This window comes from Doryrhamphus excisus, linkage group LG2, assembly GCF_037039965.1.
Source record: "Doryrhamphus excisus strain RoL-2023G ecotype Guam linkage group LG2, RoL_Dexc_Guam_v1.1, whole genome shotgun sequence".
NCBI classification, from domain to species: Eukaryota; Metazoa; Chordata; class Actinopteri; order Syngnathiformes; family Syngnathidae; genus Doryrhamphus; species Doryrhamphus excisus.
This window is the reverse complement of record NC_136358.1, coordinates 7,279,614-7,761,118: the sequence shown is the minus strand read 5'-3', so window position 1 is coordinate 7,761,118 and position 481,505 is coordinate 7,279,614. Positions and strand designations below refer to the sequence as shown.

General features: G+C 41.6%; 14 protein-coding genes and 4 long non-coding RNA genes across 33 annotated transcripts; 11 read left to right on the top strand and 7 right to left on the bottom strand.

Moving 5' to 3' along the window:
• The first annotated feature begins 15,057 nt into the window (after positions 1-15,057).
• slc7a8a (solute carrier family 7 member 8a) lies at positions 15,058-31,201 on the top strand. The gene is made up of 11 exons (XM_058066751.2): positions 15,058-15,552; positions 22,279-22,483; positions 23,952-24,103; positions 26,507-26,632; positions 27,010-27,163; positions 27,280-27,403; positions 27,475-27,578; positions 27,648-27,744; positions 27,824-27,973; positions 28,053-28,230; positions 29,547-31,201. Exons 1-11 carry the CDS (start codon positions 15,429-15,431, stop codon positions 29,699-29,701), a joined length of 1,569 nt encoding a protein of 522 aa, XP_057922734.2. The 5' UTR covers positions 15,058-15,428; the 3' UTR covers positions 29,702-31,201.
• Positions 31,202-31,840: 639 nt separating this feature from the next.
• On the top strand, positions 31,841-35,002 carry gmpr2 (guanosine monophosphate reductase 2). The gene is made up of 10 exons (XM_058066752.2): positions 31,841-31,984; positions 32,291-32,385; positions 32,452-32,571; positions 32,638-32,721; positions 32,790-32,963; positions 33,038-33,119; positions 33,215-33,321; positions 33,394-33,436; positions 33,495-33,654; positions 34,341-35,002. Exons 1-10 carry the CDS (start codon positions 31,930-31,932, stop codon positions 34,528-34,530), a joined length of 1,110 nt encoding a protein of 369 aa, XP_057922735.2. The 5' UTR covers positions 31,841-31,929; the 3' UTR covers positions 34,531-35,002.
• A 376-nt stretch (positions 35,003-35,378) lies between these two features.
• cideb (cell death inducing DFFA like effector b) lies at positions 35,379-39,451 on the bottom strand. The gene is made up of 5 exons (XM_058066754.2): positions 39,193-39,451; positions 38,094-38,208; positions 37,879-38,025; positions 37,053-37,228; positions 35,379-36,976 (listed from the first exon to the last, which is right to left on the bottom strand). Exons 1-5 carry the CDS (start codon positions 39,216-39,218, stop codon positions 36,835-36,837), a joined length of 606 nt encoding a protein of 201 aa, XP_057922737.2. The 5' UTR covers positions 39,219-39,451; the 3' UTR covers positions 35,379-36,834.
• Positions 39,452-40,088: 637 nt separating this feature from the next.
• Positions 40,089-44,979, top strand: tinf2 (TERF1 (TRF1)-interacting nuclear factor 2). 4 transcript variants are annotated; one of them, XM_058067800.2, is made up of 10 exons: positions 40,089-40,387; positions 41,036-41,238; positions 41,320-41,427; positions 42,365-42,460; positions 42,543-42,653; positions 42,719-42,842; positions 43,225-43,732; positions 44,029-44,087; positions 44,153-44,232; positions 44,298-44,979. In XM_058067800.2, exons 1-10 carry the CDS (start codon positions 40,360-40,362, stop codon positions 44,421-44,423), a joined length of 1,443 nt encoding a protein of 480 aa, XP_057923783.2. In that variant the 5' UTR covers positions 40,089-40,359; the 3' UTR covers positions 44,424-44,979. The 4 variants fall into 4 exon arrangements, 3 of the variants coding, with proteins under 3 accessions (XP_057923783.2, XP_078653066.1, XP_057923782.2); XM_078796940.1 differs by having other exon boundaries at positions 40,090-40,387; positions 42,368-42,460; positions 43,225-43,831; XM_058067799.2 differs by having other exon boundaries at positions 40,090-40,387; positions 43,225-43,831.
• dhrs4 (dehydrogenase/reductase (SDR family) member 4) lies at positions 44,808-47,676 on the bottom strand. The gene is made up of 9 exons (XM_058067802.2): positions 47,611-47,676; positions 47,097-47,212; positions 46,860-47,037; positions 46,706-46,807; positions 46,561-46,631; positions 46,445-46,496; positions 46,206-46,340; positions 46,079-46,134; positions 44,808-45,955 (listed from the first exon to the last, which is right to left on the bottom strand). The coding sequence occupies exons 2-9, from the start codon at positions 47,207-47,209 to the stop codon at positions 45,841-45,843; spliced, it is 822 nt and encodes a 273-aa protein (XP_057923785.2). The 5' UTR covers positions 47,210-47,212; positions 47,611-47,676; the 3' UTR covers positions 44,808-45,840.
• A 283-nt stretch (positions 47,677-47,959) lies between these two features.
• efs (embryonal Fyn-associated substrate) lies at positions 47,960-56,103 on the top strand. Its single transcript, XM_058067798.2, has 8 exons — positions 47,960-48,173; positions 48,572-48,737; positions 49,286-50,563; positions 50,652-50,771; positions 52,031-52,978; positions 53,094-53,150; positions 53,984-54,241; positions 54,778-56,103. Exons 2-8 carry the CDS (start codon positions 48,726-48,728, stop codon positions 54,961-54,963), a joined length of 2,859 nt encoding a protein of 952 aa, XP_057923781.2. The 5' UTR covers positions 47,960-48,173; positions 48,572-48,725; the 3' UTR covers positions 54,964-56,103.
• Positions 56,104-56,615: 512 nt separating this feature from the next.
• acin1b (apoptotic chromatin condensation inducer 1b) lies at positions 56,616-71,114 on the top strand. 2 transcript variants are annotated; one of them, XM_058067002.2, is made up of 17 exons: positions 56,616-56,786; positions 58,596-58,661; positions 58,743-58,854; positions 58,984-59,051; positions 59,133-60,221; positions 60,329-60,402; positions 62,960-63,080; positions 65,831-65,876; positions 65,958-66,106; positions 66,178-66,327; positions 66,401-66,563; positions 67,535-67,680; positions 67,770-67,877; positions 67,956-68,063; positions 69,194-69,533; positions 69,852-69,952; positions 70,156-71,114. In XM_058067002.2, exons 1-17 carry the CDS (start codon positions 56,652-56,654, stop codon positions 70,480-70,482), a joined length of 3,303 nt encoding a protein of 1,100 aa, XP_057922985.2. In that variant the 5' UTR covers positions 56,616-56,651; the 3' UTR covers positions 70,483-71,114. The 2 variants fall into 2 exon arrangements, with proteins under 2 accessions (XP_057922985.2, XP_057922986.2); XM_058067003.2 differs by having other exon boundaries at positions 56,617-56,786; positions 69,855-69,952.
• On the bottom strand, positions 70,546-81,461 carry ajuba (ajuba LIM protein). Its single transcript, XM_058067004.2, has 9 exons — positions 81,146-81,461; positions 79,194-81,058; positions 74,889-74,990; positions 74,752-74,819; positions 73,532-73,594; positions 71,935-72,065; positions 71,811-71,862; positions 71,661-71,729; positions 70,546-71,588 (listed from the first exon to the last, which is right to left on the bottom strand). The coding sequence occupies exons 2-9, from the start codon at positions 80,650-80,652 to the stop codon at positions 71,481-71,483; spliced, it is 2,052 nt and encodes a 683-aa protein (XP_057922987.2). The 5' UTR covers positions 80,653-81,058; positions 81,146-81,461; the 3' UTR covers positions 70,546-71,480.
• A 2,195-nt stretch (positions 81,462-83,656) lies between these two features.
• mrpl52 (mitochondrial ribosomal protein L52) lies at positions 83,657-88,676 on the top strand. The gene is made up of 5 exons (XM_058069134.2): positions 83,657-83,774; positions 84,082-84,151; positions 87,821-87,888; positions 88,284-88,348; positions 88,420-88,676. The coding sequence occupies exons 1-5, from the start codon at positions 83,741-83,743 to the stop codon at positions 88,570-88,572; spliced, it is 390 nt and encodes a 129-aa protein (XP_057925117.2). The 5' UTR covers positions 83,657-83,740; the 3' UTR covers positions 88,573-88,676.
• On the bottom strand, positions 85,106-86,416 carry LOC144898128 (uncharacterized). Its single transcript, XR_013627031.1, has 4 exons — positions 86,375-86,416; positions 85,736-85,805; positions 85,540-85,653; positions 85,106-85,319 (listed from the first exon to the last, which is right to left on the bottom strand). It is a non-coding gene; the product is annotated as an uncharacterized LOC144898128 (long non-coding RNA).
• An 82-nt stretch (positions 88,677-88,758) lies between the features above and the next one.
• Positions 88,759-103,921, top strand: LOC144901802 (uncharacterized). Its single transcript, XR_013629909.1, has 4 exons — positions 88,759-88,805; positions 88,942-88,993; positions 89,160-89,263; positions 103,002-103,921. It is a non-coding gene; the product is annotated as an uncharacterized LOC144901802 (long non-coding RNA).
• Positions 91,974-103,416, bottom strand: mmp14a (matrix metallopeptidase 14a (membrane-inserted)). Its single transcript, XM_058069133.2, has 10 exons — positions 102,990-103,416; positions 95,162-95,310; positions 94,973-95,095; positions 94,588-94,895; positions 94,353-94,514; positions 94,132-94,271; positions 93,917-94,055; positions 93,687-93,837; positions 93,494-93,609; positions 91,974-93,428 (listed from the first exon to the last, which is right to left on the bottom strand). Exons 1-10 carry the CDS (start codon positions 103,065-103,067, stop codon positions 93,109-93,111), a joined length of 1,686 nt encoding a protein of 561 aa, XP_057925116.2. The 5' UTR covers positions 103,068-103,416; the 3' UTR covers positions 91,974-93,108.
• Positions 103,922-104,796: 875 nt separating the features above from the next.
• On the top strand, positions 104,797-109,824 carry lrp10 (low density lipoprotein receptor-related protein 10). 3 transcript variants are annotated; one of them, XM_058069132.2, is made up of 10 exons: positions 104,797-104,881; positions 105,537-105,676; positions 105,755-105,787; positions 105,888-106,032; positions 106,115-106,308; positions 106,400-106,965; positions 107,112-107,551; positions 107,665-107,859; positions 107,980-108,109; positions 108,276-109,824. In XM_058069132.2, the coding sequence occupies exons 2-10, from the start codon at positions 105,640-105,642 to the stop codon at positions 108,921-108,923; spliced, it is 2,388 nt and encodes a 795-aa protein (XP_057925115.2). In that variant the 5' UTR covers positions 104,797-104,881; positions 105,537-105,639; the 3' UTR covers positions 108,924-109,824. The 3 variants fall into 3 exon arrangements, with proteins under 3 accessions (XP_057925115.2, XP_078653028.1, XP_078653032.1); XM_078796902.1 differs by lacking the exon at positions 104,797-104,881 and adding an exon at positions 104,889-104,968; XM_078796906.1 differs by lacking the exon at positions 104,797-104,881 and adding an exon at positions 105,099-105,117.
• A 207-nt stretch (positions 109,825-110,031) lies between these two features.
• cirop (ciliated left-right organizer metallopeptidase) lies at positions 110,032-114,290 on the top strand. Its single transcript, XM_058065934.2, has 14 exons — positions 110,032-110,385; positions 110,451-110,544; positions 110,707-110,758; positions 111,951-112,100; positions 112,171-112,308; positions 112,348-112,429; positions 112,542-112,657; positions 112,730-112,913; positions 113,269-113,338; positions 113,413-113,509; positions 113,585-113,677; positions 113,753-113,875; positions 113,941-114,047; positions 114,116-114,290. Exons 1-14 carry the CDS (start codon positions 110,076-110,078, stop codon positions 114,288-114,290), a joined length of 1,791 nt encoding a protein of 596 aa, XP_057921917.2. The 5' UTR covers positions 110,032-110,075.
• An 883-nt stretch (positions 114,291-115,173) lies between these two features.
• Positions 115,174-200,365, top strand: arap2 (ArfGAP with RhoGAP domain, ankyrin repeat and PH domain 2). Of its 5 annotated transcripts, XM_078796877.1 has the most exons (35): positions 115,174-115,489; positions 117,513-118,219; positions 118,341-118,426; positions 121,460-121,536; positions 121,777-121,820; positions 122,788-123,099; positions 123,179-123,248; positions 130,253-130,373; positions 136,724-136,947; positions 145,640-145,746; positions 150,073-150,272; positions 152,232-152,317; positions 152,559-152,741; positions 158,246-158,420; positions 163,459-163,587; positions 171,840-171,984; positions 177,297-177,399; positions 178,704-178,902; positions 179,618-179,681; positions 180,086-180,249; positions 182,164-182,376; positions 182,441-182,546; positions 182,630-182,777; positions 183,611-183,688; positions 184,998-185,072; positions 185,480-185,597; positions 189,501-189,629; positions 189,716-189,852; positions 191,430-191,512; positions 193,577-193,612; positions 193,687-193,750; positions 195,394-195,504; positions 196,765-196,951; positions 197,476-197,498; positions 200,312-200,365. In XM_078796877.1, the coding sequence occupies exons 2-35, from the start codon at positions 117,543-117,545 to the stop codon at positions 200,357-200,359; spliced, it is 4,722 nt and encodes a 1,573-aa protein (XP_078653003.1). In that variant the 5' UTR covers positions 115,174-115,489; positions 117,513-117,542; the 3' UTR covers positions 200,360-200,365. The 5 variants fall into 5 exon arrangements, with proteins under 5 accessions (XP_078653003.1, XP_078653004.1, XP_057925111.2 ...); XM_078796878.1 differs by lacking the exons at positions 197,476-197,498; positions 200,312-200,365 and adding an exon at positions 198,966-199,711; XM_058069128.2 differs by lacking the exon at positions 200,312-200,365 and having other exon boundaries at positions 197,476-197,610.
• Positions 200,366-200,367: 2 nt separating this feature from the next.
• On the top strand, positions 200,368-250,568 carry LOC144901801 (uncharacterized). The gene is made up of 3 exons (XR_013629906.1): positions 200,368-200,544; positions 201,914-202,344; positions 249,731-250,568. It is a non-coding gene; the product is annotated as an uncharacterized LOC144901801 (long non-coding RNA).
• LOC144901799 (uncharacterized) lies at positions 219,334-224,710 on the bottom strand. Its single transcript, XR_013629902.1, has 3 exons — positions 221,644-224,710; positions 221,021-221,170; positions 219,334-219,583 (listed from the first exon to the last, which is right to left on the bottom strand). It is a non-coding gene; the product is annotated as an uncharacterized LOC144901799 (long non-coding RNA).
• Positions 250,569-394,054: 143,486 nt separating the features above from the next.
• Positions 394,055-481,263, bottom strand: pcdh7b (protocadherin 7b). 6 transcript variants are annotated; one of them, XM_058065673.2, is made up of 4 exons: positions 477,519-481,261; positions 435,422-435,641; positions 399,252-399,270; positions 398,189-398,337 (listed from the first exon to the last, which is right to left on the bottom strand). In XM_058065673.2, the coding sequence occupies exons 1-3, from the start codon at positions 480,582-480,584 to the stop codon at positions 399,254-399,256; spliced, it is 3,303 nt and encodes a 1,100-aa protein (XP_057921656.2). In that variant the 5' UTR covers positions 480,585-481,261; the 3' UTR covers positions 398,189-398,337; positions 399,252-399,253. The 6 variants fall into 6 exon arrangements, with proteins under 6 accessions (XP_057921654.2, XP_057921653.2, XP_057921655.2 ...); XM_058065674.2 differs by having other exon boundaries at positions 435,446-435,641; XM_058065671.2 differs by lacking the exon at positions 399,252-399,270 and having other exon boundaries at positions 394,055-398,337; positions 435,446-435,641; positions 477,519-481,262.
• Between the last annotated feature and the right edge of the window lie 242 nt (positions 481,264-481,505).

Here is a 481,505-nt window from a genome sequence, read left to right as displayed (position 1 = left end):
GAAGATGACTGTGATTAAAAACTTTTCTGGTAGGCTACTGTCTACCATTAAATGCGTTGTTCGGCTAAAACTGTTTGTAAGTGCTCATGACACCAAAACACATGTTAATTTTAATTTTGCTGTGGAAAAAAAAACTAAAAGGCATGTTTCCTGTGTTAGATGTGCTCGCGATGTTGAAATAATTATTGTTTTTTTTCACTTCTACCGGAGACTGAAGAATTGGTGCAAGTGACGTTTACCGCAGAAGATGTTATGGTTCACTCCTATGCTTTCTCAATTTTTTTTGTTCCAGTTCTGTATAAATTTCTGTTGTTTGTTATATATTTTTTAGATTGTGCCCACCCCTTGTGTTGAAGGATTTTGTTAGAACACTCAAGGATACCGGTAATTCAGTACGTCAGCTAACTTCGAGGGACAATTGATTCTATACTGCTCTGCTGATAGAACTAAAGAGTCAAAAACCCACAAGACATTTGACCACGGAAAATCATGCCAAAGTGGCAGTAAGTCAAGGCACATTTTTCTACTAATATTGCACTGGGCTAATGAAGTGATGATTCTTCAATGGTTATATGTTGTATTTGTTGTTGTGTGCGACAATAAATCCAAAAGGTCATCTTTGATCACAGGGTCATTGCAAATCGTGGAACAACATGACTTTTCATGACAAATTGCTTGCTAAATAACAACTGTCACATGTCCTCAAGTCATTGCAGTGCATATTGTTAGCTGATAACTGTCAGTGGCTATCACTGCCAGTAAAACTGCCATGAATGTCACTTTCATTGCATGCCTTTTCAACGCGTTTCAACCTGGTTGAAAGTGTTCTCGTCGTAAATTACCAGCAAAACATGGATTGCGATCACTCGTCTTTGTAGCCTACCCCACAGTTAATCTGTAAATCCATATTTGTTTTTTAGATAAGCGATTGCCGCTCACTAGTATTGTATTTTGTAGTCTGCATAGAGCTGTCAATGTAAATTACAGTAAAAAGTAAGATCTTAGTATCAGTCGATGTTATTTTGTTATTGTTGTGAATATGTCACTATCTTGGCTCTACTCCTGTAATATAGATGCTTGATGAGCATGTTTGCTGTACTCAGTTCCTGTATTATTAAGGATTTTAACCATCACGTAGGCCGTAATTGCTTTATAAGCAGTGTAGCGTTATAAATATATAGCTCCTGGAACAACTGAGTTAAATAGCCTTGGTGGACAGGTTGCACCACTGCCAAGCATGTAATTTGCATGGGGGGTACAGGGGTCACGACCCCCGCAAAAATCTGATCCGGCCAATATAAATGATTGGTTTTGATTTGTAAAGCAGGTTAATTAATGTAACCCCACCACAAGGAATAGACAGACGCCACCCCCCTGGAACCCTTATGTCTCCTTTGGGACAAAATTCTGATGAGGTCTCCAGTGCCCAAAAGCAGGAAGTCACAGCTGTGCTTATTCCTTTCATCATCCGTCACTGCATGTTTGGGAGTGCATAGGACGGTTTGGGGAAAAAAAGCATACTGAATCTCACTGATGAACTAAAAAAATCACAGTAAAATAAAACTCCAAGCTAGTGATTTTTGTAGATAGATATTAGTGTGAACATGAAAACAACCTGGGGAGCCTCACTCAATTTTGTCTCAACCTATGCTCTTTACAAACACACGTTTGCTATTCTTTGTATTCTTATAAGTAATACAAAAAAACAAATGAATACATACTGTATATCCAGTGCAGGCTAAAACTATTTAGGCGTGAATTAATAGTGCCCTCTGCTGGTTAATGCTGAGTAATGACATCCACTATGCTTCCTGTGCCTCAACACCATGCCTCAGATTATGTTTGTTATCTGAATAGAATTGTAAATTACATAACATATAACAAATATAACAAATATTTAAGTACAAATTATGAAGGAGAACTAATTTATATTTACCAGAATGCCCGTTGCACAAAAGTACGATACAGAAATCCAGGATTAAGTGACTGGGCTGAGCTCAACGAGCCCAAGTAGTGCACAAATACACCATAACTGCTGTGCTAAAAACATCATAATTAACATGTTTGTTGCTTGTTTAACTAATCAGCAACAGCGGTGCACAGTAATATTTTTTAACTGTTTGCTTGAATAGCACATCACCATTACTCGCAGGTGGCTCCAACGGCGTCTAAACTTCCGGTTTCCGTTCGATCGCTAAGCCTTCTGGGGAATGTAGTACACATCCACATTAACCAACACAGCATTTCCGAATACTTAGTCGCACTGTGAATATGGGGTGAAATTGACTCTAGGTATGAGTGAAATTGTGTAAATTTAACGACATCAGACTGTATAAATCTTTTATCAGTACATGTTTATTTGTATTTATATGGGTTGTGTATTTATATATAGTATGTGTAAATTGTCTAATAAATGTTTATATTAAATATGTGTATTTTTATTTTTATTTTTTTGGAAAGATTGTGTTGCACCTCGTCCTGGCGGTGACTGAACGTCGGTACAACACAACGTGAAATAAGATGTTTCCCCAATTATGAACGCTAGATGGTGCTACTACACAGGATTTAATTGACTGGACGGCTCCCATCATTTACTTGAAGGTACACCAGAGCACTTAAGATACTGTTTACACGGTGGGGGAAATATATTTGATATATGAATGGTTTTGAAACTTTATTCCCTTTGTATGACCAGTACTGAACTTTTATGGTAGGTTTATTGCAAGATTAATAAAGATTATAGATTAATGTGCCATAATTCCAAACAGGGGCCCATTGCACAAAGGTAGAATTCATTCAGTCGTTCATTTTGTACCGCTTATCCTCACGAGGGTCGCTGGGGGGTGCTGGAGCCTATCCCAGCTGTCTTTGGGTGGGTGGGGGGGGGGGGGGGGTACACCCTTGACTGGTCCAGTATTTCCTTGTTTGCTCCATTGTTCTTTTTGTTATTTTGTATTTTTGCATTTTAGCCTTTAGACCTTCTATTTTGTTGAACTTTGATTTTCCTCCAGTCGAGTGGTTAGTGGCGCAGGCCACACAGCTAGGAGACCCGTGTTCAACTCCACCCTCGGCCATCTCTGTATAGAATTCACATGTTCTTCCCATGCATGCGTTGGGTTTTCTTTGCGTACTCCAGTTTCCTCCCACATTCCAAAAACATGCTAGCGATTCCAAATTGTCCTTATAAAACACACTTCTGCCACCTTGTGGCTGTTTTTTTTGGCTTATTACGACACCCAATGTGTGCTCTTTTATTGTGGACTTGCATCATCACCACTTCTTAAAAGACGTATAAATATAGCGAGTTGAAAATAGCCAATGAAATTAAGCAAAGTCTTTCAAAGGTCTTGACCTTCTAAATCCAATGTTAATTATGCTTGAGAAATACACTGTTTATTGCTTTTGATATGATGCACTTGCATTATTATGCCATATGACTATTTTAAACAAGTGCAATAAGGCATTTTTGGTAATGTAGTGTTGTGATGGGAGAACATAGCGTGGATCCATACATTCTAAAGGATGGCAAAACCCCCCAATCCATGGTGGAGATGGGCTGGTTGTCAATACCTTTGTCGTTTCACTCTTTTTTTTTGATATTTGTCTTTACTCCGAATGCTTTTTGTCGGTGGCTTTGCTAAACACTCCGTTTTATCTTTGGTCATCAGATGATACCTTAAATCTCTGGTATTGACTGAGGCTCTGGGCATGAAACTGTCATTTTGCAGACATTGCAAGTTGTAGTAGGACTATTTTTACTGACAGTGTCAAAGTACTTCCACACGTCTGACATGGCTTTGTTGACTTGCAGAAACAAAGAACGTAAAGATTGGGTTGGGTCATCCTCTGATCAATTAAAAAAGGAAAAATCCACAGACAACATTGCTACGTACCAAAACAAAGGCAGTAAATACACATTTTCTGAACCCATTGTCAAATTACTGCATTAAACCAACCTGCAGTACCAGAGAGTTAAAAGTAAACTATGGTAAATGTACTATTTAAATGGGAGAACGGCAGAAAAGAGAGCCAACATATGGGAGTTTCCTGGGGAAAACGGGAAATTTGACAGGGAGGGGGGTATAACAGGAAGGCTGATGTGTTTAGGAATCTGCTGCAAAAAGGCTTACACTCTCTGTAGCCTTCAGTTTTAAAGGTTAGGCTTGCATTTTCCATGTTTTAATTTGTGACTCTGACATGGCTCATGATGGATGGCTTGCCAAAAAGAGCGGTCACGATGAATGGACGCTCATATATTCTTATTCTAAGTCTGGTCACGTGGTGCTAATGGATGTCACTCTCTTGCAGCCGCTGATAAAATATTTACAGGAGTGCAGCTTGAGCGTTATAAATAGTGTGCACGTAAAAAAGCATTCAGGCCCTGGCTCATTAACATGCTGTGTGCACTCTGCAGTCTGGAGCGTGTGGATATTGATATTCTGGATGACACCTTTGCACTATCTGCAGTGTGTTGCAGTGTATCACCCCTTAGACATTTGGACATGTAAATAACACAACAATTCCCTGTTGTAACTGAAGCACTGACATGTGACTTGGTGCAACATGACGCTCGACACATCAGGTATATCTAAGATACTGGGAGAGAGAAAAACCTGGAAAAAAAAGAAACAAAAGCTTACAAAGCGTTTTAACTCCTTTGCAGAAGTTAGTTCATCACATCCAGGAAGACATGTTTCAGCAGTCTTGTCGTAACTTCTCCTTTTTAAGGTCCACTCATCCTATATTGCGGTCTTATTCATACTGTAACGACCCTGAAGTGTTGTGCTCTTGAGTGTCTGACTGTTCCGTGTGACAGTGAATGCACCAGGTTGTGGTGCAATAAGAAGCTTGTTATCGACCACAGTCGTGTCATTTCCATAGCGACATCGGCAACAACGCTACTTTGGTGTCAGAAGTGGGATCCCTGCGGCGGGTGCTGCCGAGGCTGTCAGCGGCTGGTTTGAAGCTCCACCCCGACAAGTGCTGCTTCCTGAGGAGGGAGCTAGAGTTTCTTGGACACAGAATCGGAGGAGAGGGCATCAGCACGCTGCAGGACAAAGTACAGGCAGTGAGGGAATGGCCAACCTGGCTGTGGTTTTAGCGGCGTAGTTACAGCCGACAGTAGACATTATTGTTGTGCAATAAGAAGCAGTCGTGTCACGACACTACAATACCTTTCAATGCATTTTGTCTTCAAAACTAGCGTTTTTGCAACAGATTTAGTAGAATCGCAAAGATCTTTTTGCAGTACAACCCAACCACTTCTGTCATATAGAGCAGTAATTCTAAACGGATTTTTTTGTCATTCCAGCACACAGCTGCAGATAACTGCTAGAGAAGAACGCGTTATAAAGCTGCAGCAAACAGTCCCTTGAAATATACAATATTTGAGAAGTTTAAGTTCGGTCGCCGGCGGCACGGTCGAGTGGTTAGCGCGCAGACCTCACAGCTAGGAGACTAGGGTTCACTTCCCACCCTCGGCCATCCCATGTTCTCCCCGTGCATGCGTGGGTTTTCTCCGGGTACTCCGGTTTCCTCCCACATTCCAAAAAACATGCTAGGTCAATTGGCCACTCCAAATTGTACATAGGTATGAATGTGAGTGTGAATGGTTGTTTGTCTATATGTGCCCTGTGATTGGCTGGCGACCAGTCCAGGGTGTACCCGAAGACAGCTGAGATAGGCTCCTCCCACGACCCTCGTGAGGAAAAGCAGTAGAAAATGAATGAAAGTTTGGTCGCCACTGCAACTTTAAAAACAGTCACAGAAGATCTTTGAGATTGGATTATGTCGAGGGGAGAAGAAAAATAATTGGCATGAACAACAACTATGACGTGTGCGCCTGTCAGGTTGCACTTTGACGTCTAACTGTGGGAGGGTTTTTTTTGTGTGTTCCTGCAAAAGTAAACGTACACAAATGTGTATTTTTTTGCAGATCTGCAGGAAGCGCCATGGTGGGAAAAGTCCACACAGAAGGACGGTGCAACATTCAACACCTTCTTCACGGTGATACATCATCAGCCTATATCATAGTCTTTTATTTAGCTCCCAGATTTCTCACTTTTCTCTGTTATGTGCGGCAGAATTCCACCCCTCTTCTGCTCGAGGACGAGAAACAAAGCACTTCCTGTCAGTAGAATCTCATCAAAGTTTTCTCACTCTGCAATAAAGCAGGCGACAAAAGAGAACAAAGTGAAGGAAGGACCGTACAAATGTATTGCAAAGCAGATATGGGGAAAGTGAGAACTGGATTCAACCAGACTGGCAGGAAAACATCATCTAACACTGGGGGAGGGTCTAAATTCAAAAAGGAGGGGGTGAATACGCCAGATACAGTATAGTATACTGTAGCCTACATGCAAGTAAAAAAAAAAAAAAACACACCAAGGGAGTCTCCTCTTTGTTGTCTCTGGTTGCAATGTTATTCCACATTGTCCAAAAGAGCACAAAGACACCTGGTGTACAGTGTGTGTATATAATGCCTTCCTCTTACTCAGCGTAAACAACAAGTCAAGAGAGCAACGGTGCAGACAAGTTTAAACAGGCTCTGACATCAGATAACACTCTGAGGAACATAGATGGTCATGTCTGGATGTTTATTTTGATGTTTATTTATAGAGGAAAGGCTCGACCTCCTGCTGCTGCTGCTGCTGCTTTATTTATTTATAACAACCGGCTACTGAGGGAAAGATCACATGTGGGAAAACAAACACAAAATGCAGACAAAAGTATAGAAAAAAAACAGCTCCTATTGAAGGTAAAATAAATGTAACTCATTTGTAGAGCTCGATCAGTCCAAAGATTTCAGTCCAAATCTTCAGTTTTTATCATTATTACTATCATGAATGAACTATCATTACTATTAGACTCAATATTATTGTCTTCTTGTTCTGCTTTAAAGACTTTTCCAGTGGTCTTCCTGCTGCTCTTCATGAGGTACCGGAAGTACAGTCCTATCTCACTACTTTGGAACATTGTTCCCTCGCTCTATCGCAATTTTCATAATGATTCTGGCCTATTATTAGTCAAAAAGTTGAAAGACAAGTTGTATGTAGTATTCTGGTGAGTGAGTGAGTGAAACATTCATTCATTCATTTTCTACCGCTTATACTCACAAGGGTCGCGAGGGTGCTGGAGCCTATCCCAGCTGTCTTCAGGTGAGAGGCGGGGTACACCCTGGACTGGTCGCTAACCAATCACAGGGCACATATAGACAAACAAGCATTCACACTCACATTCATACCTATGGACAATTTGGAGTCGCCAATTAACCTAGCATGTTTTTGGAATGTGGGAGGAAACCGGAGTACCCGGAGAAAAACCCACGCATGCACGGGGAGAACATGCAAATTCCACACAGAGATAGCCGAGGGTGGAATGGACGAGCTGAGAAGTTTGTGCGCTAACCACTAGACTGCCATGTAGCCCCAGAGTGAAACATTTCAGAGTGAAAAAAAGTTCTCCTCCCATTCCTTGAGGAAGTGGTACTTTTCTTACATTGCCTTTCTTCCCCATTCTGTTTGAAACACTTTCTTAAGTTTAGAACAAATACGTTGGAGGCTAAATAGTTAGCTCTTTAGCTTGCTATATGCTATGAGTGGTCAAGTCAAGTTTATTTGTATAGCCCCTAATCACAAAAGAGTAGTGGCTGTCCCTGCAGTGTCCCCTTAAGTCCCTGCAGTGATCATGTAGCAGTTTGGTACATTGCACCATGTAGTGTAAACAAAGAATAGGAGCATAAAGGTAACTATAGGGGTGTTATTTCATGTCTAAAGGCTCCAATAATGGTAAAAAACCTATTAAGAAACAGGTTTTCTATGCTGTAACTACTAAAATATTCCGTCAATTAATATTGAATCATACTATACGGAAATGAACTTATCACAGTCAAACCTGGAGCCAATTAATGATGAGTCCTTTACATAGTAGCTATTGTTTGGGATGCAAAATCAGTGTCAATCAAGCATGTTTTGCCTTAAAGTTTTAGTGCGTTTGAGAGCTTCGAGAGAACCTTTAGGTGATTGACATGAATTGCTTCACAGAGTCAATGAAAACAAGAAACACTGCAAATTTAGATCAACAATACTATCTGCCCCAATGGCTGGACGGGACAAAAAAAAAAAAAAAAAAAAGAAACACTGCAAACTCACATCATTTCATTCACTGATTTTGGCCAAAGCTCAATATTGCACTGACTCAAGTGAACGATGACTTGAGTGAGTCAATCAGAGTAACTTAAGTTCATAAGATGACCTCCTCCCTCCTCATTTCAATTCCATATCATGTCAGTAATCATCTTGAAGGCAAGAAATGCGGCAATCTAGGCTGGATCAGGACGTAGTGCATAGTGTGAGCCCGGCATTATTAACCAATGTTAAAATATGCACCAAGTGATTTCCTGTTCAGTGCAAAATATGCTTCAAAATAAAATCATGGCCTGGATTCTACACCCATTTATATACAGTGGAACCTTGGTTAGTGTGCACTCCGGCTAGCGTGTTTATTGGTTTAAGCCACAGTTTTGCCTCGGTTTGCATTCACCCATCTGATTGCACTGTAAATCTTAGTTTACCACTGAATGGCTATCTGCTATATACTCTTCAAATGTTGAAATGAAAATAAGCTTCCAAATGATGTCAACAAAACTGCATGCTTAATTTTCAATGCATGTTAAACTCCAGTGTATGAAATGCTTTCACTTCATATGTTTTCATGGTGTACAATCGCACCACATTATAAAAAAATAAGTGCTTTTAATATTTTGGTTGCCTAAAACTAACAATCTGTTGATACTGAAAGTGGATCAGGATCTTGGCACGTGTTTCGGCACACATTGTCCCAGGCAGCACCTCATATGTTTCTGGGGGGAGACATGGTAAACACACGTCTCGAATTACCACGTCACACGCCCCCTTCACTTCTCCTCCCTGCAGTCCTTTCATGCACCGGCCCTCACTGTAAATTCACACATTCCTCTTCTCAGTCTTAAAAAAACAAATTTTCAGACATTTCACCCTTCCTCCTGCCCACCTTACACCCTTCTCCATTTCTTCTGTTGTGCAACTTGTCTTCTGCTTGACCCCATGTTTACAAGTACAAACAGTTCCATCATGCATGAGCTTATGCTTTGGAATGACGACCAGCAGACTACAAGTCCTGCAGACTTCCAGGAATACAGTCATACAGTCAGAAGTCAGCATGTGTCCAAATGCCTGAAGGCTTCATTTTTTTGGAGCAATTATGCTTCAGGCGTTGTGTGCCCGAGTGGCAAAACGTCATCAAACACCCAAATAACAATAGTGACTTATGAGCATACAAAGAAAGTCTTCCTATAGGTGTCACAACCACATGTCCCAATACTTTTATCCAAAAGAACAGCAATCATGGGTCTTCAGGAGTTATGAAATAGTTAGCTTGTGGAGGCTGTGGGATCAGCTGATGAAGCCCTTTGTTCACATAGCTGCCACCATGGTGTAATCACATTACAGACCAGATCATTTTCCAGGGGCCTTTGTGTTTATGTGTGTGAGGGGGCAACCAGTCTGGCAGGAACCTGACTGAGCCTTTAAGAAAAGCCTAATCCATTCAAAAATGTGTCTGACGGTATTAAATAAACGCAAAACAGTATCTCCTAAAAGTGAGTACATTATATCTTCTCAGGACAATACAAGTAGGGTGACCATGGCGCTCACACTAAATATTGCCACACATATTCTTTCATTGAACCGCAGTTCCCCTGTTTCAGCAGCACTCATACAGCACTCACTTGCAATGCCAGCTATGTAGACAATAATGAATCATAACTGCAAAACGATATATACTGTCATAATAAATGGTTGTTTAATGTACAGTAAAATCCGCACTGTATTCACTTTTGAGAGTGTCTCGGATTCTTTTTTCTGACTTGATGACATTTTCTTGAAAGTGCTGCTTTTAAGCAACTTTTAAGCATTAAGCAACGTCTAAGCATGGCTGCTTGAAAGTTCAATTCAAGGTATGAGACTTTATATGAAACAGTCCTACATCACTCTGTGTATCTGTCTCAACACCAGGGCGTGTTGGTTCTATAGCTGAAGGGAAGTTTGAAGTGCAGATTTAGTTGAGAGCTGGAGTTGAACCAGTGTTATCCATGAACAGGCTGTATGCCAGATTCATTTTCCATTGTCCTGGGGAGCCATATGTTATTATATTTCTATGTTATTATATTATATTATATTATACTTCACAAGAATTACACCTCTTCATCATCAATTTAAATATGTTCATTCATATTGTACTACTTATCCTCACAAGGGTTGCGAGTGTGCTGGAGCCTATCCCAGCTGTCTTCGAGCAAGAGGCGCGGTACACCCTGGACTGGTCGCCAGCCAATCACAGGGCACATATAGACAAACAACCATTCACACTCACATTCATACCTATGGACAATTTGGAGTCACCAATTAACCTAGCATGTTTTTGGAATGGAGTGGGAGGAAACCGGAGTACCTGGAGAAAACCCACACACAGAGATGGCCGAGGGTGGAATTGAACTCCGGTGTCCTAGCTGTGAGGCCTGTGTGCTAACCACTTGTACACCATACAGACCCCTATTTTCACTTCCGCTAAAAAAATTGTTTTTTAAAAACAATTATTTTACAATTTACATTACAGTGGACTGTAAAAGGTGGCCTGAGCACATGTATCTTCTCTTGCATCAAAGAGTGAATTGCATCCTATATGCAAACTGTTGCATGGTCAACTCACTAGCAGTAAATAATAAGCAAGACATTTGATGAAAACAGATTAAACAAAATAAAATCAAAATAAAAAAACTCTCAAAAACAACATACAATATGCGATTGTATGCTAGAAATGACAATACAGTGAGAAACAGGAGGACACTGAAAAAAAATGCTCTCATGGACAACCTCCACCTTTATCAGACAATGGAGTGGCAGAGGAGCTCATTTTCCAACAGACTCCTCCAGTTCCGTTCCCACAGTGAACGCTACAGGACTTCATTCATTCATTCCACACGCCATCCAGCTCTACAATACCTCACCTGTCTGTAAAAGATCATTCATGACATTATTGTGCTGTAATGTCTGCCCTCCCTTGTGTAAAGTGTAAATTTACACACTAGTAAATATGCAAATCTTATTTATCTTATATTCTTTTAATTTTATTATATTGCATTCATATTGCACTTCATTTTATGTAAGCGTGTTCTTTTTCTTCTGCAATTGAGCTACTGGAACTCTTGATGCAAAAGGTAAAACTCCAATGATAAAATTCCAGCATTTGCTGACTAAATTAAAGTCAGCTCTGGCTTACATTTACAAAAAATGAGGGAATTAAGTATTTACTTGAGGTAACACCTCCCCACTTCATTACGCAAACGGTTCAGCATTCAGCCCAGCAAGCTTTTGGAGCCAGAGTTGAACCAAAAAAATACGTCTCCAGTTCAGCACCCCTGTGGAACTATGATAACGGAAACCCTAAACTCTGAACCGGTCACAGTGGAAAAGGGGTATGAGCGGCTCCCTACGCTGCCATTACTGCTTGCTGTGTTTGCTTGCTATTGGTCCAATTTTTCCATCCTCCGAGTAGCAAACAACACGAAAGAGGAGGGGGTTACTCATTAACAGCCTTATCTGGAGCATCTCCGTGCTTTTCACTACTCAATCTGTCACTTGCGAGTGTGTGTGTGTTACAGATAATTACGTCATCTTCAACGTGATGGAAAGGAGTCTACAAAAGATAACTCTATCTCATCATTTGACTCCATTGTGACAAGGAGGGCTTGTAAAATCATCATTAATGTGTGAGAGTATTGTTAGTTTGTGAAAAGTGTGGGAGAAGCCACCGTTCCCAGATTTTACAACTTTGATAAAGTCGCAGCTGAGTCAGGACAAAGCAGTGAAGTTCAAAGCACACCAACTTTTCCCCTCTGCACAACTTTGGTAATCCTCATTAATTCTGGTGCGTTTCCTAACCCTACAGCAAAGATATTCAACATTTTCAAAACACTAAAGACCGGGTGGGCATCATTTCTGTCTTTAATGTTATTCTTTATTTTGCTCTGTAATACCTTAACACTTTCACTTCATTGAATCAATAATAAAGTCGCTAGTCAATGATGCTATATATCAGGGGTCTCAAACACGCGGCCCGCGGGCCAAATGTGGCCCGCAGGACACTAGTTTGAGGCCCCCGCCTTGATATGAAAGTTTAATGTTAGTGCGGCCCGCGCAAGTTTGTATGGATGCTGTATGGTATCATGTACCCAGAAAAAATTATTACGTTTGATTCATGTTCATGTTAAAGGTTAAATAACTGTTAATAGTTATCCTCCCTATCCGTGTGAAAGTGGTAAGTTTTTGGCTATTTAAGTTTAAAGGAAATAACTTGAAGGCTACCGTTTAGGTCGCTCGCTCTCTAGTTTGCGAGTTAGCATGTGTCTCAAGACCCTGCAGTTGCGCAATATGTTGTAAATAAAAAAAGTATAAATGTGACTATAGTCGTGTTTTGTCATGTCTACAGCGCTCTAATAATGCTTTGTTCATTTTAATCTGAAAAAAATAATGTCTACCCACCAACTATATGTATGTGGTTTCTAAGTTTTTATTATTTGCCGTTTTAGTATTATTATTATATTTATTTTTTACTGATTGATTGATTTTCTTTATTCTTGATTTGTTTATTTATTTTTCATCTTATTTTGTGCAGTAAAATAAAAATTAAGATATTTGAGAACAGTGGAATGTTTTATCAGAGCTTTTATTGTAGAAAATCGGAACCAAAGCACTGAAAAATATTTTTCTGTTTTTAATAAATGCGTTTTTTTGTTTTTTTTTGGAAAACCTGATGCGGCCCAGCCTTGCCCAGACCCTAGCTCCAGTGGCCCCCAGCTAAATTGAGTTTGAGACCCCTGCTCTATATACTCCCTCCAGACTAGAACATCATTTTGCTCTTGTCTCCACAGTGTTAGCACAGAAAAAAAAACAAGCTTGGTGGCTTTGCCGAGATGGTCCAAGCAAACACACACACACACACATCCAGTAAGGCTTGAGTGAGCTGTGCAAATACAAAGTCTTTCCTGAAGATGTTAAGTGCTGCAGGTCACATGACAAATGCAATCACAAAAAAATGCATTCATTTCACGTTCAGATGGATAGAATGGATGTGGCTCATTTCCTCACATATTCATCTGTGATGTCATTAAGCATGAGCTCATTCAATTAAGCACAGAGACTAATCATGGGAAGATCAATCAGGGGCCACTGTGATTGATGACATTAAGTGACGTATGGTTGTCGGAGTGCATCAAATAAAACACTAAATCCATTAAAGCCACCATCTGTAATAATTGGAGCCTAAAATAACCGATTCCAAATCATGTCACTGCTACTCTGCCTTCTCATAAGGAAATTACGGTGGCTCTGTTGCTGTTTCCGTGGCAACCACAATTGGTGGACCAGCCTGGACACCTCTCATGGTGTTGCGCATCCAGGATTGACTTTCCTTCCTCCGGTTTTAAGTTTATAATATGATTTTTTTTAAAGAGTAACCACAAGCTAAGAATGCACTAGCTCTTCCGGGTCTTTCTCGTGTTGATGTGGCTTGTGCAAACAAGTCAGACGACCTAATTTTTTTGCACAGTCAGCTTAAAAAAAGGCACAGTGCTTCAGTTACATAATATGGAGTCTTTTGTTCATGAAGGCCAGCAACAGGAAGCACCAAGGTCTCTCAGGTGATGTTCATAAAACAGAAATTTACTCATAGCTCCGTGACAAATTTCACAGTTTTGTCACAATAGGGCATTTTAGCTTATTTTTATTTTTAATATAATAAGTCAGTTTTTAGGGGGCAGGATTTGTTAGGGCTGTACAAAAAAGTATGTTAACACAGATAACTAATTAATTGAATTAAATATGCTAGCATTTTCTGATGTCTAACATCATATACTGTACAAGTATATCCTACTTACAAACACGTCTCTCGTCAGCCCGTGCTCTGAATGACACTTCCTCATTGTCACAGACTACAGTGAGGTCCACTCACAGACACTACGGAAATTACAGCAAACTTTATTATCCGTGTATGTGTTTGTCAAAATAAAAAGAAAGATGAAGAAAAGAAATGAGTGGATTTTTTTAAATTTCTCACTAACTTAACTTACTGTGGAAGTACGAAGTATGACGTAATGTGGTGACATACAAATTGCCATATTTCACACATTATGGCAAATGGTGATTAATCATGATTAATTAATAACATTAACCATGTTTTTGAAAATGTAATTAGATTTTTATATATTTGTTTATTATTTAATATCCAATTATGTAATTATAGAATTATCTAATCAATTATATAATCATCCATATTATTAAGAAAATATAATTTTTGAATTATTTTGCTGTGTTTGTAGTGAACCTATTTAATAGGTTTCAATTTTTTTAATCGACCTACTGAAATAAAATATGATTAATTTATTAACATGCAACTGTACAGTATAAAATTTTCGTTTTAAGACCAAAGGGTAAAAATTATAATAATGGTTTTAATATTTTTAATAGTTTTAATATTTTGATTATATTTATATTTGATTAATTTTAGGTTTTATAAAGTTTTAATTTGAAAAAAACACATGGTTATCTTAGATACTTATTACTAAGAATTAAAAAAATGATTTATTATTTATTTTATATATATTTTATATATATTATTTATAATATTTTTTACATTTACATGATTTTTTTGTATTCATGGCGGACGCAGGATTCATTTTGACACCTGAACAAATGCATCAAATGCATGTGATATGTTGCTAATTTCTAGCTAGCATGGGGAGTGATGCTACACTCCGAATGAGGCTACATTTCGAAAGACTATAATAATTATGAAAAATTAATGATTCCAGTAAAAAAAGAGTCACAATCATATGAAGAGAGTGACTGAACAGCTGATGAAAACGGGGAGGGTCACGCAAGGAGGAAAAACAAGCTTCGGAGCAAAGGAGGTGGAGCTGGGCGGTGCTAGAGTACACAACATGTATATTTAGCCCAGTCACACTCACACTGCTCGCACAAAAACATTCGGCGGATGTTGATGACGCTGCCTTGAAGCACACTTTCTGCCTGCGAGGATGCTTGGAAGACAATAAGCGCGCAGTGCATTTTTGGAACAGCGGACTTCAACCACCAGATTATCCGACCGCAGGATTTTGTATATTTTCCCCGCCACCCACTCCAACCAACCTGCATGGGTGTTTTGTGCCGCTTCTTTATGACACAGCGCGTCACAGGTTGCTGACAGCGCAACAATCTCTCCTCGGAGCAGATAAGCGCAGCAGCAACGTGCGCTTTTTTTGCGCACAAGGACAAGAAACGCACACAACAGCAAAAGACAACCTTAAGAGAGGACACTAAATAGAAGACAAAAACATGTCAGACGGTCCGAGACAGCGAGGCGCGTCTGCCAAGGATGCCGGTGAGCAGGAGTCTGCAGGAGGAGGAGTTGCACTGAAGAAGGAAATAGGGCTAGTGAGCGCCTGTGGTATCATTGTTGGTAAGTTACTACCACTCATCTTTACGGGAAATCTTTATTTCTTGTCCATCGTCAGATTGGTGACCTTTTATGGCTCAAGATGAATACTTTTAGGTGTATTGTCCCACTGTTGTCATTGCTCAATCAGTTACATTGCTGTGTGTGTGTGTAAGTGACAGGAAGAAAAGCTCGGACTAGCTCGGAGGAGAAGACGTTTGGGGCAATCTGTTGGTCTATATTTAAGAATCAATCGGTATAGACCCCAAATATAAGACGACCCCGCTTTTTGCAGTGCATTTCTGTGTCTTCCCAGGTCACTGGTGTGTGAGTGACAGGAAGAAAAGCTCTGACTAGCTTGGAGGAGAAGTCGTTTGGGGCCATCTGTTGGTTTAGATTTAAGAATCAATCGGTATAGACCCCAAATATAAGATGACCCCTCTTTTTGCAGTGCATTTCTGTGTCTACCCAGGTCACTGGTGTGTGTGTGTGAGTGACAGGAAGAAAAGCTCCGACTAGCTTGGAGGAGAAGTCGTTTGGAGCCAACTGTTGGTTTACATTTAAGAATCAGTACACCCCGAATATAAGACGACCCCTCTTTTTGCATTGCATCTGTGTCTCCCCAGGTCACTGATACTGTATGTGTGTGTGTGTTTGTGTGTAAGTGACAGGAAGAAAAGCTCTGACTAGCTTGGAGGAGAAGTCGTTTGTGGCCATCTGTTGGTTTACATTTAAGAATCAATCGGTATAGACCCCAAATATAAGACGACCCCTCTTTTTGCAGTGCATTTCTGTGTCTACCCAGGTCACTGGTGTGTGTGTGTGAGTGACAGGAAGAAAAGCTCCGACTAGCTTGGAGGAGAAGTCGTTTGGAGCCAACTGTTGGTTTACATTTAAGAATCAGTACACCCTGAATATAAGACGACCCCTCTTTTTGCATTGCATCTGTGTCTCCCCAGGTCACTGATACTGTATGTGTGTGTGTGTTTGTGTGTAAGTGACAGGAAGAAAAGCTCTGACTAGCTTGGAGGAGAAGTCGTTTGTGGCCATCTGTTGGTTTACATTTAAGAATCAATCGGTATAGACCCCAAATATAAGACGACCCCTCTTTTTGCAGTGCATTTCTGTGTCTACCCAGGTCACTGGTGTGTGTGTGTGAGTGACAGGAAGAAAAGCTCCGACTAGCTTGGAGGAGAAGCCGTTTGGGGTAATCTGTTGGTTTACATTTAAGAATCAATCGGTATAGACCCCAAATATAAGACGACCTCTCTTTTTGCATTGCATCTGTGTCTCCCCAGGTCACTGATACTGTATGTGTGTGTGTGTGTGTGTGTGTGTGTGTGGGTGTTTGTGTGTAAGTGACAGAAAGAAAAGCTCTGACTAGCTTGGAGGAGAAGTCGTTTGTGGCCATCTGTTGGTTTACATTTAAGAATCAGTAGACCCCAAATATAAGACGACCCATCTTTTTCGCATTGCATCTCTGTGTCTCCCCAGGTCACCGGTGTGTGTGTGTGTTTGTAAGTGGCAGGAAGAAATGCTCTGACTAGCTTGGAGGAGAAGTCGTTTGGGGCCATTTGTTGGTTTACATTTAAGAATATAAGATGGCCCCTTTTTTGCAGTGCATTTTTGTGCCTTCCCAGGTCACTTGTGTGTGTGTGTGACAGGAAGAAAAGCTCTGACTAGCTTGGGGAAGTCATTTGGCAGCACATGTAAAAATCTCAACTATAAGACAACCCCTCTCAGTCTTGTCTTGTCGACAGCAATAATCAAAGGATGCAGGTGGCGGCCATATTTTTATATATTTTTGTCCAAAAATACAATGTCTGACAAAATACTATCAACATTAAAAAAAAGGAGGCCCTGTATACTTCCCTGTGGACACCCGTCCACTAACCCTTCTACACCTGAACTGCTGCACACAAAAGGATGAAAATTTTCCAAAACGTGCACTAAAACGTGCACACACTGATTTCCCACTGTTATTACAGCCCAAAGTGAGATTGACTTAAATACAAATCACCACAATTGATAGAGTACACACCTTTTTGGGTACTGACAAGCAAAAAACTTTGATCAAGACTGTTTGAAAACCAAGCAAAAACTGATTGTCTTTCGGTTTAATGGTTATAAAACTGTTAAATGCATGCTAAATATTTTTACCACAACCCAGAGGAGACGCGACAAAAGCCATACTATGTGTGGTCTTCATGTGACCTTGACAGGTGAATATGGGAGTGAAGGAGGCAGAGAGGAAGGAGGGGAGTGGTGACTCATTCATTCATGCGTTTCCACGGAAACTGGAGGAAAGAAGAGTGCACAGGAAGTCCCGAGAGGTTTGCAAAGAGGGGGAAGTTGGGGGGGAGAAATAGAGGGGAGATGAAGGACAACCTTTATTGTGATTTTTTTCCAGACGGGAATGCTGGGAAATTCAAAGCATGTTGCCTGGTAAGGGCACTTGGAGGCTTTTATGGCCATCCAGAGTCCACACATCAGCACGGCTTTCACATCACGTGCGAGGGCTGTGTGAGATCAGGTGACTTGCCGAGGCCTTGATCCTTGTGCTGTGAAAACGCACTCGTAGACGTCGGAATTGGGATTACAGAAACCCCGCCCTGATCATTCTCTTTTACTAGCCTGGTCGGCTAAACTTTATTTTGTGGATTTCATGTGCTTTTGCGCTCACATTGCAAGATGTTTGATTGAGGGAATATGCTACATGGTTAGCGCGCAGGCCTCACAGTTAGGAGACCCGTGTTCAATTCCACTCTCGGCCATCTCTGTGTGGCGTTTGCATGTTCTCCCCTTATCTTAATTGGCTATTCCAAATTGTCCATAGGTATGAATGTGAGTGTGAATGGTTGTTTGTCTATATGTGCCCTGTGATTGGCTGGCGACACTCGTGAGGATAAGCGGTAGAAAATGAATGAATGAATGTGCCACTACCTGTTGTGTCACGTCACGGCATATTAAATGCCTGACTGATGATATCAGAGCCGGGCTGGCTGACGGCCATGCTGCCCTTCAACAAACTAATCTTGCTGTGGCCCAGTTTTGGCTTCAGAAGTCACAGAACATGTTACGTTTTTCCTTGGTGCCCGCAGCACTCTTGCAGTCCCAGTTCATGACACTAGCACCACCATGTTTGACTGGAGGCGGGACACAATTATCTTGTTGGCAGCTGATAGTGAATCTCTACTGCTTTACTTTTGCCAGTATTGTCACTTGATACTATATAACAGGGGTCTCAAACTCAATTTACTTGGGGGCCACTGGAGCTCGGGTCTGGGTGAGACTGGGCCGCATCAGGTTTTCCAAAAAAAAAAAAAAAACGCATTTATTAAAAACAAAAAAATTTAAAAAACTTTGCTTTGGTTCCAATTTTCTACAAGAAATGCTCTGATAAAACATTCCACAGACATGACAAAACACGACTATAGTCACATGTATACTCTTTTTATTTACAACATATTGCGCAACTGCAGGGTCTTGAGACACATGCTAACTCGCAAACTAGAGAGCTAGCGACCTAAGCGGTAGCCTACAAGTTATTTCCTTTAAACTTAAATTGCCCAAAACTTACCACTTCCACACGGATAGGGAGGATAACTATTAACAATTATTTAACCTTTAACATGAACATTAATCAAACGTAATAATTTTTTATGGGTACATGATACCATACAGCATCCATATCAAACTTGCGCGGGCCGCACTAACATTAAACTTTCATATCAAGGCGGGGCCTCAAACTAGTGTCCTGCGGGCCACATTTGGTGTTTGAGACCCCTGCTATATAACAACATTTCTTACTGAAATGTGAGGGCTTGACTCACTTTAGGAAGCTACTGCAGTCATTTTGTGGCATCAACGAACCATATTTGGTCCTAGTCAGGCACTAAAACTGTAGTGATGTCCTTTCTGAAGATTTAGTATTAATTTCACAACACGTGCAGATGACCAGTGAAGACAGAGTATCCTAGAAACAACTTCCTCAGATCATCCACACTGTCTGAAAGCCCACAGATGGACTGTGGGAAGACTAAAGTGAAGCTCGGGCTGTCGTCCAAAAAGTGGGACAGGAGGAACAGAAATGTGCTTGTGGAGCACATTTGAGACCAAACGGCTTCCTTTATGAAACAACCAGGCAGCCAAAGAGGAGGTCTATCCTATACAGTACTGATTTGTAAAAAGAGGAAGACACAAGGAGACGTGGACAACCTATAGAGCAAAACCTATAGAGACATTTTTCTATACCAGAGACACACAACGTGCTCTTGGACTATGTTTTTTATAGTAGATTCCACAAAATAGGCTGCACGGCGGTTAAGTGGTTAGCTAGGAGACACAGCTAGGAGACCCAAGTTCGATTGCACCCTCGGCCATCTCTGTGTGGAGTTTGCATGTTCTCCCCGTGCATGCGTGGGTTTTCTCCGGGTACTCCGGTTTCCTCCCACATTCCAAAAACATGCTAGGTTAATTGGCCACTCCAAATTGTCCATAGGTATAAATGTGAGTGTGAATGGTTGTTTGACTATATGTGCCCTGTGATTGGCTGGCCACCAGTCCAGGGTGTACCCCGATGACAGCTGATACCGGTCCATGGGAAACTTTCAGGTGCAATGAGAAAATAAAAAATACATTTGTAAATAATAACATTAAATTTAATGTAAATAAATATCAACTTTGTAAATATGGATCATTACTTTATTGAAAAAATCATATACAGTAGAAATCCCACGGTTGTTGCATTTTTGTGTTGTGTTTTGGTGAGCTGCGACCCATTCCACTTTGTTTGATGGTCCTTGAATGCACCATAGTCGTCAACTATCTTCCATGCTGCAGAGATAGTATAGTGTATTTTTCCTGGTTTTCCAATCTCCAATCAAGCTTTGATGATGTCACTGAGTGCTAATGTGCATATTTCTGCAGTGCACAGTGCTCAACAAACTCATAGCGGTCTGTAGTCATTTTGTGCTTTTGTTTGTTGTTTTACACAATATATAATAAATAAGTGGGATGCACGCTGGCCTAGTGGTTAGCATGTTGGCCACATAGTCAGGAAACTTTAATTTGTCTGGGTTGAAATCTTTGTTGGGCGTCTCTGAGGTGGTTTCTTCCCACTTTTTTTAAAAACATTCATGTTCGGTTAATTGGAGACTAGGTATGGATGTGAGTGTGAATGGTTGTTTGCTTATATGTGCCCTGTGATTGGCTGCCGACCAGTCCAGTGTGGACCCCACCTCTTGCCCGAAGACAGCTGTGATAGGCTCCCCCTCAGTCTGCAGGTGGTTTATGGGAACACAAGCCGGTCCAAAAAGGTTGGGCACTATTGTAGATCTTTAACTATAGTTTTTACAGAAACCCCCCCAAAACTGCTAAGTACGGCTTTTATTTATAAAAGATCTAGTGCTTATAGAAGATGAGTGCTTTTTCAGTTGTCTCCTGAAAACTACTGTCATAATGCTGTCATCTTTGACAATCATTTTTGCAGTAGATTCCCAAAAATAGCAAAGCCCTTCTTTGATCTCTGACTGGCGTTAACATATATTTTTTGGCTTCATTTATGACTTTGTTACTTTATTCATGACTAACATTTGGAGATGAATGGAACAATGCTCTCCATCTCTTGTTATAAAAGATCATTGATTGTCCAGGCACATATCATTGATACCTTTGACTTTTGTACTGTACTGTGCTGCCTATCATGCAGGCAGTAATGATTCAACACAGCCTTTGACTTTAGCGCCCCTTTTATGGGCCGCCAAGCTCTGGCCTTCACTTTGTTAACCATATTGGATCCAACGGAGTCCGATGTCTCATCTGTTGTGCTCATGAATTGTGTCACGTATTTAAATCCCGCCCCCCCTCGTCCATCATAATCCACTACATTAGCAGATTACCATTTGGTGGGATGTCTGAGCTGCCTCATCACCATGGCGACAACCACCACCACACGCACACATCTGTCACTCACATTTTGTGTACCATTTGTTTCTTTTTCCTGTGCATGTCTGCCCACAAAGACTCTCAGAACGAAAGAGATGCTTTCCCTGACATTTTACAGAAGACAGAAACAAGTCAGGCTAGAAAGTAAGACATAGTTCATTAAGAGCTATACCACTGACTATACTGTATGTATAACATGTATGTATAACAGGGGTGCGAAAATGTGTTTGCCATTATCCACAAATAGCTAAAATGTGGAACAGTGATGAACCTTCCCATTTTTACCAAGAGTAAAATATGGTGGTGGTAGTGTGATGGTCTGGGGCTGTTTATTGTTAAAATTTTAGTATTAAAAATGTATTAAATATTGAAGGAGAATGTGCAGCCATCTGTTGGTGACTTCAACTTGGGTTCTGGAGCAGGACAATGATCCAAAACATCCCAGCAAGTCCACCTCTGAATGGACGAAGAAAAAACAAATGAAGACTTTGGAGTGGCCTAGTCAAAGTCCTGACCTGAATCCTATTGAGATGCTGTGACCGTATAAAAGGTGCTTCATGCTGGAAAAGCCTCCAATGTGGCTGAATGACAACAATTTTTGCAAAGATGAGTGGCCCAAAATTCCCCCACAGTGCTGTTAGAGACTCGTTATCACATACTCTTGCTTGCATGTGTTGTGTGGTCTTAGTGTGTTTATGTATTTTATGTTTTTTATTTCATTTACTAGTTTTTTATTCTATTAATTCATACTTTTATGTGTGCTGTTTAATGAGTTCTAAAATGCAAACATTTTTCTTCACCTAGGTAATATTATCGGCTCTGGGATTTTTGTCAGTCCAAAGGGAGTGATGGAGAACGCCAGCTCTGTGGGCGTGGCCCTGGTCGTGTGGATCATCACAGGCATTATCACCGCCATTGGGGCACTGTGCTACGCCGAGCTGGGCGTCACCATCCCCAAGTCGGGAGGAGACTACTCCTATGTGAAGGACATCTTTGGAGGCTTGGCTGGGTAAGTTAACACAAGACTATGATTATTCAACTAAATGGTTTCAGAAAACTAAGCACTGTGTATCTTAGAATACAGTAACTTATATATATAGTATACAAAATGTTTACTCATCTGATTCTCGTAGAACTGCTAGCATTGTTTGCAAGCAAATGGGATGTCTGAAAGAGACGGCCACTGCTTTAAGTATAGCAAATTTATTTTTTCTAAACTTAAGAGAGGATTTGAAACCACATGGGGAAAAAGGAAAGGTAAGAAGCCAAAAGCATACCACTTCCACACGGACTGGGAGGAGACCTTTTTGAGACTATGGCATGTCAGAATCTGCATTCATGGCTGCAAGTTAAGGTAAAGTAATGTAAGGCAATATCTCATTAATGGAACATTATTGACTCCTAGTGACCAGAATTTTATATATGACTTATTTTTCAACATTTTTATAAATATAGTCCATATTTATTTTTCAAAAAACACTAAAGTTTGAACCACGATGTGATGTGAGACGCCTGTACTGCAACAAACGGCGGTCAAAAGTCCAATATATCAATTGTCACTGTTTGGAACCATCCATAGACCGGTACTGGATGGTGGACCAGTGGTTGGGAACCTCTTCTCTATATGACAAGCGTGAGCTCTCAGAGATTCTCTACGCTGCTCTAGATGTGGTGTCTTTTTTTTTTTTTTTTTTTTACTGTTGGGGCCTTTTCATTTTTCTGTAATAAAGCATTGTCAAATCTCCTGACATGGTTATTACTTGAAAAGGGGGGGCTTAATCAAGTATACAGTATTAAATTTAATAAGACAAGGATTTCAGGCTGGACATGGATCAGAGATATGGACCCACGGGCTGGTTTACTTCACGCTGGGATTTTTCCACTCATTCATTCAAGGTGATGGTTAGCGTTCCGTGCTTGGGAACGGTACAACTTCCCAGAAAACAGTATTGTTAAGTTTCCACACTCTGTCCTGTACTAGCAGACTATAAACATGCTTTGTTTTGTTCTTCCAACAAATATCACAAAGATACCTGCAATCATGGTGTATTCTGGGAGAGGAATTCTAGCAGACAAAGCAAAGATTGTTTATTCTCGTCACTAACCAATATAGATACATCAATGACCTTTTAAAACCAGAAACCGCCCAGCTTGAAGCTTGAGGCTTCCCTGTGCCCTCCATCTTGGATAAATACACCATGTTTGTTTGTGTCTAGCCTGCACCTTTTGTCCCGGAGTAACGGGAAAAGGAACAACAAAGGCTATTTGTTATGTCAGACGAATGAGGGGGTGGGCTATTTAATCTATAGTGGCGCACTCTACAAGCCGCTATAGTTGACGTTTGCACGTTGAACTATTTTTTTCACTTCAAACACACATTCCAATGAGATGATCCCTCAATAAGCCTCAGTTAAACCCTTGCAGTGGTTCTTACAGAATAACTCATCTTTATCCTAATGTTTTTTAACACCATACAGGTTCCTACGTCTGTGGATCGCCGTGCTCGTCATCTACCCGACCAACCAGGCTGTGATCGCGCTGACGTTCTCCAACTACGTCCTGCAGCCGCTCTTCCCCACCTGCTTCCCGCCTGAGATTGGCCTGCGCCTGCTGGCTGCCGTCTGCCTCTGTGAGTCACATGCTTCTGACAATTCTTTAGCTCCAAAAAAACAAAAAAAGCGCATGAGAACGCCGAAAGACAAAAGCCGGTTCGCTGCTGGAAACCGGTAGTTGTGGGTGGGCGAAAAAAGAATAAGCCAACGTTTTCCTCCTGTAGCCTCAGGAACCCAATTTGTCAGAATGGCCTCAGGTACGCTTTGTGGCATCAGGAAATCATGGAGTTTAAGATGAAGCACACAAAGACATCACAAATTAAAAACATAACAGAACCAGAACAAAAACATACAAAAAGAATGAGAACAGTAGTTCGTAAAGGCTGGCTCGTACTTTCCGCTTTTCTAAAACTGGACATAACAGCAGATCCAAATTCCTCTGCAAACTTAACACACACCAAACAAATACTGTAAGAGCACATCAGACAGCCCTGGAGACACACGGGGATGAGTGCATGCATTGTCTGACTGTTTGTCCACGCAAACAACTCAAGGTTTGAGTATAGCGTGATGCATGGAGGATGAAAGTGTCTTGTGCCACCCTTTAATCGGGACTCACATCACGATGTAAGTGCTAACACACGCACAGGCGGCCCGTCTTGCAATTTACACAATATATTAATGATTTGGATTGCATGAGAAAGTAGACAGCACATCATAGCTCTCCTCTTCTGTATTGACAAGCACACAGTCATCCCTCATTTATCGCAATTCATTGGTTTCAGACCTGTGAAATAGCACAAAAATGTCTACAATCTTCTAAATACATTTTTAACATCATTGGAGCCATCTAGACATGAAATAACGCCATATAGTCACCTTTATATTACCCAGTATAGAAAAATATAATCAGAGAAAATAAGACAGTTGAACCTTCTAGGGTTACAGAATTGATGGCGGACAGGAAGTAACATTCAGAGTTGAGTTTCAGCTTGCTGTAGGCTACAGCCGCAACAGTAACCCGTGTTATTATTGTGATTATTACCGTATTTTCCGGACTATAAGTCGCACTTTTTTTCATAGGTTGGCTGTTCCTGCAACTTATACTCCGGAGCGACTTATAAATGAAAAAACTGTTTTCTGTTCATGTTTATTTTTTGTGTAGCTGAATAACCATTGTGTTAGCATATCTTACACCTATTCAGCCTGTTCTCTATTCTTTTATTGTTAGAACTTGCCTTCCAAGAGGACGTAATGTCAAGTAGTTTTTCAAATAAATTACCCGCAAAAAATGCGACTTATACTCCAGTGCGACTTATGTATGTTTTTTTCTACCTAATTATGCATTTTATTTATCCTTGTGCGACTTATACAGACACTTAGTAATCAATGTAGAATACTACATTCATAAGTTGGGCTTCATGGCTTATACTGTATTTGTATTTTAGTTAATTTAGCCATTTTTATGTTTGAAAATGCTACAGTTTGCATAATACATGCATATTTTCTGACTAATTGTAGGCTGTAGTCAACCATGAAACACTGATCATTAATTAATTATCACTTCGTACCTCGGTATGTGACAAAAAATGTAAAAAAAAAATAATTAAAAAAAATTAAAAAATTTGAAAATATATAAATTATAATAGAAAAGCAGAAAGTGAACAAATGTAACAGTTAAAAGTAAAAGTAAAAGTACCAGATGGAGGGGTAGGATTTAATAAGCTTTGCTTCTTCCTACTCCTTTTGGACATGTGGAACTGTGAACTGATTATGTGATGCACTCAATTGTAATCTGATGCATGTTCAAATGAAATAAAACCATTACCATTACCAATTAAAAGGGATGACTGGAATATCAGGAGTTGTAACAGAACAGCAGTAAGGAGCAAATTTATCATCTAGCATTAATAGCGCTGATGACACGCACCACACAAAACCACACAAAACAGGCTGTTGGATAAGGACACTCCAACCGCCGCCTTGAGTAGATGCATTATTATTATTATTATTATTATTATCATTATTATTACAGCATGAACAGGACTTAGACATGCACATTCACTGGCTTGTCAAGTGTGTGTGTTGCTGCTGCTTTGTCTATAGTCAGCGCAGCATGTTCCGCTCCCACAAGCGGAATATTTCATGTTGTTTACTCATCTTCACGACTCCTTGGGGACTATGGCACCACAACATTGCCGTTAAGTTTTGGCATTGAAAATAAAGTAAATATGTATTGAACCTTTTTTTCTGTATTCTTATTGACCTGATCATCTTTTTTTTTATCTGGAAACAGTGGAAACAAAGTTCAGAGCTCATGAGCAAAGCCAAAGACGCCTCACATGGAGCTAAATGTGCAGCTTTTAATCGCCTTCCACCCTCTGATCTGAGACCATCTGTGATCCCATGACAACATGAACTCTGTCTCCCTTGTGGAGGATCTCATGCAGGGTATGCATTTGGTCTTTCTGTGTCTCTAGTGCTGCTGACATGGGTGAACTGCTCCAGCGTAAGGTGGGCGACGAGGGTGCAGGACATATTCACAGCGGGCAAGCTGCTCGCTCTGGGCCTCATCATCATCATGGGCTTGGTGCAGATCTGCAAGGGTGAGTATGGACATAGGCTTCAGGTCATTGGGGACACAGCCCCACAGGGAGTGCCACGGGGGTCAGTGGGTTTTGCTGAGGCCCCTCCTCTGCTAATATAAGCAGGCTTTAGCAGTCACAACATGGCTGAGGGCCAGTTATTATAGGGGCCCCGTGCAGGACAAGGCCCCTGAGACAACAAGATGGGAATTTACTTTGCAGTGTTTGAAGGGTTTTGGGTTGATAAATCACAGTGAGCATGAATAGAACAGAATCCTTTCATTGTCACTATACACAATTACAATGAGATTTAAAGCAGCGCCTTCTCTGGTGCAGAAATGTACATAGAATAAAATAATAAAGGAATAAAGTAATATGCTAAAATCTTGCACCCACAGGGGATTACTACTGGCTGGAGCCAGCCAATGCTTTCGAGCCCTTCCAGGACTATGATGTGGGATTGATTGCCCTAGCCTTTCTGCAAGGCTCCTTTGCCTACGGGGGTTGGAACTTCCTCAACTATGTCACAGAGGAGCTGGTGGACCCCTATGTGTAAGACTTTCCCACAGTCCAGCTTTATTTCCTAATTCCCTCAGCTTTCCACTCTTTAATAACAATACAACCCATCATCCCACCGCCCTAACCGCTTTGCTTTCTAATCCCTCCAGTAACCTCCCCCGCGCCATCTTCATCTCCATCCCGCTTGTGACGTTCGTGTACGTCTTTGCCAACATCGCCTACGTCACGGCCATGAGTCCTCAGGAGCTGCTGGCTTCCAACGCTGTCGCCGTGGTGAGTATACTTTCTGTCGTCCTCTGGTGGCCGCATTTGACATCATGTCACTGATTCAAATTCTATCCCAGACGTTTGGCGAAAAGCTTCTGGGTGTGATGGCGTGGATCATGCCCATCTCCGTCGCTCTGTCCACTTTCGGGGGTGTCAACGGTTCCCTCTTCACATCGTCACGGTGAGTCTCCATTCTAACGATCGTGTTCAATTTGACCGCGACATTGTTATAAATGATGTCCCCTCACAGGTTGTTCTTTGCTGGGGCCAGAGAGGGACATCTTCCCAGTCTTCTAGCTATGATCCATGTTAAACGTTGCACTCCCATTCCTGCTTTGCTCTTCACGGTGAGTGTCCCCATGAGCACCAACAACCAGTATTAACTCTGAAATGCATCAAACCTGCCATCTTTTTTGTCTTCCACAGTGCCTGTCCACACTACTAATGCTGTGTACCAGTGACATGTACACGCTCATCAACTATGTAGGCTTCATCAACTACCTCTTCTATGGCGTTACTGTCGCCGGGCAGATTGTCCTGCGAATCAAACAGCCTAACATGCATAGGCCAATCAAGGTGCATATCAAAATGTTATTTTTAGTTTGTTAAATTATGAAAAATCTTGCTCAAATTCTCTTTTTGTTGCGTCTTCCAGATCAGCCTGATTTGGCCAGTGATTTATCTCCTCTTCTGGGCCTTCTTGCTCATCTTCTCGCTGTACTCCGAGCCTGTGGTGTGTGGTATCGGCCTGGCTATAATGCTCACCGGCGTTCCGGTCTATTTTCTGGGAGTCTACTGGGACAACAAGCCCAAGTGCTTCGATCATTTTGTTGGTAGGTTTATCTTGTCTTTTTTCTTTTTGCTACACCGGTGTATAAGCAGCATGTGTCCATATCACGCACGAGTCCGTGAAAACCAGTCAGAACTCACAATGAGCTTGTCAACCCTTTGGGAATTGGATAGGAATAGGAGGTCATTACTCAGTAAAACAGTCTGACTTATGGTTTTGTCTAACAAAAAAACATTAAACTCATCACACAGCAACTAACACTCACACGGTATACATCAGATATGGAGAAAGATGTATCAATTGAAGTTTTGTTTGAAAAATAGTATTTTTTGAAGGCAAGCATAGAGAGCGTAGAAAATGGTGCTGCAATACTGCTTCTGTCCAATAGGAAGAGCCAGAGGACATAGAGCCTAAAGCATAATGAGGGAAGCTGACATCATTGCAGCACCCTAAAGAATGTGTTGCTCATACTAATTCTTCATGGGAAAGCTTTAAAATGTTTTGTTATAATATGACTTTTGTTCAAGTCATATTGGGAGATGTTTGTATCTTTTATTTGAATTTTTGTACATACAGGCCAAAGGTTTGGACACACCCTCTCATTCAATAGTTTTCTTTATTTTCATGACTTGTGATTGAACTTGAACTATTAATTGAGTTGTGGACTCCTATAGAGCAGCTACACACAATAACCCACAAAGAAAGCTTTCTAGATCTTCCAGAATCTGCACATATTCCACCTGTATTTGTCTGTTGTAATTTATTCCACACATATTATTCTGTGCATGGCCACCCCGCTGTGATTGGCCAGACTCCATTATAACACAGGGAAATCTTCACAGTGAAGCAGAGGGAGGGAGGGAAGGTCTTTTTAGCTTGGATCGGGAACGCCCATATAAGGATGCCTGTGATGTCACAGGGAGCCATCCCAGACTTCTTTCAGGGCTCACTTCCAAAACTCATTCTCTGAAACTCTGGCATAGTTTAACACAATAATACAACATTCTAACTACATTTATAATTCAGAAAAGTGGAAAAAGCATAATAGGTCCCCTTTAGCAAAAAGGTGTGAAAATATGTCTTATATTTAAACATTTGATTGTCACCTAAAATGGCCTTCACTTTACCTGTGGGCAATTGAGTGGTGTGCTACTTAGTGGAATTTCTTGCCTTATTAATGGTTGGAACAATGGGGTTGTATTTTAAACTCTTGGCATGTACTGTATATATTAAGCTAATGAGTATTACGTTGATGTGTGATGAATTTAGTGCTGTTTTACACCGGAATTTAGGGTACATGCTGATGATGAACAGAAATAAAATAAAATATAATAAAATGTTAAAATTCTCCTTCTCCAGACAAACTGACATACTTAGGACAGAAGTTCTGCGTGGTGGTCTATCCAGCTAATGATAGCGGCAGCGTCGGCGGAGACGAGGGAGAGGAAATGAAGGAGGCCAGGTCTCCTCTGTCCAAAGGGGACGAAGATAACCACAAGTCAGCAGACTGTTGAAGGACACATCTTTAAGCTCCACCCGCCCCGGGCTCACATTCAAAGTGCATCATGTGCCACAGTTGGATGTGGTTTTACTGATCAACAACATCAGTGCCCCCCCGGCCCCCCGCCCTCTCCCTTACTGTATCTTAATATCTCTGTGCCAAATATGCTGTGACATCTCGAAGAGCAATATCTACCCTCACACTTTCATCTGGGGTGTTTAAAGTGTGCAATAAAGACAGGTTAGCACATCATCATCAACATCTTCCTCCATCCACACACTCCCTTACACACTCCCCAAAGATTATCATCCTTTTTTATTATTATATTGCTGTGAGGATGTCTTATTTTTCTACTTCATTTTTTTTAATCGTGTAAATGTTGCTTTTTTCAGACATTCAGAGCACCAACATTGTGTTAGATCATCCAAAACAAACAATGTTGTGAAGTACATGAATTGCAGCAGAGTTTGATTCCAAAATGCATTTTGTAATTATGGTAATTGTTTGTAGATTTTGTGTGCGTGTGTGATATTTTATCATATTCATCTGCCTTTTTTGTCACTCACAGCCGATGTCTGATCTATAGTACGTCTTCTTAAAGGTGCACAGTTCTTGTTATTTGCCTTAAATTAGAGTATATGTTGTAGCGTTTTTAGCCATGCTATGATTGATGTGAAGAGATGTTTGTCATTCTTTACAGGCAGGTTTTTATGAAAACAGTTTTTAAAAAAAGTGTCATTTTTTGCATATTTTTCTAGATTTTTTTCCCGCAAACCGCACAGATGACACATAGTCTTAACCAGGGGTCTCCAGAGGCTGCAGCACATAAAAAATGCAATTAAACAATTAAACCAACAAACAAAAATTTAAAAGATGAAAAGTTAATACGAATAATAATGATAAACAGGATTTATTTTTCTTCTGTATGTGGGCATCATTGGAAACCCCTGGTGACACCACTTTGTTGCCACTTCATTTGTTTATGCAAGAATCCCACAAAACCGACACATGAATGGCAAAACACAAATTTCCATTGCTAACCATGTTTTATTTCAGGCTGTAAGATATGAGAGAAATGATATATGTTGTCTTCATCCATGCTATTCACTCCAAGTTAGTTTACAATTAGTACATGCACAAGTATACAGTGAATGAAACCATTTGTGTGCTACTTGTGATATACCAACAAATAGTAATACTGCTGTGTTTCTTAACCTGCAATAATCCTCCGGTTTCTCAGGACAAACTGTCTTAAATACGTTGCCTAAGACATTCAAGACAAACGCTAAACATCTTTACGGGTGCTATTAAGATATTTATTCCTCTCAGGATTGTTTTCACTGCCCCACATTGTGCAGCTGCTGTCACCACATCTCTATCCCTGTCAGTCAAGGGCCCTATGAATTGTCCTAACCCCCATACAACGCCCCTGGTTACAATGCTGTGATATGTGCCTGTTGTGTTGTGTACACAGTTTATTGTCTCTTTGCAAATAAAAACACTGACAGATGGATTGTGAATTTGTCATTTGTGGATCAGCATTAAATGAATGAATGCACTGTTACCCTCATAAACTATAATCTCAAGCTGTGGCTTTCAATAGACCAAAATAAGTCCAAACATGCGTTTTAATGTTTACCTGGTCACACACCAGAATGTCATTTTGTACGCACTTGTTCATTATCAGCTTCTTTTTCATTGCTTTCTAGTGTTAGCAGGTGCGTGCACAATTAATTACGTCTTCAGCTATAATGATTTTAACTAAACGATGCAAAAGTCGTATAAGTGCTCATTAGTGCGAAAACGAAGAACGGTGCATGTCTATGCTAACTGTATTTTGGACATTAGCATGGACGTATTTTGAATTATTTTTAGCAAAACTCCGATACCAAATACTCTACCGGCTGTTCCCACAACTTCCGGTTAGAATGTCGATGGTTCCGCATCTCACCTAAGTAAATTTATAAGACTCATCGACCATCCGCATTCTTAAAATAACATAATGAACGATGTCTTTAAATGTGATAAGTATTGTTTCCCGAGTCTTATGCAAACAAGCAAATTATTCTGCTTAACCAAGAATTGTTTTTACGACAGCAGTTTAATATGCCGTAAACTAACTCATTTGTTTGTAGTTTTGCTGGCAACTGTCTGTACGCTTAAAGCGATGTAAGAAAACTACAAGGCGGGAGTGTTAATCCCTTGTATTGCTTCCTGCGTACAAACCGGCACAGGAAGCATATGCGAATCAACCATCAACTCGTTGAAGGTTATCCATCCCCCCACAATAAAATAGGTAAGAGTTTTTGCATTTATTCATAAAAAAACGATTGTCTAGAAGTAGAAAGAGGCTATGAAATTGTTCCACACGGAATTTAGACAGCTGGATGTACTGCTGTGTAATTACACGTGGTTAGCATTAACATTTTCATACCGGAATGTCTCCTAGCACAAGCTATACAAACACTAGCTCGTCTTCCTATATTCCCAAAAACCGTCCAGTACGATTTTACTCCATTTGTCTGAAATGGCTGACTGCGAATGTTATAACTCTACAGAGTGCACATTGTGCGATGTTATAAAAGTATGATGTGTCTGTCAGTTTCCAAAATGCCTCACATTGAGAATGATATCAAGCTGGACTTTAAGGATGTGCTCCTACGTCCTAAGCGGAGCACCCTCAAATCAAGGAGTGAGGTAGTACTACATTATTAAACAATTTACCCATGAAGAGCATTAGTGACTCAGTGTGCTTGTCTTAAGGTGGACCTAATGAGGAGCTTCACCTTCCGGAACTCCAAGGGCAGCTACAGAGGTATCCCCATCATCGCTGCTAACATGGACACAGTGGGCACCTTTGAGATGGCCCTGGCCTTAAACCGAGTAAGCAATGCATTGTTATCGGACGCAGCTGTTTACCATGGCATATAATCTGTTCTCTTGTGTTAGTTCACAGTCTTCACCGCAATTCATAAACATTACTCAGTAGATGACTGGCAAGAGTTTGCAGCCAAGCATCCAGAATGCCTTGAGGTACTCATCATATCGTCACTAAGTTTCATCACCCTCCGTAAATTATGATGCCTTACCACTTTCCCCAGAATGTTGCCGTCAGCACAGGCACTGGCGAGGCTGACTTCGAGAAGATGGCTGGAATCCTGGCAGCAGTTCCGCAGTTACGCTACATCTGTGTTGATGTGGCCAACGGTTATTCAGAGCATTTTGTCCACTTTGTCAAGGATGTCCGGGGGAAATACCCCTCGCACACAATAATGGTGAGCATAAGTCTTATGGTGTGATTTTGGTGTTACTGTGTTATTCATGTATTTGCTTGACATTTGGGTGTCAGGCAGGAAATGTAGTCACAGGAGAGATGGTGGAGGAGCTGATCCTGGCTGGCGCAGACATCATTAAAGTAGGCATCGGACCAGGTGACCATAGTGTCTCGCACTTGCCTCACTCTCATCCTTTGTGGTATATATAATTCCTCTCTGATACTCATTTGACATCTTTGTGTCTTCTGCAGGCTCTGTATGCACAACCCGCAAGAAGACCGGGGTGGGGTACCCTCAACTTAGCGCAGTGATAGAGTGTGCGGATGCAGCCCATGGACTTAATGGCCACATTATCTCTGTGAGCCTCAATTATACATAAATAAAGATGAAACATTTATTCACCACAGTGTCAACCATTTCTTTCACACAGGATGGAGGGTGCACGTGTCCAGGAGACGTCTCTAAGGCTTTTGGTGAGTTTCAATGTGTTGGATAAGATTATTTTTTTTTAACCAATGTGGTGTTTCACAGGCGCAGGAGCTGACTTTGTGATGCTGGGCGGCATGCTGGCGGGCCACACGGAGAGCGGCGGTGACACCATTGAGAAAAATGGCACAAAGTACAAGATGTTCTATGGAATGAGCTCTGAAGTGGCAATGAGAAAGCATGCAGGCGGGCTGGCTGAGTACAGGTCTGTTCATTTGATAGATAATGTATTTATGTCAATCACCCATGGTTCAGACATCATTAGGTACACATGCACATGATAGTATATAAAACAAGAATTGTATTGTTAAAATGGTAACTTGACAACATTTATATTGACCCTTTCAAAGAGTTATTGTAGCTTTTCAAAGGCCGCAACAATTAGTATGTTTAATAGGAGTGTCACAAGCTCAAAGCGTCATGATATTTCTCCTTCAGAAAAAAAACTGTCTCGCAATGAATAAATCATAAATGAAAATGAGCTGGATAATTTTGCCTGCCTTTAATACATTTCCATGTGCATATTTTGGAAATGCTACATGAAGAAATTTGGCTACAAAGGGCACCGTCGGTCTGTTTTACTTGTCTCTCACCTCCAAACCGGCAGGAAGAGGTTTCACCCTGCATTGTTATCAGCACCTAAACGAAAATGGTGTGCAGTTTTTCAATGTCCACTTTTCAATGGATGTATTCTTGTGTTAAATTATGCCAAAATTTCACATAATGAGGTCTGTGCATTTGGAAGTAGTTACTGTGTACTTATACATAGGATTTCACAAGGACCCAACATGTGGAGAGCTGTCTCAGCATATGCCTGTCAGTGTCCCATTCATCTTTATTAGAATCCAATCCAAGTACAGTATATTTATTTGTATGTTATTCCTCCACCAGAGCATCTGAGGGCAAGACCGTAGAAGTCCCATACAAAGGTCCGGTGGAAGTCACAATGCGAGACATCCTGGGCGGGGTTCGCTCCACCTGCACCTACGTGGGTGCGGCCAAGCTCAAGGAGCTGAGCCGCAGGACCACCTTCATCAGGGTCACCCAGCAGCTCAACACAGTCTTCGGCAACAACGCCTAAAACTCCAGATGGATGTTGATGTCTTAGAAAGAGTCTGCAACACTGCTTGTGTGCGTCAGAAGCCATATGTGCACCAATTCAGTTACAGTACTGCCATTCCATGTGTTATGTCACTATTTCGGCATCTTCCTATTTTCATTCCAACCTTTTAAAGTCTACGTCTTATTATTTAGGAAGCCGAAAGTTATATGCAACAGCTTAAATGTTGGGGTTTTTTTCTGCACTTAATATTTTAAGGGTCCAATTATAGAATATTTATTAGTAATGTCTTTTAAAATATGCATAAATGTTAGCGCAGTAAACCTATATATACCAAAGTTTAAATGGGTTTGTTTTACTCTTCACTTTCAGATGATTGTTCAATGTTGCCTTTAAAATAAGTGTTCTTCTTAACCTCACCAATAATCGAGTATCCTACTGTCTGATTTTGTGTTGTCACAACGTTTTGAAATAACAGCATGATGTAAAACCATATTTTTCATGACCATTATGTAAATCACACACTGTTCAATCGATACAACGTTCCACATGTATGTGTACATCCAGGGGTTAGATGAAGGACACCAAAGAATCTAAATACTTTCTTTGCCATTCCATTCCATTTCATCAATAGTTATTTGGGTCATTGCTGAAATGTATGGATGGACTCACATACGATATTCATTCTTCCTGCCAAGGCACCCTGACTTTATGTACTGATGTTTTTGGAGCATTTTAGTGTTTGGAAAGGAATATGTATAGTTCCTACCGTACACTATTTTTGTATGTGACAAAACGGTCCAAGTCCAATCTGACATTGGTGTCTTAATTAAATGCTAAAACTTTACTGAATGATATAGGCATGATCTAGAGGCTCTTGCTTTTTATTTTGTTCCACAAAGACTTGCCAGGCGCTGTATGTACTGCTGCCGAGTATTTCAGAGCTGACATCATCTTCTGAACACGTCACAGAGGACCACTTTCTCTTGGCGAAGGCCAGACATGTTCCAATAATATTTCTGGTTAGTAGTCTTAAATATAAACTAGGTGTTGTTGGTTATGACAAAATGTACATATAACAAAGGTCAGACTGTATCACCAGTTTGGGAAACAAAATGACAAAACTAAACATTTATTACACTGTGGCTTTTTGAAAAGATGAAGCCTGTTCTTAGATTTGTGTCAGTGTTCAAATGTTTTCATTTGAAAAAAAGCTGGGATAGACTCCAGTACCTCCGCATGAGGATAAGCGGTAGAAAATGAATGGAAAAAACAATATTAATTCACAGGGTAAATATCACATTTCAGATTCACCTCACTCTGACATCATATTTTCCTGACCTCCAACTGATGTCTGAAAGCCTGTGCCTAACACCCAAAGTTATGGGTATGCTTGAACGCATCATCACATGACAGTAGCACTTAATCGATCCTGTTTATATACATTGTTTATTGTTCTGTGCGAATTATATGAACAAATAAGTCAGTTTATACTGTTAAGTATATTTTATATACAAGTCAGCCTGGGAAAGGGTTTGTTAGCCACTTCCACCGGAAGTCTTCCAGACCAGTCCTTACAAGTGAGTGGTGAATGAGACGTATTTTTGTGTGTGTGTGTGTCATGTAATTAGATACACATTGATTGTTAACTGCTGTAGATCAGTGTTTGGCAACCTTTTTTTTTTAGCCACAGTACGTTTTTTACATTGGAAAAATCTTGCCGCACACCACTAATTACCTCACGTGCAGCACTAAGTCTATTGGAGGAACGAAGCAATCAGCGACGTGTTGCCACACGGACGAATATTACATTGCTCCGCCAGTCTTTACACCACGGACCAATGATAATATTTGCAGAAAATGATTAATAAATGTGAATTTAGAAAAAAGTATTTGGATAATTACTAGTGTACAGTGGAATAGTGGTTGAAAATCACTGCTCTACATTATGTTTTAGTGTAGGTTTGGAGCTGTTTAGAGACGATGTATTCAAGGACTTCCTGAATTAGTAATAGTATTCATCCCAAATTCTTTTGTATATTATTAATGCTTTATATAATTGTGCCGTGACAGTGGTGGTATTAAGAGGTGGACTGGGTCCCCTACTGAAGGCCCAGGTATGAAATGCACCACCTGCCACTAGTAAATGTTTTGCGCTTTTCAGTCCACACATAAGGGTGTGTCATGGAGATAAAATCATTACAATTGGCAACATTAACACTAAATATCAGATGCTTTGTTTAAAATATACAAAATGCCTTGCAAAACGTGTCTTTTGTTTGCATAATTTAAGGTCTACTTAAAAAAAAAAAAGAACTTGCGTTGTCACTTCCAGGATGCTGTGTACTCTGCCTTGTGGGGCTGCCAAAGCTCCATGCCCTCAATGATGCGGCGGATCATGGAGGCGGAGGTGATGAGCAGGTGCCCTGCGGCGTTCAGAAGGGTGGAGGCCATACGAAGGGCTTCTCTGCAAGAATTCAAACTTATCATTGTATCATTGTTAAATACACCGTGTGGGGATTATGAGCAGAAACTCCACCTACCTGATGACTTTCTTGGGCCCCAGACACTGGAAGTCAGCGCTCACAGAGTACAGTCCTTGAAAGGTGGCCTTCACGCTCAGAGAGCCAAACAAATCCCTTGCGTTTAACTTATAAAGGTCAAAGGTGACACTTGCGATGTCTTTTCCTGACTTGGGCTTGATCTTCTCAACCGCACCCTGAAATGACAAGGTGCATGTGATCATGTTGTAAAATGGCATGACTGTGGAGTTGGTAAAGTGAAAATAATCATTCATTCATTTTCTACCGCTTATCCTCATGAGGGTCTTGGGGGTGCTGGAGCCTATCCCAGCAGACTTTGGCGAGAGGCGGGGTACACCCTGGATTGGTCGCCAGCCAATCACAGGGCACATATAGACAAACAACCATTCACACTCACATTCATACTTATGGACAATTTGGAGTTGCCAATTAACATAGCATGTTTTTGGAATGTGGGACCTGGAGAAAACCCACGCATGCACGGGGAGAACATGCAAACTCCACACAGAGATGGCCGAGGGTGGAATTGCTAGCTGTGAGGCTTGTGTGCTAACCACTCGCCCACTGCTATGGCTGGAGAGCCCTTGTTGACCTAAAACCTAAACCCCGGAAAGAATAGCAGCCATTGATGATGCACTTTTTAAAATGTCCAACCAACAGCATCAAGTCTAGATTTTGGCAACCATCATTCCATTCCACGATTGTGGGACCTCTGAGACTTATTTTTACATTTCTGAAAAATACTATAATAAGGGGCAGTTCAGCTTTAAGGTTTGCCTTGCAGCAACACCATTCATTTAGTTAACAGCAAGAAACAAAATCCTACCACTTGGGGTTGCCATGTCTGTCCGGGCCTCAAGGCCATGATCATCGAGTTGTCTGGCAGAGTTGAGAGAAATTCATCGGACCCTACCTCTGTTCCATCGTCTTCACAAACCAGAGACACCAGGGAGAGCAACAGCGCCTGTTGTACCTGCGGCACACATTCCAAGAAAACCACAACGGCATGTTGCGTGTTTGTAGTTTAGAAATGTTTCTCACTCTTTCTTTTAGCTCCTCCAGAGTCCCAGCCGTGACACCCTTCCTGACTTCCCTGTTGTGGCTGCAAACCCTGAAAGGTCTCTGCGGTGGGGACCACACTCGCTTGGTTACTGACCTGAAGACAAAACAAATCAAACAATGTATGACACACATATGTACAGTGGTGTGAAAAAGTATTTGTCACACTTAAATGTTTCAGATCCAACTAATTTAAATATTAGTCACTGACAAACCCAACTGAACACAAAATGCAGTTTTTAAAATAAACTTGTTTTCATTAATGAAGAAAAAAAATCCAAACCTACATGGCCCAAAAAGTAATTGCTTCCCTGTTAATAAAAACTGAAAAAACTTAATTGAGATCAATCAGTCTTGAGAAGGTAATAAAGCCATTTCTAAAGCTTTGGGACTCTAGCAAACCACAGTGAGAGCCATTATCCACAAATGGAACAGTGGTGAACCTTCCCAGGAGTGGCCACCCAATCAAAATTACTCCAGGAATGCGGCAAAAATACCTCACATCAACATCCAAAGAACTACTGGGCAAAACAGCCTGTTCCATGACCAAAAAGAACATGAAGGCTCATCTCAGTTTTGCCGAAAAAAAAAAACATCTTGATGATTCCCAAGACCTTTGGGAAAATACTCTGTGGTCTGGCGAGACAAAAGTTGAGCTTTTTGTGTGTGTCCCATTACATCTGGTGTAAAAGTAGTACCGCATTTCAGAAAAAGAATATCATACCAACAGTAAAATATGGTGGTGGTAGTGTGAGGGTCTGGGGCTGTTTTGCTGCTTCGGGACCTGGAAGACTTAAAAAGTAAGGCTTCCTTCTGTACTACTTGGTAGTTTAACACTTCAGGAAGAATCGCATGCAGCTAGCCTACCTGCTCGCTGCCCCCACCCCCTTTTAGAAATACATACAATACAAATTTGGTTTGTTTGGTCAAGCAATCGCTTGAGAGATGGGTCTTTATCCACTTGCAAGGAAATATTGTAAACTGGCAAAAATACCAGTGTGAATGCTAAACAGAACTAAGTGTTGTACAATTTTGTATAATTTGTACATTGTAATTTTACAGTTAAAATATCAACACTTACTTTAGAAATGATGATGTTGTATCCATTCTGGTCAATCTCTTGGTTGTTTTGGTGTGCTGGCAATGTCAGCGATGCTTGCCTTTGATCGGGCTGCTGGACTTTGATCCAAAAGTGGTGATAATTCAAAAACAGGACAGCTAAGGCAAAGTTCATCAAGATTGTGTATATGTAGGTGTAAAGATATCCTTATTTTCTTTGTACACTTTGTCTACAAGACATATACACCGTAGACATGGACTTTATTCCAGACAGATCCCAACAAAGCATAAAAAGGAAGCATAATTCAAAGCAAAATACCAAAACATAATATATCATAGCCATCACAGCCGGTTTGTGATTGGCTGGCAACCCGTCCAGGGTGGACCCTGCCTCTAGCGTGAAGACAGCTGGGATAGGCTCCAGCATACCTGTGACCCTAGTGAGGACAAGCGGTATAGAAAATGGATGGATTGACATTTTCCCAGTGTGAAGGTTGTCGATTTGTGAATAAAAATGCACTTTCAATGCACATAATTAACAGTGATTGTACATCGAAGGTAGTCGAGTTAATGTATAAAAAAGTACTAAATCCACAAAATAAATAATAATGAAACAAATAATTATAAAATAATTAAAGACTTAATAATATAGAAATATGGTCTAGATAATATAAACATGATCCAAATTTAAATGAAAAATACAAATTGCTGAAATAAACTAATAAATTGCATTTTTATTCACAAATGTTTGCCAAATGTACACTATAAATGTGACGTTTCCAAAATACACGTCATATCCGGGTAAGCTTTGGGTACGCTTGTTATGTACACAATATTGCCCGGATGAACGGGGCTCTAGAGATACCTCTCCTAACTGGTGAAGCGTCTCTCCGCCGGCAGACATCGTGCTTCACATTAAACGTTCACCATTAATGCTGGTTAGGCGGGAGTACGAGAAGCGGAACTTTTTGATGAAAGTGTAGCTAACCTAGAAATCGGAGATAGCGATGTCGACGTGTTAATGTGGGATAATTGTTGGCCTCAGGTGTTATCCGTGATCATAAACATAATCTACGATAATTCATCTCACTTTCAGAAGTTGGACTACGTAAGCATATAACTTTGCTGTCATCTCGTCAAGAAGTAGCTTGTTTGGCGGCAAGGCTAAGAGTGTTTTGTACCATCTAGAATGGCGTCAACAAAAGCTACGCATAATGGTAAGTATTTTTTGGCTGGCCGCCGTTTTGTATATAAATTTGTTTGTTATTTTTACCTTTATGATGTCCCTAGAAGTACCACATGACAGAAATGTTAAACCTTAAAGGAACTGTAGGCAGCTGGCTCAAGATGACGTTTCATTGTTTTCAACCAAAAATACAAGTACACCTCCACCGGCTAGCATGTTACCAAAAGTGTTTTTAAGACCCGATTGTTCAAATAAATGTTTATATTTTTCACAATCACAAATTAACATCATAGACATAAAATCACAACGGCAATCAACAATTGCAGTCATGCTGTTATTATGACAGGCATCTCTAACAGTGGCTAAACTTAGCCAAATCGCTATCAGCTGACAACAAACATTATAGCGATCTAATGCTATTTATTGAGCATGCGTTGTGTATGCAGCAGCAAACTAGAGAAGATAATGTCGTTGCTAAATGTGTGAGTGACAGGCACTTTGCCAGTATTAATTAACTTGTGTGGGATAAATATCCCCCCCATAATACTGTTATGGCATTTTGAATGGCGAGTAACAAATATGCCGCCTGTGTTGTGTTGCAATTTTAGGCACATTTTTTATGGTTGTGAGGTCTTAAATTTACAAGTTTAATATTTCCTTTGTACTATCTTCTTGGCAGATGTCAATCTCCCCATTACTGCCCTCAAGCTCCTGGCTCCACCTGTGCGTCTGATGTCTGCAGCCCTCTGGAAGGTGATGAAGCAGAGGGATGTGAAGCTCTATGGAGTCGTGGAAGAATTTGTGACGTCTGCATGCGAGACTGTCCCAGGGTTGCTGACTTTGAGACACCAGAGCAAGCTTGCGCTGGGGCTGAGAGGCCGGGTCAGTATTTGCACTTTCATGCTATCATCTCAATCGCGAGACACACCTACTTATGTCATCCTCTTTGTTTTTCTTTCCCAGCTAATCTTGGATCTTTGCTTGGAACAAACCGATGCAACTATCATAAAGTCCCACCTGCAAAGGATCAGTTTTCCTTCTATGCCTTCAACATCTTCACATGCTACTGTGGTAAATATGAAATGAAGTGACAAGCTAGTGTTTTCAGTACCTCACAGAAGTGAGTACACCCGTCACATTTTTGCAAATATTTAGTATCTTTTCATGTAGTGACACTTTCTAGTTCTGTGTGATATAACAGCATCTTTTACACACAATGTAGTCGACATCATAGTAGAAAATAATACATCTTAGACATAAATAAGACATGAAATAGACTCGCACGTTAGCACTGACAGTATGCTTCATGCGGTGGCTATTGTCTCATCAATGTAACGTTTCAGACCAGTGTGGAATACCACTGTAATGCCGCTGTTTGTCATTAAAGATGCTGCTAACACACAGGTCAACTCTGGTTCGCTGATGTCACAGACATCACTTCCCAGGCCCTGCCCCTTAAGATAAGATATGCCTTTTATTAGTCCCACAATTTCAGGTTTATAGCAGCAAAAGTACAGTAGCACAAGAGTATTGTACAAAGCACACAAGAGCCGATAAAGTGCAAAAACAGGTTAATACAAATTAGAATGTATATACACTATATTTGGTTATACACATGTTGACCATACGTAAAATTTGATTAAAATGCCTGTTGACTAATAGGCAATAGTCAACCACAAAACAGCGATAATGTATGTATTTTGAAAACCTGTGATGGAGTGAAGCCCCGCAATTCAAACTGCGAGGGAACCCTGGAATGAAAATGTACAGATTGTACAAATATATTAAATATTTTGTGCGGCTACAATAAATGTACACTCTTTATGCAAGCTGTACACAGACTACCTTACTTTGTATCAAAATGTTGTTTCTTTAGCGTTGTAGAATAAAATATTTGCAGAAGTGCAAGGTGTGTACTTGCTTCAGAACAATACTGTATGTGTCAGATTATAGGCAACCATTAGTTTGCTTCAATTGCTTGTATTAACTCTGATGCTTGTGTGCTTAGAAGACGGATGTAAAGATTACTAAAACGGTTGAAAGTTTCCATATGTTGGTTGACACGCTGTTGACCGATCAGGTTGCCAAAGAGCAGTTCTTTAAGGTGAGTCATTCTCACAGAATCACACACCAACAATTTTTGACATATCTTAACTCCTAATGTTACATTTTTCCCGCTCCGACAGGAGGATTTCCCTCAAGAATACGGTTCTTTGTTTGACCAGGAATTGGAGAAGCTACTATGGGAGTTTATTATTCGGCTAGATCAACTGTTCCCTGTTCCAACGCTTGCTCAGGTAAAGACCTTTGTTTTTGCGTATGACCATAGTGCATGAACATCTCTGCTCTGATCAATCAATAGACGGTGTCCTGGCTCAGTGAAGCCCCTGCTGTTTTGGAAGAGTGCGCTCAAGCAGCCTCTCAGCCGCAACTCCTGAAGGTTTTACTTGAGCATCAAACCTGTCTCGGGCACCTGGAGGCTGCTGGTAAATAAAGAACTTACTCTACATGCTGGAATTGTAGCTGGTATGTGGTATGGTACTTCTGGTACTAGTATGTATGGTACTTCTGCTATGTGCGTGCGTGGGTTTTCTCCGGGGACTCTGGTTTCCTCCCACATTCCAAAACATGCATGCTAGGTTCAATGTCTACTACAAATTGTCCATAGGTATGAATGTGAGTGCGAATGGTTGTTGTGCCGTAACACTTGGCTGGAGACCATTCGAGGGTGTACCCCGCCTCTCGCTCAAAGACAGCTGGGATAGGCTCTAGCATACCCACAACACTAGTGAGGATAAGCGGCATAGAAAATAGATGGAGGGGGGAAAAAGCTTTTTATTTTTTGTGCCATGTGTTGTTTTGCTGCAGCATCCCTCCCTCCAAACATGGGAGACTCCATCCTGGCTTCCCTCTCTTTGCCCCTCTCTGGAAAAGTGCCCTCAAATCCTCAAGCAAGACCCGCAAAGTCTTCTGGAGACGTTTCCGCTGATGCAGAGACACCAGCCAAAACACCCTTCATCACCCCTGTCATCGGGCTGATATCTAACGAAGAGGTGCCAGGTCTGAGCACTGCTGGTCAGAACTGGAAAGATGACACAGACTTTACTTCTATCAAAGCAATGTTGCCCAAGTCCCAAAGTGACAGCGTGGAAGATGGCGACAGAAGAGCCTCAAGAAGAAGCAGTGGTGTGAAACGCAAGCAAGCTGGCAGAGGAGAGAGTACATCTGATGACGAGGAAGCTTCTGGCTCATTCCGAGATCCTTCCACCTGTTCCATCGTTGCCTCCTGCCTCAACCGCCAGCCCAGAGTTGTCATCCATGAACTGTCCATCTCTAAACCAGCGGGTCAAGCAGGAACATCATTCTACCGGCACAGGCACGTCTCAGCAGCTCAAACCTCCTTGCATAAAGCCTTGAGAGGCCACCAGCCTGAAACATCTACCCCTGCTTCTGTTCTCCCCTTGGACAATAAAGAGTAAGAGGTGTTGACAAATCTTAAACAGCATTAATTTTTTGATATGTACCTTTTTATGTAGATCAGATTTGAAAATTTTCTACAATAAATGCAACTTTGTGTCTCCTTGTTTTAGTTCTGATGGCGAGTTTTATGAGCCATATTCCATTGAAATCTCATCTCCAGCACTAATTCTTGTACTCTTTTACTGTGTACAGAAATCACCCCAGGGAAGCATCTGTAGGCGCCTCCTCATCTCACCAGCAGTGCAACAGAGGTGAGATTAACAAGCATGGCAATATGGCATCATTGTACAGGTTTAAGTAGGTGTCTTGTGTATAGAGGCTCCGGGCCCTCCTAGCGATGCAGACGACTACGTCGCAGATTCTGAAGACGAAGCCACTAAAAACTTCAAAGGACGGGTAAGTAAGACAGATGTCTAAAAGATCAATTTCTACTTTTCTTTTTAACATTCGATCTCCCACAGCTCTTCATGAAGCGCTACTGCAAAACCAAACACGGCACATATTTTCCCACTCTGAGGGAATTCTGGAAACCGAGCATGGGACAGCGGAACCTCTCCTTACCTGTTCACAGCAAAAGGAGACGGTGAAAACAACCTTTTTAGGGTAGCACAGGGTTAGGGAACCTATGGCTCAGGAGCCACAATCAAATTTATTGGAAGGGTTTTTTTGACGACATTTTAAAAGTAAATCAGGAAAAAACAGTTAAAAATAATGTCGGAAATATAAACTTTTTAATGCATTTTAACCCATCTATTTTCTACCCCAATGCAAGCGGCTATAGAGCCAATGCCAGTTGTCCTTCCAAAACGTTATTATTGGATCATGGTAGCCTACCCCAGTCATTGAGAGGTCAATAAGTAAACTTCCCTCCTTTTTAATGAAACTCAGCTAGCTAGTAAACCCTTTAAAAGAAGAGGATGGTGAAAAGAACGATGCAAAACCACGCAGCACCAAAAGTCACATTTTATTTATTATTATTAAAAAGAATATATTCAGAACTTTGTATTATTCTAAAAGTGTTGGTCTAAATGTATGCATTTAGTTGTCAATTTTATGATATTGCTATACATTTTTTCAAATATGTGGCTTTCATGACTCATACAGTTTTTTTAAGATTTGTGCTTGTGAATAAAGTTTACTGAAATGTAATACTGTCAGTGATTTTCAGCCACGCCGTGAGAAATCATCATGAGGAACCATGAGTAATTTTCATTTTAAAAATTACATATTTTCTGCAAATATGTCATAGCCGGGGGCTGCACGGCGGAGGAGTGGTTAGCATTCAGGCTGAGTTCAATTCCACCCTCAGCCATCTCTGTGGAGTTTGCATGTTCTCCCCGTGCATGCGTAGGTTTCCTCCCACATTCCAAAAACTAGGTTAATTAGGTTAATTGGCGACTCCAAATTGTCCGTAGGTATAAATGTGAGTGTGAATGGTTGTTTGTCTATATGTGCCTTGTGATTGGCTGGCGACCAGTCCAGGATGTGCCTCACCTCTCCAGCATCCCACGGCAACATGTAGTTGATTGATGGTGTGCCACAAGATTTTTCCAATGTAAAGAAGCGTGTTGTGGCTCAAAAAAGTTTGAAAAACACTACTGCATGTAATGTCAGGCAAAAAGGTTTGAGCAAGAACTTTTGCAATCAGCAGCGGGCACACCAGAATGCTGTAATGCAACACAAGTCTTTTTTTCCATGACTGTAAATGGCAATTGTGGTGCCCCCTATGGGTTGTGGTCTACATGCATGGCATGTAGCATAGCATAGGTGTAATAAAGTTTCTAATCATTACAGAAATAGCCATAGACATTTTACTTTATGTTTTACACTTGTCAGTCCCCGAAAGTTGTGCACTGTTGCTAGTTGATTATGATAACCACCCATACAGAAATGCAATGTCAAGCTGATCATAACAAATAAAAAAACCCTGATCCCAACAACAGGAGATAAACCATAAAAATCACCAATCATGGATAATAATAATAATAAGCATCTACCAAAGGATCACAGCCGACAGCCCATCCCACCCGTCACTGTGATGGTCTCTCCAGTCATGTAGGAGGCCTCGTCTGTGCACAAGAAGGCAACCACGCCCCCTATTTCCTCTGGTTGACCGGCTCTGACAGGCAGGAAACAAAATTCTAATCAAAATGTTTGTATTTTATTTCATACTTCAACTATTTACAGGTTAGGTTGATAGCCTCAATAGCATCTAATTACTACAGTTGTCTACTAAATATACCTTTTAATGCACAGCTGCTTTTTGAAGTCATCCATGATGTCGTCATTTTTCCATAACTGAAATCAGTGGAAGAAAATGATAACAATACAGGGTCCAAAGACAAATAATAGAAGCTAAAACATCTCACCGCGGAGCTGAAGCTCGTTTTGATTATTCCGGGGGCCACGCAGTTCACCCTTATGTTACTCTGAGCCAGCTCAGGGGCCAGCGCCCGGGTCAGACCCACTAAGGCAGTCTTACTCACACTGTATGCACCCAAGCCCTGCAGAAACAGCAGGAAAAAAGTCAAATAAAAACAGTTGACAAGGTTTATTTATCGGAAAGTGCAATGATTCCAACTGTGTACACCATTTTTTATGGTCTGACCTGCATTGGTTGGTAGGCTGCCACTGATGACACAAACACAACATTCCCTCCTCTAAAAGAAATAGCACATTAAAAAAGTATGTCATTTTGTGCTATTCTTTTGGTTTGTAACTCACCCCCTCTTTTCCATATGAGGCACCACCAACTTAGTCATGAGGAAGGCTGCTTTTACATTTATGGACATAATCTGCAATTAATTAATACAATTCAAGCAGGATGCCTTTTTTCCATCATGCAAAAAAATAAAATTCAACAAATAACCTTGTCCCAAACGTCCTCTGTGGTGTCCATAAGGTTTCCAAAAAAGGGGTTAACTGCTGCATTGGACACCAGGATATCGACACCGCCACACTGATCCAGAGTCTGCATAAAACACACAATAAGATGCGGAGAGGACATTTGCACACAGACTTACCAATTGAAGCAGTCTCTCCCTATCCTCCTTCTTCCCGACGTTACAGGTGGTCCCAGTGACCTGGATGTCCTGGCTCTGCAGCAGTGCCACGGCCTTGTCCACACCAGTCTGCCGCCGGCTACTCACCACTACATGAGCCCCTCGCTTTCCCAGGGCCTGTGCTGCAGCCAGGCCGATACTGGGCAGGAGAATTCATGAGGCTAGGCTCCGGTGCTCTAACATTAAAGTCATTCTTACCCAGCTGTAGAGGCTGTCACTATGGCTACTTTTCCAGTTAGGCTGCTCTGAGACATACTTCTTCGTCCTGAGACAAGACCAGAACAAAGGCACCTGGAAGTAGCCCTCAACATCACCTGTGGGTTAAAAACAACAGTTACGTGACCTCAATAGTTCATGGAATGTTAATTATGTGAATGTTTAAGGATATTGTACACAAATGTGAGGTGCATTTCAGGGGACAGTCCAAATAAATCCTGAAATGTCATTCAATGACAATGTCAATGACATTCAGGGCTAACCATTTCCCATACATTAATTTACACATTCCTGTTACACAAATTCCCTCTGAAAGTATTCTTAACACATTCGAATTCCTCAGTGATTCAAACCACTAAGATTAAAAAACTTCCCACTTCCCCCACATTTAAGCTCCAAATGATTCACACGCCGTTTCCACCACTAGTTCGATAAACGTGGGTAATAATAATATTTTGTTTGAAATATAATAACAAATTCAAGTGTACAACAAGACCTTTGGACTCCTTGCGATCCCTGGGAACTGGCTGCAAGTTGTTCCGGGTGAAAGTGCCCTGTCAAAATAAATGCTTACATATGCGATTGCCTTTAAAGCCATATTTTAAAAAATGTATCTAAAGCACATCTTTCAAAAAATATATTTTTGAAGTCAAAGCAATTAATTAATTATCATGTACGTGGTTATTGTTCAAATTGTTCAAATAGTTTACAGTTTGTGTATTTACTCGTCGATTGTCTTATTTACGGTTATTTCTTTGTATCCTTAACGCAACTCACAATAAAGAAGCCAATCAGAGAGAAGCAGTCACCCGAACTGTGGCAGCATATGCGATCTCACATGCAACTGGATTCGGCTAAAAGAATGATGGTGGACCATCCACGCTGTTTTCAGATATACACACTGCGTCAGCCTTATAGAAGGAGGAGATCATTGTGTTGTCATCGCTGAAAATGATTGAACGCCTATGGCCACAGAATTTTACGCTCGAGAAGAAGTGATTTTTCGCCGATGTCTTACTGTACGCCGGTGAAGTTTATTGGCGAATGCAAATAAGGAAGGTGTGTATGTTTTATTTTAACATGTTGTCCGCTCGGTTCACCTTGAATGGTGATGACCGCCTTTGTGTTTTGGTTAGCAGCGAAAGCGGATGAAAATAAGCAGCATTAAGTGCCGCTAATGTTAGCCTGCTAGTCTTAGAAGCTAGGCCGCGGCGATAGATTGTGTGTTCGTATCTGCTGAATGAATTAACACTCAACTACATTATTAGCGCAACCAACGAATGGCGACAGATTGAAAAACATCGCTGGTGTGTATTCTGTAAATGTGATGCTAAGCTAATGTTAGCTTTCAACATAACGTCACAGGGCGTGGAATGATGGACAGGTGTTGCAGCTGCTATATGTATTTAATTGACTCGTATATGCGTTCATATGACCGTTTGTGTGTTTTTTTGTAGAAGGCGGAGACGATGTGTCCTCTCCAAAGCCAGCTGTGCCTAGGCACCGAATTTTCAACATGGAGAGCCGCTGCAGAGATAACTGGAGCCCGTTGACTTAACACTAACACTTGAGATTTACTTTCCCTGAATCGTAATCGCAACCCTTGCAGCAATGTCTGTTTCTGTAAGTACACAACCATTACTACAAATGGACACTTTTAGAAGGCATGTTTCTGTTTTAGTTGTACTGTACCTAACATATTGGCAGTGATTCAAGAGGGTCGCACATGGCTCAATAGACCCTTGCTGTTCCCCAGGGGGTCGTCTTTAAAAATACAGGGGGGTTGGCCTCCTCTTTTGGCTTTGGGTTGGCAATTAAACTCCAATAGCAAGAGACAGATGTGACGCTCATCCTCCCCCCTCCCCCTTCCCTCACTCATTCAGCCTATTACCATTAAGCCCCTGTGTCCATTTTGATCATTGATCCTTCTTTGGCCTGCTTCCCTGTCGTGAATTTCATGTGTTTATTTTGCTTTGAGTCCCTTATCTTGCTATTTCTTTCTCACGTGGGCGAGCTCTTCCCTCTTCACTCGTATTCAACCAGTGAAGCCCTCAATAGTCCCTATTTAACATTGGCATCAATGTACTTGTTGTTAGGAGATCACAGATTTGATTCATTAAAAAACGACTTCAATGTATGCTGATATTTGGTAATCCTCCCCTTTCCCTTAGACGGTGTTAGCAAAGGCGCTGTTTGACAACACAGCAGAGAGTCCAGAGGAGCTAGCGTTCAGGAAGGGGGACATCCTGATGGTTCTGGAACAGGAGAAAAGCGGGGGACCTGGCTGGTGGCTCTGCTCCCTGCACGGTCGCCAAGGCATTGCCCCGGCCAACCGTCTCCGCCTTCTCCAGACCGCCCCGCCCCCCGGCCAGGACGCTGTACACTTGCCACCTGTTGCGCCGCTGTCCCATACGGCCACCAGCAGCAGCATAGAGGACGTAGACGGCGTGTACCGCTGCCCGCCAGCTGTCGGTGAAGTGCGAGCAGCAGCCAGTGCAGCCTTGAGACCCGGGGAACTACGTCGGGTGGAGAGCGGGCGCCCACGCTCTCATTCCAGCTCTGGATCTCGACCCAGGCCTGAGTGGGACATGGGAGTGGCGGGTCGTCCACGCTCCCCGTCCCTTAGAGGACGAGGCACAGAAATGACAGGAGGTGTTTATCAGACCCCAGTCAGCCCACTTCCCTCAGCTGCTCAGCATGCCAGACAGCCAGGAGTTCAAATAGCTCCAGAGTCTGTGTATCTGTCCCCCAGGGCAGCCGAGGAATCTGAGGACACCACATACCTTGTCCCTAGAGAAACAATTGCAACAGGACTCTCTGATGACTGTTACTTGGTGCCAAAAGGGACACCACTGGCAGGTGAAGAGGTTTACCAGACCCCAACAGGAGGAGTTCTGGCCAGTCCGGCCTGCACTAATGGCCCCTCCTCAGTCAGCGGAACACCCGGGGCCCCCCAGTCTAAAGTCAACCAGGACATTCCTGGCATGTACCAAACCCCCACCTCTGTGGCAGTAAGCCTTCCAAGGACTTCAACCGCAGCTCTGGTGCATCAGCACTCATGTCAATCATCTCCAGCCCAGGTGTCCCCCAGGCCTCTGCTCAAGGGTGCACCACCCAACCCTGCTGTGGCCAGAGGCAAAGCTGGTCTGGTCTGCCACAGAGGATCCCCTTTGCTGGTTCGAGCTGGGCACCCCCGAGTTTCAGGCTCGCCAAATTTTGCCCGAAAGCCCCCTCCGCCCGCACCCCCTGTGAGGGGGGTCACCAGGAAAGACGGGCAGCAGGCGGCACCTTTGTCAGGGGATTCCAGTGTGGCCCCCATTCTTGGCTGTAGGGGCACCCCTGCAAGCCTGCAGCAAGAGTTGGACAAACAGACGAGTCAGGACCTCGAGAAAAGCAACAATATGCAAAACAACAAAGGAGATGATTATGCAGATCCTGTGGATGACCAGGTATGAGTTAATTCAAGTGTCAATGTTAAACCTTAATTATAATATAGTGAATATTTTATTTAAATCATGATTGATGTTGTCGTCAAAGGTTTACGACACCCCTCCCAGCGGCAGATGGCAGCGTCCAGTGCCGACTGCCGTCGATGATGGCGATGATGGCATCTATGATACCCCTCGTAGTGTCCCGCCACATGACTCTGAGACAGAGGTGATGACGACTTTCAGTTTTTTTTTTTCTGATGGCTCATGGTCCCATATTATTTTGTTTGTCATCAAAATTAGTGTGTTGTCCAAAACCAAGTCTAATGTAGACAGTTTAAAAGTGCTTTCAGTACACACTACTGGGAACATGCCATTTTGTGTGTCTGCAGCTTTAATGCTCACGAGCTGTTTGTTCATGAGTGGGTGTCCTTGCACTTTTCTACTTTTTACATATATAGACTGTCTCCAACATAATAGATTGCAGTGTATATGTTCCATACAGCAACAACATTAACATTAAAGAGTGCGGCAGGAGGACACAAACATTAGCAACACTAGCATGGCTATGTGAGCATATGGTGCTAACATCACAGTCAAATTTAACCGCAGCATCATGTCAGGCTAGTCTATTCCCGTGAAGAAACACAACACGATCAAATTTACAACTGACTGACAGATAGTTGGCAAAGATTTATTTTAAGATGTGTAGGGAAGCCTGTGTTTTTACAAGGTGGCGAGAATGTACATGGGGCAGCCTCATCCAGGGTTGGGTGAAGGTAGTATCACGTCCATAGGAAGCAAGTTTTTCCGGCATGAAAAGCGAGTGAAAAGTGGAGCAAACAAATGAAGGGAGGGAACGTTTGGTACGTTTTGGTACAGTTAAACATACAGTGTTACGGTTTGAACATGATTTTGTGCACTGCAATGTCCTTACCATTTGGATTGCATCTCCATCTCTGCTTTTCCCACATTCCACTTTTAAGCCCCTTCCCCCCCAAGGCCACACCTGTCTCAATCTGCTGTGAGAGCCTGTCTATCCGGTCCAAATGCTGCTGCTATTTTCTCCCAGTCACACCCATCTGTTAGTGTTAGGGCCAGGCCAAGGCCACAGCACCAGTGGTCTGTCTTTAATGCGACTTGAACGTGTGTGCCAGCTGTTGAGATTGTTTTTTTGTCTTTGCTTTAGTTACTACACATGCATGCATTTAATGATGTTTAAGAGGATAAATATATCCTAGCCTTCTTTTACTTGTGAAGAAGCTCTGTGAGACATGAGCCTGTGGAGGGCATGTGTTCTTATTTCACTACTTGCATGCATGTCTCCAATGGAATACTTCTGTCAGTACACTGAGTTCCTGAGAGTATGAATATTGACCTTACTTTTGCTATAGTTATGTGTGAACATAGTTATTCAGTGAAAAAGTATGAAAGTGTGCGAATTGACACAGCCACTTTATAAACTTCATCCATCTCCTCCACGTGCAGGTATATGACGTTCCCACCATAACGCTGAATGGGTCTATATCTGAAGTCACGTCAGTGCCCGGCGATGCTGATGATGTTTACAGTGTACCCACTCTTCCTGGTGTCCCTCTGGTTTCTGGGGAGTCCACCACCAGCCTCTGTGGGGAGGACGCCAACCAGAACGGGCAACTCTATTGCGTCCCAGGTTCAGAGAAGCGAGCAAGCGCGGGAGATCAACAGCGTGACTCTTTGGAACCAGACTGCGGTGTATATGACATGCCCGCTCTGACGGCCGAAGTCCTGCCTCACTCCTCCTCCTCGTCCTCCACCTCCACACGCCGCCTCTCCTTGTCCAGTAACGGCTCTGGGGATGTGCAGTGGAGAGCCTCACTGTCCAGCTTAGTCCACGCCGTGCTGAGTACCACCTCCAGTTCGCCCGCCGCTCTGTCGTCCCGGGACCTCGCCACCTCCCTGGCAGAAATCCTGTCCACGTGGAAAGCCAGTCATTCCGGGGATCCTCCACCACCACTACAGCAGGCCTGGGCTCGCCTATCAGACCTTCTGCCCGCTTTGTCCGCCATCGGCAATGCTCCTCCATCTGAAGGACTCTTGTCTCTAGTCCAGCGGTCCCTTGAGGAAAGCGCCCTCCTTTTGCAGACTCAGGGTCGCCCCCGTCTCCCTTCCCAGGAATCTCTGTCACGCAGGCCACTGCCCGCGTTACCGGTGTCTGACGGGAAGTCGTCCGGAGGTGGAATGGGCTCCCGTAAGAGTAGCTGGATTCAGGAAAGGCCTTTACCCCCGACGCCTCAGCCGGCCTTCCCCTTGCCTCCCACTTCGGCCACCGTGACCCTCACAGTGTGCCCTAGCAACAGCGAGGACGACCCCAGCAACGAGTATGCAGGAATCGGCTTGACCCCCATTCCTCCACCAGTCACTAACGGAGATAGTGTTGGATACGTTAAGCTGCAGGTCGGTTTTCATTTCAAACTACGTGTCAATGGCAGATACGTACAGTACAGGTCAGAAGCTTGGAGACACTTTTGTATTGTACCAGTAATTGGATGTTCTCTCCTAATCCATCTAGGGAAAACCGGAGCTTCCACTAGCACAGAACGGACAAACGATCACTTCAGAGCCAAGAGTGAGTCACTTCCTTTATGTTTTTACCTCTGCTTGCTCCCTCGTCCCAAATGGCGCCGTTGTCAGTGCTTTTTAGGGCAGAAATGCAGTCTATGCAGATGAGTCACGGTGGTTGTTTACCAATTAGACATGTGACTCAAGAATCCAGCTTGCAACAATGATTTGCCCTCCTGAACGGATTACAGTTCAACTGTGTTGCTATCTTGTCAAAGATTTTTTTTTTTTTTGCTCTCTGAAATGTAAATAAAAATACGTCACAGGAGCTAGAAGCAAGATTACAAGCAAGCTTTGTGTTTCTCTTGCTGGAAGACTGAGGTCACTTTTTTTTTTTTTATCACTGTCTGCATTTTTGTGCTTCTTGTTGGAGTCTTTTGGTTGTTCCCAGCTAGCCAACAAGAGGTCACTTGTGTAATGTAACAATCTGGCCTCACACAGGGAGTCTGCAGGACAAGTAAAAGACAGGCGTTCAACTGACGTACTGTATAGTATTTTCTCCTGACAACTGCTGTCCTTGTGTCAATGCTTTAGATAATTTATGTATATTGTACATAGGGCTGACAAAAACGCTTTAGCGGTGGTCACTAATTTATTTAATTAATTACTTTTTTTGTGTAATGCATATGCACCAGAGCAAGCATGCCTCCCCACGCACTCACACAGTCTGACTCTCATTTAGAACTCTGACCTGAACACATCTACAGCAGTACAATTCCAACGCCATATACTGTATGCATCTCCAGCTCAGTTATTTAAGAAGAAAGGCCTTCTCTGGTTAAACATTTTAGTGCATGTTTTAGTTTGGTAATTGTCTATATATCGATATCGTCCTCCCAGCTGACTCCATCGCCTCCTCTGCCGGTGTCCCTCTCCCTGGAGGACTCGGAGCTCCTCTCCTTTTACTCATCCCAGAGCCTGGCTCACCTCTCCTGCCTGGCCGACGCCATAGACGTGCTCTTCACCAGCGTGCAGGGCAACCAGCCGCCTCGGATCTTCGTGGCCCGCGGGAAGAGCCTCATCGTGACAGCCCACAAGCTGGTGTTCATCGGCGACACGCTGTCTCGACTCCTCACCTCTGCTGACCTCCGAGCCAAGGTGCGTTATCTTGATGCTAACGTTTGGCTTGATAATCAGCAGGATTACCCAAAATGGGAACAGATGAGGAGCTATAGGCCACAATTTGGAGTTTGTTTTGCTGACAGCATGGTTTGACATGCGAGAGTGACATCCATTTTGTTGAAACCCACACATTACACACATAATTGGATGAGAACTGCATCTGAGGTGTAGTTTTATCCACAATATAGTGGATATATTCCTATATAAGGTGCTCAATTAAGCATTTCAATCCAACTTTATACATTCTCCCCACACACCAATTACTTTCAAGAGGCGTAATCGCATTGGTGTGATGACATGTCTTTACTAGTGAAGTGAAGTTGTGGGTTGTGACTTTCAGATCATTTTGAGTCATCGTATTTTTGTTTTTAGCCTGAAATCTGTTTGTTGTTAAGAACTTGCAAGGACCAATTGCATTACATTCATTCTACGACTCAGTGACATTGCCCGTGTGCATACAACGACACCTCTTTTGCCCTCAGTTGACAAGTTGATCTCTCGCCTACCTCCAGATCACAACCTCTGGAGGTCGACTTTGCCAGGCCTTGAAGGCGGTTGTCGTGGCGACAAAGGGTGCCGCCCAGAACTACCCATCAGTGTCGGCGTCCCAGGAGATGGTTGATCGGGTTGCCGAGCTCTCACAGCAGGCAGCGGGCTTCTCCACTCTGCTCCAACGCCTGGCCGAGATCTCCTCGTGATGCACCCCCAGCGTGAAAACCCTTGTTGACACTACATACCTTCTCTCTCTTGGAAAAATGCCTTATTTGTTGTTACACTATACACACTACAGCCCTGTGTGTGCTTCCTTCCCTCTTGTGTGTGTTAACTTATTGAGGATGGCAGGCTGCTTATATAGTTTTGTGCGTCTTGCTTTACAATGTTTCTTTTTCCCTTCCCCGAGCCCTCATCTAAATATAGCACAGAAGGAGACGTTTACATTCTGGATCTGGCCTACTTTTTACTGTGATACCTTGAAGGCTTTCTCTGTTAGCGCCACTCCATCCTTACTTAGCCTGTGCTGTGTTGTGTTTGTGTGAAACGTGAAGACTCCATGTTGTAATCCAGTCCAGTCTGGATTACACTCACAATCCGCGACACACCTTCCATGAAGACTGGCATCCGACGGGAATCACCGGAGCATGAATAATGAAAGTCGCGGGACAAGTTGCCCAGTGTTTTTTCTTCCCACACTTGCACAACGGATGAGAAACCTGTCTATCGACCGTACGTGTCTCCACATGTTGTGATCTGCATGCTGTCCGTTGCATTTTGCATTAGTGTCCCACTAAATGCGCCGCTCATCTGGAAGTCGTTACACTTCTGCTTTCATGTCTGTCTTCCACAAAGCTGGATCAAGGCCCTTTACTTAACCTACTAATCAAGCGTCTAATTTCGGATCATTTGGGAGAGCACCGTAATTATTTGGTCATCCTTAACAAGCATGCTCTGAAGAACTCTTCCCTCCTGTCCCATTTTTCCACCGCTGTAGTGTCACCTTGTGGATGTTTGAAGTATTAATACACCTATATGAGTATGACGAGAGCAAGTTACCTTTTATATTTATTATGTTTTTGGAATTTCCTGTTTCATAGCTTTAATATGCTTCCATTTGTCATACGCGCATCCTTTTTACCTTGCGTGAGTTATTGAGAAGAAAGTGTTTTGTTTCTATTCACGGAAAGCTATACCAATCACATCATGCAAGTTTTCTACATCACAAGAACTCATCCCCGTTTGCTGAGGTATAGAACCATACTGACCCAAACCTCTTTACAATTGAACACTATATCTGTCGTTGCTGTTCAGAATAAACAAATACATTTTTTATATAATGAAAACAGGCCTTTGTCATTAAAAGTTGCGCACAAATGAATATTTGCGCAGTTGTCATGAATATATGCAGAATATTCTATAATATCAATGCACGACAATATGTATTTTACGCAATTAAAATATTGCCTGTATTTGCTGTTCTGTCAGACTAATGCATTTGATGAGGTAACAATTTGCATATGCAAAATAGGAATAATAAACAATGACTTGATAAAAAATGATTTAGTTGAATAGTCCGACAGAAGGGGTGTCCAAAAACAAAGTAGGGGCACTTTGCTACATTTTGTGCAATAAAGATGCTAAAACCAATCCAATGTAGGTTATTATCTGCCAAGCTATCTTAGCTTTTTGTTATACGCGACAAAAAATAGTGCAATATTTAATAATGGCTTGATTGTATGTTTTACAGTAGGCTGAGGGCCGATAAAAAAGGAGCTGTAGCTGTTTTTTTAAGGCTTTGCCGAAGTTTTCCGGAAAGTGCCGAACTATGACGCCGAGCAGCAGCAGTAACGACGGCTTGTCGGGAGTACTTTAGACAAGCAAAGGGAGCAAAATGGCGGACGAGGATATTACGCTTGATGGACAACCTTTACAATCGCTCCGTGTCGCGGATTTGAAAGCCGCGCTGGAGCATAGAAACCTCCCCAAGAGCGGAGCAAAAAACAAACTCATTCAGCGACTGAAAGGGGTGAGTATTGGGGAGACTTGTTATGGACGGCTTGTGTCGAGTCTGGACAAGTTTAGAATGTGGGGGTGGGTTGGGGGGTTAATGGTGTGTATGCGTGCGTGTGTGTGTGTGTTTTGGAGGGGGGGCTCGGAAGCGGGAAGGGAATACAGCACACAAAGTGTCATGGCGCATGAAATGACATAAAAACACTCGAGTTTTAGTGTTTGTGGTAAAAGAAGCTAAGCAGGAAGCTAGTTTAATGGCTGACTGGGTAACTAGTTGTGGCACCGTGTTGCACACTGTTGTTGTGTGCACCTGTCAAGTCGAGGCCTGTACGTGACCGCGCTCTCGTGTGCAAATTAAAAGCGACGGGGGCGCGCGTAGCAACATAAACACTTTTTTATGTGTAATTCATGTCTTATGTAATCCGGGCCCGTGTTTTAGTGTCATTTTAGCAAAAGCCTCAACTGTATCAAGGCCATAGAGCTTGGCTTTCATCAACAAACCATACCGTACCATTCTTTTTTTTGGGTACGCAGGCTGACCTTAGTACTGTAGATCTAACCAAAAGGGCCTCTTTTATGCTGCCAAATGTAGCAATTTTGCTCTTATTACATCTCAAAATATGAAATCGAATTATAGAATCCTCTTTAACGCGACACAGACAAGTAAATTGTCAGTTGCTGGAGTCTAGTTTCATAGCGGTTTGTATACCATCAGTCTTTTTCCTATGCCGCTTGCCCTTTTGACCTAACATATTTTTGGGGATGAAGACGTACCCGGAGAAGACCCACGCATACAACAGGAGAATATGTAAACTCCACACACAGACATGTTGCAAGACTGACTCAAAACATGATCCCAATACTGTGAGAAGTGTGGAGCCGCAAAAAAATAAGTTTAAAACAACAACTTATAAACTTCCAAGTTGTAAAACTTAAAAAAAAATGTATTTTTATTTTACCAGTTCTAACAAGAGAATAAAACACATAGAAGTACAGTGAACAGATGCCAACTTTTACAGTAATGATAGTATCATTTTGGTTAAACCTCACTACCTGATGCCTGAAGAGATGTGCAGCACTGTGACTTGACACCCTGTTTCTTCCAGCTCAACTATGGCAGCAAACAGCTGTGATGAGCTCACATCCAATTATGAGTCTCCCACGGTTTCGACTGTCAGGTTTGGGGGGAATTTTGGAGTATCAAAATAGTTCAGATGAGAAAAGACAAGTACTCTGGCTAGTATTGACAATAAACTTACATAAATGTATGTGTAACATAATGTAAACCTATCTGAAATGTTTACCCAGGCGCAACTGTTTTTTTCCTTTGTCTCTAATTCCTTTTTTAGAATTGTCAAATAGCTTCGGGAAATCTCGATACGGCAAGTATTGCCATGTTTACCTATGTTCAGAAAGTGTTGAGCTGGTGTTGTTTCTCACCACATATTAAGCACATATATAAGCCAGCATCATAGGCAGAGAAGACGAAGGCATATATGCGTGCAGAATTGAGAACTCGTTGGGGGAATACATGTCTTAAAAAAATATTCAAGCATTGCGAAGGGAGCCACAACAAAGAGGCTCTGGGATGTGGGTTGCTGACCCCTGTGCCAAACACTATGACAATGTGCAGCTGTGATTGCATTATATGCTCCTTGTCCTTATGAGGTCACAGGTGAGCCAGAGCCTATTCTAGCTGACAATTTGGGGTCTCCAATTAGCCTAACATGCATGTTTTGGGGATGTGGGAGGAAGGCCGAAGTATCCAGAAGAAAACTATGTCCAAAACATCTGATCTATAACTTTGAACGTATTTTGCTTGAAGGTGCTCATGCTGGAGAACCTGCAAAAGTCATCTTCCTCTCACAGTGAGCGGCAGCCTAACTCTCAGGTTGTATGGATATTAAAATGGTCTTGCTATTTGGCATTTTAAGTTGACATTTTTTGTGTGTTTTACTCTGTTTTATGGCAGATTGGGGAAGAGATGAGCCAGAATAGCATCATAAAACAGTACCTGGCCAAGCAACAGGAACTTCTCCGCCAAAGGATGGAGAGTGAGGCCCAGCGAGAGGACGAGACAACTGGTATAACAAGCTCATAAACACTCTCACTATAACCAAACCAATTCTGCAGAAGACACCTGATTAGCTTTAAACGTCAAGTGAAGATGCTGGTTTGTATATACCAATAAATCTCTCTTATTTGCCTGTTAGAAAGTCCAGCTGTAGCAGATGATGAAGACCACTCAGACAATGACAGCTACTCCTCTGTCTCTAACATGGTTTGTATCCCACATATTGACATATTGACTGACCAGAATGCATACAGTCAAGACTGACTTGATTTTTTTTTTGCCCAACAGAAACACCCCATGCCGCCCCAGCAGCCACTCAACAGGACAGAGCAGATAGCTGGAGGTGGATCTCTGATGGGTGAGGGCATGATGTTTAACCAGGAGACCCCTGAGGCTCCAGGAGCGAAGAGTCAGAGGGCCACTTTTCCTCAGGGACACAAGGAGCCACCAGCCCCCTCACCTCCACGTGCTGTGGCCTCCTTGTCGGTGCGTGTCCTGGGCCAGCCTGACCGCCAGGGCCTACCCCCTGCTGTGTCCAGAGGCCAGGAGAAAGAGGGAGTGGCGCCCAGAGAGCCCGGATCAGCTCACCCTGTTCTTCACCTAAGCCGATCTGCTGGTGTGGCAGCCGGCGATCATGTCCATGAGGACAGTGATGAAGATGATGACAGTGATAGTGAGGACGATGATGATTGGAGGCCTGGTACCGGTGAGGCACGAAAAGACAACCGAGCCCCTCCACAGCCTCCGCAGATGCCCAGTGTGCCTTCTGCTGCCGCAAGATCCAAACGTAAGCTTCAGCTTCCGCAGCACATCCCACCACCACAGCCACACCAGAACCTGATGCAACTACGCCACCCAACACCTCCTCCCTCGCCACCTCCGGACCTGTTTCGCCTCCCGGATACTCCCAAGCAAAGCCCGCCAGACACCGACGACAAGGAGGGAGAAAGCTCAGAAGCCGCACAGGCTCTCCCACCTCCCGCCTGGCAGAGGCAAGACTCAGATTCAAGCTCCCGATCCAGCAGTCCCGAGCCCCTCGCACAGCGCAGGCCGGGCCCCCTGTCAATGCTGGTGCACAAGATGGAGTCAGAAGAGGCAGGGTCTGCCACCTCTGCAGGTACCAGTCAGTCTGTGCTCCAGATGCAGCAAGAGAAGATGGAGGTTGAAAGCAAACAGCAGCAAGAGGAGGTCAAAGAAAGGGTGACAACTGAGCTTGACAAGGGGAAACAGGCAGATGACAACTTCACGACTGCTCCGACCGAAACTCGAGACGCAGGCTCCTCATCTGACACAGACTCACAATCTGACTCCTCTTCGAGCTCTTCATCATCATCACCACCAGTGAGGGTTCAATCTCACCGTGCGAGGCAGCTCAAGGTCAGTGATCAAGCAAATAAAAAAAGATCTGGCAACTGCCTGGGCTGCCAATTGTATGTTTTAAAGCGCAAGTACTCTTATTTGCAATTCAATGTGTGTCACCACAGAAAGCTGACCAAGGACAAGAAGAAAATGATGAGACAAAGGGGAAGGGGTCAGAGAAGGGTCGCCTCCTAAAAAGGTCTGTAACAAAATCCCAGTATAATTAGGCCCCTCCTACAAAGAATCGCTGTAACATGTTCAACAATCACTATGTACACATGCACTAACACAAAAACAAATGATTGCATACATTTGACTTAGACACTACAGGAGCAGTCAGCGATTTCTTTCAGTGCCTTTGAAGAATACCATAACCACAAGAGCCAAAACAAATTCAGTTAAACCATGACCAGGGTGGTCAAATGTCCTGTTTTTTCCCAGGACATGTGCTGTTTTCACATCCTAGCCTGGCTGTTCTGTTTTTTGTTTTAAGTAAGTGATGAAAATGTCCAGGTTTTCATTGTTTTTCATTGGGTCATTAAATTGACCGGCAGTAGGACACTCATCTGCATGTGACAATCCCTGAGAGGTTGCCGGGTGAGTGCCTTTCTGGCAAAATCCGCAAAAAGCCCAAAAAAAGAAAAACGTATGCATGGAGTTAACCCACCAACTCGCTTGTCGAGTTAACGTCACACATCATGCCCAATGTTGGTTGAAATTCAACTTCTTGCAACTTTCAAGGACACATTTTTTTCCAAAAAATAATGGTTACATTCCAAAACTTAAGAAGCATATGACCTAAGTTTCTGTGTCATTCTGTTTTTGGAGTAATTTCACAACAGCTTTTGAGCATTCTTCCTTTGAAATTTGTATCTTTGGTTCTACATTATACAGTATTTTGTCATATAATAATTTTCTATCCCTACAGAGGAGGCATACTATAAATGTACTGAAATCATAAGGCATACTTAAGTCAACTTCAAGTATCATTTGATTATCTCGTTGACGGGCTTTGCCCTGGTTTGGGGTAATGAAAATAAGGTCACCCTAATTCTTACACACATTTCACACCTGAAAATAAGTAATTCTTGCACTGGTTCATAGATCTTGTTGGTGAAAACTTTGACCTTTATCTGATCCATTGTACAGTACATTCATACTGTTTTTGTTTGCATGCCTGACCAAAACTAATTTATTACGAGGTTTGTTTTGTATTTTACATGGTACAATTTAAGGGCTCATTTAAAAACACAATAGTCGTGAAACTTAAATCTAATGTAAACCTCTTGATAACTCCGCTGAGTATTATCGCATGTTCTATTTCTTGTCAGGCATATGCTGGGGCAGCCCCATAACAGATTCTCTGTTGGCCCGCCCCCAACTCGTCACCCCACCCACGTCTAGTCTGTGTTATATTTTATGTAATTTCCGCACGTTGCTAATACCAGCACACACTTGTTATGCGCATTTATATTACTGAAATTATGACATGAAATGTTTTTAAACACTTAAACATTTTAACATTAAAATGACTAGGAATCGCTTGCGTTAGCATGACTTTTATTCTGAAAATCAAACCGGAAGATTGTCCGTTTTTTTCCCCCTCCGACACGGCGTTCACTAGCCAACATGGCTGCCATGCCCACATTGCATCCTCGATACCGACGCAGTAATTAGCTATTCTGGAGTAAAGACAACTGCGGCATCCACGTATTCAAGTGAAAACCTCGAAAGCAACATTGTTTGCCGTCGCCGGAAACCTCTTCCAGATCAATTAGAATGGTCTCCGAAGGAAACAAGAACGGGTAAGAATGGGCAGAGGTTTCTCATTGTGTCCATTCCCCATGGTCGTTTTACGCAACGTGATCGCTTGTATTTTAATTACTGTTAGCAGGGATCTACGACGTTTGCGTATACTTGGGGGTTATCGGTGTGAACATGTGGGAATGGCGCAGTGTGTCTTTTTATTCGGTGAAGAAAATACAAGCGGTTTGCTTTCCTCTTCGATCGGTGCCAAAAATAGCACTGAAAGTAGTATGTAGTGTTTTTAATAACTCATGGACCTATGATTTCGTGTTTCCGTGATAATAATAAACGGCTATTTTGACCCCTGTTGAGAGACATAAATGGCCTACTACAGAAACGGGATCTCCCCTCCCACATTATTACATTCTGTATTTGTGGTATTGTATTGTAGTCAAGGGAGATCATTATACTAGACATCTGTTGACTGTGTGTGGTTGGGCCCTTGTGGTATTAGTTAATTGTCCCACCTGGCACTCGGACTCTTTCTGTCCCCTGGGACCTTACAAGAGTCCTGCTGTGATTGCAGCTGTGAGCTACCCTAGGCCTTTAAACTGCATTTACACTACAGGTAATCTGTTCAGATGCTTTAATCTGTTTTTTTTGGTAAATTTTTTTGTTTCCCACGTATCATATTTGTAGTGGGGGTGTATTTTCTATCTAGCACCAGAGCACAGCTAAAGACACTTGGAGATGCATCTCTCCTACATGGATAATAGTGGCTATACAATTTCATCTCTGCTGTCCATATCACACACAGCAGGAGTCTTTGTATGGATTTATTTTACAAATGTGGTTATCATATGTAACTGGCGAGGAGCAATCACATTACAGCTGTTTTGAAATGGTCTCCCTCCACCAACTTTTAAGGTGTTAATGTGTGTAGTTTGAAGATCACACACATACATTTTAGTTTCTCTTTTTGTTCTTTCCTCCGTCTCCTCACCCTACAGAGAGGTGTCCGAACCCAGCCTGGCTGCGGTGTCAGAGGCTGACCCAGACTTGGAGATCCCTGTGGCCCAGCAGCTGGCATCGGGAGCTGAGGAAGTCAACATCGAGGACCACCCAGAGGAGGTAAGTTAATCGAGAGAGCGGGTTGATGGGCTTTGGGGGAGGGGGGTAGTCGCGGTCTCCAACTAACCTTGCATCATCATTCACATCCAAGCATGAATAGTAGATGCTTTACTCACTCAAACCCAACGCAACCTGATCCATTTGCTTTTAGTTGTAATTATGTAACAGGCAATGCAATTGGAGTATTATAGTTTTTCCTATAGGTTTGTGTTGGAGTTGGGTGTGGTGGTAATTCTTTGTCTAATGCAACTAATTATTCATAACTATCCTCATCTCTCGCACATCGCTTGCCTATTTGGGCTCAAAAGTGCTGATGCCATTGGACCTCAGCTTTAACAGTGTTCATTTAGATCATCTTGCCGCCCTGCAATGCATGCCTCCCATTCATCGATGTGCTCATCTGGGTTGGAAGAAGGGCAAAATGGGCAATAAATATCATCCCCTCTTGAGTGCAGGTTATTTTTTTCCACAATTGCGTAGTTACATGTTTGGCATGAAATATTTTGCTAAGTTAGTTTTGAGCCTGCAACACATGCTTGTTTTGTTGTTTGGCAAATGTAGCTTGTATTCCTTTCATGACATATTAAGAATTAATTTAATGAGTGGTTTTGTGTTATGATACAACATGGCTTGTTTCTTGCCTCTGTCTTCCTCTCACTGTCTCCCCCTTTTTCTCTGGCCTCCTCCTTCAATCTTTAGCCTTTTGTATCCCCTCATGAACGCTTCTCTCTTATATACATAATATACATTTATGGTGTGATTGTTGTTTTAAATCCACATTGATTGCTTTGTTATGAAGGTGCCCATGCCTCTTCCATTGCCCCTAATGGTACAAGCTGCGTACTACTACCACCGCCACCACCAACACCACCTCCACTTCTCCTACTCCTCCTACAACTCCTGTCCCGATATGCTTGAGTGCATCGCTGGTACCTGAGTTAGGCCCAGAGTCTACCCCCTCCCCTCCATGGCACTGAATAAAGCCTGTAAGCCCTCCAGTGACACGCTGAGCCAGCAGCAACTGGAGCTGCCGTCAGACCACCACCGGCAGCAGTGGCAGCCATGGTAACTGCAGCCCTGGTTGTCATGGTAACCTTGCCTCAGGGGTTGGAAGCTGCTTGCTGATCTGAACTGGACTGTACTTTGTGATGCTGGTGAATGACGGTGGGGAGAAGGGGAAGGTGTGTATCACATGAATCGCCTCCCTTCCTTCTCTCTGGCCATTTTGAGGATGACGACAGATGTGACTGTAAACACGCCTCCAATCTCATACTACCCTCTTCCTGCGGGGTAGTATAATTACACTGGATATTTTTCCACATGCAGTGGATGTACTATGAAACTATTTGCCATGATATGAAACCTTTTTTTTGGAAGACGCTGCTCTACAAGGAATGAACACCCCTGAGAGACTTTGAAAATGGACATAACTTTAAGGACATGTTAGATACGGCCACACATGCTTAGCTTATCACCACCTTCTCCTGCTGCCGCGTCATCGGTGGTCTTGAACATGACTCACTGGGTGTGTCACCATCAATATCCCACTCAACTGCTCTTTTTGTGTTGATTCATTTTTGCATCTGTGACACGTTTACACCCACAACTTGGCACTTCTGGCATCCTGCAAACTAAGTGATGGGACTTTAAATACCTCCTGGATTACAATTCAAAATCAGTTCACCACATCATTTAAAGGCTGAAGATTGATTTTTCAACAGCTGTTCAAGCCTAGAAGCCACAGGACAGCAAATGACTTTTAGAAAGACTGATGACGAAATGGATTTATATCTCACCTGGACATTTAAAGTGAACCTCATCCTGATGCCCTTTTAATCACAGACTGCCTGTGAAATGAGACTTTGTCAACAAGTCGATCAGGAAATGTGCCCCCAACCCCCTTCAAAGACAAAAAGCCATCCCAGTGATCAGTTCCTGCACAGTCAAATCGAGGCATGTCCTCACTCCTCTGCCTTCCCCGATTGGATCCTTGTTGCCTAGATACAGTACACAGAGTCGTGCGGTTGGGCCGTAGTCCAGTAAGGAAATCAGGTGTCATGGTACCCGGCAATAACTTTTCACCATGTAAAATGTATAGCTTTGCAAAGGAATAATTGCTAGACAAATTAACATTTTTTGCACATTGTAAATCGCATCAGTGTCTTGTACAGTTTTTGTAATTTGATAGAGGAATAGTAGTGCTAAAACATAAATATACACTGCAGCTCCAGCAGTTTATTTATAGATACGATAGTTCCCTTTTGTGACCTTTGTCAGCCTAAAGGAGTTTCTAGTGTTTTTCACCTCTGCTTCATAGAACCACCACTGTGTTTTAGTTTGTAATATTTTAACGACCAAATGATAAGAGCCTGGGTAATGTTAACGAAGAACATAGGATGCATAATATAAACACAATCACATCATAAATACGACCCATTCAAACACAGACGCTGTATTCCCTGTTTGCTTAGTCTTCATACATACAGCACATCATGTAGTCTGTCAGCGTTATCTGTGGATCTTTGAGCAGAGGTGCAACACATGTGGGATCTCATCAGTGTGGTACACTTGGAGCAGGAAAACATACTACTTTATTTTTTTAAATCCTTATTTTAGCCCCCAAATCCTTCCTCGCCACTTACCTTGTTTGACCTGCTGTTGCCCGTTTGGGTTATGCACTGTCAGTTCTCATCTCACCCTTGCTCCTTTTGGGGTTTCTGTATTTTTTTTGTCTCCCCCTTTCTTTCCAGAGCACCACTCCAAAGGCTTTTGCTGCTCGTAAGATCTCTTTGACCAGTAGGTGTCCGAAACCTGAATGTTCTTCCAGATTGTGCCATGTTTTTTCCCCCCGGTGATATATTTTTGCCCCCTCTGTAGACAGCAAGACTTTCCCCAGCACTACAACCGATGGAGGAGGGGGAGACCCCGACACCGTAGCTGTGGCAGGAAGGAAGAGACGTTGGGGCTCCAGCACAGCAGTCACTTCCAAGAAGCCATCCATCAGCATCACTACTGACTCACTCAAGGTGGGTTTCTTTGAGTAAAATAAAATGTTTCTATGTCTCAATCCTTCCCTCTTTGTGTCTTTGTTCTGAAGTCTTTAATCCCAGATATCAAAGTAGCTCAGGAGGCTGTGGTTGACTTGCTGCACCCAGAGGAGTTGCAGATGTCCGGGGATGAGGACAACCAAGACAACAGCCAGGGTGACCAGGACAAAGGCCTCAAGATTCGTCGCACGGTCACACAAGTGAGGGAGCAGGGGAAAAATAATAACAAGCAAGTCTTTGACGGCCATTTGACTGTGTGCACCTCCTCCCTAGGTGGTCGCAGGGGACAACCAGGAGAATGGGCAAGGAGATATGAAAGAGGAGGAGGAGGGAGAGATAGCTGAGCAAGAAACGCAGCACATGACCCCCACAGACAAATCTAAGAAAAGACTTTCTGATGAGACGTGTGATAAGCCTGATGCTGAGCCAAAGAAAGGTACCAACTCAGAACTTCACTTTGGATGTTTAAAGGTCTGTGTTGTACTATATTTCAACAATAAATATAAAAGTAAGTTTCAGAGGTACCACTGTAGCTTATTGGAAGTCTAGCCTTGATGCTGGAATTTAGACAGTTTAAACGTCAATATGAATGCATTTTATTTTGTCTCGCCATGCTTTTTATATTGCCCCTTACTAATGCTAGTACATTTGGGTGCTCGACTGGTGGCGCTCTAGCAGAACTTCCCAATGTCTTCCATTTAACGGCTGCCCATCTAGTCCTGTTAATTCACCTCTTTTTGGGGGTTATTTGCTTAGCTTTCTTTCACATGGTCGAGTGTCCAGCATTGCTTATTAGCTGCAATTGGATTGAGGCTGCACTGCGAGGCTCAAACTCACCAACTCTGTCAAGTTTTTGTTTTTTCAAGTGCCATATTAATTGAAAGCTTTTTAACGTGCTAACCTCATGAGATATTTTTTGTGGCATTTTTTGTTTTTCATTTTATATCACTCTCACAAATGGCAGGTATGTTCGACACTGTAGTTTGAAGGAAAGTGGGAGGGGGATGCTACTCCAAGCTGCTAGATCATAATACTACGCTGCACACAGGCATCGCGAAAGGCTGCAATAGTACTAGCAAGAGGTGGTTGCCTTTTGTGATCAGTTTTGAAAAGGCGTTTATCGGCACATGCTGATCACATGCTTTTCCATGGAAATCGATCGATATTGATTGGAGCATCTCTACCTTGAAACAAACATTAATTACCTATCCCCCTCTTATGCTGCTGCTGTTTGACTGCATGTGCTGTCTCCAAGACGTGTTATTACAAATACAGTGGAACCTCAGTTAGCATACTTTCTGGTTAATTTTGAAAATTTAGGCCAAAATTTGGCCTGAGAACATTACTTTAAAAGTGACTTTTCCATAATAGTCTTTTTAAGCTTTCCATTCATGTCTCACTCCTCAGTTTCCCCCAGTGACAGTTTGGTACGTCGCTCCATCAGTCAACAGAGGTCTGGAGTGTCTGTCACTATAGACGACCCTGTACGATCCACTAGGCAGCCCTCACCGCCACGCGGCAAACTCTCCAACATCATCCATGTGACCAACTTGGTGGGTTTGGTTCAGATCAATGAAAGAAGTCTTTCTGACCTGCTTGGTGTCCAACTATATTTTTAAAGTCTGTTTTATTTGTTCGACAGGTCCGGCCGTTCACTTTGGGCCAACTCAAAGAGCTGCTAAACCAAACTGGCAACGTGGTGGAGGAAGGCTTCTGGATTGACAAAATCAAGTCACACTGCTATGTCACAGTAAGCCCAAAACTGTCATTCTCACCAAAGGACACTTGATATTTGTCTTTGCTTATTGTCATGTGCTGCCCCTCCCAGTATGCTACGACAGAAGAGGCAGTGGCCACCAGAGCTGCTCTGCATGGAGTCAAATGGCCTCAGAGCAATCCCAAAGTGCTTAGTGTGGATTTCTGTGAACAGGATGAGGTAACCATGGCTTACACACACACACACACTTGTCGATCGCTGCCAATTTGTAATGGTTTCATTTATTCCCAACATGCATACAAGATTAAGTTTGTATAATCACATAAATAAATTATTTTTGGTTTGGCATTCACTTTCTTGTACACAGTAACAGTAATCCATCATTTATCACTGTTCATTGGTCCAGACCCCATCTTGATAAGATAATTTCCGTGATATTGGAATTAAATAGAATATTGTTGTACTTGGAGCATAGAAAACCTGTAAAAACCTCTAAATATGTTTTAACTTAAGAACCCTGTAGACATGAAATAACGCCCCATCATCACCTTTACACTCATATAACCAAATGTAATAAACATACTGTACTATATTGTAATAGAAAATACTGTGTGATAGAAGTCATTTTGTAATAGAAAATACTGTGTGATAGAAGTCATTATGGAGTTTACATAGAAGTTCTTATAAATCACTCACAAAAGCTAAGATACTTTCTGCTGTGTAACTTCCTGTACAGTATAGTCCGTCTACCAGGCCTTTTATTTTCCTCCATTTAACAATGTTTATGCTTAAACCCTTTATTTAGTCCAAGAATACATAAAATTAGCTTAAATATGCATATTTTGGACTAATAGGTCGTAGTCGATCACAAAAAAGCTGTGATATAGTTAGGGAGTGATGATCGAACTGTGATTTTGTGAGGGATTACTGTATTTGCAGATTTATTTTCTCTGCTTTAAAATGTAAATTATTTTATGTTGCATCTTTTGCTTAAATAGCAAAGCGATGGATCATTCCCGCCATGTAAACAAACGATTTCATTGCCTCATTTTGAGTAACATCACCACGCTTGCTGTCATGTTAACGGTCATGGCTGAAATTATTACGTAATAATTAAATAAATAACTACCTGCAGCGTGCCATGTGATTGTTATATTCCCCATTAACTTTAATTGGTCACAAGCCTGTATCTGGACCAAGGTCTGCCATTTGGTGATGGCAGAGAGGCATAATATAGGGTAGTTTAGAGTATTAAAAATATGTATTTTTAGTCACATTTTAATCACATTTCTTTACTGTATTCTCCAATTAAAGACATTACCATCCTTTTGGTCTTCTCCCCCATTAAGGTGGACTTTCACAAAGGTATCCTGAAGCCAAATCAAGAGGAGCACCAATTGCCTCAGCTGGCCCCTCCCCAGATCCGGCTGCCCCCTCTCATGCCCGAACGAGACAAGGAAAAGGAGCGAGATCGTGAGCGAGGAGCGACAGGCGTGCGGGACCTGTGGGCCGAGCGCCAACGTGAAATGGAGCGTCGAGAACGGGCTCGCGGGGAGCGTGAGTGGGACCGCGACAAGATTCGGGAATTTGCAAAGCCGGGAGAGGGGGAGCGACGGTCCAGGTCCCGTGACAGAGAGCGGAGGAGACGGGAGAGGGCAAAGAGTAAGGAGAGGAGGACTGAGAAGAAGGGTAAGACCTAAAGAAAGAGCAGCTACACACAATAACCAGCACAGAGAACTTTTGGGATTTTGCAGAATGTTGTACCTATTCCAGCTGAACCGCCAAAACGGTATTTTAATTATTCCACCGACAGACCGCCTTTGGGTACGCCCACTCCACTGTGATTGGTCACATCCCCAAAGTGCTTCCTAACTATGAATGAAGCCCCCCTTTCCTAATATAGTGGGTATAGGAGTTATAATAAATGAATCCAGTATTTAAAGAGCTAATTGAAAAGTGTTTAGGTGATTTTGCTGATGGGGAAGTGTGTTTTTTTCTTCTCACCAGCAGAGAAGGGAGAAGAGGCTCCTGCAAAGCTCCTAGACGACTTGTTCCTCAAGACCAAAGCAGCGCCTTGTATATACTGGCTCCCCCTCACTGAAGAACAGGTTAGTGTTAGATTATTGTCTCACTACTGCCCACACGGGTGTATGAATGCGAATGGATGTTCTGTTGTGGTCGGAGAAGCTGTAGGCACAAATTGGCAGCCATGTTTCCGTCCAGACTGCCCCAGGGCCTTGGAAAGCACGGGAACATCACATCCATTATTATTACTCTTAATACAAACACACCTTTTATGTTGTCCTACCAGGCTGTGCAGAGGCTGCTGGAGCGTGGCGAGCGCCAAAAGGAGCGTGAGCGACGGCTCAAGGAGAAGAAGGAAGAAGAGGAAAAAAGGCGAGAAGAGGAGAGGAAGGAGAGGCTAAAAGCCCGGGAGAAAGAAGGTGGCAGCGCCATGACGAGCAGCAGGGGAGCTAGCGGTCGAGGAGCCGATGCCGACCGAGACAAGGAACGAGGCTGGAGCGCAGACGGGGAGAGGAGGAGGGAAAGCGATCGTCGTCCCGGGCGACCCACGGCTGGAACCACAGCTGGGTGGCGATCTCGTAGCCGGAGCGACACCAGAGACAGGCGCCGCTGAAGGGGGACGCCTCACAACCTGCTCACTTTAATTGTCCCCTTTAGTCCGCTTCCTGTTGAAGTGTTTCATTGTCTCCCCACTGGAGGGCAGACTCCCCCTTCATATGTTGTGCTTTTAACTGGCATCTGTTGAAGAAAGATGGAGGGGGGGGGGGCAGTGTTGTTCTCTTGAGGTTTGGGAGGCTGCATTTTTTTTCTTTTTTTCTTTCCCCTCAAAGTTCTGTGGTTCTGCAGTTTATTCCTCCCATATAGTCCAAAATAGATATCCTGTCCTCAGATCAGTTTTAGTGTTTCACTCACTTTCAGATTAGCGAGGGTTGTTTTATTTTATTGTATTTTTCCTTTTTACATTTTAACACAGCTTTACGGGCTGCTGTATTGTGAAAGCAAACAAACCACGGTCTCAACACAAGTGTAATTTAGCAGAAAGTCATTTCTATGCTGGATGTGATCATCCCCATGAATGGACTCTCCTGTTAATCATATCTATATTCAAATGGTTTGTCTTCTAATAGAATTCCATTTTATTAACATTTTATTCTTAGTTGATTTTTTTCGTCCTTCCTGCAAGTACTGAATGTATTGCAAGTTCCATAAAAGAAATTAATAAATGTAAAATGATGTGTTTGGTCATCATACTAATTATTAGGGGGGGTCACTATTTTTATAGAAAGCTGTCAATTTAATCAACTAGTCAACACAATTTATTACAGAATACAGAAATTGTCCTCCAAATTTACCTTACAAATCTCTTACAGTAAGTTAAGTGCAAAATGTTTGCTATTTAAAAAAAATTATGTACAGAGTTTAGCAGGATTTCTTGTTCTTCTACAGCAACTGAGCAGTAGTCTTTCCTGTTCCCTTTATAACCCATGGTACAGAAGAACAGCAGGTGGCACTATGTCGGGGAAAGGGGGCAGATTCAAGTCAAAGAGCTGTGGGAATGTCTTAATATCAGCAGTTACATGCTGAGAAATTTAAAAAGAGAAAGGATGTTCCTCAGTGTGTGCTGCACACTCTGCTCATGTGACACGGGTGGCACAGGAGATGGGAGTCCAGCGGGAAGCACTGTGAGCCGGGCTTATCGGAGAGCTGCTTGCCACACTCCTGCAAAAGGGTGGGGTGGCGGATAAAGTGAGGTCAGCAAAAAAAAAAACAACAAAAGACAAAAATACTCACCTCACAGTGGTAACACTCAAAGTGGTAGTCCTTATTCATGGACACAACCCTGAGGATCTCTTCACTGCCCTGAAATGCAAAGGAAAATTCACTGAAGATGTTTTTTTTTTCCCCGTACATTATATTTTATTTTGACAACAAAAGTCTCACCTCAGTTGGTAAGATGGGTTGCAAACAGGCAGCACACTTTGGAGCAAAAGTCCTGCAAAATGAACAGAACATTTCTTAGAAAGGTTAGATTTTTTTCCCCTTTAAATTTAGTCAGTGCTCCCACTTGTTATAATCAGCCACGCAGTAGATGTGGCTGTGCTGGTCCACGGTGAAGGGCACGCCATCCAGCGCCTTGGCACACACCACGCAGCGGAAACATCCGGGATGGTAGGAGTTCCCCAGAGCTTGCAAGATCTGAGGTAAGGAAGCTTAATATATTACTACGAAATATATCACAAAAGTCATGTATTGTATTTTGTTGGAATGTAGGTACACCATATCAATCACTAAAAGGGAGCAGAGTCAAGAAAAACAGTAATACAGTGGAACCTTGGTTTTTGCATGCACCAGTTCAATGGTAAGTAGCTTTAGCATTGGAGGAGGGCAGAGAGTTTATATACAGTACAAGTAACTCCGCTCCTCTGTGACATCACAAAGGGGCAGTTTTACCACGCCTTTTGAAACAGAGCATTTTGAGCCATTCCAAACTTTTTTCAGGGCTCACTTTCAAATGCTCAAACCTCATTATCTGAAACATTGGCATTGTTTATCACGACAATACAACTACGTGTATGGGTCAAAAGTGGAAAAAGCATAATAGGTCAACTTTAAAAAAAAAAAAAACTATAACATGGAACCTTTCTTGTCCAATTTCAATTTCCAAGTATCTCCATTCAGAGTCCATATCAGTTAGCATGCTCTAATATGGTCAAAGACTTCACCCCTAAATGTCTTTGTTTGTGATAAAAACAGAGGGGAAACATTCCAGTGGAAGTCTGCCGTGGGAAACCAGAGAAGGAAGGACGTCACCGCAAGTCCCAAGTGACTCTGAGGTACCGTGGAACCTTGGTTAGCATCATTAATTCCTTCCAGAAGGTCAGACGCTAACCAAATCCATTTTTCCCACAAGAAATCATGTAAGTCCTGCGTGGGTTTTCTCTGGGTATTCCAGTTTCCTCCCACATTCCAAAAACATGCAATTAGCGACTCCAAAATGTCCATAGTTAAGAATGCGAGTGTGAATGGTTGTTTGTCTATGTGCCCTGTGATTGGCTGGAGACCAGTCCAGCTAGCTAGCTAAATTCAAGCAGGTTCGAGACATGATAGAAGCATTATTGTCATAATGTCTGACAGTGAGTAAGCTTTCTGTGCTTTTCAATAATCTTGTTTATGTTTTCATGCATCACACCATATACACTCACAAAACTGGAGCAAATAATGACTGTAACTCATGGCAAACCAGGAAGATGTGTCAGTACGGTGTCTCGCTACCACATAGTCTTTGGCAACGCTAACATCAAGAATCACATCTTTAATGACGGTAAGAGTATCCCTTTCATTCCTCATTTATATACGGGTTGGGAATTGTTTTAAGCCTGTATTTCTTTATAAAACGTGTTTTCCGTTCACATTTTTGGAGTCAAGCGCTGACTTCTGTAGCAAGCTAGCTTCTTTGTTAGAAGCAAAGGATGTTTAGTGAGAAAATGTTGGGCTCAGACTGTGTATCAAAATAACACAACAAGAGGTGTGCTGTATTGTCTGCTAACTGGAATACGCACGTAAACAGAAGCAACATTTTCAGTTTTCAACGTTTGAACTGAAAAACATGCTAACCAGGGCTAACGCTAACCCAGGTTCCACCGTATGTTCCCACTACTCACCTGTTCCAGAATGAGGTGTCCACACACACTGCACTTCTCAGCAGCCGCCTGGAATCCTGAAAACTGTATGGCAGACCAGAATAGGGTGATTAGAATAATCAACTGGGGAAAAATTGCCTCAGATCAGGGGTGTTCAAACTTTTACCGATGAGGCCACATACTGGAAAATGAAAGGATTTCAAGAAAAACGCATTCGAACTCAGCATTGTAGGTCCAACACTCAATCTAGTAATTTGCTTACCAAAATCACAATAACATTTTTACAGATTTTGGAACTTTAATTTTTTAGAAAATTATAGGCTTTTAAGTGTGCCTTTTGATGATAATTCCAATGGAGTATTAGGGACACATAAAAACAAAAAGAACTTTGCGATTTCAAGAGCTAAATAAAGTAATCAATTTACGAGAAGAAACCTGTCGTCCTCCATTTATAAGAACCAACATGTCACTTTATGTTACAGGCATTACCTGAGACAGCTAAGAAAAGTGGGAATTTACGTGACTGTTGGCCTAACGCAGGGTAGCCATGCTAATCTAAATGCTAAATACTCCACTGCTGTTCTGCTGCCACGTTATAAAGCAAGAGAAAGTTTTCTTCCTCTATTTTCCCTCTGACACATATTACGATTTTCTCGTAAATTTACGACTATTCTCATCATATAAGTTTTTTTTCTCTTGAATTTATGACGTTACTCTCGAAATCTCAGATTTAGTTTTTTTTTCCAATAATACTACCAATTCCTACTACAAAATTGTTTCTTTAATATTTCTAATAGAATACACGGAAAAAGTTACTTCACTTTAATAACAAAGTTGAAATATGAGACCAAAAAAAACAAAAATCTTTTGGAAAAAAAGTTATATTGTTAGAAGAAGGTAAAAATATTATGGCAGCAAAGTCCGAATTACGAAACCTTTTTACAAGAAAAAAGCAGAAACAGAAAAAACTGCTGAAGTCAAAATGGAAAAAAGTCTTACTTTAACGAAAGTCACAATTTTACAAGAATAAACCGTTACAAGAGTAAACAATGCTGTGATGAAATATGTCATTTAAGTAGCAATAATACTATGTTATTCTCATAATTAAAAATTAAGACTGTTTATTGACTACATCATCATGCTAGTAAAAGTACTGTTAAAAAATTTTTCTTCTTACATAATATTTTTTAAAATGGCCCTCGGGCCGTCCGTTGGACACCCCTGTCTGAGCTATATCTTACCATATAATCCTCCTTGCAATACACCGAGCCATTGACGTTGTAGAAGTCCTTGTTCCTCAAGGTGCGTCCTGTTAGAAAGAGATAGATACTTTTATACAGTCCTATCTGACTTGTTTTTGGAAGGAGGGTCCACTCACCACAGGACACGCAGGTGAAGCATCGAGTATGGTAAAGGTTGTCCAAAGCCTGGCAGGCATTGTCCGCCCCATACACGCCTTTCCCGCACTTGACGCAGGTCCCTGCCACAAAAAGCATGTATAAGAGGAGTGTGTAGCTGCTCGCCGTCTGGTCTCCCTGCCCTTTACGACGCCTTCCAAAAAGGGGACGGGAGCTGTGAAATCCGATCTAAAGTGTCGACGCTTGTAAAGACGCTCGTTCGCACCACACGGGGGATTTTCACACCCAGGATGCTGACATTAAAGGGGAATCCCACCTAGCAACAGAGAAGCCTTTTTTCCTCTTTATTCTGACAAATACACCACATGATAGTGCTGTTATGAACCCCCATGTATTGGAATGAAATTTGTGTATTACATAATTTTCACTCAGTGATTGGTTCCTGTCTTGATGCAATTATTTACTCATCCGACTTATAAAAAAATGAACATCTCAGGAAAGCTCCCGTGTGGACAGGGCTTTAGTTTAGCAGAGCATGCTGTGTGGGTACGACTCAAGCTGTATGAGTGTGTTAACACCATGTTGCGTTTTACCGCTTGTTGATGCAAATGAGTGTTTTGCTGACGTTGTGCGACATCTGAGTGAAATGAGGACGAACGGCACGTTTATTCTTGCACCCAGCTCCTCTTGACCATCAACAGACATTCTCAACACACTTCCGGCCTTCAAAATCAGAGTGCTGTTTACCACATACTCATTCTGTAAAAATAAAAAATGAAAGAAATTTGTGAAAAAAGAAAAATTTCTAAGGGTGAATGGAATGTATGCTGTGGATATTTGTTGGAATAAGAATCCCCATTTATCTCACCGGACCATTTTGCCTGGGAAAATGTAGCAATTAGGGAAATGTGACATTTGTCCTGAATAAACCGAACATTTGGACACTGGAATCGGTTGAGAAATGGGGAAGTAGTTCAGCAGAGCACATAATAATCCGGCCTACCTATGCGGGGCATGATTCACTGTCGTGCTGACAAATGGGATAATATAAGAAAAACCATAATTAGGTCAGTCAGCCTTTGCTATTATCTTTTCTGTACTTTCCAAACGAATACAAATGAGTCCAAAGGGGAAGTAAAAGGCACTGGGGTACTAAATGCACAGCGGCGGTGTGGACGTCCTGTTCCCTGTGATCTATTCCAGGATCTGCCCACATTTTTTCCCTCCTTTCTAATGTGGCTGAGGGAGTGCCACACAAATCAAGCATTCCTGTGCTTGCGCTGCAACGGCAGTTAGAAATTGGCACCGCCGAGCCCTAAACCAGAAAGCTGCAGTCTTTAAATAACCCGCCTTGCTGCTGCTGAGATTCAAAGTTTCAATCCCTTAACCATTTAGTGTTTCCATTTTCAAATTTGACAGAGGATATTTAAAATATAAAAAAATGGTATATGGTTCTACCATATCTTACTTATTGTGTGGAAATATGAGGTAATAACTATAAAAGCAATCTTCACTCGCTAAATGTACAGCAAAAAAGGTCAGTAAGGATAATTCATAATGCCACCTACAGAGAACATACTAATACTAATTTTTTTTTAACAGCTAAAATAATGCATAAGGCTAAAAATTCCCTAAAAATGTCATCCAATACTTCTCTACAAGAGAGGAGAAATATGATCTCAGGGAAGAACTAAATTTGAAACACTTATATGCTAGGACTACGTTAAAAAGCCATAGCATTTCAGTATGTGGAATCAAACTATGGAATGGATTGAGTAAGACCCTTAAACAATGCACAATGATGAGCCAATTCAAGAAACAATACAAGCAGTTGATGTTTGCTAAATACAAGGATGAAGAGTCTTGAACCAGTCATGATGTGCTATACATATCACTATATTGGCACTTACTATGGTACCCATTATGTCATTGTATGGTCATATCACCTCGTACTTCGGCACGAGGTGCATTATTAAAAAAAAAAAAAACTTAAACTGTATTATGGAAAGCAGGAAGTGAACAAATGTAACAGTTACTGATTGTAAAAGTACCAGATGGAGGGGTAGGATTTAATAAGCTTTGCTTCTTCCTACTCCTTTTGGACATGTGGAACTGTGAACTGATTATATGATGCACTCAATTGTAATCTGATGCATGTTCAAATGAAATAAAACCATTACCATAAAGTAGCCTAAAATGTAAACAACATTTGTTCATAATGACGAAAATTTTACACCAGGTGGCGCTAATGCGTCTTTGTCAAGGCATTCAGCAAAATAATGTGTTTTACAAGCTGAAATGCATGAAAGTCAATGTTGCTGCCAATCATTGACCCATCTCAGGGTCCTTTACAAACCACAAAAATAATGTAATGTAATAATAATAATAATAATAATGTAATGACCCAATGCCTGTGAATGCTGCTGAACAGACAGGCGCCTTAAAGCGTAAGATATGAGAGGTTTGAGTTGAAAATTCATTCACCACTTGTCATTAAGGGGTGATGATGGGTTCCGCAGATAAACCAGTTGAGAACCATTGTTGTTGTGTATTTAAAAAGGTAAAATTTATGTACAAGGACTTCTCTGCATGTTATGGCTGCCTTGTTGCACGTTTATTCTTCCCTGATAGCTGAGCTGTACAATGTTGTATGTCCCCTGCGGGAACGCATACCTGAGCAAAAAAAACAGGCTACAGCACACCGCCCCTGCACACGCCATGGTAGGAAAACACACACACACACACTGCAGGGCATGACTGTGGCCTGAAGTCACCAAAGGAAAACACACCCTGCCACAAAGAAACACACATATTCCTCCAGCCACCATAACACCATGACTCACTGCAGAGTTTAAATTCAACCATGCAATTTGTGTAAGAGCGTCTTTGTAATACTGCTTCATCTTCAACTTGTCTGGATAAGTTCTCCAGCATCAAATGTTTGCTCCAAGCCTGCGTGTCGATGCAGGTTCCAAAAGATCCATGCATGCTTCCAACTACTACTCTATCCTTGCAACCATCATCATCGTCATCATCATCATGCAAGCCCTTTCATTTACATGCAAACCTGCAAATCTCCAGCCGGCTGACATCCAGCATAATGCTAATAATAACAACAACACCACGACAGGAAGTGGATGAACACATCACCGCATATCATAGCAATACTCTGGCGGTACCTCTACACCATTCTTCTTCAACATGTTATCATTTACCAGGGATTTTAAGAACTATTAGACACATTTCCATCTACATTACATGGGTAAAAAACATAATTTCCACTGAAATGACTGACTTTGCTTTACTAGTATTCTAGCTAATGACCAAAAAACATCAAAAACGGCTTTCACTTTTGTTGTCTGTTCGCAAGATGGTGCTTATCTCCTTCGCTCCTTCAAAGCAGGCAGCAAATATTTGTCACCTTTAACGGTTTTGTCTGTTCGTGTTTCCTGTGGAAAAAGTCTTAACAACGGACCCTTTTCCGATGGCAGCCTCTTTCAATTATCGGGGACTTTGAAGAACCCTTGTTTCTCAGGGCTTAAAAAACAAACTTTGCCCCAGTCCCAAACTGTAGCAGCGTTGGAAAACCAACATCTGTTGCAAACAGTAGAATAGAGTTCAATTTACTATCAGATTTTTGGTCCACCAGATAGCGCTACTTGCCCCCCAACTTCACTGTGGAAAAAGTCCCACATTTTTGTATTTTTTTGGTGGCACAACAGATGGCACTACTTTTTCCCCATTCAAAGCATGTACCAAAAATGTGACTTTTTACTTTGTGTTAAAGGTTCCTGAGGAGAAAGTCTACCATTAGCCCCTACTCCACAGTTTTCTTTATTATTATTATTTTTTTAAATCAGGAATTTTGAAAAACCTAATTTCCACAAAAAAATATTTCTGTTTCATATACTTGCTTTGTAGTTTACTTGTACTTTTCAAAAGTAATGGATGTGTAGGAGGGCGGTATGGCGGTCTAGTGGTTAGGAGCTAGGAGACCAGGGTTCAATTCCACCCTCGGCCATCTCTGTGTGGAGTTTGCATGTTCTCCCCGTGCATGCGTGGGTTTTCTCCGGGTATTCCGGTTTCCTCCGACATTCCAAAAACATGCTAGGTTAATTGACGACTCCAAATTGTCCATAGGTATGAATGTGAGTGTGAATGGTTGTTTGTCTATATGTGCCCTGTGATTGGCTGGTGACCAGTCCAGGGTGTACCCCGCCTCACACCCGAAGACAGCTGGGATAGGCTCCAGCAACCCCCGCGACCCTCGTGAGGAAAAGCGGAAGAAAATGAATGAATGAATGAATGGATGTGTAGGATCTCACCAAAGAATTCCTGCCGGTTCTCTGCTGCCCCAACTTCCTCCTGAGCCTTGACCGGCCCCCCGGCTGATGATGGCCCCAGCGCCGTGCTGGGTTTGGACAGAGCCGTGAGGGCCAGAGCGTTTTCCTTCAGCATCAGGCCCTCCAGAAGACCGTCCCCTTCTAATGCTGCGTCTCTTAGAAGAAGCCGGGTCAGCTCTTCTTGGTAGCGTGTACCGGGCAGGTCTGAGTAGCGGGTCTTCTCTCCTACCACCCCCACATCTTTGCCTCTTGCTCCTGCCCTCTGCTCGTCCCACCATTCTGGGCCGGCCTGGTAGCATGCGGCAGCTGGACTTCCGACAGCAGGCGGGTATGAGTGTCGGCTATCACCTTGACGCATCCCCCCATCCAGGTATTGTGTCCAGGCCTCGACGGGGGTCACGGCAGCCCTTCCTGGAGCACCATATCCAGCTGCAATGCCCCCTGTCTGCATGGAGGGGGATTGCTGCTGCAGTGGAAGGCCTCCAGAGGTGGAGTAGCGAGAGTCGTAGCCCAGACTGATGCCGCTGGTCCGGTTACTACTACAACGGCTCCCCATGGGACTGCCTCCGCCACCACCACCGCTCGCGGTGCTGGAGGCAAAGCTGGACCTGGGGCTGACCAGCACAGACTCCTGGAGACTGAAAGACGAGCATGGGCTCAGAGTTGGACATGGAGGATAGAAGAAGCCTCCTCCGACGCCGCCATTGACCCCGCTGCTGACATCAGATGGACGGTGCGGCGTGTGAGAAAGAGAAGCGGGTCTGGTGCTTTCCCACGGTTCACTACCTGTGCTCAGGCGCTTGTAGAACAACGCCTCCTGGAGAGAAAGACGCTTGTGCCTTTCTGGTTCTGAGATGTAGCCGGACTCTGCCATCCCTCCATTGGTCCTGGAAGCAGACCCGTAACTGGCGGGGTTGGCTGGGTATGGCGGCGGGGAGAGGAGTTGCTGTCTTCTGACCAGCTGCTGGAGCTCCAAGGAGTAACGGCGCTGATTCAAAGATGACTTGGATCCAAATACATCACACTCTGGACCCAGGCCGGATTCTCGCCTCATTTGGGAGTCCACGCCTTCTCCCAGGTAGCAGGAGGCCCTCTGCTGGGGGGAGCGACGCCTCAGGGGGGCCAGGGTGGATGGGTGAATTAGTTGCTCGCCCTCTGGGGGTCCACTCTGCGGGGTCATTCCCAGTCTTCCGTTTACAGGAGCTTCGCTTGTGGTGGAGAATTGGCCTGGTCTGGAGGGCGAGGTTGCTGTGGAGCTGGGTGGCAGACTTCCCCCACCACCGCCACCTCCGCCGCCACCCCCAGGGATGCCAGTGTTGCAGTTGCTGTTGTTGTTGGAGTTACTGGCTGTGTCCTGCTTTTTCTTGGACCCATTGAATTTGACGCTGCCCGAGTCTGTGAGCTTCAGCTTCTCTAACAACTTACTTATCGGTCGATCCATGACGTGAAGCGCTGTAGCTACAAATTAAGCAAGAGGAGCATAAAAACATTCAAATCCACTGCTTTTTTTCTACTCTGATGCTAAAACTGGCCTGAAAGTCCCATATGTACACATATGCTCATATGTACACACACTAAACAAATAGAAAACCAGATAAATAAGACCATTCCATGGCTGTTACATGACTTAATCCTGAGTCATCTGCTGTTTGACATGATGTAGACCATCCAGGTAGAATCCATTTGGACTATTGAAGGAGTCCAAGCAGGCTAGAGAAGAAGCATACATCGAGGACACTAAAGCGGTCCTTTGTGGACCCTCCACATCTGCATAGTCTCACTCTTTCTAAATAAAGGGCCCTTTAAATTAAAATCTCCTGTGATCTTCTCGGATTAGATGCTCCCCCCTCAAAAGATAAAAAAAAACAAAAAATATACTTCATGTGTCCCCCAAGGGAGAGAAGACAACAAATCCGTGCGTGTGAACGACTCACCAGACTTCTGCCATTCATCCCACAATAAAAGCCCAATCGCGAAAAGAAATCAAAAGTGAATTTGACCTCCAGAAACAAGCCTTCTTCTCTTGAGTCCGTCGGTGTATCATTACCTCTTTTCAAATCCCGTCCGGTGCGATTTTAACGGAGAAGTTCGGGACAATTCTTTTAGAGAAAAAAACCCCTCTATGGTTGTGCACGAAGCGGCGTATCCGTATTAAAAGAGTTCCTCCATATAAATAAAATTCCTCCCCGTGCGGATTGCATGGTCGACAACTTTGTTTCTTTCTTTCTTCCCCTAAATAATTACCTCCCCCTTTTTATAACAATCAAGTAACCAAAGACATAACAACTACTTCCGTCATTGGCTTTTCAAAGTAAAACAACCCTTGACTCGAGCTTTGCAAATTTATGAAAGAAATCAATGACAAACCCTGACTTGATCGCATTCTAACTAAAATACCAAGTTTTCTTTATTCTCTAACCCTCAGTCCTAGTGATACACATGTGTTTTTTGTAAGCTGGAAAGCACAGACTCTTTTATTTTGAAGGCAGCACCAAGCCGGGACCGTTACTCAGCGTCCTCTCGCAGTCCAGCCTGACCCTTCCCTGGGTTCCTTTATCAGTCAACGGCGGCTTGGCCCCCTCCTCCACCCCCCCCCCTCCAGCCAGGCAGCCAGCCGGGACACCTTTCCTCCAGCCATAACCGTTTAGTTATCCAAACTCAACATTCAGCCAAGACATATAAGCACCATTTATCATAAAGAAACGCTAAAAATGCCGCTTTCTTAGCTGCGAAGTTTGTGCAAGTATTAAAGGACTCAGCATGCCACCAAATTACTGTAAAGGTGGCAATTTTCTTCTAAGATATCCACAATTGAAGTCGAGTTAGCCTTAATAGGGTAAATAATAGCGTGACCTTCAGGGAGAACACCTGCACTGTTATCTCGAGAAAATGCATTACAAAGTATCCGCCATACACACTAAAGACATTCCACTGAAAAGTTCTTCTATTATTTTGTATCATTGTGGTGAAATTTATTAAAATGCACAAAAATGTAAGTGCATTCGCGTGAGTTAATGTCTCCAAAACATCCTAAAAGCGCCGATATTTCTATTCTGTGTTGTGAAGGCAACGGCACTACTTTATTGTACCAGCAGCCTGTGGAATGTGCGGATGCACACAGCAGAGGAGTGAGGCGACTTAGTGCTCTCCCCCCATTTTTGTCGTCACGTCTGAGTTCTCCAAGGATGATCCAGTCTAGAACAAACATCCAGGCCAAGGCAGGCAGCCTCAGAGCAGGACTTTGAGCCGGCACTCGTACAGCAGTAAAGGTGCTGGCCCTCTTCAAATCCAAAGTATACTTTTTTGTAACCATAAAATATAGGAAAAATATATTACCATTACCATTGGTGGTTTAAAAGAACAGACTGAACAAATACATGTCTATGTTTGTCACAACCTTTGTTAAGTGTTGTTTGACCTGAATGAAATGACTGGCGTTTCACTCAAGCGTTTTAAGCAGTCTCAAAAAATATATATATATATATATATCTTAGAAAATAAATTAAAAAAAAGTGTTTGCCCCCTTCCTGATATATATTGATTGTAGCCTATCATCACCACACAAGGACTCAAAATTGCTAAATTGATTTTTAGGTATGTTCTTTTTGTTCAGCAGTGGTTTGGTCTTGGAACTCTTTGGATGCTGCTGACAGACAGACAGATGTTGTTGCCTGGCTCCATTTGTGGATAATGACTCCCACTGTTGTTTGCTAGAGTCCCAAAAGCTTTAGAGATAGCTTTATAACCTTTTCCACACATTTATACATTTTTACACAAATTTTTTTTACACACACCTGCCATGGCGGCCCCCCTCCACTCCAGATTGAACCCCTGTCTCGTGCAGCCATTTGCCTTCACCGCCGCCTGCGAGTGGGAACTTGTCTAAAAAGCTGACAGGAATTCTTCTGGGCTTTGTGTTGGAGAAACCACTTGCAGAAACATACAGAAAATACAGAAAATAGTTTGTAGAGGCTTTTGTGCTTTGTGTACATCGCTTCCGGCAAAATAGTCATGTATAAATGTCCAATGAGTCACCTAACTACCCAATTGTTATAAACGTGTATAGTTTTCCAGAAGAGTTGCTGCTGGAAACATCACAGTTTATTGGGTATGTGGTGCACACATATATCACATTATATGTGTGCATTTAATTAAAACAATAACTTTAGAGTAAGTAATTAACCCCTTTAAATCATTATTACAGACTTAAAAAGGAATTACAATAATTAAAAAATTGCAGTATTTACAATTTTAGCACCCCTTTGTGGTTATTTGGTTATATTGCAGGCAACATTGCAACCCTTTTGACGTTTATTCACTTCTTCTTTGACATTATTGCACCCATACTGTCATTTATTAAGCAAATGGCTGATGAAGGTTATGTATTTTTTGTTAAAATGACCACGTGTCCATTTAAAATTGCAATCTCATCTTGACAATTAGTATTGCAGAGGTGAACAAGTGAGAACTACGATTATTATTAGCGTCTTTAGCACCTCAAGAGGTGGCTTGCTGTTACTGCAGGCAATATGGCTGCGCCCGTAAGGATACTGTGTTGCTCTGGTGAGACAGAGGTTATTCTCTTCTACGGCTTATTCACTTCTTTGTTTGTTATATTATGCCGCTTTTAAAGACACTGTTGTACCACTTTATTTTAGTTGCCTACTCCGCTTTGACGCCACTGTGTATTTGAAATAGGAGCAAATACAACATCATATGCCCGTCATTAAGGCATAGCGAAAGCTAATGCTAACATTGTCGATGGAGTGATATGGTTGTCCAGTATTCCCCCCACAGAAATATATAATCCCACTTCGAAAAGCAGTGTACCTTCTTAATGGTTGTTTCTCTGTTTGTTGTATTTTTGCAGTGTTTAAACACTCCAGCAGACGGTTCAGCACAACGTGTGGCCTTCAAGGGGGAGAACAGTGGAGAAAACAGTAAGTCTGCCTCGGAATAACATCATTTTCGCATGCATTTATATATATTGAAATTTAGTTTGGTAAATTTTCTTTTAATATTTATTATATAGTTTTATTCAAAAACTTTGCACCGCTTGGAGGTAGAGCAGAGACAAATTCCACTGTACGATGTACAGTGTGACTACAATGTGACTTCCTTTTCTTTGGATCAGGGGTCTCAAACACGCGGTCCACGGGGTAAATGTGGCCCGCAGGATGTTAGTTTAGCCCCCCGCCTTGATATGAAAGTTTAGTGTTAGTGCGGCCCGCGCAAGTTTGATATGGATGCTGTATGGTATCATGTACCCAGAACAAATGATTACGTTTGATTAATGTTCATGTTAAAGGTTAAATAACTGTTAATATTTATCCTCCCTGTGGAAGTGGTAAGTTTTTGGCTTTTTAAGTTTAAAGGAAATAACTTGGAGGCTACCGTTTAGGTCGCTAGCTCTCTAGTTTGCGAGTTAGCATGTGTCTCAAGACCCTGCAGTTGCGCAATATGTTGTAAATAAAAAGAGTATAAATGTGACTATAGTCGTGTTTACAGGGCTCTAATAATGCTTTGATAATTTCAATCTGAAAAAAATTATTTGTCTACCCACCAACTATATGTGGTTTCTTAAGTTTTTATTTGCCGTTTTATTATTATTATTATTATATTTATTTATTACTGATTGATTTTCTTTATTCTTGATTTGTTTATTTATTTTTTATCTTATTTTGTGCAGAAAAATAAAAATTAAGATATTTGAGAACAGTGAAATGTTTTATCAGTGCTTTTATTGTAGAAAATCGGAACCAAAGCACTGAAAACGTTTGTATATTTTTCTGTTTTTTAATAATGCTTTAGATGAAACTCTTTTGGCTTTGTTGTTATCATGAAAGGTGGCTCTGCAGGAAGATGCATCACACACACACTGTCAGATATAGAGTATATTTTTTTATTCTTTTTGAAATGCTTTCTAACATAATTAAACTGCTAGGGACGAGCAGATTGGCTTGAACCCAAATTCATGGACATCAACTCTCCTCTTCTACGATATTTATTAGGCATTGCACCTGTCTCTTTTGCAGCATTTTGCACCGGAGTACAGATTTTTAATATTGTAGCACTCTTGGTCACTCATGCACTTCCGCTGCCTTGGAGCTGACAGAGAAAGGAAAATGGTGTCAGATTATTACATTATTAATAACAGCGACACTGCTATCATTTGGCATTTTTTGCACCATACTATATTCCGTCACATTTTAGCTGTAATTTCAAGTGTGCACTGTATTTCATGGATTGACCAGCATTTGGTGTGACGAGCAGCAAAAAATTAAGTGACTCATGAGTCCTGAGCAAAAAGCTGTTGTAATAAACTCACCTGATGCTGACACTCTATAATCACCGCAGTTCGCATCAAACTGTGGACACACCACAGCGTCTGAACATTGTAGCGCAGATGTCCCTTGACACTGGATGCACTTCAGGGCTTCACCTGAGGAAGTAAAAATGTCGTAATTGCCCCTGTACTTTCTTGTCCTTTTGTGCTTCTATCTGTTGCACCGCGGCACACTCACCAGCGCTGAAGAGCAGGGCGACGCTGAAAGCCAAGGGCAGCAACTTCATTGTGTTGTTCAGCAGAGCAACCTGTGACAGAGAGACATTTATTTGGATTTAAAATGTACCTCTGTCTTTGATTGATGAGACAAGCTTTTCGGGAGGAGGAACTGTAAATGAGAGCACTACACTGCCTAGTTATTACTGTCCATTTCACTTTCAAAGGTACCATCTTTATTCTGCATGATGGTTGGAGTGTGCATGTAGCCAATATTAGTCGCTGTTTTTCCACCTTTTCCAGCAAAAAAGTTACCTTTTAAAGACCAAAAATCACATTGTCCTTTCTCCATGTAGTGACGTACGACTACGTAACTAGTTATTTTTCTTTTTGTACAGAATTATTTATGGGACTGAGTCGTAACCAGAACTGAATGTCTTTTTTGTTTTAATGCCTTGCAGTGGTTTAAAATGTCCATTACTGATTCCTACAGCACAGACCCCAACCTACTGTACAGTACATTATGCACACGTGCACTGCGTTTTCTACATTTTTACAATGAGACAGACCAAACCAATGATAGATGTAGTTTTAGTCCTATACAACAAGTAAATACATAAACACACAATCATGAAAACACAAATCAATCTTGTTTACGTACCTTGTATGGTTTTGGAAGGCAATGATAATAGTTAGTTGTAGCTTGTACTTTTATAACTGCTTTTTATTTGCCCACTTCTTTCATATCCACCCTTTGTCCTGGAGCATTTGATTGAAATATGTACTTTTTTCTATGCAAATGAAGATTATTTATTCCATAATTTACACTTCAAAAGCAGGAGTTCAAACGCATAAACACACAAAATTAACAAAAAAGTTGAATGAATAAATGGGATGATTATGTTTTTGAAGTGTTTGTATCATCCGAGCAGTATTTCTCTTACTTAAGTCAACATTTCACCATAATTCCTGGTGTATAAGCCGCTATTTTTTTCTTAAACTATTAACACCGGTGCGGCTAAGTTATGGCTAAATTTAAATCTTGTGGCATCTTTACTTCAGAAGTACTACTAATTGTTTAAATACTGTTCCACTTGCGAGTCAGTGAGGACGTAGTAGTTCTTTGTTATTGGTGCACTCATGACATGCTTGTCAACCCACTGGAAATTGCTGGAGGTCATCATATATAACGGTATAACAACACAATAGTCTGACTCACGATGTCATTTAAAAAATAACTCTAAACTCATCACACAGCAACTTAACACTTTAAATGTATACCAGATAGCTGTAAAGCATAAACCAATGCAAGTTTAAAATGTAAATAACGCAACTCTTTTTCCCATTTGTTTGAGACACGCATTCATTGGTGCTTTCCGGGGGGGCTGCAATGACGTTTTCTGGTTGACATAGGCAGTATTGCAGTGCCTCCATCTTGCCATCCACCCATTCAGCCATCCATTCATTCATTCATTCTGCTGGGTACTCCAATGAAAGGCTTTGCTCAAATGCATTATGGAGAACTTCTATTGGTACATTTTTGTAATATTTATTATTTATATTTATTTATTTATATACCTTTTGAGTGTTAAGTTGCTGTGTGATGACTTTAATGTTGTTTGTAAGATGACACTGAGTAACAACCGCCTGGATATTCATTGCTCAAGATCGGTTCCTGTCAAATAAAGAGCTGCCTGATCCTCACGGACCCGTGTGTGGCACAGTATGTTAATTAGTGAATTGGAAATGTGTAGATGGTCCTCAGCTTGCATACAAGTTCCACTGATACAAGTTTAGTTTTAGTGTAGGTTGGCTCTTATACCTAAATCTTATACCTACATTTTACCTTAATGTACTCCAAAGACACTCACTGTACACAGAGCACATTAAATCCTACTATATATCTAAAATGCAGTGTGTGTGTATGTATATGTATGTATATATGTGTATGTATATATGTATGTAAATGTGGATATGCATATATGTAGTATATATGTGTATGTATGTATATATATATATGTATGCATTTATACCATTTATACACTTGCACTGTGGATTGCTTGCAAATGGCTTGTAAATATGCAATACATCTTGGTTTGTTTTTTAGGCACGGACTTGCACGCAGTGGAACAGAATATGGACCTCTGACAGATCTACCTGATTGGTCTTTTGCAGGTATACTGTAGCTCAGTGGTTCTCAACTGGTTTGGCTGTGGGACCCTCCATCACCCCTCAATGACAAACAAAGGCCCATATTGCAGAACTCAAACTTCTCAAATATCTGATACTTAAAGAAATACTTAATACTTAAATCTGATACTTAAAAAATCACCAAGAAACATAGCGTACATAATAGCATAGACAAGAACGGGAGGTGCATTCACAGTCACTGGGTCATTACACAGTTTTCTGTGACTTACTGAAAACAGCTCCCCAACCCACTTTTGTGTCCCGAGTTACCAGTCGGGAATCACCGCAGGAGATCTAATTCCTCTTCATTTGGGTTAATATAAGATATAATATAATCTTCATTTCTTATGGGTTAATATTGTCTCTCCTTCCTTGAGCAGATGGGAGACCAGCACCTCCAATGAAGGGAATGTTAAGGCGGCGGCAAGAGAGGGAAGAATTAGCAGTAAGTGTTCTTCAACTAGAAATGTGACAGTGGCTTTGGCAAGAATAAAACGCACACTGTGTCATCCACAGAGGCGCATCGTGATGCTCAACTCCGAGATGGACAGAGGCATGGAGTCTTGGAGAGAGAAAAAAGACGAAGCTCAAAGAATGGAGGAACACAAAAAGTCTCTTTTGCTCAAAGCCAAAGGGAAGCTATTAAAGAAGAAGCATCCTCCAAGTTAGAAACAGTCCTGGTAAATACTCATATAAATCCTCGCTTATGTTATGTGATATTATGACTGTTCCATTATGTGTGGCAATTTCATGGAATAAAGTGATTTGGATTTGCGGCATTGTGGGTCTTTGTATTGTTGAACATTGATACATGTCTTTCAGCGTCCAATAGAGGGCAGCAATTCTCCGTTGCAAGACAGTGGCGGCGCAAACGCCATTTTGTGATCTTGGCACTTTATTAGGTACAGCTGCACAAACATAATGATGCCTATTCAAACGTTTGAATTACTGACAATTTAAAAATGTGTTTGGTTTTGTGGATGGAGTTATCTGCTTTGTAAATGGTGCTGTTTTGGCTCTGGTCTTGCATCTCATTAGATGTGGATCATGGCTCTGAACGCACCCCAAAATTGTTAAATTGGACTTTGAGGTAATCCCACGTCTGTCCTAACATTTTTTTTTGCTGTAGTTCTAAACCCCCAGGCTCTTTGCAGACTTCAGCAAATAAGCCACAATCAGTCTAATACTTATTCGGCCGCCAGGCGCCAATTTGCAAATTCTTCCCTTGCCCTCATTTTTCCTCCTTCCTCATGCAGCTGCGACCACAGTGGGTGTACAAGGTGTTGCAGGACACGTTCAAGTGGTCCACTGTGCAATGATGAGACCCTCAGACCTGAACAACCACCAAAGACCTCCAAAAGTGAGAAGTAAATTTTTCCACCTCCCTTCTTCTTCTTTTGCCCTTATGGTCCCTCCCTTCTCTGCTTGTTTTGAGAAAATGAGGAGCAGATGTTGGCTATTGTGCAGAAGTCAGCAGTGGAGGAGGGGTGAGGGAATGTGGGGGTGGGGGGGGAATCAGCTGACAAATCAACATACAGGAAGTAGACTGGTCTATGACGTCAAAAGCTGTGTCATATCCAGAACTGAATTTGGGGGGTTAAACCCAACCACTACTTTAGCTCGTGGGCCGTACTGAACGTAGTAGGGTTGAGCGAGTACACCGTATCAGAAGTTGCTACGTTGTTTATTATTCATCTATATGTGTACTGTGTATGTGTGTAAGTGACCTCTAAGATTACTATTTTTTTAGTATCAACTGTTCTACAGTTCTCTTAGTTACTTTATGCTTTTTTTTTCCAGTTTTATTTCCGATTTTGTTTCTATAATATGCTGTTCACAGGCTGCTCTTTGGACATTACATGATTTATATATTTCACTGGGAGTGGGGAGTGTTAACAAATGAGCGTGTCTGTGCTATGTTTTTGTAGCATTATCACTAAATGACCTTTGCTATAAGCAAAAGCTGGATGCAGGCTTCCACAGCGGTGCACACACACTGGCTTGAGGAGGTGAGCTTTGGCGGCGAGCCGTATTCTGCTCATCCTACTCTCTCCCTCTGTGTGTGACAGCTCCTAAAGTATACTTTAGAAACTTTTTGTGAAATCTATGCTGGTAATTAGTAGAGGTACAATGGTACACGTAACCCGTATTTTTTTCTCCCAGAATTATTCATCATTATTAATCATCATTATTCACTTAAATATCATCATAAATTTGTCAACTTATTTCACTTCATTGTGTTCTTATCCAATTCATTCCACTTTTTCATAGAGGGCCCTCTTCTCTCGCTGCATGGGGTTCTCCCGTTCTATGTAAGTCACTAGTCACTAAACACCTTAATTCAAGATCCGCGCTCTGGGCGGAGCAACCCAAAAAAGTGGGGGCATTCCCTGTCAGGAGTCTGGATGGATGGGAGGAATTAAAAAAAAAACCCAATACCCAAATAGTTGTCAACTAATTGGAAAATCAATTAATTAATTGCTGTAGCTCTATTAACTGAGTCTGGAAAAATATGGAAGTTTGCAATGTCAAATCTGTAGGAACACTGTGACTGCTTTTGTGGTGTAGGTGGAGTTAGGGGGTTTGTGGAGGGTCTGATTTAGCACTTTATGATGAAGACCACTTCCTGACATACTTATTTTTGTTTCTTTTTTGCAAATATCTACATGGCCTCCTCGGTCATCTTTTCAAATTTGTTGAAATGTTCTTTTCATTTGAATAGCAGCTGCCACACAGATGTTTTCTGGCATGGTAAAAAGGTGGAAAAAGTTACTGTTGGATTTACAGTGGATGGTGCCACCACAATGTAGGTCACCCAAACAAAAAAAAAACAAAGAAAAAATGCCAGGTTGAACTACAAGCAGCCCACTTCCTGCCAGGCGTGGCGACTGAGAGACTATGTGTCAGCACTAAAAAGTCAGTATTCATCATTGCCCTCAGTGCAGCCACAAGGAGAGCAGATGCTTGGCTGACTTAACTCTACCACCTCCATCCGCATCTTGACTCTGTCAACATAATCCACATAGGCCAGATGTTGCCTTCAGGTGCTGTTTACACTTTGAGGTGGCTTAGAGTCAAAGATGTGATGTGGATGAATCAAGACCCCTGATACCCCTGCTATGTTTGCTATTTGCTGTCATTTTTGCTTGATTGCAAGATATGTTGAGGAGGTTGGCAGAGAAGTAAACAAAAAAGGGTTAAGGACGACTACCCAGCATGCTTTGCGGACACTTGGAAATATCAGTTTTAAGTTATGTGTTATATTTTGCGCTTAGTTGTTGATTTATGGGATAAATTATCTTGCTTTGGATGTTTTTGGATGTTTTTTGTTGCACCATGAGTAAGTCTGTCATTCTGTTTGATGCCACCTTTGCTAAATTTATTAACCCAACATGGCCTGTGAGTCAAGACGTTTCCTTACCCCTGACGTAGCTTTTGGTTTTCAAACTCCTAATTTGACTTTTCCATTTTGTTTTAAAGATAAACAAGCAATGTGGTTAGTTTGGAGCTTGTTTTTGTCCCACGGGGCCGTAATTGTTTAACGGCGCCCCTGCCCAATAGCAGTCATCGTAAATAAATTTAAAAAAATGTAAAGTTAATCCATGTGATTGGTATTGATATTGGATGATCTCACTCATGGGTGATCGGTATCGGAATCGGCAGCATAAAAATGCAATGACGGACATCCATCAACCCATCCATCCATCTTACATTTATATCTGTACATTATACATTTTATAATAAACCCCCGAATACAGGGGTGTCCAAACTTTTTCCACTGAATGGTGGAAGAAAATGGATGGATAGATGAATGGAATAAATCAATAATCCTTCCATCCACCTTCTATGACCCTTATCCTCACTTGGGTTGCCTATCAAAGCTGACTTCGCGGGAGAGGCCGGGTACACCAATAAATCAATCAATAATATAAAATAATAAAATATGACTTGGAGTGGACTTTGATCATCCCTGTCTAACTACACCATAGAGCTTCTTTAATATTCCTTTATCATTGGTGTGCAGTGAAAAGCAAGTATCTCCCAAGTATGTTTTATCTAATATACAAAAGAGAAAAGAGACATGTAAACAATCTCATTCACTTTTATTGAATCATCATTATAAATATAATTACCATTATCATTGTTTTAACTCAACCAATTCACCTTCAATTTGTGTTTAAAAATAAACCAAAAAACAGCACCATGTGTTCATAAATAGTAATGATCATTATTGTGTGCTAACGTCCGGATAATCACATTGATCCACCTGATTTGATCTAATTCACCGTAAACTGGGATTCGCTCTTATAAGTCATTGTCACGCATTGCCTCTGTCCAGCAGGACTCCCAGTGACAATGAACAAACAACGCAAAAAAAAAAGAAACTAAAAAGAGGAGACAACAATAATAACCATAACCATACTTATAATAATAATAATAATTATAATAATAATAATAATAACAATAATAAGACAAATGCAAAGATAATCATAAAAAAATTGCACCGTATTGTTGGAATCATTCTCACACATGCACACAAGCAGCGCTGCTCCTTATTCTGTCATTCCGACTGGAATGAAAACATTCCTTCCTATTTTTTTTGTTTCTCCGTTTTAACTGCTTGCACAGAAAACAACAACAACAAAAACACTTCTGTACCACATGGACTATCTATGCAATGTCTCCAGTTGTGCCACATCTACACCCGTGGACACAGAGTATAAAAATCCTATCCCTGCATTTCATTCATTGGACAATGCTGAGGTTGAATTCCCGAAACATTTTGACCTAAAAAAGGTCATTTTACTGAAGGAATATGATGGACATGCACGTTTTAAACACCCTGCTTAGTGGTAGGATAAAATCAAACAACAACAGGAAATGTAACATGGCCAAAACAGACGCATTAAAGATCTAAGTTAGTCTCCGAATTTAACATCAGTTCAGCCGGAGTTGTCCAGTTGGGGGTTGGGGGAAGGGCGTAGGGAAGTTTGGCGTGGGGCTTGTCGGTATGTTGTTAATTTTTGACACATGTAAATAGTTAACATACAAATACACCTGATTTCACCTTCTACTCACTGTAGAAACCAACTACTCGGTCATCCCTTTCATCCATCTTCTCCACGCTCGCTCCACCCCATTATTACATGCGGGCCCTCGTTCTCTCATTGTGGGTCCCTCCTGTGTGGTATCACTCTACCGGTTCTAGACCTTGTCCAGAAGGGATCTCTGGCAGTAGAGGAGGCGTCGAGGTGTTCCGTACTTCCTGAAGAACAACAGTGCCCCCAAAGTGACCACCACCAGCACCAAGAGGAGGATAGGGATCACCACTGCGACCGGCCCAACACCGCCCTGTGCCTCATCCACCTCCAGGATGATCACCTCCTCTTCCCGCCCCGTCTTAGGCTCCTCGCTCTCGCACCCCATCCAGTCCGTCAGCACAGATTTGGGGTAGCCTGGCTCCACCTTCATGTATTGGTTATTGAACTTCCAGTACTTGTTGGCTTTGTAGAAGTATGTGTAAGCTGAAGAAAAGAAGCACAGATCAGTTTTTGTACAAGAACTTCAGTTTCTCTCACGGAGTACTTACATCCATCCTCACTCATGATGGCTGCTTTGATGTTGTCTGGGGCGCCGCTCCACATGCTGATGGGCTTCGGGTAGCCGGCATCCACAGTGCGAGTAAGCTCATTGAAGCGGTAGTACCTGTAAGTGCCACAAGGGGGTACATATTAAGGAAGGTTTGGAAGGAAAAGATGATGGATGCCGAGAATATTCCTCACTTAGAGCCTCTGAAGAAGTAGGTCTGTCCAGTGGGGGTGTAGAAGAGAGCCGCATCCATTCTGTCAGTGGGGAGACCCGTGCCCATGTCCTTGAGACTCTTCGGGGAGTCCTTCTCCATGGTGGACTCACTGAAGACCCAGTACCGGTCACCTGGAGATGACACACAGGAAGGTTCTGCTGCAGTGACTTCCCAAATGTTCTCAAAGGTCCTTGTGGCGTGGGGCTTTACCCTTGAAGAAAACGAATTTGCCATCGTCCCTCTCGTAGGCGGCGTTGATGTTGGAAGGCAAGCCCCTCCAGAAGTGATTGATGGTCATGGGGTAACCCGGAAGTACCTTGTTGTTACGTACGCGCCAAAACCAGTTGTCCTGAAAGGTCCATCAGTGGAGTTAGGAATAGAAATAAAAAAAATAATCAGTGGTCCTGGTTTTAGGATTGGGGTACCTTAAAAACAAACTTTTCTCCACGTAGGATGGCGATCGTGTCAAAGTGTCCCTCACAGATGTCTGGACCATGATCCGGTCTCTTGGGGTTGGAGGCCTTTGTCGGTCTTGGTGGAGGAGGGGGAGCCCCCGTTTTGGTTCCTATTGGAGAATTGTTTAGTATTCAATTGAATATTAAAATTCTGTACAATGGAGGTTTTATGATGAAAGTTGCAACCCTACCGTAGATGGTTTGGATGCCTCTGCGGTCGTCATCTGGAAGTTGGAAGTTTTCTGTGTCAAACCACTGATAGAACGGGGCCATGATGGCAGAGGGGTTGTTGGAGTGCTCCAGACCTAGAGCATGACCTAACTCATGGACCGCTACCAGGAATACGTCGTTCCCTTCAATATAAGAAATAAAACATGTGGTTTCTTTTCTTTGGGAAAGATTCCCAAGAACCAAACTTGACCTTACCCCCTTGGTCGACATTCCCGGTTGTCCAGGGCTCAGCGAGGTCAAAGTGTGTGTCACCCCCAATTCCCTGACCGGGGAAGTAGGCGTGAGCCAAGAAGCCACCCTCGCCATCGAACGGCGTGCTGTCCCCATGAAAGCCCTCGGCGAAAGACAGCATGATGTCTGCATACTTGTCCACTTTGCCCCGGATGTGGCTGTAGGGAATCTCTCTGAAGGTGAGCGGGATGGCGCTCTCCCACACTTTGAAGGCCTTGCGGATGGCTTCATAGGTGGCACGTTCACCAACTTTGGGTGTGTAGTTCTGTATACTGCGGAGAAGGATGCCAGAAAGATGGTTTGAGACCTGAAATGCACAGATGCACCAATTTTGGTATGGAATTTTTACCTGAATGTCACCTCAGACTTGTCCCACTTTAATCCCTGCACCGCGTATCGCTTCCTCCTTAGGTTGCTTTTCAGTTCTGGTCCGAACTTGTCTGGAACACCACACCGAGGACGACTCATCGCCCTGGCAAAATAATTGTTGAAATAACATGCCTCCACAGATGTAGTCAGATTCTCAGGCGGGCCTCACTCTATTGTGTTGGAGTCTATGGAGCCCGTCACGGTCAAGCCGTAGAACCTCTGCATGGCTGCGATTGCAGTCTCGATGGACTTAGGCGAACGCATTGCTTGCGCTCTGACATCACCGGGAGGCAGGTAGCCATACTGCTGCAGCCAAGCCTGCAAAACAAAAACATCATTATTCCTCTAAGATGTAAATGCTAATAATAGTGTTTAATTAGCTAAACTGCAAAGAGGACATGTAATTTATTTTAAAATGACAGTAATTTAAAATCCGCCACCCATTTTGTTAAGAGTATGATTCCTTTTTCTTACTCAGTTGTGAGTTTTTAATTAACATAAAACGATAGAAGACATAACAGAAGACTTCCTGTGTGCTTGTCCTGTAAACCTTCAATGCTTGTTTGGACCTGTCTCTCAAATCAGCTTCATCATTCCGATCGTGTGAGCAACACAACATTCTCGTTTCCCTGCTAGCCTTTATGTGCTATTGCTCAGGTGGTCTACATAAAAAGGATGAGAGCGTCACTTCAAGCCAAAATGAAACACATCTGAGAAAAGATTAGTCACCGTGACCCATAACTCCAGTCTAGACTACTTCTGCCAAGGAAAACTCAAAATGCTGGAAAAAGTCAAGAATATCCTCTCACTGTTACTAGGTCAAACGCATTGTTAATTATTTTTACACACGAGAAGCACTGCCCTTGTTTTCTCTACTCTTACAGACAGCTGATGGCCATTTTGTGGGTGAAGCTCCACGGTTGGGCCTGAATTATGTTTTAAGTAACACCGCCTGGCTCCTCCCCCTCCAAATCCTCCGGCGGAACTTGGCATGTACCACCAAAAAATTATAACTTTACGTCAACAGTGACGTGGACCGAAGACCTGTGATTGGTCTGCTTTTGTAGTACATCATTTCTTTTTTGTTGTTTTTTTCTTCTGTGAAAGCACCAAAAAGTCACAAATTGAGGAGCAAAAAAATACGCAAATATGAGCACTTATGTGAATCTGATACTTCAAAAATACTTTTTGAAAAATTGACATTTTGCTCCAAGTGGTGAAGATGGCTTCAGGAAGGGCATCCACTGTCTGGAACTTCCTTTGCCATCCATCCCTAAATATTCTCAATTGGATTTAGATCAGGCAGATCATGAACTTGTTCAAAGTTCACTTCAAACAGTATAAATATGAATAGTTCATGTTCATAGTTCACAATTTCAGTTTTTAACTACTTCAAAGTTCACTTCATTAAATTTTTTTTATGTGAAAAGTGAGAATAAAAGACTTTATACTTTTTCGTAAATGCAAACCTACGTATCTGGAAGTCCTCGGGAGCGCTTAGGAGTGTGACCAATCACAGTGGAGTGAGCGTACTAAGAGGAGGGCCGGGGTTAGAGTAAATTAATCAGACCGTTTGGGTCGGAAGCAGGAAGTCCATGGAAACACTGCAGAAAGAGGTGCAGAATCTGGAAGATCTCGAAAGCTTTCTATGTGTAGCTGCTCTATAGGAATCCACAACTCTTTACAAAGCATTGAAAATGAACATAATAGAATTAAGAATTTAAGAATTGCTGGATATTTATGCTAATGTGTGCAATGCTTTTTGGGTATAGCAGGGTGAAGCATGTGTTGTGCCACCCACTGGTAAACAATAGGCGAATCAATAACATGCTGTTGCAACAGGAGTGCAAAATAACTGGACCTAAACAGTGGTGCTGAGTCATTACCACACAGTCATGAGGGATGCCCCCTGCAACATTTCCACATATCCTACTGCCGTTTGACACCCATGCACAACGTGAAGTTCCATTGAAGGAAAAAGCAACCCAGATCATGATGGCGCCCCCTCTACTATGTTTTGCATTTTGCATACTGTAACCCAAATTGACCTGTCACTTAAAAGTGAAGAATGTACTGATTTGGCGTATTGTTACACCCCTACCAAAGAGTGCTACGACTCTTGATGCTAAGCCAATAATGTCGTCTGCATTTCATCTCCTCCGTAAAGGCCTTAAATGTGCCTTTCCACTTTATGCATGCGCACATTCTTGCCTTTACCGCAGCTCAAGACAGGGGAATTACCCCAAATTCCTACTTTAGCATCATTCAAACCCCACAGTCTCTCTGCTCGGCCACGAGAGCTGCTTTTCTCCTCAAGTCTGCAGGAGCATGTGGCTGGGAACAAGGATGGATGGATGGATGAGTGGATGGCGCAGGCCAGGCACACATGTCTACTTGTTGGTGATGTGGCAGCGCAATGCAGGGCTTCCGGAGAACAAGGTTCACTTATATTAACAAACTGGCAAAGTTTCTCCTTCCCTTTCACGCTCGTTTTTGCTCCCATTTCTCTGGATTACTTCAACATTCTCCTGGATTCATCCCCTGTCACCAAGTGAGCTGAGAGCTGCCACTGTCTCTATGTGCTTCCTTCTATAAAAACCCGGCTCCAATCCCACTCCACCGCCTTGGGACGCCAATAGTCGCCTCCGCCTCCTTTCCCATCCTGAGCAGCCGCCATCAAAGCTTCTATTTATTGAGACTCGAACATGGCTGCTATTGTTGGCCATGTGGGGCCGGTGGGCTGGCAGCGGCTTAGGTAAACATGCTCCTGAGAGTGCGCAGTGTGTTCAAATGCGTGCAACATAGGTCATGTGATGTCAAGTGGTGGGAGAGGTAACTCCCTGTGACCTTGCAATGCGACATCCTGACAAGAAATCATAATTTTCAGCAAATGTTGCTATATCTTAAATGGCATTATGACTTTGATTCTGTGTGTTATTGTAGCCTTCTATAGCTTCAGGAATGTTTGAGGCCTGGAAAAGGTGCCTACGGTACTTTGGAGTCCAATAACGTCCATCCATTAGTGTTTATTGCACCATGAGGGACTATAGAAGAAGGGCTGTTCAACTAAATTGCCAGGGACTGGACTTCTTCCTTCACTGTTATTCTTATTTTATATATAATGTCAATTCAAAGATGTCAAAGATTTTAAGCAGGATATGGCCAGTGGCGCTTTGCTGTTTTTAAGGACTATGGTAGGGGTGTCCAAACTTTTTCCACCCAGGGCCACAGAGCGGAAAAAAATGAAAGGATACAAGGGCCACTTTGATATTTTGTGAAGAAACACATGTACAGTAGATGTAGATATGCTTAGCTGTAATATTTCAAGAAAATAATGCATCTTAGCTTTGTGCTATAGGTGAAAAAGTCTATTATTAGCATGATATTTAGTCTTTGCTCTGTTTTTAGCATTTTTACCATTTTTAAAAACTTTTTTAAAACCATATTTCCATGTTGTTTCATCTTTCTTCTTAAATAATCTTCATAAATGACTTTTTTCTAAACCTAATTTCCCCAAGATTACAACTTCATTTTGTTGTGTTTGTTTCTCATAGTGTAAAGACTTTTAAAAAAATCATATTTTGATAAACATTGTATATTTTTTACATACAACTCTAATGCTGCTAAAATATTACAAGTTTATTCTTGTAAAAATATGACTTTTTGTGAATATAATATTTAAATTTTCTTGTTGTAAAATTACAGCTGTCTGTGTCATTTTCTGCTGTTTTTTGAAATTTTCCAACTATTTCAACTTTTCCTTTCATAATTTCCTGTTGGTATTTATTACTTAATTCCCACAATATTTTGACTTTATTCTTGTAACATTGTAGTATTTTTCTGCAATCTAATTTTTCAAATTTTTTGTTGTTGTTCATTACATTACAACTTCCATTTATTAATGTCTTTTTTATTTATGCTAATAAAATTATGTTTCTTTTCCCCATAATATTACATCAAATTATTCTCATAAAATTCACATTTTTTCTCATTAGATCAGAACTCCATCCATCCATTTTCTATGCCACTTATTCTGACTAGGTATGCTGGAGCCTATCCCAGCTGACTTCGGGCGAGAGGCGGGGTACACTTTGGACTGGCCGCCAGCCAATCACAGGGCACATATAGACAAACAACCATTCACACTCACATTCATACCTATGGACAATTTGGAGTCGCCAATTAACCTAGCATGTTTTTGGAATGTGGGAGGAAGCCGTAGAGCAACATAAAATTCAATTTTGAATGTGAAGAAGGGGTTAAAGAGGAAAAGAGGAAAAGTGTCCCGTTTCACGAAGGAAGGTAAAGATATTAGACATAGCGGTGGTAGGAAAGAAGGGAACTTGGAAGTATCGCTGAATTTTAAGACAGACTCAGTTGTTCCTCTGCCTGTGCCAATGGAAAAAAAAAACCCACTCACGTGTCTCTGGAATCTCACATTAATTTTACTTCTTATCCCTGGCGACCCAGTTAACTAGAAGTGCACCTAGGAGTTTTTATGTCGGTTTCCCATTAGAAACAAGCTGGTGGAATACTCGTACTCGTGAAGCGACAGACCGTCAAGGCAGCATCTCTGGTGCTTACATGGAGTGGAGATAAAGACAATTGAATCCAGATGGCTTTAGAGCAGATGTATGTTTTAGACACCCGTTTGTTTTCACTGCTACCCGCTTCCTTCACTCATAGGGTCCAGCTAAGCACTTTATTTAACAAATAGGCAGAAAGTTGAGTGGAAACAGATCTAGGAGAACTTTCAAAGAAATATGGAAGTCCCAGTGTCTCTCAGGAGGGCGTTTCTCAGAATGCACAGATGTTGAGCAAACACGGGATTCTGCTAATTTCAGCTTGTTTGTGCAACCCATGGTTCCTCCTCCACATGCGAACATCACAGTCTGTCTTTTAATCATATGCTTACACACTGTGACGCAATGGTGGCCGGTTGTCTACCACCCTTACATTACGCTGACGACAACATGACAGGACTATCAACAGATATGCTGCCACTTTTTGTCATGGCTTCAAGTCTCCAAATAGTAGTCACGGAAAATGTAAGGAAGAGGAAGAAGCGCTATGTTAATGCTAGTGAAAGAGCTTATGCATGTCAAAAATCTGACCACTATCTTTAAGGCCCTGCTACAAAAACACTAGTCAAAGATCTTTCATTACAGAAGTGCGCTGCTGCACTGCAGGTGTTGGTCAAATATATTCTAAATGATGGTCAGGCTTGCAAAAATCTGTAGCAAAAATGGTAGTCAGAGATCTATACAGTATATGACTGGAACCATCTGCTGTTTTTAAGGACCTTCAAAAATTGCTAGTCACACAGGAGGCATACTTTGCTGATTTTAAGAATGTACCGCAAAAGTGATCGTTAGAGGTCATCAATCATCTCTTTTAAGGAATATAGACTATAACAGTACATATAGGCTAAAGGAGCGTTTTGCTGTGTTTAGGGACCTACTGCAAAAACACGAGTCACAGATCCTTTATATTTTTGGAGTTTTATGCTGTTTTTATGAATTTACTGCACAAACACCAGTCATCGATCCGTGATGATGGGAGTTGTATGCTGTTTTTAGGACTCAACTACAAAAAAAACCATCATCAAGGATTTGTGACTCGTGGTCCCAGATCCTTGATGATGGGAGGTTATTTTTTTTACTGTTTTATAGGACTCTACTACAAAAACATGAGTCCCAGAACCTTGATAATGGGAGTTTTTTTGTGTGTATTTTTTTTTTTTTTTTACTGTTTTTAGGATTCTACTACAAAAACACGAGTCCCAGATCCTTGATGATGGGAATTTTCTACTGTTTTTAGGAACTTGTTGCAAAAACACAAGTCACAGGCCCTTTATTTTTTTGAGTTTTATGCTGTTTTTATGAATTTACTGCACAAACACCAGTCATCGATCCGTGATGATGGGAGTTTTTAGGACTCAACTACAAAAACACGAGTCCCAGATCCTTGATGATGGGAGGTTGTTTTTTTTACTGTTTTATAGGACTCTACTACAAAAACACAAGTCACAAATCCTTGATGATGGGAGTTTTTTCTGTTTTTAGGACTCCACTACAAAAACACGTGTCACAGATCTGTGATGATGGGAGTTTTACGCTGTTTTTAGGATTCTACTACAAAAACACCAGTCCCAGATCCTTGATGATGGGAATTTTCTACTGTTTTTAGGAACTTGCTGGAAAAACACGAGTCACAGGCCCTTTATTTTTTTTAGTTTTATGCTGTTTTTATGAATTTCCTGCACAAACAACAGTCATCAATCCGTGATGATGGGAGTTTTATGCTGTTTTTAGGACTCAACTGCAAAAACACGAGTCCCAGATCCTTTATGATGGGAGGTTGTTTTTTTTTTTTTCTACTGTTTTATAGGACTCCACTACAAAAACATGAGTCACAGATCTGTGATGATGGGAGTTTTATGCTGTTTTTAGGATTCTACTACAAAAACACAAGTCCCAGATCCTTGATGATGGGAATTTTCTACTGTTTTTAGGAACTTGCTGCAAAAACACAAGTCACATATCCTTTATAGGGCCAGAGCTTTCTGCTGTTTTTCAGAATTTTCTGCAAAAACACAAGTCAAAGATCTTTGATAACAGGAGCTTTCTGCTGTTTTTGAGAATCGGCTGCAAAAATTTCCCCCTAAAATCCTCCACATGACATGACCCTGTTTGGTCCTGTTTTTCGGAACTTCCTACCAAAAAGGCTAGGAGTGCTCTGCTATTGTCAAGGACGTGCTGCAAAACGCGACCCACAGATCCTTTTAAAGGAGTGCTTTGCTGCTTTTAATGATCTACTGTAAAAGATCTCCGTATAAACAAACGTCTGCTTCCACCACGTCCATCATGGCTCCTTCTAAAGCATCCGGACCGTCCAGTACCAGTAGGCTTTAGTCACACGGTGTGGTCAGTGACTCCTGCATCCTGCATCTCACACAGCCAAATGAAATCTATGATTCAGTTCCTGTTGTGGCTTTCAAACAGAGAAGTGCCTTCAAGCGACTGCTGACACAAATACGAGCAGAACACATCAAACATCATATTAGTGGCTTCTTTTGGAAGCGAACAACATGGAACTTTACAGAACTTTACAGATTTTTTTGGTTGAAACAGCAAACACTCATGAGGGTGGCATGCAGTAGCTAGTCATGTGACCTACTGTATACAGGAAACACCCATGTACACTTTTAAACACTGGAAAAAGCAAAAACAAAACAAATAACCCTACATTCTTTATAATAATGCTAACTGCCGCTGCACAAAAACGGGTGAAAATTTTATACACCTTTCGGCGACTCACAAGTAACTTGATTGAACTGCTCGAAAAACATGGCCGCCATCATGTACAACGTCAGCGTGCCTGTTGCCATTGTCTCATTATATTATATACCATGTCTGTATTTTATTGGGTGTCCTGATTTTTATCCATATTTAAAGCAGGATGATCTTCAAGACCTCCTCTCGACACCAGTGATTCTAAACTGGGTATTTAGGTTGAAATGTTAGAAATATAAATAATTGCTGTGGTATCCACTGTATATAAGGGGCTCTATCTATATATGTATTTGTGGTACCCAAAAGTTTGAGAACCCCTGCTCTACAATGTGCACATGATAACCATTAAACTCCCTCCCCCGACAAAAAAACACACCCCTACCCCCTTTTTTTCCTCCCCAGAACAAAGCAAAGCCACAATACTTTTCCCCTCTCCATGAAGAATCTTCTCAGGACAAGAGAACATAGCTGACTGCAACAATTTAACAACAATAGTAATGGTGAAGAAGCTAAAATGCTATAAATAATAGGTTTTAATGTCAGAAACTAGAAACTAGTGTTTTTTGGAGCTCACAGAAGCACACATAAGCCGGATAGCCTTTTTCCAGCTTCCTCCTTTTGCACTGTGTTTTTTAAGAAACCCGAAACCTTTTGGTTTTTGTACATGTATGGCAAATCCCTGTCTATAAACACATGACTTACCTCTGTTTTCAGCACATCTGCATTGACTGAAAAGCAATGGAGCGTGCACGCCAAGGTGATGAGCAAGAGGGGCATCATTCTTCATAAAAAAAGAGAAATAAAATGCACAAATCCCGACGTCTTCACAGATAACAAGAAAAAAAGTCTAAGGTATATCAAGGAGATGACTGCTCTGCTGTTCTCCGCATTGGACTCCTCGGGGACTCAACTTTAGTGCACAAAAAGTCAACTTTGAGATGAAAACAGCCAGCAAAAGAATTCAATATGTGGAAAACACATCTGTTGCTTCTAAACTTCTTTCCCCTTCGCTTGGATTGTCTACAGTGTGTGTGGATGTGGTCACAGAGATGGATTATCCTTTGGGTCCCTCCTCCAGATGTTTTTTTCCCCCTTTTTTAACTCCTTCCCTCCTGCGTGACGTGTTCCACTAAGTCCTTAAAAACAGCAGAGCAGTCCTCTTATAGAGGGGATTTTTAGGTATATTTTTTTTGCAATTTTGCTTCCTCCCACATTCCAAAAACATGCATGTTAGGTTAATTTGAGACTCCAAATTGTCCATAGGTATGATTGGGAGTGTGAATGCTTGTTTGTCTCTATGTGCCCTGTGATTGGCTGGCGACCAGGGCCTCTGGGATAGGCCCTCTAGGCCCTATAGAGGTGATAAGCCTCCCGCAACCTCATTTAGGTTAAGCAGCATAGAAAATTGATGGATGGGACTCAAGCAAACCGCAGTGAGAGCCATTATCCACAAATGGTGAAAACATGGCCAAGAGCGCAGCGACGGGTCTTCCAAGAGGTCACGGAAGACCCCACAACAACATCCAAAGAACTGCAGGCTTCACTTGCCTCAGTTAAGGTCAGTGTTCATGACTCCACCATAAGAAAGACACAGGGCAAAAACGGCCTGCAAGACCAAAACCACTGCTGAGCAGAAATAACGTCAAGGCTTTGTGAGAAAACACTGTTGGGAAAATACTCTGTGGTCTGATGAGAAATACTAAGTTGTATGGTGTACTAAAGTGTATGTCCCTTTAAACCTGGCATAAAAGGAAGGCTGCATTTCAGAAACAGAACCCAGCAGTAAAATATAGTGGTGGTCGTGTGATGGTCTGGAGCTTTTTTGCTGTTTCAGGACCTGGAAGACTTTGTGTGATGCCACTTCTGAATGACTGAAGAAAAACTAAATGAAGACTTTTGAGTGGCATAGTCAAAGTCCTGACCTAAATCCTATTCAGATGTTGTGGCATGACCTTAAAAAGGCGATTCATGCTGGAAAAGCCTCCAATGTGGCTTCATGACAACAATTCCGCAAAGATGAGTGGGCCAAAATTCCTCCACAGTGCTGTAAGAAACTTATTGCAAGTTATCTCAAACGCTTGATTGCAGTTGTTCCTGCTATGGGTAACCCAACCAGTTATTAGGTTCAGGGCACCATCACTTTTTCACACATTGACTAATATTCACATTTGTTAGATGATCTAAAACTAACATCACAAACCCAACTGTGACACCTAACATGTCATTACAAATATCTGGTATTCATAACTGTCCCATAACTTCTTTAATTAAAGCTATACAGTATACGCCATATTCTAAGTATAAATCGAGTCACAGTGACATCTAGTGTTAAGAAACGAGCATTGTCACAAACATGTTTCAAAAGGCATATTTGGTGTATGTGTATGCAAATGTATTTATTATTAAGAATATGTGTTAGTACCAATATAGCTACTATTGTAATGATGATAACGAAACGCTTTCGGGGAAGGTGGTTTCGTAAGATAAAGTGTGCAATCACGTGACAGGATAAGCCCTCTTACGTCATAGTTCTGCTGGTGGGGGAAACACGGAAGTAGTTCTGAGCTTGTCAACAAAAAAGTCCGACTGACTGGGTAAATCGTCTTGCTTTCACATTTAACATTTTTTTTACGAGTCCCCACCTTTTATGTTAAGCTTCGTTGACTTGTAAACATTACCGTGTAAGTTTCGAAGCCTCTTTTGGTGGGTGTCGCCACTGGTGAAATGCGAATTTTAGAGGAAGTTAGCATGCACATCGACAGGAAGCTAACGGCTAGTAAAGCTCTTGTAATCAGCTACGATATCGACTACCCTTTTACCATTAATTCTGGTAAATATATACCCTCGATGTTCACACACTGAACAATTTAACGACCTATAGCCGTCTCTGTTACAGGGAAGCGTCTTTTTTAAAAGCTGTCAAAACAGCACAGTCACATTGACGATGGTTTCTCCTCGTTGGTGCTAACTTTAGCTTTGTCGTCATGGTCAAAGTACTACGGGAAGGAAATGAGTGTGGTTTTGTGCAAATAATGTGTGAAGCATTGCCTAATACAACACTCTTGTGATGAAGTGACAAATGTGTTGTTTGGAAAGTAAGGCTGCATACATAATAATTATAGATGTTTCACTCACTAATGTTATTGATGCAGTACCAGTCTCCAAAGTTTTTCCTGAATTAGATCACAGCTGTGTTATTTTTATGTAATGCATCTTTTGTTGTTAAGGTCTTGTTTTTTTGCTCTGCAGGCGACGTCTTCCTGAACTAAAATCCCATCCAAAATGGCACTTTTCTGACAATCTTCTGCCAGTTTTTTTTACCCATTAAAAGTGTTATACAGGCATTACCACAATGATGCACATCTACACCCTCCTTTTTTACATTGCTGGTGAGTGCTTTCACATTCAATTTTGTGTTTGAGGCTCTCTGTAAAATTAGTGTTCATGTTTGCATGTCCTTTTTGCAGCATGCAGTGGGTTACGCTGTGCTCTTTGTTTTGGTAAGGATTATAACAAAATGTCATATATTCATTATTCTTCCAATTATGTCAGAACAATGTAAATTTATGTTTGTATATTTTCTACCCCTGCTATTCTCAGACCACTGTGGACATTCCCCTCAAGTACTGGACAGCAAAGTGGGAGAAATAAGGAGTTCCACGTACCATACCTGGTCATACCACTTTGGTGCAACAAATGACTGTTGGACCATTAAGGGTTTGGTGGGAGAGCCTGTAGTCCTCAGGTAGACATACAGACACACATCCATCTTGTTTGTGGATGTTAAGGCAAATCGTTAAACAAAAGTGTGGTCACTTTCCTCATAGCTTTTCCCAGTTTTCAACTCGGTGCAGGAAGGAGTGGTTGTCCATAATATCATCCACTGACGGCGAGCCGCTTGTTCTTTGCGGCAACAAATTGCCGCAACCTGTGGAATTCCTGGGGGGAAACATCACAGTGGTGCACCACTTTCTGCCACATTTATACCCTGTGTCGTCCTTTCGGTTGAATTATGCCAGAGGTGGGTTGTTTCTTTTGTGTAAAATGTGTGATGTAACATGTTGTCGAGGTCTTTCACAAAATACTCATGTTCTGCTCCTGCATTCTGACAGATACACACTCTGGCGAATGCCCGTTAACATCATTTGAATGTCTTGGAGGTCGTTGCCTGCCCCTCTCGTGGCGGTGTAACGGCCAGGTGGAGTGTCTCGGCGAAGGTGACGGCACAGACGAGGAGGGCTGTGGCGGAGACGGTAACACTGCCGGCAGCACAGGGGCTGAAGAAGGCACGGCAGAGAGGAACAGCGTGAGCATCTCCGAGCAGCAAAACCCTGCTGATAAAAGTCAGAGCTCAGACAGCACTGATGAGCTGTTGTCCCTGCTGAAAGAGAGAGGAGAAGATGATGAGACTGATGAAGATCTGGAGCAGCCCCTCACACACAAGGAACCGATTGTGACCCCCACTCCTATTGAGTGGCCCTGTGGAGGACTTCTCCAGACTTTCTACGGGACCTTCTCTCCCCCAGCTCTTCGTGGGCAACCTTTGCTCTGCATCTGGACTCTGGATCCCGATGACTCCCGGCCCCTTAGGCTGGACCTTCAACAGCTGGTACTGGGGCCTGGGGACACGCTCACAGTGCACAACAGAGCACAAGGCAAAGGGGATGTCATCAAAATTGTGAGTGTTTTTAATGGAGGTTTGAGATCAATACTATAATATGCTGTCATACATGAACCAGTCTTACAGTCATAACATCCTTCAGTAATCAGTTTTTGCAGTTTTTTTTACTTTTGCTGTCATTATTATCTTCTATGTTGGAGCAGATCACAAGCGCATCCAATTATAAATCTGTCCAAGTGGAGTCCCACACCGGCCTGTTGTCACTCACCTATCAGACGCTCCCTGGCTCGGAAGGAAGTGGTTTCAATGCCACATTCCACGTCGGGAACTACTGCCCTCCCTGGGAGGGTCGATGTGGCGGCCCCTCGGGAGGCTGCTTCACCCAGGAGCAACGCTGCGACGGGAAATGGGATTGCCCCGAGACCGGGAAGGATGAGGAGGGCTGCCGGGGCTGCAGTCGCAACCAATTTGCCTGTGGAGTCGCCGGGCAGAGGATGGCGGTGGCGTCCAGCCACTTTGCCGGCCGCCCAGTGTGTTACCCTGTGAGCGAACGCTGCAACTACCAGTTGTATTGTGCCGACGGCAGCGACGAGAGGGACTGTACCGTGTGCCAGCCCGGAACCTTCCATTGTGACAGTGACAGGTCAGCCATAAGACTCATAAGCCATAAGACATTAAATGTCAAACTGAAACAAAGGCAACAGCCTGCCAGTTTGGTAAGCTAAGGAAGGAAATGCCCATCCTGTCTTATCCCAGGTGTGTGTTTGAGAGCTGGCGCTGCGATGGCCAGGTGGACTGCAAGGATGGCATAGACGAGCTCAACTGCACGGTGGTGCTGCCACGCAAGGTGATCACTGCGGCGACGGTTGGCAGTCTGGTCTGTGGGCTCTTGTTGGTCATTGCCATGGGATGCACCTGTAAGCTGTACTCGCTCAGGACCAGGGAGTACAGGTAACTGCTCTTTCTGAATGCAATACACATTTAAGGTAACGTAGAGTTTAAAACAGACAAAGACTCACATGATCCCTGATAGCAGCATGCCCTTTATTTAAATGTGTTTTCCGCATGCAGCCTGTTTGCACCAATCAGCCGACACGAAGCGGAGCTGATTCAGCAGCAGGCCCCTCCCTCCTACGGTCAGCTGATTGCACAAGGGATCATCCCTCCAGTGGAGGACTTCCCCACAGAAAACCCCAACGAGGTAATACATGATGCACATAATATAATATTTACTCATAAAATATAGTCGTCCATCATCACTTTGCGGCTCAAATTTTGTGGCTTCACTTTGTTACGTTCTTAAAAATATATAAATGAATAAATCATTACAATAATGTGATTGACATGAAGACATTTTGTTCCCTCAGTCTTCATCCTTGTCTCTGAGGGGCCTTCTTCAGCTCCTTCGCCAGGATGCAGTCAGCTCCCCACACCGGAGACGCAGGCCTCGATTTGTCCGCCGAGCCGTCCGCCGCATGAGAAGATGGGGTCTCATCCCCAGATCACCCTACAGACCTGCTCAGGCAGCGAGCTCCAACCAGCAACAGCCTGACGTGGCCCCTCAGGGTCAGGAACTAACTCGCTCCACCCCCACCAGCTCCTCTTCGGCTGTGGAGGCTGTCAACCAGCCCGTGCCTCAGAAAGTCGGCATGTTGACTCGGTCTGAGCAGCAGCGAGACGTGTCGTCTCAAGTGGTGTCCCCAGCGCCACCACTGCCGTCACCGCCCTCAGCTTCCTCGCCTCCACCCCCCTACGCCCCCCCAGCTCCGCCTGTGGAGGAGCCGCTGACGCCTCCAGTGGGCGTCCCTCCCAGCAGTCCCTCTCTGGCTTCCATCTTCCAAACACTGGGCCTGAGCCTGTCCTTGTTCAGGGCATCCCCCTCGTCGTCCAACAACTACGTGCCCCTTTCTGCCTCCCCTTCGTTCTCCTCCTCGTCTTCCTCCGATGACGACGTTCTGCTCATCCCGCTGTCAGAGGACACCACCTCAGAGGACGACGTGCCCATGCTCACTTGAATCACCCTGTGACTAGTGCCTTTAGTACTTTAATATGTGTCTAAATGTATATATTTTGCTTTGGATTATAAAATCAAGTATTTTGCCATTTGAAAGAGCAAGTTAGAGCACATGTGTCTCAACATGTTGGCGTGTACTTAATCAACGCTAGGCAGCACGTCAGGTGATATTTTTGCACAGCCCTATCTACATTTTGACATTTGTGTGAGCGCGTTAGACAGTGGAGTATGTTTGTAGATCCTCTCCTCGTACTCCTGCCAATATAGTCTATTTTAGAACACAGGTATTCCCTTATTTAAGTGCCTTTTTAAGGAGCTGTCTGCAGATGGACCATGAGTTACACGCTCCACATTTAAAAGCCCTGCACACTGAAAGCTCTAGTTTGTAGAACTTGACCGGCAATAACCTTTTAGTGCTCATCCCTTCCCTAATGAATGTATGGAAATGTGTCCAAAGACAGTCTGTTTGGTGCCTGTTTTTAGTATATATACTGTGTGTGTGTGTGTGCACAAGCGTGCGTCCCCCCCAGCTTGAATTTACAAAACTTGAATCATCAACCCCTGAGGGGAATCAACTCTGTCACATTTTGACACTTGTGGTGTGCCATATGTATTATTTCACATTTGTTTTTTTTTATTTTTGCAGGCTCCCTCTTTTTAAATTGCTTTTATTGAATTCTATCAAGGGTCGATGCAAAGTAGCTTGAAAGTTTTTAACTGCGACATAATGAGTTGAGTAAGAGAAAGTGATTTTTTAGGGGAATGTGTGTGTGTGTGGGTCAATTTCACTGTACATACGTTAAAAATGTGGCTGCGATTAAACAATTTGCACTTTTTATTGTGTGTTAAAAGAGTGCCCATTACAATACAGCAAGAACACATAGTGCTGCATAGTACACGTAGTGCTTTTGTATTCAAAAGTCCTGTGGAATTTCACACCAGATTCTCCAAAGACCTCCCTTTGGAAAGAAGAAAAGACCTGGTGAAGTTTTAACGTGACAAACAATCGCAAGCTCGCAGCAGACTCCACTGCCCTTTTCGGTAAAGCTTCACTCATTTCTTCTACCTGTTTTGTTTACTATGCGTTTTTGCTAAGTTTGGTGTGCCTATTATGTTAGAATGACTATCTGCTCTGTTCACTTCAGCCACAATCATGCCTCTTTCCCAAGCTGTGTGCGTGTGTCTGCTCCTACTGGCTGAGCTCCCGGCCTCCCTGCATAGGTGCGTGTTTGATGAGGTCCAGGCTCGGGTCCGAGTTATCCGAGCCGCACCGAGCCCCCCAAACGGCCCGCATGGCCACACCAGAACCCTGCAAGCAGTCCCGCCTGCTTTGACCTCACCGCAGCCAATCAGGATTCAGAGCTGGCTTTCCAGGGAGAGCGAGCAGCTATCGGAGCCTGAGAAAGACCAAATGATGGCGACAGTCAAGGAGGCTGTGAAGATGGTGTCTTCTTTGTTGTCAGGTGCTAATCTTATGACCACACACATTACACAAAAATAGAAACTCACTTTTTATTTTTTTTTACAGTGCAGAGAGCATCCAGTCCATTGCTGCTTAGGAGGGACATCAACAAATACTGCAAGTTTATGTGGAAGAATTCAAGCACCATTAATTACAACAAGTGAGAAATATATGGTTGTAGATGACCCCATGTTTCCCAATTGACATGTCAAGCAAATGGAGTGACAGGCAATTGCAGTATAATAGCTCCACCTAGTGGAGGTTAAACTGTCATAAATTCACTGGAGTTGCAGGTACAACATTAATCATATTGTTGCATTAGGTGTGGCAGGGCCAACAGCAATTACAGGACCGAGACATGTCTGGATGTGATGGTGAGTGATGCATGAAAAAAAAGTAGGTTCAGAGCAGTAATGGATGTTTGACTTGGTTTCACTCCTGTCATAGTGGATCTGTGATTAGTTTTGGTTTTGTAATAGGTTATTTAAAAATGCAGTGTTCCTGTCATATAGAGGATCTTTCACAAGTCGTAATAACATCAGTCATGTGAAGGCTATAAAGATGGATAATGCTTCAGAGGGGGAGAATGGAGAGGATAAACAGGAGTGGACTGAGTACCGAAACCTGGGGGACATCAGGGTGCTGTTTGAGTGAAAGAGAATGTTTTTGTTTTTATGGGAGACAGTTAAGATGGGCTTTCAGACAGTGGGGGGAGGGAGATTATGGAAGGTTGTGGATTGTGAGGCCAGTAGTACAAACCAGATCCAGGATGTGACCACATGTTGGGGGTTGCTAAAACAATGTAGTCACAATTATTTATATAGTCCTTAATCACAAAAGAACCTCAAAGGGTTTACAAGCAGGCAACAATCGACGACATGTGGCTTGTTTGCAGTTTTTGCTGTCAATGTGGAGATTGAAGTCACTCAGGAGGAAGATGGCTGGAGCGATGTCACAAAGCGGCTTCACAAGGTCTGTGAGATCGAACAGGAATTAAGGGTTTGCTTTGGGAGGGTGAAAAATGACAGCAATGGCTATGAGTCTGGGACCACACAATTTATAAAGAGGATTTTCAAAGGAATGGGCGTGATGTTAAATTCATTCCTGCAGTTCTATCACCCTGCCCATCTGAGCAATGATTTTCAGTATAGGTGCATTCAGGTGGTGTAATCTTACTTCAACAAAAATAGTCCAGGGGTTTGTGCCATATCCGAGTAAGACTGAAAATGTAAATTATTGCCAGTAATAAATTCATTCACAATGAGATTGTTGTTGTCGAGGGTGCAGGTGTTAAGAAGTGAAAGCTATAGGTGCTTTGTGATTGGCTGAGAACGGCAAGGCAGAGGGCAATTTGCTTGTTGCACTTGAAGTTTGTTGTGATAGCGTAATGACGTAGATGGTGAGTGGTATGACCAAAGGGATGGGAGGCCTTTTAGGGATTAAAATTGTGTGCAAATGTCTGGCCAGAGCCTCTGTGTGAAGGCTGGCCTTCAAATTGAGTGATACATGGGAAAAAATATTGGGTTAAATGTTGTTTTCTGCCTCTGAAACCTGTCAATTTGTCAGATCCCAGATGAGCACCTGGCAGGATGTGAAGTACTCCCAGAGCCTGATTCCACTCGCCGTATCATTCTCAGACCACACGGTACTGGACTACCCCATGTGGACTTCCTGCTTTACCTCCACGTCCAAGCCGCTGACAAGTGTAGAGCAGAGGTAATGTTGCCCATTTCCTGTGTAAACATGAATTTCTATTTAAAATAACACATTTTGTTCGATGCACCAGCCTAGCCTGTTGGCCTACGCTGCCCACTGCCAGATGGACACTGGAGGGCGACCTTTGGCTGGCGTGGTGGTCATCTGCAGGGATAGGCTGACCAGGCTGACTGTGCCGGTGCAAAAAGCTCACAAAAGTGTTCCCTGTGTACTCCTTTTTTAAATGACATGTAACATTTTGTTCTAGACTGTTCTCCATGAGCTGTTTCATGCCTTAGGCTTCTCCAAGGATCTCTTCCACGCATGGACAGACTGTTCCTTCCAGCAAGGTTCTTTCACTGGGAACAGACTACATACACGATTGTACGCCAGTATTTGTTAGTGCATGTGTGCCGCTTGTGTGTGTTCCAGTGGGTGCTGGCTGTTCTCCTCGGAGTACAGTGACTCACAGTGATGGATCGGGCCAGATTAGGATCTACACCCCTTCTGTTATCTTAGCCCTGCAGAAGCACCTGGCAGCTGTTGATCCCGAACTGGGGGGTCCACTTGAGAACTTAGTGAGGAACCCTTGGGAAGCCTCCAGCATCATTTATCAACTACCTGAATCATTTGCATTTTTTTTTAAATAGGATGTACCTCTAGGCGCCGTATCCTCTCACTGGGAGGCCCGAGTACTGCAGGGGTCCATCATGTTGGCGGTGTTGGACCCTTCCAGTGCAGTGCACATTGACCCAGTCACCTTGGCTGCTTTTCAGGATACCGGCTGGTACACGGTCAACATGAGCAAGGCCCAGAGTCTGGTTTGGGGGAAGGGTAAGACATAACATTTCCCACGGGGACAATTTGATACATTTTATACATTATAGCTGCTAAAACTAATCCATATAGGTCAAAGATATGCTAAGTTAATGATGATGATAAAGATTTTCAGAGTTTGCTTTGGGCCAATAACAACAGCAAAGTCTGGGCCTCATAAATGGACTCATATCTAAGTCTTTGTAATGTTCTGACAAGGGGCCATGTTCAATTTTATAGATATAGAGGGAAAATACCGATATAGAGTATCTTTTACCAGAGTGCTCCTGTTATATAGAGAATCTTTGACTAGTCTAGTCTAGGGAGTTGCTGGATCTGCGATGGGCTAACTAAATTCTTATGTGTCTTTTAGGTGAAGGTGCCATGTTTGGTTACACGTCAACTTGTCATGACAATAGCTCATCCTTCTTCTGCACTGGCAGGTAGACCTGTGGAGTAAATATTTGACCTATTATTAATAAGTTTTTAAGATATTTGTACTCCTGCCACACTGTAGTGGACTTGGCTGCCATTATTTGCATCTCCACAAAGGAGAGTGCCAGACTGATCCTCTCATGGATGGATGTCGCATCTACAAAGCTCTCAGGAATGGAGTATGTTCTTTTTGTAAATGTGATCTCAGGTTTTTGAAAAATGTATTTTTTATTCTTCACTCCCTTGTGTTTAAGAGTGAATGCTGGATCAAAGAAAACAACAGGAAGTCACCTGAAGAGATCTTTGGCTTGGATAGTCGCTGTTTCTTCTCAAGCTTGACCTCACTTGTATGCATAAAAAACACCAGGATGAAAAGTTGTACGTTATTCCCAGCTAATCGTATTCTACATCCTCTTTCGTAGAACTGGAGTCAGCTCCTTGTGACGGGACGCTGTTACAGACACAGGTGCACTGGCGTAAACGGCTACCAAATCAAGGTTCTGGACACGGATTGGCTAGACTGTCCAGCAGGCAGCAGCATTCAGGTAAACAAGCACAATCAAGTCATCCGTGTGTCTTGAACGTTAATAATGTTATTTTCTGTACTCAGATAAGGGGCTATCAGGGTTCGGTTTTCTGCCCTGACAAGAGGTTGTGTCTGTATTCCGATGTTGCTCCACCCAATCAGCCTGAGAACATTTCAGTTTTCAGCACAAGGCAAGTGTAGGATTTCCTTAATACAAAGCCATTAAGTCCTAGTAATTTGGATTGTTTTTGCTTTCTAGGGGTCAGAACAGTGATCTGGATCAGGATGCTGCCTGGTCAGCCCACAGACCCGTTGCAGTGACAACACTCTGCTGCCTCTCAGCTGCAGTGTCTCTACTGGTGGTCCTCAGAGTGGCATACAGATGTTCCTCCCGCTGTGCAGTCAGGATCCATGCAGCCTCAGGTGATGTTTAGTCACAGAGCACCCACCCACAAATTAGAAATAAATATAGGATGATTATCATTACATCTGCCAAAGAAGCATCCAGAATTGTTTTTAAGTATTGCTTTTAGTTAAATATTTGAGTGAACAAGAATACAATTAAAACATATGTATAACATATGTATTAAATGGACTGTTGGCTCAAAATAAACTCCAGCCAGTGTATCTTACAGTGCATTTACACATGCATGAATGTGAGTGTGAATGGTTGTTTGTCTATATGTGCCCTGTGATTGGCTGGCGACCAGTCCAGGGTGTACCCCGCCTCTCGCCCGAGGACAGCTGGGATAGGCTCCAGCACCCCCGCGACCCTCGTGAGGATAAGCTGTATAGAAAATGGAAGAATGATCATAAATAATATGACTAGTTACAGAGGCGTTGGACTTACTGTGGTGCCCTCATGTGTCCAATGTTGTGAAGTGCAACACCAGGTCTTGAATTTTAATTTTAATGTAATGCTTGTAGTGTTTGAATGGATTTAAAGCAGTCTTAAAGAAACATAATTTATTTAATTACAACGATTACGTAATAATTGCAAAATATGTAATTTATTTCCTAATAATGATATACAAAAGCATTTGTTCCTTAGCTGTTTTTAATACACTTGCTACTGTATGTCATATCTAATCTGACATTTCCATTTAATTAGCACGGCACCCAAATTGCAATTCATTAAATTAATTATTCGCACCTGCATGTTGACTAATAAAAATAAAAAAATAATAATTTGTAAGATGATATGTTTTGTTTTTATCTAAGCCAGCTTTGCGTCATCGTGCATTCCAGACTGTGCTGCACATAATGTGGCCTGGGGGGGGGGGGGGGGGGGGGGGGCAAAGACAAGGGCATCAAGCCGGGACAAGCAGAGTGAGGCAACACGTCATACTCGGCCTCACCTTGTCCTCGGAACCAGGAAGCTCGCTTTGCGGCGCCCACTCGGAACAAGCTTGTCTGAAACGCCTCTGCTCGGTTTTTGGCTTTCAATTAACTACCTCCATACTGCGACTTTGTTGGCATAAGTGGACGTGGCGCCTCAGCGTTTATACACAGGAAACTGTCTAGTCCGCTATTGGCAACCTGCTGGAGTTCACGAAAATGACGGAAATCTGGCGCAAAAAGTACGATCAAGTGTGCGGATGACGCCTGCGGTTGTCCCCTGTTGGCTGTCTAGGTGAGTGTGCAGTTAAAGTGTTGTGTTTACGCAGACATGAGTAGTAAACCACCAAGGATCGACTTTACTCAGCGGCTTGTGGTGTGCGTGGGCGTGGACTTCAGTGTACCTGAACTCCTCCGATTGGCTTATGGACAACACTTTTATAACTTAATTGCACTACTAGTCTTTATATTAGTGCATCAAGCTGAGCTACATAAGATATTGCATAACAATACACACACCTGTATAGCCCACAGACATGAACACTATGTAGCCTGTCCACAATGTACTATATTCTCAAGGGACAAACCCACAGAAAGTAAAGGCAACAGTCCAGTCACTAAGCCCCCCCTGCTCATGGCGTCTTGAGCCTGCTCTTTGGAGTGGGGCGAGCGTGTGACTTGCAATTCTCTGCCACAACACTAGGGACAGCCATCAGTATAGATGAGAAACATTAAAAAAATGTTGATACAGGTTGCTCATTAAAAGGATACCAAAAGTCACTGGTGTAAAAAAAAGTGTATTCAAATTGTTTTCATATACTACTTTGTCCCGTTTATTTATTTTTGTATTATATGAGAATAAAACTCACCATACTCCGTCACATGTTTACTCTTCAAATGCTGTATTATATCAAAGCCTTTTAATGTGCTACCCTGGAATGATGTTTCCGTGGCGTGTGTAGGCAGGTAACTTCCACACATAATTGTTTTTTTTTGTTTTGGTACGTCTGCATAGTGTGAAGGAAAGTGGGAGGAGGACGCTGCCCAAGACATTAGTTAGGGCAAGACACTGCACTGCATGCAGGGATATCTGCGGGTGGCAATAGTACTACCCACAGGCCCATCTGCTTTTGTGATCAGCGCTGAAAGACATTTATCAGCATATTCCGATCACATGATTTGTCATGGAAATTGCCTGATGCTGATTGTCAATAAAAAGCAGTGGTGTGAAAAATTTATACTTAAAATTTATGCTTAACAAGCTTTACGTTTGTAAGCCGAATGCCACAGTTTCAGTGTGTTTTTGTAAAAAAGCTGGAAAGCACATGGTTGGAGCTCACATAGTAGTTGGTTAATATTCTGCATTATACGTTGGTAGTGTATTGTCTGTTTTTATTCACTCATTGTGTGTAGGAATACCATCTAGTGGCTCAAGCATGACATGACGCAATGATGACATGAAAAGGTCTAAATGATCGAATATCGATCGATAATTAACAGCAAAGTTTGTTATCATAAAGGCTTGTATACAGACAATAAACACATACAATGGTCAGGAAAACAACCACCATTGATTTACTCTATTGACCAGCAAGTGTGGGTAGGCCCACACATCACATGGCATCATTAATTATATTCCAGTAAGTTCAATCATTTTTTTAATGACCATAAGGCACAGCATAAATTAGATTTTAATGTACTTATATGGATAAAAAGTCATAGTATTTACATTTAATTGATGGCATTGTTAAAGGAGTCAGTTTCCAATGTAATAAGGAGACCACACCTCCAAGAAGTGCCTTGTTGGGGGGGGGTGAAGTGATGTATGTCTCCTCCACACCAGAACCCAGTTGAGCATTCGTGTGGCATTCTTCGGTGGAAGAAGGGAAGGTGGAAGACGCTCAAGGTGTATATCATATAGGAGTGGAAGTGGATTCAGTCATTGCTATGTACCAATGGCGCTCATACGAAACATTAACACAATTTGTTCACAGTGAGGTGAACTCTCATGTGTTTAAATGCCAATGCACTTCATGAAAGCAGAAGTAACGCCTCCTGAGTTGCTGTAAGTTTGCAGACCAAAAGAGAAGAAGTGGCTACACCAATGTTGGTGACGTCTTCCTGTGTGTCTCTGTGTGGAAACTGTGTATGACTGCCATTGTATTTGAAAGGATGCTTTGAAAATACACAGTACCTTGCCCAGTAATTCAAACTGTATTCAAATGTGATGGTGGTTATTGCCTCAGAGCTATTGCTGCTTCCTGCTGTTTCATTGAGCACTTTTGCAAGTGTTTTTAAATGACGTTTTGTGTTCTTAGTGCCAAGCTGTCCACCTGCACCAGAACACCATGCTGAAAGCTCCAGAACTGAATCAGGAGGTGGAGCAGTGGCTTTTTTCCCTCCGCCTCTCCCAGTACGCACCATGTTTCCAGCAAGGTGGCTACCAGTCCCTGGAAGATTGCAAGGACCTCACAGATGAGCGTCTCCGAGAGCTCCAAGTGCTCCCAACAGGACATCGCAGGCGCATCCTTCGTGGTTTAGAGGCGCTCGGTGTTAGGAAACCTCCGCTGTACCCGAGAAGTGTCTTCCTAAATGACAAAAAGAGAGGCGGTTCCTGCCAGCACTACCGTCCCAAAGAATGTGAGGACGTGGAGGGGAGCCAGACCTTGCCTCCAAGAGCTGGCCTGGGAGCGGAGATGCCTGAGAGTTTACCTCAACCAGCCCGGCGTAACCCTGACAGCATCCTAACATCCACGCTGGAACATCCGTGCATCCCTACATCCACTTCCTCTTCCTCCATTAGCAGCACAGAGTCTCTCCCAATGTCTGAACTCCCACCAGACTGGGACATCTCTCCAGACAACGTCCCCCCGGCAACCCAGAGTGAGGGGTCCACTCAGTGCCACATGGTGGACAACACCATCTACGACACACAGCCATCTTCAGAGCTTCCTAAAGGACCCAGACTGACTCGCTCGTACCGTCTGAGGCACCGACCTGTGCCGCAGATCCCGCAACAAGACGGGTAAAGTTTGACAGCGAATCAGTTGAACTGAATTGAATGAAGGCCTTCAATTGTGCATTTTAAAAAGTTTCTATTTTGAAAGGTTTTTTTTGTGTTTATGTGGCTGCTCTTCCTCTCTCAGGCACGGAGCAGCAGCGCAAACAAGCGGGCCTGAACACCCAGCCAACTGCGGGGGGGGTCCCTGTGGTGCAAACGGCATACAGAAAGGTACACACCGTCTTTTTTTGCAGCTGCATCCGCTTCATATGTGCCATGAATTTTTCATTCGGCGCCGGCGCTCTTGTTTGCCTGCTTGAAAGAACGGTGGGAAGGGGGATGGCGCATCGATGGGACGAGGGGTGTCGTGGGGAAACGGTGGCGCACATCTTGGGGAATATTGTCTCTCATATCTGCAACGAGTGAGACCTCCTGTCAGGCGTCTTTGAAGAGCTGTTTTTGTGATGCTGGATTGTCTTCTTGCGCTGTTAGGAAAAGGGGTACAGGTCAAGTTAAGATGTCGACTCCAATTACGTGTCATTATAACCCTAGAGGTACAACGATGTGGCTTTTTCACTCTTTTCCGTGTTGTATTGAGAAACTTTTACTTCCTGCTGCAGTCTGTTTCCTCCCTGAATGAAACCAGACAGGCGCTAGAGGGAAGCGAGGAAGGAGGACATGGATGCAAAACAGGCTGAGACGAAGGTGAAGAGGGAGCTGACATGCTCACAGTGCTGGGAATTTGGCAAGCAAGCAACATTTCTATAAGTTGAATGGATTCAGTTAGATGTTTCCCATGGAGAGTCTCACACAGTACATCGGCACCTTTGTTTTCACGGTCGCACCAAAGCAAAAGATCACCACCAAAATTGAGCCATATGTACTCCATGTCTGCCCAATGATGAACTACAATTGTGAGTTTTCACTCAAGGGTGTTGTCGGAGTATTACGGCAAATTTTGCTGATTCACCATAAAACACAAAGTGCATTTGTAGTTGATGTACTCAAACCTTTTTTTTTCTCCTCTGCATCGGAGGTTAGTTTGAGGTGACTAATTTTTATAGCGTTCATTGGCATTCATCCACCGCCGGGTTTGCTGTCCCGAGTGGTCAGCAAAGTCGTGATGCACGGCAGCAATGACAACAAAGTGACCTGCAAGTGCCTTACTTAAAATAGGAGAAAGATAGGAGGCTTCATTGGGAGGAAAATCAATTGGCTCAGTAAGTCGGGTAGCTGGGAGCTGTCTCTCCTCCCGGAGTGCCTCTTAAGAGCCAATAAAGAGGTGGCGAGAGTCGCAAAGTGATCTTGTGAACACAAGAGGGAGCTAGTTTAGTAACTATCATTGTTTTTTTTCTTTTAAACATGAATATAAACGACATTGTTGTGTTGTACGGTAAATGTTTTGGCATGTAATACAGTTTTATAATCTTTAGATGGATGCTTGTCATGTTTTTTAATCGGGCGGCACGGCGGTCGGGTGGTTAGCGCGCAGACCTCACAGCTAGTAGACCAGGGTTCAATTCCACCCTTGGTCATCTCTGTGTGGAGTTTGCATGTTCTCCCCGTACATGCGTGGGTTTTCCTCGGGTACTCCGGTTTCCTTCCACATTCCAAAAACATGCTAGGTTAATTGGCGACTCCAAATTGTCCATAGGTATGAATGTGAGTGTGATTGGAATGTGCCCTGTGATTGGCTGTGATTGGCTGGGATAGGCTCCAGCACCCCCGCAACCCTCCTGAGGAAAAAGCGGTAGAAAATGAATGAATGTTTTTTTAATCTTGCTCAAATATAAAGCTTTGTACTCAATTTCACAGTGACTCGTCCAAACACTTTAAAGCATAAAGCAGGGGTGTCCAAAGTGTGGCCCAGGGGCCATTTGGAGCCTGCGACTTAAACTTTTTTTTTTTATTGGCCTGCAGTACATTCTAAAAATATAAATTAACAAGACAACTTCAAACAATCATTGTTGAGAAAAATCTGAACATAAAAAAACACGTCATTTAGTAGCTTAAAGTTGTTTAATTCATAATATTGTGGGAAATAAACAAAACACAAAATAAAGTTGTCATTTTAGGACATTGTGGAAAAAGTTACATGAATTAAGTCAATAAAGGCATATTTATGTGAAGAAATTTGAAATTGTTGCAAAAAACCCCAGAAATGAACAAACAGCATTAATTTTACGAGCATAAAGTCAAAATATGAAAAAGTTGCAATGTTACTAGAATAAACTCATGATATTATGAGGGAAAAATAATGTAATTTTAGTGACATAAAGTTGAAATTAGGGATGTCCGACATTGGCTTTTTTGACGAAAACCGACATGCTGATATTTTGGATACCGATATCAGTCGATACCGGTACCAATACCAGTCCTAGTATCTCCTGTGGTGCAATGAACACATTTTAAAAATATTGTTTTTCATGATCGGGAAAAAATTCAGATACCGATATTGTATTTTTATGTTGATATAATGATCGGACATCCCTAGTTGAAAGGTTAAAAGAACAAAATAAAGTTGTAAACATTGGGAGACGGGAAAGTAATATAATGCAAATATGTTTAATTTAAAGTTTAGTTTGGTAAAAAGTAAAATAATGTCATAGTATCAGGGAAAGAAAATGTACATATTTAAGAAAAAAGTTTACATTTATGGAAAAAAAACAGCAAAAATGTGGAAAAAGAGCAAAGTTCAAACTATTAATACTCTTTTTCCTGTACAAAATCAGAGTAATAATAAAAAAGTGACTTTTGTATTCTTTCATTTTTGAGTATGTGACACCCCTGCCCTCAAGTTTGTAGAAGACTGTGTGAGAAATTTCAAGAGCATTTTTCATAAAAAAAATAATACCGCTAGTAACACAGGAGAGGTGCATGTTTTGACAAATTTGCCCCCTTTTGTGTGCAGCACTTGAAGAGAAGAAGGGGAAGGGTTGTGTTCCACGATGTCATAGAGCCATGTGAAAAAAATTAGTATTTTATTGTGTTCTCTGTAAAGCCCGTACAATCCCCAGGAGAAGCTGGTGTCATCTTTCACCGTGACAGACTGTAGCCCACGCATGGCGGCCTCCGGGTCTCCAGACTAATAATGTTTGGCCGTGGTCTCTTCTTCTTCTTTGCTTCCTCCAAACATCGACCACAGCCTCGGCAGCCTAAATGGATCAATGCTTGCCAAATGTATTTAGATCAGAGATTTGGTGTCATCACAGCCACTCGTCTTTCATTCAGCGCCATGACAAAAGCTCTCTGCCTCCCTTTCAGCTCCGCTTCACAGAACCGTGACGCCCATCGCTCCCTACGGAGAGACGTTCCTCTACATCAACGATCAAAACATTCTGGTAAGATGCTGTCCACTCCCGCTGAGAGGAACATACTTTTTTTTTGTTTCATAAAGATCTTTAACACGGGCACCGGTGCGGCTGTCACATAACAGAGTGGCGCTTGCTTCTCGGCGGCCCGAGAGGTTAATAGAAATGTCAGCCTGCCCCTAAAGTTAAGGCCGCTTAATGCAACAACACGATAACAGCTGCCAGAGCGAAACGATAGATGCTCATCTCCTCACTCTGTGGCTCTTACAGGAGCAAGTGTCACAGAAGGACCAAGAGAAGCAGAAGAAACACAGGTATGATGATATGAGATGATGACCAAATAACAAGTCTGGATGTTTGTGTGCTAAATTAGTCTTAAATGTAGTAGATGAGATGGCAATGTGGTTCGCTGATGCAGAAACGTTAGGTAAGAGAGAGACAGTCGGAGCAGGAGACATGGATTTGAAGTATGGAGACATCTTATCACATTTGTTAGTATTCTTTTGCTTATTGTAATTGTAATACCTCATTATACCATCCATTTTTGGTGGAATTAAAGTATTTTTACTTTATTGATTTATTATTTATTAGTGTTAGGGATGTGCCATATTGGCTTTTTTGCCGAACTCTCAATTACTGATACCGATATCAGCAGATACTGATATGTGTAACATGACATATTTTGTGTCGTGGAATGAACATGTGTTGTATACAGCATTTTTTAAATGTCGGTTTTCATGATCGGGAAAAAAAATTTGCTACCAATATCACATTTTTACACTGTTATCGGCCCGATTATCGCTACTGATAATTATTGGACATTCCTACTTGATGTTATTATGTTGTATAAATTAATTTAACTAAAATTTGACTAATTTAAATCACTTTCTCACTTCAGCGTATTTATTTTTTATTGTCCAAAACACATATCAAAAATATTTGAATTAATTAACAGTACATATAAATATAATGAAATAATGACATTAGTATCCCATGTATGTATGTATGTATGTATGTATGTATGTATGTATGTATGTATGTGTATATATATATATATATATATATATATATATATATATAATAAATAAAGTAAAAAAAAAACTTCAACTATATTAGGAAAGCAGGAAGTGAACAAATGTAACAGTTACTGATTGTAAAAGTACCAGATGGAGGGGTAGGATTTAATAAGCTTTGCTTCTTCCTACTTCTTTTGGACATGTGGAACTGTTTTAATACATTTTCATCTTATTTATTTGTTTACATGTATTTGTCCTCATCCAGGTCCAAGGATGAAGACCCTCCTCCTGTCCAGGCTATTCCAGACCCTTACAAAGATGAATACTCCACTGTAGAAGAATGTTCCAGCCTTTTGCAGACTTCGGACCAAAGTAGTGCAGAGTACCTCACGGTTGGTGCGGCGTCTGCGGCATCCGTTCCCGTCTGTCATGGCGGTTCCGCGGTCATGGTGGCCCAGGTCTCCCAATCTGTGGACATGGAGCCACTTCCTGATATTTCACCCTATGCTTGCTTTTATGGCGCTCCAAAGCCTCCTGTGCTTAAGGTGGGCTGGCTGGACAAGCTTTCACCGCAAGGGTAGGTGCAGAAAACATTGACTGAAGGGTATGTTGTACCTTATTTGTCTTTTTCTAGTTTCTGGACAATTGTTTTACAGGAAGTGCGTCTTTCAGAGGCGCTGGGTGAGGTTCGACGGCGAGAGCCTGGCCTACTACAACAGTGACAAGGTAACCGACACATGGCGAAGCGCAAAGGAAATCAATACGCAGCGTCATCATCATTGTTAGCTTCGTGAGCTAGCGAAAGGGGGCAAGGACACACAGTACAACACATCAATGCTGGCACCTTCCCAACACAGAGGAACAAGACAAGGATAGAGAGAGGGAGGGGGCACGCTTGGCAATCTGCTTCTATTGCGCTAAAATCTACTTAGAAATGAAAAAGCGTTAAGATGAAAAAAAAAAACAAAACAAGCATTTAATCCCCTCAAATGACTCGGAGGCACAAGCAGGCCAGTTTTTGCCGCAGCACAACATCACAATCAATGACGTGCGACCTGTCTGATGGCGCCTCGTTAATCACTTGCTAATTACACTCCTCTGTGCCCGCTCACGCACAACCACTCTCACTTTTGTCTCCCCTCCACCCTGCTTTATTTATCAGGACACACTTTGCCACCAGCAAGGCGAGAATCATTGGGAAGCGAGTCAGCATATCATAGTACATTACCAGGTCTTTTTCTTTCCCCACAGGGAGAAAAGTTAGCCATTTTGGAGGGGGTACAAAATACTGTTTTTGGTGTACAGTATACAGAACATTCCGTAATTACAGCTGGGGTGTTTTAAATTAATTAAAATCACACAATAATTTTGCCGGTCTCCATATATTTCCCTTTGCACTCAACTCCGACAATCAGGAAGCAAGCAGAGCCCATCAACATGGATGCCGAATTTGTTCGAAAGTGGTAGCAACAACAAATACAGCAAAACAACCTTTCCAACCATAAACATAACCACCAAACCTAGTTTTCCCATCCGGGAGAAGAAATGCATATTAAGATGCAGAGCCTTTGTCCATGAGATGTTTGATTTGCAGAGGAAGTACAAACGAAACAGCCCAAAATGGTGTTCATTCCTAGAAATTAATTGCAAAAGTAATGCTGTATTTAATATAGTTGAAAAGCCAGCATTTTAAGAAATGCTCCAAACAATTGACAGACAATACGAATTGCCTGTGAGAAAATACATGTCCACAACTTTACAGAGTGAAAGATATACAATATTAAAAGAGAGGCAAGGGAAGAACAAGAGGGCCAAAAACTGCAACAAACGCACAAATAAGCACACTTTACAACATGGGAAGTCAAAGACCTGCACCAGGAGAGGCGGGGAGGGGGAGAAATGGGGTGGAGGTGTTGCAGCGCAGGTCAGCAGCCAGCCACAGCAATTGCAGCCACATTTCAGTGCATGCTTCGAACACTGCCAAAATGTTAAAATCTTGTTTCGTCTCATTCTAGTGAAAGTGTTGCTTTAATCTTAAATAATGACTCAGAGTGCATGAAAAAATGGAAAGGAATGCTCTAATGTTCTGCAACAGAACCAATGTTGTAATGGTGGAAAGGAGAAAACTGCTCAACCAGCATTGATATCTGATGACTTGCACACCAACGTTTTGTGGACCACACAGTCAGTGAATGGAGTCTTGATGGTTCCCTGTGTATGTCTCTAGCAGTATAGCTCAAGGGACAGAAATAGACATTCACAATGTCAATGTACTTTACGGATAGTTACTGTGGTGCTGCCCTTTTCGGGGAACTGCTCCAAGTTCCAACATGTTACCCTTAGAACTTACTAAATGACAGAAATGGACTTGTATGTCTGGAAATAAAGGCAACAAGGCTTCAGTGTGGCTCAGTGAGGATGGACGTGTCATGGGTGTGCTCGTCCCTACAATGAAAAGCATTCCCATGCTAGTCCTCGCTCCCAAACTTTTAACACCCCCAAAACTCTCTTTTGTAGTTAGAAATCCAGCAGGGATCTGTCAGCCCCAGACAGAACTAATCGCACTTAATCACAACAGTCGCGGCTTGAAAAGGTCTCTGGTGATGTCATCTACGGGGGTAGCCCAGGTGGCGTGGGAGAGAGGAAAGATTATCGGTCTCACTTGTTCTTGCGGAGCGAGGGGTGGGGGACTGCCCATCCATCTTTCACCAATCAACGCCTTTTTTTGCACAAAGAAGTGGAATGTGGGGGGGGGGGGGTGGCTTGAGAGAATGCTCTGGGCCTTTCGAGGGAGTCCTCGGGGTTGTGACATGCGATGTCATTGTGGGGAATGAGGGGATGAAATGTGGATGAGGATGGACAGGGAAGCTGATGCTCCAGGATTGGGGATCAGCCTTGCAAAGCTCCATTGCAGTTGGCCATCTTAGGTACACTTGCACTAACCCAAAATGAAGCCTTGACGTGCCATGATAAGCATGATGTACGGAGATGACCTCTATATATGCTATCCATCCATTTTCTGTACCGCGTATCCTCACAAGAGTCGCGGGTATGCTCGAGCCTATGCCAGGCGGGGTACACCCTGGACTGGTCGCCAGCCAATCACAGGGCACATATAGACAAACAATCATTCATTCATTCAGTGATACATTATTTGAAATGGTGCTTGCTATATCATACTTGTGCTACTCCTTTCAGCCGAAAACCCACCTAAAAAAGAGGTAAAGAGGTATGACATAGCATGCTAGATTAATTGGAGGCTTTTTTGTGGAAATCTCGGCTGCACACATTGGTAGTGATTACTGAAGCATAAAAAAAAACACGCTAAGTGAGCTTTTCACAGCCACCAGTTGGTGTCCTCATGCCTCCACTGCAAATGTACTCTAACAACACAACCTTCTAGTGTAGGGAGTCTTTTTGTTTTTTGTTTCTCTTTCTCCACATGGTGCCTCCATTGTTGTGTGCTTTAACTCCAGTGGTCCTGCCTTTTAATTGCTGTGTGAATTCTACAGTGCTTATCTTGACTTTGTTGGGTAGAAAATCACGATAGAAATGTGTCAAGACGATGACAAAAAAAGAAGGGTAGAAGGTGAGTGAGGTGTGTGTGTGTGTTAGTCGTCATTGCTTCTTTTGTCTTCCTGTCTTTAGTGTGACCTCTTCTTTTCATCACTTTTCCCCGTGAGTATTTATAGATGCACAAGTCGCAATTAAACAACTCCTACCCGACTCCCAAACTGGAATGGAGACAATTAATTAGTGTTAAAGCGTACTGGTACTGCTGTAATTATCAGCCACGGAACTAATTTCTACACTTCATTTCTCATCGTGCGGTAACTCTGCATCTACAGTGCTGCACACATGCACCAAATCCACCACAAATATTGGTCGATAATATCGGTCCCTAGATGAAAATTCTCACACAGCTCTACAAACCACGCACTTTAACTTTTAAGGTGTTTTGCTGAATCACCATGAAATTTGAGCAAGTTTGGTTGGGTGGACAACAACATAGAAACTCATTTGTGTAATATGTATCAAACGTTGAGGATATCTGTCTCACAAAGCCTCACTGTGAAACTCCTGGGGGGGACAAAATGAGGCCCATTTTTGCTAACATTTAGTGTCGTGGAGGCAGCTTCGTAATATGATGTCTCTTTTTGCTTCATCTCTCATCGGATCTCCCATTTTCTTTCTCCCACTCCTCTCCTTGGCCTCTCACATGGACCTCATTTTTTTTCCCCTCGTCTCCTCTGACTCCGTTGGCTGATATTTTTGGCTGCTAGGATTTTTTTTTCTTTGTGGACGACAAGGTCAGCGGCTTAATTAAGGAATGGCGAGAGGCAGTCACAAGTTCATTGCCTTCTTCTTTGCCTTATTTCCTCCCCCTGTGCCGCAAACAAGCCGAATTCAGGTTGGTCGCACTGAAGAGAGGGAACATTTTTCTGTTACTTTGCAATGATGACGGTAAGAACATGAATAATGCAGTCTGTGATTTTCACACCACGACAGCGACATAACGCAGCATCCCTCTTATGGAGAGAACATTGCCTTTTCCCTGCAGCTTTAAGGCCATTTATTTGTCCCATCACGGCTCCGATGCTGATTGTAAACAATGTCCTCATAGCCACATTTCTTGCTCTTGTTCACACCTCCAAATGACCCGCCACTATAATTGCCGTTGTCAGGGGAAAACTTTAAAAAAGTGTCACATCCTCCCTTGTTTGGATGCATTACATGGCGAGGGAAACATGGAACAGTACGCCAAATCCCACTTTACACTTCTTGTGCGGCCACAGGAAAGTCATGCACGACCCTTTTATGTTTTAAATATTTGAGAGGTTTGTTTCGATGTGGTGCCGGTGCTTTAAGACACTTATTATTATACAGTGAAACTTGGGGCGTTGTCATTAATCTGTTCCAAAATGTCAGTCCAAAAATGAACAGCATTTTCACATAAGAAATAATTTAATCCAATGAATACGTTCTCAGAAATATCAACAGAAAACATAGCAAAATACATATAAATGACAAAGAATTTGCATTTTGCACGGTTTGATCTAAAGGAGGTTCCAAGTAGAGGGAGACAAAAATGTGTATTCACTGTCATTTTCTGTCAGGTATTTGCTCTGTCGTGATGTCTTGATGGCAAAGGCAAAAAAGTATTCTCTCTTTAAATGTTGTCGGGTTGTAGAGCTGACATTGGATATAACAGTCCTCACGGGACGTCTCATCCGGTTATAGTCCACAAAGAGATGCCACGCAAATGGGCATATTAATAACTAGAAATAAAATCGGAGTGAAAATACCGCATACATATGCTCTTCTTGCATGAGGAAATGTACTTCAGACAATGTTATTACAAAGATAGCCCATTATAAAGAGAAAAAGTTACCAAAACATGCCGAGAACGGTGTCTGCTGAACCAGTCTCTTTCCGAGTTGAGCTGATTGAAAGATGCTCCAACAAGCAACATTTATGCTAAAACCAAATGCTCATGAAAATATGAAATTCAGAAAGAATTGCCTCACATCAGAAAAGTGCAGATACGTCATTTCCTCATACTGCCTCCAGGAAATGAGCCAGGTTGTAATGTACTGTAAGTGCTTAGGAGCTTGGCCATGGAGCTCTTACATTGCCAAGCATTGCAGCGATACGATGACTGACACATACAAGAATGTATTCATGCAGACTGATCTAGTGTGAGAACACAAACAGACATGTTAAAAGTCTCTTAGAAGCCTTATTCACAGAGCATTCTGACAAACAAATATGCTTACAAAGTTGTAAAGCATGTAAATTGTGGTATTCATGAATATTTTCACATCTTTACAAAATATTCCCCCCCTTTTGGGGGTCCCAAACCCCCAAAAGCATGTCTGCCGTGCGTGGGACTTCCAGTCTTTGTGAGAGTGCTATGTTTTGGAAGGGCACAAGACCAAGTTGGCATGAGGGATAGGTTCCCAAAATATCCGCAAAGTAGCCAACTTTATTTGATCCCTGTTTAATATATTTGTTTCAAGGCTGAAAATTATCTCACAATATACTTTATACACTTTTCTCAGACAGGCATTAACATTTCTCACACATTAAACTCTCAAAGTTCAAAATTTGTTTGAATTTTAATGCTCAATCTAGTAGATTGGATACAATAAGTTATTCCATGGCACACCATATTCATTGCTTTCATTGTGCTTCGTCGCGGCACCATTCGGCTGTAGCATTTTTGTATACTTTTTACAACCCCTGCTCTCATCCTTCTTCTTGTCCTCCTCCTTGAACCAGAGATTAATTTAGCCGGTTTAGCTGCATTTTCTTCTATTGTTTAATGGCGGTTCGCAAGCAGCTGATGCAATAAGGTAGTTTGCTAGCAATTGCAGGAAGAAGATTGATTGACAATGGCGGCCGAAAACCAATCAGGACACAGAACACAATGGGTGGGTTATCTCTTAGCCAATAAGGAGTGTTGTGACTAGATATATCGGTCTGCCGTTGGCACAGAAACACAAGACGGATGAAGCTACACGCATCGTCAACATAGCATACAACACCCTCTACTGGTAGCAGTAGTAAATACAATAACATACATACAACATGGCACTGATTGATCACTCGAATACACCATGATGATGCAGAAAAGAATGTGCATTTAAAAAATATGCAAAATTACACTTTTCTGCGCAACTCTGAAAGGTGAACCAGAAGGGTGCAGAAGGGTTTGCTTTTGCACTCACCCTTGCCATAGTTCAAAATTAACTGGGGACCACCTCCTGATTTAGTTTTTTTTTTTTTTTTAATTAACCCTACTATGCCAATATCTGCATTTGAAATGTCACAAGTGGTCACTATTCAGTTCATGCTGCACATGCTAAATGTTGTTATTCTGCTGTTAATGTCACACAATGCTTAGTCCACTGTTTTTTTTTTATTTTAATTATTTATTTTTTCATCAGCGCTATTAATGCTGGCTGAGCAATTTGGTCCTTTGGTCTATTGCTGTAGTGTTGTGCACTATTCTTGTTCCACTTTCTTATACATTTGTTAAATAAATAGGAAATAACAGCCTCTCTCCAGTTATCTCCTGCTTCCAATTAATGGCCGCTTTTCTTTGCAGTTTGGTTAAATAAACACCCCAGGTGTAATTACCGTATTACTGTAGTCTACAATCTATCATGGCTCGCAATAAATGTATGTCCATTACATCAAAGTACTATACATTTAAAAAAAAATGCATTATATTTTCCCATTTCAACACATCTAAACTAATTATTTCCAAAATGATGATGTATCCCCAAGAAAAAAAAATCTAATTTAATTCTGACTGGAAAAAAGGAAAATCATCTGCTCTAATAAACTCATCTTTGTCTGGCAGGGAGCTATAAATGCAAAGGCTTCTTTATCCGGGATCCGGGTGCCTTTTTATCAAAGTTATTGCTTGCAAGGGAGGAACAGGGAAGTCATTTGTGTAAATAAATATGATGCTGTATGGATGGGTTATGGCTTATAGTTTGATGAGGAGATCCGTCAGCAGTGCTTCAAAATTGACTCCAATTCAAAAGCAACAGCAATACAGGCGAGAATTACATACCCATTGATGCAAACAATGCTGTAGAGAAAAACAAAACATAATCCCGACTAGATAAAGTAAAAAAAACAAACAAAGGCTCTACAAGGCTATTACAGTTATCTGCTTGCTTTAGTGCTGTTACTCAGTATTGTCTTTTCTTCTGCAGGAAATGTACTCCAAAGGGATGATTCTGGCCACTGCCATCAGACAGGTGCGAGGTTTAGGTGACAACAAGTTCGAGGTCATCACCTCGCTTCGGACCTTCATATTCCGAGCTGAGAGAGAAGGTATGGACTCCTCCTTCCTCCTTGTCTAACATATGCCTTTAACCTCTTCCTGTTTTCTTAAAATACTGCTGAGGCAAATCAGGCTGAGCATGCTAATAGCCATCCATTAATCCACATGTGTCAGACTTGTGCCATGGGGGGGCCGAGACACCGCAGGTTTTCTCTCCAACCGGTTTCTACAACAGCTGATTTAATTGATGAACTCCTTCCCTAAAATTGAAGGACGTGTTGATGATTAAAATCACCTGCTTTAGTGACCATTTGGAAAGACAACCTGCAGGGTGTCGGCCCTATGTGGCATGAGTTTGACACCCCTGATTAAAGGAAAACCGCACTATTTTGGGGATGTGACACATCTGTGCGTTCCATAGATATAAAAACAGACAAAAAGACAGCTCATTACCGCACGTATGCCGCCCCCAAAGACCGCTATTAAAACACCTCCAACAAGGTTTTATTCTTATATACTTAAATACTGTAACAATGTAGTAAGAGGTATGACAACATGTAATACAGTATTTGTTGAGTTTTTTTTAGAAGGCTTTATAGTTGGAATAAGTGTTTCCAATTACATGCATTCTTAGCTGCATCTTTTTAGCTGTTTTTATATCTTTAGAACAAACAAAAAAGGAGTTCATGTCTCACTCACTCACATTCATTCATTCATTTTCTACCACTTATCCTCACGAGGGTCGCGGTGGTATGCTGGAGCCTATCCCAGCTGTCTTCTTGCGAGAGGCGGGGTACACCCTGGACTGGTCGCCAGCCAATCACAGGGCACTTATAGACAAACAACCATTCACACTCATATTCATACCTATGGATAATTTGGATTCGCCAATTAACCTAGCATGTTTTGTGAGAGGAAACCGGAGTCCCCGGAGAAAACCCACACATGCATGGAGAACATGCAAACTCCACACAGAGATGGCCGAGGGTGGAATCGAACTCGGGTCTCCTAGCTGTGAGGCCTGCGCGCTAACCACTCGCGGGTCCCCTGAGGGGGAACGGTGAACTGTTATTTGTGCATATTTGTTCTGTGCACAATTTAAAGTTAACTCATGCTAGAACACTGCCTGTTTTCATGCAAATCAAACAGCAAAGTTATTAATCTCCTCTCTGAAAAACAAACTCCAGTCTGTCTTTAAAAGGAACAACATCCTTTTTTAATGTTGGTGTTATTATTGGATATTTTTTTTGAACTAATGATTGCCACTTTTGGATGAGGCATCTCCTTCTATGGCAACGGTATGAAGCTTCTCACCAAGGTGGCTTCTCTGTTGGAAAGTGTGGGATTGGAAAAAAAGAGAAAAAAGCAAGTCCTCATCCCCTTCATGCATCTTTAAAGCGGCCCGCTCGCCTTGTAGCCAAGAGTCATCAATCTTTGGGGAGCGCACAAGAAAGAGGAAGACCCGGGGAGGCCGCTGATGGAAAAAGAGAGGAAGTTAGTGGAGTGGAGTTCAGGAGCTGCCGAGGTGAGAGCATGAAGAGGAAGTGGAAGAACAACAGCGAGGCAGATGTAACACAGACGGCAGGGAAAGGACAGACGGCAGAGTGAGGATGGAGGGAAGCGCTGAGAGGGGTGAATAATTGAAGGCCACCAAGGAAAGTGTGCACACGGTTGTCGACTGGTTCCGCAGGTGGGATCTTCCCTCAGGTACTGTCAGCTTTGCAAGGAGCAGTAGAAGAAGAATAAATAGAACGCAAATACAACATAAGGCTGCATGTGATGGTGCGGCATTAGAACCTGGGGATAACCATGATTACAGGACAGCACAAAAATGGCGAATGTCTTAACTTTTTGATAAAGTAAAGTTGATGAAAGTGCTGTTTTATCAACATTTTGACCAAAAAGCAGAAGTTGCCTCTGGGCACGTGGAATATCACCTCTCTGGTGGCGAAAGAGCCTGAGCTGGTGCGCGAGGTGGAGTATTTTTGGCTGGATATAGTTGGACTCACCTTGACACACAGCAAGGGCTGTGGAGCCAGTTCTCTTGAGAGGGGCTGAATCCACTTCATCCAAGTGAGAGCAGTGAGGGGCGACTTGTTGGAGTGGCAATTCTTGTTGCCCCCCAGCTCCGGGCCTGTACTTTGGGGTTCAACCCGGTGATTGACTGTTATCTTCCGCCTTCGAGTGGGGGCACAAATCCTGCTCTGTGGCCGTAAGGTACCTGTCGTGGCGGTAATCCCAGAAATCGTTGTCGGACACCAGTGGTTACAGAGGTATGCTGGAGCCTCTATCCTATGTGACATAGGCGAGAGGCAGGATACAGCCAATCACAGGGCACATGTAGACAAACAACCATTCACACTCACATTCATACCTATGGACAATTCCTCTGGTCCACAACATCTCAAGGCAATGCTCGAAGAACACCACCCTACCATAATCCGCGTTGATAGTGTACTTCATTTTTCCGAGATGGCAGTTGGTGGTCCAGAATCTGTTCAAAGTCGTTCTCCCTGGCTTCCCTGAACATCTTCCACATCAGAGTTTTTGCCTTAGGAACCACCAGAGCTGTAAACTACTTGGCCTGCTGGTACCTGTGAGCTGCCTTCAGAGTCCCATGGGCCAAAACTGTCCAATAGGACTCCTCCTTCAGCTCCGTGTCATCCCTTACCGCCACGACAGGCCACCTTATAGCCACAGCTCCGATCAACCACCTCCACAATGGAGGCACGGAAATCGGCCCATGGCTGCCTAGCTCAGAACTTTGTCAAAGCTCTCCTAGAGGTGGGAGTGGAAACGCCTTCTGATAGGGGACTCTGCCAGACATCCAGAACTTCCCAATGTACTACCTCCTACCCCACCATTGGAGCCAATTCACTTACACTGTGATTCCATCATTATAATTTATGTGATTTAATTTCCTTCAGTTATAACACAACGTATTTAATTTGCCATAAAAGTCAGCCAGATAGAGTTTTGTAGGTGTTTGCTGTGAAGTAACATCAAGGATCCGGTTCATTGTTCAGGTGTCCAGAAGTGCACAGATAGGACAGTTATGTGAAAGTCGGTTTAGCATGCGAGTAGGCATGAGACAAAGTGAAGCGAGAACAGCAAACACAACAAATACAGCCTCTTCTGATGGAGGTTGTGTGGGCGTCCTTTAAGAGCTCCCGACCTGGTCTGAGTGGACATTGGTCTTTTTTCATCCACTTTATTTCTCTGCCTCATCTCTGCAAATACAGTACACCACGTCACCTTAACAAGCACTGAAGCCAGACTTTTATTTATTTTATCCTTATATGCACAGAGAAGTAAAAGGAGAGGAGCTTAGCTGAAGGCTTCAGAATGATCCTGTATGCACACAACGCAAGCAAAATGTACTCCAAACGTACGCACTCAAGCGTGCAAATGCTAACACGGCGCTCGCCTTCCTTTTTTGCTACTGACCCTTCTCGGATTGACAGTGAGTATGAGAGTGGACAGAGAGAGGGAGAGGAAGACCTTGAATAAATTAAGAGGCAAATAAGTGAGAGCAAGACAGGTAATGGAAGTCAGAAAGCAGTAAAGCCTTGTGATGTAAAGAGCAGTCCGTAATGGAGGAGGTTATTCATTATGGATGGCGCTGAATTGTGAATTCAAGGGAATTTTGGGAGAGGATGGAATTTAGGACCACGCCATTTCAGAAGTGGAGGTCAAAAGAGGGGCTCACGTCTGCCCTCAGGTTGTCGGGAAGCTAATTAAGGTCACCGTGAGACAATGTCAGCTCTGTGAAATGATTGACACCTCTTTGAGAGGCCGCCCTGTCACTCAGCTGGGGGCATGGTGGCAGGTCACCGATAAAAGATATTTATACATTGTGTAGATTTATCAAGCTCAGCCAAGTGACATCTGTCAGTAGGTTTCAGACCAGGGGTCGCCAACATCTCGATTCTAATCAACCAGTTCATATTTGGCACTTATCCAGTCAATTGCTGTTGTAAATCCCCAAATTATATGTTAAATTAATATAAAACGTAAAGTGATGTCATACAGATTTATGAAAATATCAGTGTTTGTGTGGACATCGCCCAAGTGGATTCGTGCGCACCTTTTGAGTGCCCACCCTCCTCCTCAGAGTGGGATGTGTCCCTCGTGCCCCTTGTTCCAAATTTGGGAATGATGTCCAAAAATACACTCCCTAAAATATCACTGGAGCATAATCAAACCTGTCATCACGTCACAATTACATCGACTTCTTTCCAAGACAAAAGCCGATGAGATGAGACATTTTTCCTGCCTTTCACATCATATTTGATTTTCCCATTCCCTGTGTTGTGTTAAACAGTTGCCACAGCGGGCGCCGTCTGGCATGGACCCGCGGGGTGTGTGTTTACTTGTGTAAAAACTCCTGTTGTGACTGTATAAATCTGTTTCTACAGTCACATTACAGGGACTTCTCTTCCTTTTGGGATTAAAAGCACCCCCCCCCCCTCCCCACCACACACACACACACACACACACCCCTTAACATGAAATATTAAATGGTCTGATGAAGACTGGCTTGGAGTTTCGGCCAGTGTGGTTAAGGATGTCTTGTCATGTCTTCTTTCAGGTCCATTTGATGTACTTTGGCAGCGTTGCATAAGTGCTTTGTCTGTGTATATTCTGTCACTGTTGCAGGGCTAGTGAATAATTAAAAATAATACATGTGTTGTAATAAAAAGTCACGTAAATGAAAGTATAACCACTTCAATAAATATGAATTTTCATGAAATTATTTGAATTAAGTTGCTTTAATGAGGAAAAGACAATGTTGTACTTTTGAAAACAAAGATACAGTATTATATGAATGACATGACATTAATGAGGAAAAGTCACAATAAACAAAAAACAAAACTAAGGCTATAGCTTCTACAAAAAATTGCAGGGATCCATCCACGGTTGCGGGGGTATGCTGGAGCCTATCCCAGCTGACTTTGGGCGAGAGGCGGGGTACACCCTGGACTGGTGGCCAGCCAATGGCAGGCCACAAAACCATTCCCACTCACATTCATACCTATGGACAATTTAGAGCCTCCAATTAACCTTGCATGTTTTTGGAATGTGGGAGGAAACTTTTTTCCAGTTTTATTCCATTTCATGGTAGCAATACACAGTAGAAAATCCAAGAAGAAAAGGTGACTATGCAAGTTTAAATCCTACCTGCCAGAATATCATACAGGTATGATATGAGGAGTCACACTTAACAGAGCCACTCCTATTTATGCATACAGTGGAACCTTGGTTAGCATCATTAATTCATTCCAGAAGGTCTGAGTCTAACCGAAACGGACGGTAATAGAATTATCCCCATCACAAATCATGTTAATCAAATTAATTAGTTCCAGAAAGCCAAAAATGTTAACACAAAACACAGTTATTGAAGACGTGACTGACCCCGAAGACACAATCTGGCAGCGAGATCGACCACTATCGTCTTCTTTTCATATGTAGTTTTTGTTGAGGATAAGCAGTAGAAAATAAATGAATGAATGAATGTATGAAATATTGTTACTCTGTTCAATACTGTAACCCAAAATCGAGCCAAAGGAAATGTCAAATGTCAAGATTTTGATAGATAAGGTGCAAAACACTATTGAATTCCAGAAATAGCTCATGGAAAAACAGGAAGATGGTGTCCTTGTGATGTTATTTGTCATTTATATGTACCGTAATTTGTCAGACGATAGAACGTACCAATATTTAAGCCACTCACACTGAATTTAGAAGCCCCGTGTTTTTATGTCGGGACATGAAATATCATAAAAGTTGTGCTGTCATTGCCAAAGTACCGGATTGTCTTGTTGAATGAGCTTGTGTTGGAACCTGGAACCTGTCTCAGCAAGGTGCACTGTTGTCGGACACACTCTTGGAGCAGTACTAGTGTGCCGCCATGTTCTCGTGCTAGTTTACGACATTACTAAAAAGACTCTTGGTGTTTTTATAGTTGTATTCCAGTTCATACAGAAGACTACAATTGATAACAAATACAGTTATAATAAATAAGTAGTAAAAATAAGCAATGCTAGAAGTATAATAGTTATGGAATAATTATTGAAATGACAAAATAGTCGAGAATGTTGAGCTGTATTCACTGACTGGCTTGATGATGTTTTAATGAACTGTTGTGGGTGATCTGCTCAATTTTGCCAGAGGCTTTTTAATAGTGAGCTAAGCTGCTATTGCTTTCTCTTTGCCGCTTTGAAGGATGTTATTTTTCCAGGGGCAAAGTGAATTCAAACCAGTTGTGGCTCATCCTGTCCAATTACTCCTCTTTCATATTGGAATCCTTTGTATGCGGCAGCCCTTGCAAAAATGATGACTCCCGGTTTAATCTTTTCTTTGTTTTAAATGCGTTTTCTCCATTCGCGCGTGTCGACAGGGGAGCGCCACGAGTGGATGGATACTCTTCAGACGGCAGCGCACCACCACCACCACCACCACGCCCCCCCCACCGCCGCTGCCGGCTCCCAGAAGTGGCGCCACAGCCTGCGCCGCAGCCGTTCCTCCACAAACAAGCGCGGTATGCTGGAGGTGCGCGCCTACAAAGGCAGAGTTCTGGTGTCCCTGGTGGGGAGCAAAGTCAGGCTGTGCAAAACAGAACAGGTACTTCTTTATTTTTCTCTGCACCTTTGGGGACTTCCTCTCTGCAGGATGACAATGAGTGTCTGTTTGAAAGAGATGAGACAGCAATAGAGAGACATATAGTCATGAATATGGAAAGCAAAAAGAAAGACGTGGATGTGAATGAAAATTCTGGCATATGACCTAAAATACAAGGACGCCAGGACCTGTTGCAACTTCATTAAGCAGCAGTGCAGCCAATCAATGCTTATTAGTGACAGGGCTCATTAAGATCCCAACAAGGGCACAGGTTGACAGGGCAGGTATGCTCTTATTATTATGACCGCACGGTATTGGCGATACCAACACTGACTTTGGCATAATGAAAGGAATAATGTAAACAGTGTTATGGCGATCACGACAGTGTCAGACCGAGCGATGGTGATGAAGATTGAAATTAGAGAAGTAGTGATCACACTCTGTGGTAACGCCCCTCAAGTTGGTTGTGAGTTTGAAGACAACAAGAATTTCTGGAGCTCGTTGGATGAGTTGATACATTGTATTTCCAGTGATAGTCTGTGGAATGACTCTTGTTGTGCAAGAAACAAGGAGAGAACAGAGGAACCGAATGGTGGAAGTTGAAGAACGAGAGGTCCTGCAAGGACATCAGGAATCATTTCAGACAGGCTCTTGGCGGCGATGATGATCTGCCAGATGATTGGCAAACACAGCAAAAGTAATCAGAGAAACAGGCAGGAAGAAAGTGTGCCATACAGACAGAGGAAAGATGATAAGGAGGCAAGTTAGGGTGTTCAAGCCCAGAGATGGGAATGTGCTGACACGGGAGGATGGCTTCGGGGCAAAATGGAAAGAATACTTGGAAGGAGTGATGAATATAAAAAAACACAGAGAAGTTGTGACTAGATAGAAGTTCTAGGCATCAGTATGGCTGAGTTACAGCAGCCTTAAAGAGGATAGCTAATGGGAAGGCAGTTGGGCTTGGTGGCAAATGATCTAAAGCAGGGGTCTCAAACACGCGGCCCGCGGGCCAAATGTGGCCCGCAGGACGCTAGTTTAGGCCCCCGCCTTGATATGAAAGTTTAATGTTAGTGCGGCCCGCGCAAGTTTGATATGGATGCTGTATGGTATCATGTACCCAGAAAAAATTATTATGTTTGATTAATGTTCATGTTAAAGGTTAAATAACTGTTAATAGTTATCCTCCCTATCTGTGTGGAAATGGTAAGTTTTTGGCTTTTTTAAGTTTAAAGGAAATAACTTGGAGGCTACCGTTTAGGTCGCTAGATCTCTAGTTTGCGAGTTAGCATGTGTCTCAAGACCCTGCAGTTGCGCAATATGTTGTAAATAAAAAGAGTATAAATGTGACTATAGTCGTGTTTTGTCATGTCTACAGGGCTCTAATAATGCTTTGTTAATTTTAATCTGAAAAAATAATTTATCTACCCACCAACTTCTTAAGTTTTTATTATTTGCTGTTTTATTATTATTATATTTATTTATTACTGATTGATTGATTTTCTTTATTCTTGATTTGTTTATTTTTCATCTTATTTTGTGCAGAAAAATAAAAATTAAGATATTTGAGAACAGTGGAATGTTTTATCAGAGCTTTTCTTGTAGAAAATCGGAACCAAAGCACTGAAAAAGTTTTTTATTTTTCCGTTTTTAATAAATGCGTTTTTTTTTTTTTTGGAAAACCTGATGTGGCCCAGTCTCACCCAGACCCTAGCTCCAGTGGCCCCCAAGTAAATTGAGTTTGAGACCCCTGATCTAAAGTGTGGAAGTATTTTGAAAAGGTTAAAGATGACCCCAAAAAAGTCAAGTGCAATGTGTGTCAGCAGCTTCTTACTTATCAAACGACAACAACCATCATGGCGTATCGTTAAAACGGGTATGGCTGTTACCGCTTATTTTATGTGATCTTAAAAGACTCTGAGGGTTATGGAACACAAAAAGTCAAATGGTTGAGCACCTCTGAGCTGGAGCATCCGATTGGTTGTCCGTCAAGACACGGGATGATCCTCTGCTCAAATGAAGGTTGTTACTGGCGCCGAGTGCAGTCCAATCAGTTGGGGTTTTAGGGGTTTTACGAACAGAACAGATTTTGTGCAACTTTGTGTTGCTATTATTAGCTATTAGTATCAACATTTCAGCCTTTTCTCTTTTCTACATTATGACCGTTTGCTCTCTTATTTTTTTTGGTTTAATTTTACTTGTGCACTGTGCTGCGGGCAAATAAAATGGATTTTGGACACCCCTAGTTCAAGGCAGTGGGTGGAGAAGTGTCAGGAGTCCTTTGTGAAAAATGAGCATCAGCAAAAGTGAAGGGAAAGATTTATAGGACGTTAGCGAGACCAGCTCTGATGTATCATCTGGTGACGGCGGCTATGACCAGCAGACAGGAGGCTGCAGAGCTGGAGGTGGCAGAGCTGAAGATGCTTTGATTTTTGTTGGAGTGATGAGGATGGACTGGATTAGAAAAGAACAGATCCGAGGAACAAGTTAAACGTGTGGGAGTCAAGGTCAGAGAGGTCAGACTGAGATGATTTGGCCATATGAGATGGAGGCATTCTGACTATATTGCTAGACGGATGCTGGAGAAGAAAGGAAAGAAAGATCCACAATAAAATTCACACATTCAGTAGCATATACTAGACAGAACAATAATCATGTAATTATCAAAAGACCTTTGTAAAACTAATGTAGAACGTGTATGAATTAGGGCTGTCTGATGCTTACACGTCATTTTTGTCATGTATCTTTTTGTCATGTCGAATTTGTAGTGCAAAATGGTTATTAATCATGATTAATTAAGTGGAAAACTCTGATTCATTTGATATTTAATACATACTTGTATGTATTAACAGCTCTAAATGAACAAAAAAAAATTACTCAAGCTAATGTCACGATTCTTGAGGTAGCCTGTGTGACAGTTTCCGCTTTTATGCCGTAGTTCCTGTTTTATTTTGGTAGCGCTTCCTGGTTGCCCTTGGTTGTGTCCCGCTTGTTTTGCTCTTTCCTTTTTCACTCGCACTTGTTTTTAGTTTGTCGTTGTATTGTTTGTCGTCGCTAAAAGTTTACCTCACACTCATCTCTTTTATTAATAGGGCAACAGTTGTATCATACTTTAAAACCGTGTTATGCCATGAAGTAATTGTCCTTCTGCAGTAAGAGATATGTAAGTGAATGATAAGAATAGCCACTTATTTATTTTCTGTATATTTACACCACACATATGCGCATAATTAAGACATTATTGTGATTTCCAGTGTGTCCTTGAATGCATTTCGTGCTCGTGTCATTCTGACGAGGACTGAAGACATATTTTGTGAGCTGGATGTACATATACTACAGTATATGTACATGTGTATATGTGTATGGTGCTGGAATGACACCAGAGGTAGGGCTTATGCGTTAATTATGCTAAAAATGTTAACAGAATGAGTGAAAAATGTAGTTCTTGCTGTTATTTTTGCTATTTTTGACAGCCCTAGTATAAATATATCAATATTTAAGGGTCCATATATTAAGATTCTAGTAAAAGATGGGTGCACATGCCATAGGTGGAAGCCCGCCTTGGTGTAGTGGTTAGCGTTCTGGACTTTGGTGTAGACGGCTCAGGTTCGAATAGTAATACTAGTAAGCATCACCGGTATTCGTTAGGAAGGGTTCACGCCAAAAATCAGATGGCAATGTGGCAACTGCGTAATCAGGAAAAAGCAGAAGGAAACAAAAAACATGCCATAGGTGGAGCATGGTACAGTTGGTACAAAAGATGCTGGGTGGTATTTAAGGTGTCTGTGACCGTGAAGTGTTGTAGAGCTGTATGGCCGTTGGATCAAAGGAGTTTCTGTGTCTACTGGTGGAGCAGATCAGAGGCAGCAGCCTGGTGCGGAACACACTCCTCTGCCTGATGAATGTGTTGTGCACACGGTGAAGGCCATTTTCCTGGACGGACAGGAGTTTGTTGTTGTTTTTTTTCTGCCACAGTCCTCAGAGGATGCAGCTCTGTGCGTAACACAGAGCCATGCCTCCTCACAAACCACAGCATGAAAGAGAACACTGGCCACAACAGATATAGATGTTGAAGGACCCCAGCGTCCTCACACAGTAGAAAGGACCCTGTTCTTTCCTGTGGACAGTGTCCACGTTGTGAAATCAGTCCAACTTGTCATTCAGCTGCAGTCCCAGGTACTTCTAGGTCCTGACCACCTTCGCCTCCGAACCCACGATGGGGACAGTATGAAGATCACCATCTCCTTGAAGGTGTTCAAGTCCTCCATCAATGACGCTCCGTCCATCCCTTATTTTTCTCCGGGTACTCCGGTTTCCTCCCACATTCCAAAAACATGCTAGGTTAATTAGCCGTGCCATCGGGGGACCAACACCCGGGCCCTCCGACTCCGACAGACGGGCGGACCCCCACATTAAAGGGAGGAACCCCCAGCCGGCCGGGTCGAAGGGATCCAAGGATGGCACCCCCTCAGCAGACCCGACACAGCCCCCAGTGTGGAGGACCCCCCCTGAGGAAACACTGGAGTTAAAAGCTGAAGACTAAGAGCATAAAATAGGACTAAAAAGATAAAAACATAAGAAAAGTTTAAAAATATTAGTTAAAAGCCTGATTAAAAAGGTGCGTCTTTAGTCTTTTTTTTTTTAATTTTAGTATTTCAGCAGGTGGCAGAGCTCAAACTGGTGCTGGAAGTCAGATGAGTAGAGCGTGAATTGGATAGGTGAGAGAAATTGAACATTTTCAAAGCGCCACTCCCCTGGTCCAGGTCTACTCGTGTGTACATTTGACGATGCCAGCGACGGGACTTCCATCCATCTCTCTCTTTCTCCTCATTTCACATCACCCGCTGTTGTGTTGTTTGCCTTTCATTATTTTCTTTGTTAGTGTGAACAAACATCTTTGTTTGACTTTGGGTTTTCCCCCGCCACGTCAGCAGATTTTTCCAGCGGCAGGAGAGAATCCAAATTAATAGTATTGTTTCAGCTGGTGGTGAATCCAGCAGTGGGGAGGATGAGACCGAAACAAAAAGATGGAGGGGGAGAAGGAGGAATGTGTGCGAGATGAAGAGCAAGAGCAGGACGAGGGAAGTAGAGCGTTAACCAGTTCGAGCTCAGCGGAGTGGAGTATTTAATCTAACATGATGAATGAGCTATTGGAAACATCAGCTTCCCGGCTCCTCCTCCTCCCTCCTTCCACCTCCGCCGCCCCAGACTCATTCCTCACGGGTCATAAGCTCTGTGATGGAGCTGTGTTTGAGGTCATTGAAGCACCAAGGTAAAGACAGTCTGGAGGGTTACAAAGTGTATCGCTTGCCTCTTCATGCACAGTCACACACCTTTAGTCTTATCCCAAAGGTGGCTCTGCTTTTCCCTGCAAATGGTGACGGTGGAACTACTTTTCCGCCTTTTTTTTTACCATTTCCTTTTAGTGTAACAGCCTGGTAATTAGGTGAGTTATTTTTACCTGCAGTGTTTTTTTTCATTCCTCCATGCCATTCAAGATCGGTGATGGTGGTGGTGGTGGGGGGGGGGGGGGGGTCACATGTCAGCAAGGTAACGAGTAGCGAGGCACGGATGGGAGGCGCTTTAATTGCCTGCCTCAGAGAGATGACGGTTAGTAGGTGCATCCAACCGAGCAAACTTACAGACCATAACAAAGCAATGCTAGGGACTGGTGGAAGGCGAATGGAGTGAGGTTCCACGGTCTGGCACGGTTAGCACATCAGAATGTCCTGAAAGAGCCTAAAACAACACATCAGTAACATCAGCACGAATGAACGATGCAAAAAAATACAAAATACAAAAACTGTATGGACTGATACATTTTTTACGCTCATCTCTGTACTTTTGGGAAAATTCCTGGGGCAACAAAAAAAATTCAGAGCTATAATACATGAAAAATGGGGTGGGTTCAAAGAAAAGGTTCTATCTTAGTTGTGCATCAGATCCAGATATCTGGAAATAAAAGCTGAAATGTTGCCCTCAGCGGCGGTCGACCTCACAGCTAGGAGACCGGAGTTCAATTCCACCCTCGGATATCTCTGTGTGGAGTTTGCATGTTCTCCCCGTGCATGCATGGGTTTTCTTCGGGTACTCCGGTTTCCTCCCACATTCCAAAAACATGCTAGGTTAATTGTCCATAGGTATGAGAGTGTGAATGGTTGTTTGTCTATATGTGCCCTGTGATTGGCTGGCGACCAGTCCCGGGTGTACCCCGCCTCTCGCCCAAAGACAGCTGGGATAGGCTCCAGCACCCCCGCGACCCTTGTGAGGAAAAGCGGTAGAAAATGAATGAATGAATGAATGTTGCCCTCGTTGTCTCGTATTGGTCTTCTGAAGTCAAACCAAATATTTTCAGTTGGGATGTCTGATTAATATTTTTGTAAAAATGAGATATCAGCTTTTATATTGTTTTTTTTTAACCCATAGTGCCATCACATCTGAGGTGTGACGTTTCACCTTTGTGTTGTGAATTTGTAACCAAGCTCAACACGACCTATAAAGCTTGGGAGGCACTATTTTATTATCCCTGAAGTAGCTTACTAGCTTCATCTCAGAAAAAGGCCTTAGAAAAAGGGTCTTAGAAGAATAGCTTCAGCTCTCGATGAAAGCAGCGGTTATGGATGTCTACCTTCATGGACGATAGTATCAGATACTGGCAAATAAACCAATATCCAGCATCTCTAGTTTTCAGTCGACAGCAAAAATAAAGGAATTGATCTCACTGTTCCACTACTTCTGGAAGACACCGTATATATACAGTATGTAATTTTACCCTGAAGCGGCCTAATTAAAGCTAACGATGCTCTGCATAATACTAAGTGATCTTAGTGACACATTTTTCTACCACATATGCTGAACTGTGGATAATTAAGACGCCCAATCAAATGGAGTGACGATGCCCAGAGTGGAAAAGGTAGCACATTACTATGTCATGAGTAACCCTCGGTCCTATGTTGTCTGGGGTGATATGCCCTTGTTAGAGTCTCCCAAGGCAAAGTGCGCATTGGCCGGATTTGGGACACAAGGGACACCGTAGCGCCACGCTGTTCTTGTTCTCGTAAAAACCGGAGCTGGAGTCTGGTTTGCTTTGCCATCTCCTCTTTGTTGTTTTTGTGTATGACGTGGTCCTGCTGTCCTCACCAAGCTGTGACCTTCAGGGTTTACTGGAGCGGTTCGCACCTGACTGTGACGATTTGGGAATGAGACTCAGCACCTCCACATACAACACCTTTGGTATCATTCGTTGTCAGGTGTCAGGCTGGAATGATTCACATTTGATTCGCAGTTGAGTGGAAGCTCAATATCTAAGTCCATTCATATTTTGTATGTCACTTATCCTCACTTGGGTCATGGGTATGCTGGAGCCTATCCCAGCTGACTTTGGGCGAGAGGTGGGGTACGCCCTGGATTGGTCGATATTTCCATCGATTTATTGACTATATCGATTGTCGTCATTGGGGTCACGGCTAAACCAGAGCCTACCTGGAGTGAGGTTCCACAGGCTGGTTAAGTTAGCACATCAGTTGCCAAGACGTTGCATGGTTTATTGAACCATTCAGGCAAGTGTCCTGGACCACTTTTAGTATGTTGCATTCAAACAACAATGTGTATACGTAGATTTCAGTCGCCCGCATTTTGCTGCTCTGTTGCCGTGCTTAATGAACACTTGAGTAATTTGCTTCTCTTTGTTTGTTTTGAACATACATATGCTTCATAGCCCAGGATTTAGCTTTTTTTTAAGGGGGCAGGGGTTTGCTCCACTTCTTGTTTGTGAGTATCTTGACTGACCTCTCAGCACTTTGGGTGAGGCTTACCAAGGCTCTCTTTCACTTTATCCCATCCTCCTTTTCATTTACTTTGCTCGTCTTTTGACTTTGTGAGCTTTGGGATGGAGGGAAGTTTGCCTGAAATGTAATTTTTCTATTTTCCCGTGTGTGTGTGTGTGTGTGTGTGCTCTCTCTATGTCCTCTGCGCCTTGCAAGGGAGCACCGGCCTTTCTAAAATTGGCCTCTAAAGTCCAAAAAGTTTGGAGTCCTCAAATGCACCTTTCAATGCAGCTGCATGCCGGTACAACACACATTAGCTACACACACACATACACAGGCAACGGTAAGGAGGAGAAAAAGCCAAAGACGTGTACGTTATTGCCTGTCACAAACTATTTTCAGCAGGACTCTGTAAAAAAAATAAAAAAAGGCCACGTAGACTGACAATGTCGCTGTTCTAAACGCAGGTCTGCTTCTGTGTTTGTTAGCTTGGATTAGACCAAATGACATTCAAACCCCGTGTGGGAAAACAAGTTGTGACTTTAATGAGGCAACCAGGTGATCGTCCCTCATTAGGTGGGGCTTCTATATTTGGAGCCAAAAAGGAGGATAGATACTCTGATGCTGTCGACTGAAGACTAATCTTGCTTATTCTATTAGTGCTGCCGCTACCGTGCTACTACTCATTCAGGGAGATTCCAAGGTGTTTCTAGGAATAAATAACCCCAAATATGCACTACCGCCACCTTCCTGCCTCCTTGAAAGCATTTCAAATCATTTGTAATGAAGGTAAATGACTTTGCTTTTCTCTCTTTAATGCCACAAATGAGCTCTTCATCTAAACTATTCATTTTCTGAGAATTATTTTTTTAACCTAACGAGCACTCACTGGCATTTTTCTTTTAAGTCTACATCTCTTTGTGCCCCTCAAGGACTACGAAGCAGGCCTGGCTATTTGTGAAGTGGAGCTGACGGCCGCCAATATTCGAGATGTGGACCGCCGGGTCTTTGAAATCAACACGCCCTTCAAAAACTTCTGGTAGGTTTTTGTGTAAGATCAGTACAAAGAGTTTACCCTGTCAAAGTAGAACATAAAAAAATGTAATGAAATACTATAAATCAAAACAAACAATTTAATAAAGCAGTATTTGAACGCAAAATGAATGAAAAATTTCATCATAAATGACAAGATGCAAATTAAATAGAACGACAAAAGTACTACAATTGTAATTGTGATATTTTCAAAACAAATGAGCAAATAAAAATATTGTCAAAGCACTTTAATGCAACTAAATGCATTACACACCACCTACAAAGCAAGTGTTTTTTTTTTTTTAATGAAGTGTCGGCTTGAAGCTATGCGCTGTTATCTACTGAACCTTTGAGGTGACTCGGCAGTCCCTAAGGCCCAACAATCAATAAGCGCGCAGCTTGTTTGAGCTGTAATGGCCCATTTAGAATACAACCATCACAAAGCACGCTCTTGTTTGTTTGTCTACGACATTTCTCTTTTTTTTTTCTCTTCCCTTTTTTTTTGTCGGGCTATGTGCTCGCCTTTTGTAGATTGACTTGATTTATGTAAGACCCTCCCTCGTTGCTCTACTTGTCTCTCGTCCATCCAGTCGATCTGTTTGTGTCAGCCTTCTTAATGGTCCCATCGGTTGGTGCTTTTGTTAATAACCCCAACGTAATTGCCATTTTGTGCAGAACCAAGACAAAAAAAAAAGGCGGAATTAAAATGAGCTCCTGAATTGTTTTGACGAGGTGAATGCTGAAAGGCTTATTTTATTGTGTGTGTGTGTGTGTGGATCTCATCGATTGGTCACCCTAGCAGTCTTGTGCTACCTGCTCAAGGTGGGGATTAGCCACAAACTCATCTAATCACTTTAGGCCGGGCAGACTCACTTTGGCTTTTCCATTGTTTTGCTGTTGCCACAGATACTATCGTGGGCTTTTATTATTAGCGGTGAGAATGACAATTAGGAAGAGGGGACAAAGACGTTCAACTTTGCCGCAAAGGAAACTTATTGCAAAGCATTTGGACTTAAGTAAATCTGCAGATAAACCCTTTTAGCTCAAGGGCATATCAGAGGAAATCTGCTTTGTGTGTGTGTGTGTTGACAATATTTGTACCTTGGAGAGGAATTATTCCCTAATGAAAACTCCTGACATGAGAGGTCTTTGGATTATCCCCGGTGGAGGACGCATTGGTTCTGGAAGAACTGCCTTAAAGTCCATTGTACCAAGGTGGAGGTCATAACATAAAACTGCACAGTCAGTCGGGACTTGTCTTCAAACTGATTTTGAACACCATTCAACAATCTGATATCAGATTGGCCGATGAGTCATTGTTCTTGGGCCCAATTTCATTCAATTCAAAGACGTTTTTCCCTGTAAGAAACAGTGGAAATGGAAATAATTTGGTATAGAAGCATAAAAAGAAGTTAACCACAGTAAATAATAGTAAAAATATTACTTTTCCATGTTCCACATAAGCATAAAAAGAAGTTAGCCACTGTTAAAGTAACAAGTGACAGCAATAAAACAGTTGGCATTTTACTTTGTTGCATACCTAATTGTCATACAAGTGTAAAAATAAGTTAACCATGAAGTTATCAAAGGAAAAAACAATAAAAGAAGTGTACATTAAATTTGATAACTTTGGTGATGATTTAGTCCAATAAAGTTTGAAACATTTGGATACGCTCATACTGTATGCTGTTTTTTTCCTTTGGTGCTTTTTGCAACACAAAAGCACAGGATTCTTGATGTAACATAATGCTAATGATGCTAATGTCATAAATGAAGGTTAATTGTAATGCTTTGATTTATGCATACAAGGTGGTGGTTACATTAGTACCGTACATTCTGCTACTTTTTTCTTTCTACCCTTACATAGTGGTGCGGCTAAATTGTAATCTCGTTTATTCTCCTTTACTTCAGAACTACTAATTGTTTACATACTGTGCCGCTCACGAGCCAGTGAGTAAACGGTAGCTTTTTTTTCGGCAGGAGCCATATCCACAAGCTATCGGTGCACTCACAACGAGCTTTTAACCCAGGGGTGGGCAAACTTTTTGACTGGGCCACATTGAGTCAATAAAATTGGCCGGGGGGCGAGGCTTTATATTTGGTACACACATACTAGTTTAAGCTTATACATGGCATTAAACATAATAATGTGTTAGCCTTGTATTTTTCTCAAAAGCACCATATTCAGTACTACAAGCAGTTTTTGACTTCATATCAGCAGCAAAAAGCAGACAAAAAAAAAAACACCGTCAGTGACTGATGCACGATCGCGCCCGCTGTCTTGAAAAAAATGCACCTTTATTGTGGTGCGACTGGCCAATCACAGAGCGTGAATAGTGAATACATAATGAGCATTTTCTTTAAACACAAATACGGATAATGACGAAATCTACAAGTTTCATACTTATATCCGATAAAAATACATTATCCCGAATGGATACACAATTTATAATGAGTATCTGACTCATCCCTACTTTTTACCCAGTTCAAGACCAACCTGCTGGTGACATAGCTTGTTAATTAGGCTTGTATCATTAATTGTGTCGAATGCTTTTGTTAGCATACATTCTCCGTCTGCACACACATGATGTAGTGCGTTGGGAATTTTCCCCAGTTATTTAAATAACCACCATCCAAGTTGAAATGATAGCTCTGTATCCGTATGGGCTGTCCTCCAGTACTTTGTTTTTATTAACACACTTGACGAATTCATTATTCAATAATTTGTCACTGATTTTTTTAGGGAGGGGGGGTGTTGGGTTTTTAATGTTATTAACGTTTCTAATGGCCTTAATGTTATTTTTGTTCAGCAGTGTTTTTTATGTTTCTTCGTTTTTGAATTTGTTTGATGATCTGAAATATTTAAATGTGACAAACTTGAGGAAAAAATTCAGGACGTGGGCAAACACCTTTTAACATTATCTCCAGTATCTGTCTGTTTGTCATTCAGAATCTATCTTGGCATTTGGAACAAAAATGTCTGTCCTGTGTGGGACTTCCTGTCTTTGTGAGTGAGTTTTGAAACCTCCAAAATGTGCCTAAAAAAATGTTGCATTGTGGTGGTGCTTTGAAAAACCTCAGACAGATTGGTGTGGCAGTTAGGAGTGAGCACTTGACAGGATTTAGTGAGTTTGAGGCTCTCGGAAGCGGCTATAAAGCCCCGGTTCCCAACCTGATGTACTTGCAAGCGTGGGCAAATTTTGGGGATGAGTACGGACTACAGATTTGGGAGCATGCAGACACTATGTTGCACGTTTATTGCAGGAGGAACATTTGTTGTGTGCGGGGTTGCGTCGGGTTACGGATGATGTATGACGTGCGTGCTCCCTGTAACCACTTGTGACGCCGTGAGCATGCGCATGGTGGTTGCACATCAGGCTGTCCAATGAGAGTGCACAGCACACGTGGACCTTGACAAGTTTGACCGTTTGTGCTGTGCTTGAAACACATGTTGTGCACACTGATTTCAGCAGTGGTGCCAAGTTGCCAAGCTCGGCTGCATCTGTGGCTCAGAAGGCAGCGGATGCGGCTGGAGAGGATCAGCAGAGACGGGCAAACCTGCTTTTCACTCAGGTTTTCAGTTAATAATGTGAGAAGACTAGAAATAAATGTATTGTGAAATTTCAAATGTGAGTTGTAGATACCAGCATTTTGTTCATGTTCTGGAAAAACAAGCATATTGGCTTGAAATAAGCTATGAAAATAAATGTTACAAAAATGTGTCGCTCGTGGCCATTTTTATTTTATAAAAGTAGCTCTCACAAAAAAATCTTGACCTTGATCGTGACCCCTAATATAGCTGGCGGTACATTTAAACATTTACTCTGCATGTATGTGATTGGTGTTAGTATCAGTATCAGTCGATTTCATTCATGGATTATCGGGATTGGTATCAGCCGCATAAAACCCTGATCGGAACATCCCTAATATATACAGTATGTGTCAGAAACATGGCCTTGCAATACAGAAGATGCTGCTGGGTGCTGACCACACATGATACGTCAAATGCACATTTTTGTGGTGTTAATGAAAACCACATCAGGTGGTTTCCTGCAGCCACAGCTGTTAATGCCAATGCTTTTTGACCTAGCGTTAATTAGTCAGTTATTTGATTTTATAGACCATGCATCTGGCGACTATAGGGGACTCTGCAGTTAATTGAATAGAGACATAAATTGGAGCATTTATGGTAGTTTAAAGTCATGCAGCCCCCACACTCGGAAATGCCTTCAAAAATAAAATGCCCCCCCCTCAATCACTTCATTAGAAAGACACTATGCTTTTTAATTGCTTGTTCCAATCAATTCTATAACCAGTAATCCATTATTTGTAGCTTTGTGGCGGAGTCAGAACGAGAAAAGTCGGAGTGGAAGGAAGCTATTCAGGAGTCCATTGCAGAGACGCTGTCCGACTACGAGGTGGCCGAGAAGATCTGGTTTAACGATTCCAACAAGACCTGCGCCGACTGTCGTGCTCCCCAGCCAGAGTGGGCGTCTGTCAACCTAGGCGTGGTCATCTGTAAGAAGTGCGCAGGTAGGATTGAAGTGTGTTCTTTCTATCTACACTTCACGGTGCACTCTTCCCTCCCTCTTTATCCCTTCATGCCTGAGAGCCAGAACTTTTAATGGGATTCCTCACCTCACCTCAGCAAAGCCCATGTAATTGCTAGCCATCAGATATCCAACATCCCTCCTCAAACATCCTTAAATGATTTCATTTGCTGGGCTGTTTAATATTACATTTGGTCGACACGCTTGGTGAGAGAGGAGGAGACTCTCCTTTAAATTAGGCGGTCGTCCGCTCAGAATACCGATGCCTTGCCTCACTTATAATTAGCACTCTGATGTCACGGACAATAAAGAGAAGTGCTGAACAAGAGGAAGAGGGAAGAAGTAATGAGAAGGCTAATGGTAAAAATGATCCCAGACTGGCTTTTCTTCTTCTTCTTGGAGCAAGACTGAATGAATTTTAATAGCCTGTCGCTTCACTCACTGATGTGGGCCTTGCTCGTACTCGCACATTTTCATTAGTTGCATTGACTTAAAGGACTTTTTAGAGTCCATTATGTTCCATTTCATGTGGAAAGATAATCTGTGCTCACTGGTCGAGCCTTAGAAAAATCATAAAGTGAAACCTCCGTTTTGGAACTTCCCAGTTTTTGTGTGATTCGGTTTTCGACAAATTTTGGCCAAAATTTTGCCCCAGTTCTCGCACACTGTTTCGGTGATCGTACCATATTATACCATGATACCATCGCCGTCTTTGTCAACAAAAGTCTTCAGTACCGACAAATGATGTTGAATGTTTATTTATCCATGTTCATCCATTCACGCATTCATCTTCTTCCGCTTAATCAAGGTCGAGTCGCGGGAAAAGCAGCCTAAAAAATGAGAAGCCCAGGCTTCTCTCTACCCAGCAGCTTTGTCTAGTTCCTCCCGATGGATCCTGAGAGACATAGTTTCTCCATTTCCTGGGTTTTTCCACCGGTCAGATGTTGCTCTGAACACCTCCATGCGGAGGCATCCCAACCAGATACCCGAACCACTCATCTACCTTCTCTCAATGCGGAGAAGTAGTAGTTTCTCATGGATGACAGTGCTTTCCCTGTCTCTGAAGGCATCATTGCAAAATATTTGTGGGAATTTTCCACTTCATCGAAAAACATGCTAACTGCGGCGTACGTTAACTGAGGTTCCACTGTGTTGTTATTATTGAAAACATTGATGAAAGTGCCCTGGTTGCTCAAACTACCACATCCCCAAAAACATCTGCTACTTCCAGTGGCACACTTCATAGTATTCTTTGTAAAAATGTTGTCTAGTAAGACAACAGTCTTTGCGGTCTATGTTTCAGTTGTTATGAAGAGGGAGGATCGCCTGTATGGCATTGTCACTGTAGTCGCTGGGAAAGTTTTTAATTGGGGGTGAAAAGTGTGGCAGCTTGGCCTTTTTTGTGGACGAGCCGCTGTGATGGGAATGCCCTTTTTGTGTTTTGTTGTGGCTCACCGGGGGAAAGATGAAGACATTCGGCTATTTATATGTGAGGACGGCACCCTCACCCGGCTTTCGTTACCTCGACAACAAGCCTTATGGCACTGTCCGCCTCAGCGGATGCTTGTAGCGCCATCATAAAGCTCTTCAATCTGTGTCAAGTCATGCTGCTGCTGCTGCTGCTGCTCTATTTCAATATGGGATAAATCCGCCATTACTCACAGGGACAATAATTCACACATCAGCGTGGTTCTTGTCTCATGTTTTATTCACATGCGTGCTCTCTTTGGCCACAAGCAACCCCACAAGCCACCCCACTGTTCACCCAAATAAACAGGCCGACCAACAAACACAATGAATTACTCATGATTCATTAGCAATTAATGGCCCCCTCGTTCTGCGCTTTCATTTCCAATTAAGGAGCGCTGAGGGGACTCAAGATGTCTGCTCTCTACGCTCCATCGTGTTTGTTGAGTTGTATTTTTCTTCTTGTTGCCGACAGGGCAGCACCGCTCACTCGGCCCCAGTGTCTCTAAGGTGCGAAGCTTGAAGCTAGACAGCAGCATCTGGAGCAATGAGCTTGTGGAGGTATGTATATGTATGAAAATCCTGTCTTATTGGGGCCACCATTACCAACTACTACTATTGTGTAAAGGGATCCTTTTTTACATCTCCTTTGAGAAAAGATACTTATTAGAGATCTGAAATAAGGTGGGTTAGGCAGGATCATCAGTTTCATGGCAGGATAGCATGGAAAAAAGTATTTACAGACTGTGTTCATTTCCATTTGAAATCAATTGAAATTTAATGATCTGCCATCCATCCTCAGCTCTTCTTGGAAGTGGGAAACCAGAAGGCCAATAGCTTCTGGGCGGCTAACCTGCCGCTGGAGGAAGAGCTCCACAGCAGGGCTTCGGCCGAGCAGCGTGCCACCTTTGTCCGTCGGAAGTACCGGGAGAGAAAGTACCGCCGGATCCTGGATGATCTTCATGACTCGGAGCAGCTGAACAAGGTACATCTTTAAAGTAAAGAAGTATATTGTTTGTGAAAAAAGAGATGATACTTACATATAGTGGATTCGACAGCTTTGGACAGGATCAACCTCCAACAAACAGCTTCAAAACAGACCTAAAGATCGTAGTGCACGTTTATAAATCACAAGCAATGTATGTAAGAAGCAAAAGCAAAAAAAATGTGATTCCAGCGAATGCATTGGTCGTGAAGCTGATTTAATTGGACGTCTTTTCTCCATTGTGTGTCATATCTATTTACCGCTCTGTGTGATGCCTGATCCTTTGGGAACATTTGTTACGGACTACAAAGACTACACCAAGCTTTTATGCACCCAGGGGTCAACTCGTATAGCAGATGACTGTTTAAAGTGTCACTTTAGAGTAAAAATAAATAGGTTTTGAAGTGATTTGTGTAGGATTGCATGCTTGCCTTAATCTCTAAAAATGATTACCTCTCCCGGAGGGATTTTGTTTTATGGTGTTATGCAAAACTTTTTTTTTTTAACTACTTCTTTTTTCGAGAAGTGGGGCAAGAATAATTGTACTGCACTCTTTTGGTAATGTTTTAGTTTATTTCAAATTCAAATTATTTTCACATAGTATATGTACATGTATACACAACATGTCTGAAAGATACAATATTTGTAGCAATATTATAGATGAGAAAATAAAAAATGGTAAATAGTAAGTAGAGTAAATAAATAATAGAAAAAATCGAATAAATAAAATATGGGCGTAAAAGTAGACAAGAACTTTGTGCAGTAATGAATAATACATGCTGTATGATAAGTAATGCCCTAGTTAAATAACTAGAGAATGAGAATAATAGTAATACAGAAGTAAAACTAAAATAACATTGTGTAGTGAATGAATCATTTGTGAGTATAGTCCATTTAACCCGTTTTCAAGCCATTTTGGCGGTGTTGAATAGGTTGGCTTTAAACAGTGGATAGTCACCTTTAAATAATTTTAGAATAGTCATCTCACTAACAGTCACTACGTTATCATGCACAAAAAAATCTGAACTTTTGCATGAATTTGGTTGCAGCCAGCCTTGCATGAAAACACTTTTATTAGATTGTGTTTGACTATGTACTATGTATACATTTTCATCGATTGATCATTAGCACAGGATCTACGGATCACAGGATCACAGGATCTACGCATCTACGGATGCGGTAGTCTCTGTGGAACATCAGTTTTACACCAACATGGAGAAAAATGTCAATGTAAAAATACAAATTGAAGGATGCGTGTATATTAAAGATACACCAATCCAATGTAGTATAAACTCTAAGCTTTGTGTTATAGGTAACAACGCAAATTCGTGTAGTATGTAAAAATATATGCCATTGATGGATGTGAAAGTGAGTTGTTAAAAACACCGCACCTCGAGGCGGGGGGCCCGGCGGACACCGGTGGCGTCTGAAGTTGCCTCCACTGATCGCAGACACTTCCACTGACATGCACAAGGTCCGACTCCAGAAGCGGGATACAACCCTTGCGGCTATTGTCACATAGGTCTCCACTTCCACATCGACAGCCGTACCTTCTCATCTTGCTTTTAAGCAGACTGCCCCTAACTTGAACTATGCACACTGTGGGAAATGGGACATTATGTTGCAGGGAGGGCTTTTCGCCAGCCTGGACAGGCATGCACGTGGACACACACAGAGATGCGGAATGTATTGAAACCAAGCCCTTAAGGGAGGATTGTCTCGTACAGGGCGGATGCACACCGTTGCATCCGTATTAGTGACAGCTATTGGCATTTAGCATTCTCTTTCTCTGCCCACTTAGATAAAAAAGCTGAAATAACCCAAGTCACCCCCTAGCATTCCAGAGGCACACAGCGTCAGGCCAACGATCGGATTAGAGCAGTGCATGTAAGTGTGAAAAATCGAAAGACTGAACTATTTCAGGAATCAGACTGTTTTAGTGCAACGTCGTGAATGACACAGTAGTTCCTTATGACGAAAGTGTTCCATTGAAAAGGCTGAAGCCTCCTAAAATAGGCCTAATGACGCCACTGTTAGTGACAATGCAGTGAGGTTATTTAATGGACCTCTTAAACGTCATTAAGGACCACATTGACCCTAATGGCAAAGCATATACAGTACACAGAGCGTGGGTGTCAGTGTTGCTGATCCAAATTCACTGGAGGTCCATGCTACTAAAATTGTTGTAGAATCTCCGCATCCCGCTTCTCATTTATTCGCTCTGTTTTCTATTCCCACGGTCCCCATTAGAAGCTCATATCCCAGCGACCTCGGCGGAGTCTCGGCAGGCCGCGTGACCTAGAGAAGGGGGTGTCAAAGGACCTACTTATATCATCACACACACACACACACGCACACACACACGATGCCTCCAGCGGCAGCGGTAATTGCTATGACACAGAAGGTCATTTTACAGCGATGATCCAGAATAAGGCCGGGCAGCATGAGAGTCTTAATCTGACCCTGTGGTTCACTGCAACAACACACACTTTTACAGTACGTACTGTAAGATAGCCGTTTGCTGATGCTTACTTGTTATTTCAGATGTTTTATCAATAAGCTCTTTGTTCGGGCAGCATGAACGTACTGATCGATAACGCTTCCTTAGTTGGGCCCAGTCGGATAAAAAGGAAAACGTTGCTCATTGAGATTCTGCTTCCGCTGCCACCTGACTCCGCTGTTGATCCACTTTGTTGCGGGTCAGCGTCCACAATGTCACATCAATGGAGGAGACTGACGAGTTTTCTTTTGTCTCACCTCAGTGAGCGGCCCAGGTGAAGACTTCTAACAAAGACAATGAAGGAATTCAATGCTTTGTATATCAAGTCAACTGAAAAGTGGGAAGACCAATAACAAACAATAACCGCACTGCTCCAATGTAGTCAGTGTTTTTTTTATATTTTGGTTATTTTTAATAGCGATATATCACCAACATGAGGACACCAAGTAAGCATTTCAATGAGTTTATCTTGTGAAGGGACTTTACTATAAAAAATACATTTTGATATAGTCAGTCAAGGAGTTATGATCTGGGGGCTGCATGAAGGCTGCCAACACTTGGGAGCTGTGGTTCAGAATTAAGGCAGGTTAAGGTTAGATAACAATGGTACTCACACTAAATATTGACACTTTGGACATTCTTTGTGAGGTAGACTCACTTGTTTTGGAGTGTCAAAAATACCCAGCTGCCCTGTGATTGGCTGGCAACCGGTCCAGGGTGTACCCCGCCTCTTGCCCGAAGACACCTGGGATAGGCTCCAGCACCCCCGCGACCCTCGTGAGGAAAAGCGGTAGAAAATGAATGAATGAATGAATGAAAAATACCCAGCTATATAAAATACATTTTGATATAGTCAGTCAAGGAGTTATGATCTGGGGGCTGCATGAAGGCTGCCAATACTTGGGAGCTGTGGTTCAGAATTAAGGCAGGTTAAGGTTAGATAACAATGGTACTCACACTAAATATTGACACTTTGGACATTCTTTGTGAGGTAGACTCACTTGTGTTGGAGTGTCAAAAATACCCAGCACTCTTGCGTCCCAGGACCAGGACGCGTTCCACCACCATGATTGACTGTACAGCACAATTAGCTTGCTACTTGATAATTGATTGATTGTAAAATTTTAATAATTGTGTTGATAATTAATCGATACTCCATTACTAAGTTGGCCATTTTGTTGGAGTGAGTAAATTCACATATGCATGCACATTTGTTTTACTCTCTCTCGTCTTTACCACACAGACTGCATTAAAAAAAGGTTCACTTTGCACTTGTTTCATGTTGGACGTTGGTTATTCGTCTCTGTCGCTGTTAATTTCACATTGGCAGCTGAATATTCGGCTCCGGAGCAACAGCTGTAGTTCCCCCTCACTGTGCCCGGACAGCTCTCTCATGGTGCGGTGAGCTCGAACAGGAAGAGTGTGTGGAAATATTTCCCCAGCGGACCACTCATTCACAGCTGCACGTCCTCACAAACACCAAGCAGCAAGTACTGTAAACATGTCGAGGCAGACAACCGGAAACATTGGCGAACAAACTTTGATACTCTTACTACCACAGGACTAGCCGGTATAAGCTAGCAGGGTTAGCTTGGTTTAGCAGAGCATGCTAATGCAGCTGTATGTGTGCCACTCAGGTTGTATGAGTTGTGTGTTAGCGCTTGCTAATGTAACCCCCACTTTTATGTTGGCCGCTGATTTTGTGCAATTTTTGTGTGAAATTGATTGCTACCTCACTTAAAAAAAGATTTTCATCACACTTCCGGCCCTTAAAATAAGAGTGGCGCACATCTGTCTAATAGTGGTAATAAAAATAGCTTACGTTAATAAACTATTCAATTTCTGAGAAATTAAAATTGCTTCTGATTTGATGTACTTGCATTATTATGCCATATAATTAAATGAAAAAATGGTCTCAAAAATTGATTATTGAAAAAAAAAATTTATCTGGACACATCAGGCCAGTTTATTGTTCCTTGAAAAGATATATTAAAAAGATAGCTGCAATATCACAGACATACTTACTTTTTGAAGAAATTGAATTGAAAATAACAGATGAGGGGCGGCACGGCGGCCTAGTGGTTAGCGCGCAGAACTCACAGCTAGGAGACCAGGTTTCAATTCCGCCCTCGGCCATCTCTGTGTGGAGTTTGCATGTTCTCCCTGTGCATGCGTGGGTTTTATTCCAAAACATTCTAGGTTAATTGGCGACTCCAAATTGTCCATAGGTATGAATGTGAGTGTGAATGGTTGTTTGTCTATATGTGCCCTGTGATTGGCTGGTGACCAGTCCAGGGTGTACCCTGCCTCTCGCCCGAAGACAGCTGGGATAGGCTCCAGCACCCCCGCGACCCTTGTGAGGATAAGCGGTAGAAAATGAATAAATGAATGAATGAGTAACAGATGATTTGACTGACATTTAAAGGGGCACGACGCATAAATTGGACATAAACTTCAGATTCTGATATGACATAAAAGTCCAAAGAATGAGCTTTCTTCATCTTGTATTCACAAGTGTAATCCCACACCTCTGCTCTGTCTTTGAAAGGCCTCGTTTCTTTCTGTGTTTAATGTGGCCCATTTGTCCTGCTCATAGTCGCTACAACCTCCCCACCTTTTCTGTGCTCCAAAAGGGATTAGCGATTTAATGACTCGCGCCGGAAGTATTAAAGTTTGATCTTATTTTAACTTCTCTTTGGAGATCAGCAAGCAGAACTCCACTCTATACTTTTATATGGTCTTGTGGTGACGTTTTATAGATGCTTTGTCCTCTTTTAAGGTGTATTTTTTCTACTTATGTCTCTTCCTTAAGATATAATCCAATGAGCCAAAAAAAGGGACAGGCTTGTGAGTCTGATGTGTGACCACACATCCACAGGGTGGTGTGATTCATGTCAAAAAGACCGAATATTCGGTTAAAATGCATTATTGAAGAGGTTTAAAAAACATCATCTACCCCAGGGAGTAAAGTCCACTCTCTGCGTCTCATTTCATGTGCGTCCAGGCGCTGTGTGGCGCCGTGCTGCTGCCTGATGTGCTGCACACCATGGAGCTGGTGTTCAGTGGGGCAGATGTTATGTGCGCCACTGGGCACCCGACCTGCTCCACGCCGTACCTCCTGGCCCAGCGTGCAGGCCAGAGGCTGCAAATGGAGTTCCTGCATCAGAACAAGCTGTCAGGTAAATACACCCCCTCACTTGTATTTTCCTTTACCTTTTTATTTAGCCATCATAAGGTATGAGCTGTGTCAGTGCAGATAATTGCTGGCAGTGGAGGTAGCGTCATGGTGATATCCATTACTTTGCATAACTTTAGAACAATTTGCATAGTCGTAAAACAACATGCCTATAGGGTGAATATATTGGAAGTCAGCTTGTTGTTTCCACATTACTCGGTCGAAAAATGACACATGATCAAACTGTGATCGTTTTTTATAGGTGTCGGGGAGGGGGGTTGTACACAAATGCTTTGGCATTTTCTGCTCCAAAGAAAATTGGCTGTGGCGTTTTGGTTGTTTTTTTTAACTCCACTAGATGACAGTAGCTACATTTAACAAGTATAATGAGTGGTCATCTCAGGTAGCTTTATCTACCTCTGCATGCACTTTAAACTGTTGGTGTGAAACTGGTGCTGGCTGGGCAGTTTGCACGTTATCGCCGTCACATCATCAGTTCTATTGCTGATGTGTTGTGCAATATGCTTGTTAATGAATGACATTTAATTAGTTTTTAGCCTCTCTCCAATTATTGCCTGCTTCCAGTTAACGCCTCGTCCTATTAGTGCAGAAAAAACTTGTATCCCGCATCCATAAAGTACTTTAAAGTAAGGCGAGGAATGGATACTATGTCTCGAAGTCCCTCCATAGTGTTTTTCATCTTTATGTGCCTCCTGGCCCTACAAGTTTGTAGGTTTTTGAACTTTTTCCGTGCTCACAATGTTCCGTCGGAAAAGATGCTGGGAAAAGTTTAATACCCGCATGTCACCATCCTCAGTGTATTTGTTTGAAGGATTGTCATAAGAACTTCTACTTGTGCTTTTGACCTTTCCTTTAACGGTTTGGAGACAAACCTGTTGTCTTGTCGTTCTTTTTGGCCTTAGAAAAGGTACAAACTGTCAGTAATTACCCCTATGTGGTATTGGATGTAACTGTAGGGACAGAGATGGACTCCTCCTGCTTCATGATGAGGAACTTTAAGCCATTGCATGATACCAAAAATAAAAAGCCCTCCCTTGGATATTGTCCCAAAACAAAGCTGTCATCCACATTGAGCCACCGCACCGTCCCAACACTGCCTCATTTGTAGCTCCCCCTCCCCTCCTTTAGGATGCCACTTTGTTATAGCGTCCTCCACGGGCCTTGTTCTCACGCCTACACCTGCTCGCCCCACAGCACCTTGGGATGTTGTTGGAACACGTTCATTTTCATATTCACATCCCAGATGCAGCCAGAGAGGCAAAGGTACGTGGTATTCTGAACACCTTCGGGGTGACTTCAATGATGGCTCGATCCCTTATAGTCAAAGGCTTCCACTGGGGGGGTCTCTTAGTGTATTTATAGCTTCTTCTGTTGTTTTTGTATGCGCATTTCAGTCCCACAGGTTACACCTCAAGATCCCGGATACATTTAAAGCATACAGGGCCTACTTTTTTCACTACTGGAGCTAAAAAACACATCATAAAACTTTTACTGCTGTTTTTCGACATGATGCACACAACTGCACTGACCCGGATATGAGACGACCTCTCTTTTTTCGCATCGTAATCTACGTATCTAAATTCAAATTGAATCGTTCATCATAAAGATATTTACATCCCTAGCAACTAGTAGTAAACAAACGTGTTGTTGTTTTTACATTGATGTTGTGAATTCTGGTGTCTGTGAATGCACCTCACTGTGAATGTTACTGGGGCATACGCGTTGTTGTTGTTGTTGTTGTTGCTGCAAGTGTGGAAGGAGGGGCGTGTGTTAGCTGAGCTGCCTGCAGACTGTTGGACCGGAGCGTAACTGTTGTTCTTACTGTGGGCAATAAAACTTAAAAAGAGTGTCAGACTGTGTGACTACCAGCATGCTACAGTCATTAAATAGGTGCTCATATTTGCAAACTTTTTCGCCCAAACGCTCCCTAACTAACTTTTTGTGTTTTTTTCAAAAATGTATGAACGAATGACAACTGATTCGTGGTTGACTAAGTCCTTTTATTAGTAAAAATAAATACACATATTAAGCTATTTTACATGTTCTTGACCTAAATTAAATATTTTCAAGCCTAAAAATGAATGAATGAACTAAAATATAAATTCAGTTTCAGGAATTAAAGGACGCAGATGAACTGCAGTCCATACTGGCCACCAGGTGTCACTAGTAACCCGCACCGGACTTGATCGCTGTCAATAATTATAGCAGGTTTGAATGATCTCACAACATGCACAATATACATCCATCCATTTTCTATACCGATTATCTTCATTAGGGTATGCTGGAGCCTATCCCAGCTGACTTCGGGTGAGAGGCGGGGTACACTAGCCAGCCAATCACAGGGCACATATAGACAAACAACCATTCACACTCACATTCATACCTATGGACAATTTGGAGTCGTCAATTAACCTAGCATGTTTTTGGAATGTGGGAGGAAACCGGAGTACCCACGCATGCACAGGGAGAACATGCAAACTCCACACAGAGATGCCCAAGCGGAGAATCGAACCCAGGTCTTCCCAATCTCATGACTGTGTGACCTACATGCTCAACCCACAGGCACAATAATCATCGTACAATAACAATAACACGGGGTACTGTTGTGGCTTTACTCTGAATCCCCAACATCACTTCCTGCCACATGTTCGGAAGACATTTATAGAAACACACATGAGCACAGGTCTTCTTTGTTTTAAATGGCTTATTTTGTCTGATTATATCTAATATATTGGGTAATATGAGTGTAAAGGTAACTGTAGGGGTGTTATGTCATGTTTGAAGGGCTCTAATTATATTAAAAACAGTCAGAAGGTCATAAACAGGTATTCTATATTTGAAATATATTTGTAAATATTTGATTTATAATTAAGGAATTCTACTTTGTGGGTCTGGAACCAATAAATTGTGATAAACTAGGGGTGCGGACCACGTTATCGATGACGAGGTTTGAATATTGTTGAGGTTTGACTCTAGATGCGGAAGGCATGGATGGATGGATGAATCAGCATCATTACTTTGCCTGTATAAATAGTTTTCCCCCCCTGATGAAATGATTAATATCACAAAAAGATGATGGTATGTTGTTGACAGTCTACTTTGTGTTTTGATGGGGAGACAAAACTAATTCCCGCTATGGTTTTAGTTGAGTCTGTCCTTGGAGTGTGAGTCGTGTTCCAGTGCTCTAATTGGTTGTAAAGTGCTGCAGGTGTGGGACATTTGCGGCAGAGTGCCACCTGGCTTGTGTCCTCTTTGCTACCAAAAGGACGAAGCCTTTTTTCTTCTACACTTGTGGCAGGCAGTATCTCCTCTTGATGCAATTTAATGTGGCACAAAACTTTTTCTATGCACACCAAGCTCTACTGCAGGATAAAACAAGTGTAAATAATGTTTATGGTGAAACCCTTTCTGCCTGCTACGTACACTCAGTATGCATTTGCATTGTAAAGCTTCACACAGTGGATGTGACTTTTTACTGTCTTTCTGTGCTTCCACCAATTTGTGAATCTCCCCACATGAAAAATGTATTCTGTATGGATAATAATAACACTATTTACACCATTGTGTGAGCAACACTTTTTTTTTTTTTTTTACTCAAATTGCCCTCACTACTGTTGGCAATGAAGTTTTTTTCGTCAGCGGAGCAAATGTGTGCATGCCTTTACACCGTGCAATGTTGTCTCCTGGCCTTTTATTCCGTGTTATCATTAGGACTCAACCTGCCTTACACATGTAGCCAATTATAACAGCCTTTATAATGTGTAGCTCTATCTGGATGTGCGTCTCATTGCCCCGCTGTCCACAGCTCGCGGGGTACTGCTTTGCACCGGTTGCCATGGGCGACCAGATGGCTAATTGAGCACTCTGTCATGTCACCTCCCTTCGCTGGGGACGCAGCCAATCGGCGCAGGCCAGGCTCTTCCACCGACACCCCTGCAGACATGACAGTCCCATCTTTAGCGGGTCCAGCTTTAGTGGCCCATGGGGGCTGTTTGGAAGACACACACAGGGAGGCTTGTTACTGTTGCGCCATGCTACTGGCTTGTTTACATTCTACTAACATGGATGTTAGCATGAAGTACTGAATGGATTCATCATATATGCCATAACCGGATTAGACATGCTCGAATTATGGCTGTTATACTGCCTTAAATTTATGTTTATTTTACTCTGAATCCTTCCTCTTGGTTGGTCTGGCAGCTTCATGTATATACTGACTGGCTGACTGATGAAAGCGGACAAAAATGACATTTAAAGAAATGTAGTAGTTTCTTTGGATATGAACGGCGTGATCTAATTCAATGTAATGTTAAGTTTAAATTACTGCAAAATGAACAACAAAAATTTTTATGTGATGGGTTGTCAGGAGATCTAGTTTTAATTTTGCCAGATCAAAGTAATGTTAAAAAATGTTCTTGTCTCATTCTCGCTATATTGTGCATCATCTCGTGAGCTGAGTATATAATGACAGCCTTACAATTCATTCATTTTTTTTACCATTATAAAAACTATTAAAACATCTTTTAAATTAAGAAATTGCAGTATGGCAGTAACCTGCCATAATTATTGAATACAATTAATGTTATGTTGAATATCTCATGATAATTAGTGACTGCACATGGATTATTTTATTTCCGATTTTAGAATTTTCTTTACAAATACCAAAGGCTATTCTTTTTCAAATATACGAAAATCAATTAGTTTTACGGCACTTCTTGACTTGTAAAAAAATGCTTGAATAATTACTGCTTTCAGTTTGTGTCATGATTAATGCTGGTGCACTAATATTTTGTTGTTCCTGTGTTTAAAATGTTTTATTAAACAGTAATTTAATCCACTAAATGAGTTCACAATTTTTCTGTACAACCAACATGTGTCTTTCTGACGTTTCATAAGGTCTTCCGTACGTGTCGAGATCTTACTCCGTCATAGTCACCAGAACTACAAAAAATAAAAATAAAGCATAGCGATGCGGGGAACACCAAAAAGATGTATCATCGCTATCTATTCCCCTTCTACAGATTTCCCTAGACTTGATCCATGGTCTGAAAACAACTGTCTGTCAGAGGTGTCTCTCTTCATGGATGGCTTCCTCTACATCTCCCCAGGCCTCGGCAAAGGGACGCCACCTGACCGCAGAAAAGGAGAAGGTGAGTGTCCAGGCCATCCCACAAAATCCCATCAAACCACTTGTGATCCGTATGAAGTGTGTTTGTATGATGTCCGTTCTAATTTAGCACTGATCGATCAATCAGTATCAGTCCGTCAGCTGTCAAACTCAAACAGACGCCAAACACTGACGCTTAAGACAGTCAATGAATGTGCTTTTCAGATGCCTCCTTTGGGAATCATAGAAGTAGCTAACTTTTACGACTGCGCTGCCCAAACTTTTCCTTCCAGTGTCCTTAAAAACTTTTAATCAGACTTCCACTTCCTCAGCTGCTGCACCTCCTGCTCTGCAATGGTCCCACCTCTCCAAACAGCTGGAGTGTTTCCGGGCCCATGGGTAATTAGGAGAGGGAGCAGGCTGGGATTGCTGCCTTCGGGGATGGAGGGTTATTATGTGGGTGCAAGAGTTGGATGGTTAGGAGGGAAATGGTGGTCTTTTAGGGAGGATGAGCTGGGATGACATCTGATAAAACACTCCCTTGAGGATGTTTTTCCACCATTAGAATTGGAATGAATAGTCAATCTGTGTTATGTTAATTGCTTGATGGATGAATTTGAAAATACAAACGCAAGGTTTTTCTTGACGAAAACTGTATTCCAAGGATATTGCACTGCTAACTTTAACTTAGGGAACCTCACTCCACCATACATACTGTACACTGTTCCGCTTGAATGATCTTTATTTATGTAATAATCTTATTTAAATAACAAGAATTAATGCACCATTTTCAACCAGAAAGGATGATTACTGTAAAAAGATGCCCAGTCCCATATTTTGTCACAGTAGTTTTCTTCAAAGTAATGGACAAAATATAGTCCTGTTTTGTTCTTGTGAACCGAATATGGTATTGTCCCTCATTCATCATGGTTAATTTGTTCCAGACCTTCCAGAGCAATAAGTGAATTTCCGCAAAGAAAGATTCAATATTGAACATGCATCAGATTACAATTGAGTGCATCACATAATCAGTTCACAGTTCCACATGTCCAAAAGGAGTAGGAAGAAGCAAAGCTTATTAAATCCTACCCCTCCATCTGGTACTTTTACAATCAGTAACTGTTGCATTTGTTCACTTCCTGCTTTCCTAATATAGTTTAAGTTTATTTTTTTAATTTTTACATTTTTTATTTTTTTGTACGAGGTGTGCATTGTTTGAGTTCCTTACTCAATCCATTCCATAGTTTGATTCCACATACTGAAATGCTATGGCTTTTTAACATAGTCCTAGCATATAAGTGTTTCAAATTTAGTTCTTCCCTGAGATCATATTTGTCCTGACATTTTTAGGTAATTGGTTGTTTTTAGCCTTATGCATTTTAGCTGTTTGAAGATTAACTATATCAGCAAGTTTAAGTATTTGTGAGTTTAGAAATAAGGAGTTAGTATGTTCTCTGTAGGCGGCATTATGAATTATCCTTACTGACCTTTTTTGCAGTACATTTAGCGAGTGAAGATTGCTTTTATAGTTATTACCCCATATTTCCACACAATAAGTAAGATATGGTAGAACCAGAGAGCAGTAAAGAGTGTGGAGTGATTTCTGATTGAGAACAAATTTTGCTTTGTTCAATATTGAAATATAATAATAAAATATTATATTTTATTATTAAGGAACTGAATATTTTCGTCATTAGTCATTTCTAAATACGGGTTTTCACAACGTTATTAAAGCCCCGTATAAATGAAATAACACCCCAATAGTCAATTTTACACTCTGCTCTCCAATTTTCTTATTCTAATTGAAGTGGGGGCTGCACGGTGAGGGAGTTTGCAGGGAGTTATGTGGAGCATGCAGGCCACATAGCTAGGAGACCCGTGTTTGATTCCACCCTCTGGCAAGTTTGTGTGGAGTTTGCATGCTCTCCCCATGCATGCGTCGGTTTTCTTCAGGTACCCTGGTTAATTGGTGACTCCAAATTGTCCATAGGTATGAATGTGAGTGTGAATAGTTGTTTGTCTATATGTGCCCTGTGATTGGCTGGCCACCAGTCCAGGATGTACCCAGCCTCTCGCCCGAAGACAGCTGGGATAGGCTCCAGCACGCCTGCGACCCTCGTGAGGATAAGCGGTAGAAAATGAATGAATAATTGAAGTGGGGGAAAAAGGACCAAGAAGTCAAAAACTTACCACCTCCAATGAAGAGCAGAATGAGAGCAGAACCTTTTTTCGATTTGATCTCGGCCATCGCATGCTGACTTGGCCCTGGTGGCTCAGCCTCCATGCAGTGTGAAAGGTCATAGGTAAAGGTCTCTAAGCATTACTGATGCCTTGTGACCAGAATACTACATATAAACTTGTCTTTCGATATGTTTTAACTACTAATGGGTCACAGTAAACAGTGATCATTAGTTTTTGAAAAAAATAGTGAGGGAAGACTGTGTACCTTTCCACATCTATTATTTTGACCTATGCATTCTGTTGTCATCTATTATAGAAAACTGTACAGTTTTGCCTTTTTTAGTGGTGCTTTCACCACATCCGCTGAAAAATTCAAGGGTTCTGTTGAAAACGTGCAAGGATATGTTCCTATTAGTTGCAGGAATGTATTTTGGTATGCCATTCCCCGGCAGGCTAATGGTTTGACGGTCTATAGATGCACACGGGTTGTTAATAATGCATGCAATGTGCTCGAGGCTTAATAAAGCCTTACTAAAAAGGTGTACTGTAGGTATTTGGTTTACAGTAATATGGTCTTCTATAGATGTGACATCCTCGCAGAAACATGGCATGCTATAAAGAGGACATATTTGCAGTACATGAGAAAAGGGAATGGAAAATCTAGTTCTCTCATATGGTCAACATGGTTGCATTGTATATTTAATTGTGATGAGGTCATTGTAAATAATACCAACAACATTTTAAAGCTGTTCGATGTTGACCAGTTGATACTTCAAATGAAGCCATTAAGAGGTTGTCTACAGCCACAGTTGTTAATGTCAATGTTGTTTAACCCTATTCACACTTGAATTGTGATGATCTGAACTGCATATCGAGTGTTTTTCTGTCTGTTCTAGTAATGAAGCAGACAGTCGTTACGGCATGTGCTCCGCAATCCTGTCATTCTCTCAGATTCCATTTCAAGCTTGCTGACAAGCTGTCCAGCAGACATCTTCATCCCTGATGGCGAGATAGGCAGATGATTGGCAGCAGGGGCGAAAGATGGCTGAGAGAGGAGGCGGGAGTGCCGTCTGTTTTTTATTTTTTGTTAATCACATAAAGTTATTGCGAGTCCATTTCATTTGGAACTTTTACGTAAACAGCTTTATTCTTAAATGTTGATTAACATGAGAGGGTTTAATGGGCATATTGATCGTCTTGATTAGTCTCATCAGCCGGCTCATTTTGCACACTTAAGCATTTATTGAATGTCACAAAGTGAGAGATTAGATTCCTCTTTGTAAAAAAAAAAAATAAAAATAAAATTGCAGGAGCTAATTGGCCCATTTCGGAGGCGCGCATTTCGTCTCTGGTGATTTAGTCGGGGACCCCTGTGGAGAGCGCATCGGCCATGGGGGTCTTTGCTGTGTGTGGGGGGGAACAGCTGCTTGATTGCAAATCAACCGCTATTGTTGCCTGTATTGCGCTGCTGTACATGCCAGCGGCATCCTAGGAAAGATCCTAGAGATTTTTTTAGCTTTTTGAGATATGTTTTAATAACAGGGGTGTGACAGTGCATGTATTCCAAATACGATTTTTCTACACAGATAATTCGGTGCACTACAGAGTCATATCAAGCTCCATATTGATTGATGGACAGGAAGAAAAACTGCCCATCAAACACAGTACAGCTCAGCCTTTGGCGGGCAAAAGTCATGGCTTAGCAATAGTGCTGAGGAGAAACCAGAGCTTGAAAGGCCTTTTCTGTCACTGAGGTACCCTGGTTGGGAATTACAAAGATGTTGGGGAATAGGGCGACAATGTCAATGTGACTGGGCTCCACATTACATGCAAGCCTCCTGCCAGGGCAGCTGATAACAGAGGAGGAGAACAAGAGGATGTTGCTTCAACACAGCAATGGGTGGCCAACTTTCTGTAATCAAAGGGTGTGGGTGTGGATGCCAACAACATTGATACAGGCATACATCCAAAATAAACCATACCATTTTGCATGCCAAATTGATCGTAAACCGGTGTGAAGTGTATTGCATGCGGGTGTTGCATATCAAGGTGTGACTCGTTCACATGAATGGGTTGACATACAGTGAAGAAAATAAGTATTTGAACACCCTGCTATTTTGCTATTTCTCCCACTTAGAAATCATGGAGGGGTCTGAAATTTTCATCGTAGGTGCATGTCCACTGTGAGAGAGATAAACTAAAAAGAAAAATCCAGAAATCACAATGCATGATTTTTTAACAATTTATTTGTGTGATACAGCTGCAAATAAGTATTTGAACACCTGTGTATCATCTAGAATTCTGACCCTGAAAGACCTGTTAGTCTGCCCATTAGAAGTCCACCTGCACTCCATGTATCATCCTGAATCAGATGCACCTGTTTGAGGTCGTTAGCTGCATAAAGACACCTGTCCACCCCATACAATCAGTAAGACTTTAACTTGTAACATGGCGAAGACCAAAGAGCTGTCCAAAGACACCAGAGACAAAATTGTACACCTCCACAAGGCTGGAAAGGGCTACGGAGCAATTACCAAGCAGCTTGGTGAAAAAAGGTCCACTGTTGGAGCTATCATTAGAAAATGGAAGAAGCTAAACATGACGGTCAATCTCAATCGGAGTGGAGCCCCATGCAAGATATCACCTCGTGGGGTCTCAATGATTCTAAGAAAGGTGAGGAATCAGCCCAGAACTACACGACAGGACTTGGTCAATGACCTGAAAAGAGCTGGGACCACCGTTTCCAAGGTTACTGTAGGTAATACACTAAGACGTCATGATGTGAAATCATGCATGGCACGAAAGGTTCCCCTGCTTAAACCAGCACATGTCAAGGCCCGTCTTAAGTTTGCATATGACCATTTGGATGATACAGAGGAGTCATGGGAGAAAGTTTTATGGTCAGATGAGACCAAAATAGAACTTTTTGGTCATAATTCCAATAAGCGTGTTTGGAGGAAGAAGAATGAAGAGTACAATCCGAAGAACACCATCCCTACTGTGAAGCATGGGGGTGGTAGCATCATGCTTTGGGGGTGTTTTTCTGCACATGGGACAGGACGAGTGCACTGCATTAAAGAGAGGATGACTGGGGCCGTGTATTGTGAGATTTTGGGGAACAACCTCCTTCCCTCTGTCAGAGCATTGAAGATGGGTCGTGGCTGGGTCTTCCAACACGACAACGACCCGAAGCACACAGCCAGGAAAACCAAGGAGTGGCTCCGTAAGAAGCATATCAAGGTTCTAGCATGGCCCAGCCAGTCTCCAGACCTGAACCCAATCGAAAATCTTTGGAGGGAGCTCAAACTCCGTGTTTCTCAGCGACAGCCCAGAAACCTGACTGATCTAGAGAAGATCTGTGTGGAGGAGTGGGCCAAGATCCCTCCTGCAGTGTGTGCAAACCTGGTGAAAAACTACAGGAAACGTTTGACCTCTGTAATAGCAAACAAAGGCTACTGTACCAAATATTAACATTCATTTTCTCAGGTGTTCAAATACTTATTAGCAGCTGTATCACACAAATAAATTGTTAAAAAATCATGCATTGTGATTTCTGGATTTTTCTTTTTAGTTTATCTCTCTCACAGTGGACATGCACCTACGATGAAAATTTCAGACCCCTCCATGATTTCTAAGTGGGAGAAATAGCAAAATAGCAGGGTGTTCAAATACTTATTTTCTTCACTGTAGGTGAGGAGTTGGGGGAGTTCTCAAGTGATTTCTGTAGCCTGTCTGATCTTCCTTGTGAATTTCCGTTAATAATGCCGAAAGCAACTTCCCTCTCCCACACTGCCTGTGCCTTTGTTTTTCCTGTTTATGCCTTCTTCCTACTTTTTTTGCATTCTCTTAAATATGGACTTACTGTACTTGGAGTTCATCATCTTGCAAATTGATGAGCCCTGCTGTTGTGTGGCGTTATCAGGGACAAAGCATGACCAAATAATACCACAACCTCTTCACGGATACGGGAAGTAGACCATTTCTGCTCATGAATTGCATGCCACGTGCATAAACAGTGCACAAACTGTGTGTAAACTAGTTACAACCTTTTCAGGCAATTTACATAACACACATTTACACTTGCAAAATGTGTGCAAGTGTAAACACCACAGTTTTACTTTCATTGTTCCACAAACCTTAAAAGAAACCTTGTAAGGTGTATTTTCTGAATAAGGGTTATGAGACACCAGACTCACGAGACGATGCATGAAATTGGGTCCATGAGAGGAGATTTTAACATTAATTTTCATTACAATGAAATGACTTTAATGACTTTTTAGTCATAAAACAAAGCAGGTGCATTTTTAAATGTTTATTGTCCCAAAAATTGACGCTCAAAGATATTGAAAAAGATATTGTCAACATTATTTGAAAGCAAATTGTTATCATCCATCTACCCATCCATCCATTTTCCATGCCACTTATCCTCATTAGGGTCACGGGGGTATGCTGGAGCCTATTCCAGGGGTACACCCTGGACTGGTTGCACTCTTATGATAATATATGATAATAATACAGCTCAGTTTTTCTAATATCTACTTTCTTTGTCTATTTATGTCAGGGCTGTGCAGCTGCCTTTTGATAGTTATAATAAATACATCACATTATGCCTTTATGTTTTTAAATGTTATTTCTGTAAAGGCCCGGGTGCCACAAAGGTGACACCCATGCTTGTTTCACCAGGAAGGCGACGTAGAACAGGGTGGTACGGGAGTGGGACTCACTCCCGCTACCTCATCTTTGTTGATGGATTGTATTTGATTTCCGAATCAATGCATGACTCAGCATGACACACTTAAAATTTGCCGCTCAGCTGAATACAAGCGTCAATAGAACCGCTCGGTGATTAGATACCCCTTACTGTAGCCAAATGAACCAAACCGTGACCATCAAACCCCCAAAATGAAGCACGTACCGAACCGTAATTATGGCATACCGTGACACCGCTAATGCTTATAGAGTCACATTAATTCATCCATAATTCAAACTCCTTAGTGATATGAGGTGGAGCGGTTGGGAAATCAAGTGGGCCTCTTAAGAAGATGACTGTGATTACTACAAATGTGCTTATTAGAGTGGGGACACAGGGAACAAGGTGGAAATGAACAAGCACTCAGAGGCCAACAAAATGACGGACATGACATTTTCCATAAAAGCGCAACAATCCAGGGACGTGGCACAGAAGCGCTTTGTGATTTATTTCCCACCCCCCGTCACAAAGAAAACATTTCACCGAAAAGAGTGGATTGGAGTTTAAATAACAAATGCACTCTCTCTCTTTGCCTCTTTGTGCTGCACGACCGGTTTCCGCCCGCCAGAGATGATGACTATTCAGCCGCTGCTATTAGTGCTTTATTCTCTCAGGGAGGAGGGTTTTCTTTTAAAAGGCCGCGGCGAAAAGTCATGTTTTAAAGTGTGTCCAAATTGTTTATTTTGACACAGAAGCAGCAAAAAGAGGTACACCGAGAGGCAGTGCAAGAGTGAATAGCGTCTTTGTGCTCCTCGCATCCTTTCCCTTTTTTTTTTTTTTATTGGCGCTACATCCGCTCCTTCACAGGCATCACGCACAGTTGGCGGAAAAATTAGCATATTCATGAGCGGAATACAGTGGAAACTTTGGGGCGACGAGTGGTGTGCTGGATTTGTTTTTCTCTGTGTGAGCATGTTTGTTGCAGAGCAACAAAGAGTGAGCGAGAGAGAGAGAACAGAAACAGATGGCACGATGACTTTGAAAATCCAAAATTAGGTATGTTTGCATGAACTTCATGCTCATTGGATATGTAATTCGCACAGTCAGACGCTCATGAAAGACAATGTTTGGGTTTGGAGCAAGGGTAGAGTGCTAAAGTGGAATCCATTCAAAAGGCTTTTTTATTTTCAAAAGTACACGTCTAATTTTGTACAAAAGTAGTGCACAGGCCGACCCGTGCTAGGCTACTTCACTCCAGGCCCGTAGGTGGCAGTAGTGTAGTAGCTTTACAGAGTGAAAAAAATGCACTCAAATTTAATGGACTAATAGATTAATTTTGTTTTAGTAATTTCATTTTTTTGTTATTAAAGATGTTTCAGGGTCCAGATAACGCAATGTGATGTTTTTGTGATGCTGTTTTACAGACATGGCGCGTCGTTGGTGTACGCTGGAGGGTGGCTTTTTGAGTTATTACGAGAGCGTGAACAGCACGTCGGCGGTCGGCAGGGTGGCCGTCACCGACGTGGTCAGCCTGGCCATCAGCAACACAGAGACAATGACTGGGGCGGGGTAGGAGCACTCACACTGTCTCAATGATGATGATAATAATAATCATTAGAGTTCGTCGATATGGACCTAAGCATGTATTGCAATATTTTTGGCATGTGTCACAAAATGATTATATACAATTTTGAATAATAAGGTAAAACCCTAACCCATATAATTAAATACACTTGTCTGAAATTGTAAAGAACATTTATTGATTTATTTACTGTGCAATTTAGTACAAGTGTATTTAGTGTCTACCATAATACTGTAGATCAGTGCCAAGTATTTAGAATTCAAGTATACAGTTTATTAGCAACTGCAAATTACAAAACAGTAATGCAGCTAAATATTGTTGTTTTCGAATAAGTATAAAGGCATTATGTCTTTGGCTAAATAGGTTTTGACTCGGTAGGTGTAGATGTGCAAGCTGACTTTGTCTCACCCGTTGTGACAACTCCACGTGTTTGTGCTTGAGATGTTTGAACCAATTTGTCACCTTTGCAAACTTTGTATTAATGGTCTCTTGCTCCACCTCTGCTCTATTGAAACCAAACCACATCCATATTACAGTACCTTACCGTATTCGCTTTTCCTCCGCATTCAGCTTTGCCCTCAGCCATGCCCAAACACAGGAAATACAAGTCATTGACTATCATTCATACTATTATTAATTTTCGCCCACTCCTCCATACAGATCTTCTCCAGAGCCTTCAGGTTTGGGGGCAACATGGACTTTCAGCTCCCTCCATAGATTTTCTATTGGGTTCAGATCTTGAGACTGGTTAGGCCACTCCAGGACCTTGAGATGCTTCTAACAGAGCCACTCCTTAATTGCCTTGGCTGTGTGTTTTGGGTCGTTGTCATTCTGGAAGACCCAGCCACCACCCATCTTCAGGGTGGTTGTCAGGAAGGATGTTGTCAGCCAAGATCTGACAATACATGCCCCCATCCATGCTCCCCTCAATACAGTGCAGTCATCCTGTCCCCGTGACAGAAAAGCATCCCCAAAGAATGATGTTTCCACCTCCGTGTTTCACGTTTGGGATGGTGTTCTTGGGGTTGTACTCATCCTTCTTCTTCCTCCAAACACAGCGAGTTGAGTTTAGACCAAAAAGTTACATGTTTTTGTCATCCGATCACATGACCTTCTCCCATTCCTCCTCTGGATCATCCAGATGGTCATTGGCATACTTCAGATGGGCCTGGACATGCACTGGCTTGAGCAGCGGGACCTTTCGTGCGCTGTAGGATTTTAATCCATGATTGCGTAATGTCATACTGATGGTTTTCTTTGAGACTGTGGTTCCAGCTCTCTTCAGGTCATTGACCAGGTCTTGCCGTGTAGTTCTGGGCTGATCCCCCACCTTCCTCATGATCATTGATGTCCCACTGGATGGGATCTTGCATATACGTAGTCCCAGAACAAGGGAGATTGACTGTCATGTTGACTTCTTCCATTTTCCAATAATCGCTCCAACAGCTGTTACCTTCACACCAAGCTGCTTGCTTATTTTCCTGTAGCCTTGTGCAGGTCTACAATTTTATCCCTAATGTCCTTACACAGCTCTTTGGTCATGGCCATTGTGTAGATCGGTAGTGTATCAAATACTTCTTCTCCCAACTGTATATAATAATAATGATTATTATCATTATTAATAATATATTATTATTGATGCAGATGATGATGATTATTATTGTTATTATTTTATAATTGGCTGGTGACGAGTCCAGGGTGTACCCCAGAGTGCCTCTTGCCCGAAGACAGCTGGGATAGGCTCCAGTGTACCCGTGACCCGAGTGAAGACAAGTGCTATAGAAAATTGAAGGATGAATAATAATAATAATATAATAATGATAAAAATAAATAATAATGATAATGATAATTCAACTATAACAATAATGATAATATCACAATGATAATAATAATCGGCATCATCATCCCACATTTGCATTTCTCCCTACACTTAGACCTGCTCACACATTTAAATGCTTATTTCCCCGAGCAGCTTATGCAGCTTTTAAACATTTATTTTCATTTATTGGACTGCAGCAGAATTGACTGCCTATGTAAATGATGCATTACCGAGCATCAAACTCAAGTAAACACAGTCTTCTGTGTCATTTTTCTCCCCGCAAACGCGTGTCGCATTTGCATAGTTCTCACTTGCGCATGATTCACTTTAACGTTGACCTATCAGCGTTTTTACGAGCGCCGTATTTCCTGTTTACTTTGGCAAACGGCATCGAAACTAAAAGTGTGCTGCCTCGCCAAACACCCAGTCGCATTACCATTCAGTTAAAAAGTTGGTCCCACTGCAAACTTTTAATTATTTCTCCTGGAAGTGTTGCAGACTCACAAAAGAAGAACAAAGAGATGTCTCCAGCCTTTCCTGTTCACCCTCGGCCATCCTGGCTCTATCAGTGTGTGTGTGTGTGTGTGATAATAGTGTTTGATGAAAGCGTGAGCCAGCCACCTTAATGACAGTGACAGCTGGTTTTATTTGTGAATGTTCATCTGGCCCAGCTCAAAGTAGAACTCCACTAATGATGTAAAGTCATCACAGGTTACAACACTAACACGGCTCAAACACATTAAAAGTGACACGTGCCATTTAGAGCCAACATGGCCGTCACAGGTCACAGCGTCACCCTGCTAAGGCTATTATGTCTCTTTACGAGCTTCACTCCCTCTTACTTTTCCCACTATGGTCCTCGCACCGTGAGAGAGAGTGGGTCTGCCGTTCATGAATATTAACGTATGCAGATGACACGCTCCCAGCGGCGGCCTATCGGCGTGTTGCAGAAAGGCGTCCATTAAACACAGCGTTTAGGTCATTTTAGCACGGCAGAGGACACTGTGAATTAAAGCAAACCTTCTATGAATATTACAAATCCACTTCACTGCCACCGAGGCATAGGAAGCATGTCGTCCACTGATAACTTTGCAGACATTTTTTTTTTTTTGCCCCAGAGCCTTTGTGACCTTCAAACTCTTGAAAACCTTGGAAATCAAACCTCTCTGTTGCACTTTTTGCTGCTTCACTCAATTTCTCACATCATGGGAGCTGTGTGGCTAACTGCATGGTTTTTGTATTCCAGAAAGGTTTTGACAGAATAGGCATGTAGGCAATAGGAATAAGTATTAGAATACACACACACTGCAAAAACTGAAATTGAAGCGAGATTAAAAACAGGCTTACTGGCATGAATGAGCCTGGTGCGGAAGAACTACTGCTAGGCCCTCACTCAGGTCAGACATCAGCGACCTTTGACCTCACAAGTGCCTGAAATTTAACACTTCAAAGTATCCAAGATTACATCAATGTAAAATATACTTTGACTGTAGATTAGTTTTTACTTTAATTATTTACAAAAAATATTTAAAAGTAAAATAATTTGCAATATAACTTAAAGGGAAGCTTTTATGCTGATTTATTGTACTTTGTATTGAGTTGTGGACTCCTATAGAGCAGCAAACACATGATAACCCACACAGAAAGCTTTTTAGATGTTTCAGATTTTGCACCTCTATCTGCAGTGTTTCCATGAACGTCTTGCTTTTGACCCAAATGGTATGTTTAATTTACTCCAGCCCTGGCCCTCCTCCAGATATGCCCACTCCCAACACTCCAGAAGACTTTTGAATACGTAGGTCTGTGTTTACTGAGTGCAGGCAATCTGCAGCCCATATAAGGAAGTCCGGATCACATTAACGTCAGTATAACTCTGTGTTAGAAAAAAACTCTGAAACGTGGGCAATACCTTCTGAAACTTCCTTCTGGGATCATTTCCAAATGCACAAACCTCATTATCTGATGCCTTGGCATCGTTTAATATGAGCATGCAACATTGAAACAACATTTATAGGTCAGAAAAGTGGAAAAAGCATAATAAGTCCACTTTAATAGAATACGATTTTACCAGCAAATTCTTTTGCTCAGATTTTAGTACCTATTACTTATGATAGATGAATACGTAAGGTCCAACAGTGATTATTATGATTATTGATTTCAGATGTAATCTTTCCGTCACCACTGCAAACCATATTAAATAAAAACATATATTCATGCTTGCAGACCCATCGCTGTTTGGACATTCGCTGTGAATAAAATTGCATAAACGGACCCTACTCAATTTTAATTGAAGACCTCTGGCGTAGAGCTTTCTAATCAAACACATCAAAGCCTGGCTGTGTGTATATCTTGCTTTATGCACTGGGGTACAGAAAATGACCTTCCCCAAACTTTTACCACTTTATTTAAAGGTTACAATGCTCCAAAATGTCTTATAAGGATGACTAGGCTTCAAAGACAACATCAAAACTAATCTCAATAAGATCCATGTCAGACTGGATAACTGGGAGAACATCGCATTGGACAGGCACTTATTGGAGTGAAGTCGTGCATAAAGGAGCAGCTGCTCATGAGTCGGAATGCTGCTAAGACTATGCGACAACTACGGAAAGGTTGACATAAAAAGGGCCCAATCCCACTACACGTAGTCGCTTTGCCCTGCCTGCACTGCTGCAAAAAATCCAAAAGGAACAGAGGACAGCAATGTTTTTGTTTTGATGATCTGAAAACATTTAAGTGTGGAAAAACAAACAAACACTTTTTCACACCAATGTGCATTCTGTGTGTTTAGGAAGGTTTAATCAACATGGCATATATGGAGCATTCTTAAAATGCCATTCAAACATGCAGCTTTTGTCCTCCACGTTGTCTCGATTCCGCATGGCAGCATATGACCATTAGTATTGACATCAACACCCCCCCCACCTTTAACAAGCACACCTGCTGAGGAGGCGGCACAGGGGTCGCGGCGGAGCAGGCAAACACCCGTGTCTTGCATGTTCTCCATGTGGGAGAGAAAGTGACTACACACACCCCTGCAACTTGCCACTTTACGATTACTAGAGTGTGACCTTTGCACCGCTAAACGGGGAATAAAAGTTGCCTTTTTTTGTGTGGGGTAATACTGCTTTTGCCTGAATCATGTGGACAAAATCATGGGACGGGCCTTGTAATGAATAATTAATCAGTCAGGGCTTGGCACTTAGTTCTGGATGGATCTTAATAATTTATCATCATTTTTATGCTTCCAACATTGGAGAAGGCCCATTTTTGTTTAGGAGCTGCAGATTTTTTTCACTTCCTGTGAGTGTAATGGTCAAATGTAGCATTTGTAGTGTCCCGTGCTCAATATTCGTGCAAGTAACCAAATGTCCTGTAAATTACTGTATATTGGTTGTGGTCAAATAGGTTTTCCTAGTTTGTGTAGTGCATTCTGTACTTCCTGCATGCATTCTCTACAGAGTTGTGTATTTTTGGCAGGGCCGTGTTTACTGCAGAGCTGTACCTGCAGTCGGTACGGGTGCTTGTCATCGGTGCAGAGACGCAGGAAACGCGGCGTGACTGGATCCAGGCGCTGACCAAGGTGATGTTTTTGTCAAACTTTGGCAAAATCTTTACTTTGAGAAGATTCCTTATGCCCTGTCTACACGAATACAGGTACCTCAAAAAGCATATTTTTCTATATTTTTTCTATATTTTTTTTCTGGAAGATTTTTGAAAACTTTGAAAGCTTACAACAATATAATAGACTCACCGTGTAATCTGAAAACTAACACTAAACTCATCACACTGGAACTTAACGTTATGCTAATGGTTGAAATTATTTGAACCTGCATAGGTATATATACAATATGTCACATATTGTAATTCACAGTTCCACATAATACAGTACAGTCGAGAAGAATTGTATGACATTTTTAGGTAGCAGAATACTGTTTTCTTTATGCATAAATATAGCTGTTTTAAAATCAACTAGCTCATCAAATTTTACTAATTGTGATTTTAAAAAGAGAGGTTTTGTATGTTCTCTATATTAGGATCTTTTTGCAGTATCTATAGAGAGCGCGGGGTGATTTTTGATTAAGGACATATTTTGCTTAATATTGATGTATGTCTTGCCAGTTTATGTTATACATTTTTAATTTGAGATTTCCAGCTCACCCACTCTACAACTAATTAAACCCCGCATTATCTTAGTTTTGTTTAGGTTCAGGGATAAACCGTTTTTATCAATATTTTCAGTATACTAATTTTATCTGTGACTTTTTTATTAGCTCTTGTGGACTTTCCTGAGTAGTATTGTCTGCAAATAATACTAGCTTTATGTCTGTCGTGGCTTTACAGATTTTAGATATATGTTGAATAGTTTTGGTTCCAGTATTAACCCCCTGGGGTAAGTCACACGATATATTTAAAAATGCTGACGTATGTTCTCTTACCTGAAAAATATGCAAACATGTACCAATATGAGTTTAAAATGGGAAAAACTCTCTTAAAGGTTTCTCATAATACATTGCATCTGAGCAACGTATTCATTGGGGCGTTGCAATGACGTCAGCCTCCCTCTGTGCACCAGCTCATGTGGCTCCCTTAGGTGGACAGAGACAGCATTGCAGCACCAGCCATCCATTTTCTATGCTGTTTGTTCTCCAGACACTATGCATTATGGGTAAACTTTTAGACTTGGATTGGTACATGTTTGTATATTTCCCACGTGTACCTTTTGAGTGTTAAGTTGCTGTGTGATGAGTTCAGTGTTACCCTATCGATTCAAATGTAAAAGGTACCCATTTGTGGCACAGTGGTTGGGAATCACAAGACTCGTGGCCAGCCTACGTATGGCAAGAAGTAATGAGGTAACATTCCTTGTTTGTCTTTGATCTGCAGTGTTTGGTCCCGTTCACTGCAGAGGGTTTGGTGCTGAAGGACAGCGAGCTGATAGGCCGACTCTTCTACAAGGAGGGCCATGACCTCTACCACTGGAGGACGGGCTGGTTTGTTCTGGCCGGCTCCATCCTGCACTTCGGCTCTGGGGACGACGGAGGAGAAGAGGAAGTTCTTCATCTTAAACAGCTGCAGGAGCTCAGTAAGCATTGTTTTGCAATCTCTTAAGCCTTCATCTTTTAAACACCCATCTTTGGGTGTATAGTACAGTGCACACACTACATTGTCTTCAAGCCAGTGACATCAACAGGCTGTTGTCCCCAAATTGCCGCAAGCAAGCAGTCCCCTGGTAAACAGCTTAAGTGGAGCTTTTAATAGGCCACAAATTAGATCTGTACAACCCCTGCAGCACAGAATGGGCTAATCCGCTTTAAGAGAGTCTGTGATTAACTCTGCAAACTCTCTGATGACTTTGACATTTTTACACATGGCGTTATCTACAAACAGTAGAAGTAACCAATACAGAGGATCCACAGTGGGGTATGATGTGGAGCATGTGAGGTGTGTCCATACAATCATCTATCATCCTATTCTGCTTTTTAAACCTGTTTCTGTTTTGACGTTACTATTTCAAAAGTTTACACATAGTAAATCTTTTAACTTCATCTTCATAGAAAAATATAGGATGTTAGCCTTACAAAAATCTCTGACTTGAATTTGATTTGTGAAAATTGGATCAGTGGTCAAAAAGATAGAAAATGTTTGATTCCCTGGGGTTCATTTTGTTAAAAATCTGTAATTAGAGCACATACTATTGTACTAATAAGTAACAGCTAATACATATCTTTTTAAGGACACACACTTCTGTGTTGATGTGTGGAAGTTGTGGAGCAACTTGTTCTCTTCCTCCCCTCCAGCTGTCACCACCCACAAGGAGGGCGAGGAGAAGATCCAGGTCCTGCTGATGGTGGAGAGCGGAAGGTATGTCAGTGTCACAACAAAGGTGAGCTAATTGGCCGACATATTGGCACGAGAGCAACGACCATGCATTATGCAGAGATGTTCGCTTTGATCCTGCCTGATGTCTCGTTTGTCCCGATGCCGTCCGAATGCACCACCGGAACAGTCCGGTGTAATTAAGGTTTCTCTGTAGACTCCACCAGTTGTGACTGTGTTTTTCGAGGAGGACCGGCTGCGCTAATTGCAGTTTGTTTGTGTGTTTTTGATGCAAGCCTTGTGGGGATCTGTTAGTTGTTTATAGATGTTTGTGTGTTCTGCTGCTTTCTTTTAATCTTTTTCGCTCGTTTATCTGATGACTCGGCAATGCTTCTACAAACACTCTTAACTTTAGTGGCAATTCTCAATTCCCCCCACCCCCAAAACAGAACCATTTACGTCCACGGCTTCAACAGTATGGACTTCACACTGTGGCACTCGGCCATCACGCAGGCTGCCGGCACCGATGGCAAGGCACTCGGCGACCAACAGCTGACGAAGCATGGCGTTCCCATAATAGTGGAGAGCTGCATTGCGTTTGTCACTCAGTATGGTGAGTACATTTCAAGAAGGAACGTTAGACCTTCTATCAGCAGAGATGAGCCATGTACTCTGAGGGGAATATTTACAGTATGTGACTAGCTTGGATTATTATCTTATTAGTTCAAAGTGCTCATAACGGCAAAAATGTTTGACAAAAAGCACAAAGAAAATGTGTCATACTGCTGTGATCCGCCAGTAAACAACAATAAAATACGAGTGAAATGAAGTTGTGATTATCAAGCGCCCCCCAGTGAGTTTTCTGAACCGTCGCCATCTTGGCTGTGATGTCACACTGAGACCACTTTCTGGCAACCAGGCTCATCAAAACACAGCCATGGAAGAAAGACAAATATTCACAACAATAACACAATAATAACAATCACTGATAATGTGTTGTAATGAGTATTTATTAACACATTGTGTATTTTTACTACACACATGTATACATTAGTTTTTCAACATTTACACGATAAGCACTGTTGGCTGGAGTTATATCTTGTTTCGCAAGCTAGAGCTGCCTCCGTTTCTTGACAATGCAGTTCACTGAGCATCTCGGCCACAACAGGGATGTTGCAACTGGCAATGATTGACACTGACAGATCCATGCAGAGACTGCAAGATACCAGACGAATAAGCAACGGTCCTTGTTTAGCTAGCCTTGAAATTTGGCATGAACACCCATATTATTCTAAGATTTGTAGAATATTCATTAATTCATTCATTTTCTACTGCTTATCCTGACGAGGGTCGCGGGGGTACTGGAGCCTATCCCAGCTGTGTTTGGCGAGAGGCGGGGTACACCCTGGACCGGTCACCAGCCAATCACAGGGCACATATAGACAAACAGCCATTCACACTCACATTCATACCTATGGATAATTTGGAGTCGCCAATTAACCTAGCATGTTTTTGGAATGTGGGAGGAAACCGGAGTCCCCGGAAAAACCCACGCACGCACGGCAAGTACATGCAAACTCCACATGGAGATGGCTGAGAGTGGAATTGAACTCATGTCTCCTAGCTGTGAGGCCTGCGCGCTAACCACCCGTCTACCGTGCAGCCTTGTAGAATATATCTAGTAGAAAAAATCCCAATCTTGGTCAAAGAAAGACAGCCGGGACAGCTGATGGTAGATGCACCCTACGGTAATACACACAAACTTTTTATCTGAGGCACATTATTGAAACAACTGTGCTGGGACTGTGCCCAACATAATACAGACGAATCTGATGTGCCGAATGGCGTCTTTTGGCTTCCTCCTTCTGCTCAAGTGTTCGAGCAACAGCCTGCCAAACAACAAAAAAATAATGTAGCCCAGAAAATCAACAAAAATGCACCATGACAATAGGAAAACAATGTATCAATAAATCTACTACAAATACTATCATCACTACTGGTGGATGGTGGGTCTTTATAGATTTTGTCCTGTCTTAGTTTTACACAATACATAATAGATAAAATGAATTACATCACTATAATGTACGTTGGGGACCACTGATATAAAGATTGTTTGACTCCAGAGCATAGCGCTCTGTCATTTCTTTCTTTTTCGTTTTTGTAGAAGATTCCAAAAAACAGTGTTTCTCTCAAGCAGGGTTTGTGGCCAGCAGGAAAAAAGCACAAAGGGATAGTGTAACGGTGCTACTGACACAAAGTTGACATGCCAGACATCTTTTTCTTTCAATATATTTAACTTCTCAGCAACATAAATAATAAAAATATCAAAATGCCTCCTGATATCCTTTGATTTTCCAATATGCAGCCCTTGGTGGAAAAAGTTTGGACACACGTATTATAAAGGATTGTTTTGGAGTATAGTCCTACACGCAGCGGTCCTTAACATTGTTAATAAAGCCCTGCTGGGTTTGTGCCTCATGATCCAAAAGCTGAATTTTTGATCGCCCTCCCTTTGATACTTTTGAAGGTTTATGCCAAGAAGGTGTCTACCAGCGGCCGGGCGACTCTGACAGAGAGGCTCAACTCTTGAACGACTTCACCCGTGACGCTCGTAATGTCAAATTGAGAGAGAAGGAGCACCACCTGGAGGACGTGACGGGTGCTCTGAAGAGGTTCCTGTTACAGGCGGAGGATGCCCTGCTGACCAAGGAGCTCTATCCTTACTGGGTGTCTGCTTTGGGTACGTGCACGCTGATGCACCTAAAAAGGAACTTCGGAAGTCATTTTGCTTGTGTTTATGGTAGACGAAAAGGATGAAAGCCTGAGAGTGACAAAGTACTCCACTTTTATTGAGAGTTTGCCCAAAACCAACAGGGCCACGTTGGATGCTCTACTCCAACACCTCTACAGGTAATTTGTATTGTTTGGTTTCCTGTATGTTGAAAATACTACAGCTTTAGACTCATTTGGCGGTTTATCTGTCTGTTTTTCAGGATTCACCAATGTTCAAACCTCAACCACATGCCAAGCGAAAAACTGGCCACTGTCTTCTCTTCCTGCTTCTTCCAGACTCGGGGACAAATGCCACAGGAAATCCACGTGGTCCGCGACCTCATCGACAACTACATTACACTCTTTAGTGTGAGTCCAAAAGTGGTGTGTGTAAACCAAGTGGTTAGCACTAGGAGACCCGAGTTCGATTCCACCCTCGGCCATCTCTGTGTGGAGTTTGCATGTTCTCCCCGTGCATGCGTGGGTTTTCTCCTACATTCCAAAACCAGCTGGGATAGGCTCCAGCACCCCTGCGACCCTCCTGACGATAAGCAGTAGAAAATGAATGAATGATAAAAGTTGTGAAAAACTCATGGGTTACCTTGAAGGTACCATTTGGAGACTCCATCTCATGAGGGGGCAGCATATTACTTGTCTTTTTTGAAGTTCCATTTTATCATATTACTCAATGTACAACTTTATTTGCAGTCTGATCAGTGGTAGTTTTCATGCATAAAATATATTTTCCGACAAGGGTAACGACACATGTAGTAGTAAGATGATGGCGTCTTTAAAAAGATATGTGTGTGTCCTTAAACAGTCCTTGCATTAGCTGTTACTTATTAGTACAATATTATGTGCTCTAATTACAGATGAGGTGTACCACAGGGTTGCACTTTTTATGTTTCATTTAAAAAAATAATTGATGCCGTTGATTGATTCCACAAAGACAAAGCAGTTTTGTGGTTTGCATTTTATTCCCTTACCATGGCCAAAATAACCTTGACCTTGAACCCAACTTACGTACCAAACCGTGATCATGTGGTACCGCTACACCCCAAGTGAACAATGATAAGAGTGTGGCTAAAGGATTGTCTTTACCAACTTAAGTAACAATTACTATAACTCCTTTTTCAGAGCTCTTTTCATCAGTCCCCTCAAAGTTTGTAGCAATTGATTCCCGACTTGTGTGCCTCCAACAGGTCAATGAAGACCAGGTGCAGCAGATGGAGCGGGAGAATAGCTTTATCACCCGCTGGAACGACAAAAAGGACACCGCAGTAAGTCAATCCGAGCAAATGGAAATCACCCACGGGTGTTCTTGTTTTGTTTGTCTGTCGTCTATTGATTTCCCTGCATACAGGCATCTCTGGAATCAGGGGCTTCATTGGAACACGTTTCCTGGAAATGAGGCAGCGGGGTCGGCACTGGTGGGGTGGAGGGGGGGCGGGGTTTGCGACGCAGGAGCGCATGGATTAAGGTTTTTTTTCCTCTTAACCTTTTTGGCAGTGACTTCATGCCTGGATGCCTCCACCGGGGAGAAACATTTGGTGTAGATAACTGCAGAGAGAAAAATTATGAAATTGCAGATTGCAAAATCTTACAACTGGACGGATATTAGCATTCGGAAACAGTTTATTTTTCAAAAGAAATAAAAAGAATCAGTTCCAGGTTCTCTGTACAGGCGATTTTGGGAATATTTTGACATTCTTTGACATGCCTGTTCTACAAGTGTAAAAATAAGCTTACAATGCTTTTGACAATGCTTTTTTTGTGTCCCGTCCAGCTTTGGGGCACATAGTATTGAAAAAAAAACACTCTAAACAGCCCTTGTTATGGCTGCTGTCACCATAAAAGCCAAAGAAAAAGCAATTAACTGAGTTTTTGTGAATCATCACGACCTTTTGCGTGACTTAAAAGTTAAAATTCTTGCAAAATCCCAAACCTTGCTCTAGCCAACACTTGAAGTTTAATCTAATGTCACTCAAACTTCAGTCTAGTTTTAGTTATGCGACTTAAAGATGACATAACTGCTCAGCATATTTAAAAACATATGACCAAACAGCACAAGAAAAAGACTCGAGGCTCGATCATTCAAAATGAAGGTTATAACTTCTGTCTGGAATATGAACTGGAATAAAGCAGGAAAACAACAAGGGATTGACTGTGACACAACCCCATTGTACCCTGGTTAGAAGAAAGAACAAGAAAGTTGGGGAAGTTCCGTAACTCCCTCCTGTGTTTCTTTTGAAAGGAGGGCTGTGAGTATTGTAGTACTAACTAAATCCTAACAGTCCTCGAGTTCAGACTCTATTGTTTATAAAGCGTTTTTCTCTGCAAAGTTATATCTATTTTTCATGCTCTTTATTTAGCAAGCACTCTATTAACAATACCGGGCTTTGTTCTCCCGGAGCCTCAAAGCTGACCTTTGCTTGCCTGCAAATCCTCCAGCCTATTCCCTTTCTTGTTTTCCCTCTCTCAGTTTAGATTCACCCCACACCGAGGAAGAAGTTTAGACCAAAAAGCTAATTAAAGCGACTGCTTTGTTTTTGGAAATGAGCTGATATCGCCGTTCCCCTCTGTCTGCAGTTCTCGCCAGCAGGGGACTTGATCTTTGAGGTGTACCTTGAGAAGCGAGAGCCAGAGAACTGTTGTTTAATCAAGGTGTGTACATGTATGTGCAGTGAGTGTGTGACTGAGTGAGAGGTGGTGGAAGTTGATAGAATCAGGCCAAGGCGCTGTTTAAGGTGTGGTTTAACCTGATGGGATTACTGCCACTGAACATGAATCAGAATCGAGTTAATCAAAGGAACGACTGATTTAATTGGGCGAGTAATTGTATTTTGTAGCACTGTTTCTGCTTGTGGACTCTTGGCAGAAGCCGACAAAGTGATGCTTAGCGGCAGTGCACAGGTTGTGCTTATCACGATGAGGCAAGAAGACTGCCTTCATGCCTGGCCACAAATGGCATAGTCAAATATTCAATGGCTCTTCAAAGCAAGTATCACTATGAAACATTCAAAGTGACACTTCTCTAATCAGGTTTACGTTGTTTTTGTTATTGGTGGCAGGTGTCGCCCAGCATGCGATCTGCAGAGCTGGCAGAGGCTGCGCTGAGTATGAGGAACCTCACCTTGAATGCCAGTGACTTGTGGACAACATTTGAAGTCATCGAAAATGGAGAGTTAGGTACTGATCACCCACATTTGTCTCTGTTGTCTTTTGTAGACGCCCACCACTTTGCAACACATCTTAAACTCTGCGAGCATGATGTTGCTGTTAAAATTTGATTTCTGATGATTATGCTAATGTTTGTGTCCTTCACCTGTGATGTTGGGCAAGTGCAGAGTTACAATGTATATACGTATGTTGGTACGGCCCAAACCCCACACTCTGTGGAGCCCGACATGACAATATAAACAAAGACCTGCAACTGGACTTGGACTTTTGACGTCAGTGACTCATGATTTGACTGAGAGTTCAGTCTGATGACCATTAATCAATTAATGAACGAGGACAGGCTATGACTAGACATTGTACCCCCCTCTTGAATCTTAATTCCCCATATTCTCAAGACATTTTGGACAATTTGGATATTGAGGGAACAGTGGACGTGTTTATAAATGGACAAAAATGTTGCCTTTCAACAAGGCTTTTCTAGCCTTCTCACTTCTTGAGTGAAGCAGTAAGTCAATCAGTACCACCTTAGCATGATGAGAAGATTAATCTCACAATGTCAATGCAATAACGAGCTGAGCTTTAATGATATGCACACCAATGAATTCCCACGTCATATGTCATCATTTGCCTCCTGCACGGGAGTTGACCTACTTCCTCTAGTTGCATTGTGATGCATGTAGTGGCGCCTCTCTCCATGCCGCCACTAGAGGCAAAGTTGAGCTTGGCCATCAAGTTTAGTGACAGTCCCATATGTTAGTTGCCCTACTCACATAAAACATGGAAGGAGGCTGGTTGTGAATAAGATTCTGACAGTTTCTAAAAACTAAATGGCAACACTAATTAGGCGTTTTGGAGGAAGACTGCAAATAAACTGTTATAGACAATGGGCGGAAATGAGGGTGAGGGGGGGGCGGTTAATATTTGTTGGGAAACGAATTCCACAGTCTGCAGAGATTCAGAAGACGATAAAGCTGGGTTTATGAATAAGTGATGCCATTGTGGCTCTTTTTACCTCCTCGGGTTATGAATAACTGTAGCCATGGAAGCATCAGAGCAGAATCTGTGCTGCACAAATTAGGCGCGTTCTTGCAGCTGATAACATGCACCCTGTTCACCAATTAGGGAAGGATAATAGGTCTATTTTGCACATGAGTGTGTTTTTATAATCGTATCTTGATCCACTCAAGATAGCTTCCCTGTTCATGAAAATAAGCATCATTTTGTTGTGCAGTTCAATAGAATGAGTGAGGCTCTTTGTAGGTAATGCACTGTAAATGACATATGTGGCGCCCCCTTTGGGTTGTGGTTGTAATGCTTTGGAAAACATCTTAGCATACATATAAAACACGTATCTTCAAAGATTTATAATCATTGGACAATGATCAGCAGTAAGTTAAGCTTGTTCACGGTGAAGGTTGGCCTTCACCAACGTTGCCCTTTGTCACTGATTCTCTTTATTATTTTTATGGAATTTCTAACACAGCCAGGTCGTTGAGGGTGTACAGTTTGGGATGTCATTTCTGCTATTTGCAGATGATGTGGTGCTGATGTGGTCATCAGGCTGACCTTCAGCATTTACTGGGGCCGAATGTGAAGCTTCTAGGATGAGACTCAGCACCTCCAAATCTGAGGCCATGGTTGTCAGCTGGAAAAGGTTGGATTTCACTCTCTGGGTTGAGAGTGAGGTTTTACCCAAGGTCGAGGAGTTCAAGTAACATTGGATCCTTTTTTTTTGCGAGTGAGGGGAGTTCTGCAGCTTGAAATCGACAAGCGCATCGGTGGAGTGTAGTAGTAATGTGAGCGGCTGAGCTGCAAAGCTCTTGATTTGCCGGTTGATCTACACTTTTACCCTCACCTATGGTCATGAGCTTTGGGTAGTGACCGACAAAATCAGTTTCCTCCGTAGAGTGGCTGGACTCACCCAAAACGATAGGGTGAGGCGCTCGGTCATCTGGGAAAAGCTCAGAATAGAGCTACTGCTCTTTCACATTGAGAGGAGCCAGTTGAGACGGCTGTGGCATTTAGTCTGCATGCCTCCTAGATGTCTTCCTAGTGAGGTGTTCCAGGCATGCCTGGTTGTGAGGAGACGCTGGAGCAGACCTGGGACACACTGAAGGAATTGTGTCTCACAACTGACCTGGGAACGCATTTGTGTCCCCCTAGTGGGACTGGACGAGGTAGTCGGGGCCGCCGTGACACAGACTCGGATAAATGGAAGAAAATGCATGAATGGAGGGTGTTGCAAAGACGGGGGCCATGTTTTTCAACCGATCTGACTAAAATTTGACTAAATAACACCAACAGTGTTCCATTTACATAACTGACTTGTATATTAACCAGACCACAGCGACATTGTTATTTTAGCAGCTAACACAAAGAAGTATATTTATCTGGCAGAGTAACATGACATCTCGCTAGCCGCTAGTCTTGGTGTCAATCACAGTCACAGACTGAACAGATGGAAGAGTGGATACCTAGCTCTCAATTTCACTACAATGACTCAACAAGATGCTCGTTTGCTGTCAGCATTTTTTACATGAGAACTGGAGCAAGTCTTGTGCTGGAAGACACAGCCATCCCAATGAGAGCGGACATTGTAAGTGTCGTCTATGTATGCTACTGTTGTTGACGGAAGTAGCGTAAGCTCCTTGGCTAAATCAATGCGCCGAGAAAATAAGTACCGGTAATGTTTTAAATCAGGGGTCTCAAACTCGCGGCCCACGGGCCAAATGCAGCCCGCGAGACGCTAGTTTGAGACCCCCACCTTGATACCAAAGTTTAATGTTGAAATGACAGCTTAAAGCTGTGTGCACACTGGACACAATTGACATGATTTTGCCCCGCCCATACTGTTACCCTACCCCGTTACCCCGCCCTGTTTTGCTTTGGATTAGCAATGAAGCTAAAGGCTTATGACGCTGGGTACAAATAAATGCAGGAAATGATTTGGAATAAAACGGAAAATACACTTCAAGATAAAGCATCTCATCAAACATGTTGTTAAAGTTACAACGCTGCTCCCAGATGGAACTGAGTATGATGCTAACTTGCTAATTGGGTCAAATTATTAAGTTTCATGAATGTTCATGTTAAAGGTTAAATAACAGTTGGTAGAGAAATTATTTTTTTCAGATTCAAATGTACAGTATTATTTCTTACGTTTTTCTTATTTGCTGTTTTATTATTATTTTACTTATTTATTACTGATTGATTGATTTATTTTCTTTATTCTTAATTTGTTTATTTATTTATTTATTATCTTATTTTGTGTACAGAAAAATAAAAATTAAGATATTTGAGAACAGTGGAATGTTTTATCAGATATTTTGGTGTGGAAAACCGGAACCAAAGTACTGAAAAAGTGTAGGGTATAGCAGAAGCAAAAGCATTGAAGATAGTTTTTTTTATTGATTTTTTTTTTCCAGTTTTTAATAAATGCGTTTTGGGGTTTTTTTGAAAACCTGATGCGGCCCGGCTTCACCCAGAACCTAGCTCCGGTGGCCCCCAAGTAAATTGAGTTTGAGACCCCTGTTTTAAATCATCAAAATACGGCAAGATACTATAAGTATTACATGTTATTATCAATTTACTTGTTAATGCATTATCACAACATGTACCTCACAATGACGTGCAATGTTAGCTAGCTAATTTCTCGTTACAAATCACAGAAAAGGGAAAAAAATATGTGTTTATGTTTCACATACGGATTGTGGATGATCGGCAAAATGCTGTTTTCCTGTAATAACTACCACCATGTGGTGCATTTGTCTGAAAAATAATAGCACAGGCAAAACATTAGTTGTGCAAGTTTTGACAAAACTGTAACCTGTTTTGTGCAGCTGTTCAGGAGGAGACAAACACGTCCTCATTTTTTCCCATGACTATATCTTACCTTCTTATCCTCTTGGACAGAGCGCCCATTGCACCACAGCGAGAAGATTCTGGAGCAGGTGTTGGAGTGGAGCACATTGGATTGCCCCAGTTCTGCTTTTCTTGTTTTAAAGAAGTTCCCAGAGGCCACAAGAGGCACTGAAGAAAAAGGTAGAACACAGCACTCACTCTAAATATATCCGTCACCTATTGTGTTTTCATATGTCTTTGTTGTGGTCATTTTTTTCTCCTCAAAGTGGACCAGAAGCAGCTGGTAAGAAGCGACTATCTCAAGTTCAACGATGGCTGCACCAAATTGCTGTCAGGGCACAAATTCCAGGACAAATATGTGGCACTCCGCGCCGAAAAGCTGCTGCTTTACAGAGATATCAAAGTGAGCACTCTTTCAATTTCTGCCTAATCTTCACGCCACATCACCAGTAAACACTATTGGCTTTTTCCAGTTCAAAAACAGTGGTGGAATGTGCCGGGATATTTTATATTTTGGAGTCAACTTTTAGACTCTTGCCACCTAAATTCTTACAGCTTCATGTCCCCGGTGACATAGCCTGTCTGTGGTTTTTCAGATTAAGTAGGGAAGACAATTCCTGCTGACTTCCATAAAGGAACAGTGCTCGGGAAGAGAGCACCGACGGGGCTGGCGTTCCCTGGAGGCTTTCTCTTCTCTGCAGTTGAAACATGGGATTTGTAAAGGCGTGTGAGGAAGTGTTAATAATTAATGATGGTGCAGTCATTCTGGTATGGAGGAGCTGAGGAGTGCGAAGGAGGGGTAGGGTGTAAAGGTTTCTCTTGAATTCCGAATGCTAAGCAAATCACGCCATAAATGCAAATGCTTAATTGATGTGATGTGATGCTTTGTGTTTGGTGCAAATGATGCTGATTGAAAGCGGGAGTGGGAAACGGGGATGATGGTGAGGTGTCAGTTTTTGTACTTCAGAGGAAAGTTTATTGGAATTTAGTCGGGCATCCATAATTGTCAACGTGGACCAAAAAAAAAGATTTCATTTCAATAACCTCCTGCTGTTTCAAGTGGTTAGCATGTTGGCCATGCAATCAGGAGATCTGGAAGATCTGGATTTGTATCTCCGTTAAGGCATCTCTGTGTGGAGTTTGCCTGTTCTCCCCATGCATGCGTGGGTTTTCTCTTGGTACTTCATTTTACTCCCACATGCAGATGACTACAGATGTAGCTTACCACCACAACTGTGTGATAGAGAAGTGAATGAATAATACACATAATTCATTGTATAGCACTTTGGGTGCCTTGGAAAGTGCTATAAAATCAAATCTGTTATTACTATTATAAATTGTCTATAGGTGTGAACGTGAATGTGAATATTTGTTTGTCTCTACAATGTTACCTTAGTTAAAGGATACCTATTATGCTCCTTTTTCGTCCATTTGTATTGAGTTGTGGACTCCTACACAGCAGCTACACATGATAACCAGCACACAAAGCTTTATAATTCCTCCAGAATCTGCACCTATTCAGCTGCATTTTGATTTCGTGGTTCCCGCGAAAACGAACCGTTTTAATTCACCGACATTAGCAAGTCTTTTTAAAATGTTGGCTTTTAAAATAAATCTTGAATTCAATCCGAAAGTAGACACTGGACAGTCTGATGTTTTTCAAAAAAAGAGGGTACTTCAAGATGTCTCTCAATGGTAAGTAGCATTTTCTACAGCATCGGAAACCGAATGTGGCAACTAATTGTGGTGGGAAACAGTGATTAGTACTTCGCTCTCCATTCTCAATGATATCAAATGTGGTCCACAAGTATTTTAAGACGTGTAGTGAAGCCTACCCAGAACATCAAAAGAGTGCCGCTGAGTGGAGCAAAAAGTGGCCATGAGCTGTCTGGAGGGAAAATATTACAGTTAGAACATTACAAAGTCATTTTGCATAATCTACAACAATGCATAGGTTTGTGTGTTTTTTGTTGTTTTTAGAGCACAAAAGCAGAGAAGGAGGTCCACCTTAAGGCTGCGAAGTGTTACCTGGGCCTGAAGAAGAAGATGAAGCCTCCAAGCAGGTATCTTTTACTCACATCATAGGCAAAATGTTGTTCCCACGGTTGGGAAAGCCAGAGTGGTTGTGTGTGAATCATGCTTGTGGGAGGAGGAGGAGAAGTGATGGAGATGGTGGAGGGAAAGAGTGATACAGCTGCGGTGTCATCGATAGACTGTTGAGTGGGATGCGGTGAAAGCAAGACTGGAAAGCCGAGGAGGAAAGAGAGAGTTGAGGGGGTTAGGATGGAGAAGTGCTCCAGTACCTCATTAGGCCGAGGTCTCTTTCCTCTGTGTGTGTGTGTGTGTGTGTGTGTGTGTGTGAGAGAGAGAGACAGAGAGCGAGAGAGAGCGAGAGAGCGGGCCGCCACTGCACGGCTGGATCACTGCTGCAGCGCTGCTCCAGGCTTTGCTCCTCCTCCGCTCCCTCTTCAGCCATGGAAAGTCTTTTCCTCCACCTCATTAGTTAGTTTATCTCTAACACACACATGTAGTATAAATATATATATACTGCACATACATGAATATCACTAGAGCCTGACACTTCATATATTGCATTTGAATCATGATTGATTTAGATTTAGCTAAATAATTAATGTATTACTATGTAATATAATTTAAATAATATTCATATTTTTTAATCAATACATCTAATCTTTATTTTACCTGACAAATACCCATTGATTGCAAGACTTCATTTTCAAGGGTGCCCTGGCCAAGAGGTCAGCAGCAAACATCCATCAAATCAGAGTGGCTAGGGCGAAACTGCTCCAATTGTGGCATGATGAGTTCCCATTCTTGGCAACAATAGTCTTTACCTAACTGTCCCCAAGCAACAGCGAAATCTGACCAGAACTCAGTTCAGGGCACAAAGTGGGGAGGTGAGTCGCTGCGTATACAACTTAATGTAAAAAAATCCCAACTATCCCTTTAAATCCCAAGACAACAGTATGAAATACATTTGTGTCGAGAGGTTTATACTGTACATCAGTGCTCTGACGAAAAGGTGATAAAAATGATTAATAAAATATGATGAAAGAAAAATGAATTTGCTGGTAATATATACAGTATACATATATATTTGTTAAATAAAAATGATAATTTCAACTTTTTTTTTTCTTGAAATATTTTTCAAAAATAGGTCTTGAAAACGGGCTACGAATGGTTAGCGCACGGGCCACACACCTGGTAGTTTGATTCCATTCTCGGCCAGTTCTGTGGAGTTTGCATGTGTGGGTTTTCTCCGGGTACTCCGGTTTCCTCCCACATTCCAAAAACATGCTAGGTTAATTGGCGACTCCAAATTGTCCATAGGTATGAATGTGAGTGTGAATGGTTGTTTGTCTACATGTGCCCTGTGATTGGCTGGCGACCAGTCCAGGGTGTACTCCACCTCTCGTCCGAAGACAGCTGGGATAGGCTCCAGCACCCCCACGACCCTTGTGAGGATTAGAGGTAGAAAATGAATGAATGAATGAAAAGGTCTTGATAATGAAGGGTCGTTTTGTATTCATATCAGTATGGCAAACTAGCTATTTTATGGCATTTGTATTGACCCAAGACTTTTTATAAGACTTTTTTTTCCCTCGAAACAAAGAGAGGGGTTGTCTTTTGTACAGGGTCGAGTGCCAAACAACTTCTTCACAAGCGATTTAGAGCTTTTCTTCTTGTCTCCTTCACACACACGCTGACCTAGAGAGATGCAAATATTACAAATGTTTCAAAGGTGTTTCAAAGTTAGTGCAACACAGGAGTTGTTATATTCAGGATCATCTTTAATCCAATATGGTAGCTACTATATTGAATTTGTCCCGGTGCAACTTTCTTTGTCCAGTTTTTTGTGCTATAGGTCTCCCAAGGCTGCTGTATTTTGGTGCCACTTTATTGAATGAGCATGGACGGCAAGGGCTACCAAAATGTTGTGTTGCATTTCCAAGCGAGTGGCTGGTGCCCAGTGTTCTTTATGCATGACAACACCCATATTGTGCTCCGCCATGCATAAACACATGGCCTGGAGGAGCTGCACTGCTTATTAATTCTACTCTTCACAAGATACATAAATAAAAATACACTTTTTTGTTGTTAAACAGCTGGGGCTTCACCATCTACACAGAGAAACAGCAGTGGTGAGTAGTAAGCCTCCATAAATGTGTGAAATCATTTAAAAGGCTGCCATATTGAAAAGTTTCCCATCTTGTAGGCATTTTTGCTGTGAGGAGAAGGAGATGCAGGTGGGCTGGGTGGCCGACATCATCAGGATGAAGGTACATTGTATGTTTTTTTTTAACACTTTTTCTTTTCATCTTTTTACCCTTCTTTTCTTTCATCACTGAATAAACTAGGTATCATTCAGGGGTGTCCTGATCTGATATGCAATATCAGACAGAAAATATTACATTATATCAGCATGCATCTAAAATCTCCAATCCAAGCAGTCCATTCCGTAATCCATGCCAGCACCTCTGTCCAGCTGCAGCTCTTCTATTCATCATGGAGAATTCCTTGGTCACATAAACAGTGTGTGTTGGCATGTTTCGTAAGGAGTAGGGGTGACAGTGACAGTAATTTTCATTAAAGTTTGAAAAAGACATTGCAGCTGAGTGTAAAGCTTGCAATGCACAAATTTCCTGTGGTGGCACAGAAATGGGGTAGTTTAATATGACCAACCTCAAATGTGAAATAATTCCAAACTAAGCTTAAATAAACATTTGAAGATGTGAATATGTTTAACAGTAATAACTGGTACATGGAGAAAAGGTAGAATTAAATAAGATCTGCTTCTTCCTGCTCCTTTTCTACACATGTTGAATTGAGTAAATGTGATGTTCCTTCATGGAACATGTTAAGCATGCGCCAAACATAAAAAGCATTACCATAACTAGATGCTCTAAGATGGATGCCCTCGCTCACCCTTTCACAAAGCTAACAGACACATTGTCTCATTCCGGGCAATACACCGGCTGTGAATAAATCATTGTTTAAAATGGCCTGGAGTTATGAGCGTATAAATCATATCTCCCCCTAATTTCCATTGTGCTGTTAGCGGGATGAAATGCATAAACAGGGAGTTGTAAAGTTTTCGAGGTCACTCTGCAATAACATAAATCAGCGTGTGAGAATAAGGTCAAGGCGAATGTTTATGCTTAGTGCTGACACAGCACGTGCCATGTCAATAATGCACAAGCTTATTGTCACGTTGATACACTCACAGCATCCGAGACTCGGAACAGGCGAACATCCTCATCCCAAAAAATTAGTTTTCACGACTCAGTGCGGACATTTCATTAGTATAAGCCCCCTACCTGACTTCCTTTAGAGGAACTCAGTATTATTTATCACAGGTGCTTACTTGGGTAAAAGCCTTTTAGCGCCTTCGCCAGCATAAAGGCCAGCGTTGGCAGGTTGAGATTGATCTAAAGGGAAATCCAATTTTTCTGTTTCAAAGTGTTTGGAGGAGCTCTCACCTTGGTAACAAGTCAATCTGGAGCTCCCACCACCCCCCCAAAAGTTTGGATTTTCCTCCTCAAATCCGCTAAATAACTAGATTGTCGGTGTCCGACGCAGCAGCTCAGGGGAAGGGCGTATGAGCTGTGGGAAGGGCGGCGGGCTGCTGCAGACTGTAGAGCACTTCTCCTCCCTCTTACCTGGCAGTGAGCATTGCACTAAGACAGTTTCCATAGCAACCGCCAATGAGGACCATTATTTTGAAGGTGCAATTGATGGCGGTGCGTAGGATGGATACATCCAAGGACAGGTCCGGGACAAGAAAACCGCTTTTACGGTCAAAGGGGTCTCGGTAATGGAGAAAAGAATATTTGTAACATATAGATGGATGCTGCCATGATGACAAATAGTCCTTTTCATCACCTCACCACTGACTTTCTCGCTATTTCCGGGGTGCCGGCAGTTCGGCTCAGACCTCTGCACCAGCCCAGGGGGCACCGCAGTTCACACGGCCTCCAGAGGGGGAGCTGTGACTGAAGGCAGAGCACGCCTGCAGCAAAATTCAAGCCAGCAGGTACAGCCATCTTGTTCTCTGGATCTTTTCTTTGTACTGTGCTTGCAAGATGAAACTATGAAGCTATACATATATGTTTTTATTTCATAAACATTGCAGGACATTTGTCACTGAAAATAACATTACTCGGTGGAAATTTGTGAAATTTGAAAATGAGCCGTGTCATGTCCGACATGATAGAGTGAAAAAAGGTTGTTCTTCTCTCATTCCATGTGGAAGTGGTAAATGTTGGCTCCTTACTTTGTCCTTCTTCTCCCACTCTTTTTGAAACACTTTCTTAAGTTTAGAACAGATAAATTGGACAGCTAACTAGTTAGCTCAGTAGCATGCTCTATGCTTTGAGTGGTGGTCGTCTCTTTGAAACAGTTTCTTAAGTTTAGAATAACCACAGTGGAGGTTAATGAGTTAGCTCAGCAGCATGCTGTGTTTAAAGCGGACGCAGCCCCTGCAGTGATCACATAGCTTGCACAAGAAGGTTTTCTATGTTCAAACTACGAAAATATTCCATTTATTAACATTGATTCCTACTCCGCCACTGGAAATTCACTTATCGCAGTGGTAAAGTAAAAGCGGTTAAACAGTTCCAGACCCGTCCGTGATAAATGAATTTTGCAAAGTTGGATTCCTTATTATTTTTGTTTTATTTCTAAATGTAATATTTTCATTGTCAGAGCATAGAAAACCTGTTTTTGACCTTCAAAATGACCTTCATTTTTTTAACATTATTAGAGCCCTCTAGACATGAAATAACACCCCTATATTTACGTCACACTTGTGACTGTAAATGTGTTCCCTAGGGGAGAAGACTGCATCGAGAACAGGAAGTCCAGATTTCTATTGGGAATCAAACCCTACGATAAAAGGCTGTTGTTCCGGTGATCAATTTTTAACATTACATTAAGATTACATGACACATTACTGGCTGATGTAGAATACGACATCAGCATCCTTTTAATGCGTATATAGCCATTTTAATGCTTGAAAATGTGTTATTTAGACCAAGAATACATTAGCTTAAATGTGCAAGTGTTATTGACCAATAAATAATAGGCCATATTTAAAATTTAGAAATTCTAAATTTCTGCAAAATTCTAAGTGCAAAGTGAAGAGGGATGACGTACTTTGTGTAAATTGTGTTGTTATAATTCTTTCAGTGTAATACGGTATTTGCACTGTCACTCACGTTGGATTAAAAAAATATTATTAGCTAAAGAATACAATCTAATTGGCAGGTTTAAATGTTGATGTATTTGCCCTCAGATGACCGACAGGAGGATTTCTCTTGCCCTCAAGACCAACACTGATGGTGGGGGCGTGACCCCTCCGGGCCAACACAGGAGGTCCATCATGGACCTTTGCCAGCCGTGGTCACAGCCGCAGGCCTTGCTCGCTTCCCGACAAAGTAGCATGAGCGGCGCTGGCAAGAGGCCCGGCCCCGGCGGCGAGGGTAAGATGCCTCAGAATCTGCTGAGTGAGCTTAATTCAGTGCTGAACAAGACGGGCCGCAGTGCCAACATTGCTGACTGACAAGAGAGGAAGAAAAGTGCATGCGGCGGTCAGCGAACAGAAAAGTGGAGCCTGACAAGACTCGCTGATGCAATTTTTACGCAGCGGCAATACATCTCATGTGTAACTATTTATTTGTCTATCTCTTGCATGTGACAAAGTATGTCATTGCTGTATGGAATTAAACAGTAGAATAAAATCCCTCAGTAAGAATAAATGAAACCTCTGTTCAATAATGTACACTGCAGGCTTAAAATGCACATGTTGGCAATTGTCACATATAGAGAGCCGCCTTCATGAAATATGTATTTGATCATTTTGTTTTCATGATGCTTGCTCTGCTAACCAAAGAATTGCCACCTTTGGTGCATTTGCATAGGTTTCCCTTCATCTTGACAGCCTCTTTAATGCAATTAGAAGATCTCTGTGACAGTATGATTATTTATTATGTGCTTGTTTTTACAGATATTGTTGTTTGGGAGTCAGAGGTGAGCATCAGTGACAAAATCTTTGAAAAGCAAAGACTCGAGCTCAAACGTGAGCCGCTTTTTTTAATTAAAAGCTTTTAAAAATAAAACATGTCTCTGTGAATAATAATACCAAGTGACAGTAGGGGTGGATTTTTTTTTTCCGTCCTTTTGTGTGCAGCGGTTTAGGAGTGGATGAATTAGCTTAAACAAACAAATACTGTGCATACAGACAGGCTGTGTTGTGGTTCTCCACATTTGTAGTATCTTGTCGATGTAAGATTGTGTTTTTTCCCCTACCTGGAAGCTGCATATCTTCAGAAAGACAACCTTTCTCAGGGCTTTCTTGTTGTATATATTGTTAGATTGAAATTTGAACATCAGATTTGACCTAAAACAAGCATGTCCAAAGTGAAGCCTGGGGCTATTTGCTGCCCGCAGCTGTATTTTTAATGGCCCACGGCATATTCTCCAAATTTTAAACTAAAAATAAAAGGATATATGGGGGGAAAAAAAGTATAAAGTTCAGAAAATATTCCCACACTTGGAATTATTATTCTTATTTTTTAATTCAGTGACAAAAAGAAGAAGCAATCTTTTGAGCTTTAAAACGGAATAGCTGTAAATCAGAGACACGGCACTGTTAACTCTGACATACTGCCGCTGTATAACATGCACATCGAGCCGTGGCCCTTGTGATTTACATTTCCAGAAAGGGTACGCCTTATATTAATGGAGCCGTCCATTTTAGCCTCTATAAATAGCTCACTGCATGAAGTCGTCCCTCTGCTTACTGGCTTCCTGTTTTTTTTTTTTTTCCGCTGATCCACACATTCCACCCTCTAATCTAGATTCTATTAATGTCCCGCCTGATATTTACGACACATGGTGCCTTTTAGCCCCGACACGGCTGTAAAATATATGTTCAAACCGGCCAAGCTTTATCTAATTAAAAGCCTCTGCCACTGCAATTCAGCTGGGATTGAGTCTTTAAAATCTCAATCAGCCCAAAGACGCCCCCACCACAACCTCACCCCCCATCCCCATTTGGAAGAGGGAGCAAGCCACTGAAGAGCTAATAAAGAAGGGAATCGCAGACATTCCAATTAAGCATGTGGGAGAAGACGTCTGTAGATCAGTTCACTTCTGTGTTTGGGTTATATTTTTCTTCCAATACCTCACTCTTTCATTTTAGAAACATTGTATTACCTGCAATTTTTTTGCAGATAGATGACCTCTATTGTTGCGGTGGACCGCTTTTCATCAATTCTCTGATGGCAACACCAGGTCCCTTTAGTTATTGTAAAAAAAAAAAAATAATAATAATGCTTTTCATTTTGTTGCAGAACACTACAAGAGTTGTGGGGCTTTGTCGTTATTTGGGTATTGGCAAATTTAACATTTGAAACTATGAAACGAGACAGATCACCATCAATGAAATGTGCATCTCTTCACAATGAAAACAGGATTATCTTTGCTTTATTCCAGAAATTCTTGCAAGATCAGCCGTAGCTGTACAGTGAAGTGTACAGGAGACAAGCTAGCTTGCTGGAAAAAACTGCTTATGAGCTTCTCCAGGTCGCATTCAGGGTCAAGCACCCTGAGGAAACAAGACGATCCAAGATCACCAGAGAGTTAGCAGCAGCTGTGAACTGATCAGGGAAGGACCAGCGAGCCCCGCGGCCATTTCCATTCGGTAATCCACTCAGGGGCTGGAATGAGAAGTGAGGTCGGGTCGACCCTTACCAAAGTCCAAACAGCAGCTGGGCGTCAATGCATAGCTTCATATTCCATATATTGGACTCCACGGAGCTGCACATAAGACATTCAGGAGTGCACCCAAGGACGCAGATATAGATCAGCGTGCTAGGATCATTTGTTGCCTTATTTGGAGTCCATTATTTATTTATCCCACTTTAATCTCCCAACTTCACTACCTCCACACTAACCTTCATCTTCGCATTGTTTGGTCTAAATGAGGTTATCAGCAGTGTTGGGCAGAGAATTGCCACACTGGAAGCAAAATAAACATTTGCTTGTTAAACATTCATAGAGCTGCGCTCTTAAGTTTAGTCGTCCTTGTCGACTTGGCAAAGTCGCCAGCCGCCGATCAAAGAGGTTTGTTATTATTTCATAAAAGTCATTTCCAAGACGGTGTGAATCGACATGAACCCCAGACTCCTCCCTGATGGAAATGTTTAACTAAAAGCTTTGTTTTTTTTTGTTTTGGTTCATGTTATAGAATGCATTTTAGTGTACTGTATCTTCTCAAAAGGTTGTGGAAATGGTTACAGGCAATCCTTGTGTTACGACATTTCGTGTTCCGATAAATCATTAATGCTGTAAAAAAACAAGAGATAACTTGTTACCTGCAACATCACTTTTGTTCTTTTATGTTAACTTGTTCCCCATTGTGTCTCCCAAGGAGGACTCTGCTGATTACTGAACGCCAAAGAAAAGGAAAGTGAACAGAGAAATATGAATCTTAAATATTCAAGCTGAGAAATTCTAATCCACATTGACTGCATGCAAACGTTTCGACCATCAATCATGAAGCATAACAATGAAAGTGTTGCAGAAACATTTATTTTACACCATGACTTTGAAGCAGTGGGAGGGGGGGGGGTGCGTGATCTATGAGGTACTTGTCACTGCTGTTCTTCCATAGATAGCAAAAGCCAGCGTTTTTGGTTTGTTTGTTTATTGACACACGGTGGTCGAGTGGTTCGCTTGTTTGACCACACAGTCAGGAGATCGAGAAGATAACGGTTTCGAATCTCCATTTGGGCATCTCAATGTGGAATTTGCATGTTCTGTGTGTGTGTTTCCTCCAGGTATTCCGGTTTCGTCCCACATTCCTAACAACATTCATGTTAGGTTAATTGGCAACTCTAAATTGCGATTGGTTGGCGACCAGTCCAGGGTGTACTAGCTGGGACCCTAATGAGGATAAGCGGCATAGAAAATGGATGGATTGTTTACCAGGAGGTGACCAGACTACAACAAAGCTAACCCCAACTTTTCCTGGACCAGGATAGAATGCAAACACTTCATATTCAGATAAAAGGTAAGAACTATGGCTGGCAATTGATTCAAATATTTAATTGTGATTAATCACATTTTGTTCAAAGTTAACTGTAAGTAATAGCAGACAGGTTTTGGTGGTTTACTGGCATCTCATTGAGAGCTGTGTGTGTGCTCTCTCCCTTTCACTTAATCACATTAACACAAGCCCCCAAATAGCTGTCCTCGTCTATGCCTGCCAGTAACTAGCAGCTCGTAATCCAAACTTCAGCTCACAGTAAAAGCAAAGAATCAGCCAAGAGACAGCTTGTAACTAAAAAAAAACACTTACTTTGGACAATCGAATGCCAAAGTAACACTGACTATAATAAACCAAACAAACCTGCGATGCAACAGTACCTTCTCTCTTCTCCCTGGCGTTAGAGAGATGACGTACTCTGGTGACAACTCAACTCACAGCGACAGTAGATACAAATAACTCTAGTCTTGTCAAGCGAGCCATCTGCCATGGCTGTGAAGCTACACTTACCATTCCAAATACGCTTTACTTTGTCCATTTCTGATCAATATTTGTTCCGGCTTGTGGCTCCATATCATCTGCCACAGCGCTGCATTTCCGAAAGTCAAACAGGACGACACACCGACAAGGAACACACTTTGTATCGTATTGTCACGAGAATAAACATAAACTCAAAACAATGAATTGAGTTTGACAGCTTGACACAAGCTGCAGAAATCAATGCCTGTGTGTTTGATCACTCCCTTATCAAACGATCTGTGTACGATTGTTTAATGAACATTACCTAATTGCTAGGGGCCCTTGAAATTGTCTAATGGTGGCCCCTGGTTAATTGCACTGATCGTAAATAAATTTCCATTCCATGTGATCTGTGTCTGCCAAACTCAGGGATGATTGACAACATGAATTTGTGTGTATTAAGAAATGAACTGAAAATTTAACTTTGAAAATCAATCTACGTAAGATTATATTATTACAAGCCATCAAGAATTGTGTTCAACGGCACTATGTCATTTAAGATGAATTCACATATTTTAAGTGTAGACATATTTTCTGGGACATCTGAGCATACTTTTTTGGATTTTGCCCATTCTCCACAATCCTTATGTGAAACATGAAAGACATATTTCTTTCCATTTTCTGTGCATTCAAACCAGAGAAAACAAGTTAATATGAGCTAGCTAACAATACACATCATTGGGACCTATCTATTTCAACTACGAAGCTCCTGTAACAGGGTTTTGTGGTTTGACATCCATGCTGTCATCATGTATTAACAGGTACATGCACTATTACTTGCATTTTGATTATTTAAAACATTACCTTTGGAGGCGGAATAGGTGTATCCCGTTATGAGAATTAATAAGCTGTTTCTTTTTGTCTGTTTTTATAGGTCTAGAACACAGAAAAGAGAAAGACGAGTGTTCCTGTCTCACGTAAGGATTGTGGATCAGCGGAAATTCCCCCAAGAGTTAAGTTTAGGACAAATAAATTGGAGGCTAACAAGTTAGCTAAGTATCTAGTTATACGCTATAAGCAGCGGCTATATCTTATGTCTCTGCAGTGATCCCATGCCCGTGTATTAGAGTTCAGCAATGCGTTGTAAACATAGGATAACACGAGTGTAACTGACTATAGGGATGTTATTTCATGACTACAGGGCTCTAGTAATGGTAATGGTATTGAATCCATTCATTCATTCATTCATTTTCTACCGCTTTTTCCTCACGAGGGTCGCGGGGGGTGCTGAAGCCTATCCCAACTGTCTTCAGGCGAGCCGCGGGGTACACCCTGGACTGGTCGCCAGCCAATCACAGGTCACAGGTACACTGACTACTCTACAGCATATCCAATTTGACTTTGTAAAGTAGTGTCCATGGAGATATACTGTCATAAAAATGCATTGCATTAACCTGATATACTGTAGGCGACAATGACCTCATAAAGAAAGTGTATGTTTTCCCCTTCTTAACTCCCAAATATGTAACTTAAGAACCAAACAAGGTTGTTGAGTTCACTGAGCCAAAATAGTCAACATTAAAGCTAAAAAAAAAAGAAAATGCTGTAGCATTCCCCAGAGTCGCTTGTTGATATCTCGCTTTTATAACATGACCCATTTCCACTTTTTGATAAGAATAGCAATTACCACACGTCTTTTCGCCTCCCGTACGAGAAACATGTCTCGACCCCTGCTTTGTTTCACTCAATGGGCTTGAAATGTTGCCACGCATGAAATGATATTTCATGACATACAAGCACGTTCATTTAGTCTCATTGTTTTCCATTTGCACCCTTTTGAACTGCGACTTGTTTTGCTCGCACCAGGCCTCGCCTCCAAGCTATTTGGGACTAATGTGCCTCTAAGTCTGCAAGGTGCAATTAGCCAGGATGAAACAATCACACAATCCCATCTCATAATTGATATTAAGACCCGTCTATATGCAAATGGTTTGAAAAAGATCCAATCTGCCCATTCTGTTTGATAAGGCTTTGAGCTCCATCATAATACCTATCAAATCACACATCTTTTCCCCAGCCGGCCTGCTCTTTTTTTTCCCCTCCTCCTCCCTGATGATGAGATAATGACCCACGTTGGTGAGTGAGATTTCTGATTAGCACACCAACAATGACTGCTAATTACCAGCTGAAAGACAAAGCCCTGTGGCGCTGCAAAACACTGCACCTGTGTGTGTTGTTTTGTGATGGTTCCCCCACCAGGATTGACGAGAACGCTCACATTTTCAGTGAACATTCGGGGAGGAACAGCACAGTTTGGTACACACCTTTATTTTAAAGTCAGGGTTTGGTTCAGCTTTTGTGCAAACAGCCTTTTTTTAATGAAACCTAAAAACAAATGGGTAGTTGTACTTCCTGTTCTTGGCGTAATATGTACAGTACCATGTGGGTGTATCCACATGGTACCCCATCCCATTAGGCGTACTGTTACAGCCCTAGTTAACATTAACCTAAATCTCCCTAATGACACCTTGCTGCTGCTAGGAGTTGCAATGAGACAAATGTTTTACAATGCACCCTGTCAAGGTGCCCCCCCCACTTCTGCATCCCTGCTGGCCTCTAGGGAAACACATCTCAATGAATATTTGATTCCCGTTGATTACCTTTTGCTTTGGTTCAATATGGCATGCATAATGAACCACAACAAGGCCAGATTGAAAATACAGCTTGACAGCGTTTTTCCTCCAACACAATCAACTCCTCCTTTTAGTGTTTTTTTGCACTCACTTAATGGAGCCTCAGGCAAATTTTAGATCTTAATTAAAAGTAACTATATGGGAAGAAGTACACCTATACAACGAGCGAACAGCTTTGACTACTCCAGGTAAAAGTTTTTGAGGTCAGAGGCCCGATATTAGCTTTTACTTGCAGAACTGTACTTTTTAATCTATGCTGAATGTTCATTTGGGCTGCAACTAATGATTTTCGTCAAATAGTTAGCGATATTTTTTTTTATTTGTCAAATGATTATTGCTTATATCGCTGCAGAACAATACATGCTTGCACCATATTAGAAAACCTCCCAATAACATCAGAAAAACATGCAATATTTGTCACTAGTGGCTTTTGAGAAAATATGTTTTCAAGGGGAGTTGGAATGTTGCCAGATCTAGCAACAAAATCGGCAAGTTGGCACCACTGATATGATCTGCTGTATGCAGATCTGCTATATGCATTTGAGTCCATGTGAGTCAATTCATTGTCAGGACTTATTATTGTAAATTGTAAGAAAAGAAACACAAACGACTTAGGAACAAATTGTTTTACTATATTACACAAAGTATACATAGCTGTCCGTCGCTACATTGACGTTCAAACTATTGCTTTTTCTTTCTCCCCAAAATAATAAATTCATAAATGATCACTGTTTCATGGGTATGAATGTGAGTGTGAATGGTTGTTTGTCTATATGTGCCCTGTGATTGGCTGGCAACCAGTCCAGGGTGTACCCCGCCTCTCGCCTGAAGACAGCTGGGATAGGCTCCAGCATGCCCATGACCCTGGTGACGATTAGCGGTAGAAAATGAATGAATGTTTCATGGTTGAATACAGCCTATTAGTAGTCCAAATTAGACATTTTCCATCCATTTTCTATACCGCTTATCCTCATTAGGGTGGGAGAGGCGGGGTACTGGTCACCAGCCAATCACAGGGCAAATATAGACAAACAACCATTCACACTCACATTCATACCTATGGACAGTTTGGAGTCGCCAATTAACCTAGCATGTTTTTGGAATGTGGGAGGAAACCGGAGAAAACCCACGCACAAACGAGGAAAACATGCAAACTCCAGACAGAAATGCCAAGTGGAGACTCATACATAGCCGTCGTGTTGCAGTGAAACATAAAATGTTGCTCTACTTTCAGTTTGGGTCTACTTTTTATCTCCATTAACTCAGTTTCTCGCTCCTGCCATTTTTTCTTTCTACTTCTTGCCCTCTCGTGTGTCTTCTTATAAATAAATGACTCTGCCGACAATAAAAATTTGTGACATGTCAACAATAATAAATCTCCATCTGCAACATTAATTGCTTCGGCCCTAATATTCATGCACCTTTTAAGTGGCATACAAGCCTGAATACTGTATCACCGCATAGTGCCATAGTATGTACAGTATGTACCACTTTATTACTACAACAGTATTAAACACTTTACTACAAAATTAGAATTTTAAATGTAGATGAAGTGATAATTGTATAAAATTGTATAGTATACTGTATCTGTAGTGACTCTCAAAAATGTTAACACAAAACATCCATCCGTCCTGCTGACTTCAGGAGAGAGGCGGGGTACACCCTGGACTGGTCGCCAGCCAATCACAGGGCACATATAGACAAACAACCATTCACACTCACATTCATACCTATGGACAATTTGGAGTCAATTAACCTGCGAAACTAATTATTTTGTGTATAAAACTGGGTGCAACATACCAGTAATGAACCTAGTTCAAGCTTTGGATGGTCGCGCTGGATGAGCTAATAATTAAGCATCAAACATTTGCTTTTTGAGAGATTTGAGTCACAATAAATGTTTTTCAAGTCACTTCCACTGCAGTAGTTGGCAGTGATTAAAGAGAGGATTCATGCTTTGTTCTCCATAGCTAATTCATGCCTTTGTTCTGCTCTAAAAACATGAAAAAGTCACCTTTTGTTTTCCCCCTCCTGGTGTTTGACTGGAATCAAACCTTTTCCTTGCAGCCGTCCTTGGATTAATCCATTCTCTCTCTCTCTCTCATCGCCTCTAACAAGCCTTTTTTTCTTGTTTAATTACCATTAGTCCTGCCTTGTTTGTGCACGCGTGCTATTTGGGTCATGAATAAACGAGGGACTGGAAGTGGTTTGTGGGAACCGTCGAGTTCCTTTATATTCATCCTGCCGCATTATTGTGTGTGTTTGCTAATGAAGAAAGGAATACTAATGGTGGAAAAACTGTGATTTTTACAGCTGATTGGTCGTAATGGACGCCTGTTCCTTATGAATGAGCATGTCTGGCGCTGTGTGGATGGCTGTGTTTATGTCTTGGGTGGGGCCACACACGCCTGTCAGTTCCTATTATGGAGTGGAGTTTTATGGAATGCATGGCGTCAGATTCCCTCATGGAACTGAAAGAAAACAAAGCCTTAATCTAATTGTGTGCAAAAAAAAAGGAGAATGGGATGATTAAATGTAATTGTTTTCTCAACAACAATGGGAAGGAGGTGGGCTTCTAGTGGTAGTAAACAGTTTATTCCACAGAACTTCCATTTTAGTGCCCGTGCAGCATCATTCTAATGAGAGATGGTGTTTACAGGCCTGCGTTCCTGATATATATTTCATTAATATTGTGGCTAAAGACAAAAGCCAGAAGCAGAGCCTGGCAAACAGCACAATTAAAATAATAATAATAATAATAAAGTTTGCTTTATTGATATAGATAAATTGTAAAATGACAAGCAGAGGACTGTAGGACTTTTATGGAGTTCAACATTTCAATGTCAGGGGGGGGGGGTTACAATGGTTGATGACAGGGACGCTCCAAAACCAAAGACATGCAAACATCATAGAACACATGCAACAGAAAAAAGAGGAAATTTGGTGGAATGGAAGGTATTTGTCTTTGTTGAACATTAGGGTTTTTACGATACACTCAGCTGATGATACGAGACTATACGCACACTGGGTCCATGAGGCAAGGCGGAGGGTGCGAAGGTCTTCAGTGCAGTCTTGACCTGCCAGATTTTTTCTTGACAGATATTGCGACAGCCACTTATTGTTAAAAAAAATAATATTGCTAATAATTAATGTTGCCATGCCTTCCTACTTACCCTGGATTCACATCACTATCCCCTGTGCCACCTGCTGACCCACTGCACCACCCAGCTATACTTGAAAAGTGTCAGGTTTGAGACGTAATTTGCAGCTATTTTTTTCCTTAAAAATTTGAAACCTGCAGCTTATATAGCGATCTGGCTATTTTATGGCTATGCTACATCTCTTGTACTTCAGAACTACTACTAATCCTTTAAATAACCAATCACGATTTATAAGTGAAATCATGACAAGTATGTCAACCTATTGAAAATAGCAGGAGGTCATTTCACAATATAACAGTCTGACTCACAGTATTTTTCTTTCTTTTTTTTTTTTTTTTTACAAAAAACTCTAAACTCATCGCACAGTAACTTAACACTCAAACAGTAAATACAAGTACCAATACAAGTTTAAAAAAAACTATCTTTATTTTCAGCTGCCTCTGTCCCCCAGAGGGAGACGGATAAGCAGGAGGCTGAAGAACTCGTACTCGTTTTGGTACCTATTTGTTTTGTAACTTCGAAAAGTGTGTTCGACTGATCTCTTCTCAGGAAAGATGCACTTGAACATTTCAATTTTAAGTTTGGCGCTAATACTCCTTTGTGATGTTGTGATGTGAGTTGTCGTTTTGTTAAAGTTAATTTTTGCAAATAAATTTTTGTGGGCTGATAAATAAAAAAAAAACCAGGGCCTCAATTTGGACACCAATGCTAACGAAAGTAGAAGGCCAGTAGGAGGAAACACAACAGGGAACTTACGGAGGAGACCCAGGCTCACTTCATTGAGAAAAAACTTTGACTCGGTCGGCGATTATTAACAATATGCAAGCAAACTAAATGCTGTCAATATTATTCAGGATAGGATTGGCTTTTCTTTTACTCCAGCCATCTCGTTTAGTGCAGCCTGCATGCTGCTTTGCGAGGAATGATAAGAAAAAAATGATATGAAATTGGAATCGCAAAGAAAAAGTATTTCATACCGACTCCCCCCGTCCCCCACACCCCCAACATCGTTGCGGGCTCTGACTTCCAGACAGATATCAAATTTGTTCCAGAATGCCGAAACGCCTTCATGATCCACTACATCTCCTTAAATTGAATCTGCTAGACTTCTTCTTCCACCAGCTGATAATAAGCGCATGTTGTGCCTGGGTGGGGAAATGTCAGCCATTTTAAATGACATAGATATATAGAATGCAAACATTTACATGCTGGATGCGCTGATAAAAATGTGCTGTGAATACGTTTCCCACCAATTCTGTGAGAAGAATTTGCACCTTCCAGAACATCACAGTGTTTCTCCCACATTCCAAAGTGTTTTCTGAAAGAGACAGAATTAGCGTCCAACAACAGCATCATTGCCAAAATCTTTGGCAATTCATCTAAGTATTTCATTTCTGCACGTATGGAAGGTCCAAAAAGACGTGTTTATTGCAATATATCTTCTAATGGGGTGATTATTTTGTTAGTGTCGTCCCATGAAAAGATATAATAAAGTATTTCCAGAAGTGTGATCTGTGTACTCACTTTTATGACGTATTTAATGTTATATCGACACTGAATCATGTCTCGGCTATTTTTGCTTACTTCTACTAGCCCGGTAGGATACATTGTGGCCATCTACCACCATGCATTTATGTTTTAAAAGGCAGGATGATGATGCATGACTTGCATTGGGTCTTATTCGATTGTGCAGGTGTTTTACTGTGTGCATTATGAGGATTAATAGGATGCTGCCATACTTATAGTGTGCTTCTTCATAGATGGGGGCAAGATGCTGAGGCAAGAAAAAATACTTTTAATACACAAACAATTCTGCTGCGTAGCACATGTTTTTTTTTTTTTTTCCTGGCATGCGTGAAAAGTGGCGTATGCGCCCACTTGATAGTATTGTACTGGAAAAACCTTTGAGCCTCATAATCCTCTTACTGCTGTTTTAATTTCAATCCTTTTTTTTTTATTTCACAGAAGTTTGCCTGCAACTTTTAAGGCCTCTGTCGCACACAATTATCAACACGGGCATGTCACCTTCTTGGGTCTCAGTATGCAGACAAATGTTTCTGTCTAGACAATGGTAAGCGCACACACACAAGCAAAAAGGAAGCAAAACCAAACAAATGGATGTGCCCTGCTTATCAATCAAAGCAGAGGAAGAGGAAATCAATAAGCCAAAACATTTAGAGGAGGAGGACACACAAATGATCATTTAGGTCTCTTCAGAGCAACAAACGCTGCTGTAAAACACTGATTAATGTGGTTGGTAGTCTATGCTGCCAAATCTATCACAATGTTGAAGCCCGTTACAGAAGAATAAAGGACATATTTGTGCGACAACAGAATTGAAATTTTAGTTATTATGATCCCATCCATCCATTTTATATGCTGCTTAGCCTTACTAGGGTCACAGGTATGCTGGAGCCTATCCCAGCTGTTTTCGGGCGAGAGGTGGGGTACACCCTGGACTGGTTGCCAGTCATTCACAGAAGTTATTATGAATCTATGCATAATAATAATGCTAATAATAATAATAATAATAATAATTCATTCATTTTCTACCGCTTTTTCCTCACAAGGGTCGCGGGGGTGCTGGAGCCTATCCCAGCTGTCTTCAGGCGAGAGGCGGGGTATACCCTGGACTGGTGGCCAGCCAATCAGAGGGCACATATAGACAAACAACCATTCACACTCACATTCATACCTATGGACAATTTGGAGTCGCCAATTAACCTAGCATGTTTTTGGAATGTGGGAGGACCGGAGTACCCGGAGTAGAATTAAAGTAGAAAAAAAGTAAAATAAAAATTTCATCAATGATTAGCAATAATAATACATTATATAACCAAATAAATGAATAAGAATAAAAACAAAAAGTGTAAATTTGACAGGAATTTATATAACAAAATAAAAAAAGAATTAATTTACTAATACATTATCCATATTTGGACATTCATTCATTCATTCATTTTCTACCGCTTATAGCCACGAGGGTCGCAGGTGTGCTGGAGCCTATCCCAGCTGTCTTTGGGCAAGAAACAGGGTACACCCTGGACTGGTCCCCAACCAATTGCAGAGGTTATTATGAATCAAAGCATAATAATGCTAAGAATGCTAAGGCTGTGGGTGCGTGGGGGTGGGGTTGGGGGGGTGGGGTTATGAATGCAATTTTAAAGCCCACGTGCAACGGTTTAAAAGTCAACAGTCGCCTGTGGCTCCAGAGAGAAAAAGTTCACTGTAGCGTTAAATTTTATTCTAGCCTGCTGTTAGCGCTAAAAGAAAGGGACATTTTTTTTGATTGTGCAACACCTTTTATGTGAATTTATGGCTGTTTTATTAATGAACGGCACAAAGAGGTGTCAGCGATGTGCTGACCCACATTTCCTTTGATAACAGCAGGCCGCAATCTTAATATAACTCATTGTTTCGCCACATCTCTACTTATTCCCTCCCCTCCGTCTGCATGTTAAACATCCCTCCAGCGTCGGTAGTAGCGCACACTGCAAATACGCTATCACGGCCACTGAACATGGCATTTGAGACACATTGGCGCATGCAATAATTAATGAGACAAAACTTGCTTTGCTTCTTTACAACAAAGCCGGCAAATGAAAGGGCAGCCCGGAAAGTCTGAGGAGGGCCTTGTAAAAAAAAAAAAAAAACATGTGCTGATACCATCTTTTATTGAAATGCTGCCAGAAGGTTGTCACCACCAAAAAAAAAAAAAAAATCAAACTGAATTTGAGAGCAGAGCTGTATCGTATATTTAGACCCCAGGCTCTTGGTGATGGAGAGATCCACTCTGCTCTTTAAATTATCCCCCTTTTTCCTTGATTTTCATCCAATTTTGCCTATGCCATGATCCCAAACACAGGATGACGCAAAAACAACACAACAATTTCCGTATAGGAACACAAACATGCTTGATTTTGGTGCAGCTTTGGCTAAATATGAAATATAGAGCTCAAAAGGGGAAGCATGACAAAAGATGAAATCCTGTCACAATGTTGTTGGATGTCTGTTAGGATTAAGGACAAAATTAAGGACATTTGTGGTCTGGAATCGAGTGGAATTACATTTTTTATTAGAACTACAATTACAAAATTGGTTCTGTTAGTGCTACATTGTGCATACTTTTTTAATATACAACTGTGTGGTCAAAGAGAGATCCATTTTCCTTTTCACAAGTCAATCAATTGTATTTTTCATCAATGGAATACTACAGAAATCAGACTTTTATAAATGTAACATCACTAAGTCGTACGACTTTTGTGTCACGTCCGGGCTTGCGAGTTTTGCAGTACGACCCCAGGAAAAGAGCAGGAGCAAGGAAAACGGAAGGGAACAACAAAGGAAGTGGTTACCAAAATAAGGGCATGGAAACCGGAACAGAGGCAAAGAAGGAAACTAAGAGAGCTGTCACGAGGGGGTGAAGCCCGCTCATTTTGCACTCAATGTTTTTTTTTTTAACACTTTTTGAAGAACCCCAAATTTTCCCACCATGCAACCAAATGTTCCGCTTGAACATTCAGGACATATTTGAACCTCCAAAGTCATTCGTCCTCTTCATTCTCAGTGGAAGTGTGCAATTACGCTTCAGTGATTGTGAAGTGAACCTTCGAGTCACCTTTGAGTGACATGACATAATAAACAATTCTCTTTTTTTAATGGAATACCATTCCCGTATGACAGTGGATCCTAAACTTTTTACAGTAGCGCACCCCTTCAGACTTGAAGCCATGTACCCCCCTACTACTGCACACTTAAAAAAATCAAGTTGTCAAGTTTATTGATATAGCCATTAATCACAAAAGAGCCTCAAAAGGCGTAACAAGCAGGCAACAGTAGACAACAATACCCGATAGATGATAGACGACATCCCTTGAGCTGAACCCCCATCCGGGCAAGGAAAAAATTAAAACACAGATAGGACGAATCCATTCTGGATGATCAGGCTGCAATGGATGTCGAGTGGGCAACATGTAAAGGAGCGGCAGTCAAACAGGCCAGGAATACTATTGACTAAATGCTAAAGTGTAAAAATAAGTCTTGATTCAGGACTTCAACATTTCTACTGAGGTAGCAGCTCTAATATTAGCAGGTAGGGCATTCCACAGTGCAGGAGCCCGAATAGAAAAGGTTCTGAGCGTAGGTGTCTAGACGGAGTATAGGGTACAGTTAAGTCAACCAGATAGGAAGGTACCAACACATGTACAGTAATATTTTGCAGACAAGTAACAGAACCTTAAAGTCACATCTTAAATGAACTGGGAGCCAGTGCAAGTTGCCAAGTACTGGAGAAATATGGATGGATTTGGGCGTCCTTGTAAGGAGTCATGCTGCAGCATTTTGTACTAATAACAGGCGTTTCGTGACAAATGCATGGACTAGAGTCTCTGTAAATAGTAAATAGAATACTATGATAGAATAGAAGAATAGAAAAATAATAGAATACGCCATACTTTTGCGATGTAGATGAAAAACATGCTGTTTTTTGTAACATTCTTAGAGTCAAATCCAATATCACATCGAGATTTTTTACTGAGTCCACTGAGTGGTGTCCTTAAACAGGTAACTCTGTTTAGCAGGGGTCAACATTTCAGTTTTGTCTGGGTTCTTGAGTAAAAATTTACACAACCGTGGGTCAGCTAGCTTTAATGACACATACAGTACAGCTGAGTGTTGTCTGCATAACAGTGAAAGCTAATGCTATGTTTGCGAATGATGTCACCAAGTGGCAACATGTAAATATTGAACAGAAGAAGGCCAAGCACTGATCCTTGTGGAACTCCAAGTGACACCACAGTATCCAGAAGTGATGAAATCTCATGTGGGGAATTTATTTACACCAAGCGACCCTCAGTAATCACATAACTGCCATATGATAATTATATATGTAGTCTTATGGAGGCAGGGGTGAGGGGGTAATTAAAATAAATAAAGGCAAATATTCGTCGGAATCCTCACTCTCTCATCCTGATGAGGACATTCCTTGACAGGTTTTAAAAGTGCAAAGAACATCAATATAAAATCTTCAAGATGAAACACTCCTAATGCACAATAATCATCAAAATTACTTGTTAATATAACTCACACAGAGAAATAAACAACTTCATACTCTGTCTCCTGTGAGCTCTGCATTGTGACTCGTTCAAGTGCACTCCGAATTGTGAGTTTGAGGCACTAATTGTTTTTCATTTTTATTCACATACACCATTGACAATTGGCATACCCCCCTTTGGGAACCTTGGACATATGATGAAGAGTAGTTTTAGTTAGCAAAATGTTTCCCCATATATTTTTACAGTATAATCTGCACATATGAAGTGTGTGCACCCAATCTCCAATGGGTGTGTGCAGAGTGCTTGTGCGAGATAAACTCAGGTAAAAAAGAGGAACTAAAAAAAATGTCAGTAGGTTTCCTCTCCAATTGGCCGCTCCCTTTAATTTGCACACTTTGGCGTCAGTACAGCTCTCGCATCATAAGCGTGTCCTCTATTTACCGCTCCTATGTTGACATTTGGGAGTTGACCTTTGAAATCAAACGGCGGCGGTGACCAGGGATGGCATTAATGAGGGAATTTGGTAAGCAATTTAAAAGTCCATTAACGTGGCGGAAGCATTTCCACTCTGCAGTTTCCTTTAAAAAAAATAAAAAAATAAGTCTGCTGCAGCTAATTGATATTCTGGGTAAGGGTGGCTATAAAAGTTTTTTTCTGTGTAGAGCTGCGTCGTCTTGCGGTGCATTACACAATATCAGCCCCTCTCTAAATAAACATCGGGGGTTGGTGGGGTGTTTAATGGGCCATCTCATTCTGCATGCTGAGTGAGGGAGCGCTAAATCCCTGTCAGTGTCATTTTCATGTTTTTTCCTTGAAGATTGCAACAAATTAGCACAAAAAGGGAGATGGAGGGCTATCAGAGAGACTATCAAGTACACTTACATGCTGTTTTCTCCCGCCAAACGTTCACATAATTTGCCTAACTCACAGTTCAATACTAATGGGCTTACTTTAAAGATGCACTTGTGCAGAGGCTAGCTTGTTTTAAAAATCCATTTCCGACAGTACTTTAAGAAGCCATATTTGGTTACTGAAGTGGATCCTAAAAATGAACCTTGTGTGATATTATATACATAGTCTCTTACAACAGCAAATAACCACCGGCGTCTCCAATTAGTGCCAAATCAAAAAACATTGTTATGTAGGAAGCATTGTGGCTGTAGGCAATGTCATTTTCATTAAAGGGGGCCCATTATGCTCATTTTTTGTTCCTTTGAATTGAGTTGTGGACTCCTATAGAGCAGCTACACACAATGACCCACACAGAAAGCTTTCTAGATATTAGAGAATCTTCACCTATTCCAGTTGTATTTCTTTGAATTCCGTGCTTCCCGCTCTGTTTTAATTTATTTTCACGTGGTTGGCCACACCCCTGAGTGCTCAGAAGGACCCAGTACTAGCCTGCCATTAGCTGCCAACCCAACGTTATAGGAGTTGATTTTTTTTTTTACGGAAGTAAAGACTCTACAGTCTGAAGTTTCTTAAGAAAAGAAGTTTCTTTAAGACATCTCTCAATGGTAAGTAGCTTTAGCATTTTAATGTTACGTTTTTTACAGCATGTGTAATTTTTTTAGTGGAACTACCAGCATGTAAAAAAAACTGGGGTGGGGAATGTCTTTTGGGAAACGGCATACATGGAGCAACCCGCTGCATATAATTCTATACAGACAATTGCATTTGTTCCATGACTTACACAAAATAAACAGGAAACTGATAATTTTTTACGTACTGCTTGCTCTTTTGACTCTTCGACATGACCAAGTGATGTTGGAAAGCCATCAGGCTTTAGCAATTTGTTGGCTAGTCCAGCTGCATTGTGGCCCATGTTCACCAAAAAGTCCAGTGGGAAATGCCGTTGACTGATTAAAATATTAGCATTAACATTTATTTTGCTAGTAATTGTAAAAAAAATTGTAAACAAATATTTTGTTCCCTTCTACCCAGAGAAACACTTTTTACAAGTCATTGCTAGCTTGGGGGAGGGCAGAGAGTATATCTGGCCTGCAGCCACGCCCATAATGAATCCTACTCTGTGACATCACAAAGGAACAGTTTTGCAACACCCTCTGAAACCGAGCGTTTTCAGCCATCCCAAAATTTTTCCAGGGCTCACATCCAAATGAGTAAACCTCATTATCTGAAACTTTGACATCGTTTAACTACATTTTTAGGTCAGAAAGCAGAATACTAGGTCCCCTTTACTCCACATACTCCACGAGATGGCAGTAGCTGCCTTTAAAGTACCATGAGTGGTCAGCTTCTAGTAATTTTAACTACCTTTGCTGGTGTGAAACTCATGTTTGTTGTTTACTACACAAGTCCAAACCGTTTCCCATTTACGATGTTTTACTCTGGTCCTATAGGTGGCAGTAGTTTTGTCAAAATTGTCGTACATCACCCCAAAATAAAACTATGTCTGGCAGAGGTTTGCGGTTGGCTTGGTGGTATTATCCTGGAAGTTTAGCTCCAGCAACCAGCAACACCAGATGTTAGTCACCCCCGCACAGATGACTGAATGGATCACCCCGCTACCATTATTCGACACAAGAACAAGCCAAATGAACCTTTCAAAGGCAGTGCAATAACCCCCGTGTGCGTTCTGGAAGCGGGGGCATAAGAGACCCACGGGGGACTTTTGGGAAGGAGAGGATGCGAGACGTCAGGGAAAGGAAGTCCACAAAAGATGGACCACCGCAGAGCTTGTAGATGTCGTCGCTCGTCTGCATTTTAGCCTTTATTTTCATACCATGCTCTATCCTTTTCCTCAACAGGAAACCGTCAGGATGAGGCTTTGCAGGAAGGACTGCGGGATTCTTCGGAATGAATAAGAAGGATGTGAAAAAAAGAAGCAGGAAACCGTAAACTGTAAAACAAAGTAGATTTAACAGGGAATTCTGCATCCAATGATGAGCGTCTATTCAGTTGCTTTGGGTTAGAAGAGTGATGCTAACTGATCAGGGCCTCATTTAAAGCCCACACTGCCATTAATCCCATTGATGTACAACCCCCCCACCCCCCTCCTCCTCCCCGCTCCACTTTCCTGATCCCCTATTGACAGATGAGAAACAACACCAAGGCGGTGGCCATGATAACAGCCTTGCTTGTACAAAGTTGTATCGATACCGACGCCCAGAGAGGTATCAAGATTGCCGGTTTCCTTGTCGGAGTTTGTCACTGTCTTCCATTCAGCGCACGAAGCAGTGGGATGAGGCAATCCTGGGGGCGAGTCAACGGGGATATAGAGGACTAAGAGGAAACAAAAAGCTACTCAAGTGTTGCTGACACAACATTTTGAGGCTCAAGAGATGATCCTGCAGGGAGAAAGAAGTATTTGCTCCTCCACAGAGGCCCAAAATGAAAAATATGCTTTGAAATATTTATTCTGTCCAAGTGGAAGAGAAAGGAATGAAGGTGATGACATGAGAAGTTGATTCATCATCTGTTGAAAGCGATCATACGCCATCTGACCTTCATCTCACACTTTAAAGCAGGGGGTCATTTATCTGCTGTACGACACTTGAATGCCAGTAGGAATTTTTTCGACTTTCCCTGAGATGCTAGCAGGGGGATTGCCTCCTCTCTGCCTCTTTGTCTGCATCATCCACGTATGCATTGATGCATTGTGGGTCTAATGGCTGCTTTGTTTGTGCAGGAGAAAAGCCTTTGATGCCTAATGATGGGCGGGCGCTCAGATTGATCTGGAACTATGTGGGCTGGATGAAAAGAGAGTGTGGGGTTGGGGGGGGGGGCGACGTAGCTAGATCTTGTGTACTTCCTCAAGGGATCTTAGCGCTATACCGTCATCCCTCGTTCATTGTGGTTAATTGGTTCCAGATTAGAACCCGATAAGTGAATTAGAATAATTCAATATTAATAAATGATACGTATTTGTAGTTCGAGCATTTAGAAAACCTTAGTCTTTCAATATTTTTTGACTACTAATACGCCATAGCCAATCACGAAACAGTGATCGTTTTTTGATAAATAATTAAAAAGCATAACAGCAAGGCAGCAAGGCAGTATTGCCAGAGACATTTAGTCATTTAGTCACTAGGTGTGTAGTTTACAAAAGCAAATAGTCCCCAGTTAGCGCTGGGTCAAAAAACAGCTGTGGGTGTAGGCCACCTCCTGATGTCTTTTTTCCCTACAAGATGGCAGCTGCTGCATTTGAAGTATCTGTTTTATTTTCATCTGCATGTGCTTTAAAATGTTGCTCGTCAGCTGTTGGTGTTAAACCCATGCATTTTGTCCTTGCCGTAATGTTCTTGAACTCATCTGTTCTATTCACTCGACATACTTATTAACTGATTCAATACCACATAGTATTTATACAATCACCGGATCCCACAATGTGTTTCTATGCAAGAGAGGCTAAAAGGGGTGATGAAGCAACTCCTCACCAATGGATTTGGCTTGAGAGCAATTTTAATGCCATAAAAGCGGCCATTAGGTGGTAGAAGTGCATCGTGAGATAGAGAAGAAATGCCACTTGACAGGGAAGAGGAAGCCCTTGCATAGAGGCAGCTGTTACATAGTGAAAAAAATGACACAAATTTTAATCCATGCATGCACATGCACACATATGCACACACATAGTTTGGTTCCAGATCACATTGTTCAGTTTTATGTTATTATCTTATAGTAGATCCATGGGTGGGTCAACTGTGAAAGTGAAAGTTATGCTTGTGTTTCACAGCTGGTTTTCTTTTTTTTTTTTTAGTTGGCAACTGATATTTTCCTGAAACGTACCCTTGTTCTACTGCTGATTACTAAAGAATGGAAAAAAGGTAGAAACAAACTTTTTTTCTGGTGAAAGACAGGAATCTAATCTTTCTTTTGGTAGGTTCAATGTTTACAACAGAATATTCTGTGTGCCTTGAAAGATGAATAAAAATGGTCAAAATTCTTACAAAATGTCTGTGATTGAATCAGTTATTCATTCATTCATTCATTTTCTACCGCTTTTCCTTACGAGGGTTGCAGGGGGTGCTGGAGCCTATCCCAGCTGTCTCCGGGCGAGAGGCGGGGTACACCCTGGACTGGTCGCCAGCCAATCACAGGGCACATATAGACAAACAACCATTCACACTCACATTCATACCTATGGACAATTTGGAGTCGCCAATTAACCTAGCATGTTTTTGGAATGTGGGAGGAAACCGGAGTACCCGGAGAAAATCCACGCATGGGTGGAATTGAACCCTGGTCTCCTAGCTGTGAGGTCTGCGCGCTAACCACTCGACCACCGTGCTGCCCTCAGTTAGTCATATTTACTTGTTACATATATATAGTATTTTTTACATTTTTTTAAATAGCAGTCCCTTTCCAATTGTCTCCTCTTTATTTATTACACCAGTGTTCCAGTATCCAAAATGGTACGATCCTGTTGTCTTGCTTACATAAACCAGGAATCGTTGTACAACATAGTTTAGTGATCTTGGCATACTGACCATACTGTGTATTATACATTAATGACAAGATTATCACAAAAAATCACGTCTAAGCAGTAAAAAAAAGTGCGTCTTCCATGTAAGACATTTTTCAGCTGTTGTGTTGCTCTCCCACTCCCTTCTTCCTCCAGCCTCATTTAAATAGAACGTCTTGGGAATTCCCCGCCATTCAATTAACTCTTCAGGTCATGTTCAAGCTCAGGCTTGCACCACTTACTTTCTCCCTCCCTTGATCGGCTCCCCGTCTACAGGGAGTTACATGCTTCTAATCCATCAATTAAGGATATCAGCACATCGCTCCTCTGGCCCATTAGTGCCGGTATCATCATATGACTAAGTTTAGAATCCTTCAGCACATCCAATCTTGGTCAATCTGCAGTCAGGCAATAATATAGATGGATGTGTGTAACATAAATGTAAAAGACGGACCCGATTTGTTTTACTTCTAACACAGCAACAGTACAGATTCACATGTTGCCAAGAAAAAAAAAATCTTAAATACATAAAGCCTCCCTTGGGAATGACGCACAAGCATCAACCTATCAATATTTCACAAGTGAGGTGAGCACGCCGCCTGATTGAATAGGAAGACTACACTGCCTCTCTTTTGAAGTAGGCCTTCTACGTGTGAAATATTTAAGTGAACGGTTGGAGTCTTCTTGGCTTCCTGGCACGGAGATGCTGCTTTCACGTCTGCACACCTGCCTTAAAATATAATTACACGCCAACCACTTCTTGTTTAAAATGTTTGTCAGCTTCATAGAGATGCAGCATTACTCAGCTTAATCCCGATGCATTCCCAGTCCGTTTGGGAGACTAGTCTGGGTCTTCCTCGAGGCTGTCTTCCAGTTGGACGTGTCCTGAATATGTCCCCAGGGAGGCGAGCGGGAGGCATTCGAACCAGATACCCGAGCCACCTCATCTGGCTCCTCTCAGTTCCACACCAAGTCTCTCCTGGATGACAGTGCTTGTCATCCAGCCCAGACACCCAGCGGAGAAAACCCACAATTTTGTCTTTTTGGTCACCACCCAAAGCTCACCATAGGTGAGGGTAGGAACCTAGATCGACCGGTAAATTGAGAGCGTTGCCTTTTGGTTCTTCACCACAACGGACTGATGTAGAGTCGATCTGTTGAGCGTCGCCTGTTGATCTTGCGTTTCATCCTTCCCTCACTTGTGAGCAAGACCCCAGGGCACTTAAACTCCTCCACCTGGGCAGGTTCTCATCCCTGACCTGGAGATGGCACCTGTAATATTAGCAAAAAAAATAACGTAATTTTAGTGGCATTGAGTCTAAATGAAACATTTTTTTTTTTTTGAAAAAGTCAGAACCAATGTTGTAATAGCATTAGTATTGATGATTAGTTCATGTAGTCATTGCCTTGTGGAGTTAGTAAACACTACATGGGGAGGGCTTGCAGCGTTAATGCTAATGTTTTTTTAACGCAATGGTTATTTGCTTTTGTAGCCCATACAACTGACATCTTAATTGGAGCAATTGTTTACATTAATACAGAGTAGTCATTCTCCCTGTTCCTGCCGACTTTCCTTGTCCTTTCCTTGTTGTGTTGTGTGATGCTCCCAATGGTAGATGACCTTTTCTTGGGCTTTTGGGGTAGAAATGCCTTTCAAATTCTGCCCAGTAACAATCCCTGTTTCGCACAAACTAACAAAACTAGAAGGATATACTCTACAAATGTCTTCATACATTTCCCAGTTTCCTTCATGTGAGAAGGGAGATGGAATTAGTTTAGTTGCTTTCCCTCCACTGGAGCTCAGTCATCACCTCAGCTCCTGCATCGCGGAGCCAAATAAAGATGTGCTGACAATGTGCCAACTTCTCCTTAGAGACACATGGTAGAAGTGGGAGCTCTAAATCTTTACTCTCCTCCATTTCCCACAATACCGGCAGCTTCCTGCTCTACATTGTCCCCCCACTGCCTTTACCTCCTACACATATTCCTCATTTTATCACTGTTCGCTTTTTGTTTCATAGCACAGAACGGAGCAAGGGTAGGAGAAGCTGTGGATGAGAGTGAAGGTCTCCCAGCTGAGGTTGTCGTTCTCAGCTGACTTGCCAGAACTGAAGTGGTTGTCTTTTGAGCTTTCTTTTTGAAGTTGAGCCCAAGGATTACTGTGCTTGCTTCCTCAGCAGTGGCAAACCTATGTATGATTCCTGAGACTTAGGAGCAGCAGTGGAGGAGGAGGAAGGGCAGTAAAGTTTAAGCCTTTGGGAAATGGTTGCAATTGAAAGCGAGCGTGGTGACAAAAGTGTGAGAAAGTGATGGATGCTCATCATGAGATGAAGGTCTGGCAATAGAAGGACTCAATAGTTTCTACAGTTCTAGTAATGGTACATTTTAATGGTCCTGAGGGATTCTCAACTGGTGGGTTGGACAAAGCCCCATATTCCACTATTTTCTACTAATTAAATCAGCCACAGTAATTATGTCATGGCATGACTCAGGTGTTAGCGTGCTCGTCTCCTAACCTTCAGGTTGCGGGTTTAGTTCAGGGTTCTCATAACAACCATGCTGGGTCTGGTGCTGGAATGAATAAAGTCCAGTAAAACCATATCCATAGGACATGTGTGTATGCTACATGCAGTCTGGCTTGCATTTCCCATTTTCCCAAATCCGGTTTCGATGTCATTATCCGGTGTAAACGACAGCTGGTGACTTTACCTCCATTGGTGGTAGTAGTGCAGGTGGCAAGCTGACAGGAGATGGAGATAAACGCAGGACATGTCAGTTTGATGGAATGGCAGCGAGAACGAGGAGGGGGCGGAGGTGGATTGGAGTTCCTGCCGAATGGATTGAAATCAACCGCACTCGCTTTGGACCCGGCAATGCGGGGGAGTCCATGTGTGACGAAGGGAAGATGGCAGAGAGTGTTATTAGGAGCATGATAACATCCATTAATAGTAGCTCTTAATGTATAGTCTGTGGGGTGGGGGTGGGGGGGGGGGGTTGAGGGGGGGTACACTATAATGCATGCAATCGCAACCTACTGCTATTTTTACACTGCAGTCTTACAGCATGGCACTGTTCTTTTCCACCAGCAGATGGAGCTGATGATATATTGAAGGTGCTGCAACACTTACATATCTTCTGCTTTATTTTACACTTAACTTTTTGTTTGCTTGCTATGCTAGGGCCCCACTGGGTTTTTTATTAATCATAAAGCGGAGGAGGCCTGTTTGCCTACTTGAAGCTTGTCAGAGGTGAGGTTGAGGCAGGATAATCCGGCAAAGAACATGTCTCATGCAGAGGTGGGGAGGGGGGGATTATTTGCTGCTGAAACTCACGCTGTGTCCACAAGCAAATCAAATGGAGAGCTCTTAAGTGCAACACATACAGCTGCTCCAAATGAAGCTGATTGAGTCTCTCAAAACAGGAAGGGATTCATTCGGCATTTCCAAAAAAAAAAAAAAAGATGCAGAATTAAGATTTGCACAATCCAAATTTGCCAAGGAATTATGACGTTCTACTTTAAACAAAGAAGCTGCTTATTTTTTTTTGCATGGTTTCAAGGGGTGTTGCCATGGCTACCAGCATCCACTGTTTGAACTCTTTCCATGTTGGTCAGCAAATGAGTTCACATCAGTATTTTTGCTTTTGTACAGTGCAGGCTCTAGTAAAGCTTGAAAATAGAAAGCTTTCAGCGCAACATTACCACATGAAATCATAAGCATTAATGCCACTTGTATTAGTGCGTCCTTCCAAATCAGAGAGAGAGACACTTACCTCGGATCCTTTTCGTAGAATCTTTACTCTTACTCATAACAAATGGGAGGAAATCACAATTTCTGTTTATGCATAGTAAAGGTATGGTTATGGTCACCCATCATGGACCTGAGTCATACTCATTTTATGATTTATTTAAACTGTTCTATTTGTAAGGTGAAACAATTACTGAAACTGCATAACATTTTCGAATATTTACCACTAATTATTGACAAATGTATCCGGACATATAAAAATGTCGATATTTAAGAGGATACTATATTTGCATGGTTGGGTGGTGCAGGCGTCCCTAACGAAGTGTCCAGTGAGTGTACTGTATAAATAAATATGGCTTTTGGCGTATGTTGTTGGTCTACCAGCCAGATGCACACTGGAGATGAGAATAGCGCTGTGCTAATTAGCATTAGTCCGTCTTGATCATGTTGGGGCGTTGTTTTCCTTCCTCCTGGATGATGGGGAGGTGGGGGTGTTGCCTTGGGATACGAGGTAATTAAGAGACATGTTCCTGTGAAAACTGATATTCCCTTTTATGCCCCATCCAGGCAAGTGGAACAGTTTGAAATAATACCGCCGTAATGGGGACAATGCAAGTGACTAAAATAGATTTCCATTGGCTGGTTAAGTCTCTGCGAGGACATATGCAACGGGAGGAAAGCTGAAAGACAAAAATATGCTTGTTAATTAATCAAACCTACATTTGCATCAAGAGAAAAGAGGCGGTGTAAGCAGAAAAGAGCGTTTAAGTGAATGTGCGTGCTGGACTGGCTGCAGATGAGTGCCTCAAATACACATTGGTGCACAGCCCAAGTACAGTGGGAGGCTGGAGACTGTGAACCTGGTCCATGGGGACTTATGGGGGTCAGCGATCTCAGAGAGTATGATGGATGTATTGGCATAGTCGACTCTATGTTGTACTTGTTCTCTTCACTCATTCGGAACAGTGGGCACTCGCCGGTGTTGCCTGTGACTTTGCTGCAGCCGGTGAACTTGTAGGCCTTCGGCAAGTTGCCACTATTTCCCCAGCTTTGGCTGAATTTACCCCCTTGTGGAGTTAGATATTATTAGGAGCCTGAAACCCCCTCAGAAATTGTGTGCAAATGCTGACAAATGATGCTGATAAGTAAGAACTGTTGATACATCAAAGTATATCATATCAGTACCCAGATACAAATAAACCCATCAGAGTATCCAAGGACTTTGAGGAATGACATTGGAGCAATCTGATTGGATGTTTTATACTTTTTCAAACAGAAACAAATGGAGATGGGCGGCACGGCGGACGAGTGGTTAGCGCACACACCTCACAGCTAGAAGACCAGGGTTCAATTCCACCCACGGCCATCTCTGTGTGGAGTTTGCATGTTCTCCCCGTGCATGCGTGGGTTTTCTCCGGGTACTCCGGTTTCCTCCAACATTCCAAAAACATGCTAGGTTAATTGGTGACTCCAAATTGTCCATAGGTATGAATGTGAGTGTGAATGGTTGTTTGTCTATATATGCCCTGTGATTGGCTGGCGACCAGTCCAGGGTGTACACTGCCTCTTGCCTGAAGACAGCTGGGATAGGCTCCAGCACCCCCGCAACCCTCGTGAGGAAAAAGCGGTAGAAAATGAATGAATGAATGAACAAATGGAGATAAATTTCACATGACATTTTTTACTGTACAATGAAAACCACATCAAAATGTTTTTACAACACTGAGTACTGTGTTTCTTAACTTTTGCACCAAAGTATCGCCAAAGCTAAAGACCATCGCCAAAGACTGGTTCCTGTTTTCCATGTAGAGGCAAATATGTCATTAAAAATACACACAGAACATAGACGGACTCACGCAGTGTATTAACAACACGACAAGATGCATGCATACTGTATGTTAACCAGAAATGTTTGCAAATTGAAACAGATTTCAGATAGAACAAACCCTCACAAAATTAAAGGAGATGCATAGTTTGTATGTCCGTACAACTTCAGGCGAGAGGCGGGGTACGCCGTGGACTGGTCTCCAGCTAACCACAACCAAATGTAGAATGAATGGACACACAACAAAAGCACATTTCACCCACCTACGATTTAAAAAAAAGTCTATGTGGGTGTGGGGTAATGTCCAATTCTGCCCACAACCTAAAGTAGGCTTTGAGCTTTGGCCCCTGTGAGATTGAGTTTGACACCCCCTGCTCTAAAAAGATAAGGCACTGAGAACTAAATACTTTCCATAAGATGTGTTGTTATTCCACCTCTTTGTCCGTGCCTCTTTCTACTGATTTTTTTTCCTCCTGTGAACCCTTAGCTGAAAACAGCATGAAATTGGTGTGGATTGTTTGGTATTTAACTGTCTTTTTCCTCCTCAGAATTTTTTAGAAAGTATGAAAGGACGTGCTCCACATTACCTGCTGTGTGGCCACTCTGGATCCGTGATAAGCACTCTTTTACTTTGCCGAGGCGAAGACGAGGGTTAATAACCGCATCTGTGCAGCACAGGATGTGCTTACCTGTGCCCACCTGTCATCTCCAATCAGCGTTTTGATCCGCGGGCGCTCATACAGTGTTTGGCAGCTTGTCTCATGTTGTGGACAGGCGGCGTAGGAAGAGGATGGACACCCATGCTGCTTTGCAATCTGAGCAGGATTTCCATGTGACCACACATGTTAACCCGGGATTATTTGACATCCTTGTGGTCGTGTTCAGCTTTTCAACACACGCCGCCAAGCCACTCTTGCCGTGCTTTTGAAGGCCAGTCAGGCAGAATAATCCATATTCCTGCGGTAAAGTAAGGACAAGTGCACTAAAGATGACGCATTGACTCAAATACAGTCGGACTCTTGGATAGCAAAAGGTTTAGTGTGCTTATTTTCTAGTGTAAATAGGCTTATTGGCTGTGTTTGGTGAAGAGATAATGTGTATCTTTGGGATTTTCCAATGCCGAAAGGCTGTTGCCTGCTTGGAGCAAAAAAAAAAAAAAAACAGCCAGGTGTGACAGTGTTCCCGAGCTGACTTAACACAAAACCAAGCTGCCAATTTGCAATAAATTGGGGGAAAAAAGTGCAGAGTTTCACTGTGTGCCAAGGATGCCAGCTTGGATTTATGCCCTGCATATAAATATCCTGTTTAATCTCACAAAAATCATTGGAAATGATTAAAATTGTGGAATAGTCCAATTAAGTAGGATGAAATATTACCTGTTAATTACACATATTTCTTAATAAGAAATCGTATTAAGAATACTGGGAACAAACCAATTTATCTTAGATTTGGGGGTTTTCATCTAAATAGCACTTTGAAAAGCTACTCGATCATTTTCTTGTAAACTCCTTCCTGGAGCGTTTTATTATCTGAGGGCCACGAGACAAGCAAGGCAATGTCCCCGTCACAAATAAACATGTCAAATAATTCTCACCTAATTGAACTGGAGCCACCTCATTGAGCCTCTTTATTAATTTCTGATTAAATATGCCGGTAACATTCAATGCAGGCAATTCTGATTGCGTTCGTCTGTAACATAAAATTAATGAGGTGCACAACCAAATATAACTGAGAGCGTTGCATTGCAGATCAAGCTAATATACATGTAAGTAGGGAAACAGAAATGAATTATCTGTAATTAGTCGTAATCGTCTCATGCTTTGCTCATGCTGTGCTTGATCCAAGCATAGCAGAAGGCATGTGTGCATGGACGGAAATATGGATTTTTAATCCTAATGCGAAAAGTAATGACAGGTTTACATTGTTTGGATGCAGAGAAAAGTTTTGTAGTTTTGATTGAGGATCTTAATGAGCACCGTTGTAATTACTGTACCACAAAGGTTGAAAGCAGGGAACTCTAGCCACCTCACCATTCAATTAATTTATCATTGCAGTTCCATAACAACAGAATTAAAATTATGACTGTACAAACACATGTGACTATAGCAACAGCATAATCCTTAAAGGTAAAGGACCTCGGGATATTCCTGGCTGCTCATCAGTAACAGTCTGCCATTAGTCATTAAAATCTTATGACACCCATCTCATGAGACAAGGCAATGCCCAAGATTGGGTTAATTAGAACAAGACACTTTAAACATTAATTTTAACAAAAGTACAATGAGAAATATGACTGGACAAACAATTACAATGCAGGCATGTTTTGAAATATTTATTGTCTCACAAATTGACGCAAACTTTGTCAACATTTTGTGAGACCACAGGCAATTCTTACTGTCTGGCAAACATTTTTGACTTTTAAACTGTATTATAGAACAGCATTTCTTTTGCAATGTAGCAAACTATGTCACGACCTGTGTGGGTTCCCTCGTGACAGTTTGTTTGGTTTCCGTTCTGGACTCTTATTTTGTATTTAACTTCCTGTTTTGCCCTGTCTTCCTTGGTTGCCCCACTCATCCACACCTGTCCCTAATTTGTATTAGTCTATTTAGTTCAGGTGTGCGCTTCTCCCTTTGTGGGATCATTGTTGTTTGTCCATCAGCTATCTGAGTTGCTTTTTTCCTGCTGCTGCAATTATTGCACGCAATAAACATTATTTACCTGCTATTGGTCCTGCTCTCTGCATCCTGGAGTCGAACCTTAAAGCAATGAAGCCGAGTCGTGACAAACTATACATATATGGTGTGTGACTGCACACCATTTTACGCTGTTCTGTTTGTTTTTACTTTAAATAAATTAGATAAATCGTGTCACTGAATGTTGACGGTTGAGATGAAGGCTCTGCATCTCAATGTGGAATTTTTTCCTCATGATTAAACTGGGTTTGGTGGTTATGTTTTCCTTTTTTGTTGCCACCACTTTTGGTCATTGAAGCAACTAGGTGCTGAACCAATGCACAGACTGAACTGAACAGACAAGCATGCGTATAGCAAAATTATCAAGTGTATTATTTCCTTGATATAATGAATTAATTTATTTGACAGTTGGGATAACAGGGTTTTTTGTCACATTTAAATCTTGCAAGATTCTTGTGACATGAGAAATGAGAATTTTCTGAATGACTTAAATTATGAAGGTTTAAGTTTCTGGGAATATGATTTTGAATACGCTGTGCATCCACACGGTGCCCTCACATCCGGCTTCTGAGGTCCATCGCGCTAATGGCGGCTCTGACAAAGTGTGTCCGACAATGAGCTAACCCTCAGGCAGTCGAGGTTGCCACATGTTCGGCTTCCACTCTGAGTTTATACACGGTAAATCAGGGATCTCCAGCCAGTAGATCATGAGCTTCCAGTAGCTCCTAACCACTTTTCAATTAGATCTCCAAAGACTTTATTCATTTATTATCAATTCTTATACCCACTATATTAGAAAATGGGGTTCATTTGTAATTCGCAAACACTTTGGGCATATGACCAATCTCAGCGGAGTGGGCGTGCCCGCAGGCAGGTGATTCAGCCGGTGTCAGAGCGTGTAGTGATTACGCAGAAGTATAATCCAGGCTTTACAACAATACGTGCTTTCACGGCAGTCTCCAAACCTCTCCAATAACACCAGAAAAAGTCACTAGATTTGTTTCTAGTCACTCTTTTGAAAAAGAGTTTCCAGTAGGGTCGGAATGCTCTTTAAATACAGCATCAAATTTGCAAAGATGGCAACACTGCACAGCTGTAGATCGATTTATTTTTATTTTATTGCTACAGTGCTTGTGCAGAAGGTGCTGCACAGCCGTGTTTCAAAGTAATTTAATTATTAATTATTGACATTCATAAATTGATTCATTTGCTGAATCTGTATCACCTGATGCATCTTGGATTTCTCCCAAACTGAGTTTGCCCTTGGCCATATTTATTGAAAATATCACCTTTCACAAATCAAGATTTGTGTCCGTATCCACTCAGCTTGGCGAATGCAATTAATCTGGTGTGACTTGACAAGTAAATAACAAGTACATTCTAAAAAGTCACCCCGCCGTGGCGTTCCTGAAGTACTTCCAAAGATAGACAGTGAACAAACACAGGTTGTTTGTAGTAGCTGCACTCGCCGGGGAAGGCCATTAGCTGCTCTTGACCTATGCCGTTAAGAGGTGTCCACTATGATTTTCTATTGTACCGCTTAGGCCTCTGCTTGGCTGCTGATGGTCTTTAGAAAACCCTCTAGGAGTGTGTGATTATCATATACTTCAAGACCATTACTGCCTGTTGCTCCTGTCACTGACTTCACATGCCACACGTCTTTAGATTGAAGGTCAAGTATGACATCGACGTATGCCACCCATTATGATCACTTATTTTCACTCACTGTCACATATAGAAGGACATTCCTACTCGGAGAGATCGCTGGCACCATCTTGTACCTATTTTTTTCTTTCCTCCATTTTTCCTTCAATTCCTCCATTTCTTATCTAGAGCAAAAACACTTCCATGTTTGACCCTGCCCTCTTGACATAAAGCAATCACCGTAATCGTCCTCCACTTCCCAAGTTAGACTCACACAAGGGGTGTCTGTCTCCTAAAGCACAGACAGTTCAAATTACCCTAGTCAATGTGAAGATGATTATGCCATCCTCTCACCTTCTTTTTTTTGTTTTTTTGTTCCATGCCTATTATGCTACTCCCAGGAGCCAGAGAATTGCCAACCAATCACCGCGCTGCTTGGATAGAACTCTAAATCATGGCACCGTTACAAAAAAAAAGATGATTTGTCTTTAAAATTGCAGGAGACGTTCCCATCCCGTGAATAGGAATCAAAGGATGGGGGGGTGGGGAGGGGGGGTCTGTTGCATCAAAGTGCACACTTCTAGCCTTGAGGTTCATTGGAGATGATGGAGAAAGTTTCTCTTCTCTTGTTGGTGGAAAGAACTGGAATAATGGTGGCAGGTGCAAGTTTGAAATGGTGTTTCAGTTAAGTTGGATTGGAACAAGTTGTCAAAAGCGTTATTTCAAGCTTCTTTTCACAGTTGAAGACAAAAATTAACCCCAGTTTTGGGACAACAACCAGTCACATGCAGTCAGTGGTTGATGTACCCCTGATCTAAAATAAATATTCATATTTGTCCATTGAACTTCATTCTAAATGTGCGTTCTGCATTGGAAAGTGGAAAGTGCTGAACTTGCTCCTTTGCTGTTGAAATACAGTGCACAAACCCTCGATGAGGCTGCAGCGAGCATCTCTTTTCGGCTTTGTGTGCAAACCCTAAGTACACTTGGTACAGTTGGATCATGGCGTCTGTCAGTTTCTGTTTTTTTTAGGTTGCCAATAATGTTAGTAATGTTACTATGACTTTTAACAGCCTGCTTAATGTCTTTAATGTAATTGTGTATTTAGGCTCTGCTTTCTGTTTCTGTTTGACGTTCAAGATGGAGGATTATATATATACCCAAATTCAGAATTTCCCCTGGAGCAGAAAAGTGTAATTCATATACAGATAAAAACTATAAATATGTGTCATTGTGTCTCTAAACCGCAGTATGCCATCAATGGGAATATACTGTATACATATTTTGGGCTGGGGGGGGGGAGCTTAAGACCTACCTCACAGTCACTGCTCCTCTGCTCTCACCACTTCACAGACGGATGCTTCATGAACACAGCACTGTTCAATGATGGATTCTCCAATGTTCCTACAATGATATCCAATTCTTTACTGTTGGCTGATAACTATTAGCACGTAGTTGGTTGAGCGGTGGTAGGGGTGGGGCTTATCCTTAACCCCTGACCAATTGCAAGGGTCAGAAAAACAGGCTTGCGGAGCAATCCAATAGGTAAACACAAAAGTACAAAAAAACTACCCTGAACTCCAAATGATTAAGTCAAAATTTGGAGGCTTAACTGTATATTAGTGATGCATTTTTTTTCATAACATCTGAAGTGGATTTTTGCTTGTTCATCGGGTTTCCTTTTCGCCTCTCAGCGCCGCTCTGCTGGCTTCACCGCATTTTTACACCTATAGAGAGATAAATGGGTCTGTGGGGGCTTCAAGTGGTATCTTTTGATATAAATGCAGGTGGGTGATGGAGAGGTCAGCCTGCAGCCTCCCCAGGCACTCTCATTAGATCGCCCCCGATGCTCCCCCTGCTGGCTTGGCATAAGAGTCTGTGGAGATCCCGCAATGCCATAACCCTGCTCCTATTTCAACACACACACACACACATCCACACACACACTATCTCTCTCTCTGCTAATGTGGACGTGCAGCCGTCTGTGAAGGACAATGGAACCTTTTGGCTGAGACAAATCGCTTTGGAGCAGGGCTGAAGTAGCCCACTGCACCAGCATATACTGTATATTCCCCCTTACACAGTGTCCTGGGTAACAAGGGAAGTATATAGTGTTCCATCAGGAGTCAGCCAACTGGGCCACTGGTCTAATCCCTAGCAAAATGCTAGCAACTTCCAATTAGAACCATAAAAAAAGTCCAGCGTTCTTCCTGAATGGTGGCCTTTATGAGCAGCTGTCCAACACAGCGTGACCCAAGAAGAGTCGCTATAACAATGCGACCATAAAAGTGAGACGGGTAAGATTAGAAGTTATTGACCAGGGTGGTGACATGAACTTCAACCTTAAGGGTTCACCATACATCCATCTTTTGAATTTCAGCAGCCAATTATTTGACGATAATACTTTTGTACTTGCATGTGACAATTTTAACTTCTGCGCTTAGTAGTGGTTTCTTTCAGGTAGCAAGGCCGGATCGTAAATTGTAACAATGGAGTTTTATCCGGATGAAGCAATAAGAATGGATTTACAAGGCGTCGGTTCTATAAACAAGACGGATATGGTGTAAAGGGGCTCCTAATAGAGTTCTGCAGTCAACAATGCTTTGGTGGATGTCCGAACCCACAAACGTCCCAGGTGACCTTGCTAAATAAAGACCAGTGGATTGATCTACCCCGCTGTCCATTGCTGGGGCGCTGAGGCTTGAAGTATACATTTGCGCGGCGCATTACACCCTCTAATAGGCAGTCAGTCAAAATAAAACGCCGCCTGAAATATCAGTGTTTACCTTTTTTTTGTAATGATCACTGATTTTTATCGATTCTGGAGTTGAGATGCTTGAAAGTGTCACAGATACACCACCAGTGGGTATCACAAAGTATACAAATGGAGACTAAAATGGCCGTGAAGCACAACAACATTGATTGATTTTAATTTGAGGAACCCCGCAGTCATGTTTATGCATAACCTTTTAGCCAAACTGTTCATGGGAAGCTACGCCATGTGGCGATGTTACCGGCCCATTAAATGCTCGTTATCAGTTGATATATGGAGCAGGATCCCTCAACGCGGTTCTTTTCATTTATAGAGCTACAATCAGATTCTCGACACCAGGATACCCCCTTTGTTAGAGGGATTTCATAGAAATAACTGATTTGTTCAAATTTAACGTTAGTTCCAGAAGAAATGATGGAACTTTAAGAAGTTTTTATGTCAATTTAAAGAATACTGTTGCTGAAGTGCACAGCTAGTATACGATTGTAATTTACTACCACAGAACATGATTTATTTGGGCTCGAGCAACGAGCCATAGCGGTGCTAAGGCCCCAATGAACCCGCAAAGTTTGTTATTATTTTTCACGTTTCCTTGCATTTTTGAGGGCCTTAACATACATGAAAACTAACCAAAACCAAAACCTAACCAAAGGTGAAAAATTAGAAAGCATTTTCCCCTGACACCAACTTCATTGATCTTCCTGAAATTTGGCAAAATTATCTATCATGACAGTTGCATGAAAAAGTATTTTTGAGGGAACTTGAAAATTTTGGCCAAAAACCAAACTCCTCCCACGGATTGAATGAGACCAAATCAAAATCTCTGATACTAGACGAATGAGCGATACTCAATTGGAAAGGATTTTAGGCTGTTTTATAAGATGTGGGAGGAGCCAAGTAAAACAAAATTAAAAATAATTCTGCTTAACAAGGTCAAACTTCTACAGGTTTACGGTGTGTTTTTAAGATGAGACCTTGAGGACATCCACATCTTCCTTATTTAATTGCAGTGACACAGTTCGTCCAGTTCGGCCATTGTCTTGCGTAAACACTGATTTATATGGGGATGCAAGGGCCTCTTCAACGCTGCTTGTAGCAATTTTATTTGCTATCTTACTATCAGTATTATTATATTATTATTATTGAACTGTACTCACATTTTGGGGGCCTTAACATGCATGAAAAATCACCAAAGTTTGCAAAAGTATCACACCTGGTGATTGTATTGCATTGTATTGTTACCCGTAAACAGTGACAAAATGTAACCGTGGTCCAGATGCATAGGTGAGTAACTAATGTTCATTTTTTTTGTATAAAAAAAAATCCATCATACTGAACTATAACCACTCATAATGCTTACAACTTTGCCATTTTCTAAAATGAGTAGCCACAACCCCATCTGTTTATTATTATCTGTTTTAATGATAACTCCCCACCAGAGCAGGTCTCTTGGCATCAAATGTAATTTTGCACAGGCTGTATCTCAAATGTGGTCCAAATTAAGATGAATAGAGTAAAACAGCAATAATGACTATAAAATCTATGACTTTCTGGAAGTTTATTAGTTTCCTTCACACCTCATCCATGATGTCCAATGCTACCAGACAGAGAGTCTGTGTGTACTCACTGTTCAATAGTAAAAGCACCATCTGCCCTCACCTCTCCTCTTGTTGCTCCCATATACACAATAAAATGAAATGTTAATGGATGCTAATGAAATGTCTAATTGTGGATGCGGCTCAACCATGCGTTGCTCCCTTTCTCTCTCCCCTGGCCTGACTGTTCATCTTTTACTATGCCAAAACCTGTCCAGAGTTTCAGGGCAGGGAAAAGGTGTGAAGGTAATAAGGATAATAAACATTAAAAAACAATGAAACGGCTGTTATTAGGCATTGTGCTGAGACTTTTTTTGGGGAAGAACGGCACAATGGCAGTCAGCTGGCCCGCGGCAATTTTTCACCTCTGGAGCTCGTCAGACGGTCGACGAGGCCTCCTAAAGCTGAGTAAAGCTCAAGGCCCGTCTTTATCTGGCAGCTTGTGAGCCAGGAGTGGTCTCAGGCAGTGATTAGCCAGGCGGCTCCCACGTGGGTCACCCCTTTCTGCTGCAGGAGATAAGTGCAGGAGATTTGAAGCTTGTGGATACCTTTGTAGTCTGAGTGATGAAGGGTGGGAGTGGAGTAGTAACAGGACAAGATGATGGACGTGTTATTGGGGGGAACATTATATTCTTTCGTTACACTTGAGGCACAGTACAAGAACCATCCATCCATCCGTTTTCTATGCCGCTTATTCTCACTACAAGGCCGCAGGTACGCAGGAGCTTATAGCTGTCTGGGTACACCCTGGACTGGTCGCCAGCCAATCACAGGGCACATATAGACAAACAACCATTCACACTCACATTCATACCTATGGACAATTTGGAGTCACCAATTAACCTAGCATGTTTTTGGAATGTGGGAGGAAACCGGAGTAACCTGAGCAAATCCACACAAAGATGCCCAATGGAGAATCAAACCCAGGTCTTCCCTATCTCTTGACTGTGTGGCCTACATGCTACAGCACAAGATATATATGCAAAACTTTACAAATATAATGCTCACTTGTTATTGCCACTTATCATTTTTTCTTAATTTCCGAGTGAATAATTATCCTAATAACACAATTAAAGTGTATGCAGTGAGTTAGTATTTACAGCAGCAATTAAAATTGATTAAGGTCCATTTCTGCAATTTTTCTCACAGCGAATGTCCAATCCTGATTTTGCCTTAAAGTGTGTCAGACTAGCTCATATGAATATTAAATGTAATGAGACCCTCCAAATCACCCAGAAACCAGTGCTTCTAAAATAGTGGGCGGGGCCTCTGGTTGTCAGGTGGGCATGATGCAGGGAGGACTTTTTATTAGTGAAGACCTGCCAACTTGTCTGAATATGTTGTTCGTGGGTTTTCTCCGGGGACTTCGGTTTCCTCCCACATTCCAAAAACATGCTAGGTTAATTGGTGACTCCAAATTGTCCATAGGTATGTGAGTGTGAATGGTTCGTATTTCAAATTGTGTGTGTGTGGGGGGGATATTTGGCCCCAGTGCGTGCATGACAGAAAGTAACTGAGAACCACTAACCTACAACACACTTTTTTTTGGCACCTAAATTGCACTTAAAAGAAAACAGGACCGAATTTCACATAATTAATAAAAGGTTTGACTGTACAAACAATGAATAAATGAACACAAGAGACTTATTTTAAGTGTCTTTTACAGTGCATTGTTTACCTTTGAGGGAAACTCAACCAGTAAAAGATTCTGTTCTTCTCCAATATCCATACAATTCTTAGTGAAGACTCATTTCCTTGTTGCTGTGTCGCAAATGAATGTGTTATTACTGGACGCTTCTTCTGTTTGAGAGCATATGAGACACAACGATTTGGCACTGGATTCTCCTAACAATAAACACGTAATGGTCAACACTTTCACGTTCCCCATGTTAGCATTTCTCCATCAACCTTTTACTTTTGAGCAAGCCATGGTTCTATTTGAAGATTAGCGTCATAAAAAATGAATGGTTGGACGGTTCCCGGCACTAAACAAACAATTTCATTGGCTACTTATGAGTGACGTCACCATGTTTGCTGTCACGTTAACCATAACAGCTGAAGTAATTACACCGGCAAACTGCCGCGAGCATGATTATATGTGATTATATTTCTCGTTTACTTTGATTGGTCATGGGTCCGGAAAGGGCCATCACTTAGGTTGCACTCAGAAATCTTCATAAAGACCCTTCAGTTAGTCCAAAATTCTGCTGCACGAATCTTAACCAGAACACGCCTCTATGTTCCTTGGTCTTCCTGCTTGATCTACTATTGATCCCTTTATTTTTAATCCAACTGGTCGAGACAGACGGCCGCCCCACAGAGCCTGGGTTCATTTCAAGGTTTCTTTCCCTGAGGGAGTTTTTCCTTGCCTTCGTTGCCGAATGCTTCCCGGGTGGGGTTTCAATTGGTTGAATGTGACCTTTATGTATAAAGTGCCATTAGATGACTGCTGTTGTGATTTGGCGTTATAGTAAATAGATTGGATGAAAGTGATCTGTGGCACCAGTGCTTGTAAAGTGCTGGTGCCACATGGTGCTCGGCCAAATGCAGTGGTAGTTTTAGCTATGCCCCATATGGGCAATTGGCCTCTAAGGGGCAAATATATAAAATCCTATTTACTAGTGTTCAGCACTGATTTCACTGAAGTCAGGACATGTATAGCTGATGGATGCCCTCTGCAGACTGGATACTCACACAAAATCCAAAACAACTTCAAAATTCTATTGAAGTATTAAAAATAGTATGAGTATAGTATAGTATAGTATTAAATAGCGACCACTTCCTGCTTGAGAAGCAGAGTTTCTTTAAAAAAAAGTGTAAAGGCGCTTCAAGAACATTCTACAGTAGATATGAGCTCCCGTCTCATCACACCTCCTTTCATTTGACTTTACGAGCCGGTGGCGGCGGTGCTGGTGGCTTAATTACACTTGCGTTTATTATAAGGATTGAATTTGAGGTTGGAGATTTAATATAAGTGCAGCTTGGGAAGTCTCTGCTTGCAAGGTTATTAAAGGAAGGAGAAGAAAGAATATCATTACATTTTGCCAGTCAGGTACAAGCACCTCTGCTCGTCTTCTATGCATTTCTTGTGACACTATTGTCTTTTAATCGTCTGTTCACTGTTGTTAATTGCTTTATATTGCGATGTGCAATAAGCCTTGCCGGTACAAGGCTAATCAGTAGTGGTGTAATTGTACGCCATAATCACAGTTCAGTATTTACTTCAGCATTCAGGCCAGGGTTTGGTTCATTTTGGGTACTTAATACAAAACATAAAACTGTTTTATTGATTCTCAAAATAAAATATCATAAGCATTATCAGTGAATGTGTTCTGTGTGGGAAATTGGTATGCCTCCATTCAGTACCGAATTTTACAAATCTGATTACGCCCTTACAAATCAGGCCTATTGTAGCGTCATTGATTCCCCGCACTTTTACCACAGAATTGGGCTGTAACAACTGCTGTTTTATGCTGTACAACTGAGAAAATTGTGTGATTTCAGCCTGCTCTCGTTCACCCTCCACTGACCCCTTCTTTCTCAATTGCTTTAGTTCTTCTTTTGAACACTCTCACAGTCTTGCCTGGGCAGGAATACAGGCCTGATTAATCAAGCAGGAGCACAATAACTTCCTTGTCTTCATATAGGTCCCTCGTGGTCCCTTAGTTTGTGTGCTGAGCATTTATTTCTGAGAAACAAAGTTAGTAAATCAAACAAGAATAGGAGCTCTTTTATCTTAAGTTGTAGCATTTTGCCACTTTCTTCATTTTTTTTAACAAGTCGCTGTGGAAATGGGCCAAATTGTGCTCTATTTTTAAAAGTTTGTGGAGGCAAATAAATAATCTGATTGCTTGGACATGTTTAGATTTGCAGCCACTGTATTTCCTCAATAAACCTTGAGTCCAGGATATTGCTAAAGAATGACAAAATACTGTTAAATATTCAACGTGGAAAATCGCACAATGGCACAATCAATTTTAAAAAGTGCATACTAATCAGAGCAGCTTCAGTATGGGGACTGCTAATGTTGGCTACAACATGTAGTGCCACCATCACGCCAGATTACCCGTCTCCATCCAGGAAAAGGGAATGAATTTCGTTCTTGCCAGCGCTTCGTAAGTGGCCATGTTGGTCGCAGGTTAGCCTGTCTGCTGGATCCCTCAGGTGGGCTTTGAAGAATGAGCGAATGGCAAATAAAGGGCTGCGTGACAGATCAGCAGATGGGGAATAGTCACCATAGTCGGTGCCATGCAGCTGCGGACACCGATAACACATTCCAGGGAAAAGGGGTGTTGGGAGGGGTGTGCTCTGGAATAAAGCACCATAATCCCAGCAATGCTCAATAAAGGACAGGCCTTGCTAAGCCTAATGGTGCTTCAGTTGTCAGAGGGATTGGACACGTTACAATGCAAATGTACAGTATTAAAAATGTACTGTAAAAGGACATGGTTTAAGGCATATTATTTTGGTTGCCCTTCTTTGTATGGAAATACAGTGGAATCTCGCTTTTTGTAATTCATTCGTTCCAAAGAGGCAAAAAACGGAAATCTACAAAAACAGAAAAAAAAACCCATAGGAAACAGTTTTTATACAATTAATCTGTTCCAGACATCAATTGCAGTAATTTCTAGTTAATCACTGTGAATTGGTTCCAGAAGAGACCGTAATAAATAAATTTCCATGTAGAAAGAAACTTTCTTTATGAATGCAATATTTTCATAGAGCATAGAAAACTGTCTAAATAGTTTTTAGCGCATACAAGACTCTATATATCATAACTTAATTTAGGCCAAGATTACATACAATTGTACTGCAGAGTTTTGACTAATAATAGTGTCAGGTTCAAAAATAGAGACAATATTGATCTGCTGCTATAATGTACAGCTCAAGTTTGTTTCCCAAAATCACCAGACCAAGTAGACTAACAGACCACTGTGCCACTTTAATCAACAATACGTACTATATTCACCAATGACTTTGATACCAAAACCGCTAGTAGCCAGCTAATCAAAGACATCAGTGATCATCAGTGATCTTCCAGCGTTCACAATTTACAACCGTCATTACAACAACAGACCAACGGAAGCTACAAAGACTGTCCAAAGACTACGTTCTGAGGACAGAGTCAACGCTTTCAGGAGGCTCTAGAAGAACAAAAATTACGGAGGAAATCACTAATGCTATAGATCATAGGAAATGTGCAGTATTTATGGATCTGACAAAAGCCTTTGATACAATCAATCATGACATCCTAATAACTAAATCAGAAAGGTACGGAATAAGATTAGTTTTGGGTTACAAGCTACTGAACTGACAGGAAGCAATACATAAAGCTAGGAGAATACACATCTGCAAGTTCATATATTAGGTGCGGAGTACCCCAGAGGTCAATACTGGGACCAAAATTGTTCAACTTGTACATCAATGACATCTCCAAAATCACGAAAAACTTAAAGTTGGTATTATTTGTGGATGATACCACTGCCTTTTGTTCCTGAGGAAGCACAGAAGAAATCATTAGAAAGGTCAGAGAAGAAATGGTCACACTAAAAAGATGGTTTGATAATAATAGATTGCCCTTGAACCGAAGTAAAACTAAAATCATGCTATTTGGTAGCAGTAGAAAGGACACGTACCAGTAAATACAAATAGATGGTGTAGTCATTGAAAGGGTGAAGGAAAATACATTTCTGGGGATTGCAATAGATGAAAATATGAGCTGGAAACCTCATATTACAAATATACAACATAAGGTGGCAAGAAACATTTCAATATTGAACAAAACAAAATTTGTTCTCAATCAGAAATCACTCCACACTCTTTATTGCTCTCTGGTTCTACCATATCTTACTTATTGTGTTGAAATATGGGGGTAATAACTATGAAAGCAATTTTCACTTGCTACTGCATAAAAGGTCAGTTAGGATAATTCATAATCCCGCATACAGAGAACATACTAACTCAAACTAATGAATTGATTGAGTAAGGAACTCAAACAATGCACAACAATAAGCGAATTCAAGAAACAATACAAGCATTTGATGTTTGCTAAATACAAGGATGAAGAGTCTTGAACCAGTCATGGTGTGCTATACATATCACTATATTGACGGTTACTATGGTACCCATCATGTCATTGTATGGTCATATCACCTCGTACTACGGGTGTGACAAAAAAAAAATTATTATATCAGAAAGGCAGGAAGTGAACAAATGTAACAGTTACTGATTGTAAAAGTACCAGATGGAGGGGTAGGATTTAATAAGCTTTGCTTCATCCTACTCCTTTTGGACATGTGGAACTGTGAACTGATTATGTGATGCACTCAATTGTAACCTGATGCATGTTCAAATGAAATTAAACCATTACCATTACAATAATGGGCTGTAGTCAACCATGAAATGGCAATAACTTATTAATTAATTTATTCAGAAAAAATGTGAAATTCGAACTACGAAGTGGTGTATAGGTTTGCATGCAGAAAACAATACAAAATAAAAATAATTAAAAGTAAATGCTTATAAATGATGAATGAAAGAGGAAAGTTAACATTTAACATCACCTTTATCTTAATTGAAGGCGACAATGAGACAACAGCAAGGGGAACTGGGAACCTTTCTCATCCCTGACCTGGAGATGGGAGTCCACCCTTTTCTTGGCGTGAATCATGGACTCGGACATGGGGGCATTGATTCATTCCAGCCGTGTCACACTAGGCTGAATCGGTCCAATGAGAGTTGAAGATCACAGACTGATGAAGCTTAGTCATTCTACATAACAATGTACTCCACCCATGTCTTAAATTTTTGCCTCTGCGACTGCCAGAGCCTCACTTACTTCAGCTGCTTCCAGAGTCCCATGGGCAAGAACTCCTTCTTGATGGCATGCCTCACCGCTGATGTGCATCAACGGGCTCTGGGATTACTACCACAACAGGTGCCGACCACCTTACAGGAAGAGCTCCAACAATGGTGGGACAGAACATGGCCTACTCAGACTCAATGTCCACTGCCTCGCTTGGAGCATGATCAAAGCTCACCCAGAGGTGAGAGTTCTCCCTCTGATGGGGGACTATTCCAGATGTCCCGAGCAGACTGTCACAATGTGTTTGGGTCTTCCAAATCTGACCTCCATCCTCCCCCATTATCGAAGCCAACTCACCATCAAGTGTTGATCTATTGACAGCTCTGCCCCAGCTCTGCCCATGACCACAAAGTCAATCAGCACACTGCGGCCCAGGGTGTCCTGGTGCCAAGTGCTCATGTAGACAACCTTATGCTTGAACATGAGCAAAGCACACCTCAGTTTCAGTTCAGGTGGGCTGTTCGTCTCAATCACGCCTCTTCAGGTCTGACTGTTGCTGCCAACGTGAGCGTTGAAGTCCTCCAACAGAACAAAGGAATCCCCAAGAGAGCATTCTCTAGTACTCTCTAGTACTCCCTGAAGTTCACAAACAACAGACAGGAACCATCCCCTCACTTGAAGGCGGAGGGAAACTACCCTCTTATTCACAGTCCATGAGCCGGGATGCAACAAGAAGTGCCACCATAGTGGAATAAAGTCCAACACCTCTCGAGAGGACTGGTTCTTGAGCCTTTGCTGTGCGTTGAGGTGAGTCCGACTATATCGAGCCTGAAGTTCTCCAACTCACGCACCAGCTCAAGCTCCTTCTCCACCAGACAGGTGACGTTCCATGTATCAGGAGCTAGGTTCTGCAGCTGAGGATCACTTACTCCGCAACTAACCCCTTTGGCTCCTCCCACGAGTGGTCAGCTCATTGGAAGGGGGTCTCATGTTGTCAGCTGTGCCCGACCGGGCTCCATAGGCGTAGGCCCAGCCATGAGACGCTAGCCATTGTAACCAACATTCAGACAGACTCATGTAGTGCATTACTAACAAAACCAGTTATTTTGTTTGGGAACTAGATACCACGGAATGCAAACGCAGCACGTGTATCATTCTCGTTTGAATTTGCCAAATGAAAGTACCTAACAAGATACCCTAGTTTTGCGAAAATTAAGTATAGCGAGATTTAGTGGCTACTGACAATGATGGGAGTTGTCAGCTTGTTACATGCAATACTGTATGATGACCAAGACAGTGTATGAAAACCAAGACAAACTGGGGCTTTTGCAAACCGAGGTTCCACTGTATGGCTATATTTTATATTTGGGTACATATTGAAGGTGTAGGCATGTCCATGTACACTATGCATTCATAAACATAGAATATACTAGGCACTCATCAGGCATGCAACTATGTATTCTGTGTACAGATTAAAACATGTTCCTGCCCCCTTTTTCGCTTTCTTAGTGTTTACTCGATTTACTTTTAAGACAATTTAATTTGTGCTTACTTTTCATAAAAAATTATGTTAGTATTTTGTTGCAATATCATGATCCTGTATCTGAAACACAATACAAACAAATTAAGTTAAAGCTAACAAACTACTAGAATGATTAACTTCCATATACCACAATGACTTTTGCCCCAAACTTGTTTCAAGCATACTTCATAGATCTCTCTTGTCATGCACACTTTCATGGCTTGTCATGTTGCCATAGGCGCAGAAGCTGTTAGCCCTTCCGAAATGAGAAGCAGATCCGGTGGCCAAAAATCGTGTCCAAACAAAATGCAGCACGAACTGGTGGCCAGATCTGCAACAATGGCTCTGTCTATCTCTCGTGATGGGTGCAAAGCTGCTGCGCTGGCTGCCAAAACCACTTCAAATGGCGCCACTCTTCAGGCAGGGTCCTTTAGAATAGGTTGGAGCACCATTATGAGGCAGGGGCTTAACTATGAGTGCGACAAGCTTGCATAATTCACACCAAAATCGAATCTACTTGACTTTAGGATCATATTATTAATTTGTAAATGGAAGAGAAGACTGATGAGCTGATGGGTTCCTTCTACCAGAACTGCAGAAATGCGTTGAACTAGAGTGATAAAAGTCCTTGTGGATCTGTTTTTGTTGCAGGAACTTTCTTGACATATGGATGCTTTAAAAAAGGGGTGGGGGTGTAGCATGCAGCATTTGTATATGCGAAGTGTGTGTGGGAGGTGGAAAGTATACAAGCAGCCGGTGCTTGAGTGGACCTTTATGCAATAGCACAAGTGAAGTGGGTATATTTTCTACATATGTTTAGCGTTGAATGTTAAATGAAGTGGTGTGTGTGTGCACTTGTATTTCCAGTACAAGGCTCTGGAAAATGTAACAAAATTCTGTATTTTAGTATTTTATTGCTATTTCTCTGCATGTAGTGAAATAATATTTCATACTTTTTGTGAGTACTGATATCAGAACAATGCCTTTTGCATAGATTGTTAAGCACGCTTTTGCCTACACCTGTGTTTATAATATGCTGCTGGATACTGCTCATTGTGAGTTAATCACATGTGCAAAAGTGCACTTCAGCCCCACATAAGAAGAGGCTACTCTAATGATGAACAGCCTGTGAACCTGCACATTGTGGGGGAAAACATGTTGACAGGAATTAATTTGCTTTGCATATTGAAGGCCTCCTAATTATCAATTGTTCGTTATGTATTACAGTAAACCGGCTGACCTTTAATTACAACTGCACCAATCAAAGTGGGGTTAATTCCAAGTGAGGATCAATTGGGCCCAATCATTTTTGCTGCTCTCCCACGGGTGATTACCCGTGGGAGTCGTGAATGTGTTTCTGCACTTATTACCTTGTGCATGTTTGAGACCACATTTTGCTTCTAAACCAAGAGTCCCAAAATCAATTGACTGGGGTTCTGCTGCAGGTGTCACAATGTGGGAGTTAGCCAGTGAGACAGTTTCCTTTCTATTCCATAGTTCCTGTTTCCATGCCCTTATTTTGTAGCCACTTCCTTTGTTGTTCCTTTCTGTTTCTTTACTTTCTGTTTACATGCACCTTCCGCTAATTTTCAGTTGTGCACCTCTCCCCTTGTCATTTGGTTTGATCTGTTGCCTGATTTCTTGCTTTAATTATGATTAAAAGATATACATTTTTACCTGCAATTGGGTCCTGCTGTCTGCATCCTGGGGACGCAGATCGTGGATCGCAACACCGACAAGCCCAAACGTGACAGTCGGCTGTATAATATGATGCCGAAGCTAGGCCTGTCACAATAATGGATAGACGATAAAAATAAACAGGTTGGTAATTATGGGCCCTCGATAATTTGACATAAGTGTATGCTCGTCTGTCTATCTTTCTGTGGTACACAGGCTGGATGAGAAGAGGGTTCACTCTGCACGTGTCTTTGTGCATTGGCTCTATATGAAATGAACACAAACGAGAGTGAGCATCGTCTCAACTATTCGTGGAAGCGGGTCTACACTGAGTGCTAGCAGTTAGCTAGCAGACGAGAATATGAATGAAGGCACAAAAACAATAGTTTAGCCAAATGCCACAGTTACAGTGTGACTATGCAGCAGTCTTGCTTCCGACAGTCGATGCTTACTGAATGCTTTTGATCCACGGGGTAAATATTAAATGAAACAGTGCAAAATGGCGCACGATCAGCTCGTAATGCACAGGAAGCGATAATGTGCCATAAAGTTGTATTCAAGTACATGTTATGACGTAAACTCACGCAAGCATACCCATTATTTTACACAGCTCAAATATGACCCCTACAATATTTTAACAATAGACTACGTACATAACTGTGTGAGTGTAGGTTTTATTGAAGTGTTTTATTTTACAGAGACGATCTACAGTGAAGAAAATAAGTATTTGAACACCCTGCTATTTTGCTATTTCTCCCACTTAGAAATCATAGAGGGGTCTGAAATTTTCATCGTAGGTGCATGTCCACTGTGAGAGAGATAAACTAAAAAGAAAAATCCAGAAATCACAATGCATGATTTTTTAACAATTTATTTGTGTGATACAGCTGCAAATAAGTATTTGAACTCCTGTGTATCATCTAGAATTCTGACCCTGAAAGACCTGTTAGTCTGCCCATTAGAAGTCCACCTGCACTCCATGTATCATCCTGAATCAGATGCACCTGTTTGAGGTCGTTAGCTGCATAAAGACACCTGTCCACCCCATACAATCAGTAAGACTTTAACTTGTAACATGGCGAAGACCAAAGAGCTGTCCAAAGACACCAGAGACAAAATTGTACACCTCCACAAGGCTGGAAAGGGCTACGGAGCAATTACCAAGCAGCTTGGTGAAAAAAGGTCCACTGTTGGAGCTATCATTAAAAAATGGAAGAAGCTAAACATGACGGTCAATCTCAATCGGAGTGGAGCCCCATGCAAGATATCACCTCGTGGGGTCTCAATGATTCTAAGAAAGGTGAGGAATCAGCCCAGAACTACACGACAGGACTTGGTCAATGACCTGAAAAGAGCTGGGACCACCGTTTCCAAGGTTACTGTAGGTAATACACTAAGACGTCATGATGTGAAATCATGCATGGCACGAAAGGTTCCCCTGCTTAAACCAGCACATGTCAAGGCCCGTCTTAAGTTTGCATATGACCATTTGGATGATACAGAGGAGTCATGGGAGAAAGTTTTATGGTCAGATGAGACCAAAATAGAACTTTTTGGTCATAATTCCAATAAGCGTGTTTGGAGGAAGAAGAATGAAGAGTACAATCCGAAGAACACCATCCCTACTGTGAAGCATGGGGGTGGTAGCATCATGCTTTGGGGGTGTTTTTCTGCACATGGGACAGGACGAGTGCACTGCATTAAAGAGAGGATGACTGGGGCCGTGTATTGTGAGATTTTGGGGAACAACCTCCTTCCCTCTGTCAGAGCATTGAAGATGGGTCGTGGCTGGGTCTTCCAACACGACAACGACCCGAAGCACACAGCCAGGAAAACCAAGGAGTGGCTCCGTAAGAAGCATATCAAGGTTCTAGCATGGCCCAGCCAGTCTCCAGACCTGAACCCAATCGAAAATCTTTGGAGGGAGCTCAAACTCCGTGTTTCTCAGCGACAGCCCAGAAACCTGACTGATCTAGAGAAGATCTGTGTGGAGGAGTGGGCCAAGATCCCTCCTGCAGTGTGTGCAAACCTGGTGAAAAACTACAGGAAACGTTTGACCTCTGTAATAGCAAACAAAGGCTACTGTACCAAATATTAACATTCATTTTCTCAGGTGTTCAAATACTTATTAGCAGCTGTATCACACAAATAAATTGTTAAAAAATCATGCATTGTGATTTCTGGATTTTTCTTTTTAGTTTATCTCTCTCACAGTGGACATGCACCTACGATGAAAATTTCAGACCCCTCCATGATTTCTAAGTGGGAGAAATAGCAAAATAGCAGGGTGTTCAAACTTATTTTCTTCACTGTATATAGTGTAGTGTTGCTGGGGTGTGCTATTCGTTTCCCAGCATACTTTGCTATTTTTGTATATGACTGGAAAGCACATCATTAGAGCTCACATACACATTGTAGTTGGTTAATATTCTGCATTATACTTTGCTACTGTCTTGTCTGTTTTACCCACCTATTGTGTTGCTGTGTGTAGTTGTTTTGACACCACAACTCGGAATGGTGATGCTTCACTATAGCTAATATGGTATGCCTCCTCTAGATGCCACCATCCAGTGGCTCAAATGTGACAGGACACAATCATGACATGACATGGCACAATGACCTTCGAATAATAATCTGAATGAGAATTAAGTTTTTTTTAAAGTCGAAATTATCGAATATCAGTCCATAATTAATAGCACAGTTATCAACCAGCAAAATGTGTTATTGGGACAAAAATGGCGAGTGGGCCACGGGTTTGAGACCCCTGTTCTAAACTTTGAATATTTGTCACTGTGTAACTTGGCGCTACCGCAGGAAGCATAACTCAAGAGAATGCGTACTTGACTCTCCTTACAGTGCAATCATGTCCCATCAAAGCTTGTAAGTTCATTGGGAGTATGGCAGTAAAGGTGAAATCAAATCTTATTCCTTCACTGAACAAAAGGGTTCAGTTAAAGTGTGTGTGAGGACCATTGACATTATAGTTCCCCATAAGAGCACATTTAGAAAGAAAGCTACAAGTTCTCCCCTGAGTGCATTTTGTGCTGAACAGCCAATAGTCTTTGAAAGCAAAGTACAATGGAGAGGGAGACAAAAGCTTCACTCCAAAGTTGGTCGTCCAAAAACAATGACAGCATGTCCTTGAGTTATAAATGTATAATATCCCTCAGGTGGCGCTGGAAGAAGGCAGCCTCTGATTGGCTTTGGTTATAAATCATTCATTACACTTCACATCAATAATGAATATTCCAACCAAGCCTGAATCCTTTATGTAAATACTGTCACACGTCGGAAGGTTACCATCGTAAACTTGCTTCGACAGGAGTTTTTGAACTTTTGATTGCCGGCTTAGGGGGGGCGCCATGTTTGTGCGCCTGTCTTCTTTTTGTTTTTTAATAAGCTGCCAAATAAGTGCCAGGGAATGTCACACAAGGGTGCAGTGAATATATAATGGAGTTCCTAAGCCGTCTTAGATATCTTAAGGGAGCGTGTGCATTTCAAAGGGAGGCAATCTGGTTGTTGCTGCAAAAGTCATACCAGTAGGGGTCAGCAGATTGCTCGGCCCTTCGCATTTTCAACCGAAAATGTAAAAAGTTTGAAAATGATAAGTCTTACTTTCAGGCTTTAGAGGTAGTTTACACAAGCAAACCAACAGGCCTTTGCCACATTCGTTCATATGCAGTACAGTAAACTTCCCTTGTTTTCTATGTTCTCAATGGGATTTAGACCAGGGGAGCACGCAGGATGGTCCACAAGAGTGATGTTATTCTTCTGGGAGAAGTCCTTTGTCAGTCGGGTATTATGAATGGCATCGTTGTCCTGTTGAAAAACCCGGTCATTACCACACAGACAAGGTCCTTCAGTCATGAGAGATACCCAGTGCTATATCTCTTGCTCACATAGCTCAACAATCTGATCGTGTTCAAATAGAAAAGTGTATAGTTGTTGGCAATAAATTGCTAACAATATATATATTTTTTGCCTCACCCGTTAAGATCCAACAGTGTCAAATGTAAATTCTTGCCATTTTTCACAGGTCGTAAAATTTTAACCTGTTAAACCGGTGAGTAAAATCATAAACTTTTCCAAACACTGACTTTTCCATAACAACATACATGCTTATGCTGTATTATTACTGATCTATGGCCGCATGGTGGACGCGCCACTCAGCGTTTCTTTGTTTTTTAATTTTTTAAATTATTAACACTAATCTATATGTGAACACCGTCTCGATCCAGATTTTCCGCTCACTTTCTGGAAAAGCATCATTTTAATCTCCACTCTCCTTGATATCTTGATCCCGCTGAACTTTGCCAAAACACAATTGAAGCTGCTGATCGTTTTCAGGGTGGCGAGATGAGATTTTATTGATTCATATTAGGCTCACCGCGGCTGTTTGTGTAGCCGAGCTGCTTTCATCTCTCACTCCGATTGCCGTCGCCACTCCAACTTTCCTGATGGGCATGGAGTTGGCAGCGTCGTATCCCATAAAATTGTGCAGCCAGCGATAATACGGGAGAGCTGGAGTGCAAGAGCGCCACTTTTTGTCATGTTAATGTGACCGCATGTGACGCTTTGCAAATAGGATTTACTGTACAGGGCTTCAATGAAATGGAATTGCAGTCTCATAAAATGTACTTTTAAAGAAATTGTGTGAGGAACTCTTGGCAGTAAATTAAACTCCTCTGGCAGGATTAGATGGAAGCCGGGCAGGCGAATGAGAATGTGGGACAAGTGGAGAGCTCCTGTTTGCAGAGGTCATGGCTATGCTGTAATTCTACACCTCTGCATTTGAGCTTTTACTGCACACTTTACTTTTTATGAGACAATTGTCCAAAAGGGTGACGTGACATAAAGGTGGAATGTTGCAATCGGAGGGCAGACAATGTGCACATATTGGATTCTTTTGTAAAATTTTGCAGGGACAGAGAACTTTCCTTTTTATGCCTTGCGACGAAACCATTAGCTTTGGCTCTTATGGAGAAAGTTGCACCGCTGGTGAAGAACATTTTGAAAAGTTGAAGAGCAATTTCAGGAGGATTGTGCACATTGCAACCTTCGCTCATTAGTCCACATGCACAGTGGAAGCTCAGCTGGCCTAAGTCCATGCAGAAGTCATCTGGGACCTGAACATTGCATCAGTCACTGACATTTGACTGCACCTCAAGAGTTTCCACACTCTGCCTTCTAAAAAGCCTTCCCTCTATCAAGCCCTAAATCCCAGAATCCCAGCACTGTGAGTGTGTGGAAAGCCCTCAGTAGATATCCAGCTGTGGCTGCTGATAGGAGCTTGGATGAACTTTTAACAAGCTTGCAAAAGATGCATTCCTTTTTCCTCCAAAAAGGGGTCCGTAATCTCTCCAACGCTTCTGGCACTGGTTGACGGTGCAGTCCCTGGAATAAAGTGCAATTCCTACAGACTGTCGATACTCACTTGGCCGTGTCTCCCGTATTGTCTCAGATCTGTTTACATTGGGGGTAAGTAAAAGCCAGTTAATTTGGACTCTGAATGGCGCCATGATGATGCATCTAATATCGAGCTATGCACTGTTTTCTTTAAACTGCCTCATGAATATTGAAAAGTAGCCTTGCCTTCTTCTGTTTCTCAAGTAATCTTTGGGATTACAACTTTTAACAACTTTACAACTTTAAATGTTGTCACATGGGCTTAGTGACAATACTCTTGTTGTACATGTGAGGCCTGAAGCTTTTCTCAGCATACTTCAGATAGATACTTGAATAGTCAGGGCCAAAGGTATGTGGTGACATCTATGGCTGGTGAGGCACTGACTCCTTTGGAGTTTTTTCACGTTAATACAGGTTGCTCATCCAGAGGACAACAACAAAAAGAATATTATCATTGCCTTCATATTTGTTTTCAAATACTTTCTATTGAAGAACGGCAGTGACACACCTGTCAGCTCAGTGTGTCATTTCTCCGTATTATATTGTTTCATTATCTAGAATAATGATGTCACACTTACATTAAATGCATTAAACAGGCTGCAGAAACTCATGGTGTATAATCAATGTTTCTGCAACATTATATTATTGATGACATGGTGTCTTACAGAAAGTGGTAGGCGCCATGATCCAGTGTGTGCTCTCACTGCCTGCACTCAGACGTTAGGCTGGTCTTGCACACTAAGTCAAGAGAACATGCTCATTGGAGCCTCATCTTAAGTTTCTGTTCTGTATTTGATCAGAAAATGTGCAAATTAGGGCTGTTTTGACAAAGAAAAAATTCATAGTTGAATCTGATTCATTACATTTTGTCCATAGTCACAAATTGATTTTTTTGGGTGGTCCTTACAAATAAACAGGTCTCATTTGCAACATGTTCTAAGTAAAAAAAAATGTCTCAAGTACACAAATAAACATATTATGGTCAAATCAGACTCTGAAAAAATCAAATCATCGAATAGTCGACAGTGCAAACCCAGCAAGTTTGACTTAAAAATGTTAAAATTAATATTTCTATGCAGGCAGGTTGCACAATCCACATTCGGCACTGGTTTGTTTATTTTATTTCTGTAATGAGCACCCATGTGTGTTTCCCCGAGGTGTTTCCCCGAGGCAACAAGGGAGTGTGTCCAAGCTTTGCCTTGTTGGCTTTTGTTGGTGTTGGGTTCCATTGCTAAGGGGCTTTCACCTTCATCAAAGGTGGAGCTCTACAACTGCTCACCTGCGTGGAGGATACTTCGCCTATGTTTACTGCTTGTATTTAAGTACAGAATGAAAAAAAAATCCTGTCTTTCACTTTTAATGCGGACCCCTACTCGCTAAATATAGCAATCATGTCGCTATATTGTCAACACAGATCTCTTCTACGCATCAGATGTGTTACGAAGCATAGTTGGTATGCTGTATATTACCATTAGTGATAGTCACAGGTTGTCCTATTCTCACAAGACAACTTTTCTCTAAATGAGAATCTTTTGAGATCTCTTGACACTTCCATGTTTTAGTCCTCTACATTAGATACCTGTCGTCCTAGCCTTTAACGTTACGTGTTTTGTTGTTTTTACGTTCACTTCACTAATACGAACCCTTCCCTTCCTCTGTGCCATTTCATGCATCATTTCTCTGTTTAATTGCAACTGGCTGAAGCCGTCTTCGTCTTTTCCCTCCCACAGCTCAGCATTCCTGCAGTCCAACGGTGGCAAAGCCATAGAGCTATTTAATCAGCACCCTCCCTGTGGTAGAACGGACCAGGCATGGCGGGGCTGGGCCCAGCAGGACTGTATTGGCACTCCATCATGCAAACACCACTCTCTGGAAAGTGGCCAAACATCAGTGCCTGGGATGATAAAACAAAACATGGCAGCTCTGTTGATTTCAACTTGGCTGAGTGAGAAATATGACTGACTGAAATAAAACAGTGTGTCGCCCAACAACTGACAAGAATATGACTTGCTGGGCTGTTGACACATCCATCTACAACATGTTTCTACCTGAATATCCATTATGTTCACCGAATCAAATGCCTGCAGAATGACTGGTGAGTTCCTTTATAGTATTAACCCAAACGGAGTGTTGCAACACCAAATGGTTCAAGTCTTCCCTGATGAGTCCTTTTCACAATGGTGACTCTCCACTCCTTGCCTGCAGGACCATTTGAAAATCAGCATGGAACCAGCCTGCATAGCAGACTTTAGAAAAGAAAAAAAAACAAAAAACGACAGTGGCACCTTGGTTATTAATTCATTCCAAAAGCAAAAAACCAAACCAAAACTGACTCTAACCATGCTTATTTTCTTACAGATTTATCACAAAATATCTAAAAAATATATCTGTTCCAGACACCCAAAAAATCAAAAAGCCAACATTTTATTGAAGGTAGTTTATTTTTGTTATTTTAATATTTCATTATTAAAATTTTCATGAATTTAGAATTAGAATTTAGTTCAGGCTTCCCAGCCTGGTGGTTGTGGACCTCTGCCCTAGGAAAAACATTTATAGCAACACCCATGAGTTTAAATCTTATTTATGTCTTTACCATGAAGTGACTAAATCATTCCTGCTGGGATAGTAAAGTAAACATGCTGACTAGGAAGTGATGATAGCTTTTAGCACAAAGCCAGCATCAGATGGTGTTAGAATGGTGGGGTAGAGTGGTAGAGTGAGGGGGGGCAGAGAGGTGGTCCAAACTGGAAGCTGGACCCACAGCTGTAGCTGTGAGAGACAGGGTGTTGGGAGTGTAATACCAAAACAAGGCTGAAATCATTAGCTAGTTGGCCAGTGTTACTGGAACGTCAGAACAAATGTTTCTTTCTCTGTCTTGGATGTGTAGAAATTAATGTAATCATCTTCGCCGAAGTGTACACTACACCCACAAAGCTGTTTCATCCTGGCCATTTTGGTTTCCACCTTATAGCCAATACTGATGCTGATAGCTGTTTTATGCTGGATTTAGCTTTGTTTACGTCACACCTTGCTCCACTATTACATACAGGCTATGGGATCTGTGCTGGAAGAGAGAAGGCCGCCGCTTTAAGCATAGCAAGGTAATGTAAGGTAGTGTCTCATCAATGTAACATTATTGACCAGAATACTACATGTGACTTTCAATATTTAATAAGGAGAGGTGTCCCCTTCTGTGCTGGTGACTTCTTTTGGGGGCTGTTGGTTTTTGTTGTTGTTGTTGTTGTTTTCTTCTATTATCCTTCTGTACTGCTTCTTTGCTGACCTTAGCTGGACTCTTAGTCCTTTCCAGGCCTTGTTGTTGGCACTTTTGGGGGAATTTTGCCCATCATCCACAATGAACACATATGTCTTTCTCTTTTGTGTTCAGTCTAAATCTATACAAACAGCTAAGAAGCTGCAGCTAAGAATGTATGTAATGTAATTAACCTATTTAGCCTATAAAGCCTTCTGAAAAAAATAAAAAACGCACCAACAGTGCTCAATTTACATATACTGTGACATGCATATTAAACAAGCTCCAGAGACATTGGTATTTTTATTTTTAATAACATTATTATACCTAAGAATTAGGGTTTCTTCGATCATTCGGCCACAGATCTGTATCGGCTGATATCAGTGAAAAGACGGAGCTGTCTCTGTTTAGCTGTTTTTATATCTTTGGAACGCACAGAAAAGAGGAAGACATACGTATGTGTTCATGGCTAACATATGAGCAATATTCCAAAGTGCAGTTTTCCTTTAAGGGCTCTATCTGCATCACACACACACGCAATCCACTGAGGTATCCAGAGTAATTATCAGGCTGTTAATGATTGCCGTGCATCAGTAGAGCTGCAACCATTCATTACAACAGGCTTCTTCAGGCCCCTACCAGTCCCATGGGGCTGCTTATCACATACCACACCACTTGACGAGCTTAATGCAGGCAGTTAAGGGAAAAATAAGAATGCATGTGCACCATTGTGACAGGCATATACCATGTTTTAAAAGCTGACTTTGCCCTATAAATGATCATAAAGACACCTCTTAGCCGTATTGGTCCAGTCACATGGTCGTTCTACGTGATCAACACAGTCGACACCGAGCTACAAGTTGTACAATTAATTCAAACTAGCCGACTTGTTGCCATTTTTTCTATGGCAGACCAGAGGTGGTAGTTAAAGGCAAGAAAAGACAGGTTTATTTTTATAGTACCATTCAGTCACGAGGCAATTCAAAGTGCTTGAGAGTAGCAGTAAAACAGCACTTAAAAAACAAACCAAAGGCAGGCAAATGAACAGAGATTAAAAACATGTAATGTGCTGAATATATGGGCAAGAGGCGATAAACAGCAATACCGTGAGCCTCAATTCAAATTACGTCCATTATTTTTGAAGTATTTTCTTATTATATCTTGTTGACATGAGAGCTTGGGTTTAATTAGTGCAATCTTTTAGATGTATGACTAACGGGGATTCTCCCTCATCCTATTATAAAGATAGAAATGTGTCAGCTAAAAACAAAGCTAGCTATGGTAGTTCAGGAAGCAGTTTTTTTTTTTGTAATGCAGAGGAATGATGCATCCTATGTGGGTTTTGCCCTTGTAGCCTTGTCTTGGACACCTTTGTGCCGAGTCCCATATTTTCTTAGTTGATACTTCTGGTTATGGAATTCTATTTGTGCTGGGTGGCTCATAATCTTCTTCGCTCTCCTTACTGTCATCTACTCTTGCCAGTGTAGTCAGGTCCCAGTCAGGTCATTTGCCAGATGCAGTTTGATCTAGGAACTGGTCAGTAGTCTTTGATGATCGGATATTTACTGGATACAGGAATTTGTGAAGTAACAATAAAAAAAGAGCCATTGCACACAAGGTCTTGGTTCTGCTTGTTAAGTGATAGAAGCTCAGCATGCGGTCACAGAGATCCACACCACCTTGGTTGGCATTATACTTCCTTAGAACTGCAGGTATTTTCACTTTCTCCAGCAGTCTAGTGAAGACATCTTCCTGACCTTTCCCATGTGCGGTAGAAGCCATCATAACCGGCTTGTTGTCATACCATTTTGTTATCCCCAACTCAGTTCCTCTGATAACCAACATCACTGATGCTCCCCTTCCTTCTCTTTTCAGTCGATTGTCATCAGGCAACTGTCAAGGCTTTTGGACAGGGTCTTTGGTTATGGTTCCAGTTAATGGAGGCCCTTGGCTTGCAATTCACCCAGGGGGTTAATTGATGTGAAGCTGTGGTCGAAGTACAGGCGAGTTCCTGTGGGAACAGTTTCAACCATGCTGCTGCCCCAATTCCCAACCTTTGATCAGCAAATATATCCTTCCCTTGGTAAACTTCAAAGTCCAGCATCAGACCATCTGGAGAAGCAAGGCCAAATATCTTTAAGCCTGTATAGGGTATGGCTTGCCTGGAACAAATTGTCTGAAGGGACAGCAGCCTGTAAAAGGGATCAATTTGCTCATTGATAGAGACTCTTCCTGGTTTTGGCACGCTGAGGGAGCCTTGCTTCGTCAGTCCTGAAGAGACCTGACTCTGCAAAGAATGCCTTTCTTCTTTGGTTCCACTGTTACATCCAGGTCATTGGCGATTTAAGTGAGTTCTTCAATTTGAGGAACTTAAACCCTTAAAATACCTTAAAATAATGTAAAAATTTAGCCAAACCCATTTTGGTTAAACCACGTCCACTTCCAGGTTATGCCCTGTTTGCTCCTAGTACAGGTACAGATAGTGGTGTACTTATTCATCCCAAATGTTAAGTTTGAGATTGACAGGAATTGTTATACTATTTATAATTACTTGCTATATGTGTACTGTGTATGTGTGTAAGTGATCTGTCAAGCTTTATTATTTAATTATTTTTTTAATGATCTGTGTGAAGTTGGTGATTCATGCAAGCATGCGATTATGGCAAATAGGGAAATCATCTGTCAGCCTTTTTCACTGTATTTTTGTAAAAAAAAAAAGTTTTCCAAGTGACTTTATGACACAAAACGACATTTACATGCAAAAACTAATGGCTTTTTAAAAGTATGTTTTACAATAAAATAATATTAAATAAGAATATAATATTTTCCATTCCATGTATTTACATAAAATTCCATGTGGTTATTGACAAAATTGTTTTTAAAAATGTCTCTTTAAAAAATTGCTTCATCGCTTCGGAATGTTTGCAGTTGCAAACAGAGAAGAACAATATGAAATAAATATTGCGTCAAAGGAGCAAAAACAATGCCGCACCCATTATAATTGTTCATTTCACCAACAGAAAATTCAAAACTGCACAAAAAGAAGCTACAAGATACAAATGTCTACATGAATGACCACCTAAGAAAACATGCAACTTGAGAAAGCAGGGAATGATTCAAGGTACCTGGAATGCAAAATCTACATCCAGCTAAATGGAAGACCAAAAGAGGCCAGAGTGCTTGTTGTCAAATATATAAAGGATCTGGATAAATATTAAAGATCACATCACCATGACAACAAGGAAAATGGAGGATGCAACTAACAAACACAGAACGATGCAGCTGGAAGGATAGCATTCAATAACATTTGACATCACTACTATGTTTCAAGGGCCTGCTCAACAAGATATATTGGATTAGGAACCCAATTTATTTTTTACTTTCAATGACATTCACAATAAAACACGAAAGGCTGCAGGACAGTTGAAATGGAAACCTAATGACTGGACAGGAGAGGTTAATTACATTTTTTTCCTATATTAGGAGCAACTGCTTTTATTACCTGGAAAAAGTTAAAGCAATGACATTAAACCCCGCAATATCAATTATATATATATCTACAGAAGAAGTATGCATGCAGACGACAACAACATCAGACAATATCGGAGTTGATTCAATGAACCCTTCAAAGTAAACACAATCTCAGAAACTTGGAATGATGCTGAGAAAGGCATCAATTATGAGATGGGAGGATATGAAGCGAACTACATCAAGATCGTCAATCATGTGGAATTAATGGATTAATGGAATTAAATCATGTGGAATATTAGCTTGTCTTGTGGTAGCAGCCAGCAGATGAAATTCAAGCACAACTAGTTGGCTGCCTAAATGTACTAATTTGTTAGTGCAAGAAAACATACACTTTATCAAAAATATACAATAATAGTCATTATTAAGGATGAGCGAGTACGCCACTATCTGTATCTGTCCACCCATCTAAATGATCTGTATCCATAGCTGTATTCGCAGTGGACGGGGCATAAACCGGAAAATTCTTATATCGTAAGTAGCACGCCTGTTTTATGATGACTTCATGGACTAAGAAAACAATACATTTCAATGAAAGTGAATGCGGCCCAGATGCATGAGTGACTGATGTAACACAGGCCTACATAAAAACTTGCGCAATGCAAAACATAAAACAGCTTAGCTGTTGTGTGAATAATAATATTAATAATTGTTTAAATTAAACATAAAAATGACAAACTAGCAGCTAATTCTTCAATAAATACCAACTTCAAATTGAAATAGAGGAATGTTCTGTGCCAAATAAATCAGATTTTGTACGTATCGTTGCACCACCAGTGTTTTGTGCACATTTATGGCTGAGGAATATTATAGGGTGGAAATCATTGGACTTGATAGATTCCTTGATGGGCTTAGCTCAGAAATGGTGCCACAGTAGTGGTAGAACAGACAGTTATTTCCAATTAAATAGTGTTTACAGACAGTGTCTGTGTTGCCTTAGGCAGCAGCAACAGTGATGGTAATAGAAGTTCCTTTTGTGTTTGGCAATAACGCTACACGGTATTTCCGTCTCGCCTTATTTGGTCGAATCAATACAAACTGTTCTCCTTTAGCTTAATGAGTATAACATTGTGCACCTTGTACTGCACAACTATTCCTTGAATTTCGGGCTACATGCAATGAGAAGTAAGTAGCTTCTGCTATTTGATGCTTTTTATCAGGCGGGATCAAATTTTTAGTTGTATTTGACGTTTTGTTGGTTAAAATCGCTTTCTTAAATGGTGACAAGTCTGAAAGAAATAGCAAGAAAAATGTCAGATTACTTATGTTTCTCCTTCGCCTCAGCCTAATGGGATGTGCCTCAGACTGAACAATAGTTCCATTAAATGCCAGGTCAGAAACAGGAAGCCGAACGCCGAGCCTCAAGCCGGCTCACCAAGTGGAGAGATGGAATTTCAGCTCCCCGAGATTAAAAGCCCATAGCAGCCGGTGGAACCGGGGGGTGGGCGTGAGGGTGCAGGAATAAAATGGTAGACGAGGAAGCACAGGAGCAAGACAGAGGTGGCAGGCGGCGAAAGTGGCAGTTCCACTGTAAATAAGATCTCCCCACGGGGTGCTTAGGTCCGGACTGTCTTTGTCTGACCCTTAATGGCTTACAGGGCTGAGACAGACAGATTAGAGCTCAACTGTGGGGAAATATAGGCTTTGTCTATAGGCCGGATTTAACTCACACCCCAGGTCTGAACTTTGTTTTCCTGGGGGGGCTCTACTGTGTTGTATTCCTGTTCCTATTGCCGACTTTAGTTTGATTCACCTCAAAGCGATAACTGCAGCAGAAGTCACATGTTGTGCAGCCTAGGTAGATAGACAGGGGGAGTTTGTGAACTTTTATGTTGTGTCTTCCTTTTTGAAACAGTTGCGTACTTTGAGCGAGGTTCATTAATCAAAGTGCAGCCGAAAGGAAAAACACATTGGGCAACATCAATTTTCAAAGCACGGTGGCTGAGGGAAATGATTAATATATTACCATGAAGGAACAGGTTAGGAAGCGTTGATTTCTATTGAACAACAAATCAATCAGAGGTTATGTATTATTTACTTATTTTGTCATTGTGAAATGTTACTTCATTATTTCATTCTCCTTTCCTTGAATAAATTATTTTATGTTACAAATTTACACAACCAACACACGGCTGAAGAAGAGGGGGGTCATTTACATTCTTTAATGGATCGGGCATTTAAAATCAGGTGTCGTTAATAATGAGCACTTGTTTGAAGAAGCTCTTCATTAGTGTGAACTAGCACGCAATTGGCCACGCTTTGATGTGACTTCACACGGCAAAAAAAACAGATCGTGTGGATAGTGGCGCTGTGAAGAGCACCACAGAGATCAGTGAATTTATGTGTTTCTTCTGACACAGAGCGGTAACAAGGGCCTCTGTTTGATGTATCACGCCCATGCTTAAGATAGTTTTTGATGCACGCTAATGATTAATACAACGCATACACAACTGCATGTTGTTTTTCATTTGGAGGTAAACACAACCCACAATGGCCTTATACTGTTATTTAGAATAGTGCACTGTAGATGACATGTTCTTCAAACCTGCCGACTTAAAGGAAAACTTTTTCGAATTTTGTCCATTACCCACAATCCTTATAACATGTATTTCTCTTTTCTGTGCGTTTGAAAGATGTAAAATAAGTGAAAAAGAAATAGCTACTACTACTACTACTCTGCCTATAAAGCCTTCTTCCAAAAAGCAGTAGCAATGCTCCATTTGCATAATGAGACCTTGTAATTCTGATTGTTATTAACATTGTTACACCAAAGAACTACTTTACTGCCGTAGTGACACCATAGCGGCTAGTGACTAGCTAGCTAGTGACTATCTTCACCATACATTCGCTTATAGCGCTAAAGTTGGCGGAAGTGTGATCAACCACAGCGGAGTGGGCATGCCCGGACGTGGGCTGTGGTTGAAATACATTAAAACAGACAGTTTTCGCAGGAACCACAAAATCCAAAGAAATACAGCTGAATAGGTGCAGATTCTGGAAGAACTAGAAAGCTTTCTGTGCTGGTTATTGTGTGTAGCTGCTCTATAGGAGTCCACAACTCAATACAAAGAGTCGAAAAGGTCCCATTTAAAAAGAGGACATGAGAAGATGACAAAGTACATTTTCAAGCTTTTACCTGTGTAAAGGTGGGTCACCACAATGGAAAACTGGATGATGTTCCAGGATGAGACCAGTTGAGAAACACTGAAATGCTTGTAGAAATCTCTGCAGGTTCGGACAACTCGTCATATCCTGTACTTGAAAGCACCAAAGGTGAAAAGTCTTTATCCGTGTTACCACAGGATTTCACACTATTTGCCACTTTCACTATAACTCTAATCTTTCTGTTTATTTATCTCTTTTAATTGTCTAAATATGTGACAAGCAAACATTTTTTGAAAGCGGCCGTACCGTCAACAACGGGCACCTGCGTGTTTTGATGGCAGTATGCAAATTAACTTCTGTACGAGCGGATGCGTTTTCAGAACGAGAGGAGAGGCCTAATTAATTTTCAGATTTGAGCTTTGATGTATCTAATTGCTCTAAGCTTCCCAACTTCATTAGTCAGCGAGTAATCTCTGCGGACGCTAGAGCCGAGTCCCTGTGGTTAGCGAGGGGAGGTTTACCTGTGTATTTATAGGCCCTGTTATTTATTATTAGAAGCGGTCCTGGTGCTTTTATATCTCAGAGAAATATCAAGCCCATAATAATTTATCTTTAAAAAGGGAATACATTAAAGTCTGCGGCATTCCACCATCTGTGGATGGTGACAGACCATGACAGACACGTTTGTTTTAGCCATTTTGGAACATTACCATGAGTTTGCTTTGTAGAACTTAGCAGTAACTTCACGTTGAATAAGTCAAACTGCTAGCTAAAAGGGCAACCACTAATGTCCTCTGTGATGTCTGTGTGATGAAAGAACATGACTTTTTCTTCTCGAGTGAGGTGCAAATTGAAAAGCTTTAATTGCAGCGTGACCTCAGACTGTGCAGATCACTGAACAATACTGAAATTGCTTGCATCACTGTAATTTAGCTCAGGTGTCTTAGCCACGTGCTATTGTGCTTCACTGTTCTTATAACTGAACCTGAGTTGGTCTTCAGGCAAAAATAGAAGTCTACAACCTTGAAGCGCACAAGCCCTTTGCTGATGTTGTTGTTTTCCAATTCAGTTATTTTCATTGTAAAGGAGCGTTGGCAGTGTGGCTCAAAGTAGTTTTTCTTTGCTTTTGTTTTTAGGAAGTCTGGCAGGAGGGGAAGATTAGCAGTAGACATCAGATGTGAAAAAAGGAGACGGAAGATAAGTCTTAAAAAAAAAAAAGTATATCTTGCAAGCTGATAAGAAGAGTATGGCTCAGAAAATAGCTATCTGTGGTACATCAGTGTCAAGCATCACTTTGCCTGGGCGTGAATCTGCCCATCTAAGCCATTTTAGAATTCCCATTGACATTCAAAAGATAATGAGCTTATGGATGTGTTTTTAAGATTTATTTTTACTCATGTCTGCGCTGGTGATTATCATTTGGAGTTAATAATACGTGTCTCCTGCCGGGCTAAATAGCAAGCAGACCACTCACCACATTAATTTCTATGTCCTAAAATACGTGGCGTAATAAAACATCCAAATCTAAAGAAAATTCTTCAGTTAATTAACCAGAACAACATTCTATACATAGGCACATAATTTGTGTTTTTTTAAATAAGAAAACATGTCATTTACTGAATGTTTACGTGAAAGATATCATCTTGTGGATTTTGAACACACATTTTCCATGCCCACTTCACCGCCACACAATAATTTCTATGCTGTTTAACCATTCTATATCACCTCTCGTGCAATGCAGATGAGTTTATTGATTTCACCCTTGAATGGTGATGAGTATTCAGCCATGTACATGCACTTTAATACAAATCAGGGTCTTCTCAACAAAGAAAGTGTTTTGTAAAATGCAAATCATACAGGTGACCTTGCCGGGTGTAGAAATGAGTGCAAAGCGGTGCACACATCACTGTCAACAAAGGCAACTGAAACAGAAACAATTCCCTTGAGGAAACTGGAACATCTTTATTCCAAGACTTTCAAGGGGGAGAAAAAAAGTTTTACAGTGTTTTAGAGCATGAAAGTTTGTCACTGTTTTCATATTGACATATTTTAATGCAAGCATGCTGCTTAAAAAAAAAAGAAGTAGTCAATAAAAATGTGCTTTCTGAATAATGGATGAGGGTGTGAAAGAAAAGGAGGTGATGTATGAGTGGGTGTATTTGTGTATTCCCTGTGCTTCATGTGACAGGGAGTAACAGCTTATTCCGTTAACATGCATGCATTTGTAACAAACTGGCCATGGTCTAGTCCTTGAGCTACGTGAGCCTTTGCTTGGCAGCGCTGCTCTGTTTCTGGAAACTCTCGATTCTGGGATGAAGAGCCACATTCCATTTGACGTTGCACAAAAGTTCAAACAATATGTCCAGACAAAACAAATCTTACATAAGTCTAAAGCTATATATCAGGCGGGCACCCCTGGGGGACAGGCGCGAGAGGCTTTCATTTCAATGCAGACCTACCGACCTACAAATTTATAGTACTCAACATGCTATTTGACTCTTGAAGTCAAATAGCATAAAGGCTTCTATGCAAATAGGCTTGTATGCTCTCCATTTTGTTGCATTTTCCTGGTTTTCATTTTTAAGTTCAGTCTGTACAGTTCAGATAAATGAATACATATTTCTCTAGTATTTCAAATCGGGGGGGCCGCAAAAATATGTCTGTCCCTTAGGAGGGGCATGACAGAAAATAATTGAGAAGCACTGGGCTATATGAAGCTATATGAAGAGCGCCCCGGATCCCTGATCTTCCTAGTAGGTCTTCCTACTTTTAGATTAATTGGCGTGGACACACTTAGAGCTGACATACAGTTCATTGTTCAATAAATTTAAATGCCCTTTTAACAAATATACTATATACACAGTATCACGCTCATATGAAGGCGGAGAGCAGGAGTTACAGTGTGGTACCACCCTCGATTAATTTCTTGAGGGAGGAGAAACAGAGAGGAAAACAGTCTGGAATTCATACAAAAAAAGTCCATTTTACAAATGGATGTTCATCTTGTTTGAGTTTATTTTGAAGGAAGTATAAGCTTGGGACGGCAATGAGCATTAATTCATTCATTCATTTTCTACCGCTTATCCTCACGAGGGTCGCGGGGGTGCTGGAGCCTATCCCAGCTGTTTTTGGGCGAGAGGCAGGGTACACCCTGGACTGGTTGCCAGCCAATCACAGGGCACATATAGACAAACAACAATTCACACTCACATTCATACCTATGGACAATTTGGAGTCACCAATTAACCTAACATGTTTTTGGACATCACCTGACAACCCCTGACTTAACTCCAGCATAAACAATTTATCTCCAATTTAACAAACTATTTGTATGGATAATACTCAGATACTGACAGATCCATGCAAAGCCAGTTGCAGGCAGACATCCTGAAAATTGCAGGTTTTGAGCTCAGCGTCACACAAATGACCGGTATTATGGCGACAACATGGAATAAACAGGGATGTGGGCAGAGAAATGGGAGGAGGGAAGGTTTGGAAGGGCAAATTTTGAGGGGCAGCTCGCTTCAGGGGACTTCACCTCCCTTTCAACTCACTGTGAGGAGCTTGCATTTTGGGATATTACTGCAGCCAATCATCTAATCAGTGCATTTAATCCCAAACCCCTATTGCCACCATTGCAAAATCAGATTATCGGACCCATTGAAACGAGACAATACAGTGTACATAGTAAGAGCAGATGGCCTCCTCTGTATCCTACTCATTCACATTCACCCCATCGTCCTCTAAATTAGTGGCTCATGTAACATTCGGCATGCAGACCTGAGAATGAGGTTTTCATTGCTGCCATTCACCTCCACACAACCAAAACTAGGTTATAAACGAGTATCCGTTATGGATAATGCAATTTTGCCGGATACGAGTATTGTCATTATCTGTATTCATGTTTAAAGAAAATCCTCATTATGTATTCACTCTTCACGCTCTGTGATTAGCCAGTCACACACAGCAACGGCGGACTCATAGGAGCTGAGCAGTATCTCATTCGGGAAGTTAAAAATGGCTCGTGTTGAGTTGGTCACTGTGCCTCCACTTTATTAGGTTTTCTTCAGCTTGCTTCTGTTTCAGTTTGTATCAAAAGTTACTTGTCTCCTAACGTATGTGGTCACTTATGCACTAGGGGTAGCATTTTCCTTGAAATGTATTTTTGTCTTCTTCCATGAAGTCATCATGAAACAGGTGTACTACAATATAAGAAATTTATTCATTTTCAGTTGGCAGTACACAGACAGTGGTAACATTAACCAAATGACTGCCGCATTGACTGGCCACAACGTTAGGTACACCTGCACAGTAGCTGCATCAAACACTCTGCCTGCATGGCTATGGTCAAATATTACACCCCTCTCAATATGTTACAGTATTCATGTTGCAATCTTAAACTTGTTTCGTAATTGATCCATTTCACAAGAGAGCTGTATATGGCTTGCTGTGTTACTGTGCCAGTGTTTTTTTTCATTGTCTTTTTTCATTGTCTTTTTTCATTGCTCTTTTTGGCTAGTGAGATAAAGTCACTTGGAAAACTTTTCTTCAAGTACTGAACGCTATGTTTTATGAGAAAAATACAGTGAACGAGGATGATGAGGGTTACGGTTAGATGATTTCCCTATTTGCCATAATTGCATGTTTACATGAATCAAGAACTTCACACATATCATAGAAAAAAGTCTTGCATATCACTTACACACATACTCAGTACACATACTATAGCGTATATACACTACACTCCAACAGCTGACAAAGTATGAGTCCACAGTCACAGTTTGGTCTTAAAAACATCTGCTTAAATACTAAAAGTCACTATTTGACAGACAAAAACAGACAAACTCTTTTTTAGTTTTTACAGTACAGTCTTTTCATGACATCGCCCCTCCACCTCACTCTCCAGGCAGGACGAATCAACTTATGCTCAATCAAACTGTTACAGTAGCTACTGTGCTAGCACTGTGGTTCGTTTTAAAATTACATTTGGATCACTATTACCTTGAGCCACAATAATTTTGGACTACTATTACACTTCTGTCTGCCCAACAGCCATGGAAGTCTACAGACCGGTACGTTTCTGCTCAAGCAACATATGAGAACCGCCAATCACTATGCAAAGCTGGGCAGTGAAAATTGTGAAAAAGTTTGGTATGGCTAGAGCTGTATGTCAAGCCAAGCCTAATGAACAAAAAAGCCCACAAATTGTCTGCCTTCATTTTGCAGATGAAATAGTTAAATGGTGCAGCAGGACAGAGCCTTAAGAGTGAGATGTGTGCATGCAAAATAACTATCAGGACATAATTGTTACTTTTTACATTAAAAAATGATAATTTCTTGGATCCCAGAAGATAAACTAGAAACGTTCGCATTTAATCAAATCAAACATTATGTATGATGCATGATGATGGTGCATTGATCAGCTCTGCTTGTGACTAATCCATAGGTTGGATTTGAGAACACTGATTATGCAGTTATAACTGCAATGAAACTCACATCCCTGTATCAGCCTCCAGACTGCACGGTATCAGAGCGAAGACGAGCTGACAGACGATTACAGTACAGAGAAGTAGACAGTGTGTCCTTGAAAGGCGCCACGCTGTGAAATGCAATAATTGTCGACTCGGAAACAAAGGAGGCACATCTCTCACGGGAATCGACGACAATGATTTATTTGCTCCCACTCTTTTAGTCGGCAAAGTTCTTAAGTCATGCATCTCCATCTCATCTGTCATGCATCAGGATGTACACAGGTCTACTACATTCCAATCTGTCTCGGCCAATTTCTCATGTCACAGTGCTTCTCCATGAAATGATGAACGTCCGTTTTTAATGCGCATACTGTAGCGGGATGGCAAAGACTAGAATGCTAATATACAATCATTGCTACCTACAAAGAAATCTTGCTTTAACTGACTTTAATAGTCTAATATAAAACTCATCAACCTGAGATTGCTCATTTATTTTAAGATTTCTGTAGTAAAATTTTAATCCATGTATGAATACTAAGAATCTTTTTATGTTCATATGAGTATTTGTGTCATTATGCTTTTAAATTTGTGGTAGAATGCTCGTAAGTACGGTAAAGAAGCCTTCTCTTCCCACTTTGTAGCATTGTTTGTGGTGCAGCCAATGTATTTTTAATTACTTAATTTTTAAATTACTTACGACTCAGTCATTTCTAATTGATGTCAAAAGGAGCCGGGCTTCCTTATATGGGCATGTGCTGTAGGCCAGATACGCTCTAGTACTTCCCTCCGAAAGATCTGCTTCACTCTGTTTACAGTTGTTAGCTATGGGTCCTAAGAAATCTTACAACGGGGCAAGCACAGGCAGAAACGGTTGGACTTGGTGATTCCCAGCAAGAGAAAATTGTTTTCATCTGTCAACGGCCTGTCACAGGGGACAGTTTTTGTGAAAAATGTTGTTAAAACCAGAAGCAGCATTCGCTCTCCAGGAAAGGTGTAATAATTTCGGACACACTGAGGTGGAGATAACCACAGTGGCCAGAAGAAGCCACCGACTCTCAGACACCATATGCACAATAGTTTACACATACACACACATCTGTAATTCCTTCAAATACATGCAAATGTAAATAGATGGTTATTTTGTGTTATGTTCTAAATCTGTGAATACATGTCATTATTTTGTCGTCAAAATCTTTTTTTCCTGTTGTTTTTATTGCTTCATAGAAATAAACAACTAATAAAAATGAAATAACAGAAATAAAATGAAAAAATTGCCATAAAACAGTGTTCAAATTTTCGGGTCAGTGCCATTAAACATCCTCACCTCCTGGGTGTCACTGCCAAGTGAGGTGACACTCCAAAATGGCCTGCTGTTATCAGTGCCCTCCACACCAGTTGGTCTCAATGCTTTCGAGAATTTGTTAAATACAACCCCCACAAACCCCTTTCTTTCTCCTCTTTCTTGTGCCAAATTCTGCAGTCATTAGTGGATAAAGAGGACATGGAAAATAATCAAAGTGATATTACTGTGAACACGCTTTTTCTCTTTTGAATTATCTGGTTGCTTCTTTCTAGTTGGGATTTAGAACTGTTCTGCACGTAACAGTAACTGTGCGTCAAGTATAAAATGGAAGCAGAAAGAAATCCCTCCAATGGCTCTAAAAGTTTTGACTGTGATGTGAGGTCAGATTGGTTCTGAACAAAATGGACCTGGAACTTCATCCACGTCAAAAACTAATTGCATCTTTTTCACGGTCATGCTCACGGAAAAGAGACAAATATCAAATAGGCTTTTGGCAGAATCAGGACGCTACTGGAAGAAGAATGAATCAGATTGTGACAAACTCTTGCCATGTCAAGGCTCAGTAATTAACCATGTCCATCAGAATGGGCTGTTTCTGCTTGTTGGCCACTGATGACAGTGCCACCATGCCTTTTATTATATTCCATCGGAAAGTTCAAATATAATTAGAATTGTCAGCAATATATACAGTATCACATATGTAGGGCTGACAATTTCTGTGCACTTATGTCAGGGTTTAATTACTGCCTGGGTTAAAAAGGAAAAATGCTGGGAAATCCTCATTCCCTTTTACAAAATGCTCCAAAATGCTAAACTAAAGGATGTCTTTGTTAAATCCAGGCTGATGTGAGTGCCACCAAAAAATAAAGACGGTATTCCACTGCGCTGATACAGGATTTCATTTTGGAATTTATGGCTTCTAGACAAATAGTAATAAACCAATCTCACCTGAATATCTAAATAATATCATCATAAGGTTTACTCACTGCAGCTTTTACATAAGGTATTTACAGTATGTCACTTGGAGCATCCGTTTTTCATTATTTTCCGGCATATTAGGTGCAAATGTCGCCATAATTCATTTTGTTTTTCATTTGTTGTTACAATTCACCAGCTGGAAGTACAGTGACTGTTTATTATTCTATGTTTTTATAACTGTGGTTCCTGCAGTACCTTGGAGCATAAAGGAAGCATATTTTTTTATCATTATAAACACTTGTTACTCAAGTAAGTGCCCTATGCAGCCTGCATAAGGGGCCGCTCAAGTTTGTGTATGTTAAAATCGAATAAATGTCTTTTGCAGTCATAAACCCAGTTGTTCAATGATTAATTTCAAACGACAGATTCAATGGCTCTATAATAAAAGAAAATCTTCTGATGGAGGAAACAAATGTGTATCAAACAAAGCAACCCGGCATGGAATTGCATCAGAGATTGAAGGAGTAAAGGACTAAATTGCGATTTGTTGAGTGTGTACTCTGCAAATTATAATCAAAACCATATTAAATGGTGTTTCACTCCTGAGGATACAATCAAAAAATGCAAATGCCAGACGACGAATACATGCTAGTATGATTTAACTGTACATTGCCGAGCAAATTACGAGCCGCATTTGATGCAAATGTCTTCACATGCTGCATTTGCATGTTGGGAAACATACTTTACCCTCCAGGGAATGAGTTGGGGCACGACTTGTGGTCAAATTAGATGGTGGATTATACAGATTTGTAATGATACCACAGCTTGGGCTTCATAAGGGGGGTGGCTGTGGTTGGAATGGGTGGGGTATAAGCAAGTGCTTTAAATGCATGAAACCACAGGATACCAAGACTGCTATTCGTTTTTTATTTACTCCAATCTGCCACCTAAATGTCATGTACTTTTATGATGTTTCTATGTTAGATTGATTATACGCAGATTAACTAGGGTAACCAAACGTTCTGTTTTCCCAAGACATGCATTCTGTCCTGGTTTTGTTTTGTTTTTTAAAGTGATGACAATGTCCTGGTTTTCTGTCATGAACTAGCATGATTTGATAATAGGACACTAAGATGCAGAGAAGAACACGATGGTAGTGAAGAAAAAATGTCCTCCAAGAAGGAAAAGGACACAAAACACAAAAAGACAAAAAAGGCACGAGAGTCCAAGAACAAAAATACAGGCTGAAACCACTAATAAATGGAAAAACAAAAAATGCTGCCAGCAAAAGGTACTACAGGAAAAAACGCATGAATGAAACAAAAATCGCTGCTGAAAACCTAGGAGGTATTTAACCTTAAAGAAGACCTATTATGCTCATTTATTGGCTCTTTGTATTGAGTTATAGAACAGCTGCACACAATAGCCCGCACAGGACACTTTCTAGATCTTCCAGAATATGCACCTATTCCAGCTGTATTTTCTGTTGTAATTTATTCCACCCATGGCCCGCCTGCAGCCACACCCAATTGGCTCAGAGTGGTCACACTCTCAAGCATTTACAAAGACTTCAGGACTACTGCCGAATGCCACTTTCTGATTTTTTTGGTATAGAGTTGATAATAAATGATTACACTTTGGAGAGCTACTTCAAAAGTGGTTAGGAGCTACTATTATTTTTTTGTGGGGCTACCCATGTTATAATACCCGGGTAGACCACTGGCTGGTAGTGGAAAAAGTCTATTAGCAACGGCAGACATCGGTGAGCTTGTATTATGCACTCTGCTCCCTCTCTATGCACCCTCCTCATTGTATAATGCTACAATGTATTTACTTACACAAGATAGACACAGCTAGGACACTTAAATTGTTACTTACAGCTCTTTTGGCGGATAGTCCAGCTTCGCCCATATGGGACAAAATAGTCCCATATTTTTCTCTTGCTGGAATAGAATCACAATTCCAACCACTTCTGCCTGATACCTGGCGTTTTAGGCAATTAATGTGCCCTTCAAACCTGAACAAACTTGTTCCTGGAAGAAACCAATGCCCCTGTGTAGCAGGGGGCGGCGTAGGGGCGGTGGGGGACCGGACCTATAGTTTATGCTGACTGTCAGCACACTGTGATGTCACAAAGAGGCAGTGTTAGAAAAAAAACCCTCTGTTCACAGTGTTCACAGCCATCCCAAACCTCTTTTAGGCTCACCATCCAAATGCGCAAACTTCATTGTCTCAAACTTTAGCATAGTTTAACACAAGAATAAAACAATCTAACAACATTTTTAGGTCACAAAAGTGAAAAAAAGACACAAGAGGTCCCCTTTAACTGATGCAAGATTGCTACTGTATTACCTAAGCAGGTAACACTGCCAATAACATGGTAGGTAAAAGACCAGAAAGCTAGGGAACAAGGACAAATCAAGGCAGGTAGGCACCAATGAAAGAAACAATCTGGAACTGAACTCCTGCCTTCAGCCAGCTTTAGAAGGTCGTGACACTAATTGGCTGCAGGTGAGTATGCACTACGTGATAAGGCAGACAGGTGGCATCAGAGTGACAACACAGATCATGACATTTTCATTGTTTTTCATTATGCCATTATATTAACCGGCATTAATCCCTGAGAGGATGCTGTGTGCTGGGATTTCGAATTAGTGCTGCCAAAAAGGTGCAAAAAGCCAAAGAAAAGCAAAACATGCAAAGTTAATCTTCTTGTGCTTGCAGAGTGGAAGTCTGAAGAAATTGGGGATGTCACATCGAATGGTGGTGTATTTCAAGTTCTTGTGACTGTAGACTACACATTTGGGTTACATTGGTCACATTCCAAAACTTAACAAGCATTTCACCTCAGGCTTTGTGCCTGAATTTGAATTTGGGCCTTTGTCAAAAATCACAACATATAAAACCGAGGCAAGTTTTCCAACAGGAAATAATGGAAATTCCATGAATCTGTTCCAGAAAACCAAAAAAAGGGCCTCCAAAAAGGGAAATAATGAATAATCAGATAAAAATGTAATTAATTGAATTGAATTGAATTAATTAATTAAATGAAACTTAAATATTTTTACATAATTAACAGATCAATGTCTGACACTGTTTTATAATTTATCCTGGCCTGAACACATCAACAGTGGTAGTGTAATTTCAACACTATATACATTCTGAACAAACTTTTACTCGTAAAGTTGAAAAAATGCAAACATTTTGCTGTGTTGGATCTTCTCAGGTTCTCAGTAGCTCTTTAAAATGCTAAAAGAAGAAATGGGAGGGAAACAATTTAAGCAATATATTGCAATGTAAGCAATTTATTGCAAAAAAACATTAAATTGAAATAGGCTGTTCATCAGCTGATCAAAAGCTTAACATGCCAAATTGTTGGGAAAAAAAATATTGTTCTGTCAAGTAGTATGAGCTCTTGAATGCAACATTTTTGAGCTGCATAAGCAAGATCTCTGACAGAGCACTATTGCTGATGAAGTTGGACACAGGGAGACACTTGAAACTTCTCACAACATCCTGAGAGTTATGGAACAAGTCAAGTGGCCCCAAACCGGAGGCTCCACACGGGACGATGCTCAGCCCAAATAACAGTTACTGGTGCGGTGTACAGTGCAATAACCATCAGACGGCATCTCAGAGACAAGGGTTTTAAGAACAAAAATTTTTTTCAAAGGCCTCGTCTCCTTCAATGCTACAATATTGGCCATTTGAAATTGGCATGAGAACACCAAACACCAAAAACGATGAAAGAGTTGTATTTTCTGACAATGAAAAATTTAACTTTGACTGTCCTGATGAACAGAGAACACAGTCACATGACAAGGTGCTGAGATTTTTTTTTTCCACACAGCACAGTGGACGGCGCGCCACCAGGATGGTTGGTGCCTTGGTGTTTTTTATTTCAATGAAATAATGGAGCTTGAGGTTGAAATTACATCACTCTTTTGGGCAATCCTGTATATTTCCCTGATCTAAATCTAATTGAGAACATTTGGGAATGGATGACAAAGGCAAGTGTGCAAAAATGGACATCATTTACAGTCAGTAGATGCCCTCCATGAAGCCATCTTCACCACCTGGAGCAACATTCCCAGTAGCCTTTTTGCACTTTGAATCTGTACTTAGAACCTCCTTATGATCCAACAGTACAAAATGTAAACCATGCATTTTTTAAAACTGTTCTGAAAAACTGTTCTTGTGATCCTGACTGTACCAACTTTACTTTTCAACCAAGGCACGTCTTTCACAAAGCGCCTTGATAAATGGCGCAAGTGATCGGGTCACATCATTACACTGTTCATGTCAGGGTGTTGACCGAAAGACACTGTGCATGTGCGCTTGAGAGAGTCCCTCCGGTGGTCTCCCACAGGCCGTCGAGATATCATCAGTCATTATCCTCGACATTCATCAAAAGTCCCAGGTGCTTTGCGCTCTGGTCTGCCTGCCCGTCATGTCGAGGACTTGCTGCTCTTCCGCTTGCATCCCCCTGCGGCCTTTCCAGATGCTTCTCATGGGGAGGACAGATTACATGCAAATTTGTACATGCTGTTTGAGGGAAAGTGAGGAGAGACCAAAAACACCCGAAAGCCTTCCTAAAACAATGCCTTTACCCTGAGGCAAATGGTATGTCCACACATGTACAGGAATTTAAAAACAGTTTTGCTCCTTTTCAAAACAATTACTGGGTAACAATGTTAACACACATAACAATTTTTTCGAACAAGAAGTTAGCGCAGTAAAACAATGGAATACTGTAGGCTGATGGTAATGTGGAATTATTTCTTCAGTTGGTCCTAAAACACGGTTTATACATTTCTCCTAGTGGTACCTTTATGAACAGTGGCACTTAAAATGCTTAAATGGTGTTATTACAAATACAAGGGTTTGGTAGTGTAATGCGATCATATAACATTACAAGACCAGCTGCAGATATTTTTAAAGTGGGGGGCCACGTGTTATGACTTATAGGCAGCGTCTCCTGCTCCCCCAAAATGAGGTTCCTAATGCCGTTATTATGTTGTGCATCTGTTGTCTATTTTTTTTCCTGCTTTGAAGTGGTGTTTATGTTAACGAGGTACTTAAGTTCTCTCCGCTTTAATTGCTGAATACTACATCTGTGTTCCGTGATGCGTACCATTTATTTATTTTTTCCACCGAGTGGAGCTCATATGCCATTAACATGAAATTAATACATCTGTGTTGCCTTTCCCGGCCGCCCAGATGGTGACCAATGGCATTGTTCCTCCAAAACATATTAAGCACGGGGGCAAACGGAGGCTGGAAATGAATTTTCTCTAAATTACATTTCATATGCAGATTGCAGTTAATACAATGGTGTGTTTAATGCTGTTTCAAATGGGGAATAAGAAGAGAGAGCCCAAAAGGGAGCGGTAGAGAGGAAATGAGAGCATGGAAGACAGAGGAAATGAAAGGATGGGGATGATATGTTCAACTGGAGGGACTCTAAGCACTTTGTTTTCTGTGAACAGACAACATGCATCTGCTAGGTGCTGGATGCTGCCGCCCTTTCACAACTCCTCAAAATACAGATTCACTGTCTTAAATCTCAGATGCAATGCATGCAGTGTGTTGAGGGAATGGAGAGCGGCAGAGGTGAGACCGCCTGAAGGAATCTTGAGAATGTGAGTGTAAAGTGACCACCATTCTGTTTTTTTTGCACCGTCCTTAATCATTTACATGCACTATGCAGTTTAAATTAACAGTTCTCCATACATGTAGTCCAATGTTGAAGACTCTTTTCTAGGAAGCATTTGGACTCGCAGCGAGTTTGTGTATTGTTTGTTTGTACTCCCTTTGTTGTGTCCTCTTCTAACCCAGAAACTTGGCAAGTCTGTATTTACAGTGTGTGTGTGTGTGTGTGTGTGTGTACTTGCAAGACCATGTCAAGTCTCAGCCCATTGATGTTTCTCTGAGCTCTCTCATCCTCCAAAGGAGCACATAGCATCTAGCGGCATCTGAGCACCCGCCTTCACTTCAAAGGCATATAGACGAGCGCTAGCCAGCAGAGAAACCCGGTACAAGCACGCCTGTGGGCTGTCGCATTCAAAGACCCTGACCTGATTATGTGTTTATGCTGGAGAGCCGTACATGTGATGTGTGGCGTTGTGACAGGAAAGATATGGAAACACACATACAAGTACACATTCTGCATGAGACGAGTGTTAGGGTCAGGTGTGGGGGGGCTGCAAACAGATGAAACGACAAAGACAAGAGGAAGACAAGCGGAAAGTGGCCCAGAGGGACCCCACTGACAGCTTGAAACTACTCGCACACACAAACTTTAGACATTCATACCAGACTGCTGTCATGGGTGATTTGGTGCACCTGTGGTCCTACATACAGTTGACTTTGGTGTAGACATATGGTGGAATAGTTTCCCTACTTTTGAGAAGGACTTGAACCTCCGCCCCAACTTTTGCACTGAAGTGTATTATTTGTGTAAAAATCCAAATCATGTATTTTATTATGAATGGCTTCCTTAAACATCCTCTCTGGAGTCCTTCGAGATTGCTACTTTTTCGTCCAGTCTTGCAGTTTCTCTTAAAGTAGCAATGAAAGAAGCTTTAACGTTACACTTGAGCATGGACAAATGAGGACCTTGTAATGAGGGCAGTGAAGTAATGATGCCCCATTATCGTCAGGAGGTCCCTTGCTGAATACGCTGCACCAACAGAATACACTCAAGCAGTTGAGTCCTTCATTCGGATACAGCTCAATTAACCCATGTCAACATAACAAAGTATGCAGACAAACACAACTGGGAATTGATTTTGTAATTCTGAGACCAACTAATGCTCACTGCACTGCCTTTGAAATTGAATTTTATTTGTAAACTAAAGCTAAACAAGCCAGGAAAGTAAAGTGTCTGGTGTAGCGTTGGCCCCCTATAGTTTGCATATTGGTATAATACATTGGTATTTATGAATGAATATTGTCTTTAATAATAAAAACATATTTAAATTAACTTTTACTTCACTGCTATCATTACGTCAGAGAAGTGGTCAGGATTAGGCATTGGCCTTGCTTTTAAGGTATAGAATGGAAGTGACAATAGCGTCGGTCTGTCCATCCGTCCACTGAACAACAAGCAACAACTACTACATAGCAACAGTTTCTAACAACAATCACATGACCCGGAAACAAGTTTCTTACATTCAAATCTGTACCTGTTGTGTACTTAAAAAATGGCCGTGCTATAATACAACTGTACCGGAGCCTTATCTGTACTTCTCTGCTCCTACTAAGGTTCTTCAATCACTCATGAAAAGCTCTCTGACTTTGTTGGTGGTGTAATACATTTATTTAAGCCACTTCCGCACGCTATGATGGGCCATTACCTTGACTCACCTTGCATTAAGTTGTATCCTTTTAAAAGTGAAATTGATTAGTATGTTCTCAGAATAAAAGCAGGAAGTGCTACAGGACACCTGTTTTGCATGAGTGCACTTACGTGATTATAAATTCTACCTCTTTTTGTCAGCCTGTGACACTTGAAATGTCTTTGACAATATGAAGAAAACTACCCCAACTTCAAATCTTGATGTTGCCCATTTGGAGGCAAGTCTGTTGATAAAAGCCATTGTGACGTATGCAGGGTTCAGTCTGAGAGTCTCAAGGATAGTTTACAATTTAGTTCATACATAGACGTAGACACAAGCGATTGTAATGCCAGCAGTAAAGAGAATCATTACCTGCCAATTAAGTTTTAGTGGAGTCCAATCGAGCTCCAAAAAGGAACCCATTTCTGCCTTCTTTTATAACAACGGTCAGAAAGATGGCACATTGGATGTTAGGCACCAGCCAGTCTCAGTTGGCAACTAATCGCTCCTCAGACAGAGATTTAAATAGTGGCATATCTACAAACTGTGTATGTGCATATAGAAACAGAATGCATATTTTCCAGGTGAAAGGTCTTCTGAGTGTGTTATGTTTCTGTGGTAGATAAGAACGTTACCATGAGTCTAGACCAGGGGTGGGCAAACTTTTTTACTCGCGGGCCGCATTGATATGACAAAATTTACGGGGGGGGGCAGACTATATATTTTACACGTAACAGTCCACCTGGTATTATTGTATCTGTAAAATTGTCATGCAATCTGCTATTATTATTTATTATTTTATATTTATATTTAAATATTTAAAAAATAAAAAAATATGATAATAATTACAATAAAATTAAAATAATAATTATTATATTAATATTATGTAAAATATGCAAATATAACAATAATATTCTATATAATTAATATACAAATTAGCATTAATATAATAATTATAATAATCATAATAGTTCTAATAATAATTATAATAATCTAATAATCTAATAATCTAATAATAATAATAATTATTATTATTATGTGCTTGTGTCCCTTTTTTCAGGAGCACTTTGTAAACAACAGACCATGTCAAAAAACGAAATTGATAAAACCATCAAAAGGTTGGCTCAGGCCATGATGCCAGGTTGTATGTTGAGTTTAAATGAAATACTTTGGAAAGATTGGGCGGGCCGTATTTAAACACTTGGCGGGCCGGATGTGGCCCCCGGGCCGTAGTTTGCCCACCCCTGGTCTAGACACAGTGGAAAATATTCCATTCCTAACCATGTGAACGTGGCAGCCACTTGTTACTTAGACAAAAATGAGCTCTGAACTAAACCCATTACTTCTTTTTTATAGACACATTTGGAGTCTGAAGCTACATAACTCCTTCCTGGATAGCTTCTGACAAGCTGCGGCTAAGTGACAGACAAAGGCAAAGCAAGTAAACAAAGATGGTAAAAGTAAAATGGTAAAGAGTTTGATAGGTGAGCTGTTGTCAATGGAATCTACCAGCCACTTGACATGTACTGTATTTATACAATTTGGATGTGGAAACTGAATTGCATGTAAGGGTGAAGTTGTTTCTCTGATTAAATGTGAAGTTTATTTAAATCATTCAATAGCAAAAGCATAGTTGTACATTTTTATGAACCCCAACACCCGATCCAAACAATGTACCAATACATCTTTCAAGTTTTTTCACGCAAGAGGCAAAAAGAGGATATGACGCAACTCCCCAACAATGCATTTCACTAAGAGCAATTTTAAACCATAAAAACAGCCACAAGATGGCAAGTGCAAGTGAGTGTGGGGGAGTATAGTGCAGAAGGGAAATTTTAACACATGCACTTGCATACACATGCACACAAATGTGATTTGTTTATATTATTGTATTCGTGAAAAATTGCTATTTTGATGGCTGCAGGGTGCACAGGCCTCACAGCTCGGAGACCCAAGTTCAATTCCACCCTTGGCCATCTCTGTGTGGAGTTTACATGTTCTCCTTGTGCATGTGTGGGTTTTCTCCGGGTACTCCGGTTTCCTCCCACATTCCAAAAACATGCTAGGTTAAGTGCCGACTCCAAATCGTCCATAGGTATGAATGTGAGTGTGAATGGTTGTTTGTCTATATGTGTCCTGTGATTGGCTGGCGACCAGTCCAGTGTGTACCCCGCCTCTTGCCAGAAGACAGCTGGGGTAGGCTCCAGCACCCCTGCAACCCTCGTGAGGTTAAGCGGTAGAAAATTAATAAATGATATTTCGATGTAAAATAACCTCTTTTTGTGTTGGTTATGTTGTATATTTCAGCTGTCACAAAAGTAAAAATCTTTCTTTTGCTAGGTTTCGTTTTATATAGCCATGGAACACAATATTCTGTGTGTCTTGAAAGATTAGTCAAAATCTAAAATGGCGGGTCCTGAAGGGGTTGTCTTTTGAAAAATGGCTAGGATTGAATATGTTAAAATATATATGAGAACATCACAGCAAAACGGGTAGCAATCATGACTGTGTTTGATAGCATCTGTTGAAGCTTTTCTAAAGATTAAAAATGATTATTTAATGACTTTTCCTGGCGACTCCAAATTGTCCATAGGTATGAATGTGAGTGTGAATGGTTGTTTGTCTATATGTGCCCTGTGATTGGCTGGCGACCAGTCCAGGGTGTACCCCGCCTCTCGCCAGAACACAGCTGGGATAGGCTCCAGGACGCCCGCGACCCTTGTGAGGATAAGCGATATAGAAAATAAATGAATGATTTTTCCCTTTCATGTTGTTTCAAAGACTTAACCAAAATGTTAGTCTCATAGTCTCAACTCATTTACCCCAAAGTGGTTGGCTAAAATAAATGGTCCTCGTAAATAACAGATAACGTGGACTTATTGTGTCTTAATTGCATACATTGTGCTCACAACATGAAAATACATAGCAAGATTCATGGCTTGCATTGCGCAGCAACAGCTGAGCCCAGGTAGCAGGTGCAAGCATCATTTCATTCAGGAAGTGCATGCAGCCCCGTGCCGGTAACCGTAATGGAGCCAATCCTTCAGGGCTGCGTGTGGATCTCCAAGCAGCTTGAGGCCTGAATGCTGGGGGTGCATTCGCCTACACGGGGGCTTCATTAACCTCTGTGTTAGTGAACAGTTACAATGTTGACAGCTGCCAGATGGGAACCTGGATGGTAGGATGGTTCATGTAGACATGTAATGTGGCAGGTGTTATGCAAGGGAAACTGGCAACTGCTTCATGTTATTGTTATCAGGGAAAAGGAAGGGGAAAGTCACTGGTTTCAGCTGGAGTAATGTATAATTTACAACAAATGGCTGTAAAACTAATGGCTTCCTCTCTGTAGCTGGCCTTGTGGAAAATACTTCTACAGTATGTGTGACCAAGTGGTCAGTGAAGTCTCCCTCAGCTCAAATATGTATCTTATTAATACCAGATTAGGTGTGTTGTGTGGATAGGAGCCTATTTGCAGCCGTTGCTTGGCTGTCGTATGCGTGAGCTAGTTATAGTTGCCTCACTCTCCCTTACTGTCAATATTTATACAGTGGTCAGTGTTTCGCCTGCAGAGACTTATTTCCCCAAGGAAATTAGCTGCTGATGTGCAGCGGTGTAAATTCACCATGTATGGTGAAATGAATCGCCTCACCTTCATCAGTGGTTACAGGCATTGCCAATTAAAATATATTTTGAGCAAAGGAATGAGGAAGCTGAGGGGCTTGTCCAATTTATTTGTGGATCTGTCGCTCGGAATGATCAGTTCCAAGACAATTTATTCCATTTATTTGTCTCATTTAATGTCTCTACTTATTATTCCACTTACTTATTCCTATTTATTATAAACTTGGTATTCATCTTTTATTACTTGTATTAGTTTATCCTTCTGTTGTAATTTGCATTTCTTTCTCTTCCTTAAAGTCGCACAAGCTTCTCAGTGTCTTTATCTTAACTTTAATTTGTTTCTTAGATATTTTTACTCATTTCTTTATTTTGAATATCTTCCTTTCTTTTCACAAAGGAAATTAACAAAATATGAATGACTAAATTTACACAAGTGAAATAATGCCAAGATGAGTTATGGTGTGAGTGAATGATTATTATTAGACATGAGTAAGGGGTGGGATTGAATACGCTCTGCTTATTTCTTCTCCGTTTCAGACATTTAGAGTTCTGCCAATGGAACCACATGATTTTTACTAATAATGGAGGCCAATAACCAATCATTTTTAGAGGCGATATCCATTTCTAGTAAAAGTTAAATTTTTAGGCAAAATTTTGAATAAACCAAAACGTTTAACTTATATCAACTCAAATTAGTTTGCTTATTCCATGCAGTACAACTGTGGTAATGAGCAGACACTTACTTGGTTGTAGTGTTCCATTATAATTCATGCATTTATGCAAGGTTTGAAATGTACTAAGTAGGGATGAGCGAGTACACAATCTGTATCTCTTCACCCATCTAAATGATCTGTATCCGTACTCAGAGAGGGTATTGTTTGGCCGGAAATTGGCGGAGATTAAAGCCGGGCTTGAAATTGAGTTGGATTGATTAGAAGTTGCTATATGTGTTGTTTATTATTCATCTATATGTGTACGTGTGTAAGTGATCCTTGAGACTTTATTCTTTCAATATTTATTCATTCATTTTCTACCGCTTATCCTCATGAGGGTACACCTCATGAGGTGGGGTACACCCTGGACTGGTGGCCAGCCAATCACAGGGCACATATAGACAAACAACCATTCACACTCACATTCATACCTATGGACAATTTGGAGTCGCCAATTAACCTAGCATGTTTTTGGAATGTGGGAAGAAGCCAGAGTACCCGGAGAAAACCTACGCATGCACAGGAAGAATACTAGAACTGGCAAACTGGCAAACTGCAAACTGCCCAAGAGGGTGGAATTGAACTTGAGTCTCCTAGCTGTGTGGCCTGTGTGCTAACCACTCGTCCGCCATGCAGCCCAACCCACTTATTTGTATTTTAAATTATAGTCTGGACCTCTGCACATCAAATACTAAGGTCCAGTACTAGGTGCCACCTTGTTATGCTATTCTTGAGTCACTCCCAAAAGGATCTGTCTCGTGAGGATAAGCGGTAGAAAATGAATGAATAATCAGCAGGACTATTTTTTTTAACATTCTGACTCTTTTCTGGATGTTCTATATCTTTCTAACTAAACTACTGAACTTCAACAGAAAATCAACAGGAGATCAAAGACATTTTTCGCATTGCCATATAAAATACATGTCTTGATAACTTATGATGCATGACCTTTTTGTTTCTAGTTGGCTTTCAATTTTCTAGCAGCAGAAAATTAGGTTCCTGCCTCCCCAATATCACAAATTAATGCAATACAAAACTCCTTTTAATTATAGCTTCTGTTACTTTCGCTTTCTTTGTGAAGCATGAACCAGAGGCTCTTATGCAGTCATCAACGGTCTGTCATTTTACATGTTCTGATAATTGTTGTTAAAATAACGTCTTGTTTAATCGTGCATAATACACCAAATATTGTATTAGCATTCAGTACACGGGAGATCAAGCTTAATCTTCAACTCCAGTGGGATGGATACAAAATAATGACAGATGGTGTCTTTAAAAAAACAAACAAAAAAAATCAAATTGCTCCATATGTATTCAGAACTGTACTTTACCTGCTGTTGGCTCAAGGACGTTGAATCATGTGGGTGAACACCACCTCAACATAGTGTGCCTATATGTAAATATACAGTAAGTCTTTATTAATGGCAGGGCCCAGTCTGTGCACCAGTGGTTGCTGATGGGGGCCGAACCGCTCGGTAATCACAGTTGTGATTAGTGTTTTCTTATGAGGGTCATTGCAGTGACATTTATGGAACGTGGGCTGCATTTAATGTTGTTTACATTGAGCTTCATTCAAAAAGTGAGGAAAGGACTTTGGGATTGGATAATAGAAGCTAATTATTCCCTCTTTTACCACAATCTGGATCATCATAATGCCAGGATGAACCAAATTTACATTTACATGAGGTATCCCTGTGTCTCTCCAAGCAATAGCAGATAGGAAACAGACACTTACTGTATATGGCTGGTGGAAAATTCACCAATTTCAGGTTTTGTCTGAGATTATTTTAATGTTCCACACTTCTTTTGTGCTTACAAGGTGTATTTTTTGGTATGGTTTTGGTGTTTTCTTAAGCCAGAATCTAAAGCAAAGATGTGAAATTCTCGAAACTTAAGCTGCAAAGGGATTTCTTAGTGTGATCTTAATCTTATCTTCTGAAGCATTTCACCTATAGGACCTCATGAAGAAGCCTAATATTACGTTCTGGCTGTGTCCGATAAAGCATCTATAGCTTTGTTCCTTCTCTCCCTTTCAGAGGACAAACAACCTCCTTTTTTAAGCAGCTAAAGTACACCCGCCTTTAATCATATGGCAAGGTGACCTCACATTTTGTGTTATCGGGCTCACAAACACACATACACAATATGTAAGTACTCAGATATACATGAAGTCCGTTGTGGCGCATACAAAATGCACCAAACACCTTACAAGCACCCAACTCCTGCAGGGATTTGTGTTGGAAAGTTTATATTTTTCTGTTATATAACACATCCTTCATCATCATGATGCCCAGGGAAGAATGGCAGGCTTACTGTATGATAATATTTTTCTTCCACTGTGTTAAAATTCTGTAGAAAGTATTTCGCTCTTGTAGCAGCATTTCAAAATATGTTCCTCACTTTTGGAGAAGGGGACAGGAATAGCGTTGATGGAAAGTTGTGGGCCTAAACATGAACACAGTGACTCTGTGCTGGGTTTGCCTCTTTCTAAGTTGTACCACATACTTCTTTGTGAAAAAGAATATACAGGTTTAGGTTCTCGGTTTCCAGTGTTCCAAGTCATGGAGTTTCAAGGTAAGGTACGTGTGAGGAGTGTTGTGCAAGTTCGCAGTTCTCATAAACTAAATTGAAGTTGAGTTCACACAGTATAAATATGAATAATTCCATCCATTTTCTTCCGCTTATCCCGGTCTGGGTCGCAGGGGCAGTAGACTCAGTAGGGATGCCCAGACTTCCTGGTCCCCAGCCACCTCCTCCAGCTCCACCGGGAGGACACCAAGGCGTTCCCAGGCCAGCAGTGAGACATATTCCCTCCAGAGTGTCTTAGGTCTGCCCCGTGGCCGTTTCCCAGCTGGGCATGCCCAGAACACCTCACCAGGGAGGCGTCCGAGTTGAAACAACCAGATTTGTCCGCCGAAGACCGTACCCTTATGCTTGGTGGGTCTAGAAGAGGGAATATGAGTGATTCAACTTCATAATTCTTCATTTCAATTTTGAATTGAAGTTCAGTTCATTTCATTTTAGGTAAAAAGTGACAATGAAATCCTGAAAAAAATAATAGTATATAACAATATTGAATAATGATGCATGTGGTTTTCTTTATTTATATGCTTTTTAGCCTATGCATTTTTGTTTCTTCACGCCCTGTAAACAAAAACCACAACAAATTCTAGTGTTGTTTCAATGAAATCAACTCGTAAATGTGAAGCTTGGGAGTGTGACCAATCACAGCAGAGTAGGCGTACCTAGAGGACGGCCACCGGTGGAGGAAATTAAAGACTTTTTGGGTCAGAAGCAGGAAGTCAATTGAAATACTGCAGAAAAGGTGCAGAATATGGAAGATCCAGAAAGTCTTCTGCGCAGGTTATGGTGTGTCGCTATCTATAGGAATCTAACACTCTATACAAAGTGCCGTAAAAGTGCCAGTGTGCGCAATGTTTCATGGGTAATAATCTGCACAAGTTCACATTCAAGTTTATTGTTTTATTTTATCCATTTAGTTCAACAAAAAAAATTAATGTGTTAGATCAACACGTTCTTTTGAACTCATCATGCATAACGCTCCATGTAAGTGACGTTGCAGAGTTAATTTCACTATAATTTATGCATAAGATCCCACTTACACCAAAACTTACAACATCACAGTCCAGGAACAGAACTCATACGTAACACGAGGACCATCTGTATAATGTTGAGCTTTTCCTATATTGAATTACTTATGGCGTCGCCCCAGTGACTAATAGATTATTTTATTTCATGTCAAAGAGCCATATTTTAAAGTGAAGAATGGGCTGGCTGCTGGCCTGCACGTTGCCCATCATGTGCAGTATATGGAATCAACATTGGATTTATTCAAGAAGTAAAATCCATGACAGTACTGTAATGGTGCCTCATAAATACACAAGGACGCCTCAGCCTGCTGAAGCTTACAAGATCAATCTAGAATGACTGATCATAATGTAGTCTGCATCATAATTACAAAACTGGGGAATTATCCTTTGTTGCATGTTAATCTCGCACTGACCCACGTTGAATGTTTTTTTTTTTTTGTCATGTAAGGTTCTCCTGCTTTTTCAAGGAATGGAGAATCTCACAGATGTCCAGAAAGAGTGCAGTGCATGTTGCTTAGACTCTGTCTTGTTTTTAAGGGTGTATGCGTAGGAGTGGAATCTGTCAGGATATTATAATTGATAGACTTTGTCACAACATGAATAGCTTGGCCCTTTTACACAAATCTGACTTGCAAGCCCAAAGCTCCTTCAAAAGCAATGATTGTATATGTGCTCAAAAATTAAAAAAAAATAAAAACAATCTGAGGTTCTTCTGTTTTTCTATCTGTCACTGAATCACAGATAGTGTAGGTATACAAACATGTACATTTGCATTCCAGTCAATCCCAGAGGTGTAATCAATGCGGAAATACTTGGCATCAGCAGTATGACAGCCTGCTGCAGCACAACTAGCATAGCAATGAGCTGCCAGTAATTTAAGCCTTTGCAATGGGAACCTTATAAAATAAAAGTGGGATGGATCAATACTGGCTATCGATGAGTTCATGAAGCATGTTCTTCAAAGCTGGGCCCCTGTTTTAAAGGTTTTCCTTTTAGCCGCCCAGCAGGGAAACGAGTCTGTCCGGTGTGACAAACTGGTATCCTTGAATCCTAATGCTGTGTCCTTGAAAGGTAGCTTTGCTGTGCTCAACGTGGGAATTCCAATTCAGCACGCAATGTTGTTCACAAATGCTTAGAAAAGCCATACACGCTGGGCAGCATGAAATTTGTCTGACTCATAATTAATGACAGCCTTTCAAATCAAGACACAAGTCCTCAGCTAAATACCTAAATACTGTATGTTCACTTGACTTTAGCGTTAGTTGGAATGTGAAACAAAAGTCACCTCACTCGCCTCGCCATCGACAAAATTACTTGTATATTAATTAATCACATCCGAAGCATTTGTAACAAGTAATATAAGACGGCTTACTTACAGCAGATATAATGGATTTGTATGTGATTTGCCTTCTCTCTCTCTCTCTCTCCTTCTAAATGTCCCGATATGACAACTGAAGAATGGATGAATGTAAGTGAGGAGGATAAGCCAAAAGCACAGGGAGCACTTGAGCCTTCTTAACACCGGCGAGGCGGTATCAGACAGAGCTGGAGCTGAATAAACTTGTTCAGATCAAATTCAACCATAATCCTGCAGGAAAAGTCAAACGTAGCACTGCAGGCGCGGTGGAGGCCAGGGAACTTAAAGAAACACTTCATCAGGCAAAGACATTTTGCACAGAGAACCTAAAATTTTATTACTTCTTGTGAAATAGTGTTTTTGTTTGCACATTTTGCACAAAAGTCCCTTTTTCTACTGTAAGAACATGCTCAAGAACTTTTCAAATTCCTTGGGCCTTTGAAAAAAACTGAAATACACGGGTTGTAAAAAAAAAAGTTTGAGGAAGCCACCAGGATCTTTTTCAGAAGAATGATGATGAGTGGAACACAACAGTATTGTTCCAATTGACCTGCCATGTTAAAGCTGCAAACTTTTTTATTTCATTTTTAGATCATTAGAAAAATGCAACAAAAGAAGAGAAGCTGCGAGAAGTGACAAATGACTCTTAAGATGACTCTTTGCAAAGGAACCTATACAGTGAGACTCTGAGGTGGCGACACAAAATGAATGAGGAATATGTCCTAGGGATAATTATATATAAATATAAATATATAAAAATATATTTATTATTTGTTATTATATTGTAATATATTATATAATAATATAATAATAATATAAATATATATTATATTATATTTATTATATATATTATCATATAAAATAAAAAATATATATAAATTTAAAAAAAACGTAACAGGCTCATAATGAGTATCCGCCTTAAGCCTTAAACCAGTTAGTTACTCCATACTCGGAGTGGGCAGGGCATAAGCCTGAAATAGTGTGGTTTACCCGGAATGGGGGGGGTTAATTCTGTACATTATTTTAAGTCTGATATTGACATGGATTGATCAGAAGTTGCTATATGTATTATATATTATTGTATTATTATATGTACATTGTATGTGATCCTTCACTTTATTCTTTGAATATTTTTTTTAATGATCTGTGTAAAGTTGGTCATTCATGCAAACATGACAAATAAGCTTTCAACTTTGTTGACTGTATTTTTCTTATGTCAGCCATATGTGCAGGATGCTTGATGCTGCTACTGTGCACTGTGCATGTTACGGAACAAGTTTACAAAGTAATTTTACATATAAACCAAAATAGACGCAAGCTAAAGAAAACTTCACAAAGTGGAGGAATTGTGACAAGATGATGCGTTTTCAACTTCTTAATTGAACAGTGTACGTGAATGAGGCACCACTGATTTCATTTGTAGCTGCTGCTTGCAAAATCGGTCTTGGAAGAATTTGATGCTGTGTGTGACTGGCCAATCAAAGAGCATGAAGAGTGAATAAAAATAAAAATAAAATGTTCAAAAAATGGGGTCAGTACTGATTAGCTGTACCATTCTAGTTAATTGATTATTGGGCCTGTTGTGACATAATTTAAACCTTTTTTTCAAACCTGTTTAAAACTATTTACATCTGAACTGGGCCATAAGAACTCGCCTGAACTTCATCCTTTTCTGAGAAGACTTAATATTTATCTCAAAATACCACCCCCATTTACCACCTGCCTCATTTGAATAAATTACCCAAAATCACAAATCCCATAGATTGTCAAGAAGTTTTTTCTACCCGATTAAAAAAGTTCTTAGTCATAAAGTTCCTGGGATTTTGGTGGGAAAGGGGCTATTAACGCTATTGACCTGAGTAGTCAGAAGGGGGACAATAGGCCTCAGAGGCTGTACTCACTACAATCTGTGTAGATTGATTTGGCTGCAGCGTGAGTAACTCCATTGATTTAATTTCACAGGGCATTCCATTCAGTAGATCATAGCACCTACAACAAGATTGAGTTGGCATGGATTTTCCCCATCGGGTCAAAAAGGCTTGTATCATAAATGTTTTTTATTACTTTTTACCTTTTAAAACATGTCCTTATATCATAGTTTTAGATTTTGCTCTATCACCAGACAGACCCGTTTTCCTTCTCAGTCTCTTTACTGCTGTTTTACTCCAGTTTCCTCATTAGTGTTTTTTTTTATTTAGCAGGGGCTTTGAGCCCGTTGTAGTGGTTAGCATTCTGGACTTTGGAGCGGACGCCTCGGTTTCGAATCTCGAATCTCGAATCTAGTAAGCATCATCGGTATTCGTCAGGAAGGGCATTCGGAATATAAAGGGCTCAAGCCAAAACTCACTATGCGGATCAAAAAGATCTGCCGTGGCGACTCCATAACCAGGAAAAAACTGAAAGTAACAAAGATGTTAAGGCGGACACAACTTCTAGGAATGAGCAAAAGCAGCAAATTCCATTACAGAAAATGCATTTTTGCTAACTACAAGCATGAAACAAGTACAGCTCGTCATTTTCCATAATTGTGGTCGTCATTATATATTCACTCTTCAGGCTCTGTGATTTGCCAGTCACACTCAGTTCCCGCCCTCCCGAGACAGACTCGTTGTCTGTATTGTGTCTATGAGTCTGGGCTGTACAGGGAGCACTCGTATGAGTAAGTTTTTCAACCATTTATTTGCATTTAATCAAACTAGAGTAAATTGTTTTGCGGATTTGTATATAAATAAAGTGTCCTACAACTTGTCTTTTCTTGTCAGACTTGTCAATTACTGCGCGGCACGCATTAAAAGACAAAGCGATTGTTTTTTTTCGTCCTGCATTAACTGTATAATCAACAAGCGCTTGCCATGAGAGCGTACCTCCTCAATCCGGTGTGTGTGTACTACTGTGGAAACCTGCATCTAGCCTTTGCTTAAAACGGGGGTCATTTAGTGACAGTGTTATGAAAACACTACATGGACACATTTATTAGCACTCCCCCCTTAACCAGGGATGTCCAAAGTGTGGCCTGTGGTTCATTTGTGGACTTTATTTTTATATTGGCCTGTGAACAGCACATTGTAGATACAAAATATTAAATAAAACTGGAAACATAAAACAAGAAAACAGAAAGTGAGTAAGAGAAAACAGAAATGTGTAGAGGAGTTGATACTAAAAGCTAATAGGTCTTACAGCTCACTTACACACATATACACGGTATACATACAGCTGAATAAATAATAAATATAGCGACTTCTGATCAAGACATGTATCGACTTATACCCCACCCAATTTCAGATAAACCACACCCACTTTTGGTTTATACCCCAACCAACCTAAGTACAGATAGGGATGCAACTAGTTTAGATGGATGAACAAATGCAGATACAGATAGTGGTGTATGCTCACAACTTCACTAATCATAGTTATATGATCTGCAATGGATTAGCAACCTTGACCACTTAAAACACTTGTAAATGATTTTCCTCTTGAAGGATCAGTTCAGACTGGTTCTGATTTCTTGACAGACGTCAAGGTCTCGTCAGGCTCTCCAACATCTTCCAGCCAATGGCAGTGACTTCATCATGGCTAACTGTGGATACACTCCCATCTCTGCTGAGGAAGAGTGCTTGCTTTGCCTGCCCATTATCACCCAAGCAGAGGGCTAATTAAAGTTTGATTAAGTTCAGGTTGTTGAGGATATGCAGAGTCGGGTGGTAGAAAGGGTCCCACACAAGATCAAACAGTGTCTGTGAGAGGCAGGCGCTGTGAAATTGAATTGTTGGCCATTATCAACCTCTGGCCCCGAATACTACAGCTCCCTGCGAATGCAGCAGCAGGGAAGAAAATACTGGAGGACTAAAAAAACAGAGCTGAAAGATATAGGCTTGTGTCGACACCGGATGAATCCCGAGAGCTGTAAGGCGGAATATAGAAAGGAATAGTCTTTTGTATTGAGCAACACCAGCCACATAATGAAATGCCCAATATACTGGGTATTATTTTATAGTCTTCTCTCCTGTTTTTGCTTGTTTCCCATGGATTTACTGCTATTTTGGAATCTTGCATACCCTTGCAGATAGGAAAAAGAGGACATGTTGCCCCCAATAGGAAGAACTGATCTCTCCTGGAGGTGGTTGGTATAACCTGGTTAAGGCCTGCGCCTTCAGCTATGCTGAACTTGACATGCACCACCTTGGCAAAGGGTGGTTGGGTAGGTGGGCGGGGTGTTTTACTAATGCATGGCCTGCACTTGCATATTAATGCTGCACCTTTTCATAGCAAGTGAACATATGCACATGACTGCTCGGGGTTGTATTTTTAATAAACAGGAAGTAGGCACAGGCAGTCAAGTGGAAGAGAGCAAAAGGTAATAAAATGGTGACCAGCATAGACACACTAATGGCTTCTAAAGAGACTTTTGAGGTTTTGGCAGGTTACTTTTAAATAGCGAAAGACCAATTGCTTTACAAATAAGGCATTTATGTAACATTGTGACTTTTAGGACTTTGTGTCACTGACTAAAAACTTTTTATTCTACAAGTTTCCTTACTGACCGAGCTCATTTGTGTTAACCCCAGACCAACATTTCAAGACTTAATCACGTAATCTGCCTCATTTTGCCACTTGACTCTTATGAAAAGTATGAAAATAGTATGAATAGTATGAACGGTATCAACATAGATTGTTTTAACCATGCCTGATGCACAAAAAATTACGCCTGAAAAAACATGTTGTTCATTACGTGATTATGCTTTTGTAGGCATAACAAACAAGGAAGTAAACTGAGTAACAGTAGGAGTACCCAGAGGTCCGAAGCTTTGTTCAATATTAAAATGAAGGCTATGGAAAATGGAAGCCTATTCCATTTTTGACGTACATCCATGACAACGCAGGGCATCGTAATGAATTCAAAGAAGCATCAACAAGGGTGACCACCTCTTCTTCCTCATACTAACTTGGCACTTTTCAAAATACAATCATCATTTCCAGAAAGAGAATGCTCAGTGAACACAATGAAAGAATTCTCATTTACTTGCTACTTGTGCATCTCTCCCGTCTAAAAACACAAGCTGTTCCTGCAGGAAGGCTGCCATGCAGAAAATAAGTGTGCCAGCGTAATTATTTGTGCCCTCACTAAAAAGTTTCAGAATTATCCCACCAAAATAGTTTTATGGGTAAACTCCAGCGATATCCCTACTGTGAAGCACACACCATACTGTGTGCACCATACATGCACACATGCAGCTAATGGAGGAAAACTAATGAGTTCCCTTAATACACACTAGGTAAACATCAGCGTTGACAGAGTCATATTTTATTGACAGAAAGTGAATATTACTGATACCTATTTCAGAAATCACACTTCAGTTTTCCTTGCATGGACTGCCTTTTGATCCTTGTTCGAGGATGTATAATTCAAGAGATTCATCATTTGAGGGATTAAATAAGGTACTAGTCCAAGATAAATACAATTTTGCTTATTTTGTAGAAATCTGAGAAAACCCAAAATGAAAGGAGAGGTGTAAGGGTCTATGAAAGCTGCAGCAAGGGAGGGTAGAGACTGCGATTACCCCAGCTGGCGCAGTCTGCTGGGAGCAGGTAGTGTATTTGGGTCAGCACATTGCATCATCAGCATTTCTCCCAAGCTGCCTGAGCAAATGGAGAAGGAGCCAAGCCGCTCAAGGAGCTGCATTATTAAGAGTTTCTGCCTCTGCACTCAACTTGTCCACAACACTCAGCTCTCCCACACACTGTACAGTATGTGCATCTTTGCAGACGCACTGATTTGAGAACAAGAGTCATAAGTTCCGTGCTTTGTGGACTGTAATTAAATTGATTCTTAAAAAATGTTCAAATCCCAATGAAATGTGTTGCAAATCGTCAACGATTATGCCGCTTCAAGATGATTAGCACCAATGACAGACCCCTAATTGATTTTTAAAGTTAGCCAACCTTAAGCGAATCTGACATCCTTAAATATAGCTTTTTATGGTGAATGCATAAATGTACTAAAATTACTTTTTTACATTAGTATGCAATGTTTTTTGACTTGAAAAAAACACTTTCTGTTGCATGGTCGAGGAAGACCACGGTAGTCCACAGACTACTGGTGGGGGGAGGGGGGGTGGGGGCAACTACATCCTTAGACTGCCCAAAGTTCTCCAGAAGTAAATGCCAGCTCTCAATTTGAATGTGCTACTTTATCAATGATTATGCAGGGATGTTGTGACTCCAGTGCTTTAATTGCATATTTTCGGCATTGGGGAGTGGATGCAATTAGCTCAATGTGGGTGGACTTCAGTCACAAAGATGCACCGTAGTGCAAAAAAGGTTGTTAGAAGATAATTATGACTGTGATTATTCAGTGTGCTGCATTTGGTGTGTACGTGTGAATGTACTATAATATATTAGCTACCTTTTGTACAGTAAGCAGAATTTTAGCTTTCATTATCAGAGAAAAATTGTGCTGAAAAGATGTTTAGCTCAAAAGAAGTTTGTTTAGCATTCTTTTTTATTTTAATGTTGCGAATTGTTAATCAACAGCACAGTAAAATCAATTAAATACAGAAAGCTAATGTAACTATATTTTCAACATCTGGCATTAAGATAATTTAGGTTTCTAAACCGCTTACTATGATGATCTTCTTACAGATGGGAAATTTAAACTACAGAAATAGACTTTTTTTTGACAGTATTCACAGTAAGACCTGATAGTGTCATTGCTCATAAATATGATATCTTTAACATCATTTGCCAAGAACATGAACCCATGACCCCGGCAGTCAGCAGGGACTACCCCGGCACCCTTTACCCATGGCTTAACCTCATAACTCTCCGTCATACAGTACATCTGCAACTTCGCACTCACCTCTTACTCCAGTCTCGTGCTCTGTGCCGGCAGGCCCATTTTCCACATGAACCGGGAGTGGATCCATCACCCTCTCTGTGTGGTATGAGGAATGGGCAGCTGTGCATCATACTAATAGTCCGAGACATCAAGAGTGGGATGAGTCGGGTCTCTCCCCATCGTCCAGGCTAAATGCTCGAGGAGGTGATGGAGAGCCGTTATGCGCAAATGCATGACATGGTTAATGCTCAGCACCACATCAGAGTACGGCTATCAGTCTCGAGCTAGCTGACAGAAAGGTCCCATCGAATCTGATGCGATTGCACCATGCTCACCTTCAGAAGATCATTAAACATTTTACCAATAGAAGAAATTAGATGCAATGCTATGGAATTATTGTAATTCTAACAGAACTGTTCATATTTATGATCCAGCTGAGAAACAATTACAATCGATGTTCAGTATAGATGGCTTAACCATGGTTTCAGCTGTGATCGACTTGCCAATACCCCTGACACCTTCAACACTTTGTGACCACTTGATGTAACAGCGGCATGTTTACAGTGGCTTGTTGCTTGTCTGCCTCAAAGTCCCAAAATACATTTGTCGCTGAGATATATCAGATGCCAAACAACGATCACTGTCGTTCCTCGCTGGGGACGTTTGGGATGGCAGGTCTGATTCACTTGGAACCCTGCTTTAAAATAATCTTACTCCTCACCCAAACACTTACCAGCCTAACCCAGGAGTGTCCAAACTACAGCCTGGGGGCCATTTACGCCCCACTATACTTGGACAACAAAGAAATATAATTTAACAAGAAAGTTAAAAACAGAAACAGTAAATTTGGAAAAAATCAGCATTCATTTTTCCAAGAAAAAAGTCAAAATATGAAGAGAAAAAAGATGGGAAAAAGTTGTCATTTTACAATAATGATGTACCATTATGGGGAAAAATAATGTCATTTTAGTAGCACAGAGTTGAAATATTAAACAAAAAGATATGTTTTTTTTAAGAGAAACAAACTGTTGGGGAAATGTTACATTCTAATAAGTATAAGGTCAAAATACTATGGGAATAATGTCGTAATTATGAGAAGAACATTTACAAGTTGATATAGTTGAAACATTTAAGAAAACAACAAAAATAAAAAAACTGTTATAATTTCATGAGAATAAAGGCAAAATATTAAGAGAAAAAAGTCCCAATTTTTATGAGAATAAACTCGTAATATTAATAAGGGAAAGTGCAGCTTACACTGTTCTCTGGCAGAGTAAATCTGTTTAACATTTAGATCAACAACACTATCTGCCCGAATGGCTGGACAGTACAAAAAAAGAAGGTTGAAATATTTGGAATATTACAAAAATTACATCAAAAATGGAAGAAAAATGCAGATACCAAAATTAATACTATTAATTTGCTTTTCCCAAAGCTGAGATGCAGTTTTTTCCCTTGCCCTAATATAGTTTCATTTTTCAGTTTGTGGCCCTCAATGGAAAAAGTTTGGACACCCTTACCATAACCCACTGTACATGAATAGTACATGGAAATAAGTCATGATGCTAATTGTAAGAGGAATTCCAGTTTGTTTGAAATTGAAAGGACTCAGGTGGAATTGGAACTATTGAAGCATGGGAATTAAATTGAAGCCTGAAGAATTTTTTGCATGGAGTGTTGGAGGTCAGGGAGAAAACTCTAGTGCTGCTCATCATACTCGCACACTATGGTAATGAATTGGCCACATAATACCTGTCAAAATGAAAAACGACCTATTTTGAATGGGTAAACATTAAGTTTAATCGTCATTTTTCATTGTTACACTAATATGCTGCTCAATCAAGAAACCAAAAGGAATTATTGTTCTCATTTTATGAAAAACAGATCACCACCCACAATCAAATGTGGCACTTGTGAGAGCATTAGACCAGTGACTGATAGACATCATTATACTTTCCAGCCGTTTTAGGCAGATTTGTGATCGAAGCACAAATTTGTAAAAGTACAGCCAAGTTTGCTGAAATTTTAAAAACTGAGAAAATATTCATAGGTTTTCAGCGTGTAATGTCTTCCTTGTCCCGTTTACAAATATGTCCGTCCAGAGATTGCAGCCCACCGGCACTTACATCGTCAGGGGAAATTAATGCACACCAAACAGATTACATGTCACTGTGCTGAAAATGCAATCTTTCATCTTTACACAACATCAGTCTCAAAGGGGGAAGAGTGGATTTTTGAATATATGATAAAAAAAAGTGTATGTCTGGGTAGCATGTCAGCAGAGCATTCGGTGGACTGAGGAACAAAACCGACACGTTTTCCCAGTCGAGAGCTTGGCTGTCATGTTGACTATAAGCTGACAGTAGCATGTTTGGCACCTATAGCATGGATGTGATGTACAGTATGGATTCTGTGTGTGGGAGAAGGGATAACATGCACTGTCCAGACAGATCTTCGGGGAGGCAGAGGAAATATGGTTCACCAATGATAAGCCTCACTGTCACTTGGCTTTGACGCCTATTAGTCCTGGTGGCCTGCTTTGCTTTGCGGTGAGCTCCCTATGTCACCATGCTGTGATCTACGAGCCGGCCCTTGTCTGCCTGTGGAGATTGATTTTTTTTCGTCTTGTTTTTGTATATGATGCCCTAATCGTGGGGCTCCAGAGGCTCTTCTTCTCACGAAAAACACCAGATCATGGTGACACGTAAGACCATAAAGTGGTGTATGAAATTGAAAGACGGCGGACGAGTGGTTAGTTTCATTTGACAAGTTTGGTTCCACCCTCCAGCATCTCTGTGTGGAGTTTGCATGTTCTCCCCGTGCATGTGTTGGTTTTCTCCGAGTACTCCGGTTTCCTCCCACATTCCAAAAACATGCTAGGTTAATTGGCGACTCCAAATTGTCCATAGATATGAATGTAAGTGTATGTGAGAATGTTGTCTAAATGTGCCCTGTGATTGGCTGGCGACCAGTCCAGGGTGTACACCGCCTCTCGCCCGAAGACAAGCTGGGATGGGCTCCAGCACCCCCACTACCCTTGAAAGAGAAGCCAATGAATGAATGAACCTGGGTGCTCATCGTCTGACATAGAACTAGCTCCTTAGAAGAGCTTATTTAAAAAGTACTACCTTCACTTTAAAAGGCATTTTGTGCCTCATAGCTCCTAGAAGAATGGTTCCCAACTAGTTTGGCTTTGTAAATGTTGGGTTATTACATTTTTTTATTTATTTAAGACCCACTGAAAATGACTGACCAGTTCAGAATCCCTGTCCTATAAGGTTTGACTTGTCCCTTTCAACCAAATATGGTGGAATTAGTGAGCCAAACAAGTTTAACACCTGTTTTGGAGATAGAACAAATATCCAGCCCACTTTTGTGAACTCCTAATTGCCACGACCACCAATGTGCTAGCCAGTGAGCGCATTAATCAGTGCCGAGACTACATCCATCTGTCGCATGGGCACAGGCCCCGCAAGCTGTTGGCACTGTCTGTGCCTGTGTTGTCTCCCATTACTTCTACCCATTTTGACTCTGTTACCTTTCAGGCAAGCTGCTGAGGGACAGACAAAGTTGGAGCGATGTTGGTCTCCCTGTCAGGCTTGTTTAGCTTGCAAGGTCAGTGATAAAAGGAGGGTATTGAAGCAAACGCAGAATCAATACAAATGTCGCCATTTGAGCGGATTTGATTTGAACTAATTGAATTCACGTTTATAAATGTGACCATTGAATGGTCTGATGCTGTCAAATATAATGATTGTCCATCAATACTATACCACAGACTCCTATGAATATATCTGCACATGCATACTTGTCAGTCATAAATGTAATTCCTGCACATGGAAACGCATGACCTAGTCACTGCGGAGCGTGAAATTAAGCATATTCACCAAGCAAAATCTTCCCTGCAAAAGGGAGGCTGTTAAACACTGTTAACCACCCGCAGCAAAAAGTAGGGTCAAAGGGTGCACACTGTCGACAGTTAGTTCATCCATCTTTCCGCTCTCTATTCTAGTCTTTCATAAATATTTTAAAAGCTGGGTTGCTTTAAAATACTTTCCCTAAATACGATTGTGCTTGCGTGACTTAGGAAAGATTGAATTGTGCAGATGAATGGGGCAAGTGTTGCATACATATTCCAAAACTGGACTAATGGGTTTTGTTCGTTTGGTTAAATCAAGTTACATAACATATAAGATTAATATTACTTTTATGGCGTTTGTATAGAAGCCCAACATTGCAGTAATTGTTCCATTTTCCTCTTCATAGCAGTCATTAGAGTTCCACTGGGTTGAAGGAGGAATATAAATAACTATTTTGCTTCATACGCCTCGCTGCTCATAGCATTTTAAGGCTGTAAAGGTGCTGTGCCTTCTATTAAACTCTGCTAAACAACTTATAAAGGGACTAAACTCAAGCAGTTCTTTTTCGTCATAGGCAAGCTAACCTCCAGCACATTGTTCACAAGCGCAGAAATATATTCATGCACACAGCAGTCAAGCAGCCCAGCCCTTACATAGTACATGTGGGAGAAGATTAACATAAAACCCACTCATTTCAGTGAAAAGCGAAGGGCTGGTGGAACACCTAAGCAGGTCTGTCAGCTACAGACGCCAATACTTGGGTCGACTTCTCTGCACTTGGAATTTCTCCACAATGTGGACACTAGAATCAATAGTCATCCAATTACCTGATGCTAGAGTATGTAAAACTCATGCAAAGGTACCGAGTCAGGGGAGAAAGCTCATCCTTGCCTTGACATTGTTTTTTTCCCAATGCTCAGTATTCATCTATTTATCTATTTTGAGTGTTATTTAATGAGTAAATGTTTATCATAGGTGCGTGGCACGCAACTGAGGGGTGACAACACCCCAGTGTTGTAAAATTAATTATGCCACTAATGTAGACCCCTTACATGTGAAATATGTGAACTCTCCCCAAATAGCTCATTAATCTTCAGACAGCCATTGCTGGCCTAGGTGAAGTGCTCTTGAAATTCAATACTCACCCTCGCTGGTGTAACCTTTCCCTCTCTTACCCATCTCGCTGGAGCAGCCAATGGGGAACGGGAGCGTCGGAGGGAGAATAATATTGTCAGCAGCAGTATCTTGAGCACTTCTCTCTGAGTCATCTAATTATACACACCTACGTGGTTTACCCAAACGCTGACACATGCACACTATGCAAACGGTTCAAAGTGCCCAAGAACCGCTTGGGGGATCCTGTGGTTATTAACAAAAAATGCTTTGACATAAAAAATCTCAAGTCAAATGTCCAGGCCGTGATATTGTAGCAAAACAAAAGTGAGCACTCTCTGATGTGTAAAAAATTTAAAGCATTTCACATTTATTAGTGAAAATGAGGTTGGTATATTTAAGACATTAAACCAAATTAAAGCCTGAAAAGAGTGGAGTCTACCAAGTCCAAATTCATTTCAACCTATCGGCACCTACAGTACTCTTATCAGCAGAGGGATAATCTGTAAGCACGGCGGTGAATCAGTGCTAAAGTTTATTTCCCTTCATTACCCTCTATTAGGGTGGTGGCTTTCCATAGCAAATTGAACTGGAGTGATCAGAGAAATGTTCTCTAATTGCTTCTAAGGGTCTGTGTGGTGGGTCCTGCGGCTCAAGTGTACTTTTTTCCTTCAGAATCTTTTCAACTCCTAAACTACGCTTTCATTGCATTTCCTGCACTTTCAAGTCGGAACTCACGCCAAAGTTCACTGAGAGACGATGAGTCAGTCCTCATCAGCATGAAAGAAAATCACAGTGATCTTGGTCGACAGCTACATCTTTAATTAAAAATTACAGTAGAAGATCATTTGGAGTTAATAAAGGTTGTCATCTTTATTACCACAACAAACTGCTACTTTCAACCTGCATTCGCCATGTGTCATTAAATGTGCAATTTTACAATCAAGCTTCACTACTTGCATCCTTGAAACTTGTTCTACCGAAACCAGCGTTTAAAATATCGTGACAGCCCAGGCCAAAAGTTGTTAGACTGTTTCCTCTCTCCATCCACTCAGCACATCTCCTACTCTTGCCATACTATTTTTACCTGTGCTCAGTTACCGTCTCTGTGCATGTGACGTCAAGAAAGGGAGAGGAAGAGACAGCACATCAGTGCTCATCTGCAGTCGACGTAAACTTTGCAGTTGTTGCTAAAAAGCAGAATGAAACAAGTGGAAGGAACAACATTACAGCAAAGTCCTTTTAGCAAGGCACTCCATTGTCATGTCCACTTTATGAGTGCTTCATAAAAATGTAACAGTAACCTTTAATTGTGTTGATTTTTGTTGTCAAAACGTATTACATTGACAAAGAAAGCGTGTCCACGCGTGGTCTTTATACGACATGAGTGTACAAGCACGGGGCCACGTCTTAGATTGGCTGGCACAATAATGCTTGCCGCCCGTTCACAGCATTAATGCTCAACCTTGTCCAAGGTTAATCTGTCACTCTTGCTGTATATTTGCATCCATTCTTATCTGCACCCCACCACTCAACTGACTCTTTATCTGGCCCAGCCACTGCTCAAACTTAATCGTCTTTGTCCGTTATAGATGAGCCTCTAACAAAGAAGACACACACACACTTCCCTGTTGCCATGGTGTCCTCTTTCCTGTCAAAACCACCACCTCACCACACCTTCAAATCATTTCCTAACTTCCAATATTTCATCTGTATCTAATGTTATACATGTAAATACATATACAATGGTTATTGATATGTGAGGGCTAGTGTTTCGCTTACTTAAAATTGATATTGTTGGACATTACACAATCAGAGATACAGTATGTTTCATTTTTAGCACTGAGAAGATTGTGTTGTATTTGTTGCAGGATTCAGCAGAAACTACTTAAGCTATGGTGAGATGGATAGAAGTTATTCAGGTGTGTATTGACTGACAGGGATAGCTTCAATGTTTGCTAGAGGCTAGTGGGATTATTAGTCCAAGGTGATGAAGATGGCTTCACAAAGGGCATTTATGTAAACCTCTCTTGCCATCCATTCCCAAATGCTCTCAATTGGATTTAGATAAGGGGACATGTAGGATAGTCCAAAAGAGTTATGTTATTCTATATTTTTTCCATGTTGTGTTATTCTATGTTATGTTATTCTCTGGAATAAGTCCTTTGTCATTTGCACATTGTGAACTGTAGTGTTGAAAAAGCCACTCATGACCACAGAGACAAGGGCCTTCAGTCATGAGGGATGCCCCTTGCAACATCGCCATACAACCCATTGCCTTTTGACGCTCTTGCACAACTTGTAGCTCCATTGTTCCATTTGAAGGAAAAATCCCCCTCCAGTTTGCCATCTGGAAAACATCTCAGGTGGGATGTTCCTGTCATGCCAGAAACGTTGGAAGCCATTAGAACCGTCAAGGTTACATTTTTTGTCATCAGACAATAAAACTGTCTTCCACCTTGAATTGTCGCATGTTCGGTGCAAATTCCGAACAGGCAATATTGTGGCACTGAGGGAGAAGAGGCCTTTGAAGACATTTTTTATCCTTAAAACCCTTCTATCACACGTGCTGTTCCAACTTTCATTTGGGCTGGGGATCTTCCCTTGTTTTGACAGCCAATTGGATCCTCCTGCTCAAGACCAGAATCTGTTCTGTGACCCCCAGGATCTTTTTCGTAGTTTAAAATGTCTTACCGCTTCCAACCTCAGCAGCAATTGTGCACTGCAAGAGACTTTGCTTGTGCAACTCAACAATCCCACCGTGCTCAAAGAGAGAAAGCTGATTTGCCTTTGCCGTCAAGAGATCATAACGATGCAAATACCTGACAGAAAATGACATTGAATCCACATTTTTTCAGGATTTAAGCATGTAAAGGTTGTGGTGTTTGGTTGTGGACTTTTGATCAGCTGACAAAGAGCTTATTTAATGGTTGCTGTTGCAAAAATTGCTTACACAAAAATGTTTTTGTCTCACTACTATTTCTTCTTTTTGCAGTTTGAAGCTCTATGTAGAGCCTTCTTAAGGTCCAAAAGTGCAAAATGTAAATTCATGCAATTTGTCAACATGTATATTGTATAATGTATTTTTAAAGACAAAGCTTTGTTTCATTATTAGTTATTGGTATCAACATTTTAGCTTCTTCCCATTTAGCCTTTTTGCTCTATTTTTCTAATTGGGCTTTTTTTCATACTTTTGCTTCAATTTTAAATTTCAACAATGTGCTGCAGGACAATACAATAAAAGCTGTGGGGCCGCAAATGGCCTCTGGGCTGCTGTTTGGACACCCATAGTCCTTGTGTTCTCTTGCTCATGTGTGAATATGAGCATTTGGGTGCACAGACATTGACTGTTGGGTGTCATCCTCTCCCTTTCCATTTATGCTGTATGGTTCCCTTGTGTCCAGAGTAGATGACATATTGACGGATTGAATTGCTGCACGTTGTAGTCCTTGGTTGACCAAACTGATGAACCATGCCGGAGCCACTGGAAATCAACACAAACCTGTCTATGGAATACACGGACCCTCATATCCACACTCTTATAGGGACATGTTTATGTCTGATGGAGACACATATGCTGCATTTATTACTCTCATACTGACATGTTCAATACGGAATGAAGCTGGTTATCACACCTATAGTTACCATGAAAAGTAGTCTGAAAATAAAATTCATTACGTTCGTTCTGTTTTCAAAAATATATTGTCAACGCGAATTACAAAAGGTGATTACCTGTGGCTGATCACCTGCAGCGATCCTTTAGTGGAGTGGAGAGTTTTTCCTCAAGTAACTTCTTTAATCATCCTCCCACTTTCTTTCAAAACAATAACATTCATGTCTGCTATGTTGTAGACAATAACTGCCAACACATGCAACACATGAAACTATCTTGCAAGGGTAGCATATTAAAAAGCTTAAATACAGCATTTAAAGAACAAACATTGATAGGGTATGTTGAGTTTTTTACGGCCATGTTGTGGTCATCAGTCAAACGGCTGCTACCGTCGCCATGTGGCTAACACTCCTGTCAAAGCTAAAACAATTGAACTCATTGGACAAGATGAGCAGCCTTTCTCAGCAGTGGAATACTGCCGAGTTCCATCAATGTACTTTCACATCTCCTTAAGGAAGGTGTGTGGTCCTTTGGAAGTTTCTCCAGTGATACATGTTTGCTTCAAAAAGTAAGTATTTTTAAATATGTTTTGATTTATGGTTCCTTTTTCTTATCATGTAGCTACTAGCAGTAGCAAGGAATTCTGGATCCTAAAAACCACGTAGATAATAGGTCTACCTTCATGGATGTCCATTCTCAACATTAGAACATGAAAAGAATCACGATCATAACTCGGACATTTTTAGGTGATATGAACCTACAACATTATTGTAGGTGCTTTTTATTTGTGGATTAGACAGGTATTGGTGTTTTGAGACAACAACTTCACTCTTCTTAGTGTCACACATTTAATATCGCACTCAGCACAGTGGCTGACCTTGACACAAATACGGTCCTTTTTGTAATCAACCCTGGCTAGCTAAAAAAAGGCAGCTACCTGGAGTTAACAAAGCAAATAGACAAGATCCTCCCAAGGATATTTAATGCGCGGGTGATGCATTGGTGTAACACTTCATTTTAATAACGATTCAATTTGTATCACTATTTGTCGTTGGCGATACCATTCAAGGACGAGTCTGGTTCATTTTGAATGATACGATGACTGTCTGACTGAAATTTTATAGCTGGATAATGGACAGTGCAGAGTTCCTAGGTTCCCGTTGTTGAATCAGAATCAGATATAAATTCATTGTGGATATAAAATAAACAACTACACAACAATTAATGACAAAGGCAATCACATTTTATTTGAATAAAGTGCAACCAATTAATTAATTAACAGGTTGAATTAAAGCAAGGCTCTGATTAAAAATGAATTGAACTTTAATTTCATTCACTGCTCCCAAGTATTAAAGAAGTTGGAGCAAATTTCATACCAGGAAATACTGCCATTGGTTTCCATTGCTTTTATATTGAGACAATCAAGACAATGTCGATGCCGGCGCAGGAAGCCATAAGGGAATTGACAATACGGAGCTAATCGGGCTAGCAGGCTGCACTACCAGTAGTTCGGTTGCCGTCCCAGAAAACTGGTTAAGATAAGCAACTGCGGCCAGTACAGATTGTGGTTTTATGGTGAAACTGCCTCATGGCAGATGTTACAGCTGGTAGATGCCGTAAAACGAGAACTACAGTACATGCAAGGGAGCCCATTGCAGATGATCGATGTATCGGCCAGAAGAAGCAACAGAAACTTTCCGATACAAGCCCAGGACTGTGCATTCTGAGGTGGACTGGCTCAGGTAAGCGTCCCTTTATCCTTGGTACTCTTGTTTTGTTTGAAGGCTGGAACAGTTGGTGAAGAAGAGCTCAATGGTGGCTGCTATCCGGTACTTGCGACAAAGACAGGTTTAATGTCTTTATCATTAAAAGCGCTATAAAATATACCCCACACATCTATATAAAGCCTTCTGTATTTCATAGTATCAATAGTATAACCTTTTAAACAATGTTAAGAACTGTCCAATGCAGTGTTAAAATTAGGAGGGAATGTTGAGAATCTGTGCAGTGGTCCTAATCTCCCGTTATCAGTACAAGACCTTTGTATTTGTTGCAAAACAAGAATCTGATGTCATTTCCCCCAAGTTTCTGTGTTTGCATGACACGACTTTCGCAAAATGTGACAATGAGGGACACTATTGCTCACTTAAATATTTTTACCCTCGGAGATTGAGTTGATGCCGTATTTTTTTTATTGTAGTTTTTTCCTCCCATATCCTCCATGTGTCTCTTGACAAAACATGGTCCGATCTTTTGTGCCTGAATGTGATTAAGGGAAATTAAACTCAATTCTGCTGAGGCAAATCATGTCTGGAGGTAATATCATGTCCAGATGAAGAGGATAGATCCAACCTGGTGTGGAGGTGGCCCTTTCTACCCTGCGTGGGCTCAGGCAATTACCATTGGCAAAACTGCTAAATCTCCAAAATGTAGGAAGTGCTTGCACAGCTCATCCCCCTCCTTCTCTTGGAGGCTCTGTGCCCATTTTGTCTTTAGCAGGCCATTGAGAATGCAGGTCAGGGATGTAGAAGCTGAGTTGTCATCAGTCTGGATATTGGAGATGTCTGGACAACTGCCAATTGACCAAATTATGGTAATGTTTGTTCTAATTATGAAATACAATTGAATACATTAATATATAAACATTTTTACTCAAAGATATGCTGTTTAGAAATGCAAAATGACACAGACCCATGGGCGATGATGCTTTTCTACATGTATTTGTACATCTAAAATGCCCTTTATCTGTGAATGTGCATAATTTGCACATTACTGTATACTGAATATTTAGTTATGAGTAAAAACGTGGAGATATGTACTTGGTGGTATAGATAGAAAGAAATAGGACCCATCATTCGCTAGTTCCTAGCTCTGAACACAGGATATGGACATTGCATTGACCATGTGCCGTGGCTAATAATAAGGGATGTTTCATGCAAGTTGGGCCCAAATGATCCATCAATTACAATTAGACTCTAATTACTGGGGTAGAAATAAATTCAAATGAGCTCAGTCAGGGGCATATGCAGTCTCTGAGTATGAGAAGCTTGAGTGTTCATGCTGCAATCTACGAGAGTAAAGCAGTGATTTCCACAATTTGATGCATATGTCTTCATATGCAAACTATGTTAATTAGCTTGATCTTATATCTTTACCAAGCTTGCTGTGTTCAGTCTGAATATGGCAGAGGATAAATGCTTTTCTTTTTTTGTGAGCCTCGTGGGCTAAAACGTCAGGTGGATAAATACGCGGGTTGACCAGATCGCCGTCTCGCTCTGTCTCTCCTCCTTCTTGCCGCCAGCAGCCGTTTTCATTTCTGCAGGTCACCACTGAATGACTGCAGATTTCATCGGCCACTCTCCAATGTCCATGAGGATGAGGCCATCAGGGCCGAGATGACACCGGGTGGTGACAGACAGAGTCTTCTCTGACACCCACCGACATGACTCCCATTCACAGCAGCTGGCCCCCATGACACTAATCTGATTCTAGCATGTAGGGTCTGTTTTGCACCCGCTGGCTGCACCAAAAAAGGAAATAAATACAGGTCAGCACTCTAGCCTATCTTGAATGTATTGCACAGGATGACTATTTTTTCTTTCTTCCATGCTTAGACACATTTTTCTTCAACATATTTTGATAAAACAAGATCATATTGGGGGTTCATTTGGTGGATATCTTGTCAATACAATTTTTGGTTGCAAGTTGCTGTACTCTATGAGAGATCGTGGTGCTCGTCGACACTGCGGCTCACTGATCTTCTGGTGTGTGGCTATATGTTTTCTTGCTTGGAATTTTGGGGAAAGCTAAAGTTTGGGGTTGGATAGACGGGTGACACATCTGACCTCCGGTTTCTTTTTCCATGTAGTGGCAAGCTAATAAGATGCTAACAAGAACGTTTGCTGAAAAAATACACAAAGAACACAATTGGACTCATGCAATGAATTAATAACATGACAACATGTACGCTATATTTTCCTGTAATGGAAAAATGCATGCCAACAGAGACTAAATTTAAGCCTACATTTTCAACATTAAACAAAAAACACTAACTGGGGCATACACTAACTGAGGTGAATGTATTTGTCCATTGAAATTTTTTTCATTTATTTCCAACAGTCTATTATCGCCATTTCCCAGTCTCTTAGATGCACTGCTTCCAGCACAATTATAATGCTATGTCAATGTAATCTGCCCAGGGAGTGTTGGCCCATGTCACATCCATCCATATCCATACATTTTCTTTACCACTTATCCTCACGAGGGTCGCGGGCATGCTGGAGCCTACCCCAGCTGTCTTTGGGCGAAAGGCGGGGTACACATACACACATACAAAAAAAAAGACAGATTTCAGATTCACCTCCCAAGGCGAGCTGGCCGGACTGCAGTGACATCAGCAATTCTCTGGTTGGTTGATGTCTGAAAACCTACACCCTAACGCTCAAAGTTACTAGTGCACTTGAATGGACATGGACAGCAGCACTTAATTGATTCTGTTCCGAGTTGGAGAAAGGCAACAGGCAAAGAGTTGTTTATCATTCTGAGAAAGGCAACATTCACAGGTGTTTTTTCCAAGTCTAATACAACTACAAGAAAGTAAGGCGCATTCAAATTGTGATAAGTAGTATTCTACACTGACCACTCGATTGTCCAAGACAATAGGCTTTTATTGCAGGTTTGAATTATCGCACAATAATAATCATCATCATTATGGCAACTATCATAATAATAATATACATGCCAAAACTCAGAACTAATTTTCTCTGATTAGATCTATTATGTGTTTATTGTTTATTACAGATGCGCATTAGTCCTCACTGCAGTGACGACTTTTCCTGGGATTCTTCCTGGGGTCCAAAATCTAAATTTACAGTTCATATTTTCACAGAAAACCGATTTAACTTCTTTTTTCCAATGCACCCCTCACATATTAAATCAATGTGGGGTAATACAGGTGTAAAATTGACGATAGTGGTGGTATTTAATGCGTAGGGTGCTCTTATAATGTTAAAAAAAAACTCATTGTCTTTACGTAAGAACATAAATAGCTTTCCTGTGCTGAACTACAGCATTTTTCCATTTAGAAATAAGGAATCTTACTTTGCGGACATCGACTTATGGTCAGGTCTGGAACCATTTAACCCCAATAAAGTAGGGATTACTGTATATGTCTTTTGCATCGATGTGATACTTAACCCAATTGTATTGTACACTGCAATGACAATAACAACTCTTAGTACAAGTTGTAATACAAACCTACAAGGTAATTTGTTTGCTGAATGTGTTCCACTGGAGTCTGTAGGTTGTCTGTTGTTGTTTTGCTTTGAAAATATGTTTACTTTATTCCTTGGTGTTGGGGGGGGCTAATGCTGTATGCCAGAAGGGAACGCTGGCCATCCTCTCAAAGGAACTTGGCCTCTGTCCATGGAGCTTTGGGGCATGCAAGGTGAAGATAAATCAGCCAAGCTGCCTTGTTATTTTTAGACGAAGACAGATCCCTAATTAGATATCATTGCTTCCTTTTTCTCTAATTAGTGCTCCATTGCTTTATAAACTTATATAAAGATGCTGGAGAAATAGTAATTAGCCAAAGGTTATCACGAGCCAGGGGTACACGGACGCGGCAATGCTGGGCCATGTAATGATTGCACGTGGTTAGTTTATCTTTTCGCCTTCAGCAAATGTTTAAGAAATTGCTTATTTTCAACACGTTATTAACTTGCTTTTTCGTGTAAAAGTATGCAACGTGACAAAGCAAACAAAAGCTGGGGTGCATTTACAAAAAAGGCAACGTCTGTCAGACTTTTTTTTTTTTTTCCCCAGTGGAGCCATTTATCATGCTGCCAAGGAAGAGTGCTCGCGGCCGTGATGCGAGGTAGAGACTCACCCAGATTGGAAACCTCCGCCATGATCACGACTGACACTGATTATCTCTTTCATTCACTTGCGGCGCAAACCCTGCGACTAACATGCGGGACTCCACAAGCCCCCGGGTCATGACATAACAATGAATGCTCAGCAGCATTAACATTCTAGTTGTAGCATCACAAACTGTCACAAAAAAGCCATCTGTCACATAATTCACAGTCGAAATGTGCATGCTGAAAAATGGATTTCATGTTGGAAGTCAAACAAACATGGCAACATTGTGCTGCAGATTATCTGCTCATGTACATTCTCCCTTTGAAAGGCAAAGAGAGTAAGACATATTTACTGTTTGGGGCTCTCTCTCCCCCTCTGCTCATATCCATCCTCCCAACGCTGCATGAACACTCAGGCTAGCTCCTGCAATTTTTTAATCAGCCAAAAGAGGACACTGTGGAACATGTTGTCATCTCCAGGGAGAGGACAAAAACTTGTCACTGTGTTCAATGCCCTTGCTGTGTGCGCCCAAAAATAAGCAGCGATGGAGGTTTTTTGTCCAGTCCACTCTTTTTTTTTTTATTACTGACATCACATCATCCACCACCACAGCAACAGATTATAACACTGATCTACTTTTAATTTTTTTTCTTGGTTTGGGTCATTAATAAAGAAAAATAGGTCAGAAGTGCAGCTTGGCTTTAGTTCAAATGATACAAGTATTGAGATCAAAATAGGAAATGTATGCAAAATAATGCAAAAACGGTAGTTAATCAGTGTGTACAGCAATTTGAAATCTGGTCTGCACATTCTAATACATTCAATGTGTTTAGAGTTTTGACATAAACTGTTTTCTCTGCCTTAGAAGTGGACAAAATGCATTAATGTATCGAAATGTCATCATGAACGGTTGCAGAAATTGACTTTTCTTGGAAACTACAAGGCAGATAATTATAAGCAGCTGGTGGCAAACCTCCTGAAGTCCTACACAGCCTTTGGCTGCAATATGTTCATTTATTCCCATTGAACTGTCAAAAGTGGAATCCATCTATGCTTGCTAACTACTGTTGGAATGTGGTCATGGATGACCAGCCTGCTGAGTATAAGAGACAAGCCACAAATTGCATTTCAGATACTGAATAAAGTGATACTTTAGCTTGTTTTTCCACAAGATATTTAATCACCTGATGTCTTAAGATATTTTGTGTTTATTTCTTGACAGATGAAGTCATATGGGCTATGGTAATGGTTTAATTTAGTTGAACATGCATACAAGTGGAATGCATCCCATAATTCAAATCACAGTTCCACATGCCTAAAAGGAGTAGGAAGTACAGTACATAAATTCATTTCCTGTGTCCCATATGTGATTTTAAATACATAAATAGATAGATAATGTGACAAGATGGTGATGTAATAATCACATTTTTTCACAATCATTATAAATGGCAATTGAGTTGGTGAATAATTAATATTTTAATAATCAATGTAATAAGAGATAAGCGGTAGAAAATTAATGAATACAAAATAAGTTCAAGACTCTCTTTTTCCTTGTATTTTGCAAACATCAACTGCTTGTCAACTTAAATATTTTCTAAATATCAATTCTGAATGTGATTTTGATGTGAAACAATATAATTAAATATCCCCATTACATTAGCTAATCAATTGATCTTCAATTCGTCTTATCAGAATAAATGAGTTGTAGCCTTGAGTCCAAAAATTTGTAGATCAGTGTTATTAAAACCTTAACACTCATTCGTTCATTGATATTCTGTTGGCAAAAGGGCGAAGCACAATGAGACATTTTGACTGCAGCATGTCATCCAGGCCTGCATAAGCACGAGGAATGCGGCTCAGAGGAGGGGATGAGGAGGGGAAGGGATCTCGGAGGGTGGAAGAGGTTGATAGCAAAAGACAAAGTGAGAGGGGAGAGGAGGTGACGTGGGAGGCTAGAGGAAGCGGAACAGAAAGCCTTGTGAAGCTCAAAGGAAGAGGCAGCAGCCAGGGGAGAGATGCGGTGAACCACGGACGTGAACCATTCTGACACATGGGTAGCAGAGTGAACAGGACCGAAACAATGGTGGGAGGCGGAGAGCACTGCGAGGCATCATGATATACAGTAGAGCTACCACTACTTCAGGTTTGCAGCCAGGGGCTCAGTGGGGAATGTGTTCACTGAGCTGAGTGGAACTCTCTTGACACCCGTGTCCACTCATCTCGCCCCCCCACCACCATCTGTCGAAGCTGTTGACATTGTTCTTTATTCTAATCGCAAATGCAGAAACGCTTATGCTACAGTCTTACCACAAAGGCTTCATGTTAGTTCCTTCTTCCCTCCATTGCTGACTTCTCTTCAATTTTGCTTCACATTCACAACCTTGTTGATGTGAGTCCCTTCTGCTAACTGCTGGCTCAGTTCAAATATCCATACGTATTGTCAGTCATTTGTGTGCTGCAAGGAAGCTTTAATGCATAACTGAACAATATGCTTCACAAATATGTTTAGTCATTTTCCAAAAACTTTGGTGTGTCTTTCATTGATGATATTCTGGATTTGCTGTATCACCCAGTAATAATAACTTTTGAATATTAACATCTCCTCCTGCAGCAAGGTAACTAAAATCAAGTTCTGAACGCAACTGATGTGAAGAGACAAAACGACCTTCACTCCCAAGGGGGTGCGGAAATCTAAGAGATCAACGATGATCTGAGGGATGGATTCAATGACTTGCAGCTGCAAAGACCCGTTTTTCCCACTTAGCCCGCTAATCTCTACACACATTCCACAGCCTCGCAGAAAATGGGTCCACTGAACATCTGTAAATACATAATGTGACAAACATACATGACAAGTAAATTGGTCGCCTGCCAACAGCCTCAAGTTGGAGATTAGTGCTGATTTGGCTTGACTGTGAATGCGGCTGGTGTTCTTGGCAGGCAAGTCATGTGTTCATAATGCCACATCATGCTGCTATCGCTGCACTTTCAAAGGCTAATCAAGCAACTAAAGACATCTTTTACCAGCGGTACGGTAGCTATGGCAACAACAACCCCACAGCCCCATGTCGATGAACCTTTGTGTCCTCTGAGGAATCAATGCGTCTATAATGCGAAGTCTCCATGTGGCCCCCACCTCATGCACCCCAGTAAGCTGGCTTTGTTATTGAGTTATTGCTCCCCATTAATTACTTGGAATGTGGCCTCTAGGCTTTTGAGTGAAATTTGAGCCATCACCTCAAGAGGAATTACATCTAGCCCCGGACTTTCAGCCATTGCGCACCAAACGGAATAATTACGGAGTGGACTTGGTTTGCAGATAGGAAAATATTGAAATTGGCATACCATCTCGATGTTATTACCCCATAAAAGGTCGCACAAAGAGTTCATCTTAGAGTGCGCTTTGGCTGGCTGCCTGGGGCTAAGGATTAAGATGACTAATGACCAACAAGACATATTTGTTATGTCACTGAGAAACAGTCACGGGGCACAGTGTTGCAAAAAGCCACAATATAAATCTAGTACCATGATGTCATTTGGTTTTAGTTTTTCTTCTTGACGGCAACAGTATGTTTGATTTGTTAAGTTACATATCATGCATAATAGTTTTACGTCTGGCTATAAAATTTAACGGCATATTTCTTGGACGGGGTCTTTGTATTACAAAGTGTCGTTTAGACTGAATTGAGCTGTATCTGAAATGAAACCACAAGTGGTGTCTATTGCCTTTTTTGAATGAACCAGCTTTCCCATCATTTACTTAAATCATGTTATCCATTCATCTGCACCAATAAACAACAATGCAATCCCACACTATCGACAGCTTCTACACATAGCCCGCTCAGGCTGAATGACACCTGCTGGGGTCATGTGACGGCGCTAAAATGATTCATCCATGGAACAGAGATGTTAGGGCCATGGACATGGTCCAACTGCGACGTGAGCGACAACTTCAGGCTTGCAAAACACCAATTCCGACTGCTCAGATCTGGTGGAAATGAGTTGTTTACGGTAAATGGGGCTCTTAGCGGTGCCCGCAGTGTTCAAGATTGATTCAATGAATCGGATTTGTAAATATGAGGAGGAGAATCAGCTTTTCGCTCTGCCAAAAATCTACCTCAACATAAAGCAGCAGCTGGCAGTGAACGTGGCCTGGCTGATATGAGAAATGCCGCCATCATATTGCGGTCACAACTGAGGATAGACTGGTACCAATAATAGTATTTTGTACTGTATTTTCTAGCCTCATCTTCCGTCCGGATTTGGCCACATTAATATTTCTTGTCGCATATTATGACACCATATGATATTCCTTTATGAAAACGTTACGGAACACAATAGACTGAATCTTTTATGAGTGGCATTTAGTGCGTCTGCATATAATGTTTTCATATCTTCAAATAGAATAGCCAAAGTTAATTTCAAAGTTCCACAGCTGCACAAAGTCATGAACTCAAATATTATTGCACTTTAGCAAGCACATCTTTACTTTCAACTTAATAAGCACCCAGTGGTGAATTCTAAATGTTAACTTGCTAAGCTTTGCCTGAGTAAGAAGCGTCAAAGCCCTCCGTGAGGCATCTGTTTGGCAATTAGGAAGCTGGGGCTCAGAAAAGGCATGAAGTAGCAAAATGTCTCGGCACAGTGAGTTTGATATAGTGTTTCTGGTTATGCACGTTTTTTTGGAAATGTGAAGTCACCTTTTTTGCTACCCTGCAGGGCCCCTGTGAGCGCCACCCTCTTACTTGAGCGACACTTAAAACTCTTACACTCCGAGGACACTATCATAACTTCATACCAACGCCCCAACATGTTCACTGTGAAATGCTTCCATTTCAATCTCCTTTTTTTTCTCATTTGGAAGAGCAGATGTCAAAAGAGGGCGACTAGGGTCCGTTTCAACTTTTAATTAACCTCATTTTATACACCGAACAGACTTGCCTTCAGAATAGCATTATTCTTTCACCATTTTAATTAACAGCGGCCTCTGGGTTTTTGGTGAATGGAAAGAACACATTGTGTTTTGTGAGCGTGATTCCGTTTGACGCGCTGTGCCCTTTGTGAGCGAAGGTGGCACAGTGTGCAAGTTGGAATGCCAAGAAGACAGTGTGTCAGGAGCCAGGAAAGTTCACCATGTGCAGGTTATGGAAGAAATTCCTCCAAGTTTAGATTTTTACACTTTTTCTGCCTGGTTCATTTTGTCAGAAACCCCGGAGGTGAGGGGGGGAAATACACGGCAGGGTTACACCATCATCACAATGCAACGCACATACATATCTATGCTTTGAGCAGAGAAGCAATCTATATAAACCCGAGCACAGCAAGTATGTAATCATTCTGTGGCCACCAATTTCACATCTTCAATGCGAATTCAACACTGAATTCCTGCTTTCCTCCCTCCCTATTATTATTTCGACACAAATATGGCTAAAAATAGTCTCTTTTGCAGGCGTAATTCCTGGCTGAGGAGCCAAGCAGAAGAGCGTACTGATGTGCGACATTGTCTTCTTTCACACATGCAGACAGCTGCTGCGAGAAAACAGCCAGCAACCCTGAGAAGAATGATATGACAGAGGCAAAAGCTGGCTTTGAAAGCGTGTATCTTACTTATATGCATAAATACAGTAATGTGCTCTTATTGCTGTCATTATACTTGAATCCCCACAACCAAAAAACTGTAAGGCACCATGAGAGGAAGGAGAAAGGTGCTTACTCGAGATGAGCCGGATACTCGTTACAAACGAGTAATAATGCATTTAACTGTTTTTGCCAGATATGAGTATGAAACAAGTACATTTCATCATTATCCATATTTGTGCAAAAAGAAAATGCTCATTATGTATTCAATCTTTATGCGCTGTGATTGGCCAGTCACACACAGCGACCGCCTCTTCCTACACTGACCTCTCAGCCCTCTGTGGCCTCATTCACATACACGGTGCAATTGGCAAGTTATGTCACTTATGCATCAGGGGTAGCATGACCGCTTTTTAAAAAATGTATTTTTTGTCTTATTATGCAAAGTCATCATAAAACAGACAAACTACTTACAATTTAAGAATTTAGTTAATTTTCAGTTGGTAACAGTAACGGATTGACTGCTGCATTGGCTGGCCACAACATTAGGTACACCTACACGGTGTGGTTTAATAGAAAATGGGCAGAACGTTAAGGCTGGGCTTCAAGCTGTACATTATTTTAAGTCTGAAATTGATTAGGATTGATCAGAAGTTGCTATATGTGTTGTTTATTAATCAGCTACATGTGTATGTCTACGTGATCCTTGAGACTTTAGTCTTTCATTATTTATTAATTCATCCATTTTCTGTACCTCACTTATCCTCACTAGGCTTGCGGGTATGCTGGAGCCTATCCCAGCTGACTACAGACAGGCAAGAGGCGGGGTACACCCCAGACTGGTCGCCAGCCAATCACAGGGCACATACAGACAAACAATCATTCACACTCACATTCATATGACAATTTGCTATGGAGCAAATATAGCAATCGATTAATCCATGCCACTTTTAGACTTAAAATACTTTACCGATGTAAGCCCCACACTTTTCTGGTTAAACTTCCTGTTTATACCCCCGCCCACAGATACAATGAGTACAGATACAATGAAGATAATTTAGACAGGTGAACAGGTACACATCGAGATAGTGGTGTAGTCACTCATCTGTTGGGCTTACTAGCTCACTATTTTAGCTATTCCAGCTTCATATTTGGAAATAATATAAATTAGTGTCTCTACCTGAGGGTTTTTTGTAATGATGTTCAACTGCTATTTCCTCTTTTTCTCCATACCAGCATGATATCTTCTTCATTAGGAAATAGAGGTCATAAGAAAAATGGCTGACCTTTCTGCAGTTACTTCTCTCTGTCACTATTTCCCACTAAATTCCTAATTAACCTTTCAAAGCTTTAAAGTGTTGTTTGAAACACCACATATGGACAACATGCCAAAGAGCCAAAGGAATTTTTGTGATTCCCGTCTCTTTGGAGCATATGTATCGAGGGTGGGATTTTTTTTAAAGAGTAACAGTGTAAGCCCACCACAAACTTTATTAGTGCCATTGTGAAATCACATAAAGTAGACTTTCAGTAACATTTAAAAAACCCTAATAGTTGACTGCAACACTGATCACTAATCACCAGTCTGGACCAAAAGTAGAATGTATGTACTGTAGGTCCTCTGAAATCCAGGCAGCAAACGGATTTGCAGTATTGTGGCTTGTTTGATCTGAGCTTGATTACAATGAGTGCCAGCCGTGCCACACGGGGGATACGATGTATCTATGTATGCGCTCCAAAGGAATTTGTATCCTTTTGTTTTCGAACGGCCTGCTTGATGCTCTACGTTTTCATCCTGTGTCCGTTCCATTCGGGGTATGCGGGATGTGGCATGGTTTATTTTTCAAAAACGGTGCCTTTGTTTTGCTGTCATCAAAGCTTTGCATGAGATCGGCTTAGCGGAACAACAGCATGGACAGCTCTGCAGTCACAGCACTGGAAACCCTTCTAAATTTTTGAATAAGTCTTTTAAGAGTTTCAGAATGCTTTACATCAGTCAGTTTGCACAGTTTTGAAAAACATGTCAATTGTTTTTTTGTATTGCGAGGGCCCCCACTGTGTCACTGTCTCCAATTTTCTACTGCTTCACTGTCGACAGTATAAACCCTTCAATTCCAGTCACTATGTGTATGACACTCATGCCTTGTGAAGGCTGTGTGGGGATGGAGCTTCCAAGCATGCTCACAGGGGTGTGGAGGGATCGGGGGGGAGGTCCTGTTACTGTGCTGTACGCTCCCAGCATTCACCCTTGTTAGCCTTTCCCAGTTAGACAGTGCCCTGATGAAACATGACAGGACAAGCTTTCATCGCCATGCTGTTGGAAATGCGTTAAAATGCCAGCAACATCGCAGTTTTGTACCTCTTGAAGGGGAAAGGGAATTTTTAAATAGCCAGGCGTCAATGTTTTACTTGCCAGTGGTGCAGTAGGGATACCGGAAACAGCAAAAATAGCATGCTGACAACAAGCAGCTGGCCTTCACAATGACATCTCACATGAATGAATCCTCACATGTCCACGTTATCCCACTCATCTCCCGGAATATTGTAAAAACCTATCTGTAGAAATTATCTTGAAAATCTTATCTCAAACAGATTAAACAGGAATGACAGGAGAATGCTGCTGTGTGCAGCAGTACACGTCCAGATCCACAGCTTTTTGAAAAGTCAAGGCAAATAGTGTTCTCCTCTGAAGATGTAGCAGGAATCTCACGGGATCACCTGCGTGTATCTGTTGTATGTGTGCAAGGGCCAAGTCAGGGAGCTGTGCAAACTGATTGATATCATAAGTGAACCACAGGCTGAAAGGCCTCCCTGCAGCAGATGAAAGACGGGATTAACAGAAGAGGGGTTGAGGCGCGATGAGCACCCGGAGTGCATCAGTGGAGACCAGATGAGGAAATAATAGAGAAGGGTCCCCTGCCTCTGGAGAGGGATGGACAGCAAATGTAGTTTATGAGATGCAGAAGAGCTGCGAGAGATTGAACGATCACTTTCACAAAGTTGGCAGGTTTCCCGGCTAAGTTCCAATCTCTCGGCAGAGCAGAAAGAAAAAGCAGCTTCTGTAGGGCAGGGTGAAAAAATGCAGACATAAATAGAAATATGAGAGCCGCGGGGTCAGCAAAACTCAATTAAGACAGTAATTTTTTCACTCCACTTTAGATCGTTAGCCGTGATGTACTGCTTTACCAAATGTATTATATATCTGCCAAGATTCAAACACTGTAGGTTTTGGGGGACATTATGTTTCCCCATGCTGTTCTTGTTTGCTATTGCAAGGAAATTTTAATTAATTTTATTACTTTAATAAGCTCTATCTTTGAGCAATACTATGCTACACTGTAGTTTTCCTTGCTTTAAAGTGTTAGATAAAAGCCTGTCATTTTTTTAATAATTAAGTGAGATTTGTTGCATCTTTTTCCAAAACTAGTGAGACAGAAAGAATGAAAAGGAAAAACAAAAGAAAAAGAGCCAGGCGTAGCAGCCTAATAACATATCCACTACTCTGGTAACATTGTTACTTAGCTTCTGCTGTGTTTTTATTGTGCATTTATCTGTCTTTAAAGTTCCCCGGAGAGGGGTGAAAAGATACTAATTGGCAGAATGAAGCATTCACACAAAGTTCACATACACTTTTCCAAAACAGACCGGAGAAAAAAAGGCACCTTGTTATTCAAATTATCAAGCACTGACTCAGAAAAGAAAAAAACCCAACATTCTATGAATGATGTAAGAAAATAAATGAATCAACGCCACCGCAGCCCATCTAGTAAGGTTTACCACACTGTACTTTAATTATGTTTCATGCATGTGTAAGATTTTAAGTTGGAAAAAAATCGCCTCTTACTAGCCCGGGATAGCCATAGCCTTTGAAATGCACACCAGACCATGGGCTTGAGAGCTCTTCAAGTTTATTTTGCACATGCTTTATTTTGTTTATTTACATTTATAACACCCTTCTTTAATGTTACAAAAGCCTTTCAATATTACCACACTTAAGTTATACTTTCTATATACATTTTAAGCACTAGATTACATTTAACAACAAAAAGATTACCCAACAACTATCCAGTTAACACCCCCCTCCTGCAGTTGACACTTGGGAGAGTCCAATCAAGGTGATCAGCCTCTGGCCTGCACTCACATGGGCCCGCCTCCATGCTTGTGCCCCGACCAGTCACCTGATCAGTGAGGGGGGATTGGCAGCGCCCTCACAGCATGCAAGTGTTCAACAGGAGTTGGGTGTGAAAGTAGGATGAAAGTAAGGAGAATTTTTTGCTTGCATCTAAAGACAGATGGGCAGAAACCAAATAGTTCCAACAATAGTTCCAACAATTTGGTTTTCTTTTAACAAAACCCCCAAATAAGATGCATCAAGTTTGTGCACAAATTGTGTCACTTAAACAAAAAAAAAGATGAATGATAACATCTAATTTCAAATTAATTATGCTTTCGGTTTAGATGAATTTTTGAAGATTTGAATCTTCCATGATCCTACGTTTATTGGAGGAAACAACAGTGGGTGATATCAACAAGATCCTGTTTGGAATTGCAACTTGATTACTTCAGAACAGAAAGTACCGACTGCTCAACCTGGTTGGCTTCACTCTCAACTACAATGTGTTGGCTTAATACACACAAAGACTTTGGGAGAGTGTCTGCAATATCGCATGCCAAATTAATCATCAAAAATATTGCCTTCTGCCTCAAGAACAAGAAGGAACTCCCAATTAAATAACAATCTGTTTTCTTGTAATTATATGTAGCAGTCTGCTTAAATTAGGTTGAAACTTATTACTGACAAAGACCTTGAAACTGGGGCAAAAAAAGTGACAGTATTTCTACTTTGGCTCTGGTGACATGTGAGTGGGAGCAAAGCATCTGGAGGATTGTGGTGGATACAAGTGGAAATGGGGATTTATTTGGGGGGGGGGCAAATGTCCCTACTGTTTTCTACTGAACGTGACTCAAGTTTTGCTGCTCGATTGCAGTTTGTTTTTGAAAGAAACGAGCAACAATTAAACATTCCTTAGGCGCATGACCCATGACAAGCTGCAACACAGCCCGACAGTAATAAACGCCATCTTTATAAAATGTTATTCACATTAAACAACCTACAGTAGACAGTTTAAACCCAAATTAGCCTAATTATAAGTTTGCAAGCATAGCGTTGCATTCTGTGAATATTGGAAATTGTTACCTGATTTCCTGCTTATCAACACAGCCAGCGTGTTCTGTTTTTTTGTGATAAGCGCCTAATTGCTTTCCACATGTTTCTAATGAGAACTGTCATAAAGCAGAGTATTTCTTTTAATAAAAGCTCAGGATTATTCAACCGGACAGGTTTAACCAGCAGGCAGAATGCAGTGAATGATTAAATTGGAGTTATATCTTAAGGAGCAATAAGGAGATTAAATGCACCAAGACTGCAGGACATTTTAGAGCTTTTTTTTTTCTTTCTAAATATGACTTTTAGTGGTAATATAACAATATAATTTTAATAATTATTTTGTAAGCCCACATGGTTGTAAACACAGTGTTGAGTTCTGAGTTCTGGTTTTGAATCTCCATTTAACACCTCTGTGTGGGATTTGCATATTCTGCCCGTGCATGCGTGGGTTTTCACCAGGTAATCTGGCTTCCTTCCACACTCCCAAAACATGCACGGCAGGTTACTTGGTAACTTTAAAGTGTCCATAAGTATGAATGTGAGTGTGAAAGGTTGTTTGTCTCTATGTGCCCTGCGACTGTGATGGTATTTACACCTAAATCCTTTGTCAGCACACTGACATCATTGAATTCTGGTTGGACTGAATTTTTGTCCTCAACAGCTCATATTAGATCACTGACTGGTGGACTACTTTTGATTGCATTTTTTTTTTTTTAGAATTTACGATAAGCTGAGGAACTCCAATCTGACAGTTGCATGCAAGTCAAGCTATCCCACGTTATGCCAATCAAATCTATGTGAGTCGATAGATGAAAATGAGTAATAGATGAGGACAGTGAAATGAGGGGAAATTACGGGCTATGAAGATAGATCTGTTCCCTCCTCCCTGCTCACTTACTCCTCCCACCCTCCCTCACCCTGGCCACCAGTAATGGTGTAAGAGGACAGCGAGACAAGCAAGCCGGAAACAAAAGAAAAATAAATACACAATGTGCTCTAAAAAGAGAAATCGGACAGTGCTTTTAACCCCGATTGGACACACTCATTTTTTAGATAAGATATGCATTTATTAGTCCAACAAGGGACAAATACAATAATATGATTCAACAGGAAAAGTACAAGAGCACACAGAGCAGATAAAGTGATGTCCATTCTTCTCTTTGAAAAATGTGAAACTATGAGACAAAGCACAACATTTTTGGCCAAACATACCCACTCAAGTTTGAACTCCCAGAACATAAGTCACAGAAGTCAAAGAAAATAAGCAGTCTCAAAGTACAATGTGCACAATCCACTCAAATCCTGATCTATAGGTCAGTGGTTTTCAATCATTACCTAGGGGTGTCCAAAAAGACCAAACCCGACCTTGGTTTGAGGACATTTTCTGTATTTGGACCTATTGGAATTTTAGTTAAACATAGTATGACCAGTGAATACTTTTTATCCATGATTCAGTTTGGCACCTTTTATACTGAATGAAATGGTCTATCTTGCAAACAAAATTGTTTAAATATCTATCTATTGAGTCCTCACGGCCAGCGTAACAGTAAAACTAACCCTCTGTTACCTTGCTTATCTGTTTTCCATTGAGAAAATCTTCCGAGGTTTTTTAGAATTTGCTTCTGTGCTTCTGCTTTGGTTGGCATTGAAGTCCGTAGGGTTATTAATATTCACTGCCTCCTCTGGAGAAGGATTTTCTGCGTATCTGCAGAGATGAAAAGAAAGATTCAGGGAGCCCAGCTGAAATCATAGCATTGCTAGCTGTCAAATATATTACTGTTTGGATGACTAGAGCAGCGTGACAGGCAGGTGTATTATAGACAAGTGACAGACATATGTGACTGTGCAGTGACAACAAAAATGTAGGTCAAACAACAGTAAATGCATGTTGGCGTGACGGACAAACTAGGACGGTCTGCATGATGTAAAGTCCAGTTGTCTTCTGACAATAAGTGACAATAAGGTCACAAAGCAATGACTCTGAAATGGCTTCATAAGATGTGTAGTCTCTTTCTTTGTGGTCTTTTATCACAATAAAATGTTGCCTTTTGTGGGGCCCTATGAAATACGTCTTATATTTTCCCAAATTCTGTTTTTTTCCCTTATTATTTTACTAAAACAGACTGTGTGCTTTGTAGGTTACTGAATACAATGCCAGTTAATTGAATGCACAAATCCTTACATTCATTGCTGCAATACAGTAAAGTCTCGTTATATCGATATCGGTTATAACGAATTACTACTTATTACGATACTATTTTCATTTCCAGGCAAATTTCTAGTCTTTTATGATATAATTAGTTCCGTTAGTACGATACACGGTTATTATCATAATCCGGTTACTACGATGCCCTTTTCATCTCCCACCAGCCAATTTGGTCTGCTTATATCGATACAAAAGCAGCTTAAATCAATCTTTGCTTAAGGACGGCTGCTTCCAGTCAACTTTATTTTTCACACTTCCACCACCAGAGCGCAGCACACACACCGATTCCCGCACTTCCTGGTTCACAGGTCATGCTCAACCCGCCCCACATAGCTGGCCAAACACATGCCTGCAACAGAAGAACCAACTGACATAGCATACACACCTATTCCAACGAAGACACAAGCGTTGCAAAGTGTTATGGAATTACGAGGTTACTTAGAGTCGAAAGAAAATGCATCAGATTGTTTAGAAATGTTAAACAATATTGAATCGTTTGTGTTAAAAGGTGAAAAGAGGAAGCAGAAGAAGATGGAAGATTTTTTAAAGTACGTATTGCAGAATAAGTACAATAATAGTAATGTAAACATTGCAGTTTTTGTTTTCCATACATGTACTGAGTTGCAAGAGTGCGTTATGAAAATAATAAATGTTGAAAAAAAATGTGACCCATCTGACTTTAACCGAATTGTGTTATGTATATGAATGCAATCATTTTTTGCAACAATGTTTATGGTTTTGTCTGCTGAAGCGTGAGGATTTTGCATTGGTTGAATTTTAGAAAAGAAATAGTCATTAAAAAAGCGTAAAGACGTTTTAATTTAATGCATTGAAGCGCCGAAGAACTGGAGTCTGAGGCGGAGTGTCGAATTTGGGAGAAAACTTTATTTTTCTTGCCAACATTAACTTGCACTCTCTTGCTACGTAAAGGCATGAAAGAAATGAAAGCCACAACAGGAAGCGGAAAACCCCTGTCCCTCGCGCCTACCCCTCCGGGTGGCAACACCATCCCTATCGATAGTTCCGGGGTGAATTATGTCCCGGTAACCTATCACTACAGTGTAAGTTTATTTTTATTTACTGTAGTACAACATTTATTGTAGTACAAAAGCATGCTAGATACGCAATCCATGAACTCAAGGAGAAAATTACATGCCATATCAAAGATCCGCCCACTTTTAATGCAGTATCGGATATATGGATAGTCCGGTTATATCGGTATTTTTTCCGACTCCCGAGAATATCGATATAACGAGACTTTACTGTACATCATTTTACCCAGTATTTCAGAAACAGATGTAGCTTGACCAACATTTCTACTTTTCTAATAGGATGTCCAATGGGAGCCTCTGCTCACATTGCTACAAAATCATCAAAAAACAAATGTGACAATGTTGTGTACTTGTGTTAAATGATGCCAAAGTTTCAGAGAATGAGGTTTGTCCAGAAACCAGGTAAGGTATCTTCCCTTAAAACCTTTTGCAGGTCTAAATTATATATCTGTTTCTGTTTCGTTTTGTCAGGCTGAAGGATTTCATGTGTGACAGGGCTCATATGGCACAGAACAATATCGGGTCCTTGCCACTTAGCCAGCGACTTACTGCTGCAGGAAGGCAGTACAAGGTGAACCCTTTGTCCTGGATTTAAAATGATGTTTTGTGCTTGCTGGTCATACCATGTTTTCTACTCCTCGTGTTCTACATGTTGTCTCTGGTCAACATGTCTCTCATTTGGAGCACCTAGTGCACCACTGCATTGAAGCAATCCAACTCTTTCTCGGTAGGTCCCGTTGGCCTTGGACATACCAGCTGTACAAACACTCAAAAGATGAGAATCACTTTGTTTTTTCTGCTGCAACCACAATTTGCGAAAATGGAACAAAAATATACCCAGGTGAATGCAGTATAATTGTTGTGAAACCAATAACATATGGACATGTACTGTGTCATTTAATATAGAAAATGGAAAAACAAACAAACAAAAAAAATCTGCTAGTAGTGACAGTGCGGACTGTACGTACGGGAACAGGAGCAGAGATGTATGCATGTATGTGGTGCAATGTGTGCATGTACTGTACATACGTGTCACCCGCAGCCAATGACGGCGCCACTCCATCACACTCTACTTTTATTTTTTACAGAACATCAGTTACTACTTGATATGTTTGTTCAAAACCGGTCTCCTTGTATTTTTAATTTAGGGCATCCAAAGTCCATCATTGTAGATTGTAGTTTTTCATGTTACGTCAAGTCAAACTCAAACTGATCAGAAAACACATCAATAGCAAAGTATCCCTTCTCTGTTTTGGACCAGAAATAAAACCTGACCATGTACATCACTTCTCCCCCCTAGGTTTCTTTTTGATGCCTGTGTCTGCCAAAAGTTCCCCGCAAATATCTGCCCTCTCCTCTGCGACATGAATGAAACTAAGGCGCCAACGCCTTTGATCACACTGACATAAGGGAATGCAATGAGGAGGAAATGGAGAGATGGCAATTGGGACAAATCGCTTCTGAAATTGAACATGACAAGCGTCTGATTGTAATCTCCGTGTGGACTTTTGGCGGCTGCCGCGTCTATGATGACTGGGAATATGAATAAATATCAAAGTGATTTGCAAGCAAAGAGGTTGAAAGAATTTAAAGGTGTATATTTGACAGAATACAGAGATACCTATATAATCATTAGATGGGCTTAACCCATACATTATTTACTTTAACAGAATTGCTGGCATGTTTTTTTTTTGTCAACATGTTGAAACAGAGCAGAACAAATTAGTACAATTTACTTTTCCAACTCATACATTTTGTTGGAAAGGTCTTCTGATGTTAATCCATACAGTAGAAGATCCAAACTCCTAATTATACTCTAGACATTCAATTATTTTCTACAGTTATACTGTTATATAGTTTTACTGTCATAATATCAGTAGTTCCTTTTACTGGGAGTCTCTTGCACTGTGATGTTGCACACCTGAGTTGCAAGGTGACTTCACTAAACCCTAATTAATGACCCCATACAAGACAGATGCAATGCGGGGTCGGTGACTCCGCCTCGGGTTTTGGAACACATTCAGCATCTTCCTGCTGTGCCAGCCCCTAAAAATGTGCTTTCAAATGATTTATATAAATTATAAGCCATGCTAATATGAATTCTAATTCTCCAGCCGATATTTGAGCCCTAACATTTGGCTGTTTTCTAACTTTCGTTTTATTCCTGCAGCTGAAGAGCAGCTGAAGAGTACGTTTGTGCAAAAGGCCATTAGTATTTCTCTAGTACGGTGGTAATGTATAATGTTTCTGTGATGCGCTCTTTTATTTCTGTCTGTTTTTGTCTCTTTTTAGGTTATTCCATTTAATCTAACCCAGTGTTGATGCTCCAAATTAACACTCATTTGTGAGTTGTCATGTTGTTTCACAATTTGGCCTGGTTGTCCCTGATGTGTTAAAGCACATGTTTAAAGTGTTAAGTTTATACAATCCTATGTATAATAATAGACGTCTTGTGTATTTGCACCATGAAGTTGTCGGCATATTTGTATGGTATCCCCCTTGGCAGCTCATCTAATCGCACCACTGATTGGACTGAATGGACAGTAGGAAGTCCAGGCTCTATTTGGCCAGTCCATTTCCCACAGTCTTGTTTTCCCATTATTTAGCAGGCGAGGCACATTACACATCTGCCAAAATGAGCTTAGAGTGTTGGGGGTCAGGACGGGACCATGCATGCAAGTGGCAGTATGACGTTGTTGGCCAAAATCATTTACCCACCACAAGGTCAGATGACAGTGATTTAGGGATTTTCAACTGGGTATGGAGGAAAAGTTGATGTTCTTTAGATGTGCTGTCTCACAGGAGACATTTTGGCCGCAACTTTCAAGGTTACTTAAAGAGTGCAATTTAATTGATGGCACAAGCCTTTTGGGATACATCCAACAAGTTCTCTCTGCAGGTAAATAATAGTCCTCACTATCTTTCGGTTAGGCTTTGGAACAATATTTTTAAAAATCCAAATGTTATCATTTTATATTGTCTTTTTTTTTCTTGGTCTTCAATGTTTTGTGGCTTGAGAAGGGAACAGTGAGACTCAAGAAAGGAAGAGATGTCAACCATGAAAGGACTTTTATGAGATAAATCAGAATGAAGATGCAAAGGCAACCGAGATGAGAGGAAGAGGAACAAAACAAGTCAAAGCTTTCTGTTGATTATGGTTCAAAATAGAAGGTTCTCTGATCATTTGTCATCTCTGAGGTTGATGATAGAAGTGCGCAACAATTATTAAATGCGTATGCTTTTTGAAAGATTAAGTCTCCCTGCTGATTTGTGGCAGCGAACAATAACCTAGACCTGGCCCATTGGTTTAAACAACCGGCACATATTTGAAAATACCATATGAGCTATTGTGTGTATGACTGAGCTTTAATGTGCTTCTTGTTTAGTTTAGGACCTTTTCAAATGACTGTTTTCATTTCATCATTTAATTGGAACAACTTGATGTATTTGAAGAAAATGGATAAAGTTATTAATAATCACAAATACAAGACTTTGTCCCAATTAAGGCATCTCAGATGAAGCCAATTTGTTTCTATGACGGCACTCTGGGTTCCATCTGTGAGGAATTTCAGAAATAGATCAAATGGCAATTAGCAATATCATTTTCTCTGGTATTAAGATTTGAACGTTAATATACTGTAAATGTAAGGTTTTGTTCATAAAGGTGAATCATATTTTTTATTTTACAATTCAAACTATAGTGAGACTGTAAAAAATGGCCTTCAGCACATTTACATATATCTGTATGTGTATATATATACAGTGGTATGAAAAAGTATCTGAACCTTTTGGAATTTCTGCATAAAATCACCATCATATGTGATCTGATCTTTGTCAAAATCACACAGATGAAAAAAACAGTGTCTGCTTAACTAAAACCACCCAAACATTTATAGGTTTTCATATTTCAATGAGGATAGCATGCAAACAATGACAGAAGGGGGAAGAATAAATAACTGAACCCTCTGCCTAAGGAGACTTAACGAGCAATTGAAACCAATTTTTACCAAACAATTTAAGTCAGGTGTGTGCCCAATCACTGATGAGTGACTTAAAGCTGCCCTGCCCACTATAAAACACACACCTGGTAAGAATTGTCTTGATGAGAAGCCTTGTCTAATGTGCACCATGGTTCCTCAAAAGAGCTGTCTGAAGACCTATGATCAAGAATTGTTGATTTGTATAAAGCTGGGAAAGGATGCAAAATCATCTCTAAAAGTCTGGATGTTTATCAATCAACAGTCTGAGAAGTTGTCTACAAATGGAGAGAGTTTGGCACTGTTAATTCTCTCCCAAGAAGTGGCCGTCCACCAAAGATGATGGCAAAAGTTCAGCGCAGAATACTCAGAGAATTAAAAAAGAACCCTAGAGTGTCTTACAGAAGACTTACAGAAATCACTGGCACAGTCCAATATCTATATTTGTGTGTATATATATATTTTTTTTGGGGGCTGTCAATCAATTAAAACATTTGATAGTGATTAATTGCACTTGTGTAAAGTTAATAGTGAGCAAAGAAATGTTGCGTAACATTTCCTTTCAACAGTATCGTGTTGTTACTCAACGATTTTCAATGGATAACTACAAGTCACAGCTGATATCTATTGTGCTGCCGTCAACTCTGCATTTAGCTCCATGTTCACTGATCACTATTGTCACCCAGCCCTACTTTTTGGACCTTTTTTCTTTACAATAACTAAATATTAAGGAGAACAGTTACCAAGGTCCTGGATTGCTCCTCTCACTCTGTAAAGGTACTTAAACTATTCTAAGCACATATATTCAAAACAAGTCACACAATCATGACCTTACGAAAACATTTTCACACGCTGATCTTTTCTTCTTTCATTTTTCTTTAGAATATTGACTTCCAGTCATGCACAGGTGCAGGAGGCTGATCATGTGTTTACACACAGGGAAGTTTATGAGTGATGGCTGTACAGCTGATCAATATAGTACACACACACACACACACCCTCTGAGACTGCCAAGTAGTGAAGTTCTGTGTTGTGTTTTCAGACACAAACCCATAAATCATTATTTGGTTTTAAGTTGTCATCCTGTGAAGCTCATTTTTCAAGCCTGACACACCCCACAAAACTAAAGACAAATATTTTTTTTTTGGAGGATAAGCTAAAACAGTGCAGTTTCTAACTCTTCTTTTTAAAACCTAAAAATATCACAAGTAAAAATATCAGTATTGACGTTGATAGTATTGGACTGTACTACCAAAACATCACTGCTAGGTATTAGTTGCTTCATCCAAGGCTGTCTGAAATTCAATTTTCTTGCTGAAGCTTGGTTTATTTTCATTGTCACCCCTTCTTTTTTGGCAAGCCGAGGGGATTTTCGTCTCTAAGCGACAACAAGGCACCAACATGACTGCGGTAACGCACGAGCCACCCTGATGCCCCTCTTTTCTTCTTGCCCGCTAATATCCTGTGAAATCCAGCAAACTTAATTTGAGGGAAAAGAGCTGAACCTGAACTAAGCGGATTGAACTAATAAATGTATTTTCCATTTAACGGTTTGATTTTTTCCAAAGCCTGTTTACAGCCGCTGAATGATCTGCCTGTATGTAAGGCCCCCAGGCCAAATCTGCTTACAGTTGCCTAAATCTATTATCTGTGCTCCACCTTATGGCAAGTCACTGACTTTGTGTTTGATATGTGTGAAAACTGACATGCATGTGTTGCAACATGATTCTTGTAAATGGCATGCATATCTAAAGCTAACAGCACGGAATAAAAAGATGTTGAGCCAAGATTTGTTCATCGTGACTGGAAATGTCATGCACAAAAAGTGTTGCCAGTAGGAAAAACAAATATACCCCAAGGATTTACGCTGCAAAAACAGCTATACTTGAAACTACTGTCAATTATGTTAAAACGAGACAACTTCTTATTTCAAGCAAAAATTCCGCCAGTGGGGTAAACAAAATTTTCATCACATCACAATGCTAGAGCCTATCCCAGCTGTCTTTGGGCAAAAGGCGGGATTCACCCTGGACTGGTCGCTAGCCAATCGCAGGGCACATATAGACAAACAAGCATTCACACTCACATTCAATTTGGAGTCGCCAATTAACCGGTATGTTTTTGGAATGTGGGAGGAAACCGGAATACCCGGAGAAAACCCTTACGGAGAATCGAACCCAGGTCTTCCCGATCTCCTGACTGTGTGGCCTACAAGCCACCGTGTGGCTGTAACAAAAATGTAAACAAAATTTGCTTGGTTTGATTATTTTGACTTGCGAATATAACGAGTCCTGAAATTAAAAAAATAGGCCCAAGTTTAAGCAAGTTCTTCTTAATCACGCAGCTAAATTGAAGCAAAGTGTTCTTAGATTAAGCCAAACGTTACTATAAGATTCATAAATGGATATACATTAGTTTTTATGAGGCTATATTTGAGCAAACTGTACATATGTTAGATTTAGGAATATTCGTTGTTGTTTTACAAAGGGTTTCCCCATAAACAAACAACAAATCACACCTATGGACATTTTTTTAGAGTTTAGAATTAACCTAACATGGGAATGTGAGAGGAAGCCGGAATGCACGGAGAAAGACACACGGAGAACACAAGAATGCCACAAGAATGTTCCAACTGAGATCTGAACCCAGGTCTGCCTGATAACCTGATATGAACTCACACATCACCAGACTTATTGTCTTCTTCTCAAAAAGCATGAAACTTATTCAAATTAAATGGGTGGAACTTTATTATTTAAAAAAAATGCAATTGCATCTAATATTTGCTTTTTACTTTCTTGAAATGCAGTTTTTGCAGTCAGACACAACACACAACTCCCCAAGCATAACTCTGATTTATTTACTAAAGTATGGTTAATATTGAGTATGTAATGGAAGGGTTAGAAAGCAGTCCACTAACTTCATTCACTCTGCCATAACGAGCTAATTAGACTACATTAAACACCAAAGTAAACACATCTTCTACACCTTTGTTTTGTTTTTGAAGCTGAGGGCTTTGTAAAAGTAAATCCATTTGAAGGTCTCTTCAGCATTTTGACTGTGATTTAATTTAAACTGCGCGGTTCAAAGCCCTTTTTTTCATATTAATGAACGGTGCCCTGGATACTACAACTTTTTACACATACAAAAATGCTAATTGGCTGCATGGGTGAAACAAACTTCATTAATTTCTCCAAGGTGAACATGTAAACATGAAGACAGAGGCATTTTTAATCATGCTTTTTCCATCATGCTCACTGATAAGCGTGATTACCTCCCTTTTCTCCAATCTTGCCCATAGTCTACGGCAAGCTACTGTATGTGAAGTATTAATATACATTTATACACCAGGTGACGCCATGATGAAGCCATCGAAGCGAGGGACATGTAACCACTGACAGTTCAATTCATCAGGCAACTACCGACGCAAATCGTGGAATGATCTTTCTGCGGTTCGTCCTGACCTATCCTTGACATTCTGAAACACCCAGCTCTCAGTTTTGCAGATGTAGAGTTCACATGGGCTTTTTGTCAACCAAATGGTTGCCATTAGCTTCCAGTTCTTTTTGGGGTATGTAGGAGAGAAGTATTTCTCTGACTTTGACAGCCTCCTCATTGTCTCACTTTCAGTATGGCTTACAAAGAAGAAGCGCGCATAGACCAAGTGCTTTTAAAGCAAGCTTTCATCGAAAGGTTAAGCCAAATTGACACTTGCACAAATTTTGTCCATTGCAGTGGTATGCAATTTTGCGTGCCAGTAAGTAATTCATCGTAAACAGATGTGAAGTATATATACATTTCTCGCACTCATACTCTTTGTTAAGTGAAGTAGTCGTGGATGTAATACAATCTATTTGCAAACAAAGTGGGTGGTGTCCATAAAAACATGTCTCATTGTAATGATTAGATTCACTTTTCCATCAGGGGGACTTTTCAAGTAATTTTTGAGACTTCTATCTTGCGAAGTTCTGTTAACTGATCATAAGTAATGTCTTCTAGTCAGCACTTCTAGTCCTTTTTTAGTTAGATGCCTCCTTTATACATCCCTCCTGGTCTTGGGTAGTAATAGTAATATTATTATGAGATAATATAGACAACTATTCTTCTCTGCAATGTGAGCTTTTTCTCTGGAGTTTAACACCTTACGCCTCTGTTGCAAATAGAGGAATCAATGAAGTTAGGAGTGGTGCCTACTATAGTCTGGCATCATGCGGGGCAAAGCAGACCAAATAATGGCACAACTGCTTCAGGAATTTTCGGTCAGGAATTGCATGCAAAGCGCATAAGACAACGCAAACAATGTACAAACTAGTATTCACAGTTTAAGGCCCATCATCTAAACATCACGCATTGCCATGCCAAATTGCAGGACAATGCAGAGGAAAATGCAACAACCAGAACAATCAAGCATATTTACCTCTATAAAACGCTCAAGTAATCACCCAAATGATTTCCTGAGTCATATTAAACTCATCAGTGGGAACTATTACAGGTTTTATCATCCCTAACTACCTGCTATTATAAATCAGTGCTGATTAATGTTGCTACAGTGCTACAAAAGCAAGTTTTACACAAGCATGGGAACTCTGGCACAGCCTAAATACACATAACAGATTATTTGGCACTCAATATAAGCACTCTATGAACTACCTAAAAAGTAATATTTTCAGATTTGAAATACAATACTTTACTTTAACGTGCCAGACACCTGAGGTGTATTTGCCCAAGATTTGTCTCGTCGATACCAGCCTGAATTTTATCCAGCAGTGAATTGAAAAATAAATCAGTGGTATTGCAAGTATAGCAAAGGTTTAGACACTGTGTGCCTGATGCCCAGTAACCTTCAAAAGCTGTGTATCTTACAGTTTTTGCTCAAGAGAAGTCGATACTGCTCTGTAAAAGATAAATTAACCAGATGATAGACACTTTCCATTGTATACATTTCTATCTGTTACAAATCCCAATGTGTTTTCATACTATATAACAGAGCCCATCAATAAACATTGATTGCAGACAATCATTTTGACTGTTGACTTCCATATTAGGCAGGTATTCTTAGTATTCTCCAGATAGGAAAAAAATCTCATGAGGGTTGAGGGATTTGGAATTTCCTCACGACTCAGTTGTTAAAATGGGAATTTTTAAACTTGTTGAGCCATAGAAGTGGTCCATTCAAGATGAAGGTCAAAAGGTCTGTAAGAGGTTAAAGGAAGGAGCAAAGGATTGTATTCCTTGGTGGGTTGCTTCAGACATCTATTAAATCTTGCTATAATCTCAAAAGCTGTAATCCTACTTCGCGATTAGAAAGCCTCCATCACTTCATAACGTTACTATCTCTCTGAAACGGCCAACTGATGCGAGTTGGCAGGGACAGATTCTGTTTTTGCAGGAGGATGGTTATTCATTTTTTATTTGAGCTGCCATATTCTGACACATTTTATCTTGTCTTACCATGGCTTGCAACAGGCCATTCTTGTTGCAAGCACAATCCAGATGCCTACATGTGTTTCTTTTATTAGAATCAGTATAAAAGGCTCATACTTTAAACAACTACAACACAAATGGTCAGTTTAAAGGGGACCTATTGTCAAGAACGTGGCCTGAGCCGGTCTGGAACCCAAGATGCAGAGTATTTCTTAAGAAAAAAGGTGAAGTACAAACAAACAGGCAGATTGTATACTCCAATGGTAAAATACAAAAACCAAAAACACTTTAGCAAAAGGGCTGACTAACAGGATCAAAAAACAAGACTAAACAATACTTATAATATATAATATAATTTAATATACTTTATTCTTTCATTCATTTTCTACCGCTTTTTCAGGGGTGCTGGAGCCTATCCCAGCTGTCTTCGGGCGAGAGGCGGGGTACACCCTGGACTGGTCGCCAGCCAATCCCAGGGCACATATAGACAAACAACCATTCACACTCTCATTCATACCTATGGACAATTTGGAGTCACCAATTAACCTAGCATGTTTTTGGAATGTGGGAGGAAACCGGAGTACCCGGAGAAAACCCACACGTGCACAGGGAGAACATGCAAACTCCACACAGAGATGGCCGAGGGTGGAATTGAACCCTGGCTGTGAGGTCTGCCCGCTAACCACTCGACTGCCGTGCCACCGGTAATATACTTTATAATATACTTTATTGACGTTCTTGTTGTGTCACAAATTTTTAATTATTATAAACGTCTTTGAGTCATTGAGTCTCTCTTTTATATGCTATTCAGGAGGTGCTCCTCACAAGAGCGGCAAAGAAGTGGAAGGAAGTCACAGACGAAGAAAACTCACACAGAGGCTCAATGGCTGCTTTATCCATCAGCAAAGTTAAACCAAAAGATGTACCAGAATAGTAAAATCAAAAGCGTGAACTCACTTTGGCTTTTACAGTATGGATGGATGAGACATAGCTGGATAAGGAGATGGCAGTATGTTATAACCCATGGCATGACAAACCACAAATAACAGCTGAGAACCATTGCATTTGAAAGTACATGGCAGTACTTGCAGTTCAAGACAAATAGAAGATATTGTTTGCCAAAAACAGTACAGTACAGTTTCCATGTCTTTCTGTCTACATTATTGTCCCTACCTACGTATGTAATTTCATTACTTGTAAGTGGTGTCAAAAAGAGATGGGCTCTGCTCGGCACCGAGAAGAGAAAATGGTGGAGAGGCTGATCGGAAAGCCTGCTCTGTAATCTTCTCTGAATGCTGTCTCAGCACTATGCCTCTCTATCTAAGTCTGGGCTTTTCATTCCTTGCCGGGGTTTCCTGCTACCCAATAGTCATTCAGCGGAGAGCTGGAGGAGTACAGGATCAGTGGTAAAGAAGGGAGAAGTGCGGAGGGAAAGGGGGTGTGGGTAAGCTGTCTCCGCTGCCTTCTTCCTCTCTGTCTGACTGTCATCTCTTTTATTGTTTGTTTATGTGCTTGCCTGGTGTTTATTTCTGCCTCCACTTTTGAAATACTCCCGTCTACCTATCAATTCAGACCTGAGCCCACACACCCACTCCCGCAACTGACTGGAGATTTACAGGAAGGGAGTGAGGTGGACTCTAACATTAACAAAAAAAAAGCACACTTGGCCACTGAGCTCCTGCCTTACTTCTTCCCTTAATGGAAATACTGCATGACTTGATGGTGCAGTGCTGCTGTTCTTCATTATTGGCAATTCCATTGAGCTTTTTCATTACTAAGGATAAACACAAACATATGGATGTGATCTTCATTAAGAAAAATGTGCCAGATAGCAACATAAATAAAAATAATGTGAATGTAGAGGCAGTGGCGCGATGTGGCATAATGACTCAGCCCCACATTTAATTACTCTTCACCTGGGCCAAAGGCTTAATGGAAGACTTGGATGCAAGCCCAGACAAACAGTGTTCTACTTGGCTTTGACCGTCACAACATCTTTGGTCTGAGTCATTCGGGCTTGTTGATATCATTACACCATCCCCAATGAAATAGTACAGGGGATGACAGGTGACGACACAAAGCTCCGGCGCTGGTCTTACAATAGGGAGAACAGAGTTACCCAAGTTTGTCCTCTATGGGGAATTCTCTTTCACAGAGAGCTATCAGAAGTTCATTCATTCATTCATTTTCTACAGCTTATCCTCACGAGGGTCGAGAGCGTGCTGGAGCCTATCCCAGCTGTCTTTATACCCTGGACTGGTCGCCAGCCAATCACAGGGCACATATAGACAAACAGCCATTCACACTCACATTCATACCTATGGACAATTTGGAGTCGCCAATTAACCTAGCATGTTTTTGGAATGTGGGAGGAAACCGGAGTACCCGGAGAAAACCCACGCGTGCATGGGGAGAACATGCAAACTCCACACAGAGATGGCCGAGGGTGGAATTGAACCTTGGTCTCCTAGCTGTGAGGTCTGCGCGCTAACCACTCGCCGCCGTGCCGCCTTTATTCAACTAAAATTTTATTATTTTCCTCATACTGAAATTATTACTTTTTTTTGTTAGATTACTACTTTTTTCCCTGAATGTTTCAACTTTATTGTCATAAAATTAATGGTGTTGTTTTTCTTTTATTTTCCTACTATTTCAACTTTTTCTTGTAAATTTTCTTCTCATGATTATGACTTTATTCTCGTAACATTATCATGTTTTCCACAACCAAATTTTCCAAAAATTACAAATTTATTCACTCTTTTTTTTTTAATAATAGTCCGACTTTTAAACAATACATGTGGTTTAAATATATTAAGTTTTATGCTACTCACATTCATACCTATAAACAATTTGGAGTCGCCTATTGCATGTTTTTGGAATGTGGGAGGAAACTGAAGTACACAGAGATGCTCGAGAGTGGAATTGAACTCGGGTCGTTTATCTGTGTAGTCTGCGTGCTAACCAGCCAGCCGTCATCAGAAATTGCTAAAATAAATATAGAAAACTGCATACTGTTCGATACAGGGGTCTCGACAGATGAACTTGAGGTGAGATAAATATAAATTATTGTGTTTCAGTGCCTCCGTGTTTGTCTCTTGGGCATTTACAGAATTTGTTTATAACAAAACAATAGCTACAACAAGCTAATAGGGTGGGTGGTATCAAATGCATCACTCACCACTGCGAATGACAAATGAAACGTGGCTTGTTTTGAGAAAAAAAATGTTTTGATGATGCGGAATTCGCAGTAAATTCACTACGGTAAAAAGTTAACCCTGTTAGCTTGAACACAGGTTGATGATACAGTACATGGAATTACCATTAAAATTCAAATATAGGTCATACATACAACTGAAAACTAACTTGTGACTTTGTCTGGTCGTCTCACTCATGATGCTCAATATTACACTCAATGTGGATTTATATATCATTGGATTTATACAAATGCCTGGCTGATTAGAATTCTCCCAAGTGCTTGTGACAGATATCAAACAGAGTCAGCATTACGGTCTTTCATTTAGACCCTGTCCTATTGATTTGTCCCATTAAGTCTTGATTGAAATTACAGGGAAGACGGCTGCTATAAAATACTCGATAGCTCTACGCCCATCAATTACACCGAATAGAGATTGTGGATGGAAAAGGGTGCCTGTGAGAGGACTGATAATTTTTACGCTGCAAATTGAATTTTCTCCAGGAGAAATGAGAGCATTAATCTGTAATGTCCACTGCTTGATCACAATCAATACGGCAAAATCCAGCCTTTAAAAAAATGTTTTAATTTATGCAAATAAGATGTATTTGCCTAGCTCCTGCACTAACTGCTGTGGTCCATATTCGCTCATCTTAATACACAAAGGTAATGTAAATATTTTGCTCTCCATATTCCTAAACAGGAGCTGTGTATTGTAACACAATCCATATTAGTGCATTTGCAAACATTGTGGCAAACCAGATTACTGCAATATTCAGTGAAGTCAAGTCCATCTCCATAGTAACACATCCACTGAGGTAAAGGAAGCAGAACTGGAGGTAGCAGAGATGCGGATGCTGAGGTTCACATTGGGAGCGACCAGGATGGATAAGATCAGGAAGGAGTACATTTGAGGTCTTGGAGATAAAGTCAGAGAGGCCAGACTGAGATGGTTTGGACATGTCCAGAGGAGAGATAGTGAATATATTGGTAGAAGGATGCTGCATTTAGAGCTGCCAAGTAGGAGGCATAGAGGAAGACCAAAGAGGAGGTTTATAGATGAATTGAAGGAGGATATGAAGGTAGTTGGTGTGAGAGAGACATATGCAGAAGACAGGGTTGGATGGAGACGATTGATTTGCTGTGGCGACCCCTGAAGGGAAAAGTCCAAAAAGAAAGAAGATTATTCACTTCTGATCACAATTTTAAAACTGGTAAGATTGGCAATAATTTATATTGAAGACCTGATGTTACAAACTGAGGACTCTGTTGGCTTTCTGGTCTCATTTGACCAATTGTGATATAGTATGTGTGAAATGGTGTAAGGTCACACATCCATAGAAATTCCTTCTGTGCTGTGGATAATAAAAACCTCACTGCACATCCACTACAACTTCAGTGACCTCAAGAATTTTGTGTTGTACGAAACACATCTCTAAGGAACAAAGATGCAGGGAAGAGGCGTTGAGAAGTTTTCATCGTGAATGGAAAGGATCTTTTGTGATTGGCTGCTATCAAATTTGATACAGTAGAAAAGCAAACATGATACAGACAGATTTCTATGATGGGTGCGAGCAGTGCATGTGCTGCCAGATGGTGCTCACACAACCGTGATCATTCGGCATGTTTTTCCACCAATGGTCTCTGGGCAAAACATGACTTCAATAACCCGTTTTCCACATAGGCAGATATCCTAATGTGGAAAATAACTTTTGCCTTTGTTTTTTTATCTTACTATTGATACATCTGACCTGCCCTAATCCTGGCTATTTGACATTAACGGCAATTTTCACATATTCCCAAGCTGTGCCTAAAGGTTAGAGACACATCATCCGTCACCACGACAACATGTCTGCATGAATGGACCTACTGTATTTGCCGTATTCACAAATGTGTTTTTATTTTTCTTCTAATATTAAGATCTACAGTATCACATCTCTTGAACACGGCAACCTGAAATTAGGCTATGACTCATTTACTTGTAAATACATTTTGAATTGAGAGGAATTAGATTGTCTTAGTACCCAGTCACAAACATATAACATAATTAAGATTTGGGTCAACGTTGCACAGTGGGGTTCAACATGCCTTCTGTATTGCCCCTTAAGGTAGTTACAACTATCCTTAATTCTTTGGCGAAAGAAGGAAAAAACAGCATCTTTTCTGGCTTAAGGCTCCACATGCTTCCGATCATCCAATTATTATTAATGTATGCCTGATGGTTAATCAGCAGCAAAGCACCCCTTATTCTCAGTTTGCTCTCTTTTCTGCCCCTTTTTCATTCTTTGCATGGCCTTACGTACAAGGAAGAGGTCAAGGTCTAGAAAGCATTTCTCCTCAGGACATAATTAGTACCTTGTAATAAGCAGCAACAAAGACCAAGAAAACAACCAGGCAACATCCTTGGGAGAGATAGTGATGAATGTCAAACACACGTTACCAGTTATTAAAAACAACACGCAATAACGCTATCATCACTGGACATTTGCACATGCCGATATGCATGGAATAAACAATGCAACAATGAGTGTCTCCAACCTTTTGAAAAGTGATTAGAAATGAACTTGAGGGAAAAGTGGCAAAAGTGAAATGGACGGACACCGCAGTACACACTTGTGTTCAGTAATTCTTCTCCGTGGAGATTGCAGACGCGTGCAAGTAATTCCACTTGATGGAACAAGGGGCTCTTTTTGGAAGCAATTGGGAACGGAACCAAAGTCTCATTCAGTGAAGTTAATCCCTGTTAATGGGTTTGTATAAATTCAATAAAAACGAGAATATGCATAGAATGAATTATGAAAAACGATTAATGAACGCTCCAGCAAGTAATCATTTTCCGGATAAATATGCATATACATATTCATATTTCCACACAAACCTCCCCCCCCAAGCCCCCACACCTTCAACCAACCTCATCCCCTTGTAGTTATTAAGCAGAATTGTTTAGCATATTACATCAGCTCCTTCCCATTTCGTTCCTTCCCTTATACTAAGTGTATCATGAGGGACGTTTTTGAGTGTTTTTTTTTTTTGCTTGTTTTTGTTCGACACAACATGTATCTTATATTGGTAGAGTAAATAAAACACAGACTTCATAGACTGAAGGTCAAAGTGAGGTGAGACTAGGTCACCGATAAATACACCTGCATGATGAGAGACACTTTACAAATTGGCTTCTCGGTCTTCATCATTATTTCTCCTCATCATCGCAGCCTCTGCACAGCGCCGGCCCCCTGCCGATGCTGTAAGCAAGCCAAGCATTTCCATGACTATTTTCTGTGTTCAGGCAGCCAGGGAAATCTCCCCTGAACCAAAAAGACTATTATTTCCTCATAGTTCAGCAGTTGTATTTGCCCTAATGAATATTCCCAAGCAACATCGTTACAAAAGGAAATATCAACAATGTGGGGGTTTCAATAAGAGAATAATTTTGCAACGTGCATGGTTTCACTTTGTGTTTTTATTGGCCAGCTGTGGCTGCTTGCATGTCATTAATCGTTGACAATTGAAAGGTTATTGCTGGCTGTTAATGTAAACATTCAAAGAAAGCCAAATATTAGAGGCAGCTGGATTCATCAATTTTGCTACAAATACAACATAATTATGTTTTAGCCATGGCCCGGCAATAAGCCATTTTGCGTTCTCTTATAGTTAAGAAAATTGTCTGTAGCTGAAACACATTATTATTTAATTATCAGTAATTTTACCTGGGGCTGCACGGCGGATGAGTGGTTAGCGCGCAGACCTCACAGCTAGGAGACCTGAGTTCCATCCCACCCTCGGACATCTCTGTGTGGAGTATACATGCTCTCTCCGTGCATGCGTGGGTTTTCTCCGGGAACTCTGATTTCCTCCCACATTCCAAAAACATGCTAGGTTAATTGGTGACTCCAAATTGTCCATAGGTATGAATGTGAGTGTGAATGGTTGTTTGTCTATATGTGCCCTGTGATTGGCTGGCGACCAGTCCAGGGTGTACCCCGCCTCTCGCCCAAAGACAGCTGGGATAGGCTCTAGCACCCCTGCGACCCTCGTGAGGAAAAAGCGGTAGAAAATGAATGAATGAATGAAGTTTAAAATATATAACAGGAGGCTAACTAGCCAGTGTAAACAAAAGTCATACACAGTTTTTTGATGCTCTAACTACAACAAATATTCAACATATTAATACTGCAGAAAACCACGCATCAAGGTCGAGTCTGGAACCAATTGAGTTCCAATATTGCTCTCTTAGACTCATCTGTATTTTTCAGGAAAAGCTAACTGCTTCTTCTGAAAACGTCTTTCAACATTACATGTTTTGTTTGATAATTTGTCACTACTTAAAAATTTTATTAGTTCTGAGATTCTTCTTTTTAGTGATGCATTCACGGGTATGGGTGGCTTGCTTGGGGGGTAGCACACTTAAGACATCTTTTTCGTGTCTCCCTGCACACACTGCCCCTCCCTACTCCCCTTTCTTTTCAAAGTGTTTTCAAAAATGCACATTTCTTCCACTTCTGTGTTTAAAAAAAATCACAGGGCTTGGCGAAGGGAGCCGCAACAAGGAGGCTTGCAACATATTTCTGACAAGAAACATAAAAGGTTGGAGATGGGGGAGTTTGAAAAGAACATTATCTACGGTAAAAATGCATTTAGTTCTCGACTTGGGAGATGGAAGGGAACCAAACTGTGCTGGGGTTTATCATCATGAGATTTATTAAAGGAACAAGAAGTTACAAAGAGAACTAGAAGACAAGTCTGTTGAAAAATAAATGACCTTACCTATAGCTTAAAATGAAGAGGAAAAAGAAAATTAAAAAGGCGTGGACTCTTTTTGCATAACATAGCTGTATACAAAATGAGTACATGAGTGCTCCATCTCCATCAGTGGTGGGCGGTGCATTTGGTCCCTTGGCCTTCAGTGGAGACTTGACCAGCCATCAATTTTTCTTGGGAGACACTGTGAGAGCGACTATTGTTGAAAAAATATATAATAATATATATTAGCATTTATGCTAGATTCCAACCACTACCCCCAATGTTATCCGCTATGCCAGTCGCTTAGAAAAAAAAAACCTAGCTAGTATATGTAAGTTGCTTGTTCCGGATTGTAGTTGAAGAATGCCACACTGTTCAACCTGTTCCATATCTGTTAAATAGTACACCAGTGGTTTCTTTCTTCACGACATTCCAAATGGTTGTACTGGTTGTGAAATTATTCTAATTGATTTTGTGTCTTCTGTGAGTTTCACAATTGCTTGATTTTCATGAATTGACAACTCTCTGGTTTTCATGTTGTTTTCACCTCTAAATGCAGTTTACACAGGCCAAACCAATCCTTCTGTAGGGCTCTTTATATACAAAATTGTGTCAAAAATGATGAAACCTATTATAATAATTGTAGTAATATTAATTTGGTACTGCTTTGCATTAGGTCCGCAAAGTGGATGAGTGGTTAGCATGTAGGCCACACAGTCAGGAGATGGGGAAGATCTGGGTTCGATTCTCCACTTGGGCATCACTGTGTGGTGTTTGCAATGTTTTTCCCGATTTCCCCCGGGTACTCTGGTTTCTTCCCACATTCCAAAATTGGCTGGCGACTAGTCCAGGGTCTACCCCGCCTCTCACCTGAAGTCAGCTGGAATAGGCTCAAGCATACCTCACTGACCCTAATAAGGATAAGCGGTATAGAAAATATGGATGGATGCTTTGCATTAGAATCAATGTCATTTAATTTTTTGTTTTATTCTAATGAATTGATGGTGATTTCCCCCCCAGGATCTGCCTACATTGCCTAATGGGCTAGCACCCAGCCCCCGCCACGCATGTCACGTAATTACTCTTACAAAAGCTGCTGTGCTGTGGCTTACTTACCTTTCCAATTTGCATATAGGCTCAGATACATTTTTCATTTCTGTAAGATTTTTTTGTTCTTTTCAGACAAAAAGCTCATCATAAAGCTGTGCTGTTGAGTTTTATATTAAATCTTTGACTTAAAGTGTTCATGTTGGTTAACCATCGGAAAAAAAAAAATCAGTCAGTGTGCTTTGCCTGGGGCTAACATTCGCGTTACAGTCTGATCAAAACCTAGATGGTAGACTGACCAAAGCCGCCACACACTGGTCAGTCGCACACATCCCCTCTAGCAAACATGCGGTGCATTTTGTGTGAGGCCTTTTAGATTATTGATTTGCATGAAACTGCATTTAACCTGTAAGTTAGGGTATATGATGCTGAGTACAAAAATGTCTTGCCATCATGTCAGTGCATTAACCCTGAACATTCCTTCTCGCCAAGCAGGATGACTAAATACATGAATGTAAGTAAAGGGTCAGGCAAAATGATCTGAATTTGTAGGTTAAATAAAAAGCAAATAAAGAAACAAGAGTGTTTTTATTTTCGAAATGTACATTGCCATGCCATTTTTTTCATATGATGCCATTTTGCCTTGTTTCTTTATAATGCCATTGTTTTTATACGTACTTTTCAAAAATAAAAACACTGTTTTGTTTCTTTGCTTCATTTATGCTTTTATTTAACCTACAAATGTGTCAGATCATTTTGCCTGACCCTGTATAAATGTCCCCACGGGTAAAGGACAAGAGGTGTAAGCACATTTCACATGGCTTGCACAAAACCAATCTACACGGCCAGACATTTTTTGTTGTGGTTTAATCTTACTAAAGTACTATCTGATATACACATCAGCTATGGAGATGAGTATTTTCACTTAAATCCACACTTCTTTCCCTCAGCTTGAACTCCACACACAATGTTGTCCATCCACAGTTTGATGGATGGCTTAATTAGAGCACTGCATCCATAGCTGAATCACTTTCTAGAAATGAGCAGGCTGTCATCAGTGCATGGCGGATCGATCCTCCCAGTCGACTCTGCTCTGCGGTCTAGTTCGGCTCTTTGATGAAGTCCCTGCATGGACCTGAGGTGTTGAGGGTGGATTTTTAATCTTGACAAAATGATGACGGGTCCAAATGGACTCATTTTAAAATCTCATCAAGCAGCTTCTTTGCTTGAGTTGCACCATTTGGATTTTAGCTCAGAAAAATGAAGTGCAAATCGAATTGAGTTGTTTGCACATCGATCACTGAAACAGTCAATTGCATGTAAAGTTATTTGAATTGTGCAAGGGTAGCCTTGTTCTTCTTCAGATGTGCAGCCACATAAACTGGCTGAGCCCCCAAGGGGGTGGGCAGTGGGCGGATCTGGCTCAGGAGGTGGCACTTAAACAGATGTTTGCTATCCTGAGGTGACAGAGAGTGTTTGATGACATGACTAGCGCTTTGCTGACCTCTACTCCTCCCCTTTTCCTCACACCTCCCTCACCCGACACGTGTCAGTTAGTGCCAGGTCAATATGGTGGCCGAACACTCCAGCCAATCTGCTGTGTGCTTCCAAGGCAGGAACTGGCACCGTTGTAGGGCATAAGTCATTTTCACCCCCTTCACCTGCCAAGAGAAATGATGAAAAATGAAACCACTGGGATGGACAAACAGTAATAATTGAATTTAATTTGCTTTTTGTCCCACTCTCGGTAGAAACCAGCCATACCAGTTTTGCCTCTTGCCGTACCTTATGGCTTTGTTTGCTACAAAGACATAACCCAACTGCTGCAGTTTACAACACATGGCTAGCCAATGAGTATAGCGACAAGCAAAGTGGAGGAAAGCGAGCCAGGCGGAGAGTAAAGAGGGTGTCAGGGTTATGGCTGTTGGATGGAGGGGCAGCTGGTGGACTGAAGCAGCGTTTGGCTTGGCCCGCTTGGCTGTTATGGGTGGCCACTCTTCCAGAGGCCCTGCAGGGATGGTGGACACGATGACGCTCTGCATTTTTTTCCCTGGCATCCACAGTGTATGTGTGCAGTATGTGTGCGTATGTGAGTGTGTGTATGAGTGAATTAGGGCATACAACTGGAGACAGAGACACTGACAATGTCCAAATGTGTGTGTGTGTGGACAGTCAAGAGCTTAGTGTTGTTATAAAGTGATGCAATATTACATTTTCCAATATTTATTCAGCCGTTCCATCACCAAGGTCACAAGGTCATGCTACCCTTGGACACTAAACAGTGATTGTGTGTGTGTCTGTGTGTTGGAGGGCAGACTCAGGTAGTACTGACATTGAATGGTTTGAATCCTGCTCTTCCTTTTAAAGGGTAGAAAAGGGAATGAATGGCAAAATAAAATAAATGAAATTGAATGACTGACCTCAATTAAAGCCAATTCACCAAGTTGAATATTTCCTGAAATGGTCTGCATGTGATACTTAATGTATCCTGGTGTAATCTTAGGCAACTGCTTGTATTTGTACTGCTGAGTAGCATTTTGATTTAAGGCATTAATTACAAACCTGTGCACGCAAATTAGCTTATTTTCCCTGCAAGCGCCCAGGCTTAATTTTATCCTCAGTGTTGGTGCGATGACATTTTATCACACGTGTGTATCCGACTGAGTCCCCACCAAAACCTCAGAACAATATTCCTAATTAATTACAGCTCTTGATCATGCTTTCGCTCCTTTGTCAATTATGAGATTTTAACCTCCAGGCGAGCTATTTGCGTGACAAGCAAAGAGAAATTGCCTCTTACATCTAGGGAAATTAAAATGGCATCCGACACTGCGATCAATGTAGCCTACCTCATGCTTGCAAATTCTGGAGCTCGCCATGACGTGCCATGTGGCGCACATGTGAAGATGCAAAAGTATTTCTCTAGATTTTATATCCTGTAAAAGCAAAACAATTCTAACTAAAAATCCTGATATTACGTTAGTTTGATAAAGCAGAGTTATGTGTATGTTTTTTTTCCTGTTGGCTTCTTATTTTATCTGGCAGTTGGATGGCACATTTACTAGCCGTAACTACTATTGGCTTATCTTGGCGTTCTCCCTTCGAGAAAAGAATGCTTTGTTCCTCCTATTTACTTTTTCTTGTGTTGCAAGGCTTCAGGAAACATGTCAGGGAAGAATCACATTGACATATAATAGAATATCCTTTTCACCCTCATTTCCTCTTCATTCTGAAGATGAAAATTGTACCTCTGAAAGAGATTTAATCCTGAATTTAGATTAGCCAGACCAAGTAGATCTGACCAGGGATTAGCCTAGTGCAGCGGATGACAACATGACAACAAACGAGATGTTTGCTCTAGAGGAATGCTAAATCTTGATAGAGGAGACATTTGGTGCTGATGGGACTCAGCAGGTAATCTGTTGGGGGTCACAAAAGGTCTTGTTTGGATGGGACTTGCCAGATCTGCCCGCTGGTTTAGGGCTTTGGGATTCCCTAAGAGGGGATTGAAAGAGAGATTCAAAGCCTGTCCCCAGCTGGTCTTGCACCGGCCTCTTACTGGAGATTATTGAGCCAGTGAAAGTGTTTTAATGGGAAATAGCTTTATATGGGGATCGTTTGAGGCTTAATGACACAGAGGAGGAAAGGACTGCGGTCCATTCTGTCCTTGCCTTACTGTACTTGTGCCCCCTTAAGGTGTTGTTACTGTCCTGACAGCCTCATCTGTCAATCTTAGTATGACAGTCGAGCGAGCAAAAAGAACATAATCTCAGTCTTGGCTTGCCTCTCTTCCCTCTGTGAGTGTATGTCAGAGCTGCCCACTGAGATGTGGGTCATTTTACATCCATTGACCCCACTGACTCCAAGTCCTCCTCAGGGTTTCTGTGACAGATGTCGTCTGGTGGCACACAGATTTTTTTTTTTTTTTTTTGGTTTATGGTGGTCAAAAACTAAAATTAAAGTTATTAAGACATCTCTGCTTTTAAGTTTGGTAAATCATGGATATATCCATTAGGGATTGACGAGTACACCATTATATGTATCTGTTCATCCATCTAAATGATCTGTATACTATCTGTACTCGAAGTGGGCGGGGCATAAACCAGAAGTGGGTGTGATTTAACCAAAAATGTGTGGGGCTTACATTTGTACATTATTTTAAGTCTGAAATTGACATTGATTGATCAGAAGTTGCGATATATATGTCATATTTGCATTATATTTATCCCACCATATGTGTGCTGTGTATATGTGTAAATGATGGGAGGGCAATGAAATCGAAAAGCGGTCCTCCATGGTAAGGATGACTGTGTTGCCATTTGAGGGGGCCATAGCGGTGGCCACCAGAACTGCTAAGACACGAGAAAGATCTTGGAGCTGTGTACCCAGCACGGAATGTCAGAACGAAGCCGTGGGATGACAAAAAAGGGGCCAGTCAGACAACCCTTTGGACTGGGGTAGTCCTTGAGCGCCTCCAGTCACCTCCTTCTCAATGTCCCATTGGAGGGCATCAAAGCTCACCGTGCCCACCATGCCAGTCTAGTTCAGCCTTTGGGCTGCGCGGAGGTTCGCAAGGTTTTTGTGAGCTGTGAGTACCACAAAGGGGAGTTCCAAGCAAGAAGAAGACACAGTGGTGCAGCTTCCTGTCAGAGTTGGAGCATTGAGAGAGGACAGCCCCCAGTCCGGTGTCAGCCGCGGCCAATTCGACAAAAAATTGAGATGAAGTGTCAGGGTGAATGAGAAGAGGAGCACCAGTAAATCGTAATTTGAGTCTGGTGAATGTGGCGTCCGCATCTGGTGTCTAAGTAAAAGTTCATGGATGTCAGCCTAGTAAGAGGTTCCGCTACCCGACTAAAATTCTGGATGAAAAATTGCCAACATGCTCACCACAAATCCACCATGCGGGCCGGATTATACACAGGATATAAACATTGCTGACATCACGGAAGAGAAATAGAAAGATACGTAGATTGACGGGTTCTGCAGGGAAAGCTCCTCAGCTAATAGGTCAGGGAGCAGCAACCTTTAGCATAAAAAGAGAAATTTTGCCTCCTCTTTCAGTCAAAGAAAGCCTGCAGCCACAAAACATGCATGTTATAAACTTTTTAGAAAGTACATACAGAAGTACAGCGAGCATTATTTTGGCCTACTCTGAATTAATTTTGAGTGGTGTCACAGGCTCCAAACACATATCTACAGCGCGCTTCTTGTTGTAAAACATATTGCTATGTTCTTGTTAATTACATGGTTTTATTTTATTTCCCAGTAACTTGCTTCAGATTCAGATTACCTGTTCACTCGAGTGAAACTCACAGCATACATAAGCCTACCTCACCTTCACTTGCTCATCCAATCCGTCGTCAGAACGCAGTCGAGATGCATTCACGGAATTGTGGTTCGTTTTGGAAATCATTTCCCCAAATTCAAAAAATCACTGCATTTGTGGAAGGGATCCACAAGCCAAATTAGACAAGAGCAGAGGGGAAAAAAAACAAAACAAAACAAAACACCGGCAGTGATGAGCCGTGTACAGCTCTCTTGTGAAACGTGCGGTGTACAAAGCAAGTTCAAATTTACAACGTGCGAAAAAAATTTAAATGAAAGCCCTTACTGGTGCCGACGGCATGCGTCTGTGTTAAAAGGGTTTCAAAGAAAAAAAAAGCATCTTCTTCAACACCACAGAACTTTGCCAGGGAGTATCCAACATGGGACATTGAAAGGTGGAAAAAAAAAAGTTTTATTGTCTGATGAGAAAAAATTGAACCTTGACATTCCAAATGGCTTCCAACGTTACTGGCATGAAAAGGAGACTTCACCTGAGATGTTTTCTATCCGGCACAATGGAGGGCCTTTTTCATTCAGTCAAACACTGGAGCTACGGGTGGTGCGAGGTCGTCAAACGGTCTGGGTGGTAACAGCTGGGGTTTTCAACAGGACAATGCTGCAGTTCATAATGCTGGCTTGACCAAGGACTTCTTCAGGGAGAATAACATCATTTGGACCATCCCACATGTTCCTCTGATTTAAATCCCATAAAGAACATTTGGGGATGGATGGCCACATAAACACACACATAAGTACAGACAATTAGTACCATTGAGTACCAGGTACTGTGTTCAAATGTGATGGGTACCCATCAATCCTTCCACAATTCTGGATATTTGTTCCTGGAAATAAGTTAATTTAGCCAAGCAGTCCATTTCAAGCACCAAAGATTTCATTTCTTATTTCATTTTATTTCTTTAGTCATCTGGATATACCAAAGCTGCTCATAAAAGGAGTATTAACAAACAAATAATAAGTTGTTAAGAAAGACTAACAACCATGATGGCCCACAGCAGATTTCTACTTTCTTCATGTCAAAAGCCATGATGAACTGGACCTGAATCTAAGCCACACGCTCGCAAACATCCTCCCTGTTTGAAAAGCCTTCTTCCTTGTAAGTACACGAATCCCCTGAGTTTTAGTATCTCTTTTGTCTGCACCACTGTAAAGTTATTCAAAGATTCTCCGGTCATGCTATGGAGGGCATGCATTTCAATCTTCATCTCTTCACTTACCTCCATTTTAGACTCCATCAAGTTAAATACACACGATGAACAGACTTTGACTGAACATCTTTCTGTCTGGGAAATGGAGACGATTAATAAAAATGCTTTCAGTTCATCACCATTTCAATTCAGTTGAGTCAACGAGAACAAATAGCTCAGAAGAGAAGCCAAATTCCTTCCTTTTTGATTGTGAAGCAAAATGTAATTGTCATGTTTTGCCAGAGGGCCTATCACTTGTTTTCCACTTTCCTCAGTGCTAGGCTGACCTCAATTGACCTCAACAAGGATGTTTTCCATTCCCACCTTATCGAGGCATTTGCCATTATTTATAGCACTGCTGAGTCCTTTTATGCTGCAGATTTAATTTCCATGCATGCCGCTCGCTGTTGAATGTATTAAATGTTTTCCTTCTTTGTTGATTTGCCAGAATGTAAGCTGTGCAAAATCCTCTACACACTGTAGGACTGCTACAAACAAAGAGAACCAATACTATAATATTTATCATATTTTATTTCCCTGGCCAACCTAAACACTTTGTTAACTGCGGAGAGAATACGAGCGTAATCCTTGCTTCATGTTTAATAACAGACCAACTGATGCTGAATTTTTAGAATCAAGCAGCAATGTGTTACGTGATGATGATGCACAAGCTGGTCAGTAACTAGTGAATTAGGGGGTCATTTAGCAGTTAAAAATCATTAAATGTTAATGTTGCAGTCAATCTTAAGAGAAAATCAATTAGAAATACTTGTGTTCTATTCGGTTTGGAGTTGAGATGAACTTGAGGTGAAGTCTTTGTGTGGGTTGTTGAGGCAGATGGTCCTCACTTTTGCATAGCAATAGGGTGAGTGTTGCAAGAGGGAAAAAAATGTGAAAGTCCAGCAGGCCCAAAAACCCCCTACAAGTGCGATGCATTGGCCCACAGTTGCACCCTCCATGTTCTCACCCGCCGTCAAGCCCTTGTCTCTGTGACACATGCGAGAACATTCACATGTTGGTGGATACAGCACAGGTGGTACACAGTGTTGGGGGAGGTGACAAGGAGTGGTGGGAGACACAAGAGGGAGACGGTTTTGCATACAAAACCGTCTCAGCAGTATGTCAAGTTGGCAGTGCAGTACAATTCTCAGGCCTAATCGACGCACTCTCTCAAGTCACTACCCAAAGGTGACAGCAGATGCTGGATTTGGGTGAAGAAATGACACAGGTGTCTGACATGCTGCTTGGGATATTAAAAGGGAAAGTTATTATCTGAATGACCATTTTAATCACGCAATTATTCTCACTGTTCAATTTGTTTGGACAATTAATGGAAGACCAGCTACAATAGCAGCCAATTTCCAACATTTAGACTTTTATAAATACTTTGACCCTAAATAATGATCCTTCCCCAAACACTTCCAAAATATTTTTTTTCAGGGAGGGAGTCTCCTCCAGTTCCGTTCCCACAGTGACTACAGGACTTGCATTCCACACGCCATCCAGCTGTACAATCAATTTATTCAATTTATTGCGCAGTACTGTTTGTCCTCCCTTGTACTTGTATTTACCATATTTTCACACACTATTTGTAAATATGCAAAACTTGTTTGTCATTTTTTATTTTATTGAATTGTATTCATATTGAACTGGAGGTTGCAGGGATGAGGATGCTGAGTTTGTCATTGGGTGTGACCAGGATGGATAGGATCAGGAACAAGTACATCAGAGGGACATTACATGTTAGAGGCCTTGGAGATAAAGTCAGAGAGGCCAGACTGAGATGGTTGGGACATGTACAGAGGAGAGACACTGAATATATTGGTAGAATGATGCTGCATGTAGGAGGCGTAGAGGAAGACCAAAGAGGAGGTTTATGTAGTGAAAGAGGACATGAGGGTAGTTGGTGTGAGAGAGACAGATGCAGAAGACAGGGTTGGATGGAGAAGATTGATTTGCTGTGGTGACCCCTGAAGGGAAAATCCGAAAGAGAAATAAGAATTGTATTGCATTTTATTCGCCACTATCGAGTGTTTGTCTTTTTCTTCTGCAATGAAACAATTCTGCAATTTCTCTTGTGGATCCCTTGTGGAAAGTCTGTCTTAGTCTGCTGAAATGTACTCTGCGGGGGGGGGGGGTGTTAACAATTGTTAAAGGCAATTTTAGACCCTGGTTAAAGCCACACTTCCTCTTTCCAAGGCTCATCTACTAGAAGTGGAATTAGTTCTCGGGCTGCAGGGTGGTTAGCACTTTGCCCACACAGTCAGAAGATCGGGGAGACCTGGCTTTCATTCTTCGCTTGGGCATCTCTGTGTGGAGTTTGCATGTTCCTGTGTGGGTTTTTTTTCTCTGGGTAACCGAGTTCCAAAAACATGCATGTTAACAGAATTAACAGAAACCGTTTTCAAAACCGTTTCTGGACACCCAGAATGATATTTCTGTGTGGATGAGAAGCTAAAAGGATAAAATAGCCCCTATTATTCTACAGTTATGCTTTCTGAAGAGTCCTTTGCCGCAGTCACTGTCCTCACCTCACAAGAGAAATATTGTGGTCCCCCACACCAAACACACACACACCAAGCCTTCACTTGTACTCACTTCCACCCACCCTCGTCTCCACCAGTCCAAGGTGAAACCCTGATAATTGGTCATATGGGAAGGGGGTGGTACTGCTGAACAGGCCAACAATGAAGACTTGCCATCTGCCCCAACTTTTCAGCACATTTGTATCATCTCTAATGTCTGATGTATTATTTTAGTGTTGAAACAGGAAACTCTGTAACCATGTTGGCAACACAGTCAGAAGATCTGGAAGATGTGGGTTCGAATCTTGGTGTAGAGTTTGCATGTTTCCTGCCACATTCCAAAACATGCATGCAATTGTGAGCTGACGTTGGCTCTAGCATATCCACGACCCGAGTGAGGATGAATGATCTGAAGCTAGGAGCACTATGTTTCCATGATTCATGCATGACTCACAAAATAATGTTCTGTACTTTGGTTTTGATGAGGGTAATTGTCGTCCTTAATTTGGTGTTCCTTGTGCTTCTTCCCCTCCCTGACATGTTTTGTGCTGAGTTATGGAGTTCAACAGGCAAACATATGGATAGTGAATGCGGTCTGTGTCACAGCAAAACCCTTCCACACTTTGCTCACGCTTTGCCTCCTTAATCATGAGCTCCATTATCATTATCGTTGATGTCACATTTTGTTTTGGTCGTTAGATTCGGGGCTTTGCATGATTAAAAATAAAATATATGGCATGATGCAGGCTGCGGCATCTGTTGTGCCGACGCAAGTATTTCTACTGCTATTGTTACTGTGCTCATCAAACCCTGCACATGTATATTGAAGGGATTACGCCTCCAATAGGATCACATTGGAATGTTTTTTTTCACATTTGTTACTTGAGCTTTCTCATGTCAACAATGCTTCAAACTAAATGGTGCTTGCACTGGCTGACTTAGCCAGCCTTAGCCAAACTTTGACTTTTTTTTCACAATTGTACTTTCAATGCTGACCTGCCAACATGTACAAATATATTGTACTAAACATACAGTTTGATTCTTTAATACATTTGTATGCTTCACTACTCTCCACTGCATTTTTCTCCTTGGAGTTTGGAGTACAGCACAGATTAATAAATAGATATTATCAGTTTCTCAGTGGTATTTCAAACCTGGGGTGTGGGGGGGGTTAAAAACATTTCTGTCCCGTGAGAGGGCATGAAAGAACATAATTGAGAACCAGGGTCAAGGTGAAATTAATTTAAATACCACATTTCCAACAGTTAACTGCCCAAAGTGCTGTACAGCAGCCAATAAAACACAAAATAAATACACACACCTAATGATAAATTGTCACCTGGAAGGGGTAAAAACAGTACACAAGATAATGACATCAATAAAAACAATTAAAAAAAACAACCACTCCCTTATAGTCCCCTGTAATTAAGACAAATTGCTATATCCAGTGTCATTTTCTATTGATGATCTACAAGTGTATTTCTGCTTCAGATGTATATGTTTATTCACCATAGTAGGCATTCTTATGAAAATGAAGGTACACTCCACTTTGTATTGATGCCAGAGCTTTTTCTACCACCGGGTCAATAGGACAATAGAACACCACCATCTAACATGTGATTTCATGTCGGATTTAAGCGGAGGTTGGACAGCCCAGACGATCGATCCAAGCCACGTATCAATAGTGCAACAACAAGATACTCAGCACTTTTGGGGAGGAGGCAGCACTTCCGATTTCATGAGGGATGCTTGAAAGGCGAGATGTGCATGAAGGCATAATTGTATCCATTTGACTTGCATATGTTGAGAAGCACTTTGCTGTCTGTGCAATAGTTGGGGAATTTTCAGATCCATTTCACCTTATGCAAACAATAACTTCTTTAAATCTGTGTCTCTGTGTGTTCCTGTACTCAGATATGTATATCCTTCTATTACTGAACCATGAATGGGACCACCAACCAAAGAACCAGAAACGCATGTGATCATCTGTTGCACAGCTACTGGATGTTTAAAATCCATTCAAACAAACCAGAAGCTGGACCCCACATCATTTTGTCAAGGGTGAAGTCACCAAACATCAGAAACATACGTATTTTAATTCATCTATTTATTTTCTATATCGCTTATCCTCACAAGGGTCACAGGCGTGCTGGAGCATATCCCAGCTGTCTTCGGGCGAGAGGCGGGGTACACCCTGGATTGGTCACCAGCCAATCACAGGGCACATATAGACAAACAACCATTCACACTCACATTCATACCTATAGACAATTTGGAGTCACCAATTAACCTAGCATGTTTTTGGAATGTGGGAGGAGACTGGAGTGCGAGGAGAAAACCCACACATGCACGGGGAAAACATACAAATTCCACATGATATGTGTGGCCTGCGCGCTAACCACTCAGCCCAAAACCATATTTGTCACTGCAAATGTTTAACAAGTTACAAGGTAAAAGTGAACAACCGCATGGTTAAGGTATAAATGGTTTTAGCAGCACCCCCAAATCATGGCGTGAAGTGCTCCTCTTTATTCTTTGATGACGTTAGTCGTGGTTAAGTGTGACATACCGTATGACGCATCCTATACTTATTTCATTACAACAACCACACCGAAGCATACAAATCCCCTCATTTCACAGAAAATTCCAGAATGCATTCAATTAATGAACTTCAATGTCACCAGCCACATTGGTAACTTTTAAGCCATTAACAATACTGCGCTCATTTGTTTAGATCGTTTTATTCAAATTAAAGCACTCAAGAGAAATTCTGCATTGAGAGCAGATTAAATGTGATTAGTGCTAGTTTGTCTCTGCAGATTCGTTTTGGTTTTAACACTTCACACCAACACTGACTCCACACATTAGCACCAGCACACACACACACACACACAAATGCCACCACACACTTACCTTCCTCAAGGGCATGAACAATAGCACACCGGGGAGAGTGGCGACGAGTGTGGTGGCGTAATGCTGCGACTAATTTACCGTCAGTGTCGGGGGTGGGGGTGGGTGGGTAATGCTGAGAGGACACGGCATGGCGACTCATCTGGGGCCAGGGCCGGGGCCCCCTTGGCGACAGTCACACAACGCCAAGGAGCTGAGGCAGCAGAAAAGTCTGCTGTGCACCAACACACCTTCGCATCCGCTTGCTTTTGCTTTTACTGTACGTGTGTGTCTTTCACTAGCTTGTTAAAAAAGGAGAAAAAATGCTGTCAAGGACACATCACCCTTTGCTGCCAGCTGCAGCACATGTCATTGTTTCTACTGTGTCCTTTTTGTGGTTGCATTTTTACTTTTATTTTATTTTACTTTTAGCATCTGTCGCCTCTCTCCTTGTGTATGTCCATGCTGCGTGTCCTTCAGTGACAAGGGTGTCCCACAGCTCCAGATGGACCTCCCACACACTTAAAATACTCTCTCTCCTTATATTATCACAGATTTAGAAATTGTTGAGCACAATACAGTACAGTTGTCGCGCATGGTACCAAAAAAAAAAACAAGCTTGATGATTAGCTCTTAAAGGGGGCCTATCCTACATTGTGTTTAAAAAAACATTGCACTCTTGTTCAGCATGATGTAAAAGTGCCATATTATGAGTTTGTTTTTTTTTTCATCTCTACTTTAGGAAGTCCAATAGTCCTTGTTAGGTACAGTTCTTGAAAATGACCAAAAAAGTGTGTTTTTCATTCATTTATTTATTATGGTCCCACACCTAGTGCCCATGAGAGTTTTTTTCTGTATGAAAAATCTTGTCACGTTTTACTCTTGTGACGCAAGATATCGTGACACCCCTCATATTTAATACCCAATTCTTCTTTACTCTTTGCTCATAACCATTAATACGTCCATTAATATGTAACCGGTTGGGGGGGACGGGTGTAGGTGCAGTGAAGAGGAGAGAGTCAAGATTGTTGGCGCAAGGAAAGGAATTGTGGATTTACCCTGTACATAACCTTTGGATTTATGGAATATATTGTGAAAAAAACTCAACAACTTACTATAGGGCCTAACTGGGATCTAATATCATTTTAAAAGCCCCTGAAATGAGCAGCTTAGGCCCTTTACAGAGCATACAGCAAAGTATAGCTTCCTTCTCCCACTGAGGGTCCAAATTCAGAACCACGGACAGTGGCAGAGACTTGCTCAATCATGTAACAACTTAGCTCTTGAGTCAATGAATATTGTGTAGATGTGCACTTTTGGGCAATATTCTCTCTCTTCTGTTTGTCTAGTCTTGCAAAGGTCATGCTAGCTTCACTTTTGAAAACACTAAAACCAGTATCTGACTCAAAAGAGGAACACTTTATTTAAACAAGGAAACTATGTCTGTCTTACTGTCAAGGAAATAAATGTTATAAGTTGTCAGTGACACCAGGGTGAATGTCATTAATGTCTACTAGTCTACTTGACATCAATGGGGATTTTACATCGTTCCGGCTTCGCGGAGTTCCCATTGTTATTTTCTCACTGAATGATTGCACTTAACACTAAGCAGCTCATCCGTGACCACATGAAGCCAGTCAGTCGCTTTAATATTGATTGCTTTGTGGCGCTGTGTGTCGCAAAACCCACAAGAAAATTGCCACCTGTTGGGTTCTGGCGCTTTCTACCTTGTTGGCGATAAATTGAAAGGAAATTAAGTAAATTGGGACAATATGCAAGGGGATTTGGCTTAAATGTTGTTGCAGGTTGTCATTACAAATTGAGGAGACTATACTCCTGTGTAGGCAATCATGTCAAACATTGCTGGTCCAGAGTCCACAGTGGTCCCATTTGGCCCCTTTAGTTTACTTTAATCAGGAAACTGTTCTTCTATGGCAGCGATCATTAAATGGCAGACCCAGTGATGGCCCTTTATGGACCTGTGACTATATGAATTGAATGGGAAATAAAATAATAACCTATAATAGTGTTTGTGGACGTGATTACTTCAGTTATTACGGTTAGGTGACAGCAAACGCTGTGACGTCATTAAAATGAGCCATTGAAATTATTTGTTTACTTGCTGAGAAGTGAATGAGAAAACCATGGCTTGCTCAAAAGTAAGAAAAGTTGCTACATAAAAAGTGAGCATTTATATATTTAGTGTATATAACTTTTAATTTTGCACTTATATGCTCTTGTTTGCTTTTTTACTTTGCTTTGCTGTTTTAAACCTGGAACTGCCCTGTGTCAGACTAGTAAGGGCATATCATATAATATCTTATTTTTTTTTAAAGTGAAGGGCTGGACCGATATGTTCATTGTTCAGTATCCAGTGCTATGCTTCATTTCATTCATTGTACTGTCAGACCTTTTACTATTTATGTAAAATTTGGTTTTCTTTTAAATGCACTTTCGGTGCCAAGATAATTGTGTTGTTTTAAAACAATATAGTTAGATATAGTGTTTCATTATATTTGATATTCATAAATATATTCTCTGTTTGGTGCATAAGGCAGAATTAGGTTTGGACTTTCACTGTGAAAACAGTTACATAAACTGATTCAACGGACCTGTTCCATGGTGAAGTTTATCCAGATTTTTCAGACAAGTGGTGTTTTATGTGGGCACCTGTGAACAACCGATATGATGAGACAAGAAAAGTGTGAAAACCGTTGGCTAATGAAACTGTTAAGGCAATATAACAGCTTTACCAACAAGAAGCTCACACTTCCGGTGCAGAGTAAAACAGAAGGTCTGAAGTCTCTCATTCCTTTGGCCACTCGCACTCATGTTTGTTTTTTTTTACAATAGAGGCCAATTGCAATGAATAAATTCATGGTTTGTTTGATATTTTGCAAGATTGTTTTACACTCACAAACTGTCTGTCTGCTGTTTAAAATGTGCTGAAGTTTCAATGAATTATTCATCAAACTGCAATGTGGTCGTCACACTTTTTGTTTGTTTTCATTCTTTTTTTTTTGAGTAAGTCCTGACGCTCCTTGATTAAGAAATATTTGGGAATATGACTGCAATGTATGTTGTGAAATGGGCAGGTGAATATTTTCTCCTGCCACCTGCAGAATATAAAATATTTAAATAAACAAAAATCCCTGGATGGTTTTAGAGCAGAGCAGCCATTAATTTGATAAACAGATGCTGAGTGTGCCTCTAGCTTGCGACATCCTGCAATCCCACATGGTTATCATGGCACATTGGTGGTAGAGTCCATAAACTTCAAATTGATCAAACAGTACCGAGCGAAAGCTCTACTTGTTAGTCGCAAACTGTCACCTCAGGGATTTGCCTTTGAGAGTGCACAGCCCTCGGGGCAACACACGCAGCAACATTTGGCGTGCCATGTTTTTGCACTGATACCACACACACACACATGCACACACAAAATGTGGCAGTCTGTGTGAGGCGCTGCTGTCTAAACTCAACATCAGTGGAGATGTTCGCTTAAATCTGCAGCTAATTGGTTCACATTTCCAGAGTGACCTCCCGGCAAAGTGGCCTTGTCAGCTGCTTTCAGCTGCGGCCCCGCCCCCCGTGGGACTTGATTGTGCTGGAAGCATGGGAGGCATCCTGCCCAAAAACCCCTCAAATTCAGCATCTTAACCTTTTCATCTGAGGAACGCACTGCTGCTGAATGCACAAAAGTGGCTTGACATTAAGGAAACTGTTGGCATCGTTCGGGGAGAGGTGATGTGGTTCCCAAGACCTTTAGCCAAAGTGCCAACATTTAGAGGATGGGATATTCTTACTGCACCTTATAAACCATCATATAAATACCTAATACAAACGTCTTTGTGGCTGTAACATTGCATGTTGTCTAACTCTGATAAATGTTACAATGTTGAGACATTTTTTTTTATATTATATTACCTTAACACTGCATAGAGTCAGCCATAGCATGTCTGACATGAATGAAAAAAGTTCTCCTCCACTTCTGTGTGGAAGTGGTATGTTTTGGGCTTCTTACTTCTTCGTTCTTCCCCTGTTTGAAATCCTTCTTTCAGTTTAGAATAAATGAACTGGAGACTAACTGGTTAGATCGGTGGTATGCTATGCTTAAAGTCTTTTGTCTCCCTGCAGTGTTGCACAATGTGAGGTGATAGGGGTGTTATTCTATGTCTGCAGGGCTCTAATGATGGTGAACACCGTATTTAGAAAGTCATTAACATGTGCTTTAAATATGAAACTATTCAATTTTTTAAACTGAATAAAAAAAACTACTATTAGAATTAAAATTAACTACTTTGCATCAATGAACTTATCGCAGTCAGGTCAGGAACGGAATAACCACATTGCTATACTGTTTCAATTCACCTGTATATTGACAGCCTTGATTGATTATAAGTTAATTGTCACTGTTGACTTCTTTGCTCATTGGAACTCACTCCTGTAGAGCTGATACAATAAGTGCATGAGTACATACTGGACATGCACAGTACATCGAATGTGCTGCTCGCACGGGAGTCTGCTCAACGGAACACTTAGTATGGCATCATTAGCGTGCTAGCTCGCCAGAGGCTATGGGAAAAGGGCTACCGCACATGGCTCAGGCAGCTCAGTGTCTCCTGCAAAGCCCAGGAGGTTCATTATAAAGACACAAGTTTCAGTAGCCAGCGCATTGTGAACCAAAGGAAACTTATCATGGCAATGATTCAGCCGCCTGTATCTTTCACTCAAAAGGGATTCCCTTGCCTTGTCTTGCCTTCCTGGGGCTCGTTTAACCAACAGCAAGGGAGGCTCTCCACTTTCTTTGTCATTAGCTCGGAGGCTAGATTGACACGGCGCTTTAATTTGCCATGTAGCACATTCAGAATGAGGCTGCCGGCACCGTTACACAAAGGATGCAGCCGATATGCAACAACAAACTGAATTCAGGCTGTTTGTTATTGCGATATGTTGGATTATTTCCAATTCAGGGTGACAGGTACATTTACAGTGGAATATCATTATCTGAAGGCACTGGCTGACATTGACAACACATAAAGTACAGTTTCTCTTGTCACAATCCAGCAGTATGAAAAAAAAAACACAGCCTAATCCATGCTGAAGTCATCCCTGTGAAGAGATGAAATGCAAAACTTTCCAACCCAAATCTGCTCGCTCCATCTCTGTCTTGCCCAGCCTCCCTCTGATTTTTTTCTTCTTCTCTGTTTGCCACCCTCCCATCGCAGGAACGGTGTCACTTTCACTACTCTCAAGAGAAAGTGCTGTCAGCACTCGCCTTAAAAGTGCAGGGAAATTTCACAAAGTCTCTCAAAGTAACCCTACACTTGTCGAATGTTAAGTGCTACACATCCGGTGCAGAGAAGCCTCAGAATAGCAGAAAAAGTGCCGTTAATGGGGCTTCTATAACAAATGTAGTGTCCTTTTTCCAAAATAGGACATTCAGGATATTTGATGCAACATGCAGCATTGCCATGTTAAATCTGATGACAATATATTGATTGCTACAAAAAGGGCTCACAGACAAAGTTACTGTTTAAAAAAATAAAATCACTGAAAATCATGTTACGTATGTTTCCATGGTTACACCATTCAAACATAGGATTTGACTTTCATTTGCATCAGCAATTAAACTTTAATGGATTATTGTCAGAGCTACCGCGGAAGGAAGTATACACCCGTTTTCATAAATCTCCAAATTTTTGCACCGTCCTTCCAATCCCTAATTAATCCCTCATCTCTAAATGAAATTAAATGGCTTTCCCTGCATCCCCCATCTATACACACTTTTCATTACCACACAGCACTCCATAATCATATATTAGCTTGAGTGTTTTATCTATTTACTGTGATTTTTGAGGGATTGCCAGCAAGTAAATAAGGAAATAGGGATGGGAGGGGAGCATGGGACGAGACGGAAAAGGTTTGCTAAAGATGCCAAGCTTGTAAATAATTTAGTGATGCTAACAGATGCAGTGGAAGGAGGTAAAGGACCATGGCCCTTGGCGTCTCTACTAAAGTAGATACCAACATTAGACAGTCTATACTAGTCACGATATTTAACATTGTGCACCATGGTAATGCAAATTGCAGTTTAGCCTCTTTTTTTTTCTCCCTTGACTCGGTTTGTGTGAATTTTTCATGCTTCACTCCCTTTCTTTGGTGCCACAAATGTGTAGACAGACACTCACAAGGCTGTCAGAGCCAAATGTAACAACAGAAAACACCTCGACGCAGTGAGAGAACATCAAATTGGCACTGTTAGTCTGGTTCTCATTCAACTGGAAATCTGCTAATGTTTTCATCAGTGTGGGAAATACTAATTAAAATTAAAAAGTTAAAAAAAAAAAAAAAAACAAGATACAAAGGTCACAGAAGCGATTCCCCGGGCAAATGTCAGTGTAAACAGCAATCCGCTGCATTGCATTTTCCCCGTTTGCTCACACATACAAACACAAACATGCACACATGATTTCTGCCTGCTAACCTCTACCCAGTCTCATAAATGACCACCATACTTTTGCGGATGTACACACACACAAACACACACACACACATCGTTATACTCGCTCTACCCAATTTTCTCATGTGATAGTTTGTTCCACTCTCTGAGCACCTCTCCCCACAATGGCCCACTGAATCATGCAGCCGAGCCTCTTGAGCTCCCGTAATACCACTTCTTTAGCGCCCAGCTGCAAAAAGGGGAGAGATGTCACTTTAAAGACCCTCCAGTATCAGGCCCTGAATGTTACATACCCCACGGACAGACACTTTTATGGCCTGCGAGCTCCAATCTCCCTGCTCCCTAGACATCCTCACTTGATGGCACTCTGATATTCCACCGTCGGCGGATGCCACATTAGAGGAGCCGCCGTTGTTCACCCCGCCTGCAAGACTTGCTTTTGTCTCCGAGGGCTGTGAGTGGGAGGAAACGGATGTGAGGAAGATCAAATGATCCATAACATATTAATATGTCATTTGAAAATAGAATGCCTTTCTCAAGTGCCTCAGGTGCCATTTTCTGCTACATGTTCCCCATAAAATCAAGGCTGTGAACCCATTGGCCTGCATAGTGTTTTTAGCCTTGTTTTGTCAGCAAAACCCCAAATAGATCATTTGTACTGTTTAATCCAAATCTGCATGAACATTTCAATGCTATTTCTCAATGGTACCGCCATAGCATTTTATTGTAGGCTTCAAATGTAGGCTTCTGACTAATTAAACATACATTAATATATGACCTAGCTCGCACTTGACTAAGACAATTAATATCACGACACAAGTCATTTCAGCCCCCTTGCAGCAGGGAGCCGGCTTTCTCACTCAAGGACACTTTGTCACAAGCAGACACTCACTTTGTCTCCATCGATCTCCTGACCTTCTGCTTTAAGGGAAGAAGCACCGTCACCACCTGCCTCCTGACAACTGCCTTGTGCTCTTTCCCCCCTCCCCTCCTACGTGTCCATAAATGGCTCAGAAGGTGAACTTAAATGATATCTAATACCTAGCATGATCCCATTACTTAAAACGCCATAAAACGCCATAAAACGCCAACTTCCACAATGCCTGTGAACTCCCATTCGCACTAAAAAAATGGTCAAATCTTTAAACATAATCCCCTAATAACATCACTTTCGTGTTTCTTTGGAGGGAAGATGCACCGCCTTCACTTGCTAAGCCACAAAAAGGGTCCTTCAATAGCCTTAGAATGGCCTTTAACAAAATCTCACAGTAAAATTTTCTTAAGGTAGACAAAGCAACTTAGAGAATAAGGTGGAAAAACACCCAGTTTTAGAATATTTACTTCATTTTTCCAACATATAATTTACATTCCTTTCCAACGTGTATATACACTACCAAGAGATGGCTGTTCATTTCCAATATTCCAATTGATACGCACCAACCATTCCATCGTAAGCTTTGCCTGCATACATTCTCCTATTGATTATAAGTCCCGGTTGAAGTTCAAAGGCAACTTTTAAAACTTCACAGCGGCGGCCGGCTCCTTTGTGGTCGCTCCTTGACTAGGAACGCAATGCATGTAATCATTGGTATGCAGCAGTCAAGGCTTCTTTCAAACACTGATCGATGGAAACAGGAAGCGGACGAGAGAGCCGGGGTTTGATGTCATTCTGCAAATTAGGCCTTTTCCTATTTGACGCCATTTCAACTCGAAGCTTACGTTTTCAAGCATATGCCTCCTCATTAAGGTGGAAACTTGGGTGATATTATTATGCTTTGGAAAATCTTGAATTTGAATACTAGCGCTGGTCATCAATTTATTCATCAATCCTGTTAGGCAAATGGACGTGGAGTCAAGTTGGGCTTTTGCATGGTTAATTATTCTCAGTTGTCCTAGTTAATCTTTGAACATGGAGGTGCGGGCAGATGTAGTGCACCTGCCAGGAAGGCACATCTGTGCACCAAGGGGGGAGAAAAGGAAATAATATTCATTGCTGTGCACCCACATTTTCCAAGGTAGATATTTCTTGGCACTAGCAGGTGTTATTTAGAGGGGATTGCATATTGCTGAGTCTTGGATTGGTTTGAGAAAAGTCTGCAGAAAAAACCCCAGAGGCAAAACTTCTCAAAGTTTTTGAGTCATTTTGCTTTGCTGTATTGTTGAAGTAATCAGTGCAGAATGGTTCTTGTTGAGATTATCATTTACTTAAAGAAAAAAGATTTCTCAAGAGAAAATGTAAGATGTGTGTAAACCATTTTTTGATCAATTGTGCAATTGTGGAAGACAAATGGTTTCTTATCTGGCTTGTCCCTTGTTGCAGTTGGCATTGTTCATTAGGACATATTTAATTTTTGAAGTTTATACCTTATCCCTGCAAATAATTGCAATGCAACCCGCGGGGAGCTGCGCACTTTTTAATCAGAGCTAACCTCAAACTTTGACATGGAAAACTATTCGTATTCATTTCTTTACAGATGTATGCATATTCAATATTAATTTATTGTTTTTACCCTTGCAGCGAACAAAGGGCGCTTCTTCGAGGGGGAGGTGAGACATATGCACAAGCTGTTCATACAATATTCATTAGCCGTGATTTTTAATACTGCCAAGCATAACACTGATTTCCATGGATCTTTGAAAAAGGGTGTTTCATGGGCCATGAGATACAGTTTTGGGCATGGATGGGGTAAAGGTGCAGCAATTTAATATCAATTACACCAGTTTTGAGCGTAACGATATTAAAAGTAAATCTTACTAATGCTGTCATTATTTTCTAGTAACAGGAAATGTATTTTATCACTATTAACGCCATTACTGCTATCGACATTGGAATGCTGTGTGTTATTATGCACCGATAACCGCTGTTATCTAGCCAGGCACAAGGTAGACCAGCAAATAAAAGATGTTCTTTTTTATGATTGTTCTTCTGTGGTGAGGGGTTAGGGCTGACAGTAATCATGATTGGCTAAAGGTAGAATACAGTGTCATGGTAAGCCAGGGTGGCGTTACGTCAATAGGTACTGGTCGATAGCAAAGGGTAGTGTGGGTCAGTCACATAAACATCACGTTGTAGATGTCTTATGATATCAGTCAGCTGACATTAAGCTTCCCTCCTGATTCGTTGTTCTTCCCCTGAGGGGGGTCTGCATGGATGAAAACAACTAAAAACAACAGGAGAGAAAAGAAAAATAATAAAATGGAATAAGAATAAATAAATAAATAAATAAATAAACAGATCATGTGCATTTGTGGTACAATAATGCATAATAAGGTCATAAGTCCACTCTTGTGTGTGTTCTTTATTGTTCCTCCTGTGTTGTGTTGAAAAGCCACATGGTGTGGGGGATGAATGATCTGCTCAGTCTATCAGTGGAGCAGGACAGTGATAATAATCTGCCACTGAAACTGCTCTTCTTTTGGGAGATAATGCAGTGCATTGAATGATGCTGGTTGTCCATGATGGAAAGAAGGCACCTCAGTGTCCTTTGGTCTGCCACAGATGTCAGGCTGTCCAGCTCAGTGCCCATGAGAAAAGGGTCTGGGTGTGTCCACCATCATTTCCCTGGTCTTGGTGGTTTGTATCACACCGCTTAACAAGGTCATGGATCAGTTTTCTGAACTTGTCCTCCTGTCCATTCCTGATACATTCCATGATGGCTGTGTCATTTTCTTACTTCTGTACATGGCAGAAGTAAGCAACTCCTACTTTCTCCCGGTATGCAAACTGTTGAGGGTCAAGTGCGTGGTGGGTCTGCCGCTTCAGCTGATAGAGTACCAGCCCTTCCATGGTCTTCACTTGCAACGTCACTGAAGTCCTTGAACTCACCAGAATGTTGTCTCTTTGGGACTGGAACAATGCAGGACGTCTTCCACAACTGTGAAACCCTCCCTAACCCCAAGGTCAGGTTGAAGATGCGCTATCTCCAAGCTGGTGAAGAGACAAGCTTCACACAGAAATGCAATTTTCATCTTTATTATTCTGATTTTGGATGAACTGAGTCGTACCTATATCTATATCTATATTGTCTGTATACTTGTAGCGGCTAGTTATGTAGAAAAAAAGTTAATTGTTGGATGACCTTCACTGTAGAAATACAAGTATTGTACACTATTATTGCATGATTACTTGTAAAATGTGCCAAAAAGTGATGAATACTGGTCGAATACTGGTGATGGTTAATGCATTTTGAACATCACTTGTTTTATAATTCACGCGGTGCATTTCACAAGACAGCACTGTGCAGGCTTGTGATTATAGAACAACTTAATTGGACAGGGCCACTTTTTTTTACTTAAAAGTCATCATAAAACAGGCGCGTTCCCTACAACATAAACATTTTATTAATTTTAATACACAGACAGTGGTAACAGTAAACTGAATTGACTGGTCATGACATTAGGTACACATGCACAGTAGTAAATACAAGAGCTGCTTGTATGGCTATCATACTACACTACAAGCATGGTAATATATTGGACCCCTCTCAATACATTGCAGTGTGCACGTTGCAATCTTTCATAACGTACATGGTGCATTTCACAAGAATAGGTGTATACGACTCGTGGTCACTGCGTTTTTGTTTTTTTTCCAAAAAATCCACCGATAAAAGATTGATGGGAGGTGGGCGGACCGGTGGTGGCTCGCCAGCCAGACCCTTCTGGAGGTCGGCCAGGATGAAAGGCTAAGCCGGCAGGACCAGTCAGGAGGGAGACTTGGATCATTTCGTGTATATTTGCAAAGTTTGATTTGAACTTTTGCATTGTTGTTTAAAAAAACTGGGTTGTGATAATATCCTGGAATTATGTGTTGTCCAAGAGAATTCAATCAAATCCACTTGCCACAGCTGTATATACTGCACATACCCACTCGTGCAGGTGAAAAGTGTGATCCCTTGTGTGCGTTTGACGCTGCGAGATGTGCCCAGCCGTGCCTAATGGCATCAAGCCACGGTAGAGAGGGCTGATAGCGCTCTGTCCTCCCCTCTGTGAGCCACCACTCTCCCTGGGTGCTACCCAATGACCCATCCCCTTTTGCTCTGTCACCTGAAGAAAAAGGGGGCTGCTCTGACGAGGCATCAATCCGCCCTCGAATCGACTCGATGAACAAAGGACAAAAGGAAAGTTTGCACAAATTTTATTTTAGTACTTTTTCATCAAGTTTCAGTATCTCAATCTCCAATTTATTATATCTTGTCAAGTGGCAATACTACGGAACGTACTGTTGGTTATATTATACAGCAGGGACTCTCAAATGTCTTCAACCCAGGATGTCTTTCATTGGTGCAACAAATAAAACCAGCGGAACCTCAGTTAGCATGATTAATTCCTTTACCCGACATGGAATCAGTCATGGCATGTCCAACATAGTGAAAACAAGTTCTCCTCCCGTTCCTTGTGGAAGTGGTACATTTTTGGCTTCTTTCTTTGACCTTCTTTGGTTCAGGAATTCCAACAAGGTGAAATATGTCCAACTCTTACTGCGTCGTACCCTGTGACGATTAACTGTAGTAAAAATGGCTGCTGAAATTATAGTCGAGTTGTACTCACTCAAAATGTAACTCAAAAAGTTAGGTGTTGGCTCTGCATTTCCACAATGATTACAGTAAAGAATACGTGCTTCTTTTACATGAATTACACCATTTGCAGCCAGGAATTCAAGCCAATGAAAATAAACATGCTAATTAGGTGTTAAATATTTAACAACCTCACTCATCAGCCGCTCCAGAAAGGCAAAAGCAATTAATCGACTGATTCTATATTGCAATGGGATCACACCATGTTGATTGTTGAACATGCTTCTGTTGGCAGCAGTCATGTTCATCATCCAGTCATGATGCCGTGTTCGTCAACAATCAATTATATTTTGCCTATGGATGCCACTCGTTTATGTACATGTGATGTTGTTTGGTTGTGTCTGTGCTTGAATGTCTCATCTTAATCGTTTTTCTGAATGTTGAACCAGATTGTGTCCTCTTACGGTCCGTCAACATGTAACTTTGCCATTTTCTCCTTTGTTTGTGTTGATTTGTGGGTTTACATTGCATCATTAGCCAGACGTCCATGCACGTCTGTCAGATTTTGCTAGCCACCATCTGTTTCGCTCGGTTACAGTCAGTATTAATGGTCACGGGTGAGATGCTGCAAAAACACCCTTTTCCGAGTCCTCATCTTTGCCTAAATGCCCACACTCTCATGTTCAATCTAAGTTTTCTCAAATTCCAGTCAGATATTATTGACTGGTAAATATGAATGACTCCAACCTTCTAAAACCCATTGCTGGCCAGCTACTAATACAATTTAATGTATGTTGTAATATCTGGTAGTTAAGTCAGTGTAATAGATCTAGTGCCGGCAGCGGCTGACACGCAACCCAGCGGCAAGCTTCAGCCGCACTTATAATTAAAAGACGCATTGATCTCGCTTCCTGTTGCATGGACCCCCACCCTCCTTCAAGATCCAGTTCCTGTTTCCTGCAGGATTTATTTATCACCCACAATGCCACTGGGGTGCTATTATTCACAGGGCAAAGAGGAAAGGGAACTCTTGATACAAGTAGAGAGAACAGGGGAAATGGTGATCCTTGTGCCCCCTCACACATCAGCAAATGGATGGATGGACCATTAGCGGATACACGAGCTTGAGGAAGAAGTAATGTAGCTCAAGAGTCATGTACGAGGTGAAATCTTTCTCTATGAATTTGCAAATTTAAGAATATCTCTTCTGGTGTAATGGTACACGCTTATGGCCTTATGGCAGACGGCATGGGCTTGATTCCAGGTCCGGGAATTGATTTATTATAATTCATTTAAAATAATAATCCATACTGTTCAAACTGCTACTGGTGCACTTGTACATTCCAAAAAAAAAAATACTGCTTGTCCAAAGTGTGGCTCAGGGTCTATTTTTGAACCACAGTTTGTTTGTTTTTTTTTTGGCCTGTGGCTTATTCGAAAAAATACAATTTGTCATAAATGAGTTATTTATTATTAGTAGGGGTCTAGAAATGTATGTATCTGTAACCGTTTGATACCGCGTCACAGTTCAGTATGCATGTGAATTGAACAATAGCTAAAACAGCGGCACACTTCTGGTTTCCACCGCAACGCGGCCGGTCATCTTGTCATTCCCCCATTGATGCTCTTCCCCGTCGCTGGTGTGCTCAAACTACTGCACCAATTCCACTGCTGTTTGTGCTACTAACCATTCATTGAGCGGTGAGTCAAATTTTAGTTTTTCAATTATATTGTCTGATTGTGCAGCCTCGCAAATTGTGCCATTCAAAAGCATATCCAGGTCACTGCTAATTTAGCAGAACTACAAACACGGTCAGCTTGACCTATTTAAAAACTGTATATTGAAAACGGTCATATCACAGAAGTTTATATTACAGCTGAACATGTTGCTAAAAGACATAGGGCTCTAATTTTGTGGCGCAGGGTGGCAGAGCAGCACGCAGCGGTAATTTTGTTCTGTGCACCACTGTGCACAGCCAATTTGGTAATTTTGCAGAAGACTGGGCTGTGCTGAGATGGGCGTGGCGGTGCTGTTTTTTTTGTTCATTTAGCATTTCTATGCTTAATTAGGTGGCATGGCTCAGGTGGCCGTCTCCCAACCTGAAGGTTGCAGGTTCAATTCTTTATCCTCCTGTGGTCATGTCAAAGTATCCTTAAGCAAGATATCGAATCCCCAGTTGCTCCTGATGCTGCGTCATCAGTAGAGAAATGTGCTCACAGTATCAATGCGCTTTGAGTGCCTTGGAGGTGGAAAAGCGCTATACAAGTGAAGGACCATTTAATTTAGGCCATGAATGCATATATGCATATATTTTAATTTTGTGTTTTGTGAAAAAAAAGTGATTGATGATGATGTAGCGAAGGACAACTGCAGGCTTTGTACCAAATTGTGATAATTGTGTAATGTTCCACCCCTGGTAGGAACAAAGTCAAGCAAATTTGACCACACTTAAGTGACCACTCTGTGAAACCTCTATACTCATTTCAGTTCTTACACCCAGCCTCTTTATGGTAGATCGCCAAGTTGATACTGTGTCTACTTACAGTGGCATATGCACATTCTACTGCGATGTGCATTAGCCACAGTGGTTGAGCACATCAGGGCTGATGAGCACCATCTCTCTGGAGACAGCTTGGTGAGAACACTGAGGTGGAATATTCATGCCACTAAGCAAGGGATTGGAATTACTTGAAATGCAGTGAGTGGTGTTGTGGGGCCATAATGGTAATGGTTACCCATGACACACAACGCTTAGACCAAATTGCGCATTCAGTATTTGAACTGTATTTAATACTGTACTATTGGGTCTTTCAAAGACAGCTCATTTGTTGACATGAAGACCAGTATTGATACTAGCCAGCTGAATTGCATGTCGTTTTTGAATGTTTTGAATGAGTTTCAATCACCAGCTACATTGTGAATGATTCTAGATTAATTCTAGATGATTCTAGGTTCTGATTAATTGCACTTGCTGTCCCATTTTATGTTTTATGTATGAGTCATGCTAATCTGAAGTTCATTCTTTCAGTACAAATCACATGAAGGTAAAAGGCCCAGGAACGTCAGTCAGGCATAGTTTACATATTTCATTCAAGAGGTACTTAATCACAATGACATTTCTGGATTGTAAGGGTCTGTGGTCTGGATACAAACATTACAAATGAAGTTCAGCTGAATGAAATTTTCATCTTTTGTGGTGAGGGTTTAAAAAAATTTATTAATGTATGATGCAGGCAAAACTGCAACGGTGATGTGTCATTTGTTTTCTACTGCTTGAAAGGAAAAATTCATGTGATGCTTGAAAACACAGCTGTCAGTACAAAAGCTCAACAGTAAAGAAATGCTGTCTTTTTTTATCTGCATTTCATTTTCTGCTGTGACTTTCAGAAACATTTATCTGAGATATCTATTACAAGCTGCAAAAGAATACATCAAGGTTGCAATGTTTGTCACTGTTGTGTTGTTTAGTCATCCTCTTCCTCAATGAAACTGGCCACTTGAACCAAATGGCAATATCAATATGTAGGATGTTACAAGCAAAAGGTGACAAGCAATCTTGAGTCCAAACAGTCCCAAGTGAGTGTCCTCCCCTGCAAACCAGCACAGTCATCATCCAGACACTCACACAGTCAACTACGTCGCTTCGGTTTATAGTGGGTTAACCATTTGTTACTGGGCTCTGATCCAAAGCACTAACATGCTATGGTGGTCATATGCCTTCAGGAATTTCAAGTGATTATGTTCACTTTTCACTTCAACAACTCCACTGTTGGCCTACTATTTTCTTCCACTTATCCTGGTCCTGGAGAAGCAGTCTCAGTAGGTAAGCACATACTTCCTGGTCATCGACCAGGGACACAGAGATGTTCCCAGGCCAACTGCAAGACACAATCCTTACGTTGTGTCCTAAGTCTACCCCAGGGCTGATTCTCAGCTGGGTATTCCCGGAACAAACATCTCACCAGAGGCATCCGGACTAAATGCCCCTGCCACCTCAACTGGCTCAACTGATGTGAAGGAGCAGCAGCTCACCTCTGATCACCCCATCTCTTAGGTTGAGTCCAGCCACCCCACAGAGGAAAATTATGTTGCATGCTAGTATCCCAATTCTTGCTCTTTCAGCCACTACCCAAAGTTCATGACAGTTGGTTAGGGTAGGTGGCTCCTCACACCACATTACTGCATACACTGTGACGATTTGTTTCGCGTTCTCACCCTCAATCCTTTTCTCACTCGTGAATAAGATCTCAAGATACTTGAACTCCTCCACCTAGGGAAAGACCGCACTCCCAATTCCAAGGCAGCAATTTTTCTGTCTGGGGACCATGGCCTCAGAGGGACCATGGCCTCATCACAGAAGCTTCACGCTCAGCTGGGAACAGCCCCAATAAATGCTGAAGGTCAGAGCTTGATGAGGCCATCAGGTCCACATCCTCCATAAATGGTAGATATACGATCCAAAGACCGCCAAACAGGACTCAATGTGTTGGCTGTGCCTTGAAATTTTGTCCACAGCAAATAATGCACAGAGCAGATGGCAGCCTTGGTGGAGGTTCTCCCAAAAAGGCTCAAATTAATACTTGCAATGCAAACCAGGCTCCTGTTCTGGTTGTACAAGGACAGAATGGTATGTGACGGTATGTCATGAACCCTGTACTCCCAGAACACCACAAACCACATAGCACCTCCTGTAGCCGGGATTCGACTCCAAAAGTTTTACCCATCTCCCAGCACTCTGAAGTAGACTTTACCCGGGAGGCTGATGACTGTACACAACCTCTGGTCACTCTTTGTGAAAATGGGGACTACCACCTCAATCTGCTGCCAATTCCGACTTTCATCAGTGTTGAAAAGACGTGTTGACTAAGACATTCCTTTCACATCCACCCACTGCTCGCCTCACTGTTCAGTGAATATGATAGTGAAGAGATTTTGATTGTGTTATGATTCATTCATACAGGAAAAGAAAATTATAAAAAATTGGATGCAAAGCCCATTATCAGTAAGACTTAAAAAGGTAGAATTCTTTAAGTGCCTCTTTGTGTTTGGAATATTTTTGCAAAGCCACCAGGTGAACTTTCCTGCTCTGAAATCACGACCATGCAGCAGTTTCCCCCTGATTTGCAGCACGTCCAGATGCCTTTTCTCCGGCCGACAGCTGCGTTTGCAGATGATCAATGTACCTAATAGGCCAGTATTTCAATGCAGCTGTTCAGAGGGAAACAGTGGCTTCCGACAAGCTCATTGAGACCTGCTGACATTTTCACAGGAACAGCAAACCGCCAATATAAAAATAGGTGTTTGACGCTCTTTGCACTACGACTTTAGGTAGATGTAAATTGAGAGCGGGTGACATTTGAAAGTCGCATGTTTCATGCTGATCTTGTAGTAGGAGAGAAACTATTGCAAGGTTTTAACGCATACTATATTGCAAAGACAATTGTATGATTTTAAAGTTTGTCTTTTCATCTTGCACCTGATAGTTATGCATGTTTCCAGTCACTGGAGGAAGAGGCTCACACTGGTGAACATATGTGCCATATAGTATGCTTGTACTGGAACATCTTGCATTGCATTTGGCATCTCTTGATTCTCCCTCTTGGGCTCAAGTGCACCATGTTTACAGTATTGCCTTGCAATCATCTACTTCATCAGCACCGCCATTTTCAAGTGTTGTGTTTTAACATGCTTATTAGCATTTTGGAGAGGGGGGAGAGACGAAAGAGGAAGAAAAACATTAGGTCCTGAAAGGCAGCTGATACAACAAATCAGACGTACTTGGTATGCATAGTGTGGTCAAAGCTATCATGTTATAAATTGGCACGTGGCAGCAGGCCAACAGTATATTGCATTAGTCTGATGCCCTCGGTGTAATAAAAAGCAGCACAAGGAAAGCAGTGCAAAAAAGGAGGCGAGGCATGGTGCTTTCTGCAGATTGAGATCTTAAAAAGGGTGCTGCTGGAACAATATGTCTGTGCACAAGCTCCGACCAGTCAGGAAGATGCTATCAGCATGCAGGATTATGGCTCTACTAAATGAGATGACATTCACTCTGACAAATAATTTCCTCCTGTTGTATGCATATGGAAAAATGAGAGATTATTCCAAGCTCGAGAAAAGGAGTGAGGAAAAAAAACAATCAGCCTTTTGTGCATTGTAGAGAACAATATATTTCCTTAGTGTTGGCTAAAGAAAATGTATGCAGAGATAAGGACATCATTTTGGGTCTTATCAATTTGGTGTAGTTTTGATCAGTTTGTACTGCAAAGTTGACTAGCAATGTGGAATCCCGTTGTATCTCGCATGTGAATCGATTGTGGTCGGTGCATTTTGTTTCTGGTCCTTCAATGAGGACTTAACCAGCCAGAATTATTTTCAGTATCATTATCATCAAATGATAGGTGATGATGATAGTTTAAAAGCACCATATTACCACTGCCCCATGCTGGAACTTGAACCAAGGTAACTTCAACACAATGGGTAACTGTTGGGTTTCTGTGATTCCAACACCCATACTGTATCAATAATGATGGAAGCTCCCATATGTTTGAAAACATTTGTGCTAGTCAATGGTGTGGAGTCAAGATGAGCAAAGCCTCCCCTGCTGGCTTAAACACTACCACAAGTGCTGACATATATTTACAATATCAATTCTAACCTCGCTTCAATTAAGACCTTTGTCCAATCACATTTCAGCTTTGATTGAGGTTGCTGTCACATGATGTTTGGTTCCTGTCACACAATTACCTATTTACCTTTTTTTTTTAGCCAGTGAAATTTTTGATTCGCCTCTCAGGACTAGCATGCAAGCCCCCACTTTTTTAAGTATATAAAATGAAAATGAATAAAATGGAGGTTTACATGAATAATAGTAACAAATAGTAATACAATAGTAACAAAACTGTGCTGCAACAAAAAGGTAACAGAGAAAAATCCAGAACTACCTAAAACAAATCAAAAGAGCTGCTGGGAGGATATCACGAGCGGGAAGGGAAAATATATAATATATATAGATTCAATAAGTAAAAACAAAAGGGCAGTTAGGATTTCCCGAGATTACTTGTAGAAGATATATGCAGCCAGGCAGACGAAAAAAAGGTAAATACTCCAACACACTAGCAAAGGTGAGGAGAAACTAAACACGGCCAGCTGCTGCTTGTGGCAGCCCCTGTAAGCCTGCAAGTAGAGGAAATTGTCAAGAACTAAGAACTGGTCTGGAACCCAAGATGCACAGGCAGGAATACAACAAAACTGTTTATTAACAAAAAGAGTCCACAAAGGGTAAAAGTACAAATAAATAGAGGTTGTGAGGCAAAAATAACATTAGCCAGAACATGGTAACAAAAAACACTGCAGCAAAGGCATACAGGCAAAACACAAGTGCAGGAATGAAAAACACCGCTGACAAAAGGTCAGCGGGCAAAAATGAAATGACAACAGAAAACACAGTTGCAAAAACTGGCAATTAGCACAGCTGTGAGGAAGGCTTAAGTAGTCCGATGGAAGATTGAACTCAGGTGTGTGTAGCAGTGGCCCACCTGTTGCTAGTCAGGATGCGCTGCAGTGCAGCAGCAGAGCAACAACACACAGATCATGACAAAAATACCAGTACCAAGTGCCAAGGGCAATAAAAAATAAGGCCACAAAATGCTCCATGTAACAGGTGTTATGATACACTTAGCTCATGAGACCAGGCAGAAAGATACGTATTTTGATTTTTTATTTTGATATTTTGAAATTATACTTCTGGACACACACACACTGTTTTTTTTTTAACTGAGTCACAAAACAATGCTTTTCATGCATGACCTTCACATGATGGTTATAACTGTTCAAATTGATTTTCATTTTGCATATGATGATGTAAACTGCTGAAGAAAAAAAACCCTGTAGGGTGAGTAAAAACACCTTAATTACCTTTATTATTTATTACCCTAAATTAGCATAAGCGAATAACAGATTATTCTGTGTTTATTATGCTTTTTCCACTTTTCTGACCTATAAATGTAGTTAGAATGTTGTATTCTTGTGATAAACGATGTCAAAGTTTCAGTAAATGAGGACTGCGCATTTGGAAGTGAGCCCTGAAAGATGATTGGGAAGTTTGGGTTTCAAAAGGCAAGGTTGCTAAAAGATGTTTCGACCACAATTCACGGCCACATTCGGTTACAGATGCTGTAGGAAACCTAACACGAAAATGCTAAAGCTACTTACCATTGAGAGATGTCTTGAAGTAACCGCTTTTCTTAAGAAACTTCGGACTGTCCAGCGTCTACTTCCGAATTGGATTCGGCATCCAACACATATGGCTTTATTTTAAAAGCCAACATTTTAAGAAGATCACCGTTTATTATTAGCTCCTATACCATTAGCTAGCGGCACAAACTGGAACTCCTTTTAAGTACTCACTAGTGTGACCAACCACAGCAGAGTGGGCGTGCCTGGAGGCGGGACCATTTGTATGTGAACCACAAAGTCCAAAGAAATATAGCTGAATAGCTGCAGATTCTGGAAGAACGATAAAGCTTTGCTTGCTTGTTATTGTGTGAAGCTGCTCTATATAGGAGTCCACAACTCAATACAAAGGACCAAACAATGAGCATAATACGTCCCCTTTCGTGAGTAGCACACTCTACTGGTGAGTATATGTAATAGCAACTGAGCAACTTTTTCTAATAATATGGTAGGCTTATCAATTACATCCATCCATCCATTTTCTATGGCGCTTATCCTCACTAGGGTCACTAAGGCCTAGCTGCCTTTGGGCAGGAAGTGGGGTACACACTGGGCTTGTGGCTAGCCAATCACAGGGCACATATAGACAAACAACCATCCACACTTACAACCATATACCTATGGAGTCGCCAATTAAACTAACATGCAAACTCCACACAGAGATGCCAATCAACCCAGGTCTTCCTGATCTTCTAACTGTGTGGTCTATGTGCTAACCACTCGGCCACTGTGTGGCCCTATAAATCACTTTACCCAAATAATTATAAGCTAATCTACTTAATTTTACAAACAATAAAATATGAGCACATCCCCTCTTTTATCCAGACTAACAGAAGATTAAGAAAGTGTCTTTGGGCGGGTCAGACCAGTCAACAGCATTCGCTGTTGATTACTGAGAACACAAAAAGCATGCTTTCCCTTTTGAGTCCCCAAATGTCTAAAAAAAAAAACAAACCTAAAAACCCCAGAAAAAGTTACTTGGTTTGTGTCGTTTTGGAGAAAATATGTCGTCAAGCAGGGTTGGATTGTCGCCAGATGTAGAGACAAAATCGCCAAGTTGGCAACACAGCAAACAGCATGAATACTGTACACGCTAAGAAGGCAGTAGGATATTCCAAAATCACTTCCACTGTCACTTTCACATCAGCGTTTAATAAATGTTGAATTCATTTACCTTGACTCTACCCAGCACTTCCTGTCAGGACAAATTTGGGCAATTGGAAGAAGATCTTTTCAATGATTGCAAAAGGTCATTTCAAAATATGTGAAAGCGTTACAATTATTTATTGAACTGATTCAATAACGCAAGAAGAGTTATTTCAAGTTATTTCAAGACATACTTTGTCTTTCCCCCTGGTTGGTTTTGAAGACGTCAAGTTAATATTAAATGTGCATACTTTGCTTGAACTAACTTCATGGTTATAAAGCCTTCGGCTGTCCCCATTATTTTGAATAATGTGCGGTCCTTTTTGCTACTCATATCATGCATCGGTGTCTTGTAATTACTGCTTCTGCCCTCCTTTGTAAAGTCACTATTGAAACATATCCTCTTCATTCTAGTCATATTTGTACATACAGTGAAGAAAATAAGTATTTGAACACCCTGCTATTTTGCTATTTCTCCCACTTAGAAATCATGGAGGGGTCTGAAATTTTCATCGTAGGTGCATGTCCACTGTGAGAGAGATAAACTAAAAAGAAAAATCCAGAAATCACAATGCATGATTTTTTAACAATTTATTTGTGTGATACAGCTGCTAATAAGTATTTGAACACCTGTGTATCATCTAGAATTCTGACCCTGAAAGACCTGTTAGTCTGCCCATTAGAAGTCCACCTGCACTCCATGTATCATCCTGAATCAGATGCACCTGTTTGAGGTCGTTAGCTGCATAAAGACACCTGTCCACCCCATACAATCAGTAAGACTTTAACTTGTAACATGGCGAAGACCAAAGAGCTGTCCAAAGACACCAGAGACAAAATTGTACACCTCCACAAGGCTGGAAAGGGCTACGGAGCAATTACCAAGCAGCTTGGTGAAAAAAGGTCCACTGTTGGAGCTATCATTAGAAAATGGAAGAAGCTAAACATGACGGTCAATCTCAATCGGAGTGGAGCCCCATGCAAGATATCACCTCGTGGGGTCTCAATGATTCTAAGAAAGGTGAGGAATCAGCCCAGAACTACACGACAGGACTTGGTCAATGACCTGAAAAGAGCTGGGACCACCGTTTCCAAGGTTACTGTAGGTAATACACTAAGACGTCATGATGTGAAATCATGCATGGCACGAAAGGTTCCCCTGCTTAAACCAGCACATGTCAAGGCCCGTCTTAAGTTTGCATATGACCATTTGGATGATACAGAGGAGTCATGGGAGAAAGTTTTATGGTCAGATGAGACCAAAATAGAACTTTTTGGTCATAATTCCAATAAGCGTGTTTGGAGGAAGAAGAATGAAGAGTACAATCCGAAGAACACCATCCCTACTGTGAAGCATGGGGGTGGTAGCATCATGCTTTGGGGGTGTTTTTCTGCACATGGGACAGGACGAGTGCACTGCATTAAAGAGAGGATGACTGGGGCCGTGTATTGTGAGATTTTGGGGAACAACCTCCTTCCCTCTGTCAGAGCATTGAAGATGGGTCGTGGCTGGGTCTTCCAACACGACAACGACCCGAAGCACACAGCCAGGAAAACCAAGGAGTGGCTCCGTAAGAAGCATATCAAGGTTCTAGCATGGCCCAGCCAGTCTCCAGACCTGAACCCAATCGAAAATCTTTGGAGGGAGCTCAAACTCCGTGTTTCTCAGCGACAGCCCAGAAACCTGACTGATCTAGAGAAGATCTGTGTGGAGGAGTGGGCCAAGATCCCTCCTGCAGTGTGTGCAAACCTGGTGAAAAACTACAGGAAACGTTTGACCTCTGTAATAGCAAACAAAGGCTACTGTACCAAATATTAACATTCATTTTCTCAGGTGTTCAAATACTTATTTGCAGCTGTATCACACAAATAAATTGTTAAAAAATCATGCATTGTGATTTCTGGATTTTTCTTTTTAGTTTATCTCTCTCACAGTGGACATGCACCTACGATGAAAATTTCAGACCCCTCCATGATTTCTAAGTGGGAGAAATAGCAAAATAGCAGGGTGTTCAAATACTTATTTTCTTCACTGTATTTATACATATATTTTTTTGGTCAGAGCTTTACATGTTTACCACCTACGTTTGCAGCCATCATGTAAACAATACAGTATATTACATTACATTAATCACTTTCAAATGTCTCTTCATTATCACCTTTTCCATTTTAGCATGACTGGCCTTACAGTGCCGTGTGTGCGTGGTTGCCCACGTTCCAGTCAATTATTACTGTGTTGCTGTTTATTACCTCCGGGTATTATGTTTATGGAGCAATATTTGTGGCATTTAGCATAGACATCTCCCTGATTTAAGTGCTAATAAATAATAATGTTAACGTCAATAAAGTCATTGACTCGAACTTTTAAACTTTTTACAAGTCGGCTTTATTGTCAGCGGTGCACATAAATGCTCCTGAGCCCAGATTTTATCAGCACATGACAAATGTCCTGACACAAATACAAAATCCACCAGCTCAACTGGGTTTATTGGCCCCGAGCAGGCACACGGTAAGCCATGTATTTGGAATATCTGTGTTTGTTTGTGTGTTAGACCTCCCTTGTGAATACATGCAGGGGAGTCTGTAAACTAAATTCACCCCGGCTCCAGTCATCGTCACTCTTGCACCCTGTTGCCTATTGCACTTTACTAATCATGCTCTGTTATCTATGAAAAAGCAGCTTGGGAGTGTGCAGCAGTCATCTTTTTCTGCCCCTTTTTCTATTCAGGCTCTGCTGGCTCGTTTTCCTATCATTTGTGAAATCAGGTGTAGCAGCGGGAGGAGACTTTGCACAAAATGTAGCTCCCGGAGTTTCGGCTCCACAGTGAGACGAGAGGGAAGGCGGCGATGGCGGCAGCTGAGCAGAATAACTGAGAGGCAGAAAGTTAATGAATAGAACAGTTGGAAACTGGCTGGAGACGGCCTCCAAACATTTGTCACCTCAATAGGCATCGTCTCTGTTGTGAGATTGAATTTTTTTTTTCCGTTGTCTTGCAAAAAAAAAACCCAAAAAGAGGGGGGGGGGGGCATCACTGCGTACCAGTACAGAATTTCATTTGTAAGTGGTTTGGCGCAGTGCTTTTTTGATGTGGTCTCACCTCCTGCTGCATCCCCCAGGATTCAATTGGAAGTATGGCATTCTTGCTTTTTGCTTGCTTCTTGCATGAATGAATGAATGTGATGCTACTGCCCATGGACTGTACCAATCTGATTTTTTTTACTTATATCTTCAATTCTTATTTAATTGCTCTAAATTGATCTATATTATCATGTTGTACTGTTTTCCCCTCTTGATTCCAAGTCCTTCGGCTTCTTTTCTGTCTGAAGAAACCCTTGGCCTGAAGCATTCTTGGGAAAATGAAAGACACATGCGTGTGATGTTGAAAACTCGTTAATGGTGCACTTGTTCCATGTAATTCGCCTGGAAAAGCACTGTAATTTGTGACTGGAGAACCCTGACTTGACTTGAGAAAAATGTAAATGTGCCGCAAAGGAGCTACTTGGTTAATCAGTTCCCTACAAAGAGAATACTTTAAGTTCATTAGTGCCCCATTTGCATATTCCCTGCATAAAGGCAGAGTTCATCCTAAACAAGAGTGCTTGTTTCAGTCACAGAAAGGGCTTTTCAGATTCCCTGAAATGAAAACAGTTTTACAGTCTTGAGTGACTTTATCGCTGCCTTAATTCTCAGTTGATATTTAATTAAGATGAAATATGTTGCTTGATGTTTTCAAAACCCTTCTTCAAACATTTGTCTTCAACTCGACTACAGTGTAGTTCTTGACTATAATGAAGATGAAAAGACTTGAAATTATAACTCAGATTTTTTCCGCATAAAAAAAACATCCACTCAAAGTTGTTCTACCTGTCTATTGTTGGCCCTCCACCAAAGCATCTCTTCGGGCTCATCAACTCAAGATTCCTGGATGCTACCCGCACTTGGGAGGAAGTGTTGTGAGAAAGAGGGTTGAAAACAAAGCTATCAATGTGATTGGTTGTCTGGACCGAAGCCAAAGCAAATAGAGAGAGGGGAAGGGAAGATGGCCCAGCCTGTTCAGTGCCCTCTGGAGGGGATGCAAAGCCGGTGGGGTGTCACAGGCTCCATCTGTATACCTACTTGCACAGCCATTATGCATGGATGGATAGCACATGTGGTGAACAGTGCAGGACGTATATGTACCTGTATGAGCTCACCTACCACTGCGTGTCGGGTCCTCGCTCTTGACCATTGGCCGCCATCACAGCAAAAGGTCGCTCTGGATAACGCTTTTCAGGTGGAGTCTCAATTATGCTGTTGAAATTATGAAGCGCTCCATTACTATTTTCACTCTCCACTTTGAACACTCTTTGCCTGGCCAAATGGATGTAGAGTGGACAGTCATCACATGGCCTTCAGTGCCCTTTTTTTCCTTGTCTTTTCAGAGCCACTGTTATTGTGTGCTGTATTCAACATACTAGTATAAACAAGCATTGTACTGGTGCTGGTAAGTACTAAAGTGATGAAACTCCACACAGGTTAAATGAGGTGAAACCATTAATTGGATTTGTAATCATTTATGAAGTTTTTAATTCTAAAATCCTCTGACTGAATATTTAAAAATCTGTACAACAAAGGGATTATATTTAATTAAGTTATGCTGCTGCATGCACACGTTCTCACCAAAAACTCAACAAACTGGAAATTCCGGAGACGTCATGAAAGTTTCAAAGCAAGCATCCTTAAGTAGTCTGCAAACACAATTATGGAGACCAGACTGCACGCTTTGCATCGTTATTAATAGGTGTAGCATTTATCACCTCCACCATACGTCAGTATCCATTTTACACGTTAATATTGTGTATGACTCCTCAGGAGCTGTTTCAAAAGTGGTGTCAAAGTTGTCCACGCCACAATGTGGAGGTTTACACCCATACGTGTGTGTGCGTATTCATTCAATGCTTTGTGCCACTTTCACCTTGCGTATTTTGCTTCTATTTTTTTCCTTCTGTCAGTCTCACAATGAATTAATCCGCTTCTCTCTGCTTTCTGTGAAAATATTTCCATGCGTTCAACACTTTTTTTCTCTAAGATAATGTTTGAAACAATGCTTTTTTTGCTAATCACAATTACATTCGGCAGAAGCACTGTCATTTATGAGAAAATTATCTACAATAGCTAATGCATGACAAATATTTCAAATCTACACATTAGTGCGGCCACACAGAATTATTGATGTATTATTTATCTTATTTGAATTATCATATTAATTGCTTTTTTGTCTAGCAAAGAAAAGTAACATGCTTATGCTTGATGTGAAATAGGTGCTATTTCATTCAGAATAACAGTAGGTCAGAAGCTGGTCTTCCTTCCCTCCCTCTCGTGACCTCACATCCACATGTTTCCTTACTTTTTCACAGTTCTCTTTAAGCCGTTTGAGGGGCAAATCAAAGTGGTGCAACGAGAGAGAAGATAAAGGAAGAGAGAGACGGAGGGAGCAGATCAACTGCACAGCTTGGACACCAGCGTGGGGCCATGCTTGTTACTCTTCTTCCCAACCGTTCATCTGGAAAAGGGGCTTGGGACTGCTTAGAGCACCTGAGCGCCTGCGGCGGAAGGCACCGCAACACTGCTTTAGTAGCCAGGCAATCTGATCATCAAGCGCTGGGCTTCCTAGTGGACTGCTGAGGGCAACACACAAAGGTCTGACTACCAACAATGTCATATGGTCAGTGGTAGTGCAGGATGGTAAATGGAGGTTCCAATGTATTGACTTTGAACCTAAAGAGTACAAAAATATTGTCTATTGCCAAAGTATCCATTCTCTTCTACTACAACCATTTTCTTAGTGGAAGTGCTCAGGGCGTCCGGAGTCGGGAGTGAACAGCTGTTAGAATTAAATGTGCAAGAGTGAGTCCAGACACGGCCAGGTTTATTGGAGCAATGTCGACTGTCAGATTGATGGGAGACAAGAAGGGCAAAGATGTTGCAGGGGAAGCTAAACTAGATTCTCTGCTTGCTTGATGGGAAGAGTAGCTGCAGTTTTAAGACTTAAAATGCTGCGAGCTTTGCAGGGAAAACAGGCATGCATTAAGACACGGTCAGCACTAATTTCTCAACTCCAGTCTTAGTGATTCATTGTTTCATGTTTTGATGTTTCTTGGTTATGTACCCACTCCAATAAATTATTAATATTGTACAAAAAAGGGCTGCACAGTGGCGTAGTAGATAGCATGTTTGCCACACAGTCAGGAGATCTGGAATAGATCTGGAAGTGTGCAAGACAACCACAGGCATAAAAGTGAAGAGTTGTTTCTTGCTGTCTTTCTTATTACGGTATTATGGTAATCCTTAGAATTAATCTTTTACTACTGTATTTTATTTGTCCTTATTTTGGTTTAATTCACGAAGAATTGCCTATCCCTACAACTTACAATGCTGTTTTAGGAAATAAACTCGTGCATAGAACAAGCACCTGACTGATGACTTCAAACTGTCTCAGTTTTAAATACATGGTCCGTGTATAGTGGCTTTAACCGAAAACAAAAAAGCTATGAAGCTGTATTTGTACTGCTTTTGCCCACATCTGCAACGTTGTATGCCGTGTGCAAGAGATGTTTTCACCGCTTATACTCATTTAGAAGTGAAGCTGGCAGTTTGGATTACAGTTATAACCTGCTTCCTCACTGCCCACTCACATCACAACACACACTCTGACAACACGTGTTAACGGCCAGGTTGTAATTAAGTTGTCTGCCAAATGGCATTATATATATTATCAAAGTCTTGACAAAGTCGAAGGGAGTGGCTGTTGTTCCTTGCGTAATAAGGTCACCATATGGCATGATGAATTCCGGTTACATCGGATATTAAAACACTTTTTGGGGTGGAATAATTTCTTAACTGTGTTAAAATGTAAAAACAAGACTCGGAAGCTTGAAGCTAACTCTTCTTCAAAGTACACAATGTCAGTTCCCCCTTTGAGAAGAATTGTGTTTAATTTGTGAGGAGAAACTCACATTAACAATGATACGTAAATGCTTTACATACGATTTATTTAGTTCTGCAGTTAGCGGAGATATGCAAATATACCTCAAATGGCCAAACAGCACCAAACCAGCCCATGGCGGAGATATGGACTCAAGGTACATGACTTTGATTCAAGTGATTTGGGACATGACTCTTGATGACTTTTACATACTGAGATTTTGTGTTGTGTTTAGTGAGATGCATCAACATGCTATCAAGGCTAATTTCATTTTCATTCTCAAATTACTAGCTCATAAACCAGAGATCATAAACAAGGTCATTTGTATTTTAGTTCATTTAGCTATTTTTATGCTTAATTTAGGCAAAAAAAAAAAAAATACACAACATGCTTAAATAATAATGGCGCATACTCAACCACGTGTTTTGTTTTTTTTCATGTGGCCCAGCATTTCTGACTGCACTCCTGCTATTGGTTATACCCTGAAAAAGGAACCATAAAATAACTTTAATTTAGGCCAAGACAAAGTTTACGTACTTTTTGAAGAGAACATTTATCACTCATGAAACTTGCAGAGGATGAGGCGCCTTCTTTAAGGAGACTTTGAATGTGAGAGAAGCCCTACAGCGGGGGTCGGCAACCTTTACAATCTAAAGAGCCATTTTACCCCCACGCTCACCAAAGACTGTAGCTGCAAAACATAATTCAAAAACAATATCTTATAAACTCTGGAAAGTTTGAATATTTCAAAAGACAAAAAAGACTCAAGTTTATCCAATCACCCGTCAGAACTCAGACAGGATTCACTCAGGGTGTCAAAGAAAGCCAAATTAAAAAAAAAAAAAGCTCATGAGAAAGGTGTGTATTTTCCCCACTCCGGTGTTAAAAAAACAATCAACCATTGCGAAGGGAGTCACAAAAAAGATGCCAGATGCAGGTCTGGAGCCATGGGTTGCTGACCCCAGCCTTAGAAGGACTTCTAGGACGTACATAGTTTGGCTCTAAATGAGAGAGCACTCTGTGAATCACTGCTGACAAAGGCTGGTCATCCCCAACTCATGAAGTCAATTATTTTTCGGGTTATTTGCATAGCATTCTGACTGACGGGCAAGTTTTGTAGGAAGTTTTTTTAGTGTTTTGGGTCGCGCTGGTCACACAGCTAGGCGACCCGAGTTCGTCCATCTTTGTGTGGATGTACTTGTGTGGATGTTCTTCTCGTGCATGTGTGGGTTTTCTCCGGGTACTGGCGACTCCAAAATGTCCATAAGTATGAATGTGAGTGTGAATGGTTGTTTGTCTATATGTGCCCTGTGATTGGCTGGCGATCAGTCCAGGGTGTACCACGCCTCTCATCCAAAGTCAGCAGGATAGGCTCCAGCACGCCCGCAACCCGCATGAGGATAAGCGGTAGAAAATGAATGAATGAATGATCTATGGTCGATTGATTGGAGCATCGCTAATATTTACTATAGGAAAGGTTTTTTTTTTTCAATATGTTCCTGGCATGTTAATGGGAAATTTCTTCAAGGTCACATAGTCTGGTCTCTCAAAGGACAAACCTGCACATGCTATATCACAAATTCCTACGTATATTATGTGTGTGTGTGTTCGTTTTATGTTATCCAGATGGAATGTTTATGCCATATGGAGCTGTTAATGCATGCTAATCTTGGCAATTAGGATATTATGGGTAATATAGATATAAATTGCATTCTTCCACTATTACATTTGCCAATCACAATTACACACTATGGACTAAATGAATGATTTAAGATGAATGCCTTAGAGTTATTTGGGTTGAATGTCACCTCTGAAGGTGTCACTCCACATGAAAAAAAGAAATGGTCTATTGCAGGGGTGCTCACACTTTTTCAGACCGCAAGCTATTTTTTAAATGACCAAGTCCTAAAAAATCTAACGTCTACTATAAATATAGAAAAATGTATTTACTGTCTTGATAAATCTGAGTATTTACATATGTACATTGCACACACACACACACACACACTTTTTCAGCATGTTATCAGGGGACATGATCTATCTCTTATCTATAACATATAACATGAGTACTGGTAATATGTTAGTCCATCTAGTTACATACCGTTCCTTAGACACACACTTAATGTACAGGGTGACACAAAAAATTGGAACTTTTTAACAATCCAATAAAACTAGGAGTGATTTACTTGCTCAAGGTCTCGTAGTCTTGCCACTTGTTCATGTCTGCCAATATGCACTTCAAAAATTCTTGTTTTTTTGGGTCACCTCGTATTACGTCCAGTTAGCATTTGCTATCAAACAATGCAGATATACAAGAAATAAAAGTGATTGTGCAAAAGACAAACCTTAAAAAGGTTTCAGGAACAGGCACATTTTTCACTTCATCATGAAAACGAAATAATAGAAAACATAATTCTATAGTGGGGTTCAGGAAGCAAAAACTAAGCCTTCAAGCAATTCACTTTTTTCTACATAACTAACCAATCCAAGTGAATGGGTACTTTCTGCTATAGATATAGGCATCTTACTGCTGAGTTAGTTCATCCATAATCGGAATAATAAAGATGAATGTTGCATCTCTGCGTGTAGTTTGAGACGTCTGTTCACCATCGCCGCAGGGCAGCAACAGCAAATCAGGATGCCAGCTGACTAATGTCATATGACATCTACAAAGTGACGTTTATATGATCGACCCAAACTACCTTAGTACCTCACAATTGCCATAATGGTCTATTGTTTAAAGACTGTTTGGCTGTACTGTGAGAAAACACCCCATGGTGATAGATGGCCACTCCATACCCAAGGCATTTATAGGTCATAATGATTTTGAAATGCTTGACAGGTAGACTCTTGGCTAATTGAAAAAAAAAATAGTTGAGGCATTATTGCCGGTTCAATCCTCTGCAGCTGTGCACACAAATCCTTCATCTCAGGCTCTGTTTTGTCCTCCTATTGCACTTGCCCATCATTATTCTGTCCCACAATTACCACAAAGTCACTCCTGAATATTCTGCTCAGGGAGTGAATAATACAAGTGACAAAAAAAGGGTCGCTCTGCAGCAAGTCATACAGGCTCTAAGCACTGTTTTGTTAGGCTTGACTTGCTTTTGTAATTATGCTTTCCCTGAAACCTCGCCTTATGGTGTGTGGCCAAAAAAAATTCAGAATTTGAAATAACTGAAGTATAGAATGCCTTCCACGTTGGGGAAAAATTATAACAAGGCTTTGTTTTAGGCACAGGCCATTTAGTTAAGTGCAAATGTTTCCTCATTATGATTATGATAATAAAAAAACAAATTTCATTGCACAAGAGAGCCCTTTTCAATCCAGATGTTTGCACCACTTAAGTCAAAGAAAGTTACTACTTGACAGATCCAGCAATCTAATGGTAGCATCCGAGGCGGGTGGAGGGAGAGGGGTTGGTGTTGGGGACGGGGTGTTCTGTAATGAATCCCAGCATGGGCCCCCTCCAAGGAAGGCAGAACACAGTGATTAGAAGCTCACGCAAACACAGCAAAGGGCATAAATAGTCATTAGTGTGTATTTGTAACTTTCTAAAGAGAAGACGATATCTGTTGTTGTCAGAGCAAGAGAGGAAGATTTAAACTAAGATCATGGGAGCTCAGCATGTTACTTGTTATGAATGTTGATTTTTCATGTCAGTCTTGCAACAAAACCAATTACCTTATTTTTTTGACAAAGGCAACAACATACTATAAATTATCAAAATCCAAAAGCAAAACATAGTTTATACATTTTCCTCAAAGATGAATTGATGATTGATTGAAGATGAAAGATAAATTCCAAAATGTACTGTGACACTGTGAAACAGAGCATGATCCCCTCCCTTGGAGACCTAGCTTCTTGTTATGTTATACAGCTACAGTCATCCCTTGCAATATCACAATTTTTTCAAATTAATGAATTAATTAATGATCGCTGTTTTGTGGTAGACTAGGGTCTTTTATTACTCAAATCAAATATCGAAGTATGTAGCATTCTATTATTGGCAGCTTAAAACTAGTAACATTGAAGAGACATTGCCTTACATTTTACTACCTTAACACTGCATGAAGTCAGTCATAGCAGGACCGACATTAGTGAAAAAAAGTTTTTACGTTTTTGCTTTTTTAAAGGGGAACTGCATTTTATTTTAATTTTATCCATCATTCACAATCCTTGAAACATGAGTACATATTCCTTTTATGTGCATTATAACATGATAAAATATGAGCTGACATATTATCCGTTGACATATGCAGACAACAGACATCATTGGGACACACCTATTTCGACTATTTGTTCATTCATTCATTTTCTACCACTTATCCTCACAAGGATGGCGAGCTTGCAGTCTTTGTTTGTTTTCTTCCCAACATGTCGACTAAATGTCCTGTGCCTTAAAGGCAGAGGAGGATGCTAACTATCGTACAAAGGTTGGACTTCTTGACATGCTGAAGAAATGTAGAAGTTATGCAGCAACATGGCACTATTAGGGACTACTGTGACTGCATCTTCAGTACGAAGGACGACAGCAGCAATATGTGTTAACAAGGATATGTAAACGCTACAATACAGCAGAACAGGGCCAGGTCAAAAAGCCATGGTTCCAAGAGTGAAATAAGGTGTGAGTCACTCAATAATTTCTTGTCTCCAACCGATGTGAGAACATGTCATGCCTGTCTGAGAAAAGTCTTAAAGTGTATGGTGAGGGGTTTAATAGTCTTAAAACATATTTAATAGTTGCACACAAATAGAGTAAGCTACTTCCCAGATTTCCGGCTATTGTAGACTATTTTGGTAACCTATCCGCCTCGATAAATGAAGGAACACTGTACATAATGTGTACTCCATGACACTTGTCATAAGTGTAAAAGGGCATGAAAAGCGGAAGACAACAGACTTATGTTTTTGTTGTTCTTACATGGTTCGGTTTCACATGGTTTTCACTCAGTGATCCGTTCCTGTCTGGAACTATTTAATAATCCGGCATTGTATGAATTTAAAAAGAAACAAACATGAATGGTCTTGTGTGGACAGGGCCTTTATCTTTTCACAGTAGATCAACATTAGATTCAATGTATTTTTTTTTTTAACTCTACCTGAAACCTCTTCCTCTCATTGGTCAATTAAAAACAAAGGTGTGGCCCAGTCAGTCTGAGCTTTTTTTTTCCCTGGGGCTTTCTAATAAGCACTTCCTCTGAGACTCATTAGGGATTTCATCTGGAGGAGATTCCCTTAAAAGCACATAAAAGACACTGTCTGCATGTACAAGCAGCCGGAGCTTGTTCGCACCAGGATTATGGGCCAATTTGCTGAGCATGAACAAGAGCAAACTTGTGTGCAAGGCCTGAAATACTCGCCCCAAATCATCAAACATTATTTTCAAAAGAATAAATCTTCAGAACAACACTACAAGGCGAAGAATATTTAATATGATGCAAATGTAAAGTAAATAGTGCAGTGTCATGACTTTGCCGATCCTGTCAGCATAACTAGCCCAAAATGACTTCCAGAGACTCGCATCCCACATCGCAAACCCTCCTCCTGTGGTTGTCGACTGAGAGTCAAAGTTCTTCCTTAATCAGCACATGAGTGCTCTGACTGTTCTCTGTGGAAGGTGGTAGCAAGCACTTTTTTTTACAGCATCTTGATCACCCCCTCGGGGGAATGCACCGGCCTCTTATTCCGGGCACACAACGGGAGGTGTCATTGGGAGGAGAGCCACCCATGGTGGCAACAGAATTAGGCAAATTGCTCTCTCTGCTGTGAGAGGGAAGGTTGGGGCCACAGGATTAATCCAAGCATCAAGCCAGCACACAATTACAGTACTGTAGGTTTTGCAGGGATGTCTTAGGAGCAAAATATTGCAGTTGTAGATTGCAGATTGCATTGTTTAGAATGTTCTGTACCTAGATATAGGTTATTCACCTCAGTCCGGTCAGTCTGACTGTGTAGGTTGCATCAGTTACATGCACTCAATTTGTTCACTGAAATGCGTCACAAATGTATTTTCTGTATAGTTGGATGCTGTGTGCCCATTTCAGTTTACAAACACAACCAGGTTAACATCTTTAAAGTAATTGTGACATCATTATTCTTGCTAATTGTATAAATCGGACAATAAAATGCCATAAATTATGAATTAAATAAGGGGGCAGGCGTGTATGTGACATCCTTCTTCAGGTGCTCATCCTTCTACAGTGCCAGTGCCATAATTTTAATTTTAATTTTTTCAATGTTAAGACCAGTTAAAGATTTGCAAACTGTCAGTAGCTGACAACCATTCCAGGGTGTACCCCGCATCTCGCCTGAAAATGGATGGGTGAACGGAGGGATGAGATAGAAATATATGAAAAATTTATTTTTAAAAAGTTAATTATTGTCTTCTTTTATTCCCTCGTTCAACCAATCACCAGCCATGAACCTCACCATATATTACTGGGTTGTCCATATATTCCATTCATGTCAGCTTTGTAAATGATGCATTAATCTAGTTTAAAAGGCACACTAAGCTTTACAACATTCTCTTGACTAATTTTTGGTTTATGTTCCTCTGAGTTTTGAGTGGATTTGATGGCATCCAAGTGGTGTGATACTGCAAGTCCTGCAAGTTCTTGTCAGAGCTGCTTACCCCTCATCTCATCTGCTCTCACTTTCTAATTAGCTTTTTCAGTGAGTGCAGACTGGACAGAGCTCTATAATCTCCTTTAGGGGGTGGTTTGTGTTTCAGGAATGATATAGGTTACATCAACAACTTCTATCCAGCTCAATACGTGTAATTAATTTACTGTAGCTTTAAGGTGATTAGGACCTTCATCAGCAGAAAGGGAAGTGCAGTACTGAGTATGACCATCAGAATATAAACAATCACTTCTATGTCAGACTTATGCTTGAAGCTGGATTAAGAGTCGGGCTTGATGAGGCTGCTGCAGTGTCTGATTGGACAGTAAGGTTGTAACTATAAGCATCCATTCACTCACTCTGTGCGATCATTTGAAGAATTTTCTTGAGAAAGGTGAACTTTTGGGAGGTAAGTTGAACTGTACTGTGAGAAGAAGAAAAAAACAGATACTGAACAAACCACTTGTCTGCTTTCCTTCAAATCTCGCACACCTCATCCTGTGGTGAGCAAGCACAGCAAGAGAAAGCGCACAATCACATTAGTGTGAAGTCAAATCTGCTTTTGTGAAATGCCAAGCCAATTAGCACATTCTCATTGCACGTCCTCTCCCCAAATTGAGGCTTTTGCATCTTCTACAAGGATGATGCACACTAAAAGGCACATTTAGGAAATGGTACCGCCTTTGGGATTTCTTGGAGCGAGGCAGCTAATATAACAGAGCCATTAAAACTACAGGAAGCCAATGGGCAGGCCGTGTGGCACACGAGAAGTGGAAAAAGTGTCAAACACTGCATTAAGGAAAACCTCAAGCCTCAATCCTTGGGCTCTGAAGCTCTTACAGACATCCAAGATAAGGAGCAATATTTCTTGTGAGGTTGAAGATGCGCTCCAAATTGTACCTCAGGGAGCCCTCACAAGCGTCTTTCTTTTTTAAGCTGCCAAAGAGTCATTTATTGTCGTGCTATTGATTGTTTGCTACCACTAATGACAAGCGTAACTGCATTTTGGTCTGTCTAAAGACTACTGGCTTTTTACGGCACACTCTATGTTGGAACCACAGAGTGTACGTGGCTGGAAGAAAACCCAAACAGAAACCAAATGATCTTCCTCCACTTTCACGGTCTTCTTCATCATTTTGGCTCCCTTGCACTTTTCCTTTACTCTTGGTCACATTTTATCCACAGTTATATTTGTTCTGCCTTGCATATAATTTCCTTACTTTCTTCTGTCTCCATTCCACTACCCCCCACCCCCCCCCCTACAACCCAACCCCTGCCTCCCGCTTCTGCCAATTTCATGCCAGGCCAGTCCTCAGAGAATCACCATGGCTGCTGGAAAAAATCTAATGTCCCTTTCTCCTCCCCACAAAAAAAACAATTTACTATTTATGAAGTATTTATTTTTCTTGTCTGTCACAATTAAAAGAATGCCTCAATGGAAATTAGTTTTCGAGACACATCTTTTTTTTTAATTTTGCATTTCACAGTTGAAGATGATTTATCGAAACACAACGGCGTGAGTGTGCGCACTGTGGCCCGCAGCTATTTTCCACATGGGCAACCGTGAAGTCATATTGACACTAAACATATGGTCGGCCCCGTTTGGAGATATACTTGTAGACTCCCAACGTTTCACTTGTCTTAATGAATAATACCGTGGTGGATTCTGGCATCTGGAATGAGGGAATTTTTTCAACAGTACCAAGAATGCCTTCATGCGTGAATTAGCCCGCTGTGTTTTGTATTCATGGTGCCAAGGTGGAAGACACTAACACTGTGATTTCATTATCTATTTGAGAAGGTAGTATAATTTGTGGTAAAAAATGTGGTGTTAATCTGTACATCGCTATTACAGCAATCTGTGAGATTTCAACAAGTTGAATTTGTGAGTTACCTGGACACGAAGCAATGGGCGCCACAAATGTTTACTATCATGGTTCATATCTTTATTATTACTATCACTAATAAGTTTGACTGCTTCAGTTCAGTAATATCACTGTGGCTGTTTAATACTTTGTCCTCTCCATTGTGATCCTTTATAACCACCATTGACATTTACTGTCCTATAGGTTTCTGTTGTTCTGTTATTGTCATTGCAATTGTGTCCCCTGTTGTCCCTGCCCGCGTCCCATGTTTTCTTTTTTCTTCTTTTCTATCTCCTTCTGCTCCAAAAAAACAAAAACAAAAAAAAATTAAATAAAGCCCAATTATTCTCTACATAACATGGAGAGTGGAGCTTACAATTTTCCCTGGCAGAGCAAATGTAGCATGTAAGGGCATTTAGATCAATAATACTATCTGCCCCAATGGATGGAAAGGACAAAAAAGTTAGTTAGGAACACTGGCAGCATATACATGATAGCATACTGATTTGCATAATGTCTTCTCAATGGTCGATTTTTGAAACTCCCCATGGTTGGTCCCATTGACAAGAATAGAGTAGAAGTGATGTCGCCTCTCGGGTGTGGTGCCCATAACTCTTTACCCTCCAAAAGTCGATTACCACTTTCAAACGGCCAGTTCGCCATATGCTTCAAGTCATTCTGACCTGTGGACCTGATGACATGGACAATAACTCAAATCTTGAAGTGTACGTCTGCTGATCAATGATGGGAAGCAAGAGTTGCTCCATGAACGTTTGGATTGGAGCAACAGGAGCAAAACTAAAGGTGCAGGTTAAGTGACAGGCCAGATGGTGTGACGCCAAAGTCACTTTGATGTGTTGGACTCTTGTCACCTTCTTTCTGTTACTGTATAGCCTATGCTAAATTAGCACAGTGTTGTCTGAAGGTCAGCTTCAACCAGATTTATTTTTCCAATATGGCGCTCAATTAAATTTAAAATGAAGAGCTACTCTCGTCTAGCGACAGCATGGTTGAACGACAATATGCAACAAATTGACATTATTCATATACCAGTAAAGAGAAAGCTGCATACGATGTGTGTTGTAATGAAAGTTCCTGTTTTCATTGCACTAAAGTCTTTCCTTTCATGGCTTATTTGATGTGCTAGCCTTCACTCTGGTTCATTAAGGTAGTCAAGGCCCCTGCAGGTTGAGCCAATATCTGATGAGGGCCTGAGTTGTCTTCAAGCATTAAAACAATACCTTCCAAATATACTGTTTGTGATGTTCTCCGCGATACATTGGGAGGCTTTCTAAACTTTGCAGTGACAGACTGTTTATACTAAATTTGATTATACAGTTATCCCTATTGCATCATCGTTAATTGGTTCCAGACTTCATACTGTTGTGATAAATTAATTTATGCGAAGTAGGATTAAATGTTAATAATAAGAATGGATTTGATTCTATAGCGCTTTTCAAGGCACGCACAGTACTTCGCAATGAAATGAACCCATTATTCATTCACTCCTCAGTCACACACTGGTGGTGGTAATGCTTATTTGTAGCCACAGCTGCCCTGGGCTAGCCACCAAACAGTCATACATGAGTGTGGGCAGCACTGGAGGCAAGGTGTGTGAAGTGTCTTGCCCAGGGACACGACGACACTGACTGGGTGGAGTGAGCGAGCTTTGGACCACCAACCTTCCGGTTTCTAGATGACCTGCTCTACCTCCTGAGCCATTAAATGGAACATTTTCGGAGTTAGAACATAGAAAATATGTTTATGACTTTCTAAATCTAATTTTCACCATTATTAGAGCCCTGTGGACATGAAATAACACCCCTATAGTCATCCTTACACTCCTATTATTCTTTGTTTACAACACATAGTAATGTGCAGGGTCATGGTTTAGACGTAGCATGCAAACGAGCTGGCTAGTTAGCATCCAATTAATCTACTCTAAACTTAAAAAAAGGATTTTAAACAGAGTAGGGAAGAAGGACAAAATAAGAAGCCACATTCACATGGAATGGGACTTTTTTTTCATGTCAGACATGTCATGGCTGACTCTATGCAGTGTGAAGGTAATCTAATCTAATCTAATCATGTCTCATCAGTTTTACATCACTGACATTAGTCAACCATGGAACAGCGGTCGTTTATTCATTTATCAATTTCTGAAAAACACGAAAAAGTGAGGGCGCAATGAACCTACCACTATGTAGCGAGGGACGCCTGTACTTCTGGAAGTTTGATGCAATAATGGAAAATATCAAGAAATTGAGAACTAAACTGAAAACATATTTGCATTGGTTTTCTGTGCATTGCAAGCATATTGTGAAAGCAGTATTCCAAGTGATCCAGTCAACAAAATGAGTGCACACTTAACCTCATGCACATAGTGTGGGAGCACATACGGATAGTGATGACAGTGCAATTCCAATGGAGTATAATTAATGCCCAGGTTATACAGGAAGGACATTGACAGCAATATGGGCCATTTATCACCACTGGGTTTGCTTATTCTCGCCCCATTGAGCCATTGGAGTGGGCTGGCTGAGCAGAATCTTAATTGCTGGCTCAACCTGACACTCCCCCCTGCATGCCTTAAGACAAGGGGGACAAGACCTCAAAGTCAGATAGTCAACCAGGCCTTTCTCTGGCTTCTCGCTGCTATCATCTCTGCTGTGGGAGTAGGTGGAGGGAAAGTACTCCACATGTGGAATGCTCGGGAAAGAACACATACAGGCTGGATAAGTAAGTGAAGATGGTGTTTGGCAAGTCTGTCTCCTGCACAGCAAGACTAGGAGTAGATTACAGAGCTCCTGAGGAAATATTTCCCAAGCCCTCAAAACTGTCAGCATGAAGAGGATTGACCATCATCATGCTCCAGGACAAACATTTACTCTTTGCCCACCACACACAATGTCATGTCACGAGAAAGCGACGCAAAGTCGAAGCTCAACTTCAAAAAGAATTGAACAGTAATTAATTTGGTTCAGCATAGAGCCTGTGTTTACTTGGTATTAATGTCAGTGTAATTCTGCCAGATGATGTGCCATTTCAAGTCTACGCTGTTCTTTCAGCAGAGTATCTACTGCCAAACATGTTTTTGTTATTAGATATTGAATAATTTCGTGTTAATTTTTCCTTCTTATGTTTTTGAGCTCATGTAGTTTGGTCTCCCATAGAGCAGCTACACACGATAACCCACACATAAAGCTTTCAAGATCTTCCAGATTCTGCACCTCCTTGCAGCCTTTCACCACATTCAAATACAATGTCAAAAGTATGCAATATATAATCTTTTTTAACAATTATGTGAATGAATGAATGAATTATTATTTCAGGGCTGCATGGTGTCCGAGTGGTTAGAGCACAGGCCACACAGCTTGGAAACCTGTGTGGTCGCCAGCTTATCCTCAGGAGCTCTGGAATCTATTCCCAGTCTTGCTGTGCAGGAGACAGACTTGCCAAACACCATCTTCACTTACTTATCCAGCCTGTATGTGTTCTTTGCAGAGCATTTCACATGTAGAGCATGGATGCGAGTGTGAATGGTGGTTTATCTATATGTGCCCTGTGATTGGCTGGCCACCAGTCCAGGGTGTAACTCGCCTCTCGCCCGAAGACTGCTGGGATAGGCTCCAGCATGCCTGCGACCCCAGTGAGAATAAGCAGTATAGGAAATGGATGGATGGCATTTCCTGAATAAAATATGTATGAGTGAGCAGAACAATATTTAAATTCACACCAAACCAATCCCATCCTGCAAGATAAACAAAACATACAAATTTACAGTTGAAAGTACTGTACATATTTACAGGGCAGGGCATCCAGAACGGACAGTTTTGGGACGAACTGTACCAGCCATGAATAGCTAAAGGCAGAAACAGCAACTTACCATAGAGAAGAAACACTAAAAGAAACACCGGTCCCAAGACCCCACCAAAGGCGTGCTCTGGCCTTCTGATAGAACGCACATTGAAACACCATGCTAAAAAAGGAAGACAGCGTTAGGACATTTGAGCACAACCAAATGCATCAAAGAAGGAGGTTGCTGCCTACCTGAACATCAAATGCTGATCGCTGAAGCAGGCAACTGAGAGCGGCATGTATGAGCCGTGGTGACATTGTAAAAAGGGGTAGACAACGCATAACATCGCACAATACAGATGGCATGAAACAGGCTAACAGTGTGCATAACTCACCCACAAAGAGCAGAGTGATATTCCGAACCACAGCTGTAATTTAGACATCTGACCAGTCCATGCATGCCACTCGAGCCCTGAAGAGTGTCAAGCCTTCACAAGCACCCACAAAATGCATAGTGGTGGTCGTGCGAGGTGACCGCAACATATACAGCCACCACAAATGCTGTCACAGGCACAACTCCCACAGGACGCTGTCCATGGTTCTAGTCTACAGCAAGTATCCGGCTCATCCCTATAAAACATGTTTTGGAAAACTTGTTAATCCCATTTTTTTTCATGAAGTGAAAAGTATTTGTGTTCTTACCTATTATGTGTATATAAGTACATGCACCCTATCCTATCCAGGAAAATTACATTCATTCATTTAGCATAGCATAAAAATAGTACACAATGACAGTAACTATTAATATTATTACCACATTCATCACTGTCATAATAATACAAATAACATGGCAATACTATAGATAAATTAGTAATTTATGTGCGGATGACCTGAACCGCCCCACACACTGCACCCGACATGGGACCGCCCAGCCCAGGGCCAGGGGATCCATCATGCCCTCCCAAGGACGCCTGGAACGGCTGAGATGGAACACCCAGCTCCTGCCCCACGGAGCAACATGGAGGAAAGACAAATTCTGTGATATGTACTTAAGAAATGTTTTTAAATGATTGGACTCGGACAGAAGAACACAGTTGTGATGTTGGTCCGAAATTGAAGCAGGGGGGTTTGAAGAGGGTGTAGCATATGACTTATGGTCCAAGAATGCAACCCCAAATCTATATTCCTCTACATGCTGTACACTAAGGACTCTAAGACATATCAAAATGCGAGGGGTGTACTCGCTTTTCTAGATCTCCTTTTGCCTCTCAGTGTGACCGCTTACACAAACGAATGGGTAAAAGAAACATTTGCTGCTTTTATTCTGTGTCCAGTGTGTCCAGAACTTTCTCTCAACCCCCTTCTGGCTGCGTCTGTCTGTTTCCTCCCCGTGTTGACTCGAAAGGAGCTGTCACTAGCGCTCCAGTCTCGAGCCATCAGTGCGGCTCCTCAGCAGGGAACGGTCGTGAGTGGCCGTGTTTGCATGCAAGTTTGCGGGTGGGCTGCCATGCCTCTGCCTGTGTCGAGCTGATTGGCATGGCAGCGGTGAGAGCAGACGCTAATCTCATGTGCCAGTTTGGAGGCATTGCATGGGCCTGCCATTGCTTGCATGGATAAACAAGTTTCTCTATGCTTGCAGTTAGCCAGCATTTGTTAACACTATCCGGTAAATAATGGCACAAATATTGAATATGGGTCAATGACAAACCTAGAAATGAACGTGAAAGCTTGTGTGGCATTATGCCCATAAACATCTGTTTTGTTGTGTCAAGACAGGCTGCTCCCTGGGGTTTCTGCTGTTCAGCACCATCAAATCCATGTGGGTTCATCCGCTTGGATGTGCTGCATTGCCACAGATGCAACAATGAAATTGTATGCGCATTCACCAAATGAGGATGTGTGTGTGTGTTGTGTGCGTGCGTGTGTGTGTGTGTGTGCACAGGGCTAATTAACTGCTGCTCCTGCATAATACTCACAAACACATTTCCTCACTGAGGGAGGACGGCAGCCTGCAGAGGTTTAGCGAAGGGTCAGGAAACGCTGCCTCTCGTGGGATGTACGCAGAAGCAGGAAGTAAACAAGTCAGCCATAGAGACCACTAACACTGTTCACTCCTCAAGTGTGCGTTCATTTGATGAGGACAGAAACAGGCATGGAGCCGATGAAAAGCCAGCTCTAGAAGATTATACATTTTCATCCTCATAAATTTGTCGTTCCATCATATTAGAATTACAATTGTGTGATGCAAATGTATAAAAACCGAGTTGTAATATGTAATCTGTAATCATACTGGGATGAAGCACATGCAAAAACACCTTTCATACATATTTGCTATTTAAAATATGCATACAAAGACGTTTCAAACACACCAAGCACCATTATTAGAATAATGCATGCATATTAAAAAATGCATCCATCACAAGGGTATTTTGTTTGCTGATGTCACCAATATGACAGCAATATAGACGGGGCTCCTCTCCCTGGAGAAAAGGCCCAGAGAGCTATACTTGGTGATTTACTTTAGCCTGCATGGAGAGCTGAATGTATTGATCTTAACAGAGCCTGAAATTAGGTAGTTAATTAGTGCATCGGATGGGCTGACTGAGTGCTTGATACACGAGTCATCCACAGAACCAATCCCGAAGTCACTCGCATAAACAGAGGTTTCAGGTTAAGACTTGGCTCCATATACCTCATGTAAATACCTAGGATGAATTATTCATGAGGCAAGTGTCACCAGCAGTATAACTTTGGTATGCAAATTTGATATGTAAATCGGTGGCCGTATGTTGGAGCGGTGGTTGGTTTAAGAGATCACCAAGGGATCAATCGTTGAATAGTGTGGAGTGAGTCTATTTGTTTATGTATGAACACATGTTCATGCCACATATTGTACATGTGGGCGTGATACAGTGATGCGCAGCAGAATTAAATGATACAATATTACTCTTACTAATATTTGAAGTCATCTATGGTTTCCCCTTAGCTTGGCTGAACACAAAAATAGATTTATATAAAAGTAATGACTCAGAAGGGAGTGAAAATGTCAATCCGTAAGAGCTGCGGCAGATCAAAACAGTAATATGCTCAAGGTAAAGTGGGTCAAAGATCATATTATTATGTTTGCCATTAGTAAAGTAAGTTTTACTGAAGATCTTCAGGAGTATTTTTTTTCTGTGAAATGTTTGTGTCACAATCTGGACTGCACCCCCTCATGACAGCTCTTTATGTTTTCCTCCTTTTCCTCTGTCTCCGGTTTCTATGCCCTTATTTTGTCTCCATTTCCTTTGTTACTCCATGTCTAGTTTAGTCTTTTATCCATGCTCTTATTTCTCTTTCACTTCCTGTCTCACCTCATTTCCTGTTCTCCCCCATTCCACACCTGTTACCCATTTCCTTTCTGCTATTTAAGTTCAGGTGTGTGCCCCTTCCTTTGTTGGTTCCTTGACTGATGGACATTTGTTTATGTCCAACGAGTTGGCTTATTTCCTGCCCGACTACCTTCATTAAAATTATTATTTTTACCTGCAAACATTCCTGTGTCTGCATCTTGTGGTCCTGACCATGCTTGCCTGTAACAGTTTGGCACAAATCGCTGTTTTTTTGTTGTTGTTGTACAAGAGTAACGTGGTTGTGGTGACCACGAAGGAGTAAGATCTCGACATGCATGGATATTGTATGAAATATCTGATTGTGTATTGATTGTGCGTGTGGCGCATGACACACACATTCTGCCCAAACCTGACAACACATGTGTACTGCGTAAGTTTGTCTTGCTACCTGAAAACAACGTAAGCACCTGTAGAGTCTGACAAAGAAACTCTGCGGCCGGTCTGTGGCCAGTCTAGCACTCAAAATTCAGCATGTCAGGTGCAGTTCTTGCATTTTTTGGCATGACTGGTTGTGATCTAGGCTTTCGCTAACTGTTATTCAGGGCTGCGCCTAGAGCTTTCCTTTCCTACACGACTGATGCATACAGGCAGACAGTGATAAAGGTGCACGTGCCAACCAACAAAGATGTGGTCAGAAGGTAAAAGGCCAATCTGATACCATCTACTTCTAATTTCTCTGCCTCCTTCCACTTGGTCACTGCTTTCTCTTTTGCTCATTAATCATGTGGCCCCGAGCCTGTATGGATTTTGGTCAAATTACCCCTGCCACACAAATGTATGGAAAAATAAATGACTGTGACTTCATGACGTTTGCCGTGTGCCATCGCAGTGCAGTAGTTTTTTTTGGCCTCTGACGCGGGCAGCATCCAGCCGATCATGCAAAGCGGCGCAGGATAACCGCTGGAAATCTATCATGTGCTGGCAGGGGTGGCACAGAGACTTATGGGTAATAGCATGTGACCTAGCTGCACACCCTGGGGAGAAACAATATCACTAACGCAGCGACAGTCCATCTAGAATGATGTCTGTGTGCTGGGAATGTATGAATATCAGAAATCATGTTTGGTCAGTGTTTGCAGTGCCTTAGGTGCATCCAGCATTGCTCAGAATAAAATAGGTGTAATAGTATTTTGAGGTATGTGATCACCCATTACAGGTTACCTTTAAACCAAAATCTCAAAATACCAACCCTCTTAAAATGTAGATGGAATTTGAGACCTTAACTGCTATGAATCTGGTGCAGTTTGCTGTGGCTCCACAAGAAAAATAATATTGAATAAAAGAGTCATAAATTCCCAATATGAAGCGGGCTTTCTAATTTTAAGAGGAACTGTGATCGTTGAATTGCACCAGTGAGCACAAATGGCAGCAGAATTCTATTACAAGATATGATGGGTCAAGTTTGATTTGATGGAAATGAGTGAATGATTTCATTCATTACCTTTATTTGAGCTGCAGGAATAAGCTGATTTTTCAACAGAGGTTTTTTTCCAACCTGGGCTCACACTATCTTACCTGAAGGGGTGGTTGAACATGACATGGTGGCAGTGTGACCTTCGGTTGATGTCAGGGGTGTCTTTTTCCACAGAGGGCAACATCCATAAAAAAAAGGAAGCACTTTCATATTCTTTGCTATGCTAAAACAAATCTAAAATAGGTCAATATATGCTAAACTATTTGAACAAAATATTGCCATTCTAGTTCTGTGTTGTGATTAAAAAAGTAAATAAGGATACAGTATTATCGAATAATGTATCTTCCAGTTGCATTGGAACCTTGTTTCGTGTCATGAATTTGTTGCAGGTCTGACTCTAAAGAAATGCATGCAAACCAAATCAATGATGTAAATGCCATTGATGCATTCTAGAAAGCCAAAAATGTTAACACAAAATGAACATTTACATTTATTCTTACTTATACCTTCATTGAAGACACGATTCTTGACGTCCTGTCCCTAAAGACATGATGTGGCAGCAAGATCAACCACTACCACCTTCCTGTTTTGACATGAATTGGTTCATGAATTCAACAGTGTTTCTCACAGCAACCCAAAATGCAGCCAAGGAAATTTGCAAATGCCTGCATTTTGATAACGAAGGTGAGAATACAAATTGACAAATTGATTCATGTCGTGTGTTAATTGTACAGTAACCGGAGAAGGCACACATGCTGAGGCAAAATTATGGCAAAAAATTTCGAAATTAACCAAAAAACACACTGACTGGTACAGACGGTAACCAAGATTCCACTGCAATTATTGTATTTTTTTTGTTCTGAAAGAAAAACAGTGAGCTGCTGGCTGGAAATGGGCGATGAGTAACACTGACCTTGAGCATTGTATTTAACAAGTGTACTTTGTACTGTGTAATTAGCAGCACACAGTCATGAATGGTAATAACAGTACAGGAAATAGCCCTATCCAAAAAGGTACAGTGGGTAGAAAAGGTACATAGACACTTTGAACTTATCAACAATTTGGCACGCCAATGAATGCCGTTGCAGTTTATGATCTAAATGTTGTTTCACTGATGCTTCCCGCTAGCTATTTTTTGCACTTTAATCATATTTATCACATTCACTCACTGTTTTATTCATAAAAAGCATTTGTATTCATTGCCTGAATGTTAATAACATTCTAATTAATTCAAATTTGACTTAGCTGATTACTCCATGCTGGGCAATCCATAACGCTTCACAGAAGACAAGAAAACGAGCGACATTTTTCATATCAACAACCTCTCATTTCCTAGAAGTGGTGTCTTATGAAGGCACAGGATTAAAAATGACCATTTAATGATCATGATTGTGGAAAGCTTCCTCCAGTTGACATCCACATACACATCAGTAAACAAGCTGCAATTCAAGCATCCATAATACAAGCAAAGCAAAATAGACACAGTTAAGATGTACCATGTTATAGTTTTAATTTTTGCAGAGACAAAAATGACAAGCAATTTATTTACACAAACCTGTACAAAAGCAAATTAACTTACATAAAATATCTCATAAATAGAAGTGGACTTGCGTTCAATACACGTTGCCATGTTCAGCTAAGCTGCGTGCATAGTGACTCATATTAAACGATGATAGGTCGGTTCCTTGATTTCTATATCAACAGCCACGTGGTAATGGTTAATATTACAAATCCGCTTGCACGTGAGTCGAGAGCTCGGGCTGAGCACACACCTCAGGCAGCAGTGGGACTGTTCACGGCAGGTTATGTGTTTTGAGTCAGTGAATAAAGTAATAATTACAGAGTCTGAGAGCCTTTTTTTTTCCCCTTGCAACATCCCCGTCAACATCGACGGAGGATTGCATTTCATCACCCATCGTAAAACGGCGTGCAATGCTCGCCACACCCTGAGGTGTGCGCTCTGTCAGCCGCTCTCCCTCCACTCAGTGGAGTAAAACCATCACATTACCATTTTTATCTACAGGCCCCCATCAACTATGAGCAGTCAAATGACTCCAAGCATTTTTTTTTCTTTTTTTTGTCTGTCTGTTATCTCTCTATGCCTCTATATTCAGTCCTAGAGCTGGTTTCATGCACAAAGAACTTGACCTCTGATTTCTTACACACTCACTTGACAATTTATCTTAACTGTAACACAGCAAAAATAAATACAACAGCTCTGCAATTCATTATAGTCTTTGAATGTGCCATTTTGATCTCTTGGTTGAATTTTATTCCAAACGTTTTGTATAAATATATAAATGAGATGTCCGAATTTATTGCAAAGTTGCTGTATTTTAAGATTTATTGTGCCTGATAAATTGCAGAGGAAGCGCATGTACATCAGTGGAGCACGACAAATAATCCATTATATCGTTATGATCACTACCGACAAGCAACTTTTGAATGTAACCACAGTCATCCATTACAGTAATGCACTACACTAGGAATGGAGAGTTCAACAAGTGCTGCTTGGCTCACTCACATTTGACCTCAAAGAAGCCCCTTCACCACACAGGACTCCATCTTATGCATGGTAGTCTTTGTCCCAGTCTTTTCCAAGCCAACTTTAAACATACCAATTGGTATAAAAGGCACAAGTGCAATTTTGCATTCACACTACATTTTCTCTGTTTTTGTTTGCTTGTTCTTTTTTTGTCTTTGTTCAGAAGCACTAAAGAATATACAAGTCGCACCAGAAAAAAAAATTCAAATACAAAGTACAATTTCATGATCAATCTCTACAATTTCGGCTGTCGTATAACAAAGTGATGAAAATAAAATGTAACATTTGCTATGGCAAACAATGTTAAAACATAGGAAAAATGTGTGTTTTGTGTGGTAATTATGAAGATAATATCAAACTCCTCCCCAAAAGAACCAATGTACTAAGCTGTCCTACATGGCTAAAGTCTCATTAGTAATAAAGTAAGCAAGCATCAAGGTGAATTCCAATGTTACAGGGATACTTTTTTGTACATGTTGTTTTATAGATTTTTTTTCCTCTTCCTTCTCATTAAGTGAAGTAAGTTCCATAAAACGTGCAGTAAAAAGTAAATATTCATGTATACAATTGATAAGTATAGGAGTACTGTCTTTCCAACAAGTAGTACTTATAGACTATAGAGAGCCAAAATGTAGGATTTGCAACTCCATTCAATCCAAAAGGGTTTTACTGACCAACATACAAAAAAAAAAAAATCCATTGCATCTTGTAGTACTTTCTTTTACTACAGTGTAGCTGATAATAGGGAGGGGGCATAGTGTCAAGACATCACATTCCTATTACTTAATGACCCCCTTCCACAAATAAAGCTCTTCCAAAAGCATCATATGGAATGTTTTGTTTTAGGTTCACACTCATCCTGCCAAAAAAAATAAAGTCACATATCTGCTTGTTCAATATGCTGCTTTTTGATTGTTTACCGTTGGTTGAGCTGATTCTTACATTCGTGCTCAAAGATGCCATGGACTGGAGAAAGCAATATATGGTGCTTTATTAGGACCGTTGCATATGGGTTACTTTAAAGGCTTGAGAAAACCTAAATAAAAAGAAAAAAAAAACTGATGGTTGATGTATACGTTATGATATTTATTGCTCAGTCTATCCCACCATAAAGTAATAGCTGTATAAAAGTTGTGAACCTATTTTGTTATACACCTCTACAAGTACTACCTACAGTATAGCCTATACACATGAGATATCTGCTTATTTGGCCCATACACACAGCACAATTTCAATGAGACCTTCATCATTTTCATCTCTGCATGCCGTATCCCGACCATATCTGTGGTAACAGTTCCATCATAAGTGATCAAAATGCGGGCTTTCCGCAGCCCAGATGTTCCACCTCACAAGGGGGCTCATCCTCACCAATCATAACCAAGAAACATTGCAAGGAGAGAAAAGAAAATAAGAGCGCAGTGTTTATGTACAATTTTTCATCCCTACAGAGTGCACGTCATGGTCCATACGGTGTGTTGTTGCATCGACATCTGTCATTTGCGTCTTCACTTCAAGAAGTTGGTGGAAGAAGAAAGAGGGCAGAATGTTTTTTTTTTTAAATCTTACTCATTGCCAACATTTCCTTTCTTTTGGTCTTAATCACTGTTAATCACAAAATCCATGGATGTTCCTAATGATAGGGACCATACAGTATATTGTTGCATTGTTCCAAAAGAATACAACAGTGACATCCAGACACACACTGTTTTCTATAAAATACAGTATGTCTTTTGTACATTGTCATCATTAATGGGGCGGGGCTGTCGATGCATGCGTGTGGTGTTTTTGTAAAATGGTTATTGTACAGGTTGACTATCAGGCAGCAGACTGTGTCACAAGAGCCCGACACGCCAGTTTGACATCCCAGTATTACTCCTCACTTTTGGAGGAATAGCGCTTTAAAAAGGGCACTGTCTCTACGTTTTACTTAAATTTGTCGAAAAGTTTTTGGGGTAATTTTAGTCCTACCTCATTCAGTGCAAGGCTGGCTAAACTGCTGGCGCTGTATTAACTTGGGTAAGCGTTGTTGTACAGTATCTCCACATGTGGTGCTGAAGGCATATCAGACACTCACAGGTACACCTCCCGTCGTGTCAGAGTACCACAAGATGTGGGCTTGTACTCTCCAGTGGCCGCCATTGGGATCTCCTCAGTGGGGTGGCCCAGCGTTTCCTCTCCACCTCCAGGCGAACCATACGAAGCTGAGCCGTAAGAGGGCGAACCGAAGGCCTCGTAGGAGGAGGAGGAAGAAGCCATCTTCTTACTGAGCAGGTTGCGATTGCGGTCGCCCATCATGTGGGCGGCGGTGGGGTCTCCGTTGGCCATGGCGAGGGTCTCTTGGCTGCCGGGCTGCTCGGTGCTGCTGCTGCCGCTGCTGTTGCCGCTCATGAAAGTGGAAAGCTTTGGTTGTTGTGGGGTGGTGGTGGACTTGGATGGCCGCCGCTCTGGCGACGTACGTACAGGCATCCAGCAGGAGTCTGAGTGGCCATACTCGTCGCATTCCCGGGTACACTTTCCAGTCATGGCTACGTCAGGCAACGGCCGTGAGTCTAAGAGAAGAAAGAAATAGCATTGTGTAAGGGATTATGTCGGTTTTCAGAAAGAATGTATATTATGATGAATGAATAGTGTACAGTTCTAACACTTGCTGTGTTAAGTGTTGAGTAAGTGTGAATGCAGATGCAAGATTCTGCTTGATGCGGACGGTATCATCGCATCTGCTATAAATGTTGGCAGTGAATGTTGATTTGGGAACAAAAAAGTTGGTTCTAGTGACTTTAACACTAAGCGTGTATGAATAAAAATTTATTTTCATGCATACCACGACAGCAACTGTAACAGATGACAATGAAAAAGACTCCACTGGCTTGGACAGCAGCCTCCAACTCAAGAAGAATAAGAGCTGAAATCATGTCATGCTTCAAAATATATTTGTGCTGAGACGGGTGGAGGCGGGGGAAGCACAATGGACAACTCAACATTAATTTAACTTTTATTTTGGCCTAGACCTCGGTTACACATGATTGTGTGTGGCGGTAACACCCTGCTTTCTTATCTGGTGATTGACAGCTGGCAATCACATCCTGATGTAAGTAGCTTTATAGATTTGTGTGGTTTAAGCCTCCTGGTATCCTCGCTAATCCACTAATTATGCTTTAACCAATTACCTAGCTTGACGATGGCCTCAGATTAACTCTTGTATTACGAGACGCTTTAACAGACATTGCAGTGTCACTGACACGATCAGACAAAATACAAGTCATGACTAGCAGTCGTCCCACATGGAAAAAGGTAGTCATCCACGACGCATCTTTGTCCAAGTGGACATTGCACAGTGCCAAGTAATAAGTGGACGAGTGTTTCAGCAATGTTTGATGAAAAGATGCATGAGCAAACAAAACAAGCAGCGAGGGAGTGTGCAAGCCAAGCATGCCTTTGCCCAAAGTAAAAGAGTTGGGCTTACTTTTAATGCTCTTTTTCTCCTGTAAAAGAAAGAATATAGAAGAGAAATCACTTGATCTGTTTGTCATATAGAATGTACTGCATTCATAAAACTAGAGGTCAAGAAAGCAGATATGCAGGCTATGCAAGACACATGACGCACAGACACTGATCAGTAGTCGTGTGTTACGCTATGAGTGCCATTTCTACGTCGTCACCCTCCCTATTCCATGGAATTGATTCACAAGTAACCCCTGTAAAAAAAAAAGACCAAGCATCACCAGTCGATGCGCAGCAAACCCTCAGGGAGCAACTGACGCCAAAATCAAATAACTTTTGTCATTAGTGAATGCGACTCAGCTGCTAATGAAATCTAAATAGCCAAGTGAAGGAAAGTAAAGGCAAACGCAATTGAGAGATGCAATGTAATGACATGCTAGCTAATGCGATCAAAATGATGAAGCGTAGCGATGAATCATGGCATGACATCTTGGCGTGCCTCTCCTCCTCCCCCAGCTTCACAAAGACTGTGGACACTGATTGTCCTGCTCATTTAAAACATGCAATTGCAAAATCAGCTCGAGAGACCACGGTGTCCTGCACCTGATTCCTCAGGCAATCGCCTGTTCTGTCCGTTGCCATTCAGATGATCTAAAAATATCCGTCATGTTCTGCTTGTCATTTGCAATCAACTTTCACTGTCCTATCTTTATCACCATAAGCGGCAAGCTGGCGAGATACACCAGTGATGTGAGCTGATTATCTCAAGGTGCAGTCCACTGGCTCTATGGGCTTGTTAAGAATGATATTCATCACATGAATACTGCTTTAACTTCTATGGTGTTTATATTAAGAATTCAAAGACTGGAGCAAGGATGCCATTTTCAAATAAAGTATAACCATTACAAAAGTCTGAAATAAAATAACTTGCTTCTCGATTCCCACCGTTATAGCTAATAATCCAATCCAACTCCAACAATGTATTGACTGTTCTGCTCTATATTTCCTTTTTTCTGCAACATTGCTTCCATAAATACCAAATTAAAAAAATGAGGCCATGGAAAGCCATGTGAAAGATCAGCCCTGAGAGAACTCACAGCACATAAAGCGCCCTTTTCACCACACAATCAAGCGCTGTACAACACAATACAAGCAGGGTCATTCTGTTGAGTTAAAAAGCCCTCTCTTACAACGCTACAAAGCAGATCAAGGAGGCCTTCCATTCCAGGTTTTATCCCTGGGGCGGAGACCTTGTTATTTGCTGGCCTGAGACCAGCCAGGCTCTCCATCTCCATTGCTTGGGGAAAGGAGCTTTCAGCCAAGAGGACACGGTAAATTCATAATGGCCGACAACAGTCCATTTGCCCTCCTTCAGTTTTGCTTTAAATTCAGGAGTAGTGTGGAGGATGAAAGAGTGAAATATGATGACAAGAAGTCATGATTAGTCACTTTTTAAGATTCAGCTTCAGTTATCCAACCTATCTTGTTGAGACTGTGGGACATATCAAAGAACATCCACTTCAGCAGAGGACAAAACAATCAAGGATTGGCATACACCAAGCTTTTTCTTTTGTAAGGGTTATTCAAAATATTCAATACATGCTGGTGGACAAGAATAGTGCAATGTGTTGCTACATACACTTGCATTTCATCTGGACTGCACTATGACCTCTTGCTCTCTTTATTTGCATTTGCTTTGCTTGTCAGGTTGGAACTTTGTGTGCAAAAAGCCAGATATGCAGTTATTAGAATGATAGAAGAAGCACAAAAAGCCTTTAATCAGAATTTTTGTTTGTGTTTTCAAAAGACACCACATTCGTCTGGCAGTCACTTAAGGGCCTCACGCAAGGACCAGAGGACGACAGTTGAAGGCACGACGTATGCAAGAGATGGAAGGAGAATTAAAGGAGAGTGACAATGCTTTGAGTGTAGCAGGGTCAGAGCCTGGGAGAGGCGAAGCGGCAGATTGAGCAGAGAAGACAGCATGGCTGCCTCTGGGCCGTCATAGGCCAAACACACTGCCAAAGAGAACAGCGGAGAGGACAGAATTACAGGAGGATGAATCGAGGAGAGAGGAGATCTAGCATGGACGACAAATTGCAGAGACTGCACTCATCTTATCAGTCCAGTGGCAAAATATTAGTCAGCGACAAGGTCCTGTGTTGGTGCTGGGAACCTCATCAGATAATTTAATACACCTCCACCACATTCCCAGGAAAGCTCAAAAACACTTTAACCTCCAAATGTAATTTACACCCGTCCATATGATTCCGATTGGAGGGCAAAGACTAAAAAGGGTTGAGTGGAAAAACCAAAGAGAGCCTCAGTGAGAACAAAGCTCGGAAATGGACTGACGATTGCCTCCAAGCCCCTCATCAAAGGCCGTCTTGTTCAGACAGATCTATTTCGCGCTGCGGAGCAATCAGTGCGAAGATGACAGTGTACATTGCCGCGTGTCATACAGATTACTCCAATCTGCTGAGGAGAGCGGAATGAAATATTTATCCTGCAAAACCAACTGCTGCAAATGCTTCATGGAAAAATGGTAAGAGGAGTCGAAGAGTGTCACGACTGATACGAGGGGACGGGTGACGGGAAGAATGCACAGATTGGGATGAAACAACATGCCGTTCACTTCATCCCTCGCTACACATTCTTGCCTCGAATAGGGTCCGTTTTAATTGGGTGAATCTTGGTGAGAAATTATGGCCAAAGCGCAAGTCTCCCTGTGTGTGGAGATCTAGCGTTCCATAGCTCCCGTGGCATAGCCTCGCAGCTGACAGAGGCTGTGGAATCAAAGACGGACAGACAGGCACACAGAGGCGGCAGCGGCGGCTGAATATGCAAGAAGAGACACGAGACACGAGCATCAAGAGGAAGCACGGGAAATGAGGCAGGCAAAAAGAAGAACAAAGCAACACAACAGTCATAAGGATAAGTTGAGGGAGGAAATGTTCCTGAGAGAAAAGAGCGGAAAGACAAAATATTGGGCGCTAAATTATTAATGGTGTGACAGTGGGTTCAGACAGAACAATATCCACAGAAAAAGAGCAATATTTGTCTTTTTTCCATCCCTCTTTCTTGGCAGACAATTAAGGAGTGATAAAAGATGGCAGAGAGAATGCTTATGCTGCTGGGAGGTGGGATTAGAACAAAAATCGAGTCCTGGGGAGCAGTGACCTTTTTGAAAGCGCAATTCATGATGTGCACCTCAAGCAATGGCTTTAATTGAGGGCATTAACGTCAGCAGATGATTTTTTTTCCCCCATTGAACCAAGGCCAAGGTCAAACTGTTGACAAAAGTTAATCTAAATAGCTGAGATTGATGGGGATGCCATATTACTGTAGCAATGGCCCCCTAGTTTAGCCAGTTGCAGGAATGCGTTGTCGGCTGCAGCATGTGATTCGGGGTCTCATCTATAAAGCTTATGTAGAAACAAAACCGGGCTGAAAAGTTGAATACGAATATTTAAGTGGTGAAGTGAAATCATGTGTTAGAAATAAACATGCAATGGAAACCAAAGACGAATCCATCATTGCATGAAAACATTGTGCCATTATTGCCTTTTAAAAAAGCATTTGTTCCTATTTTACATGACACAGATGGATACCATTTGTAGCGTGCTATCCGGACTAAAAGGTACATGAATGCAGCAATTGAATCTTTCAATATTTTATTTTATCATCGTTGCATATGTGAAGTATATAATCAATAGCAACATTTATTTGTATTAAATTAACCTATATTTTGTGTGGATAGTGTCAGGGCTTGTTGTGCTTTGAAAAAAGACATTAGTTCTACTCAAGGTGAAATCTCTGAACCACAGCTTGTGTGAATATGTGCATATGCCACTTTTTTATCCAATCCAATCCAATCCACTTTATTTATATAGCACATTTTATAAACAGAGTTTCCAAAGTGCTGCACAGACTAGTAAAATAAAAAGTAAAAATAAAATACAATAAATAAAGGTACAAATTGAATTTAATCCAAAACTAAAAGATATAAAATAGTAAAATAGATATTAAAATATTAAAAACAAGAATCAAAGCAATAAAAGTATAAAAAAATAAAACCAATTAAAATAAAAAGAAAGAACTAAAAGACACAGGACCATACGATTCACTCCGAGTTAAAAGCCAGAGAATAAAAGTGGGTTTTAAGACGGGACTTAAAGCTTTCGATGTTGGGGGGCTTTTATACTTGGGAGGGGAGAGTTCCATAGCTTGGGGCCAACCACAGAGAAGGCTTGTTGCCCCCTGGTCTTAAGTCTCGACTTGGGCACCAACTTAGATATTCATTTTTTTTAATATTTTTGTCCGTACGCACATTTTGGGTTTCTGGCGTATACAGACTTTTTTTTTTTTTATATAGATTCTTGTTCTCTCCATATTGACTGTCCAGTATTTACTGCCTGGCAAGTTCAACTAAAGACAATCCTTTGGATTCCAATGTCCTACCTGAAGAGAAAAAAATATCACAAAAGCTAATCGTGTAAAGTACACATAAATCTTAAAATAAAATATAAAGTGCCATTCATTATTCTTGTGCTAATATTATGTTAGCGCTCCAGATGTTCCAATTGTTGTAAACGTGCTTTCTTGAGCTTAAAGACTGACATAATCAGATCATCTGGTGCATTGTTTGGAAGATGAGGCGAATTATGATTACGTAGCTTCCTCTTTTTAGCGAGGTCAGCACCCTTGCTGGAATCCTTTGCCCTGCTCCTGAGGTAATTAATTGTGGAGAGATTAGCTCACATAATTTCATCCAGGTGACAGTTCTGTAGCCAATTATCAAATATGCCCTGAGCTCTACCCACATCATCGCTCCTCTTTACCTCCTCCCTGCCTGTTAGAGAGGTCAACAGGCAAGCCAAAGAGCCCATAAATAAAGTGTCCCTACGTGCTTCCTCGTTCATCTTGTGCACATATGCTCCAGCACATGAAGCTTCTTTAGACAGCAGGTGGTTGTCCGCAGCCCAGTGAGTGAATGAGGAATGACGGTCCTCTTTATGTGTTTATAACTGGAATGGAGTGACTGTGAAACACATTTCTGCATAGGGATTAGTATTAGCTGCAAAAGCAACTAATAAAAGAATAAGGCTGCAGTCAAACGAACCATGCAGTGCATGTGTATGCGTGTGTGTTGATGTTTGCCAGCCACAGACAATAGATAAGACAAACACAATATGTATGAAGAGGCGGCGGGTGTTTAGAAAATGGTAGGGCTTTCTGAGCTACTGTTGTGTGCGCTTATTATACCCCTAAATTCTCTCTTCAGAAAAGAAAGTGTCATTGCATTCTCCTCCACTGCTGGTCTTATCACCCTTGCCCAGGTTCTCTCACACAATAGCCACTTTTTACACCATTAAATAGTTATTTGTCAAAATATGATTTCGATTAAATACTGCCTTAAAAATAAACTAGAGACAAGAATTGTTGCTTTTAACAAATCATACTATAGATTTTTTTTTTTTGAATTTTGCCCATCATCCACAATCCGTATATGTCTCTTTTTTGTTTGTATAAAAGATATAAAATCATATTAAAAGAGGCAGCTCATTACTGCACATAGTGGGACACACCTATGTCGCCTACAAAGACCGCTATTAAAACACCTCCAACAAGGTTTGATGGTTTTATATACAAACTGTAACCATGTAGTAAAATGTACATTCATGATACCATGTAATACTTACAGTATTTTGTCATATTTTCATCCTTTTAAGCAGTACCGTACCTTCCTTCCTGGTGCATTGATTTAACATAGCAAAATAGAAATGAACACCTACACCTAGCATTAACTTTTCCAAACTCTAAAACAGAAATGTTCGGTACACTTTGGTAGTGGCCTGAGGCATTCCGAAAAAAGAATTGTGAAATACAAAATGCAGATAATTTTTTTTTTTGTGGTGTTGTATATGAGTTGTGGATACTAACATTGTGTTTAATACTTGGGCAAAACAAGCCAAGACTTCAAAAATAAATGTAACAAAAATGTGTAACTCCCGGTCATTTTAATTTTGTAAAAGTAGCTCTTGAAAGAAAGAAAAGACTTGCTCCAAGCAGCGCATGAAATATGAAGCTATAACTAAAATGAAATGGCTAACAATCTGAATCCAAAAAGGTTGTAAACTGGTTCAAAACTCCTTGCAAACTTTTCCACTCAACTCAATCCGCTGATGAAATTGTCTGTAGCGGGTTACTAAGAAATTTCTACAGCAGTTGCAATTTGTGTCTGTTGAGACGTTATAATGAGATGACACTTGCCCCGAGGTTAGCTAAAAGATGATCACACAGGCTTTAGAGAGCGTTCCCTTAAAAACAGACAGAACACCTACCGAGAAAGTTGAAAATAAACTGCATCAGTCTGCTTTGTAGAGCGTAGCTGAGCGTGGATGAAAGCTCTAAAAGGTTGTGTCAGTCAGCAAATAGGTTCATCTTTAATGTATCCGTGTGTCTGACCAGTGTGCCCTTGTTGGTTAACAAATGAAGGCCTCAGGAACAGCATGAAGGCTTCCTGTGCTACTTCCAAAGTCATCTGATCATCAGTTTAATTTGCAGCCTCTGTGAAAACATGTCAGTGTACTTTCTCACTAGGAGAAGATTGCACTTGGTGAAAATCAGGATCTTTGATTCCTCAGGAGCCTTAAAACATTATCCATCCGGGCTTTCTAGCGAAAGAAAAAAAACTCAGAGTGATACAGCCTGATAACGCCAAGGTGTCCTGGATTATGGATAGATAGGCCACGGTTTGTTCCCTGCAGGAACGCTGTATTAGATTTCCTGCAGAGCTGTCACCTTCCCTGTCCACTTGCTGTCTTTGACTTGCGACTCAACTTTGAATCCTCTCCATTTTTCAATCCATTGCAGAAAAGAGGTGTCGAGGGTCCTTTGCTGCACTTCACCGTTCCTTCAGCCAAAGTGTCCTTGAGTTTAAACCTTTTCTTTGTACCTTCTGGTCTCAATAATTGATGCCTAAATATGCACCCCCGTTCAATCCATAGCCCTTTGTTAGCCATGTAGGTTATCCAGACAATATCAAAACAACTACAACAATCAGAACAGAGACTGTATTATTTTAAATTGATGGTTTTTTGTTTTTTTTTTTTAAATGACAATATCTTCCTCTGCTGATAAATGCATACATAACAATGGACAGGCAAGAGTGCGGCTATGTTGGGAGAGAAAGAGAGGAAGCATTTTTATGATACAAATGTATTACTCCTTTGAACGCATATTGTTTTTAGAAGCCAAACTCTTTACTCTTACACTTAAGTGGCCTCAGTTCCTTATCACCAAAATCCGACCAGAACTCTGTTCACAGGATGAAGTTGGGGGTAAATCACTGGTAATGCACCACACTGCTGATGGGGATGTCATACAACTTCATGTCAAAAAATCCAAACTATCCCTTTAAGTACTTGGGGCCCAAATGGTCACTCTGGTGGGTCCATCACAGGTGAATATCATTTCTGAAATGCATGATCAAAGTACCAAACTCTTGGTGGTGTCCCCCATCTTCTGTTTCCAAAACCAGTGAATTTAAATGGAGTGGATTCCCTATTTAAACAACAAGAAGGGTATGGAAAAAGGGATTGATGTGGTGGCATGCTAGGTGAGTTATGAATAGGGAGACGGCAGCGGAGCGATATCCACAGATTTGTAATGTCGTTAGCATGACTTCCATTACACGTATTATTGAACGTCCGTAGAGTCCATGTTGATGTTTCCATTCACACCTGATTTGCACCTCAGATGAATGTACAATTAGAATCATGTAACATACCTACAGGATGCCTTTGAAACACAGCCAGCATTCTCCATTATTCACCCCTCCCAATACCCACGACCACTTCCCCACCCCCCTTTTTAGCAAAGCTCTTGACCAATTGATTTTTCCACTTTCCTGTGTCTGCCTTTTTTCCCGTCTTTGATTCTAATGCTTCTGGGTTGTGGGAAATATTTATTCACATTGATCGACGGCTGAGCTGATGGGTCTTTCATGAGCGGCAGAAATCACACTGTTTTCAGCCCAACAAAATATCAGCCACCAGCTTTCAGCTTGTTTCTTTCTACCTGTCAACGTGAGCCAGTTCACTGGAATCCTCACACAGCCCAACACTGTACGCTTTTTGCATTCTCGTTTAAAATACAAGGCGCATCAAATTTTCATTGCGTCCAGCTGCCTTGGCAAGTAATGTACACGCAGTCTAGTTCTATTTTGTAAATCTTAACCCGTACTGTCAATGAATGGCTGCTGCATGACTCATGTATAAAGAATAAGTGCAGGGGTGTTGTAGTTCATAGACAGTGGTAATCCTCAAGAGTGCATTCTGGTGCACGAGTGCACACTCATTCATCTCCGGAGCGCACAAAGACAGAATCATTAACATGAAGTCTGCACTTATGAGGCAGAATTCATATTTTCTCAATATTGGCAAGTTATGAAAACCATTCAGTATGCATGAATGAGTGACACACATGTAAATTCAGACAGTCCTCACTGCCCTGCATAATCTATTGACAACAAGCCAGCTCCCAAAGAAGTTACCACAATTACAGTCAAAACTCGGCCCCAGTTTTTGCAAAAAAAGATTTTGCCTTGGTTTTCATACAATGTTGCACTTAAACTTCCCCTGTACTGTAACATTCTGCAAAATCAAGCGCATGTTGCTGACTCACTCTCCGAGATTGTTTTATAAATAATCAACCATGGGGCCAAATAACATTAAACAGTGTCTGTAATTTCATAAAGAAGGTGGGAAACACTAATGCATTTGATGTCAACTATAATTATTTTCTATAAACTGTATTATTGTTAATATTTTTGGGTGTTTTGGATTTACATTCTTTCCTGTGGAGAAAACTGCCTCGATTTTGTCTGTTTCAGTTTGACCTTTTGGAACAAATTAATGAGAAAAACTGAGGATTCGCCATATGTGTTGAGGTCAGAATAAAGCTGTACAAACACTACACCGTGAAGCCAATAAGATGTTAACATAATGAATTCAATAATTTTGTTGCTGCTATTGTTATTGTTACTGTGTATACGTATGTGTTAATTTTGGAGACGTCAAAGAATATATGTGACATAATCAAAGGTCCAATGATATATTATAGTGTAACTTTTCCGATTTTGTGAGTTTTTCCACACACACACACACACACACACAAACAGAACAGAAATAATGAAAATGAGTGACTGAGCTACAGCAGAACATGCCACCAAATTAAGAGAGAGCAAGCGGGAGAAACAATCAGTGAGCGCTTCAGAGAGTGAGAGATACAACTGAGAGAGTTGGTAATATGTTTGGGAATTTAATAAGGCTCAGTGCTCCTCAATAATATCACCAGCTTTGCGGAGTCCTCTGGGAAACATGAAATGTGTCGATAAAGGATGATGCCGCCCTCTGACAAACTGCTAAAAGCACTAACGCAAAATGAGAAAAAAAAAAAAAAAGCCACGTTCTGCCTTCATTGCTCGCGTTCATGCTAATGTGCTCCAGGTGACAATTTCTTCTTGTGTGTTTGGCCAAACCTTCTCACTTTAAGGTTGCAAACACTGCTTATTCAGACACCTAACCAAGGTCAGCTTTGTAGGATAATAAGGATTGTTGGATGAAGCATAGTTTCTAAGCGTGCGTGAAAAAGCATTTCACTTGAATAGCCTCTCGATAAATAACAAGGGTTGTAGATTGCCAAGAACCAACACATTATGGAAGGTTAGTAATGATTTACAGTAGATACGGTAAATTGAATTAATTTGTTCCAGAGACCCTGAAATATGGACATAAAACACATCTGATAGACAATAATTATAGTTTTACACGCAAAAAAACAATGCTAAATATATATAAATGATGAAAAAAATGGATACACCTGAATCTAAAGAGTTAGTTAGAGCTGTGAGATGTGACTTTAACTTTAATGTAAACTTTAGACGCAGGTACAATCACGGTTACACACACTGGCCCATGCTCCTGCAATGTGTTTACTAGGTAACATACAATAGCATTCCAATCCTATTTTAACCGACACTACCTGAATTTGTTACGAGCCCTCGAGTAGTACGAGAAGTGTTTCTGCCCTTCTTCATGAAATTGTCATATTATTTATGTCATTTTATTTTGCAGGCGTAGTTAAAAATAAAGCCAACACTCAGAAATTCACAGTGCACTTGAACGCCTCATTAGCGCAAGGCGACAGTGTTTAATAAGAGGAAGGAAGGAGACAGAAACATTGTTCTGTGTGCGTTCAATGGCTAAATAAAACAACCCCACACGCATAAAAAAGATGATTAAAGTATTCTGTCTATAGTGTCCGAAAGTATCACTATAGCAACCATTATCCATCCTTCACAGAGGCCGAGTCACAGCGTGTATGCTTTGTTTGGGCACTTGACTAGTTAGCCGAACGAGAACAGAGACTAGAGGCACTACTTTTTCGTTGAACACTGAATCACACAAAAAACAGGGTGAAAGTTCCGAAAATGTTAGAAGATAGAAATGAACCCGGTGTGTGATGTAGATATTTTTGTGAGATAGTTCATAAAATACATATAAAAGAAAAGAAACAACCGAGTTCTGTTACAGTGTGTGTGTGCGAGATGCATTGTCTTTTTCGATCCACACACATCAGAAGCAAGTGAGAGATGCACCTGGTCTGCACTGTCCTGTCAAACAAAGACAGACAGACAGCCTCTCGCTCCGTTGACTTCTATGAAATTTACATACTGCACTGCCTGCTAGTGTAGAAATCACCCTCAGGCTGTACCAGACCTCAATTTTAGGACAAGCTCTTTTTCACTTGCCTCAACCCCAATCTCCCTTGTCGCTACCTCACCGGGACTTGCTCACGCTTGACAAAAAAAAAACCCAAACATGTACTTTGCTCCACTGCTGCAACAATGGGCCGTCAGCTTTCAGATGTGGGATGCAAAGCGTGAAAGGCAAAAAAAAAGAGAGAAAAACATGGTCCATTTCTTGCTTCTCCCCGCTGTCCCTCACTCCTCTGTTTCTTATCGAAGCTCACACTGATGTTCACATTCCCTCGTTCTGGCGATCAAAGCTCACCTGCTCTTTTGTCTTCCCTAATCCATTCTCTCATACTCGCACAATCTCCCCTTTCCTTTACCTTTGAAAATTTCCTCCTTTCCCTTCCTTGCTGCATGCCAGCCCCCTCGTATTTCTCTCATTATATTTTTCTGTCTCTGCTGATCGGCCAACGACTCCCTATTGGCAAATTCATGAGATTGATCATTTTTATATGGGTGGGTGGCTACACGAAAAGAGTCAGTCCTCCCCGCTTCCCCCGAAAACCTCAGCCGACAAGCCGGAGGTTCGATATGGACTGGGTTCAAGGTTGGGAGAGGTGGTGGGAGAGCGGCTAAAAGGAAACTCAAGTGGAGTCCAAGCAGAATACTAATAAAGTGTGGCATTCCAGGAAACCAGCTCCAGCATTAACGCTTCATTTGCTTCAGCACTTTGGCTTCCATATTCTTCCTATGTTGGTACTTCATTATATGTTGATATGGATACAGCTGTGTTGAAAGTGCACTAGTCACAGGCATGCAAAGAGACAAAAAAATACACTTAATATATTCATTTTCCTTTGCAGGCATTCAATTCTTTGGTTCCATTTTCTTTAATGTCTCAGCGACGGGAGTGTGTGTTCAACATAGTGAGAGCAGAGAGCAAGCGAGTGGCTCCATTAGCATGATTAAAAGGACAGTAACAAATGACTGCAGTCTCACAAAAGCCATGTGACTATCACAACAATATATAGGCCAAGTATATCGCATCCCTTGACGATTTCTTTTAAAGAGACACCTTATAAAATGGAACAATTTGCCAAGTTTCCTAGATTGCTTGTCGTGTTGTTTGTAGTATTCTGTGAATTTGTTTTTGAGTGTGCATATGTGTATGGATGCATCAAATATTAATGGCCGCATGGTCGCTGGTGGAGCCTTGTTATCACACTTTCTTTGGGGAGGGGGAGAATGCAGAATGCAGAGCCGCTTTCATTACTACAACTGCTGAGCTGCAAGGGAAGGAGGACACTAAAAATAACTTTCAAAAGCCCTAAACCTGCTTTATTTCTCTCATGCAGGGTGCAAATGATGAAATCTATTTTTCTTCCATCGAGAGACTGACCTGCACAAGTAGTAGTCAATCTTCTCTCACTTCACTTAAAAACAAAATCTTACCAGTAGTTGCCTTTTGCTGGTCAATTTTTCCAACATAAGGAAGACATGCCCGTTTTGATGTCAGTATAACGGAAGGAACATGGTTCTATTTTTGCCCATTCAGCTGGCATTCATTAATATTGGAAGCGGCGTAAATGTGATAAAAAGTACTGCTGTACATTAGCAGATGGACTTTTGACATCTTTGCACTGCTTGGGTAGCAGGTGCTCAAGCTTAGTTTGAGTGAGAAAAACAACCACATACTATCAAGGTTGCTTTTTACTATACATTTATACAAACATAATGATGGTGTGCTGCCTGGTATGGACATACATTGGATGTAATTACACTCAGGGTAACTTAAAGCTGTTTGAATGACTAAAAGCCTGGAAAATGCCTGGACATGAAAGCAATAACATGCAATTGTCAATTCTCTGACCCATTTAAAGTGTATAGAATAGATCCATAACAATACCATAATCCGTTAACTCAGCCTCACAAGACCAAATACAATTGGATCTCTTGTTTGGTCTCATTATGAGACAGCTGCTGAAACTGCTTTTTGAAACCGGCATACGATCAATACTATCTAATTGTTGCTCAGCCTAAGCATGAGATTAGTCTTTGAATGCCAACTGCGGCATGATGTGAATCCAACACCATCAAAAGGGAAAGAAAAGTCAAGTCTGAATTGATCCCACAATAGGGAGGTGTTGTCATTGATAAGTACAAAGTATTAAAACCACCTTGTCATTAAATGCTCCACGCATCATGAATGGTTTCCCATACATTGCTTAATGTTGGCTTGTGTAATATGTTCGAGGAGAAAACAGCAGAATAAATCATTAGGTTGAGAGTTGTGAGCAGAATGAAAGGGATAAGCTTTGGCTAGGAGACATCTATTCTTGGAGTGTGTCTGTCCTATATTTTGAGAGTCACTGTGCTACTGCCTTGCATAAATAAAAAAAATGCAAAAATGGGCTTTTGTCAAATGAAAGCATCGTTTTGAAAAATATATTTAAAAAAAAGTGGTTTTTGCTCCATTCTACTGTACAGTACAGTGTTTATTTCTCACATCATTTACATAAACTGTACTACAGAGCATACTGTGCCGTGTGCATAATGTGCAAATTGCCTGAAACTATGCTATGTGCAATGACAAACCTGCCAACAATTTTTCACACAGATTTGATAACTCTGACACAACAGTCCCCATAAATCGATTACACATGTAAGCATTGGCTGAAGATCTTCTGTATTTTAATTTAATCTTGTTAAATCGCACCATGTTGATGGTATGTTCTGATGAAATATAGAAGTGACATTGTTATAATAAAGACTGAATGTAATGGGTTAAAACTAGTTGGATGAGCTTTGTTTGAAGGCATTTTCATTGACCAACACCCACTAATAGCAAACAGAAATGAAAATAAATGGTCTCCAAGCTCACAGATGTAGATGGGTATTGTTTTTATTGGTTTCCACCAACATTAGAGCTCATCTGACCTGGTTATTGACTTGTTGGGACCAACATACAATGAAGTGTGACAGCCATAAGAGTTGGAATGCTCTCGCCATGACCTTTAAACGTCCGAAAGTTTCTTGTCAAAAGGACTGTAAAACAACAATAGCCATTAATGTGCACTAATGCTGCTAATAAGAATTTAGATGAGGAATAGGAGGCCGTTTATATTGCAAGTAATAGCTTTCCCCTGAGACCCCCAAAATGTCCCAGTGTTGTAGAAGTCTTCCTGGAAGACACCAGTACACTCGGAGGCTGGTGATGACATTTTGAACCCCCGCAAGGACTGAATCATTACAAGCACCTCCCCACTGGACGTGTGGTGGGATCAGCAATATTTCACACTGACAGAAGGGCTTGACAGCAGGCGTTCACACATGAGCTCTTCTCTCCCCTTTATTCATTAATATCTTTCTTTTCCATTGGAACACATCCCTCGACAGGAGCACATTGAAGGGTATTTGTCTAATGTGAAGCAAATTTGAAAGATTGGCCTGCTTGGAGGAGCGTGTGTGACAAGAACATCGCACTCCAGTTGTAGAATCTGTCTTTCTCTCTGTCTTTGGTTGTGGTTGTGAACTCTTTTCTCAGTGGTTCCATCCAACAAAACCTTATCTTGTAACATCTTCCACACACGACAACGAGCCTCGTACTTGGAATTGTCCTTATTTGGGTAGAAACCTCTATTTGCTCCCAGGACCCCTGTGTACTGCATCATTCTCTGCTTACATGACGAGGAGCCAAAAAAATAAAGTTTCCTTACTTGGTTTGACCTTCCACAAAGTTAAGCCAAACTCATCTTTAAACAATTTGGAAATAACAGCCTAGTCTTTGGCAGGAACCTAACAATCTCCAAACAAGTGAGGCGTATTAGCTTTGGATGCAAGTGATGTGGAAAGACAATCAATCCCGCTGAATCACACAGGAGTAGTCATTCTTTTGTTGTACATCTTGCCAAGAGAAGGGCACGTCTCTTTGGGTGGCCTATGTTGGCTAGATTAAAATTTACATTCCCAGCTGTCTGGCCGCTGTGTTCTCATTAGTCCAGTCCAAGACAAACCAGCTAAATTAACAAGGTCTGGCGTAAAAGAAAGATTCAATACTATCCCATCAAGATGAAATAGCTTTGACAGTTTTATTTGGAACATGTTCACATTCTGTGTGTTTACCATCATTTTTGCAATCTCTAATACATTTGTGATGAATTTAAGATGTATTTGTCAGAACCAAATAAGAACAGTTTGACTTAATTGGTGCTTGGGTGCACTCCTAGTTGTACAATACACTTTTACCAGTTGCTGGGGCTAAAATCTCAAGTCTTCATAAACTCCCCCCAATTGATCTCACTATCACCAATCATGAGCGGTGACTAATACCATTTGCTTGGATCAATTAGGCTGATTGGCTTGGGCTCCGTCTTGGCCAGCCCAGGGGGTTGGCAGTCACAGACAAGTTGTCCAATTAAGTGAGCAGGAGCACTTGCCAATAATGGCTGAATAATGGGCCTTAAGGGGGGTGTGATTCATCGCCGACATGAGGCATCAGGGAGGCAACACATTGAGTTTGGGGGAAAAAAAACACAGATTTCTTTTTTATCTTTCTTTTTTTCCCATTTTGATCAATATATGAGCCCTGTGGCTTTGAAAATGTCCTCATCCTGGGCTTATAATAATTAATTTCAGGGCTGCCCCCTGAGTGTACCGTGAGCAAATGTCACCATGTACTCTTTTGAAGAGGTGGCTTTAATGAGATTCAGGTAGGAATGAGCAAACAATTTTTTTTCGAGATCTTACTTTTGACAGTTATACATTCAAAAATAGACCCATAATTTGCTCCGAATAGCTGCTTGGCAAAGGCTAGAAAAGTTCACGCTTTTTACTCCTCCCATTCTCTTCCTACTGTGTCTCAGAGTCTGGAACAATAGGCAATAATTAGTTGAAAGGCTTTAATTTCTGCGGCATACATCTCCCTCCCCAATCATTTGCTCTCTCTCCCTCACTTTTGTTGCTCTGTCCAAAACCGACAGGTTGCTTTATGTCACATCTAAGCAGCTGTAATTCAATGCACCATGTGTGGCGTCTGACAGTAGCGTGTTTAATCTCTCCCTGTCTAATTCTTGTCATTGGTACCACCTGATCATAGGCCCGGAGTGGGAGAAGCCACATTGTGCATATGAAAGGAGCATTTGAGATGAAGACAGGGATGAGCTGAAGAGAGGCTGCTATCTTTGCTGCCTTCTGTTATCTTTCTTACTGCTTGTATTTTCCATAAAATGATTCTTCAGGATGTCGTGATGTAAAAAAAAAAAACCACACCTCGTTTTGCTTCGACATCAACATAGCTCTGTTGCTATCAGATTGTGAAGATAAATTATTTATTTCTTCATTCTCCTGCTGATTCTTCCTCATAATCTTACGTCCACTCTGCTGTCTACTCCTTTCCTCTTGGATTTGTGGACGGGAACTGCACACCAGGATTAACACGAGGGTATCACAAGGTGCATGAATGCTCTCTGTGCTTCAATATAGTACAGTACATAGTATCTTCCTCCTACACTGCTTTGCTTATTTTTCCTCTACTCTTGTATAGCTTCTTGCTGCTCCTTTTATATTCACAGCTAATTGTTTAAAAATACACCTTGCTGTTTTATTTGAAGGACGGCAGGCGACATGCAAGCTTGCGACAGCTGCAGCCTGAATCTCATTGAATATGTTTGAACATCAGGGATGAGATTCTGCTGACCATAATGCCGCGCAGTTACCAGCAGGGTATTATAGGAGGGAAAGCAATTTGGTGCGGAGAGGCTCAATGGCCTCATGAATCAAGCCAATATGGACAATGCTAGAGCAGTTAAGAGAACCCGGCATGCCGCCTGGAGATTTCCCTGACACTTGCTGACTGCCACACGTCTGCGCCAACAACGCCTGTGCAGTCATTTTAACTGGGCTCAGTGTCCTTTTGTGCAAGCTTATTGTCATCAGGTTGAGGTGGTCTGCTGAGAAACACCTAGTGAGGTCAAGCAAAGTATCAGCAACATAAACCAAAACACTTTTATGGCTTTCCAACAACTTGTTGATGGCATTAAAACACTTGCCATACACGGTCCTAGCCCCTTCCTCCTAGCCTAGCCCCTACCTCATTGGTAACTGTGCAGCTTAAGCTGCTAACGCTAATGACGGCAATCAAAACATTGGCACTAATGCTGTTAATAGTGACGATAGCGCTAATGAGGACACTACCTGGGAGGCTGTTTGCTTTAGCTGTTTTTCTGGCTCACCCTCCGGGACCACAGATAAGAGACCCTGATATCCTGTCGCAGTGATCCCCAGGTGGTCTCCTGAATGTCCTCGCAGGCTCTCATCTGCACTGGCGAACGGCTAATACACATCGCTAATTAAAGACAGGGGAATGAGGTAACTGTCAGGGTCCCTCAAGGGGCTTGGTGAAACATCCTAACTGTTCTCTCACTGAGACAAGCCCTCAGCCCAAGGGGTGGGGGGTGTGGGAAATGGGGGTCATGCGACAACATTTACAACTTTGGTTTCCAAACAGCTATTTTTCTGGCCTCAAATAATGAAGTGTCAAGGCAAGAAATAAAGATGTTTTTACTCTTGCTGTGGATAAAAACTGAATTGTGCATGGCTACTGTGCAGAAGAAGAAAAAGACAGGAGCCCTTAAGTGTTTCTGTGTTGAGAAATTCTACTGTATATTGTGTCTCTCACCAAAGGTGTGAGGATGACAATATCACCTCTGTCATGCTAAATCCCATTATTAATCTGCTGGTATTGATTGGCCACCATAAGCATCTATTTATAGGACTGTAGGGCTGACATAGGAATCAGGGATTTAAGGTGAAAAGACAAGGCACTCCCAAGTGGACTACATGGGATAAAGCAGTTTCTCTGAGCCTGCGCAAGACCAAGAAGTAACAAAGTTCTTCTCATCGGAGATTTCCGCTCCCCAAAAGCACAGCATCATCGTCGCCTACGCTGGACCTCAAAAAAGGTGAAAAGAAAATGAGCCCCCCTGCCCTTATTTTGGTGTGCTATCTGGCAGTTGCCCTTTAAGAGTGAGAGTCTGCAGGCTCCATTCGGGAGCCCAATCCCCTGTTTGGTCATTAAAAGCAGTTTCTAGAATGGCATCCATCTGCTGCTCCCTCATTACTGCTGTGAGTGATGGCGGTAATGTTCCTAAATACGGTGGTGGCAAATTGTCATCGCAACCCTTGACTCAGGGAGTGGACACAAGCCGGCTAATGATGCCAGTGTGTGGATAGAAGTGAATTGTGCTTCTTCCAACTTGGACTCAATGCACAATTGCATCATTAAGAGTAAATGGCATGTCCTCCCGGTGACATGGCTCACCTCGCTGCAGCGTTTGCGCTCGGGGTCGGCTTGTGCTGCCACAGGCTTTGACTTAAAAAGTCAACAATTGCTCATCGCTGCCGCATGTCAATCAATGTGGCTCTGCGCTTTCCTCCCCCAAACCCGAGTCCTTTTTTTTGATGGCTTTGACTGGATGGAAAACTTCCTAATAAAGCGTTGATAAAGAGCTAAGCGTGTGACTCAGCAAACAGCGCATTCACTGAGGATAAATGCCTTTTCCATGGAAGCCATTTTGATTTCACATGCTTGCCATCAAGTGAGGCGACCGCTATTTCTTTCTTTACGCCCCAAGTTTCCATATTTAGCTGGAGAGTTCATCCCCAATAATGACCTGGTTCTCACAGCTCACAGTTAGGGCAATGTTGGGGCTTACCTCCTCATACAGTAGATGGTGGTGCCAACAATCATCTTTACAGGCATGCAGCCATACATTTGAATATGCAAATGTGTGCCGCAGAATTAAAAAAAACAAAACTGCCAGATTGGTGCAGACTTGCATGTGCTACCCTGCTTCATGAGATGTCCTCGTGTTCAGAGGGAAAATATATAGTCGAGTAAGCACTAATGAGCGCATTGTCTCTGTGGCCCAGTCCCTCAAGCGTATCACACACAAGTACACGCACACACACATCCCTCCCTCAGTCGCATCTTTACTTCAGTGCTACTTTATGACATTTTGCTATTTGTCACTGCGCCTCCTCGCCAATCTTCTCTTCACCACTTCCCTATTTATCCTACTCCCTGGTGGGGCATACTCCTGTAAGCGCCACTACGCCAGCGGCTGTTTGTTTGCATTGCGTTGTAGGGGCCATGGGGGTTCCTTGGGGCACAGGAGAGACCAGGGGCGAAACTCGAAGCATTAAAATAAGATGGAAAGATGTCAGAGACGTTCCCACAGGCTGGCCTATGTTGTTTAAAGACAGGTTACTAAACTAAATAGAACTCCTCTGATCTCCAGGTAAGGTGTTCAACTTCAAAAAACATTTTTTTTTGCATCCGGATGAGAAAGTCACTTTTTTTTTGTTTTTAATAAAAACCATGTTATTGTAAGACAATCAAATTGTAACAGACTTTGGCCATCATCATGGGGGAAATAGGGCTGCCCTCTGATGGGCTTTAGAAATAATTGACCCCCAAGATAAGGGATGCACGATTTTATGTTTCTTTGTGCAAAGAAAACACAAACACACAAATTTCCACTTGTTCCACTAGACAGGCAGACAATAAAGGGGCCACTCTAATTCCATAAAAGGTGTCTTTGTGGTATATGAAGCTACAGCACTGTGGTCCACTTCACTTTAACTGGTAATTATCACTGTCTGCCTGGCAGAAGAGGAAGCTATGCTTTACTTCAAAGAACAGCAAAGACTGAGGACACAGAGGAGAAGAAGACCATGAAACTAGGTGATGAAAAGGTATCATTACTTGGTCATTTATCTGTAAACATTGGGAAGAAAGAGAAGGTGCTGCAGCATGTACAGTATTCCGTGGGAACTCCTGGCTGACAGGGAAAACCCATTGTGAACAGAAAATGAATTAAAAGCAAAATGAGCCAACTCTTCCATTCTATTTCATTATTCCAACTTTAATTACTCGCTTATTTAGGGGAGATGGTGCTCCATGATGAAAATGGACACTCTTTAATAACCTCAGGCTCCTCAAAAAGGAACACACCTTGATGACGGAATAATTAAAGCAGCGAGCGATGAGATACGATTCATTACCTCCATCTCTAACCTCTCATTTTGAATGTCCTCTAACGAGAGAGCCAAACTGACCATTGAGAAGGTGGGGGTGTGAAAATAATAATGGAAAAGAATCCCAAAGATCAAAATTTTGAATGTTCGACACTGCTGATGTGTGAAAAGAAAGTATCTGCCAAGGTTATGTCCCCTCGTGGGCGGGGTAGCGGTGTTGACTTTGTACGTGTCCAGCAGTGCCCCCCAGGGGGGAGTCTATTTAAAGCAAGGGACGGACATCTCCTCACTAAGAAATGTAGGGGAGAGAAGTGGGGCAGGACATTTGCAGTGTCCTCCATGCAAACATGCACCTACTGTAAAGTATATTCATTGCAAACATGCCCGAGCTTGGACTTTGAAAAGGACATACCGCAAATAGCAGACTTTGTATGATAAATCAAAAACATTCGTCAAGCTAATAAACACGACTATTATCAGTAAGTGGTTTAATAACCATGTTTCCAACATAACCAAATGTTGGATTTCCTTTAATTGTACATACTGCATGAAACCGATCTTGTCCACTGATCTTACCAACCTCTGCAAAGGTCTAAAAGTCAGCCTTTTGCTCTGCCACACTGACGAAAAGGCAATCAGGCTAAGGCTAAAGCTAAAGCTAGAAAAAGCCAGGTGGTGGCCTGCTCTTAGCGCTTGTGAGCAGTGAAAAGTACAAGGCTACTACGAGGACGATAGTGGAACTCATGGCATTGGACGATGAGCCGTTTCCAGTCACTGTGCTCTTTACTTTTGGTAAGATGTTCAAATCATCTCCATTGCAACCTGATGTTCAAGCTTCGTTTGGAACATTGAAGGTGTGTGAAGCTATTTAAAAAGATCATTTCGGTGATTGGTGCATCCCTACCAGTAACAATGTGTTTTATTGTAATTATACAGTAGCACCTCAGTTAGCGTCTGTCCTGGTTAGCATCTTTTTCTGTTAGCGTTGAAAATTTACACCACAATTTTTCCTCGGTTTGCATGCATTCTCCAGTCAGTATAGACGCACATCTTGTGTTGTTCATACATGTGTGAGTTCTCAACTATTTTTTAATTTATTTTATATATTTTTTTGTTAGCGTCTTATTAGCTAGCAAAACAAAATGGCAACTGAAACCAGAAGTCAGTCCGTCTACTATGTCATCAGCAGTTGAAGCAAAGCACATTTTTATAGTTTTACAATTTTACTTGCAATAGAATAAAACCATTCTAAATATATATAAATGATGAATTAAATACGAAAGGGATACATTTAACATTTAAGCTGACTGTTCAAAGACGCAATGTTCATTTGTCCCTTTCGTTTACCGTTTATACATATTTATATGAATTTCAAAGTGTTTTCTGCATGTAAAACTATCATTGTAAAACTATAGCAATATTAATATTAAGATGTTTGGCTTTGTGGAACAGATTATTTGGATTTACATTGATTGACTTGGTTAAGGTGCGAGTTGGACCTTCTCGAACTAATTAATGATGCTACTCAAGGGTCAACAGTACAGCAATTAGTAACTTGAGCGTCGATGGGTTTACTGGGTTGTGTTAACAATGATATTGGGTAATAAGTCAAATTTGCAGCTTTAGTTACCCACAATATGTCACTAAACAGGCTTGATGTTTGAGGTGATGGTGGCCTATTTAATACAATAACAACCATCACATGTGCTGTGCGTGATTTTTAGTCCAGGTATTACAAACCATGGCCAAATGTGTGTGTGGGTGTGTGAGTGTCGCTGTAACTAACCTATGTGCCCTCATGGCCTCACCTAGTGAGAGAGTCACGGCTCGTTAAGCCAGGAAAGATGATAGGGCCTGACACATATTTACTGAAGCCACGCAAACAAATGGCCCACTTTTGCCAACAGCATCCCCTCTGGCCATTTGCTGACTCGCACACGTCGACTCTTTGCCTTCCATTACGCCCCGACCGCACTCGTGTCTCTTTTTCTTTCCTCATCGCTGCCACACCAGTCTGAAGCGATTAGCGTCATACCTTGCTATGAGCTTAAAACTTGGGGGAGGTGTCCCTTTTCACTGCGGTGTAATAGCTCCTATCTGAGAACACAGTAATCTCATCATTTACTTTTTACCATTTTTTTTTTAAATTGTCTTGGATTCCAAATGTAACGTGCATGCTCACAAAGGCACCCAGTCTTCCAAAGTACACGCCCCCATCTTAAAGAAATATTTGTCTATTTTGCATTCAATTTGGACCGCTTAAGCATTTTACAAAGCGGCGCTGAGAGAGTCATCTGAATAAATGAAGCAGGACGAGAGACTAATGCAAAAGGACGGCTGCGGAGTGCAAAGGGAAATCATAGCATGCCACCTTGGGTGTAAGCTGATCAGCCGTCCCGTCTAAGTCAGCATTTTCAAAGTTGAAGTCAGTCTAAAAATGTGATTTATTAGAGATCCATTGAAGCTAACTCACAGCCGAGACCTTTCCAAACCACTGTTGGCGGCCAAACGGCCATTGCTTGTTCTAAGTGAAACATTCAAAACTTGAATTTTGAATCGGAGGAATACCTGACATTTGATAACTATTAAAGGCGCTGTTCTGTCCTGGCCCATCAGAGTTATATTGAGTTATTTCTTTATGCGTGACGTGTCTTGGCTTGGAAATGTGTGACAGGCAAACAGGTGGGGCAGTCATCAGTGGAGACAAACACCTCGGAGGCACTCAGCCAAATCTGCCTTGTGTCGCGTGACGAATGATCATTTGCTGGAAAGGAGGGGTCACAAGACATCCAGAGAAGGCCATTAGGCTGGGAAACACTGGACAGACTGTGACAAGTTCTCACGTTTATCTAGATCCAGCTTTCGATAAATATTTTATTTTTCATTCAAAATGCAGAGAAAAGTCATAACACAAACAACATTGCCTCAAAGCATTTCCAACACGTTGCACTTTCATCCTAACCTGAATCCCTCATATGTGCAAACACCCAAATACACAAAAAGAGACAAAAGCTGTGACTGGTCAGCCCACATGGAGGTCAAAGAGGCGCTCTCATGTCATCTAATTACAAGACGCTTATGGGTGTTATTGAGTCGCTTCTAATTGCTTGAATATATTCCACAAGAACAAAAAAAAAAAAACAACTTTCAGACTCTCAGACACTCACACATCCTCAAAGGGGGGATTACAGCTCCATACTGCAGAATAAAAATTGTGTCAGAAATGGGGATGGACTGTCAGCCGGACTAATTATCCCAGTTGAAAAGTGCTATAGCTTCATTTCTCTGGCTTATGTCGAGGGGATTCTTTAGTTGTGACCTCATGCTTGAAAAGAAACATTATTCTCATAAAATTGACAACGCTTTCTGAGCAGCGTGCCTCTATTTGATAGCAAATTCTGGTGTTTTTATTGAACAGAGGCTGAGCTTAACTCAAATGCATATTAGGGTAATCATGGCAGCAAACCATGCACGTCACACACACACACACACACACACACACTCACACAGGGGTGTAATATACAGTATGCCAGCTTGCTCTTCTATTGCTGCACTTCCATAATATATTAGTCAACTGCATAGAGTTGGCTAATGCTACACAGTGCCTCCCATTGCAGCTAAATGCAGTACAGCAAGGTCAAAGCCAGGATAGTCGCGTGATCAATGCTAACGTGATTAGTAACGCGCCAGCATTTAGGCTGAGGCGGCTGCTAGTAAATTCCTCCTTTCCCACCATTGAGTGCAAGGGAAGTCAGGAGCAAACAAGTGCAGGTTAACACACAGCTGACCGTCAACCATAATCCATTTAAGACTGAAAACACAGAGGAGGGTGGAAGACATGGACTGTCAGATAGCACTTCACTACTGCATGTGAGCGATAGGTATTACAGCCAAACAGTAATATACAGGACAATACTCAAGAAATGACACTTGTACAGTATATACTTTAGTCATCTTGTATTTTTAGATTTACTATCCACTGAATATCAGTCAACACACAGCCATTATTGTCCAAATAGCTGGCATGATTGTGTTTTGCCTACAGTTGGGGTTGTCCTGATTCCATATTAATAATGGACATCCGTCCCATATCTGCAAAAAAACAAAACAAAAAAAAAACAGCTCCATACAAGCAGTCCATTGTCAAGTAGTGTACTTCTATCAAGCATCGCTTGGATAGAGCCCACATAATCACACAAAACCAGCATGTGTTAACTTGTAAACAATAGCAAGGAGTAGGAGTGATGTTGTTTGGCTTTATTTTTGTTAAACACCAAAACAGACATTGCAGCTGAGTGCAAAACTTGTCATGCACAAGTTTCCCGTGGTGGCATAGTAGTGTGGAAATTTAATTTAATTCCAACCTCATTACACATTTGAAAACAAATAAAGACCTTAGATGTCAAGACTTTTAAACCTCTGGCTCCCACAAACAACCAACAGTGTTCAGAATATTTGCAAAGCGCGATAAACTCCCATGGGATGGCAAAAGTCATTAGTTATAATATTAGCAATTTACTATAAAAGAGAGGCTAATGTATTGTGCTAGATGACCAGTCCCTGTTGGTGGTGAGTAATGTTGGGTTAATTGAACTTAATTGAGCACCTCAAGCCTTGCTACATTATACCATGATGTCAATACATACATCAGTAATATCATCTAATCTAGTCTTTTCTATCATTAACACTTCAAAAATTAATACTTTGTGCTGATAAAATATCATTACTCAAGGCTGTAATATCGTTATCAGACATGAAAACGCTGTACACTTCCGTCCTCCCCACTTTGCGGTTTGAATTGAAAATTGTATTGTTTTTCTAAATTAAGGTAAATTAACTAGAATACTGTTATAAGACATTCAGAAGATGCGTTCAAAAGATGCTATGTTGTATACTACACTGCTTCCAATAGGTTTTCAGTAATGTTACTGTAATTTTCAGTGAGGCACACATGCATCAAACTCGATAGCCGGAACAACAGGCTTTTACTGCAGGCACAACAAAAACATAATCCAAATTACTATTGTATTAATGATTCTTATTATTAGAATAATAATCATAATAATAACACCAGTTCCATCTGCAGCTGTAATCCACTCCAGCTAAAACTTAACTCAACTAAATATGTATTCTAATGATTTTTAAATCTTACTTTGTGAAAATTCACTTATCACAGTCGATTCAAGAACCAATTAACATTGACAAACGAGTAATTACCGTACCGGGACACCCCTACCTACAGTCAAGCATGGTAGTGAGCATGACTGCTTCCGGCATGGGAATGCTGTGGTCAAATGAGGGGAAACATGAAATCTACTGTGGCATTGTGAAGCATAGTATGACCCCCTCGGCTGGCAAACACGTTCTATTTAAGTTTAATTTTTCTATTATTGCAACACTTGAAAGACATAATAAGACATAATAAAATGATGAATGCTGAAATGTGAGGGGTGTTCTCACTTTTGTCATATACTGTAGGACAGCAGTCAGTAAATTATACTATCCAGCAATGCACTTGAATGTGTCGCATGTTCGAATGGAATAAAATCCTCTTCTAATAATCTTCCTCCATGTCTTGTACATCATCCTGGCAACACAAAACCCTTTGCCGACAGCTTCAGAGTTATCAGTCTATTATTAGTCACACTGGTGGCTGCACCTTTCCTCTCTCCCTTTCAACGCAGTGCTGTCAACACAGATGACTACCTTCTAATTGGATACAGGGAGTGCCGCATTCTCGCACCATCATCGAGTGATGCCAATCAACACTTGGATGTTAAACAAGTCCTCCTTAAAAAGTATTACTCTGTGAAATCATTGTGGGGGGGATTCTCCATGAAAAGCATGTGATTACAACAAGCTGACAGAAGCAGGCGAGAGGGCGGGGGTGTTCATTTTGGGCGGGGATATTGGCCAGAGAGAAAAGTTTGTAGAACAAAGAGGAGCCTTTGCTTCACTGTCTCTCCGCGCCTCAAATACTTGGCATCTCCTTGTTTTGTTTTGTTTTTTTTCCCCAAAGCTTGCAAGGAAAAGAAATATGCACAGACACACACATGATATACCAAGATGTAGGAGAGGGGCGGGGAAACATTGCTTCTCAATATCGGAATAGAAGACCGTTACGGTCGATATGAAAAGATGCTTTGGAGTGGACTGTGAATTTTCACCTGTGACTTATTTGAAACACCAGATTATTCTATCACCCTGTTTTACTGAAGTTACACTGTGGCCTTGTTTCCGCTTACAACACAAACATCCATTGCTGAAATTGTAGGGAATAGTTTTGCCCTATTTCAGCACTAGGCATTACAAGTGGTGTTCTAAAGCAAAGAGCCACATCTACAGTATCGATTGGACCAAGCTTCTTGGGCATACACTCCAGGATCTGCTCTACAACTCCATTTCTCTATTCTATATGCCGCTCCGGGGGAACAAAAAAATGTGTTGGACGTTGCATTTCATTAGGTGAAGTGCTCGCAGGATCTCAAGCGTGCCTTCTTTGTTTTTCATTATTTCTACCCTCCTATATTCGCCTCTAAAGCACTTTAGATTGAACCAGCAGTACACCGGTGCACAATTAATCAAGAAAAAAGAAAGCCAGGGTTGCAAACTGTAATATCCCTGTACTCCCAGTGTTACCTCTGCTAGTGGATAAACTTTAGCATGCTTCCTATCAATCCAAAAAGCACAACAAGGAGCCAGCAGTTTATGCACTTTCTGTCCTCTTCAGCCAACGCTTCCATTTGGCGCCTTAAGGCCTCCACCTCTAAGGATTCAAAAACATAGCTCTTTGTCCTCCTACAGAGTTCAGCCAAAGAACATGAAGCAAGGAGAGGCAGGATTACTGTTTGCATGTACCGTATGTACTGACATGGATTAGGACTTTGATGCTGAAATAACAACAGTACAGACGCATTTTTCGGAATTGTGTTTAAAACTGGATAATGCCCCCAAAAAGCGACGACAAGTAAGCGCAGTAATAATACAAAGTGAGTTGGTGGGCTGTGTAAATAATCAAGAAATGTCTGGAAAATGTAATTTTCACCCAGAAACCATCTGTTCTTTTCCTAATCTGTGGTTGCTTTCGACTAAGATTAAAGCGGAGCGACCTGTGAGCTCAAGTCAGTTAAAGCTGCCTTATTTTTTTTATGATGTGTGTATTTACAAATAAATGGGAGTGCATCTGAGCAATCACTCAGGGATTAAGATGATTTATGTCGCCTTGTTGACCTCGGATTCAAATGTGAGGTGATGGAGTCGTAATTCATTGACTGGAGTGTTGTATTTTGTACATTGTGGCCTTATAAACAAAATAAACACATATTAGAGTGAGTGTTTGTACTTAGAGAGCCAGCTGATCACGACAGCTCGAACTGGATAATGACTGTAACTTGTTTCTGTGCACAGAGTGTGTGAACCCAATCTGTCACTTCGGTGAAATTTTCAAACCCAAGTCGAAGACTTTCACTTGAAAAGGAGGCTAAATAACTCTGACAGGCCATCTAGAATACAGCTGGCCTAGCGCAACAAAAAGTAGGGAAAAAAACAACAGTTTTCATGCTTACATTGATATTTCACAGAATCCCCCCCCCCCCCCCCCCCCACTCCACCTGCTTAAGTAAAATCCCTTGTGCCCCATTGAGAGGCTTATGCGACCTGTCCGGCAAACCTTTCTAAAGTGACTGCCTCAGGGTCAGATTAAGCAGCAGACAAGATAAATGCTATTGGTTTAGCCTTGCAGGTAGCCATTAGTCTCAGGTCTGGGCCACAAACAAAAGAGCAGGAAGCAGACAGTCAAACATTCTAGCCCTCCATGCACAGAAACAGGTGTGCTCCTATTGCATTTGTTCCAAGGGGTTAATCTTTGTGTCTCTGCACCAGCTAGTTGTTTGCTTTTAGAGTCACGTTACTTTGCTCTGATTGTGTCCGCTGATGTGTTTTGGCTCTCCCTTTTGTGCTTTAAATGGAGGCTTTTGACAGCCACTTTGGCTTTGCTCACGCCTCACAGGAAGTCACGCCTGGACCTCCCAGTCGGCGAGCTGTAGCTTTGTGAAGGGAAGGGCCAGTGTGGTGCAAACTGAAAAAGACAGCTGCCTGAATGGCATTCATTTTGGCTCCTTGTTTGGTTGACCTCAAAGTGGAAACAGAGGAAAAGGTGATATTTCCAAACCGATTCCAGCCTTGAGGTGCATATTCATACCAAGTGGCGCCTCGCAAGAATTCTTGAGCTGTCAGCAGGTTGTTTTATGCGAGAGTCTTTGCATACTGCTGACAATGATTTCATTCCGGCATTAAATCCTGGTGCACCAAGAAAGGAGGGTAACAGAGTGAAAACAATGAGAGATTTGCTGAAGACGATGATGGAAATGCATCTTTTAGCATGTGAACTATAGGAGATCAATAGCTACACACTGAACACTTTAAATGGGTCAACAAAACACTCATGGGGGAGCACAAATATTGGCTTGCACAATTTCCTTTCCCTAATGGACACACACTTGCGTGCACCATTCAGTGAATAGCTGTTTTAAGAAGTGCTCGGCCTTCATAAAACATGCATGCTGTTAATGCGCGCTCTTATGTGCATTTCTTGGGCCCTGGTCACCAGGGAACTGCTTCAGCCGACTAAACGGGCTAGCCTTTGTGACAAAGTCTGTCTGGAAAAAAAAAAAAAGTCACCATCCTCAGACTGTGGACAAAACCTTCATCCAACCCTTTTTGGACATCTCAGCGACGCACAGGAGGATTGCTCAGGGTTAGGAGATAACGAGCATTCTGCAATATTTAGATATTTCTTTAATCAGCCATCTTCTTGCAGAGAATTTCTTCAGCAGAGTAATTGTCTCCATGAGCATAAGTCCATGGAGGAATTAAAAAGGAGGAAATAATTAAATTCCTCAGCTAGAGCAACTCACTGGAACATTATCCCTGCAGGTAGATTGAGCGGGCAAGTGCACACGTGTGTCTTTGTGCCGACCAGCAACTTCAATGTCAAAAGTCGCAGTGTGCCATTACGCAACTAACGTTTGTCCACAAGGAAAGTTAGCTTTGCAAGCCGTGCCTCCATATGAGACACATCAACTGGGCCCTCAAAGGGGAGGGGGCCGGGGGGTGCTGCTGGAGCAAGCAGAAGGATAATCCCCCTTCTTCTATTGTTGCATGCTTTCATCTATTTTTATAAGGCGAACGAGGGGAGGGCCTAGAGATGGCGAGAGGAGGGAAGAAAAAGTATCTTCTGAGAGCAGTCAGCCTCATATACTGTATATAAAGCCCACGCTCACTTAAATAAACACATGTATTGATCCCAAATCATTACTGCCAAGTAGAAACCTGAAACATGCCCCAGTTTGATCTTTACTGTGTCTGGTGTAAACATTACAGTTGATGCATCAACACAGCCCAAAGCTAAGGCACTCTCGCAATATACAGTATTATACGTTTCTATCAAGATATTCTATATTCATTAATATGAACATAAAAACTGAATGACTCAATGCTTCTAATGTATTGATTCATTTTCAGTGATAGTAAAGCTAATGTTATACAAGCTGTACATTGACTCCTCTAAGGTATATCCAAGTTTACTTTCTGTATTGTCCCTTGACAAAAATGCGTGCTGAAAGCTTTTGCAAGATTCTGTATATGACACATTCTCCAAACATTTTGACTAAATGCCTGACAAGGGAGATAATTAAAGCTGAAGTGCACATTTTTTTGAAAATGCACCCCCCATGCCAAATAGCAGCAAATAAAACCTTGCACTGACAGCAATATGTCAGAGAAAACAATCTTAATGATTTAGATACCATGTGATGATTAGATATTGATACATAATTAACTTTCTCGTGTAGTAATTTGGCCCCATAAGTATGGCCTAGGAAGGTGTTTAAGGCGATTTCCATGAGTGTGATGGTGGTGAACACAAAAGGTAACTATTTTCATTGTATTTGCAAAGTTCCTTTACTGAGACAATATTATCTGTGAAACAGGAAATGTGTGCGTATCTGTGAAACAGGAAATGTGTGCGTAGTTTGCAAACAGCACATCAATAATGACTCCCACTGCAAATTATTTTACAGGATGCAATTATAGATCACGTCAGAGCCTACTCAATAAAAGGTTAGGTGTTTGTGTCCCTTTTCCCCCCCAATATCCAGAATTAAATCATCAATCAACAAAACACCAAATGTTACCCAAGATTTATTTTGGTATCACTACAGAGCAATCATTTAACAATTACAAACAAGCACTCTACATTCCACCTTTTTGACTAACTATTGTAAAGATCTCTGCAGGTTTGATAAAATGATGTCTTAAATGGTGTCACATACTGTAATTGGCATCAATAATCAGCCTCAGCAGCCAGAATAAGGAGAATCCTGGAAAACCCGACACCATCCATGCCTGCTGGAGATGAAGCACAAGCACAGGCTGTTTTCTCAGCAGCGAGCCAGAACTTCTTATTTATTTCGACAAGTATCCCAAATGTCAGAGGTTAAGCTGCTGGCGGTCCCGACGCCGCACATACCTAATGTAAACAGAGACAGGACTAGAACATGCGCTTGTCAGCTCATGCACAAACATCGGCAGGAAAAAATGTGTGCACATTTTGCCATTCCTACCTCAAAAGGTCAAAACGACGAGGAGGTGTGTATATTCAGACAAGAGTGTGCAGAGCACGCTCTCAGAAAAACAAAGATATCTCTGACCAATTTTGGCAATGATTCCCTAAAATAAAGACACAAGGATTAATATTGGCTGCAGGCTCACTACATCTGGTTGGAGCTGTTTGGGGTGCAAACACATGTTCAGCGTTTACAGGAAGGCTCTGTAATCACACAAATGTGATGTGTTTTATAACGACAAGAAGGAAAACAAGAATTAAATTGCATGGAGTTGACACGTGGAAAGAATACGTATTGTGGCTTATTATGCATTGGCTGTATGTGCACGGCGCCTCCACTGTGAGATATGTTTAGCGGGTGCATGAATGAATGCATGAGGTGCTGGAGTTTGCCTACAGAATGTGTGAACACCTGAATGTGTTTCTTGTTAAACTATTCCAGCACATTCTCCGAAGTGTGAAAAGAAGTGAATGTTCTCTTTTCCAGCGTCGGCTCTGCTGGAAGTCGTTAACATATGCACATCCACACACGTACAATTACATACCCAAAGAAGTGGCACCCACTGCCTCCTCCCAGTATGTTGCACCTTCCTTCTTTTGTACGATGGGCATTCACATTGTGATCACGTTGCAACATTGCAAACAAAAACAGACATAGGAGGGAGGAGAGGACTGGAGGCTCTGACAGAGATTTTTTATTGTCTTTGTTGAGGCCTCCGCCCATACACTATACCTGGCATGTTAGCAATGCTAGCGGAGATGCATTCAGAATGAACCGCTGTCTGAGAAAGTGATTTCATTCCGACTGCAACAAATGCCATTTGAATATGAGCCAAATCTCCCGGCGTTGTTTCACTGCTCCTAAACAGGCGGCGGATGCACACTGTATGACTGCGGGCCCTCATTGAAAATACAGTCATGTCTCTGCACTGCCATGACAAACTGTTCTTTACTTTTTTCTATCGCCGGTCGCTCCAAAGTGCAGAGCACTATGTTGCAACTCATCTTTTCAGCAAAAAAAAAACAAGTATTCTCTTTTGGATGAGGCTTTTACAGCATGCACTTAAAACACATTTCTTGCATGTTTTCATGCAAAAAGACAGGACATATTCAGAACAAAGGCTGTCTCAAAGGGTCCATAAAGTTGCTCAACTATTCTCCTGTTCAAAGAAGACATCCATCAGAGCGGTGGGGGTGGTCTTCACACAAGTTTGAAAGGCAGATAAATGATCTTTTTTGGTGTTTCTGGGTAGTCAGCCCGAGTTTCAGCTATACAAAAGACCAAAGCAATACTTGCCTTATGCACAGTCAACAGCAGTCAGACCTGCACTCAGGCTAACACAAGACACATGCCGCCCGTGAAGCAATTGTGGTTTGTGGTTCAAGGCAAACACTTCAAGCTGTAAACCTACAATAATTATAATTAACAAAAGCAGTATGCTTGGATTATGCAATAAGTTTGCTAGCAGTTAAAGTTGCTTCAATGGGCTCCCAATTGCCCATCACATACATTCAATACTGCTTATTGTAATATTTGGTGTATTAACCTGCAACCTGCTGTCTTCACTTGAATTTACTTGGATAAGTAACACAAGGTCTATATGTTTATCTGTGTGGATAATGTAGGCAGCATCTTTTTTTGTCCAAGTTCTCTTTTACTCCCTGTGGATTGCATATTTTCCTCCATAATAATCCTGTCCATGTTAAGGGACTTGGGCCGGCAGCGAGTGGGCTTTACAGCCCATGTGTGCTCAGTGTGCACAGGCACAGAGTCAGAGAGGAAGAAGCCAGGCCTGTGGATGTGACACAGGGGTATGATTTGAATACCTGCCTGCTCCAGCCGAGCCGTGATCAATCACTTCTCTGTCAGCCGCCACTCCCCGCTGGCGTCTTATCCCTCTTTTTTTCCCTCCTCCTTCACGTGGCTTCCTTTTTCACCTCACTCTCTCTACCTCTTTCCTGTTTTCTTTTTTTTATTTAAACATTCTTTAATTAATTTTCTCCCGGCATCTCCTCTCTACACCGCTCGGCCTCTCCCTCCTCCCGCTGTTCCATCTGCTTCTGAGCTTCTGTTCACCGTGTTATTCATTCACTCGACTTCCATCTCTTTACCTTCCCTCACGGTGCTTTCACTCACATTATCTCACCAGGTCCTCTTGTTCTCCCTATCTGCCCGGCTGTCGCCTTGCCTGGGGATATCACAAGAAGAAATAAGGGCCAAGGAGTACAAGGGATGGATGAGACATGCGTGGTATAAATCTACAGGGGCATCAAAAACTGTGAATGATGAAACTGTGATTTCCTCCATTTTTTTGTCCTGGTTTTCACATTCTGGTGCTTTATTTCTATGCACACATGGGCCATGACCTTGGGGAGAGGAGTGGATAATGCACATGCCTTCTGTTAAATTATTATATATATATATATATATATATTTTTTTTTTTTTTTTGCTCACCAAACTGCCCCAATTCACACACATACACAACCATCCCTGCACCATGTTTGGGGAAATCAAACCTAAGACCAGCGCTATTGCTTCTCCCGCTCTTGAAATATGAATGGTTTTAATTAAACACTTGCTTTGCCATCTGGCCGCACTAACGGGCCTGCCTCATTAACGGAAACACATCCACACGCACACACACGAGACATACACATTATTAACTAGGCTTTGAAAAAAAACAAAAAAACAACAACAATGAATAGAAGGATGTAGCGAGGCAACTCACACCTCACAGAGCTGCAAAATGATGCAGCGTCTCGTCCTGCATCAGCAGTAGCATTTTGGCATCATTGGAAAGCGTGGTAGTGGATCACCAGATCCAGCAGATGGCGCCACGGCAAAAAACCCTTAAAGCTAAAGTAGAGATTCCGCAATTCGGGTTGTAGAGTGAAAAAGTGACAAAAGTATTTGCTGTCTTGCAGTTAGAAGAGACACAGGAAGCAAGTGAAAGCACCGGGTACGGATGGTTCTCACATAGCTGGTGCTCCACCAAATGGGTTTTCATGTAAAACTACCATTTTCTTGCAACCAAACGCCTGTTAAACAAATTCCCTGCGTCTATTTGTGCGATCCAGTTGATGCGTGTCAAAAGCGGATGTGGCGTGTGCCGCTGAGGGATGTTTGTAATCCGACTGCGGTACCCCAGCAGGGAAGACGTTGACGGAGTCTGGGTGTGAGTTTGCTGCAGGGTGGTTTGTCTAGCAGCCAGAGTGTGGGAGGCATGCTAACACTAGCAAGACCAACTATTACTCTTTTAGAAGGGCTGCAATAAATTTGCACTCTTCATCCGCCTCGGCAGTCGACGTAAATGAACTCTCAGTGATGTTCAGGCCAGTAAACGGTTCTTCTATCTGCGAGTGATCATCTTAAGGTGCCGCCTCTGTTTGCAGGAGAGTTGAAGGATTGTCTAGTTCCTGACAACTCGCATTGCTTACAAATTTGCCTTCGGCAGAAAAGTAGTTTCAAAACAACAAAAAAGAAGATGCTAAGTGAAAGGGCAAAACATATTCACTGACATATCTCTGTAAGTCACACAATTGATCAAATAACATAAATATTTACTGTGGTAGTGTTCCACTCAAGCGCTAGCGGCTGTTCCGACATCGCACACCTCACACTGGATGAAATGGTGCAGAGTTTTTGTTTATTTGGAAGAATTAACTCTCAGAGGTTGAACACGTAACTGCCTACTTTCTAGCCAACAACAGGTTGTTTTGATCCAAACCTGTGGAAATGTTGATGAATATCTGATGAGGATGGGGGTGAGCTTATGAATAAGTGAAGGGAGCCAGCTGTGCATCACTATTTTGTCCGGGCGCAATGCTTCATATGTTCCTACTTAAACATAGTCATATCCTGATCTGGAATCAACCTTGGATTTTCCGGCACTTTTCCGGTGATTCAGAGTCAAAGATCAAGCCCAATCTCAATGAAGGTGTTGATGATAGCTGTTTTTTGGTTTATACTGCATGTGTGTGGAGTTTGAAACATGGGTGGGAAGTTGAGCTGAGATAGTGCACTATTGTTTCTGTTCCTGCATATTGTGTCTACTTGACAACCAGCGGGGTAGTCAATGTTAGGTAGCTAATTAGTATCTTTATGGGCCATCACATTTTCAGATCAAAAAATCAAAGTGTTTTGTCATTTCAACCTCTCATCTACATAGCGGAGTTCTAGGTGCTCTGAAAAAGGTATTTTTATGAAAATTATTTAAAAATTTGAGAGAACACATCTTAATATTTCAATAATGTCCTGATATTTAGTTGTCTTTTTCTCCATAATGACTCGCAGAAGTAATTCTACCTCTATGGTTTGATGTGTCATGTGGTTCCTTCTGTGTGGACCACATATAAGTGTCCCTTACATCGTTTTCACTCAGTTATCCGTTCCCATCTGGATGCAACTATTTACTAATCCGGCACAGTGTGGATGTGATTTTTTATTTTTTTTTAACCCGCCAAAAAAATACATTAAAAATCTCGGGAGGGTTCTTGTGTAGACTCCCCCCGCTTGTCAACCCTCACACACACAAACCTCTCACAGAGGTTGGAGCAGTTAGCCAATATTTGCCCTAACCTTTGATGATTGCATTTGCTTTGCACTTAGGTGTTTAACTGATGCCCTCTTAAAGAGTGGCCGCGCATAAGTGAGCAAGCAAGGTCTTCCTCAAGGACGCTTAAGAGGAGACATATTGCTAGTTTTAAAGTGGTTGGAACACAAAAGCGGGAATAATTTTTTTTTCACAAACAGCTAATCTATGGATACGGAACGTATGCACTACCTATATAAATTGCTTTGCTGCAATCTTGTTTGTATAAATGCTTTTCTATCGACACACACACAAGCCAAGTCAGCAGATCTTGATTAAGACAAGCATGTAGATGTCTGTTTTTCATCTTGGACAAAATGACCATGCCACCCCCCCCCAAACAAAAAAAATAAGGTATTTCCCACCGTCCAGTTGAATGATGCCTATGTCTAAAGAAGCTTTTTAAGGTAGCCCGATCAGTCCCATGCCAAACCCCCTATCACACTGCATTAAGGACAGCTGCTCATCTGACATGGACATCTTGCTTTGCCCAAGTCTACATGCGTCACAAACCACAACGAGACAGTTAATCCAGTTAGCTTGATTACGCATATTTTTGCAAAATGCAACCGCATACACACAACTCTGATGTGAAGAAACTACCTGAAAAAAAAAAAAACTTAAACTACAATCCAGACTGTTCATAGTGCCCGCTCACTCACTCATAGGCTTCACAGTAAATTTTGAGAAATATTAGCTTTCATACGGCCTTGAGGCAAACACAGCAACTATAGCAACACAGCCTCTTACCAATTCAACTAGGGTATTAGCCCCCTGTGGTTACTCCCCCCTTGACTTTATTTCAACCAAGGGAAAGATCATGTGGAAAATCTATCCTCACTACCAGATGAAATTCAGCGGGAATCACCCGAAGCAACAATGAGCAAAAGGAGGAAAGTTAGTTTGAAAGGTTTTGAAAGAAAAAAAAAAGTCTGTGGAGTATGTTTCAACATGAAGGTCTATCGCAAAAGTGCATCAAGAAGGAGCGTTGTGGCGGCAAGAATCCTCAAGTCAAATACTGTCTAAGAAAAAAAAAAACAGAGAACCTCGCAAGTTTGTGACTGTCTACCTGTCTAACATCCTGCTTGAATGCTCTAGGCAGTATGTGCGTGCATGTGTGGCCTTTATCTTAGCATTTGTTTTTTTTTTTTCTAAATCTCCTTTCAGTGTTTGCCCCTACCATTTTCCATGTGCTCTGCCTCACCGACACTGCCATCCGGCGTTGTCCTCTCGTAGCTGTCCTCGGGCAGGGGCAGGGCGCCTAGCCGGGGCCCCGATGAACTCTTGCTGCTGGGTGTCTCAGACTCGTCCAGGCCGCTGTCGTAGCAGCTCTGCAGCGATCCCTGCTGGTGAGGGTCCTGGGGCTGGCTCACCACCGAGAAGGTCACTCGGCGAAACGGCTACAAGAGAAACCAAATTGCCGGGGGTCACTATAAAAGGGACGCTTTGAAACTTACTTGTTTGTTTAGAAGGGAGTTCCATCCATAGAATTTTAGGAAAGGGAGTTCAGGTCAGGAAAAGCAGACAATTGAGGGTGGCTTTTTGCGAGGATTCCAAAGTAGTTGAGGAACTAGATAGTGTTTAAAAGTTTATGCAAATAAAGATAATCATGTTCTTGCAGTAATATGTGTTCCTGTATCATATCCATCCCTTGTTTGCTCCATTTTGGAGAGAAGAGGAAAACGGTTGCTATTGCAGTTCCAGATATGCTTGGCTGCACATCTTGAAATAAAGCCTGGACCTCAGACTTAAGTCACCTACATACGTGGGAGCTGTGGGCTGTATGCTGGAGCCTATCTCAGCTGTCTTTGGGCGAGATGCAGGGTTGCCTCTCGTATGTTGGATGTAAAATGTGATTCAAGTATGCAATAGCGCTTCTTGGAGACACACACTCAGGTGTGGACAAACATAGCTGAAGAGATGCAGCGTGTTCCCAGTACGGCTACTTTACTGTAGCACTTTTAAACTGTCACACACTTAATATAAATATATATATACACACAATACATGCCTAATCTCCCACAGCAGTAAACAACTTTAATAACTTTTAACTCCCAGAGATACATCAACAGATACTAGTCAGGGGGGCTTTTTAACATATTCATTTCAGAAGGACAGAGGGAACAGGGGATGCAGGTAAACGATAAGAGCGTTCCGATCCAGCTGAGGCTCTGCGGGCTTGCGCTGTCAATACGTGGAGCTTGATCGAAGGCATTATTGAGCAGTGTCAGTGAGTTAAGCAGTAAGAGCATTTCATTAAAGTAAAAGCCTCTTTTTTTTCACTGTATCACTCGCTTTTCCCTTCCATGCACCGCTGCTCTCAATCCCTGTCAAAGTGCTGCACAAAAGTAACGGCAGACAGCAAGGTGGGGGCGGTGAAAGACAGATTTACGTGTGCGCTACAGAATAAAGGAGAAGGCTTGTTTCCATTATCATAATAAATGGCTTTACAAACGGCTAATGCAGTTCATTAATTAGATACAAACATAGTGCCAGCTTGCTTCTGTTGCTAGGTCCTCGCCGGACCTCATCATCATCTTCCTGACATTGTCTTCTTTTGATTAACCTCCATGATCCATATTAAAAGCTCATTATTCAATCATTTCTCCCTCAGTGTCTGTCCGTTTGTTATCCTGTTGTCTCGATTAGTTTAGTCGAGTATTTCCTGCCATGATGTAATACATAAAACACACCCGCATGTGACGCTGTAAACAGATGGCTTGTCTGGATTCACAATCAAGTGGAATGACTTCTGAGAGTCACGTTGGAGTTGACTGGGAGTCATGTCAGTCAAAGTATTCAGCTATTTCGATGGCTTTTCGGTAGCAGTCAGCAACCGCTCACTTCTGATGACAGGGTGGTGACATCATTGTTTTTAGAACGCCGTGGTTTGCTCGTCTACACGGCAATGACAAGCCATCATTATCAGATTTTCCCACTCTGGAAGCCGTTTCAAGGGCTGAAACGATAAATTACCTTACCGTTTCTACCTTAAAATGTTTCCTTGTGAAGAGGTTCATGTGTTGTGAAGAGAAAGCAATATACTGATGTGGGAAAACAGGCCACCTTTGGAAAGTTGTCTTCTGCTCCAAGAAACACTTAAACAAGTATGAGTCTTTGCACGGTAAAAGATTGTTTGTTTACCGATAATAACATTTACCCAAACCTCCGAGAAAAATGACAAAAAAGGGTTTCTTCTTCTGTTTGAGTGGAAATTTGCATTTATTTATTTACTTCCACTTGGTTCTCTGGTTGGTTGGCTAACACTGCAATCCTGGCAATAAATCATGTTTCCGTGTAATTACAATCAACACTCAACAAATGAATCGGTATAAATATTCATGCAAATTTCACTCCAATAGCCAAACATTTGTTGTGTAATTAAAATCATGGACCCAGAAGGAAAACGGTTCTGTGAGTGTAATAACACTTGAGGCCATGTTAAGATGTTAAATCTCGTTTTTTTGTTCGTTTTCTGGTTGTGTTTTTTGCACCCAAACACTGACGGCTGTGAGGTGTTACACTGCCTAGGAAATAGTTATCCAATGATGCAAATGCAATAAATGTTGCCTTATGAATTGCTGGCAAAAAAGCACTCCAGAAAATGTGTGTCAAGGGAAACCTTAGTTAGTCAGTGGGAAGGAAGTTTTAAATTTGAATCAACAAGCAGATTTTATTCATCTGACTTCCCTTTACACTTTCAATGGGTAAGCAGAGGAAGATAGAAGAAATATGGAGGGAGGAAAGCTAATTTGTTTTCAGGCCAGATATGGAGCTCGTTGCCCGCAGGCTTTGGATCAAAATTTGCAGCATCCACCATCTGCACATCAACCTTTGCTCCTTTCATTCTCAAACTTTTTCTTTTCCATTTTCAAGTCAAACTCAACAATGGACATGGTTTCGTTTTTTGTTTTTTTTTTGGTATTGACAGCATACAGTATCAATAATTATGTATATGCAATAAATATGATGAGTTCTGCTTTTGCAGGTACCTTTCAGTGTTTGCAGTGAAAATGGCAATGGCAGGGACACAGCTCTTTTCGTGCCCTGTGCATTTGTAAAGCCTGACCGAGTACATGTGCTCCCACTGCGCTCCTTCAACTTCCTGCCCTTAAAGTTCACACCTCTGCCAATCAACGCGACAGAATGACTTGCACATGCAAACATAGACAAATCCAGTTGGTAAAAAGAGTTTTTTTGCTCTTCAACGCTGCTTTAGCTCTATTAAAAGGTATTCCTAAATGCAAAGAAATTACAATTTCTGATGTCTATGAATTTAGAGCTGAAAAAAAAAAAGATCAAAACCTTATCAAATTGCTCCGCTTGTACGGTGAAACTATCACACAGCCACACATATTGCACGGCTTAACCCCATGCTGTGCTCTGCACAAGAGTAGTGAGGAGGCTTTTAATGCATGACTTTCATTACAAGTTAGCACTACTTTGTTTTATCTTTGCCAGATGCTGGGACCCCTCTGAGGGGGCAAAACAGCAGACTCTTTTGGGGGTGTGCCTGTGATTGAAACCCAGCTGTGACAGCCACGGGTGATTGAACAAAGCCGTCATCCTAAAAGACAAACAACGCAAACAGCCACAGGTTTTTATTCAAAGCACTCCAACGTGGCTTAACTTGGCCTATTTCCTGTCTGGGAAAGAAAAAAACACATGGCTTTAGTGACTCAAATGCAGGTTGAGCCAACAAAAACACAGCATACCTCTCATGTCTTATAATGTGTGACCTCTTGGATTTGACTTTCATTTCCTTCACCACTGAACTCAATATTTGGCTGCTGTCAGCAGGTTGGAGGTATCTTTGTTTTTGTTCTTCAATGCCCACAAAGGGTTAAAACACTCTTTGGCATTTGTGTTACACTTGAGTGAAAACACATTGATATATCATGAGAAATTGTGGAATGAAATGTGTTTATGCTCTAGATGCTGACTGGACCACATGGGTCAAATGTAGTGGGCCCAGACTCTGAGCTCGGAGAGCAAAAATAAACTGCAATGTCCTTTTGCAGTCGAGCAAGAAAGACGGAAGGTATACCACGTGGAAGGTGTGATTAATAGGTCTTTTCAGCAGTGAGAAAGGCCAAAGAATTGGAGGAGTGAGTAGGCTTTGCCTACTAAAAGTGCTAGTCGGCAAGCAAGTCTGACATTAAGAAGCCTTGTTTCATTTTTAATGGCCAACCAAGCAGAGGCTACCTGAGACATGCAAAGAGTGCCAAGTATCAACATTTATCCCAATGGTGACTGCTTGCTTAGCACGGCTCTGATAAAGCCTACTGTAATTCCACTCGTATAAATTCAAACAATCAGATACACTGTGATAGATGTGATAAATGAGACAAATGTCCTCAAGGTGAATATCCGATGGAGTAATCAATGGCAACCTGATCAGGGTGGATCAGGTTCTTGGGTTCATCTCCGTTGATTACAGGGCACTTCAAAGCATGAACAGTGATGCTGCCAAAAACAAGTGTTCTATTGTGGATGGTCTTCAAGTCCAGCCTTTGCGAGTGACCAGGGGGGATTTCAATAAGGAACTGGAATGTTGGCAATGAATTGGGCAGCTTCCCCAAGACAAACACCCGCAGAGTCAAAGGTATCATCTTCTTGCCTGACTGATAGCTTTGGCCCCCGTCAAGCTCCAGCGCTCGTCCTCACTTCCTTGCCTGTCTTCTCCATGCTCTACTCCTCCTCCGCACACACATTCCTCCCATAAGGAAAGGCAGGATGAAGAGATGAAACCAGGCTAACATTTCCAAAGAACACCCAAGACTCCCCAAAACAGAAAAGAAAGAAAAACAACTTTTGCAAGTTCAGTGCCTGAATTTCCCGTTATCTTCAGAATCAACAAAGAAAAAAAAAACTTATCCTACTCTGCTTAGCCTGGAAAAGTAAATTATTCCTTGTCTTTTTACACAACCAGGCAAACAAGGACACCCACTGCCTAAAACATACATACCAAAATAGTCTAATCTTCTTAGATTAATAATACATTTTATTTATATAGCACATTTCAATGTGCTCAAAGATTAAAGAAAGCTAGATTAGAGTGACGGATCAAATGCTGGAACCTTTTAAAGTTATGACCAGGAACTGTGAACTCATTCATGCCATGGGTACAAAGCTTTATGGGCAATACCAGTGTCTCCAAGAGTCATTTCACTCTTCTGTTTTATCAAGTGGCTATTTTATGATTTGCTAGTGCAATAAACAGTTGAACACGTTCCGCTTCGCTCTCTTAAATCTTTACAGGACCATTATTGCATTAGTTTGGCAGAGGACCCACAGGAAAGCCAAAACATGGACTCTTGTGTGCCTCGAGTTTATGGTGAAGGATATGACCCACAATGGCATCTCAAGGCACAGAAGCTCTCTAATGGGAGCTGCTTTTAGCCCTCTCATTGGATGACAAAAGGGGAAGTGGGTATTGAAGAAGAAGGAAGGATTCCAAAGTTTTGAATGAAAAGGAAACACATGATGTTTTTTTTTTTTTCATTCCTTCATCACCCTTCAAGTCTTTTCTTTTCCCACTGTGTTTGGAATGTCTTTGGAAAAGTGCCATGGCTACCACTTTCCTATTAGCATGCACCCCATGCGCACAGTCGGAGAGACAAGGAGGAAGGGAAAAAAATAGGGGAAAAAAAAGATCACACAGTTACTTTCTTAAAGTCTGGGCTAAACTTTTAATTGATCTTCAAGAGGCGGATTGGGTCACTGGTGTAACAAAGATACAATTCTTAGGGGATGCGTTTGAACATCACCACAGGCTTAGACCAAAGTGTTTATTAGTTTGGTAAGGCATGGGGGTGGCGGCAGCATGGGTGTAGGGAGGGGGTGGATGGCCTAAATGGGTTTGGGTGAGGCCCTCAAGTTTGACACTCTCTGTGTTGTGTTTCCATTCACGGTCTGGTGAAGTTTGAATATAAGCACAGAATACATTCTTTCTGTTTGTTTCTTCTCTCGTCCAGCGTGGCGAACGCACACTTTACGCAGCCAGGCGTGCAAGTGCCACTCGTCTGTCGTCTGCGAGTATGTGTGTCATGCCTTTGCCTTTGTCATGTCATCTTACATGTCAGCCAGCCATCAACTCAGATTCCACAATCTTGGCATGAGGGCAGGTATACAGGTGTCAAGTCGGGGGATCAGTCACCGCTCTGGCAGCATCACATCTGACCAGTGGACCGCTACTGTCAGGTTGCAACGAGCCTGAGGCTGGCGCTAACGTTAGGTTGTTGTGACATGGCTCTGGGTGTCATCACAAAGCATGACGGCGACGGTGCCTGGAGTCGGCGCAAAGCGGCCCAATGCCAAACTTGTGCATGATGTGAGGAGGAGCGATTGATTTGTTTTGCTATGTGAGAATGTTGGTGATAAATGATCATTAGTACATAGCCCCCATCCATCATTTAGAAAACCTGTTTATGACCTTCTAAAAAATGACTTTTTTAACGTTATTAGAGTCCTGTAAACATGAAATAACATCCCTATATTCGCCTTTGTACCAATGTTACCCAATATAGTGGACATGGCACACATAATAAGACATATTGACTCACACGTGAAAAAAGTTCCTCTTTCTGTAGTATCGCAAATGTAATGTGGGTCGATCCACCGGCATTAAGAAAAGACCATCCATCTTCAAAATGGCGTTTGTCACTTGATTGACAGGACAGCAAGTATGATGTGAATCCGCCATACAAAGAAATATATTCAGATACCACTGCTAGCTTTGTTTTCACCATATTGCGCAACTCTTATGTGCAGGCAACAGGATTATGAAGTGACACAAGAGGCAGCAGCCAGATTGGGTTTCAAACTGGGAAGGACGCACCCACCCATCCATCCATTCATCCATCCATTCATCCATTTTCTAAAGTGCCTATCCTCATTGTTGTTGTGGGTATGCTGTAGCCTAGGGCTGGTCGAGAAGGACAAAGTAAGAAGTCAAACTGTACCACTTCCACACTGAATGGGAAAATAACTGTTTTTCACTGTCATGTTGAAGTATGCAAGTAAAGGTGATGTAATGTAGGAGAATATCTCATCAATGTAACATCACTGACACCTGTTGACCAGAACACTACACGTGAAGTCTCTTTCAGATATTTTAACAACTAATAGGCCAGTCAACCATAAAATGATGTTCATTTATTCTTTAATTAATTTTTGCAAAAATGTGAAAAGTAAAAACCATGATGTAGCGAGGGACTACTGTATGTGTTCTACTCCTGAACATTTGCAAAAAAAATGGACAAACATTTGACAAAATATAATGTCAGCATTATTTTTCTGACATATCCACCACATGGTAGCACCGTTATTAAATCCCTAAGTTTAACCCTCATAAGTTCTCACACAGCTCAAAGCACTCCACAATACACTCACTTTAGCTTGTCAATCATCACAAAATTGGGCACACACCTTTTGGTCACTGACAAGCACATGTTGGCTGAAAAACATTGCCGCCATCAAACAAAATGCCTTTGAAGAGGCACAGGTGGTGACTAATTGCCCATAAGTCATTGACCATTTGTCTGATGATTATGCCATTTTGATATTACCATATAACATGTATGCTAGCATGTCCTCTAAAGCATTTTGCCCAAACCCATAGGAGACGCCACAAATGCAATATAACAGTTGAGAGAGAGCAGCATTCAAGCTTAATAAGGCTGATAAACGACTATTTACCATCCTGAGTCACTGATGACAGATGACCTGCATTTAGGGAAGCAGGGCCGCCATCCAGTTGGAAAAAGCGAGAGGAAAAGATGGATTGGTGAAGGATGGAGCACACATTCAGTCCGAAGACATGTATCATTCATGCAGGCTCAGTAGAGTGGGTGTCATCTTCGAGTACACCCATTATTCCCCTCACTTCATCAGGGGGAGCACCACCAGGCGGCGCATCGTTTGCTTTGCCAAGTGTCCTTATCATATCGCTTATGCACACTTGCATTACATCTCCCATCCGCCACCTGCTCCTGACAACAGAAGTTATGGTTACGATGCCTGCTATACAATTACTACAAATGCATAATTAAATGCTAATTGTAGGTAAAGTCAAGTGAGGAGGAAAAGGGGGATATGGGGAAAGCTTGAGGTAAAACAAAGGGAAGGAAGATAGATTATTACTTTGCTAGTTTATGCTAAACACAATAACTTACTTACACATTGGAGAGGCCACCAAAGTTTGCTTCAGCAATATTTCTTTCCCCCTGTCATGTCCTGCCATCCTTCCATCCTCGTTCATCACCACAACTCATCTCCTTATCTCTTAACTTTCCTCCCCTGTCTCTGTCACTCCCTCCGCCCAACACCACTATCTTTGTAGAGATCAGACAAGGTCGTACCTCCCCGACGTTTGATGGATGAAAATGGAATTAAGATGAAAGCACACTTTTAGATAATGAAGATATGCAACGGGAGATTAAGAACTCAGTGGCGGGTGGTGGTGGTGGTGAGCTGCTTAGGTGCTGACCAAGTTAACACTGAAATGTACATTATTTGTGTTTGAATTGCAGGGCAAAACATAATGTTTAGCTGGAGAGAGAAAGGGGTGTCTTTATTTTGCAGAATTAATGTTATGTCTGTCATTGCTTTCACTTTCAAGATATATGTACATTGCAGCAATCGATATACAGCCAAGCATATCTTACAATCCAATCACAGCTGCATCAGTGTATGTGGGTTTGTGGAAGCGTGTTCCAGAAGATAGGCAAAAAAAAAGGCGGATAAAGGGTGCCGTGCCTCGCAAGGCATCAAAGACAGAAAGTCTATCAAGGCGTCACATCGCTGTCTGATGATGGCGATATGCACACTAATCCGCATGTAAAATAGTCCTCCCCTTAGCGGCACTTAGCTAACAGTTCCACTCGGCTCATTCCCACTGACTTGTGAAAAGGAAAAAAAAGTGCTCTTAAGCTCTCATTTTCAACATCGGCCTTATTAGATCTCATTACTTAGTTGTTGACTGGGCAGCAATTTTGGGGGCAGCTTAATGGGAAATTCGAGCAGGGAGCAGTCGGGTTGTTTTGATCCCTTGCTGTCACCGGCGGCACTTTGCAGGGCCACAAAACACAATTAACGGTGACACTCGGTTATTCCCAATGGTAATTCTGCACGATAAGTCAAAATAATGCAGAATAAGACACAAAATAAATGTGTGCTACTGTGAATAGCGCAAGGGGGAAAACGATTTACTCATAGACAGAATAAAGAATAAATAATCAAAGGTGAGAAGAGGTCAACCCCTCATAATGACTGTACACCTGTGCTTGCTCTGTACCAGCGCACCGGGAGCCCTTTTTCCTCGTGTGCATGTGGGCCTATCACCTTACCAACAGCTGCTCCCCAAGCAGTGTAGGATTCATCAGTGGAGGTGAGCGGGCCACCAGATGGAACGCCCTCCTCCCTGCTGTGAGCAGTGCAGGTGAATACACCTCACTGTAAGCATAATGCTTCTTGATGCTGGCTAGTGGTAGTGAATATAGTAGCTGTGCTATGCTACAGTGGCTACGAGAGTGGTATTGATTTTAAGTGACATCAGCTTGACAGATAATAGTGATGGGTACAGACAAGCGAGTATCTTTGATGGTGAATCAGTATGGAGGCATGGCATGGGGTTGGCCATGTGTATGAATAAGCTTTGCAGTGTCCTTGCGCAGAAGATCCACTTTCTCCTGTTGCAGGAAAATAACTGCAATCCAGACTGGAAGAGGCAAAATAAAAAAAGGCCACACATTCATTCAGTCTGAAGTTGTTTTCTTCCATTGATCCAGGAACAATGGCCTGGATTCGTCTCTATCCGAGTTTCCACCGAGCAGGTTTTTCCTGCCCACTCGCTGCTGGCTGAAGCCAAGCGACATGGCGCAGCATGCCTCCTCACTAATGACGGTCCCCATCAGCCTGGCTAAATTAACCCCCCGTGTAAATTGAGAGGTAGTCGAGGCCATGCCGGGAAGGCACGATGAAGTATTGCAGACCACATTAAAATGAATCCGTAAGGCTATGTTTCCATATTTTAGCCCAGGAATGCATCTGTTTTCTTTTTTTTGGTTGAAAAAAATAAATCGAGTCCACACAGAGTCGGATCAGTAAATAGTCACCTCCACATGGGGACGTTTTCAGGTCGAATCACTGAGTGAAAATGATGCCATACATAAGGCCCACATGTAAGTAAGTCTGTGTTCGTCCGCTACACATGCAAAAACAAGAATCAGACACGTGTAATTGTGCGTGCGTCTCTGCTCCATTTCTATTTCATAGAGGGTGGCGAAATAATGTTGCAACAGTACTAATATCACCAACTGCAGCACAACCACAGCTCACAACCACAGTCACATTAGGGTGGTTTTTCAGAAAGTAGTTTGCTTGCCTACATGGTTAGGCATTAAAGACTGAAATGATAAAAAACTTTGCCGTTTTGACTAATAAACTAAATGGCCAACATTGTTGGTAACATGCAACTCTATTCCCCAACAATATTTCAGAATGCACTCCCACGGGAGCAGGTTTGTAGAGGAGAGGAGGCCCTCCCTTTTCCGAGAAACATGTTGTCTTCTTCCAAATAACAAACACTCTCAAACAGCAAATGGCCTCTTTCTGTCATATTCTGAAGGTGTATCACAATTGTGATGGTCTTTTTTGCAGAAGGAGACCGTGTCTTCCTCCTTAGCCAAACTCTGCTGGCAAATGCCAACCCCTCCAGATGCCATCGTCACCATTAGCGACTTTGTTTTTTCAGCTTCAACAACTTTTCATTTCTCGTCCGTCTGTCAGGAATATTACCCCCGCGAGTCATCCATCACACTCAATCCACTCCCTAATTCTCATGTCTCCCGCTCTGCTTATCTCAATACTTTGGAGCTGAGGCGTAATACTAACAAGGTAGGAAAGGAGATGAATGGCTTGTTGGGTCGTAAATCCACAGATAAGGTTGACGCTACGTTTCACATTACGGTTTTATGCCGTATAAGACCTTGGAGGAGTGGGTATCTATAGTGCACACTCATGAGTAAATGCCCCTGTCGCACTTTCCTCACTCTGCTAACGAGTTCTATTTAATTCCCACATTCCTTTACATGACCCTTTCAACTCCAGGCGTGTTGGGTTGCAACCATGGCGTCTCTTTTTTTCCACTCCATTCCATTACAGCTGATCTCGACCCAAGTGTCACAGTCTAGTTAAAATTTTATCAGGTTGGGATTTTCACATCTGTATGCCACATTCTGGGCTGTAGCAATTAGAAAATCAAGTGATGACCTGGGCTCGCTTCTTTAATTCTCCTTCTTCTCCTACTTTTCCTTTTTTTTCAAAGGGAATTAACAAGTTGAAAATTAATTTGAGCGATTGCTGCAGAGAGCAGCAGGCGGAGGAGGTCCAAGAGGAAGGGTGGGTGAGCGATGGCGATAACGAGAGACTGCCGGAATCCACATGAATAAAATAGGATTTCTGTTTGAAAGTATTGCACTGCAAAATGAAGATTGGCTGGGAAGAGCTTCTCTTTGGTCTCGGACAAATTCTTCATTTACGAAACTGACACTGCTGCTGATTAAAATAACATGAAGACTGCTTCCTGTGACCGAGAGAAATGTGTATTTGTGCTGAGTTGTCGCCCCCTTTTTGTTTGCACTATTTAAGGGACATCTGTGCAGGCTCATCACATGTGCTGCGCGGGTCTTAAGTGCACACTGGATTCCGAGGGTTTACCCTAGATACAGAATGCCGAACTGGATTAACAATACTGCGTTCATTGCAAGATCTTTGTATGACCTTGCCTGTTCCTCATGGCGCAAGGAAGCTTTGCTAATTGACCAGTGAAGGCAATGGAATAACAGTAGATGATGTTACCATGCTTCGGGGGTGTTGCATGAAATGTCACCACATTTGCTTTCATCATGCACAACCTGGGTGGTCGCATGGTTGTTTGGATGAGGCAAGAGATGGTCCCAGGATGTAAACAAAAACCTGCATAGACAAGCTAATACATAGACACAGATTTGGCTCATCATAGCTCATTGAACAATAAACAGTCCTCCCATGCAAGCCCTGTTAAGTGCTTTAGATGCGTACTGATGTAGGTCATAAATCCGAGTTACTAGTTTGGGACCAATCATTAGCCATGACGACCCACAGTTCACTGTAATAAATAACCTAGTGACCTCTCGGATTGCCAGCATGCTTGACCGCCAATACGTATTGATCACTTGGTTGTTAGAGGAAAGAGATGGTGTGAGAAATAGATAGAAATAATGCTTAAAATGTGACTATGAACAACAATTGGCACCCACGGGTCCCTGCTGGGCTAATTTAAGCAGGCAAGTAACAGAGGCAGCCCAGTAATCTGGCAAAATAAAAACTCCAGCCACCTGCCCTACCACGTCTTCCGTAGAAATGCCAAAATGCACCCTCTGAATTATCTCGCTGTATGAAAGCTAAAGACGGGCTGCGTCCTTTTCGAAATGCAGGTGTCAAAAGATGAAAGTTTGATGTTGGAATATGCAAAAAAAGCAGCGGCTTGTCAGTCACACATTAGCTGGCAAGGAGGAGGAGACAAATGCTGGATGCTCATTAGTGACTGTGAAATCAGAGGCCCAAAGCTCCTTTCTCAGGCTTCAGTCAGAGATGCTTTTTATGAGGAGTGTTTTGTGTGCAGCATTTCTGTTTCCAAATGCAGTGTCTAAAATGAAAATAAAGGGATATTTGTTATCAGTGGAAATGACTCACTGCAGGAAAATAGTTGAAATATCACCAACCTGAGGCCTACAATCAATGCTAAAGCATCACTAACTTTTTTTTTTGTATTATTTCAAAGAGCGATTGGCATTCGCACACACATAGATTCGATTCCACCGCACAACCACACTCTCTCCCACGTACAGAGGACACAAAAAAATGACGCAAGCCGTGTTTAAATGGATGTGACACAGATGCAAGCATCCCGTCTTGCAGCTGGTTCTGAATCTGTCCGCATCAATGTTAAAATAAGCACGTCTTAACACATTTATCAAGCAGATGTGGCCACTTTGCACTTGCTGCGGGAAGACGCCATTTGAAGAGCTGTTTTTTTTTTTTTTTTTTCCCTCCCTTATTTGTATTCTACATCAGCGACGCAGCTGTCAGTCACAGTTTGACCGCATTTCAAAATATCCTCCCACTCATAGGTCCACTCCATAGTTTTCATGACTCACTGCTTGAAGCCATTCCTGGAGTGATAGAAGAGGAACAAATTGGAAAACAAATGCCAGCACATATTAATCATACATGGGACCAAGCTGTGATGCACACAGACCAAGTTTTTGTTGCATAATGAGCGGCGGGATTGTGGTGACATATTTTTAGATTCCCAGTCAAAGCAATGAGGTGCTTTATGGATTTGATTCCTTACCAAAATACTTCTATCTCTCCCTTCCGCTTCCTGGTGTGTATCAACTAGAGGATTGACCACCGATGGCACCTCGTCCCCACTCAATCTGCTCTTTGTTTGATCTCAGGAAAGCAGCGCCAATGAATAAACAACTAAATCACGGAAGGATTTTGCGTACAAGAGAGAGTCAAAGAGATACAAAGCAAACAAATGCTTGTGCCAGCCCATATAAAGAATTCCAGGCTGTGTAATTAGGCAACATTCATAATACATGACCGGAGGGAGAGGGTGAGAGACAGCAGAGAGGAACGTTTGAGCGAGAAGCCACGGGTGGTACTGCTTGAGCCGCTGTCATTGATCACCAGCGCTCGCAAGTGTGTGTATTCCAGGCTGTTTTCATCATGTGAACATTCCTGAGCTGTGTGTGTGTGGATGGAAGGAGAGGGCCAGTGGCAGGTAGAAAATGGCCCCAGCCTTTTCATTTGACACCGTTGCGCCTTCAAACAAACTACCTCGGGCCCCCACGCACACCCATAATCCATTCAAGGTAGCAAGCAATTTTCATTATTGACTGGTGAGAAACACAAGCAGAGAGAGAGACGAGATGGGAAACAAAAAGAGAGTAGCATGGCTGAGTGGAGAGAGATTGAAAATAGTGGAGAGGGCAGAAGTAGAGGAGATAGCAGGCTATTGGCAAGAGGGAAGGTTGAGTAAAGGAGAGAAAATAGATTAGAAATAAAGAGCACAAGGAGAGTGGAGGGAGAGATCCAAAAAGACAGATGTGATGATGGGAAGGGAGGTGGATGCATTCCGTCATAGGGGAATGGCTACACCTATAGGTTTCTAATGCCAGACAGAAACAGAGCCCTATGTTTTATTACATTTCCTTTGTAAACAAGTCAGTAAAATAAAATGATAGTCGTCTCTTATTTATCCCGGTTATAACATTATTAGAGCCCTGTAGACATGGAATAACACCCCTACAGCCACGTTTAAACTCCTCTTATTCTTTGTTCACACCACATTGCACAGGCTATGTGATCCCTACAGGGAGATAAGAGACAGCCCCCGCTAGCATAGCAACCACTTAGGCTCTCCTATTTACTTAGTGTCAACTTACAGTGTTTCAAAGGGTGTGGGGAAGCAGGTAAAACATTTCCACTTCAAACTCTGTCATGTCAGACTCATCAATATAACATGCCTAGTGACCAGAATACTACATATAACTTGTCTTCCAATATTCTTTGACTGACATCCACAAAACATCAAATTTATTTTTATTTAAAAAAAATAAAATAAAATTGAAAAATGAAAATTGAAAACGATTGAGTGAGGGGGCAATGTTTGAACTATAATGTAGCAAGGGATGACTTTTCACATTTTCAGAATCAATTCAATGTATTCAATTCAGATTAATTTTCAATAAGAAGAAGAACTTTAAAGCAGACTTGTGCTTTTTCCACTTTTCTAACCTATAAATGTTGTTACAAGTTGTATTGTCATGTTAAATGATGCTAAAGCATCAGATAATGAGGTTTACGCATTTTAAAGAAGTTATGGCAAGCTTGGTTTTACTGAGTTTTATCTAAGACCATGTTCTACTAACACAAATGTGAGCCGGACTTCCTTATATGGGCTGCAGTAAACGCGGACCTACATATGCGGAAGTCCTCATGAGTACTTGGGAGTGTGACCAATCACAGCAGAGTGGGCGTATCTAGAAGACGGCCAAGGGTAGAGTAAATTAAACATACCATTTGGGTCAGAAGCAAGAAGTCTATGGAAACACTGCAGAAAGAGGAGCAGAATCTGGAAGATCTAGAAAGCTCGTTATCATACATAGCTGTTCTATAGGAGTCCACAACACAATACACAGCCCCCTTACACAGCATAATAAGTCCCCTTTAAAAAAGAAAACTCCAACATTCCAGTTGTTTGTTTCATCAGGATATATCGATCCATCCATTTTCCTCTGCCTATATGGGTTCGGGAGTCAGCAGTCTCAGTAGGGAAACCCAGACTTCCCAGTCCCCGGCCACCTCTTCCAGCGAGGGGACATCAAGGCGTTCCCAGGCCAGCTGTGAGACATAATCCCTCCGGCGTGTCCTAACTCTGCCTCGGGGTCTTCTCCCAGCTTGGCATGGCCGGAACACCTCACCAGGGAGGCATCAGGACTTGATGCCACAGCCACCTCAAGTGGCTCCTTTCGATGTGACAGAGCAGTGCCTGTACTCTGGTCTCCTCCTGGATGACTGAGCTCCTCACCCTATTTCTAAGGGTTAGCCACCCAAATAATTTCAGCTGTGTGTATCTGAGATCTTGTTCTTTCGGTCATGACCCAAAGTTCATGACCATAGGTGAGGGTCAGAACATAGATCGACCAGAGTTTTTCCTTCCGGCTCTGCTCTCTCTTCACCACAATGGTCCGGTACAGCGACTGCATTACCGCAGTCTTCTTTTCTGAGTTTCACACTCAGATGCAAACCATTCCAGTAAACGCTGAAGGTCACAACGCGATGAGGCCATCAGTAACACATCATCTGCAAATAGCAGAGACAAGACTCTAAGGCCCCCAAATTGGACTCCCTTTACCCTTGGATGCGCCTAGAAATTCTGTCCATAAGGATTATGAACAGAATTGGTGACAAAGGGTAACCTCGGTGGTGGCCAACGATCTCCAGGAACAGGTACGACCTACTGCTGGCAATGCGAACCAGGCTCCTACCCCGGACCAGACCCAATGGCATGTAGTTGGGTACCACCAATCCCATACTCTTGGACCACCCCCCACAGGACACAGTGGGTGACACAGTTGAATGTGTTTTTCAAGTCCACAGAGCAGGATGAAAACTACACTACACCTCGTGTAGCCGAGGTTATCTGGATAACCTACTATAGTAATTTTCATAATGGATTGTCTTATTTTCCAGTACAAAATGATGGTCACCTTGTTGCACCTGATTACCCACTCTCTTGTTTATTGTCTGCTGCAACTCGTTCCATGAAGCTGAAGTACATGGCACCCCCATCTCGTTACTTGCAGCAGTAGACCAATCGGTCTCTGCTGGGTTTTTTGGGCTTACAGCTTGTCATATTCTGGAAAGTCCTGTTTATTTATTATTAATGAATATTCTTTCCACTCAGCACAAAAGCAAAGATGTGGATATTTTGTCCCAATAGCTTAGCATATATTTACCTAACTAGGATTGGTGTTAAGATCAGCAATGTACATTCAATGTACATTCATACAAATGTATCAAAATGGCCCCCCTCATCCCTCTGGATGCCAACTTGGAAAAAGTTTGGACACCCCTGCAACAGACTATAAACAAAATAAGAACATTACATCAGCACAATTCAAACAGCAGACGTTTGAGTGAGGTAACAGTGATCATGCTAATTCAGACCTAATTTCAGCAAACAAAACTGTAGGCGTGCATTGCATTGAAACTTTACTTGTCATTTCCCTCACGCCATACAGTATCACGATGTTGGAGATTTGTCAGGAATATTGACGGGGCATTTTGGGACAGGCTCATTGAAATGCAGCTCAGTAAAGCGCGGAAGAAGAAGCTGAGCAAGGCGCAGACAGATAAATAGAGAGGGAGGATGGTTTGGGGCGGTGAGAGTTGTTAATGCTTGAAAGAAATCCCTTCACCAGTTATATAAAATCACACCGATTTGTGCTGTTTAACCTCCTACCGACTGCATGTAACCTTTTTTTCTGTACAAAAAAAACATTTAGGAAAATATGTTTTAATGATCCCTGCATGCCCGCACGCCTGTTGGAAAAAGTTAAAACAGAAAAAAAGAAAATAATGACTGACAGTAGTAAAGTGATGAAACTCCGCTCTGGCTGTGTTTAGCCAGGATACAAGGATTAGGGGCTTCACTTGGAAATCAGAAGGATGAATGAAGAAACACAAGTCAGTGTAGCTAGTTAGGGGTGGTAGAAAATAGCAGATAAAAGACAATATAATTTTCTCTTACAATACAGGATTGATGTGCTACAATTTTGAACTTAGGGTTGTAATTAGGGTTGTTGCGAGACATTGATGATGATACACAAGATCAGGTGTACGAGAACGAGACAAGCAAAATCTGCAATGAAAAAATATAAAACATATAACATAATTTATTTTCTACTATGTTCCTTACATTGCTCCTCACAAGGCTACACTCTTCTGCACTCTGTGTGTATGCTAGTGGCCCCGCCCCGCAGTACAGTTCGGAAATGGTTGGTTAAACCCTGACCTTGGTGAGGAATGCCAACAGATTTTACAGAATTAGAGTCCAATCAAACCTTCCAATCAATCAATGTCAGAGTTGTCCCTTCCTTATTTTGGCATTCTGACCTTTTGCTTCCTAATTCTTATGCATATCACGCAATCTCCAATGACACACGGCGCTCTTATAAGGAATAAGTCTAAGATTATGATTGTCGCCCTTTTATTTTTTTTCTTTACGGCCAGTGCCAGGATCTGAAGCTGCCTCTGTCAGCACAATAAGGCCCCATAATGGATGGTAATCATTCAGCGAGCATGGCAGGGGAAAAAAAAAAGGCAGAAATAAAGTGAGTCTACGAGAGTGACAGAGAAGCTGAAACTCTTCCTCTGCTAATCTCAGCTAATGGCCTCTGCAGAGGCAGGAGAGAGCAATATGCGCTAATAATGCAGCCAGGGAAGGAACTACGTATATGAGGAGGGGAGGAGGGAACGCGAAGTCAGCTTAAGTGCAGGCAGTAATAGCGTCATTATTAGAAGGGTCGCCCACTATGGAATCTGCATTCACAGAATGTGAACAAGTCAATGTAAAGACTGGATAATGAACAGGCTTAGTAGACAAACTGATTATTATGTTTAAAATAGTGACTTCACTGCTTAAACCTCTATTGTGTACTAAACAAGAATAGCATTCCCTGCGCATTTTCCAAATATACGTTTATCCTTTGATCCGGTTCTCATTATCCACTAGGTTACAAGCAATAAGCAGAGGTTTTTGAGGTCAAAAAGCCATCAGTAAATCACTATGGTCCTTAGCTCACAAGAGAACTAAAGCCGGCATTGGAGGAGAAGTCGGGCACTTTTTGTCATATCCCAATGCCAACGGACGCAGATGGCCACGGTCAGAGCGAGGGATCAAATCCGTTGGCAAGCAGCCAGTGGGCGAGTCATGAACCCTCCTTCCCGTAGTCGTAGACGACAGTAATTAGGAGAAAGAAGCAGCGGAGCTCGCTGCTGACAAACGATGAAAAGTGCGTTGAATTTGTTTGGAGAATCACAGGCGCTTTCATTTGTTGGAGACGGAACTCTCATCCAACTTGGTCGAAGATAAGGATTTTCTTATGATGTGCTTTGCTTGACTGATTCATTGAAATAGGGGAGGGAGGGCAGGAGAAAAGATGCCTCCCAGTCTTTCAGCCAAAATAGGTCAGATTTTAGCATCCAGCATGGGGACAAAGCAGGCGTCTTCTTTGCTGTGCGAATAAAAATCCATCCACTGAACAGAATGGGAGAGTGAAAGCGGGAGGGAAGGGGTGGAGGTGGGGGGGCGACTTAAAAATGGTCCACCAAAGTAGATGAAAGTCGATGAAAAGAATGAGATATAAAAGATGAAGAAGAAGACATGGAAGAGGATCACAAAGGAGCTTATGGAGTGTGTGTGTGTCCAGTGAGAGTGATCTTACGTTCTACTTTTTAGCCGTGTGGACTGCTTAGGCTCTCCAACCACTTTGATTAACTACTGTATGAATATGGACAAAGCTTGATCTAAATCTTTTCATCCATCTACATTTTGGAGCAGAGATATCCACTGCCTGCATATGCTTGAATTTTGTTGCATGCATTATTCACTGTTAAATTAAGCAAAATGTTGCAAGAATGGACATTTTTAATACCCTAAATAACCCAACTAGATTTAATTTCAGCAACATTAGTCATTAGCCATTTTTGCATTATGCTGCGGACAAATTAAAAGTTGCATTTATTAGAGCGCAGAAGACAGTAATATCAAATTAAACCTTTTTGAACCGCCAGGCTCCGGTACGGGGGGAAGCAAGGTTTTTTTGTTACGTGATGCTTGCATCAACATACATATGATTTACATTAGGTGTGTCCCGATACAGGGGTGTGCCCTGTGTGCTATATTTATGTAAATATAGAAATGCATGTATGTAGACACATTTCATGAACAGTAGCATAAATTGACTTTTGTATAAGCACTTTACATTTTACAAGACAGATAATTATAAGCAGCTGGTGGCAAATCTCCTGAATTCTTACAAAGCCCTTCACTGCAGTTGCACTTTTTGCATTCCCGTATAGATTTCTTTCCACTGAAGCAAACCAGCACTGTCATGTGATTGGCTGGCGACCAGTCCAGGGTGTACCCAAAGTGAGCTGGGATAGGCTCCATCATACCCCAGCGACCCGAATGAGGGTGAGTGGTATGCAAAATTGATAGATGGATGGAATGATAGAAAAGACTTGAAACAGAGAGCAATATTAAGTAACACTGCATTTCGTGTACAGTCTTATCCACAATGTAGTAGCAGCTAGACCTTATATAGCAAGGTTCAAGTGCTCAATGAAACATTTAAACCCAGCATTAGGACTTTCAAGCTGAATGCTCCTCTTCAAGGGGCATTCAACCTTGCTTTCAAAATACACTTTTTTTCACCCAAAAATATAAGAACACCACCATCAGCTAGCATGTTACCAATCGTGGTTTCAGTTTGTACCAAAGAATGTCTCAAAAAGGATGACATTTGTTGTTTGTCTCTGTGTTCACGGCTGTCACTCACGGCTTGTGGACATGCACATGTCTGTAGATGTACGCACATACACATACATGCAGTCTCACCTTTTCCTGTGTGTGAGTGCTCCATGGAGGGAAGAAGGCCGGGTATAGTACTTCCGAAAGCTAGCGCCCCCATTACAATACTCAACCATGACAGACAGCACATTTAAGCCCGGGATTTAGGAGCTACGGGCAATACTATCCCTCTCCAGTGCTATAGGTGGTATTATTGTGCTTTACACACTGGCTGCCAACAGCTAAATGACTATAGAGAAGAAGACATGGTTATAGTCTCCCATATAATCAGAGTACACTCCAACAAACTACATCTAAATTTAATAGGACCCTGCAACAAGCAACCACAAAATGTGTCCTTGTTCTTCTTCCTTTTCCTGTTTTTTACCACCTTTATATCAAACCACCTTTATCCTATCATTCTTTGCCGTAAAGACTAGCACATAAACACCTATTCAAAATATGAGAGAAAAGTGCAACAGTCGCCTCGTTATATTACTTGTGTGCGGTGGCATGCATAAATGCAACTACTATAATCAGAGGCGTTCTGTGCTGGCGCGTCTTGGTGCAAACACGCATCCTTGAACCTGCTTCCACCTGCCGCGACTGACTGGAGGCAGTGTGTCGAAGGCCTGTTCCGTCTTTCTTCTTGTTGACATTCAAACAGCATAGTTGGTTTTGTTGTGACTTAAATGCCAGAGGTGGAATCTATGCGCCATTATGGAGAAATGTGTTGACACAAGAGCATGTTTCTAAAACACCGTGTTCTTGGGGGAAGGGCGGGGTGTGTTCATTCAAAAGAGCTAAAGAAATTTACACATTTTGACATGGGACTCATCTCTACTACAATGTTTTTGTATGTTGCCAAATCTCCAGGAAATGAGCACACAAGATCATTTTCTTTTGCCCTTGACCAGCTCCGGGAGACGCATCTTGAAGATAGAATAAAGATTGAACAAATGGAAATGTGAGGAAGCAAATAAAAAAAACGAAAATCGGGGGCGAAAGGCTTCTAAGAAACAACTCGGGGAGAATATGCTGTTTTCAAAGAGTAGCTTCTTTTTCGAGCCACATTGGAAAATCTCATTTTCAGCAACACAGCAGGCTACAAGTATTAGATCTCCAAACTCGGGATGTCGCCACCATCGTGACAAAAGTGTTGTCTAAAAAAGAGCTATCCTTAGAGGATGGATTAGCTTCAGTGTTCCCTGTGCAGACAGAGGGCCACCGTTAGGCTGTAAATGGTTATTGGGAGTGCAAACAGCTGAGGGCAAAACTTCAGTTTACAAAAGGAAGTTGGAAATGTTAGCTTAATGTTAGCAGAAAAATGTGTCCACATTGAGTGTCTCCTTCCTTTCATCCCTTTTTCGACATTATCAGGTGTTCTAATAGGATTCGGGATGCTCCACGCGCACACGCTTCACAAGGCGTTTTATCTGTCTGGCACCGGGGTGACATCCTGCTGCCAGTAACGAGGCCCGCTCTTGAGGAAAGAGAACCTGAGGTCAAAGACACAACTACAATTCCACAGGCTTTCATTTAAAGCTCAGCTCAAACAGCCCACCTGTCTTTGAGGCCAGATTAAAGACCATCAAAAATGGGGGAGGCGAGAGAAATAGGGGGGTGCAATGTCGCTCAGCTGTCAAAAGCCGATGTCATTGCAGCTCAAAAGGGAATTGCTAATTGGTCAAGAAAACAGAGAGAAGAGAAGACAAGTCAAGAAGGAGTTGAGCATCATCTTCTGCCCCAGGCGTCTGGCTGCCAACACTGCTCTAAAACAGCAATGATGTCCAAAAGCGGACTCAAACTGACTGTTGCTTCCTATAAAGTGCTAACTGCCACACCATAAACAATCGCCTCCAGCTGCCCGCTGCAAGGGATTAAACCCACAACGATTCCAGAGTCCAAATCTGTGCTGTCATTATTTAAATTTTCAAGGTCACCAGATTGGAGAGAAACCACAGGACTCCTCAAACATCTTTGAGAATAGCACTGCTTTCTTTTTCAACTTACGTGAGGTGCACCGTGCAGGTGTGCATTGGGGTCACGGGTTCAAGAAGGTCTATGGCTATATGACTTCAAAGGTCAATCACCGCAAGCAATAACCCAGGTAGCTAGAGCTCATTTTGTTCCATTTGTTTTCATCTCGTCCCGTCTCTTAGCACTGGGCCCTGTGATTAACTATTAAAATGTACACACACGCACAAAAAACTGTTGACATAAAACACACTGTCATCTTGCCCAGGCTTTAGCTCTCACTCAAGCAAAACAAAACAGCCTGTCATATAAAACATTTTACGATGAATATTTTAGTTGCGAACGCCGGCAGGTTGAAAGCCACATTCGCCGTGTGTGTCTTCGCAACGCCAGATTGTTTGGCTTAAGCCTGCCGCTCGTCTGACCTCCCACCTAATACTTCAGTGGCAGATTTACTTTCTTTTGCCATTTGGATATATGACTAAATCCTGCAGGCTTTATCCAGATGGTCACTATTCAGTACGTCCAAAAAAGGCAAAGAGAAGATTCACCCAGACTTTAATATATCAAGGTTTGGAGGCATAATACTGGTGGCATACTTCTAAAGAAGGGTATGTTTAACCTAGAAAATAGCGATTCAGGCAAATGGAGGATTTGAAAGTGTGATTAAGAGTGCAGAGCTCAGGCTACGAACCCTCAGTGAACTGCAAAAGGACGCAAGGTGGGCAAAAAGTGCTTTGACTGGAAAGGAAGGGCATTGAATTGAAGGTACTGTATGTAGGGTACAGCTGCATCTTTGCATATGTGTGTGTCTCTCTGGCCCTGCATCCACCGCTTCCTCTTTTGTGCCTTTGACATGCTCGTACGCTCCGGTTTCTTCTTTTTCCACGCTGCGATGTCATGATCAATTTGCCACTTGGCACATGACGGCCCCCAGCGCCTCTGAGGATTCGAAGGACTTTGTGTGCAATCGCAGCCTGCCTGCCTGCCTTTCTCTCTCCCACATACAAAACGCCTATTTGTATGCTTTGCTTTGCAGCTTTGGTCACAGAGCAAAGCAAGACTGTGGACCCATCTCTTGCCTGTTTCATTCCAGGTTACTGTTTGGACAGCAAATTGCATTGAATATTTCGATGAACAAACACCAACTGGCAACTGCTCTTTGCCAGCAAACCGGGTCAGTTTGGTGTTCTTGGAGTGATTTGGGTGCCTACATGTGTTTGCATGAAAACACATTGAAAAAACATCTGGCTGTGCTGACCACGCTCATTCTCTCATGTACTGTAGCAGATGTTTGCTGCAAAACCAGTTGCTGTTATATTTTGTTTCAATACAAATTGTATATTTAATACAGAGTAGGGATTATTACGTCATTTGTTTGCATTGTTCTTGTTGGTTCTCCTTGACCTTTCTTTGTTGTTTTAAAATAAACAGCATTGCTATTTTTGATTAATCGATTGTAATTACTTAGAATTGTTAATGAATTCCTTTAAAAAAGAAATTTTAAGTACAAACATGGCTAATTTGATATAGGTAATAATGTCACTGCATTTTTTTTTTACTAAAACTGATGAAGAAATGGCCTTTGCTTTTTGAGTTCAGCCTTTTCTTCATTCTGGGAAAATGCAAAGGAGTCGCTCTAATAATCCACTGAAGCAAGAACATGCTGTCAAGGACATTTGCAATTCAACAACTGTCATCAGCTCTAATGCGTGCTGTGCCAGTCCAGCAGAAATCGTATATTATCATTCTGCTTTCAATTCTGCTTTCATATGCAGGTTGATGCTGCTGCTGCCTCTGTGAGTGTAGGCGGCAAATCATTATTAAGCTGGCTGCTGCTGAATGTACACGTGCTTGTGCAAGCAGCGTCATTTGGTTATATTGTTCACCACAATAGCCCTCCTCATGCTCACCCCATGTGTCCATCCCACTCCCTTTTCCTCATCGTTAATGTGTTTCCATCGCTGTGTTTCTGCAGCCACCAGATGCAAACTCTACTTTTGCTCTTCCGTTTAATTGAATAATGCATCGTAGTATAAAATCCCACTCATTAAAAGGACCTTCTGTGGATGAAAATGCTGATGCAGACATTTTCTGCATCCGAGCGTAACTTAATGTATCCGTGTACCTCCAGTAATGAAGTTGAAAATGTGATTTGGTCAATGGGCTCCAATTTATGTGTTTTCTGGCGCTTGTAATGGCTACATGAGCAGGTTTTTAGGACAGGAATTAGTGGAGTAGATGAAACCTCTCTCTAAATGCGGAACTGACATTTAATGCTGTTTAAACTCTCCATGTCGGATGCAGTGTTTTTCAGTGTCCTTGTGAGCTTTCCTGAGAGTCTCTTGTGAAAGCATGCTAACCTTAGGACATGACGATTACTTCTTTGTAATTATTGAAACTTCAAAAAAAACAACCATTATAGCCTCCCAGTTAAAAATGTTCAGTAAAATGTTCATGAACTGAAATGAATAAAGTGCAAACTCCCATGAATACATTGACATTTCCAACCAAAGATAAGCACTACACAATTACTAGATATTTCTCTTCTGTTCTGTTTTTTTTTTAGTTTTTGAAACAACTTTTCTTACATTTTTGCTGCCTGCAAACCCTGCGGTGTGATATCAGATGATCCAACCTCGCTCTGGTTTGGACACGCATTTTCTCATTATGCGAGGCTAATGAAAGTACAGAAAGAAAGATGGCAGAGAGAAATATATGCTTAATTTCTAAAGCAAATGCATTTCCCCCACTTACAGCTCTCCAGTTGTTTTTTATTTATTTATTTTTTGAGTTAAAGAGAGGATGCAAACTAAAAAGTAGAAGCACAACCTTTTATGGACTTTTCTTAGGTGAAGCAACATTATGCTGCCAAAAAGATGTCGGTGGGGGCTAAGTAATAGCTTACATGAGCTTAGCCAGAGGCATTTTAATGATCCAGAGGTTGAGGAAAAAACACAATAAACATGAGCTCGTCTGAGCCGCAGAAATGAACTGATATAGTGCTCCTTGCAAAAGCTACCATCTCCTCGGAGCCACACACATCTTGCAGATGTGAGCAGCAAAGCTTCTTCTGTAGCAGACTTAAAACAAAGCTGTAGTCATATAATTACATTTAGTTAGTATCAACACTCTTAATCATGATTGTCCCGTGGGATACATTGTAGTACTTCACGGCCACATTTTTGGTGCATAATGCCTCCATTACCCTTGTTTAAACCCCTCACATAACATCTCTATGGTCAAAGCTATATAAAGTATATAGTACGTATATATAGTAAACTTATACAAGAATGGCTGTGTGTTGACTCACTTTCAGTGGATAGTAGTGTAAGCTGTAAAAAAAGTTATATCCAAATTTTACTTCTATAGTATTGTTCCTTGAGAATAAATACTAAAGTGGTCTTTTTACTTTTTGATCCAGAAGCATCCTTCACTTAATAATAATAATAATAATACATTTTATTTGTATAGCGCTTTTAAAAATACTCAAAGACACTTTACAGGGCTGAAGATTTGGAGATGAAGTGTGATATGAGCAGCCTCCTTGTGCATTCTGTTTTGTCTCCATTCAACTTCCCGCTGATTTCTGCTCCTAGAGATTCCTCAGCTCTGAAGTGGCATCACTTTGCCAAGTGCTTTGACCTTGTTACGCTCATGAATGGCACACTCACATGCCACCTGCAAGATGCACCAAAGGGACGCGCACAGCGAGGTTGAATGTGCAAAAAGAGGACGCGTATGAGCTCATGCTTTGCATAACAGCAGTTGATACAAAAAAACAAACAGTGGCTGCTGACAGAAGACGGACACACCCTCTCAGACAGACTACTTATCATTTCACCAGCTCATTGCAAGTAAAACCTGACACCAAACATGTCCCACCTGTCGTCTGTCTCGCCGCAGAATGCAGTCAATCATTACGGGAATAACCCAAATTGCACCATAATGGTTAATAAACCTAATCTGCCTTGAGCCTCAGAGGAAACAAACTTAAAAGCCTCTCGCCTTTAAGGTCAAACTTGGAACACTGAGCTTTGTGTGGAAGCTCCTGCAATAATTACTGCGTGATTATTTACAAGTGGCGTGCTGCAATTTTGGCACCGACCTTGAACTTGTCAAGACATCACCCATTCAGGAGCACATGAAACTTCACATGCAATTGAATGTTGTTTAATAATCAGCATGCCTTCCGTGCTGAATCGTGTGTAGCAGCACATTACTTACACGGGATTCATTCCATCCGAAAAGCTGTTGGATCACATTCTATCGAGTGAAATAGCTCACACGCACAACAACTATCGTCTCCTGGGGGAGGACGGAGTGTGCTGGTTCCAGCTTATCACAAAAGATGTAATTACTAACACATTTTCTTTCTTTTTGTACTTCTTTTTTAACACAGAGACTTGTCAGACTATAATTAGTTACTACTGAAACGAATCAAAAAGCAAGAAAAACTTGTTTTTTTTTGTGTTTTCTAGCACGTCTTTTGTCCCCGCCTTCACTGCCACCCTCAGGCAAGACACGTCCTCCTCACACGCATGCAAACCATAGAAACTTCACATAACTTATACCTGTGTGCACCACTGGCTGGTAGTAAACGTGAGCGTGGGAAGGATGAGATGCTTTTCCTGCGGGCATTGTTGATTTTTAAGCACCGCCTTTTTCATCTTTAACAGACTTGGGCGTCTTCAAAAAGTGTTCACAGATCTTGTGCTGCAATACGTGACACATTTTGTGGCTTTATTAACAAGTAGCATCACACTGCTTCTTGTGCCAGTAATGGCAACTATACTGGTGTGTCACTATCCATGCCTTCTGACTTCCAGCCCACTTTCCTGACGTAAAAAAGGCCAGTTTAAATTGCGCTAGCACAGACAGATGGCACTCACAGAGGTGCTTCTGCTGCACGTTATTGTCGATTCGCTCGTAAACATTGCTACAGAAACAGTGTTTGCATGAATTCAAAGGCTGATAAAACGATTGCTGATGATTACATCCTGCAGGCACATCAAGTTGGTTTATGAGAATTAGCAGTCAGGAGGCTGTCGTTGGGAGCTGGTGCAACCAGATGTACATTTCTGATCAAAATTTTTAGACTAGTTGAAAAATTGGAAACATTTATATTTTGCACTGCTGAATCTTATGGAGGTTCTAATAAGAGCTTCAAAATGCAAAAAGAAGAAATGTAACTGACAAAAAAAATGAGTGATGAAACAAAAACATTAGACTGATCAAAAGCTCATTGGGGACCCATATGCTTTTTCCACTTTTCTGACCTATGAATGTAATTAGAATGTTGTATTCTCGTGTTAAACGATGCCAAAGTTGCAGATAATGAGGTTTGTGCATTTGGAAGTGCCCTGAAACACGTGTGGGATGACGCACAGATGCAGATTCTGAGAAGGTTTTCTATCCAAGTTATTGTGTGAAGATGCTCTATAGAAGTCCACAACTCAATACAAAGGGTCGGAAAATTAGCACAATAGGTCACCTTTAAGACTGCAGCTCAAAAACACCTGACCCCCACCACCGAAAAGAGAAATTACTTTCTCAAAAAAGGACTCAATCACCTCAAAAATTGGTTTGGGTATGCTTGATGCCAGTGTTTCCAGGAGGCTACAGGGAATGTTGCTCCAGGTGGTGAAGAAGGTTTCACAGAGGTCATGTCTGGAACCAATGTCCATTTTTGTAAACTTCCCTTGCCACCCACCTTCAGATGTCCCCGATTGGATATAGATCAGAGCAACATGCATGATGCATGATGTCCAAAACAGTGAGGTTGTTCCTCTGGAAGAAGTCCAGGCGGGTGTGAACTGCAGAGTTGTCATTCCCACACAGAAGAGGGCCTTTAGTCATGAGAGATGCCCCTAGCAACATCTCCTCATAGCCATCTGCCGTTTGACACCCCTGCACAAGCTGAAGCTGGCGCCAACCTTCATTTGACTGTCAGTTAGTCAGATCCTCCAGCACACAATTGGTGTCATTTTTGGGGTTCTACCACTTGGCTTTGTTGTTGCATAATCCTCAAGATTTTTTTTTACAATTTTTGAAGGAATATCTTACTGCGTCTAACCTCAGCAGAAACGGCACACTGCGAGAGGCCTTCCTTATGCAACACAACAATCAGACCGCATTCAAAGCTTTTTTGCCTTTGCCGTCAAGAGATCATGACAGTGTGAATGCCTGACAGAAAATGGCATTGAATAAACATTTTTGCAATGATTTCAGCTTTTAGAGGCTGTGGCCTTCCACAATCTATTTAACTTTAATGATTGTTATTTAATTATTTTGGCTCACTCCCATTTCATTTTGAAGCTCTACTTAGAATCTACTTGAGATCCAACAGTGCACAATGTAAATTGTTGCACTTTTTCAATGTTATAAAAATTTTGATCAGGAGTGTGCATGTGAGACATACACAAAGGTATATGCGATGCTGGGAATGGCTGTCTAGACAGGGTAGAGTGAGGCCGGACTGGAGAGACAGGTGCTCTGTATAAACGCTTCCATTAGAGATTGGACCTGGTGCTTGTTTGAATAACATTCAAACACGAAGGCCTTCTGTTTATCCAACATTGATTCTTCACATCCATTATGGCTTAATGGGAGCAGCGAGCGTTGTCAGTAACTGCCTTTACTGGTATAATCTATACCTGATACCTTCTGGTCACGAAGGCTCATTCTGAAACTTCAATAGCAGGAGGAGCACAGGTGGTCATTTTCACCTCAAGTGAGGATGTTCTTTCCTTGAAGCCGCTGTACTTTACTCCATACCTAAACTTTTAAATTGAAACCTTATTGATATGCACACTAGTGTTGCCAGATCTGGTGACATTCCAAACCCATTCCAAAGAGACATATCTTCTCAAAAGCGCTGACATGACGTGATGCCACCGAGGTGGATCTCGCAATGTTGTACAGGCGAGTCTGGATTTAATTGTTGTGTTGTTCAGACTTGTTCAGGTGCTGAATGAGATTCATTTTCAATGAGCAAACTAAAAAAATCTATTTTAATTGTAGTTCTAAATGTAACTAAGTAGTTTTTACTCACTTTTGTGTCTCTCCTACTAGGATACGCTTTTTTTTTCTATAGTATCTGTTGCGTCATATGCAAATAACATGCAAATTAGCCATTGACATCATCCAGGAGTTGGCAACAGTGATGCACACACATATACTACGGCAGCTAGTTTGAAAGGGTTCCAATTTCCAACAACATCATAGATCTGGGAGACTTGTAAAATGTCCAAAAAAGGCCATTCTAGGCCACGATGAGACAATGACCCAGGAGCTGCACTAATTTAGAGACAAGCCAGGTCTCCCAGGAAACATCTCCATTTGGGCTGGAATGGCAAGTGTGACCCTCATCTCTCCGCTACTCACCTCGGACTAATTGAATCGGGCTGCTGCATGGGATAATTCCATGTGTGTGTGTCGGAGAGAATGTGTGTCTGAGTATGTGCTAGAAGTCGACAGTTTCTCTGAGCCTACTGTTGAATGGAATTATCATCAAATGTTACTTGAATATTTTTTATGGGAGTTTCGAAGGCGTTAAGAGGCGTTTTCGTGACAATTATGTAAAAATAAATACCGAAAAATGCAAAGTGATGCATGTGTCTAACATTCAGGAAACAGTTTTACCGCTGACGAGAACATGTTGCTGTATTTTTACTCCTTCCATTTATTTTGCCACACTTTGTATAGCACAACAATGTTTTGGCACAATTTAGACGCGTTAATTAGAGCTTTAGCAGTGTGATGGACCAATATGCAAAATCAACAAGGCCAAAGACGCGGACCCACTGAGGGGATGCTCGAGGGGAAAGACTTGAGTTGCGTTGTTCTCCTGTCTGGTCTTGGCGTCCTGTCAACAGTGTGCGAGAGTTCAAACATTGCTTTGTGGCGTCTGTGACTAATAATTAGTCAAGAGCCTGTTTTAAGAGCTTTGTGGTGAATAGAGTTTAATTAGGAAGGGCAGAATTGTGTGTGACGTCTGATGTGTGGTAGAGATCACACAATACAACTGCAATAAACAACAATTACAAAAAGCAGATTTTCACGAATGCCAAATAATCCTAATTTGGACCCGTTTCTTCACCTTTACAGATTGCCATCTCAGTCCTATGCTTGCACTTTCTAATTAAGATCAATGCTTTATTGATTAAACGATAAGTTGAATGTACTTTAAATGTAATCAAAAACAAAACAGAAACCCCGATTCTAAGACTGTCAAACTGCAAAGGGTTCCTTTTTGGTCTAAGCTCCACCCCTGTATGTAATGTAATCCTAACTATGAAAACACAATAAAAACATAATTTCCTTTCTCAAAACAAGACCTACCTGGCATTTTTTTTCCTTTAATGAGCTTATGTGGCATCCAGAATGGAAAAATATAGTAGAGGGTGTCTGCTTAAGTGTCAGTTTACCACAAAAGAGCTGTTTGTGTATGTCTGCATTGTAACCGTTAAGATAATACCCCTGCAGGGTGTGTCCTTGATAGTTTTCTTTGGGGGGAACGGCATCCCCGGAATGTCTACAACCTTCTTTTCTAATTGGCAGTATTTCTACTTAAAACCTGCTGATGAGGGCTCTACCTCAGCTGAACCACATGTAAATGCTTGTCACTCGGCCAGCAGCTGCACCGGAGCTGCCTGCTTTGTGATGCGTCAGACAATGCACCATTTTGGCAAAGTAACAAAAGAAAACACACCTACGGTGGATTTTACGATCCCTAAGCTTTAAATAACTTTGGTCTACTAAGCTGCAGGGAAGAGACGGATAGAGGGGAGGGGGGGAGATGATGACGATGTAAGCAAGCTGAGAAAGGGGGGAGGGTGGGCTGGTGGCGGGACACGTATCTTTACAGAGGCGATATGGCAGAATCACACAGCTATTTTTCATTCACACGCCCCCGCGTTCACACATGATTCCAAAGGTACGCGAGCCCCAAGGAAGCCTTCCAGCAAACGCTGTTCGCCAATTTTTCAAACTTGTCACTCCCCTTCCGTGTATCGGCGTGTGCCGCACAAAGGCCCTCCTCCAGCTGTTGTCGCTATTGTTGTTGTCATTGTGCTGATGCAAGGTAAACACCGTGTCGTCCACCCCCCACCCCTCTGCCACTACAATGCATCACTTCCAGCCTTATATAACAGACATACAGAGAGGGACAGGGCGAGTATTATTTTCGTTGCAGCGTTGCAAATTTGACTTGTGTGAATAAATGGCAATGGCTTACAAAAGCTGAGGACCGGGAGCCTTGACAGTTCATCAGATTCAATTTGAAGTGTCCCTGCCGCCTGGTAATCACATTTTCCTCTGCCGCTCACAGTCTCAACCTCACGACACCTTCTGGGTGGTTAATAAAAACGCCTCAGACACTGCCGCGCCCACACTGAGACATCAGAAAAGAGCTGGCCACTGTATGAGTGCTTGCTAGACGTCACATCTCCGACACGCAACGGCACCCTATTTGCTGTCCTCCGTGCACTCCACTCGGTGGGTTCCTTTTAAGATATGACGAAGGATTGCACCTAATGTGACTTCCTGCAGGCACTTCAGACCTAAAATGTCACTTTAAAGCTTGTAGTGTACTTTACTAATGCACGGTCAGTCAAACATCCGATTTTATATTTTGTCACCTGCAAATATTTGTCCAAGATCATTGTCTAAAGCCTAGATCACAACATCCTAAGGCTAGCCTATGTGCAAAAAACTAAAGAAACAAAAGTGCATGATGTATTGATTTTCAAGCTGTAAACTGGCCACAGACAGGCCAAAGGTTTACAAGCTCTACGGGCACTACGACACTTTGTACGTCCTTGTACTTTATCCGTATGGCCAACATGTGTCTTTTGTACGTTTTACTGGTGTCAGGTTTGGGCATTTTTTTGAAAAACATATATATATGTATATATATACATATATACACTAATATTTCGTACGTCACCAATACATATCGAGATCTTCCATGATCACGATGATCACAATAACTACATTCTCAACCTAGGCTTCAAATGGAGACATGCATTAGAGTGTGTGGATATACAGATTGAGGAGACTGCAGACTTTCAGGCACTTGATGTTGCCACTTAACAGCAGTTGAGGCCGTGTGAGGTATTGATAGCATAACATTCTTTCAACCCCTGCACTTTCTGTATTTATTCACAAGTCTTTGTTTTCCAACCTTGACACCAACTCCTTTGCTCTGCCACAATAAACTCATCATTATTTAGCCTTCTCAAGAAATCCTGTGAAAGCCTTCTGTTTGGTCATATCAAGCTCATTCTTCTGCCGCCAATATGGTGACAAAGCTCACACATTTTCATTCCCAACTGAGGAGGATACTTGTTTAGCAGACTTGCAGATAAGCCAGACTGGATTCTGAGGCCTTGAGTTGGAGAGTTAACGTATTGTGCAGTCACTGATGTTCACTCGTTGTCTAATTTGATCTCAGAAAGCAAGAACTCAAAGAGGCGAGGGCAGTAAATTACGGCTCCCAATGGAGCTTTGACACCAGGAAGAGATGAGCCCATTGTGGTGAAGCAACTGCTGCCAATTTAGTGTTCAGGGACCTTCATCTTTCAAATGTTCCCTGCTTCCCCAGGTGGCTTTATCACAAGATTTTAGTGGAACACAGCGTTCCTGCGCCTCATCCAACTGAGGGCCAACTTGTTACAGTATGGGGACATTTTCTGTCTCTGAGTGAAGCTTTTGGCATTGGTGGGAGAGCAGTAATTGCTTAGTTTTTTTCTGTTGCTGTTGGGTTGTTTTTTTTTTTTTTTTTTTCAAAATGGAGGCGTAGCCATGGGAGAAGTTACAGTGGGTGGGGGCGAGTGTGCGGTAGAGGTAAATTGCCATAGTAACAATGGATTGTCCACCAAGGATTCCTGGGCAAACACAGGCATACGCTTTAAACAGCGACTGAGGACCTTCGCCAGAATCCCCGCTTGTTCAAACAAAACCATGCTGGCACGGAGAATGCTGGCGCTTTAAACATAAATTACAAGGTCTCTGATTGTCGTGTCATGTCCCCAATTCTCTGCGAGAGGAGGCTGCCTGGGTAAAGAATAGCGTATTCAAAGAGATTCAAAAGAGTAGGCACACACATGCACACACCCTGACAAAAAGCTTATAAAACACACACGGGAAGCAAAGGGGAGGGGTGGGAGGTTGTTGCGTGCTAAGCACATTTGCGTTGACATCAAACAATCACCCGCAATTGGCTTCATGGGGCAAAGTAATCGCCGCTGTTCAAACATTTGCCGCAGCGCCCTCTGAATTCCAATGGCAGTCAAACAGCGAGTCGTCTCAAGAGCGTCCGGCTGGGGATCTCCACGACACACACTTAAATGTCACCCGAGTAGGCGCTTAGCTGCTTGTCGAAGCCGTCGCCAGCCCGCCCTGCCGTCATCACAGCATAGCTCTGATAGGCTTCTTCATTCACTTAAGTTCTAGGGGAAGTCGTCTAGGCAGATTAAACATGATGAGTCGGATGTAAAGGGAAATCCAGTGGTAGGAAAATGTGCTTAAGAAGCTTGGTTTACTATTAGTCTAATCATTTTACTGCCCCCGGACATGTCAATTTGATTGATGTCATTTCCTTTCTCTCAATCCCAGATCTCATCAACTTGAACAAAACAACAAATGTAACAACATTCCCTTCCCGTCTACCCTCCCTCAAGGCATTTCTCACTACTGAATCCACTCTCTAATTTACAACAGTGTCCCAAGTGTTGCATGGGACCAACTGCGAGCAAATGAAGCATGTCAAAGACCAGTATTTTAGCCTTGATTACAGCAGACCACCAACAACTCCTTTCCCTCCGTCTATGATTGCAGCAAACACAGCAAAGTGGTATTGTTCCAGTGCCAGGGTTTACCCACTCATTCTCAATCCAAAATGGCTGGTGTGCTCTTTCCCGGTGGCCAGGTTGATTTACTGCTCGTTGCTAAGGACTTTGTTGCTGGGGAGAGAGAGGGGGGAAAAAACAAGGAAGAAAACTCCCTCTCCTGAGATGGTGCAAAGAGTAAAAGGTGATATCAAAGCTAAATCCCAAACTAGTGGGCAAGATGCTGCAAATCCACCGCCTGCAGCTGAATAAATGTCTGGAGTTATTCAATCCATCAGAAAATTTGTCTGTTGAGAACCGGAATTAGAGAATCTCTGATTCATCGTAGGTTCCGACAGACAAGCTACGGCTAATACACAGCATCAGTCTGACCCGTTGCCTACAGCTTGTAAAACAAAGTACAGTTGCATGGGGGGCCGCAAAGGGGCTCTTTTGGCAGCTTATATCTGAAGCGCTTTGCTTTGCACGCAAACTATTTTTTACAAGTATGTTATTTAATGTTGTATTACAGGTAAGAAAATATAAGCATCAATATATATATAATATATTAATAATACAAAAAATAATAGTAGGAGTTCACAAGATTGGGTCTACGGAAACAAGACAGGACAAGATTTTAACACTACTTTTAAGAAAAGTACAATGAAAAAATATAAAAAAAATAGCTGACAATATATTGCAATTAACTAATTTAATTTCTACTACATTACACTCTTCTGCATTCTGTGTGTATGCGCCCCCGCCTCCACCCAATGAGACAAAAGTGCTCACTCTGCAATGCAAAGCAATGCACAGAGTGAACTCTCTTTCTGGCTGAGACAAGGAAAAGAGACACACATTCACATGACAGTGTGGATTAAGTTAACAAGCTCATTTTCAGTAATTGTGTGATTAACTGATTTGTTTATTTTTGTCCCAGGCCAAGTGCCCATGAGATCTTGTCACGATTATCATGATATCTCGTGACGAGAGATGTTGTGACACCTCTAAATAATACTGTTGCTCTGTTTGTAGCACCTTGCAAGTCGGCTTTGAGACCTTCATTCTTCAGGAATAGTTTCACACTCTCTCAAGTGCTTGCTTTGCTAATTAATGTTGCGTCTCCAGAGTTTAGGCTTTAAATTTAAAATCATAGCACCACAGCTAACATAGATCAGGTTGGTCAGGGAGCTCGAGAGTGACATCATGGCGTCCTCCCAGACTGTGTATAGTGATGTGCTTTCTTCCTTTCAATTGAGGCATTGCTCATGCCTTCAGGCTGCTTCTGCACGTGTGCACGTGTGCAGAGTATATATAATGACCAGACACAGATACTAATATGATGAACCGCATTTCTAGGGTAAACACACAACACACACACACGTTCACATTCTCATGCAGGATATTGAAACCCTCTCAGGCATGTCGTCTGGTGTGCAGGATGATGGAGAGGCTTTGCCGTGGCGGCCCCTCACAGGATACACTCTGATACTGTACAACCTACACACACTGTATCACACTCTAACACACGCAAGCGACGATTATTCGTGCAGATTTGATGGATGGTTTCTGAGCGTGGTACCTCCTGTTTCATACACACATAATCTCATTTTGGGGCCACAACCAAAAGAGGGGTAATAGAAGCAGACTGTTCTGTTCCTCTCTTTCCTGCATCGAGTCATAGCCATGATGCTCTGCTTCTTAGGTAGCATTTACAGCATGGCTGCAGATGGTTCATAAAAGCTTTAGGATGCATTATTTACAGTATCTGAGACAGATCCAGTACTTCTTAATATTTGTGATATTTTACATAACAAAGGAAGCAAATCAAAGTCAAAAGGAGACATATTACACAGGAACAGGTGCATGCCTGTCATATAGTCCTAGGAAAACCAATGTGAACCTGAACCCAGGGTGAACGTTGAACCTGTTTTTAATACAGTATGCTCCAATAACCTTGGTATAGTGTGGAGGGGGATTCCTTTTTCCCACCCCTTCAAAGTCACTTTCACAACAAATGTTGCCTTGCTAGTCAGAAAGTCTCGCTATTATTATTATGCTGAAGAGAACCTACAACTTAAAGGCAAACCTTTGGACTTGCTCGCCACATTGGGTTAAGAAAATTCCAATTCCAGCATTGCTACGCCTTTCCACAGTTTTCTGTTTTCTATACTCCTCGATTTAAATGGTTTTCAGAAAAAAAATATTGTTTAATTGATACATGCTTCTTTCTAAGGTATGTTGTTTGAGTGTTAAGTTCCTGTGTGATGACTTTAATGCTGTCTGCAAGATTAAACTGTGAGTCAGTCCTGTTACCTCACAATTTTCCACAACATGCCATTTTATGATGTGGACACATGCGGCATGTGCACCGAAATTGGTGATATATACTATACTATATACATCACCCACTTCATTGGCACAATCATTGGAGGAACTGAGGTGATGGTGGACTTATTGGCTCGTAATGGCTGCTAAAAAATTATATAAAGTGGATAAGTATTTTGAAAAGGTTAAGAATGACCCCCAAGAAAGTAAAGTGCAAGACCAAAAACCAACACGGCATATCATTTAAAATGAGTTAGGCTGCTGGGCCAACTTCATTATATTGCAACTGTGGATTTTAATCAAACGAATTAGGCAGCCAACTGAGAGTTTTGGCAAGCTGTTGTTTTTCAAGCCATGTTGTTCCTATGTGCACTTTTCTGATGTGTGATATGCCCACTTGCTGACAGCGACCGTGTTTCTATTTTGTTCATGTTGCTTTACTTCACTAAATAAATACGAGTACTGTTGCTGCACGCTTGTTGTTTATTTATTTATCTGGGTGTTTTGGCCTTTTTTCTTTGGGGTGGAAAAAGTCACAAATGAGATATGTTTATTTTCAGGGATCCCCATTGGCTGTGACCACCTCAAAAAATTTTACAGTATTTTTATAAATAAGACATCCAGAATCTCTGTGCATGTTGTCCCTGTGTGAGCGTGGGTTTTCCCCGGGTACTCCGGTTTCCTCCCACATTCCCAAACCATGTTAGGTTAATTGGCGACTCCAAATTGTCCACAGGTAGGAATGTGAGTGTGAATGATTGTTTGTCAAAATGTGCCCTGCGATTGGCTGGCGACCAGTCCAGGGTGTACCCCGCCTCTCACACCAAGTCAGCTGGGATAGGCTCCAGCATAGCCCCCGACTCTAATGAAAATAAGCTGTATAAAAAATGGATGGGTGGATGGAAGACATCCAAAACGTACATTAATAAATTATTTGAATAAAGGATTTAAAATATGGACTGTAAATTATAAAACATTGAACATCCCCATAATATATGTGAGCATCCCTTCTTGTTTATTTCAAGCAACATAAAGCAACAACACAGCAAAACGGTGAAAAAACAGGAAAACACAAAGCCCGAGGTAAAAAAACACCCATAAAATATGAAATATCACTTTTCTGCAGAACTCTGCCGTAGAACGCTTGCTTCTTTGACCTTGTCCATCACATCAGCTCAAGCTGCTCTGTACACAGACCCCTCAAAACACCGTCTTCCTGGAGCTGCTGCAGTAATTTAACAATAGCATTGTATATCCGATTGTTGGTAAATCCTACTATAGATTTGATGTTACTTTTTTTTAAAGTTTGGAATAAAACGTCCACCCTCGGCCATCTCTGTGTGGAATTTGCATGTTCTCCCCGTGCATGCGTGGGTTTTCTCCGGGTACTCCGGTTTCCTCCCACATTCCAAAAACATGCTAGGTTAATTGGCGACTCCAAATTGTCCATAGGTATGAATGTGAGTGTGAATGGTTGTTTGTCTATATGTGCCTTGTGATTGGCTGGCGGCCAGTCCAGGGTGTACCCCTGCGCCCCCCGCGACACTTGTGAGAATACGTGGTAGAAAATGAATGAATGTTTAATTTAGTGTAGTTTGCCTGTCACCGATGTCACCAATTGTTGATTAGCTTGTAATTTAATTAGAGACTAGTTTAGGACCTGTCCAAAACAAATGAACAAAAAGTCGATATACTCAATAAAAAGTCCATATATTATCAAAAACTTTGCAGAGTAAATAAAAGTGTCTTCTTCACCTGTCCACTCCTCTTCATAAACAAGTTCACTTAGCAATGACAAGCTCTTCAGCTGGCTGCCAGAGCAAAGGGTGGCACTTAGGGTAAATTATGGATCAACATGTCCACCTTTCACGTCTCTTTTTTTTCATTTCCACGAAGGCCGACTTTGACAAGACGGCTGGTGCTGGAGAGGCTTTAAATCGCAGCCTACTGACAAGGGGCCAGGGACCCTTCTGACTGTTGCCTTGACATCCTGGACCCATGTAAGCACAGCTGACAGAGGGTGATTCATTTGATTCATCACATGGATCTCTCCACAGTGGGGAATAAAGATGGAGAGGCAGTAACACAAATATAAGTAAACAGAATCCTCTGAGAATCCAGAACAAATAAATACACTCGGCAAAAAAACAAAATCCAACCTGTTTGAATCAGCATCAAGAGAACACAATGCCTGAGGCCTTTTGTACCACACAACAAAATAGCCACACTACAATGAGCTTGACTCTGCCAGACATTTTTGCAATTTTGATGAGGTACAGTGTCACAATGAACAGAGCACCACTGTTTTAGCCCATTAGTCACACAAACAAGCCTCACGGAGGATCTGTGTTGTGATGCAGCGCGTCAACAGACAACTATTCCCCTGAGTTGGACCGCAGCGGAGCTTAAGTGATGTTCCTATCTAGCTGGTCTGAGCTCCTACAGTCGATACAAGAGGATGGGTGAGAGGAAGCAGCAGGGCTAGCGTAGCACATCATAGACCCTGGGAGCCTTGTAAAAGTCAATTTGCTGTACAAACTCCCGCTAACAATTGCTGAGGATAAACAAGTCTGCAATATGGCCGCCGCACAATAGCTGAGAGTGGCACAGGAAAGCTGCAGATATGAATCTGCTTTATCCTGCCAAGCTCCGTCTAACGTGATCACTGCCGACTATGAAATGAAATTCCATATTTGATGACAGCAAATTGAAAGAAGTGTCGGCGGAAAGGTGGCATCCTCGACACCGACACTCGCAATCAGCAGCGTGCGGGGCAATCAAGGTGGCGCAGGGCTTGAATTTCCTATCTGTCTCCACCCTCCTCTCTGTGTCTCTCAGCATCTTTCTTATCATGACAGATGTCGAGTGTTGCAGCTTCTTCGCCTCCTTAAATCACAAGTGTTTTTCTTATGAGAGAAACTTGAGCACATTTATCACAGGCAGAGAAGAGGGCCGTGAGGAAAGCTGAAGCTTTGTTTTCCATCATTAAAAAAAATCCCTTATTAATATGGGGGATATCATCCCATTATGCAAGGGAAATATACAACAAACTGATAGGATCGTCTATAGAATCAGTTAACATTGCTGCCTTTCTATCAGGTAATTCTCAGCCTCGGCTTAGTAATTGCTTCCGAGCAAATCTATTCCAATCACCAAATTATTGTCAAAATTGCTGCCTGCTGCACTTTCATGAGCACTACTGGGCTCTGTTAGCGCTTCCATTTTCCTCTCAGCACATAAACAAAAGCCCGGGAAAGCATTGATTGAATTTATCTATAATAGATCCAAAAGTAGTTCTATCAACTTCACCTCAGCTGGTGGTACGGCACAGCCATCGAGGATAAACACTGATAATAATATGCTCATCGAAAAACAGTACTGTCTCCTCATTTCTCACATACCTGTCTTCAATTGCATGGGGAGGAGGACTTGCTCACTAATAACTGCCTTATTGGACTCCACCAGTGAAAGGCTTGCAGATAAAATCGTTTGAGGGTCGTGGGAAATTGAAGGAGAATTGCAGGATATTTAAAGTACTTAGTTTTAATGATAGAACTGTGAAAATTGAATGTTGTCTTTGTTTCTTCTTGCAATTTGTGACAAGATGTTGTTAGCTTTGACAATTTACATTTCTGAAATTGTGCATTGTTGTACTGTGTTTCCTTTTGGCTGTTTAGATGCTGGAGTTTTGTGCATCGACAAGACAAATGACGCCGCAGGCAAAATACCACATTTCCATATTGGTTTTCTGAAAACCTGTGTCTATGTTTGCATGGCTACAAACACCGATCAGGTGAGGCTCATTTGCATGCAGGATGAAGGTCCACCCATACAAATGAAACACGGTCCAGCTCAGCTTGGCTCATATTACAGGCAGGATGGCAAGATTTGGGAAGGTGAACACTGGGTTAAAAGGCAATGTCCGGCTCTGCTGCTGGACCCCGAGGCAAGAATACAGTTATAATCGCCTGGACCGAGGCTTTGCTCTCCCTCAGGGGCTTGGCTACGTGAGCGGAGAATACAAGCTGCTGAGGATCACCGCTGATTAAAAGTGATCCACATGGGCACGAGGCTCTTTGAAGAGCAATGATAAAACAAAAGCTGATGGCCTTTGCTAATTTGATGGCTAAGTGATTTAAATCCTCGCCACATTAAGGCTGCGCTGAATTATTTTCTGGCACAGGGAAGAATGGAAACTACAACCGCCAAGAATAATAAAGTTAAGTGTTCTGTGGAATACATACACTAGTCAGCGGGCAGGTATGTAAAAGAAAATGTGTTATTTCATCAGCTGGCGTGGTGGGGAAATGTCCTGAATATTTTTTTCCCCTCTCACAGCTGGCTCATCTTAATGACTGTTTAAATGTCAGCTCTTCAAAAATGAAAGCACAATAAAGTCCTTCAGTTGCCTGGTTACCTGCTAAGACAGGTTGCCTTAGTGATTACTGTAATATTAGGAGGACAAGGAGGCAGAAAAAAGGCAATCCGATACCTCGGAGGTTATACTGAATGGTCAGTATTATTCCACGTCTCCCTCCCTAGTGTGGTGCCCTTGCGGGAACAGTAGTGGTCTTTCTCTGTAGCGCTAACAGGGCCGTCTTTCTTGTGCTTGTGCTCTTCCCACAGAGAACTTGAACCCATACAAGGACCAACTTCAGGCACAATTAACAGCACACCTGCAACTCTCTATTCTAATAGTGATAACATGACGTCATGACTTTCGACTTTAAAATCATTAGTCTATCAAGACAACAGGCAGGTAAGCACTTTGTGTACAATATGGTCAGGGCTGATGAAGCTCAGTATCACACACAATGCATGAAACATAAAACAGCGTTTATGTGCAGGATAAAAAAAAAACTATATACTAAGTGGTGAGCACAGTGACACACAATACATGTGGCGAATGGAGTACCCTTTTAATTATGCAGGAGACATCCAAAAGCAACAGCGCTCCTCATCCTCTGGGGAGTAGCACGGCAAATAGACCATATTAGAAGCTGCGTGTGAAACACTAAAGTATTGGGATGAGAGGGAGCGGCAGGATGATGGATGGATGGATGGATAAATGGATAGATGGATAGATGGATAGATAGATAGATAGATAGATAGATAGATAGATAGATAGATAGATAGATAGATAGATAGATAGATAGATAGATAGAAGCATAAAAATTAAAGCTGTCCAATCGCATACGAATGAAGCATTATTTTAAGGATGCTGCACCATCGCTTGTCAAGCCTCTATGTTCTTCTGCCTCACCAATACAGGAGGGAGCTAAGACTTGCTGGAGGGCAGAAAGAAGAAAGAAAGATAAGCGAGTAGCAGAAAGTAAGACACAATATGGGAGGTGACGTCAAAGAAAATAAGAAAAATCTAATCTCTGTGCCAGGTCAGTGAATTGAAACAGAGCACGCAGTGGAAAGGAATGCAAGCATGACCCGATGGCCAGATGTTCCCACTTAAGATTGTACAATCCTAACAAAGCATGACTGTTCATCTACCTGTCTCCCCTTTTGTTTGCTCCCTTCTCCCAAGACGAAAAGGCAGCCTTGTCAGAGGTGGAGTGCATGGGCCCCACCATCCTCCGCCTCTGGGATGAATTAACCGCAAAACCCAAGCCTTATGCGAACTGTCTGCAACACTCTGACACACATTAGCAGCGACTAAAAAAAAGTTTGGTGTTGGGGCGAGTGGTAAAAAAAACCTCCTCAATGAACTAATCTGAACCATTACTCTCTCTGTCAATATCACATGTGAATGGCACTCCAAACCAAAACAGATCAATACTGCTAACTTGACACACATTAGCACCATAAAGGCAACACGACTACTGAGACTAGCCCTGTCAGAACGCATTAGGCTAGACAAAACACTAAGAGCAGGAAACAGAATACATTTAAGAGTGGTGGTGGGAAAATAAAAAGAACATGGAGACAGTTTTTCTTACCTGTTTGTTGTACTTGTTGATGGTCTGACTGCTGTAGTCGGAGCAGTGGTCCGATCCCAGCGAAATGTTATCTCCGGTGCCAACAAATGTATTGGCCGGGGGAAGGTCCTGAACCGCCTGGTGCTTTTTGCCAGCCGTTGGGGACTGCGGGTGAAGCTGGACGGTGGGGAGCGGCGAGCTGGACTTGTAGTGTCGGGCCAGATCAGGGCTGCCAGGCCCTCCGTTGACCGAGCGGTAGCGGCCCATGCCGGGACTGTCCGACAGCTTCTCGTTCACGCCATCATACCGCTGGCCGTTGGGTTTAGAGGCCTCTACTGTGACGATGCTGCTGTAGAGCGGCTGTTTGGACTTCGGTTTCTTCTTGTCCTTCTTGGGCTTCTTGGACTTGTCGTGCTGCTGCGGCGTGAAGAAATCTTCGTGGTCCTTCTTGCCGGCCTCATAGCCATTCTTGTTCTTTGGCCGGCAGTAGCGGGCCATGACAACCACCAGAATAATGAGAATGACTGTCATAATTCCTGAGACGACTCCAATGACAATGCTCAGACGTTGTTTGCTGAGGTCGTAATTGGGGTCACCGGCGATGTTTGTATTGAGAGACGTGCTCAGGCTCTTTGTCACCTGCGCCTCCACCACAGTGGAATTGGAAAGAGTCTCATTAACATAGACATGAACAAGCGTTGTGGTGCTCTGGGAAGGTTGCCCACTGTCATTCACCTGGACCACGAGCCGGTGCAGTCCATAGTGCTTCTGCTCCAGCTTCCCCACCAGTGAAATGACACCAGTGCCCCCATCAATCTCAAACAGCTTGAAGGGGTTCCCGCCAATAATACTGTAGTTGAGGTCTGCGTTGATGCCAGTGTCTGTGTCGGTGGCTATAACTGTCCTCACTACTGTTCTGATGTTGCTGGAGGGTGGGAGAAGAGTGTAGGAGCTGTTTATTGGGAAGGTGACAGTCGGTGCGTTGTCATTATCATCCATAACAAACAGTGACACAGTGGCAGTGGCTGACCTGGGCGGGTCGCCTCCATCCACTGCTTTCACACGGAATGTGTATGTGGTTTTCTGCTCCCTATCGAAGGAAAGTGTTGAGAAAATAGTCCCAGTGTCATTTTCAATGGAAAAGATGTCTTCCTCCTCCTCAATAAAAAGACTCATTTGTGCATTTTGGCCTTTATCTACATCAATGACTGTAACCATGCCTACTGGGCTGTTTGGCTCGAGGTTCTCTTTGACATAGAAGGTAAATACATCTTGCATGAACTTTGGTTCATTGTCATTTTTGTCTGCCACAAGGACGACCACTGTTGCGGAACCCTGTAGGGTGTTTATGCCCTTATCTTTGGCTATCACTTTAAATTCGTAGCGCTCAGTTTGCTCTCGATCCAAGATGGTGTTTACTCGGATGTCTCCACTGTCTGCATCAATAGAGAAAATCCCATTTACAGAGGAGTCGAGGGAATAGGATAGTTCAGCGTTCTTCGCACTGTCTGCATCAATGGCTGCCACTGTCGTCACCCTCTCGCCAGGAGCGTTGTTCTCTGGGAATGACACCTCGACTACATTGAGGTTAAAGATGGGAGCGTTGTCATTTGTGTCGCCCACTTTGACCATCAGAGAGTTATTACTGGCCAGACTAGGGCTTCCTGAGTCCACAGCCACGATGACCACGTTGTATTCCTGCATGGCCTCATAGTCCAATGGCGCTGATGTATGGAGGAAGTATTTCTTTTTGTTCTGCTCGCCCTCCATCTCGCTGGCTGGCTTAAGTTGGAAGGGCACATCGCCCACCACTGTGCAGGTCACAATGCCGTTCTCACCTTGGTCACGATCTGATACCTGAACGAGGGCGATGGGCGTGTCCACCACTACATCCTCAGCCACATTGGCAACACCATCTTTCAGGAAAATACGTCCAATTTTACGTATCTCGATGGCGGGGACATTGTCATTCTCGTCCTTGATGTTGAGCACCACTGTTGCCTTGTCCATTTTTGGAGGTTGGCCTCGGTCACGGGCCATTACTGTGAACCTCAGCTGGCTCACTTCTTCACGGTCGATGCGGTGCAATACACTGAGCCACCCCGTGCTCTCATCCAACCTCAGCAGCCTCCTCACGGACTCTGTGGCTGCCCCGAACACGTACTCTATTTGACCATTCACCCCCACGTCTGCGTCGGCTGCCTTGAGCTGCAAGATGGGGGTGCCGGGGGAGCTGTTCTCCAGTAGGTCAGCCTCATACACGCTCTTCTCAAACCGGGGGCTGTTGTCATTCACATCAGTGATCATCACCCGCAGGATGGCCTGCGAGGACCGGGGAGGATCACCTCCATCCCTCACACGCAATGTGAGCTCATAGGAGTCTCTCTGTTCCCGATCAAGCGCCCCCTTGATGATGAGCTGGGGCTGCTTCTCACCATCAGTGGTGTCTGCAACTTGCAGCTCAAAGACACTACTCCTACTTGCGCCCTCCTCAAATCTCCTCTTCCCAGAGTAAGAATCCCCGGTGCGCCTTGAGTTCTCCCCGTTGTCCTGAATGAGCTCATACCTCTCTATTCCATTCCTGCCAAAATCTCTGTCTGTGGCTGTGGGCAGCAAATAAAGGGTTCCAATGGGTCTGTTTTCCTCCACAGACAGAGTCAGGACAGGTGAAGGGAAAGATGGAGTGTTATCATTTATATCTAGAATGATGACTTTTCCCTCAAAGAGATCAACCCAGCTCTGGGCCGGACCGATCACCGATACCTCAAAATCTATAAAGCACTCATTCTCATCAAATATCATTTGGCACTGTTGGAGTTTTTCACGATCTATCCGTCTCTCGTTGGTGGTGAGCTCACCTGTGATGTTGTCTATTTTGAAAAAATCAGAGCCTGATTCAAGCGTGAAAGTCACCTCACCGGACCCGGCAACTATGCCCAGGTCTGCGGCCACGTTGCCCACCCTCACGTCCGGGGGTCCCTCCTCTGCTAAACGGTACCGGAGCACTTGCTTGGCAGCGGGCTGATGCACGAACTGTAGAATGAGCATGCAATAGTACAAATAGTCCACTGCACCAGTAGTCCTCATTGTTCCCTTCTGAAAGTGTCCACAAAAATACAATACTGATTAAAAAAAATCACTCACTGGTGGTGTGAATGCTGGAATAAAATGCTGCTTTCAGGAGGAGAGGAGCGTCAAGTGTGAGACTTCTACATCGCTCTTGCTGCAGTGGATGGCAGCAAGTTTCCCACCCCCCTCTCTCTCCTCTTATGAATTTAAATGACGCCTCAGTGCTACTTGTAAAAAAAAAATCTCTCAACGTGAGCCACAATGTAATTTTCATGCGCGTAAAAAGCGCCAGCAGAAAGTACAAGCAGTCCACATCGTCTCTTGTCACTCACGTTTTCTCTCTCTGCAGACGCCTTCTTTTTCCCGTTTTTGACAATATATCCTCTTTGCCGTGATATGCCCACGCAAGTCACACACTCCAATGTGGAAGAAAGAGAGCCAATTCTGCTCTCATCCTGCAAGTCACTTTGGTGAGCAACGCGCACGTTAGTTCTCTTTTCCTCCTGCCACGCAGCTCCACTCAACGATCTTTGCGAGGAAAAACAAAACCAACAAACATTACAAAGAGTAAATCCTTTGTGTGAGGGGAGTTTTTAGAAAGGGTTGGTTTGATCCTTCAGTGGATGCAGCAACCTGTCCCCTCACCTACAGGCGTGCGTTGGCAGCCTCTCTCTGCAGCACAGAGAGAGGGACGTACAAATGATATTCTACTCTCTCTCTCTCCCTCTCTCTCTCTTTCTCGCTCGCTCACTCTCTTTCTCTCCCCGACTCCTCCATCAACACCCTCTCCCCGGTAAACGTGTACTTGGGTCAGGCGTCTTGGTCCGTGTCCGTGTCAGACCATGTGTAGGAAAGCTCTGATAGGACTCCTCTCAATCTCATACAGATGGCCTTTTGCCATATCTTTTTTCCACTACCGATGCAGTGCAACTATATCTT

What these genes read in the sequence shown, in the direction of transcription:
- slc7a8a (XM_058066751.2), top strand. Translation starts at nt 15,429, where the DNA reads ATGTCAGACGGTCCGAGACAGCGAGGCGCGTCTGCCAAGGATGCCGGT. An exon ending in GAGCTGGTGGACCCCTATGT is followed by an intron (nt 27,164 to 27,279) that starts GTAAGACTTTCC and finishes TAATCCCTCCAG; the next exon opens with TAACCTCCCCCGCGCCATCT. An exon ending in ACATGCATAGGCCAATCAAG is followed by an intron (nt 27,974 to 28,052) that starts GTGCATATCAAA and finishes TGCGTCTTCCAG; the next exon opens with ATCAGCCTGATTTGGCCAGT.
- gmpr2 (XM_058066752.2), top strand. Translation starts at nt 31,930, where the DNA reads ATGCGAATCAACCATCAACTCGTTGAAGGTTATCCATCCCCCCACAAT. An exon ending in ATCCCCCCACAATAAAATAG is followed by an intron (nt 31,985 to 32,290) that starts GTAAGAGTTTTT and finishes TGTGTCTGTCAG; the next exon opens with TTTCCAAAATGCCTCACATT. An exon ending in TTAATGGCCACATTATCTCT is followed by an intron (nt 33,322 to 33,393) that starts GTGAGCCTCAAT and finishes TCTTTCACACAG; the next exon opens with GATGGAGGGTGCACGTGTCC.
- cideb (XM_058066754.2), bottom strand. Translation starts at nt 39,218, where the DNA reads ATGGATACAACATCATCATTTCTAAA. An exon ending in ACAACATCATCATTTCTAAA is followed by an intron (nt 38,209 to 39,192) that starts GTAAGTGTTGAT and finishes TTTTGTCTTCAG; the next exon opens with GTCAGTAACCAAGCGAGTGT. An exon ending in TGGAGGAGCTAAAAGAAAGA is followed by an intron (nt 38,026 to 38,093) that starts GTGAGAAACATT and finishes TGTGTGCCGCAG; the next exon opens with GTACAACAGGCGCTGTTGCT.
- tinf2 (XM_058067799.2), top strand. Translation starts at nt 40,360, where the DNA reads ATGGCGTCAACAAAAGCTACGCATAATG. An exon ending in CCAAAGAGCAGTTCTTTAAG is followed by an intron (nt 42,461 to 42,542) that starts GTGAGTCATTCT and finishes CCGCTCCGACAG; the next exon opens with GAGGATTTCCCTCAAGAATA. An exon ending in CTAAAAACTTCAAAGGACGG is followed by an intron (nt 44,233 to 44,297) that starts GTAAGTAAGACA and finishes GATCTCCCACAG; the next exon opens with CTCTTCATGAAGCGCTACTG.
- dhrs4 (XM_058067802.2), bottom strand. Translation starts at nt 47,209, where the DNA reads ATGTTGAGGGCTACTTCCAGGTGCCTTTGTTCTGGTCTTGTCTCAGGA. An exon ending in GGGAGAGACTGCTTCAATTG is followed by an intron (nt 46,808 to 46,859) that starts GTAAGTCTGTGT and finishes TGTTTTATGCAG; the next exon opens with ACTCTGGATCAGTGTGGCGG. An exon ending in CCTCATATGGAAAAGAGGGG is followed by an intron (nt 46,497 to 46,560) that starts GTGAGTTACAAA and finishes TATTTCTTTTAG; the next exon opens with AGGAGGGAATGTTGTGTTTG.
- efs (XM_058067798.2), top strand. An exon ending in CGATCACTTCAGAGCCAAGA is followed by an intron (nt 53,151 to 53,983) that starts GTGAGTCACTTC and finishes TCGTCCTCCCAG; the next exon opens with CTGACTCCATCGCCTCCTCT. An exon ending in CTGCTGACCTCCGAGCCAAG is followed by an intron (nt 54,242 to 54,777) that starts GTGCGTTATCTT and finishes GCCTACCTCCAG; the next exon opens with ATCACAACCTCTGGAGGTCG.
- acin1b (XM_058067002.2), top strand. Translation starts at nt 56,652, where the DNA reads ATGGCGGACGAGGATATTACGCTTGATGGACAACCTTTACAATCGCTC. An exon ending in TCATTCAGCGACTGAAAGGG is followed by an intron (nt 56,787 to 58,595) that starts GTGAGTATTGGG and finishes TTTTGCTTGAAG; the next exon opens with GTGCTCATGCTGGAGAACCT. An exon ending in GCGAGAGGACGAGACAACTG is followed by an intron (nt 58,855 to 58,983) that starts GTATAACAAGCT and finishes TTTGCCTGTTAG; the next exon opens with AAAGTCCAGCTGTAGCAGAT.
- ajuba (XM_058067004.2), bottom strand. Translation starts at nt 80,652, where the DNA reads ATGGATCGACCGATAAGTAAGTTGTTAGAGAAGCTGAAGCTCACAGAC. An exon ending in ATTGCAAGGAGGATTATATG is followed by an intron (nt 73,595 to 74,751) that starts GTAAGATATAGC and finishes TCTGCCATACAG; the next exon opens with TTTTCAGGATTCCAGGCGGC. An exon ending in TTGAGTGTTACCACTGTGAG is followed by an intron (nt 71,589 to 71,660) that starts GTGAGTATTTTT and finishes ACCCTTTTGCAG; the next exon opens with GAGTGTGGCAAGCAGCTCTC.
- mrpl52 (XM_058069134.2), top strand. Translation starts at nt 83,741, where the DNA reads ATGGCTGCGCCCGTAAGGATACTGTGTTGCTCTG. An exon ending in GGAGAACAGTGGAGAAAACA is followed by an intron (nt 84,152 to 87,820) that starts GTAAGTCTGCCT and finishes TTTGTTTTTTAG; the next exon opens with GCACGGACTTGCACGCAGTG. An exon ending in AAGAGAGGGAAGAATTAGCA is followed by an intron (nt 88,349 to 88,419) that starts GTAAGTGTTCTT and finishes TGTCATCCACAG; the next exon opens with AGGCGCATCGTGATGCTCAA.
- mmp14a (XM_058069133.2), bottom strand. Translation starts at nt 103,067, where the DNA reads ATGATGCCCCTCTTGCTCATCACCTTGGCGTGCACGCTCCATTGCTTT. An exon ending in CAGATGTGCTGAAAACAGAG is followed by an intron (nt 95,311 to 102,989) that starts GTAAGTCATGTG and finishes TTTGTTTTGCAG; the next exon opens with GCTTGGCTGCAGCAGTATGG. An exon ending in TACTTCTTCAGAGGCTCTAA is followed by an intron (nt 93,610 to 93,686) that starts GTGAGGAATATT and finishes TGGCACTTACAG; the next exon opens with GTACTACCGCTTCAATGAGC.
- lrp10 (XM_058069132.2), top strand. Translation starts at nt 105,640, where the DNA reads ATGATGCACATCTACACCCTCCTTTTTTACATTGCTG. An exon ending in CCTCCTTTTTTACATTGCTG is followed by an intron (nt 105,677 to 105,754) that starts GTGAGTGCTTTC and finishes TCCTTTTTGCAG; the next exon opens with CATGCAGTGGGTTACGCTGT. An exon ending in GGAGAGCCTGTAGTCCTCAG is followed by an intron (nt 106,033 to 106,114) that starts GTAGACATACAG and finishes CTTTCCTCATAG; the next exon opens with CTTTTCCCAGTTTTCAACTC.
- cirop (XM_058065934.2), top strand. Translation starts at nt 110,076, where the DNA reads ATGCCTCTTTCCCAAGCTGTGTGCGTGTGTCTGCTCCTACTGGCTGAG. An exon ending in GGTGTCTTCTTTGTTGTCAG is followed by an intron (nt 110,386 to 110,450) that starts GTGCTAATCTTA and finishes TTTTTTTTACAG; the next exon opens with TGCAGAGAGCATCCAGTCCA. An exon ending in CTCACAAAAGTGTTCCCTGT is followed by an intron (nt 112,309 to 112,347) that starts GTACTCCTTTTT and finishes ATTTTGTTCTAG; the next exon opens with ACTGTTCTCCATGAGCTGTT.
- arap2 (XM_058069128.2), top strand. Translation starts at nt 117,543, where the DNA reads ATGCTGAAAGCTCCAGAACTGAATCAGGAGGTGGAGCAGTGGCTTTTT. An exon ending in GACAAGCTTTCACCGCAAGG is followed by an intron (nt 123,100 to 123,178) that starts GTAGGTGCAGAA and finishes ATTGTTTTACAG; the next exon opens with GAAGTGCGTCTTTCAGAGGC. An exon ending in CTACTCCAACACCTCTACAG is followed by an intron (nt 182,547 to 182,629) that starts GTAATTTGTATT and finishes TCTGTTTTTCAG; the next exon opens with GATTCACCAATGTTCAAACC.
- pcdh7b (XM_058065670.2), bottom strand. Translation starts at nt 480,584, where the DNA reads ATGAGGACTACTGGTGCAGTGGACTATTTGTACTATTGCATGCTCATT. An exon ending in TCAACAAGTACAACAAACAG is followed by an intron (nt 435,642 to 477,518) that starts GTAAGAAAAACT and finishes TTTCTCTTGTAG; the next exon opens with CCGTTTCGCCGAGTGACCTT. An exon ending in GGCAGAGCACATGGAAAATG is followed by an intron (nt 398,338 to 435,421) that starts GTAGGGGCAAAC and finishes TTCTTCTCTTAG; the next exon opens with ACTCACGGCCGTTGCCTGAC.